The following is a 409,110-nucleotide window of genomic DNA, read 5'->3' as shown; positions in this document are numbered from 1 at the left end:
AGTAACTTTGCAATGAATGAATCTAAAATTTATAAACCTCTGTTGCCGGCAAATTTACTCACACTAGCCATTACTCTCTCATTTCACATGCTCATTTGCAATCATATGATATGTTATATCTCAATTACTACACACATACAAAACTATTAGTTACTATCTTTTTCGGCGATCCATTGCGATCAAGTTCAGACAAGCCTTATCAGTTGCGGTTTTGCGCTTCGTTTGTGCGGTTCGTTCTAATCAAAATTGTTCTGCAGGTGCCTACGGACGTTCAAGTGCCCTGCAAGTCAGTGCTTGAAAAAAAGAAGAAAAAAATAGTTAATTTGATCGTAACTATGTTTGTAGTGCGGTTAAATTTTATTTGCATTGTGTAGTTATTTTTAAATGCCTTGTCGCCGGTGTAAAAAATTACGTTTAAATTGGAATTAGACCGCGTTCAGTGATATCAGTAAAAGTGTTGTTCTTAATATATAAAATTCGATTCGACAATTGTGTTTGTTAAATTTTTAATACTAGTTGTAGTAAAAATAAAGTGATAATAATAATTTAAACAAATTAAAATTCCATTACTGCACTAAATTAAAATATCACACGCCGATTATTTAGTATCTACATTAAGCACTTTATAATCTGTGGCAGTTCAAAGCACGTGAGCTGAATTACAACAGGTGAGTTCTAAATAGAGCAGACAGCTGTTTGAATAAGATAAGAATTTAAAAATAAATACATATCGGAATATGTTTGCATTATTAGGTTTTTTAAGCTTTGTGTTACCAATTAATAGTTCAAGGTGATGTATTATGCAAATGTGCTTTTATAAAATCTCAAGAGCAATTGGTGACAGATAATAAGCTTAGTATGTAGATATGTATTAATAGAAAACTGACGTTTTTAACTTTTCACACGAGAAAAAAAATCTATCGAACATCTTTTGTTGTTGATAGTAACAGTGGAAACAACTTTCTTCACCACGGCAACTTTCTTCATGTGGCAACTTTTGCACCCTTTTGGTATTCTGCCCACGAAAGTAGCCGGATAATTGTTTACTCACTAAAATAGGTGGTTACATCCATGTAACCATACAAAAGCTGTTGTTTAGAAAAAGTCAATACTGAACAAGTAAGAAAGGCTAAGTTCGGGTGTAACCGAACATTACATACTCAGTTGAGAGCTATGGAGACAAAATAAGGAAAAATCACCATGTAGGAAAATGAACCGAGGGAAACCCTGAAATGTGTTTGTATGACATGTGTATCAAATGAAAGGCATTAAAGAGTATTTTATGAGGGAGTGGGCCATAGTTCTATAGGTGGACGCCATTTAGGGATATCGCCATAAAGGTGGACCAGGGGTGACTCTAGAATTTGTTTGTACGATATGGGTATCAAATGAAAGGTGTTAATGAGTATTTTAAAAGGGAGTAATCCTTAGTTCCATAGGTGGATGCCGTTTCGAGATATCGCCATAAAGGTGGACCACGGGTGACCCTAGAATTTGTTTGTACAATATGGATATCAAAAGAAAGGTGTTAATGAGTATTTTAAAAGGGAGTGATCCTTAGTTCCATAGGTGGACGCCGTATCGAGATATCGCCATAAAGGTGGACCAGGGGTGCCCTAGAATTTGTTTGTACGATATGGATATCAAACGAAAGGTGTTAATGAGTATTTTAAAAAGGAGTGGGCCTTAGTTCTATATGTGGACGCTTTTTCGAGATATCGCCATAAACGTGGGCCAGGGGTGACTCTAGAATGTGTTTGTACGATATGGGTATCAAATTAAAGGTAATAATGAAGGTATTAAAAGAGAGTGGCCCTTAGTTGTATATGTGAAGGCGTTTTCGAAATGTCGACCAAAATGTGGACCAGGGTGATCCAGAACATCATCTGTCGGGTACCGCTAATTTATTTATATGTGTAATACCATGAACAGTATTCCTGCCAAGATTTCAAAGGTTTTTTATTTGGCCCTGCAGAAGTTTTACAATTTCTTCTACTTAATATGGTAGGTGTCACACGCATTTTACAAAGTTTTTTCTAAAGTTATATTTTGCGTCAATAAACCAATCCATTACTATGTTTCATCTCTTTTTTCATATTTGGTACAGAATTATGGCATTTTTTTCATTTTTCGTAATTTTCAATATCGAAAAAATGGGCGTGGTCATAGTCGGATTTCGGCAATTTTTTATACCAATACAAAGTGAGTTTTGATAAGTACGTGAACTGAGTTTAGTAAAGATATATCGATTTTTGCTCAAGTTATCGTGTTAACGGCCGAGCTGAAGGGCAGACGGTCGACTGTGTATAAAAACTGGGCGTGGCTTCAACCGATTTCGCCCTTTTTCAGAGAAATAAGTTATCGGGCTAAAATCTAAGACCCTATTATGGTCCGATATCGTTCATTTTAAATAGCGATCTGAGATGAGTGCCCAGGAACCTGCATACCAAATTTCATCAAGATACCTCAAAATTTACTCAAGTTATCGTGTTAACGGACGGACGGACGGACATGGCTCAATCAAATTTTTGTTCGATACTGATGATTTTGATATATGGAAGTCTATATCTATCTCGATTCCTTTATACCTGTACAGCCAACCGTTATCCAATCAAAGTTAATATACTCTGTGAGCTCTGCTCAACTGAGTATAAAAATAAAGAATTGTAAGCGCAAATAAGTAAACATAATAGTAAAAGAGTGTTGCCTATTGCTATATATATTTGGTTACATTATGTACTTTCACAGTATATATTACAATATAGCTATGTAAAAACTTATGCATATATGTACATATATACACATTGGTCCTGTTTATGCGTTAACCTCGTATCTACGAATGACACATTTTCGGTAAAGCCATGGCGGAACCATACAAGGTGGCAACGTGGTGACATACCTGCAAACATAAATAAACATTCCATGTACTTTGTTTTTGTAAATTCGATGGAGAAAAGTCAAAATCGTACTGCGCCGGAAGTTGGTAAATCAAATCAAATAAAAAAAAGTTTATATGCAGCTGTCCCATGTGGCCACCTTGTATCGCTCCGCCATGAGTAAAGCGAAGAAAACGAACTTTTAAGTTTCAACACAGACACTGCTGAGTTTTTCGCTGATGACAGCGTTACCACTTTGGCCAGAATCGCGAAAAAAAGAACTGGTAACGATTTTCGGTTACATAATGTTCTGGGTACTATTTTATCGGTAACGCTCAGAATCGGGCCGTAAGTGTTAAAATTATTTTGGTAAGTGTTGTTATTTTGTACAAAGGATACTGCAACAAACATCAAAACTACGGTGTCGATTTCTATCACATTTCATAAATTAAATTCTTCTTTTCTCAATTTCGGTGACTCAAAAAGAAAAAAATTACTGCGTTTGAAAAAATTGTCCATCATTAAATACGAAAAACTTTCTAAACCGGTCGTCCGATTTAATAAGTAAATGTCATATTTACATGTTTATTCAGTTACACTTTTTATTATACATTTAAACTTTTTCATTTATTTTTATTTTTTAAAGTTTTTTAATTTTCCGGACACTCCTTCCATTAACGATTTTTTTTTACTATTTTCCAATTTTTGGGTTACAGAGCGCCATTTCTACCGAAAATCTTCAGCGTTCCGTGCCATTATCTTGGTCGCCTTGATTTCCCTTTTTACCAAATTCCAGTATCTTTCGATTGGCCTAAGTTCTGAGCAGTTCGGCGGATTTGCTTCTCTAGACACTAAAATCACATTATTTTTTGAGTACCATTCCAAGCACTCTTTAACATACATTTGCGTTGGTATGGTTGCCATTGTGACAAAAATCTGCTTAATATTGCCTGTCAAACCAGAAATTTTCGCTGAAATTTTAACTGTCTTTTTGTTTCGAACTTTTCATCCATATTACCCCGCGAGTCTGCAGTGTAAAATTCTTGGCCTGGAAGCTGCGAAATATCGGCTAAAACATAAATTTCGTCATTCATAATATAGCAAGTGAACTTTTGAAAAAAATTTGTTTTTAATTTTTTGAAACCTTGTTTTCCTTCAGTGTTCTTCTCAGCATTTCTGTCTGGAACTTTTTGAACTTTATATGTATGTCTTGAGACCAGCCTCCTTTTTAGCTTTGCGAACCAAAAACTTGGAACATTCCAGTTTCTGCGCCAATTTTCTGCCCGAAACACTGTGGTTTCTCTGTATACTGGTTATAATTTTATTCTTCTTATGTTGGTTACTGATTCCTTTTTTTCTGCCTGAACCAGGCTTTCGAGTGACAGCCAACTCCTCTTTGAAGCTTTTTAAAATTTTTGACACCGTTTTTGGGCAAAAAATTATGTAAATACATCAATTTGGATAAGAATTATTTGATTAAATAAAGGTAACAATTTTTTCAAACACATACCTTATGAATTTGTTAACTGAAACTATACAAACAAATCTCAAAATTGTCTTCGAACCCGGAATTTTTTTTGGAGCCCTCTGAAATATTTTAAGTATGCAGTTTTGTAACCCAATTCATTTTTCACAACGTTTAAGTTACACGTTTCGTAAAATTCGCATTGATTTTTGGCAAATTTCTTTTTCCGCTATACGCGCTTCGTGTAGAATATTTTTTTTCTAAGATTTTCAATTGTAATTTTTAAAAGTTTGATTTTGATATCCGGCAAAGCACTATCAACATCTATTAAACACGCTATAGCTTCGGGGAATCTCCTTACTGCTACAAGTAGAAGAAGACTAAGAGTTGGTTACAAATATCAAAATTTATGAGCTATTAAACCATTCCAGGGCCGAATCGCGTTATACGATCCGTGATCGAAATCAATTATTTAAATTGCAATAGCTAAGAAATGTGCAATAAGACTAGTGAAATATGTGAAATGGTGGCTACCAGTTCTCATTAGATCCATAACTTATTATTATCTTTACGATTCTTTTGACTGTTTCTGATTTATCGTTTGAGTGAAATCGATTTCGATCACGGATCGAACGTGCTACAGATCGCAGATAAAGCGGTTGTAGAATGGATCATAACACTTTTTAAGAATTACCTAAAGCTGCGCCAAGTTTTGTATTTCGGGAAGATAGCTCGAACCATCTTCCTTCCAAAGTCCGGAATTATAAGTCACCCGCATCTGAAAGTGAACTGGATTCATGTCCTAGGCTCTCACGCTCAGTGCTCAACTTGAAGAGGTAGCAGAGTTATCAGATGTCGATGTGGCGATTAAGCTGGTTCCTAGAAAATGTGTAGTATTTGCAAAGATGACGAAATTATTGTATAACATAAGACGTGATAGTGAATAAAACTTTTACGTTGGGTTATCAAAAAAATAATAATGTTAACACTATGAATAGATATATGCAGTCCAAAGCAGGTCGTTTTTGACGAACCAGTGGAGGATAAAGCCGCGCTTAGTGTAGTTCAACACACTGTAAGAAAAAGGTGATTAAAATCAATCGAATCACGTATCAATTCAAACAAAATTTTTTCGAAAACGCCTTATCTTCGGATTTTTTTATGGCTATTTCTTTTCTGAAAATTATGCCACCCTGCAGTTTCTTCTCAGCTCTCCTTTTAGTTTGTGTATTTCTTTTACAAAATATTTCTTACTGAATAAAAAAAACGGGTACCGTTACCTACAATTTCAGCGGTTTTCTAAACCTCTAGAGAGGTCTAGGAGTGTGACATGAAGAACGCTCCATTTGAGATGTTTTTTTATAAGTCAGTTTCAGTTACGTTAAAATGTATCGAATTTGTGCTCAGATAGGGCATTTTTCAACAAACGACTGCAGGGCATTCTTTAAATGAACTCTGAAATAGAGAATTTTTCACAAGTTTTCTGAGACAGTGTCTTTTCGAAACAGCAGCAAAGTTAGAGACGTATTCCACTTAGCAGTCGACATCATCAACGTTTTTTGTACTTACTTTCAAATGGTATTAAAGAGTTTAAGCTAAAGTATTGGAAGAAATATATAGAGAGTTCAGTATTTTGTGTATTTCATGTTGGAAACCTTGCTATAGCAAATATATAGCTGTCCCTAAAAAATAAAAATCCGAATCTAACTTTTATTTTGGAATTTACAAAAAAAAAAGTTCGGATTTAACTTTTATTTGGAACTTATAAAATAATTTTTTCTGAAATCCTTTTGTTATAATAGGAATAACAGTTTGGGTCCCTGCTCATAAGCCTTATTGCATTTAAAATAAAAAAGTAAACCATTTGATTAACACTTCCTCTGTAATTTTTTTCTCATTGAACCAAACATCTTGGATTGAACAAAAAGTATCATTTAGACATGCATAAATATATTTTTGTATACTAAAGTAGATGACTATATATATACATATATGTGTATGAAAAAAAGTCTGAAAGTAAAACCACATGAAAATATTAAGTCTTTTGTTGACTTTTAAGAATTTCGTCGCTTCTCGTTTGTGCATATTTGTTTAAACAAATTTACGTAAGCTCGGGGACTTTTTAAGCTTCTGATTGTAATAAAGACATTTATCTTGATTGCAAATAATGATAATCGCTTCCATATTGCTTTCACAAAAACGTAGACAGATATTTCGTTCAATACACATTTAGAAAAATTTGTGTTATGTGTTCAACATTTTACTTAGGTGTTTTGTTGTCCATACGAACATCTAAACTCCTAGCATGTTTAAGGGCTGCTACTTTGACGTCGTGTACATATGGGAATTAGAAAATAAAAATTTTGGTAGTTTGAAAAATATACCATTTATGTATACATATGTAGATTTGTTGTTTTTTGTCGGCCTATTTGATCTCAACTCCTTAGCTATAATTGTTTTCTTAATTGAAACATTTTTTAAATTACCTAATCAATTTTTTTTATACTCAGTTGAGCAGAGCTCACAGAGTATATTAACTTTGTTCGCATAACGGTAATCCGTAACGGTATGAACTAATCGGGATAGATATAGACTTCTATATATCAAAATGATCTGGGTGAAAAAAGAAATTCATTTAGCCATGTCCGTCCGTCCGTCCGTCTGTCCGTCCGTCTGTAAACACGATAACTTGAACGAAATGAACGAAATCGGACTACAACCACGCCCACTTTTTCGATATCGAAAATTTCGAAAAACAGAAAAAGTGCTATAATTCTTTACCAAAGACGGATAAAGCGATGAAACTTGGTAGGTGCATTGACCTTATTACGCAAAATAGAAAATTAGAAAAATTTTGGACAATGGGCGTGGCACCGCCTACTTTTAAAAGAAGGTAATTTAAAAGTTTTGCAAGCTGAAATTTAGCAGTCGTTGAAGATATCATGATGAAATTTATTAGGCACGTTACTTCTATTACTATATGTGTGCTAAATTAAAATTAGCGAAATCGGATGACGAACACGCCCACTTTTAAAAAAAAAATTTTTTTAAGTCAAATTTTAACAAAAAATTTAATATCTTTACAGTATAAAAGTAAATTATGTCAACATTCGACTCCAGTAATGATATGGTGCAACAAAATACAAAGATAAGAGAAAATTTCAAAATGGGCGTAACTCCGCCCTTTTTCATTTAATTTGTCTAGAATACTTTTAATGCCATAATTCGAACAAAAATTTAGCAATCCTTGTGAAATATGGTAGGAGCTTAGATTGTAGGACGATAAGTCTTTTCTGTGAAAAAGTGCGAAATCGGTTGAAGCCACGCCCACTTTTTATACACAGTTGACCGTCTGTCCTTCCGCTCGGCTGTTAACACGATAACTTGCGCAGAAAACGATATATCTTAACTAGACTTAGTTCACGTATTTATCTGAAGTCACTTTATCATGGTATAAAATATGGCTGAAATCCGACTATGACCACGCCCATTTTTTCGATATTGAAAATTACGAAAAATGAAAAAAATGCCATAATTCTGTACCAAATATGAAAAAAGAGATGAAACATGGTAATTGGATTGGTTTATTGACGCAAAATATAACTTTAGAAAAAACTTTGTAAAATGGGTGTGACACCTACCATATTAAGTAGAAGAAAATGAAAAAGTTTTGCAGGGCGAAATCAAAAGCCCTTGGAATCTTGGCAGGAATACTGTTCGTGGTATGACATATATAAATAAATTAGCGGTACCCGACAGAAGATGTTCTGGGTCACCCTGGTCCACATTTTGGTCGATATCTCGAAAACGCTTTCACATATACAACTAAGGGTCACTCCCTTTTAAAACCCTCATTAATACTTTTAGTTTGATACCCATATCGTACAACCGCATTCTAGAGTCACCCCTGGTCCACTCTTAATGCGATATCTCGAAAAGGCGTTCACCTATAGAACTAAGGCCCACTACGTTTTAAATAATCATTAACACCTTTCATCATACAAACACATTCCAGGGTTACCCTAGGTTCATTTTGCTAAATGGTGATTTTGCCTTATTTTGTCTCCAAATACCCGAACTTAGCCTTCCTTACTTGTTTGTTTTTAATAATTTGGGAAAAATATAACAACGTCACATAGGGACGGACAAGGCGGCAGCTGTTTCGATTATACCTTGCAATTCTCCTCAAAGCCTTTTTTCCCGGGAATGGGGTTTGAACCCGCACATTTGGTTAATTGTTTGTAGTTTTATAAATAGCATATCTTTAACACATGATTACATACAAAGTATGTACTGTGCAATAATAATACAAAATGCAAGGAAGGCAATTGGGGTAAAATTTACAACAACTAAAGCATGACGTGGTTGAATGCGTTTTGTAACACTTCAACCATCGTAGGAGTGCGCGTTCAAATCCAACTCCCGGGAGAAAAAGCTTTGAAGAGATTTACAAAGTATAATGGAAATATGTAGCTGTCGCCTTGTCCTTCCTGATGTCACATTGTTTAATTTTTTCCCAAATTATTAAATAAATTATAAATTAAAAATTGCTTCAAATAAATTTTTTCATACATTTAAAAGCAATAAGGGCAACCCCCACTTAATTCAAAAAATTATTATTTTTTTTTTAATCTAATTAAAAAATTTTGCAACTAAGAAAAAATTTAATACAAAAATAATAATAACAAAAAATTATGATTAGGGTTATGATCGTATTCGAACCCCTGATCAAAGCATTTATAGTTAAAGTCTCAAAGCACCCTTTCACACACACTGAAACATAGTAACGGGATATATTAAATTATGATATTGTTTTATCAACCTATTGATTTGTAAGGTCGTGGGTTCGAATCGAGCTCAATGCATTCGGCTGACGACAGAGTTGAAACGAGAAGCGTTGCTATGATGTAAAGATAAAAAGCTATGAAAATGATTTCTTATGTAAAATTCTAAAGGATTTCGGAGTGTAAAAATTACTTCTCGCCAAGCCTAACTTGTAGCGTGCACTCTGCCGCCAGCCTAAGGCATAACTCTATTTTGTCAATATTATTGTTATGATATATTTTGTTTTCTTAATTGAAAAAAAAAATTCAAATCAGAATAGATTAAAGAAAATTGTAGGACATCTTCCATAGCTCGTTGAACAGATCCATTTCGGGATCTACCAAGCTCCTTCGTCGGCAACGTTTTGGAGAAACTATCCTTATCTTTTGGCTATAACAGCGGTGATTCGTTTGTCTCCCTAATTTCTATTTCTCCTCTGTTTTTTTCGCCATTGTATTGTCTGGAAGGAAAATCACAAAAAAAATCACAAAATTAGGACTCCTAGATATTTCGTACATTATTTCTCCTGCCGGGTTACACCTCCGAGCTTAGGCATTGTACAATTCGAGACCTTATACCTCTTGGTAAACAAACCCAAATTCGTCTTCTTATGGCGCTCAACTTGTCATCTGGTGATTATGTATGTATATCCCGAAGCGTCCGATTCATCAAGGACCTTATTGCTGGGAGGCATTTTCCGCTTATGACAACAGCAATGATATCTGAGTTCCCTTTAAGCTAGAAAGGTTCCTCGTCTAGCCGTCTGAGCAATTGGTTGATAACTAGCATCCACAGGGGAGTCCTTTTCCACTTATTTTGTGGCCTCACACAGCACTTGGTGCGAATGAATCTTTACTGCAATTTAGCAAGCAGCCGATCGATCTAATAAGGACTGGGTGTGCTTCGATGTGCCTGTTTTAGACATTGTTGAAAGCGTAAGGTAATGCAGTTAGCACTTTCGATGCCGTCACACCTGGTCCGGAGATTTTCTTTAATAATTAGACCATCGCTAACAATTCTTAGAGTTTGAGAAGCATTTTGAAGATTTGAATGAAGATTCGCGAATGTTCTTAGACTAGGTGTTCAAAGACTCGTGGGATTATAACCAGTTTTGAGCTCTGTACAAGGGCTGAACTGGCCCGTATCGTATTATACGATCATGTCTAGAAAACTATTTTCGCTCAAGCGATAAATACGAAACTGTTAAACTATTTATTAAAATGGAAGAAATATGTCCGCATTATCTTTAGCTGAAATATGTCACTAATCTGATTCACAATTTTGGAGCTATTTGGATTAAAAAAATTAATCTCGATTACGGATCGTAAAACACGATACTCTAATCATTTTTGTTTTAGCATTCTTTATGGCCTTTACATGCCTGAATTATTACTGTCGGGCAGATCTTCTTTACAACCCTTAGAGAACTGTCGAACAAGTAATTTTTGTACCCCTGCCGCCACTAGCGATAGGTACTCTTTGTTTGCCTACCAGTACGTTCGGAGAGATCATCTTTCTCTACCTCTACGAAAATGTATAATTTATCCTTTCTAAATTCCATTTGAAAATGTTCAATATTGTAGCGAGACAAACAAAATACTACTAAAATGCAACAAAAGTTACTGGTGTTTTGGAGCAGAAACGGTGCTAAGTTCAATCCTTGGGTTTTTTCTTCCGACTTCAAATTTTTACTTCTTTGCTATTTGTTTTTTTTTTTTTACTGTATCTATTGCAATTTCGTTGTTTTGTTCCTGGGTAAATAAGTCTGTTTTTTTAAGGGTACTGACTTGGAGGTATGCACATGTGTAGGTAATGAACTTGTGACCAATGCTCTAAAGCACATAGGAAATGGACTTGAACACTCTCGACTTCATAAAGTGCATTAATACAAATCTTCACAATCTCTCTGTTCTCTAATTGTGTCACAGCTTAGTAAATTACTTAATGCAACAATTTCGCTTGCGTTGATTGATCTTAAATGCGCGACATTTCGGACTTAAGTAATAAATCTGTTAAACTATGCATAATACACATTAGGATGGGTGAAATATTTTCTGAAATTACAGAAGTCCCAGCTTCAACTAGTAATATTTTTTATTCTAGAAAAAAAGGGATAAGTAAGTCAGTAGCAAAAGAAAAGTTCTCCGGAAGATTAACGATCTTCAGCATCAACCGACGACGAGTATCAAAGAGGGTATAATGATGACCTGTATGAGCTGTGCAGCGAATAAAAGCACAAAAGCTTCATTGGCTAGGTCGAGTTAGGCGAATGAACGAATAGGCTACGTTCAAGAAAGTATTTCAATCAACACTGTAGTTTGGGGGCAGATGAAGGGGTAAACCTCCACTGAGTAGTGAGCGGCAGGAGAAAGATTAATTGACCTCTCTTGGAGCTCCCAATTGGCGTCAGATATTGTGAGACGGGTACAGCTGGCGTGACTTGTTACGAAACGGCCAAAATTGCTCAGGCGATTAAGCGCGAAATAACGATGATAGACTAATAGTCATAATGGCGCAGCCCAATTCACCCAAGTATCTTTTGAAACGCTGCTTCGCTTCTATAATACTCATCTAAATATACTTAGTGCCTCAAAAATTGTTGGAACTTCCAATAAACTTCTCAAGTTTTCAAAAAGGAACCTCGCATGAACAAAGAACAGAATATGCTCTACATATTCTAATACCTAAGTCTTTACAACTACCCCAGGGCCGAATGAATGCTGCGGACTGCTATAAACTTTTAAGTGTCAGCTCTATATCTACATTTAGGGTTCATTCTATGTTTTTATTTTACTAAAATTTTACTACTAAAATTGTAAGTCGCTTATACTGGTGCACAAGTGGTGATGTTTCATTGCTTTTGTTGCGCCTTATCCTAAAATCCAACCCAAAATTATTCTAAGCACAATGCTTTAGCAGCACCGATAAAATCTTTAATTAATTCCTGCAGTTATCCCGAAAAAATCCGGCGATGATGTTGAAATATTCTGGAAATAGACACAAAATTATACTGATGCCAATCACGAAATATCCTCAAAGAGCTCCATAATGTTCTTGCAGCAATCATGAAGTCATCTCTGCATGACCCCTGCACTAGTCTCTGAATGGTCGCAAAACTTTACCATCTTAACCTTAATAAAGGTCAACTCCAATTAATTCTTAATGTTACTGCAAGGAAAAAAATGCCGGTAAATTCGACGAATCTCTAATGCATCGCATACCTCTTGAATCGATTTCACACAATTGTTGATTCTGAATTGGCCGTTTCAATAGTCAAATCAACACAAAATATTCATCATGGAAGTCATGGCTCTATTAGCAACCAAGTAAGATTGTTAAAATAACAGATGTACGTCAACTCTTGATATAACAGAGATTTCTGAAGGCTGTTGATATAACAGTGATTTCTGTGACTCCACCGGAATAAAAACAAAAAACTTAGCGCCGTTAGCGGTTGTTTCTGTTTAAAATTAGCTGATGTATTTAAATAATTTGTTCAGTCCTTTGTTGCTGAAACTACCAATGAAATTAGTTCTTTTAACAGAAAAATGAAGAATCTCTCGTTTTTACAGAATACTGTTAGTTTAGCAAAAACAGTTTACCTTCTTTTGAAGTAACTAAACAAATATGTTCTCTTGACAAAAAACTTGCTTTAATTAAACAAAATGCTATAAATTTTGCGGAATATCGGCTAATTCAAGAACAACTAAAATGAATTATTGACTTCATATTCCGAAAATTACAATTTATATTCATAAAATCTATTTAATACTCAGAAAATTACACTTGATATTCAGTGAATTGTAATTCTTATTCAGACCTCTATTTTATATTCAGAAAGTTACAATTCATATTCAGAAAATTGCAATTAATATTCAGAACGTACAATTTGTGTTTAGAAAATTGTAATTGATACTCAGAAATTTAGAATTCATATTTAGATTATTACAATTGATATTCAGAAAATTGCAATTAATGTTCATAAAATTCAAATTCATATTCAGAAACTTTGAATTGATATTCAGAAAATTTTCAAAGTATCTTTTTATATATATCAAACATTCCATGGACTGTTAGAACCTAAGTAGAATTGGAAGCAGGTCCAGTCTTGAAGAGCGTGGAAGACCACCTTGGGAAAAAGTGTTATTTAAAATAAATACTTTCCAATTTCGCCGTTTTCGCAGGAAGTGTGAGAAAGAGGAGGAGAGAGAGATATAGACAGAGAAAGAGATGGTTAGAGACAATGGACATTTTGCCTTTACTGGGTTCAACATTGGGAAATATGGTCCCAAACGCAGTACATTTGCTACATAGTCTATAGCAATACTCGTTAACAGCAGCTTTAAAGCTATTTATAATTAATTTTTTATGTAAATTTACGTTTTTCTATGATATTGGTACATAGTTGTTTAATATTTTGCAATGAACGTGTCCGTATAAAAAAAGTTTCTAAATATGAAATCGAAATTCTGAATATGAATTGTAACTTTTTGAATATCAGTTGAAACTTTCTGAATATAAATAGCAATTTTCTAAGTATTAAATGCGAATACTGAATAGGAATTGTAAATTTTTGAATATTGTTACTTTCTGAATATAAGTAGCAATCTTCGGAATATTAAATGCAAATACTGAATATGAATTGCAACTTTCTGAATATGAAAGTAAATTCCTGAATATGAATTGTAACTTTCTGAATATGAAATGTAAATTTCTGAATATTAAATGGAAATTCTGAAAATGAATTGTAACTTTCCGAATAGTAATTGTAATTTTCTGAATATAAATTGGAATTTTCTGCATATATACTGAAAATGGGTGTAGTGTCATTTCTTTCAGTGTGCTCAGTTATCAAAACTGCTCTCACCTCAATCTATGCGAAATGTTGTCACTGGCTGTCGTTAAGTAGAATACCAATTTTAGCGACTTAAAAACTATTTTCAATATCTTAAATCGCTTTTATTTTTATCAGCCAAATAGCTAATAGCAATGATGACATGATATGAAACTTCTCGCTCTCTGAGAGCGCGTGAAAATGTGCATTTTTTATAACATTGACCATAGTTGCCATCATCCTCAAAATCAAATTTGGGCATTTCGGAATAACTTTGGGGTATTTCACATGGTAAAGGTTTAATTTATGATTTTCACCGAAAACTTACTCTCGATTGTCAAATGGGATATCAAAAAACTCGAATTTTTTCAGGATCACAAATACAAAAAAAGCTTATTTTACCCGTTAAAAATTTTTCCGTGACAACACGTGAAATTTAATTTTTTGATAGCTAAGATAAAATGTACTTATATCTTTTCGTGCGTTAATATAACAGCTCATTTAATTTTGCTATTTCTTGTACCTTTTTTACAAATTTTTGATCCGCTTATGTAGTTGAATACACTTGAAATGAAAAATAATGAAAAGACACCGATTTTCTTGGAATTTTTTTTTGCGCGGTTTACGCAACTCTGATCTTCAAGACCCATTCTTGGAAACGAATGAAGTTTGTTTACAATCGAATGAACCAATGTTTACAATTGAATGAACTTTAAGACCCATTCCTGGAAACGAATTGAGAGAGAATGAATGTTTCGTATCATGTCATCATTGGCTAGTAGATCCTTATAAACAGTTGGCCATCTTGTCTTTCCAAATTGAAATCCGCCCAGACGTTCCTACGTGATTGAGTCACAAATAAAGCAATTATTTGGAAACGAAATCGATAATTCAAACCAGTAAACATTTTAACATTCAAACTTTCACTTTTTTAATATTAACATGGCTGATCAAAATGCGACCATCTCTAATGCATAAAAATTCCTTTTATTTGTCATATCATCGGCATAGCGTACAAAAGTGATGGTGTAAGCATGCGATAAATTGACTGCTAACGGAGAAGGCGTTTATATGAATTCAAATTTTTGAACAGATGGCAATTGTCTAGTTAAAACTGACTTGATACAATCAAAATTTTCAAGGAAATTTGTATTATCTACAGTTAAACAAACATACGAGTATATATATGAATGCATAGTATAAAGTAAATACATAAGAATGCGAAATTATTGCATGCTAACTCGCAATATGAAGTGAAATACGCGATACTCAACATCACTTCGCCGAATCTACAAACTAAAGAGTTTTTTTTGGTACAAATCAAAGGTTGTGTTCTCACGCTTGGTAAAAATTGCCATACACTAACAATTGTGTAGAATGTGGATGATGAACTTTACCGACTGTTATTATGTCTACCCCTTAAAAACTTGGTTTAAAGGTTTTGTGACAGGCAAAAAGATTACCAGATTCAAAATTTGGATGATTTCTGAAAAACTAAAGAAGTAGAGATACTAAAACTTTACTTGTAATTCTTACCTCCATTGAAACTCTTACGTCATCGATAGCAGCATTGAGTTTTTATTGTTTATTGTAGGTGGCCCTAATAGGTTTTGAACTAATTCGAAAGTCTGCCTTACCTTGAAATACATTAAAGAAATTTATAAAAAAATGTACACGGTTCTATATTTTGCCCTCAGGATTGTAATAGACATTGTTTCTTTACGGTAAGTGGACAAGGGACCAACCTATTCCAAAAAATTGTATTTGTAGTGCGATTCGCTTGAATTTCAGTACAGGGGTACCTCTTTGACATATAAAATATTTCAGAAACTTCCCTCCGGGAAGTGGATCAGGGGCCGACCTGCCCTTATATATATTTCGTCTGTACATGTGTTTGTGACTGAGCTCCTACTAAACCATTGGGCCGAATTTTATGAAATATGTTGTGTGTTCAAGTTGAGATTATATGATGCTTTAAATTTAAAATTTAGTCCCTTCTCTGTTTTATCTTTACGGGACGAGAATTGGTGCCGACATATTACAAAAAAAATAATTTATGGTGCGATTTGCTTGAAATATGGAACAAACGTAATTCTTTGACTGCCTTATTATTAGGGATTCAAACGTGGAACAGGGTACTCCTAGAATGTGTTTATAGAATATGGATAACAAATGAAAGCTTTTGATGAGTGCTTTAGTACAGAGTAATATATTATAGCTGTGTGGCTAGTGTCTCGAGATATAGGCCAAAACGTAGATCCCGATACCCCTAGAATAATATGGATATCAAATGAAAGCTGAGCTCTAAAGTAGTTTTCATTGTGATATTCGATTTAGTCGCATCAACCTTGCAAAACTGTTAAATATGCATACGAAGCCGAAGTAGAGACATGAATTAATAATACCCACATACCTATTTACATACGTCCTATTCGATTTGCCTGAAATTTGGTATATAAATTTGCCTATATTAGTATTTACGATCCTTTTTTCCGACCAGAGACGGACTGGGACTGGGATTAGGACTAGGACTGGGAATGAGACTCGGAGTGGGACTGGGACTGGGACTGGGACTGGAACAAAAGAGATAGACTGAGAGAGAGATATAATTCGACGATGATGGAGATAGATGCAGCGAAAAAGACGGAGGGAGGAGTGAATAAAAGGATAAGAAAAAGTCAAGAGGAGGGGAGGGCAGAGTTAGACGGAAAAAGCTTTTTAAAATGTATGCAGCTAGGCCAAATTTAGGGCAGAACAACGTCAGCCGGATCTGCTAGTATTCTATATAAACATGTAACTACTGACGTATGCTGATGACAATGATATCATCGGCCTGAACACTCGGATCGTAAGACGGCGAGTGCAGAAGTTTCTAAAGTTTTGATGTTTCTTTGCTCGGGGTGTGAACCCAGGAGCTTTGGTGGGTTAGACGGAGTTCGCACCCACCACACCATGTCAGCGGCGCCGTACGTACGTGAAAATATACAAAGTATATTATGGATGGAAATATTAATATATGCATCTAAAGGCAATTGGAAAAAATTTTACAGAAGCAAGACGCGGATTTGGTCGAGTTAATAGATGCGTCAATAGATCAAATGGCATTTGATATCTTTTAAAAATGCCACAAATAATCGAACCAAATATTTATTTTTCATTAAAGACTAGAATTTATATGATAATATTTTGTTAGGGTAGTGAAGTATTTATAAGATTTATATGCCCAACAATAAATCATCAATTGGCATGTGGTTAAACAAACTCAGAACAAATAACGATAAACGGCAGCAAATTAAATTGTTGTTAACTGAGCTGTGCCAGATATTTTATAATTTTATACTTAACATACTTTTGTACATATGCATATTATACTAATACAATCTCATATCAGTGTAATAAATTCAAACGAAATTTTAATTAAAAATGAAAGTTTACATATCGTCGCGCGCTTGCCAGAAGCATGAATGTGCCAAAATGAAAACGTTGGGATATCGAGTTTCAAAGTTTATTGCTCCCTCAAAATTAGAGGAATTAGTTTCTAGTGTAGAAATGTACTTATACATTATATTCACACAATGCTCTTCCAACTGACATAAGCATTCAGCTCACATCCCTTCTATTCTCCGAGATTTAGCATATTCATTTTTCTGGCACAAAAATTTAAAAAGCTGTTCTAATTATTTGTTAACACATCTATACAAAAAAATTAAAAGTATCCGGATCAGGTAAACCGGCTCATGCTTTCTATGCATTTTGATGCGCTGAATCCGAATACGCTATAAAAATTGGCCCAACTGGTCATGGTATGGCCTTAACCTCAAAAGACGTAAATAATTCACTGCAGATTTTTAAATAACGTCAGGGCCAAGCCAAGACCTGCTATGCCAATTCCGTTGGCGGATTGGGATTCGGAGCATCACATTATTTGGGAAAACATCCGTGGCTTTGACTTATCGAAAGTATGTATGTAAATGAACAAAGTTACACATTAATTCAATTTCATATACACTAACATGTTTTTATTTAAGATATTATTGCAAACTTGGAACTAGTTCTTATTCTTAATGTTAGGTTCGGGTAAAGTATTGCCCTCAATATTTTTATAAAAAGAATGATATTCATTTGGTATAACCAGTTTTTCACACAATTTTTATACTCAGTTGAGCAGAGCTCACAGAGTATATTAAGTTTGATTGGATAACGGTTGGTTGTACAGGTATAAAGGAATCGAGATAGATATAGACTTCCATATATCAAAATAATCAGAATCGAAAAAAAATTTGATTGAGCCATGTCCGTCCGTTCGTCCGTTAACACGATAACTTGAGTAAATTTTGAGGTAAATTGATGAAATTTGGTACGTAGGTTCCTGAGCACTCATCTCAGATCGCTATTTAAAAGGAACGAAATCGGACCATAACCACGCCCACTTTTTCGATATCGAAAATTTCGAAAAACCGAAAAAGTGCGATAATTCATCACCAAAGAAAGCTAAAACGATGAAACTTGGTAGGGGTTGACCTTATGACACAGAATAGAAAACTATTAAAATTTTGGACGATGGGCGTGGCACCGCCCACTTTTAAAAGAAGGTAATTTAAAACTTTTGCAAGCTGTAATTTGGCAGTCGTTGAAGATATCATGATGAAATTTGGCAGGAACGTTACTCCTATTACTATATGTACGGTTAATAAAAATTAGCAAAATCGGAGGACCACGCACACTTTTAAAAAAAAAATTTTTTAAAGTAAAATTTTAACAAAAAATTTAATATCTTTACAGTATATAAGTAAATTATTTCAACATTCAACTCCAGTAATGATGTGGTGCAACAAAATACAAAAATAAAAGAAAATTTCAAAATGGGCGTGGCTCCGCCCTTTTTCATTTAATTTGTCTAGGATACTTTTAATGCCATAAGTCGAACAAAAATTTACCAATCCTTTTGAAATTTGGTAGGGGTCTAGATACTATGACGTTAACTGTTTTCTGTGAAAATGGGCGAAATCGGTTGAAGCCACGCCCAGTTTTTATACACAGTCGTCCGACTGTCCTTCCGCATGGCCGTTAACACGATAACTTGAGCAAAAATCGACATATCTTTACTGAACTTAGTTCACGCACTTATCTGAACTCACTTTATCTTGGTATAAAAAATGAACGAAATCCGACTATGACCACGGCCACTTTTTCGATATCGAAAATTACGAAAAATGAAAAAAATGCCATAATTCTATACCAAATACGAAAAGAGGGATGAAACATGGAAACTGGATTGGTTTATTGACGCGAAATATAACTTTAGAGAAAACTTTGTAAAATGGTTGTGACACCTACCATATTAAGTAGAAGAAAATGAAAAATTTCTGCAGGGCGAAATAAAGAACCCTTGAAATCTTGGCAGGTATTACATATATAAATAAATTAGCGGTATCCAACAGATGATGTTCTGGGTCACCCTGGTCTACATTTTGGTCGATATCTGGAAAACGTCTTCACATATACAACTACCACCACTCCCTTTTAAAACTCTCATTAATACCTTTAATTTGATACCAATATCGTACAAACAAATTCTAGAGTCACCACTGGTCCACCTTTATGGCGATATCTCGAAAAGGCACCACCTATAGAACTAATCCCCACGCCCTTTTAAAATACTCATTAACACCTTTCATTTGATACCCATAATCTAGAGTCACCCCTGGTCCACCTTTATTGCGATACATCGAAAAGGCGTCCACCTATAGAACTAAGGCCCACTCTCTTTTAAGATACTCATTAACACCTTTCGTTTGATACCCATATTATACAAACGTATTCTAGAGTCACCCTTGGTCCACCTTAATGGCGATATCTCGAAAAGGCGACCACCTATACAACTACCACCACTCACTTTTAAACCCCTCATTAATACCTTAAATTTGATACCCATATCGTACAAACACATTCTAGAGTCACCCCTGGTCCACCTTTATGGCGATATTTCGAAACGGCGTCCACCTATAGAACTAAGGCTCACTCCCTTTTAAAATACTCATTAACACCTTTCGTTTGATACCCATATTGTACAAACAGATTCTAGGGTCACCCCTGGTCCACCTTTATGGAGATATCTCGAAACGGCGTCCACCTATGGAACTAAGGATTACTCCCTTTTAAAATACTCATTAACACCTTTCATTTGATACCCATATCGTACAAACAAATTCTAGAGTCAACCCTGATCCACCTTTATGGCGATATCACTAAATGGCGTCCACCTATAGATCTATGGCCCACTCCCTCATAAAATACTCTTTAATGCCTTTCATTTGACACACATGTCATACAAACACATTCCAGGGTTTCCCTCGGTTCATTTTCCTACATGGTTATTTTCCCTTATGTTGTCACCATAGCTCTCAACTGAGTATGTAATGTTCGGGTACACCCGAACTTAACCTTCCATACTTGTTTCAAGTATTTTAGTTTTGATTCAAGAAGACGCAACCGCTTCGAATAAATCGGTTTGTCTTCAATTAAACAAATATCTTTTTTCGGATATTCAGCTACTAAAAATTCTTCATCGGTGTAATTTTTTTGAAGAATACCTTTTACGGCTATTCTTTTGTGTATCTCAACTAGCATATATATCGCATGGGTGATTGTATAGCTCCCTGAGTAAAATAATTATAAATAAAAGAATCGTCATACAATTGTGTGTGAACCTCGAAAAGTTTTAGTGAGTTACGAGTTGGTGCCCAACATTCAGGCACGTATACCCGAACATTCATACATACGAATATGTGCTGTTCTTACTTTTTTTCAAAAATTTTTGAGCCATATCAAGCAGAACCTAGAGAATCTAAAGGGTAATCTAAAGAGGCCACTAATACAAAATTGGAAAAATTGCACATTCATGCTTCTGGCTAGCGGGCGACGTACATACATATTTACATATATATAGACAGATATATTTATGTGTACATTTTCACCAATCCTTTTCATGCATTTCATAGCGTTAATTAAAAAACGGCAATAAAACTTTGGGAGGCAATATACCACGGAGAGTTCCTTAGTGACGTATGAGACGTTTTAACTCGACTTTTGAATCAAACCTTGAATGATTTCTCTTTAACTACAGTTGCAGATTCTGGATTGAACCTTAAACTTCTTGGTTTACATATATGACCAAGCTTTTTTGATTTTAAACGTACACCTTGCAAAACGAGCTCATATGACTGGTTTTAAGGTGAATTATTTTGGTTTAAAATTTAGTCCAGAAAACTTCCATTTTTCAAACTCCTGGACCAAACCTGAAATAGACCAAAAAAGTTTAAAAACGCGGGGTACGGGTTAAACTTTTTGGTCTTAATTTTAAACTTTCAACGAAAATTATATTTTTCAAGTGTCTGGACTAAAATATACTACAAAATGCTTAAAACTGTTTTTAAACAAGTAAGGACGGGGCTGTCTTCATCTGTGCCAAAGGCTTAATACCTTTCATAAATGGAACTGAATATTAATTTTATGCCATTCTTAATATCCAAATATTCGGCTGTATAAGATATGTACATAATATATAAAGAACAGATGTAAAAACTTAAACGACTTTGTAGATAAATACAACAAATAGGTAGGTATTTTGTGTGAGGATACAAAGTTTTACATTTTTTGTGATATACATGAGGTTTATTAGTGCCCATAATCTCATATCAAGAACTAGTATATGGGTGCCTTGATAAGGGTTCCATGAATAAATTACAATTACTAATAAACAATGCAGCTAGATATGTACACCTAAAAAGAAAATATGACCATATATCCGAACTATCCGTACAAATTCTTGGTTGCAGTTTATCAAAATTTTTTGAATGCCGTTTATTGTTATTTATACATAAGCTAATCCATACCCGTTGTCCGAGTTATCTCTTCTCAAAATTAACTTTTGCACACTCAACTAGAACATGCAATCTTATAGTACCACACTTTAAATATTCGGCTACCTCAAGAATGTTTTTCGTTAGAGCCATTCAGTTGTGGAACTCACTGCCTAACAAATTAAAAATGGTAGCAAATCCATGGCAATTCAAACTGGCTATTCAATCCCAATCTTAAATTTAACAGGGTGTTTCACAATTGTGATTATCAGATACTATCGGATGCTACTTTTATACCATTATTATTCAAAACTCAACTTATGATATCACTGAAGTTCTGCATGTGTACCTAATAATATTGAATACACCCTTTCTTTCTTTCCTTCTTTCTCTATGTTCTCCTTTATTCCTTTTATGTTTATTTGGCTATTGATCTATGTATCTTGAAATTTATTGTAAAGTTCAAATAACTTGTATATTTAAGTCATTTATCCCTAATCCTTAATCTTAAGAAAGTATTGTATCAAATGAAATGTGGCACGTTAAAAGACTCTGTCTTACTTGTGTCTTAATAATAATAATAATAATAATAATAATAATAATATCTGTGACCATGAATCAGTTATCTTAAGAATATATGACGTATACGTAAATATTTGATAAAAGTTGAAGCTTCTAGCCATTAAAAAGGCCGTTTATATATACTATATATTATATGTATATACTATTGTAACGAATTTACTTGCAAATCCTCTTATTTGCCCTTTTGCTAAGTTCGTATCACTGAACTGTTGAACAAATAACTCCAATATTGAATAATGGAAAAATAGCCTTTATTAAAGTACTTCACAATAACACTTATACTTTGCAACTAGTTTGCTTAACAACCAAACTGATTGATAGCTCAAATGAAACTCTACTATTGCCCGACAGATTGTGTGCTTAATCAATAACTGCTTGATAGCTCAACTCAAACTGAATTCCAGCGCCTCTACATTTGCTGCCTTTTATACTCTCTGATTTCAACGTTCGCATCTTCTAGGCGCTTCCAGAATCTACTAGTTGCCATCAGCTCTCAAACTTCTCAGCTGTAACTACAATTGCATGATTTTATAGCTTCTCTCATTGCATACTTTCAGGAGTATATCAGATATATGCATGTGTTTGTGCATTGCCACTCCGCTGCTCGTATACGTACGTGGTACATATGTGTAGACGCAATTATTGCTTCGTTTATGTAGATACATAATGATTGAATTATTGATGTGAATTCACGTCACTGCTTAGCATCGGCCTAGAGATAGCAGCACCCCTTAGTTTTGCTAATATTCGTAACACTATATATAAGACTGTTTTCCATGATTTTTTCACACAAAAATAAATGCCGTAAACGAAAGCATTTGGTGAAATTTGGAACTTCTCCGTGTTAAAATGGTATAGAAATTGCGAAAATTTTCTTTTCTGGTCAATTGGTTGTAGGGGATATATGTTATATATACGACCGATTTCTTCGATTTTTTCAGACAACAATATCTGCTATATTTGAAAGCATATGGTGAAGTTCGTAAGTTCCAGCTGTTCAAATGGCGCAGAAATTATGAAAAGTTTCTTATCTGAACAATCGGTTGTATAGGATGTATACAATATATACGACCGATCTGTAGTTATATGGGATTTATACCATATATACGACCGATCTATAAAATTTATTCAGACAACCTTGAATGCCATATACGTAAGCATTCGGTGAAATTTTAAGCCTCTATCTGTTAAAATAGGGCAGGAATTACGAAAAGCTTCTTAACGCAACAATCGGTTGTGGGATATATATGCTATATATACGACCTATCCACACTCATCCATTTTTTCAAACAACAATATTTGCTATATACGAAACCATATGGTGAAGTTTGAAGCTTCAATCTGATAAATTGAGGAGAATATAACAAAAATCTGAAAAATCGGTTATATGCTATAGTGATCCGATTCAGTCCATTCCGACAGATGTCTAATCCGACACCAAAATACACCCACTGACAAAATTTTATGAAGATATCTCAAAAATTGAGGAACAAGTTTGCGTTCAAACAGACAGACAGACAGAAGGACAAGGCTAATCAACTGAGATCGTCAAACTTGATCAATTCGGTATGCTTATCTGTATCTTCTCCTTTAAGCCCTTATAATTTTAAGATTCGTGACAAACTTAATATACCATTTCGTTTTTAAAAAAAAAAAAAACTTAAAACCAGCAGTAAATTTTGCTATATTTTAAAAATAAACTAAAATGTTTAACCGTGTAGTAATAAGAGAAGTTTTGAAATTTTAATACAAAGATGATAAAATATTAAACTTAGGTGTAAAGTTCACCCAAAAGGGTAAGGGTAGGACTGCAATCGGCTGTGCTGAAGACCTCACATCTTTCATGAAGTTTACTGCTTAATAGCCTAACAAAATTTGGTAAAGTTCCTTCTAGCTTCTAACTTTTAAAATGAAGTTACGAAAATTCTCTTATCCGAAAATTCGATTTATGGATGATGTATGCTGTATGTATTTGATCCGGTTAGTTCAGACAAATGATAACTCGGACACCCAGATATTTCTGCTCACCACATTTCTTTATATCTCAAAAATTGAAGTACTACTTTGCGTTCAAACAGACGGACGGACATAGCTAAATCAACTCAGTATATAGTCCTAAACATTTCAGTATACTTATTGGTGGCTCAGTATACTGCTTCCCTAAGGACTTATAATTTCGGGATGCGGACCAAACTTAATATCCAATTAAATTTGTATTTGAGGTATGATTGTGGGGCTACAAAATCTTCCGAAACTCAATTGCCAACCTGACTTATGCTAGACGAATTCTATTACAAATATGTACGCATCATACACATATTTAGCAAGCGATGTCCTGGCTACCACAAGCTCCTTATACAAAAAAGTGTTAGCGGGGAGTTATGACCTAGAGGGTTAAATGTGGTCATATCAATGGTGTTTGTTACCGGTACGTACCGGCTCTATATCTGGCAAAGGACCATCAACATCAATAACATTCACCAAAACCTTCGAAAAGTGTGCTTATAATTACAACAACTAAAACTACATAATCACTCGCCTATTTAGTTGAACAATTTCACGTTTCAATGTCAGGCAAACTCAAAAAATTTGATCTATCATATGTTTTAATGAAGAACTAAATCCAGTTTGTACATTGACGTGAATTTTTTATTTTACAAAGAAAAAATTTAAGTTCACTTTGGTTTGTGAGGGGTGGGACAAGTTGCTTTGGATGCACATAATGTGTGCAAAAATTCCAGCTTGTTGCTTCGATGTGAAATTTTTTGTTTATTTTATCAGCCTCTCTGTTTCAGTTCAGGAAAACCATTTATTGCAATTTCTATCCGAGTTGTCTTTTTCATTGGACTAACCCAAATGTGACTATTTACATTTTGTATTTTGTTTGTTCTTTGGCTTTTTGCCTTGATTCGAATTTTTCTTATTGCCAATAACATATACTACAAACATATATGTAAACAAAGTTATGTTTATAAAGTAGATAGGCGATTTGTAATGTAGTTCCAAGTAGGCCAATATCAACGAATTTATTATCTTATTCTCCCTATTTATATTGTTTTAACATATTTGTTCTTTAATATCTAATTTCAATTTATTCATTTTATTAGTTGTTAAAGAATTTGCGCACGAATATTCCATTTAATTTACATATGCAAATTTATTTGCTTTTATTTCATTCAGTAGTCTAATTGGTAAATATAACGACATTTAGTCTGTTACGGCGAATTCAGTATTTAAGGGGATTTATGTTGCCGTTATAATAAAAGGTTATTGTATCCCGCAAAGCGCGATATTGAATAAAGACATCATTTCATTCGGGCTTATGTATTGCTTTTCCGTTCAAAAATTAAAAACTTTCATTGCTACTTTCTCAAGGTGACACTTTTGTATCTAGAACTTATCAAGATAACATTTTTCAAGGAGGTATTTGAAAAGGATATAAGATATGTATACGAAACCGCAGTTTGAGCCCGAATATTTACATTTTCTGCTACATACGACTGCTGAGTGGAATATCGCCATATCTCGGCTGCCGTTTCGAAAAAACAAAAACAGAAAACGTTTGAATAACACCCCATCTCAGAATTTTTTTCGAAGACGCTATTTATTAGAATTCGGTTGAAGAATACCCTATCTTAGCTCAAATTCAAAACATTTTAATAATAGGTGGTTAGGTTAGGTTGAACTTGTCCATGAGGACCTCACATAGACTGAATGAGTCCGTAATGTTACCAGAAGTTTGTTTTAACGACCAAACTGAAAAACCCAAGCTGAAGTGTTTACGAAAAAAATGTTTAGGCATTCTTCAACCGAATAGTAAAGATGGGGCGTTTCTAAAACTATTTCTGAAACAGGGCGTTATTTAAAGGTTTTCTGAGGCAGGGTTTTTTCGGAACGACAGCTCAGCAGTCTATAAATCACTAAACCAAATTTGTTTATGGATTACGATTATACCGCTCTTTTGTAAAAATGTGACTTGGTTTTAAGTTTAAACCAGAGGAGTCTACACGTGTCTTAAAAAGTACACTCTGTTGGCAAGCTTTTAATCGCGCGCTATGACTTTTGAACTTTAAAACACATATTCATTGGGAAAATTTTCAATGTTACGTTTCCTACTTGATATATATGTACATATATCAATAAAAAGGTCTAAATCTCTTCTTTACGGTGCGGAGAGATATTGGCAATCAGGCTATAGCCAACAAAACTATACGCTCGCAAGGGCCCAAAAGTACAAAAATCAGTTTTTTATCCATAACTCGCAACTTTGGAAGTGTTCAGGGAAAATTTTGTAGGCAGTCATTCTTAGGCCTTCGAGATCTACTAAGTAGAAAAATGGTATGACCTGAAAAAAAGGTGTTCATTGTGAAATTTTTCTATTCTTATACAATCCGGAGAGAAACTGAAAATCGGGTTATAGCCAACAAAGTTATACGCTCGCCAGATACCACAGATATGAAAACTCGGGTTTTCAATCGTACTCACGATTTTGGGGTGTCCGTGGTGCAGTCATTCTTACATCTCGGAAGTCTACGAAAAATAGGGTAGACTTTCCAGGAATTATAAGGTTTTATTTAGCTTGACTTTACAGGCCGCACGGCCGTTGTGAACGAATTTTGTAATTGAAATGTATGTAACTTCCTGATAAGCTACACGCTTGAAACTTGGAACATGGTTCAGAACCCGATGACAATGATATTCACAAAAATCGTATTTGTGGTCCGATTTGGCTCATATTTGGAACACATAATACATACATGAATAGAAAACGGCCTATGACGCCCGATTTGATTCATATTTGGAACAAATATTGCATACAGTCCGGTAGAATTGACCTCAAAATATTTTGAAGTTCTAGGAGAGACAAGCATACGTAGCGCAAAGTCGAGTATAGTCTTTGGAAGGATTATGTGTTGAGGACTTAGATTGTAACAAATTGTTAGGAAAAAGTGCTTGTAATAATGAGTCATAATGAGTAATGGACAATTAAATAAAAACTTAAAACTTGAAAATAAAATAATTTAAAAAAATGTTTTAAGTTAAACGGTTTTACTGAAAGCAATACTTATATGAAGTAATAATAATACTAAAAGCCAGAAAATAATTAGGTAGGACCTAGGTATTAGTCATCACACTTCTCATCAATCTAGGGCGTTGATCAGACAATTAAATAAAAGCATTGGACGCTTCAAATTTCTATTGATAGTTCTATATAAGACCAAATGAACCTTAATAAGGTTATGCTACACCTCACACTTTTATAAATTTCACGCGCCCAACGCTTGTATTTAATTGTCTTAGCAACGCCCTAGATTTAAGAGGAGTGTGATTACTAGTACCTGGGACCTATTTTTTATTACTTTTATGTTTTTTGTAACACTGTGTTATTAAACTTTTGTTAGAATTTCCAATAAAAAAGTGATTTACATTTATCAAACTGCTAAATATTAATGAGAACCACATTTAAATATTGGCTACTTTCATGATGTAATTCTATTACATACATTTGTGCATTTGCCAAATACATTAATTACAGGTCATATATGTCTAAAGAAGGGGATTTTTAAAATTCTTTTGAAGCCCGGTGCAAACATTTTCCAAATTACTTAATCTGTTAAGTAGTAGCTGTTGATTATGATGAAATAATAGTATGTGGTGATTTTAATGTGATATGTATTGCTCCCGCCTTTTAGATGGCATGTCTAGTGTTGGTCTTTCTTTAGTAAATTCCTCTGTACCGACTAGATATGGGAATAACTGTTGTCCTAGTCTACTAGATTATTTCATTGTGTCTGATTTGTCTTCTGTCTTAAAGTTCGACCAAATTTCTTTTGTGTCTGACCACGATTTAATTTTCTGTTCCTTTGACATTACTTTCGATCATGGTAATTTAGTTTCGGTTCCCTTAAGTTTTCCTGACTATCGCTCGATCAATTTTAACAACTTGAGTACTGAGATGTCCTGTGTTGACTGGACTTATTGCTGGAGCTTGCCATCGGTAAATGATAAGCTAAAGTTTTTAAATAATATATTGTTATCTTTTTATAATGCTCATGTATTGATGCGCACAGTTCAAAGAAAATCTCGATCTTTCCCATGGTTCAACAAAACTGGTGATATAATTTGTAAACATAACAAACCCTGTGCAATATGGAAAAGGAATCGCACTGATATAAACTGGCATTCATATACGAATATATGGAATATAGCTACTGCAAATAAATTTTAATTTGGAAATTTGGTACGCTCAAATGCTATTGGTGAAGATGGTATTCCTGTAAAATTTATAAAAATTGTTCTTCTACAGATACTGCCAGCCCTGACCCATACTATCAAGCATTGCATCACAACCTCGTGCTTTCCTGATATCTGGAAGATCGCATCTATCCTTCCTGTGGCTAAAAATAAGTCCGCCTGCTGTCTAAGTGATTTTCGTCCCATAAGCATCCTTCCTGCGTTGTCGAAGACCTTTGAGAGCTTGTTATCAGAACAGATTCATGCTTATATTGATAAGTTCAATCTAATTTCCCCATTCCAGTCTGGATTTAGAGCAAAGCATAGCTGTTCAACTGCAATAATCAAAATCTTGGATGATATTCGAGCCCCTTATAACAGTAACAAGATAACAATGTTGTGTCTGCTCGACTTTTCCAAAGCGTTTGATTCTGTCAACCACACGTTGTTATGCATGAAGCTAAAGTCTTATTTCGAATTTGGGGACTCTGCTTTAGGTCTAATGAGGAGTTACATGGGTGGTAGAGCGCAACGAGTGAAGGTGGGATCGCAAATTTCTTGCTTGTTATCTGATGGTGTGCCACAAGCTTCTATATTTGGGCCGTTATTATTTAGCCTATTTATTAATGACATATTTACCACCTGTATGTATGCTCAAATGCATGCTTATGCAGATGATATACAACTTTATATGTCTAGAACACATGCGCAAGTTTCTGAACTTTGTGCCTAGTTTAATAGTGATTTGTCAGCTATTTCGTCTTGGGCGCAAAACATTATCTTTCCATTAATAGTGAAAAATCGTATGTCTTACCTGTATCTAAAAGGCAAATTAACTCTTCAAATCTACCAGCTTTATAAATCAATAACAAGTGCCTTAAGTGCGTGTCTAAAGTAAAGAATCTGGGGGTTGTTATTAACTCTAGTATGTCTTGTGATGATCATATTAACGCCGTTATCAGTAAAGTTTACTACACTCTACGTAATCTACGAATCTCTGCCCCCTTCACCCCACTTGGAATAAGGAAGCGGCTTGCTATGCAACTAATACTACCAGCAAATTAGATTCAAAAACGGCACATAAGATTGATGTCGCCTTTAATCATGTTACGCGTTATGTCTTCGGGTTGGCTAAATATGATCATATATCTGCGTGACGAACGAGTCTCTTGGGTTGTGAAATATCTGAGTATCTTAAGGCAAGAAACTGTATATTTCTGTGTCGTGTGATTGCTGATAAAATGCCTACTTATTTATATAACAAGCTAATATTCTCTAGGTCTGCTCGCATAAATGATTTGATCGTGCACAGCTACAATTATCTAAATTCTGCAAGACTTTTCTTTGTCAATGCTATTCGCATTTGGAACTCTATCCCCAACTCGGTTCGCAATAGCTTAAGTGGAAACAACCTTAAGAATGTTATATTTTCATTCTTTGGTAAGGTATATTCAAATTAGTATTGAGTATAGCTACTGATAGTTTAGTCAATCATTCTTGGTAAATGTCCTTGTCGCAATTCTTGTTAAACTTATATATTACCACTGTTATTACTTTATTCTTACATGCTTACATGTTTTTTAAAATTGTACATGGAATAATTATACATTTCTAAGTTTTAAGTTTTAAGTTTTAAAAATTATATCCATTAATATGTAACCATTATTGCACTATAAAAGATCATACAAGATCTTATTGTGATAATACTGTCAATAAATAAATGAAATGAAATGAAATGAAAAATGTATGCATTTACAGCCCAGATTTAAGCTAGATAAATGTTGTAAAATATTTGCATATATCTACGTATGTCAATGAATTAATACATGTTTTATGACCGTAAGTAATTTCACGAATGGAATTAGTTACGGCAATCATTTTAAAATTTTTTATTTTCATCTTTACTCCTGGAAGTATGTTCCCTTAGCTTATTTAGATGCAAGTATACATATATTTGTACAATATAAAATACGTATGGTAATCTAATTCATTCTTTCATTCACTGTGGGGCTATAAACAAATTTCATATTAAGGCATCGAATCCCGAAGTTCAGTTGTAGTCCCGGGATTTCGGGATTTGAAAATGACAATCCCGGAATATTGGTATATTTATTTGAATTTGTAATAGGCGATCCCCAAGAAATCCCGAAATTCCTGGATTACATTTAAAAACAAGTAAGGAAGGTTAAGTTCGGGTGCCACCGAACATTACATACTCAGTTGAAAGCTATGGTGACAACATAAGGGAAAATAACCATGTAGGAAAATGAACCGAGGGAAACCCTGGAATGTGTTTGTATGACATGTGTATCAAATGAAAGGCATTAAAGAGTATTTTATGAGGGAGTGGACCATAGTTCTATAGGTGGACGCCATTTAGGGATATCGCCATAAAGATGGATCAGGGTTGAATCTAGAATTTGTTTGTACGATATGGGTATCAAATGAAAGGTGTTAATGAGTATTTTAAAAGGGAGTAACCCTTAGTTCCATAGGTCGACGCCGTTTCGAGATATCTCCATAAAGGTGGAGCAGGGGTGACCCTAGGATTTGTTGTACAATATGGGTATCAGACGAAAGGTATTAATGAGTATTTTAAAAGGGAGTGGGCCTTAGTTCTATAGGTGGACGCTGTCTCGAAATATCGCCATAAAGGTGGACGAGGGGTGACTCTATAATGTGTTTGTACGATATGGGTATCAAATTTAACGTCTTAATGAGGGGTTTAAAAGTGAGTGGTGGTAGTTGTATAGGTGGTCGCCTTTTCGAGATATCGCCACTAAGGTGGACCAGGAGGGGTGGCTCTAGAATACGTTTGTATAATATGGGTATCAAACGAAAGGTGTTGATGAGTATTTTAAAAGGGTGTGGGCTTTAGTTCTATAGGTGGACGCTTTTTCGAGGTGTCGCAATAAAGGTGGACCAGGGGTGACTCTAGACTTTGTTTGTACGATATGGGTATCAAATGAAAGGTGTTAATGAGTATTTTTAAAAGAGAGTGGGCCCTCGTTTTATAGGTGGTCGCCTTTTCGAGATATCGCCATAAAGGTGGACCAGGGGTGACTCTAGAATATGTTTGTACGATATGGGTATCAAATGAAAGGTGTTAATGAGTATTTTAAAAGGACGTGGGGCTTAGTTCTATAGGTGGACGCCTTTTCGAGATATCGCCATAAAGGTGGACCAGGGGTGACTCTAGAATGTGTTTGTACGATATTGGTATCAAATTAAAGGTATTAATGAGAGCTTTAAAAGGGAGTGGTGGTAGTTGTATATGTGAAGGCGTTTTCCAGATATCGACCAAAATGTGGACTAGGGTGACCCAGAACATTATCTGTTGGATACCGCTAATTTATTTATGTATGTAATACCTGCCAAGATTTCAAGGGTTCTTTATTTCGCCCTGCAGAACTTTTTCATTTTCTTCTACTTAATATGGTAGGTGTCACAACCATTTTACAAAGTCTTTTCTAAAGTTATATTTCGCGTCAATAAACCAATCCAATTACCATGTTTCATCCCTCTTTTCGTATTTGGTATAGAATTATGGCATTTTCGATATCGAAAAAGTGGGCGTAGTTACGGTGCGATTTCGTTAATTTTAAATATCGATCTGAGATGAGTGCCCAGGAACCTACATACCAAATTTCATCAAGATACCTTAAAATTTGCTCAAGTTATCATGTTAACGGCCATGCGGAAGGACAGACGGACGACGGTGTATAAACACTGGGCGTGGCTTCAACCGATTTCGCCCATTTTCACAGAAAACAGTTAGCGTCATAAAATCTATTATAGCATTAAAAGTATCCTAGACAAATTAAATGAAAAAGGGCGGAGCCACGCCCATTTTGAAATTTTCTTTTATTTTTGTATTTTGTTGCACCATATCATTACTGGAGTTGAATGTTGACATAATTTACTTATATACTGTAAAGATATTAAATTTTTTGTTAAAATTTTACTTTAAAAAAAAATTTTTTTAAAAGTGGGCGTGGTTCTTCTCCGATTTTGCTAATTTTTATTAAGTGTACATATAGTAACGTTCCTGCAAAATTTCATCATGATATCTTCAACGACTGCCAAATTACAGCTTGCAAAAGTTTTAAATTACCTTCTTTTAAAAGTGGGAGGTGCCACGCCCATTGTCCAAAAATTTACTAGTTTTCTATTCTGTGTCGTAAGGTCAACCCATCTCCCAAGTTTCATCGTTTTAGCTTTCTTTGGTAATGAATTATCGCACTTTTTCGGTTTTTCGAAATTTTCGATATCGAAAAAGTGGGCGTGGTTATGGTCCGATTTCGTTCATTTTAAATAGCGATCTGAGATGAGTGCTCAGGAACCTACATGCCAAATTTCATCTATTTACCTCAAAATTTAATCAAGTTATCGTGTTAACGGACGGACGGACGGACGGACATGGCTCAGTCAAATTTTCTTTCGATCCTGATTATTTTGATATATGGAAGTCTATATCTATCTCTATTCCTTTATACCTGTACAACCAACCGTTATCCAATCAAACTTAATATACTCTGTGAGCTCTGCTCAACTGAGTATAAAAATCACGGGATTTCGGGATTTCTTTTCAGCAAAATGGCAAGTCAATTTACAATGTGCGATCCCGAAGAAATCCCAAAACCCCGGGATTGTTTTTAAATGCCATCCTGGGATTTCGGGACGGGAAAATGGCCAGGGAGGCCTGGGATACTGGATCGGGATTACCGGGACTCGTTGCCTTATTTCGCATATACTTACTAGAGATCTAATTTTTGAAAATTCTTCTAATTTGAATAAAACACTAACAAGACAAATTACGGAAACAATGTAACATATTTATTACTCATGTTAAGTAATAAAATTTTCAATGTGTAATCATGGTGTTTACAAGTGATATGGACTATAACAGCGATGCTGATGACTATCGTCACGGTTGCGAATCTAAGGCAAGGCAAGTAAAGACATGAAAGGAAAAGAAAGAAAAGGAAGGAGCTATCGATTGTTATAAGCACATAACGAAGAGCATTTAAGGAGGTTTAATGATGACCTATATGAGCTTTACGCAGATATGACGATAGTGCAGCGAAAACAAACCCAATAGTTTCGCTGGTTAGAAGAAGCTATGCGAATGGACGAAGACGCTCCGGCCAAGAAAGTATTTCAGTCAACACCGCATTTTGGATGCAGAGGAAGGGAGAGACCTCCACTAGGCGCGCAAAAAAAACTTGACTTCCCTTGGTGCTCCCAATTGGCGTCAGTCGTCGCGAAATAGAGGTAGCTGGCGTGATTTGTTATGAAACGGCCAAAATCCCTTAGGCGGTTAAGCACCAATTAATGATAATGATATTACAAAGCAGCTATTGATAATAAAGGTTATCGATTTTTTATCGATGAGTTATTGATTTATTAGCGAAAAATTGCTGATTATCGATTAAAAATTTATCGGAGTATAACCAATTTGCTATCGTCGTGTTATCGATTTGGTATCGAAAAATTTTCGATTTTTTATTGATATTATAGCAAAATGTATCGATTTGTCATCGAACAGTTGACACTTTGTTATCGGTAATCGGTGATCGGTTATCGGTCGATGACTCATCAGTTTCTTATTAAAGAGGTAACGATAAAAATTCAATATAAAAGCAATAACACATCTGTAACTCGTCGACAACAAGGCGATGAGATACCCATAACTCGACGATAGTTTCGTTTTCACTAATGAGCCAATAAAAATACAATATATTGTCGATATCGGTTGTTACCGATAAGAAGTCATCGAATTTCGTTTCAATGAGCCTGCAATTATTTCTGGTAAAACTGCCTCTGTTGTGTTTAACTTCAACCACTGAGCAAAATTTTGCTAATTAAAGAAACATTATTTTTGTATACGTTCACCTGTATGTTTGTTCATCGAACTTCACGAGTGCTTAGTTATGACGTCTATTTTTATATCGGTTTCTTTCATTTTGTTTTCCGGTTTTGATATCAGCTTCTGTATCTGAATTTGATTTTGGTTTCGAACTCGTCTGTGATTTCGTGCAATTTTGATTTCAGATAAGGCGCTGGCTTCGCTTCTAATTTCACTCCAGGCTTCGATTGCAGAGCCTTAGAATTGCGGCCTAGCTTTAGGTTCAGGGTTTGATCGCTTTTCTGCTTTTGGTTTCGTTTCAGGTTTCACCTTGCTTGAGGTTTAGTTTCGGTTTGCCTTCCGTTTTCGGCCACACATACAGGGTTCAGATTTCGTTCTGTTTCAGTTTCTTTTGTGGTTTCAGTCTTATCGCTATTGTGGTTTAACTTCATGAGTACCTTGTAAAAACACTTATTTTTCAATCGATTTTGGTGTGGATTTGTTTCAAGATTTTGATGTTAGTTTAAATTTCGGGTTTGGTCCGGTTCCGGACTTGCTTTTCATCCGGATTCGTCTTCGTTCCTGAATTTGATTTTGGTTTCGGACTCGCCTGTAATTTCGGTCCGGTGTTGATATCGGATATGATTTTGGATTCGCTTCTGGTTTAACTGCAGTCTGCGATTGCGGTTTGCCTTCAGGCCTAGCTTAAAGGTTTTTTCTTTTAAGGTGTCGATTTGTTATTTGTTTCAAGTTTGGTTCTGCTTTGGCTTAAAGGTTTCCGTTTCTTCTCTGGTCTCGCTCCCTTTATCCTTTTCTTTTTCAAATTCTTCTCTGGTTTCGGTCCCTTTATCTTTTTATTTCTTCCACGATATCTGTAAACATTGTAGTTACTGCCCAGATCATTATAGGCTTCATATTATATTGCTCCTTCGCCCTCCTCTTCTTCCCTTTGAAATTCTTTAAATTTGCTTTTTCCTTCCTTCCCTTGTCTCCGTTTTTATACTCAGCTGAGCAGAGCTCACAACAGGGTATATTAATTTTGTTCGTATAACGGTACTCTGAAACGGTATAAACTAATCGAGATAGATATAGACTTCTATATATCAAAATGATCTGGGCGAAAAAAGAAATTCATTTAGCCCGTCCGTCCGTCCGCCCGTAAACACGATAACTTGAGTAAATTTTGAGGTATCTTGATGAAATTTGGTATGCAAGTTCCCGGGCACTCATCTTAGATAGCTATTTAAAATGAATGAAATCTAACTATAACCACGCCCACTTTTTCGATATCGAATATTTCTAAAACCCGAAAAAGTGCGATAATTCATTACCAAAAACGGATAATGCGATGAAACTTGGTAGGTGAGTTGACCTTATGACGCAGAATAGAAAATTAGAAATATTTTGGAAAATGGGCGTGGCAACGCCCACTTTTAAAAGAAGGTAATTTAAAAGTTTTTCAAGCTGTAATATGGCAGTCGTTGAAGATATCATGATGAAATTTGGCACGAACGTTATTCCTATTACTACATGTGTTCTAAATAAGAATTAGCAAAATCGGTGACGAACACGCCCACTCTTTAAAAAAAATTTTTAAAGTCAAATTTTAACAAAAATTTTATATCTTTACAGTGTATAAGTAAATAATGTCCATACAGATATTATACAAACACATTCTAGAGTCACCCCCGGTCCACCCTTATGGCGATATCTCGAAAAGGCGCCCACCTATAGAACTAAGGCCCACTCTCTTTTAATTAATATTTAACACCTTTTGTATTTGTAATATTTAACACCTTTCATTTGATATCCATATCGTACAAACGCATTCTAGAGTCGCGTCTGGTCCACCTTTATGGCGATATCTCGAAAAGACCCCCACCTACAGAACTAAGGCCGACTCCCTTTTAAAAAACTCATTACCGCCTTTCATTTGATACCCATATCTTACAAACACATTCTAGATTCACCCCCGGTTCACCATTATGGCGATTTCTCGAAAAGGCGTCCACCTATAGAACTATGGCCCACTCCCTTCTAAAATACTCTTTAACCATGGGTATCATATGTTATACAAACACATTCCAGGGTTACCCTAGGTTCATTTTCCTAAATGGTGGTTTTCCCTTATTTTGTCTCCAAAGCTCTAAGCTGAGTATGTAATGTTCGGTTACACCCGAACTTAGCTTTGCTTACTTGTTTTAATCAATACTTTTTTTTATAATTATAAATAAGCAAGAAAAACCCAAACAACAGCCAAAAACAGTAATTCAAATTTGTCTGTTAAAATTAATATTAACTATAAAAACAAATACAGAATACAATTCATATCTTCATACGAAATCTTCTTTTGAGGCTCTGTAATGTTGAGCGTTCACTTTTGATTTGATAATTACTGATCACATGAGTGAATCGTTTAAACACCTCCACATGCAAATACTTAGTAAATAGTATTGTCGTCATTAAGTGGCTCGCCGCGCACATGACTGTAAACATAACAACATATATGCAAATACCTACATATATATATAATACATCTACGCTTATTCATGCATAATTAATTGCGATTAATTAACCGGCTGAAACAGCTGTCATGGCTAGTGACAAATTTTTACGTTTGACAAAGTGCACAAGGTGTAAACTAGTTGCCAACTAGTTAATTTAGGTAGCAAATCACGGTTATAGGAAAAAAATATAACCAATTCAATGGAATCGGGAACACAACAATTTTAAAAGCAGTGCAACAATAAATCACGAATAATGTGCGATTATATTCCGAGATATTTATTAACACCTGATAACTCTTGATCACATGGTTGAGTATTTGTGAGGTGACCCTTATAACTATGCATTAGTTGTTTCATATAAATAACTTTGTTATTGATAATAGATAACAATAACAACAAAAAACTTATTTACAAAGGGATTTAGGCCGCACTTCTCCAGTTAAAATTTTTTTTTTTTCCGTTTGTATGCCAATTGATAGGACCCCTAGTTATTATATCGCTAATGAGTGTCTTCTTAATTAACAAATTTTATTATTTGATAAGACGATTTTAATAGCAGAAATATGGTTTTTTTTCTTTTTGTAGTCATAAGGACACTCCCGGAAGGCCTTGGGGAGTGTAATCGATGTTGATGGTCCTTTGCCGGATGCAGGTATGGAACGTTCCGGTAACAAGCACCATTAGGGTACTAGCCCGACTATCTCGGGAACGATTTTGTATGACCACATGCCACCTCCTAGGCCATCCCGCCCTCCCACTCGCTAGATCTATCAGGAGTTCAAGGTCGCCAGAGGCAGAGGTGAGGTTGACAATTAAGTTGGAGAAGCTATATATTGCACTGGCACCCCATTGAGAGTTTTGCGCTACACAGCCCCTGGAATCAATTTGGTATTTTAGTCCCCTCTTATGACAGGCATACCTACCGCGGGGATATTCTAAGTCCGCGAACCCTCTGGGGTAGCAGAAATGTTAGAAAAAACTTTTTCTAAAACATTTATTGTTTTGAAAACATCTCTGCTCACATTGGGGGGAAACCAGAATGTAAGCGTAAGTGTTAGTGTAAGCGTAATGTTTGGGAGTGGTATGCTGTATGAGGAAATACAGAATGTAAGTGTAGAGGTAATAAGTACCTTGGAATGGTATGAGTCAACACTGTATCGTTTATTTTAAATACCTATCGATTTTTTTTTCACAAAGGTATCGAATTATATTCGTAGTGATACCAATTTATTAACGATTTGTTTTCGGTTTGTTATCAGAAAGTAATTGACTTGGTATAGAAAAGGTACCGATTCCTTATCGAAGTATTGATAACTTTTTAACGGCGTGTTATCAATTTGGTATAGAAAAGTTATCTATTTGTAACCGGGAAGTTGCCAATTACCTATTGGTTTGTCATATAGTGCTTTCGAATTTTTATCGGAGTGTTATCGATTTGTTGTAGAAAATTTGTAGAATTAATATCAGAGCTAAACAAATTTATTATCAAGTTTCCTTTAACCTATTCTGATCTATTTCGTTTTAGTGCGAATAAAAACAAGGTTTATTCCACCTTAGGGCGCTATAACGAAATAGATCAGAATAGCTCAACGGGAACTTAATCTCCACATATGACATACTGATCGGAAGAAAATTATTCAAATTTATTATCGATTTTAAAGTGATCGATTTAAAAAAAAAAAAATAAATGTAAGGCGCGATAACCTCCGAAGAGATCTAAGGCCGAGCTTCTCTTCCAATTTGCGTCGTGCTCCTCTTGATTTTTCCCTACAAATTGGCCGGACGGGACCTACATGTTTTATGCCGACTCCGAACGGCATCTGCAAGGCAGATGAGTTTTCACTGAGAGCTTTTCATGGCAGAAATACAATCGGAGCACTTGCCAGACACTGCCGAGGGGCGACCCCGCTTAGAAAAATTTTCTTCTAATTGAAAAATCTTATTTCTAAAATTTTGATGTTGCTTTGCCCGGGAGTTGAACCCAGGGCATACGGTGTGATAGGCGGAGCACGCTACCATCACACCACGGTGGCCGCCATAGTGATCGATTTGATATAGAAAAATAATGGATTTGTTATGAAAAAGTTTTCTATTCCTAACCGGAGTGCTGCTAACTCGTTATCGCTTTCCTGTCAATTTGCTTGCCTATATGCTATGCCGCTTAACCGCCTAAGCAATTTTGGTCGTAACAAGTCAAGCCAGCTATTCCTGTTTCGCGATACTTGAAGCCAATTGGAAGCAACAAGGGAGATCAAGTTTGTCTCCACCTACCTCTCTCAACTCAGTGGAGGTCTGCCCTTTCCTCTGCTTCCAAACTGCTTGGATTTTACGTAAGGGAAATACTTTAAAGTGCAGAGAAGGAAGGCATACACCATATTTTTTTTTTTTTTTTTTTTTTGGTAAATAGCAAATTTATCAAATAAATATTAAATATGAAACAAAAGTACCAACACTGTCGATTGTTGGCCTAGAAAAGATCTAGTTGCTATCGAAATTAGTACTTATTTGGTACCTAAGGTTTAATTCTGAACCAGAAACCTGTCTCGCTAGTATCACACTTTCTTACAGGGTCTGGGCCTTTTTCTGGAAACAAATGAACAATTTTTAACCATTAAATGAACAATTAGCTGTAGTTTGAGATCGAGCGTATAAATATTTCATATTGTAGCGAACGTCAGAAGAAATTCTTGATTATTTTGCGCCTTCTGTAATCTTACGAATCGCTGAACTGTCGAATAAATAACTCAAATATTCAGTTTAGCAAAATTTCCTTTGTTTAAAACTTTACTACTACTAGTAATACCTAACAATTAAACTGCTCGAGGACTTTACTTATAGCGTATTGAAATCAGAATGACGGACTATTCCTCAGCTTTCGCTTCTTTTATACTCTCAGCTGCCCCGTTCACCTATTTATCCCAGGGTCTAGACTTTTCATGAACAGCCTTCTCAAATAGTTGTATCTGATGTATCAAAATGTCAATATTCGCCGCAACATCTATTCATAAGTGAGTCTCGCTTGTACTTCATGCGGTAACTATCTCAGGCGCAAAGCCCATGCTGAAACTTTTTTGCGCTATAGAGCATACATACACACATACTACTACAAAATATGTTGTCATTGGCTTCGAAGCTGTGCTGCGCATCTCTGTTTTAAAGCAACCGTCCCAACGGTAAAAACGTTATACTAACTAATTTTCGAGGCGCACACTCAGTGTATAAATCATGTTTTTCCAGCCTCACATAACACAATCATAAATAAGTAGTATGTATTATCTGTTAATATACTTCTAAGTGTCCTCTACAGACAAAAAAATATTCAAAGTTTAAATAATGAAAAATGCACAACTTCCAACTCTCGGTTAATTTAATTATTCGCAAAAGATTGCGGGAGTACTCTCGCCATCGATAGTAGCCTAATCAGCGTTTTTAATTCAATTAATAACTTTGGCTTCCTAAATTGAAAAAAAATAAAGAATGATGCATGCACGCACGCTGTACATATCCAATGTCAACATTTACGTTTATTAAATTCTCTTTATTAAAATTTTTTATTAATTTGACAGTTATTGAAAGTTGCCGCCAACCACCCACTAATTTGAAATTCTTGAACGCAAACCTTACACAAAATGCAACGCTCTCCCCCAATGCTTATGGTTAAGCTTTATGCATATAAAATGAAATATTCAATTATGTGGATCAAAGTTCAAGCATTGCTCATGCGAATATACTGTACATATGTATTTAAGATAAAGCATATTAAAAATTGCTATAAACGAATTCGCAAACATCAAAATAACGAACTTAATTAAGTTGGATTATTTGCTCATAATTTGCTTTCGGATTAAACTCTCTGAATATGTATCTCAGCATTGTTTGGACAACACCATATTTGAGCGTTAAAAATATTTTTTTTATTTAAGCTTTTTATAAAATAAAAAAAAAATCGTGAGTACTAACCGTAGGGCAAATGTTTAGTTCTGAACTGATGCGATTCTGGTGCATTCGAAACCATTACTAGTTCCCCCTCAATCTCTTCGACATGCTTTAAACTGGCGACTTTAACATTGTGAAAACTTAAGCGGTGGAAATTGTCCTCCCCCCCCCCCCCCCCTGCAATACGTTATCTATAGTTACTAGTTTGAACCAAAACAACGTAACTTTAACAGAAACAAACAAAATCAGGCTGTTTAAAAGTGCTTTGTGAACAACTCGTGCTGACAGATTATTGTTTTTTTATCGCCCGAATATAAAAAGCGAAATTATCGACTATTATTGACGTGTTGGAGATGTGTCATCGAATGCATATAAAATTTTATTGGTATATGTATCAGAACAAACGGATGAGTCATCGATAATAAATCGATAGCACAGAAGTAAAAAATCGATAAATTTTCGATAGCAAATCGATAACTTTGTTATAGCAAATCGATAAGCTTTTGATAACTTATCATCTGTTTTTCGATGAACAATAAATAACTTTTCGATAATTAATCGAAAACTTCTCGATAACAAATAAATAGCTTCATGAGGACAAATGTTGTCATTCTTGTTGTTGTAGCGATAAGAGCACTCCCCGATGGCCTTGGGGAGTGTTATCGATGTTAATGGTCATTTGCCAGATGCAGATCCGGTACGTTCCGGTAACAAGCACGTGGTACGACCACATGAAACATTTTAAGCCATATCGCCCTCCCACCCCTTACATTCATAAGAAACTTGGGGTCGAAGAGCCTCGGCTGTTAGAGAAACAGGATCCGCCACAGGTAGGTGAGGTTGACAATTGGGTTGGAGAAACTATATATTGCGCTGGCAACCCCTTCAAAGGGTTGCACTACACGATCCCTTGAATCAATTTGGTATTTTAGTCGCCTCTTACGACGGCACATCTACCGCGGGTATATTGTAAGAACAAATCGAATTTTTTCTACAACAATTCGATAACACCGATAACAAATGGGTAGCTCCGACAGCAAATCGATAACTTTTGATGACTTTTTGAGAAATAATCAAACATTTTCCGATAACTTTTTGAAAACAACCCGATAACTAGTCGATAAAAAATCTACAACTGATCGGAAGCCTTTCTTATTGATAGCCAGCTTATAATTCCTCAATAACAAATCCCTAACTCGTCGAAAACACCGATAATAAAGCGGAAACTTACGGAGATTTTCAAGAAACTTTTAACCTCACAAGGCGCTCGCAGATTTAAGCTTCGAAGCAATAGATATATTAAACGTTGTTAGGACCTTGAGTCATCATCTCACTAAAACGCTTAGTCTGTCAATCGAACTTCTGTTGATCTGGTGGCAGGTTTTTCGATCAGGGCACTGCATTATAGCCTCTTTATGATATTATCTCATGATTAGATGTTAACATATTTCATGTGTCGGCAAAGTCGTTCAGCCTCGAAACATTAGGTTTGGCTTCTTCTTTCTGACTGTGGAGACAAATATAACTTATACATTCACACTGGCTACAAAGTCACCGAAGTACACATTTCGGCCGGTCGTAGAATCTTTCCTCCACATTGTCTTTATCTTTCATTGAAGCATAGGCGAAACTAACACATACATTCAAAAGGCATCCTTTTCCATACGACTCCGGCAACGAAACTGACCACTTCAGTAAAAGCCAAATGTTCATGTTAGTGTTGTTGCTGTTGTTCTTTTAACGATAAACACAAGGTTTATGGGAGTGTTATAGGCGTTAACGGTGTTGATGGTCCTTTTACGGATATAGATCCAAAACGATCCGGTAACTAGTATCACTGAGGAAATAGCCCGCCCATACGCCCACTTGTCGGTGAGAAACTTGGAGTCGCCATTGCCTTGTATGCTATATATGTTTATAAGAATTTCGTATATTTAGCTAGATTCACCTCAATTAGGTGAGGTTCGCACTTTGGAGAAGATGTCGTAAAGCTTTATATTGCGCTTGAGAATCCCTGGAATCCGACTGTTCATTAATCATTAGTTGATAAGTAATGCAAAAATAACCACCTCTGACCTATTTTATAATCGACAAGACACTCATCATACCTGTCGTGATGTATGGCCCGGAATCATGGACGGTTGAGAGAAGAGAAAATGGCTGTTGGAGTCTTGGAGAGAAAAGGTCTCCGGAAGAATTATGATCCTCTCCGTCATGCCGATGGCGGGCTTGGTGCAGATATGCAGATAGTTCACTTGCTTCGCTGGCTAGGTAGGGTTTGCGAATGGACGAAAACGTTCTGGTCAGGAAAGTATTTCAATCGACGCCGCAGCTAGGAGCAAAGCAAGGAGCAGACCTTCACAGAGCTGTGAGAGGCAGGTCGAGGGAGACTTGACCTCCACTCCTGCTCTCAATTAACATCGATTATCTTTAAGCAAGGACAGCTGGTGTGACTTGTGACGAAACGGCTAAAATCGCTTTGATGATGACCATTTTTCGGTCATTCCAAAGAAAACAAGCAGATAATAATGAACGTTTTTTTTTTTTGTCACCGTTTTTGTCAACGTTTTTTTGTGCCAAGTTAGCTTCTTTTCCTACTGGGTTTCTAATCAATAAAGATATAAAGGTAAGAAAGAGGTTTATTTATAGCCAAATGTGTTTATATATAACAACTGCATGAGATCATATCGGGTATATTACAGAACAATTTGTGGAACCAATTTGTGGGCCAGCATAAGATTAACTGTGGTTGTTTTCGGAACTATTTGGAAGAGATTTTTGTATTACTTTCGGTGTCAGGCCTAAGTTTGGAGGGGAGACACTACAGGAGAAATCTTGCACAATATATCTAAGAATCATCCTAAACAGCAAGCTGGCATGGAAGCTCAACGTGGAGGAGAGGGTGAAGAAGGCCTCAACGGCACTTCATGCATGCTAAAGAATGCTGGGGTGTACGTGGTGCTTATCGCCCTCTCTTCCTTATTAGGTTTTTGCAGCGATTGTAAACCGTATTCTATACTATGTAGTTCTTGTTTGGTGAAAAGCCACACAAAAAAAAACAACCTACCTCAAAAAATTAGAGGCGGTATGGAGACTATCAATGCTTAGCATTACGGGAGCCCTGAAAACAACCCCGACGCCTATAGTGTATGCCATTCTGCACATTCTACCTGTAGACCTCGTAGCAAAGAACATAGCGTTAACAACTGCAACCAGGCTTGGTGCCTCGGGGCAGCTTGAGCGCAGACCATACGGCCATAGTAGTATAGCGTCATCAATCACAAGACGAACAGACTACCTGATTCCCTATCTGTGCTTCGAGGGCGATCTTAAGGCCACAATAGAGGTGGACGGTTGGCGCAAGGGTGCTCAAATGGCGAACGAGGTGATACATGTGTACACAGATGGTTCCAAAATAGTGGAAGGAGTAGGATCTGCGGTATACTGTGCTGATCTGGAAATAAACAGATCCTACAGGCTACACGATTACTGTAGCGCTTTTCCAGCGGAAATATTAGCCGTAACCAAAGCATTAGAAACACTGAAAGAGAATAGCTTAAGCTGCAACGTGTTAACTTTTATATTGACAGTCAAGCAGCGATTAAGGTAATAATCTCGCATAGCACAACATCTAAATGCATGTTAGAGTGTAAGCAGTCTCCGGAGAGAATCGGGACAGGGAGAAGCATACATCTATATTAGGTCCCAGGGCATATGAAAATAGATGGGAATGAAAAATCAGATCAACTAGCTAAAAAGGGCGCATCCCTTGAAGCTTGGGCGAGATTAAGAGAAAGCGAGAAAGGTCGTGGCCTCAAGCACGGGGCTGTAAAGTGTCGAAGATTATGTGTATGTCTTACAACCTTAGACTAACAAAGTTACTCCTCTCATTAAAAAGAGAGGACTGTAGGCTCACGACGGGTATTCTGACTGGACTGGACTGGACTGCCTTCTGGCGTCACATGACTTTAAATTAGGCTTGGTCAGTGATAACATATGTAGGAAGTGCGGGTTGAAGTAGGAAACGATCGAGCATGTTCTGTGCTCATGCCCTGCGCTTGCCAGGCTAAGACTCCAGCTACTAGGAGTGATACAGCTGTCAGATCTAGAAGCAGCAAGTGGCTTAAGTTCTAGAAAGCTTCTATTATATGCCAAGAGGACGAAGTTATTTTAAAACATAGGTCCTGGTTTTTGAAAGGGTTTTTAGTTGGGTCTTTAAAACAAACTTCTGGTAACACTACGGACTCATTCAGTCTATGAGGGCCTCATGGACCGGCCAGTTCAATCTAACCTAACCTTCGGTGTCATTTTGCAACTATCCCAAAAATAGTTCCGAAAACATAACAGAAATTCTCGCAACAATTTATATCTATAATAATCTTGAAACATTTCATACATCCTACAATAACACCAACAGCTGCTCTGACATTAGTTTCGAGAAGTGCTATAAATAGTTCCGAGAAAATATTGAGGTAATTAAAAATAAGCAAACAAAAAGGCTTGAGTACCAAGCACTCGGAAAGTGCGATGTAAACATATATATAGGTACAGGTCTAGAAAACAAATGCTTAAAATTTAATTTGAGCTCGCCCAGAGGTTGAAGTTAAACCACCACAAGAGATATTTAAAAATATTTTCTGACTTTTTGAGAAGAGCTTCATCGGCTGCTTATGGGAAGCAACCGATACCCACAAGTTGTGGTTTTATTATCGACTTGATATCGAAATGGAATTATTGTTATCATTAAGTTATCGGTTGATTATCGGCTTTTTACAGACGTGTTTTATATTGAAGTTTTATCTATATCTGTTACAAGCGATTAATCGACGATAGCGCATTTGTGAGACCCATAAGAAGTTGATAACTTTTCGCTAACAAATTGATTGAAATAACTTGATAAATGATTGATGGCTTTCCGATGTTAAAACGATAACTTTGCTCTAACATATTTGTAACTTTCATACACAGTCATTAATTTTTTGAGCGATATCGAAAATTTTTTGACAAATAATCGTTAGCTTTTCGATAATGTATTGATCACTTTTGATAACAAATTGATAAGGTTTTTATGACAAATAGATAACTCTTTAATAAATAATCGATACAATTTCGATATACAATTCATAGCTTTTCTATAAAAAATCGATAACTTGTCTATAGCAAACCGATAATTCGCTGATATAAAATCCACAACTCAACGAAAATATTGTTAGCGATGAAAAACGATAACACTTTATTAGCAAACATATTATTCGTCCACATTTCGTCTATGTATAAGACACCTATAGCAAACCGATAACTCGTCGATAAGTAATGGAAAACGCATCTATAACCCGGCAATAACAAACTGATAACAACTTGATAACACACCGTACGGTTTCGGTTTCGGCTTCGGGTTTGACTTCTAATTCTTTCTTTCTTTCCCTCCTTTTCTTTTTCCCTTAAATAGTTAAAAGTCAATTAATGATGATAATGATGACCTAAAATATCTTCGGGTTGGAAATAGAAACTGTTGCAATTCTTCAATTACTTCAATTTTCTTCGTTGTTTGTGTATATCCTAGATTGCGCAAGCTCGTTTCACTACCAAGTTTTCAGGTGTGCGAGGTATCAGAGACTCGAAGAAAGGAACGGGGTAACTAAGTTCTATTGAATCAGAAACGATAACATCGAAGCTGCTCAAGGAGTTAATCGCGGCTATATTCTAAAATTTTGGCGACGGGCACCAACTTACAGCGAAACGACAGACTTTCTCGTTTCGCTACATTGTTGTTGATGAGATTTCAGTTTTATGAGAACTTTATGTCTTGGACCATCCTTACTCTGTAGGGCCTGTAGAAGTGAGTGGCATTAAAATGAAGATAGTGGAGCCCAGCCTTGCATAAAGGTCAATGGAAGAGACATATCAATGAATCAGCGAAACGAGAAGGCACTGATTAGAAACGAGTGAACCTTATACCAAGTCACTTTTAGAGTGCTCATTAGACTCAGTTGCGACTTACCCTTCCTTCTGCTGTCAAAATCGGGTGTCGATAAAAATCCCTTCTATGCCGAATCATTTCTATCTATCCACGTAAGATATGCTAGGCAATGAAATCGAGGGGCTTTGATTCGCTGTGCAATAATCATCCACATTGTCACCATAGAGATTGAAGATGACTTAAATTTAAAAAAACTTAAACTTGCATTTTTCTTAATTTTGTCATTGTTAAGAATTTAAGTCATGTGTTTCTTAGTTAATAAAATCACTTCTTAGACATTCGTCATAGTCACGAACGTTAAATGAACCCGCAAAACGCAGCGAAACAATGCCGTGTAAATTATGTTTGTACATATATACTATATACATAAGGGTGATCCTCAAAATAATTAACTGACCGATTTTCAATCTCACTCAATCAAACAATAATAAAACTCTCAAAGATATATATATATATATATATATTTTTTTTTTCGCTTGTGGACGGTTAAGAAGTGACGCACAAAAGTTCTGACTACACATGAAGACACACCTTAACCGTCCCAAATCGAGACCAAAATTATTTAGTGTTTCACTAGACTAATTAATTAATTTGATTTTTAAGACCCACCCTAATATGCGAATATTTATAATATAGATATGTGTGTAGTTGTATACAATTTGCGCCGGCATTAAAGTGGGTGTAATTTTCCAATTTGACTCCATTTAATTCATAAACCAACCGGGCACCTACAAATCCAATATCCAATGTTGATTGCTGGCATGTATGCTTGTGTGTGTGCGTGTAAAATTATATTTATGTATACAGTCAGTGTGAGTAAATAGTTGAGTAGCGATGGGTAACTTAACGGTAGCAGTGTCCCAAGTCCAGACAATCCAAACTAGATAATAAACAATTTACCACTTAAAGGCACGAACAAACCTTTCAATACAGGGTGTACTAAAATTATAAACATAAAAACACAGTGGGTAAAATGTGCATGATACCCAATTGATTGAGGAAAAGAGGACAAAATAGGAGCTATATTATCGAAGCAGCACATCCTCCGCCATCATCAGACATGGTTGTTGCATCCGTGCTTGCAAAGGTTTTCAATCTGTATGCTGCAGTTGAGACGGCAATAAGATTCGTTACGCACTCCTGCATTCTAACCGGAATCGACGGCTTCCGCCCCTTTTGCTCCATTCGCCGATAAACTTGTTGGCGGAGGGGTCCAGGCTAGATGGTAGGATTAGGAATTATTCTGGCGAATGGCAAACAGTCAGCCTAGTGCCAGTATTAAAGCACAAAGGATGCATATCAAGAGAAAGACTATTCACATTCGCAACACTCCTCTTGACCTGCAGATAGAGTTTATGCGGATACAGAAACAACGGCAGCTTCTTCTGATAAAGGGCTGTCAGGAAATGTTTGAACTAACCCGAAGTGACACTGAAATACTTTTTGACAAAATTATTTTATATTCCCAACTTTGTTAACAATATGCGGGGCGTCGAGGAGAAATCATCCAGTTTTTTTTTTTTTATAAATGTCATCTTTTCATGTAATTTGAGTATTAACAGCGGACCTTCAATGGGGGTTCTTACAGTTAAACTTAATATCCTGAACGAACCCAGCTGTATTACGTCTATGGAGGGCGGCGAGGTGGCTTCCTTTAGTTTCTTATAGTTCGGCTAAGTGGTGAGGCAGCGCGGTATATCAATAACTAAATACTCTTTGAACTTATTTACGATGTGGACGTGGCAAATGTCGATAATATTGGACATCCACGTCGTCGCGATGCCGAATATTCGGCACACAAAAACATTGGGCGCCCACCGTGGTGTGATGGTAGCGTGCTCCGCCTACCACACCGTATGCGCTGGGTTCGCACGCCGGGCAAAGCAACATCAAAATTTTAGAAATAAGGTTTTTAAATTAGAAGACAATTTTTCTAAGCGGGGTCACCCCTCGGCAGTGTTTAGCAAGAGCCTCGGGGTGTATTTCTGCCATGAAAAGCTCTCAGTGAAAACTCATCTGCCTTGCAGATGCAGTTCGGAGTCGGCATAAAACATGTAGGTCCCGTCCGGCCAATTTGTAGGGAAAATCAAAAGGAGCACGACGCAAATTGGAAGAGAAGCTCGGCCTTAGATCTCTTCGGAGGTTATCGCGCCTTACATTTATTTTTTTTTTTTTTTTTAAATATTGGGATATTGATTGAAGAGCCACCCACCCAAGAATCGTAAGAAGTCATCTCCGCAAGCCCTATGAAGAAACATGGCACACAGTAACTCAGCTGTTTGTAAACAGGTCCCCAGCCTCATCCACAATGAGTTGCCAAAGTTCTGTGTCAATAAATGTCCAGGTAAGGCCCGTTTTCAGAGTATAATACCCAAAATATGCAGTAGAAGAAAGCAGACTTCCCAGGGAGACGCGCGTCACTCTGGTACAACTTCGTTCTGAATACTGTAATAATTTAAACTCTTGCTTATACATAATCAACTCCGAAGAACGCAATAGTCTCTTTGGTTCAACCCTATTGAAACTGCAAGTTTCTTTGGGCTTCCGTAAGAGATGATAATTTGTGAATAATTGCACTTGTTGAATGCGACAAAGCACTGCTACAAGAAACTTTAAATGCCTCAGGTGAGCAAAATGTGCCTTAAAAGTGTCCAAGTGAGCTATCCGACCATTAGGCAACGGCCACTCAACCAACCTAACCAAAGAGGTTATGCCAGGAATTTCCCGGCGAACCCAGTTCTTAAAGAAAATTACCCAAAACTCGCACAAGCGGAACGCACTCTCCCTATGGAGACGCGTGTCACTCTAGCTCTACTTCGATCCGGGTACTGAAACAGGTTAAACCTTTACCTATCCGGAATAAACTCCGACATACATAATGTATGTTCTGCTTGCAATGTTTCCCCACATGACACCAACCATCTCTTCAATTGCAATGTGGAACCGGCGTCTCCAACACCCTATTCATTATGGTCCACTAATGTTGAAACTGCAAGTTTCCTTGGACTACCGTTAGGGGATATTGATGAAAATTTGTGATCGGTCGCGCCAATTGGATGGGCGAAACACTGTTACAACAACAACAAGCGGTCACCTATTGTTTGGCTGGGGTATAGGAATTCGTTTAGTCCCGCTATCGAATACATGATCTTGGTTATATATGTTTACTGGGTGACTGAGTTTATATGCACAAAGTCATACCTCCCACAGCTACTTACACCCGGACATCCAGTATACTTATCGTTAATCATGAACAATGTGCACACTGGCGGTTCTTCCATTCGTATGTATTGTCATTGTTATACTCAGTTGAGCAGAGCTCACAGAGTATATTAAGTTTGATTGGATAACGGTTGGTTGTACATATATAAAGGAATCGAGATAGATATAGACTTCCATATATCAAAATAATCAGGATCGAAAAAAAATTTGATTGAGCCATGTCCGTCCGTCCGTCCGTCCGTCCGTTAACACGATAACTTGAGTAAATTTTGAGGTATCTTGATGGAATTTGGTATGTAGGTTCCTGAGCACTCATCTCAGATCGCTATTTAAAATGAACGATATCGGACTATAACCACGCCCACTTTTTCGATATCGAAAATTTCGAAAAACCGAAAAAGTGCGATAATTCATTACAAAAGACAGCTAAAGCGACGAAACTTAGTAGGTGAGTTGAACTTATGACGCGGAATAGAAAATTAGTAAAATTTTGGACAATGGGCCTGGCACCGCCCACTTTTAAAAGAAGGTAATTTAAAACTTTTGCAAGCTGTAATTTGGCAGTCGTTGAAGATATCATGATGAAATTTGGCAGGAACGTTACTCCTATTACTATATATACGCTTAATAAAAATTAGCAAAATCGGAGAAGTACCACGCCCACTTTAAAAAAAAAAATTTTTTAAAGTAAAATTTTAACAAAAAATTTAATATCTTACAGTATATAAGTAAATTATGTCAAAATTCAACTCCAGCAATAATATGGTGCAACAAAATACAAAAATAAAAGAAAATTTCAAAATGGGCGTGGCTCCGCCTTTTTTCATTTAATTTGTCTAGGATACTTTTAACGCCATAAGTCGAACAAAAATGAACCAATCCTTTTGAAATTTGGTAGGGCATAGATTTTATGACGTTAGCTGTTTTCTGTGAAAATGGGCGAAATCGGTTGATGCCACGCCCAGTTTTTATACACAGTCGTCCGTCTGTCCTTCCGCATGGCCGTTAACATGATAACTTGAGCAAAAATCGACATATCTTTAATGAACTTAGTTCACGTGCTTACTTGAACTCACTTTATCTTGGTATGAAAAATGAACGAAATCCGACTATGACCACGCCCACTTTTTCGATATCGAAAAATGAAAAAATGCCATAATTCTATACCAAATACGAAAAAAGGGATGAAACATGGTAAGGTAATTGGATTGTTTTATTGACGCGAAATATAACTTTAGAAAAAACTTTATAAAATGGTTGTGACACCTACCATATTAAGTAGAATAAAATGAAAAAGTTCTGGAGGCCGAAATAAAAAACCCTTAAAATCTTGGCAGATATTACATATATAAATAAATTAGCGGTATCCAACATATAATGTTCTGGGTCACCCTGGTCCACATTTTGGTCGATATCTGGAAAACGCCTTCACACCACTCCCTTTTAAAACTCTGATTAATACCTTTAATTTGATACTCATATCGTACAAACTCATTCTAGAGTCACCCCTGGTCCACCTTTATGGCGATGTCTCGAAAGTCCACCTATAGAACTAAGCCTCACTCCCTTTTAAAATGCTCATTAACTCCTTTCATTTGATACCCATATAGTACAAACAAATTCTAGGGTCACCCCTGGTCCACCTTTATGGCGATATCTCGAAAATGCGACCACCTATAAAACAACCACCAGTCCCTTTTAAACCCCTCATTAATACCTTTAATTTGATACTCATATCGTACAAACTCATTCTAGAGTCACCCCTGGTCCACCTTTATGGCGATGTCTCGAAAGTCCACCTATAGAACTAAGCCTCACTCCCTTTTAAAATGCTCATTAACTCCTTTCTTTTGATACCCATATAGTACAAACAAATTCTAGGGTCACCCCTGGTCCACCTTTATGGCGATATCTCGAAAATGCGACCACCTATAAAACAACCACCACTCCCTTTTAAAACCCTCATTAATACCTTTAATTTGATACTCATATCGTACATACATATTCTAGAGTCACCCTTGGTCCACCTTTATGGCGATATTTCGAAACGGCGTCCACCTATAGAACTAAGGCCCACTCCTTTTTAAAATACGCATTAACACCTTTCGGTTGATGCCCATATTGTACAAACAAATTCTAGGGTCACCCCTGGTCCACCTTTATGGCGATATCTCGAAACGGCGTCCACCTATGGAACTGAGGATTACTCCCTTTTAAAATACTCATTAACACATTTCTTTTGATACCCATATTGTACAAACAAATTCTAGGGTCACCCCTGGTCCACCTTTATGGCGATATCTCGAAAATGCGACCACCTATAAAACAACCACCACTCCCTTTTAAAACCCTCATTAATACCTTTAATTTGATACTCATATCGTACAAACATATTCTAGAGTCACCCTTGGTCCACCTTTATGGCGATATTTCGAAACGGCGTCCACCTATAGAACTAAGGCCCACTCCCTTTTAAAATACGCATTAACACCTTTCGGTTGATGTCCATATTGTACAAACAAATTCTAGGGTCACCCCTGGTCCACCTTTATGGCGATATCTCGAAACGGCGTCCACCTATGGAACTAAGGATTACTCCCTTTTAAAATACGCATTAACACCTTTCGGTTGATGCCCATATTGTACAAACAAATTCTAGGGTCACCCCTGGTCCACCTTTATGGCGATATCTCGAAAATGCGACCACCTATAAAACAACCACCAGTCCCTTTTAAACCCCTCATTAATACCTTTAATTTGATACTCATATCGTACAAACATATTCTAGAGTCACCCTTGGTCCACCTTTATGGCGATATTTCGAAACGGCGTACACCTATAGAACTAAGGCCCACTCCCTTTTAAAATACGCATTAACACCTTTCGGTTGATGCCCATATTGTACAAACAAATTCTAGGGTCACCCCTGGTCCACCTTTATGGCGATATCTCGAAACGGCGTCCACCTATGGAACTAAGGATTACTCCCTTTTAAAATACGCATTAACACCTTTCGGTTGATGCCCATATTGTACAAACAAATTCTAGGGTCACCCCTGGTCCACCTTTATGGCGATATCTCGAAAATGCGACCACCTATAAAACAACCACCACTCCCTTTTAAAACCCTCATTAATACCTTTAATTTGATACTCATATCGTACAAACATATTCTAGAGTCACCCTTGGTCCACCTTTATGGCGATATTTCGAAACGGCGTACACCTATAGAACTAAGGCCCACTCCCTTTTAAAATACGCATTAACACCTTTCGGTTGATGCCCATATTGTACAAACAAATTCTAGGGTCACCCCTGGTCCACCTTTATGGCGATATCTCGAAACGGCGTCCACCTATGGAACTAAGGATTACTCCCTTTTAAAATACGCATTAACACCTTTCGGTTGATGCCCATATTGTACAAACAAATTCTAGGGTCACCCCTGGTCCACCTTTATGGCGATATCTCGAAAATGCGACCACCTATAAAACAACCACCACTCCCTTTTAAAACCCTCATTAATACCTTTAATTTGATACTCATATCGTACAAACATATTCTAGAGTCACCCTTGGTCCACCTTTATGGCGATATTTCGAAACGGCGTACACCTATAGAACTAAGGCCCACTCCCTTTTAAAATACGCATTAACACCTTTCGGTTGATGCCCATATTGTACAAACAAATTCTAGGGTCACCCCTGGTCCACCTTTATGGCGATATCTCGAAACAGCGTCCACCTATGGAACTAAGGATTACTCGCTTTTAAAATACTCATTAACACCTTTCATTTGATACCCATATCGTACAAACGCATTCTAGAGTCAACCCTGATCCACCTTTATGGATATATCCCTAAATGGCGCCACCTATAGAACTATGGCCACTCCCTCATAAAATACTCTTTAATGCCTTTCATTTGATACACATTCCAGGGTTTCCCTCGGTTCATTTTCCTACATGGTTATTTTCCCTTATGTTGTCACCATAGCTCTCATCTGAGTATGTAATGTTCGGTTACACCCGAACTTAACCTTCCTTACTTGTTTTTATTTTGTTTTCACTATTTCGTTACTCGCGGCTTGTGGTACTGACTTTATAGAATAAGCTTATAAATATTAGACACGCTAGCCCGACGATAAACGAACAGAGCAACAACTAGTTAGTAAGTCTCATACACACATATTAATATTATACACATATGTTTGTGTGAGTGTATGTGTTTGTGAAAAACTAACGATATGGCGCAACAGCTGAATTAAATAAAACCGCGCTGCCTCACCACTTAGCTACTTAACCGCATACAAGTTATGAACCTCTGTAAGGCATTCAGCTATTTAGACATTAAAACCATTCAGGCACCACCTTTTCAATTCCGACAAATTTAGTTGTATGTCGGAGATCAAACGGAGCAGAAAGTGGCGGTACTTGAGCAACACAAACTAAACGAACGGGAACGCGTAAAAAGGATATACGATTTACAAAGAAAAAAAATATACACAGAAGTCTGAAAAGGACATGAGGTGGAGTGAGCAAATGTTAAAGAGTACAAGTGAGAGTGTTATTTAAAAGTGTTGTTGCAATAAAAGTGAATGAAGAGTGAATAAGCACAGGCAATTAATGTCTGAAATGCAATGAAAGTCAATGAAAATAAAAATATTTAGCAGTAAAAGCAAAAATGTAAAAGAAAATAAATTTAAAAAAATGTACACGTTAAAAAAAGGAAATGATTATAAAAATAAAATGTCGGAGTGATGTCATGCGTTTTGCGAGCGCGCGCTCCCATCAAGGACATCGTAAAGGATACGTGGCAGTGAAGCGTCTTTATGTATAAAGCTTAAGAATGTGAATGTATCCGTGAATATGTCTAGAGCTGTGTAAATACATATACAAATACACGTGTGCCTTAAAAGGATATAAAGCTAAGCAAAGTTAATAAAGGCGTGTGCCAAGGAAATGAAAATTTAATGAAATGTCGCTAATGTAGCGCATTAAACTCAAGTAACCTAGTTTGCTACAACAACAACAACATCAAAATGTGCTACTGAGTAAATATTTTGCTAAGCAATTTCGCTCTGAGTGATAAACAAATTTTTTGATGAGCCTTGAAAGAGCTTAAGTTAAGCTAAACGCGTGTAAACGAAAAGGAAATATGTATGTGATAGTAAAGGATATGTGTGAAGGTGTGTGAAACGAATGTGCAAGCACAAATAATCAATTTAAGCACATTTCCAAATAAATAATAAAATGTGCTTTTAATGAAATAAAAAAGATAAATTGAACGTGCGCGCATATAATCTTCAATTGCTAAGCTGATTTGCAAAATTTGAAAATCATTTGTTTGTGTGTTTACATTTGCTTGCTATCCTTGAAGTCTATCAGTGGCATTAAATGTCTAATCAGCTACCAATCAAATTTTGTTTACTTTTAATATTTAAGCTTCTTACTACCGCGGATTTCAGTGGATACGCTCGGTGAAACGTAATGTTTAGCTTTTATATTTCAGTAAAAGCCGCAGCGTCGTTCTTTCGTTACGCCCTTCATTCCTCGTTGGAACGTGTGTTCGTGTATATTTACATGTTTGGTGTTGTGCCTACGATAAAGATTGAAAGACGTTTTTGCGGTTAAAAGTAGAACAGCTGTTGGCGCAGTGGCCTTGGCAAAGGATAGGCGTAAACTGGAAAGAGCTAAATATTTGAAAAAGTATGTATGTATGTGAATCAATTTACTTTGCATTTAAAGTATGTGGTGAAATGTTGTAATTTCAAAAACAAATAAAACTTTTTTCAAGGCACATAAATCCTTTTCAAATCAAATTAAACTTTTTTCATTCAAATTAAACTTCTCAAACCAAATAAAATATGTTTCAGTCAAATTAAACTACTTGAAATAAAATGGAATTTTTTTCCAAGTTAAATGAAAGTTTTTTCAAATAAAATAAATTTTTAACTTATCAATGGAAGTTTTTAATGCCGAATACAACTTTCTTAAAGTCACATTTTACTCATTTTGAATGGAAGTTTTTTCATTTTAAGTGAAACCTTTTTAAAACAGATTACATTTTTATTTAATTACATTAAACTTTAATATAAGTATAAAAAAACTTTTTTTAAGTCAAATGAAACTCTGTTCAAATTAAATGAAACTTTTTTAAATGAATTGAAACTTTTTAAATGTCACATAAAATTGTTTCCATGGCAAATAAAACCGTTTTCAAATCTTCTTTCAAATCTATTGAAATTTTATTCAGTGAAAGCTAACCATTTTGGAATAAACTGAAATTTTTCCAAATTAAATGAAAACTTTTTCAAATAAAATGGATCTTTAGTATATCAAATAAAACTTTTTTCAAATCAAATGCAACTGTTTTAAGTCAAATAAAAATTTTTCCAAATTAAATTAGAAAAATATCCAAATCAAATAAAACTTCAATTTATCAAATACAATTTTTTTTAAAGTCGAATGGAACTTTTTTTAAATCTGATGAAACTCAAATAAAGCTTTTTTCAAGGAAAATTAAACTTTTTTTAAGTCAAATGTAACTTTTTCAAATCGAATTAAACTTTTTTCAAACCAAATGAAACTTTTTTCAAGTCAAATGAAACTTTTTAAATGTCAAATAAAACTTTTTTCAGTCAAATGAAACTTTTTCAAATCTATGGAGACATTTTTATTTCCAATTAAACTTTAAAGTCTAATAAAACTTTTTTCAAGTAAAATAAATCTTTTCTCATTTGAAATGAAACTTTTTTCAAATAAAATGAAGCATTTTTTAAATCAAATGAAACTTTTTTCAAATCAACTGAAACTTTTTTCAAATCAAAGGACACTTTTTTCACATGAAATCAAACTTTTTTCAAGTCAAATTAAACTTTCTTCAATTGTAAGAAAATGTTTCTCGTTTCAAATTAAACTTCTTAAGTCTAATGAAACTTTTATTTAGTCAAATGATGCTTTTTCCATGCCAAGTTAATCTTTTTGAAAACCATGTGCAACTTTTTTCAAATCATAAACAACTTTTTCAAAATAATTTTCATTTAAAAGAAATGAAACTTAAAAGTAAATGAAACTCTTTTTATTTCAAATAAAACTCTTTTTCCTCTCAATTTAAATCATAATTGGCTTTGCATAGTGAATAGGGTTTTTTGGGTTTGAGAACACTGAGCCGCACTGCAGGATTTCCTTTAGGGCAGTGCTCTGTCAACGATCAATTACCATGGAGAGATTAACCTTAGTGATCCCTAGTAATTTCGCTGTGCATTTGTTATCAAAAACCTGCCAGCAAGGTTCAACACCCGGCAAAAGGCGGTGTCGGCCCCGCGCTTGCTAAGCTGACCGAAGGCCTATTTTTCAAGGAACAGAATGCAGGTGCCAAGCAGTGTAACAAAGTCCCTACTGGTATTCACCTTCAGTTCATACGTATCAGCTTAGGCTAAGAAATTCCCGTGGGATATTGCCATGCCTTGGCACCCATTAAATCTTTATTGAAAATAAGCTTTGTTGCAGCATCGAGCGATTTCAGGTACTCGCGGAATACGCCAAGGTGCACAATTTCAGAGCTTAACGCTTTGGCAGCCACCTAACTGTCAAAGTAGGTGAAAAACTCTCCAGCACATGATACACTGGATAGTATCTCGTCTACCGCATAATGATGGGCGACTTCCGCTTGAAAGATGTTGCAGTGGTCAATCAGCCTAAGCTTCCGGTTTTCTCCAAGTTCCCGAAGTATATGCCCTTGCTTCCTTTCCATACAACTTGGGCCCAGCCATAAACAAGTTCACAAGACCTTGTTCCCCGCCCTACTCATCCATGGGTGTTATATGACAGCCAGGACAAAACTTCTTGTGAAATTAACAGCCGGGAAAAAACCTTCTGCGCCGTAGTCTGCATTTTAGTTTCCTGTTATGAACCTTAAGTCTTCTCTCTTTAGAGATATAGGCAACTAGGATTTGCACATATCTTAGACACTTTACAGCCTCGCGCTTTGTGCACGCTTTTCCTGCTTGATGGATGAAATGCAACTCCTTTCGATTCCTCCTAAATGGATGGCGACGTTTACCGTCGATTCATCGAGTGTCAATTAGCACCTTATGGACTCTTCAATCTGAGCGAGTTCTCTCTAATACTTGTATGACCACCAGAACACATAATCATTAAGTGCTGTGTGAGGTTATTGCTTTCATGGCCGTCTGAGTATTAATATATATATTGACAAGATTTTAGCTTAAGCACGCTTCCTCTGGAATTTCTACTGCTTTCTTTACGGCTACAACTGTATTTTACAAATGTAATTTATGGATCGTCACAGTAAACAGCAGACCTGACCCCTTCCGTAGTTTGGGAACTATTGGTAAGCACGTGTATCGTATGTTCTGCCATTTCCGCGCACTTGTGTCATCCCTAAGATCTCTTTCAAAGCTCAGATACGCCAGGAAATATGAGTGGTCAAAATCGATGCAACTCCTATGCCGGACCCGATATTAGACGGTATTATTAACTTATTGTTGATGAGCTAGCTATGTCATATCGACTGGTTATGGGCGTGTTATCCATCTCTTATCAAAGAGTTAGCGTTTGTCATAGTTGTGTTATAGACGAGGTATAGAAGAGTTATCGGTTTGTGATACAAGTTTTAAAAATTTGATATCGATTAAAGGGATTATCGAAGAGTTGCGAATCTTAAGCGACGATTTACTAGTTATATATCGAAAATTTTTCGATTCATTATCGAAAAGTTAGCGATATGTTATTAAAAAAGCTATCGATTTGTTGTTGATTTCTTATTGGGGTACTACCAATTTTTTATCTACGTGATTTGATTTGTTTTTTAATATTTACCACTTTTTTACCAAAAATATATCGATTTTTTTCGAAACGGTAGCTGTCGAAAAGTTGCCGATTACAAAGTAATCGACTTGATTTCAAAAATTTAACAATTTTTTATCAAAGAGTTATCGATTAGTTATCGAAGAGTTACCAAATTGTTATCGGCGTGTTATCGAAAAGCTATCGATTATTTATCAAAAAGTTTGATATTGAAAAATAATCGATTTCTTATTGCAGTGTTGCCAATTTGCTATCGGTGTGTTATCGTCACTCATCGGTTTTTATGAAACATATACACGTACACTCTACTTTCGCTATATGTTCACACATCAAACTTCACGAGTACTTGACACAAACGCTTGTCTTACTCGCTGATGTATGTATTTGGATTTTCAAATGCTAACAAATATCCCTGCAAAAAATCGTGCAATTAATCGCTAAAGAGATTGGTTTCCGATTGATTTGTTTACATTTGGGGATATTTGATCCCCTTTAGTCCCTTTCGGGTACAGTTGGGATTAGTCAGTTTGAAATCAATGTAGCACATTTTAAGAAATATTAAAAAAACGGCAACGAAGTTAGTAAAATGAAAAAGATTACAGGTGATTGAATCCAATTATTTAAGAACAAGTATAGAAGGTTAAGTTCGGGTGTAACCGAACATTACATACTCAGTTGAGAGCTATGGTGACAACATAAGGGAAAATAACCATGTAGGAAAATGAACCGAGGGAAACCCTGGAATGTGTTTGTATGACATGTCTATCAAATGAAAGGCACTAAAGAGTATTTTATGAGGGAGTGGGCCATAGTTCTATAGGTGGACGCCATTTAGGGATATCGCCATAAAGGTGGATCAGGGTTGACTCTAGAATTTGTTTGCACGATATGGGTATCAAATTAAAGGTATTAATGACGGTTTTAAAAAGGAGTAGTGGTAGTTGTATAGGTGGTCGCCTTTTCGAGATATCGCCATAAACGTGGACCTGGGGTGACACTAGAATGCGTTTGTACAATATTGGTATCAAAAGAAAGGTGTTAATGAGTATTTTAAAAGGGAGTGGGCCTTAGTTCTATAGGTGGATGCCTTTTCGAGGTATTGCAACTTAGACTGTTTGTACGATATGGGTATCAAATGAAAGGTGCTAATGAGTATTTTAAAAGGGCGTGGGGCTTAGTTCTATAGGTGGACGCCTTTTCGAGATATCGCCATAAAGGTGGACCAGGGGTGACTCTAGAATGTGTTTGTACGATATTGGTATCAAATTAAAGGTATTAATGAGGGTTTTAAAAGGGGGTGGTGGTAGTTGTATATGTGAAGGCGTTTTCAGAACATCATCTGTTGGATACCGCTAATTTATTTATATATGTAATACCTGCCAAGATTTCAAGAGTTTTTTATTTCGCACTGCATAACTTTTTCATTTTCTTCTACTTAATATGGTAGGTGTCACAACCATTTTACAAAGTTTTTTCTAAAGTTATATTTCGCGTAAATAAACCAATCCAATTACCATGTTTCATCCCTCTTTTAGTATTTGGTATAGAATTATGGCGTTTTTTTCATTTTTCGTAATTTTCGATATCGAAAAAGTGGGCGTGGTCATAGTCGGATTTCGTTCATTTTTTATACCAAAATAAAGTGAGTTCAGATAAGTACGTGAACTAATTTCAGTAAAGATATGTGGATTTTTGCTCAAGTTATCGTATTAAGGGCCATGCGGAAGGACAGACGGACGACTGTATATAAAACCTGGGCGTGGCTTCAACCGATTTCGCCCATTTTCACAGAAAACAGTTAAAGTCATAAAATCTATGCCCATACCAAATTTCAAAAGGATTGGTAAATTTTTGTTTGACTTATGGCATTAAAAGTATCCTAGACAAATTAAATGAAAAAGGGCGGAGCCATGCCCATTTTGAAATTTTCTTTTATTCTTGTATTTTGTTGCACCATATCATTACTGGAGTTGAATGTTGACATACATTACTTATATACTGTAAAGATATTAAATTTTTTGTTAAAATTTTACTTCAAAAAAAATTTTTTTTTAAGTGGGTGTGGTCCTTCTCCGATTTTGCTAATTTTTATTAGGCATACATATAGTAATAAGGGTAACGTTCCTGCCAAATTTCATCATGATATCTTCAACGACTGCCAAATTACAGCTTGCAAAAGTTTTAAATTACCTTCTTTTAAAAGTGGGCGGTGCCACGCCCATTGTCCAATATTTTACAAATTTTCTATTCTGCGTCATAAGTTCAACTCACCTTCCAAGTTTCATCGCTTTATCTGTCTTTGGTAATGAATTACCGCACTTTTTCGGTTTTTCGGAATTTTCGATATCGAAAAAGTGGGCGTGGTTAGTCCGATATCGTTAATTTTAAATAGCGATCTGAGATGAGTGCTCATGAACCTACATACCAAATTTCATCAAGATACCTCAAAATTTACTCAAGTTATCGTGTTAACGGGCGCACGGACGGACGGACATGGCTCAATCAAATTTTTTTTCGATCCTGATGATTTTGATATATGGAAGTCTATATCTATCTCGATTCCTTTATACCTGTACAACCAACCGTTATCCAGTCAAAGTTAATATACTCTGTGAGCTCTGCTCAACTGAGTATAAAAATGCGGAGCCTTATATCGAACCGAAATTATTAGGACCTAGCGGCTGCGCCGGAGTTAGGGTTACATTTTCTAAGAATATTTTGTATTCCTTTTTGAAAAGCGTGCGAACAACTTACATAAAATAGATTTGGTTGCTTCACAAACCCTTATGTTTCTGCCATGAAAAGTGCGACTGGACCATATTTGAGTCTTTACTGAAACGAAAAGGACTAGTCTTCATATGTTCTTATATGGGTACAAAGGGGATTGATCCTATCGATCCCTTTCGGGTATACTTACTTACTTAATTGACGCTTAATCATCGAAACGGTTATGGCCGTCCAACAAGGCGAGCCAGCCGCTCCTTCGCTCCGCCAACCGGCGCCAATTGGTCACACCGAGGGAGTTTAAATCGTTTTCCACCTGGTCCTTCCAACGGAGTGGGGGCCGCCCTCTACATCTGCTTCCATAGGCGGGACTATGTTGATGTCTGCGTATAGCTCGTACAGCTCATCATTAAATCTTCTTCAGTACTCGCCATCGCCAACGCGTAGAGCTCCATAAATCTTTCGAAGAAATTTTCTCTCGAACACTCCCAAAGCCGCTTCATCTGCTGATGTCATGGTCAATGCTTCTGCCCCTTATAGCAGGACGGTTACGATAAGTGATTTGTAGAGTATGATTTTCGTTCGCCGAGAGAGGACGTTACTTTTCAATTGCCCACCTAGTCCAAAGTAGCATTTATTGGCAAGATTGATTCTTCGCTGGATTTCAGTGTTTATGTTGTTGCTAGTGTTGATGCTGGTTCCCAAATAAACGAAGTCTTTTACTATTTCGAAATTATGGCTACCAACCGTAGCGTGGTTGCCAAGGCGCGTATGCGCTGAGTCTTTGCTCGATGACAGCAGGTACTTCGTTTTCACCATCAAGCCCATCTTTACCGCTTCTTTTTCCAGTTTGGAGTAAGCATAACTAACAGCGCGGGTTTTTAGGCCGACGATATCAATGTCAACAGCATATGCCAGTAATTGCACGCTTTTATAGTATATTGTTCCAGTGCGGTTAAGTTCTGCAGCAAGTATAATTTTCTCCAGCATCAAATTAAAGAAATCGCACGATGAGTAGTCACACTATCTGAAGCCTCATTTAGTTTCGAACGGCTCGGAGAGGTCCTTCCCAATTCTGACTGAGCTGATGGTGTTGCTCAACGTCATTTTGCACAGCCGTATAAGTTTTGCGGGGAATCCAAATTCAGACATAGCGGCATATAGGCAGCTCCTTTTCGTGCTGTCGAAGGCGGCTTTAAGGTCGACGAAAAGGTGATGTGTTTCGATTCTCTTTTCACGGGTTTTTTCTAATATTTGGCGCATTGTGAAAATCTGGTCGATGGTAGATTTACCAGGTCTGAAGCCGCACTGATAAGGTCCAATCACCCAGTTCACGGTCGGCTTCAATCTTTCGCACAATACACTTGAAAGGACCTTATATGCGATATTAAGAAGGCTGATTCCACGATAGTTGGTGCATTTTGCAGAATGGGTATAAATGGGTACAATTAGTCTCTTCATGGGACATGTTCAAACAAAAGGGAACAGTTCAGCTCATACAAAGAGATCAAAACTGGCATTGGTCGCATACTCCTTTTGCGACTAATCCCGGGTTCATCCTAGACTAATCACATTTTTTGCAGGGATGTTTATCTATTTTCATGTGCATGTTTTGCGAACGTATTTGTACACTACAAACGGTATGCAATATGCCAGTCATAAAGTTTAGGGTTACTACAAACTCCTTTTGAATATAGAAACATTTATTATCCATCTCGTAAGCACTCAATTTGCTCTATCCTTCACTTGGCCACATTGCGAATGTAGCGCCTCTAATTCACATCATCATCATCAGTCAACGTCTTTCAAATGCAACTTGCCAACTCAGCTTCACTCATACTAATACGTATACAAATACAAATTTATACATGCTGGGCATCAAATGGGTGAACCCAACTCAAATATGTTGCACTTCGTAACACCAACAAACAAACTCATCCACAATTCAAATATCCTTTCATGATTTTTCAGTTGCCACCTTTGCGAGCGCTTAGCAAAAATTTACCGTCATTTTAACCATTTATTTTGTGCAACATAAATACACGTATGTATATATGTACATACATACAGACATATGATGGGATAAAAACGCAAACATTTTCAAACTCACACCACCTACTCCTATCTCAGGTGATCTCGTCCTAAATAACCAAAATGTTATTTTAATAGAAAAATGTCAAGCAATTGCCAGTAACTAATGTTTGCTTCTAGCTCTTACAAGAACACTTACATACACACCTACTTACATGCAATATGAGCATAAAGCGCAGATAAATGACCAAAAGTTACGAAAACTTACAACTCAATTACCTGGGAGTAGGTTGATGAAAGCTTTTTAGATGATTTTGACACAAATGACACTAATCTGAGTGGTCTTTCTATAACGGTGATATAAATTATAAACTTATTCGCCGAAAATGGCAGCTAATTTTCAAGGATGTTTAAGCTGCAGTTTTACGACGACATTTTCGCTTTCGAACATAAAACTTTGATTTCATGGCTTAAGTGGTTTTCTTGCAAATCAATCAACTAAATGATTGAGTTCAAGGGTTAATCGAACGAAAGTATGGTGGAAGAGGTACTCGATAGGGGAAGGCACCGTGTCATAGTATGTGACTGAGGGAAATTGGGTGCCTCGGCAGATCGGTGGCCAAGTGCCATCAACTCCTTTATCTAGGATTTATAGTAGGAAAGTGCAGTAGAAGAGAAACTAGATAGGGCACGCATCGGGCCGTGGTTGCGATGGTTTTGTCGAACTTCCCAGCTTCCGAGTATGTGACTGCGGTAAAAGGTGGCGTTGGAAGGTCAGTGACAAAAACCTGTCACCCCTTTAATCCAGAATTTATCTAACGAAAGTAAAGTGGAAGAAGTACTCGATAGAAGCAAATACCGTGTATAGGGTGAGGGAGCTTTGTTGAACTTCATTGTACCCGAGTATGTGGCTGAAGGATATAGGATACGTTTAAAGGTGCGTAACAAAAAATTGGCAACTCTTTAAACCAGGGATTATGGAACGAAACTACGGTAGAAGGGGTACCCTAGTGCAGATTCCTCCGTTACGTAGTTGGGAAGGCTTTGCTGAACTTCATAGGGTCCGAGTATGTGATGAAGGACCATAACGGAAGTCGGGAGCATGGTGACAAAGAGCTCCCAAACACTTCATCCGAACTGGTATGAGGAAAGTAAGCAAGTACTGGTGGTCTAATCACTGCAAGGAGCACTTGGTCCGCGAGAACATGGGAGTATATGTAAATGAAAAAGCTGATGAGCTAGCTAATAAGAGCGCATAACTCAATGCTTTTGCCGTAGACGTCCCATCAGATTGGGCGAGATAGAAGGAAGTACGAGTTGTTGCAGAGTGTCGAAGATCATGGACAGGTCTTGCATTCTTAGACTAACAAAGTCACTCTTACTACTTTAAAAAAATTTCACTGTAAGCTGATTTTGACTATTCTGACCGTACACCGACTCCTGGTGACCCTTTTAACTAGGTATCGTAAAATATAGCAGCTGTAAGAACTGCGGGTTGCAGTGGGCAATTATCGGATATTTTTTTTGCTCATTTTCTTTTCGCGTGGCTTAGACTCCAGCCTTTTGTCCCGACCAATTCAAATTTTCTGAACGGTGGAAGATGGAAAATAAAAGGCATAGTAAAAGAGAGTTAAAAGCGAGAGAGAGACGAAAAGACCTAGCGATTTGGAGAGGGTATGAGAGAGCGATAAACAGAGAAAAGCTTATAAGTATTAAGAGAGCTAGAATAAGAGAATGTGTAAGAAAATGGGTAGAGAAAAATTAAGGGGAGGAGGATAGAGTTAAATGTAAATAAAAAGAGTAAGTGATAGAAACTAAGAGCTAAAACTAAGTTGCTTCCTTTCATCTAATGAGTTCGGCATCTCACAAATTGTCATCGAAGTCCTCCACAGGAAAAAGCCAAAGGAACGTTGCTATTGGAGACGTTGTTTCCACATTACTATTGCAGAAGGAACACACATCATGTATACCTGTGTATTCCAGGGGTCATTCTAGATAAGTAAAAGTTTGACCTGCTTCCGTTTTCAGATCTTAATTGAGCCAGGGTGATGCGTGACTCCCTGGAATTTTCTCTTTTCTCCTGGGCAAGAATTAGGAATTGGAATCGTCGTTTATCGGGCATGGCTCAGCAAAGCAAATTATCGACACAGGCGGGGCTCTTTATTACACGACGTGCATTGTGAATGATAACTAAGTGTGATATCTTATCTGTCAAATGCCTGACAGGATGTTCAATATGGCTACTTTTTAGTGTTTTGACAGGGTGTTCAATATGGCGGCGCCTATCTTGAGCGGGTGATAGAAAGAGATACAGTTTGAGACAGCGATAGTCAAATACAAATCAGGTGATCCAATCACTTTGGAATTTTGACGTCTATGCAGAAGATATCACACTTAGTTATCATTCACAATGAAGACGTGGCTTAGTTAACAAAGGAACTTACCGTCACTGTGTACGGATAAGGCTAAGCAGCCCTTCTACCTTTCCATATCAAACGGCTGTATATTAAGATGCCTAATCTCTTCATTTTCCTGTCAGGCGGAGCTGCATCAGGCGGTTATCTGTTTCGATACCAAGGATTGTGGCGTTTTTGTGATATTTCACTACGTCCTCTTTATAATTATCTTACACTATTTTCCCGCCAAACATATGGTGGTGAAGTATCATTAGCTAACATCATGGGGCAGTGTTAAGCGCAGTGCTTTGACAGTTGTCTGGCCAGTAAGCTTCTTCGGCAAGCGACTGACGATCATAATGCCAACGCGTAGTACAGAAGCGGCTGGTCAATAGCCTGATAAATTTAAGCAATGTTTCTTTTTCTGTCTTTCCCACGTCCTGCCAACAAGAAATTTCACGACTTTATTGCGGATCCATGGTTTGGAACATTTAAGATCCTCTGCAATCGTTTCTATAACTTTGGTGGTTATGAGGGTGAGTGGCTGTTTTTTTTTTTTTTGCTCCTATGTTTGTACTCTTTGTCTTGCCGTCTGGCCCTCTGAGCCGAATAATGCAACGCATATAACAGGCATAACGCGATTGCACATATCTTCGGATCGGACTTGATAACCATCCAACAGATATTTAGTCGTTATGCTTTCTTTGATTTGCCAAGGACTTCCTGGTTGACCACAACTTACCCAAACCAGCAGAGAACCTGTCTCATTCGTCTTCGTTTAATAGATATCTAATCTCCGTGCAGAGTTGTCTTATTAAAGTGTCACCTGAGTTTAGGTATCACACAAGCTCCCATTCTTTCGCTAATGATGCATCTTCGTAAAAAAAAACAAGTAAGGACGGGACTGTCTTCGGCTGCCGAAGACTTCATACCTTTCATCGATGGGACTGAACAATAATCTTATCCCGTTCGTAATCTCCAAATAATGGGATGTATAAGATAGGAAATATATAGTGAACTAAACGATTTTTAAGATAAATATAAAATATAAAATGGCAAAAACCCCTTATCTGAACGATCGGTTGTATGGGATATATATTATATATATCTCCGATCGAAATGACTTTTGCAGGAAATCTTCTATGATATATTAGAATATATATCGCCGAGTTTCACGTTTATACTTTCTAAATAGCGGTAGAAATTACCAAAATCGTTTTATCTGAACGATCGGTTGTATGGGAGATATATGTTATAGTGGTCCGATCCTACCGGATCCGACAAATGTCTAATATAATACAAAAATGTATCCTTGTGCCAAATTTCATTGAAATATCTCAAAATTTGAGGGACTAGTTTCCGTTAAAACAGTCAGACGGACGGACAGACGGACATGGCTATATCAACTCCAATTTCATATACTTAATGGCGAGTCTGTCTTCTATATTTCTCAACGTTACAAACATCGGACCAAAGTTAATATACCATTTCATGTTCATGAAAGGTATAAAAAAAAAATATTCAAGCAAGACAAATTCTGCCGCATTTGCTAGCTGATAAGAAATTCTAAGATCCAGATACGTCATGAACGACTAACATTATGGGGGCTTGCTACAAAAGTAAAAGAACCAAATTGTCAACCTCACCTACCCGTGTCAAATCCTGTTTCATTAAGAGCCGATGCTCTGGCGACCCCGAGCTCCTGATGGATCTAAGCGGTGGGAGGGCGCGTTGGCCCAGAAGGTTGAATTTGGTCATACCAAATCGTTCCCGAGATGGTCGGGCTAGTACCATTATGGCGCTGGTTACCGGAACGTACCGGATCTGCATCCGGCAAAGGACCATCAACATCGATAACGCTACCCAAGGGTTTCGGGGAGTGTCCTTATCGGTACAACAACAACAAAAATAACCAAATACATTTTACTTAACTTTCATTCAGGTCGAAATGGTCTTGAAATTTATGCACACTGCGAATACGCCTATTAGATCTTTCAGCATCATTACTCACTCAAGCGGTGAACTTTCAAATTACACCTTGTACCAAAATTTGAGTATCCTTTTAATTACACTCGTTAACAAAGCACTGCAAACTTTGTACAAACATCCATATATGTATGCCTATATATATATTTATACCTACTTTATAAAACGTATTTTTATTTTAGAAGAGTTTAGAGGCGCTAAACTCGCTTATATTAGGCTGTGCCCATTTCTGCCAAATAAATTCACAACCCACTCTACCCCAACCGCTCAACGCTTCTCTTGTTAAGACATCGCTATTTTAATTATGTATGTAGATGTATGTATGCTCATAAAATATGATACCTCCATACCGACCATCTCCAACGCTTTAGTTAACTGCAGTTTGGTACCGTGAAACGCGTCACTGCTCATGCGTGCGTTGCCTCTGCGGTGCTTTCAAAGTTTATAGCAGAATTTTAATGATGATTTCAGAAAATTAACAAACCTTGACATTTTATAGAAGGTGTCGTGATAGCTACATACATATTTTTTAAGCTATTGCATAGATTTTATCGCGGGCTTGGCGACTAAACCAAGAAAAAACCGTAACGGATATTTGTCAAAAAAGGTTCGAAAAGGTTCGAAAAAGGTTCGGTGTTAGCAACAGGCCAAATACATAAAATTGGATCTCTGTCATAAAGTTAAAGTTAAAGTGAATGTTAAATTTAAAGTTAAGGTTAAGGTTAAAGTTAAAGTTAAAGTTAAACTTAAAGTTAAAGTTAAAGTTAATGTTAAAGTTAAGGTTAAAGTTAAAGTTAAAGTTAAAGTTAAAGTTAAAGTCAAAGTTAAAGTTAAAGCTAAAAATAAAGTTAAAGTTAAAGTTAAGGTTAAAGTTAAAGTTAAAGTTAAAGCTAAAGTTAAAGTTAAAGTCAAAAATAAAGTTAATGTTAAAGTTAAGGTTAAAGTTAAGGTTAAAGTTAAAGTTAAAGTTAAAGTCAAAGTTAAAGTTAAAGTTGAAGTTAAAGTTAAAGTTAAAAATAAAGTTAAAGTTAAGGTTAAAGTTAAAGTTAAAGCTAAAGTTAAAGTTAAAGTTAAAGTCAAAAATAAAGTTAATGTTAAAGTTAAGGTTAAAGTTAAGGTTAAAGTTAAAGTTAAAGTTAAAGTTAAAGTTAAAGTTAAAGTTAAAGTTAAAGTTAAAGTTAAAGGTGAAGTTAAAGTTAAAGTTAAAGTTAAAGTTAAAGTTAAAGTTAAAGTTAAAAATAAAGTTAAAGTTAAAGTAAAAGTTAAAGTTAAAGTGAAAGTTAAAGTTAAAGTCAAAAATAAAGTTAATGTTAAAGTTAAGGTTAAAGTTAAAGTTAAAAATAAAGTTAAAGTCAAAGTTAAAGTTAAAGTGAATGTTAAAGTTAAAGTTAAAAAATAAAGTTAAAGTTAAGGTTAAAGTTAAAGTTAAAGTTAAAGTGAAAGTTAAAATTAAAGTTAACAAGTAAGGAAGGTTAAGTTCGGGTGTAACCGAACATTACATACTCAGTTGAGAGCTTTGGGGACAAAATAAGGGAAAATCACCATGTAGAAAAATGAACCGAGGGAAACCCTGGAATGTGTTTGTATGTCATTTGTATCAAATGAAAGGCATTAAAGAGTATTTTATGAGGGAGTGGGCCATAGTTCTATAGGTGGACGCCATTTAGGGATATAGCCATAAAGGTGGACCAGGGGTGACTCTAGAATGCGTTTGTACGATATGGGCATCAAACAAAAGGCTTTAATGAGTATTTTAAAAGGGAGTAATCCTTAGTTCCATAGGTGGGCGCCGTTTCGAGATATCGCCACATAGGTGGACCAGGGGTGACCCTAGAATTTGTTTGCACAATATGGGCATCAAACAAAAGGCGTTAATGAGTATTTTAAAAGGGAGTGGGTGTCTATAGGTGGACCCCGTTTCGAAATATCGCAATAAAGGTGGACCAGGGGTGACTCTAGAATGTGTTTTTACAATATGGGTATCAAATTAAAGGTATTAATGAGGGTTTTAAAAGGAAGTGGTGGTTGTTGAATAGGTGGTCGCATTTTCGAGATATCGCCATAAAAGTGGACCAGGGGTGACCCTAGAATTTGTTTGTACAATATGGGTATCAAAAGAAAGGTGTTAATCAGTATTTTAAAAGGGAGTAATCCTTAGTTCCTTAGGTGGACGCCGTTTCGAGATATCGCCATAAAGGTGGGCCAGGGGTGACTCTAGAATTCGTTTGTGCAATATGGGTATCAAACGAAAGGAGTTAATGAGTATTTTAAAAGGGAGTGGGCCTTAGTTCTATAGGTGGGCGCCTTTTCGAGGTATCGCAATAAAGGTGGACCAGGGGTGACTCTAGACTTTGTTTGTACGATATGGGTATCAAATGAAAGGTGTTAATGAGTATTTTTAAAAGGGAGTGGGTCCTCGTTCTATAGGTGTTCGCCTTTTCGAGATATCGCCATAAAGGTGGACCAGGGGTGACTCTAGAATCAGTTTGTATGATATGGGTATCAAATTAAAGGTATTAATGAAAGTTTTAAAAGGGAGTGGTGGTAGTTGTATATGTTAAGGCGTTTTCCAGATAACGACCAAAATGTGGACCAGGGTGACCCAGAACATCATCTGTTGGATACCGCTAATTTATTTATATATGTAATACCTGCCAAGATTTTAAGGGTTTTTTATTTCGCCCTGCAGAATTTTTCATTTTCTTCTACTTAATATGGTAGGCGTCACAACCATTTTATAAAGTTTTTTCTAAAGTTATATTTCGCGTCAATAAAACAATCCAATTACTTTACCATGTTTCATCCCTTTTTTCGTATTTGGTATAGAATTATGGCATTTTTTCATTTTTCGTAATTTTCGATATCGAAAAAGTGGGCGTGGTCATAGTCGGATTTCGTTCATTTTTCATACCAAGATAAAGTGAGTTCAAGTAAGCACGTGAACTAAGTTCGTTAAAGATATGTCGATTTATGCTCAAGTTATCGTGCTAACGGCCATGCGGAAGGACAGACGGACGACTGTGTATAAAAACTGGGCGTGGCATTAACCGATTTCGCCCATTTTCACAGAAAACAGTTAACGTCATAAAATCTATGCCCCCACTAAATTTCAAAAGTATTGGTTAATTTTTGTTCCACTTATGGCGTTAAAAGTATCCTAGACAAATTGAATGAAAAAGGGCGCAGCCACGCCCATTTTGAAATTTTCTTTTATTTTTGTATTTTGTTGCACCATATCATTACTGGAGTTGAATTTTGACATAATTTACTTATATACTGTAAAGATATTAAATTTTTTGTTAAAATTTTACTTTAAAAAAAAATTTTTTTAAAAGTGGGCGTGGTTCTTCTCCGATTTTGCTAATTTTTATTAAGCGTACATATAGCAATAGGAGTAACGTTCCTGCCAAATTTTATCATGATATCTTCAACGACTGCCAAATTACAGCTTGCAAAAATTTTAAATTTCCTTCTTTTAAAAGTGGGCGGTGCCACGCCCATTGTCCAAAATTTTACTAAATTTCTATTCTGCGTCATAAGTTCAACTCATCTACCAAGTTTCTTCGCTTTGTCTGTCTTTTGTAATGAATTATCGCACTTTTTCGATTTTTCGAAATTTTCGATATCGAAAAAGTGGGCGTGGTTATAGTCCGATATCGTTCATTTTAAATAGCGATCTGAGATGAGTGCTCAGGAATCCACATACCAAATTTCATCAAGATACCTCGAAATTTACTCAAGTTATCGTGTTAACGGACGGACGGACGGACGGACGGACATGGCTCAATCAAATTTTTTTTCGATCCTGATTATTTTATATATGGAAGTCTATATCTATCTCGATTCCTTTATATATGTACAACCAACCGTTATCCAATCAAACTTAATATACTCTGTGAGCTCTGCTCAACTGAGTATAAAAATAAATTTAAAGTTAAGGTTAAAGTGAATGTTAAAGTTAAAGTGAAAGTTAAAGTTAAAGTCAAAAATAAAGTTAATGTTAAAGTTAAAGTTAAAGTTAAAAATAAAGTTAAAGTTAAAGTTAAAGTGAATGTTAAAGTTAAAGTTAAAAAATAAAGTTAAAGTTAAGGTTAAAGTTAAAGTTAAAGTGAAAGTTAAAGCTAAAAATAAAGTTATAGTTAAGGTTAAAGTGAATGTTAAAGTTAAAGTGAAAGTTAAAGTTAAATTTAAAAAATAAAGTTAAAGTTAAGGTTAAAGTGAATGTTAAAGTTAAAGTGAAAGTTAAAGTTAAAGTTAAAAATAAAGTTAAAGTTAAAGCTAAAGTGAATGTTAAAGTTAAAGTAAAAGTTAAAGTTAAAGTTAAAAATAAAGTTACAGTTAAAGTGAAAGTTAAAGTTAAAAATTAAGTTAAAGTTTAAGACAAAAGTTGAATTAATATCAAGAAAACAAAATGTTGCATAAATATTACAATTGCATAAGTTGATAATATGCAATAGCTTTACCGCGGCAGTCCCCGAGTGCCATACGTCCTTTTTTTAATTTACATACTTATCTTTACTACTACTCAAAATTTTGTGCATATAAATATGTTTGTCTATTTGGTAAACTTAAATATTTCAATGTAATTATTCCCATAAGATTTTAAGCTCTAATAAAATTGACATTGTCTTCGTAAATCAACAAAATGTCTGCTCTAGATATTTTATGATAATAAAGTGAAAGGATGATGATTAACATTTGAATATGTTTATCATTGCGATACAATAGAGATCCTGATGCCCAATAACCAAATGTAATAACGTCTTCGTATCTGTTCTCGTACGAGTTTTAACGTATTATATAATCTAGCGCATTGTGTACAAAACAATTGTGATACCTTATCTGCCAACTGACCCATGTTATATAACATATTCGTCATCCCTAATCCTCCATCGGGGAATATACCCACGGTAGGTATGCCTGTCGTAAGAAGCGACTAAAATACCAAATAGATTCAAGGGGTTGTGTAGCGCAACCCTTTCAAACGGTTGCCACTGCAATATATAGCATATCTAACCCAATTTTCAACCTCACATATCCGTGGCGAATCTTGTTTCATTAACAACCGGGGCTTTGGAGACCCCGAACTACTCATGGATCTAGAATGTGGGAGGGCGGGATGGCCTAGAAGGTTCCATGTGGTTGTTGTTGTTGTTGTTGTTGTTGTTGTTGTTGTAGCAGTGCTTCACCCCATCCAATAGGCGCTACCCATCACAAACTGTCATCAATATCATCTAATGGGATCCCAAGGATACTTGCAGTTTCAACAGTCGTGGACCATCATGAGAGGGGTGCTAGAGGCGTTGGTTCGACATTACAATTAAAGAGATGGTTGACTTCATGTTGGGACACATTGCAAGCGGGGCATACATATTGTATGTCGGGGTTGATTCTGGATAGGTAAGAGTTTAACCTGTTGCTGTATCCAGATCGAAGTTGAGCTAGAGTGACTAAAGTTTCCCTGGGCAGTGTGCGTTCCTCTGCCGCAAGTTTTGGGTACTGTTCTTTGAGTACTGGATTCACCGGGAAATTCCTGGCATAAAGGTCTGTTTGTGGAGTTCGCTGAGGACCCGCTTGTGTTTTTTGGCTTCAGACGGCTGAGTTCTCAGATACCGTATTTCCTCATAATGCTTACGGAGATGAATCCTTAAGCCCCTGGGCGGTGTTGGCTCATCAAACCGATGCCGGTTGGGATGCCCAGGTTTCTGGGTGTTCAACAGGAACTGTTTCGTTAGCATCTCATTTCTCTCCCTGATGGGAGATGGTGTTCTGGGGGCATAAGAAGACAAACTGTGGCAATTCTGAGGGCAGTATTTTGGCAGGCCTGTAGCTTTTTCCAGTGAGTGGTCTTTAGGCTTGACGACCATATAGGGAACGCGTAGCATGCAATCGGCTGGCCAATTGCTTTGTATGTGGTAATGAGCTTTTCTTTGTCTTTTCCCCAAGTACTGCCAGCAAGGGATTTGAGGATTTTATTACGGCTCTGGATTTTCGGTACAATTGCGGCTGCATGCTCACCAAAATGTAGATCCTGATCAAACGTCACACCCAAGATTTTGGGGTGTAGGACAGTCGGTAGCGTAGTACCATCGACGTGGATATTCAAAATGGTCGACATTTGGAATGTCCGTGTTGTAAATAAGGTCGCGGAGGATTTAGTCGGTGATAATGCCAGGTTTCGCGAGGCGAAAAAACTGGAGAGATCAGGGAGGTAGACGTTTATTCTGTTGCAAAGCTCATCGATAGGAAACGATAGTAACTCCTTCTGGTGGGGAATCTAGCTTAGATATGTAGAAATTAAACAAAAGTGGGGATAGGACACCACCCTGTCGCACCCCTTGTTTAATTCTTCTTGGTTTTGATGTCTCGTTTCCAAATTGCACCGAGATGGTACCCGAGATGGTCGGGCTTGGTACCGGAACGTTCCGGATCTGCATGCGACAAAGGACCATTAACATCGGTAACACTCCCGAAGGCCTTCGACCTTAATCAGTTAGGCAAAGTTTCGTCGTGGAGGAAGAGCTTTCCGACTATTGGGCCAAATATTGAAATTTGCCCACGCGCGCGGCAAAGGTAGTGCTCGTAATAACACTCCAGGCACTCTAACATTCGTCTTTTCCCCTTTGGCGAAACGGAACCTGTAATCGCCACATATATTTATGGTTTTATTTCAATGTTTCAGTGACGGTAGCTCCTTTGATGCTTGTAGCGATGGCTTGGAGGATATCAGCCTCTCCACGGTCTTAAAGAAGTGAACAATTTCAAGTGTGCAAGAGTTGTCATCAAGAAGGAATATTGTGTCATTACCTGAGGCTTTTGGGTCTTTTTTTAATCGAACGGAATGACAAGAAGTCAGAAATGAAGCCGACACGGTGTCTTATTAATTTGTTTTCGAAGTGGTAACGATTTGTTATTGAAATGTACTAAAGTTGCTATCAGTAACGTAGGTTATCACTGAGTTACAGACTTTTTATCGACAAGGTATCGGTTTTTATCGAAAAGCTATCGATTTATTATCGAAATGTTATATATTATTTATCGCAAAGTTATGACTATGTTGCCATAAAATTATCGACAAATTATCAATTTGTAATCAGAAGGTTATCGATATATTATTGAAAATTTATCGAAAAATTAGAGATTATCTGTCTATAAATTACATTGCGGAACAAATTTCCACTTTTTAAAATTTTCCAAGGAAATTTTTATCACATTCGATGTAATTTTGTGTGCTGATATCATAAATCATTTTACTTTTTTTATAACTGCTCTAGTTTTCGAGATATTTTCGACTACCCGAAAACTTATCCCACAGGAGTAGAGAATTGCAAAAACAAAAAATGCAACAATTTACAAAAGCAAACCCCAATTTTTTTACTACTTCATTTATTATTTGCCTCTGTTCTTTCATTTTAAACAATTGGTTTTTGTATTTGTTGTGTATTTGTTGTTTAAAAAATAAAAAAAATAAATGTAAGGCGCGATAACCTCCGAAGAGATCTAAGGCCGAGCTTCTCTTCCAATTTGCGTCGTGCTCCTCTTGATTTTCCCTACAAATTGGCCGGACGGGCCTACATGTTTTATGCCGACTCCGAACTGCATCTGCAAGGCAGATGAGTTTTCAGTGAGAGCTTTTCATGGCAGAAATACCGGAGCGCTTGCCAAACACTGCCGAGGGGCGACCCGCTAGAAATATTTTTTTTGTAATTGAAAAACTTTATTTCTAAAATTTTGATGTTGCTTTGCCCGGGGTGTGAACTCAGGGCATACGGAGTAGTAGGCGGAGCACGCTACCATCACACCATTCATTTCATTTAACGAAAATTAAAAAAAAACCTAAAGGAATGTCAATAAGAAGGACTCAGCGAAAGTGATCGACATTATTTTGTTTTTGTTCTTAAACTTTCGTTAAATTAAACAACCAATACAAAAACAAATAGTTTAAAATGCAACTACAGACCGATTGATAAGCAGAGTACTCTGGCAAAAGTATTCGATCATATATTGCATGGTAAACTATTCAATTACATCGGTAATGCTATAGTTGAGTGCCAGCATAGATTCTTTCCTGAAAGTTCCACTTCCACTAATTTAGCTTTACTCGCCAATCAAATTGTCGGTGCTTTTGAGAGCCAAGAGCAACTTGATGTTATTTATACGGACTTCTCTAAAGCGTTTGACAAGGTCGATCATTCTATACTGCTACACAAGCTGGCGATGTATGGTATCAATTTTAACCTGCTAAAATTCTTCTCAAGTTTTTTGGAAAACATGATGCTATATGTTGTCTCAATTGGAGCCGATAGGTCATCCTTGCTTATCAACGCCTGGTCAGGAATCTCTCAGGGTACCCATTGCGGTCCTCTACTATTCCTAATTTTTATCAATGATCTGCCTCAGCAATTCAAGTTCGCTAAATGTCTAATGTTTGCAGACGACATCAAGCTTTTTCTAAGAGTCCGTGATACCTCCGGCCACTTAAACTTACTATCCGATCTCAATTCTTTTGCCGAATGGTGCTCAAACAATAACTTGCTCCTAAGCACAAACAAATGTTGTGTTATTTCATATTCTAAAAAGACAACCGCAACATATTTTAAATATAGACTAAATGCCAGATCTCTGAATCGCTGTCATGAAATTGAAGATCTGGGTGTTTTGACCCTAAACTTTCCTTTTCAGGTCACATTGATTTCATTGCCTCGAAGTCTTTTTCAATGGTTGGATTTATTACACGTAACACAAAATATTTTAAGGACCCTATGACATTGAAGGCACTTTATACTTCATTGGTAAGAAGTCGTCTGGAATACTGCTCAATAATATGGAATCCATTTTATGAAGCTAAATCGCACAAAATTGAGAGAGTTCAAGAAATTTTTACAAAAATTGCTTTGCGTTTGCTTCATTGGCCCGATGGTCTCCCATCGTACACTAGCAGGCGGAAATTGCTCGGTCTTCAGGCTTTGTGTGACAGAAGAACTTGTTTCTCACTCACGTTTGCCTATAATGTTATAAACTCTAACATTAGCTGTTCCGACGTATCTAGCTTATTCATTCCTTATGTTCCTCCGCGTTATCTACGGAATAATAGACTATTTATCGAAGCAACTCATAGAACGAACTATGCTATGAATGAGCCTATATCCAAGCTAGTCTGTAAGAAAGCCTGTACTTTTTAGACTGAACGAATAATAAATAAAAAAAAAAATAAAATATTTAAAAAAAAAATTTTAAGTTAAACGGTTTTATTGAAAACAATACTTACATGAAATAATAATAAAAATACGAAAAGCTAGAAAATAATTAGGTAGGTCCTAGGTACTAGTCATCACACTCCTTATCAATCTAGGGCGCTGATCAGAAAATTAAATAAAAGCGTAGGGCGCGTGAAATTTCTGAAAATGTGAGGCGTAGCATATCGTGATTAAGGTTCAGTTGGTTTTACTTATGACTATCAATAGAAATATGACGCGTCCAACGCTTTTATTTAATTGGCTGATCAACGCTCTAGATTGATAAGGAGTGTGATGACTAGTACCTAGGACCTACCTAATTATTTTCTAGCTTTTCGTATTTTTATTATTATTTCATGTAAGTATTGTTTTCAATAAAACCGTTTAACTTAAAAATTTTTTTTAGTTATTTTATTTTCAAGTTTTTAGTCTTTATTTAATTGCCTATTATTTCTCATTCTATTTAGTTCATTTAGTGAATCATTATTACAAGGACTCTTTCCTGACAATTTGTAACAACCTAAGTCCTCAATGCATAATCCTTCCAAAGACTTTACTCGACTCTGCGCCACGTATGCTTGTCCCTCCTCCAACTCCAAAATATTTTGATGTCACTTCTACTGGACTGTATGCAATATTTGTTCCAAATGTGAGCCAAACCGGGCATCATAGGTCGCTTTCTATTCATGTATGTATTATGTGTTCCAAATATGGACCACATCAAATCGGACCACAAATACGATTTTTGTGAATATCTCTATCCTTGCGCCACCTAGCGGCCTGTCAACTCAAACTAAATAAAACCGTTTAAAAATGAAAATGAAATTGAAGTTTGCGTCTTTCGCTTTGCACTTTTCAATTACTGTTCGATCGTGTTGGCTTTGACTAAGAGTATTTATTGTGTTTTCTTATAACATCTCCAATTTTTTCGTGGCTTTTATTTTAAAATTAGTACAATTAATTCTGATTCTAACAATGGCCACAATAAGACGGCGTTGTTTGAATGATGCAGATAGTTTCTGTGCTGTTTGTGGTGAATATACCTTCAAAAAGTTTCGTAAAGTCATCACGGACTTTGTTAAAACAGGATATTTTAATTACATTGGAGTGAAAATTTGCGATGAAGAGAAGCCAAAGGTGCCAAAAACTGCGTGCCAAAATTATGTTGTGTCTCTGCGACAATGGTCGAATGGATCCGCTGTCAAATTTAAGACACCAATGATATGGCAGGAACCTACGAATCATCATGATGATAGTTATTTTTGTGTGGTAAACATTACTGGAATAAACTCGGAAACAAAAACAAATGGTCCTAGCTGACGTTGTCTTCTGCACAGCGACCACTTCTGCAATCAAACGAATCATCAGTACCGCACACGTCATCAGCTTTTGAAGGAAGATGGGACACGCATATGATGGCCGATTACTGCTGGAGTCTCTGTCGGGATCTTGAACAAGACCCACAGGCAAGAAAGTCTTATAAAAGCAATTTAGTGCTGATACGTGGTAAATCATTAAAATTAAGTATGTAAAAATTCTCATTTTTGTAAAAATTTAACGTAACCATTTCTCATAAAAGAGAAGCCTTGTGTTAAAAATGTTGAATAATTAGCTTTCCCTTAATTACCATCAATGTCTTCTTAGACATTGCCGGAGCATTCAATAACGTCTCTAAATGGGCGATTATGGATGGTCTTAATTACATTAAAGTACATCCTGCTTAACCAGATCGATCGGCTGCATGTTAAATTGCAGGAAGATTACATCACAATGGGGATTGTTCGAGGACACGATATCAGTGGACAGGGGAACGCCGCAGGGAGGGGTGCTATCACATCTGCTGTGGACGCTGGTCATCAGCCAACTGTTCAGGCGATTTGATGAGGGACCCGTAAAACTTACGGCTTACGCGGATGATGTTGCAATTGTCATAAGTGGAAAGTGTCTTCCAATGATTAGCTCTTTGGTGGATCGGGATATTCATACCTGAGCATCAAATGTCGGGTTGAAAGTCAACGCGGATAAGACGGATATGGTCTTGTTTACAAAGAGGTACAAAGTCCCAAATTGGATCAGGCCTAAGTTAGCAGGGGTGACCCTACAGGATAAACCTTGCAAAAAGTATCTAGGAATCATCCTAGACAATAAGCAGTCATGGAAGCTCAACGTGGAGTAGAGGGTGAAGAAGGCTTCAACGGCACTTTATGCATGTAAACGAATGCTGGGGTGTACATGTGGCTTATCGCCCTCTCTTTCTCATTGGCTTTTTACAGGCTTAACTATCCTATACTATGGTGTTCTTGTTTGGTGGAAAGCCACACAAAAAGCAACCTACCTCAAAAAATTAGAGGGGATATGCAGACTATCGATGCTTAGCATTACCGGAGCCCTGAAAACAGCCCCGACAGCTGCACTGTATGCCATTCTGCACATTCCACCTGTAAACCTGGTAGCAAAGAATATAGCGTTAACAACTGCAACATCTATATTGGGTCCCAGGGCTTATGGGAATAGATGGCATTGAAAAAGCGGATGAACTAGCTAAAAAGTGCGCATTCTTTGAAGCTTGCTCCGTAGACGGGGCAATTAGACTGGGCGAAATTAAGCGAAGGCGAGAGATGCACATGATCAATCAAGCGGGAAAGGCGTGGGTTCAAGCGCGGGGCTGTAAAGTGTCGAAGATTATGTGCAGGTCTTACAACCTTAGACTAACAAAGTTGATTCTATCATTAAAAAAAGAGGACTGTAGACTCATGACGGGTATTCTGACTGGACACTGCCTTCTGGCGTCACATGCATTTAAATTAGCCTTGGTCAGTGATAGCAGATGTAGGAAGTGCTGGTTGGAGAAGGAAACGATTGAGCACGTTCTGTGCTCTTGCCCTGCGCTTGCCAGGCTAAGACTCCAGCTATTGGGAGTGATACAGCTATCAGATCTAGAAGCAACAAGTGGCTTAAATCCTAGGAAGTTTCTAGTATTTGCCAAGAGGACGAAGTTATTTTATAACATAGGTCCATGTTTTTGATAGGGGTTTTCAGTTTGGTCGTTAAAACAAACTTCTGGTAACACTACGGACTTATTCAGTCTATGTCAGGTCCTCATGGACCGGCCAGTTCAACCTAACCTAAGCTAATTACCAGCTTTTCTAAACAACTCTTAACTATTTAAGCACATTGAATATATTCTCAAATAAAGTTCTATTATTAAATGCTTCCAACATTTTATTTAAACATACCACTAACACTTAAATAAATTTCCATATCTTCTACTTCCAGCGAAAAAAAAACTCAACACAATGCGTTCGCATAAAGTGGCGACATGGCATTACCATCGTTGCCTACTTTTACTTTTACTTATCACACAAACGTTCCTACTTACTGCCGCGCTACCCGCAGCCATCAACACACTAGCAACACAAATCGGCGGTTTAAACTCGAATAGTAATAGTAACAATAATAATAACAACAACAATATAAGTGGCAGCAATGCCGGTGTAAATAGTAATGTAAATAGTAATAGTAACAACAATAATAACAACAATCCATTAGGAAATCCCAATGCAAATGTGAATAACAATGGTTTAAACAACAACAGCTTGAGCTCTGTAGGCAGCAGCAGCAGCAGCAGCGGCGGTGGCAGCAATAGTGGCATCTTGGGCGTAAACGTAGGCAGCAATACAATCGATGTAATCAACATTGGTGGCAGTATAAATAATGCGGGTGGCATTGGTGTGGTTGGCACTAGCGCCAACAGTAGCAACATCATGGTATTGCCAAGAGAAAAGTTATATGAAAAGTGCACTGGGCCTGGTGATCCAGGTCCTTGCAAGCAATACATTTACAAATGGCGCTATGAACCTTTATCCAATGAATGTACGACTTTCATATGGGGCGGATGTGAGGGTAACCCGCAGAATCGTTTCAATACGGAGACTGAGTGCTTGTATCATTGTATAGGTGGACCACGTAAGTGACAACATTTATTAGATATTTACATATATATATATATGACTCTCTTTTTGGGACTCAGATGGCAGAGATCGCCACAGTTAGGTCGTTAATGAAAAAAGATCTAAGAAACTTTTATTTTGAACTTTGGAAATAGCCATAGTTTGTAGTTAAAAAAATAAAAGTAGAATTGAAGAGTTATAACTGACTGACAAAACGAAATAATGCATATGAGAACTCCCAGACAGTGGTGTTTGGCGCCGCTTATCCACTGTTTCTTCTCTTCGTCGTCCTTACAGCACATACAGATCCACGATAGGGCGCTCCTAGCTTTTCTGCGCGCACTCCTACAAGTGTGAAAATTTCAACTATACTTAGGATGTAAATGAGAGGGGATCCCTTAAGATTCTTAAGATTGTAACGAGTTTCGGGAAATTCCACTTTTTTGAACCTTGTATTAACGTTCAAATCGCTAAAGTGTTGAATAAATCACTGCACTATTCTGTATTGCAAAATGATCTTTCCTAGACTACTTTTGGAGTAGTGCAGTTATACTTCACAAATATACTTCAAAGCCAAAGCGTGCTTAAATCAAAACTGATTAGTTATTACTCAGCTTGCGCTGCCTTAATACTCTCGGTTTCCTCGTTCACCCATTTCTCCTAAGGTCTAGTAATTTCGCGAACAGTTGTAGCTCATGCTTGGGTAGTTACCACCTATATACATGTATATCTGTAGTCCACGCCTCTCCCATAGCCATATTATGTGTGTGTATGTGTGAGTAACTACTTCAGCTGATGGCTGCATATTTGTGTGTGTGGGATATCTCTTCGTCGCCTTCTACATAATAGTGGCTGCTTTATTGTTGTTGTACATTTATTTAGTAGCAGCTTAGTGATGCTAATATTCGTCACACTATGATGTCCAACACCCTGGAGTTTTTTAACCATCTGCCGTTGGTTTAACAGTAGATATACTTTTTTACAATTAGCGTGCATGTGGCAACCCAGGTACACCCATCCATACCTAAGTGTTCTTTGTTCAAGTTCATCTGCAATACAGTTTTCCTCAATGTATCTGCATCACGGGACACATGTAAGGGGAACATGGTTCTGTTGAGCAACCTCCTGAAGATGTCGGTGACAGTTTAGTTCTAGTTGAGAAATGAATGAGCAAGAGCCAAGGTATTTGATAGCACTTGGCTATTTATAAAAATAAGATTTCTTCATATCCAAACTGCAGCTTCCGCAATTGTTGGGGTCGCATAGTGGGCAGTGCATCGAGGAAGATAACTAGAATTGTCTATAGTGTTCAGTTATTCCTGTAGTCCCATTAGACGCCTCCTTCAAACGGAGGGCTGACGCTGTCGTAGCTCGGTATCCTTCTAGGTCCAAGGGTAGCATATCAAGAATGATCGGAAGAGTTTTACTTGGCATTATTCCTGGGGAACCACAGATTCGGATCATAATAGGTTTGTGTACTTTACCCAACAAGTAAAGGTTTGACGGCTTGCTCAAGGCTGGCCATCATACGACTGTCCTTCATTAGATCACACAAAGTTTGAAGGAATTTATAGCAATAGGTCATCAGCATATGCCACAAACTTCCTGGTAACCGTAAGGTTCCATAGAGGAGGGAAAGAACGCCAGAAGTTGCTGACTATTCTGTTCTGGGTTTTGAGTACGATGCACGAAAGACTGATCGATCTGTAGACCTTTGGCCCATAATGAGAAGGTTTATAGAAGGAATATAGTGACAGCCAAGCAGGCGGCATACATGTGACGCAGATATTTAGCTGTTATCTACGAAAAGTAAATAAGCTGTGCAGGAACAATTCCATCTGGTCAAGCTGCCCATTTAAAACTCCTCTCAGTCATGGAGTATATTTAGAGTCATGTTTGTTGCAGGTGCTTCTACTGCGCTTGCATGTTTCCGGTACAATGTGTATCCTGAAGCAGCTCCAAACTTTCCACTTCTGTGCTGGTGCAGGTTCTGTAAGGCCTCTGCAAATAGCTCTTATCTATTTCCGTCCCTCAAAGCAATCACCATAGCCTTGTGGTGTCCTCGAAATTTTCGACTCCAGTGCAGTTTCCTCGCGAAGTTGTCTTCGCTTGTTTAAGCAATTGTGACTCGATGTCGAGGCATTTGGGTCTATTAAACTGTTTCCTACAGGATTTATAAAATGAGTCAAGTCGTCGAACCACAAGAAAATTTACGCTTATCGCGTATTTTTTATACTACATAGACAAGTCTTTTATATGACATTAGATATTGGAGCTTCCCTATATACGTGGTTTGCACTTGCGGCCACTCCGATGAGTAGGTGGCTCATGCTGAGATCAGCCACCAGATCTTTCAGCATCCTCTACGGAGGAGAATTGGTTTTATTTATACGTAGAGATTAAAATCTGAAAATAAATTTTTTTTTAACTGAAAAAGCTAAAACAAAAAAATTTACTTTTCTGAATTTTTGGAATAAATGAAAAAATTATCTCATTTCACGAGTGCGGTAGAAAAATTTGCAAGCTGAATACCAAAGAAAAAATGTTTTTATTTTTTTTTCTTCTTCTTAATTCCGATCCCTGATACAGCCACACATTTATTCTCTAATTACAGACACACTACCACCATTCCTACGTTCCACAACCAATGAGCCCAGCACCACAGAGTCTTCACTTCAGCTCGCACCTAATACGGCTGGTCCTATATATGGCGGTGATGCTTTAGATAACAACCCCGTGCCATTCGATCAACGTGGCCCTGAGCTGACGTTTGCTGAAACGGGTCAGGAAAAGACATTCGTCTTTGCCAAGAATAATACATTCATACAAATGGACGGTGATATTATACAAACATTTCAATTAAGGTAAGTCAAATGAGTACTGAAGTAGAAAATTAAAGGTGTACGTAGACGTCGACGTAAAAAATTAAAAAGCTCACCACATAACTTAAACATATTAGTGACCTACATAAGATGACTGTATATTACCGAAATGGTAGAGCTCCCTTTAAGGAGCATTTATTAGAGAACATTTATCATGTATGTGAGCTATTTCAATATAATTGATAATAAGGGGGAGAAATTAGGTGGAGGTGAAAAAGATCGAATAGGGCGTATAAGCAAGTCAGCCAAGAATCTTTCTGGAAAAGGCGGAATTCGGAAAAATTCCAAAGACATTTCATGGGAATCTCAAATAATTGGTATAGAAACCATGAATGTGAGGCTCGTGAATTGGTTGAGTTACGTCAAGGGGGTTCTATAGAGAAGAGGAAAGAAAAGGAAAGAGTAAGTTAGGAGCAGGGGTGGACAGAGGTGGAAAGAACAAGAAGATGTGGCAAGACAGAAATTGTGAGAAGGAGGAGCAGGGATGGTGGGAAAAGGACAGGATAAGGAAATGTTAAAGCTTAAAGAAAGAAAGATAAAAAGAATAAAATCAGGAAAATAAAGATAAGGATAAAGATTAAGATAAAGATAAAGTGAGATACGTTATAGGTTGGAAAACCAGTGTCAGAGGAATGCAAAGAAAAAGAAGTGGAAGAGGAAGAAGAAAAAAAGAAATATGAGTGTATGGAAAAGAAAACAAAACAAGAGAAGAAGAAGAAGAAAATATAGGAATAAAATGAAGTGAAAAAATTGAGAGAGGATTAGTAGAGGTAGTGGGAGGAAAGGCAAATGTCAAGACGAAAAGGAAGAAAGCAAGGAGAAAGAAACTGGGAAACTGAGGCGTGGGTATGGAGGAGGAAAAGTTAAGCTGTAAAAGGAAGAGAAAACAAGGATGGTTTGGTTAGGCTAAGTTGAATTGGACTGCCTTAATTTACATTGACTGAATATTTCATAGTGTTACCAAAGACGATTTTATGACTTAATCCTTTTATGAACTAGGACCTATATTATAAAAGAACTCTGCTCTATTCACCAAGATTAAAAGTTTTCTCGAAACCCACACCGATTGCTGTTCTAGATTTTAATCTTGTGTTGTTGTTGTTGTATTAACGCTAATACACTCCCCGAAGGTCTTGGGGAGCGTTATTTGTGTTGTTGGTCCTCTTCAGAGTATAGATCCGGTACGTTCCGCTAACAAGCAACATTAAGGTACTAACCTAACCACTTTGGGAATGATTTAATATGACCACATTGAACATGATGGGCCAACTTGCCTCCCCACTCCTAGTTCAATGAGGATATAAATATATGTATGATACATGCATATTTGTAACATTATTCCCCTCTCGAAGCTAAGGTTGACAATTGGATTGCGGAAGCTCTCAAGCTATAGAGTATTGCATTGCGCTTATCAACCCCCTAAATCCCTTTGGAATTGTGTCACTTCTATTAGTTCGAACCCTCATCTGGCGAGCACAGACAGCTGTAGCTTACATAGTTTTCCTTTAGTATCTTCAGCACATCATACTGCAGACCCCACACTTACCACTAACTTGAAACACTGTACTCACATTTCCGCAACTCTAAGAAGTGGGATACACTTTAATTAAATTCAAATCAATATCGCCCTTGTTGACATATTGTGTAAGGCCTCGAAAAAGTCCCAGAAATCTGAGGCGTATCTCTTCTATTCCACGGCTCTATCTATGCTAAGAACATAAAAAATAATAAATACTTCGTGCGATTCAGATTCGTGACGATTTTAGCCGAGCTTTTCTACCAATTCGCATTGTGCCCTTTTTTCTAATTTTTCCGTACAAATTGGCCGGATGGGACCTACATATTTTATGGCATGATGTTTGATGGTTGTACGATTGCAAGGAATATTATATTTGGACCGGGCAGTGCCACTACTCATGCCGAGATCGACTTCTCCGCATTAAGTCTCGAAAGAAAATGTGTGCCAATAAGAGCCAAGGGGAAATTGGAAGAGATTACCGTCATCCCTTACCAAATTTGATATGAAGATACTAAATATGATACAACCCCGAAACTGGTTTGTCTTCAAACAAAATTTTTCAACAGATTACGGAAAATCATTTAAATACACATCAATCATCCACCCAGTCGGAAAATCAACAAAACAAAATTTACTTAATTGTTCTTGTTTATCAGCCCCTGTACTATTTCTTCTTTAAAAGAACTTTTTTCGATATTGCTGTCTCGCTGGAGCATTAAATGTATGCACAGAAGTTCTTTCATAACGTCAACAGATTCCTTTATTCATCCCAGAACACCTAGCGCTTTCGACTTATGCAAATTTAAAAATATCCTTCAGCTGCTTTCGGATTCCAATTCGAATTGCCTCTGTATCTTCTTAGAGGGCAGGATTAATTTCAGGTCACTGCTTTAGTAGTAACCTCTTTAGTTTTTAAAATTTGTCCCTCTAAAAATTTCAATACAGAAAGAGAGTGGTAGAATAAAAGGCTGTAGAAGTGGAGGGTTAAATGAAGGTCGATAAATATGAATACGAAGCAAAAGTCATGCTATTAAGCATGTTGTTTTACTAAAACCAAATTACACTCAAACATAACCGTAAGACGAGTACCGGTGCGTTTATGTAAAATTTGTTTGCATTATTTGGTATAAAAGAAAGTAACGTAGATACAAACATACAAGTGATGGCAATATTACTTACTTACTTACTTACTTAGTTGGCGGTTACCCGTCGCCAGTCGCTTCTTCGTTTCCGCCTTCCAGCGGAGTTAGGTGCCGTCCTCTTCCTCTGCTTCTATAGATGTGTTCTGGTAAGAACACTTTTTTAGCGAGCTCGTCATCTCTTATTCGCCAACATGACCTAGCCAGCAGAGCCGCTGTGTTTAAACTCACTGGACTATATTGGTGTCTGCGTAAAACTCGCACAGCTCATCCCTAAAGCTTCTTCGGTATTCGCCCTTGCAGACAGGTGAAGAGCCATCACTTTTTGAAAGAACTTTTTCTCTCGAACACTCCCACATTCGCTTCACCTGATGTTGTCACTTGGTCCCTGCTTCTGCGCCGTATAGCCACGGGTACGATAAGTAACTTGTACAGAATGAATTCCGTTTTCCAAGAGAGGACTTTAGTTTTCAAATGCCTACCTAGTCCAAAGTAGTATTTATTTGCAAGTGTGATTCTTCGCCGACTTTATGCCGACTCGTAACGGCAGCCGGAAGACAAATGAGTATTAACTGAAAAGCTTTTCATGGCAGAAATACACTCCGACCTGAAATTATTGCTACCAACCATGGCGCGGTTGCCAGGGCGCTGACTCCTTGCTTGATAAGTGAAGCTTATAGTTATAATCGTATTAAATAAGATAGACGCAGACATAGAGAGATTGGAAGAGGGAATTTCAGTAAAAGGTAAAAAAATAAGGTATGAAATATTTTGATGTAATTCAACCCAAGTTGAACTGGCGGATTCGTCGTTGATTAAAATTAACTTCAATTAAATGCAAGAAAGATATCAAATTATATGAACTTCAGAATCGTTTGATGTCCAAATATTAACTAATGGTTTCAACTGAAATAAGTTTTAGAAATTCCCAATTAAAATCATACATACAAATTATAAACCATAAATCTCTTTCAACAGTTGCGCTTCAATTACTTACATTCTGTACATTTAGTTACAAGCACAATTATTAATATATATGTATGTACATAATTCAAACGGTAAATATTATAAATTATTATTGGCTCTTGTGGATATGAGGCTAAACCAACCATCCAGTAACTGTAAAAGCCAAGTCATTCAGGTGCCTTTCAAGTGCATGCACTTCTCGTTCATAATGAATGAATGACTACTGAGTGAGTTTCTTAACTGCCTGATGCCAGTTTGTGTCTCAACCACATACATAACCATATATGTAATTATGTAGTTAATAATATTTAACATTTATGCAGTTAAGCAAATAGTTACAAGCAAGCTGCATTGCAACACATCAAATTCTCTTCATTTTATTTACTCTAATATGCAAAAATAGGCAAGTAATCAACTAAGGTTTGAACAGCTAATCAAACTACATAGCCCCCCTCTCCAGCCCCCCCTCACCGTACTGCTTTAACTGTTAAGCATTCGAAATTGTTATTGAGTTAAAGTTTTCAGTTTAAGTCCATAACCAAGTCGTCTTAGTTGTTATGCTTCGCTCCCTTGCTCCGGTAAGGTCTATAGTCTAACCGAGGCCCAAGAAAGAGAGGCTTTACTACAACTGCCGGAAAAAGAAATTAGGGTACAGCTATTGTGTGACCCTGTGGCACGTTGCGACGCAGTCACTCATTTTTATATATTGTAACGAATTTACTTGCAAATCCTCTTATTTGCCCTTTTGCTAAGTTCATACACTAAACTGTTGAATAAATAACTCCAATATTGAATAATCGAAAAATGGCCTTTATTAAAGTACTTACAATAACACTTATACTTTGCAATTAGCTGGCTTAATAACCAAACTGATTGATAGCTCAAATGATGCTGACTTTCAAAATAATACTGCTATTGCTCGCTAGATAGCGTCTTAATCGAAACTGCCCATATCGCCTCTACCGCTGATGCTTTTATACTCTGTGATTTCTTCGTGGCATCTTCTAGGCGCTTCCCGAATTTTACTTAGTTATAAATTTCTCAGCTACAACTACAGATGTATAATTTCTCATTTGGGTAATACTTGCACAAATTATTGCCCTCTCTTGTGACAACTCAGATAAGATATATGCATGTGTTTGTGCATTGCCACTCCGCTGCTCGTATACGTACGTGGTACATATGTGTAGACGCAATTATTGTTTCCTTTATGTAGATACATAATGATTGAATTATTGATGTGAATTCACGTCGCTGCTTAGCATCGGCCTAGAGATGGCAGCACCCCTTAGTTTTGCTAATATTCGTAACAATATTAACAAAAATTCACAAAAGCACTCAGGTTTAACGTAGATATATTGGAACGATTTTCCGTCATCACTTATCACATTTCTTTAGGATGCAAACGGTATTCGATGATGTGCCTTCTTCAGTGATAGTTCTACAACAAAAAATAACACTGAAGATGGCACAGCGCTGAAACCAGTTTGTCCCCAGAACAAATTTGACAAGGTATGACTGAAAATCCTTCCAATATACATACATTGAACGAATTTTGGTGAATTCTGAAATTTCCTTAAAATGTTCATTGGTTTGTGCTGTTCTAGCTCAATGGCGTCGTGCGATCCGCACTATGCGCACCTCCGACAAGTAGAACAACTGCCTTAAAAACAGAGCTCAATATTTGTTGCTGGTCAGTTCATACGGCGCCTTCATATCACTTTTTGCCTCTCATAGCTACAATCTTCGTAGTACTGAGAAAATACCGAACCCTGTACCATCTATTCTTTCCGGGAATATCATACATATGAAACAAGACCACCAGCTCCTGGGCCCTCACACTACGTACATTGTACATTATCATAGAACATATACGACTAGGACACCTCCTCAATGTATTCTATGCCTTGGATACCTTGCCAGGAGCTGGAGCTTCGAAATCACACTCGGCCTAGCCGTATGCCATCAAGGTGCACAACACCACCGCTGAACCCTAAAGTGATCTCAAGATGTTCACAAAAAATAGACAGGTATGAAAACGATCTAAACCTATTAAGCCATCAAACTGTGCAGTACGTCTATGGTATATAGTTCCATCAACCACTGCCGATCTGGAAGTCGTAAACATAAACATTAGAATGGCCCTTATACATAAGATAAACTATTTTTGTATTCTTACCTGCACATATAAATTTTGGTCCGGACTGGATATTTAATTAATAGAGACCACGCTTATCTACCTTCCTTCAGCTATCGCCTCAATAAAAGCGCGTCACTAAGGGGCATGTATTGTAAAATTCTGCGTCTGGCTTCAACGCACACCACGACCTGTTGCATTTTAATTAGCCATGTTAACTCGCCAGATGATGATAGAAAATATTAACTTGCAGAGAAATAATCATTCAGCAAGAATTGAGAGAGAGATATCCTAGCGAGTGTCGGAAATCTGACATAGTTTGCGACGTATCGTCAGTGCATAACTTGTAAACTGCGTCGACTGAAGTTTATTCAAATATATGATCACCGGCCTTCGCTCCCTAAGAAGCTCGTCCTGAAACCTCTCGGAGGCTATAGCGCCTAGCATTTATTTATTTTATTTTATATTTCCGTTCGCGTCGTGCTCCTTTTAATTTGTTTGCCTATACTGGCCGCCTTGGTAGCATGGCTCAAATGTTCGCTTCACTAAATATATACTCTACGTCAAAAGCAACACCTTCTACGAAGCGCTTTGTACTAGGAACCCATTTTAATAGCTTTTTTTTTTGATTCGATAAAGTATGGCCAAAGAATTGTCCTAGACCAAAGTTTATGGGATCCCGGGATATCCATAGAATTTTCATAACGAATCATACACCCTTTTTATTTTTCGTACCCTTTTCAAAAGGATAAAACTCCGACCCTATAAATATACAAAGGCATATCCAAATGACACTAATTGTTTACGAATAGATTTTGCTAAATATCTTGATTTGGAATTGTTACTCTTTATATTTTTCCATAGTAAACTTGCATCTGCTTTTTTGCCATAAAAAATAAGTAAATGTAAGGTGCGATAACCTCCGAAGAGATTTTAGGCCGAGCTTGTCTTCAAATCTGGGTCGTGCCCCTTTTCATTTTTCCTACAAATTGGCGGGACGGGACCTACTTGTTTTATGCCGTCTCCGAACGGCATTTGCAAGGCAGATGAGTTTTCACTGAGAGCTTTTCATGGTAGAAATACACTCGGAGTGCTCGCCAAACACTAGAAAAATGTTCTTCTAATTGAAAACACGTGTTTCCAAAATTTTGATGTTGCTTTGCTCGGGGCGTGAAACCGGGGTCTTCGGTGTGCTAGGCGGAGTATGCTGCCATAACACCACGGCGGTCGCCAGTGCCATAAACTTTGATAAAATTGAGATATTCGTCTCATTGTATAAACCGCTCCATAAATATAGGACCAAACTTTTATGCTGTCCTTAAAAAATAAAATTGCGGATTTAACTTTTTAATTCGGACTCATAACACATTAGTACGGGTTAAAAAAATTCTTTCGAATAGAAAAATTGGAGTTCGAAAATATATTTTTCTGAAGTACTCCGATTTTATAAGGAATTACAGTTTGTTTCCCTCCTTAATACCTCCTGTTTATAACAGTCCATGGTTTAATGTTACTCATACGCCATGGTACACCACTGCCTTACAGCTTTAGGGCACCTAAAACTTTTTTTAATGGTTCAATTGAAGCTAAAAATTTTAATAAATTAGGTATATCGACGGCGAAAACATAATTTCTACTTGAGGATATAATAATGTAACGAATTTACTCGCAAATCCTCTTATTGGCCCTTCTGCTAAGTTCGAATCACTAAATTGTTGAATAAATAACTCCAATATTGAATGATGGAAAAATGGCCTTTATTAAGTACTTCACAATAACACTCAAACTGTGCAACGAATAGCTTAATAACCAAACTGATATCTTAAAGGAAACTGACTTTCAAAATAATAGTGCTATTGCTCGCTAGATATCGTCTTACTCGTAACTGCTTGACAATTCAAATCAAACTGAATTCCTTCTTACTCGCTGGCGCCGCTTTTATAGTTTACGCTGCATACTTCTAGGCTCTTCGATTTCCAGAAGTTACTAGTTGTTTCGGCTACAAAATCGCCAGCCACAACTACGTGCACAAATTATTGCTCTCTCTTGTGACAACTCAGATAAGGTATATGCATGTGTTTGTAGTTTACAGTCTCCCGCACACACATAAGCGTATAAGTAAATTCATCGGTGTGTGACATCTCATCTCTCGCTGCCTTGTATGTAAATGTTGCTCGTCGGAATGTGTACATATGTGTAGACGCAATTATTGATTCGTTTATGTAGATACATAATGATTGAATTATTGATGTGCATTCACGTCACTGCTTAGATCGGCTTAGAGCTGGCAGCACTCCTTAGTTTTGCTAATATTCGTAACACTGCCCTCCACCTAAGTCTGATCGTCCCGATCAGACAAATCTCTCGATCTAAACGCTGCTAATCTCTCCAAATGAACCACTTTCATTTTGGTTCGTGGTTTGGTAGTGGTTTGTATGCGGTACACTACATCGTTGATCCGTTTTACAACTTTGTATGGGCCTTCCCAGTTACACTGCAATTTCGGGGACAAACCTTTTTTTCGTTGTGGGTTGTATAGCAGCACCAAATCTCCTTCCTGAAACCCTTCCGAATTAATTGCTTTATCGTACCTCGCTTTCATCTTGTCACTCATAATCTTTGCTCGTTGCCTTACCAGATCGTGTATCTCTCTCAGCTCTTCTTCTAAGACATCAGTGGATTTCTTGACATTCCTCTCCGCATCGGCATCTATCCCATACTTCAAATCAGCTGGCAGTCGAAGGTCATTGCCAAAAATTACCTTTGCGGGAGTTTGGCCCGTTGTGTCATGTACTGCCGATCGGTAGGCCATCAAGAATAATGATATGTGTGTATCCCAGTCCTTATGGTACTTGTCGACTACTTTCCTTAAATGCTCCTCCAATGTTCTATTGAAACGTTCCACCATACCATCGGACTGAGGATGCAATGCAGTTGTCCGTGTTTTTCGAATGCCCAACTTCTTGCACAGTTCTTGGAACACAGCTGATTCAAAATTCCTGCCTTGGTCAGAATGTAACTCCATTGGTACACCATACCTTGCAACCCATTCGTTTTTAACCACTTCTGCTACTGTTTCTGCTTCTTGGTTTGGGATTGGGTATACCTCTGGCCATTTACTGAAATAATCCATAACCACCAGTACGTATTTGTTTCCGCGGTTGCTAGTAGGAAATGGACCTGCGACATCCATGGCGATCCTTTCAAATGGTGCACCTGAAATATACTGCTTCATCTGGCCACGACTTCGGGTTTTGGGCCCTTTCGCTCTGTTGCATACCTCGCAATTGGCAATCCACTCGGTGACCGACTGACGACAACCAACCCAATAGAATCTCTGCTTAATTTTCTCGAGTGTCTTCGTGATTCCAAGATGGCCTCCACTTGGACCATTGTGCAACTCGCTGAGCACGTCAGGAATCCTCTTTCTGGGAACAACTATAAGTTTCTTCTTGCACTGACCATCCTCACTCTCCCATACTCGATGCAAGCAACCGGATATCAATTCCAAACTGTTCCACTGTGCCCATTGTCCTTCCGGATTACGGAACTGCAGAAGCCATTTCAATGCTGCGTGATCTGTCCTGACATGGAATCGCTGGCCGTAGAGGTATTTGTGAAAATGTTTAATGCACTCTACCAATGCCAACAGCTCTCTCCGCGTAACACAGTAGTTCCTCTCTGGTTTCCCAATCGAACGGCTGTAATATGCAACTACCTTCTCCTGTCCATCGACCAGTTGTGATAAAACGCCTCCTATAGCATATCCACTTGCATCTGTATCTAGAATAAATGTTGCTCCTGGAATCGGATATGCTAACATTGGGGCAGTGCACAAACGCTCCTTCAATGTTTGGAAAGCCACTTCTTGCTCCTTCTTCCATTCAAAAGCTTTGTTTTTTCTTGTAAGCTCATGGAGGCTATGGGCTACGCTGGAAAAATTTGGTACAAATCGGCGGTAATATGTGCACAGCCCAAGAAAGCTTCTTAATTCATGTAGATTCTGTGGTCTTGGCCAATCCTGTACAGCCTCTATTTTTTCGTTCGCAGTGCAGATGCCCTCTGTCGTTACCTTGTGACCCAAATAATTGACTTCCTTTTTAAACAGCGCACACTTTTTGGGACTTAACTTCAGACCAGCGCCAGCTATTCTCTGGAAAACTTCCTCCAAGTTCTTAAGATGTTCATCAAAGTTCTTGCCCAATACGATGATGTCGTCCAGGTACACCAAGCATGTTTTCCAATGTAGTCCTTTCAGTACCTGGTCCATGAGTCTCTCAAAAGTAGCTGGTGCATTACAAAGTCCAAAAGGCATCACTGTAAATTGCCAAAGACCATCACCGACACTGAAGGCTGTTTTCTCTTTATCTTCCTCCTTCACCTCCACTTGCCAGTAGCCGCTTTTCAAGTCCAGCGTGGAAAACCATTTCGTACCAGATAGCGAGTCCAGAGTGTCGTCAATTCTTGGCAATGGGTAGCTATCCTTTTTCGTTACGTCATTCAACTTCCGGTAGTCCACGCAAAACCTCATTTTTCCATCCTTTTTTTTTACAAGTACTACCGGTGAGCTCCATGGACTAGCTGATGGTTCGATGACGCCGCTGTCGTTCATTTCTTGAATGATTTGACTCACAACTTCCCGCTTCGCCAGTGGAACACTACGTGGAGCTTGACGGATCGGTCTCGCATCTCCAGTGTCAATTTGATGTTTCACAACGTTGGTGCGGCCTGGTTTAGAATCATCCTGGTCAAATATGTTCGCGTACTTTAGGAGCAGTTGTTTTGCCTTACTCTGATATGCTTCCTCTAGTCCCTGCATCCATGCCGTGATGTCATTTGAAAGATCAGTATTACTAGCTGAAACGTGTTCCTGGAGCTGTTCACAGTTAATAACCACTTCAGCCTCTTGGCATCTTCCCAAAATAGCTCCTTTAGTCAGTTTGAGTGGTGACTTGAACTCATTGAGTACTCTTACCGGAATACGTCCATCTTGTTTTGTCATAGCCAGGGTTTTTCCTACAAGTATGTTTAGTGCTGATTTGTTTGCTGCTTCGACAACCCACAATTTGTTTGTCCCACAATCTCCATCAACCTTTGCCCAGATGACTGCTTCGGATTTTGGTGGTATTTGCTGACTCTCTTCCACCAGCACTCGTTTACTGCTGTAGCCTCTCTCGTAGCCGAAATTAAGTGGTACATCCATGTTTTTATATCGCATCGTCTTGCTTTGCATGTCGATCTTGATGCCCTGGTCGATTAAGAAGTCCACTCCAATTATGATTTCATCAACAATTTCTGCCACTATAAAATTGTGTACTACCATGACGTTCCCAATTGCGACTTCACATTCTACTTCTCCAATTACCTGGGTGTCCTCTCCCGTGGCTGTACGTAATCTTGCTCCAAGCAATGGTCTTATCTTTTTGTTGACTAAATCCGCTCGAATGATGGAATGAGATGCACCCGTATCTACAGTCAATAACCGTTCCTTTCCGTCCACATGTCCTCCAACAGTAAGGTTGCTCGATCTTCTTCCAATCTGCGAGATAGAGATTATGGGGCATTCAATTGCGGGAGCCAGCTGTCGCCCCTTGCGGCTGACTCGATTTAGTTTAACGATTGAGTGGTCTTGGATATTTGCTCATCACCTTCTGCTCTGCGTTTACGACCACCCACATTGTTGGAGCTATTGGGACCGCTGCTGCATTGTCGTGCAATATGACCTGGGTTGCCGCACTTGAAACATTTAATAACTCCGGCATTTTTCTGTTGTGATCCCTTCAGTGCTTCCAAAATAGTGTCTACCCAATCTGGTCTTTCCACTTCTACACGATGAGCTTTGTATGCTGGTTTACTCAATAGTGAGGCCGTTTCCTGAGTCAATGCATGTGATACCGTTTCAGAAAATGTCAGCTTTGGGTTTGCGTATGTAGCTCGCTTCGTTTCCACGTCCCGTATGCCATTTATGAAACTCTGGATTTTTACCCTTTCAGTGTATTCCACGGGTGCGTCCGCATTTGCAAGATGAGCCAATCTTTCAATATCTGAAGCAAACTCCTGCAATGTTTCATTTGCTTTTTGGTAGCGGTTTTGCAACTCAATTTGGAATATCTGTTTCCTATGCTCGCTTCCGTAACGTCTCTCTAAAGCGCTCATCAATGTTTCGTAGTGGTTCCGCTCGTACTCTGGGATGGTCTGTAAGATTTCCGCGGCAGGCCCTTTCAGTGCCACGAACAGAGCTGCAACTTTATCTTCAGCATTCCATTGGTTCACTGCTGCGGTCTTCTCAAACTGTAGCTTAAAGACCTGAAAAGGAACAGAACCGTCAAAGGATGGTGTCTTTACCTTTGGATTACTCGCTGAAACAGCTGGGCGGTTTAGTTGTAACTGCTCCATACGACCTTTTAACGCTTCTATTTCGGCATCAATTTTGTCCTCGAGTTGTAAAATTTTTGCATCCTGCTCTTCCAGTTTCACAAAGAGCTGCGCTGATACCTGTTCCGAAATTTGTGCCGACATTTCAGATATACGTGCCTCTTGCGCTTCCAGTTGAGATGCCAAATATGTCTTCTGTTCTTCCAATTGTGTCTCCATCTTGGATGTAATCTGTGTCGACATTTCTGACATTCGCGTTTCTTGTGCTTCAATCTTCGATGTTATTCGTGTCTCTTGGGATTCCATCTGTGATGACATATACGTTTTCTGTTCTTCCAATTGTGATGACATGTTGGTAGATATTTGTGATGACATTTCGGACATTTGTGCCGATATTGCAACCAATATCATGTTCAGGTCTGTGTTCGCCATTGTCTGCGGTGTTTCATTTTTCTCTTCAATTTTTGTTGTTGTCTCGTCCTCATCAGGATAAAAAACATACTCGTCCACATCAATTCCTTCTGCTTCCATTGCCTCTCGTAGCCGTGCCTGAAGTTCGAGTTTAACGCCGCTTGTATTCATCCCACGGGCTTCCAACTCCTTCTTTAGTTGCTGGATCTTCAATTCACTGAACTTTGCCATGTCCTTGTTGTCCTCTGGAATTTATTCAACAATTCCTCTTCTGACACCAATTGTAACGAATTTACTCGCAAATCCTCTTATTGGCCCTTCTGCTAAGTTCGAATCACTAAATTGTTGAATAAATAACTCCAATATTGAATGATGGAAAAATGGCCTTTATTAAGTACTTCACAATAACACTCAAACTGTGCAACGAATAGCTTAATAACCAAACTGATATCTTAAAGGAAACTGACTTTCAAAATAATAGTGCTATTGCTCGCTAGATATCGTCTTACTCGTAACTGCTTGACAATTCAAATCAAACTGAATTCCTTCTTACTCGCTGGCGCCGCTTTTATAGTTTACGCTGCATACTTCTAGGCTCTTCGATTTCCAGAAGTTACTAGTTGTTTCGGCTACAAAATCGCCAGCCACAACTACGTGCACAAATTATTGCTCTCTCTTGTGACAACTCAGATAAGGTATATGCATGTGTTTGTAGTTTACAGTCTCCCGCACACACATAAGCGTATAAGTAAATTCATCGGTGTGTGACATCTCATCTCTCGCTGCCTTGTATGTAAATGTTGCTCGTCGGAATGTGTACATATGTGTAGACGCAATTATTGATTCGTTTATGTAGATACATAATGATTGAATTATTGATGTGCATTCACGTCACTGCTTAGATCGGCTTAGAGCTGGCAGCACTCCTTAGTTTTGCTAATATTCGTAACAATAACAATAACAAAGATAATAATATAAAATATGTATGTGGCAAAGGGCACATCCTCTAAGGATAATAAAACTTGGTGGTAAATTGCCTATGTTCCGACTGACATGTCTTGGAGTGAGAGAGCATTTCCATGAAACAACGTTGAATGCTGGAATGCTCTCGTCCAACCTTCTTCAGTTGCTGATCTTTTCGCTCCATCCACCGATTTACCTACATAAATATTTCAGCTGTGGCTCTATAAACAACATACGTTTGTCAGTGATATGATAATGTGTCTCTGCACCTGTGTTTTTAATTTTCCATAAATTTAGCACAGCCGTTTGGCCATTTTAAGTATCAGCTTATGCTGACACGATTTTCGGATGGCATGGTATACGAAAACTAAGTCGTTTAAATCGTTCGCCTACTTCTCCGATCGTTGACAAACTGAACTTACGTACTCATGCTAAACGGACCCTATGTCGGCCGATCGACGACACTCCAGACACTCATATCTCGCCGAAGAAGTACGGGCCTCTTGCAGTTAAAAGTGGTGATTTCGCATATTCGGTTTATGCTTTCTCTTTTACGCCTGACTATTATCATTTCAATATGAAGCTGTCGTATTTGCATCTCACGTTTTTTCTTTACAATCGACTTTTCTCATTTACAAATGATGCTTTAGCATCTACAATTGACTAGTTTCATTTCCATATTACGCTTTCGCATTTTAAACTGACTTATCTCGTTGGACGCTCTCTCTTTCTCATATCGAAGTTACGCCCTCTCATTTACAAATGACTGTTCTCATGTCGAAGTTATTCTTTCGCATTTACAATTAACTACTCTCATTTTATATGACGTTTTCTCATTTACATTTGACGCTTCCTAATTTATAATTGGTTCATCTAGTTTACAATTTACAAATCTTATTTCCAACTAACACTTTCTCACTTAAATAAAACTATTCTCACTTTCATATGATAATTTCTCATTTACAACTGGAAATGGTGTAGATAATTTGGTTGTGCTTTAAATATTAAATTAATATTTCTTTTATTTTTTTTTTTTTTCAGACTTTGCCGTGAGATCTCATTTCAATTTCGTACACGTCTGCCGCATGGCTTACTCGTCTATCATAATGTTAAAAACCCGGATCGTATAAACTTGGATCCATATGCCTTGTATGTGATTGTGGAGAAGGGACAATTGAAGGTTGTGCATGTTTTTGGTAAACATTCAACTAGTGTTACCGTAGGCGAGGGACTCAATCGCGATGAGTGGCATAGTGTAATGGTAAGATAAAATAAAGTACAACAATCTTGAGTAGAGAATACAGCAATATTTGCATGGATTTAATTTGAAAAAGTGGAGTGCAGACTAAGCTCCTGACAAACTAACTTAATTAAAGAGAAAAATTGTTCCCTTTTTTAAATAAGAAAATGTATACGTTGATAGTCTTTAGTAAAAACTAAACCGCTATGCACATAAATCTTTTTGTAAACTCATTGCCCTTTCATCATCATCATCATCATCATCATAAACTCGTTTGTCTAGTATCATCTTGGTGTATTAATTTTTTTTCATTCTCGCTCCAATTGTCACTCACATATTTGATTTTGCGTAAGAGTTTGTCAAAAGTAGTTGCACTAACAAAATCATATATGACAACAACAATAGCAATCGTCTCTAAACAACCAAATGTAGTATGCAAAGCATTTCATCAGGAAAAAAAGCCGATTGGGTACAATTTTGTGGTGTAGGCTTTCTTTCTAATAAAATAGGCAAAAACAAGAGTTGAGCAAAAAAGGTGCGAGGACCACATTCTGCTTACTGTTTCGAATATACATTTCCAAAATGACGTAAATGAACCAAAAAACAGTGTGTAAAGTTGAACTTTTTTTCTCGCATTTTAACCCTGTCCATACCTCAAATTGCGAAAATACTCTGCCTTCCCCTGCACGATAGATTCAATAATAGCAAAAGGCAAACCAATTCTCGACTTTAAACTGGAAATTGTATATCTGCATATAAAGACTCTATATTCACGAGCACTATCGTCTGCGGAGCTTTTTTGGGGGACATAAATGACTAGCAGAGGCGTTCGTCAAGGAAAGTAGGCTGCGGCACGTCAGTTCTTGACTGCAGGATATTGAGTATGCATCCTTCAAGGATGGAATTCTTTTGACAAAAGTAAAAACAAAATAGGCTTTAGCTACTAATCTTGAAATTGGATAGCCTTTTGAGCTTTATGGTGTCTTTAAGCGGAGCTCTATGTCATAAGAAGAGCAGAAATATCGAAGCGCAGTAAAATGCCCATCCCATGGCAAAGAAATGTTTCGGAATTTATACAAATGGAGGGGGACATTGTTACGCCAACGAAGTTGCATGGACCAACCGGATTAACTGCACGGCCTAACGGTCTCTATCAGCAAGTTTGGATGGAAAAAGATTGGGCTTCGCCGATGGCATAGACCTTTCTTTTCTGTTTTAATTTCCAGTGCAGCAAAAAAACTACGCAACTAACAAAATCACAAACATTTCTGAACGTTTTTTGGATAGCCGGAAGAAGATAGGAAAGAAGATCTTAACCTTTACCTCTTTAGCCACGACAGAGGTAACTATAATAGAAGCAAATAATTTCGGGCTATTTGGCGATCACCCTTGTGTGATGGTAGGGTGCTGCGCCTACCACACCGAAGATCTAAATCATTAAACAAGTTTTTCTAATCGGGGTCGCTTCTCTGCAGCGATTTGGCAAAAACTCCAAAGGTATTTCTGCCATAAAAGGCTTCTCAGTGAAAACTCATCTGTCTTGCATATGCCGTTTTGAGCCGGTGTTAAACATGTAGTTCCCGTCCCTCTGATTTTTAGGGAAAACTAAAATAAGCACGACGCAAATTGGAAGAGCAGCTCGACCTTAAACCTCTTCGGAGGTTATTGTGCCTTGTATTTATTTACTTTAATTTTAGGAAAGCTTCGTCCACCCGTTTTCGGTAACAACCGTTGCCAACAAGTTATTATTTTAGAATCGGCTTTTTATCGTCGAGCTGTCCGTTTTTTTTATTGTTTTAGCTGAGTCATAGTCATTTTCTGTAGTTTTATTGGTACCTGTTTCATAACAAACCAATGAGTCATCGAGATCAAAATCAAATACGGCAATAAAAAGTTGGTTACACTCTGATGGCAAACAGGTAGATTTTCGACTACAAATCAGTAAATTTTTTATATATATTCGATAACTTTTATATTATAAATCGATAACAAATTGACATCTTTTCTTTACGGAATCGACAGCAAACGGAAAGCATAACATATGCTTAACTTGTTGAGAACAAATCGGTAACTTTTGTAACCAGTCGTGACTTTTCGATCACAGCTTTTACAAACTTATCGATAAATAATTGATAAATTTTCGATTATAAACCGATAACTTTTAGATAATAAACCAATAACTTATCGGTAAGAATTCGAGAGTTCTTGAAGTTATGTCGATAGTAAATCGATACATTTTTGATAAAATTGCCAATTTTTTCTGTAACATATCTCCAATTTATCGATAACAGATAAATAACTTTTCCAAAACTATTTGCCGGCACAGCGGTAATTTAGACAAATTATTATTATATTATACTATTAAATCAATAAATTTTCGATAACAGTTCGATAACTTGGTAGCGTGTTCCGCCAACAGCACCGAAGGTCCTGGTCCGAGTTCCGAGTAAAACAACAACAAAAATGTTAAGCGTTGTTTCATTAGAAAAAAGTTGTTTTAAGCAAGGTCGCCGCTCGGCACTAGTTTGGCAAACAATCCGAATGTATTACTGCCATGAAAAGCTTATCAGTGAAAACTCATCTGTCTTGCAGCCGCCGTTCGGAGTCGGCTTAAGATATGTTCGTCCGTCCCGCCAATTCTTAGAGGAAGTTAATAGGAGCACGACACAAATTGGAAGCGCATCGCGGCTTAAATCACTACCGCGGTAAATTGCGCCAAATATTTGTTTTTTTTTTTTAGCTATAACCTTTTCGATAAATAATATACAACTATTTGACAAAAATCTATAATAATCCGACAACTCGTCGATCGATAACTGTCCTTCTTTTCCTTGTCGTTATTGCTTGCCTTAGCTTTATTATTATCACGTTAACACGTCACTATCGACATTGCTGTTAGACTGCTCTATTTCTTCTTCCCTTAATCTGTTTCATCTGCTTACCTTACGCTTACACTCTGGATTCTCCCATACTTACTTACTTACTTAATTGGCGCTTAACCGTCTAAACGGTTATGGCCGTCCAACAAGGCGCGCCAGTCGCTCCTTCGCTCCGCCAACCGACGCCAATTGGTCACACCAAGGGAGTTTAAATCGTTTTCCACCTGGTCCTTCCAACGGAGTGGGGGCCGCCCTCTACCTCTGCTTCCATAGGCGGGTTCCGATAGAAACACACAAAATCATTTCGGTTTTTCTAAAATCAATGTTTTAAAACGGTTGCAGACTCCGTTTGTTCCTTGCTTTTAATACTTACTTACATATGTATGTATGCGTATCGATTTATATGCATGCATAGCTTTCAGCACATTCAACTTAGTAAACGTCTCGAGTTGACACGCCGATTGTGGTCATTAGTTTTGCTCCAGTTGAATGCATTTTCATGTCAAAATGTGTTTGGCTGGTTCCAACCTTATTTCGCTTCAGTTGTTTTTGTTTCAAATTTTATTCTGCTTTTCATGCCTTCTTTAAAAAAAAATAAAAATAACAACTACAAATGAATGCAGCTCAAAAATGTATCTTTCATTGAAATGGAGCACAATAATTCACACTCATCTCATGAAAACAAAAGCATACTTATTTGAGCATTTGTTTGTGTGGAAATGTGCGATTACAAGAGAGAGTATCTGTGTAGGTTGCACTTATATAAGCATTCAGAATCATGCATAGACAATTTAAAAACACACAGTGACATATCCTCAACAGCCATGCACATATGTACATACATCCATACATATTCCCTTTTACTCACACGCACACAATCAGCATTATTTCAAACAAGGAAAAATCGAAAATATCTACACACTTTTCGTAGAGCTTTAGTGTATTTCTATGGATAACCTCATTCTTAACCCTTTTTGAATGTTACCCCTTAACCACAAATCAATTTGAATCAGTGTAATTTGATTCGATTTATCTTCAAAAATTTCATTTCTGTATTGTATGTACTCATGCTCTTCATCCTCATATCTGCAGAATGCACGCACACATGCACACACTTGCTCATTTTCTGAGTAACCTCCTCTTGAATATAGTAAATATTTGTTAGTTGGTGTGCTTTGTTAGTAGCTGTGCGTTTGCATGCATTATTTTCTGTATATGTAAGTGTGTGCAAGTTCGTGCCATTTTTTAGTTATGTAGGTCGATTTCAGTTCATTCAACAAACTAACGATTCTTCTTCTACCTATTCATGTTCTTTCATGACATCGATCAATCCAGGTACGCATCGATGTCCATGGTGCAAGATTAATTGCACGTGTTGACAATAGTCAAGAGGAAGTTTATCTCAAAGGCTTGAACCATGACACCAACTATGGAGTATCAACAAATCTACCATCGGTTGTACTGGTTGGAGGTGAGTATTTGTTATTTTTACTTACATATTTAAATGATAAATGCTAAAATAATTACTATATGTACGTAAATTTTTATGAATATGACTAGTTGCTTGGTTGCTGGCGACAAAACTATCTCAGATAAAGAAAAAGCGTTTTTTTCGTGAACTTTTTTCTTCTTCATTTCATCTGAATGCTATGCTCAAAACAAACATTTGGGTCAGTCTATGAAGAGTTTGAATATTTGATAGAATTGAACATCCGCACAGATTCTGTTTGCATGCAGGCCCAGAGGATGGTGCCCCCTGTTTTAGCAGCTCGTCTTGATCCTTTATTAGAGGAAAATAAGGACTTAATATCTTGAAAGGAACTAAAAAGTCCAACATCAATCCAACAGAGAACACAGACTGAAATCTAGATCCAAAGTTGGTCAGTGAGGACACAATTTCTACTCACATTTCCTTTTGGTTCCATAGGTGCATATTACATATTGAGATGGCCTTCTTTTAGTTCCCTCTGCATCCGCTAGAGGCTAAACTTACGTTACCATATGACTTATATAAATTCTCTCATATCGGCCGAAAAAGCGGCAAAGCATACTTCTTGGATTCAATTGATTTCTTCAAAAAGCTGTCCTATGTGCCAGCAGGCCTCACGGTTTATTCAATCTCATTTGCTATAACACCCAATTATTACTTCTGAATAAAATTCGTTCAGCAAGAATGATCTTCACTTTTTTGGTCCAGGTGCTTGTCGAAACCATATTATGTGTTCAGTAGGGCGCGTATCAAGCTTTGGATATAGTAACTTGAAGTAATTGCTAGCATTAAGTTTGTTAAGTAAACATTTTCTTTCTTTCTTTTAGTTTTCACTCTCTTCAGGGATCAAACATCAATATTTCAAGGCATGTGTAGTTTGATAAACATTGTTTGGATATATGGTAGTCTTGAAGTTGGTCCGGCCACTCTTTATCGTCCATAACCCAAGATGGGTAACCAATGTTGTGTAACATGGATCATAAAACGGCAAAGTTATTCCTACTGTCTATGACGATGTGATGAATTGAAACTAGGTTTTTGGCCAGTAGAATGTGACATACTTTTAGAGCATCTCCTCCCTTAAAGATTTTAAATGGTGCATGAATTGTGCTTTCAAAAGTACCGCTTACCAATAGTCTAGTTAACAATATAATAAGACCTCATCTGAGTCGCCCTTCTATTTTTCTAGTGACAACCCTCTCCACAAGCTTGAATTATAGCACCTGACAAGGCTGTATTTTTCACGTAATGGCACATCGCAATAACTTTTTTGAATCGTGAGAATATCAACCATTCGGGCGTTGGTACCTTTTCTACTAAGAAATCGGGCAACTGAAAGCATGCCTGTGTCCACCAAAAAACTGCGGTCCCAATGGAGGATTTCGCTTCATTGTATTTATTGATTTTGGTTTAAAGTCGCGTATCCAAAACTTAGTACACCATCCTGGATATATGATTTGGGGTGGTTCTGTACATTCGTATGTCGGTCGTGTTGATCCATTACGGACGTAGGTTAATCCAGCCTCTTGGTAAACTGAAGGTAAAATCCCCAATAAATTCAATTGTCTATAGGCTTTAATCTTAGATCCATCTATTACCACCATCACCGCTGATATCACATGGTTGCATGGATACAACCCATTGTGAATGCCCTCAGTGAGTGCCTCATTTCGACAGCTTCTGTAGAAGTAGCAATAGCACAGTGACCTGTGATAATACCCGTATGCAAACAGCTAGTTCCTCTTTCATCCAATCATGGCCTCGTAATCATCGCTGTAGGATTGCAAGTCCGTTGCACTCAGGAGATAACCTATCGGTGTTTGTGTGGAGTTCACCGCCTCGGTTGTTTCCATTTCGAAACTTTTTCTGGCCATCACCCAGTAAAGGGATATATTGGGATGGCTTCAAGATGCCATGTTTGAGACCTGCGCACGATATCCAACTTTATGACGTTGGATTCCAGGGCTTCTGAGGGGTCACGAAAGGTATGGTAAGAGATTTTTAGAGTTTGATTTTTGTGTATCGGAAGAACATTAAACCAGCACTTTGACAACATAACTATAAAATGTATAAAGGAGTATAAAGATATGTTTTTACACATTCGTAACTTCTTAATATAATGGCTAGGTTAGGTTGAACAGACCGGTCCATGAGGACCTAACACTGAATGATACCGTAGTGTTACCAAAAGTTTGTTTAACGACAAAACTGGAAAACAACTATCAAAAACCATGACCCGTGTTATAAAATAACTCTATTCTCTTGGAAAAAACTAGAAGTTTTCTAGGATCTATGTCACTTGCTACTTCTGTACCTGACAGCTGTATTACTCCTAATAGCTGGAATCGTACCCTGGCAAGCGGAGGGCATGAGCACAAAACGTGCTCGATCGTTTCCTCTGGAAGGCAGATGAGTTTTCACTGAGAAGCTTCTCATGGCAGAAATACGCTCGGAATGTTTGCCAAATCCTTGCCGAGGGGCGACTCCGCTTAGAAAAACTTTATTCTAATTGAAAATATGTGATTCTAAAATTTTGATGTTGCTTTGCCCGAGCTTGAACCCAGGATCTTCGGTTTGATAGGCGGAGCACGCCAAAATATTAAGCGGCCTTGGTACCTTCCCACTGCCATTGGTAAGCCAATAGCCAATTATTTGCATAAAAATGGGTAAAACTTCTTATTATTTTCCGTTAAAGAGCGCTAACTGATTTGAAAGTGGAGTGCCATACCCTTTGCATCCTTCACAGGACAAGCACGATTTACTCGCGCTATTGTTCTTTCAGACATTGGATTGGCTTCAGCTAAGAACTGATTTTATCTGCATTATCGCCAGCTCCATTGCATTAACCACCCGTTTAACCACTCAACTATAATGGCTCGTTACATGACATGAACACGTAAAGGTGTTTAACCTTTAACCTGCACCTAAATCGTAAAATAATGTGCCACACGAGTGAGTATTTACCACTCCGTTCTCGCTTTCTCAATCTCTCTATATAAAAAGCGTGTATCCTACTTGTAAATCCTGTGTTCTTATTCAGTGGGAGTTAGAGGGATCTTTACCGTGGTTTAAGAGAGAGCTACTATAGCCTTTGACACTTACGATGTCCATCAAGGCGCGCCAGTTACTTCTTCACGGGGTCAATTGAACGCACCAAAGGAATTTAAACCGTTTTCGACCTTCGCCTTCCAGCGGTGCGGGCTGCCTTCTTCTTCTGCTTTTAGGCGGGTTCCGAAAAAAACTGGATCATCATCTTTCGTTCGCATAACATGGCCCAGCCAGCATAGCCGGTGCGTTTTAATTCGCTGGACTATGTTGATGTCTACGTAAAGTTCTTACAGCTCATCATCAAACCCTCTTCGTTACTCACCGTCGCCAACGCGTATAGGTTCGTAAATCTTTGGAAGAACTTCTCCCTCGAACACTCCCGGAGCCGCATCATCTGATATTATCATGGCTCTTAATTCTGCACCCTATAGCAGAACGGGTAAAACAAGTTGTTTGCAGAGCATGAATTTCGTTTACCGAGAAAAGACTTTACTTTTCAATTGCCTACCTAGTCCAAAGCCGTATTCATTGCATACTGATGTTGTTGTTTGTGTTAGTGGTGGTTTTCAAATAAGCGAAAGTTTGTACTATTTCGAAATGTATATAGTTTATATAAAAGAACACTATAGTGAAGTAAGTTAAACAAGATATCTTGATTACCAGTCAAAAGTGAATACCCCCAGTGTGATTATCTGGAATATCTATTCTGTCAACTTGTAATTGCAAAATCTGGTATTTTTTATTAAAAAACTTTGTCTCTGTTCCACATATGTATGTGCTTAGTAAGTACATTGAGAAGTTTTAAGTGTACATAGTTAGGCATAAACGTACGTATGCAAGTATGTATTAGGTTTGTCCATAAATTAAATTGACGGTCTTTCATAGACTCAACTTTTAAACCGGCGGCAGGACACGGTTAGGCCGTGAGACGTACTTCATATCGTTTAATGTTTCTATTATCGTATATGGGCTAATGTATATTGCTTCGAAGTTAGGAACCGATGCACACATTAGAGCGTTTAACTAAAAAAAAAGTTGAAAATATGCACTACTGGTGGGAATACTTACAAAAGAAAATTTTAAAAATTACAAAAAAAATTTCAGTAGTTGTTCATTCTTGAAAGAGAACCATTTGTCCGAAGAAATCATGTATCTTTCTGGCCTCGTTCAGCTTTTATTGACGTTTTATTAAACACGAACTTTTTATTCGAGCATTATATTGTGGCGAATATTAGCATCTCTTTGCTGTTAGTAAATAATCATAACAACAAAAACGGCAAGCGTCCACACTTATGTACATGTACGCATTGAAGAAAGCAGCCACACTTATGAACAAGGCAACGAAGAGTATTTCATAAACATAACCAGCAGCTTGAAGCAGAGAGCTTATGTAGCCGGCAGCTAAGAGCAGAAATTGTTTCTCATACACCCATATGGCTAGAAGAAATAAAACATAAACTACAGAGATACATGTATATAGCTAAATAACCTAGCATGAGATACAATTGTTCTTGAAGGTGAAACATCTAGACCTTAGGAAAAATGGGCGAACGAGGTAGCCGAGAGTATAAAAGCAGCGCTAGCTGAGGAATCACTAATCAGTTTGATTTAAACACGGTAGATATTAGTTGTGGAAGGAAGTATAATTGTAAAGTACTACTCCCAAAGTATTCTAATAAAGTCCATTCTGCATGAATATTGGAGTTATTTATTCGACAGTTCAGCGATTCGAACGTTAGTAGAATGTGCATAGTAATCAGAAATTCACAAAATTCGTTACAATATTAAAAAAAATTTCTTTTGAATAAAATGAAAGAGATTCATATATCGTTGTTAAGCTGTTATTCGAGCAAATAAATTACTAAATTTCTACAATTTACACAATGCAAAAGTGCACATCGAAAATATTAAGAAAAAATCCCAATTTAGCTGCTCTTACAGGGTGCCATATTTTCTTTTTTTTTCATTTTTTTAGCTCATAAGATGCAAGACTGTTCATTTTTTTCTTTTTTACTCCATACATTGTGTTTTGCTTCAATATACATGTCTCTATCTTAATTTAAGAACCACCCTCATGTACTTATATACTTTTATATTAAATAAAAACTTATGTACAGAGAACATTTTCATTTTAAAATAAAATATTTATTACTTTTTTCACTTTTACATGTTAATTAATCTTCATTACGGCGAATGTACAATGGCAAACACAACAACAACAACTACGACAACTGCGGTTTGCAACCGCTATGGCTTAAAATACTCAAAACTTTATAAACGACAATACAAAATGAAACTAAAAATAAAAACAACAACAAAAAATCTCAACATAACCACAACAAACCAAACAAAAAAAACAAATAACTTGCTGCGTACTTTTTCTACACGTACTTTATACAACACCACTTCTACTTCAAATGTGTAATCAACATACATGGCGTATACGTAATGTTTTCAACTGATGTCGGCGTTCATATGACCTCCTACACGCACACACGCACACATACATACGACAGGTCTTTCATCGGAGGAGAAACTGCATGGTGTTAAGTATATCATCGAATCATTTGTTGGTTGCATTCGTAATGTTGTTTTGAGTTCGGGTAAAGCAGCATCCGATTTGTTGCCCATTACACCGCTGGTGGCCACTAAACATGAGAACGTCAATGAAGGCTGTGCCGACAAATGCCATTCCAGACACAATTTGTGTTTTGTTGGTTCACGTTGTATTAATCATTACTATGACATTTCATGCGATTGTTTTGGCAGTCATTATGAGGGTGAACATTGCGATATATACAGTGAGTAAACAATAAATATTAGATATATATATGTGTGTATGTATGTATGTATGTATGTAAGTGTGCAGTTAGCGTAAACAAAAAATTAAATTACATACAAACAAGAAGAAAACACAAAACACCGAAAAACCATGAAATAAAATATTAACAAAAAGTTCCTTGATTGAATTTTTTTGGGTATTTGCTTGCATATATTTATGGGCCCTTAGCACGTACATATACTCACACACCCAGCAGAAATAATTTGATATAGTATGTATGTATATATGTTCTGGTGAACATATGTGTTATATATATATTAATATACTTCCTTATTGTACGATGGAGGGGATTAAGCCAGTGACTAGGCAAATGTAAGGTTGCGGAAATAGGGAAGTAACCGACATTATGATGAGTTGCCGTTTTATTTGTGATTTTATTATACAAATATCAAGTCTATTTATACAAAACCAACTGGTCACGGTTGCACAAGTCTTCGCATACATTATAAGACTTTTACAGAAAAAAATTATAATAGACCGTCCCTAAATTTGATACAGGAAAGGGAGGAAAAAGGAAGTAAAGAAGAGAAGAGAAAAGGAAAGGAAGAGAAAGGAAAGGAAAGGAAAGCAAAAGAAAGAAAAGGATAGGGAAGAAAAGAAAACAAAACAAAACACAACAAAAGGGAAGAAACGAAAAGAAAAAAATAAAAGAAAAGAAAAGAAAAGAAAAGAAAAGAAAAGAAAAGAAAAGAAAAGAAAAGAAAAGAAAAAAAAGAGAAAAACAATTTTTTATCGGTGTGTTTGTGATTTTATCGAAAAGAATTTACTTTGTCATCGGAAAGTTATCGACTTGTTATTAAAACGTTATCGATTTTTCATAGGCATTTCGATTTGCCATCGCGAAGTTATCGATTTGCTAACGAAAAGTAATCGAATCGTTAATATCGATTTATCGAAAAGTAATCGAATCGTTAATATCGATTTGCTGTCGAAAAGATATCGATTTAATATAAAAAGTTATCAACAAGTTTTTTTGTTTAGCTATCAATTTCTGATCGGAGTAATATAAAATTATTATCGGCGTTTTTTCGATTTACCAACAACGACGCATCCGTCTTTTATGAAACGGAAAAGAAAAGAAAAGAAAAGAAAAGAAAAGAAAAGAAAAGAAAAGAAAAGAAAAGAAAAGAACAAAAAAGCAAAAGAAAAGAAAGCAAATTTGTATCAGTGTGTTATTTATTTTATCAAAAAGAATTTGCTGTCATCGGAAAGTTATCGATTTGTTATTAAAACGTTATCGATTTTTCATAGGCGTTTCGATTTGTCATCGAGAAGTTATCGATTTGTTAACGAAAAGTAATCGAGACTTTAATATCCATATGTTATCGAAAAGTAATCGAATCGTTAATATCGATTTGTTATCGAAGAGATGTCGATGTATTATAAAAAGGTTTTTGTTTAGCTATCAATTTCTGATCGGAGTGATATAAAATTGTTATCGGCGTTTTTTCGATTTACCAACGACGACGCATCCGTCTTTTAGGAAACAGAAGAAAAGAAAAGAAAAGAAAAGAAAAGAAAAGAAAAGAAAAGAAAAGAAAAGAAAGGAAAGCAATTTTGTATGAGTGTGTTATTGATTTTATCGAAAAAAATTTGTTTTGTCATCGGAAAGTTATCGATTTGTTATTAAAACGTTATCGATTTTTCATAGGCGTTTCGATTTGCCATCGAGAAGTTATTGATTTGTTAGCGAAAAGTAATCGAGTCTTTAATATCGATTTGTTATCGAAAAGATATCGATCTATTATAAAAAATTATTTACAAATTTTTTTGTTTAGCTCTCAATTTCTGATCGGAGTGATATAAAATTTTTATCGGCGTTTTTTCGATTTACAAACGACGACGCATCCGTCTTTTATGAAACAGATGCCGATATAACTTCCATATAAAATCAATGACACTTGGGTAACCCGTCGTTAAAACAAAACTATAAGGAACCAATAAGAAGACGATAACAAACCGATAATTCGTTTGCTTAACAGCAATTTTGGCCGTTTCGTAATAAGTCGCGGCAGCTATCCCTATTTGACGATAACTGACGCCAATTTAGAGCACCAAGGTAGGTCACGTCTCCGTACACTTGCCTCTCCCAACTCAGTGGAGGTCTGCCCCTTCCTCTGGTTCCAAGCTACGGTGTCGGTTGAAATACTTTCGATAATGAGCCTATATTAAATGAGCCTATATTGAAACAATGTCCTATCAGTGTTAGCTCAAACTGATAGGTAGCCGACGAGCCTCTTCTAGAGTTTTTCATATAGTTTTTTGTGAAAAACTCAATAATTCCTTGTAATGTCCATTTAAGCTCTGAAGTCGTTTACCAAAGTATGTATAGGCGATGTACCATACGACAAGAATTTGATTTGTCTGAAGTCTTCACGTGGTACGTGCGTGCCCCTCCTAGCCTTTGGAAAGATGGTAACTTTGAACATTTTGGCCCACCAGTTGGTTGAAATCGCATAGAAATAATGCCATTCAGCGCGAAGAAAGAAGTACGAAACAAAAATAATAATATATAACAAGAGCAAGATGGCTTTCTCTTAGGATATCGCATGCTTTCCATCCAAACGGCCGTTTCAGTTAAAGAGGTTAGTACAAAACTAAAGCACGAGAAAAATTATTGAGCAACAGGAGTTGAACAGATTTTTTTTACACATCGTTCGCGACCACGTGAAAGAATTTCCTGAAACTCTTGGACAGGACATTTTGTCAGTAACGTCTCTACAAATTGCACATTACTAGTCTTATCTCCGACTTATAAATTCCCAAAACCACCTTGCACAGCTTGCAGTCCGAAGACACCTTACTCCGCGTGGCTCTATTGAAGAACCGCCTGTCTTTTAGTTACCCCACTCACCGCCCTTCATAGCGATTCACTTGGTTCACCTTTATAAGTTCTACAATCAGATATTAACGATTATTTTTAAACAAAAATCTCCCAAATAAATCTTTTTTAGGGACTTTTGTTGACTCAAAAATAATTAGCAGTATCATTTCAAATACAATAAAAAAATTTACAGCATAAATACGACTCGAAAAAGATTAAAAACTTCAAGAGCTATTCGAAGATTGTTTATTCGAAATTTTGATTAATCTCACTCTTACTTCTGATGAATAACATAAACATTAAGTGATTTGTTTTATTTTCTGATTAATCAATAAGGAAATATCCGCATGCAATTGGAAGCAAAGGAAGGCCCATTCCACTGGAAAGACCTGGCAGAAAACGATTTAAGTTCCCAGACATTTAGACCATAGGGGAAGCTTCCGTCGCTACTTGTTGGCCGGCCAAAATCGTTTAAACGGCTAAACGCCAGTTAATTAACCAACCAATCGAGATTAACAACAACAACTACAACATGAGTTGGTGGATTAATCAGTCCTTATGCACCTTACACAATTTAGATGTTCTACTCGGAAATCAATCCTTAAGTGTATATACATATATCTTTCTTTTCAAATCATTTAGTCACTATTTACTTTTGATTAATCATTTTTAAAACTAATTAAGTACAGTTAGATTTTAATTAATCAAAATTTTAGTTAATAAAAGAATCGATTAGGCGAACATATGATTATTAAACTTACTTTAATAATCGAATTAAACTGATAAAGAATGGAGCTATACAAGGCTTGTCCTGGTGTCATGTTCAAAATTAAATTGTCTACCGACGAAGGCATCTTTTATGATCGGGTAGCGTACGCGAGTGTGTCTATTTGTAATTTAAACAGCTATGTGGGAAGTAAGAGCAAAATAAAAAAGGCATTATTTGCTACCTTGAGTCGTTTTCAAATCTGTTATTTATTTCCAAATCACAGTTAACATTTTTGAATTAACTGCCTGCTGGTGCACATATTCATACATTTCGATCAAATTTCACAGATCATAATAATCTGACTTAATCCCCGTATTTACGGCTATTACCTCCTTTTTGACTTTTCCATTTTTAGTGCCATAATCCTGCAAACAATCCAAAATGCGAAGACCCCGCACCACTTCACCGAATGCCACACGTTGACCATTCAATACCGGCATCGGTTTGAAACTAGCGCTAAAATTGATTAGTCCACCACGAAATCCAGTTTTTGTATAACTTTTCGCAAACGAAAATATGCCCGCACCCGTATCATGACGTACCATGTTAATATTATGCTCAAAGTTTGGTTCACTTAAATATGGATTATTAACAGCTATTTCACCCTCGATCCACAAATCTGGAAAGATTCTTACGAAATGTATTGCTTGCAAATTATTAGCCGCACATGCGCGTACAAATTCTAAAACCATTTCCGGACATGCACACGTATGAAGTTGTACAACGATGCGTCCCAAAGGACGTACATTCTTTAGTTCTAAATCTAAATAAACTTTTGGATGAAATAATCTCTCTCTCAGTAACTCTTCACGATGTTGCAGCATTATGAGCGGCGTGCTTTTGGTGTCACTTTTCAATGAACGAAAACTGTGCTTCGAAGCTGGTATGGATGCGGTTGTTAATTTTGGTTTGACTTTCAATAATCTGCAACCCAATAATCGATTTTCTGATTCAATATCCTCAACACGTCTTAACAAATGCACCATTCTAGTTTGTGAGATACGTTTGCGTGTATTGAAGCTATCATTAGATCCATGAGTACGCTTAATGCGATTGAGACGCTCTACGAGTTCGATATTATCCTTAATAATATGTCTGAGCGCAAATTTATCGGAGCGTATGCCGTGTACGTTAAGATAAGTATCACGTCTGATGAGTGGCGGCCTTATGTTGACGACACTTGAAATGTTTTTAAGCGCCTCTCTATGCTGTTTGTACATCAGTACTTCATTAAAGGAGGAGCGGAATAAACTCCTTTTCGTTGCCATTTTAAATTATTTTTATACTCAAGATTTATTGCATAACAGCGCTCATTCAGTAATTGATTCTTTAATTGCAGTTGGTTTATTGCCGCTTTTGTTGTTGCTGTTGTTAGTATTTGTGTACATAAACATTTGGTATTCCCAACTTCTGGACAAATTGAACACACAGGACGTTACATGTAGACGGTCGGAAAATGAAAGTGAACTCATTCCAGTTTTGGGGAAGATTTCATTTAATGCTATTGAATTTATTATAGCGCTGGCAAATTTAAAAAAATTAAACAGAAATTTATATTGAACAAAAATTTGTTTGTTTTCAAACTTAATCCATTTGCTGACGTGTTTTGATTATCGAAAATTTTTGACAAATTTTTCAAGCTAACTTTTGTTATGATTTTGTAGAGATTTTCGTTCATTTCAGAGTTGCATAGGTAAAGGAGTTTTTAGAAAATTATAACTTAGTAGTAATCTCTTCGTATGGTAATGATTTTACTGCAAATCCTCTTATTTGCAACCTTCTGCTAAGTTCGAATCACTAAACTGTTGAATAAATAACTCCAGTATTTAATAATGCAAAATGGCCTTTATTCAAGTAATTCACAATAAATAACTCGACAGATAGCGTGCTTAATCGAAACTGAACTAGCGCCTCTACTGTTGGTGCTTTTATACTCTATGATTTCCTCGTTGCATCTTCTAGGCGCTTCCATTCTAGAATCTAATAGTTGGTTATCTGCTATAATTATAACTACAGATGTACGTGTATAGCTCTGCGCGTGTGTTTGTAAGCGACACTTCGACAATTATAATTGCGTATCTCAGATAAGATATCTGCATGTGTTTGTGCGTTGCTTCTCCGCTGCGTGTACGTACATATGTGTAGACATAATGATAGAATTATTGATGTGCATCAAGTCACTGCTTAGCATCGGCTTAGAGATGGCAGTACCCCTTAGTGTTGTTAATATTCGTAACAGTATTAATCGTGCTTTAATGTTTTGATTTTGGAAAAGAATTCAAAGCAGTGGTCAACTGCTAATATGCGTCCAAAGATAGTGAGAGAGGTGTCAAACGACATATATTGAGCTTGACAACAATAATCCGAAAAAACTTTAACTCTGACCGGAGATATTTGCGATTGAAGTTGGCACTTTTCAGAAAGGTGTTCTCCGCAATAGATGACGCTCCGGCCAGCAAAGTTTTTCTATCGGAACTCACCTATGGAAGCAGAGGTAGTGGACGGCCCCCATTACGCTGGAAGGACCAGGTGGAAAACGATTTAAACTCCCTTGGTTTGTGCAATTGGCGCCGGTTGCCAGAGAGAAGAAGCGATTGGCGCGCCTTGTTGGACGGCCATAACCGTTTAAACGGTTAAGTGCCAATTAAGTAAGTAAGTAAGGTCTGCCCAAAAATACAATGGATCCCATACCCGGTTTCGGAGGAATTCGGCTCATTTTGGTCTCTTTTTAAGGAAATTAAATTTTTATTTCCTCCTTCGCATGATTAATACTGATGTCAGAACGTGTCGTTTGGCACCTCTATCGGTATTTTTGGACGCGTATTAAAAGTCGACCCCCTTTTTAGACTCTCAACGAAATTTTGCATGGATTTAATTTTAATCCCACCCCATTGGTAAACTGGGCAGGGTAAGTTTTTGTAAGCCGAAGGCCGCCAATTCAGAAAGGTGTTCTGCGCAAAACTCGCCGGTTTCGGAGGAACCCGGGGTCACCTTTCGGTTTTTCGTTAATCGCTTTTGAACTACTCAACATTTTTTTTCTCTGCCTTCGGATTTTTAATTCTGAGATCAGGATATTTTTGGACGCGTATTAACAATCGACCCCTGTTGTAAATTATTACCTTATTTTGCTTTCTCCCTTCAAGGAAACATGGTACCTATAAATAGAATTATCAAGATGAGAAAAAATTGCATCAGCGATTTACTCAAGATTAAAGCTAAGACATTGTTTACATATAACAAGATTATCTACATTTTCGTACTAAACTTCTAATCGTTAATTAAATTACTAGATTTTCCATATACAATTTTACCTTCGATAATCGGTAATTATGAAACAACAGGAGAGATTTAAGCTTCCTTCACCAATTTTCGTTTCCGTCATTGGTTCTGATTTCGGTCCCGATTTTGCGATGAGTTTGCGTTCAGCTATCGGACCTCATTTTGATACTAGTTTCGTTGTAATTCCGGTACTCCTTTCGGTTCAGCATTCTTCTCTAGCTTTGGTTCCTATTTTGTTCTCGTTTCCATTTTTCGGTTCGGGCTTCAACTTTAGTTACTGTTGCAGCTTTAAAATTCTTGTGTCAGCTTCGGTTTGAATTAGAATTAAGACTATCCATAATTACCTCTTTCGAGACACTGTTGAAAACATCGGCAGTATCTATGAAAACACTCAAATTTGTTCGCCTCGCAGGGATTTTCAGAAGGGAAAATATTTGTGGTAAACGTGGTATAAGCTTATTTTGTAAGTGTAGTATAAATTTATTAGAACGGCAAAATAAAGATGGGAGGATACTTCCGGTACGAGGGAGAAAAATATACGTGCTAATTTCTTAATCATAATAAATCGACAGAAATATAAGGAATCATAGCATTTTATATTGTCTAACTTATCTGTAGCCTTTGGGGTACAAATTTACTTATCTTTCGTGCCTTTTGTAGGCAAACCCCAGCGTACTCCGTATCTATCCTCGTTTTTTAGCATGGCAAGGAATATTCCATCTAGGCTCCGCTTACTCGATTTTGGTATTAGCCACAGTCATGTCCATATCCCATTATGCATATTTATCAATCCCTACTCTCTTTTACCCTAGGCAGGATTTTTCTTAATTTTACTGTTTCTCCGAAGCACTCCATGTTTCCATACAAGTTATTCCATGAGGATCGCTTTGCTCCGCTTATTTTAAAATTTCAGATACTAATCAGATTCCTATACTCGAATAAGCGCGACCTTCTCCCTTTTTAAAACAACTCTCATCTGTTTTTGAATAATTCCTAGCTCATTGCTCTATCACGGATTTACTAGACGAATTTACCAACGTCTTTATTGCGATACTTTTGAGTTCAGCAGTAGTCTTCAACAGCGGTTTTCAACATTCCTCGTTAATGGTTTTCGGAACTTGTGGGGTCTGTTGCTCTAGGGTGTATAAAGGCTTTGTCCTTTCCCACCCTCTTTAGGAGGATGCTGTTATGTCCCACGTATAGAAATCTCAATGTAAGCTTACACTTGCTTACGCTTAACTAATAAATTAGATTGGCCGAATTTTAGACCCCGGGCGATTTAGTGTGGTATAAACCAGTAATCTATCATCTGAGTATCAAATAAGAAAACCGAGCCTCATCCTAAAAATGTTCTCTCTAGTAATTTGGGAACGAATGCATCAATTTTTTAACGAAATCCAATAAAATTTTAGGACCATAAGGTTTAAACAACTTTTATAATTAAATTAAAAAATACTATGGCTGTATAGGAAATAAGGAATAAATATTTCCTATTGAAATTTAGAAATAAAATTATTTTATTATCTCACAATGAAAAAGATTAATGACAAACTGAACTATGAAAACTTGTCGAACAGTAAAATTTAAATGTTCGTTGCTAAGCAACACTTTTCTTCTGAAAATTTGAACTGCACAGCCACAGCTGCATTCAGTCTGTAGGGCCCTTACGATTCGCCGAGTTCAACCTATAATTAAAAAAAATAACAATAAATAAATAATAAAATTAATAACTTAAAAAGCCAGTACTTCACTTAAAAAAAAACTACAACTACGCGCTAACACACACACATACATATGAAACACAATGGGCCTTTTACTATTAAATCAACGCAATACAAAACGTAATCCCTTAACTCATTTAATCACCTTTTCTTTTTTTCTTCTACACTTTTCACCCACCCATAGCTGCCACCATCATGACCCTACGCGGCTCCAGCTACGTCTCGTATCGCATCTACGATTGGAAGGATCGTGTCCATTCCTCAAATACGCGCATCAGCCTCATGTTTCGCACACAATTCGATGATTCGGCACTTTTTTATGCGAGTGGTGAGTCGCTCAAACATCAATACATTGCCGCATCAATAAAAAATCAGTCAATTCATGTTGAAATGGATTTCGGTGATAGCGTATTGTCAACAGTACTTACCGATGAGTTAACACGCAGTAATTGGCATAATTTAACTATACATCACACACGACGCACTGTACGCGTCATTTTGGATCAACAAATGAAAATATTGGAGATTCCACCAACTTCTAGCGGCAATTTACTATTTGATCCGGAAATTTATTTTGGTGGTGGTCCGGATTTGCACAAAAAGAAGGGTTTACAGTCACAAAATAATTTTGTTGGCAGTCTTAAATATGTTTATTACAATGATGTGTCCATTCTGTATGAGCTGCACAAGAGTAATCCAAAGGTGCATTATCATGGTAAGTAGCGATGGGGGAGATGATGATTAGGTTAAGTGTGATATTAATACTCATATACTTTACACATATGTCCGCATTAGCGTGGGCTACATCTTGTTAGTCGCAGAAACTTGTAACTCAACCGAAATAATATCGAAACAGTGCCGATACGCTCCTTTAAATCCCCAAATTATTCAAAGTTAGCCTACAAAAATATTTCAAAATAGTACTGCATTGATCCCGAAATGGGTTACAGTTGATCATGAACACATTCCCGACATGGTCCTCAATTCAGCGCGCCTACTATACCGAAAATTTTGAGCTCAAGTCCCTGGAAAATCAATAAAAAAATATTTTCCTTTTATAAGATAAAAGTTTTTCTGGACGGAGTCGCAACTCGGCAGTAGTTGGACAAACACTCTGAGTGTATTTCTGCCATGAAAAGCTCCTCACCCAAAATTTATCTGTCATGCAGATCAGTTCGGAGTCACCGTGAAACATGTTGGTTGCCTACATCTTTGTAGGAAAAATCAAAAAGTGGGAGGGCTCAAATTGAAAGAGAGAGACTCGACCTAAATTCACTCGGAGGTATAACCTGCCAGGTATTTTTTTATACCTTTCATGAAAATGAAATGGTATATTAATTTCGTCACGAAACCGAAAATTGTAAGTCCTTAAAGGAAAATAGATAGACCCACCATTAAGTATCCCGAAATAATCAGGTTGAAGAGCTGAGTTGATTTAGCCATGTCCGTCTGTCCGTCTGTCCATCTGTCTGTTTGTATGCAAACTAGTCCCCCAATTTTTGAGATATCTTGATAAAATTTGGTGAGCAGGTGTATTTGGGTGTCCGATTAGACATTTGTCGGAACCGACCGGATCGGACCACTATAGCATATATCCTCCATACAACCGATTTTTCAGAAAAAGAGGATTTTTGTAATATCTTACCCAATTTAACAGATTGAAGTTTCAAACTTTACCATATACTTTCGTATATTGCACATATTGTTGCCTGAAAAAATTTATGAGATCGGTCGTATATATAGTATATATCCCCCACAACCGATTGTTCAGATAAGGAACTTTTCGTAATTACTGCCCTATTTTAAGAGCTATAGGCTTCAAATTTCAGCGAATGCTTACGTATATAGCATATATTGTTGTCTGAAAAATCATAGAGATCGGTTGTATATATAGTATATATCTCATACAACCGATTGTTCAGATAAGAAACTTTGCGCAATTTCTGCCCCGTTTTAACAGTTAGAAGCTTCAAATTTCACAAAATGCTTTCGTATATAGCATATATTGTTGTCTGAAAAAATCATAAAGATCGGTGGTATATATAGTATATATATGGTGGTATATATAGTATATATATATAGTATATATATATATTTTCGCAAATTTTAGCCCCATTTTAACAGCTAGAAGCTTCAAATTTCACCGAATATTTACTTATATAGCATATATTGTTGTCTGAAAAAATCATAGAGATCGGTTGTATATATAGTATATATCTCATACAACCGATTGTTCAGATAAGAAACTTTTCGCAATTTCTACCCCATTTTAACAGCTATAAGCTTCAAATTTCACCGATTGCTTACGCATATAGCATATATTGTTGTCTGAAAAATCATAGAGATCGGTTGTATATATAGTATATATCTCATACAACCGATTGTTCAGATAAGAAACTTTGCGCAATTTCTGCCCCGTTTTAACAGTTAGAAGCTTCAAATTTCACAAAATGCTTTCGTATATAGCATATATTGTTGTCTGAAAAAATCATAGAGATCGGTGGTATATATATTATATACTTCATATAAACTGTCATATTGACCCCTTTTTTACGGCTAGAAGCTTCAAGATTCATCAAGTTTCATCAAATAGTTACGTTTACGTCATATATTTTTGAAATACGTGATTCGTAGCCATAGTTTTTACATGCAGACCACAAAAAACGTGAAGCTTTGCATCCTCACACAAAGTACCTACCTGTTTTTTATTTTATATTTATCTTAAAAATCGTTAAGGTATGTAGATCTGTTCACTATATATTTCTTATCTTATACATCCGATTATTCGGAGATTACGAACGGGATAAGATTATTGTTCAGCCCCATTCATGAAAGGTATGAAGTCTTCGGCACAGCCGAAGACAGTCCCGTTCTTACTTGTTATTTATTTGTTTAGTCACGAGTTTATACGCATGAAACACAGATAGTCAAATAGTATTCATGTAGAAGCTTCTGGAAAAACGTGAAAGGCTTCAATGAATCTGCGATGCCTAGGGAAATTCTCTTTACAAAACTTGCCCACGTGAGATATCTGAGGGATGTGATTGGTTGCTGTACGACAGGTAGCGAAGAATCTCAGAAGCTTGCGTTGGAAAATTATTTTTCTGTTGTCCCAATCCCTCGCCGTTTCTCCTAAAACGTTGGAGCTGCTTATTTATCTGTACATAAGGGATAGGATTCCACGTTGTTACTATCCGCATTGAAGCATACCCATTGTAAGGCCGGGTCAACGGAAACTGCTCTCCAATAAAGGGATCCCCAAAGTACGAAAAAAATTTGCTCTGGGTGCCTTTCTTGGCATTGAAGGAATCGGGAGCAACTGTGCAACTGAATTTTCACAGTGACGTGGGTGGGGAGGCACCACAATCGAGAGAAAGGTGGCACAGCCACGCCACAGCGGGCTGTTCTAGCTATTCAATTATAGGGTGTGGTAGTGATAGAACTCCTGGTAGAGCTTGAAGGTAGAGCCTGTCGAGTTGTGTCCTATGCGTATGACATGGCAATCAGAGTCAGGTATAAAATCTGGACACTCTGCGTAATTCTCTGCAGAGCTATCTGGAGTTGGTAACTAGGTGGGTTGGTCATGTGGATTGCCTATCAAACCTGCAAAAACGGAACTTGTTCCTCTTATGATATGATGCAAGATCTGCGCTTTCAAAACACATTCGGTTGAGGGAATTCCGCGGGAGAAAGGTCTGGGGAGGCATCGGTTGCCTTGTACTGTTGCAGGGGTCTTCGCTTGAGCTAGGACCCCTCCAAAAGTAGTACACTGGCTTTATGAAATTGAAGTAAAACTGATCTAGATCTATGCGGTAATGATCTGGTGAAACGCGCTTAACACAGCGAGCATCATCAAAATGTTAGTGTCAGTACAACGTACAGCAATGGTTGGTTTCAGCGGCGCTCTTAGCATAACACCTACCTTAGCATTGAATGTCATGCTGAGTATGCATTGATAGATATTACGGGCAAGGCTGCTGAACAGAACAAACATCCCCTCGAGAAAGGAGAGAGGAAAGATATTAATCTGGGGCAGTGGACTGATTCACGGGCCGTCTGTAAAGTGTTTTACCTAATGACAATCAGTAGCCGCTTTTTTGTGCATGCTAGTGGAAATAAAACTGCGGTAGCCGTGCTCCGCCTACCACACCGAAAATCCTGGGTTCACGCCCGGGCAAAGCAACACCAAAATTTTGGAAAAAATATTTTGAATTAGAATATTTCACCAGGGTCGCCCCTCGGCAGTGTTTCGTAAGCACTCCGATTGTATTTGTGCCATGAAAATTTCCCAGTGAAAACTCATCTCCCCTCAAATGCTGTTTGGAGTCGTCATAAAACAACTAGTGCTATTTTAGGATAGTTTAGCGACGTCTTTTTGATTCGATTTCTTTAAATATTGCAAAAACCTGTTTTTCGCCCTCGGATAATTCAGGACTTCATTCACTTAGAAAAGCACGTAATGCTGCCTGGCTGTCTGACATAGTAAGGATTCTCCTCGACGATAAGCCTCTTCTTGGACATTCTCTACCGCAAACTTCTATTGCATGAATTTCTCTCTGAAAAATAGTGGGGTGGCATTCCATTGATATCAACTTCTAGAAGTTAACGCATAAATTCCAGTTCCTGTTTCCCGCCATCATATTTTGATCCACCCGTGAACCAGACCTCTGATTCAGGGGCAGTATATGGATTTCCTGTTTCCCAAAGAGTTCATTCCACAATGGACACCTCATAATTCCGTGAGATATTGAGCGCTGAGGCAATTGCATTACGTAGTTGCAAACCGCGATTTTCTATATATTTTCTTGTTACTTTCATATGCCATAATTGTTCCGTAGGGTTGGTGCCGAGGTGCAGAAATGCCAGAATATACTATGCACGTGTGTACGGATGGTTCCAAATTAATGGAAGGGGTTGGGTCCGCTGTTTACTGTGTTGACCCAGAAATAAGTAGATCCTACAGGCTGCCACATTACTGCAGTGTTTTTCAGGCGGAAAATTAAGCAGTGAAGATAGCAGCAGAAATTATGGAGGAAGCGTGCTTAAGCTACAGTCGTGTCAATATATACATATATTGATAGTCAGGCTGCGGCTAAGGCAATAATCTCACACAGTGCTTCATCAAGAAGTGTTCTGGAATGCAAAGAAGCATTGGAAAAACTTCAACCAGGCCGGACCAAACATCCTTACTGCTTTCCCGGTCATAACGTGATAGAAGGTAACGAAAAGACCGATGAGTTGGCAAAGGAGGGTGCAACACTCGCTGAGTCGGAGATATACGACCCAATCCCCAAACCCAATGTGATCCATCAAGCAGGAAAGGCGTGGACAAAAGCGTGGAGCTGAAAATTTTTAAGATCATGTGCAAAGCCTATGATATGAGACTCACAAAGTGGCTCATATCTCTGAAGAGAGAGGACTTAAAGCTCACAATGGGCATACTGACTGGACACTGCCTTCTGGCGTCACATGCTTATAAGTTAGGCCTCGTCAGTAACAGTAAGTGTAGGAAGTGTGAGCTGCAGGAAGAAACGGTTGAGCACGTTCTGTGTTCGTGTCCTGCGTTCGTCAGGTCAAGGCTCCCGCTATTAGGGGCATCAGAGCTGCCAGATCTCGAGGCAGCAATTAAGCTGGGTCGTATAAATATACTAGTATTTGCCAAGAGGACGCAGTTATTCTATAACATATGTCCTGGCACCTGATTGCGGTTCTTTCGTTTGGTCGCTAAACAAATTCTGGTAACACTATGGACACATTCAGTCTTTCTGAGGTCTTTTTTTACCGGCCAGTTCAACCTAACCTTACATATACTCTGCCATGTTTCCACTCTTTAGCTCAGTGACATTTTGAAGTTTAAGTGCAACAAGTGTTGCCTTTATCTCCATAAGATTAAGGCAATCCCCGAAGCATTGGAACCCGATAAGACACCACAACAGGGTCTTAAGGAAGTGGATTACCTTACCTAAATGTCACGGAAACCTGGCAAGACAACTGGAACCCGTAAAATCCAGCTAGAAAGGATTTGTTATATTGATGAACATCTGAATAACCATCAGCATAGTAAACGCTCGTATAAAAAATGGTATTTGGCCTCAATCAACAATGAACTTCCACAGTTTCACTAGAAGCGCCCAAAAGCTTTAAAAATATCTGGCATGACGCGTTGCTGGAAGGTATCGGGCACATCAATTTAGTTCTTTAAGGCACCAAGCGCATTAACGTCCCTTTCTCGTCGCACCCGTTATATCAATAGAAACGAGTCAATACAGTACGGGCTATATTTAAAATTTCTTGGACTCATATTTGAACTGACCTAGTCTAATGTATGTTTAGGTAAAGACATACATAGGTACAACTCCTTTTACTATATTTATATATTATATTAATATTTGCATATCAACATTTGCGAATTACTTACATCAATATCCACATATAAATATTTCTTGCCCTTCTCCTTCTAGGTGTTCTCGAAGCAGAATTCATGGAGAATGAAGTCAATGTGATACCTATAACCTACCCATTCGCAACATCACACATTTGGTGGCCCATAAATCATGCCGAAGAATTTAATATTAAATTCGATTTCCGGAGTAGTCGTACATCAGCAGTTTTGGCATATAGTGATGTGACAACAGCATCCGGAAATGGATTTTGGGAGGTGAGTGTCAATGAAAGTTAAATGTATGTGTGTTTAAATACTCCAATATATTATATGTATTTATCAGAGAAATACTCTATTTTAAGAAAAATATATGACTTTTGGGGGGTTTGTCATAATGCGTGGTTGTATTTGCGTAGCAGATGCTCATGCATATACACACACATATACAGGGATGTGCAAGTGCACGGCTTTTAGACAGTGTAGATGTGAAAGGAACAAACAAAAGCTTTAACAGTGGATCAGCCAACGACAAGTGCTAATCTGAAGCTTATTTAAAAGCACTCATATATGTTATTTGGACATATGTACATGGATGACTAAAATTTTTATTGAAATACTAAAATCTAAAATATGAAAATAAACTATTATCTGCTTAAACATCCGATATGAGTCCGAAATATGTGAAAATACGAGCCGCAGAAATATGATCATATAAGAGTATTTGTGGCTCCATGTAATGAAAATTATGAACTATATACCAACCCTGGCTTATGTATGTACATAGGTGTACCCTAAATTTATGCGTTTAATCAGAATTTCATTTTTTTTCAACCAATATTGAGGATATGCTTTCTCATTTTTAATGCAATGTCCTGATCTAGCTCATCTAATCCCTTGTATGAAGCACATTATGGGCATTCACACGCCTATTAGGAGCCATATCACACTCTTATTTGGGCTCATATAATGTATAAAATTAAGCTCATATCGGTCAGCCATCGCAAGAAAAGAAATACATTCACTCCAGACTCATAAATGAGCTCATAATTAGCGTAAATGATCTGAATTATGACTCCTTTCAGAGTACTTTTTGAAGTTGAATGTTTCGCTGGGATGTTTTTGCTATACCTCTTATGGAAGTACGTTGAATCTTGAGATGTAAAGTCCTGCACAATTTGATTTTTTTTCTATGCACACACTGTGATTTAGTTTTGTTCCCGATCTTAGTTCGGCAAACGATCAACATTCACTCGACAACAAATGTTAGCAAGACTTCAGTCGCAATGAAACTACTCTTTTCCATTGTGGATAAAACAAGTGTGATATCTTATATGTCAACTGCCTGACAGGATGTTCAATATGGCTACTTTTTAGAATTTTGGCCGCGTTTTGACAGGGTGTTCAATATGGCGGCGCATAGGGCCGGCTATCTTCAGCGGGTGATAGAAGGGATACAGGATGAGACAGCGATAGTCAATTAAAAGTCAGGTGATCCATTCTATTTGTAATTTTGACGTCTGGTCACCGTGGTGTGATGGTAGCGTGCTCCGCCTACCACACCGTATGCCGTGGATTCACACCCCGGGCAAAACAACATCAAATTTTTAGAAATAAGGTTTTTCAATTAGAAGAAAATTTTTCTAAGCGGGGTTGCCCCTCGGCAGTGTTTGGCAAGAGCTCCGAGTGTATTTCTGCCATGAAAAGCTCTCAGTGAAAACTCATCTGCCTTGCAGATGCCGTTCGGAGCCGTCATAAAACATGTTGGTCCCGTCCGGCCAATTTGTAGGGAAAAATCAAGATGAGCACGACGCAATTTGGAAGAGAAGCTCTGCCTTAGATCTCTTTGCAGGTTATCGCGCCTTACATTAATTTTTTTATTTTTATGCAGAAGTTCTCACACTTGTTTTATCCGCAATGCTCTTTTTAGTTGAAGCATGAGCGGTGTCTGAGCAAATGCTCGATTTTTATGCATTTAGCCCATTATTTTTAAAAAAACTTATGGGTATGATAAAATACAAAAACAAGCAGTGCACGCAGAGTACCTTAAATTGATGACTATTAAATTTGTCCGACATTCCTTGATTTTTGCGAAGCAATCAATATCAGGTGTTTTTTCAGTACCAGAGTTCGCCCAGTGCTTGAAACTCGACCAAAGCATTGATCACCCATTATAGCGCATACAAAAAAGGCGTGAGTAGGAAGTACTCGTGAAGTCTATGGTGTACGTCTAGAAAACTTATGTTGTTAAGGTAACTAAAGCTCGCCCAGGAGTTAAAATTTAACCACAACAGAGGTAATTTTGCCAGAAACAAATACTATCGGACTTTTTAAGAAGGGCTTCGTCGGTGTCTTATCTGTAAAAACCGATACCGAAAACTTTATGTTTTAGTATCGGCAGCGAGTTGTTGGTTTGTTATCGGCGGGTAAACACCTTGTAATTGGCCTTTTATCCGACTTATATAGCCGGGTTACAGACTTCACATTGACTTTAGAGTATAGTTTTATCGCTATCGTTTTCATAACAAGCCAATGAGTCGTCGATAAGAAATAGATAGCACGCCAGTAACAAACTGGTAAAACTCCGAAAAAAATCAATACATTTTTGATATCGAATACATAAGCTTTTGATAAAAAATCGAGAAAATTTCTAAAACTAATCGAAAACACGCCCATAATAAATTGGCAGCTTTCCTATAAAGAATTGATAAATTTTTAATAACTTATCGATATCTTTTTGGTAACATATCCTTAACTTGTCGACAAAAACACGGTAACTCATTGATAACAGTTGTTATCGCTAAAAAACGCATAACACTCCCATAATAAAATGATAACTCTTCTATTCCTCATCGAAAACACACGTTTAAGAAACCGATAACTCATCGATAACAAACCTCTATACTTTATACCTTTATACCGGTTTTGGTTTCGGTTTTGACTTCTAATCTTTTCTTTCCACTCCTCTCCTTTTCCTGTTTTCTTTTCTTTTCTCTTCTTTCTTTCCTTTCCTTGGCTTCGACCCCGTCACATTAACCATAGGGATCGTTATTATCATCCACATCATAATCGACATTTATACTGTTCGTTTCCTTCCTTATCATCAGTTTCATCTTTTTCACACTTCTTTTACTTTGTTGATAATTTCGTTGATTTCTTTTAATTGATTTGCTGTCTGATTTCGCTCATATTGACTACCAAATATCTACCATAACATTGTTACCGCATTACGTTACAGTGTGGTGGCTATAGTCGCGTTTTCCTTTGGTATTCCCACATTCTGTATTACACTTCAACAACAAACACCACAAAGTCTGATGAAGAGAATTCTCCTTTACACTTTTTTTTTCGGTTGATCAGGTCGGTGTTTAGCTTGGTGCTGCTTTGCAGCAATCCGCTTTGGTTGAATTTTGAATTGTATTCCATCCATTTGAACTTTCTCGCACGGCACTGGCTTTGGTTCGATCACGATTCCGCACTGATTTGGGTAGAGATTTAAGTTTACAATCCATTTCCGAGTTTAGCTACGGCTTCTTTTCGATTTCTTTCCGGAATCGCTTTTAACCTAGATTTTGTTTTCACTTTCGACTTCGTTTCCTATTCCGGTTTCATTTCCGATTTTGTTTCTTCCTCGATTGCGGTCTTGGTACCGGTTTCGTTTCTGATTTCGGTTGCTGTTTCTATAAAGATTCGGTTTTGATGTTTACTTGTGTTATCTTTTCTGTTTCTTTTTTGTTGTCCTTTTTAGATTCTTTCCTTTCTTCCGGTCTCCTCTCCTTTCCTTTCCTTCCATTCTTTCCTCTCCTTTACTTTCCTTTTCTCTATCTTCTTTTTTTCCGTCCCTTAATCAATAAAATATATTAGAGAGGGTCCGATATAGAACTTAGAAAGCCACTATCTACGTTTTGGGTGCTAACTTCGAAAATCGTATAACTCAAACTTTCTCGTTAACGGCAAGCACAATTCGTTCCATCCAATACCCTGAAGAAAACTTGATTTTGCTGTTTAGTTAACTAAACAAGTTTAACAAAAAGGTTTGAGTTTAACCCCTCATGTCAGGTTAACTCTAAGTTCTGTAAGTGGGCATTAGTGTAAAAATTTTGAGCACGGTAGAAAACACCACAGTTTGTTTAAATATTTGAGCCACTGTAGATGCATATGCACTTGTGAATGTGTGTGTTTAAATTTGCATAGCATTTGGCATGCATCATAAGCCAGCTAACTCCTCCCTCTAAGCATATGAAAATGAGTATACACTGCAGCGTGTGGATTTACAGCTTATGTTGTAGTTGTTCTTCCAATGTAATAATGTTGCTGTCAACTGCAAAACTCAAATGCTGTGCTATGCTGCACTATATGCTGTCGAAATTGAGGAGAAATTGTCGAGGCGTTTTGCAATTTTCAAGCTGTTATAATCGAAAAAAATTCCCTTTAAAGGGAACTTTCACACACATAAACATGCATGTGTGTGTAGTAGGGCGGGTCGATTTGTGGGGAGGCAAAAAAATCGCCCATTGCTCTGTGAAAATCATATTCTAGGGATCAAAATAAGAAACTTTGCCGAAGGAACCATACCTCTAAAACGAATGTTGATGCCCCCCCAATTTGGGTCGAACTTTTAGGTAGGGCCAAAAAATCAGAATTCGTTTTAGAGGTATTGTTCCTTCGGCAAAGTTTCTTATTTTGATCCCTAGAATACGATTTTCACAGAGCAATGAGCGATTTTTAAATCGAACCGCCCTAGTGTGTAGGTTACAGGGAGCGTCCATTTTTTTTTTCTTTTCCTATTTCCAAATTAATAGTTCAAATCAAATTGCTGGCAATAAGGCGAAAGACACATTTGACAGCTTAGTTAAGCTATTCTGTAACTTTGCAATGAGCGCAAGAACTGCAGCATATGGGTGACGACGAAAAATGAATGAAAAGTACAGATAATTGGCAACGTTCATTTGTTCAATAAGATTTTTCTTTAGTATAGCGAGAATATGATGTTTGGTGCGTATGTGTACAGAAATTATTGGCTTGGTTCCACTTTTCGAAGTCGAAAAAATTGTTTAAACAATTTTACTTCCTTAATATTAGATCGGTTGAATGTTTGTCCGCTTTTCATACAAATTTTGCAATAGATTTTTAAGTAACTTCTCATTGAGCTACAAACATGAAACTTTACAAATAGATTAGAACACCGTGACAATGCAACAAAAGGAAAAAAACCGTTAGGTAGCGCACGGATCGCAATAATTATATAAGTATTTGAAATTTTTCAAACCAGCTTTTAAGTAGCTTCTCGATGAGCTAAAGACTTAAAATTTCAAACTTAATTCAGAGGTCGATGACAGCCGATGACACGACACAAAAAGATTCACTAGGGGGCGCACATGATGAGATATTTAGAAAAATCTTACGAAACGGAGGGAATTTTGGGATTGATTTTTATGTAAGTTCTCATTGAGCTACAACTGTAAAAACTCACAGATAGGATAAGACGACGGGAAAATTTAAGAAAAGGGGAAAAAATTCCGTTACGTGGCGCACGGATCGAAATATTTAGATAAGAATTTGGAAATTTGGTGTTTTGAGATCGATTTTAAAGTAACTTCTCATTGAGCTACAAACATGAAACCTCAGAGACTGGTTAAGACACCGTGACAAAGGAACAAAAGGAGAAAAAAATACGTTAGGTGGCGCACGATCGAAAAAGTTAGATAATAATTTGGAAATTTGAAACCGGGTGTTAAGTAAATTCTCGATGAGCTAGAGGCTAAAAATTTAGAGCTTAATTCAGAGGTCGATGACAGCACAATAAAAAAAGTTTCGTTACGGGGAGCACCGACTGAGACATTTAGAAAAATCAAATGGAATGTGGGGAATTTTGGGACGAGTACTTCGACTATGAGGCATTGGCTGCGTTTTGAGCTACCTTATTCTGCCATCAAAAACCCCCGATTGGGGGTAAACATTTTAAACTGTGTCTTTAAAATATTTCGCTAACCAATTGAGAATTACAAGCATACTTAAGCTTTGTGAAAGCTGAGAAAAACCAACAGGCCGACATCACATCATGAACATCACAATCACGATGGTAAAAGCACCGCAGGGGGACAGTATTAGAACTAGTATCGCCTCTTAATGCGATAGTTCCGCATTAGTTCGGAATTAGTGCAATTCGCTCCAAGGTACTGTTTTAAAATATTTGATTCAGTTGAAATGTATTTGTTTAGATTGCATTGCATATTGTCAGCTTGTTTGAGCGCTTCTATACCTTACGCAATTTTATTTATTTGCATATTTAGATAAATTTTATATTTTGCTGCATTTGAGGGTGTTATCAAGCACACTCGTAGTCTTATATTGATCTATTATTCTATATTTTTAAATATCGCTATATTTACAAACAAATATTTGATATTCAATTTCTTTACTTGTCACAACGCATAGGAATTGTAAAATAGTGATTGAAATAGGAATTCGTTTGTTTTTAATAAATTAAGTGAATTTGAGTATGTGATTATTGAAAAATAACAATTTACTGTGCAATATATTTATTTATGAGATTTTGCACATTTCTAAAGCAAATAATATTCAAAAAAAATAAAAGTTTTGGGGTTTTTAACAAAAAGAAGTATTGTGAATACGGTGGAAACAATTCAAATTGTATTTCTAAACATAGATGACTTAAATACGTCAACGCACATAATATCACTTGAAATTTTACTCTTTCATTGGCCGCATTGTGAAAACTCAACTGTTTGTCAACTGCTTAGTAATCATCTTCCAAATGTCCCCCATAAATATTTCCGATCTATTGAACCAGTTAGATTTTACGTCAAACAATAGATCATACCCCTCTTACGCTACATTCACACAACATGTAAGCATTTATTAGATCTATTTTTCAGCTAAGTATCACAGCGAATTCTCATGATAACGCTCTGGGTGAATGGCAGTCTTCCGAGTTTCTGAAATGTCTGTATATATGAGTTATCGTAAGCAGATGCCGCTGTTGTATTTCGCCTCACACGTAATGGGCCAATTGTGTTAAATATCGCTCCGCTTTGCGTGGCAGTCTCTTCCATTCCCATTCCGCTACTCAGATTTACTTTCAGTCACTCAGGTCAGTTCGTGCTCTGATAAGACGCGAGCTTTATTTTAGAAGAGGAAAAGTGAGTTCTTTCACTGCATCCTACTAGTTCAACCCTTAAGGCCTTACTTGGCGAAGCAGCGAAATTTTTTGAAAAAGTCGTTTTGTGAAGACAACTAAAACAAATTATGGAGCTTAAAAATTTAACGAGGTCTTTGGTCAATCTCAAGTCGTTATTGTTGCATTAACATGTAATGTTGTTTATCTGGCTTCAGATCATTACTACAGGTAGGCATGTGTAGAGTCGGCTCTTTGACAGCTCGGATATACTTAAGAACAGTGGTCGACTGACGCGTTTTAACCTCGGTGTCAATAATCCGAAGATATTATCAAAAAAATCTATAAATCACCCCGGAAACCTCAGAAACCAGGGGTGCGATCCAGAAAATGCAGCTGTATTTGCGGCCTTAGGCCACTTTTAAATATAATATGTGTGGGCCCAATACAGATTTTGGGATCAAAGTTAAGTCCTCTAGAAACACTGCATAATAGAGTGTGTGTACCACAAAATCATCAACATTACAACGACCACATGAAAATGTTCAACTTTTTTTGCAAATATCCTTTTACAGAATTAAAATGTTTATTTTCCGTCTTCGTTTTATTGATGCCGGAGTTAAGGCGCTTCTTTTGATATTTTTGGACGTATGTTAGCGTCCGACCGCTCTTTGACCAGCAGCTCTATAGTATTGTCAGATTCCTCGAGTTTTCGGAAACTCCTTGATTTTTGACAGTGATTTCCCAGTCGCAGAAATTTATTTCGGGAATGTTACTGAACACTGATACATAAAAAGTATGATCACTAGGGTGACATAAAACGAGTGTGTGTTGTTTTTTTTTTTCCTTTTGGTGTAGTGAAAAAACTAGTTTGTAAAAAGGCAACGTTTAGTTCCATAGTTTTTTTATTGATTGATTGAAATTATCACAACCAATCAGCTATTCCTATGACAAAAGCTGTGATTGCGAAAATTGGCAATCGTGATTGTGCACGAAACGCAGATGCTGTCACAATCAGTCAGTCCCGCCCATCTCATCTCTCTACAATGTCCTGTAATCTTTCAGTCGCTGTGACAGAATCACAGGTATATACTACCTTACAAGTTGCCATGAGGCCTCACTCAGACACTTGATTACTCATAAAAGAAGTCATCTGAAATGTATGAGTTATAAACACGTATTAGCCGCAACCAATTCGACGTAAAGAAGAATTTCAAGTCAAAAGAAAATTTGCATTGATTTCAACTAACTTACATATTGTTGTACAAGGCGTTGTATGCAAATAATTAAGAAGAAGCAATCATGCATATTGGAACGATTTTCCGTCATCCCTTGCCAAATTTGTTTACGAGCCAAATCGGTTTCGGCGTTGTGCCATCATCAGTGTCGAAATCGACAAATCGTTTATCCACCCTGTCGGAAAATCAGTAAAGCAAAATAAGTCAAGAAGCAATCAGCTGTTGCGATAACAACACCTGGTACTGAATTCGCCTTACCATACATATATGATAACCCCAATTTGTCCTTTCTTTTTCATTTTGGTATTTAGCTTGTACCTACTTGCACAGAGTTTAGGCGCTCAATATTTGGTGAAATTCACAGCACACACGACGAACCAAATCGTAAGCCGAAAAAATTAATGGCATTTGATTTACGACCCACACAGTGACACTTCTTGCTGCCACTGCACTGAACTTACGTTCGTTGTTTGCAATGGCTCTTTTTATACAATTGTATCACTAAATTTAAGTAAACATGTTGCCAACGTTACACTTTTCGGTTATGTGATGAGAATACGTCCAATATGTCACTAAAACTGTGCATACCTGTTTTACGATAAACTACATACACAAACAAATATGCAAAGCTTACAAATATACAGATATCCATGCTACGGCATGTATGTACGTAATTCGTAAAAGTATAAAGTTGTGGTTTAATATACGATAGATTTGCTAGCGGCTAAATTTCCACAAAAATGGCAACGATTTTTCGCACTAAAAATGTAATTACAAATATCGGTTCAATTCATCGTTTTTGGTAAATTTTGTAAACAAATATTTATTGACATGTCAAAGTCGACATATTGGTATTCGTGTGCAAATGTGTAAAAGAGCTGAAATTATAATTGCTTTTCCAATATTAAACTTTATAACGTTTCAGTATGTATTTACATACAACATAGAGGATATTAATGTAGTCGAAATATACACATACATATTTCTAGGGATGGCAGATTAGATATACGTATTAATGGCATAAAAAAAAGTAATTAGTCAGAAACTATTGGCAGATTTTTGTGCTCTATTTGTACGCCACTTTTTTTATAGACTGGCAATGCAAGAGTATCGCCACAGCGATATTTTCAACCTCTTTGAGTTATTCATAGTATTCCAGGAAGCTCGTCTTTTGCTTTGATATTTCCTATTTATCTTATATTAATTTACACTATCGCTGTTTTCTGTCTTCCTGTACACAAATGTGTAGCAATTGGTAATTTCTAATGCCAACGTTATCATCATTGTTGTCGTGGCATCTCATATTAGAGGTGAGACTTAAAACTGTACAGTGCACTATTCGACAAAAATGTGACATTTACTGGAGTGACTATTAAAATAAGTGCAGTTTCGGTGAAGGATTTGCGGTGGGAAAGAAACTTCGACCCCAAGTACTGTCGTTCGCCCACATGCATCTAAATATTCAGCTAGCAACATGGATGTCCACAATCGAAGAACACGCAACCAGACCAATTACGTTGTGATAGACGGACGGCGTGCCTCCAGTTTTTAAGATATGGGCAAGATTTGAATGTTTAAGATGTGGCTAAGAACAAGAAACTAAAAATACAAGAAGATTGAGACGTAGGAATATTGCAATCGCAAATGTCAATGATTTTGCAACTTCCATTCACTGCTCTCTGAAAGCTCAACTCAACCCAGCGGAACGCAGGGGCAGTAGGAGCATATCGCTTAAACACTTCGTACCACTTCCAGGAAAAAATTGGTTACCGATGACCATGGAAAAACAACTTGTACGATGAAGAAACCTGCTTCGCTGCCGAATGGAAGGAAGCTGCCTTCAAAACAAGGCTTAAAGCGAACGCAGAGGCAGAAAGGCGTGTGAGGAGCTTGGTTACAAACGGAAGACTTTAAGCGCGGAGCAAATTCCTGCAACTAAAAACGCGGCGATCTGGTTAATGATGCATATACTAAGATATGTCCTCCTAAATATAGACAGCGATGTATACCGAACCCGCAATTGATGATGATGGCTTTTTAAGTGCTCTTTGCCCAGTACATAAGAAGGTGTATCGTGCAAACTCCGCCAACTATCGCGGAATCAGCCTTTTTAATACCGCAATTAAGGTTCTGTCAAGCGTACTGTGTGAAGAATGGAAGCGCACTATACCTAGTAAATCTACCACCGAACAGATTTTCACTGTGAGCCATTCGTCACGCTTTCGACAGGAGCTGTGTATATGCCGTCATGCCTGAATTTAGCTTCCTCGAAAAACTTATGCGGCTGTGCAAAATGGTGTTGGGCAAAACTACAAGCTCAGTCAGAATTAGAAAGAACCTCTTCGAGTTATTCAAAACTAAGCGAGGTTTTAGACATGGTGACCGCTTATCGTGTGATCTCTTAAATTTAATTCTAGAGAAAGTTTTACAAACTGCTGAACTTAGCCACTCTGGAAAATATTTCTTAAGAGCAAGAAATTACTGGCGTTTGCTGATGACATTGACTTCATCGAAACACTCGTGCCAATTCGAAATAGTAAAAGACTTTGTTTATTTGGGAACTAGCATTAGCACAAACATCAACGTCAGTCTTGAATCAGCATCTGATTAAGCGGCTGTGGGAGGATCGAGAGAAATGTTCTTCAAAAGATTTACGGTACATCAAATTAAAACGCATCTGCTATGAAAGATGATGCTTTGACCTACAAGTTATTCCAACGGAAGGCGCGAACGAAAGTAGAGAAAGATGGCGGTCCTCACTCTGCTGGAAGGACAGGTGGAAAACAATTTAAATAACCTTGGTGCTACCAACGGGCGATAGTTACCTCAATCAGTAAGCAATTGGCGCGACTTGTTGTACGCCCAAAAACGTTTGCAACGGTTAAGCGCCAGCTAAGTAACTAAGTGACTACCAAAATTACGTGGTTGAAGTTGTGATAAACGCGGCATGTACCTATTCTTAGCTAATCCCGTACTTCTACTTTGAATCAGTCCTTTACGTCGATAAGACCTTTGGATAGGGCACAACGATATAGCTTTATGCATGTTTTTATGGTGAAGCCTTTTTGACTGGATTTTCTAGACTAATTCTTGGACAAAATTAGTTGTTCATCCTAGCATCGATTTTCGATATGAGGTCATTAATCCTTGTGTGTTTTAACAACAATACGCAACTTATAATGAAACTTGTGAGTGAACTGGTGCTTGAAGAAGTCGTAAATAGTATTCCTAAAATTTTAGGGGCACAATTTATTTATGGGTTGCCAATCATGATAACGATTCCCCTATACTTGGTGATATTAAGCGTGGTATCAGCAACGTCAAATAAGTATAATTTGAATCCCGTTATATCCGCCGAAGCGCAAAAAACACAATTCTTCTTTCCATACCACGTGGAAATATCTAAAACAGAAATAAGTGAAACGTTGCTTCACCTCGCAGCATAATTCTTCGCTGCAATCGAAATCTTTACCTCCATCTCGTTTTTGTTTACCTTGTCATCATTTATTTGTTGCCATCATTATTATTATGATACATATTTACAACCTTGACAAAGTTAAAGGACAGTCAGTTCAATATTTATTATTTTTATAAAAAAAACAGGTACAGCCCTCACTGCTGTGTCAACCGTTTTGATATTCCATGTGGTAAATGCATAGGTAGCTAATGAGTACGGTTAAATATGCATTTGCGACACATTTGTTTGTAGGGATGTAACATCCTTAATGTAGATTCCAAGCAAGCATACATACTAACATGCATCTTTATGTTGGAATATATCAGCTGAGTTAACCAAGTCGTTTGTTCTTTTTTAAAAATAACGTACACTTTTCATACAAACAAAACGCATTTGAACTACAACCATAAGGACACGTTCATAATTAGGTAGAACACATGTGACTTACATCCTTAAGCCCAGAACACGCTGACCTGCGAGTTCTGCTTCAACTATAAAAGCTAAAGTCGCCTGCTTCACCACCATCATTCACTGCAAGTGGCTAAAAGCGAACAGTGCAAATTTAACAAAACAAAAAAATGCCTTATAAACAAACCGCCGAAAAGGAAGATGAGATCGTTGCAACTCATCGTGCAACTGTAAATTATCTAATATTTTTACACCGTCAAAAATTGGAGAATCGTCGCAAGGATTTCACAGGCACTTTTCGTCTTAGCAAATCAAAGTTGTCCATTACCGAAAAATTAATATTAAAAACAAAGAGCAAAGCTCATCAAATTAGCACCGAAGATTTATTTATACTTAATCGTGAACAATTATTTAGTAATCATTTGAAATATAAAATGAAACAAATGTTAATGTGGAAAAAAATGACTAAAGCACAAAGGCAAGAAGCAATAGAACGGTGTAAGAGCGGTTCATATGTGGAGATACGGCATGATGGATCTAAAAGAGAATCGCAAAGCGCTACGCAAATGGAATTAATCGAGGATGATGCGTCAATTGATTAGTTAATTTAAGTTATGAAAGTAAACTTTTGTAATAAGAAAGAAAATTTGTATTATATACTTAACATTATTTATAATTGTATTTTCTCAAATATTTTTGCAATAAAATTGTTAATATTTTAAATAAACAAAACTGATTTTTTCATGAACAGCTTATGAAACCCTTCTGCCTCGCAGATGCCGTTCGTAGCACAATGGATCTTCGGCCAATTTTTCAAGATATTATTATATCCAACTAGCGGACCCGGCAGACTGCTTGTTCTGCCCTAAATTTGGTCTATCTGCATTCATTTTAATAAGCTTTTTCCGTCTAAATCTGCCCTCGTCCCTCTACACTTTTTCCTAATCTTTGTATTTACTCCTCCCTTCGTACTTTTCGCTTCATCTATCTCCATTTTCGTCTCATTCTATCTCTTTATCAGTCTTCTTCTCTCTTTTCTCTTCTCTCAAGTTTTTCTCATTCTTCTTCGTACCTTATTGACAGTACCAGAGGGTGGTATGTATTTTGTTCCAGTCCCACTCCAGTCCTAGTCCTAATCCCAGTCCCAGTCCGTCTCTGATCTACTTCCCGAAAGAAGCGTCGTAAATACTAATATATGTATGTAAATATGTATGTGGGTATTATTAATTCATGTCTTTATTTCAGCTTCGCATGCATATTTATCAGTTTTTCTAGGTTGATGCGCCTAAATCGAATATCACAATGGAAATTACTTTAAAGCTCTCAGCAACAGCTTTCATTTGATATCCATAATACACACATATTCCAGGGGTATCCGGGTCCACGCTTTGGCCTATATCTCGAGAACCTGTACTTCGATCCTGAATTTTCTTTGCTACAAACCTCACGGAGCCCGATACCTTTCCAACGAATGTAAAACCGTGGAAATCGGTTCTTGCGTTCTGGAGTTATAGCGTCAGGAAGGAAAACCCGACTTATTTTTATATTATAGATATTGTTACGAATATTAGCAAAACTAAGGAGTGCTGCCAGCTCTAAGCCGATCTAAGCAGTGACGTGAATGCACATCAATAATTCAATCATTATGTATCTACATAAACGAATCAATAATTGCGTCTACACATATGTACACATTCCGACGAGCAACATTTACATACAAGGCAGCGAGAGATGAGATGTCACACACCGATGAATTTACTTATACGCTTATGTGTGTGCGGGAGACTGTAAACTACAAACACATGCATATACCTTATCTGAGTTGTCACAAGAGAGAGCAATAATTTGTGCACGTAGTTGTGGCTGGCGATTTTGTAGCCGAAACAACTAGTAACTTCTGGAAATCGAAGAGCCTAGAAGTATGCAGCGTAAACTATAAAAGCGGCGCCAGCGAGTAAGAAGTAATTCAGTTTGATTTGAATTGTCAAGCAGTTACGAGTAAGACGATATCTAGCGAGCAATACCAGTATTATTTTGATTAGTGGAGTTTCATTTGAGCTATCAGTTTGGTTATTAAGCTATTCGTTGCACAGTTTGAGTGTTATTGTGAAGCATTTTAATAAAGGCCATTTTTCCATTATTCAATATTGGAGTTATTTATTCAACAGTTTAGCGATACGAACCTAGCAAAAGGGGCAAATAAGAGGATTTGCAGAAAATTCGTTACAATATTCTTGTACATGTATTATAATTTTTATTGAATAACGGGTGGTTTTATAGGTATAATAGAACGCAGACATATATAGACTTCCATATATAAAAATCTCCAGTATCGAAAAAAAAATTTAATTAAGACATGTCCGTCCGTAAACACGATAACTTGAGCCAAATTCGGTATATGGGCTCATGTGGACCCAGAATAGATTGGTATTGGAAATAAGCGAAATCGTACGACAACCACGCCCACTTTTTCGATATCGAAAATTTAAAAAAATGGAAATAATTGGATAATTCAAACACGAAATCGCTAAGCTAATAAAATTTGGTAGGTGGATTGGTTTTATGGCGCAAACACTAAATTCCAAAAATATATTATAATATGGGCGTGGCACCACCCACATCTAGAAGAAGAAAATTCGGAAGTTTAACAATACGTAAATCAAAAGCCGTTAAAGATATTACATTGCAATTTTTCATTTCATTTTTCCTCGCCAAATTTTATAGACTGAATGAAGATAATCAAAATCGTTTAAGACCACACCCATTTTTCCTTAAGGTCTAACCTTAACAAAGTTTGTAATAACTATGCTATTTAACTTGCTTAATAGGCGCTTAACCGTTTAAACGGTTATGGCCGTCCAACAAGGCGCTCCATTCGTTTCTTCGCTCTGCTCACCGAGTTGACAATTCCTGCGCTAACGATCCGCCGTGCAGAAGGTCGTGTCTTCTATTTAAACCGCCAACATCTGCAATAGTGATGAAGCTATTAATGCAGCACATTCATTGCAAATACGAACGGAAGGAAAGGTGGGGAGCGAAAAGACAGAGAAAATAGAGGGGATTGAAAGAAAATAGATGAAAGGGTGGGAGAAAATCATAAAGGAGAAGGACGGTGGGCATGAATCCGAGAACCGAGAGGGAAGGAAGGTAAAAGCCAAAAATCATTAGAAAAAGGACCGAGAAGGGAAAGTAAAATAAAAACGGTGAAATGGCAGTATATTCCCTTGTTAAGTTTGGTTTAAATGGAAAGGAAAAAACGGTGGGCATGGTTATGTTAGTTTGAACTGGTTGGTCCGTGAGGCTCTCACATATACTGAATGTGTCCGTAGTGTTACCATAAGTTTGTTCAGCGACCAAACTGAAAAACAAAATTAAAAATCAGTGCCTATGTTATAAAATAAATCCGTGCCTATGGCAAATACTAAAAGCTTTCTAAAACCTCCACTACCTGGCAAGCGTATGGCACGAGCACAAAACTTGTCTGACTGCAGTGTTCAGTCAGAATACTCGTAATGAGACTATAGTCCTCCCTTTTTTATTATAATTATTATTTATACATAATCTTCGACACTTTGCAGCCCCACGCTTGGGTTCTTGCCTTTCCCGCTTGATCGATCATGTGGAACTTCCACCTTCTCTCAATCTCGCCCAATCTTATTGAGACATCTACGTGGTCAGCTTCGAGGAATGCGCCTTTTTAAGCAGGTTCATCCCGCTTTTTTATATCCATATTTCCATATATTCGCACATAGCGGCTGTGCTGGCTAAGCCATGTTATGCGAATGAAAGATGATACTCCGGCCAAGAAAGTGTTTCTATCGGTACCCGCCTATGGAAGAAGAGGTAGAGGGCGGCCCCCACTACGTTGAAAGGGCCAGTTGGAAAACGATTTAAACTTCCTTGGTGTGACCAATTGGCGCCGGTTGGTGGAGCGAAGGAGTGGCTGGCGCGCCTTGTTGGACGGCCATAACCGTTTAGACGGTTAAGCGCCAATTAAGTGCACTAGGACCTAATATATATATATGCTTCTCACTATCACGACTCTTTCTAGGGATTGCTTACACTCCAACACACTTCTAAATGCTGTGCTATGCGATATTAAAGTTGACACGGCTGCAGTTTAAGCTAATTTCTTCCAGCATTTGTACTGTTTGGCTACTGCTAATACTTCCGCCTGAAAAACATTACAGTAATCTGGCAACTTGTAGGATCTGTTTATTTGCAGATCATCGGAATTAGCGCAGAGCCTACTCCTTCCACTACCTCGGAACCATCGGTGAATCATGTAGTCTCCTCTAATTGATGACGCCATACTTCTATGGCTTATGGTAATGTTCTTGCCATTAGGTAAAATGTGCAGCATGGAATACAGTGCAGCCGTCGGGATTGTTTTCAGGGCTACAGCAACGCTAAGCATTAATGGCCTGCATATCCCTCAAATTCTTTGAGATAGGTTCTTTTTTGTGTGACTGTCCACTTAATAGGGACTCGATAGTATAGGATTGGCTATACAATCGCGGTAAATTCCCAATGAGATAGAGGGCGATAAACCCCACGCATACTCCAGCATTATTTTACAGGCATAAAGTACCATAAGGCTTTCTTCAATCTCTCCTACGAGCTTGGGCCCGGGGCCAATTTGGGACGTTACACCCCTTCGTAGACAAGACCATATCCGTCTTCTCTGCATTTACGGTCAACACATCATAAGATGCCCAGGTATGTATATCCCCCAAACGCTCGATTCATCAAAGAGCTAATTCTTGGAAGGCACTTTCCACTTGTGACAATTGCAAAGTTATCTGCGTAAGCTGTTAGTTTGATGGGTTCCTCATCAATCCTTCTGTGCAGTTGTTTGATTACTAGCGTGCACAGAAGAGGTGATAGCACCCCTCCCTACCTCGTGCCCCTGTCCTCTGATTCCGTGGGCTCACACAACCCCATCGTGAAGTAATCTTTCTTCAATTTAACATGCAGCCGATACATCTGGTTATGGCTGGATGTACTTCAATGTGGTAAAGACCATCCATGATCGCCGGTTGAGAGACATTGTTGAAAGCTCCGACAATGTCGAAGATAACTACTAAGGCATACTCCTTATATTCCAGGTCTTTCTTTATGTTTATAACCTTCGGCCTGACTATGTGAAGAGCAGTTCAGTCAGCGAAAGCTCAGACGAAGCCATCTGAAGGAACGCTGTCCTTCAGTTAGATTCTATCGGAAATACCCTGCACATAACAGTAGTCATCAGTGTTGCCAGAACTTTTTCCGAAGAAAGGCTAGATTGACAAAAATAAAAGGCTAAATAAATATTTTTAGGGCTAAGAAAAAAAGCTAAAAGTTTAAGGCAACTTTCTATGCGTTTTATTAATTTTTTTTCATAAAAGATATTACAGAATAAAAAATTTTAATAAATTTTTACTCCAATTTCTCAAAAAATATTTAGCAGGTGTCATTTGTTTCAATTTAAAAGGGATACATGAGAAATACTATTCCGCTATAGTCTGTAATTTTTCGTAATATGTTTGAGTTAAATGGTCTTTTATTTTCAAAACAATAACGCCGTTAAAACTATTTTCAATAAGGAAATCTTACTTACTTGCTTAACCGTCTAAACGGTTATGGCTGTCCGACAAGGCGCGCCAGTCGCTCCTTCGCTCCGCCAACCGGCGCCAATTGGTCACACCAAGGGAGTTTAAATCGTTTTCCACCTGGTCCTTCCAATGGAGTGGGGGCTGCCCTCTACCTCTGCTTCCATAAGCGGGTTCCGATAGAAACACTTTCTTGACCGGAGCATCATCATTCATTCGCATATCATGGCCTAGCCAGCGCAGCCGCTGCGTTTTAATTGGCTGGACTATGTTGATGTCTGCGTATAGCTCGTACAGCTCATCATTAAATCTTCTTCGGTACTCGCCATCGCCAACGCGTAGAGGTCCATAAATCTTTCGAAGAACTTTTCTCTCGAACACTACCAAAGCCGCTTCACCTGCTGTGTCATGGTCCATGCCCCTGCCCCATATAGCAGGACGGGTACGATAAGTGACTTGTAGAGTATGATTTTCGTTTCGCCTAGAGAGGACTTTACTTTTCAATTGCCCACCTAGTCCAAAGTAGCATTTATTGGCAAGATTGATTCTTCGCTGGATTTCAGTGCAATGTTGTTGCTAGTGTTGATGCTGGTTCCCAAATAAATGAGGTCTTTTACTATTTCGAAATTATGGCTGCCAACAGTAGCGTGGTTGCCAAGGCGCGTATGCGCTGACTCTTTGCTCGATGACAGCAGGTACTTCGTTTTCACCATCAAGCCCATCTTTACCACTTCTTTTTCCAGTTTGGAGTAAGCATAACTAACAGCGCGGGTGTTTAGGCCGACGATATCAATGTCAACAGGATATGCCAGTAATTCGACGCTTTTATAGTATATTGTTCCAGTGCGGTTAAGTTCTGCAGCTAGCATAATTTTCTCCAGCATCAAATTAAAGAAATCGCACGATAGGTAGTCACACTGTCTGAAGCCTCATTTAGTTTCGAACGGCTCGGAGAGGTCCTTTCCAATTCCGACTGAGCTGATGGTGTTGCTCAACGTCATTTTGCACAGCCGTATAAGTTTTGCGGGGAAACCAAATTCAGACATAGCGGCATATAGGCAGCTCCTTTCCGTGCTGCCGAAGGCGGCTTTAAAGTCGACGAAGAGATGATGTGTGTCGATTCTCTTTTCACGGGTTTTTTCCAAGATTTGGCGCATTGTGAAAATCTGGTCGATGGTAGATTTAGCAGGTCTGAAAAGGAAATCTGCTTTTTTCTTTTAAAGAACCCATGAAAGATATATTCCACACTGTCAGAGAACCTTTTTTTCAAGTTTTTGGTATGTATTTTACACCGACTCCAAACGATATCTGGCAAATGAATTTTTGAAAGGGAATATTTTCATGAGACCTTCTGAGCTGGCCGAACCACTGCCGATGACCTCCGGTTATATAAAGTTTTGAAATAGGTTATTATGAATATGAATACAGGAATTTGAAAACAGAAGATGTCTTATTATAAGTCCAAGTAATTTTATATATGCAATAAAACTTATAATAAGGTTATACTATGGTTACCAATTCTTATTCAACCTCGTTATTATAACAGCTTATGTAAGCCTGATTTTGGGTGGGATATATAGAAGTCATATATAAAAGGTCCTAATACAACAAGTAGTTCCTTTTAATAAAGCCTTATTTTTGTTGGTCCATAAGCCTTATAATAAAGTTGTTATATTCTATCTTATGGCTTATAATAATTCCTTACGTAAGTTTTGTTTTATACGAGCTATAAGCCTTACATACAACGGTATCTTTCAAATAAATATTATGCGCGTTGAAATAAGTACAGAAAATAGGGAGCTATCCCATTTTGTGAATGCCATTTGCAACGGATCGAGTCCGTCGTTTTACGCAAAAATTTCTAAAAAAAAGTTGAAAAAGAGCTTAAAGCTAAATCGCAACTTTTCGAGCTAAACGGAGAAAAGAGAGCTAAATCTAGCTCGAAAAAAGCTAAAATGGTAACACTGGTAGTCATATATTATTGCATGGTAGGTAGGTTGAACTGGCCGGTCCATGAGAACCTCACATAAACTGATTGAGTCCGTAGTGTTACCAGAAGTTTGTTTTAACGACCAAACTGAAAACCCTATAAAAAACCAGGACCTATGTTATAAAATAACTCCGTCCTCTTGGCAAACACTAGAAGCTTCCTAGGACTTAAGCCACTTGCTGCTTCTAGATCTGACAGCTGTATCACTCCTAATAACTGGAGTCTTAGCATGGCAAGTGCAGGGCACGAGCACAGAACGTGCTCGATCGTTTTCTCCTCCAACCCGCACTTCCTACATCTGCTATCACTGACCAAGCCTAATTTAAAGGCATGTGACGCCAGAAGGCAGTGTCCAGTCAGAATACCCGTCATGAGTCTACAGTCCTCTCTTTTTAGTGATAGGAGCAACTGTGTTAGTCTAAGGTTGTAAGACCTACACATAATCTTCGACACTTTACAGCCCCGCGCTTGGCCCCATGCCTTTCCCGCTTGGTCGATCATGTGCACCTCTCGCCTTCGCTTAATCTCGCCCAATCTAATTGGGACATCTACGGAGCAAACTTCAAGGGATGCGCCCTTTTTAGCTAGTTCGTCCGCTTTTTCATTCCCATCTATTCCCATATGCCCTGGGACCCAATATAGATGTATGCTTCTCCCTGTCCGATTCTCTCCAGAGACTGCTTACACTCTAACACGCATTTAGATGCTTTGCTATGCGAGATTATTGCCTTAATTGCTGCTTGACTGTCAATATAAAAGTTAACACGGTTGCGGCTTAAGCTATTCTCTTCCAGGGTTTCTACGCTTGGAAAACGCTACAGTAATCCGGCAGCCTGTAGGATCTGCTTATTTCCGGATCAGCGCAGCATACCGCAGACCCTACTCCTTCCACTACTTTGGAATCATCGGTGTATACATGTATCGCCTCGTCCGCCATTTGCGCACCCTTGCGCCAACCGTCCACCTCTATTGTGGCCTTAGGATCTCCCTCGAAGCGCAGATAGGGAATCATGTAGTCTGTTCGTCTTGTGATCGATGACGCTATACTACTATGGCCATATGGTCGGCGCTCAAGCTGCACCGAAGCGCCGAGCCTGGTTGCGGTCGTTAACGCTTTGTTCTTTGCTACCAGGTCTACAGGTGGGATGTGCAGAATGGCATACAGTGCAGCCGTCGGGGTTGTTTTCAGGGTTCCCGTAATGCTAAGCATCGATAGTCTGCATACCCCCTCTAATTTTTTGAGGTGTGTTGTTTTTTGTGTGGCTTTCCACCAAACAATAACTCCATAGTATAGAGTAGGGCTTAGAATCGCTGTAAAAACCCAATGAGAAAGAGAGGGCGATAGGCCCCGCGTACACCCCAGCATTCTTTTACATGCATAGAGTGCCGTTGAGGCCTTCTTGACCCTCTCCTCCACGTTGAGCTTCCATGACAGCTTACTGTCTAGGATGATTCCTAGATATTTTGTGCAAGGTTTCACCTGTAAGGTCACCCCTCCTAACTTAGGCCTGGTCCAATTTAGGACCTTGTACCTCTTTGTAAACAAGACCATATCCGTCTTCTCCGCATTGACTTTCAACCCGACATTAGATGCCCAGGTATGAATATCCCGAAGCGCCCGATCCATCAAAGAACTAATCGTTGGAAGGCACTTTCCCCTTATGACAATTTCAACGTCATCTGCGTAAGCTGTAAGTTTTACAGGTCCCTCATCGAATTGCCTGAGCAGTTGGTTGATGACCAGCACCTCTCCCTCCGGCGTGCCCCTGTCCACTTATTTCGTGGCCTCGTACAATCCCCATTGTGATGTAATCTTTCTGCAATTTAACATGCAGCTGATCCATCTGATTAAGGCAGGATGTACTTTAATGTAATTAAGACCATCCATAATCGCCCATTTTGCAACATTATTGAAAGCCCCGGCAATGTCCAAGAAGACTCCTAGAGCATACTCCTTATATTCCAGGGATTTCTCTATGCTTATTACCACCCTATGCAATGCGGTGTCTACCGACTTGCCTTTGGTGTACGCATGCTGTGTTGTGGAGAGCAGCTTTTCATCCACGTTGGATTTTATGTACACATCTATCAGCCTCTCAACGGTTTTGAGCGGAATTGCATACTTATAGAATAAAATAAATTGTTTTATTTTCATTTATTTACTGCTTCCTGTATTTTAATTTAAATTTGTGCAGCATAAAATAACGAAACGAAAAACTAATATAATTTTCTCTTTTATTTCATTATTTTCTATTTTCAAATACAAAAAAATTAAAACATTTGCCACACCAATCTACCGTGACCGTCACAAACATACACCACACCCTGTTAAACATCCGTTCACGCGGAAATTCAACAAAACGATGATAATGGCAACGGAAACGCCAAACTAAATATCCTGTAAACCAAAACCCCTACCGCGCGCTTGCACCGCCTACAATTGTACAACTTAAATTGCGGAAATTGAAATACACCAAATTGGAAAACACCACATGCCACCGAATGCCACCACAAACTGACCATACACAACAACCACCAAACATTTATGCTTTGCACACCATCCAACAACAACAACAACAACAATAGATACGCCTCTCTTCGGACAAGCTGAGTTTTGATCTAGTGCCCGATTTGGCTAGCAATCTTACACACGCTACAGCTATTAAAATCAATAGAGCCACCTCCTGGCATTCTGTGGAGTTGGATTACAAGGCGGGCGAAATTACATTCACTGTTGACTATCATTTAAGACAAAGCCAAATGTTTGGTTTGACTTTTAATATTGGTGATAAATTAATTATTGGCAGTAGTCTTAAATCGGCCGCATCTGGTTTAGTGGGTTGCATACGCGATATTGAAATAAATGGTCATTTGATCGAACCACGTCATGTCGTGAAAACGGAACGTGTCGTTGGTGAGGTTGCGTTGGATAATTGCAATTACATTGATCCTTGTAAACGCCCAAATACCTGTGAGCATGGCGGTAAATGTTTCGTGAAGGATGATCGTGTCACCTGCGATTGCAAGCACACCGGCTATATTGGCAAGAATTGTCATTTTACCAAATATCGTAAGACTTGCGAAGAGCTGGCGTTGCTGGGCTATACAAAATCAGATGTCTATTTGATTGATATTGATGGTAATGGCGTCTTCCCGCCGGCGCATGTGAAATGTGATTTTCAAAGTTTGGAAAATGCTACAAAAACAATTGTGGAGCACAATTTGCCAAGTCAGGTGGATGTTCGCTCCTCAAGTGATAATGATTTTAGTTTTAATATTCGCTATCGCGAATTCTCGCCCGATATGCTACAGGAATTGATCTCACACTCTTTGTATTGTACGCAGTATATCAAATATGATTGTTATAAGGCGCAATTGGAGCTGCACTCGGCTACGTGGTTTACATCGTCGGCAAAGAATTTGACTGTGGACTTTTTGGGTAGCGCAAAACGGTAAGATTTTTTGAAAATGTTTTAAGAATATAAATATTGAGGTGAGATCAAGCAAACGATTTTTTCCAATCCCACTCCTTCAGACGGTAATACCTAGGCTTAAAAATCCACGCAAACATTTGGTCTTAATATAGTAATGAAAGCTTGAATCCCGCTTTAACACTCCTGAACCCGTTCCAATTAGGACCAAAATTTATATATGATATTTTTGGATTGGTACTGCCGGCTGAAGAGGTGGTACTGGCAAAATCTTTTATTTAGTTTTTGTAAGGAGCACCCTAACAAACATAAACATAACAAACATCTAAAATAGTACTAAGCATGTCTTCGAAAAATTAAAGACTCGTTCTACTCAGCTTAAGGATCTTAAGAGGCCCGAATAATCCCTGTACACTGTCGAATAATTAAGAGGTAGATACTTTGGTCTCTTCACTGTCCTTCCTGGCTAAAGAAGGATGAGACGTAGGAGCATTATCGGTGTATTTGTAATTTCCTCAATGTCTTGAGGAGAAGACGATGGAGTACGTTGTATGCATTTTGACTGCTTTCGACCAGGTAAGAGATTTTTTGTCTATTTTTAGGTCTTGGCTTTCCTACTGTTACTACCTTGAGGAGGATAAGAGCGGAATATCTTTTGTGCGTCTAAACACACTTCTGCCTTGAGACCCTAAAAGGAGGAGACAAAGGAGAATTTTCACCTCAATCGTTGGGAAAAGGTGCGAAACAGCCATGTAGGTGTTAAATAGTCTCATCGCTTTATTACCCTCCATGTCTTAAGAAGGTACAGACGATGGAGCATGCTCTATGCATTTTGACTGTTTTTGCTTTTGTAATCGTTTTTCCTGACCTTTACCCAGTGGTCACACCATGACGAAGATGAGAGCGCGGCGGTTTTACTAGTCTCCCTAACTTGTTTAGTTTGAGACGACATAACATTTTTTGTGCAACTTAACCACCTTTGTTAGGATAAGGTGTGAGGACTTTGAGACTGCTATCAAATCCCTAAAGCACATGACACAAAGTTTGCCGGAAGGATAATTAATGAGCTCATTGAACGATTATTTTAAAGTCTTTTATGTCTGTTGGACCCTGCTGCATTATTACTTCGGCCTACTAACTTTTCTCACTGCAGCATCAGTCGAACCATGCCACAATGAGTCGTCATGAAGATCTCTTCTCTGCAGACTTCCAAAAATTAGTATCAAAGAGGGTACGTTTTAGAGCCGGTTTGATTTTTTACCTATTCCAATCATATAAGCTTAATCTTTATAACGGAAGTGACATATCCCCCATATCTATCTTTAAGATAAGTTGATCTCTATGTCTGTTGCTTGTTTATGACAATGGATCAAATTGGATTTCTTGCTGAGGACAGAGTGGATTAAAGTATGTTCACTGACCGTGCTCAGTGTCCTCAAAAAATACAGTAGTGCTTCTAAACAGCTTAGCAAGCGCTAGGCCAGTCAGTGCCAGTTCTTCTTATATGGGAAGACACTAAGCTTCGATAGGTTACATGTTCGGGATAATGAATTGTGAAATCTGATGAAGTAAAACCAACCACTAAGCACTCGATGATATGCCTTTCTAGATATTCTATACGTGTCTGTTAATATCCCAAGAGTATATCTATGGAAAGACACTATAGACAATATAGGTACCTAGAACGATTCTTATTAATGTAGGTTAAGTCCTATTTGGGCATTTCACTTGTCGTTTTCCGTTATTTTCTGGTATTAGCTTTCTCATTAAAAACCTTTTTTGAATGGAGCTCGGTCTGCGCGTAGGCCGGATTATCAGAGTTAATTAACACGTAAGTAGCATTCCTACATTTTTGCCATTTTGCGGCATCTTTTATGCCTACTAATTTCAGCTGATAAACGTTGCAATGGTTGGTCATGATGAGGAATGGCGGAAGATCGTCTGACTAGGTACCACTGCCTACATTACCGCTCAATTTGGAGCCATCCCTTTTCTATTATTACTATTTAAGTATTTCATACAGGATTTACTTTAAGGCCGTTTTCAAATAATTAGCATTCAAAAGGATGAATGCCATGTTTAGTTACGATGGAGTACGAAGTCATATCTCTTCCGTTGGTACTAGCTGACTTGGACTACGTAAGACTCCGGCTACGCAACCAAATAAAGTTAATATTGCGTAGTATCCAACATCAGAAAGCCTATATCCCATATCACAAAGCTCAATCCACGCACAACCCCAGCCAGGAATATTCATCGTACATTCCACTAGACCAGCACACCATAGAGGATTATCGTCTTCAATAAAATCTCAGAAATCCAGTGCAAACCCCTAGAGGCTACAGCGCTTGCTGATTGCCCAAAATGATTCCTAAATGTTTTACCCATATGAACTGGTCTACCCATTCCCTGCATCTAGAAAATACTGTAGAACATTCAGCAAGATTTCAAGAAATTTATTCCAGACAAGGATCTCCAAATCATTTGCGCAGATAAGCACTTGGCAGCCTGTGGCCACAACCAATTGTAGATGAGAGATAATCCCACCCCACTCCGTTGCGATAAAAAAAAGCACCGTCAATGTCTAGAGAATTACCCCGAATTTTCCTAGAGTATTAATAACCTTGGCTTGCAATAGGCATGCTGCAATGTCTATATTAACACCCGAGAAAGCTTGATCCGAATGCATTGGTCAATTAAGCGATCCAACGATTTTGGGGAGAAACGTGAGACCCACTACCAGGCTTTGAAATGAAGGTGACTTGTTTTATCATGTTCTAGGTATATTGCGAAGGTTTTTCGGTTGCTGCTAGAGTTTTTTCAACGGCATCGGGTTTGACTTGCCATTCAGTCCGTTCTGGTTTTAGTAGTATGGTGTTCACAATAACGTTCCAATGGGCGCGAAACGAAACGGTTATGTGAGAAATGCTTCCGACCCATTTAATTTTTCCTACACTGGCATCGTGCACTGCACCTCTACATTTTGGGCAAATACCTTTTGTGGCAGCTAGATGCAGGAGTCCTTTTGTACTTTCAAGGCGCAGGTACTTCAACTTGGAGGCCTTCGAATAACCGCAAGCTAATCAAAATCTATATTGAGTCTCATCCATCATTCTATCTTTGTAAGCTAAAACAAGGTCTACAAAATTACATATCACAAATGATCTTTTATGTGTCCATTTAAACTTCCAATACATTGGCGAACCTGCCATTGCACATCACCAGACCAACACATAAACCACCATAACGCAAACCACAAAATGTTTCATCATATAACTAAAATTATCTCAAATATGAAACCAAATGACCAGTCAGTAGTTTACCCGTATTTCATTGTGCTGGTATAGCGGGTTTTGGCCAACTTGATAGTATTGACAAAAGCTAACGTTTACTGCCAAAACATTTCAAATCCAATATAAATCGTAATTTAATGTTGACATGACAGTTGTAAGAAAACAAACAAACTGGAAGTCATTCTGGCACAGACAACTGAACAGAAAGACCTCTTTAAGCACTAACTAACACTTGAACTTAATATTTGTGCATACATAGATTCGAGTCTGTATGTATATATGAATATAGCTTTGCTCCAATTTGCGTCTTGTCAGTCAAGCTGAAATGGTCGGCAAGTGAATTCTAAGCCACTGTGCTACAATTTGCCCCAATTCTATGAAAGCAAAACCCTCACATAAACTCCTTTATGTATATTGCATATCTACATTGGGCGCTGCATTCATGTTCATCATAATATTTGTATTTGTATTTATAGGCATATATAACGATATGAATATACGTGTATACCCTGCAGTAGCCCACCGGTAAAGAAAAGAAGTAAGAAGCACTTACAGAAACTATTTGCCTCTGGCTTGAGGGTCTTATTATTTCGAAATGAATAGGTTAGGTTAAACTGCGCTGTCTATTAGGACCTCACATATACTGAATGGATTCATAGTTGTACCAGAAGTTTGCTCAACGATAAAAAGTGAAAACCCCTATCCTAAACCTCAGACCTCTCAGGTCTCAGCCTGCCGAGCGCAGGAAATGAGCAGTGTGCGTGCTCCATCGCTTCCTCCTGCAAACCGCACTTCCTACATCTGCTGTCAGTGGCGAGACTTAAACTAAAACATGTGACGCCAGCAGGCAGTATCTTGTCAGAATACGCATCGAGAACCCTCAGTCCTTTCTTTTCTGTGTTAAGAATAACTAAGTTCGTAAAATTTGGAAGTCTTTCTTGCTTGGTCGATCATGTGCCACTGTTGCTTCTTAATCTCTGATTCAGATATTTATGTTAAAAGCTTCGATTAAGTTTTCGATAAACAGTCGATAAAAAGAAATAAATAACAAACAAATTTTCATAACAAATCTATAACTTCTCGATTACAAATATCGATAACTCTTCAATGATAAATCGTTAGCTTTTAGATAAGAAATCGTAATTTTTTTTACAGCGACAACTTTTTAATTTCAAATTTATAGGTTAGGTTGAACCTCCCGGTCCAAGAGGACCTCACATAGAGTGAATGGAACTACTACTACCAAAACTTTGTTTAACGACCAAACCGAAAAACCCTATCAAAAACCTATATTATAAAATAACTCCGTCCTCTTGGAAAATACTAGAAGCTTTCTAGGACGTATGCCACTTGGTGCTTGATGGTTTACTCCTCCAACCCACACCTCATTTATCTGCTACAACTGAGCAAACCTAATTTAAAAGCATGTGACGCTAGAGAGCAGTGTGCACTCAGAATACCAGTCATGAGTCTACAGTCGTCTCTTTTTAATGAGAGGAGTTACACTTTGCAGCCACGCGCCTTTCTTTTTTTTTTTTGCTTGGTCAAACATGTGCATCACTCGCCTTCTCTAATCTCGCCCAGTCTTATTGGGATATCTACAGTTCGAGGGATGTGCTTTTCTAGCTAGTTCATCTGCTTTTGCATTCCCACCTTTTCCCATATGCCATGGAACCCAATAGAGATTTGCGCTTCTTCCTGCTCCGATTCTTTCCAGGTAATGCTTACACCCTAACACACGTTGAGATGCTGTGCTATGCGAGATTATTGCTTAATTCCTGCTTGGCTGGTAATATAAAAGTAGACGAGGTTGCAGTTTAAGCTGTTTTCTTCCAGTGTTTCTACTGTTTTGGTTACGGCTACTACTTCCGCTTGAAAAAAGCAACATTGATCTCGAAGTTTTTTGGATCTGTTTATTTCTGGATTAGCAAAATGTAACGCAGGCCCTACTCTTTCCACTACTTTGGAACCAACTGTGCACACGTGTATCGCTTCGTCCGCCTTTGCTCACCTTTGCGCCAACAACCCACCTCTATTGTGGCTCTAAGAGCCTCTTCAAAGCGTAAATACGGAATCATGAAGTCTGTTCGGCCTGGAAATGATGCCGCTATACTACCATGGTGGTACAGTCTGCGCTCAAGATGCCCAGGGTAGAATGTGTTGTTTTCAGGGCTCCCGTGGTGCTAAGCACTGAGAGCCTACATACCCCTTCTTATTTTTTGAGCTAGGTTCTCTTTTGTGTGGCTGTTTACCAAACAAAGACTCTATTGTGGAGAATAGGCTTTACAATTGCTGTAAATAGCCAATGAGAGAGAGAGAGAGTGTGGTAAACCCCACGAATTCAAGTTGATAATTGGTAGTACCCCAGTAACAAATCTACAACTTTTCGATAACATTTCGATGATAAATGGATAGCAAACCGATAACTTGTCGATAAAAATTTGATAACTCATCTTTAGTTTTTCGTATCGATAGAAAATTATTAACACTTCGATAATCTTTCCTTCCCTTTTCTTTTCTATCTTTCCTCTCCATTCCTTTCCTCCCTTTTCCTTTCCTTTGCTTTCCTTGCTGTCTGATTTCGCTCATATCAACTCTACCTCGTACATTCTTCCCACTTTATGCCGCAGTGTAGTGACTAGAAGTGGTTATGTAGACATCAACTCGTCGATTTTCCTGCAGGGTACTCTTACTTATACTATACATACATATCTTCTACACAAGTAATTTATAGTTGAGAATAATAGTAAGCTTCTTTGGCTAGTAAAATACCACAAGTGGTAATAACACTTTGACATTCAGTGACTTGTCTACTACGTTGTTCAATATGATCATATGCTTCAGTTGTCTCTCGTTTGTTGTTTGTTTTTGTTGTCTTATGAATACATGCGAGTAATTTCTGTCAGCATTGCTGCCAACTGCAGTTGATTTGTGTACTTGCTCAGCTACGTGTAATATTGCAATAATAATGCTAACAACAAACTACATGTGCTAGTAGCACCAAATAGAAAGCGAGATTGTAGTACATATGAAAAGTGAATGTGCAACAACAATACCTATGAAACTTGACAGACAATGCAAAATGTCTTAAGGAAATTACAAGATTAGCAATGAAAATGTTTTGGGTGTGATTTTGTGATAAAAGCATGCAAATTACACGAAGTTTCAAAAGTACTTAGTAAAGGAAAATCTTAAAGAATTGTACATGATAACAAATTGTGTTTACATGCAAATGGAATTCGTACGCAATGCGGATATCTTATAAGTAAGAGTGAAAATAGATCACTTTAATTTGGGAAGATTTTATTTTATTTTCTAATCACAAAATGTATTTTGTATTATTATATATTTCATATATTTCGTTGATAATTTACTTAGTCTTAATTTATTGCAAATCAACAAATGTGGTCATACTGTTACGAATATTAGCAACACTAAGAAGCGGAGAGCAACGCACAAACACATGCAGATATCTTATCTGAGATGCTCCCAAAAGTATGCAATTGTAATTGTGGAGGTGTCGCTCACAAATAAACGCGCATATGAGAAGCTATACACCTGCATCTGTAGTTATAATTATATGGCAGTAACTAAGTAAATTCTGGAAGCGCCTAGAAGATGCAACGAGGAAATCACAGAGTATAAAAGCACCAATAGTAGAGGCGCGAGAGTCAGTTTGAATTAAGCACGCTATCTGTCGAGCAATAGTAGAGTTATTTATTAAAAAAAAAAAAAAAAAAAATGTAAGGCGCGATAACCTCCGAAGAGATCTAAGGCCGAGCTTCTCTTCCAGAAGAGTTATTTATTGTGAAGTACTTTAATAAAGGTCATTTTGCATTACTAAATATTGGAGTTATTTATTCAACAGTTTAGTGATTCGAACTTAGCAGAAGGTTGCAAATAAGAGGATTTACAGTAAATTGGTTACAATACTATAAATAGGTTACTCGATCTCATATTTATTAGTGACAATATAAATTGTGAAATCAGTGAATGTACAAATCCAATCACTCATAAGGACAGGTATCACCTACCCTTGGTTATTAATGATTCAAGTTTCGGTTCGAGGTCAAGGCCAGAACAATAATTTTTTTCTAATGATAATTATTGTTATTTTTTAATTTTTCTAATTTGAAAAATTGTATTTTGTTTTTGGAATAGTAAGTAGAAAATTTTTCAGACAACCTGCCATAGCTTCGCAGATAGATCCATTTCGAAGGGTGCTAAGCCTTCATCATCAGTACGATTTAGACACACTGCGCTAACTATTTAGCTATACAGCGGTGGTTTGTTTGACTGGCAAATTTGCTACTTCTATTCCTTTTACCAACTATATTTATTCAGTGTTGCGCCATCTGGTGCAAATCACTGATAATGCTATTTTTTTTTTTTTTTTTGTTTATTGTCAATTACTTTGTTTGACATTCCCACGTGCTCATGGCCTATTAACAATTGTTTTTGTTCTATCCTTGTTCTGGCCTTGAGCTCGAATCGAACCTTGAATCATTTATAAATAGGGCGATAAAACAAAAACACTTGGTTATTAATTTTAGTTTTTATAGTTATGCACAGGATACTTCTGAAAGCAGATTTACTTTTAACTTTAATTCGTTTGATTTTCCCAGTTTTAATGGTTTTTTATCTGAAATAGACTGGGAAGTGGTACTTGAGGGACTGGATACTTCTAATAGTTTCCTAACTTTCAAATCTATTCTATTAAATCAATGCCTGCATAAAATTCCTATGAGAAGAATGAGGCTTTACAAACTTCCGTGGTATACGAAAAAGTTGAAAGAATTGAAGAATTTCAGAAATAAATATCTGCGTAAGTTTAAACATACGAAGAACCATTTGTTCTTCACTAAATACAAGCAATATTTGAAGAAATTTAATAATTTGGATAAGCTTCTGTATACCAACTATATTCATACAATCGAGTCTAATATTAAATTGAATCCGAAAACATTTTGGAGCTATATCAAGTCCAAAAAAGGTTGCTCCAGTATACCGTCTGGAGTCTTCCTTGATGGCCACTCAGCGCGAACATCATGTGATACAGCCAACATATTTGCGAAGTTTTTTTAAATCAAACTTTTCTGCCGACGATATTTTTCTATCGTTTGATGCCTCTACGAATCTTAACACTGCTCTAAACTTTGGTGCCCTCTGTCTCTCTTCTAATGATATTCGTAATGCTATTCTCGTCTCAAACACACGTTAATGGGTTTTCTTCAGTCCGGTTAAAAACTGCCGACTCAAGTTTTTCTTTTAAGAATAATTTTTAGTAAATCTCTATCGTCCGGTACGTTTACTAACGAGTGGAAGCTCACCTCTATTACCCCCGTCTTTAAAAGTGGTAACAAAAAGGATGTGCGTAATTGCAGACCTATTTCAAAGCTTTCGACCATTTCCAAAATTTTTGAGCATGCTGTTAGTGCCAAGTTGAGTTTTGCGGTTAAGTCTTTGATATCTCTCTTCCAGCATGGCTTTGTCGCTGGTAGATCAACAGTTTCTAATCTTGCTATTTTTAGCGAATATAATGTTGAATCTTTTTCTGCAGGTTTTCAGATTGATTGCATTTATACTGAATTTTCAAAAGCTTTTGACAAAATCCATCATAGTGTTTTAATTAAAAAATTTGGCTGCCTTGGTTTTCACTGTTGTTATTGTTGTTGTTGTAGCGATAAGGTTGCTCCCCGAAGGCTTTGGGGAGTGTTATCGATGTGATGGTCCTTTGCCGGATACAAATCCGGTACGCTCCGGTACCATAGCACCATTAAGGTGCTAGCCCGACCATCTCGGGAACGATTTATGTGGCCACATTAAACCTTCAGGCCATTCCCTCCCTCCCTACCCCCAAGTTCCATGAGGAGCTTGGGGTCGCCAGAGCCTCCTCTGTTAGTGAAACAGGATTCGCCGCGGATAGGTGAGGTTGACAATTGGGTTTGGAGAAGCTATATATTGCGCTGGCAACCTAAAAGGTTGCGCTACACAGCCCTTTGAATCTGGTATTTTAGTCGCCTCTTACGACAGGCATACCTACCGCGGGTATATTCTGATCCCCTAACCACTCTTCGTTTCTTGTATGGATAGAGTCTTATTTAAGTAACAGACAGTGTGTTGTTTCCATAGATGTACATTCATCTAGTCCATTTGTAGCCACTTCTGGGGTTCCCCAAGGAAGTATATTAGGTCCACTTTTATTTATCTTATTTATTAATGACGTAAGTAGTTGCTTTTCATTCGCGTAGTGTTTGCTATATGCCGATGACTTAAAGCTATTTTCTGCCATTAAGACGCCAGATGATGCCTTAATGTTGCAGAATGACATTAATAAGTTGCACCAATGGTGCGTGAACTCTCGTATCTCTTTGAATCCGTCCAAATGCTTTCAAATGACCTACTCGAAGTCAATTAATCTTCTAACTACAAATTATAGTATTTCTAATTGTGAGCTTCAATGTGTTAATAAGATTAAGGACCTTGGTGTTGTCTTTGAAAATAAGTTTTCTTTTCGTAAGCACATAAATTTCATAAGCTCTAAATCATATTCTATGCTTGACTTTGTGAGGCACAATGCTGCCAAATTCTCTGATCCCTACACGTTTAAGCTACTTTACACATCTTTTGTTAGGTCTCATCTGGAATATGGCATTTTTATTTGGAGACCAAGTAGTCAAACTGCTATTGCCAGAATTGAAAGAATACAAAAAATTGTTCTCAAATATGCCCTCCGCCCTTGAAACTCTGATCTTACACCCGCATACTCTGCGCGACTTCTGCTTTTAAGCCTTAAGTCTTTAGAAAATCGCAGATCAGTACTCTGCTTGCCATTTACGTATGATATTATTAATGGGTCCGTTGACTGTCCATATTTATTGGATAGGATTCGATTTAATATTCCTCGGAGGTGTCTTCGCAGTTTTTATCCATTCTATTGTGACAATGTTAAAACCAACTATTCCAGTAATGCTCCCATTGCTCGTGCTCTCCGTGAGTTTAACTATATAAGTACTGTTGTACCTCTAGACTTTTCTGCTCCAAAAGCGAAACTGTTAAATATTTAAAAATCTACTTTCTAAGTACAATATATTATTTTTCAAATAATTATCTCTTATTTCTAGTTTGTATCATAGTCTGTAAGGATTTAAGTCCATTGACTAATTGAAATAAATAAATAAATAAAACAAGTAAGGACGGGACTTCATACCTTTCATCAATGGGGCTGAACAATAATCTTATCCCATTCGTAATATCCAAATAATCAACTGTAAAAGATATGAAATATTTAGTGAACAGATGTACATACCTAAGCGATTTTTAAGATAAATATAAAAAAAAAATTATAAAAATAAAAAATAAGTAGATACTTTTTGTGAGGATGGTAAGTTTCACGTTTTTTGTGGTCTGCACAGGTTTGACCATGAATCACATATCTTAACAACATATAACGCAACCGTAAGTATTTGGTGAAATTTGAAGCTTCTAGCTATTCAAATGGTGTAGAAATTGCGAAAAGTTTATTTTCTGAAAAATCGGTTGCATGTGGGATATATGCTATAGTGGTCCGATCCGGCCGGTTCCGACAAATATCTAATCGGACATATAAATAAACCCGCTGTTGTTGTTGTCGTAGTAGTGCTTCGCCCCATCCAATAGGTGCGAGCGGTCACAAATTGTCATCATTATCCTCTGATGGGAGTCCAAGGAAACTGTCTGTTTCAACAGGGGTGGACCATAATGAGAGGTGTGTTAGAGGCGTTGGTTCCACATTACAATTAAAGAGATGGTTGGTGTCATGTGGGGACACATTGCAAGCAAGGCATACATTTTGTATATCGGGGTTGATTCTGGTAAGAGTTTAACCTATTACAGTATCCAGATCGAAGTTGAGCTATAGTGACTCGCGTTTCCCTGGGGAGTGTGCGTTCCTCTTCCGCAAGTTTTCGGTACTGTACTTTGAGTACAGGATTCACCGGGCAATTCCTGGCATAAAGGTCCGACGCCTGTTTGTGGAGTTCACTGAGGACCTGCTTGTGTTTTTTGACTTCATACGACTGATTTCTCAGATGCCGTATTTCCTGATAATGCTTACGGAAATGACTCATTAAGCCCCTGGGCGGTGTTGGCACATCAATCAGATGCCTGTTGGGATGCCCAGCTTTTGGCTATGTTTCTGAACTGTTTCGTTAGCATCTCTATTCTCTTCTGATGGAGAGTATTCTCGCCTCATTATGTAGATGGTTTTCTGTGGACATAAGAAGAGAGCTCGGGCCGGTTCTGAGAGTAGAAGTTAAACAAAAGTGGGAATAGGACACCACCCTTGTTTAATTATTCTTGGTTTTGATGTTTCGTTTCTAAATTGCACAGATGCCTGCCGACCACCCAGATAATTTTCGGGGAAGGGTAGACCCTTCCAAGTCTTGCAGTAACGTGCAATGGTTGACTGTACCAAAAGCTTTTAATAGGTCTAGCGCAACGAGTACTGTTCTATGGTGAGGGTTTTGATTTAAACAACCGCAATTTATCTGGGTGCTAATGGCATTTAGCGCGGTGGTGGTGCTATGGAGTTTTCTGAAGCCATGCTGATGACAGGCTAGCTGCAAATTTGCTTTGAAGTAGGGGAGCAAAATAGTTCAATCGTCTTGGCTACTGGCGATAGGAGAGATAACGGGCGATATGATTCTCCTATGCTAGCTGGTTTCCCAGGCTTTAGTAGCGGGACCACCTTGGCCATTTTCCATTTTTCGGGAATGATAAAGGTGGCAAGAGACAGGTTGAAGACATGTGCTAAATATTTGAAACCCTCTTTCCCTAGGCTTTTAAGCATCGGTATGGCTATGCCCTCTAAGCCCACTACTTTGGATGGTTTAGCATGACCGATGGCATCCTGAGCCGCTTTGGCGGTGATGGTAATTGGACACGCGCTGAATTTATGTTTATGTGCGTGTCTGTTGGCCCTCCGTCTATCTTTATCAACCGTAGAATGCATTATATATTGTCGGCAGAAAGCGCTCGGGCATCTTTTCGCATCCAACAACACTTTATCGCCAAAGGCGATGGTGTGATTGTTCTAAGCGGATTCGATAGGAACTTTACGGTGGACCAAATCTTACCTACACCGGCAGAGAAGTTACAACCGCTTAGGTGCTCCTTGCATTTCACCCGCTTGTGTTCATCAACAAGCAATCTGATGCGTTGGTATATATCCCTTATGTGGGGGTCGCTGGGATCGAGCTATCTTATAAGGTCACGTTCTCTCGCTAAATTTGCGGCCTCCGCTGGAAAGTGAGGCTGAATTTGGGGAATTCTACCGGCGGGAATGAAGCGAGCCGAGGCGGATTCAATGACCTTGCGGAAGGCACGCTCCCCTTGGCGAGCATCAGTCGGGATAGGGAGGGTAGCAAAGCGGTTGTCTGTAAGGATTTGTATTGTAACCCCAAATATACCCGCTCACCAAATTTCATCAAGATATCGCAAAAATTGAGGGACTAATTTGCATACAAACAGCCAGACGGACATGGCTAAATCAACTCAGCTCTTTGTATTGATTATTTAGGTATAGTTATTGGTACTTGGACTTACAATTTTGAGATTCGCGACAAACTTAATATACCATTTCGTTTTCATGAAAGGTATAATAAGCACGTTGTTTTATTAAAAACCAATTATACGTAAATATTTTCATACCAGCTATAAAGATGGGTACTGTGCGTATACGTAACATTTTATCTGAATTAAAAATTGTGAAATAGCCACACATTTCCAGAGAAAAGACGGAAATTTGTCAAACCCGTTGTAAAAACTCATAGCGTTCCTTCTGGAGCTTACGAGCCGTATACGCGATACTGACCAACATAGCCAGGGTAAGGGCGGCATGTAGGAGGATCACTGACAGCTCTTATGTTAGGTTAGGTTAGGTGGTAGCTGCCCTGATAGGGAAAGCTCACTTGGACAACATCAAGGCCCGTTTTGATACCACATGCAATAAAATTTCGGTGACGGAGCTCTATCTATTTAGAGAATCGTTGCATAGCAACTATATAGTTTCGAATGCGACCGATCTCAACATTGGATAAATCCTCCGGATTTCCAAGTGAGTCGCGATCGAAGTACTTTCACCTAGTTCTGGCAGAATATGAGCAATCAAGAATAAAGTGATTCGATGATTCCACCGCATCATTCTCCATACAGCTACAGCAGAATGGGGTCTACAGTATATTGATACGTCCTGCATGGATTCCCATTGGACAGTCCCCTGTCGCCAAAGGCCATTGATAGATAAGCCTTAGTGAATCCATTTATTTCGGTAAAACGCCTGCCATCCCCTTTCTGCAAGAAATATCTTGCTACCCTGCAAGAGCTCGTGTCGGCCCAACTCTTTCTGAGGTCACCCTAGGCCCATCTATGCAGGAGCAAACCACAGCTGGCCAGCGGAATCCCGAAATCCGTACTGCCATCTTCATCCGGTTTTTTTTTACCGATGCGACCTAAGAGATCCGCTTGACAGTTGCCCGGGATATCACTATGGCTCAGGACTCTGATAATCTTAATCATAAAATAGTTCGATGCAATCGCAAACGAGGTTAGGCACTCAAGGCCTTGATAGCCGCTTAGTTATCAGAGTAGATATTAAATCCTCTAACCGTGGTAGCCCTGGATTGCATTTCTGAGAGCTCTCATGTGCAGCATATTCTTTAAGATAATACTCTCGATTTGACCAAATTAAGTTCCTTATTGATTTCAATTCCCGTTATTTCACTAGCACCCGCCCACCTTTCAGTTCGTTCACTGAATAAAAGATGAGTGCAGTTGAAACAGATTAATTTAATAGAGACACGCCATTGTAACACGAGCGCTCATAAGGTGGGTTCATTTTCGAGGCTCGGTGCTAGGAACGATGTTTAGTAGAGCCGGGCGTCAAACAGCGACTCAAGCAAAGATCGTTGTAGAGAAATTGTGTTCTGTTATAACTACCTCAGCAAAAAAAGTACTCTGCACTTCATTAAAGTGCTCTGTTTGAATAGGCCACCAAATTCCCGTTTTCTAGAGGTTCACCTCCGAAGTTACGAAGTCTGCAAATACCCACGCTAATACACCCTGTCCAAGATTGTTGCGATCTCGCCGGTCTTACTACAGCAGAACTACCAGCTCAGATTGCTAGCACTTGGCAGAGAACGAGCATACGTTCATCAACCTAACCAAACCTGAATGCACTAAACGCGCCTCCTTTTCCCTTTTCGATGCTTTATCAATATAAATAAAAAAGTACATAAAATTTTCCTAAAGCCGCACCTAACCCGGCAGTCCAATACCACTCACATCAGTGGCACCTTGCCAGAGCTTAATGAGGAAGTAAGTCAGTAGTGGCCACACCCCACTTCATTCCTCCAATGACTAGTAGTAATTTGTAAGCGAATTCAACATAGCCTACGTTCAAAGGATGGAAAATCGATGGGACCGTAGAGTATGACATGAGCTTAACCACGTTCATGGAAAGAAAGTCTTTGTATCGTATGCGACCCTAAAAAAACTAAATAGGTAGCTTTAGCGAATCTCAAGCATTACATACAATTGCTGCTGTTTGTTATGTCAGAAGTGAATATTGTGGAACGTATGGAGCTCTCTATGTTCAGCGGACAGGCTCTCCTTTGTCCATTCATAAGCGAGGAGCGTATGGATAAGCTTAAAAAAAAACGGCGAACTCGGACGTGCCGTTCAAGCATGGGGTTTTATTAGTCTGCAATCTCCGACTAGATTAGAGTCAATGATTTGGGACTTTGAACTTTGTAGAAACCCAAAGCGGTCGCCTCGTCATCAATCTGCGATAACTTCTGTAATTTAATATGATCCTTAAACTATTCAGCCTTTTTTTCACTTCATCCTTTCACAGAATAAGAATTCTCCCCCTGTCTCAACCATATCACTTTCGCAGTGTATCTTTTCATACTATCATTCCTCTACTGAATATTATTCCATGTTTGGTTATATAAGTGGTACCTGGCTAGTATTTTCTCATTTCAAAAAAAATAGACTGTTCCAGCTTGCTCCAATCGTAGTTTGTCCTTCACCAGAATCCGCTATATAATGGAGGGAAAAAGAAAAATAATGCGCGTTGGTAACATTTGGATAGAAAGGAGCACACTTTCGTCAATTTAGCCAATCGTAAGCGCTAACACCTTCAGGGAATCTATTTATTGCCGCAGGTGATGGAGTCCAGTTTGACCACCGCTTGAACGATTTTTGTAACTCCAAACTTTCTGGTTTGTGGATTTTGTTTGTATTTCTGTAACTCATTTATGCCAAATAATCACAAAAAGTTTTACGTATAATCAGGGATGTTCAAAAATTTGTATATTAAAGTGCAAATACATATAAAAACAAGTAAGGACGGGACCGTCTTCGGCCGTGCCGAACAATTCATACCTTTCATGAATGGGACTGAACAATAATCTTATCCCGTTCGTAATCTTCAAATAATCGGATGTATAAGATAAGAAATATATAGTGAACAAATGTACATACCTAAACGATTTTTAAGATAAATATAAAATAAACAAGTAAGGAAGGTTAAGTTCGGCTGTAACCGAACATTACATACTCATTTGAGAGCTATGGTGACAACATTAGGGAAAATAACCATGTAGGAAAATGAACCGAGGGAAACCCTGGAATGTGTATCGAATGAAAGGCATTAAGGAGTGTTTTATGAGGGAGTGGGCCATAGTTCTATAGGTGGACGCCATTTAGGGATATAGCCTTAAAGGTGGATCAGGGTTGACTCTAGAATGCGTTTGTACGATATGGGTATCAAATGAAAGGTGTTAATGAGTATTTTAAAAGGGAGTAATCCTTATTTCCATAGGTGGACGCCGTTTCGAGATATTGCCATAAAGGTGGACCAGGGGTGACCCTAGAATTTGTTTGTACAATATGGTCATCAAACGAAAGGTGTTAATGAGTCATTTTAAAAGGGAGTGGGCCTTCGTTCTATAGGTGTTCGCCTTTTCGAGATATCGCCATAGAGGTGGACCAGGGGTGACTTCTGAATATGTTTGTACGATATGGGTATCAAATGAAAGGCGTTAATGACTATTTTAAAAGGGCGTGGGGCTTAGTTCTATAGGTGGACGCCTTTTCGAGATATCGCCATAGAGGTGGACCAGAGGTGACTTCAGAATATGTTTGTACGATATGGGTATCAAATGAAAGGTTTTAATGAGTATTTTAAAAGGGCGTGGGGCTTAGTTCTATAGGTGGATGCCTTTTCGAGATATCTCCATAAAGGTGGGCCAGGGTGACCCAGAACATCATCTGTTGGATACCGCTAATTTATTTATATATGTAATACCTGCCAAGATTTTAAGGGTTTTTTATTTCGCCCTGCAGAACTTTTTCATTTTCTTCTACTTAATATGGTAGGTGTCACAACCATTTTATAAAGTTTTTTCTAAAGTTATATTTCGCGTCAATAAAACAATCCAATTACCTTACCATGTTTCATCCCTTTTTTCGTATTTGGTATAGAATTGTGGCATTTTTTCATTTTTCGTAATTTTCGATATCGAAAAAGTGGGCGTGGTCATAGTCGGATTTCGTTCATTTTTCATACCAAGATAAAGTGAGTTCAAGTAAGCACGTGAACTAAGTTCATTAAAGATATGTCGATTTTTGCTCAAGTTATCGTGTTAACGGCCATGCGGAAGGACAGACGGACGACTGTGTATAAAAACTGGGCGTGGCTTCAACCGATTTCGCCCATTTTCACAGAAAACAGTTAACGTCATAAAATCTATGCCCCTACCAAATTTCAAAAGGAGTGGTTAATTTTTGTTCGACTTATGGCGTTAAAAGTATCCTAGACAAATTAAATGAAAAAGGGCGGAGCTACGCCCATTTTGAAATTTTCTTTTACTTTTGTATTTTGTTGCACCATATCATTACTGGGGTTGAATGTTGACATAATTTACTTATATACTATAAAGATATAAAATTTTTTGTTAAAATTTTACTTTAAAAAAAATTTTTTTTTTAAGTGGGCGTGGTCCTACTCCGATTTTGCTAATTTTTATTAAGCGTACATATAGTAATAGTAGTAACGTTCCTGCCAAATTTCATCATGATATCTTCAACGACTGCCAAATTACAGCTTGCAAAAATTTTAAATTACCTTCTTTTAAAAGTGGGCGGTGCCATGCCCATTGTCCAAAATTTTACTAATGTTCTATTCTGCGTCATAAGTGCAACTCATCTACTAAGTTTCGTCGCTTTAGCTGTCTTTTGTAATGAATTATCGCACTTTTTCGGTTTTTCGAAATTTTCGATATCGAAAAAGTGGGCGTGGTTATAGTCCGATATCGTTCATTTTAAATAGCGATCTGAGATGAGTGCTCAGGAACCTACATACCAAATTTCATCAAGATACCTCAAAGCTTACTCAAGTTATCGTGTTAACGGACGTACGGACGGACGGACGGACATGGCTCAATCAAATTTTTTTTCGATCCTGATTATTTTGACATATGGAAGTCTATATCTATCTCGATTCCTTTATATATACAACCAACCGTTATCCAATCAAACTTAATATACTCTGTGAGCTCTGCTCAACTGAGTATAAAAATGGCAAAAAACCCCCTTATCTGAACGATCGGTTGTATGGGGTATATATTATATATAGCTCCGATCGAAATGATTTTTACAGGAAATCTTTTATGCTATATTAGAATATATATCACCAAGCTTCACGTTTTTATATTGGAAACTAAGGGAAAAATGGCCAAAAATCTTTCCATCTGAACGATCGGTTGTATGGGATAGGTATATATTATATACATATACCTGCGATCAATGTGATTTTTTCAGGAAATCTTCTATGATATATTAGAATAAATATCACCAAGTTTAAGTTTTTTGTATTGGAAATTAAGGGAGAAATGGCTAAAAAAATTTTTATCTGAACGATCGGTTTATGGGATATATACTATATATAGCTCCGATCAAAGTGATTTTTTTCAAAAAATCTTCTATGATATATTAAAATATATCTAACCGAGTTTCACGTTAATACTTTCTAATTAAAGGAGAAATAGCCAAAATCTTTCTATCTGAACGATCAGTTGTATGGGATATAACTATATATTGCTCCGATCAAAGTTATTTTTTTTTCAGGATATCTGTTATGATATATTAGAATATATATCACCGAGTTCCACGTTTATACTTTGTAAATTGCGGCAGGAATGACCAAAATCGTCTTATCTAAACGATCGCTTGTATGGGAGTTATATTTTATAGTGGTCCGATCCTACTGGATCCGACAAATGTCTAATATAATACGAAAATACATCCTTGTGCCAAATTTCATTGAGATATCTCAAAGTTTGAGGGACTAGTATGCGTTCAAGCAGACAAACGGACGGACGGACGGCTATATCAACTCAGTTCGTCGCCCTGATAAATTCGGTATACTTAATGGTAAGTCTATCTTCTATATTTCTCAACGTTACAAACATCGGACCAAAGTTAATATACCATTTCATGTTCATGAAATGTATAATAAATAGGGAAGGCTAAGTTCGGGTGTAACCGAACATTACATACGCAGCTGCCAAATTACAGCTTGCAAAACTTTTAAATTACCTTCTTTTAAAAGTGGGCGGTGCCACGCCCATTTTCCAAAGTTTTACTAATTTTATGTTCTGCGTCATAAGGTCAACCCACCTATCAAGCTTTATTGCTTTATCCGTCTTTGGTAATGAAGTATCGCACTTTTTCGGTTTTTCGAAATTTTCGATATCGAAAAAGTGGGCGTTGTTATACCCCGATTTCGTTCATTTTAAATAGCGATCTGAAATGAGTGCCCAGGAAGTTACATACCAAATTTCATTAAAGTACCTCAAAATGTTCTCAAGTTATCGTGTTTAAGGGCAGACGGACGGACGAACATGGCTAAATGAATTTCTTTTTTTGCCCAGATCATTTTGATATATAGAAGTCTATATCTATCTCGATTAGTGTATGCCGTTGCGGGGAGCGTTATGCGAGCAAAATTAATATACTCTGTGAGCTCTGCCCAGCTGAGTATAATTATAGTTACACTCCAGTTTTTTTTAAATTAAAAAAAAAAATAACATTTTAAATGTTTTAAGAATTTTAATGGTTTCCTTAATGAATAAATTTTTAATTAATATTTTTCTCAGTGCTACAATATTTGTTGTTGTCAATTTGTTAGTGTAAATTTGAGTATCAACCCAAAGTGCCTTGGCTTCAAATGAGGTGCTTTTTCTTTGCACTTTCATATGAAATTCAGACAATTTCATATACACTTGTAGCACTTTTGTTTTTGTTTTGCCCTGAATCATAGGCACAGATTCAAATTCACGCTTTGAATATAAAAAAAATGTTCATTGCACTCCCATATGCCCTCACATATAATTTCGAATCATATGAAAATGCTTGAATTTCTTATGAAAGTGCCAAGAAAAAGCACTCCCGTATGAAGGTCAGACACTTGTGTATGATAAAAAATTTACACTAACAATTTCACAACTAAAAATTATTCAAAAACATTATAGTACGGAAAAAAAATTTATAATCAAAATTGATTCACAAATAAAATCAAAATAGATAATTGACCGCGAAGCTGAAATATATGGGGCATATGACCAAAGAATGTAAGCAAAACTGTACCAAAACAAGAGGAACCTATTCTAACTTCATATGATATTAGTTAATTACCCTCAAGGGAAGTCAGTAACTAGTGATACAAAATTCTAGACCTAGAGTGCAAAATAAGTATTAGTTCGTTAATAGCTAGATTTTCAGTTGTAAAATCGACTAAAAAACTGCTACCAGCTTTAACAAGCTGCGGCTACATATGAGCATGTCTCTTTCTCGACACTATTCCACCAATACGTAACTATCGAAAAAGTACCAAAAAGAAATTTGTATGTAGTTAGGAACTGGTGAAAAGTTAGAACAGCGGGGACAATTTCCACCGCCTAGGACATTGTCATGTTAAATTCGCGATTTGAAAACATGTAAAAGAGGTAGATGGCGAACTATTAGTGGTTCAGAATGCAGTAGAAATGCACTTATTTTGAACTAGAGATTCTCCTTGCGGGGTAGTTTCTGTGACTTTTTATTTCAATTCGGTATATTATTTTTCTTGGTTATGAGATATTTCTTGACTGGAAGTGGGAGGAACCGTAAATTAACCATGCCTATCAATTACTTGTTAAACATTTTATTAAATTCAAATGGTATTTCAGCACCTCAGTAATCTCTGTTGCTAACATATGTATGTAAATTTGAACACAAATTTAAAACAACCCACGCGGAGCCCTCGAATTAAGCATTTCAAATGTTTTAAAAATCAATTTCCAATGCAACATTCGCGGAAATCTCTACATTCACTTTTAGTATGATTATTGAAACCCAAATTCCGACGATATATGTACATATATAGAATATGCACCCACAAAATTTGAGGCTAGAGGTCAATGTAATTTTTCGCTTCTTTCAGAATTTTTTTTTTCTTTATTGACAACAAAGTTTAAAGTTATTACAAGATTTCTCAAAAAAAGCGCAGTTTATCCGAGAGAAAATAGCTTATTTCTATTTTACTATATTTTTTATCAATGGTTATGAGAGGTTACAATAAAAGACAACGGTGAGTAAATAATAATAATTAAAATTTAATTAAAACTAAAATTTAGCTTAATAATTTAATATTATATGAGTATAATTAAAAATATAGTGTAGAAAGTACTTTGCATCTAGATATTAAAATCAAAATTTTTAAGAAGTAGCCGTTTGACCTCGAATTTAAAGCATTGCACATTTCTTGCATTTTGAAAAGTTTAACACCATAAAGTCTTAGTGATTTTGCACATCCTTCCGTTCGAAAGATACGTGGTTTCATATTTATTCTAACTCTAACGCCTCGATTCTGAGCGTTACCGGTAAAATAATTCCCAGAACATTATGTAACCGAATATCGTTACCAGTTCTTTTATTCACGATTCTGGCCCAAGTGGTAACGCTGTCATTACCAAGAAACTCACCAGTGTCTGTGGAGAAATTTGGATGGTAGTTTTCTTCGCTTTCACGGTTGCCACTTTGGTTAATTTGGATGGTCCCTTCCAACCCCATTTGGTCCGCTGGTCACTTTTCTCAAATTTTGGTCCTCTTTAGGCAATAGCCACGATTGGTACTTTTCTTTCTTTTTCGCTCAGGTAAAAATTCACAATATTGCCCCAAAAATTCGCCACACTTTGCTCAGTCAGTACAATGTACCGGAACAATAACATTTCACCTAGGATATAATTTATGCCAGGCATTAAAAAGAAAAGTGTTGGCAAACACATTGTCGTTAATTGTTGATAAAATTACCGACTAATCAAAAAAAAAACTCTTGTTTTATAATAATATTAATAACGGCTAGATATTTCGATCAGTTATATAACACTATGTAAAATATATGAAAATAAAAATTTCTTCTCGCTAAGCATAGCTTATAGCGAGCACTCTGTCGTGAGCCTAACACTTTCAAAACTTATACAAAGAAATTCGACGCATTACTTCTCGTTTGGAACTTTGATATTTAAATCTTTCTCACCCAGCTCAATGAGTTCAAGGATTTCCAAGACTATTGTGGTGTTAAGCCACGCAAGGTAATTGAAAACTAAGTATCTTCGCACAAGAAATATTTTAACTCGAAGACAGAAGGAAGCAAATGCAAAAGAGATTTGATTTCGGAAGAAATATTTTGTATAAAATTATTCCCGTAGGTGCTGGCAGAATCCCTGAGTCCTGGGATCAAAACTCACACTTACTGAATCTAGGCTCTGATATTAAGTTTAAACGCTAAGAGAAAAGTTAAGCATCTATAAAAATAGCACTAACAAAATTGCCTAATTTCATTTATGATTTATTGAGTTTTCCACATACATAGTTCGGCAACACTAGAACGCAAATTTTGAACCGTTTCTTACTAAAATCTAACAGCGCCATACATTTTATTTCATTGCAATCAACAAGATAATTCTGGAACCAAGATCTTTGTGACCAAAACTAGGTTCACCACGTTTGGTTGGTGGAAGACATAGACTAATCCTATGTCAAAATATAGTATCATTTTTGGTTGCATGCCCATATTTTTGTTTGTTCAGCTTGAATTAAAGGAAAATCTTCACTATGTTTAGTCAAATTTTATATAGAAACATCCTAAAATTTTGTATTTTATACTAATAAAATAAAACAAAAATTTGGTTCTTTTTTCGATGAATTTGGTCCCAAATAAAAACATGGTGTGGCAACCGTGTTCGCTTTATCGAAAATGTATCACTTGTAGGTACGAGGTTAACGAATAAACGGGACGATGTCTATATGCATATTACGCATGATAAGTTTCTACATTGGTATATTGTAATTTATTCTGTGAAAGTACATAATGTAAACAAATATGTATAGCAAGAGGCAACACTTTTTTAGTATTATCTTTACTTATTTGCGTTTACAATTCTTTATTTTTCAGTTTTGCCCTTTTCTGAACAACAGCTGTTGTGTGGTTATTTCGATGTAACCACCCACTTTTGTGGGTAAAATATTATCCGGCTACTTTCGCAGGTAGAATACCAAAAGGGTGCAAAAGTTGCCGCATGATTTCGTTACCGTGGTGAAGAATGTTGTTACCACACTAGAATCGGGGCGTTAGTGTATATTCTGGGGTTGATTCTTCTGGAATGTCTAAATTATGCTTTATTAAGTTATTTTTAATTTTATAAAATAATATTAAGGTTGGATGGCGTTCTTGCGTACATCAAGCCTGTCTTGGTATAGCAGTTCACTTGATGTCTTTAGCGGCAGATTTAAAATGTGTTTTATTATTTTATTTTGAATTCTTTGTATTTCATTTGTTAGCTGTTCGGAACAAGTGTTCAAAATTGGATTGAAATAATTAATATGTGACATGACCAAGGCGTTGTACAGAAACCACTTGTGTTTTTGTGGAATAAGTTTTCGATTTCTATAAATATCAAAATTTAGTGGCCAGTTTAAATTGGCATCAAACCAAATTCTGAGGTACTTTAAATTGTCGACTCTCGAAATAAAGCTGCCCTCCAGATAAATTCCCTTCAAATCATTCAAACTGGGTATATTTTTATAAATGTTGAATATTATAAAGTTAGTTTTAGATAGATTAATTTTTAATAAATTATGCTGAAACCATTGTGAAATTAATTTAAGATCTCTTTGCATATGAGCCAAGAGGTCATCGAGGCTATCAGTAGCATACAAAAAGGTCCCGTCATCGGCATGGAATTGCGGAATTCCATTCAAGTCAAGTTTAAATATGTTGTTTATATATAATAAAAATAATGTGGCAGCTAACTTCCTTGTGGAATGCCAGATTTAACATTTTTAATTGAGCTTTTTGTATCTTTGATTTGGACAAATTGTTTTCTATTAGTTAAAAAGCTTTCGAAGAGGTTAATAGCACTGCCATTAACTCCCAACTCCTTAAGCTTTTGGATCATAATATAGATATTTACTGAGTCAAACGCTTTGCTGAGATCTATTGAGAGCATTGCAGCATATTTTTTCTTATCCAAGTTTTCGTATAAAAATTCTGTGCAATTGATACTGGCAAATAATGTGCTCGAGTTTTCGGTAAATCCAAACTGATTATCGCTTATTATATTGTTAATTTTAATAAAATGTTTGTGACGGTTCAGCAAAATGCTTTCGAAAACCTTATCGATTGCACTCAATTTTGTTATTGGCCTGTAGTTTGAGCAAACCCCATGGCTTCCAGATTTGTGAATGGGAATACAGACCCGATTTTCAATTCATCTGGATACTGACCGCTCTCGAAGCACTGATTTATAAAATTCGACAAGGGACCAGAAAACACGTCTTTCTATTTCTGTAAAAATTTTGTTGAAATTCCATCGGGCCCGTTGGCCGACCTTGGGTTAAGGCTGCAAATTGCACGGCTTACTTCCCCGATATTGCAGTGACTCATATCAAAAGGATGAGGTATTTCAGCCTCGGGCTCTGGGAGTACTCAAAGTTCTCCGGAGTGTTTGTAAAGTTTATAAAATAGTTATTAAATGTATCGGCTATTTCAGAATGTTTCGTTAAAACTTTATCATTGTATTCTATTTGTGAGATATCCAGACACGATGCATTCTTTTGCTCATATATAATCTGATTAAGAACTCTCCATGTTTTAGCACTAGATTCGATATTTAGTTATATCTGGCTTTCATAAAACTCTTTTCTTGCTCTGTTTAATTTATTCCGCGTTAAATTTTTCAAAGTTCTAAATTGAGTTTCGAAATACAAATTATTCTGGTACTTCATCTTCAATTTATAAAATTTATTTCGCTCTTTGATTAAAGATAAAATTTCGTTATTATGTATTTCCGACCAGTTCTTGTTGAATCTGAAGGTATATTATTAGGCTTTTCCGGTCTAAGTTTTTGTTTTTACGTGCGAAATAAAATTAAATTATTCCACTTTTCTAACCCAACGTTTCGCTAATAACTTTTTAGCATCATCAGGGGTATGTGTTTATTTGTTAAATCTGTTACAAACAACAAAATACAAAAATTTTAAATTACATACAAAATCTATTGAGTTTGATAAATCCGTATGAAAAATCAACTAAAAACAGATAATAATACATGAAAAACCAACTTACAATATTGCACTTTGCCGAGGGGTTTTGCTCTTTTGAAATTATTTAAGACTATTGTCTTTGAACATACAACACTTTTCAAAAACATAAAAACATTGAACATTTATGGACAGTAAATCAATACCAACTTAACGCTATGGTAATCTCGTCAATACTAAAAACTATTTTCCTAAACACGTAATGTAACCAGATGCTATATTGTCTGTATCTTCTTTCTTGCTAATCGTCTTTTCTCTTCTTTCCATGATTCTCAGGCTTTCTAAAGTGTATCTTGTTGTTTCTTTCCGTTCCCTGTCAATAATCTTCGCATTAGTAAAGTCAGCTGAGTGTCCACTTGATATTATATGTTGTGATAACGCTGTACTGTTCTTTTGTTTTCTTATATCCGCTTCATGTTCGCCCAGTCTAACACCTAAGGGACGCTTTGTTGTGCCAATATATATTTTGCCGCATTCTTCGTTTGGGTTTCCTTTGCAATTAATTTCGTAAATGACGTTGTTTTGTTGATGGACATCTACAGGACACTTTGTTCTTGTAAATATCGTTGACAAAGTGCGGTTTGACTTATAGGCAAGTGTTGTGTTAGTTGTTTTTATTATGCTGTGATCAATATTTTCCGTAAGTTTGGGTATGTATGTGACGCTGTAAAACTTTTTCGCTGCTTTCGTTTCTAAATTTGTTCTTTTGTTAGGTTGGTTGCTGGATTTCATGATTTCTTGGTTTATTATCTCTCGTATTAAATTATTAGGATAGTTGTTGCTGCGTAAAGTATTATAAATTTTTTGTATATTGGCATTATGAAAAGTTTTGTGGCTTAAGGTCAAAATTTTATGTATGAAATTTTTTGCTGTATTAATCTTATATTTGGTCAGCTGCGAGGAAAGGTAGTTTATTAAGCGCCCTGAAGAGGTAGGTTTTGAATACCAGTCAAGAAAAAGGTTGTGTTTCTCCCTATGGATGCAGACATCAAGAAAAGGTATTTTGGAGTTGGCTTCCATTTCAATTGTAAATTGCAGTTTTTTGTGATATTTATTCAGAATATCTAGAATAATGTTCACGTCGTTACGTTTAATTGTCGCCAAGAGATCGTCTACATATTTACATATAAATTTTATGTCTATATCAAATCGTTTCTTAAGTTCCAAAATAGCATTTTCAAGTAAGTCATCCATAACAATGTCAGCGATTGTAGGTGAAATTGGATTGCCCATAGGCATTCCAAACGTTTGCGTATAAAGCTTATTATCAAACATAAAATAATTATTATCTTTAAGGCAGAAATCTAATATCTCCTGGAATTTCGGCTTTGGAATATTGAAATTTCGTTATTCATCCATGGTTTTTTAATGTTTTTATTTGCTTTTTTGACACATTTAGTGCAATTTTCAATACTTATACATAGCTGCTTACGAAAGTCTGAAAAGTTTGTCTGATTTAAAATGGTATTTAAATGGTTATTAATTTCAAACCGGCTGTAATCAAAGACTTTTATTTCATTTTTTTGCTGTTCAAAGTTTTGTATATTATTATTCACAGTTAGTGATAAAAGTCTATGATCAGATAAAACATAAAACATTGTCATCTAACGATAAAGTATAAGCGCATTCTACTAAATCTGTTAGAGCATGATCAACTATAGTTTTTGAACCATTTCCTTTTCTAGTATACATCTCGTGATTCAAGTTATTTAAGAAAAGAATACCTTTACCAAATTTGGCGTTCACATAATTAATGATGTCGTTATTTGATTTTAGCAGGTTTAGGTTAAAATTACCAACTATGATGGATCTCTTATATTTCAAAACATCATTCTCAAAGTTTTCAACGAAGGAACCAATGTCGGAAGCGCAGAATCTATAGATACATGATACATGCATATTTGCTTTGATTAATTTTACGGTTAAAAAGCTGCTTCGTTCATATTCAATTGCATATACTAATGAGGATGGAATAGTTTTATGTATGAAAATGGCGCATCCACCTGCTCTATTGGATGTTCGATTTGCAAAACAAGCATTATAATCTATAAGATTAAAATGCTTGTTCTCATTTTCATATATCCATATTTCACTTAGCGCTATTATATGAATAGTTTTACCCTCGATTAATTTTTGGTGAATCAACATATCTAACTCCTTTACCTTATTTCTAATGCTTTGTATATTTAAGTATAGTATATTAATATTGTTATTGTTGAATACCAATTTGTTAACTTCATACTTTACATTGACGTTTAAAGTTGCTATAGTAATTAGCTCAATTTTTTTATATCTTCCAATTCTTTTATTTGTATGGCAGTAGTTTCACTCTCTTTCCGAACAAACACTTTCGCATCTTTTTACCACACGAATTAAATTTATTGGATCTTGTATGTTGGTGATATAACTATTGACGTAATATTTAAAGCAAATATTTTGTAATTTGAAAACAAATATTCAACTTTTTCCGACTTCAAACAATTAAAATTTAAATATATTTTTTAAATACAAAAAAAGTTTCAGTACACATACAATTTTGTACATGTATTGTGATTCGCACTTCCATATAAAACAAGTAAGGAAGGTTAAGTTCGGGTGTACCCGAACATTACATACTCAGTTGAGAGCTATGGTGACAACATAAGGGAAAATAACCATGTAGGAAAATGAACCGAAGGTAATCCTGGAATGTGTTTGTATGACATGTGTATCAAATGAAAGGTATTAAAGAGTATTTTATGAGGGAGTGGGCATAGTTCTATAGGTGGACGCCATTTAGGGATATCGCCATAAAGGTGGACCAGGGGTGACCCTAGAATGTGTTTGTACGATATGGGTATCAAATGAAAGGTGTTGGTGAGTATTTTAAAAGGGCGTGGGGCTTAGTTCTATAGGTCAACGCCTTTTCGAGATATCGCCATTAAGGTGGACCAGGGGTGACTCTAGAATACGTTTGTATAATATGGGTATCAAACGAAAGGTGTTAATGAGTATTTTAAAAGGGAGTGGGCCTTAGTTCTATAGGTGGACGCCGTCTCGAAATATCGCCATAAAGGTGGACCAGGGGTGACTCTAGAATGTGTTTGTACGATATGGGTATCAAATTTAAGGCATTAATGAGGGGTTTAAAAGTGAGTGGTGGTAGTTGTATAGGTGGTCGCCTTTTCGAGATATCGCCATTAAAGTGGACCAGGGGTGACTCTAGAATACGTTTGTATAATATGGGTATCAAACGAAAGGTGTAAATGAGTATTTTAAAAGGGAGTGGGCCTTAGTTCTATAGGTGGACGCCTTTTCGAAGTATCGCAATAAAGGTGGACCAGGGGTGACTCTAGACTTTGTTTGTACGATATGGGCATCAAATGAAAGGTGTTAATAAGTATTTTTAAAAGGGAGTGGGCCCTCGTTTTATAGGTGGTCGCCTTTTCGAGATATCGCCATAAAGGTGGACCAGGGGTGACTCTAGACTTTGTTTGTACGATATTGGTATCAAATTAAAGGTATTAATGAGAGTTTTAAAAGGGAGTGGTGGTAGTTGTATATGTGAAGGCGTTTGCCAGATATCGACCAAAATGTGGACCAGGGTGACCCAGAACATCATCTGTTGGATACCGCTAATTTATTTATATATGTAAGACCTGCAAAGATTTCAAGGGTTTTTTATTTCGCCCTGCAGAACATTTTCATTTTCTTCTACTTAATATGGTAGGTGTCACAACCATTTTTTTTTTTTAAGTGGGCGTGGTCCTTCTCCGATTTTGCTAATTTTTATTAAGCGTACATATAGTAATAGGAGTAACGTTCCTGCCAAATTTCATCAGGATATCTTCAACGGCTTCCAAATTACAGCTTGCAAAAGTTTTAAATTACCTTCTTTTAAAAGTGGGCGGTGCCACGCCCATTGTCCAAAATTTTACTAATTTTCAATTCTGCGTCATAAGTTCAACTCACCTACCAAATTTCATCGCTTTATCTGTCTTTGGTAATGAATTATTGCATTTTTTCGGTTTTTCAAAATTTTCGATATCGAAAAAGTGGGCGTGGTTATAGTCCGATATCGTTCATTTTAAATAGCGATCTGAGATGAGTGCTCAGGAACCTACATACCAAATTTCATCAAGATACCTCAAAATTTACTCAAGTTATCGTCTTAACGGACGGACGGAGGGACGGACGGACGGACGGACATGGCTTAATCAAATTTTTTTTCGATCCTGATGATTTTGATATATGGAAGTCTATATCTATCTCGATTCCTTTATACCTGTACAACCAACCGTTATCCAATCAAACTTAATATACTCTGTGAGCTCTGCTCAACTGAGTATAAAAATTTGAGCAGCTTCTATGGTGGTACGGAAAAGTTACAGGAAAAAATTGCTTATTCCTTACTTTTTTACCATTTTCTACAAATAAATTTTATTTGTCGACTTTTAAATTAAAGAACACGTCATCGGTATCTTTATTGCACACTCAGCTTGCTCCTTATTTAAATTTTTATTCTTTTTCATTTCTTTAATTTCCATATTCAAATGACTGACAGCGGTGCGTGTCCTTGTTCCATTAATAAAACATGTGTGGACCCTAATCAATCGTGCAATTGTGATGTGAAGGAAAACAAATGGTATTCGGACGAGGGCTATTACAATGAACCGCATAGTCTTGGTATAACTTATATGTATTTTTTGCAACAAAAGGATTTGGAAGAGGATTCACAGGGACGAATAACACTTGGACCATTGGAGTGTGTCGAAACGAGTGAGTATTTCTAAAATATTTGATATGATTTGTATGTAGATCTAAGAAAGGGAATAAGAAATTACAGTCTAGCTGCGTAACCGAGTATGTCTAGTAGAGTTCAACAAACGCACAAAAGGATCAATACAGAGTTAGGTGAAAATGCAGCCAGTATACTGGCGAAGTTACACTCCATGATTTTCGGGTGTTGTGACCCGTGCTTTTAAAAACCCCGGCCCTCAAACAGCTTAGAAAGCTCTAAGATGTGCGCGAACTCGTGGCTGACACATCCTTTATAAGAACTACCTTGTAAGTACACCCGTGTAATGAAAATGAACCATTAGACCAATGAAAGCACTTGTGGCTTCAGTTTTGGCCGTAAGTTAGGGAGCACCTCCTCACGGAATCTGCCGTTTTGTTTACTTTTGCCTTTTCGGTTATAGTACTTAGCGGGCTTCTAGCAGATACTAAAGTAATTGAAGCAGTGGTATAATTGAGGATGGGAAATGCGCATTTATATTCAGAACTCAGCGAGCTTGCACTAAAAGCACGGAACTCATGCTTTGACAGCGCAAATGCGACCAATTAGTTCTGCATATTTGAAATGGGTTGATGGACACAGGAAAGTTGAGAGGAAATGGAGTGGGGTGTAGTTAAGCAGGAGGAGGTACCACCGACATTTTTAGGGAGTGACTCAATATATATACAAATGTACAATAACTTCAATCCATTCGAAGTATAAAACCAGGGGAAAAGTTTGGCAAGTCCGCTGTTACCACGTGCGCTACATCTTGGCTCAGTTTGCTTTTCTATCTTGTTCTTGTTATTGTTTTTGTTGCTGTTCCTGTTCTTGTTGTTTTTCTTATTCTTTTTCTTGTAGCGATAAGGAGACTCCCCGAAGGTTTCGAGGAGTTTGATCGATGTTAATGGCTTTTTTTCGGACACAGATCCGGCAAGTTCCGGAAAGTAGCATCATTAATATCGATCATCTCCGGTACGATTTGATATGACCACGTTGAACTATGTAGAATATTTTTCCATAAGGAACTTAGAATCACCAAATCCTCGAATGATTTATAAAGAAGATTCGCCACGCATAGAAGAGGGCGGAAATTGAGTTGGATGAGATATAAATTGCCTGAATAAGTAAAGAATGTCGTTCCGCTATAAGGAACTTTTGGAAACTAATTAAGAAGCACTCGTGTCGTTAAGAGGGATTCAGCTCTTAATTGTAGTAGCTGAAGATGTACTTAAGGGATGGAGAGAGCCACTTCCCGACACCGCATACGTTAGGCAAATTTGCTCTCTTGAGGAAGCTCTCTTGGACAGCATGGATGCCATTTGTGATACACAAGATAAGGGTGACGCGGGCTTCAGCTACTTAGAAAATCTTTGCGCAGCAAGGATAAAGTTCCAAATAAGGTCGACCTCCACTCTATATAAATCCTCCGAAGAGGCAAGTGAGCTGAGAACCATAAACTTTAGTCATGTTCATGCAAAAACTCAACAGTTATGCAAGACGTTACTCCATGATTTCAAATCTCATCCTTCATGTAGCTGCAGCAGAAGGAATAAAGCCATACATTAAGACGGCCCGCATGAACTCACATTAGACAGTGATAAATGTGATAAATCAAGGTTCCAATAACAATTGGACAGTCAACCATCAAAGCCCCAATCGCCATTTATAAATGCGCCTTGGATAACCAAATAATTTGAGCAAATCGACTGCCATTTATTTCCATAAGTTATTTCCTACAGAGTTAGGAGCTTGCAAGAGGTAGTGTTGAGCAAGCCTTTGTTTAATTGAAAAATTCCCAACTATACTGGAGCAGAGGGATACTGTTGTGACTTGCAATTCAGACGATCATTATTTTAAATAGTTCGCGTCATCCCAAGCGAGGTCCTTTAACTTTAACAGCAGCTTGCTTATCCGATTAGATGTTGGAGTCTCTAACCATCGTAGCACCGAACACCATTACATCTTTAAAGACGGAAAGTTGTCGGGGTTACTAACATAGAGTGTCAGAGAGAAGATATTGTTCCACAATCCTTTCAAGTATTCGACTTCTAAAGTCCGCAACTATTTTCTTCATACTGAATGTTAAGCTGTGTATTATGTTTTCCTTGTTTTCATATATTTGTAACTTAACCCTGATTTGTATTTTTTTTCTTTCTATCCCTCAGACACCCAAAAGTATGTCGTCACCTTTACAACATCACAATCGTACATAGAAGTGCCTGGCTGGCGGAAAGGTGATATTGCATTTTCCTTCCGCACCACTGGCGAAAAAGCCATTTTACTTTTCCAACCACCGATACGTCCCAATCATCCATCGTTTATGGTCGCACTCACCGGCGACTATCAGCTGACATTCAACTTTACACTGAGCACTGGTACGACACGTGAACTGGTAATTAACTCACATCGCAAACTGAATGGCGGGGAATGGCATAAAATTTGGATTGACTACAATGAGTATCACGTACGTTTCATGATAAATACAGATTATCAAATGGTTGATTTGTTGCCGGAGGAGGAATTCGGACCATTCGAGGGTAGCATGTATATTGGTGGTGCAACGGCGTAAGTATAAAATGAATGAGGATATACATACACATATATGCATAGTTTAAATACAAACTGAGTAGAATATTTGAATCCTTCGTATCTGTTTGAACAAAATCGTAATCAGTTCTGAAATATTTCGGGTATTCACGAAAGCTTGCGTAACCGCTCATCAGGTTATGTAGTTATGTTTAGAATACGCTCCCGAAAAATAATTATGAATACCCTCATTGTTTTCAAAAAATTCGGACTCTTGAATCAGGAATTAACCGAGAAAAACAATTATTTGAAAACTCCCAATATCCATGCGTTCGAGGAGGCTCTCGAAAACGAGTTTTCCAAGGAAATTAATTCTACTTCGACAGAGCGCTGGATAGTCGCACAGTAGGTGATTTCTCCGTGGGTGGATAATTGCAGCTGTGCCACCAGGTATTATACGTTATCTGTTGATTCCAGTTCCATCATAACCGCGTGAACCAAAATTCTTCAATACCGCCACTAATTCCATTCTATTCAACTCTAGAATTGCTATAGATCGTTTTTATGTATGTACTAGCTTACTCGGAAGATGGTTTCCTGCCGCAAAATTGTCTTAGAAACTGGGGCCTAATCGAAGCATACGATCCGCGATCGAATGCCGTTTAAAAAATCACAATAGCTCCGAAACGGTATATCGGATTAATGAAATATGTGAACTAGGGAAAACGCGTACTCACTAGATCCATAATATACCATTATTTTTTTCGCTCGCCCACCTCAATGTCCTTGTATATGGAAACTATTTATCGAATATTGGATACCTGCTACAAATAACTGTGGAAATATAGCGATCTTCAATTTTGCCCCAAATGCGTGGTTCTGCCCACTTTTCCATATTCTTGCTTTCCTTATTTTCTTAATTCGCATCATTTTCTCACTCTTTTTCTCCCTCCCAATTCCACGATCATTTCCGCACCCACTTCCAATATAACTCCTACTTCCACTAGCACTCCCACACCCACTCCTACTCACACCTCCACTACCATTTATACTTCCCCTCCCTCTTTCTCGGCCCACCCTAATGTCCTTATATATGGAATCTATTTGATCCTCGCCGAGCTATTACTGCGATGCGAGAGCATCGTGTTAACTGATCGCCTATGTCTTTGGCATGACCGGTATTATTTGTATCCAATAATGCTTTACATGCCTCTTGGACTGCGAAAATCTAGGAAAGAAACACACTACTTGTATCCCGAAGGCGCCTACATTAGCCGGAACTATTGCCAAAATCACCGATCCCACTCCGTAATCCATTTTAGATCCGCCCGTGAAACCTAAGAGTTTCAATCTCCGAATGACCTCCCTAACTTTGTGATACTTCCTTGTAGGAAATTTGATCGTATACTTTATTTGGAAGACTGTCGTAGGACATACATATGTAGTGCGTTAGTGTTGTGAAATACTCGTAGGAGTCATTTACTTTAAACAGGATATGTCCGCCCGAGAGATCCAAATCTTGAAGCCTAAAAACACATTGAGATGACGTATCTTTGATAAGGATATCGGTTATTGGTTCATTCCGCATCACGTTTAAGGGCGCCAAAAAGCGTGACTTTATCGCTCATGTAATGCTCCGCAACCAGATCGCTGAACTTCACGTAGCATGTTGTTTATAAATTTTACCTCGACCGCAACAACATTTTTTATGTTGTTGTTGTTGTAGCGGTGCTTCGCGCCATTCAATAGGTGCGGCCGATCACAAATTGTCATCAATATCCTCTAACCTAACTTTTTATCTTGTATACTTTTGCAAGCATGCATATCCCCACACGCTCATTAAACCCTTTGTTCCGCGTTTATTATAATCTATGGGAGGAGAGTATTAGGAGTCAGACGTACTCCCAGATATTTGGCATTATAAATGATAATTAGCTCTTGGCCATTAAGAGACGGTTGTTTAAAACTAGGGAAAATGTGGCCGAGTCTGTTGCTTTCTCCCAACTACTAAGCTTACTCAGTAATCTCTGCATACTGTATAACTTCTCAATGGGGCCACGAACAGTTTTTTTTGGTCATCAACCGCGTAGGTGATTATTTTTGCATCGCTTATTTTGAGTTGGCGAAGTGTGCTAGCTATAACGCAAATAAAGAGGGGAGGCGACATAGTACAACCCAGCCGGGTTCCCCTCCGCGGAAAATTTGGGACCTCGCTGTTTCCCAGTTTAGCGCTAAGCATTCTGGAATTCTGAGCCAATTCTGCCAAATTTACCATTGCATCTTTAATACATAGAGGGCATCTAAGATTCAAGTGGCTATGTAACACAACTCTTTCGAGAGGTTGCCAACGCAATTTACAGCTTCTCCAACCCAATTGTAAACATTGTCTAACCGTAAGGAACTCTTTTTATTTAGCAAGTGTGGCTCTGGTGACCCCAAGTTCCTCACGGAGGGAGGGCGTTCAACGTGGTCATATAAAATTTTTCCTGCATTGGTCATTAATGGTGGCAGTTTTCGGAAGGTTCCGGAACAATATGCGGCATGGTCCATTGCCAGCATCGATTTAACTCTCCAAAATCTTCGGATAGTCTCCTTATTGCTATAAGAAAAAGAAAAAAGGCAAGAAGGCTTTCCATGTTCTCTTTTGTTGACCTGTGGCATGATGACCCTGGTCCCACTTCAATTAGGGAAAACATTATTTAGTCGAATGAAGGCCATAAATATACTGTAACGAATTTAAGGAAATCTTGGTTATTATGCACCTTCTGCTAACGTTCTTATCGCTGAACAACAACTTCGACTTATGACTACATGTATGTGTGTGAGATATCTCTTCACTTCGAGCTACTAGTTATGTGTGTATACGTTAATAAAAACAAACACCTTTTTGTCGTTTAAAGTTATTTTTAATTGCAAAACAATTGTTTCGACACTCGCGTGGTGTCATCATCAGTTGCTAGCTTTCAACTAAACCATTGTCACAGGTATAAACAAAATAAAGCTTTCAGTCAATTTTTTCAAAACATTAAATTATATACATTGCAAAAACAACTAAAAGAGAAAACAAAAGTTTAAGCAAAGAATATACATATGGATATGTAACAACAAACAGAACAAACAAATTTACTTTACTGCTGAGAAGAGACTCGAATACAGTGGGCCAATATCACGATTCACAGATACATTTTTATTTATATGTATATGAAAAGATAAAATATTTAATCTACTTAAATTAGTTTCAGTCTTAATTAGTTTGCAGTCTTCTTGGCTTATCGAGTGCTGCTCCGATAAGGCATGTTCAGCGATTCCACTTTTTGGTTCAATATCTTTTATGTATTTAAGTATTCATTTAACCTCATACGCACAGTGCGTGTCGATTGGCCTATATACTTAGCACCGCATTTTTTCCCGTCATCATTTTCGTATGAACAAGTTATTGAATAAACCCCAGGTTTATCCAATTTGTCGCATTTGTCTTTAGTTGACTTTAATAAAAAAATTTGAGTTTTTTCGTCGATTTTGGAGCCACTTTAATTTTTGTATGTTTGAACACCTTTTGCATACTGCTGAAAAACTGCGGATCATAGGTCAAGCTACACCATTTCATTTTATTTTCTACACCCACCGTATCGAAAAAAGAGCTACTCTCCCTTCGCTCCTTTTTATTTTGGTGTTTTCGTATTAGTTGCTCAATGCTGTTAGAGCAATACTCATTCGTTGCTGCGATTTTCATTATTTTCTGTTTTTCCTTATTATATGAATCACAGCTGAGCGGAACATTTACAAGTCGATGGGCCATGGAATTGAAAGATGCTAGCTTATGCGAGTGATGATGATTAGAATCACTAAGGATGAAAGGCTCAGTTGATGTCGGCTTACAATATATATCGAATTCGATGAATCCGTCGTCATTATGTTTAACCCTCAAGTCCAAGAAGGGCAGCTCGTTATTTAATTCGTATTCACAAGTAAATTGGATAGAATTACTAATTGAATTAAATAAATTCAACGTTTGGCCGATTTTGTCCTTCTCAATAATAACAATACAGTCATCAACATATCGACAATAAAAACGTGGAAATAATGAGCTATGAATTAATTTTTCTTCAATCGTATTCATGGATAAGTTGCAAAGAAAAGGGCTTATACTTAAACCCGTCGGCAAACCATCAATTTGTTCATAAAACTCGCCTCTAAATTGGAAGAATGAAAGATTAATACACGTAAACGTCATATCGAACAAAGCATTAGCGACCAAAGGATTGATATTCTGTTTATCCAGCCAAATACGTAACGCATCCAAGGCACCATTTTTCGGAACATTTGAAAAATATGAAGTTATATCAAAGGACGCAAAACACTCAATTGGGCTCAATTTCACATTTTGAATTTTTTCGACTTATTCAAGGGAGTTTTTAATTGAAAAATTATCGAAGCTTTTAAGCTCCCTGAAATAATTGCTCAACCATGATGCGTTATGTGTGTGCGTGTACATAGGTTTGAATGCTACTGTATTTGTTGTTGTGATTATTTATTAACAGCGTAGTGATGCTAATATTCGTCACAATACGTTTCAGCCAGTGTTTCACCAGTGGGTAGGTTTGTTGTAGCATCGCTAGGAGGATTCAATCTAAACCTTGGGATTTGTGCGGCGAAGAACTGTTTTGATTACCCATTCTATCTTATTGGAAGGGTTATTTTGAAGATAAAGGCAGTTTCAAAGGCACTCACTATCAGTAGGCTATCGCGTTCCGTAGAAAAATATTGGCAAATTTGTTTTTCGATAGATGGAAGATCTTTGACAGATTAACACAATTTCTTCTAGCATTTCTCTTTTGCCTTCTGAACAGCTGTTTTTTAAGACCTGAGGCAATCTTTTGAACGTTGCCAGTTCCTCAGATAGAATTATTTCAGAAACTCTTTCGTGAGCGAGTGTACCTCTTTGCTGAAACTAGTTGAACAAGCTCTTCGTGGAGCTGACCCCGAAAACCTCCAGCTTGCTGCTTTAAGCCTTAAGATCATTCCAAGGCTAACTTTTATTTGAAAACAACTAAATAACTTTGAACCACATTTCGCTTAAAAGCTTAAAAGCGTTTTCTCAAAGGAAATCTTTATAGCTTTATATCTGAAATTTCATATTGGCGATGGATTTATTACGACAATTTGTATTTAATTATAATTGGCGCGAAAAGGAAATGAAAGTAAAGAAAATTAAAACTATAAATACAGTGCAGTCGCCTCGTGAGATTGCTGAAACAAATATATTCCGTTACATATGCGCACATTTCCATTGTTATTCATGACCACAATTGACCCATTACAACAGCGTTAACGTCGTCGCATCTTGAGCACAGCATGCCAATATTGGGATTTATCGTTTTAATTGAAGTTTTAATGTGTAGCATTAACTTTGCGCCCAAACAGTCAACACTGATTTACGAAAAGGATGAATGATGCTCACACATACATAAGTACATATATGAATTTATGTGGCTTGATAGTATACATGTGTTAATGCATAGATACGTGGAATAAGTTGGCACTTCTAGGAATCGAATTTCTTTTATACTTACAGAAATTGCCATTTTTCGCGTTAAACATGCTACTTAACACTTTTTGCCGTAGAAGTGTGTGCGTGTGTTTTTGTGTGTAAAATGTTGTTAATCAATCACCTTAACGGTACCTTAATTAACAGCCAACACTTTCAGAATTCTTTTACAATTAATCAATACGACTTTTTGCGCTCTGCTTTAATTTTAATTAATAGCTCTCAATATCAATGCCTGAGGCAACGTGCATACATACTTACTTACTATGAATTGTACTGCCACCAGCAGCGAGTGTATTTAAGCATAATCCCCCCTTTGAAAGTTGCGTTTCATCATTCTTACCTTAGCATTTACACCTATACATAGGTAAGTGAATGACTACCCAGCCGGAGCAACACAACTGAAATGATCTATTAGGTTCGGTCCGATGTTTCGGTCCATAAGGAGAAGATAGAATAGATAAAGAACCACCAATACACCGAAATTAACAGGATGACAAGCTGAGTCAATTAAGCCCATTAATAATAGTACCTGGGCGACCGATCTTTGCTCGGCAACGTTTCGTTGTACTGGCAACGTTTCTTTTTTTTATTTCGAATAGGTGGCAACCTTAAACGGCAACCCTACTCAAAAATGCCCCTATGGTATTGCGGAGTGAAATACCTTTCGTTGAATACCCATATCGGCATATCTCATGCAATTTTTTTTTTAATTCGAATAGGTGGCAACCTTAAATGACAACCCTACTCAAAAATGTCCCTATTGTAATCCGGAGTGAAATATCTTTCGTTTGATATCCATATCGGTATATCTCATGCAATTTCTTTTTTTTAATTTCGAATAGGTGGCAACCTTGTGAAACATTCTAAGTGGCAGCACCTAGGTAGAAAGTCTTAGAAGGTGATACATTATCTCTGTGCCAAATTTCATTTAAATCGGTTGAGCGGTCCCCTAGATCATTCGGCTATACAAACAAACAAGAATTGCTCGTTTAAAGTTATAAGATACCGAAACCCGTGAGATAGAACCAGATCCCAAATACAACATATAAGGGAAAATTTGTCACTTATCCCTATTCTAATACATACGTTGAAAGATAAATTGCATATAGTATCGAAATAGTAAGGTTTTTCCGCGTTGATCTCGAAAACAACGCCGAAATTACTTAAAAGAACAAACAGAAGTTATTTGGAGATAAGCTTGAACTGATCCCGAAATAGCCAAAATAAAATAACGAAATAGTCCTTAAACGAATTCGAAAACAATCAATAAATTCTTTCCAAATTGTATTGAAGTAGCCCCGAAATGATCTTTCAAACAATTTTAAAATACTTACAAAATTTTCTGAAATAGTCTCCAAAACGGTTCAGTAAAATTCCCGAAATTATTTCGAATTTGAGCTCAAGTAAAGCCGAAAATCATCCGAAATTTAATTTGAAAGCTTTACCGAAATCATCCCCATAATATATCACTATTCATCTCAAAAACAATCTCGAAATAACTTCGAAGAGCAAGCACAAGTTATCTGGAAATAAGATCGTAAACTATGCCGAAATTATCTAGATAGAATACCGAATCCAAAAACAATCCCGAAATTCTATTTAAATTGTATCCAAGACTACCTTGGAATGATCCTGGAGACAATTCAAAAATAGTATTAAAATGCTTTCGAAATATCCCCAAAACAATTCCTAAATAGTCCCCATATTATTCCAAAAATACATAGTTTTGAGTTGCATCTGAAATGAACGCTGAAATATTTCAAAAATAATTTCAAATAATTTTTTTTAATTTCGAAAAATATCTCAAAATAACTTCTAACATTATATTGAAATTAATTGGAGATAGGCTCGAAATATTCCCAAACAGTACCAAAATAGTTACGATGAAATGAAATGATTCCAAATAGTCCCGAAACCAATCGCGCGTTCCCAAAGCTAACCAGAAATGATTTCGATATGGTTCGAAATGTTCCTGAAATTATCCCGAAGTTTTTTGTCCTGAAAGGGAAACCGAGAACCTTACATACGGGGCTTAGTAAAAGTTGGTTGAGCTGAGCTACATAAATACAGTGCTAGGAAAAATCGACGGTCTTTCTGTGAGGCGATCACTGGGATGAATTGAAAACACCCATTCAAAAGCTTTCAATGCCCTATAAATGGGTATATTTCTCCTCACCGGGCACTTTACAATTGGGTCTCATGCGGCACGGTTGGTATTGATACACAATGTTTTATATAGTAGCTGCAATTTTTCAGGAAACATAATGAAGTTTCTTGGAAAATTATTTTCCAGGAGCATCCCAGAATATAAAGATGAAAGGTCTAGGCTTCCAAAATATATAAGCGTAACGAGATGGATATAGTGAGACGGGATTCTATCTGGCGCTTTTGAGCATTCTTCAGTTATATACATTATTTTCCATTATTTCACTCAGGAGCCATGGTCTCAAAACGGCGCATTGGTGCTAATTGGAGTCGAAGACGACTCATCACACCAACCAACCAATCATTCTTTTGAAAACCAATTGATTTTCACGCCGGAACAATCGCGAGTACTGCGTTAGTTTCCGAAACAATCATAGAATTAACCCGAAATAGGTCCCAAGGGATCAAAAATTAGTTCGAAAACCAGCTCAAAATAGTCTCTAAACTATCTCGAAAGCCATGCAGGATGATAAAGATGCTGCAGAAATATCAAAACAGTCACGAAATGTTCCCGAAACAGCTAAATTATCTATAAACAATTAGGAAATCATCCATTCATTATATTGCACCAATGTAGTCCCAAAATAATTTCGAAAACAATCCCGAAATGATAGTCCCGAAATAAAACAGAAATAACCACGAAATAAAAAATTATCTCGAAAACCTAACCGGCGTATTTCTCAATTATTTAACGTAGCGAAGAAATCTTCTTGAAAATCATAGATGATCCCTCTAGGAAAGATAAAATTGGTGTTTTTTAAAATAACTTATTCACCCAGTATAACGATCAGTGGCGGATTTGAATATTTGCCGCCTCTAGGCAAGATATAACTTGCCGCCCTTATTTTCACAATAATAATATTTAGCACAATGATTGCGATTTTCGGCGCTTTATTGCAGTGTAGTTTGTTATTAATGAATAACGAAACATAACGAAATCAAAATAATCGATATTTGCATTTATGAGGTATTTAACCTTAATTTTTTTCCAAACATTCCTCATTTACTTTAGTTTGCGTCTTGATATTTCAGCTTCGAATTCGCAAATGATATTATCACAATTGAAAGATAAAAAAAATCTGATTTTATCGTAAAGAACAAAAGAGCATTCAGTTTGCCTTCGCCCAATGAAGATGTGATGTAGTTTTTCGTGCGTTTTAAAACTGAAAACGATCTCTCTGCGCTACAATTTGCAATAGGAATTGAAACAAACATTCGCAACGCAATGTCAATATCAGGGTAACAGATCTTCAAATTATCCTGTCTCAGCATTTTCAACAGTTCCAGCGGAGAATAATTTGAAAAGTTCTTTTCAATGCAATATGCCTTGAAAAACACCATTTAATTTTCCAAATATTCCTCAAGGTCTTGGGTGTAGTAGTTGCTCAATATAGTGGATTTCTTCCTTCGTTGCTTAGATGTTTCATATCAGTGATAAGAGAAATTCAGAATATATTTTTTGATATGCCTCACGTCTTCTTGTCAATTCTGCCAAAGTTCGATCCAAGATAACGTTGAACGTGTTGACACGAAAGTTTTCAACGCCCCTCAATTGAATACCAGATTCCCATTTTCAACATATCGTACATTTGGATTTCTTCTAGGGCTCCTCAGTGTTTTGTATTCCTGAATCGTTGAAATAGAGAGAGCTTTCTCTTCATACAGATCGAATTCTTCACGAGTATCAGAAACAACTTCGATGAGTTCGTTAAAAAAATGATCACTTCGGAAATAGTCGTATTCACATTTGGTTATTTCTTGCTCATCGCATTGAATGACGTTAATAAGAAGCTCCATAAACCTTGCACGAATGCAGTCTCCAAAAGTTCCAGTTGAAGTGAAGTAGAACCTTTATGCAAATTCTTACGATTGCTATGCGGGAAAATAATTTACAACTGCATTCAAATTTCGAAATGCATAAAAAAATAATTAATTGTTTATAATAATAATTATACAGACAAAAATACTATTTTAAGTGCTGCAAAATCCGAATGCAATGTTTTTTTTTTTTTTAATTAATTGACTTGAACTTTGCCGCCCTAGGCTCTGGCCTATGCTACCTATATGGTAAATCCGCCACTGATAACAATGCTCATTCCCTGTGCAATTGCCACTACTATTCTCGTGTTCACTACAGTAGTCTTCTAAAATTTATGGAAAGTTAAAAAGAGGAATCCATACACCGTTTGCTCGGTATATTTTCCCGACTGGGTGTTTCATCTCGGCTCCGTTTACACTTTAGTCCAAACGCTTCAATTTTGAATCGTACTCACTGCCTGCATTTTAATTCGTTAAAGTGTAAATAAGTGAGCCAATCAAGCAATCAATGTATTAAGTAATGAAATTTATCGGCTTGCATAAAAACTTAAGCAGTAAATCGAAATTGTAAAACATATCAAATGTAATGTAAAAGTATCAACTTTAAGTAGAAAATTAAATCTATTTTTAATATGCTTCGAAGTGATTTTAAAATGCACATCGTTATAGATCATTAAGGTTGATGGATTAAAGTACTGTTTTTCTTGTAATGGAATTTCCTCACCCTTTGGCAAATCGTGTTACAAAGTTGTGTAACGATACTAAGAAATGCCGCTTTAGTCTCACGGAAGGCGCTAGAGTATAATAGTAATTAACTAAAATTTAGGAAGGTACATGGCTGGAGTAGCTAGGAGTGCCAGACACAGAAAGAACACACAACAGGAAGGCCCAAATGTCTTTTTGAATTTGGTACCTAAACAGGTGTTGATTAGACTAGAAGAATTCAGCACCGAAGAAAAAGTCAACCACGAACTTACAATGGTATGAGATTGTTTTTGAAGGTAACTCGAAAGATGTGTTGGTTAAATAATCCTATCGACTTTAAGACTATTTTATCGGCTACCAAGATTAACCCTCCGATGAGTGACAGTTCTGAACTTCACGGCCGTGTGAAAAGGTCCCTACGGACCTTTTTTTGTAAATCATGTTTTTTTCATATATAAAATTTTTTTTGATTTTGTTTTTATTGTTTATAACTAAATTCGACATACAAAAATAATTTTTTCAATTTTTTTATTTTTTTTTTTTTTTGCTTGAGTTTTCTTAAGACTATTATAAAAAAGTTTAAAAATGATTGTTGTTGAGCGTGTACTTCTTGCCCCCGCCCTGTGCGCAAGTGTTGCAGCGATGTAAAAGTGTGTTATGTTCTCCGCAAACAGCGTTGCCGCAGCCGAAGCAGTCTGCCCGCGTTTTCCGCTGCCGCCCGTACTCAGAACGGCAAAGGCGACATGACGGTCTACTTGACCTAGCCGCAAACGACGGTGCATTTCCTTCCATCGGTCTCGGTAATACCTGAAATGAAAAGAAAAATAAAAAACAAATACAAATATATTCTATTCTTGAATTTGAAGATGTTTTTCTTACCCTGACATCGAATGCTTCCATCGCATTGCGTATCCTTGGATATGAGGTTATATGGTTGTTCAGGGCACGTTCTTCGATATTTGGTGTGGCCAATTGTTTCGTTAGCTGTAACAATAACGACCGCCGTCTGTCACTCCTTTTTATAGGCTTCATTTCGTTGTAAATCCTAAAAGCAGCCAATGCAGCGACGTCCAGCATATTATAAAACATGGCCAACGGCCATCGTTGTGTTGCTCTTTGGCAGCTGTAAGTGCTTAGCATTTGATCCATGGTATCAATACCACATTTGTTGGCGTTGTAATCTAATATGGCATAGGGCTTCCGATTCTCGGCTTGCTCGTCAACGCGGCAGGTGTAGTGCATTGTGGAGAGCACGTTCACCACTTTAGTTTTTTCGTCACGTATTAGCATAACGCTATATCCCCTTCGTTGAACCCAAATAATGTACTATTGATGGCGCGCTTCGGGTTCTTCTTGAACTCCTGTGGAATGAATGTTTTGTTGTAGCGCACTGTACCAACATATGCGGTCGTCCTCCTCATCAAAATACGCGCCAAGTCAAGAGTGGTAAAGAAATTATCCGCGTATATAGTACGACCAGCATCTAAATATTTTTCCACAAGATCCTGCACTATGTTCTGCCCTTGGTTTATCTCCCGTTGTTGGTTTGGCAGTTTTCCAGAATATATCGTTCCCTTCACAGGATAATAACTCTGTGAGTCACATAACCACCATACTTTCAAACCATACTTAGCTGGCTTTGACGGAATATATTGTGTGAAGCGGGTGCGGCCTCTGTAAGGGAACAACTGCTCATCAACTGTTAGTGCTTCATGAGGAGTGTAAGCTGCTGCCAAGTTATGTTGCAACATTTGCCAAATATCGTCAATAGCCGCAGTTTTGCTGTTGATGACTCGCTGTTGTCGAGTATTTCCATTGTCGAATCGAATAAATTGGTTTATACACATGAAGCGATCGTACGACAACGCAGCTTTGTATATTGGGCAACGCGTCGCGCCCCATAATTCCAAAGCTGGTTCGTGGTTTGATCTTGTGAGTCCAGCATACAAAAGAATAGCTACAAAGGCGTCAAACTCTTTCACTGTCACTGGCTTCCACTCCTTTTTCTTCGTGGGATTCGCCAAATTCCATGCAGCTGTAACCTCCCTGCCTTTACGATTTCTTTCACGTAGCACTAAGTGCATTATTTCCTGTATCATAATGGAACGCATTATTGTATATGGGCCGTGTATATTTCCTCTTAGTCCTGGTTTCTTTCTTGTGAAGTCGACCACGTTATGATTACCAGTGCGTGATGTTGGTGGTGCTTTTTTACTCCATTGGGTGCCATCTTTACCAATAAAGTAACTTTCATTCGTTTCCTGTCCATCATTTTCTTCCTCTTCATCATCGTCGTCATCAATATCTTCATTTAGCTCGATGTATGCTTCAGTTTCGGCATCTGACTCTTCAGCAAGTTGGTATGTGCGATCTTCATCATCCTCAACTTCATAATTATCAATTGCAGCAATATCAATTTCTTCATCCATGTCTTCGTCCATAAAATCAGCAAATCTGCTATCAACTACACGCCTTTCATCCGCAGTCATTTGCTGGTAACGTCTACTACGGCGTACAACCATTTCAGCAGTAGTGGCCGAAGTAGGAGTCATTTCATCTCATTTAACTTTTGAACCCAGACCCTGAAATGAACTTTCACTTAATGCAGCCCTTAAAGGTTATACTTGCTTTTCTTTGATAGAATTTGAAACATGGCAAGGAAACCATCCTTCAATTCTGGCGACTTAAACTTGAAAAACGAGTTTAGTGCCAACATGATCTTAAAATTTGTTGTCAGTTCCTTGCGACCGGGTATTTGCTATCTGTACGATGGAATATGGTATTTGGCGATTAAAGAACTCTGAAGCTTTGTACGCTCAGTCCCTACTTTCTTTAGGCGTTGAACTTTTCGCCCGACGAAGTCTAATTACGCTCTACTTTTCGCTCATAATAGAGGTTGGCTTTTCAGGTGCTTGAAAGAAAAGTTATCGCGAAGATTTGTGGTCTCATTTGGGATGCCCATGGCAAGGAACTAAGTAGGTATATGAGCTTAACGTAGGTATGAAAGTAGTGCAACGAATAAGCCCTCAGGGGCTTCGCTGGCTAGGCCATGTTATGCACATCGAAGAAGAATCTCAGGCCAGGAAAGTATTTTAAGCGACTCCCGCTTTTGGAAACAGAGAAATGTGGAGACCTCCACTAAGTTGATAGAGGCAGGTGGAGGAAGATATTATATCCATTTGTACTCCAGACTATCGTCAGCTTACGAAAGACAGGGATAGCTGGCGTCCCCTGTTACAAAATGGCCAAAATCACCTAGACAGTTAGGTGCCAATTAATGATGATGATAATTCAGTTAGAGATTTTTCCTATTACATTTTTACGTTTGTTTTACATATTTGTTTAACGACTGCTATGCGCGTTGCATATGAATAACATGCCTCCTCAAGAGAGCGATGTCTAGTGGACCAGTGTCTCATCAAACTGCTCCTCCCTTATCGTTAGAAGAAGACCTACACAGAAAATGGGGCAGTCCCGTAAGGCGACGATTTCACAGATTTTATGACCGACCACCAAAGCTGAAGCTTACCGGATGCAGCACCGAAAAATTTGTAGACACACTTAAACCAAGACCCGATCAAAAGCAGCTTCTATTTCGAAACTTACGAGCGAACCAGTTAAGAACGCGTACACAAGGTCAGCCCAAGGTCGGCCTGGGGCACCATCTCTTAATCAGAGAGGTCTGCGCTAGTTCGGAACTAGGGCGATTTGCTACAGAGCGCTTCGAGGCTGTCTTCTATTATTTTTCTTATCGTCTTTAACAAATTTCAAGTTTTCAAATTGTATTTTGATTCCCGATTTGCTTGCTTATTTTCCACAGGCGCTGAAAATCTTACAACCATAGGGCATCTTCTTGACTTCCGATCCCTTGCTAATTTTGAAATAAAAGAGCTGCCCCTTTTTTTCTACGGGAAGTATCTTCCACTTCACCACGTTCGGGAACTGTACCTTTAACTAAGGTACCGCTGGATCGAATGAGGGTAGTGATGTATCCGATTTTACTTGCATCATTTTCATAATGTTACTGAGTGGTTAGATCTTCACATAAAGTGACATAAAGTCAACGGCCAAAAGGTTACTTGGTCAAGTTTTCCAATTGACTTTTTGTCATTTCTTAATTTGAGTTTAAAATATTTATGTTTGACCTAATGACTAATTCGGGAAAAAAATTAGGGGTAACATAAGGTCAAATTCACATGGTTATAAAGTAAATTGAAGTTATAACAATATGAAATATGGCCACAACGTCAAGTTACAAATGTATTGATATTATGACCATACGGGAAATGGTCATAAATTTAACTCTTTTAAAAATTTCGAACTATGATCGCTTCGGAAAAGCAGTATGGTCATATTGTTAATATCGCTGGTATTGTAACTATTTGAAATTTGACATTTTGAGCATCTCATAAAGTCATAACTTAAGTTTACCTTGTGACCATTTGAAGTTGTCATAAGTTCAATTGACATTATGGCCGTTGACCTTATGTCATCCCTTCTGGTCTTGTTGCGCTAAATGCTCCTACTGCAGTCGCTGCTCTTGAAGTAGTTGGTTTGCCATTAGCGAGCTGAGTTCTCCGGTTTAAAGTTAGTTGACTCGTCAAAACACCCTACTTTTTTACGCTCCTTGAAATATCTTTTAGTACAAGACAGTTCATTATGTTGCAATCGTCGAAGTGGATATTGATGAAAGCTGACAAAAAATAAATAGTTTATCGATAATGTTTGTCGCACATGTCACCCAAGCATATGAACTTTCATTCAATTTTTCATCGAATGAATGTAAACGATTTTCATTTTGCAAAGCAATTGTCATTTCATTAAAATGGGGAATTTAGCACCTATATATATATGTACGCTATTATTGAAATTTGAATATATTAACAATCAGACTTAATGCCTTCAAAAAAGGCTCATTTAGCAACGTGCCACATTCACTTCATAAACGTTCGACAGCAAAGCGACACAAAATAAAGTAAAACGGATAGCCATATCAGCATATGTTGTTGTTAACAATATGAAAGCATTCAGGAATGTTTTTTTGGCAATGACACGACATTACAAAAATTTGCAGGTGTGTGCGTATTTGCGCTTAATGTCCCGTCACATAAGATTTTTGATGCAACATCGTTCGCTAACAAATGAGTAAATTGCATGTTTACGCATGGAGGGCGACAAATAGCGCATCACCAGCGCCATCTGACATGCCAAAGTAGCCAACTCCCGACTTATGTTCAAGCGAAGCATAAATAAATAAATAAATGTATGGCGCGATAACCTCCGAGCAGGTTTTAGGCGAGCTCCTCTTCCAATATGTGTCGTTCTTCTTCTAATTTTTCCTCTAAATTGATGAGACGGGACCTACTTGTTTTATGCCGACTCCGAAAAGCATATGCAAGGAAGATGAGTTTTCACTGGGAGCTTTTTATGGCAGAAATACACTCGGAGTGCTTGCCAAACACTGCCTGGGGGGGTTTAGAAAAGTGTTCATCTAATTGAAAAAATTTGTTTCTAAAACTTCGATGTTGCTTTGCCCATGGCGTGAACCCAGCACGCTACCATCATATACCACGGCGGCCCAAGCGACACATAAGAAGATAAACTTGACTTTTGTTGATATTTTTCTAACATTTTTCACAATTGAAATCCGCATTTTAAGAAATGAATAGGAGACAAAATATGTTAGGAAGTATTTTTCTTATATATTGAGAATATTTATAATTGTGCTTCGCGAAATTTTTTCAAGCGAATGGGCAACTCGAAATAAGTTTAATTGCTAATTCTGAAATTCTTTTTAAATATAAAAAATGCAATATGTTTCGCGATTGGATCATGTTCGCTTTTGCATCAAAACTCATGAACATGAGAAATGTCATTGTGACGTGGCCATTATGCAGCACATTTTGCAAGTTTCAATTTTCGATTGAAGGAAATAAATGTTTTTGCATGTATGAGCGCCTTGCTGGTCATCAAGTTTTAAAATAGGAACCACCAAAAACCTGCTGCAATGCGCCCAATATACGGCAACCAACAACTATTACGTAAGTACGCGTATTCATTGTTGTTGCTCCTTTGATGACAACGTCATTGTCGTTAGTGCACCACATCGACAATAGCCTGTCACAGCATGAAAGTGCTTAATTGCTTGTGATGGCATTAAATAAATTTTTAATTACTTCGCACTTTACATTTACACTTCCGTTGCACTCCCATGGGTACTGTTACTTATAAAAAAAAAGACTTGCCAACGTGCATGCATGCATACACTTTTGTATGTGTGTGTTTGTATGTCCTTGCATGCCCATCGTTTGTTGGTTAATGTGCCATATTTTAACCGTCCAAGTTGCTTGACAGTTCGATCGTTTGCCATCATTGTCTGCTAGCCATATTTTTGAAGTTTATTTTTATTTTCTTTTAAGTCACTTGATTGCTATTGTGCTACTTACCATAACGAATGGGTTTTGCTAGCATGCGTTTGTAGGTATGTTAGTGTGTGTGTGTGTTGATTTATCTTCAAAAGTTGCGTATACGCTCTGGTGCCACCTGGGATTGATGTGTGAATTTTTCGTTTTTTTTTTTTTTACTTAAAAAGTGTTTTCTTCACTTTTGTTATGCCTGACAAAGTTTGCTAAGGGCAGATATGGCAGATGTGCCAAATAGAGCTACACTTGAGGCCAAGAGACATTGAACTTTTTGCTGGAAAGTTAAATATAAGTTTATAGTCTTTATTTGTAGTAAAATTAAAATCAATTCATAAATCATTGAACCAGGCTCAATTATTTTATACATTAGGGTGGTCCTTATAAATCAAACTGACATTTTTGCCAGTCCCACCTCAAATGGTAATACCAACGTCATAAATATCACATATAAGTATTGGTCCCGATTTAACACAGTTGAAAATTATCGCGCAGGGATCAAGGTTAGTTATGAAAAAGCTATCGGCTTATTATCGAAAAGTTATCGACGTGCTATCATTATGTAATCGATTTAACAGCTGTAGATTCGTTTTTGAAGTGTTTCTAATTTGTTGTCGGTGTGATATCTTTTTTTTTATAGAAAAGTCATCGATTTTTTGTCGAAAAGTGGTGGCTTTTTTTTCAAAAAGTAATCCATTTGTCATCGAAATATTGTTGATTTCTTAATTTTTAAAAAATATAAATTATTTCTCGAAAAGTTATGGGTTCGCTATCAAAAATGTATCAATATAAAAATTATCGATTTGTTATTGGAGTGTTTGTTTATTGTTATCGGCATTTTAGAGGTTTGTTATCGAAAATTTGTCGCTCTTTATGAAAAAGCTATCTATTTTTTATGAAAATGAAATGTTTGTTTTTTATCGAAAATGATCGGTTTGTTATAGCTATTTTATAGAAAAGTTATCGATTTGTCATTGAAATTCCGTTGATTTATTATAGAAACGGTATCAATTACTTTTTAAAAAGATATCGATTTGCTATCCAAAATGTACCGCTCTGTTATTGAAAGGTTATCGCTTTGTTATTGATATGTTATAATTATGCAATTATGCAATTCATCGAGGAGTTATACATTTGTGATCGGTGTTTTACCAACTTATTATTGGCGTGTTATGGATTTGTTATTTACGGCTCAAATGTTTGTTATGCAACACATACTGACTAAATTTCAATACAAAATCGATGACACTTCTGTAACTCGTCAATATCAAGCCGATAAAAAACCAATGAGAAGCCGATGACTCGTCAATTACATGTCGGTATCGTTTGTTACAGATAAGAAGCCGACGAACCTCTTCTCAACAAGTTTTCTCTGTAGTCCCAACCCGCTTGGGAAAAACCAAAAGGAGACAACCGTTGCGTTGATTCATCAAGCAAGAAAGGCGTGAAAACAGCACGGGAGTGCAAAATGAGAGCATGTGCGAATCCTATGATATAAGACTTACAAAGTTGCTCATATCTCTAAAGATAGAGTACTTAAATCTCATGACGACCATATCAACTGGCCACTTCCAGGTGGCGTCACATGGTTATAAAATAAGCTTTGTTAGTAACTAAAGATGATGGAATCGTGAGCTGCAAGAAGAAACGGTTCGTGTCTTGCGTTCGCGAGGTCAAGACTTAAGCTACTAGGGAGGCAGATTTGCCAAATTTCGAGACAGGAAATAAGTTATGTTCTAGATAACTTCTAATATTTGGCAAGAGAACGGAGTTATTTTATAACATGATTTTTAGTACCTAATCAAGATTTTTCCGGTTGGTCATCAAACAAATTCTGGTTACACTATAGCCACTTTCAGTCTATGTGACCGGAGAGTTGAATCTCGCCTAATTTACGTATGTTATGCCTAACTGCAAACCCTGGGCGAGTTCTTGTGAACTTAAAGACATTACTTTTCCTGCACACCTGTGTCTTTACACATCGAACTTTAGGAGTTCTTTAAACTCACGCCTTTTTACTTCCTAATTTTCCGTTGCGTCTTAATATGATATCGGAACAAAACTGTCAGCATAATTTCTTTATATACATATATGTATGTACATATGTAGAACATTTGCATAAATAAGACAAGCTGTTACTAATGACTTAATACGATGTTGCTTTTACGGTCACTTCATTTTTGTCTTCTCAATACATCGCATTTTTTTTGAGAAGTTAGGGTATTTCTTCTCGTATAACTAAATAGAATTTAAAAGTATATGACTAAGTACACACAAACTCACACTCAAGCACAATTATCATGCAATGCATATGTGCATGTATGTATATAGATAAATATATGTATGTATGCAAATACTTGGCCCAACTCATACAGAAGTACAGACTGCTAAGCCACAATCCAAAGTAAAATCGTTGACAGCAATTTGATGGAAGCTTAAATTTATTTACTTCAGCTGCTACGAGTATTTGTAGCTTTTTAATTTATATTTTTTTTTATTCCATGTGTGACCTGCATTCGATGGCACAAAAAAGTTAAGACTAGGCTAATGGAATTTTCATTTCTTCTCTTTCGGCTACTTGGTCGGTTTATATTTACCTAGTTTTTGAATGGTCTAGCATTTCATTCATTTGAAAATCGTAAACTTAATGCTTGTTTGTATTTTTTATTTTTTGTTATTGCATCTTTGTCACCTATGTATGTATGTATGTATGTAGAAAGGTGGTTGTATTGAGTTTGGAAGTTATAAAAATATATTTTTTTTTTGGGATTGCTAATGAATATGTACATACAAGCGAATATATGTAGCAATAAGTTCATACACTATTATACATACTTATGACCAATAAACGGATCTCAACAACGAAAAAGTAACATAAAAGCAGCATTGACACTTAACCTTAATACTAACATGTGAAAAACTAATTTCGTTTCTCCCAATAAATAACACTGTTGGACAAAAAAACACTTTTTTCTGTTGCATGGAGCTTTTCTGATTTCAAATCTACACTCAAATTTCTTCTACCAGCTCGAGTTTTTTAAATACGGTTATCACACAAAAAAACAACTTAGCAGTTGACATATTACCGTGGTAGGTGTTGTAATCCACTGCGTTATTTGTTTTGAGTTCATCAAGGAGTATGTGTGTAAACAAACCCAAAAAATTGTGTTTTATTTGTGGCGCGTATATGTTCAAGGAATTTTGTTGAAACCGTCAGACCTACACTGAAAGAAATACTTACTTACTTAATTGGCGCTTAACCGTCTAAATGGTTATGGCCGTCCAACAAGGCGCGCCAGTCGCTCCTTCGCTCCGCCAGCCGGCGACAATTGGTCACACCAAGGGAGTTTAAATCGTTTTCCACCTGGTCCTTCCAACGGAGTGGGGGCCGCCCCCTACCTCTGCTTCTATAGGCAGGTTCCGATAGAAACACTTTCTTGGCCGGAGCATCATCTTTCATTCGCATAACATGGCCTATCCAGCGCAGCCGCTGCGTTTTAATTCGCTGGACTATGTTGATGTCTGCGTATAGCTCGTACAGCTCGTCATTAAATCTTCTTCGGTACTCGCCATCGCCAACGCGTAGAGGTCCATAAATCTTTCGAAGAACTTTTATCTCGAACACTCCCAAAGCCGCTTCATCTGCTGTTGTCATGGTCCATGCTTCTGCCCCATATAGCAGGAAGGGTACGATAAGTGAGTTGTAGAGTATGATTTTCGTTCGCCGAGAGAGGACTTTACTTTTCAATTGCCCACTTAGTCCAAAGTAGCATTTATTGGCAAGATTGATTATTCGCTGGATTTCAGTGCTGATGTTGTTGCTAGTGTTGATGCTGGTTCCCTAATAAACGAAGTATTTTACTATTTCGAAATTATGGCTACCAACAGTAGCGTGGTTGCCAAGGCGCGTATGCGCTGACTCTTTGCTGGATGACTGCAGGTACTTCGTTTTGTTCTCATTCACCATCAAACCCATCTTTACCGCTTCTTTTTCCAGTTTGGAGTAAGCAGAACTAACAGCGCGGGTGTTTAGGCCGATGATATCAATGTCATCAGCATATGCCAGTAATTGCACGCTTTTATAGAATATTGTTCCAGTGCGTTTAAGTTCTGCAGCTAGTATAATTTTCTCCAGCATAAAATTAAAGAAATCGCACGATAGGGAGTCACCCTGTCTGAAACCTCGTTTAGTTTCGAACGGCTCGGAGAGATCCTTCCCAATTCTGACTGAGCTGATAGTGTTGCTCAACGTCATTTTGCACAGCCGTATAAGTTTTGCGGGGAAACCAAATTTAGACATAGCGGCATATAGGCAGCTCCTTTTCGTGCTGTCGAAGGCGGCTTTAAAGTCGACGAAGAGGTGATGTGTGTTGATTCTCTTTTCACGGGTTTTTTCCAAGATTTGGCGCATTGTGAAAATCTGGTCGATGGTAGATTTACCAGGTCTGAAGACCTTATCAGTCCAATCAACCGGTTCACGGTGGGCTTCAATCTTTCGCACAATACACTTGAAAGGCCTTATATGCGATATTAAGGAGGCTGATTCCACGATAGCTGGTGCTGCATGCGATAGCTGGGGCGCATATATTCCATCATCATCGATTGCGGGATCGGGTTCTTCATCTCTGCGCGGTGAATTGCTGCGTCCATTTAGGAGAGCAGAGAAGTATTCCCTCCATAATCTAAGCACTCTCTGGACATCATTTACAAGGTCGCCGTTTTCATTCCTACAGGAGTTTGCCCCGGTCTTTAAAACTTCCGTCTGTCACCGTATTTTTTGGTAGAATTTTCAGGCGTTATTCCTGGTGGCTAACAGCTCAAGCTCTTCACACTCACGCCTTTCTGCTTCTGCTTTTTTCTTCCTGAAAAGGCGTCTCGCTTCCCTTTTCAACTCCCGATAGCGTTCACACACTCCTCTTGTCGCGCTCGCTTTTAACGTAGCCCTGTAGGCAGCGTCTTTTCTTTCGGTTGCAAAGCGACATTCTTCATCGTACCAGTTGGTTTTTCGTGGCCGCCGGTAAGCAATTTTTTCCTCGGCGGCAGTACGAAGTGATTTGGAGATATGCTTCCACTGCTTCTGTATTCCTTCAGGATGAGTTGTGCTCTCAGAGAGCAGGTGTGAGAGTCGAGTTGCGAAATCATTGGCAGTCTGTTGTGATTGAAGCTTTTCGACGTCTAGCTTTCCTTGTGTTTTTTGTTCCTTTGTTTTAGCCGCGTTGAGGCGGGTGCGTATTTTGGCTGCAACGAGATAATGGTCCGAATCGATGTTAGGTCCTCGGATCGTGCGCACATCTAAAACACTGGAGGCATGCCGTCCGTCTATCACAACGTGATCGGTCTGATTGCGAGTATTTCGATCAGGAGACAGCCATGTAGCTTGATGTATCTTTTTATACATGAACCTCGTGCTGGATATGACCATGTTTCGAGCACCGGCAAAGTCAATCAGCCTCAGTCCGTTAGGAGAAGTTTCATTGTGTAGGCTGAACTTTCCGGCTGTAGGGCCAAAAACACCTTCTTTGCCCACCCTGGCGTTAAAGTCGCCAAGCACGACTTTTATATCATGACGGAGGCAGCGCTCGTATGTGCGTTCTAATTGTTCATAAAAAGTGCCTTTCACCTCATCGTCTTTCTCCTCTGTCGCCGCATGGGCGCAGATGAATGATATATTAAAAAAGTTTGCTTTTATTCGGATAGCGGCGAGACGCTCGTCCACAGGCGTGAACGCCAGCACTTGGCGACAAAGTCTCTCTCACACCACGAATCTGACGCCGAAACTGCGCTTATTCGTATGGCCACTCCAATAGATGTCACAATTTTTGATCTTCTTTCTTCCTTGCTTCGTCCAACGCATTTCTTGGATGGCGGTGATGTCAGATTTTGCTTTGACGAGGACATCAACCAGCCGGGCATCTGCACTAATCCCATTCAGGGAGCGGACGTTCCAGGTGCATGCCCTCAATTCATTGTCCCTCAAACGTTTGCCATGGTCGTCATCAATAGAGAGTGTATTTATACGAGGCTTCTTGTTATATTTCATTGGAGTATGGTTTTACGTGGCAGGTCCCAAGCCCAGCGCACAACCCGCTCAGCGGGGGTGAAAATATTACTTGCACGTTTATATATCGAGCCGCTTGCTCCGAGACAGACGCCCGCTTGCAGCCGCACCTAGAGGTGTACAGACGCTGCCGATGAGATCTCCCCCGGCTAGCCCTTAAACCGATTATGTCAGAGTGGCCTAGCCAGGTTGTTGCCTTCTCACATTAGCTCACCGTTTAGCGGCTACACAGAGGATACTGAAAGAAATGGTGCTAATAAAATCAACAAATCCGTTCAGTTGTTCTTGACTTAACGGATATTCGGTGAAATTGATCGAATTACGGTTAATTCGACCGAGTTCTTTGTCAAATGAACAAATTCATTTCAAAATCATTTCAACAGAAGAGAAATTGTCGCTCTTAAGTTAACAAAATTCTGTAAAATTTACAGATTCGTGGTCAATCTAACTGATTTTTCTGTTAACACAACTGATCTCACTGATCATTTCAACAGCTATCTACAGTCAATGCATGAGCAAATGTCAAAGAGGATTTTACGCTCACTGCGCTTGTTTAAAAATAATACCAAAATAAGAAAACCACCAAATCGAAAAAACACACAAAATGGGAAAACAACAAAAAACTAGTTTTTCAGTTATCAATACAAAACGAAAAACCCTTTTTTGAATTTGCTGTGCAAAAAATTATGAGATACAGGGAGACCTATTTATCGGGTACAATTTTGCAACTTCTCCTCCAAGCGAAATGCAAAATTACGCCCTCTTGTTGCAAAAGTTTTGTTTGTACGAACAGGATTTTCCAAAGTTAGTAACATTTTGTTGAAGTTTTTACGAATTTTCACTCACGCGAACGAATTTAATAAGATAATAAAAAACATCCTTTTTTAATTCTGATGTTTCCGACAACATAAAAGTTTGAGTTGTTTTGGTGAACTGCCTTCTAGCGATTTGAGTCTTTACTTTTCTATAACTTATAAGTTCTCTATTTAAAATGTTATGTCAAGCATTAGACTACAAGCTACACGTTTTGTTCGAAACAATCAAGTGTGGCAACTACATGCGAGAGAAGAAATTGAGAATGAGCTGAGCTGCAACTTAAATGAATTGAGAATCAGTTTTGTGACTACTATTTTCATTTCTATTTGCAAAGCGAAGTTCAAAACTATAAATTAAATAAATTATAAAATATAAAATTAGGTGAAAGTTTGTTTAATAAAACAAAATAATAAAGTGTATAATGTTTAATGTGTGTCAGCATATTTGATGTAAGCCCAATTGACGTTCGGTTAGTAAGGGCCACCGTGGTGTGATGGTAGCGTGCTCCGCCTGCCACACCGTATGCCTTGGGTTCGCACCCCGGGCAGTGTTTGGCAAGCGCTCCGAGTGGTAACTCATCTGCCTTGCAGATGCCGTTCGGAGTCGGCATAAAACATGTAGGTTCCGTCCGGCCAATTTGTAGGGGGAAAATCAAGAGGAGCACGTCGCAAATTGGAAGAGAAGCTCGGCCTTAGATCTCTTCGGAGGTTATCGCGCCTTACATTTATTTATTTATATGGTAACATAGATACTTTCGTACAAAGCTGTCGCAACAAGTTTTTTTGTTCATTTGACTACTAAAACGGTCAACTAAGAATCAACGATTGGTGCGCAGTTGATTCAACATCTTGTTGCGATGGATAAAAATTAACAGGCATTTCGGTTGAATTGACCCGTATTTCGGTTGATTTTACGAGTCTTTTTCTTTCAGTGTAGGAAAGTATTTTATATGAACTTATTCGGTTTCTCATGTGAAACAAATAACAAACCCTGGACTCCAGATTTCATATGTAAAAGTTGTGTTAAGACATTATGCTTATGGACCCATAAAAACAGACCGCATTTCAGGTACTAAACTCCTGTGATATGACGTGAACCGTCGGACCACCACTGCGACTGTTATTTCTGAGTTTTAAACATAATAGGAATAAACCGCAGAAATCACTCTAAATGGATTTATCCCAACATACTGACTGCTACAGTATAATATTACCTCCTCTGCATGTCAAATTGGGTCTTATGAAAATATGTAAAACCTTAGACAAAAGTGGTGAATGTTTCGAATACATTTCTAAATCATTTCCAAAACTGAGTTCTGAAAAGGTAAAAGCTGAGATTTTCGATAACCAACAGATAAAGAAAACTAATTTGTGAACGTTCACATGTTCACTAGCCGCATGAAAGCACCTGAAAATTTGCATGAGACGAGTTCTTTTGGATTGTTAAAACTTTTAGGGAAACAGGAAGTTACCTAACTTCTCTGTGCATATACACCAACTGATGCTACACTTTCGACATCTGGGTGTAAACATAAGGATCAAGATAGAGTTTCTCCTTAGCTATCTGGACCGTTTTTCTGAAAATTTAGCAAGGCCAGTGAAGAGTAAGGAACTAACCATCATGCTAAAAAATCCCATGCAACAGAGCCTATGTCAACCACCGTATTCTTATCTTCCGTTGGCCGTTAGCTTAATTCCTCCCAACTCTCATCATTCTTCTCCCGTTCTTGGGAAACACGCTTTTCCTTTCCATTATTACCTTTCCCATCTTAGTCCTACGTCAGTTCGAGATCTTAAACTTCTAATATACAGGAGTACACTAACCCGGTATCAGCTATTCAAGCATGTTCATTCCAAAGTACCGAAGCATCTGATCCATCAGAATTTACATTTTACCAGGTGCCTTGATGGAAAGAAAAATAAAAAGTGTACTAGTACCGAGGTTCGATGTGTAAACTTACAGGAGTACGTCTTAAAAACGACTGTCTTTAACTTGAATAATATCTACAACTTACCAAGCGGTTAGGCCACCATAAATAAATAATTCGCACATTTTGAGAAGACCTTCGTCGACTTCATATCGATAACAACCGATACCGATAAGTTGTGTGTTGTTATCGGCGTGTTTTCGGTAGACCCTCAAAAGACTTCTTACTACTATGAAACCTATGCTCTTTTCTGGGTTTCCGGTCATAAAAAGATAGAAGATGACGAAAAGGCTGATGAGTTGGCAAAGGAGGGTGCAGCACTCAAGGGGTTGACGGTAGAAGTCCCAATCCGTTTGGGAGAAATTAAAGGAGAACGAAGCTGCATATGATATCCATTAAACAGGAAATGAGTTGACAGAAACACAACTGCAAAGTTTCTAATATCATATTCAAAGCCAACAATGTTAGAATTCCAAAGCTGTTCATATCTCTAAAGAGAGAAGGCTTGAAGGTGATGATGGTCATTCTAACTGGACACTGCCTTCTTGTGTCACATTTAAGTTAGTCTCGTCAGTAGTAGAATGAAACGGTTGAGTGTTTTGTGTTCTTATCCTGCGCTCGCATGGCCAAGGCTCCAGGTACTAGTGGTGACAGCGTTGCCAGATCACGAGGCTGCAATTAGGCTAGATCCTAGAAAACTTCTAGTATTTGACGGAGCTATTCCATAAGTCATGGTATATAATTCGTCATCAAGCAAATTCTGGTAACACCATGGATACATTCAGTCTATGGGACCGGCCTGTTCAACCTATCCTTATCTTATTTAACATATGCTCGCTTTAGCATGGCTCACTTTCTATAGCTTTTGCCATCTGAAAAATCTCGTTTAACTGTGTTCAAAGGATAAGACCCAGCTCCTCCAACGGTTACTTTCCGCAACCTCTTCAGTCTTAAAAATCTCGTTTAACTATCTTCAAAGAAGGAGTTCCAGCTTTTTACTTCATCGTAAGAGCGTCGCTTTCCCCTGAGTCCACTTTGAAGTCCAGCTCTGTTAAGCATGTTTTGATTATCCATGTATCATTTCTACATATTTCGGGAAAGGTTTCGTGTTGTTGTTGTTGTAGCGACAAGGTTACTCCCCGAATTCTTTGGGGAGTGTTTTCGATGTGATGGTCCTTTGCCGGATTATAGATCCGGTACCCTCCGGTAACATAGCACTATTAAGGTGCTATCTCAACCATCTCGGGAACGATATATATGGCCACATTAAACCGTCAGGCCATCCCTCCCCCCCCCCCTTAACCCACAAGTTCCATGAGAAGCTTGGGGTCGCCAGGGCCTCGTCTGCTAGTGAAACGGGATTCGCCGCTCGAAGGTGAAGTTAACAATTGGGTTTAGAGAAGCTATATATTGCGCTGACAACCTGAAAAGGTTGCGCTACACAACCTTAAAAACTGTTATTTTAGTCGCCTCTTACGACCTACCGCGGGTATATTCTAACCCCCTAACCCGCTGGGGGGGAGGGGGGGGGGGGGGGGAGGTTTCTTTTTTCTTTACACTATGTTCCGGAAATACTAAAGCAGATACATTTATGGTCTGAGAAGAAGATCTTATCAATGATCCTGGAGTCATACTTTAATATATGATGGCCGGACTTCAATTTGATAAAAACCATATTACTTGATGTTAGTGTAACATATAGAAGGAAGGTACCCCTGTGGGCGCTTTGGAAACTACATAGAGGTATATAACCAAATAGTGACTCGCGTCTAAGGCGAGTCGTTGTCTGCGCACCTTTTCAGGCGTCAGCACCTTTACATTGTGAAACACTTAGAAGAGTCTGGATATTAATGGTTTATCTCAGTTTTTAGACCTTCCCCCCTTTTGCTTGCTTGCAGCTTTCGAGGTAGCTGCTTCCTCGCTATTTGGGCCCATCTATATTTCTGTCTTAAACAAATATGTCTTGTTGATATGGCTAGCCTTGCAGGCTGTAGTACTCGGACCTCTCTTTCTCGTGAAAACAAGTTTCTTGTAGTAGGAAATGGTTAAACTTCTTTTGAAAATGTTGTATGGAAATTAGTTTCACATAAATCCAGGATTTTTTATTTAAGCTATCAGCAGTTTGCAATTAGATTTTTTTTCTTCATTATAGTCTTCAAACATTTTAGCAGCATTTAAATTACATTTTTTGTATATTTCATATCACCATCAACTTTTTTGTTTTGTGAAACAACAGTGACCTACTGAAAAAACTTTCGGTTAAAGCTGGCCTAATTGGATGCTTCCGTGGCCTAGTCGTTAACGGCGAGATACTTGACATTTACAGTTATATGTCTGTACATTTGTCGGAGATAATCAAAGACTGCAAACCATCTTGTGTGCCATCACCGTGTAAAAATGGAGCGCAATGCAAAGAATTATGGAGCACCTTCCAGTGTGTCTGCAGCAATCCATGGGCGCATATTGGCGAATTTTGTGAAACAAGTAAGTAAAATGCATGAAAATATATAAATATTTAATCAAATGCAAAACGTATATACATTTTGGAATATCTTTTAAAATTACTGTTATTTTTACGTTTTAATCTTCTCTCCTCTTCTTGCAGATATCAATGAAAAAGCTCTCACCTTCATTAAACGTGAATCCTTTTTGATGCGTAATTATCTAAGTACAGCTGCTGCCACACCTCCCTTCATACCAGCTTCCTATTCCATATATGGTGTCAATGAGGAACGTGATATTGTTAAAGGCGTTTTAACCCAAGATATTCTTATCAATTTACGTACTTACGATACCAATGCATTAGTTTTCTATGCTAATGATCATTGCAATAATTTCGTACATTTGTATGTGAGTTTAGGACGTGAAATTGTCTTTCTCTATAATTATGGCGATGAAATCGTCAATTTGACAATTGTTGATGAGACTGTGAGTAGCTTGAATAGCATACAGGTGGCTATTGAACGTGCAGAACAACGAACGATAATGCATGTGAATGAGCAGAGTGTGAGTGTGGATAAGGGTATGATGCTGTTGGATGAATATAGCAATAAACCATGGATAAATCCAGAGAAAGGTAAATAAATAATATGCTGTAACGAATTTTTTGAAATTCCGACTATTATGTACCTTTTTCTAACGTTCGAATCGCTTAACTGTTGAATAAATCACTCCAATATTCAGCATTGCAATCTGACTTTATTTAGATTACTTTGGGAGTAGTACTTCACAATTACACTTCACAACCAACAGCGTCTTTAAATAAAAAAAACTGATTAATCATTCCTCAGCTTGCGCTGCTTTTATACTCTCTGTTGCCTCGTCCGCATATTTCTACTAAGGTCTAGACGTTTCGCCTTCTAGAATTGCTGTATCTCCTGCTTGGTAATTGAGCTACATATATGCTGGTGTATGTGTGAGTAACAACTTTGGCTGATAATTACATGTGTGTGAGTGAGTTATCTCTTCGTCGCCTTCTATGTATGTGTGTAAATGATGATTGTGATGCTAATATTCGTCACAATATAAACTATTTTCATTATTCGTGCATTTTGTATATTTTAAATTACCCTCTTGTGCCTTACATTTTCGTGCCCAGACTACACGATTCAAATATAAAACTGTTTCAGCAGATTTTAGAAAAGGTTGATTCCTTTAATTTACAACTCTGTATAAGATCTCCCACCGTAATTACTTTAAGTGAAACACCTCTAGTTGATACCCACATCTAGCACATACCCCCAGATTTATGTAGCGCAGCCCTTTCAAGGGATTAGCATCGCACAATTATAAGCATTGGAAGACCTAAAAGGTTTAATGTGGTTTTATCACATTGCTCTCGAGATGGTCGGGATAGTACCTTCATGGCGCTATTTCCTGGTACGTATCGGATCAGTATCGGGGAAAAGGATCATAAACATCGATAAAACTCCCGAAAACCTTAAGTGAGTTTACTTATTACTGCAAGAAGAAGAAGAAGAAGTTACCACTGGTCGTCTTGCAATTGGCTTTATCGAGTATGCAACCTTCTTAAATATTTTTGCATTACTTATGTTTAAGTATACTGTTTTACGATTGAAAAATTGAAATTGAGAAAGGGGGCATAGGCTATCAAAAACTGGGGCTGAGCCTGAAGTGCAGGCTGTCTGTCCCACTACAGCGTCTTCCAAGCCGAAGTTTTCGTAGTCATGGCGGCCGTGCAGGTGCTATCCAGAGCGTTATGAACTAGGGAATCAACAATCTTTTCACACATACTGGCGGTTATCAAAACCAAGCTGTCTTAATATAGTTGGTGATTGCCTGATTGCTCTTGGTGCCCACATAGCTTCATCACTGGTAATTATCCCATGGATCTTTACCCCCAGCGGTGTGCGTACGAGCTGGAGATGTGTATCAGAAGGAACTTCGAAATACAGTTAACCACTCGTATTTTTCCCCACTCTTGCCGGGAGGCGGGTTCGTTTTGAAATGTTGTTGATGCCGAAGTCTGACCGGAACTATTTCGGTACACTAAGGCCAATCTCTCAGTAGGGACTGGAGCGGTGACTGGGCTTGGTAATTTCTTGGAGAATTTGGAGGTAGAGTCATCTAGTTTGATATGTGCTACCTTAGCCTTCGACGAAACAAATTTTACATGGGTTCTACTTGATCAGCTATATTAGATGCTAAAGCCCTTTTCGCCATCATTTAGGGTGTCTCCAGCGGGATATCCGATTCGATTATTTGGGAACTTGCCGAAGTCTGCATTGAAGTTGACAAAAAGATGGTAAGTGTGTTTTTTACTTCGTTTGACCTCACTTATGCCTTTAAGAAGTAGGCGTCTCTTCCCCACCATTCTATGCTGAGGTGCGGTGACATTTCTCATCGCTTTCTTTCTCAGAGGTACATGGAAACTTAAAGTTTCAACCGAGTTAGACCAAAGCGACATGTGTATTAGAGGGGTATATTCCACAGTGCAATTCAAAAAATGGTTAGTGTGTCATGTGGAGACATATGATATTAAGGATATCAAGGCGTAAGGCGGGATTGATTCTGGATTAGTAAGAATTTAACATTGTACAATATCCAAATCGAAGTTACACTAGAATGACGCTAGTCTACTTGGAAACATGCTTTCCTCAACTGCGAGTTTCGGATACTGGAAGTTGAGAACGGACCTCGCGCTGAGGCTGTGAGCCTTTTTGTGCTCACCTGGTTCAAATGGCTGAATTCTTGTTGCCGGGTTTCTTCATAGTGCTAACGGTGATGCCTATTCAAGTTCCTGAGAAGCGGGCCCCTTCAAATAGATGTCTGTTAGTGTGCCAATACTTCTGAGTTATTAACAGAAACTGTTTGTTCAGAATTTCGTTTCTCTCCTTTATGGGGATTATTCACGGCTCATTGTGTAATGCCATGGATGCGGATGTTATTATTGATAGGTCTGAAAGCACTTCGAGCTATGCAGATCTATTGTGCAAGACCCCTCAGCCTAATTTTGTATCTGGAGGCTTTTGATGTATCTAAGTACCTCTTCAGGCTTTTTATTCCATATCACATAGAGATTAAGAGACCCACCACCTAGATGGGAAAGTCTCTGCCTAGCTAGAGCGATGCATTCGCAGAGAATTTGAACCAACGTTTCGTCATCCAGCTCACAGAAATGACAAAATTGGGTATGAGATAGATTTAATTTACTTAGGTGATATCGTAGACCGCAGTGTCCCGTATAGTTCCCTGTAAGAGTTCTTAGGTCCTCTTTGCTTAGATTAATGAGTTTGGCTGATACTTTCGTTGCCGGAAGTATAAACAGTTTGGCCTGCCTTTGCCCTGGGCAATCAATCCAGTCACGTCTGAATTGTTTGGTTTCCCAGTTACTTATAGTTTCCCTGGTGTGTGCTTTTGTAAGTCCACAAAAGGGCTCTGGACCATAGAATGCTGATGTAGCACCCTGCTTTGCTAGGCAATCTGCATGTTCATTACCTTCATGTCCCTGATGTCTGGGGACCCATCCTAACAAAACCTTGTTTTTGACTCCCAGGGCATTAAGGATTTCAGTGCATTCATCCACTAGCTTAGATGTAACTGTGTAGGATTGCAAGGCACGCATCGCCGCCTGCCTTTCCGACATAATGTAGACGCTCTTCGATGTTGAGCCTCTCCTCAGACATTCTCTACCACAGACTTCTATTGCATGAATTTCTACCTGAAATATGGTGGTATATCATCCCATTGGTATCGATTTTTGAAGTTTGGCCCATAGATGCCAGCTCCCGTTGTTCTGTCATCGAATTTCGATCCATCCGTGAACCAGACCTCTGAGTCAGGGTCGTTATAAGGATTCCCTATTTCCCAGTTGGTCCTGTCCACAATGGACACTTCAAAGTTCCGTGAGATTCTGAGCTAAGGGGACATTACTTCACGCAGTTGTAATGAGGGTTTCCTATGAATTTTCTTATTACTTTCATATGCCCTATCATATTTCCTTGCTTCAACTCAGAAATATTTGGAAGTCTTAGTGCACCTAGTGTTGCCTCTTTCTCTATCAGAATAGGGAAGGGAGGTATTCCCACTAAAGCACTAAGTGCGTCAGCAGCGGTGGTTCTCATCGCACTCGTTATGCCAACCCAAAATAGTCGATGCAGTTTGCTTAGTTTAGCCGTTGCCGTTCTTTGCGTGACCTTCTGCCACCAAACTAGGGAAGCATAGGTGACTATTGGCCTTACAACAGTATTAAATGTCCAATATACCATTTTTGGACATATCCCCATGTTTTGCCGTAGAGACGTGTACAGACGGAGAAAGCTCTTGTTGCCTTGTTTAGGATAGCATTCAAATGAGCATTCCACGCGAGGGTTCTTTCCAGGGTGACACCTAGATAGTTAGCCTCCATTGAGAATTGTAATTTTGTACCACCCAGGGATGGTTCTGGTTCCCCTTCTCCGGGTGAAAGGCACTATAACAGTTTTGTTAGGATTTATAGACCATCCTTTGGTATCGCACCACGTCTCTATGATTCAAAGAGCTTGTTGCATGCGATCTGATATTGTATCTTCGTGCATCCCTCTGATGCAAATAACTGGGTCATAGATGCGTATATACAATATTTTCGTCATCTCTGACATTCATGTCGTGAATATGACCAATTTCGATTGTGCTTTCGAAAAAATAAAAAAAATAAGTGCTTAGTTTTTAACACATTATCCGCGTAGTTAAAATTAACTGTAAATCTTTTCACCTTGAATGTTTTTATACCGGTTTCTTGGTTTGGTCAGGTGGAAAACACTCGGAAAAAGTCATCATCTGCCCTAGCTTTCTTCTCTAACAATTGTGCTTCTTTTTTTCCTATTTATTTTGTTCACTGGTGGCTCTTTTCTGCCATAAACATGGTTCCAAGTAACGATCATGAATTCTTGAATATTAAGATTTCACCTCTCGGATGCGCTGGTTTCCAAGCAATTTTTATAACACAAAGTTAGGCTTGTAATCAAAACTTCTCAAGTTCTCAAATTTAAAAGTGTTAAATTTAAGTTAGGTAATCATTTTTAAATAAACAAAACGTCTAGCGGAAACTACCTTATAATTAAAATGATTTTGCCAAACGGGCGACAACAGTGGAGGCGAGAAGTCAGTTTCATTTGAGCTATCAATCAGTTTGGTTATTAAGCAAACTATTCGTTGCAAAGTATAAGTGTTATTGTGAAGTACTTTAATAAAGGCCATTTTCCATTATTCAATATTTTTTATTTATTTTTTTTTAATATTGTAGTTATTTATTCAACAGTTTAGCGATACGAACGTTGGCAGAAGATAGCAAATCAGGGGAATTGCAGTAAATTCGTTACAATATTTTCTGAAATCGGAATCGTTATTTTACTAATATATTTAAATTTTGTTTATTTACTTTGTAGAGGTTCTCTCACCACACAGACCACCCGCACCACCAACTGAATATTTTCAATTCAATATTGGCGGCTATGATCCAGCAAATTTATTGCGACCAAATGTGGATGCAACAGCACTGCAAGGATATATTGGCTGCGTACGTGGCTTGAAAATTGGCACAAATCTAATCGACTTGGCTGACATAAACGAACGAAATATTTCACCGAGTAAGTGTATGCAGTATAGTCACACACACACACGCATATGTATATGAATATGCTCATGGATGCACCAAAAATTTGAATCCCAAACGCAAATGCACCACAATCAGATAATCATAACTGTATGCAATTGCTAAACTAACACAAATTACAGTTGGCGCTTTGGTGAGGAAATTCAATTTTCGGAAAATTTGTAAAACGTTGGTTAGCGGAAGTGATTTTCAGTATGCATATGTGACGGGGTGTTGTGTCACAGCATATCAACATATGGCTTATAGATTTTAAAAAGCATACTAAGAAACCCGTTTATAGCTCAATCGCTAGTGGGCTACTCCATTAGCGAGTAGATGTGTTAACTAATGTCATTAATTTATAGCCTAGATGCAACATAACATTATTTTTATATGTAAACATAGTTTATTATAGTATGGGGTTAAACTCGCGAGCTCGTACGCACATTACGTAGACTGAATATGTCTTAAGTGTGTGGGGTAATCCAGCGGCTGGATGATGTGGCGGCGCACTGTCCCCAAATATTCAAATAAAACCACACTATTCCTGTTCATGTATCCAAATTCCGTTGGACCACAGTTAAGTATTATGTCACATCAGGAGGAATATTTCATATCGACCAGTTTTTGGGATTCACTTCAACCACCGGACGAGTTCTAGATAATTTAAAAACATTTGCTTTCTAAGTCTGTATGTAACGAAAGGTGTGGCGTCTGCTATTTTCTATGTGGAACAAGAAATAAACAGATTCTACAGGCAGCCAGATCACTGGAGTGTTTTTCAGGCGGAAACTGTGGCGTGCTTAAGTCGCAGTTGCGTCAGTATATATATTGATAGTCAGTGATTGGCGCAAAAACACACACATTTCTTCATCAAAAAGTGTCTTGAACTGATTCATTTTGTAATGTTTGGTAATAAATTTAAACAACTCGACATCTGGGTGGACAAGGCGACAGCTGCTTCGATTAAACCTTGTGAATCTCTGGAAAGCCTTTTCTGCCGTGAGTGGGATTTGACGAGGTGTTGGTCGAGTGCATTTGTCAACCATCTGATCATTGCGGGCGTGCGGGTTTTAATCACACTCTCGGGCGAAAAGGCTTTTGAAGAAATTTACAAGATATAATCGAAACAGCTGTCGCCTTAGCCGTCCTGATGTCGAGTTGTTAAAATTTTTTCCCTAACATTTAATGAAATAAAATTTAAAAATTGCTTGCAAAAATGTGTGAATGCATGTTGAAAACAAAAAAAAACAAATGGGCAATCGCCGCTTAACATTTACAACCAACTATCATGGTTAGTTGTTGTTGCTCCTACTCAACAGAATCATTTTGTTTTGGTGATTTTCCGACAGAGTGGATAATTGATGTATTTTCGAACTATTTTATGTTATCTCTTGTCGTTCTGAACGATAAATGCGCTTCAACTAAAAAAACAGAAGCGGCTTACTTCTGTTTTCACAATGCGTGGAGCTGTGTATGTGCGTACTCACCAACAAGGCGAAGCAGTTAAAATTAATGACATGAGAGCGCTGACTGAATTACCGTAGAAGAGAATTTATGAAAATATGTACATATGTGTGATGCAATATTTATATTTAATACAGCATGCTAATGCAATGTTTCATTCCCTAGTTTTTAGTCTATTGTCAATTTATATTGTTTCTTTTTCTTTGTTTATCACTCTCACCTTACTTTTTCGCTCTAATTTTTCATACTGCTTTGTTGAGCACATTTTGCCCGTTTGTTATGTTAATGGGTGATTTGACCAATGATTGTGCTGACGGTGGGCATGTGAGGTGTATTTTGGGCCAAATATTCAAAATACGCAAAACCTTAAATATCTGCCATTTAAATTCTCGTAGTCTCACGGCTGCGAAGTTAGATTATCTTTCATATATATTTGATGATAACGTTATTGATTTAATTTGTATTACTGAGACCTGGTTCAGGTCCAGCGTTGATGATCACTCCTATAAAATGGGTAATTATGTACTATTGAGAAACGACAGAAAAGGCAATGTTCGCGGTGGAGGAGTTGCTATATATTGCAAAGGTGTTTTAAATCCTAGAATAGTGTATCAGTCAGAACTTGGAAGTGAAGTGGAAAGCATTTTTATTGAGATAAGCGACACTCGGACAAAGTGTTTCGTTGCCTGTGTTTACAACCCTAACAGGTCCAATGACCTAACTTACTTATTTCAGAAGTTGACTGAGTTTTCTCTAAGTTATGAGCACGTTATTATTTGCGGTGATTTCAATATAGATATTCTTAGTAGTAACTCCCGTAGTAAGTCCATCATAGATAGCTTTGAATCGTGTGATTTACACATTATAAATCAATTCGCGACCCGTTTTGCTCCCAACAGTAAACCTAGTCTGCTAGACCTGGTATGTGTTAATAATGTCAATTTCGTAAATCATTTTGACCAACTTCCCATGGAAGGCATTTCTGACCATGAAATGCAGATATTAGCGTATGACTTGGAATTTAATACTAAAGAATCTGGCTTTGAATTAACATATAGGAACTACAACGGTGTTAACTTAGAAGTTCTAAATGAAGAGGCCTCTCGTCTGGATTGTAGAGGATGTGTGTATTTTTCTACGTTAGATGAAAAATTGCAATATTTTTATAACATTGTTAATTACCTCTTTAATGCACATGTTCCCCTAAAAACCATAAAAGTTCAAAGCCATAAGAAGCCGTGGTTTACAGCGGAAATTTTAAATTTAATAAAAAAGCGTGGGAGAGCGTACAGGGAGTGGAAGCGATCTCAAAGTGCAACCCATTGGGAAGCTTACCGCGTTTTGCGAAATCGGGTTAATCTTTGCATCCGCGATGCTAAGGTAGCTTATCTGAATGCTAAGTTTGATACTAATTTACCTCCTAGAATGATTTGGAAAAATCTTCGTTCCTTAGGAGTATCCAAAAAAGACCGTCTTGAGTGCAGCATTGACCCCAATGTTATGAACTCGTTCTTTTTACGCGGCCAATCAAATGATAGTGAAAATAATGCTATTATGTATGAAGATGATAACGATCATAGTAAAATAGCTGTAGCCGGGGTTAAAAGTCGGCCTACCTCAGGTACTTTTGATTTCACTGTGGTAACTGAGAATGATGTGCTAGGAGTTGTTATGGCTATTAAGTCTAATGTCGTGGGAATCGACGGCATTAGCTTGCGTTTTATCAAACTTATACTTCCCTTTGCCATCTCTTCTCTGACACATATATTTAATTTTTCTATAATAACCAGTGGATTTTCAAGTGAATGGAAAACGGCGAATGTTATTCCTATTCCTAAATCAAATTCTCCTGATTCCTGCAAAGACTTTAGGCCTATTAGCCTACTGCCTGCTTTATCCAAAGTATACGAAAAGCTACTATCAAAGCAGATAATTGACAATATTCATAACAACTACTTGCTGTCTGAAGTCCAATCAGGTTTCAGAAAAGGGCATAGTTGTGCTACATCCATGTTGAAGATTCTGGAAGATATACGTCCAGCTTACGACAACAACGATCTTACGGTACTAGTACTTCTAGACTTCTCAAGAGCTTTTGATATGGTTGATTTTAAAATACTACTTCGCAAGCTCGAAAATTACTATAATTTCAGCCCTTTTGCAATTAAGTTAATGCAAAATTATCTCACTGGCCGATTCCAGCGAGTTCAGTGCGGTGATAAACTCTCTGATTTAAAGTCAATAACGTTGGGCGTTCCACAAGGATCCATCCTGCGACCAGTATTGTTTACACTTTTTATCAACGACATAGTCACCTGTTGCCGCCACGCATCTATACACCTTTACGCTGACGATACCCAACTCTACATGTCGCGCCCGATCGGGCTCTCCGAAGACTTATTTGTTAGGCTGAATAATGATTTAAAGCGCATAAGTAACTGGGCTCGCGCAAATAAGCTACATCTTAATGCGTCAAAATCTAAGGCGATTGCAATGTCGAACGCAGCATACGATTTAAGCAGCCTTCCTGAAATTTTGCTAAATGGTGATAAAATAGGTTTCCAGGATGTGGTTACCAATCTAGGCTTCAGAATTAATTCTAGTCTTACTAGTGCTAACCATATCAGCTTTGTGGTGGGTAAAATCTATAATACCCTTCGCCATCTTTACAGAACTGCCTACTTACTACCGCGAGACACTAAACTGAAGCTGGTAAAAACTCTTATAGTACCTCAAGTTTCTTACAGTGAACTTATATATGGTAACCTTGATTCGGTATCGCTTAATAAACTTCAGCTGGCCATAAATAATGCCGCCCGATTTGTTTTTTCTAAAAGAAAGTACGATCACATATCTTCGTGTGCCGTGCAAATACTCGGGAGTGACGTCTGCAATTTCTTAAAAATGAGAAATCTATGTTTCTTGCACAAACTTCTGCATTCTCAATATTCCCCTTACCTATTTAATAAGCTAACCTTGAGTCAGTCCACTCGAACATTGAATCTGTTGATACCGGCTTTTAAATACTCCACATCCTCTAGAATGTTCTTTGTCAGTACAGTCCGTCTATGGAACTCACTTCCTTCCAAGACAAAAGCAATTCGTAAGGCAGGATGTTTCAAACAAGCAGTATTATATTTCCTAAACTCTCAACTTACCCTAATTTACATATCCCAAAACCTTCATTCTTCAAATATTGGTCTGGAATTGTTTCTATCACACTATTATTAATTAAATACGTATAAGCTTTTTATTATTTTTAATCAAAATTTTGTGCTCATTCTTTATTAAGTTTATTTATATGTATGTAACTTCAATTTTTTGATGTGATGTACTACCTAAAAGACAGTGTCTTACTTGTACAAATAAGTTTCAAATAAATAAATAAATAAATAAATGGCGCGGACTATGGCACATCGCCGAAACCGATTTGTCTGCAAAGCAATCTAGACAAGGGATGACGGAAAATCGTTCTTATACACATTAGTATCCTGAAAGGAAAGAACCATTGGATACACTTCGCTCAGGCCGGACCATACATCTATACACGCTTCTACCAGTGAGCTGCAGCATTCAATGATCCGACAATAGGCTTCCCAATCCATTTGGGAAAAATCAAAAGGACAGAGTAGTTGCATATGATCCATCAAACAGAAAAAGTGTGAATAGAAGGTCGAGGCTGCAAAATTTCTAAGATCATGTGGATCATGCCACGACATTAGACTCACAAAATTGCTCATACCTCTGAGAAGAGAAGACTTAAGGGCAACGATGGGAATGCTAACTGGACATTTCCTTCTGGCGTCGCATGCTTATAAGCTAGGCCTCATCAATACAGCAGATGTACTAGAAGCCCCGACACATAAGCAGTTTTTGCACAGGGGCTGAAACTGTTATTCCCTTTATAATATAATTTCTTGCAAAACTATTACTTTTGGACTTTAAATATATTTGAATCAAGATAGAAATTATTTTCGGATTTTTATTTTTTGAGTCCTATAGAACTAGTTAAACTCGGACTTTCAAACATAAAAGTCCGGAAATAAAAGTTAAATCCGAATTTTTATTTTTAAGGCCAAAATAAAAGTCCCGCTTGATAACAAAGAAACGGCTTATCCGAAATAAAAACAATTTCTTAATTCGAATAAGCCGTTTCTTTTTTGTCAAGCCGGACTTTTATTTTTAAAAGTCTGAGTTTAACTAGTTCTATAGGACTCAAAAAATAAAAATGCAGATTTTACTTTTATATGTGGACTTTAAAAAGTAATAAAAGGGATGCATGATTCGACATTATATTGCTATAGGGATACCTGGGAACTCAAAAATTTTCACCTAGGACAATTTGTTGACCAGGACTTTTTCGACTCCGAAAAAAAAATAATTATTATTTTCCGCACCTGGTTTTTTCATATAGATGAGTTTCACAAAAGCTTATGCATTATGAGTAGATTGCACGTATTTTTATGTAGAACGGTAGAATGAGCGACACTGGCACCATCTGATATTGAAAAGTAGCGAACTCCCAAATTTTGTTGCAAGCAAATCATAAGTAGAAGTACTTGACATTTGCTTTGGCTAAGGGTGTTGGCACACTTTGCAAGTTAAATTATTTTTCTCACTGGTCGGTAAATTTTCTAACATGTTTCGCAATTAAAAACTGCAACATAACAATCGAATACGATACAAAATATCTTAGCAAGTATATTTGTTGTATCGGGAGAATGTTTTTAACAGTACAGTGAAATAAACTTCAATTGCCAAGTCTGAAGTTCCTTAATATTTACAAACGCAACATTTTGTTTGATTGTGGCGCTGTTACTGAAATGCATAAGCTTTTGTTCAACGCATCTATATAAAATACTAGCAGACCCGTCAGACGTTGTTCTGCCCTAAATTTGGTCTATCTGCATACATTTTAATAAGCTTCTTCCGTCTAACTCTGCCCTACCCCTCTACACTTTTTCCTAATCTTTTTATTCACTCCTCCCTCCGTATTTTTCGCTTCATCTATCTCTATTTTCGTCTCACTCTATCTCTTTCTCAGTCTCCTTCTCCTTCCCTCTTTTCTCTTCTCTCAAGTTTTTCGTATTCTTCTTCATCCCTTACTGCCAGGCAAATCGAATAGGACGTATGTAAATAGTTATGTGGGTATTATTAATTCGTCAACCAGCGGTATAAAAATTACTCTGTACTAAAGCACTCATCAACAGCTTTCATTTGTTACCCATATTCTATGAACACATTCTAGGGGTACCCGCGCCCACATTTTCGCTTATATCTCGAGACCCTAGTTACCCACGGGTACGAAAAATACCCCGTATCAAAGTCCTCATAAACAGCTTCCATTTGATACCCATATTGTACAAACATGATTACCCAGGTCCACGGTTTGATCTCAAGACCCTAGCCAGAACGGGATAAAAATTATCCTATGTCTGTCTCCTCGTTCTAAGCTACCCCTCCACCAATTTTCAGCGAAATATGTTAATCCGTTCCTTCCTCTTCAATCACTCTTTATCTATTAAAAAAAGCACATCAAAATCCGTTGCGTATTTTTAAAGGCTTAAGCATTCAAAGGGACATATGGACAGAAAAAGTTGTTTTATACTATGTAGTGATGTACATCCATACATACCTATAAACCTACGCCCGAAGTTAAATAACGCAGCGAATGCTATATATGCACGAATGTATGTGTCGCATCAAGCCTCACTCAAAAGCAATTAGCGCGGACAGTTCACAGCGAACAAACACACATACGAATTTTTTGGTAAAAATGTTACTTTTGTTTAAACAATTTGGCTGATATAAGAAAGGAATCAAGTATTTTTTTTGATGCAGATCGAAGGTAAATAGTTCAAAGTTTTACTGAAAAGTAGAATTTTTTAAATCCATCCATCCGTTTATGAGTTATAGCTGTGTAAACAAAAATGTTATGCTTTTTTACTACATTTTGGCAATTTACCACGCCCATATAATATATATCTTCAAATTATATTAACTGTACCATCTCACGTAGCTAAGCTTTCAAATGCAAAAAACCGTTTTAAAATCGGAGCATTCTGTGTGAAGTTATGCGCATACATGGCATTTAGCGACTTTATTTTATAAGATTTATAGAGAGATGTCATTGTGCTGCGGCCTTAAGTGGGAGCTGCAGGAATAAACGGTTGAACATGTTCTGTGTTCGGGTGCCGCGCTTACCAGGCAAAGGCTCCAGCTACTAGGGGCGGCAGAGTTGCAAGGTTTGGAGGCGGTAATTAAGATAGGTCCAAGAAAAGTTCTAGTACTTGCCAAGAGCACGGCATTATTCCATAACATAAGTATTGTTTCATTTTAAGGATTTTTCTGTTTGGCCGTCAAACCAATTCTGGTAACACTATGGAGACATTTTGTGTATATAAGGTCTTTATTGACCGACCAGCTCAACCTAGTCTAAGCCTGTATGCTTACACACCAAACTTCACTTGGGTTGAACGTCTTAGTTTTTTTTTTCTTACTCGTCATTACTGATGCTGTTGACTTCTACTGCAACTGCAATATCATCTTCCTAGCCGACAACTTGTGTGTCTCCATATAGATCACTCCTAGGTAGACAGAAGACATGCCTGAAGGACGCCACTGGCGATATTTTGCTTCCTTGTTCCTTTAAAATTGTGTAAATTTCGTTTGGAAATATCCTTTCTGCCCAATGTAATAAGGGTGTGGATGCACGTCAATTGGAGTTAAAAGGAAATTAATTGAAAAGGCCAGAAGAAAGTATAAAGGCATGCCAGGTACAAAAAATTACTAAAATCCAAAAGGTGAGGTTTGGAGCGGTGGTAAAACCGGCCCAACGGAATGCAGATCGGTACTTGAAAGAAAGTTTCAGATTCATTTTCAGCAAAAAACTGCTCAACTATACTGAGAAGTAGTATATTTCTCGCGTATCCATGAATACTCTCGTTGCTGGGAGTATAAACAGTTTGGCCTGGCTTAGCCCTTTGAAGTGCTTTATTTCCCAATTACTTATGGTTTACCTAGTGTCTGCCTTTTTGAGTCCACAGAAGAGCTCTGGATCATAGAATATTGCTACAGCACCCTGCTTGGCTAGGGAGTCTACATGCTCATTATCTTCATGTCCCCTCTCAACAAAACCTTCGCCCCCCGCCCCCCAGATCATTTAGGACTTCTGTGTATTCAACTACTAGCTTAGAAGTAATTATGGAAAACTGCCAGGCACACAAGGCTGTACGACATAATTGGAACACTCCCTGAGGATAAGCTCGTTCGCTAACTTCTATTGCATGAATTTCTCGCTGAAAGTAGTGGGGTATCATCCCATTGGTATCGATTTATGAAAGTTCGACCCACAGATGCCTGCTCCCGTATTTCCGTCATAAAATTTCCATCCATCCTTTAACCAGATCCCTGAGTCAGGGTATTTTCCAAAGAGTTATGTCCATAATGGACACCACAAAATTACGTGAGTTTCCGAGCATGGAGGCCATTGCATCACGTAGTTATAATATAGGTTTCCTCTAAACTTTCTTATAACTTTCGTGTGCTCTGTCAAGTTTTTGTTCTTTAACTCTAGAATAGGGAAAGAAGCTATTCCTACAAAGGCACTAAGTGCATCAGCAGGAAACGCTCTAGCCGCCACCAAACTAAGGAAGCATTGTCAATCATAGCTAGTTCGATGATGTGTCGTGTTATCGAAAGCCAATGAGATGTCAACGAAAGTGCAAATGGCTATATTTTCAGTCTACAGCATTTCAATTTATTTCATGAAGCTTTGAATAACCGTCTCCGTGGAACATTCCTGGTTTACAGGCAAATGATTCCTACACAAAGGAAGTTTGTTTAGGTTGACTTCCCTAATGTGCCGATCCAAATGTTTCTTCATACCCTTTAAGAGGAACGAACTGAGGCTAATTGGTCGATACGACGAAGGCAGTTGCTCAATTTTACATGGCTTTCGACGGTCTGTTTTGAATTTCGGAGCACATGCTATCTGTTAACTTGCTGCAGCTGTGGTCAATTACCTAAAAGTTGTATTGAAAAGTTGTATCCTTAATGAAATTTTCAAAAATGCAACTTGCGAGGGAGGTCCGAAGATTGCTGGGGTATTTTTGCCTACTTCCTTAATTGGTTGTCCTAATGTTAATGTTTTCAGAAAGAGCATACTGGATCATACTTTAAACTCATATGTACATATAGTGGAATTCAATACATACATATGTATGCGTATAAGCTTGCCATGCGTCTGTCGGCCTAATGGTCCCTATCGCCAAAGATTAATGCAAATCGGATAAGTCGAAGCATTCGGTAGCCACAAAGGCGCAGACACTTCTAATGCACATGCATATACAATTGTATGTATTTACGTATGTAATTCAGAATATTGATCGTGCGACACTGTGATGTACTACTTTAGTCTTATCATATATTCAAATGTATGTATGTAAGTAATTTTGCCTGTGAATGCAGTTAAAATGATTATACGCAAATGGTCAACCAAGTACCAAAACGTTTTGTGGTTGACCAAGAAATTGATTCACATTGATTTATGTGGAATTCAAATTGATGGCCAACTGCAAACTCTAGCATACGAAACTGCGGTACATAAATACATACAAACATATTTATACAAGAGCACTTAAGGTTTGGTTTCAATTTAGCTTGCTTGGTAATAACAAATAATTGGAGTTGTCAATGTAACTCATAAATATTGAATATTGCGCGAGAAACACGATTTCAAATATGTTTTACTTACACATTTATTTTAGAATGCAAACTAAATAATAAATCATATGTGGGCCACCAACCACGGGATCCAATGGGATATGAAATGAACCGCCCTCTTGGAAAGCTACTCGTGTCATTTTGTAACCAAAGGCAGGGAAGATCAGCCATATCTCTCTTAAAGACTATAGGCCCCTTTATCTAACATGTTTTCTGCGCAAACCCCTTAGAGGGTACGATATGTGCATATAAAGTCGGACAAGGCAGCAAAACGGTTTACTTCAGCACAGCACGTGTCCATCAAAGGCAATTCGGAAGGATTGGCACTGCTTAGAGTGGGTGTAAAACCAGAGAAAGGTTTGAATGACAAAGAATATAACTTATGTAGCTTTCTAGATGGCACCATTACTGCGCAACTTCAAAGGGCTCTCAAGAGCTAAATGTAAGCCGCAAGTTTAAGTTGGCTGATCACTTCAACGTCTTCCAAGCGGAAATTCCCGCGATTAAGGATGCGGTGGATGAAATTGTACTGTAGTGTAACATCTACTCGGATAGCCAAGCGGCTATTAGGGCCTTGAGATCAACTACAGTGCGATCGAGAGGTCTGGAAGTGCCTGACTGCGATTGACTGTTGTTATTGTTGTTCTTATAGCGATAAGGACACTCCCTGAAGGCCTTGGGGAATGCTCTCGATGTTGATAGTGCTTTGCCGAATGCAGATCCTGTACGTTCCGGTAACAAGCACCATTAAGGTACTCGAGAACGATTTGGTATGACCTCATGAAACCTTCTAGGCCATACCTCCGGAGCCTCGGCTTTTAAAAAAACAGGATTCGCCCACCTACCTACCTTACCTAATTGGCGCTTAACCGTTTAAACGGTTACGGCCGTCCAAAAAGGCACGACAGGTAGGTGGGTTGATGAAGCTATATATTGCACTGGCAATCCCTTGAATCAATTTTATATTTTAGTCGCCTGTTACGACTAGCATATCTACCGCGGGTATATTATGAGCCCCCCAATCCGCTGAGGTGCTAGCGGTTGCATCGAACTATTTTATGATTAAGATTACCTTGGTCCCGGCCCATAGTTATTTCCGGCAACTTTCAAGCTATGGTCTACTCCTGCATAGATCGTCCTCGAGTCAGCTCAGCAAGCGTTTTGCGGACATCGCCCTTTTCAGAGTAGCAATATCCTTGTGGCCGGAAGTGGGGAGCTGTAGGCCTTCCGAAATGATTAGGTTCACTAAGCCTCATCTATCAATGGTCATTGCGGTATTGACAGGATATTGTCCAATGAGAATCCATGCGATAGCTATTGCTTACGTCACCGTTATTATATGTAGTATTACAACGGGCCTTCATGCTGTCCAAGCTACCTTCCTCTGCCAGGGCTACCTCCTAGCCGAACCTAGGAATATCTCTAAATGGTCGAATTGCATTACAGGCCATCACGTCAGGACGAAACGATTATATCGGATACACTTAACGTTTATCCAATAAGATACCCCTGCAGATAGTCGTTTGTTTCGACAATAAACCGCAGCCTACCAATGGTACCCATGGAGAATCTAACCGGAGTTCGCACCGTGGAATTTAGTCGCTCAAGCTCAGCTTTGATCCGGGAAAGACCGCCCTTTATAGAGATGTCATAGAATGGAAATCACCGCTTCGCATGCCTCATGAAACCAACTAAACTGACAGCATCTTCACTTTGGTCCACCGCGTTTGACACAGCTCATTTCCAAGCACTATCATACTTACATGTGCCCCTTATACTTAAATATGTACATATGTAGCTCTTCAGCTTCAAATTCTATTTGATTATTTGATGTCCACAACACCACATCAGTTTCATCTCTATATTCATATGACATCCATGGGACGCCATGGCGTATGAGTAACGATAAAGAACTGGAAACACAAAACCTGCAACTGCATGCACACACACGTACATACATATGAATATATTTAAATAAATAATCAAATTAATCGAAATTTTATGTCACACATTATATATATACACTCAACGTTGTACATACATACATATTCATATATTTAAACGTAAAACTCACCTATCTCTTTTTATTTCCTCTCCTCTTCTATTTCAGCCTTGGACGGTGTATTGCCAAATTGTCAAATCAAGTGCGACGCCGCACCATGCAAAAATGGTGGCATATGTAAGGAGAATTTTGTGAAACGTGAATCCACATGTGATTGTGAGCATACAAGCTTTTTGGGTGAATTTTGTATGGAAGAGAAAGGTGCCGACTTTAGCGGTGAATCAACATTGTTACGTAAATTCGAATTGACCGGAAGAGTGGACTATGTCCGTTTACAATTGGCATTCTCCTCTTTCGATTTGCGGCGTGCCAATCGTGTAATGTTGTTATTACAACCAACTGGTGATCGCAGCTATTATCTGATGGTAGCTATTAATGCCGATGGCCATTTGCTATTCGAAGAGGACCGCGAAGGACCAGCCGTGGGTGCACACATTGATCGAAGTTTTTTGAATAATGCACGCCATTCAATCTACTATACGCGCAATGGTAGTGAAGCCATATTGTATATTGACCGCGAAAAAGTGCCTCTGACAAAGATACAAACACGTTCACCAGTGCCAACGAGTGGTGTGGGTGGCAATCGTGTACAAATTGGTGGCATCAATACGACAGATGCGAGATTTGCTGTATTCAAAAGTTACAGTGGGTGTTTGTCAAGTGAGTAAATTGTTTGTGAAAGTTTATTCGCATGCATGCATTTGTGTGGATGAATGTGTTTGAAGATACGTAGATTAAGAGGGAATATAGTAGTAGTAGAGGGAATATAGTATAGTAGAGAAATAAGCAGAGATTATTCAATGACTGAGGAAACTTGCATTCTGAAGCAAATTAAACAGTATCCGTGTTTACATAAATTGAATTTTATACTTTTAAAGGTAGTGATCCATTCGAATAAGCCATCACACATTGTCTTGTTTGCATATTTTCTTATTTTTCAAGAGTTTTGTATAATTCAGCCTTGCTTTTCCTGGTATATTACCTTCGTCTTCTTGTTCCATATCCTCCCCCACTCTCTTTTTTAACTCTACTTCAACTTCTACCTCCATCTCTATATCAGGATGCGAAAAGACAATCACTTTAAATTTTTCAAGATCCATGTTCTATATCTTCCTCTATCTCTACTTATACCTACACACATTTCTTGGAAATTGGAGCAGCGCACTGCCCTCAAGTGGTCCAATGTAACCAGACTAATCCCACATCCCACGGTACCGCTGGTAGGCACAAAGTCAAGGGGTGGAAATTAAATTTAGTGGCCACTGCTTCGCATGCGCATATCTCTGCAATCCCTTTCGTCATCACTAGAAACCCCATTTTAATCACAGCAGTCCAACAATGTACATCTCTGCACATTAGGGGAACTAATATCCTAATGGAAGGCTCCTCTCCAAAAACTATGTCTACAGAGAGTATTTCACCGTGAAAACGAGGGCAGTGAAATATTATGTGTCCTGCGTTTTCCAATTCCGCGGGACAATGCGGACAGAATGGATCCTCCTCTATCCTATGCTTATGTAGATACTCATTGGAACCGCCGTGCCAACTCTTATTCTGCGTGAAGTGCTCCTTAAAAGTTAGTTTTGTGTCAATGTTTACTCCCATGTATTTCTAGAAAAGCTTTGACTTTATTTCATAATCTCCTATGGTTGGAACTAACTCATCCATAGTCTGCTTTAAGGTCATCAAACCCACTTCTGTCTTGTTGGTAGCCAATCCTTTATTCTTCCCACGGCGTCATTACATAATGTTTGGGGCAGATCCAGTTTCTTGGCCACTGCTACTACGACAATATCAACTACATAGCGGACAATTTGCGTGTCTCCGGGAAGGTCGATTTATAGCATACCGTCATTAATCGCATTCCATGGCATTAGCCTTATAACATCTCCCTGATCGACACCGCCAGTTATGTTGTGCTTTCTTGATCCCTCATCCGTATCAAAAGAAGAGTACTCTGCCTCTAAAATAGCAATCAATTATTCTGAGCAGTAAGCAGGTATGCCAAAGTTTCATAGCGCTGTTATTATCTGCATCCAGTTGGCGGTGTTAAAAGCATTTCTAATATCCAAAGTAAACAGCGCTCACAGCTTCTTTTTATTTAGACCCCGGTTATGGCTTCACGTGCTAAATTGAATCTACCTTTTCCTCGACCTCTATCTGTACCTCTACGTCAACCTCTCCACATCGGGTATGTAGACCTTAGTAGCTTTTTATGACATGACTAAAAGAAATACTTAGCGCGATTTATCTCCGAAGAGATTTAGGCCGAGTTTTCCGCGAAAGGCGTGCCTTGTCGCGGTAATATACTGCCAGATATCGGAAAGATCATTAAGCAGGCTAGCGGCAGTTAAGAAGAAATGTTATGTTTTAATGTAGCACGTGGTTCTTGTTATATTTAAAGATTATGCAATGCGTTAATTTATTTACACTTTTTTATTTTTATGTTATGTTATGTTTTAATGTGAAATGAAAATTTTAATTTCTTCATGTGGCTTATGTTTTATTAAGGAGATAAGTAATGCATTCTTAATGTTTCGTTAAGTTATGTTATGTTACATTATGGTATGTTATCCTATGTTGCGTTGTGTTATGTTATGTTTTGTTCTGCTATGATATGTTATGCAACGTTATATTATGTTATGTTTGTTTTATCATATTATGTAATTTTATGCTATTTTATGTAATTTTGGTAGTGCTCGGTAATCTCGTACATATTTAATAGGTCATTATTTGTTACGTAAATTATTACACATAATTTTTATACTCAGGGTGCTTTGCACACAGAGTATATTAACTTTGATTGGATAACGGTTGGTTATACAGGTATAAAAGAATCGAGATAGATTAGACTTCAGTATATCAAAATCATTAGTAACGAAAAAAAATTTTATTGAGCCATGTCCATCCATCCGCCCGTCCGTCCGTTAGCACGATAACTTGATTAAATATTGAGATGTATTCACCAAATTTGATACACTAGCTTATCTGGACCCAGAATAGATTGGTATTGAAAATGAGCGAAATCGGGTGATAACCACGCCCACTTTTTATTATATATATAAAATTTTGGAAAACCAAAAAAAACCTGATAATTTAGTAAATAATACACCTAGAATGTTGAAATTTGGCATGAGGACCGATATTGAGACTCTTGATAAAAATTTGGAAAAAGTTTTTAAAATGCGAGTGGCACCGCCCACTTGTGGTAAAATAAATTTGACAAATATTATTAATCATAAATCAAAAATCGTTAAACCTATAGCAACAAAATTCGGCAGAGAGGTGGCCTTTACTATAAGAAATGTTTTGAAGAAAAATTAACGAAATCGGTTAAGGACCACGCCCACTTTTATATAAAGGATTTTTAAAAGGATCGTGGACGAATAAAATAAGCTATATCTTTGCTAAAAAAGAGCTTTATTTCAATCGTATTTCTATTCCCAAGTGGATTTATAACAATAAATAGGAAAAACTTCAAATTAAAAAAAATGGGCATGGCACCACCCCTTTTATGACTAAGCAATTTTCTATGTTTCGGGAGCCATAACTCGAAGAAAAATTAACGGATCGTAATAAAATTGGGTACACAAATTTTCCCTATAGCAGGAAATATTTCTGGTAAAAATGGACGGGATCGGTTAAAGACCACGGCAACTTAGATATAAAACAAGTTTAAAAGGGTCGTGGACTAGAATAATAAGCTATAACTTAGCAAAAAATAGTGTTGAATCAATGATATTTCACTTATCAAACTTTATTATAAGAGGAAATGGGGAGAAATTTTTTTTAAACGGACGATGCCACGTATTATATTGAAAAGTAATTTATCTGAAATGAAATGTACAATTGAAGCTCATGCTGAGTTCGGTTACACCCGAACTTAGACACCCTTACTTGTTTCCATTATTTCGCTTATTGCGCCCTCATTTACTTACATATGTACATTAGAGTATCCAATTTATAAAAGATTACATTTGTAAATATGTTTTAATATATAAACATATATATTAAGCCTTTATACCCGCATACTCGCATAGAAACTATTCACTTCCTTTTATTCAGCCTGCTGTCAAGAGGTCGAGCATAAATTTCACTGCAATGCGCTATTAATTCTTAAAGCTTCGCTAAGTTGCTGACGAGGGTTAACTTGATGGGCTCAAGTTTTTTGCGTTGTTGCTTCACTAACGCACTTAACTCCTTCTACACATGCCTCTACATGCACACACACACACTCAAACCTACGCTAATGAACTTATTGAGCCATGGCAGCTTTTCACTGCACTTTCACATGCGTTATTGTTGTTGGCTTTGCTTGCATATGAGTTTCTGTTACTTGTAGTCCATTTACGCACATTCATAGGCAACAGAAAAAAATAACTACAAAAACATACACCTAACGTACTCAACAGCGCATATTGCTTCACTTCATTGCGACAGTGAGCCGAAGTGATAGAGACTACACGTATGGCTGTGCGCATTCATAGCTGTGCATGTGTGTGTGTACTCGTAAGAGTACCCTCAAGTACATTCATTCATACTTTATCCAGGGGGTACACAAGCAATGTTTTAGGTTCACTGTGTTTTCTTTAACTTCTTAACGAGCCTTTGATGGTCATCAGTGTTGCTGTAGCAGAGAAAAAGTGAGGGAAAGAGAAAAAGTCAGCAATGAACGTAATGTGTTTAAACGATGGCCAATGGCGTTGGCTGAGTCGTTAGGCTAAAGCTATATAAAGACACGCTACTCTCCTATTCCAAGTACCAGAAACAACACGAAATTGAAAAAAAAGTTTAAAAATTGCCACTCTCCAACACTTTCCTCTTTCGCCTCCTTAGATTTGTTTCTTCATTACAACATTCATTCCAAATGCCGTAAAACAAACTTTACGGCCATAAAGTATGGCAACAAGTAACAAAAAAATAAACCAGCTGTGCGAAAAGCGTAAATGCAAACAAAAAGCACCTTAAACCGAATTTGTAATATAAATAAACAACAACAAAAACTGTCTTGCTATTGAATTTATTAGAGGCATCGTCACATAGCTGGTCCGGCTTGGCCTTAGAGTTTAAATGGCTATTTTAGTGGCAGCTCAATTTCGCAATGAACAGAAAAAGTGGTTTTGTGTTTAAATTATACGGTTTTAATTTTTTTTAAGGTTTTAATTTAGTATCAATAAATTTATTTTGGACCATAAGATTAATGGACTTAAATTTCAGCAATTTATTTTGACAGCTAAAGTTGCTTTTAATTAGAAGTTAAAAAACACTTTTAGAACTTTAACTTAAATTTACATTCGAACGTAATATCTAATACTTAAAATTTTTGTGAAATTTTGGCAAGAAATATTTAAGTAGATTAAGAGCTTAAGGAGCTTTGCTATTGACTAGATTTTTATATTCAAATTCAGTTAATTATTTTTGATTGTAATGTCACATGCCACTCAACGGTGCATGCTTTTAGGCGCTCATTAATGACTAGCAAACCCGGCAGACGTAAATAATCATGCCTACGTTTGAAATATGGTCCTCCCCCTCTATTTATCAAAATTTTCCCCTGGCTCTGCTATTCGTTTTCCCCGTTTCCTTCCTACTCCTCTTTGTTTAAATGATATAAGTTATAAAGATTACGGACTTGCTTTGACTAAGTGAGATAATAGTCAGATTCTATTTTTTCCACAGTGCTTTGTTTTAATATTTCCTACAGATTGACGGGTCGGGCTTTACATGCTTTATACCGAATCCTAATCTGCTAGCAGAGCTGAGAAACTTTTATAGCACAAATATATGCGGATCGTATGCTAAACCACTGCCGAGGGGCGACCCCGCTAGAAAATTTTTTTTCTTATTGCAACAACTCTTTCTTGGATTTTGAAGCTGCTCTCCGGTCCAGTGTTTAAAGAGAAAAAAACGTTCCTTCCAAACCTTCCTTCCTTAACAAACTAAAACAATTTTGATGTGAGAGGTTAGGTTATGTTGAGAGGGCGTACTCAGCTACTTCGCACACTTCCACTCGGAGTAATTTTCCTATTGCTAACATTTATTCACTATAGACACATTCGTCTAAGCAAATATTTCCTAGCTACTATTCAATAAACCTCTTCTTTTCCATAATTACATTCATCTTGTGAGGCTGCTCTCTCTGGAGTAGAGTTTGGAAAACAATACAAGCGTCGAAATTTGATAGGATTGATTGACTCGCATATTCAGCAAGTACAGTCCACCCTGAAATTTTTTTGCCGATTGAAATTTCTTCAAACATCTGCCTTCAATGACTACGGTTAGAAAAGCTGTCATTTCAAAAAACATAAATACTGATCTCCGCAAACCCTTCGCCATCAAATACGCTCCCATCGCTCCCACTCCGATACTGGTGGAGGATATACCACTGTTAATCGCCCGACTCTGGTAGCGCGCTATCACACCTCCGATCAACTGCTTACTTAGCTGTTCACTGCGGTCTTTGTTCGCCTCAGCTAATTAGCTGCTTTTACAATTGTTTCCCAATGTCACCAAACACCAATTCTCCTACTGTAGGGGCAATCTCTGACACCATCCATCTAGGCGTCTCGCACCCTTTTGGTACGTAACACTGCTGTCTTCGTAACATCTCAAGTTTTAGGTCTGTGTATTCGGTATTAGCATATAAATTCACATTTTTTGTTCAGTGGAGTTTTCTGGGACCCTACTTGATCTCAGACTTCAAAGCCCATATCAAACTATTACTGTAATCCTGAGAGTAACTGTGAAGAAGGTTCCCTGTAGAATTTCGCATTTTCGACTTCGTCTTTGCTTTTGCATATGTCTAGAACTTCATCTTCGCTTTCCCTTTTCATCACCATCACAGCCCTCGGCCTTCTTTCACTTTCATTCTTCCGCCTTCATTTGTCCCTCCCTTTTCATTTTCTCTTCCCTTTCCCACCTCACCCCTCTTCATAACATTTTTTCTCATTCTTCTAATTCTTCTAATTTGCTGTTCTGATTTGGCTTATGCCCACACTCTGATCTTTCGCTTGGTATCCAATTGAGCTCACATACATTTGCATACTCATATAGCTAAGCGTAACTCATAGTTATAACATGTAAGATAGCCCATGCCCCATTATAAAGTATTCATATGCATACATTTTCATAAATCCACTGAAAGAATTCTTACTATTCTAACAGATATTTACATACAAGTAAACAATTATATCATGAAACCGCTAGAGGAATATATGCTTTTCACTAAATCGGGTGCCGATAACATAACGGTAATACATCCACAAGGCTTACGTAGCGCACAATGTACTGCTAAATTTGATATATCGGAGCAGCCTTCGCAAGAGCCAATGGTCAACGTCAGTTTGGTAAGTTTGATAGCAGCCAATAAAGTAGTATTTATAGTTATTAGTTCGGAGAAATACATAAGATACATATGTAGATATGTAGGTATGTGTAGGCTAGCCGTCATCATGTACTAAACCATATGAGAATTGCATTGAGAACGGTGATCAAATTGCAATATGCACAATAACAACAACTTATGGTAGGGTATTAACTGAAATTCTAAGTAATTGTAACCAACTGAGTATGTAGTTGCTAATTGAAATGAAACAACAACAATATAGAGGATTCTGAGCGTAAAACATAAATCCCAAATGATGCGATGCCTGCGAACTGTTGATAATGGAGCCTACCACCTGCGCATTGCACTATTATGAGTTATTCGCAAATAGATTTGCCCTACAATTGCCCAAGTAGGGGCATAATTGGGTGGTGCATTGATTTATTCAATATTCGTTGGAAAACTAGCTCTTGTTGTTGTAGCAACCAATGCCTTTAGTACAGCTTAACTGTCGCGGAAAACGAATATACCGCTACCTTTCTCCACAACGTAGCGTGTGGTCTTGAGAACTAGGAATACCTAAGTTTGAAATACGGAAGTATATAGATAACATATGCTTTGACATAACCTAGGCCAGGGTTGAAGTTGAACTAAAAGAGAGGTAACTTCAATAGAACTAAAAAATTTGGGCTATTTGAGAAGAGTTTTATCAGCTTGTTATCGGTAACAGCAGATTTTGAAAACACTTTATTGTTTTATTATTGGCTTATTATCGATATATAGCTATCGGCTTATTGTCGTTGTGATTATATTGTATCGTCGATTTTAAAATTTTTAATTGAAGTTTTATCGGCATCTATTTCAAGACAAACTGACGAGTAGTTATTAACAAATCGATAACACGCCCCGATAGTAAATTGATACCACTTCGATAAAAAATCGACAACTTTTCGATATCGAATTGATAAACTTTTTATTAAAAAATCAATAAGTTTTCGATAAAAAACCAAAAACACGCCGATAATAAATTGGTAATACCCCTATAACAAATCGATATTTTTTCAATAGCAAATCGATACTTTTCTGATAGCAAATCAACAACATTTCGATAATTAATCGATAATTTCTCATTGATAAATCGATAACAAATTGATAACTTGTTTGATAGAAAATCTATACCTTTTCGATACAAAATAGATAGCTTTTCCATAACAATTCGATAATTATTCATTTGTTTTCCTCAGTTTCAAGCAAATATTATGCCTCAGAGAAATCAACATTAAAGAAGGTCTTCAATAAAGGCGGTTTTGGCTTGAAATCCAGTGGCATTGAGAGTTTCGTGCATCTTTATTGCAGCCCACCAAAATATTACTGAAAGTGGTCACAAGAGCATCCTTACGCATAAAGGCTGAAAGGGACAAGCGTTCCCAGACAATGTTGAGGAAGCTGGTTTCGATTTGCTATTAGAATTAGTCCAAGATATTTAACTTCGGAAGACATCTCAATTATGACTTCATAGTGTAACTAGACCAGATGTTGTAAAATGATTCCGTCCTCTTGTCAAATAATAGCAGTTTTCGAGACCCATCCTATCTAGGTTTAATAGCTCTGTCACTCCTAATAGCTGGAATCTTTGTCTGGAAAGCGTAGTACACCAGCAGAGAACGGACTCCATTCTTCCTCCTGCAACTCGCACTTCTTACGTATGCTATCACTGACGATGCCTAATTTAAAATCATGTGACGTCAGAAATCAATGTTCATTTCGAAAAAGCTTACAGTCCTACATTTTAGTGATAAGAATAACTTTGTTAGTCTAAAATCGTATTATCTGGTCTTCGACTGTGAAGTGTCGCAGCCCCGCTATCGGATCCACGCCTGATCTTCTTTTTTTCTCGACCAATTTGACTGGGATGTGTTCGGTACAAGCTTTGAGAGATGCGCCATTCCCAGATAGCAAAACCGGTTTTTCATTTCCGTTTATTACCCTCTGTCCCGGGTACCTAATGTAGAATTGCCTATATGCCTCCCTATCTTAATTCGTTCAATGGATTAATCAGATTTAGATGTTGTGCTATGCCTTAATTGCTGCCTAGGTGTCAACTCACCATAGAAGTTGAAGGCTGTATGTGCAGAACGGCATACAGAGGCATATACCATCTTATTTCTTTGTAAGTTTTTCTTTGTATGGCAATCAAACATGGTCTCCATAGTATAGGAAAGGCTTCCCAATCGCTGCAAATACCTAATGTAAGAGGGAGAGCACAAAAGGAGCAAGTCATGCCACCATGAAACAGGATGATTCTGCATTGTCAAAGGCGCTCAATATTTCTTCGTAAATATCCAAGCTGAACTCCTTCTTCTAAGTGATCTCAGTAAACTCGCGGCTCTTAAAATTTGTTTCACAAGATTTCTCTACCTGGTTTATGTGCTTTATTATATGTGCTGGGTTTGAACTTCCTGCACTCCCACTCGGACAAATTCGTGTACATGCCGAACTCTCCAAGAGTTCATCCAACCAGATTACTACGTAGTTGGTCTCAAAAAACAACTTGTGTTCTCTTATGATTTTAAGTATTAGGGTATGACCCACTTTCACTACCTCTGTACCCCGAAATCTGATTTCTGCATAGGGACTTTGTTGGTTTACGACAGTGTAAAAACTAGTGGTGGTACCAGAGAGTACCCCCATTCCGATTCTTTTAGCTGGAGAAGAAGCACAATCTTTTTCTATCCAAACTTAGCCATAAGAACTTTGAGACCTCGCAGTCATCGCTGTTCATTCTGAAAATGTCTATGTTTTTCCGCGAAACTATGCACATTGTCGTCGAGTCGGGTAACAGAATCAATAGTCGGTTTTCAGAATCAACAGCGATGACTGCGAGGTCTCAAAGTTCTTAGGGACAGCACAAAGCTAGTAGGGACAGCACTGTAGGAAAAACACAGAACAAAATATCTAGGGCTCATTCAAGGGAGAAAGTATTCGTTGAAACTCAAGGTCGAAGAGAGAGTGAGGGGAACCTCTACGGTACGATGAGGTCTTTCCGTGCCGGCTAATTAAAGCTAACCTTAATTTACTATAAAAATAATATTTTTTTACCTTTTATTCTACCTTACAGAGCGTCGAAACATGGGTTGAAGATCCACCGCAACGTATTCCCTATGAAGCAAATTTTGGCTATGATGTTTCAGAGAAGGAAGATTCCACGCAAGTGGTATTTATAACACTCACATCGCTTTTTGTTATCATTATCATTTGCTGCCTCATAGAGGTTTATCGCAGTCATCGAGCATACAAGAAACGTATCGAACGACAAACAGACGAGGACATTATATGGTCTAAAGAGCAAGCAACAAAAATGCACGAATCACCAGCCGTAACGATAACACAGTCATACGCCTACAAAAAGGTAAGTTTTGAGTAGCGATGGGCGTTAAAGCTCTGTTTGTTAGTTATTTTTGCTTAACAAAAAAAAAACTAGAAGACTCAATTTCAACAAAGAAAGTTAAAGTAATGACAATTAAATTGAATTTTTACTTCTATTTCTCTCTAATGCATAGTTGCCACAAGATGAAAAGAAACCCGGTAATGGAGCTCCACTCGTTGGTATCTTAAAAAATGGCAGCGCAGCAGCACCAGCTGCCACTGCAGCCAGAGAGAATGGCAGCGCCAAGAAGAATGGGGATGCTCCATTGGGTCAAATTGATACGCGCATTGATGAAGAGGATGAAGATGATAATGATGAAGATAATGAAGGTGATGATGAAGGGGATGATGATTCAAGTAGTGCTGATGAAACAAAAGCGGAAGTGGACAAGAGCTTAGATGAAGCTTTGAATGCAGAGCAGCATGAAAAACAGGTAGAGCAGAAGGAGATTAGTGAGAATGCAGCAGCAGAAAAAGAAACGTCGCAAGAGAACGCCGACAATGCAACAAAAGAAAAAACTGAAACTGAAGGCAGTGTTGTTGAGACAAGTAACGAAGCAAATGAAAAACTGAACGCAGTAGATCATACTGATGAAGAAAATAAAAAGCCGACAGATACAAGTTATGTCCTAGGGGAGATAGACAAGCTTAATGCAACAGCGCCAAAGGCAGTACCAAAACAAAGTAGTGGTATGTACTTAAATGGTGTTTTTTCTTACTTTTATAGATATGTTGTCTTCTTCTTCTTCCTATCAATATACGCCAATTCAGCGTGTCTTCTTTTAACATAATTTGGTGTGAGATAATAGTGCACAGAACTCGAAAAAAGTTATACCAGATATAATGTGGCTTCACAAAACTGTTGACGGTTTCGTATTTTCGCATTTAAACTAAGAAACCGACAAAAATTATCGTCAAAATGTTCGTGAAAGAAAATTGTATAGGTCCTTGTCATATATGACCAAAACGTAACCATTTTCAAAAAAGGAACATGCTTAAAAAACAAACAGTTTCATATAAAATAAAATAAATGCAAGGTGCGATAACCTGCGAAGTTATTTTAGGAAGAGCTTCTCTTCCAATTTACGTCGTGCTCCTTTTTGTATTTTCCGACTCCGAACGGCATCTGCAAAGCAGATATATTTTCAGTGAGAAGCTTTTCATGGCAGAAATACACTCGGAATGCTTGCCAAATCATTGCGAGGGGCGACCCCTTTTAGAAAAACTTTTTTTCTAATTGAAACAACTTTTTATAAATGCTCGATATTGCTTTGTCCGGCAGTTGCACCCACAATCGTCGATGTGGTAGGCGGAGCACGCTACCATCACACCACGTCTTTTTTCCAAAAAATTAACCAGCTTTAAAAAAGGAACCGTTTCCAAAAAAGTCACCGATTTTAAAAAATAACCGGTTTCAAAGAAGTAGTCAGTTTAAAAAAGAAACTGGTTCAACAACACAACTATTTTTAAATGAGTAACTAAGAAACCAACAAAAAATATGGTCAAAATGTTCATGAAAAAAGTTCGTAGAGGTCCTTGTCAGATATGACAAATAAGTAACCATTTTCAAAAAAGTAGCAGGTTTAAAAAAGAAATGGTTTCATATAAATAACTTTTTTTTAGCAACCAGTTTCAAAAAAGGAACCGGTTCCAACAAAGTAACCGGATTTTTAAAGATAACCGGTTCCAAAAAAGTAATCTGTTACAAAAAGAACGGGTTCCATAAAATTACTATTATCAGATTAGTAAAAAACAAACCGGTTCCAAAAAAACTGTTTAGTTTCCAAAAACATAACCAATTTTAAATAATGAACTGGTTTCAAAAAAGAAACGGAACTGCTTTCAAGGAGGAACGGCGTAAGTAACCGGTCTTTAAAGACAACCGGTTCCAAAAAGTAATCTGTTCAAATTAGAACGGGTTCCATAAAACTACTATTATCATTTTAGTTAAAAACAAATCGTTTCCAAAAAAACTGTTTTGTTTTCAAAAACATAACCAATTTTGAAAGCAGACTGGTTTCAAAAAAGAAACCAGTTTTAGAAACGGAACCGCTTCCAGGAAGGAACCGGCGTCCAACAAAAGAACCGGTTCCAAAAAAACTGGTTTGTTTTCAAAAACATAACCAATTTTAAAAAACGAACTGTTTTCAAAACAGAAAACAGTTTTAGAAACGGAACCGCTTCCAAAAAGGAACCGGCGTCCAACAAAAGAACCGGTTCCACTCAGGAAACTATTCCCAATTCAAAAAAAAAAACATAACTTCAAAAAAACAGGCCGCATGAAAGCTAAAATTATAGTTATCGTAAACGGCCTGCTCGAGGTCTTTGAATGTAGCGGCTGGATATCCTTATGTGGAAGAAGTTCATACCCTACAGAATGTTTTGAACGATGGATGTGTTGTCTGATAAGACTGAGTACATCGAAGATATTTTCAAAAGCAATGTTTCTCGGAAACTTTGTGTAGTGAACAAATCTCAGAAGGCTTCCGTATAATGCTGTCATGCTGTCATTGGCAAATGGTGGAATTCTTTCCAATGCTATCGTTGTATTGATCATGTGCGGTCTATTGCTATATTTTGAGGCAGATGCCATGCTTACCAGCCTTATTTCTGTTGAGAAATTCAAGTTTCTCTTGGCGCAACCCAAAAGTAAATGTTAAATAGGACTGGTCGCCCTCAGTTTACTCATCAGCAGATGGACACCGGATCAACTAAACGAGCGCGGAGTTGACACCACTTCTAAGTAATAGTGGATATCAATCTCTGTCGAATTTCCAATGGTCACTTAGGCTACAACTAAACACAGATGTTAAGGAGATATCTATGTCAAAACGACAAAAAATAATTGAGAACCAAAATGCTGCACAAAAAGGCATCAGCAAATAAGACTGGTGCAGTCCTAGTTTTACGATGGTCATATACATACTAGCTCAGCAATAATGACGCACTTAGAGGTCCTGGATTTGAATAATTTTACCGCGAGTTAAGCGGTGGCTTCCACTTTAGTCTTAAGCATCAAAAAAATCGTACAATGTTCGAGGTCATGAATGCATCTGTTAGCAAGAGGAATCAGAAATCAAAAGCATTCAGAGCCCTTGATCAGAAATTCCATACAACTTTTTCTAATATTTTTTTTCTTTTATTGATCCCATCCCCTTAGGACCCGATCCTACAACTGACACAAATGAGCTACCGCAAAAACCAGAAAAAGAGACTCAAACAGCCGCACAAATTGATACTAACTTGGAGAACGGAGAACTACGAAATGCAACGCCTGCGACAACAAATGGCACAGCATCAATAACAGCAACAACTAATGGCCATGGCACGGTAAGCAAGTGTTTTAGTGATGAGAATGGTGCTGGTGTTACATTAATTGGTTTGGCACCACTTTCTTCCATTAGTGAAATCGATTTGTTCTTTGATTCATAATAAATTGACTAATTTTAGTTAAATAGCTTACATAAACACATACATACACATCACTTGTATATAGTTTATTTATGTACATACACATTGCAATTGTTTATATATATGGTGCTTGATTATTTCTACTTATGTAAATGTTGTACTTATGTAAATGAGTAACTTTTGTTATTAATTTAATAATAAGAGAAATGATTTTCCCGGAGAGTTTCCCCCACCTCCATAAAATTATTTATGAGCACGAGGAAAATCTTCCTCCATATCATTTTCTGATTAAATGTAATTTAATTTTAAATCCCAGAATTATTTTACAAGAGCTATTGTAAAAGTTTTTTAATCAAAATTCAACAAGACTATGTCTGTATTAAAGGAAAAATTGCCTTCTATTTTTTGGTCCATAAAATTATCATCTTTATACCTTTCATGAAAATGAAATGGTATATTAATTTCGTCACGAAACCGAAAATTGTAAGTCTTTAAAGGAAAATAGATAGACCCACCATTAAGTATACCGAAATAATCAGGTTGAAGAGCTGAGTTGATTTAGCCATGTCCGTCTGTCCGTCTGTCTGTTTGTATGCAAACTAGTCCCTCAATTTTTGAGATATCTTGATAAAATTTGGTGAGCGAGTGTATTTGGGTGTCCGATTAAACATTTGTCGGAACCGACCGGATCGGACCACTATAGCATATATCCTCCTTACAACCGATTTTTCAGAAAAAGAGGATTTTTGTAATATCTTACCCAATTTAACAGATTGAAGTTTCAAACTTCACCATATACTTTCGTATATTGTACATATTGTTGCTTGAAAAAATTGATGAGATCGGTCATATATATAGTATATATCCCCCACAACCGATTGTTCAGATAAGGAACTTTTCGTAATTACTGCCCTATGTTAAGAGCTAGAGGCTTCAAATTTCAACGATTGCTTACGTATATAGCATATATTGTTGTCTGAAAAAATCATAAAGATCGGTGGTATATATAGTATATATCTCATACAACCGATTGTTCAGATAAGAAACTTTTCGCAATTTCTACCCCATTTCAACAGCTATAAGCTTCAAATTTCACCGATTGCTTACGTATATAGCATATATTGTTGTCTGAAAAAATCATAGAGATCGGTTGTATCTATAGTATATATCTCATACAACCGATTGTTCAGATAAGAAACTTTTCGCAATTTCTACCCCATTTTAACAGCTATAAGCTTCAAATTTCACCGATTGCTTACGTATATAGCATATATGGTTGTCTGAAAAAATCATAGAGATCGGTTGTATATGTAGTATATATCTCATACAACAGATTGTTTCTACCCCATTTTAACAGCTATAAGCTTCAAATTTCACCGATTGCTTACGTATATAGTATGTATTGTTGTGTCAAATATATAATATATATATGTGATATATATAATATATATATGATGGTATATATAGTATATATATATATTTTTTGCGATTTCCGCCCCATTTTAACAGCTATAAGCTTCAAATTTCACCAATTGCTTACGTATATAGCATATATTGATGTCTGAAAAAATCATTGAGATCGGTGGTATACATAGTGTATATCTCATACAACCGATTGTTCAGATAAGAAACTTTGCGCAATTTCTGTCCCGTTTTAACAGCTAGAAGCTTCAAATTTCACAAAATGCTTACGTATATAAGATATATTCTTGTCTGAAAAAATCATAGAGATCGGTGGTATATATATTGTCACGGATATTAACATCACTAAGTTATACCATCGCTAAGGCGATGCCAAGGCCACGATAAGCAGTATTTACGTCAATAATCAAATCATGTATACACATATATAAGGCAGCCGAAAGATGTCACACACAGATGCATTTACTTATACGCCTATGTATGCGCGAGAGACTGTAAACTACAAACATTCACATAAATAATTCAATCATTATGTATCTACATAAACGAATAAATAATTGCGTCTACACATATGTACGTATACGAGCAGCGGAGCGGCAATGCACAAACACATGCATATATCTTATCTGAGTTGTCACAATAGAGAGCAATAATTTGTGCACGTAGTTGTGGCTGGCGATTTTGTAACCGAATTAACTAGTAACTTCTGGAAATCGAAAGGCCTAGAAGTATGCAGCGTAAACTATAAAAGCGGAGCAGGCGAGTAAGAAGTAATTCAGTTTGATTTGAGTTGTCAAGCAGTTTGATTATTTAGAATAGTAGAGTTTCATTGAGCTATCAATCAGTGTGGTTATTAAGCAAGATATTCGTTGCACAGTTTGTTATTGTGAAGTACTTTAATAAAGGCCAATTTGCATTATTACAAATTGGAGTTATTTATTCAACAGTTTAGTGATTCGAACTTAGCAGAGGATTGCAAATAAGAGGATTTGCAGCAAATTCGTTACAATTGGTGTCAGAAGAGGAATTGTTGAATAAATTCCAGAGGACAACAAGGACATGGCAAAGTTCAGTGAATTGAAGATCCAGCAACTAAAGAAGGAGTTGGAGAGCCGTGGATTGAATACAAGCGGCGTTAAACTCGAACTTCAGGCACGGCTACGAGAGGAAATGGAAGCAGAAGGAATTGATGTGGACGAGTATGTCTTTTATCCTGATGAGGACGAGACAACAGCAAAAATTGAAGAGAAAAATGAAACACCGCAGACAATGGCGAACACAGACCTAAACATGATGTTGGCTGCAATATCGGCACAAATGTCCGAAATGTCATCACAAATATCTACCAACATGTCATCACAATCGGCATCGCAACTGGAATCGCAAAAGACAGAAATAACATCTCAACTGTCATCACAGATGGAATCCCAAGAGACACGTATAACATCAAAGATGTCATCTCAGCTGGAATCGCAGGAGAACCGTATAACAGCGAAGATTGAAGCACAAGAGGCACGGATATCCGAAATGTCGGCGCAAATTTCAGCACAGATATCATCGCAGATCTCTGCTCAACTGGAAGAGCAAGAAGAACGTATTTCCTCGAGGTTGGAGGCGCAAGATACAAAAATTTTACAGTTTGAAGAAAAAATCGAGGCCGAGGTGGATGCTTTGAGAGGACGTATCGAGCAGTTACAACTAAACCGTCCAGCTGTTTCAGCGAGTAATCCAAAGGTAAAGACACCATCCTTTGACGGTTCTGTTCCTTTTCAGGTCTTTAAGCTACAGTTTGAGAAGACCGCAGCAGTGAACCAATGGAATGCTGAAGATAAAGTTGCAGCTCTGTTCGTGGCACTGAAAGGGCCTGCCGCGGAAATCTTACAGACCATCCCAGAGTACGAGCGGAACCACTACGAAACATTGATGAGCGCTTTAGAGAGACGTTACGGAAGCGAGCATAGGAACCAGATATTCCAAATTGAGTTGCAAAACCGCTACCAAAAAGCAAATGAGACATTGCAGGAGTTTGCTTCAGATATTGAAAGATTGGCTCATCTTGCAAATGCAGACGCACCCGTGGAATACACTGAAAGGGTAAAAATCCAGAGCTTCATAAATGGCATACGAGATGTGGAAACGAAGCGGGCTACATATGCGAATCCAAAACTAACATTTGCTGAAACGGTATCGCATGCTCTGATTCAGGAAACAGCGTCGCTTCTGTGTAAGCCAGTTTTCAAAGCACGCCGTGTGGAAGTAGAAAGGCCAGAGTGGGTAGACACAATATTGGAGGCGCTGAAAGGATCGCAAAAGCGGAGTGAAAAAGTTATCAAATGCTTCAAATGCGGGAAGTCCGGTCACATTGCACGTCATTGCGATCTTGGCCTTAATAGTTCAAACAATGTGGGTGGGCGTAAACGCAAAGCTGGAGGAGAGCGAGTAAGAGGTAGAGAGCTAGATCCAGCTATTGAATGCCCTGTGATATCTGTATCGCAAATTGGTAGAAAATCGAGCAGTCTTACCGTCAGAGGGAATGTGGATGGCAAACAACGAGTACTGACTGTAGATACGGGCGCATCTCATTCCTTGATCCGATCTGACTTGGTCAACAGGAGAGTAAAACCGTTACCTGGAGCAAAGTTGCGTACGGTCACTGGCGAGTATAACCAAGTTCAGGGAGAAGTGATATGTGAAGTATTAATTGGAAAAGTCATGGTTCTACACAAATTCGTTGTGGCGGAGATCGTTGATGAAGTCATATTGGGAGTGGACTTCTTGGTTGACCATGACGTCAGGATCGATATGCGGAGACGGAATATGCGCTATAAGAACCGGGATGTACCACTCAACTTCAGTTTGGAAAAAGGGTTCAGCAGTAATCGGGTACTGGTGGAAAAGACTCGACAAAGACCACGAAAGTCAAAGGCAAAGGTTGATAGATCGAATGGGCCAAATAAATCAAAATCAAAAGTACCTGCGAGAGAAACACTGGTATTGACAAAACCTAAAAGACGCAGGAAAACGAAGCAACGAATTTCCGAGAAAGAATGCGAGGGTAGTTTCAAGCCGGAGCGCACTACTGTTGTGAAATGTGGGAACGATACCGATTATGCAAAGCAAATCCGTCCCGCGCAAGCTCTACGAAGTGGTTCATTGACCAAACAACAGAGTGTGAAGGAACGGCCCAGGGTAATGAGTAGTAAGATGAAACACTGGCATGACAAGAACTTTAATTCGGAAGGTTTCTTGGCGGAAGATTTGGTACTGTTAAACAACCCTCACCGGCGGAAAGGTGTTCCAGCCAAATTTCGGTGCAGTTGGGAAGGCCCGTACAAAGTTGTGAAGAAGATCAGTGATACCATCTACCGCATACAAACCACTGGGAAACCACGGGTTAGAAGAGTGGTACATTTGGAGATGCTAGCGGCAGTTAGATCGGGAGATTTGTCTGATCGGGACGATCAGACTTAGGTGGAGGGCAGTGTCACGGATATTAACATCACTAAGTTATACCATCGCTAAGGCGATGCCAAGGCCACGATAAGCAGTATTTACGTCAATAATCAAATCATGTATACACATATATAAGGCAGCCGAAAGGTGTCACACACAGATGCATTTACTTATACGCCTATGTATGCGCGAGAGACTGTAAACTACAAACATTCACATAAATAATTCAATCATTATGTATGTACATAAACGAATAAATAATTGCGTCTACACATATGTACGTATACGAGCAGCGGAGCGGCAATGCACAAACACATGCATATATCTTATCTGAGTTGTCACAAGAGAGAGCAATAATTTGTGCACGTAGTTGTGGCTGGCGATTTTGTAACCGAACTAACTAGTAACTTCTGGAAATCGAAAGGCCTAGAAGTATGCAGCGTAAACTATAAAAGCGGAGCAGGCGAGTAAGAAGTAATTCAGTTTGATTTGAGTTGTCAAGCAGTTTGATTATTTAGAATAGTAGAGTTTCATTGAGCTATCAATCAGTGTGGTTATTAAGCAAGATATTCGTTGCACAGTTTGTTATTGTGAAGTACTTTAATAAAGGCCATTTTGCATTATTACAAATTGGAGTTATTTATTCAACAGTTTAGTGATTCGAACTTAGCAGAGGATTGCAAATAAGAGGATTTGCAGCAAATTCGTTACAATATTATATACTTCATATAAACTGTCATTTTTGCCCCTTTTTTACGGCTAGAAGCTTCAAAATTCATCAAATTTCATCAAATAGTTACGTTTACGTCATATATTGTTGAAATATGTGATTCGTAGTCATAGTTTTTACACGGAGACCACAAAAAACCGAAACTTTGCATCCTCACACAAAGTACCTACCTATTTTTTATTTTATATTTATCTTAAAAATCGTTTAGGTATGTAGATCTGTTCACTAGATATTTCTTATCTTATACATCCGATTATTCGGAGATTACGAACGGGATAAGATTATTGTTCAGCCCCATTCATGAAAGGTATGAAGTCTTCGGCATAGCCGAAGACAGTCCCGTCCGTACTTGTTTTATTTTCAATTTTTTAGTACTGCCCACCAAAAGGCAATTGATTAGTAATGGCACTTTGATTAGTAATGTAAGTAATTCCTAAATGAAAATTCTTATCTTTAATTATTTGTTCAAAATAGCAATATTTAAGAGAATTAGTGGAATTTTCGCTGACAACACTGTCAAAAACAACAGAATTCCACCTCGCATCATAACAAGAGAATTCCACCTCGTTTGTCAGCTACTTAATTTGCACAGCTGAAAATCGTGGTAAAATGCGCAAACGCCTGAAAGTCTAAAAGAATAGTGGTGAAAGTCCCGTACGCCTAAAAGTATGCAAGGACGTGCATTGAGTTGAGCCTTCAACGAGGTGGAATTCTACAACGCCTGCCATGAAAGTATGGCCTAATCTTCTAAATAGTTCGACTTGTGCCTTACGTAGCTCAAATTGTTTGACTAAGCATTGCACTGTCACCGAGTTTTAAACTATATTTCAGGTTTCAAGTCTCTAGATATGCAGGAAGTTAGTTAAAAATCGATTTGCAAGATTCCCAATTTAAGATTATTTTTCTCAATATCTCGATCCATGCGCCACCTAGCGGAATTTTTTTGATAAAATATTGCATTGTCACCTGGTTCTGACTAACGGCCCAAATTTCATGTCTCTAGCTCATCGGGAAGTTACTCGAAAATCGATCGTAAGATTCCCTCCGCTTTTAAAGGTTTGCAGTTATCTTTACTAGTGCTCCAACTAGCGGAACTTTGTTTTCTAAAAATTGTATTGTCACTAGGCCTCTAACTAAGTGCCAAGTTTCAAGTCTAACCGGGGAGTTAGTTAAAAATGGATTGAAAGATTCCCAAATTAAAATTTGTTTTCTTACTATCTCGATCCGCATGCCACCTAGCGAATTTTTTTGATCAAATGTTGCATTGTCACCGGGTTCTGACCCAAGGCCCAAGTTTCAAGTCTCTAGCTCACCGGCAAGTTACCCAAAAATCGATCGCAAGATTCCCCTCGTTTTTGAGAGACTTGTAGTTATCTCAATTAGCACGCCACTTAGCGGAACTTTGTTTTCTGTATATTTTATTATCACCAAGCCTCGAACTGTGTACCAAGTTTCAAGTCTCTAGTTCTCGGTGACCTAGAGACTTGAAACTTAATCGACTTGAAAATCGATCGCAAGATTCCCCCCGTTTTTAAAGAATTCGCCGTTATCTTGACTAGCGCGCCACCTAGCGGAACTTTGTTTTCCATAAGTTGTATTGTCACCAGGCCTCTAACTTGGCACTTAGCAAGTTTGAAGTCTCTAGATAACCTGGAAGTTAATTAAAAATGGATTAAAAGATGCCCAAATCAAAACTAATTTTCTTATATCTCGATCCATGCGCCACCTAGCAAAATTTTATTGATCAAATATTGCATTGTCACCGGGTTCTGGCTAAAGGCCCAAGTTTCAAACCTCTAGCTCACCGGGAAGTTACTTAAAAATTTACCGCAAGATTCCCTGCGGGTTTTCACGCATTTTCGTTTGTGACGAATATTAGCAACACTAAGGCATACTATCGTCTCTAAGCCGATACTAATCAGTCACTTGTATCTACATAAACAAATCAATCATTATGTCTACTCATATGTACATACAGCAGCGGAGAGATACTCACAAAGGTATGCAATCATCAGCAAAGTAGTTCTCACACATACACATGCATATATCTGAGATGCTCACAAAGGTATGCAATTATCGCGCATATTGCTATGCGAGAAGCTATAAACGTGCATCTGTAGTTTATAGCTGGTGAGTTTATAGCTGGTAAACAAGTAGTGAATTCTAGAAGAAGAAACGACTAGAAGTATGCGAACGACACAGCAGAGAGTATAAAAGGAGCAACAGCTGAGTAAGCAAAATCAGTTTGATTTAAGAACGCTATTGGTTGCGAAGTATAAGTGTTATTGTACTTTCAAAGTAGTTTAATAAAGACCATTTTGCATAATTGAATTTTGGAGTTATTTATTCAACAGTTTAGCGATACGAACGTTAGTAGAAGGTCTAAAATAAGCGGAGTTTGACTACATTCGTTACACGTTCATCTCGATTCGTCTGCCACCGTGTTTTCCACGAATTGTAGCTTCATCGACTCGCAAACTATGTGCTAAGTTTCAAGTCTCTGGATCACAGAGAAGTTAATTAAAAGTCGATCGCAAAATTTCCATTTTAAAATTAATTTTCTGTATATCTCGATCCGCCACCTAGCGGATCTTTTTTCACTTGCATTGTAATTTCTCCCAGATCTGAAAATTCGGGAATAGGGACCGTAATCCCCTTTTTCATAAGCGGAGATATATACTGGTATATAATTTTCCATCAGTTTATTCTCCGATTTGTATCCCATTGATATGGAGTATATTTTTGTGTTGCTAACGAAGTACAAATGCTAGTTTGATTGGAAGAAGTATCTAAGAAATAACACAAAATAAACCAAAAACTTGAATTTTTGCATTTTTAATAACCGGCATTTTAAGTAAGAGGCCATAAATAATTTCGCGATCAGAAGCTCACGAATATAATAAATTAATTTGATTTTCCCTAAATTTATGTTTAAAAATGGTATCTTGTTGAAATCAGAACTGATTTTAGATTTTCCTTAAGTAATCCTTTTTATATAAACGTAACCAAAAAAGTCGAAGAAACCGTTATCTATAAAATAAAAATAGATCGCTGAATGTGTTTCTAAGCGTAAAACTGGAGAACGGCTGGACCGATTTGGCTAGTTCTTTTTTTATAATATTCCTTGAAGTACGAGTAAAGTTCTTACGAAGAGAGAAATTCTTTCCGAGAAGTGGACCAAAGATCGGTCAAACAAATTCTATTTAGGGTTCCATTTTCCAGAAGTTTTATATGTAGGTAGCCCTTAGCCTAGATTAGTATTTACGAAACTTTTTTTCGAGAATTGAACCAGGGACCGATCTTTTTGAACAAATGCTATATGTACATAGATTGTTTTGCCTGAAATTTAGTATATAGGTTTATTTTCGGGAAATGGACCAGGGACTGGCTGGAAGTGGGACTGAGAGTAGCACTAGAAACGGGACTGGGACTTGGGCTTGGTTTGGGACTGGGACTAGGACAGAGATTGCGACTGGGACTGTAATTGAAACACGAACTGGGACTGGGAATAAGGGATGGAAAAAAATAATAAAAACTAGAGAGAGGGAAAAAGAAACTACGAAAGGGATAGAGTTAGACGAAGATATAGAGATATTGATAAATGGAGCGGAAAGGAAGTGAGAGAAAAGGCAGGAAAAAAGCAGACAAAGGAAAAGGCAGAGGGATTCAAGGGGTTGTGTAGCGCAATATATAGCTTCTCCAACCCAATTGTCAACCTCACCTTCGAGCGGCGAATCCCGTCTCACTAACAGACGAGGCTCTGGCGACCCCAAGCTCCTCATGGAACTTGGGGGTGGGGAGGGAGGGATGGCCTGAAGGTTCAATGTGGCCAAATAAATCGTTCCCGAGATGGTCGGGCCAGCACCTTAATGGTGCTGTGTTACCGGAGCGTATCGGATCTGTATCCGACAAAGGACCATCACATCGATAACACTCCCCAAAGCCTTGGGGGAGTAACCTAATCGCTACAACAACAACAACAACAACAACAACAGAGGGAGAAGTGAATAAAAGGGTAAGGAAAAGGGGAAGAGAGGGAGAGGAAGGGTAAGAGGTAAAAACTTCTTAAAAGTTATGCAGATAGACCAAAGTTAGAGCAGAACAACGTTTGCCAGGTCTGCTAGTACAAACTGAAAAAGATAGGGAACACTTCAAATTTTTTTTAAGATTTCAATAACATTTCAACAAGTCATTTAACAGTTAAGATATTGCTAAAGGCTTGAAAATTCCCTCTTTGTGATGACATATAAGTTTTGTACTTAACAGAAATAAAGTTATAGGTCATTTTATTTTAACATTGTACACATGTATAACTTTTAATACCTGGTTTTGGTGGACCTTATTTGGGATTTGGCCATATTTGTTTGTGCAGGTCTACATACATAAATGTAAATATAATTTAATTACAAAATGCATTGTATTCAATCGAATTTAATCCATTTCTTGCGTAAACTTTAAGTATATTTAAGTGTTACTAATACAAAATAATAATAAATAACAATATTTATAATTCCTATTGAAATGTAAATAAAATTTTATGAATATCATAATATTTATTAATTAATTAAGATTTATGGCACAATTTTCCACAAAGAAAGAAAATTCAATTTGTGCAAATACAAAGCGCATTCTTTTCTTAGCTGGATGGATATGCAAATGTACATACACATGTATGTATGTACAAATATTTATATTAAAAGTTAAAGGGGAATGGATTAAATGCATGTAAATACGTTAATATAATTTTTATTTTTTTCATTTTAAGCATGGCTGTTGTGTTTTTTTTTTTCATTTTCTGTACTGTGTCATTTTGGTTTGTTATGTTTATATATATTTATTTGAAATTTCATACATACATACATATATGTATGAGTATGTATATTTATATGCACTTAAAAATTTAATCAATAACAATAAAAGGTAAGCTATACTCGTATGCGTCATAAATAATATTTTGTTAAAGCTCGTATGTAAATATTTCTATTTTTAAATATATTTTTATTTCTCACTGCACAAAAGTGTTAGTTTTGAGATAAAAGTTTGCATTTTTAATTCTATTACTTAAGCAAGTTTTTTAATATTTTTGCAAAGTTTCACCTCAATATAACTTCTCCAAAATTCAATCTATGGTGCAAAAATCGTACGACACCATTCTCAGTCTGGCAACGCTATGGTTTTCATACATTCAAGCTTACATTCAAGCTTCCACCGACTTTTCACTCCTTCATCTAGCATTTAGGCAACATAAATTGAAAGATACAATACAGTAGACTGGGTCGAAAAAAAAGTTGTTAATGTTCGCCCTTAAATTTGGAGATTATGTTGAGAGGGTTTCGGAAAAATTTTTTTAAATTTTTTTTTATCCTTCGAAATACAGCCAAAAAGATTTTGAAGTCGTTTTCACATGATTAGGTCAGCTAAACAAATTTTACCCCCCCCCCCCCCCCCACCCTCGTAAATGTATGTTTTTTTCCATACCAAACGAAATTACTTAAGGGTCCGCCCTTTTCCCTTATTAGAAGGGCTGTATTCTTTTTTTGAGAAATTTGTTTAGCTGACCTAATCATATGAAAACGACTTCATAGCTTAAAAGGACATTAAACGGAAATGTGAAGCTTCTCAAAGCCAAAATAATGAAATATCAATTTTAAAAATCGGATATCAAATAACCAAGTTACAACGAAAAACCCTTTTTGGCTGTATTTCGAAGGATCAAAAAATATTAAAAAAATTTTTTTCCGAAACCCTCTCGACATAATCTTCAAATTTAGGGGCGGACATTAGCAACTTTTTTTTTTGTATGGGGACCAACCCAGTCTACAGTACAGCCAAAGTGATATTCTGAATAGACTACATTTCGCTTTCATGCAAGTTTGACTGGAGCTTTCAAGTACGTTTCACTTCAAGCCAAAACTGGAGAGGTGAAGAGTAGTTAGAGTAGTAGAGAAAAGAAGTTGTGGTTTCACTCTACGCAGACGAATCCGTGGACTGTGGCGTTGGAGTCTCCTCAGAGAAATTGCAGGTCGCGCACTGTCCGCTTGCATCCTAAACCTATCTTGAATTTTCTAAGCAGAAGTACCTGGTTTAGATTGTTGGTGGAATACCGCAGGCTATGAGCTGTCCATAGTGTTACCAAAATTTGTTTCGCGACCAACCGGAAAACCCCCAACTAGGTACCAGGACTTACGTTATAAAATAACCCCGTCCTTTTGGCGTATATTAATAATTTTCTAGGATCTAGCTTACTAGCTACCTCCAAATCTGGCAACTCTATCGCCCCTAGTAAGTAGCTGGAACCTTAACCTGGCTAGCGCAGGACATGACTACAGGACGTGCTCAAACGTTTCTTCCTTCACTTCTTACATATGATATTACTGACGAGGCCTAATTTATAAGAATGTGACGCCAGAAGGTAGTGCCCAGTTAAAATGTCCATCATGAGCCTTAAGTCTTCTCTATTTAGAGATATAAACAACATTCTCAGTCTAACTGCGTGCGATTTGCACATGATTTTAGAAATTTCGAAGGCCCTCGCTTTTTTCGCCCTATGTTAGATCGCGCTATACTGCTATGACCATAAGGGCTGCACTCAAGCTGCCCCGATGCTTCAGCATTGTTGCAGTTGCTCATGCTATAACTTTGACCATTAGATCTGAAGACTAAATGTGCATAGCACAGTCTATTAAATCGTATTAAATTCAATAAAAGGGCACGAGTTATTTGTTTACTCCGAAAACCAGGTACGTATCTCGAATTACATTATCTAAGAACAGCTGCGACAATTAGAGGGCACTAAGGCCAGCAACAATTCCCGCAAACATTACACTTTACTTTGTTCCCGGTCACAGAAATATTAATAAGACAAGACGCGTTGAACTAGCAAAAGCAGGGCCTTATTAGATAGCACTCAGGCAGTCACGGTGCATAAAAAACTTAAAGCTATAAAAAGGTACATATGGAAGACGATTCCCATTCGAACGCTGTACTCTATAAGATTACTATCTTCAATAAAAGAAAGCTAGGATCTAGATGAAAAGATAAGATAAGTAAATTAACAGGGTGCCGATCACTGAGTCATAAAGGCTACATTAAAATTGTGGCTCATACCGTATTTGGGTGCCGACCGAACGGCAAGGCAACTAATCTTCATATATAATTCCAAATATATCGGTTTTTAAAGGGATATGCTGATAAAGCCTATATTTTTTTTCTATTTCGATAAACGGATATACATATATGGATCATTATTTTACAAATCGTACGGATTTGTAGAAAAAAAATGTTTTACTTTTTTAAAAGACACCAAATTTATTTGTTGGAATTTTTTCGCAATTTAAGTCAACACTCGAAAGTTAAGTTTCCTCGAAAAAAAATTTTTTTCAGAGATCTGCGTGTGCTCAGATTCGATGGGTAAGCAAAGTTGCACACATTCAAAATGCTATATCTTTGGTTCCACTCCTCGTATCTTATTAATTTTTGGTTTTATTTTGAATGTAATAATATTTACTTTATAACTGCGTTAAATTTAAATATATACATAACTAGCAGACCCGTCAGACGTTGTTCTTCCCTAAATTTGGTCTATCTCCATACATTTTAATAAACTTTTTCCGTCTAACTCTGCCCCCCTCCCCTCCTCACTAATCCTTTTATTCACTTCTCCCTCGTCTTTTCGCTTCATCTATCTCTATTTTCGTCTCACTCTATCTCTTTCTCAGTCTCCGTCTCCTTCCGTCTTTTCTCATCTCTAAAGTTTTTCCCATTCTTCTTCATCCCTGATTACCAGGCAAATCGAATAGGACATATGTAAATAGTTATGTGGGTATTATTAATTCATGTCTTTATTTCGGCTTCGCATGCACATTTATCAGTTTTGCCAGATTAATGCAACTAAATCGAATATCACAATGAAAATTACTTTAAAGCTCCCAGCAACAACTTTCATTTGATATCCATATTACACACACATTCTAGGGGTATCCGGGTCCAGGTTTTGCCCATATCTTGAGACCCTAGTCACCCAGCGGAATAAAAATTACTCTGTACTAAAGCACACATCAACAGCTTCATTTTGATACCCATAATGTAAAAACACACCCTAGTGTTACCCTGATGCATGTTTTGGCCTATATCTCGAGACCCTTCACAAATAGGTATGAAAACTACCCTGTACTAAAGCACTCATCAACAGCTTTCATTCGTTATCCATATTCTATAAACACATTCTAGGGGTACCCTCTTCCACGTTTTCGCTTATATCTCGAGACCCTAGTTACACGCGGGTACGAAAAATACCCCGTATCAAAGTACTGATAAACAGCTTACATTCGATACCCATATTGTAAAAACATATCCCAGGATTACCCAGGTCCACGTTTTGATCTCAAGACCCTATCCAGAACGGGATAAAATTAGCCTATGTCTGTCTCCTGATTCTAAGCTACCCCTCCACCAGCCAAATATGTTCATCCGTTACTTCCTCTTCAATCACTCTTTATCTATTAAAAAAAGCACATCAAAATCCGTTGCGTATTTTTAAAGATTTAAGCATTGAAAGGGACATAGGGAGAGAAAAAGAGACTTTGTTTTATACTATGTAGTGATGTACATCCATACATACCTATAAACCTACGCCCGAAGTTAAATAACGCAGCGAATGCTATATATGCACGAATGTATGTGTCGCATCAAGCCTCACTCAAAAGCAATTAGCGCGGACAGTTCACAGCGAACAAACACACATACGAATTTTTTGGTAAAAATGTTACTTTTGTTTAAACAATTTGGCTGATATAAGAAAGGAATCAAGTATTTTTTTTTTTTTTTTGATGCAGATCGAAGGTAAATATTTCAAAGTTTTACTGAAAAGTAGAATTTTTTAAATCCATTCATCCGTTTATGAGTTATAGCTGTGTAAACAAAAATTTAACGATTTTTTACTACATTTTGCCAATTTGCCACGCCCCTATAATATATACCTTCAAATTAAAATAAATGTACCATCTCACGTAGCTAAGCTTTGAAATGCAAAAAACCGTTTTAAAATCGGAGCATTCTGTGTGAAGTTATGCGCATACATGGCATTTAGCGACTTTATTTTATAAGATTTATAGATAGATTCATAATAATGAACGATGTTTCTACATTGCAATAAAATTTAATTCTGTTTTCTATTTACAATCTTACATCTACTTATACTAATTCTGACATAAATAATGATTTCGTAAAACTAGCTACCTGCTAAGTGATTAGTAGGTTTGTTTGCAAGTACATATGCATATGCATGTATGTTGTAGTTAATTTGAACATGCATGTATACACAGGCAGGCGTTGGCTTTATACAATTGTAGCACGTACCTGCAGCAAATGAATGTAAGCAAGTTGCTCGAAGTCAGATTAGGAATGAGTTAATATCTTTTGAACCACAAAATTGTTCAACTTAAAATAAAAAAGGTTTTTTAGATGAAAGTATATCGCATATTATATATATTTCGTAAAAAAAATTCGTGGGGGAAAACAGTATGTAATATTTTTTTAAAAATTCATTTTTTATTCATTATTTTGATTTTGTAAAATTTAATTTTTTTAAAGTAAATATTGTTACCTTCAAAATAAAACAAAAATTAATAAGATACGACGAGTGGAACCAAAGATATAGCATTTTGAATGTGGCAAGTTTGCTTACCCATCGAATCTGAGCACATGCGGATCTCTGAAAACAAAATTTTTCGAGGAAATCCTGATACAGGTATTTGCTTATTTCGTGCGAGCAACTTAAAAAAGTTTGAGCCGAATCAAAATTATGAAATCTCAAAAGTTGTTCGATTTGTAAAATAATGACCCATATACAGCCACGCAGGAAGTTTTCTCAGATACCTTCTTGGGGGTACTAAAAAATTGTGCTAAGGATGGCCCATACGCCCATACTGGGTTGTTGCAAACACAATTTTGCGTAGGATGACGGAAAATAATTCCAATGAAATCCAAAATGTTCGAAAGTCAATAAAGAAATTCGAATCAAAGAATATATAGCCTGAATGTATGTGTGAATTTAGACAAGTAGGGGCGATTAGTTAATATTTCACAAAATGGTTACACTTCGTTGAAGTCATTCTTAAATCTTGTGTCAAAGATATATTATACTTATACATGCCATGGCGCAACGATACAAGGTGGCAGCATGGCACAGCTGATTTTAAACTTTTTTTATTTGATTTGATACATCAACTTCCGGCGTAGTACGATTTTGACATTTGTCCATCGAATTTAGAAAAACAAAGTACATGAAATTTTGATTTATGTTTGTAGGTATGTCACCATGCTGCCACCTTGCATCGTTCCGCTATGATACATACTTTGTAAGTTTATTTTCTGATGGTTGTTGTCTACGACCTTGTGTCCTTTTTTCTGTCCTATTCAATTAGACTTTTTTGTTTTCAGAATTGCTGTTCTTACAATATTTTTGAGTACCCAAAACATATTAAGAAAATACCACAGCCAGTACGTGAAAAAAAACTTGAAAACTAACTAAATGCATTACTTTATTTAGTTCTTGTCATTTGTTTTGGTTGTTGTACTCCTTCCTTCTTGTACAACTACAACAATGCTTGCTTAGAAAATATGTGTTCTCATTTTTTACGTAGCCATTGTCCGTTTCTTGTATCATCTTTATTATGACTATCATTTGTTCAAGTTTTGGACACTTTTCGCATTAATAAAATTACAATGGCAATGTTTTCTTTTGCTATTTCCGTTTTGGGTTCTCGTAACAAGCCTTTCGATGTGCAATCGTATTTGTAAATATTCACGTCTACATATATTTGAATACTACAATAGAATGGAATGTTTATGCTAGCAGGTGGTGCTAGAGAAAATGTAATTGCAGAATATTTCACACTGTGTTGTAATTTAGGAAAGAGTTGTGAAGTTTTTTAGTGCGGTAAGTTTTGTGTTTAGCTTTAGGAATAAAAAAGAGAGAAAAGTTAGGCAGTGTCTGAACTAGATACAAATTTAGATGATGTGGAATAGTAGAATGATTAGAGACCAAAACTGTCGGGGCTATTGTTGTTGTTGTGTTAACAGTGCTTCGCTTCGTCCCATTCAATGGGCAAGACCACTCACAAATTGTCATCAAAGTCCTCTAATGGGAGTCCAAGGAAACTGACAGTTTTAATAGGGGCGGACCATAGGGAAATTGGTGCTAGAGGCGTAGGTTCCACATTACGATTGAAAAGGTGGTTGGTGTCATGTGAGGACACATTGCAAGCAGGACATACATTATTTATGTGGGGTTGGTCTGGACAAGTAAGAATTTAACCTGTTACAGTATCCAGAACGAAGTTGGGCCAGGGTGAAACGTGTCTCCCTTGGTAGCGTGCTTTCTTCTTCTGCAAGAGCAGGATATTGTATATTGATAACAGGGTTCACCGGCCGCGTTCTGGCAAAGGCGTTTACCGATTTTGTGTGGATTTTACTTAGGGCCTCGTTATGCTTGTCTTAATCAAACGGTTGTGTTGTGCTGTGATGTATTCTGATGCAGTCTTTAGAATATATAGTGCCTAGGTACACCAGGACAGTATCCCAATTTTCCAGTCTCTCTCAGTTTAGATCATAAAACGCGGTATGATCTGAAACTATATGTAGAATGTTCTCAGTTTTTATTCATTATTTAAATACAGAGCAGCAAACATAAAAATAACATTTTTTTCAAATTTCGTCAATTAAATTATCCTTTTTTATTTTCGATATTTTAAGAAAAAACTTCTATGAATCTCATAACTGAAACTATGAAATCCAACCTCGACAACAATTTCGAAAAAATTCAAAAATTTTAGAAACTCCGAAAAGTAAACAAAAAAATTTAGAAAATTTTATTTGCACACCCTTAATTTTTTTAATATGCAATATCGCAGTCCAATCCATTCAAGTCCAACAGGGCACAATTTAAAAGTCTCTAAAAAAAATATTTATCATTTCGTACAGAGAAAAATCGAAAATACGCTTCGGAAAAAAATTTTTAAAAAATCAAATAAAATTTTGAGAGACTTATTATTTATACCCTGTTAGACTGAAATTGATTGGGCTATAAAACTGCATACCCAAAAAATGCAGAGAACTCTAAATAAATACTTCGAAAATTTTGTAAAATTTTCTGGAATTTTCGAAGTTTCTCAAATTTTCGATTTTTTTCGAAAATGTTTTTGAGACCACTTTGCATAGCTTCAGTTACAAAATTCGTAGAATAACTTCTTAAAAAGTCGAAAATAAAAAAAGAATTTAATTGACGATATTTAGTAAAAATTTCCATTGCTGTTTTTCTGCTCGCTGCTGTATATAAAATGCATCATTTTATCAAGAGAGTTTAACAGCTAAAACAGCACACGGCCATAGCTTATACAGTTGCGTACACGAAAAGAGCAGTAAAAACTCTTAGCTATTTTTATCAATTATTTTCTTCTTTTGTTAAATTTTGTTATTTTTAGAAAAAATTTCAAGAAATTGTCTAATTAAAACCATGCAAGTGAGTTGAAAAGGGAAGCGAGACGCCTTTTCAGGAAGAAAAAAGCAGAAGCAGAAAGGCGTGAGTGCGAGGAGCTTGAGCTGCTAGCCACCAGGAATAACGCCCGAAAATTTTACCAAAAAATACCGCCACAGACGGAAGGTTTTAAAACCGGGGCAAACTCCTGTAGGAATGAAAACGGCGACCTTTTGACTGATGTCCAGAGAGTCCTTAGATTATGGAGGGAACACTTCTCTGCTCTCCTAAACGGAGGCAGCAATTCACCGCGCAGAGATGAAGAACCCGATCCTGCAATCGATGATGATGGAATATATGTTCCCCCGCCCGATTATGACGAAGTTAGAATAGCAATAACCAGATTGAAAAACAACAAGGCCGTGGGCGCTGATGTTCAAGCACGGCGGCGAGGAGTTGGTAAGGCGCATGCAGCAGCTTCTTAGCAAAATATGGGCGGACGAGTGCATGCCCGACGGTTGGAATCTAAGTGTTCTTTGCCCAGTCCACAAGAAGGGGGATACTGCAAAATGCACCAATTATCGTGGAATCAGCCTTCTTAGTATCGCATATAAGATTCTTTCAAGTGTATTGTGCGAAAGATTGAAGCCCACCATGAACCGGCTGATTGGACCTTATCAGGGCGGCTTAAGGCCTGGTAAATCTACTATCGACCAGATTTTCACAATGCGCCAAATATTGGAAAAAACCCGTGAAAAGAGAATCGACACACATCACCTCTTCGTCGACTTTAAAGCCGCCTTCGACAGCACGAAAAGGAGCTGCCTATATGCCGCTATGTCTGAATTTGGTTTCCCCGCAAAACTTATACGGCTATGCAAAATGACGTTGAGCAACACCATCAGCTCAGTCAGAATTGGGAAGGACCTCTCCGAGCCGTTCGAAACTAAACGAGGTTTCAGACAGGGTGACCCACTATCGTGCTATTTCTTTAATTTGATGCTGGAGAAAATTATACTAGCTGCTGAACTTAACCGCACTGGAACAATATACTGTAACGAATTTGCTGCAAATCCCCTTATTTGCCCTTTTGCTAAGTTCGAATCACTAAACTGCTGAATAAATAACTCGAATATTGAATAATGGAAAAATGGTTTTATTAAAGTACTTCACAATAACACTTATACTTTGCAACTAGCTTGCTTAACAACCAAACTGATAGATAGTTCAAATAAAACTCTACTATTGCCCGACAGATGACGTGCTTAATCAATAACCGCTTGATAGCTCAACTCAAACTGAATTCCAGCGCCTCTACATTTGTTACCTTTTATACTCTCTGATTTCAACGTTCGCATCTTCTAGGCGCTGCCAGAATCTACTAGTCCATCAGCTCTCAAACTTCTCAGCTGTAACTACAGTTGCATGATTTATAGCTTCTCTCATTGCATTCTTTCAGGAGTATCTCAGATATATGCATGTGTTTGTGCACTGACTCTCCGCTGCTCGTATACGTCCATGGTACATATGCGTAGACGCAATTATTGTTTCGTTTATGTAGATACATAATGATTGAATTATTGATGTGAATTTGCGTCACTGCTTAGCATCGGCTTAGAGATAGCATCACCCCATAGTTTTGCTAATATTCGTAACAATACTATAAAAGCGTGCAATTACTGGCATATGCTGATGACATTGACATCATCGGCCTAAACACCCGCGCTGTTAGTTTTGCTGACTCGAAACTGGAAAAAGAAGCGGTAAAGATGGGTTTGATGGTGAATGAGGACAAAACGAAGTACGTGCTGTCATCGAGCAAAGAGTCAGCGCATAAGCGCCTTGGCAACCACGCTACCGTTGGAAGCCATAATTTCGAAATAGTAAAAGACTTCGTTTATTTGGGAACCAGCATCAACACTAGCAACAACATGAGCACTGAAATCCAGCGAAGAATCAATCTTGCCAATAAATGCTACTTTGGACTAGGTAGGCAATTGAAAAGTAAAGTGCTCTCTCGGCGAACGAAAATCATACTCTACAAGTCACTTATCGTACCCGTCCTGCTATATGGGGCAGAAGCATGGACCATGACATCAGCAGATGAAGTGGCTTTGGGAGTGTTCGAGAGAAAAGTTCTTCGAAAGATTTATGGACCTCTACGCGTTGACGATGGCGAGTACCGAAGAAAATTTAATGATGAGCTGTACGAGCTATACGCAGACATGAACATAGTCCAGCGAATTAAAACGCAGCGGCTGCGCTGGCTAGGCCATGTTATGCGAATGAAAGATGATGCTCCGGCCAAGAAGGTGTTTCTATCGGAACACGCCTATGGAAGCAGAGGTAGAGGGCGGCCCCCACTCCGTTGGAAGGACCAGGTGGAAAACGATTTAAACTCCCTTGGTGTGACCAATTGGCGCCGGTTGGCGGAGCGAAGGAGCGACTGGCGTGCCTTGTTGGACAGCCATAACCGTTTAGACGGTTAAGCGCCAATTAAGTAAGTAAGTAAGTCAAACTCAAATGCTTTTTAAAAAAAACGAAACTTCGAGAGGTGTTCAAAATATTTTCATTACAGATTATGTAATTGAAACTATGCAAATCAATTTCAAAAACTCGAAAATTCGAGAAGAGTTTAAAAATCATTTTTGAAAAAATTTTAAAATTCGAGAAGTCCTTAAAATCTTTTCATCAATTTAAGAACATATGTCAGTAAACTGTGCAACGAAAGCATGCAAATCAGTGTCAAACACTTCTTCGAAAATATTCGTAACTTCGAGAAGAATTAAAAAACCTTTTCATAAAAATTCGAAAGAGATGTGTTTAAAAATTCTTTCCCTATATTTAATTAATAATTTCAATAAATTATGTAGCTGAAACATTCAATTCAACTCAAAAACTTTTTCGAAAATACGGGAGGTGTTTGAAAATTTGCATGAAATTTCCGAACTTTTTATTACTTTGAGTGTGCAGTGTTATAGCCTTAACAATTTTAATCTAACAAAGGCCAATTTATAAGACTATCAAAATTCTCATTGAATTTTGCCAATTTTTTACTAAGGGTGTTTCTTCCAAATGCAGTGCATATCATTTTAGTTTTTATGTGGAAAAAAATCTAAAACACTCTTCAGAAAGAAATTTTCACAAAATCAATGGGAATTTTGTGAGTTTTATAACCTGGACTTTGTTAGTCAAGAGTTCATTGGGCTACAAAACTGCATGCACAATAAAACTCTAGAAATTCTAAACAAAACATTCGAAACTTCCACTTAGATTCTTAATCAATTTCCTGAATTTTCGAATTTTATCATAACGTTTTCGAAACTGACTGTTACAGTTTCACTACCAACTCACTGAGGTTTTTTCTAAAATTAACGAAAATAATCTAAAGATGAAAATAATTAATTAGTAACAAATAAAAAAGTCAAAGTTCGGGTGAAACCGAACATTACATACCCAGCTGTGCAATTTAAACGCTGTTGTTGTTTGCTTTTTGTGGTTAATAGTGTTATAATGCTGCGCAATAATACATATATGCTTCTATGCTGAACTCATTTTCGTTCACCAAGTTCCAAGTTCGACCAAGTTCCTTAAGAAACTCCCCTAGGGGGCTGGATGGCCTAGAAGGTTTAATATGGTTATATTAATTGTTCCCAAGATGGTCGGGCTAGTATCTTAATGGTGCTTTGTTACCGGAATGTACCGGATCTATATCCATCAACATCGATAACACTCCCCAAAACAACAACAACAACAACTACAATTTCGCTGTTCACGGCTGTACATCCTTTCATGCACTTAACAAGTATTTAACTAATATTACGTATACGCCGTGTATGTCAGTGGCTTTTGTTTGCAAAGCATAGTAAACTGTAGCGAGTCTGCAAAAAACCATACAAAAACCACGAAAGCGAGCTAATTGCAAGTGTATAAAGTTTTGTGATATTTTTTGTTTGCTTTTGGTAAATAAAATTAAATTAGCACATCGTTAGTTGTGGTGTCATCAGCTTTTATATATGGATTATTGTCGAGCTAAACTTTTTTTAGCAGCTGATAAACACATTCGTATATGTTTGTATTTCAATAAATTAAACAGCAAATAACGACTTTATTAGGGTGCAGTGTATACTAGACTGAAACGAAAATGCGCTTGTGATTCTTGGAAGTGGAGCCGACCCTATGGAGTTTACAACAAAGTCTCCAATACCAGGAAAGTTAGTGGTATATAAAAATATAAGGCGCGATACACCTCCGAGGAGATTAAGGCCGAGATTATCCTCCAATTTGCGCCGTATTCCTCTTTAATTTTTCTTACGAATTGGGCTAAGGAAATGTTTGCCAAACACTACCGAGGGGCGACCGCGCTTAGAAAAATTACTTCTAGTTGAAACGTTTTTTTAAGAGTTTGACATTGCTTTCCCCGCACCTTGATCCAACGACCTTCGGTGTACAGAGTGTATTGTTTGCCTTTAATGAATAACTCCACCATGTGGGTTACTTCAAGTAGCGCATTGTTTGTTGAGTGCGGCTTGAGATAAACATTTATTGCTCCGAATTAACCAGGATTCAGAGAATAAGGATATTCAGTTAAACTCCAAAAGTTTCAAGCAACAAAACACCAATGGGTCCAATTCTCATAATTTCTTTAACATCATCGGATAAAGAGCTTTTTGTCGACCTTTACGAATATTTTTCAAATGGTATCACTTTATACGACGTGATTAGATATCCTTTATTCCCTTGCTAAATAAAAGATAAATGTAAGGCGCGATAACCTCCGAAGAGATCTAAGGCCGAGCTTCTCTACCAACTTGCGTCGTGCTCCTCTTGATTTTCCCTACAAATTGGGCGGACAGGACCTACATGTTTTATGCTGACTCCGAACGGCATCTGCAAGGCAGATGAGTTTTCACTGAGAGCTTTTCATGGCAGAAATACACCCGGAGCGCTTGCCAAACACTGTCGAGGGGCGACCCCGCTTAGAAAAATTTTCTTCTAATTGAAAAACCTTATTTCTAAAATTTTGATGTTGCTTTGCCCGGGGTGCGAACCCAGGGCATACGGTGTGGAAGGCGGAGCACGCTACCGTTGCACCACGGTGGCCGCCCTTTGCTAAACCTCAACCTTATATGAACAAAATTTAATGTAGATATTGTAACGAATTTACTGCAATTCCCCTTAACGTTCGTATCGTTAAACTGTTGAATAAATAACTCCACTATTGAATAATGGAAAAATGGCCTTTATTAAAGTACTTCACAATAACACTTATACTTTGTAACTAGCTTGCTTAATAACCAAACTGACTGATAGCTTAAATGAAACTGATCTCTCGCCTCCACTGTTGTCGCCCTTTTATACTGTCCGACCTCCTCGTTGCATATTTCTAGGCTTTTCTAATTCTAGAACTTACTAGTTAGTTATAAATTTCTCAGCCGCAACTACAGATGTATAATTTTTATAGTTTCTCTCATATCCTATGCGCTTGTATGTGTGAGCGACACTTCAACAATCACAATTGCATACCTTTAGGAGCATTTCAGATAATATATCTGCATGTGCTTGTGTGTTGCTTCTCCGTCGCGTGTACGCGTATGTGTAGACATAATGATTGAATTATTGATGTGAATTCACGTCACCGCTTAGCATCGGCCTAGAAATGGCAGTACCCCTTAATGCCGCCAACATTCGTAACACTGCCCTCCACTTAAGTCTGATCGTCCCGATCAGACAAATCTCTCGATCTAAACGTTGCCAGCCTTTCCATATGGACCACTTTCTTTTTGGTTCGTGGTTTACCGATGGTTTGTATGCGGTACACTACATCGTTGATCCGTTTTACAACTTTGTATCGGCCTTCCCAATTACACTGCAATTTCGGGGACAAACCTTTTTTACGTTGTGGGTTGTATAACAGCACCAAATCTCCTTCCTGAAAACCTTCCGAATTAATTGCTTTATCGCATCTGGCTTTCGTCTTGTCACTCATAATCTTTGTTCGTTGCCCTATCAGATCACGTATTTCTCTTAGCTCTTTTTCCAAATCACCATTGGATTTCTTGATATTTCTCTCCGCATTGGCATCTATCCCAAACTTCAAATCAGCTGGCAGTCTAAGGTCATTGCCAAAAATTACGTTTTAAGGGGTTTGGCCCGTTGTCTCATGCACTGCTGATCGGTAAGCCATCAAGAATAATGGTATGCGGGTATCCCACTCTTTATGATACTTGTCTATTACTTTCCTTAAGTGCTCCTCCAATGTTCTATTGAATCGTTCTACCATACCATCGGATTGGGATGCAATGCAGTTGTCCGTGTTTTTCCAATGCCCAATGATTTGCATATTTCCTGGAACACAGCTGATTCGAAATTCCTGCCTTGGTCAGAATGTAACTCCATTGGTACACCATACCTTGCAACCCAATTGTTTATAAACACTTCTGCTAATGTTTCCGCTTCTTGATTTGGGATTGGGTATACCTCTGACCATTTGCTGAAATAATCCATAACTAACAGTACATATTTGTTTCCGCCGTTGCTAGTAGGAAATGGGCCAGCGACATCCATAGCGATCCTTTCAAATGGCGCGCCTGAGTTAAATTGCTTCATCTGGCCATGACTTCGGGTTTTGGGCCCTTTCGCTCTGCTGTAAACCTCGCAGTTCGCAATCCACTCAGTGACTGACTGACGGCAACTAACCCAATAGAATCTCTGTTTAATCTTCTCGAGCGTCTTTGTGATTCCAAGATGACCTCCGCTTGGACCATTATGCTGCTCGCTGAGCACGTCAGGAATCCTCTTTCTGGGAACAACTATCAGTTTCTGTTTTCTTTGACCATCCTCACTCTCCCTTACTCGATGCAAGCAACCGGATATCAATTCTAAACTGTTCCACTGTGCCCAATATGACTTCGCAATGGGACTAGCTGACACTTTCTTAGTTGTTCCTTGTCCCATTCATCCGCACACGTTATAGTCATTAGCCGGACATATATAATGTCTTCTTTAGCCTCGGCCTTTGAACAGTGCTTGCATTCCAAACTACATGGTCTTCTTGTCCTTCCGGATTACGGAACTGCAGAAGCCATTTTAACGCTGCGTGATCTGTCCTGACACGGAATCGCTGGCCGTAGAGTTATATGTGAAAATGTTTAATGCACTCTACCAATGCCAACAGCTCTCTCCGCATAACGCAGTAGTTCCTCTCTGGTTTTCCAATCGAACGGCTGTAGTATGCTGTCCTTCGACCAGTTGTGATAAAACGCCTCCTATAGCATATCCACTCTCATCTGTGTCTAGAATAAATGTTGCTCCTGGAATCGGATATTCTAACATTGGGGCAGTGCACAACCGCTCCTTCAATTTTTGAAAAGCCACCTGCTGCTCCTTCTTCCATTCAAAAGCTTTATTTTTTCTTGTAAGCTCATGGAGGCTATGGGCTACGCTGGAAAAATTTGGTACAAATCGGCGGTAATATGTGCACAGCCCAAGGAAACTTCTCAATTCATGTAGGTTCTGTCGTCTTGGCCAATCCTTTACAGCCTCTATCTTTTCGTTTGCACTGCAGATTCCCTCCGTCGTTACCTTGTGACCTAAATAATTTACTTCCTTTTTAAACAGCGCACACTTTTTGGGACTTAACTTCAGACCAATGCCAGCTATTCTCTGGAAAACTTCCTCCAAGTTCTTAAGATGTTCATCAAAGTTCTTGCCCAATACGATGATGTCGTCCAGGTACACCAAACATATTTTCCAATGTAGACCTTTCAGTACCTGGTCCATGAGTCTCTCAAAAGTAGCTGGTGCATTACAAAGTCCAAAAGGCATCACTGTAAATTGCCAAAGGCCATCACCGACACTGAAGGCTGTTTTCTCTTTATCTTCCTCCTTCACCTCAACTTGCCAGTATCCGCTTTTCAAGTCCAGTGTGGAAAACCATTTCGTACCAGATAGCGAGTCCAGAGTGTCGTCATTTCTTGGCAATAGGTAGCTATCATTTTTCGTAACGTCACTCAACTTCCGGTAGTCCACGCAAAACCTCATTTTTCCATCCTTCTTCTTTACAAGTACTACCGGTGAGCTCCATGGACTAGCTGATGGTTCGATGACACCGCTGTCGGTCATTTCTTGTACGATTTGACTACAACTTCCCGTTTCGCCAGTGGAACACTACGAGGCGCTTGACGTATCGGCCTCGCGTCTCCAGCGTCAATTTGATGTTTCACAACATTGGTGCGGCCTGGTTTGGAACCATCCTGGTCAAATATGTTCGCGTACTTTAGGAGCAGTTGTTTTGCCTTACTCTGATAGGCTTCCTCTAGCCCCTGCGTCCATGCCGTGATGTCATTTGACAGATCAGTATTACTAAATGAAACGTGATCCTGGAGCTGTTCACAGTTAATAACTACTTCAGCCTCTTGGCATCTTCCCAAAATAGCTCCTTTGGTCAAATTGAATGGTGACTTGAACTCATTGAGTACTCTTACCGGAATACGTCCATCTTGTTTTGTGATAGCCAGGGTTTTTCCTACAAGTATGTGCAGTGCTGATTTGTTTGCTGCTTCGACAACCCACAATTTGTTTGTCCCACAATCTCCATCAACCTTTGCCCAGATGACTGCTTCGGATTTTGGAGGTATTTGCTGACTCTCTTCCACCAGCACTCGTTTATTACTATAGCCTCTCTCGTAGCCGAAACTAAGTGGCACATCCATGTTCTTATATCGCATCGTCTGGCTTTGCATATCGATCTCGATGCCTTCGTTGATTAAGAAGTCCACTCAAATTATGATTTCATCAACATTATCTGCCACTATACAATTGTGTAGTACCGTGACGTTCCCAACTGCTGTTTCACATGCTACTTCTCCAATTACCTGGGTGTCCTCTTCCGTGGCTGTACGTAATCTTGTTCCAAGCAATGGTCTTATCTTCTTGTTGACTAAATCTGATCGAATGATGGAATGGGATGCACCCGTATCTACAGTCAGTAAACGTTCCTTTCCATCCACATGTCCTCCGACAGTAAGATTGACCTTCTTCCAATTTGTGAGCTAGAGATTATGGGGCATTTTATTGAGGGAGCCAGTTGTCGCCCCTTGCTGCTGACTCGCTTTAGTTTAACGATTGATTGGTCTTGGAGATCTGCTCATCTCCTTCAGCTCTGCGTTTACGACCACCCACATTGTTCGAACTGTTAGGGTTGGTGTTGCAATAACGCGCAATGTGCCCTGGATTTCCACACTTAAAGCATTTGACTGTATCATTATTCTTCTGCTGCGTACCCTTCAATGCTTCCAAAATTGTGTCTACCCAGTCTGGCTTTTCCACTTCCACGCGATGAGCTTTGTACGCTGGTTTACTCAAAAGTGAGGCTGTTTCTTGAGTCAGTGCATGCGATACCGTTTCAGCAAATGTCAGCTTTTGGTTTGCGTATGTAACTCGCTTCGTTTCCACGTCCCGTATGCCATTTATAAAACTCTGGATTTTTACCATTCTCGGTGTATTCCACGGATGCGTCCGCATTTGCGAGATGCGCCAATCTTTCAACATCCGAGGCAAACTCCTGCAAAGTCTCACTCGCTCTTTGGTGACGATTTTGCAACTCAATTTGGAATATCTGTTTTCTATGCTCGCTTCCATAACGTCTCTCGACAGCGGCCATCAATGCTTCATAGTTGTTCCGCTCGCCTTCGGGAATCGTCTGTAGGATTTCGGCTGCTGGCCCCTTCAATGCTACGAATAGAGCTGCAACTTTATCTTCAGCATTCCAGTTGTTCACTGCTGCGGTCTTCTCAACTGTAGCTTAAAGACCTGGAAAGGAACAGAACTGTCAAAGGATGGTGTTTTTATCTTTGGAGTACTTGCTGAATCAGCTGGGCGATTTCATTGCAACTCTTGTATACGACCTCTCAAACCATCCACCTCGGCTTCGATTTTTTCCTCAAACTGCGTTATTTTCTCGTCCATACGCGCTTCGAGTTTTGATGATATACGCGCCTCTTGCGCTTCAAGTTGTACTGTTATGCGTGACTCTTGTTCTTTCAGTTGTGTTTCCATCTTTGATGTAATCTTTGTCGACATTTCTGACATACGCGTTTCTTATACTTCAATCTTCGATGAAATCTGTGCCGACATTTCTGACATACGCGTTTCTTGTGCTTCAACCATCGATGTTATTTCTGACGACATTTCTGACATTTGCGACGACTTGATTTTACTGTCGATGTTTGTGCAGATGTTGCAGCCAAAATCATGTTCAAGTCTGTGTTCGTAACTGTCTGCGATGTTTTGTTTTTCTCTTCAATTTTTGTTGTTGTCTTGTCCCCATCAGGATAAAAGACATACTCGTCCACATCAATTCCTTGCGACTCCATTACCTCTCGTATCCGTGCTTGAAGTTCGAACTTATTGCCGGTTGTATTCAAACCACGGTTCTCCAACTCCTTTTTCAGGTGCTGGATCCTCAATTCACTCAACTTTGCCATGTCCAAGTTGTACTCCCACTCTTCAGAATTTATTCAACAATTCCTCTTCTGACACCAATTGTAACAAATTGACTGCAATTCCCCTTATTTGCAATCTTCTGCTAACGTTCGTATCGCTAAACTGTTGAATAAATAACTCGAATATTGAATAATGGAAAAATGGTCTTTATTAAAGTACTTCACAATAACACTTATACTTTGTAACTAGCTTGCTTAGTAACCAACTGACTGATAGCTTAAATGAAACTGATCTCTCGCCTCCACTGTTGTTGCCCTTTTATACTGTCCGACCTCCTCGTTGCATATTTCTATGCTTTTCTAATTCCAGATCTTACTATTTAGTTATAAATTCCTCAGCTACAACTACCGATGCATAATTTTTATAGCTTCTCTCATACCCCATGCGCTTGTATGCGTGAGCGACACTTCCACAATCACAATTGCATACCTTTAGGAGCGTTTCAGATAAGATATCTGCATGTGCTTGTGCGTTGCTTCTCCGCCGCGTGTACGCGTATGTGTAGACATAATGATTGAATTATTGATGTGTATTCACTTCACTGCTTAGCAACGGCCTAGGGATGGCAGTACCCCTTAGTGCCGCCAACATTCGTAACAATATTATAATCTACACTATTGTTTTCTTCCTGTTATTCGTCCTCTTCATTAAATCATTCTAGTCCTATTTTGATTCACTCTCTTCTCACTTCTTTCCCCATCCCAATGATCCTTTTCCGCTCCATTCATGTGTTCTTCTAACCCTCCCTGCTCTCTGCTTTTTACAATACTTGTACATTCATACCCCTTAAACGCCGCTTCCTTTTCCACTTCTCTTTATTTCGTTCCTCTTCATCTTTCTCTTCCTTGTTGGTGTTATTATTGTAGCGAAAAAGACAATCCCCGAAAGTTTTGGGGAGTGCTATCGATATTCATGGTCCCTTGCCGGATTTAGATCCGGTACGTTGAGGTAACAATCACCATTAATGTACAAGCCAGACCATCTCGGTGTTAACTTAATATGACCATTATGAACTTTCTAGGTCATCCCGCCCTACACCCCCTATGTCCTTGGAACTTGGAACATATTTCTCTTCCCCTTCCTCTTATTTTCCTTACTTTATATCCCTCTCGTTTTCTTCCACATCCTCTCCCTTCCCTGTACTCTTACTTTTCCGTTTGTTCCTACTGTTCTACTTCCTTTTATTCCTCCTCCCTTTTAGTTCTCCTTTTACAATTTTTTCTTATCTTCTCTCAATTCCCCTGATCTCCTTGTCTTTTCGTTTTCCCTTCCCCCTTCTCTTACCTTTTCATTATCTCTCTTTTCCTCTCCCCTTTTTTAGTCTCTCCTGGTTTCTCCTCTTTCGCAGTTTCCCACTTTTTCTATCTCCTTACCACCCTTCCATTTCCACACCTATCCCACTCCTTTTCCCTCTTCATTTTCTTCTGGATTTATATCGTCCGCTCCGATACAATCTCTTTCTTCCCATCCTCGAATGCTCCTTCCTTCTTCCTCTAACTTTAATTTTTAGTGATCTTCTCTCTTTCCAGTTGGTCCCCACATTCTTGTCTTTTTTTCTTCCTCCACTCTCTTTCATAATTCCGCTTTCCTGCCACTCTTCTTCCAAATCCTCTTTTGCTCCCTCTCGCTCTTTTTCCATTCTCATCTTACTATTGCTCTCCGACCTCCCCTGCTCCTCTCTCTATTTCTCTCTGCTCCCTTAGCTGATGAATGTGGTATATTGCCTTCGTAGGTGAATGTGCTCAGCAATAGAAGAGCCTTTAAGTAGTATGCAATGGTAAAATGCTTTCAAATAACTTTATTGATCGATATCTTCGTGGAGCCAGTTGGTACGACACAACCCATGCATATGGTGAATTACTGTCGCTGGCGTATGTGATCCCCAATCGATGGATGCAGCAGCTAGAACACTATCTATGAATACGGTAAACTGTCATTGACATATGTGTTCTACCCTGCTGGAGCCGGTCAATACTTAAAAATAAATGGATTTAACGAATTATGGTTAGCTGGAAAATTGTTACAGAATTTATAAAGCCGACGAGAACTAAAAAATTTAAGAAACAGTGTCGAAAGCGGATCTGAACACGAAACAATTGTAATTGAGATGAACTAGTAGCTCTACCCCCAGTGGGTTATTGGGCTTAGAATATTGTCGCGGCAGTTTTGTATGCCATAAGAGGCGACTAAAATACCCATATGATTCAAGGGGCTGTGTAGCGCAACCCTTTCAAGGCGTTGCCAGCGCAATATATAGCTTATACAACCCAATTGTCAACCGCACCTGCCGTGGCGAATTCGTTTCTTTAGCAGCCGATACTCTAGCGACGAAAAGTTCCTCATGAAACTATGGAGTGGGGGCGGGATGACCTAGAAGGTTCAATGTGGTCATATTAAATTGTTCCCGAGGTGGTCGGGGTTGTACCTTAATGGTGCTTGTTAACGGATCTATATCCGGCAAAGAACCATAACATCGATAGTAGCTCTGGCGAACATGACTTGAGTTGGTGAACCGTCGAATGTGAAAATAATAGTATATTTTTTGATTTAAGCGCTTTCGGTGAGTCCCGCCGCAACTAGTGAGCTTACAAGAAATATACGTTGGTTATTTTTATTTCCGATGACCACATAATGAACTGATGAGGGCCACTAGAGACCGATAGGCGCTGACTTTGCCGACTGTCCTTACTAATGATGTTGTCCATCTGACAAATCCTTTTATTGCACCGTTATATCAAAATTTGGCATAAAATAAATAAATATAAGGCCCGATAACCTCCGAAGAGTTTTTAAGCCGACCTTCTCTACTAATTTGCGTCGTGCTCCTTTTAATTTTTTCCTACAAATTGGCGGGACGGGACCTACTTGTTTTATGGCCACTCCGAACGGCATCTGCAAGACATATGAGTTTTTACTGCGAGCTTTTCATGGCAGAAATACACTCGGAGTGCTTGCCACTGCCGAGGGCCAACGCTTAGAAAAATTGTCTTTTAATTGAAAGACTTTGTTTCTAAAATTTTGATGTTGCGTTTCCCGGGGCGTGAACCCAGGATCTTCGGTGTGCTAGGTGGAGTTTAATTTGAGTTTAAAAAGCTTCTCTGGTGCTACCAACGGGAAAGAGTGCAACAGTTTGCACTGTCAACTTTTTATTGGCTTTGATTTAATGAGACTTACCACAAAATGTGGCGATAGCAAATTGTTGACTTCGATTATTGTTTTTAGAACTTCTCCTTTACTTCTCAATGTATTTGGTATATTAAGATGGCAAACAAAACTGTCACAGCGTATGTAGTGAGTGGGGACTTACGATGTTACAAAGAGTCTTAGGGAATTAATTAGCAGAGCGATTCAAAAAGTTGTACTGAAGAGCTAAATTGAAGAGTTGAAAAAAGTTAACATTTCGATTTTTAAACAACTGAAGTGTACAGTATTTAAAATTATTGCACAATATTATCAGATTGCTATCTACCTGACGTGTCTATGTTTGTTTTTTTTTATAATCACGTTTTTCGTTTGCAAGGATATCTCAAATACATTATTAACTTACAAATTAACATTTGAGTATAAATTTTGCAATATTTGATTAAATTCCCTTCGGTGAAAAAGTGTAAATTTTTTATAACGACTATATCAATAAATAATTTATCTACAATCACATAAACGCATGACACATAAAGCGAACGCCAATTAATTGCATGTCAAAAATAAATATGTGTACACATACGTATATATATGGGTATATCTAGCATTAATTGTACAAATATCATTTTTTTTAAATATGGGAAATATAATTCTACTTGAATGCTGCATGACAACCCAAAACAACATACAATAAAATTTATCGCAAAACAAGATTGATGCTCAGATAAATGAAGCTGCATTCCAAGCATGATTTTTGCGCGCATTTATAAAAGCATAAAAATGTTGGTATGTATGCAATAACCTGAATATGTATGAGCATAAAATTATTGAAAATAAAAGACAACATATAAACAAGTAAATAAACGTAACTAAATGACGTTTTATCGCTGCATTCGTTATCTACAATATAGATTCTGCATACTAGGGATGTTACGGAAGTGAGTTTATCGAAATCGGATGTCGACAAAAGAAAGTTGAGTGAATGACGGAGGTCGAACAAACAATTCAAATAAAATAACGTTAAACGATTCTTGAAGCAGTGTTTGAAGCTAGTATTATGACTTACGAAGCGAATACTTTTACATATAAAAATAAATTTTACTAGGTATGCACGACTTTATTACCTGGTCAATTTTCTAATCAATCTTCCAATCGTCAAAATTCAAAGTCTGTAAATCCAACTTTAAACATATACTTCAAATGATAGCAAATATACAGAGCTGGTCATTAGATTAGGCTCATTCTATACTTACTTACTTAATTGGCGCTTAACCGTCTAAACGGTTATGGCCGTCTAACAAGGCCAGCCAGTCGCTCCTTCGCTCCGCCAACCGGCGCCAATTGGTCACACCAAGGGAGTTTAAATCGTTTTCCACCTTGTCCTTCCAACGGAGTGGGGGCCGCCCTCTTCCTCTGCTTCAATAGGCGGGTTCCGATAGAAACACTTTTTTGGCTGGAGCATCATCTTTCATTCGCATAACATGGCCTAGCCAGCGCAGCCGCTGCGTTTTGATTCGCTGGACTACGTGGATGTCTGCATATAGCTCGTACGTCTCATCATTAAATCTTCTTCGGTACTCGCCATCGCCAACGCGTAGAGGTCCATAAATCTTTCGAAGAACTTTTCTCTCGAAGACTCCCAAAGCCGCTTCACTTGCTGTTGTCACGGTCTATGCTTCGGCCCCATATAGCAGGACGGGTACGATAAGTGACTTGTAGAGTATGATTTTCGTTCGCCGAGAGAGGAATTTACTTTTCAATTGCCCACCTAGTCCATAGTAGCATTTATTGGCAAGATTGATTCTTCGCTGGATTTCAGTGTTGATGTTGTTGCTAGTGTTGATGCTGGTTCCCAAATAAACGAAGTCTTTTACTATTTCGAAATTATCGCTGCCAACAGTAGCGTGATTGCCAAGGCGCATATGCGCTGACTCTTTACTCGATGACAGCAGGTACTTCGTTTTGTCCTTCTATAGTGTCATTCTATAGTGATCCTAAAATGCCTCTTCTTCATCTTACCGAACTTATAGAAAACTAACGTAAAAATTTAAAACAGGAGCATGCTTCTATGTTATTAGGTATCAAGAATGAATCTTTAGAAGTGAACATCATAAACCAAATCAATGCAGTAGAGAAAGGAATGTCCATAAAAAGGGGAAAGAAAGGGGGAAAATATGAATATAACATATAACATATACGTATCCAAAAAGGGCAATTTATGGCATATTTCATCAGAAACATTTAACCAGGTTGAAACCTTATAGAAAGAATGTCCGCACCTTTTCGCGATCATATCGGGGCTACTTTGACATAGATTTTGAATTATTTTCGTAACTTTTTCGGCATGATTTCGGAACCAAATCGATATTATTTCAGCGTCGTTTCAAAGACTATTTCAAAATCATTGTCGGGAACTATTCGGGTTCGCTTTTGTATAATTCAGGTGATCGTTTCGGACTTATTTTTTTGATAATTGATTTGGGATTTTTTCGAAATTCATTTCGGGACCCATTTCGGAGAATTTAAGAATACTTCGGGACCATTCTGAAAAGTGTTCAGAACTTTTTCTGGAACAATTCCATATCGTTTCTGAACTATTTTTGGTTCTTTTTCGGGATAAGTAGTTTCGAAGCCAAATTTCAAAATTAGAGCTCATTTTTGGATTGTTTTCGGGATATATTGCTCTCCTGGCCATTTCGAAACTAATTTGAGATCATTTGGGATCATTCCGGAGCTTTTTTCGGAAGTCTTACGGTATCATTTCAGAATGTGTTCAACACCTATTCTGGAATGTTTTAGGACTATTTAAAATGCTTTCGAAATTTTTTTCAAGTTCGAGAACATTACTTTCAGGAATAACTTATAACTATTCTCTTTTGTGATTTTTTAAGACTATTTCGCAACCCTTTCGATATTTATCCGGGATCCTTTGGGAATAATTTTTCGCCCATTTACGGACTGTTTCGAAATTGTTTTCTGCATAATTTCCATACTATTTCGGAAAGTATTTCGCTACTTTTACCTTAAATTTTAGGAATAATGAAAACTCCCCGTGTACTTGATACTCACTTCTTTTTTCCCTCTTTTTTCCTTTCTTTTTGGTTTCTTAGAATGTGTCGGAGCTTGATTCAAAAGCTATCAAAATCTTGGAGTCTTCGCACCCCTCAGGTTATGAGCTTTTCTGCTTATGTGGTTATATTTTTAACACTGTTTACATAAGCCAACTTCAATATGGGAAATATTTTTTAAGCAGATAAACTAGACATTTTTTAAATGGCTGTTGGTAACCCCTTATGGCGTTTTTTTCTCGAAAAAATTCTACCCTCATATCACACTCTCAAAACAGACAATTTGGGTTAAAAATATAACGAGCATCGCGGCTGTCAGATAGCTGCGTGGACGGAGGTGCCGGGCTCCATTGCGTATGTGACTTTGCAATTTTACTGTAATATTAATAACAATAACTTGGAATAGGGCATTTTACATACTTTAGGCGAAGCATTCGGGTTGCTTGTTCAACCACATCGTAAGTCATAATACCAGCTCAGACGATTTGTTGGATACTGCGTAGCTATTTATGAAAAAATGTTTATGTTAATATGAAATTATTTAAATGGATTAACCCTAACACACTCGTACCCGGGTACCGGTGCGTATAAGTAAGATTGTGTTTGTTTTATTTGGTATAAAACACAAAAATATAAGTGAAGCTTAGATAAGCGCGTTAAAAAGGAAAATTACTCTCAAGGAACAGATCAACTTCAGTTGTTACTCTAATTTAAACAAAATTGTATCAGATCAAACGGAAGTTCAGACATTTCAGAACCGCAATAAAATCTTCGTAACATCCCTACTACATAGATACAACACATAAACTATACAAAGCACACATATAAATTGTATTTATGCTTCAACAGTTTAAAAATCAAAAACAACCAAATAAATTGCAACAACAACAAAAACAACAACAACAACAAAAACTGCAACGACAACAATCACTAAAAGCCAATGCAATGCGCGTCGAACGCAAACCATCGGTTAAACGGCAAGTATCCTGGGGACCACCTACCGTTGCCGAAGCGGATGCGGAAACACTCAAACTCACAATTACACCAAAAAAAGTTTACAAACAAAATGGCTACTATAGCATAAATAATACAAGCACAAATAGTAGTAGTAAAAATAATAAAAATTTTGCGACAATAACATGAAAATGGCGAGAGAGCAACAACAAAAAAATTGATATACAAAACAAAAAGAAAAGATAAATTGAAAGCAAAAACAAATGAGAACTATATACAAATTTTAATGAAAGCAAAAAACTATAAATAATTTCATGCAAGCGTATTTCGATGGAGTCATACAATCATTCTAAAATAATCATGTACACGTATCTAGGAAAAGTGAAAAACAAGAGGATTTCTTGTCATAGATATGTCACATTTATTGTTTATATTTATGTATGTATGTATGTAAGTCATTAAAAGTGCCAAAATCGGTGCTAATTAAATCGAACACCTATTTAAGGTGATATGAATTAAATACCAATAAACAGATCCCGCATTAGTTATATCATAGTTAGCCGAGAAATAAATTTTATCGGCGTGACGTCACGCTTTTGACAACATGTTCCATTACTGACGCAGTGTTCAGACTTTATTCCAATCGGAGTATTTTGCTCCGCTTTTACCTCCTACTATATTTATTACCTCAAAGATTTATTTGGGTCGAGTTGAAAACTAAATAGTATTACTGCGTAATATCTTTTGGTTGAAGTTTTTATTGTATACGTATGAAAAGCTGATGGTTTACAAGTGACGATTGGATGAAATGACGTGAATTCATTGTTTGTGTCTTAGGACGTGTTTATTCACATTTTGCTAACAGTTTTTGTACTTTTTTCGTAAGGAATGAGAAAAGAAGGAGCAAAATGTAGGCAACAAATGTGTTCGGGCGTAATCTGTAAATCCTGCCAAAATTCAATATACAGCACTTCTTGAAGTTGTATATAGAAATTAAGCACGTTGAGTCAGTGAGGTCAGCTAACCCTGTTTTGTGATAACAGTCGCCAATTGGGGGCACCAACCGAGGTCAAATCTTCCTCCAACTGTCTCTCCCAACTCAGTGCCGGTTTTCTCTTTCCTCTGCTTACAAACTGCCGGAGCGTATTCGTTCATCCGCATAACATGCCCTAGCTATCGAAGCCTTTGGGTTTTCAATCGCTGCACTATCGTCATGTCTACGTAAAGCTCATATAACTCATCAGTATACCTCCCTTGGCGGCCACCGTGGTGTGATGGTAGCGTGCTCCGCCTACCACACCGTATGCGCTGGGAAGAATTAGAAGAAAATTTTTCTAAGCGGGGTCGCCCCTCGGCAGTGTTTGGCAAGCGCTACGGGTATATTTCTGACATGAAAAGCTCTCAGTGAAAACTCATCTGCCTTGGAGATGCCGTTCGGAGTCGGCATTAAGCATGTAGGTCCCGTCCGGCCAATTTGTAGGGAAAATCGAGAGGAGCACGACGCAAATTGGAAGAGAAGCTCGGCCTTAGATCTCTTCGGAGGTTATCGCGCCTTACATTTATTTTTTTATACCTCCTTCGACACTCGCCGTCGATATCACGAATAGAACTATATCCCTTCCGGAGAACTTTTCTCTCGAATACTCCAAGAGCCATTTCATCTTCTCTCGACACCTTCCATCATTCCGAGCCATATATCAGGACAGGTATGATGAGTGACTTGTAGAGCGAGAATTTTGTTCGTCGAGAGAGGACTTTACTTTTCAATTGCCTAAAGAAGCACTTGTTGGCAAGACTTATTCTTCGTTTGATTTCTCTACCGACATTGTTTTTGCTTTTAATGCTGCTTCCCAAATGAACGAAATCCTTTACAGTCTCGAATTTATATCTGTCAACAGTGACGTAGCTATAAAGGTCACGATGACAGCAAGTACTTCGTCTTGTCCAAATTTACTGCAACACCAACTTTTTTTGCTTCTTTATCTTCGCCTCCATGTTAGAACAGCCCGGCGGATATCCCGTCATTACTTGGCACCTTGTGATTTTTTAGCCGTGATAATTGGATGCCGGGGAGTGTTTTTCATCATTGGCGATCGGGGTATCGGGTTCGTCTTCCCCCGCATTCTGTACGTCAGTTAACAGGTCGCCATTATCGTTTCTACAGGAATCTGCTCCGGTCGTGAAACCTTCTGTCATTAAAGGAGCATGAAATATGTATGGTTAACCGATTAAATAATAATAATAATATTTTTTTGCGATAAATATCCGGGGAGATAGAATGTGGTGTGTTAATGGGAACATTATTTGGTCTCCTACACGTTTTAGGCCGACTTCGTGTACATCTGGTAAGGCAGATAACATTTTTGCTAAGAAGCATTTTATGGCAAAAACACAATCGAAAGGTCTGCCAAGCCACCAAATCAATTTGATGTTAGTTGTTCGCCCGCTTTCAAAAAGGAAGAAAAAATATACTCCGAAAATTTAATTGTTACTCCGTCGTAGTAACAGTTTTAAATACGCCGAACACCGGTAGCGAAACATGAGAGAAATGTAATAAATCGAAAAATTGCAAAAGCGCTGCGTCATCAAACTTTTTTTTTCAAATTCGATTACAAATACAACAATTCCGGAATGCGGGATCTTGGCTCATTCGATTACGATGAATTAAGTAGCTTAATATAATTTTTTTTTTATATTTTTGAGGATTGAAAGTAGCTTAGATTATGGATTTTTAGTTTTTGAAGTTACTTCTATAATAATAAGAATTATGCGGCAGTTACCCACCAACGTGTGCCGTACGTAAGGACGTTTGTCGTACGAAGCACGTTTGACCGAACTCTCAACCCCGTAGGAATCAATGTGTGCGTCTGTGTACATGTACATAAGATATTTGTGTGTGTATTGTTTACAGATAAGCACTGTTGCCATTGACCATTTTGCATGTATGCTTATGGAAACATCAACTTTTTCCAATTTAATTTTTGATATTGTAAAAGGCCGGAATACTATTAAATAAGTATAAATAGATTAAATATTTATAATCAGCACTTTTACATAATTATTTCGAATTATTTTCACAATTTTTCAAACTTTAATTAGGCGTTTTTGCATAAAATTGCAAACGGTCAAAAATTAGCGCACAAAAGTTTACTAGGCAACTCTGTCTAGTGAGAGAGCGATCAGCTGACACGTTCCTACGGAAAAAATCAAAATTGTTTTGATTTCTAAGTTCCGGGCTACGTACGTACGGGCGTTGCACGTCGGTGAGTTTTCGTTTACATTGCACACTCATAAGATAGGTCGTGTCAGCTGACACATTTTTTCTACGTACGTTCGTGAGTAACCACGGCTTTAGTTTATGCTCTTACGGCGTAATTTACAATGGCAGAAGTACCCGCGCACATATGTTTTAGAATAGGAGTCCATCTGAAGTTAGAGTCTATCTGAAGTTAGTTAATAAAAAATTTACGAGAAATTAAGCTCGATTGGCGCTCACATTGTACTCGCTTTGAAGTATGTATCTACATATATGTATGTTACCTAAACTCCTCAGCTGGATCTGTCAACTTGAACCGTTTTTTTTAATGTAATGCAGCGAACGGAAAAATTACAAACAGAAGGCTGTTTTAGTTTTTCTCCAACGCAAAGTTTTACACTTTAAACACCCTTTGGTAAAAAATTTTAAAAAATCAATGCGAATTTTAAGTGACCTAAAACTTTACTTTATCAAACTAAAATTGATTAAGCCACAAAAATATATACCCAACAAATTCAGAGAGCTCCAAATAAAAGTTCGCAATATACACGAATTACGCTTACACGAATTTTCGATTTGTTTAGAAGACTTTTTTGAGATTAGTTTCCCATCGCTATTTTTCTGTTCGCTGCTGTACATACATACACATTTTTAGTGAATAAAAAAAATAGTTCTTCGTCGTTTCGCTATAGTAGTTTTTAAAGAAGGAACTAACATCGAGTGTGATTGTTCACTCTCAAATTTTTGTAGTTCAGTACTTGGTTCAAAGCTAATTAAGGAATGAGGGAGTGAACAAATAATGGGAGATTTCGCAAATATTCATTTTGACGCCATAGACTCATTGCTAACTGCTGTTCAACATTGTGGATAAAGCAAGTGTGATATCTTATCCATGATGGAATTATAGAAGGTGGCGCATTGCGTGAATTGTGTATCTTATCCGTCAACTGCCTGACAGGATGTTCAATATGGCTACTTTTTAGCATTTTGGCAGCATTTTGACAGGGTGTTCAATATGGCGGCGTAAAGGGCCGGCTATCTGCAGCGGAAGATAGAAAGAGATACAGAATGACACAGCGATAGTCAATTAAAAATCAGGTGATCCATTCTATTTGTAATTTTGACGTCTATGCAGAAGTTATCACACTTGTTTTATCCACAATGGTGTTCAACTTCAATATCAGGCTGATCAAAAAAAATATTCATATTTATCATCTTGTCAAAGCATCGATGCAAAAATATGCCATTTATGACCTTTTTGCCACAAGTTACCAGTAAAAATTTAACAAAATTTTTAATAAAGTAAATTAAAATTTAGACAAGAAGACTTAGAGAACAAATTTTCTTTCTCTACAAACATAAACTAATATGAAAAAAGTGTTTTCTTATATAATCCCGATACATACCAAATAGATAATGTACTCATTTCCTTTAGTAGGTATTATTATTGCATTTTACATAGATTTCATTTTACTCTGCTACATATTCATTAAAATGTCAACATTTTTTTTTTAAATTAACATAATTTTGTGATATTTGATATAAATAAAGATATGAAAAACCAAAGTAAATTATTCGGTTTTATTATTTTCCAACAAAATATAAGTTTTAGGTCTCTCAAAATTTGTATTGATTTTGACAACTTTTTACGAATGGTGTCTTACATTTTCATCCCATGAAGCAAAATGCAAGGCTGTCCCTTATCGTCCGGAAAATTCAGTACTTACATTTTCGCAAATTTTCTCATGGCATTTTCAAAAATATTCAGTTAATATTCTCGAATTTCTGAACTTTTTCGAAAACGTTTTGATATTGATTTTGCATCTGTATAAAGTCATTTGTTTTCCAAGACATAGAGATCGATATCGGATTATTCTGTAATTGGAAGAAGGAAATAAAGAACAAACATAAAAAAATCGTAAACAAGATCGTCCACAGACAGATTTGACAGCTGTGATCTAGTCCCTAGGGATATGACATGTGTATATGAGACCGTGTGGATTAAATTTTGCGGATTTGTTTTAGATTAGTGCATGTTTCAACATTATATAATTCGCGTCATATTTAAAAGAAAATTATTGAATGAGGATGCCAACTAATACGGAGCATTTTGAAAAAATTTTCCGATTTTAAAAGACAATTCATTGCGAAAAAAAATTTGTCTAGGATTAATCCGCAATGAGTCGCAAAGGAATATGCGACTAATGCCAGTTCTGATCTCTTTGTACGCGTTGAACTATTCGCTTTTGTCCTATGAAGAGACTAGTTGCACCAAATTATACCCGAACAGAAACGATAGGACCAATCCCCTTTTTACACTTATGGGAACGAATGAAGACTAATCTCTTTTCTCATCAAATAGTGTTAGTTTTCGTATGGTACGAAGCTATTTACATATTAAGAGAAATTTTAAAACTTGCAAAAGATTGTTAAATACATCTAAGTAGAAAAACTATTTAGTCGCCAACTCATTCCAAGAGATATGGGTCGACGATAATGGAACATGTGGTCCTAGTCATTTAGGTGCGGTATAGGGCTCCGTTTTTTTTTTTTGAAGTAATAATAATCAATCTCCTGTAATCTTTTTTATTTAACTCACTTCGTTGCTGTTTTTTTTTTTATGTTTCTTAAAATGGGCTAGATAGATTTCGAACTAATTCAAACCCTTTTGGGTACGAGACTAGAGAGGATCAAATAAATCAATCGAAGACCACTCTCTTTAGGGATTAATTGCACGATTTTGTGCAGGATTATGTTACGACAAAGTTTTTGTATTGTTTTCAGCAGGATGAGCTAGGAACGATTTTGAAATTGTTTTCGGGATATTATCTACAAAAGTTTTGACTTCTTTGGGGATCGTTTGCTGTCACTATCATTTTGTGTTAATTTCAATACTGTTGTTAGATCATTTCAGAACATTAAAGATACTATTTGAGGTGTATTGCGAAATATTTCGGAACAATTTGAGATGTTTTGAAGAACATTTCAGTACATATTCAGATTTTTTTTTTGAAACTTTTTAGAATTAATATATATTTTTGCTGGCTCGAGGTCAATTAAAAAATAAACACAAGTTTTCTTTAAAAATCCGATATATTTCGGTTACTCCGCGGTAACCGTCCTCAGGGATATAAACTGCAAAATCTATACAAACAAATAACATTATATAAACAAAATATTGATGAAACAGTAACAACAAATGACATACATTAATTTACACGTCCTCTTGCTTATGCGTGGAGTTTGTTACTACTTTATTTGTAATTAAATGTCTGTAAATATGCGCGACGTTGTCCGTGTCAGTCTTGTAGTTCAGTCGTATATTTGGCGGAGTGTTTATAATGTGTAACATTTCAAGTGAGAAACGCTTGGAATAATTTGCTTCTTGCTGTAAGATGGATGCTTTAGCGAAATTGGGAGAGTGTCCGCTCGATGCACAGTGTGCCATTAGCGCAGTTTTATGTGTAAAAGAATTTCGGCATTGTTTGGTGTCTGATTTGTGCTGTGCCAATCGCGTTTTTAATTTTGATTTGGTTGTACCAACGTATACCTTGTTCCACAGCTCTTTCTGGTTTCCATTACATGGGATTTTATAAATGACATTACTTTTGTCCATCTCCGGTATTTTTGACTTAGTTCTGTTAAATATGTTTTTAAGGGTACTTGTAGGCTTGTGAGATATTTTTATTTTCTCTTTGTCGTAGCAATCTGACATCATTAAGCGTTCAGATAAATGGGGTACGTAAGTTACCGATTTGAATAGTTTGGGTTTGTCTTGAATTTGATGCTGAATATTGTATTTTGATCTTTTAATTAGGGAGTTTATAATGTTGTCTGGGAAGTCATTTTGTTTTAATAAATATTTTATTTCGTCCGTAATCTCCTTGTGGTAAGTTTTGTCAGATATATTTAACATGCGTCGTATACAGCCCATTGCTGTATTCATGATCATCGTTTTAGGATGTTTAGAGTTAAAATTGATGACTCGTCCAGACGCTGTTTGTTTCTCATACCACCGTAATTTTAGCTGGTTACCTTCTTTTATTATAATGGAGTCCAGATAAGGTAATTTGCCCCCGTCTTCTAAATCTACAGTAAACTTTATATTCTTGTGAAAGGAATTAAGCGTATTCAGCGTATTTTGAATCTCGTTTTCTTGTATGATTGCAAAAAGGTCATCAACATATTTTGTAAGTACTCTCGGTTTCTGTTTTAGTTTTGTCATTGTTTTTTCCAAAAGTTCTTCCATAATTATGTCAGCAATGACTGGCGATGCAGGTTATCCCATTAGCATTCCTTTTAATTGTGTGTAGATTGTGTCGTTAAATTTGAAGTACCTATTTTCTTCGATGCAAAATTTAAGTATATCCATAAACGTTTTCTTTGGTATCCTGGTGTGTTCTTTTATAATCGTTCATTTATCTTGTATAATGTCAAGTGCTAATTGTGTAGGTATGCTAGGAAACAAAGAAACCACGTCGAAGGAGATAAGTTTTTCATCATCACAAATCAAGGTATTATTAATCCTCTCTTTAAATTCAAGTGCGTTCTTTATGTTATATGGAGAGTTGGCTGTTATGTTCCTTAAAATATTAATTATGAACTTACACAGACCGTAAGATGGGGAATTAATCGCTGAGCAAATTGGTCTGAGTGGTACTCCTTCTTTGTGTATTTTTGGAAGTCCATATAGTCTAGGGGGAAGGGCGGTGGTTGTGGTGAGTTTGTGTTTTTCAGACTTCGAAATATATCCCATTTTAAATAGTTTATCGACTATAGTATTATTTTTGTTTTGTAATTTGGAGGTTGGGTCAAGTCTCAAAATTCTATATGTAGTCAAGTCATTTAAAATATCACTCATTCTGTTATTATAGTCATCTATCTCCATTGCGACGGTTTTGTTTCCCTTGTCCGAAGTTAAAATTCTAATATTTTCATTTTTTCTTAGAAAATCCCGCGTCCGAAATAATGTGTCTAATATTGCACGGTCTATTGCACTTTCTTTATTAGTTGTCGTGTGATGTTTCACAAGTAATGAGAACTTTGTGCGCGCTTGCTCTTGTTCCTCTTTCACGCTGAGAGTTTGTATGAGATCCTCTCCGTCGGCGATGTATTGGAAGAGGGGGAATCGTTGTTTTTCTATGGGTAACGCGAACTTCGGCCCTTTAGCTAACAATGCTTTTATATCTTGCGGAAACTCAGTTTTCGTAATATTAACAAACCAGTCGTTGTTGTTATTCGTGGTTAATGCACTGTTGCGTTGGCATCGCAGTTTCTCATGTTTCATTTCTTGTCGTTTCTTCAGTGTCACTCTTAACTTATTGGTAATATTCTTCTCACTTTCCATGAAAACTTCGAATTCTTTCGCGTCCAGCTGTTTCCTTAGCTTTGTTGTGACTTCCTCAATTTCCATGTTTTGTATCTTCAATTTGTTGTGCTTATGTTTAATTAGTAAATTTAATAGTTTTGTGTGAAAACAGTATGTGTGTTTGTCCAAGAGTCTGTATATATTTGAATGTGTGTCTGAGTCAAATACAAATAAAACTTGTGTTTATTTTTTAATTGACCTCGAGCCAGCAAAAATATATATTAAATATGAAAGGTCGCCAAACAATTTACTTTTTAGAATTATTTTGTTAACTGTTTCGGGATTATTTTCGAGAACATATTCGCCAGTAATTGTTTTATATACCAATATATAGATCTTGATAAGCTCTATCGTTTCTTGTAGTTTCCTTTTGCGGTCGTTTTTTCATAGCAAGCTTACAGAGTTATACCCCCATCAGCATCTTTTTTTGATTGTCCAAACAGTAGGAATATGACAGTAGGAATTTGGCTGCTACTGCTGCAGGGTGTTTAAAACAATTTATTTTGCATTATTAAAATCTTTAGGAAGTAATTTTCGAATAAGGAATAGCACATTCCCCTTTTTTTATAATACGCTCCATTGCTCATCGGTTAAATGGAGAAAAATCTCCAATTTTTTTTTTTTATCCGCCGGTTTCTTGACAATTAAAATTTCACTGTGCTGGGACATCTGTCAAAGAAATATTAACAAATATAATGGTGATTTCTTTGCTACACGAAAATGTCGCCTTCACGCCTACTCTTCAAAAGTTGTGTTCTGTTGTAAAATCAGTGTAGCCACAATAGAGGGCATCATTATCTTTTCTCAACAACCCACCCTTAAAAATGGTCAAAAATGCCCTCGCTGCCATTGACCGTGCAGAGAACAGCCCTGTCAATCAGCTGATGAATCAAATTTGTTACAGACACTTGCTATTCAAACTGTAATTATTATATGTCATAGCAATCCATGTCAATAATATTGAGAAAGCAGTTTTGCCTTTGATTTTTGATTCATTGGGAAAATTTTCTTGTTTAAACTATAATTTTTTGAAGCGCTAAAATAATTTAAATAAAAATTGCTATCAAACATATAGTATTGATTTTTTCCCAACAACTTTAATAAATAACAAGTAAGGAAGGTTAAGTTCGGGTGTAACCGAACATTACATACTCAATTGAGAGCTATAGTGACAACATAAGGGAGAATATCCATGCAGGAAAATGAACCGAGGGTAACCCTGGTAAGTGTTTGTATGACATGTGTATCAAATGAAAGGCATTAAAGAGTATTTTATGAGGGAGTGGGCCATAGTTCTATAGGTGGGCGCCATTTAGGGATATCGCCATAAAGGTGGATCAGGGTTGACTCTAGAATTTGTTTGTACGATATGGGTATCAAATGAAAGGGGTTAATGAGCATTTTAAAAGAGAGTGGGCGTTAGTTCTATAGGTGAACGCCTTTTCGAGATATCGCCATAAAGGTAGGCCAGGGGTGACTCTAGAATGCGTTTGTACAATATGGGTATCAAACGAAAGGTGTTAATGAGTATTTCAAAAGGGCGTGGGGCTTAGTTCTATAGGTGGACGCCTTTTCGAGATAACGCCATAAAGGTGGACCAGGAGTGACTCTAGAATGTGTTTGTACGATATCGGTATCAAATTAAAGGTATTAATGAGGGTTTTAAAAGGGGGTGGTGGTAGTTATATAGGTGGTCGCCTTTTCGAGATATCGGCATAAAGGTGGACCAGGGTGACTCTATAATGCGTTTGTACAATATGGGTATCAAATGAAAGGTGTTAATGAGTATTTTAAAAGTGGGGCTTAGTTCTATAGGTGAACGCCTTTTCGAGATATCGCCATAAAGGTGGACCAGGGGTGACTCTAGAATGTGTTTGTACGATATGGGTATCAAATTAAAGGTATTAATGAGGCTTTTAAAAGGGAGTGGTGGTAGTTGTACATGTGAAGGCGTTTTCCAGATATCGACCAAAATGTGGACCAGGGTGACCCAGAACATCATCTGTTGGATACCGCTAATTTATTTTATATATAATACCACGAACAGTATTTCTGCCAAGATTTCAAGGGTTTTTTATTTCGCCCTGCAGAACTTTTTCATTTCATTCTACTTAATATGGTAGGTGTCACACCCATTTTACAAAGTTTTTTTCTAAAGTTATATTTTGCGTCAATAAACTAATCCAAATACCATGTTTCATCCCTTTTTCGTATTTGGTATAGAATAATGGCATTTTTTTCGTTTTTCGTAATTTTCGATATCGAAAAATTTTCGATAGTCCGATTTCGGCCATTTTTTATTCCAATACAAAGTGAGTTCAGATAAGTACGTGAACTTAGTTTAGTAAAGATATATCGATTTTTGCTCAAGTTATCGTGTTAACGGCCGAGCGGAAGGACAGACGGTCGACTGTGTATAAAAACTGGGCGTGGCTTCAACCGATTTCGCCTTTTTTCACAGAAATAAGTTATCGTCCCAGAATCTAAGCCCCTACCAAATTTCACAAGGATTGGTAAATTTTTGTTCGACTATGGCATTACAAGTATCCTAGACAAATTAAATTAAAAAGGGCGGAGCCACGCCCATTTTGAAATTTTCTTTTATTTTTGCATTTTGTTGCACCATATTATTACTGGAGTTGAATTTTGACATAATTTACTATATACTGTAAAGATATTAAATTTTTTGTTAAAATTTGACTTAAAAAAATTTTTTTTTAAAGTGGGCGTGGTCGTTCTCCGATTTTGCTAATTTTTATTAAGCATACATATAGTAATAGGAGTAACGTTTCTGCTAAATTTCATCATGATATCTTCAACGACTGCCAAATTACAGCTTGCAAAATTTTAAATTATCTTCTTTTAAAAGTGGGCGGTGCCACGCCCATTGTCCAAAATTTTACTAATTTTCTATTCTGCGTCATAAGTTCAACTCGCCTACCAAGTTTCATCGCTTTATTCGTCTTTGGTAATGAATTATCGCACTTTTTCTGTTTTTCGAAAAAGTGGGCGTGGTTATAGTCCGACATTGTTCATTTTAAATAGCGATCTGAGATGAGTGCTCAGAAACCTACATACCAAATTTCATCAAGATACCTCAAAATTTACTCAAGTTATCGTGTTAACGGACGGACGGACATGGCTCAATCAAATTTTGTTTCGATCCTGATGATTTTGATATATGGAAGTCTATATCTATCTCGATTCCTTTATACCTGTACAACAGGATACTAAAATGAATTTTATTTTAATAAATATAATTTGCGAAAGTGTTTGTTTATTTGGCGCGAAGAAACAGCTGATTACGTGACAGGGTTACAATTTTTGTTCTTTTCAAGTAATGCAGGGTGGCACTGAAAATTTTAAGTGGGTACAATTTCACAGGGCGAAGCGAGAATCTTAAACATGTTTGCCCCTGAAAGTGGCGACATTTTCGTGTAGAAAAGAAATCGCCATAAGATATGGCAATACGTAATTGATCAAAGAGGATGGAGAGTGCAGTGATGTTAATTATGAATCCTCACTCGTTTTTTATTTTATTCAAATCAGATATAACACAAGAAATCTTGACTTATCAGTAAATAACTCAATCTCTATAATTTCATTAAATAAAAAATCATAATATTAATCCATTTCAACTTTTCGCTGCTCTTTTCTGTGTGCCATTAAATCATTATCGTATAACTTACATAAGTTTGAATGTGTAAATCTGTATCGTTTGTGCCTTTTCTGCTTTGCGACCAACATAAAATCGCCAACAAAGAGCAAGAAAAGTTTTGAATCAAAGCAAGAAATTTTAGCAAAATAATGCTATTAAAAATTTATCCATAATTGAATTTACTATCAGAACTGCGGAGAATGTTCTTTGATGATAACCAAGCAAATGCAGTATTCAATGTTAATGGTGGGAGAAAATTCGTATATACGTAAGTATGTACATACAAATACATAGATATTAAATTTGTATGTATGCTAGTGCACGCGTATATTAATTAAAACTTTGGTAAATTTAATGAGACTGATATTATACCATTAATGGATGCTTAAAATTGGAAATAGCGCGTGTTCGCATTTATAACAATAATTATAGGAATATTTTAAATATGCGCCGTTAACAAGGTTTAAATTATTATTGAATTTGTTGATAAGTTTCAACTTACTTTAAATTGTCTCATAAAGCTCAGTATTTTAAAATGAAAAAATTAAAATTGTTTTCAAAAAAATTCTTCTGAACCGTGTTTTTTGTTTTTTTTTTTTCTTTGAGACTAAAACAATTCCACTTTTGGAATTAAAATCCCAGCAAAAATTCGGAGTCAAAAAAGAGTCAGAAGGGAATCCTAAATGGGATACTTTACGCTCATTATGAGCTCATTTATGTGTTCGGAATGAATGTATTTACTTTCTTGCGATAGTCGACCAATATGAGCTTAGTTTCATACATTATATGAACTTAAATAACAGTCCAATATGACTCCTGATACGCTTATAAACCGCTCATAATTTGCTTCTTTTATGACTATTTAGGGAGTCACTTATGTGCTTCATATCATCGATTAGATTGGTTGGATCAGGACGGATGGCATTAAAAATAGGGATCCATATCCTCAATACTAGTTAAAAAACAGGAATTTCGTAGGGAACCCATAAATATAGGATATAGCGACGTCAGCTCTAATTAAAGACGGACTCGACAGACCAACCAGGGCATACCACAGAGGCAGTTTTGCTAAATACTTACATTGTTAAAATGCCGATCATTACGGAGATGATAAAATAGAAGCATACATGCCAATTTAGAACTGAAACATGCTGGTATTTTTCACATACATATTTCGGACTCGTATTGAATTCCTAAATTATAAGCGCTCCGAGAATGTTTGAGGAGAATGACTAAATGTAAATTTTAGTAGTGATAGGTGAAGTTCAAGAGCTGCCTGGCTACATAGGCTATGAATATATTATATGCATCTTGTTATCCCTCGATCTTCTATCAAAGAAGCATTATTCAACTTGACTTCGGCTTCTGGAGTAGGGACTCTACTCATACAGGCACGAACTGTTCAATGCTAACCACTTTTTTCAACACAAAATCGGCTACGTATCTATGTATGTCTGTTGGATTATCTTCCCCACTAAAAAGTTTTGTTTACAGATAGAGAACTTACACAAATATTCGGCAGTTCAATTTTCACGTAAGGACTCAAAATGGCCTGTGAACTAGGGGCAGGAATCTTAGCAAGACAACTGATTACAGCAATATCTAAACGCATCTAATACACATGAAACGTGTTTCCATCCACACCTCTCGCTTTATAGGTAACATATTTATGTATGTATATACAGGGCATTACTTTATATACATGGTACCGCTAATAAAGCAGACATCTTCTCTGGTATCCAGATTACATTTGGCTCTCGGGTCAGCAACAATAGCTAACGGTAGAGTGTTCGCATCAACTTTAGGGGAGTGTTGTCGATGTTAATGTTCCTTTGTTGGATATAGATCCGGTACGTTCCGGTAACAAAGCACCATCTTTAATACCTTCCATTTGATACCCATGCCATACAAACACATTCCAGGGTTATCCTAGGTTCATTTTCCTACATGGTGATTTTCCCTTATTTTTTCTCCAAAGCTCTGAGCTGAGTATGCAATGTTCGGTTACACCCGAACTTAGCCTTCCTTACTTGTTTTTACTTCACCTGGTGATTGCACGATGCGGTGGACATGACTTTGCTCTCCCAAATTACGTACACACCCTTGTTCTAACGTCTATTTTTAGCATCATTAATACTGTCAAAATATAAGCTCATCATGTCAAATATGTGTTTGTTACATTTTTAATTTATATGAAGAAGTACCCATTTTAAATTCTCTCATTTGCATCATACTTTTCGTAAAATAAATGGTATGCCAATTTTACACTTACGCTCAAGCGGATCTTAACGAATATTCGTAATTAAATGTCACTCATACCAAACGCATTCATGCCCTCACACAAACAAACAACTACGTACAGCCAGTCAGACATCATATCGCCCCTTCCCTATGCACCGCAAACATGGACACTTCAGCCACATACTGAGCTCGGTTGACACGTCAACGCATCAACACCTTATGCAGTGCTGCAGTTTTATTTGTGTGAGGGGCTAAGTAAATTTGCACTATTATAATATTTTTCTACAACAACAAAAAAACATACGAGACATAATGAACTGCTTCTTGGAATCATGTAGACTCTTTACAAATTACACATTATGTATTTGTGTGTGTGTGTGTAATAAATTTTAACTCATTTTCTTTACAACTCAGTTGCATTGTAGCGTTGTTGTTGTTTGTTGCATTCAATGTGTGAAAATAAAATACGAACCGAATTTCCTTTTTGGACTCACCACATAAATTTTAATTAAATGTCACTCATACGCCATAGTGCGCACGCAGTGAGTGTAAACTGAGGGAGTGATAATGTAAATACCATACGGCTCATGCCATTTCAAGACACCCGGTCCGCGCAGGACATGATTTTTGATTTTGATGAAATTTTAATATGTTGTTCTTTGGTCAAAATAATGCACATGTTTTTTTTTTGCCTCATAAAATTTTTTTTTGCGGATTTATCGGCAATTGAATTCCATAAAATGCAATCGATATTTTATTCACATATTTTTTCAACTGTCAATAACTTTGTCAAAAATTAACCGATTCTCATGTTTTTTTCTTTGAAATGTTCGCTATTATATTTACTTTTATATAAATTTTAAAATAATAGCATATAGTTTTTTTTAGTATTTAGTAAAAATTTATGACTTTTTCAAAAATTAATATCTCAAAAAAGGTTATTTTTTTTTTTGTTTAAACTTTTTCTATATTGAGTGAACAGTTTATATTTAAACTTGGTTAAATTCGATGTTTTCGAGATATGAATTTTTGAATATTAAACATTTTTTTCCCCCTATATATTGATCCAATGCATAACAGCATCCCACCCAGCATTTTTTTAAATTATTAATCATATTAAAGTCTTTTTCGAGTCTCCAGCATGATCAAAATAAGCATATATGCGCTCATTCTCTGATCAGAAGAGACTCCCTCGTCGGGAGAAAATGATACCCTACGCGCGACTACACTTGGTGAGCCTCTTTTAACCTATATTTCTAATCAGTATTTAGTCTTTTTCGAGTCATATTTACCATCATTTATGAGTCTTGTGGGAATAATTTTTAAGTGTGTTTTAAAGCTTTTGCGTTTCTGTCTCGAGACTTTTATGAGTCTATTTGGAATCTTATTTTAATCATTTTTTGTGATTGCTTTACATTTTGTGGCTGCTTTTTCAATAAATCATATTTCACTCATAAGTGGGAGTCGATTTCGAGTCTTCTTTTGATCGCAGAATTGATTAAACAGTTTTTAGTCGTCAAAAGGAGTCGAAAATGTCTCATTGTGGTGATTTATACTTTAATCAATCTTCCATATGCTATGTGGGATACAATTGCTTTGTCAAAAATTAACCGATTCTCATGATTTTTTCTTTGAAATGGTCGCTACTACTTTTAATTTTATTTAAATTTATAAATAGCATATATTAAAAAAAAAATTTTTAGTATTTAGTAAAAATTTATGAATTTTTTTTTTTTTTCAAAAATTAATATTTCAAAAAAAGCTTATTTTTTTTTTGCCTAAACTTTTTCTATACTGAGTAAACAGCATATGTATATTTCAACTTGGCAAAATGCCAATTAGCCGAAAATGGTTGTTTCCGAAATATGATTTTTTGAATGTTAAACTTTTTTTTCACCATATATTGATGCAATACAGATCAGCATACAACGAGATCAATGCCAAATGCTTAAAATTAATACATATTTGCACATCATTTGCCGCCATTTTACTACAAAATCACTGTAATTCTGAAAAATAACAACAAATGAGTGTTTTCAATAATAAATGTGATATTTTTATTAATTTTAAGCATTGGGGAAAAAATTTTTAATATTCAAAAATTCATATCTCGAAAACAACGAATTTTGGCTAATAGGCATTTAGCCAAGTTTGAACATAAAAAATAACCTTTTTTGAGATATTAATTTTTGAAAAAAGTCATAAATTTTTACTAAATACTAACTAATACTAAATACTACTTTTTTTTAAACTACATGCTATTGTTTATAAATTTACATAAAAGTAAATATAATAGCGAACATTTCAAAGAATCGGTTAATTTTTGACAAAGTTATTGACAGTTGAAAAAATATGTGAATAAAATATCGATTGCATTTTATGGAATTCAATTGCCGATAAATCCGCAAAATAAAATTTTATGAGGCAAAAAAAAACACGTGTTTCATTATTTTGACCAAAGAACAACATATTAAAATTTCATCAAAATCAAAAATCATGTCCTGCGCGGACCGGGTGTCTTGAAATGGAATGAGCAATACGAATAATCTTTTTATTTTTCAGTTAATCAAAATTTTCAAGTTTAATGAATTTGGGTACATTTTATTTAAATATACAAGAAACATTTAGAGCTTTGGGTGATGACGTTGCTCAGAGTCATCTCCCTAGCTATCAAGCAATGATCAGAAATGCTCCCTCCACAATTTAAGCACGACCTGTTATATCATTCGCCAGAAGTGCAGATAGAATTCATTGACATTATCCCCATTAGCCGACATCTAAAGCTCGAGCTGACATTATTTTCTTCTAAGCAGACTTATCATTCCTTCTCGATACTGGACCGTGCACAACGTGTAGCTGTAGCTCCGTAGCAAAAGTGTTTCTGTGTTCGCTGATGTTCTTAGATGTTCAGAGAGACAATACGTAGAGATTGAGATATAAAACCCCCCCCCCCCCCCCCCCCCGCACGGTAAGATCGTTTTGTCGAACATTGCTTTCAGTGAGCTGGTGTCAGAGTTGTATGAGGAAATCAGCCACTGTTTGTTTCGTGAGCCGCTTCTCGTTTGCAAACAACCTGCTGCCGTTTACGACGTTATCAAATTCATTTCATGTTCTTTGATCAGAAAACATTCAAGTAGCTTTTTATGCTGGAATCTGGTACGACAGATGACCATATTTCGAGCCGCGATGAAGTCGATTAACTTCAACCTGTTGTGAGAATCTCGACCCATATCTCCTCGAAGATATGGAGCGGTTTAAAATCGCCACCACGCATGGCTTATGTATGTTGTTGTTGTTGTATTAACGATAAAGACACTCTCCGCAGATTTTGAGAAGTGTTATCGAAGTTGATGCTTCTTTGCCGGATGTAGATCCGGTACATTCCAGTAACAAACACCATTGAGGTACAATGCCCGAAAAAGTGCCGATTTTTTTAAAATTCGATATTCCGATTGGATGAAATAATAAGCGAAATCAGTGATGCAAAATCCCTTAGTAGGTTCCAGCGGTTTAAACACTCTTATGAAATGATTCCCAACTTATACTTAAGTTGAAGATATATTATATACTATATTTGCTTATTTCAATTTCTACGTGGGATTTATCGATTGATCCATCAGTGCTGTTTACTAAATTAGTTTTGTGTATATCTCTTGAATCAAGCAAAATTTCAAATCTTGGCTTGTTGTTTGCCAAATTACAAAGTTTTTATTTTTGAAATATATAGATGACTTCTTGTAGATTAATCCACAATTTGACATAAAGTTACATCATTAACCCTTCAAGGCAAATACGGAAATTTATCGGCACACAAATGACCCAGCGCATAAGTTGTCCTATATCTTTTAAATCAAGGAAGACTTTTTATACTTGTTTTTGTATTATATAGCTACCTTCTTGCAGGTCAACCGCCAATTTAATATAAAGTTCCATCATTAACCCTTCAAGGCAAAAATGGGAGATTTTCGGTGTACAAATGATCCAGCACTTAAATTGCACTTTATCTCTTCAACCAAGCACGACTTTCGAAACTTTTTTTTTGCAATCAATAGGTACCTATTTGTAGACTAATCCACACTTTGATCCAAAATCGTATCATTAACGGTTCAAGGGGTATGTGAGATATCCGGTTTATAGACAACTACTGACGACTAAATCGAATATTGTGCATATTTCTTGAACCAAGCAAAATTTCAAAAATGTTTTTGTTTCATTATGTAGTTACCTGCTTGCAGATTGAGGCACAACTTGATTTAAGGTACTATAGCTAACGGTTAAGGCGCTAAGTGGAGTAATCGGTTTATCGATAACTACTGTCGCTTTGTTAATATCTACTCAACCAGCCAAATGGAACCCTGAGTCAAATTCTGTCTTAATTTATAAATAGGAAACCTATATAATGCAAAAAAGTTAAGAAAATCTTGCTTGCTTGAAAAGATATGGAGCAATTAAACTGTTAGGTCATTTGTGTCACATTTTGGATTAATCTGCAAGTGGGTACCTATATATTGCAAAAATAAAAACTTTGTCATTTGGCTTGGTTCAAGGGATATACACAAATCGACAGTATGGATAAACCGATTAGCCCAGGTAGGTCGTTAGCCGTATGTTGGGTATTTAGATAATAGCCATAGAGCGGTCCTCGTTATGATAGTTTTTTCATCCTGATACCGCGCTGCAATATTTCAAAAGCCTTACGCTTTATGAGTACGGCATAACTTCCAAGTGGATACTAGTGTCTGCGCTGACAATCGACTTGGAGCCATCCGAGAAGATAGCCTCTCTGAGATTATTCTTTTAGAGAAAGAAGTTTCGAATAGTGTAATCACCTTACGAAAATTGTTCGTTATATTCTTCAATTTGCTACGATTATGTTGAGTCTAGTCTAACCGTGCAAGAATGAAAGGTTCACATGACGCGTAAGCGCATTTCAAGGTATGTTAAAGCTTTTTTAAGTAATTTTGTGTTTGTTGCTTTTTTATGACTTTCTCTGTGCTCTGTGTTTCTATGTGTATGTAAAGGTGGTTGGATTTATTTTTAATCAGTTTTTAATTTTTTTTTCTCTCTTTTTTTATCCATTTCGTTTTACCACTTGCACTCCCACAAATTTCAAAATTTCTTATATTTAATCATAAACCCACATTTTTCTCAAAATTTCAATTTCATACCAAAAGCAACGTTAATATCCTCAATCCCTTTCCACAACACTCCCACAGCTTTCACAGGAGTTTGTAGCAAGCAACGCTTCAGATGACAGCTATAGTATACCAAACATTTCCAATCCAGTGCGGACACCATTGGCTGAATTATTACCTTCCGAGCGCGCACAATCCACCCCACCTTACAGCATTGTGTTGAGTCCAAAGCCAAGAGGACGACGAAAATCATCAAATGTTAGTTTTAATTTACCAAAAGATTACAAAAGTAATAAGTACGATGAGAGCTTGGATGGCGCCGATCAACACGATGGGAGCGAAACTCGTTCGCAGCTACCACAAATTGCGTCAACAACAGCAAGTGTAGATACTCCAATTGAGGTCACAAGCGCCGAAGTGCCTTCCGCATCCATTGAAATTGATAATGTGTCAATTATACCATTTCGTACAAAATCGAATCCACGCGTACAAGTCAAACCCGCCTATATAGACGACGCTCATCGACAATTTTCAAATCCCATAAGTTATCTGGGAGGCCCGCAATTGCAACCAAGAGATCGAAATAGCGTAACATCGATATTATCACTTGATTAGTCAAGAGTGGGTGGTAAAAAACATTTAAACTTGTTATTTCCGGTAAGCTTTCTGGACATTCGTTAAACAGTTTGCGAAAAACGGTCGGAGGGAGCATTTAGAGGCGGGTATCCAATGCGCTGTTACTACATTTGTTATTTTTGTAGCATTATCAGAGCTTGGTTTTCGCAAATCGTTGTCACTTGTCAAATATGTGCCATGCCTAATAGGACATTGTGTATCCACCCTAAAAGTTTCGGCTAACCGATTAAACAAACATTTATTAAAGCAGGGTCCTTTCAAGTAGATAAAAGTCGGTGGTATATTAATAGTTTCATAGTCCTGAAATCCGAGTAGACGAACGCTTTAGAGGGGTATTTTAGTATTTTTTCCAAGAAGAATTTCAAAAAATGTACTTAGACATTATTATGTAATAAACAGTGACCAAAGTTGTTTTTTTTTTATAGAGTATTAAATTTGTTATTAGTATTTATGAAATGTTGAAAATAAATTTTTTTTCATTGTTATAAGTAGGAAATAAATCAAAAATTTAATTATTCTCACATTATTTTTTAACAGTTCTCAAGGTAAGTTCTTATATATAGACATCCCTTCTTTGGTTGCAAATCTTGTTTACACTTGCAATGACTTGCGTGTGTACCACTAGGTAAACTGTCTCAGTTGTATGGTTATGCTCGATGCCCCGATCCCTTCCGCATCTTACTTAGGTGCAGGATACGGCAACCGTTTTTTTTTTGTTTGTAACTTCGCCATACTGGGCTTACGGAAGTGGAATGATAAGAGCATTAATTGGGGTAAGGCCCGTCTTAATTTTAAGAAGTTATGCCTAGCGGCGCTAAGATCTTTGACTATAAGTACACACGTCGATGAAGATAAATACAATTATTTATTTATGCTTAGTAATGTATCCACGTATAAAACATGCAGTTTATTTTCTTTAGATTGTTCATTTGGTCTTCAGACAGAATGACATGCAGACCACACTTTTTAAACTTCCGCTCTGTGTGTTAGTTTCTTTCGTCTTTCATTTCATTTAAATTTTAAAAATTGTGATTTTACATTTCTGCCTGCATCATAAATGTATTAATATATAAAATGTTACAAGCGAACATAGTGCATATATATTATAGCAGAAATTGCATAAAGAAATTACCTATACATACATGTTATGTACGTATGAACGTATGTATGTATGTGCTAGCAAAATAAAACTTAAATTTTCATATCCAAGCATATCTTTAAAAGTATATAAAAAAAAAATAACAATAAGTGCTAGCACCAATACTATAATATACATTTAAACTTAATATTCATTCTTCATGAATCAGCAAAATGTATAATCATATGTTTAAGACAGTTCAAGTACATAACTACTTAGGCATGTAACAGACTTTCGTTTTTCTAATACGATTTCTATATGTAAATTTAAGTTAAATATTATGGACAAAAGCAGCATAGCGTATTCAATCCCATTTTCCCTGAGCATTAACTCTCTACTCTACTTCTAGCGTTGCGAACAAAGTCAGTATATGGTACCACCTATATACATTCTTGCGCAGATTGAAAATGGAAGTTAGTTACTGTGTAAGATGCTAGAAGATTTTCGGTTTAAATTTCGCGGAACGCTGTATTGGCTTCTATAACCAATTACGGCCGCCACGTCATATATTGTTCTCTTTCTTTGTATCCTCGCCTTTAGTAGTATCTTCGCTTTCATTCGTATCCACTGTTATAAAAGAAAAAAATTTGTTTAATCTAGTTTTCGCCAAATATTTCATTACTATGATTAGTTGAATGATAATAAATATTTTTTTTTTTCAGATTTCTTATAAGTATTTGTCATTATTTTAAACATTTTTTAGCTCTTGTAGCACATTTGACAAATAATCTATTTCTTATTTACTCACTTTTGTCTTTGTCATCCTTGCTATCTGCATTATCCGTTGTGGATTTGCTGTCCTTTTCAAGACGTGGCCTTTTGCGTTGGCCTTTATATGAACGATTATCACGCCTACCACCTTCGCCTTCATCTTCGGAATCGGAAAACTCGTTATCTGGATCTATACGCTTATCTTTATCGGTCTGTGTTATTCTCTCATCTTTGTTGACCTTGTCTTCATCTTCGGATTCATCATTGATCGCATCTTCTGGTATCGATTGAATTTGCACACCGGGCGCATGTGGCAACATACGCAAGTTTTCGAAAAGCCTTTAAGATACAAGAAATAGGCTATTTAAAAAAATCCCCTCAATAACACAAAGTCTATTTACCTATTTTTAATTTTTTCTAAGTACTCTGAAGTATTTTGGTTAGTCATATTACTAGGACTGATGTGCAATTTAAAATCTGGTCCAAAATATTCAAAGTAATCATTATACGGCAGTTCATTAGCAATTTCGACACCTAGCGCTACAGACGTTTCATATGTCCAACAACGCGATACATTACGAATTGTGTAGCCACCACCACCAACCATTAGGAATGGTAAACCATATTTCTTAACGAACTCTACACATTTCCCGTGTCCCTTTACTGTTAAATTGAAACAACCTAAACGATCGCCAGTCAAGGAGTCGGCACCACACTGCAGCACAACTGCCGCAGGCTGGAAGGTTTCCATTACTTTCGAAATAATTGGTACAAATATTGATTCGTATGCCTCATCGTCCATACCATCACGCAGTGGTATATTCACTGCATAATATTTGCCTTTACCAGCACCAATGTCACGCAAATCACCGGTGCCAGGGAAATATTCGCCATACTTGTGAAAGCTGACTGTCATTACGCGATCGGTAGTGTAGAACGCCTCCTCTACACCATCACCATGATGTACATCTATATCGATATACAAGACGCGCTGATGGTATTTCAACAATTCTAAAATGCCCAAAACAATGTCATTGACATAGCAAAAACCAGATGCTTCAGATTTTTTGGCATGATGCAAACCACCGCCCCAATTTATGCAAATCTCAGAAGCTTGCTTATTCAGTTTTACTGCAGCGGCTACAGAGCCACCAGCTGAGAGCTGACAGAACTCATAGAGTCCATCAAATACTGGACAATCTTCACCAACATTGAAACGTTGCATTTGTTTGTTATATTCTGACATATTATCGGGACGTATCGAGCGTAAAAAACGTACATATTCATCCGAATGGAATTTTGTCATCTCATCGGCAGTGGCTTTGTGTGGTCGCTGTTGGAAAGGAAAAGAAATTAGTTTACTAATAATGTTTATGCTGAAAATAAAAAAATGCTCAATTATAAAAAACTTACATAAATTTCCATTTTACGATAGAGGCCATAATTCAAAAGCAAATTGTGGGTCATACGTATGCGGTGTGGCTTCATTGGATGTCCCTGCCCATAATAATAATTGCCAATATCACCTAAAGAGTTACGAAAAAATATTAGGAAGTTAGTGTTAATACTTACGAAAAAGCGGTGTGCCTTAAAAGCCTTTTGTTCGCAAATTCAAACTTAAGTTTAATGCGGTAAAAGTCTAGAATAGCTAATACGCATCAAAAAAATATCGAGAGTCGACAACAATAATTAAAATAAAGCTTCATTGCAAATACACCTTAATGGGTGCAACAAAGGTATAACTTTTGTAAACTTCAACTTATAACACGAGTGTCACAATGCGGTCGTGCCACAGCGCACTTCAGCAACTCGGATTACAGTAGAGTTGAGTCGTTTCGTTCTGAACTTATTCAATTGACCGGGTCTCTCAAATGAACAAGTGAACTAGATCTTAGATTTCGGTTCTATTTTTTCTTTTAGTTCTTTCTCTCTTCTCGTTCGCGAACATTGTAAATTCATACATATGTACGTAGAATTTCACAGTGAACACTTACACTAAAGAAATGTATGAATGTGTGGCACTGCTACAAAAAGATATGTGTGGACTATTTATGAAAAACATCTTTTGTAAGAAACTAATTATTACATTTATTAAACTTGAAAATATACCTACACAAAGCATTGCTGCATGCACACCTCCATCTATGCTTGTTGACTTTTTTCGTGGGTGTGAGCAGCAGTGAACAAATTTGCTTGAAAAAAAAGGAACAGATGAAGAAAAAGAACGAAAGAACCGAATCTCTGAAATGGACGAAAAAGCACAACTCTAGATTACAGGCGGCCTACGGTTGAAAACGCTGGCAGAGCGTATACACACAGTTGCGTCGACAGCGAAGGTTTCATTGTATTATGGTCGTTTTGCCAAAGTGTGCTGAAATAAAAGCGGCCAGTGTACAGTCAAGACAAAATCGCCGATTTACAAATTCACACATTGAAAAAAAGCATTCGGACTTAGAAACTTTTCTTTTTTACAAGAATTCGCTAAATAAGTTTCTAAAGCATTTTCACATGCACATTGTAGCCATAATTTGTATTAAAATAGTATTTAGTGCACTATGTAGAACGAAATTCGAATCCTTTGCAGAAACTTACTGTCATAATAATAACAAACACGTTTTTTGCTATGTGCTTGCATTATAATATTTGTAGAGGTAATGCCGCTGCTTAAGTTTCCACGACAAATAAATTAAAGCAGTTTATAAACTGTTTCTTTTGTTTATAAACCGCGTTGCTAAAAATCTTTCGTTAAATAGTGTACCGCAACAGAAAACACCAGCAGAGCGAATTCATAGATTCTCGTTGACAGCAGCCAAGGCGAAATCAAACTATGGTGACCATATATCCACATTAAGGTGTTGCCTGCCTGTGTGACTGCTTCAAGGCGATTTCAGTACTAGGTATAGCTGGAGACATTGGTGCTTTATCGGTAACCGTATCGGTAACCTTATAACAGCTGATTCGACCAACCTTATGAGAATCAATGCAATCGATTATTGGTGCCGCTAAGGTCGTAACCGCATCGTAGCCAACCAATTGGGTTTTGGTTTACCGTCGTAACGATAAACAGCTGATTACGTTAGGGATACGTATACAGCGATACGACATACGGCACCAATGACTCCAGCTTAATGTTATCCCAACAGCTGATTGCCTCTTCTGGATTATTTTCAATACAACGCCTTGTACAACAATATGTCACTTAATCGAAATCTATGAAAACTTTCTTTTGTTTTGACATTCTTCTGCACGGCAAATTGATTGAATTCGCTTTGCCACCACCTGGCATAGATTCGCCTTGGACTGTTTTAACCAATAAAGCGAATTCAAGCAATTCGCCGTGCAGAAAAATGGCAAGTCAAAACAAAATTTTGATCGATATCGATTAACTGACATATTAAAGTACAGGGCGCTGTATGGAAAAAAATCAAGAAGGAATCAGCTGTTGAGTTAGGTTAGGTTTGGTGGTAGCTGCCCTGATAAGGAAAGCTCACTTGGACAACACGAAGGTCCGTTGTGATACCACATACCACAAAAATAACGGCGACATAGATCTAGCTACTTACAGAGTCGTTGGGTAGCAACGATAAAGCTCCGAATGATACCGATCTCAACTTTGGATAAATCCTCTGGAGATCCAAGTGAGTCGCGACCGAAGTACTTTCGCCTAGTTCTGACAAAAGCTGGGCAATCAAGCATAAAAGGATTTTGCGATTCCACCTCATCATCCTCCATACAGCTGCAGCAGTATGGAGTTTACAGTATATTGAGACGTACGGCATGGATACCCATGGATAACAACGCCGGGTACTGAATTCGCTTTAATTCAAGCAGCAAATTTTTAATATTTCAACGAAAACATGAATTGAAGCTATTGAAATACTCGAAACGCTCTCTTCACCAAGTCACGAGCAAATTTTATTTGTCTTGTAGCGCGCTGGTAGGCATGAAGCGACAAAAATGGCTTGCGTTTCAATGAAGCGTGATCCAGATACGGATAGAAATTTAATATGCAAATGCAACAACAGCCATCATCCGGTGGCAAAGAGCCTGAGCCAGATAAATAATTTTGCATGTAAATGCAACACCAACGATTTGAACCCATTAAAACCAGATAGAAGTCTGGTTCAATTTGTGACCCAGATAATTTTGTTAATTACTTGTCTTTAGTTTGGCAACGCTGCCTTTAATAAATCTACTTTTTCAAAAATAGATATCGCTGATTAGCCTTTCGCCGTATGAGTTAAATGAAAAACAGCGGCGACATCTGCCTATCACATTTCACGTGTGCGAAAATATCACGACATCTTCTTCTCAAGTCTCCCAATGATCCAGAGCATTCCCGTTAGAATTGAGCGTGAGCCTGAGCTGTAAAACTCACTGGATGACGGCAAACAAATTGATCCATATGGGCCACATTGTTGTTGCATTTGCTTGTTGAATTTCTATCCGTATCTGGATCACGTTTCATTGGAACACGAGGATTGTGTTTAAAATCTCTCCGCGCAGTAATTATGCACAATGAGTATAAATATTACCCACAAATCACACACAGAAGATTGTGCATTCACGGGTTCAAAATTGCTTCGTTCTGCGTATCTACGTCACACTTGACTGCTTGAGCGAATGAAAGAAAGAGAAAAAAACAAGAGCTAAAGGAAAATGACGCAAAAATTGCCCATAAAAAACAGCTGATCTTTTGTTTACATGCGCAATGCGCAATCTTGTGTTTGTGATTTGAGCATGAATATTACCAAAAGTCAGTTGTTTGGTCAGCTTTCATGTATTCAGGAGCAATTAGAGTTGTGCTTTTTCGTTCATTTTAGAGATTCGGTTCTTTCGTTCTTTTTTTGAAGAACGAGCAAGTTGTTCTTTTTGTTTATCTGTTCCTTTTTTTTCAAACAAATTTGTTCCCTGCTGTTTACACCCAAGAAAAAAGTCAACAAGTATAGATGGGGGTGTGTATGCAGCAATGCTTTTTGTAGGTATATTTAAAAGTGTTATGAATAAATAAGTTAATATATATATGTATGTATAATTAACTTCAAAAAAAGTTACAAATTTCGGAAAATCCAGGAAATTGAAAGAGTACAGACACAAATTGTAAATATGAACTGAGTTTGATAAATGTAATAATTAGTTTTTTACAAAAGATATTTTTCATAAATAGTCCACACATATCTTTTTGTAGCAGTGCCACACATACTTTAGTGTAAGTGGCATCATCGACATCCGTGTTCGCTGTGAAATTCTACGTACATATGTATGAATTTACAATGTTCGAGAACGAGAAGAGAGAAAGAACAAATAGAACCGAAATCGAAGATCTAGTTCACTTGAGAGACCCGGTGAATTTAACAAGTTCAGAACGAAACGACCCAACTCTAGGAGCAATTCACACCTAGCGCCCTGCAAAAACGCTCTCGTCATTCCACGTCATTTGACTAGTCATTTTACGGTCATAGGTTATATTCATAGTCACATTTGCATGGGCGTGATTAGGTTTTGTGACCAAATTTTTTGTAGGGCGGCAGCAGCAATGCGCAGCGCGGCTATGAGTGAGGCAGTGCTGCTGATATATTTTTTGTGCACGCATCTCTAGTCGTGTTGCGTCAAACTTTGACAGCGCAATAAGATACAATGACACGCCTTGTTGCTTTCTTCGCTTTGAAACTAGAAAAAAAGAAAGAGATCACTAAGCAGTTCTCAAGATATTTCTACTACTATTTTCGAAAGATGTTTAGGATGCGGCTCCTATTTCCATCAAAAAAAAAAAAAAAATAACGCAAAATATATCTTGACCGTTGACTTTAGAGCCGCATATGGAACTTCAGGCCCAAACACATTCGACTTTTGCATCGCTTTTGATCTTTTACATAATGTCAAAACTGGCTTTTAATAGAAAGATGTTGTATAACAATGTATATTACCGAGACTTCAGAAACTTCAGTTTTCCATGTGTTGTTACTGCACTATTAACATTTTTTAAAAGCCATTAAACAATATAAAATTGTTATGTGCAATTGCTTTGTTTAAAAACTATTTCTTATTTGCATCCCAAAATAATGTAGGCCGCTCACCGTCCCGTCTAATTTGGCATATTCATTTTATCGACTGGCAGAGCCTTGACAAACCAACCTAATATAAACGCACGCAAGTCATTTTCTGTCAAAAATGTCTCATGCACATACAACTTGTATGAGAGCAACCGAAATTGAATTCGCTGCGTGAAACCCTAACTCGATTTCCAATTTTTGTTCTGCGTGACATTTAGATCTGACTTTTACTGCCAGCTGACGTTTAATTTTTATACAGTTATGACAGCTCAGTTACGCACGCACGCATGCTTATTTCGGTTGGGGCAAAAACCGCCGGTTGTTTGTGTGCGCTAAACAAACGCATTGCGGTTTTATTAAGTTGGCTTGTGACAGTTTAACTTGCTGTCAGTTTTTTGTTTTGCTTGTATTTCATAAAAACATGTTACCCGAACGCCATGATATAGAATGTGTTTTCGTCGTTAGATTGATGTGATTGAAAAATGGTATTGATGAGTTTGGAAAGTGCGCTTCAATGCAACATTGACTTGAGGCGAATTCAAACTTCACGCGCTGTGTTCTTTCAACAAATTTTTTGGCAGACGCAAATTGTCTCAAAGAATTTTTTGCACAGTTTTTAACCGGCATTTTTCATATTATTATCTTGCCAAAAAAGTGCTACATCTAAGAAAAACGTGTTGTGTATGTTGGAAATAAATCATTGTTAAAAGCATATTTTCACAATTTACGAGGGCTTGTCAATTTTTTGTAGCTACATCAAGCACATACGTGTTGTTTAGCACTCACCGACGCTGTAGGAACTAGCAGCTGCAGATATGTCTAATTACGCGCTGGATAAGGATACTTTTTTGCGTAGAATCAAGCGATTATATTCAGAATGGCGGGTGAGTAATAACCCTAATGTAAAATGGTAATCTAAAGGTAATCTTTGCGATTCACACAAAATGCATGCACGTGTGTATGTGTGCAATTAGTGCTGGGCGCGCGGCGTGCACAATTGAAAGATGACAAAATTGAACAAATTAATATTTTTTATGGTGCAGGAACCAGCAATCGCGCATGATGATACTTTGAAAAGAATTGACTGCATTATGTGTGTAGTCGGTGTGGATGAGGACATAGTTTACTCCAAGTCGCGTGCTCTGGAAATATGGCTGTTAGGTTATGAACTCACTGATACCATCTCAATATTTGCTAAGGATGCGGTATATTTTTTGGCAAGCAAGAAAAAGATTGAATTCCTTAAACAAATTGAAAATTGCAAGGAGGAAGGAGTACCCGATATAAAACTGATGCTCCGCGATAGGGTAAGGAGTATGATCCCCGATAAGATTATTTGTTCAAATATTTGTATTTTTTCTAGAACGATAAAGACAAAGCAAATTTTGATAAACTAAAAGAAGCAATGAAATCATCAAATAAAGGCAAAGTATTAGGCGTTTTCGCCAAAGATGTTTCAACCAGTGAATTCTGCGATGCATGGAAAGCTGCTCTAAAAGGAGAAAGCTTTGAAAATTTGGACGTTGGTGCTGCGCTGGCTTATATAATGTGTCCTAAAGATGAGCCAGAAATTAATAATATACGCAAAGCATCTTTAGTATCTGTAGATTTGTTTAACAAATATTTGAAGGATGAAATAATGGATATCATTGATTCGGATAAGGTATAGCAACTGATTTTATTATAAATGAAATAAATTAGTTATTTATATCACAACTAACATATCTTGGATTGTACAGAAAATCAAACATTCAAAATTATCCGAGGGTGTCGAATCGGCACTTACAGACAAGAAATATGTATCCGGCGTTGATACCTCCGTTTTGGAGATGTGCTACACTCCAATAATACAATCAGGCGGCACTTATAGCTTGAAGTTTTCCGCTCTAAGCGATAAAAACTATTTACACTTCGGTGCAATTGTTTGTTCACTTGGAGCACGATACAAATTCTACTGTTCGAATATATCACGCACATTTTTGGTAAATCCCACCGAACCCATGCAGGACAACTATAACTTTCTTGTCAATGTACAAGAAGAAATCCTAAAATTATTGAAACCTGGGGCCAAATTAAATGAAATTTATAACTCCACTGTAGAATATATAAAAAAAGAGAAACCGAAATTGTACGATAACTTTACTAAAACATTTGGCTTTGCTATGGGTATAGAATTCCGTGAGAATTCCATTGTCATCGGACCCAAATGCCAAGCAGAAGTCAAAAAGAATATGGTATTCAATGTAAATGTGGGCATAGCGAATCTTACCAATTCAGATGCTTCTGAAAAAGAAGGTAAAACATATGCACTATTTATAGGCGACACTGTTCTAGTTGGTGATACATCGCCCGCCAGTATAATGACACCATCAAAAAAGAAAATTAAAAATGTTGGCATATTCATTAAAGATGATAGTGAGGAAGAGGATGGTGATGAAAAGGAGGAGGTGAAAGAAGATAAAGGCACTGAAATTTTGGGTCGTAGCAAACGCAATGCTGTACTTGAAAATAAGTTACGTACAGAAACAAATACCGAAGAGAAGCGTAAACAACATCAAAAAGAGTTAGCACAATTATTAAATGAGAAAGCGAAGGAGCGTCTAGCAAAACAGGGTGAATCGAAAGAGGTGGAGAAAGTACGCAAGAATACTGTTTCATATAAGTCAATGAGTCAAATGCCACGTGAACAAGAAGTAAAGGAATTAAAGTTGTATGTCGATAAGAAGTATGAAACTGTAATATTGCCAATATTTGGCATACCAGTACCGTTCCATATTTCGACAATCAAGAATATTTCACAATCCGTAGAGGGCGAATACACATATCTGCGTATTAATTTCTTTCATCCGGGTGCTACCATGGGACGTAATGAAGGTGGTCTATATCCGCAGCCAGAAGCGACTTTTCTGAAAGAAGTGTGAGTAGTTGAAAAATTTATGTTTGCTATCTAACTTATATATCAGCTAATTTATATAAAGGAGCTTATTGAGACCATCAAATAACTTCTTTTTTTTTTTAATAAATTGTTTGATCTATCTGACAGCACTTATCGTTCCTCGAATGTAAAAGGCCACGGTGAAGTTACAGCACCCTCATCCAATTTAAATAACACTTTCCGTCTCATCAAAGAAGTGCAAAAACGTTTTAAGACACGTGAAGCTGAAGAACGTGAAAAGGAGGATCTCGTCAAACAAGATACTCTCGTTTTATCGCAGAACAAAGGTAATCCAAAACTTAAGGACTTGTATATACGTCCAAACATAGTCACCAAACGTATGACTGGCAGCTTGGAGGCGCATACAAATGGGTTTCGGTACGTCTCCGTACGCGGAGATAAAGTTGATATCCTTTACAACAATATCAAGAGCGCGTTCTTTCAACCTTGTGATGGTGAAATGATTATTCTATTGCATTTCCATCTCAAACATGCCATAATGTTTGGAAAGAAAAAGCACGTTGATGTACAATTCTATACTGAGGTGGGTGAAATTACTACAGATTTGGGTAAACATCAACATATGCATGATCGTGATGACTTGGCCGCTGAGCAAGCTGAACGTGAGCTACGTCACAAATTAAAAACAGCCTTTAAAAGTTTTTGTGAGAAAGTAGAGTCAATGACTAAGCAACAGGTAGAATTTGATACACCATTTCGTGAGTTGGGTTTCCCTGGTGCACCCTTCCGCAGCACAGTTACATTGCAACCAACTTCAGGCAGTTTGGTTAATTTAACTGAGTGGCCGCCATTTGTTATAACGCTTGATGATGTAGAGTTGGTTCATTTCGAACGTGTACAATTTCACCTACGTAATTTCGATATGATTTTCGTATTCAAAGACTATCATAAAAAGGTGGCAATGGTAAATGCCATACCTATGAATATGTTGGATCACGTAAAGGAGTGGTTGAAGTATGTACAAATGAGTTTATGTAAGATTTTGTAAATTTAAATTTTATAAATTTCTTTGCTCATCCGTCTTTAAAGCTCATGCGACATACGCTACTCTGAAGGCATACAATCTTTGAACTGGGTAAAAATTATGAAAACTATTACCGATGATCCCGAAGGATTCTTTGAACAGGGTGGTTGGACATTCTTAGATGCGGACTCTGGTAGTGAAGATGAAAAGGAGGAAGAAGAATCAGAGGAAGATGAGGCTTATGAGCCTACTGATATCGAATCGGATGAAGAGTCTGAGGAAGATTCTGAATATTCGGAGGCATCTGAAGATGAGAGCGACGATAGCGAAGGTTCGTTCCTAGAGAATAAAGATTCTTAATTTCTTTTTGCAAAAATTTATTTCTTTTTTTTTTTTTTTTGCAGAACTTGGTTCCGATGAGGAGTCGGGTAAAGATTGGTCAGATCTGGAGCGTGAAGCTGCTGAAGAAGATCGCAATCAGGAATATACCGCCGATGACAAAACAAATGGGAAGAGTTATGATTCAAAGAAGCACAATTCGAAGAGCTCGAAGCACAGGTGGGTTCAATGTTTGGAGAAAACTTGTAAGTTATGTATAATGGATTGTTCAACATTTTATGGGTCTTTGTATATGGTTGAGATGATGGAAAAGGCGTGTGTTCATATTATTCAAATTCTTTTACTGTTTTTTTTGGTGTGGGTTTTTAAGTGCTTTATATATACACATATATATATATATATATATTCAAAGTTTATGAACAATGTTTTTTTTTGCTATTCTCTTACTCTGTTTTATGGTTTTTATGCTTCATAAGTTCATCATCAATATTTTCTAATTATAAAAAAAGTGTTTCTAAAAAACATCCATTTTATATTTTACAAAACCTAATACTCAACTGTAGTCGCAGAGATCGTGAAGAGCAGCTTCGCAAAGATAAAAAGAAAACCACTGCCTCAACATCAAATTCGTCACATTCAAAATCTTCGAAACATGCCAGTTCGAGCGGGCATAGGTTTGTTATTCAATTAATATAAAAAAAAACACTCCAAATCTCTTAACTCACGAATTGGCATACCCAAAAAGACAGACATCAAAAAAGAATCACACATGCATACATTAAAATTTATTTCCATTTTTTGAAGCACCACAGAAACATTGTATTTAAACTTTGTTAACACTTGATTCTAATAAATATTTATTTTCCCTCAAACAGCTCGAAGGACAAACATCATGACAAGAGTCGCGATAAGCATAATTCCTCGTCATCATCGCACAAGGACAAAAGTAAGGACCATAAAAGTAGTAATCATCATAGTAGCAGCAGTAGTCATAAACGTTCGCGTGATGATAGCCAAGATCATAGCCACAAATCGAAGAAATCCCGTCATTAAACAATAACAACATTTATATACACAATAACATACACGGCCCAGAATATTCCATAACATGTTGCAGCAGTTGCAGGATCAATTAAGAGAAATGAAAAACATGCTCACACCACATCTTAATGTTTATTTAGCTGTCCGCTAATGTTTCCATGTTTTTTGTTTGTATTAAAAAATTAGAGAAACAACATCCAGTTTTATTTCAGATTATTCTATGTTTAATTAAAAATAAAAAACAGATATTGGAATTTATAACTTATCTTACACATTAAAATTAAGTTCGAATTAAAAACAAAAATTCCGTTTGTAAGCTTTTTGCAATTTGTTATAATAAAGCTCTTCGTCAAGTGACGACGGTTCGTTTCGAATATTACTTGTCCATTTGTGCGAAAATCTATAAAGCATGCCTGAGACTCAGCCGTATTGCACTTTCGATCAAGCCAAAGAGACATATCGAAAGATAGGAGGGATTCGCGTGCAAAGCCGAATGACTCGGATGTGATCATCAGAAATAATCTGCACTTGCAAAACCTCACTAGTTCTCAGCACGAATAGGGAAAAATCCGTGGCGAAAGCTTCCCACACTATAACCACGTATGTGGGTTGCGGCAAAAGCGTTGAGGATAGAACCAGAAAGGCAATAACTGCAATCTGCGGTTCTAGAGCGGACGTGGGAAATATGTGGGAAATAAAGCTCAACATAATGCCCTGGTTGTGCGCCGCGGTCGGTTTACGGTCGGCTACAGCATTGTCTGCATGTTTACAAGATAACGGTGTAGATGTTGCGGCATTCGTGTACTGATAAATTCCAATTTTTGCCTTGAAGGGTGATGCATGATGGCACTTTATATCAAATTATGGATTAGTCTGCAAGTAAGCACCTATATATCATTAACGGTTAAGGCGCTACCTGGGTTAATCGGTTTTCGACAACTACTGTCGATATGTATGTATATATCTTGAAGCCAAATGACAAAGATTTTGTTTTTGCAATATATAGGTACCCCTATGTAGAATAAGGCACAATGTGAAATAAAGTGCCATCATTAACCCTTCAAGGCATAAATGAGAATTCATAGGTACACAAATGACCCAGCACCTAAATTGTCCCATATCTCTTGAACCAAGCAAGATTTTATAGTTTTATTTTGCATTAAATAGCCACATAATTTAAGATTAATCCACAATTTGTTCCAAAGTTCTATTAATAGCGGTTCAATCGCTACGTCAGATATACGGTTTATCGCCAACTTCTAATGACAACCGATTATTGTGTAAATCCCTTGAACCAAGCGAAATTCGAACATTTTTTTTTATTTCGTTATTTAACTACATACCTTTAGATTGAAGCACAATTTCATTCAAGTTTCTACCATTAACTGTTAAGGCGCTAGGTGCATTAATCGGGTTTTCGATAACTACTGTCCCTCTCTTGAACCAAGTCACATGGAACCCTGAGCCAAATTGCGCTTAATCTATATATAGTAAACCTCTATAAAAAGCAAAAAAAAAGTTAAGAAAATCTTGCTCGGTTGAAGAGTTATAAGGCAATTTAGGTGCGAGGTCATTTGTGTACCGATAAATTCACATTTGCCCTGAAGGATTAATGAAAAGTTCATGTTATATTGTGGATTAATCTGCAAGTGGGTACCTATATATTGCAAAAACGAAAACTTTGTCATTTGGCTTGGTTCAAGAGAGGGACAGTAGTTATCGAAAACCCGATTAATGCACTTAGTGCCTTAACTGTTAACGGTAGAACCTTGAAACAAGTTGTGCCTCAATCTACAAGTAGCTAGCTACATAATGCAACAAAAATAATTTTGAAATTTTGCTTGATTTAGACATACACGAAAATAAGTTAGTAGACAGCATTGATCTATCAACCGATAAATCGGACGTAGAAAGTGAACTGTTAATGATTTAGTCTTGAGCCCGATTGTAAAATAATCTACAAGTAGGTGTCTATATGAATGCAAAACAATAGTTTCGAAAATATTGCTTGGTTAAAGAGATATAGGGAAATTTAGGTGCTGGGTCATTTGTATATTGGTAAGTTCCCATTTTCATCTTGAAGGGTTAATGATGAAACCTTATGTCAATTTTTCTCTTAATTTACAGTTAGAAAGCTAATATAATACAAAAAAAAAGCTTAAAAAATCGTGCTTCATACAAGTTATATAGGGCAATTTAGGTACTGGGTCCTTTGTGTACCGATAAACTCGCATTTTCGCCTTGAAGGGTTAATGAAGGAACTTTATATCTAATTGTGAATTTATCTAGAGGTGAGTACTTTTACATTGCAAACACAAACACTTTGCCATTTGCTTTGGTTCAATAGATATACACGGATCAACAGTAGCTATAGATAAGCTGATTAATCCCCTTAACGCCTAAAGGGCCAATTAATGGTGACTTATGACCATATAACCATAACCAGATAAAACAGCTGATCGAAGCTACCTTATGGAAATCAATGTAATCGATTAATGGTGCCATACCATAACGCTAACGCCATAACCATATCATAGCCAACCAATTGGTTTTGGTTTCTCGCCATATCCATAACCTAAAAATATTTGAGTTGGTGAATTTAATAACTTTTTGTAGATTTTGTTCAATGTGTTGGATACGTTATGACTAAGGGACTTATTTTTTGTGGATTATGTTTGTAATTTTTTGCGTTTTCTTAATTTTTATGAAATTTTCACGATTTTTAAGTTAAGGCACCATCAATCGATCACATTGGGGATGGTTATGGATATGGGTATGGTTACGACTATGGCGTTAGGGTTAAGGAAATTTAATTAGCCCTTTAACCGTTAACGGTAATACATTGAATCAAGTTTTGGCTCAATTTTCAAGTAGGTAGCTACATAATGCGACAAAAACAATTTTGAAATTTTGCTTAGTGTAGGAGATATACACAATAATCGGTTTTAGTCGACAGTAGTTGTCGATAAACCGGATAACTCACGTAGCGCTTGAACCGGTAATGATAAAACCTTGAAACAAGTTGTGCACCAATCTAAAAGTTGTTGGCTATATGAATAAGAATTTACAAAATCTTGCGTGTTTCATGAGATATAGTGCAATTTAGGTGCTGGGTCATTTGTGTATCAAGATTCCTATTTAAGCCTTGTTTTTAATTATAAGCTGGTCAAAGAAAGCATGGCTTAAAATATTTTTTCTTTATATTTGGTAAATTGGTGCTCGTTTCTAGACTTCTTTCTGAGATTTGGAACCGAGTTTGGATTATTTTGCTATCGTTCTAGGGCTTTTTGGAATGGAATATCATCCCCATTGAACTCGTTATCGCTTCTCCTCGAGCCGAGGTTTGTTTAGTATGCATGCGGCTTTTAACTATTTTGTTCCTTTACAAACTTGTTTGAGTTCCTGAATGCCGTAATCCCGTTTTTATAGGAGACCATCATAGGGTTGCGTTCACCACTATAACCTGGCTACTTTTTAGCATTTTGACAGGGTGTTTAATATGGCGGCGCATAGGGCCGCCTATCTTCAGCGGGTGATAGAAAGAGCAAAGAGGATAAATATAATAAGAGCCGTCACTCGTTATTTTTTAGGCATTTACTCGGTGCAAACTATGAGGTAGTCGCTACTTTTTTTTTGGGCGAGATGTTTATAAATGTCTTCTATACATTTTCATGTGGTATTTGTGTTTATTTTTCCGACTGTATTTAATTAATTATTTAATTCTCTTTCCAAAAAACACGTTTGAATAAAATGACAACACCGCATGGATAAATGGAAGGCAATTCAAAAATGTCCCCCATAAAACAAAAGTAGCGACTACCTCACAGTTTACATCGAGTAAACGCCTAAAAAATAACGAGTGACGGCTCTTATTATATTTATCCTCCTTGTTTTGATTTCTATGCAGAAGATATCACACTTAGTTTGATTCACAATGTCAATGATATTTCACTTATCAAGTTTTATTGTAAGAGGAAATGGGGAAACACTTTTTTTAAACGGCCGGTGCCACGTGTTAAGTAGAAAAGTATTTTATCTGAAATGAAATGTACAATTGAAGCTCACGCTGAGTATATAATGCTCGGTTACAACCGAACTTAGACACATTTACTTGTTAAAATGTTCTGTCTGGTACCATGACTTTGATGAAAATGTCAGTGGCCCCGGCAAAATTCAAGTGGCTTACGTCAAAGCAAATTGAAATACCTCTATTTTTGAATCAAGTGGTATACTGTATACTGTGTGTTAAACAATGCGAATTCGAAATTTATGTACTGTTTTTTCTTTATTATCAATTTTTACTCTAAAACCTTACATACAACGTATCTCAATTACGCTTTCCACTCGCATTACGTACTACACTACTCGAGCCACAAGCGCCGCTGCCTCTGAAACTCGTATCCAAACTATGACGCTTCACATCGAACATATTGCGAGTCTTATTGATGGGAAAACGCATTTTGTTACGCAACCATGTGGTAAAGGCACGCTCATTATCCTGCATCTTACGCATCTCTGCATCGTTGACCTTCAACGCTTGTTGTAATACGTAACGTTGTTTACGTTGTAGATGCTCCTCGCGCAACTCGAGCTGCTGACGGCTCAAACCATACTCGGATAGATAACCAGTATATTTGGGAAGTTTTTCAGGTTGTTCCAACTGACGACGATATTCACAACATGTGCGATAGTTAAATTTTAAATCGGTCACTTCCGGTGGTGGGATGTGAGGTCGTAAACGAGCTCCACTAGTACCACTTTGCGCCACCTTATTGTCAGCATACGCTGTGCCAATAGCATTTAGCGTCCCTGGCTTACGACGGAAATTGAAACGTTTACTTAAAGGTGAGAACAGATGCCGCGTTTTGTTTGAAGATTTCAGACGTCCACTGCCGCTTAAGCGTTTTTGCTCGTAATCATCGGATAAATACGATGCAACAATTATTGATAGATCATCATCACCTGCATCATCGCCATAATCGTCTGTATTGTTTACATCATTGCTGGTGTTAACGGATGCGAGTTCTTCATCCTCATTGACCATGAGTTTGTCATTAACTTCATTGTTAGTATATGTATCCGGATCAATATCGTCCACATCGAGATCACTATTGTCGATATTTATATCGAATGTGGCAGCACTGCAACACTCTTCCTCCCCATCGGAGGTCATCAAATTAACTAAACTTTTATTATCGCGCTCCGCTTCGTCTACGTCACCTTCAATCAACTCTGGAGGATCCTCTTCCGCACAATCAAAAGTTGGTAGTTTATACATGCGACGTGCGCTATTTGTCTGCGTCTCGGCCTTTGTTTGGTCACTCTCCATATCCATAACAATAATTTCTTCACAAATCTCTTCTACAATATCATCTTCCGCAATAGGTTCAGCATCCTTTGTATGTTCGCTTGCACTTTTCGTCATGGTTACTTGTATATCTGATATTTCCACTATTGGTGTCTGTGCCCCTTCTGGCGACGTTAGCTCAGTTGTTGTACGAGTTTGTGCGTTGCTTTGATCTGCCGTCTCAGCATCTGTTGTCTCCACGATTGCATTCGTTTCCTCAATTATAGTTTCATAGGCGCAAATAGTTGTCAGTTTGCGGTCGAGCTCTTTAGCTTCTGCTACCGCTTCTTCGAACTCACGCGTTAGTTTTAACGCCTCCAAACTCGAGTTTTCTGGTTCATAATTTTCTAAATTTGGCGCAAAAGTAACTTTGCGCGTTGCACTTGCAGTATCCGCATCTGCGCCTGCGTCGATAGCAATGTATATAGCTTTCGAGTTGGCGATCTTTTCGTTGACATTCGTGGTTTCTTCGAATAGCACCGTATTTGCTTCCTTGATTTTCTCCACGATGTTGTACTCGTTAACGGGTTTTAGAACTAACAAATAAAATTTGTTGTAGAAACGTTGTAAATTATTTTGTAATAGTCGCATTCACACACCAAGCTCTTTACTCAAGGAACCGTTAAACAAACTCTTACTTATTTTTAAATTACCCCTAAGATTTCCCAAATGCCCTCCTAAAGTATTGAGCTCAGTATGCCAACATTTAATATATAAACACACTTACAGTAAACCTCAAAATCTTCGTCTGATTCATTGGATTCGTTTTCACGGGGAGTTAGTTCTGCCATAACGGCCACTTTCGCAAAGGTATTAAAATTTAATGGATCCTTCAACAACTTTTAGCCGCTATGTCCTTTTTTTGTCCAATGTTTGACAGTAAAAGTGACTGAAATAAGTTCAATATTTATTTTAAGGTACAGAAATATATATAAAGTCCTAGATTAGGGTGGATTAAAAAGTTTGAAAGTTCGTTTTATTTAAATTGATTGAAAAGGTAGGAAACTCATATGGATAAAGGGATACATTAACTCATTTACAATGGACAGGAGGGGAATGTATTCCGTAAATAACTCTATGTGATGTTGTCACAAATTCCAGTTGTTAGACCACCATCTTTCAAACCCAGCTGCAGTGTAAGCCTGTAACTGTAAAATAAAGGTAGGGGATTCAATATTTATTCGAAGAGCTCAGCGGAAAGTGATGCTTTGAGCTTAAAGGCACCGAGTCATTATTGGAATCTAAATTAACTGTCACACTGAGAGCGACGAACAGAACCTTAAGAATGCGATAAGGCAGTAGCATTAAAAGAGCCTGAGAAATAGCAATCTTTTCTTGAGCCGATAGGTCTTAGATGGCCTAAGCAAGAGCTAGGCTGGCACAGCCATTTGCAATGTGAGGATATCTTCAAAAAAAGCTGCTGATGCCAGGCGAAAGGGCACTTCGCTGGACAGAGACTTCAAGCTTATCCCGAATCGGTATTTACAGGCATTGGTATTTTCCTTTGAAGGACTCCAGTCATTTTAGTTACATACATACCCTCAAATCTTAAGCCTTTAAAGCGTTTCTGTGGTTGTCAGTTCTTACCCGAGGTTTGTTAGTTAGTTTTTTATTGGTAGAGGTTTTAATATGGCGCGTCCCAAGTCCGGCGTACTATCCAAGTACGGAATTAGGAAATAATTGCATATTTATATAACGCGTTGCTTGACTCAAGAAAGACGCCCGCTTGCGGTCGCACGTCGTTGGTGAATAGTAAGACCGGAGTGAAGTAGGGTTGCTTGCACTTTTACCGACTCTCATGTATGCATATTATACAAGGTCGGAAAAAAAGTTGTAAAAGGAGACCGCCCCTAAATTTGAAGTTTATGTTAGGAGATCTTAAGAACAACTTTTTTTATTATGTTGATCCTCGCAAATACAGCAGAATTTTTTTAATTTTTTATTTAAATTGTCTATTTTCAAATTTCATGTGTCTTGACAAGCTCTAACAACCGATACCGAGAAGTTTTTGTTTTATTATCGTTAGCGAATTACTATCGTTGGTTTCTTAAAGGCTTTTTATGGACGTGTTACAGATGTGTCATCGATTTTAGGTGTGTTGCATATTTATCGGTACATATCTGTTTTATTAAAAAGAGGTGAGTCGTCTTTAACAAATTGATAACACGCCGGTAGCAAATCGGTAGCACTTCGTTAAGATAATATATTTAAAACTTTTTCATAATAAATAATAGATCGATAACTTTTCGATAACAACTCGATAGCCTTTCGATGATAAATCGAAAAAATTTAGATTACAAAATGATAACTTTTCGGTAGCAAATCGATAACATGCCGATAGCAAATTTTTAGCACAAAGATAAAAACTCATTGATAATCACTTGGTTAAAAAATAGATAATACGTCCATACCTCTACGATAACACACCTATAACAAACTTTTCATTTCCTATTCTCCTTTCGTTATATTTTTCCCACTTTATAGTACAGTGTAGTGACTACACTTACGCTTACATGCTGTGTTCCCACTAACACTTTTTTTAATTGAGACTTGTCAGTCTAATCTACATATCGTCAGCATATATTCAATACCCTCCATAAGAAATTTTAACGAAAATCAGTTTTTAATGCGAAAATTATCTCTTGTTTGAAGAATGCCGTACGTTAGAATTTTATTCAAAAATGCACTATCTCAAAATTTGTTTCCAAAACTCCCTACATGCGCATAAGTTAAATGCATTTTGTAATAAGAGGGAGTTAATGGAAAACATTCTGAGATGAAGCGTTCTTCAATCTAACTCTAATATAGGGCGGTTTTGTGACAAATCCTGAATTGGGAAATTTTTGAAAAATATTTCGAGATAGCATGATTATGAACAGGCAGCCGATATGGGGTGATACGATACTCAGCAGCCGCAATGAACTGACAAAAACAAAAATAAAAGAAAATGGCTTATTGTCTTAGAACTTTATATTCCTACCTTGATTTTGACAGAAGAGTTAAGCTTTTGTGCGCTCCTGCTACACAGGGAGTATTCACCTTTTTATTCTGAAATTTCGGAAAGCTCTTTTCCGTTAAGTATTCATGGAAGCATTCCGGATAAAGCCTTAATTTAGAATATTCGGAATACGTTCATTTGATACTACCTCGCGAGGTCCGAATATGCATAATATTTCAAATATAAACCGATTCTCCAAATTCTTAAATGGAGACGAATGTTCCGAACATAAGGAATTAATAAAACTTTTAATACGTGCCCACAAATATCGAGCGAAGTGCCAAACGGCGCGTATTGACATCGATAACAATAATTCGAAGGCGGAAATAAAAGTTTTAGCTCGTTCAAAAGATATTGAGGAAAAATCCGAAAAATTACCCCGGGTTGCGTTGGCGGCCTTCAGCCGAGCTTATAAAAAAATTACACTGGCCGGTCCATCAATGATGTGGGATCAAAATTTAAATGCGTGCAAAATCCCTTTGTACACAAACTCTTTTTCAGTGCACAAAAAAATTACAAAAACCACATGAAAATTGCCAACTTCAACTGCAAATATCTCCGGACAGAGATACAATTTTTCTTTTCCGCCCTAGGATTATTGTTGTCGAGGTCACCTCTCTCGATAGTTTTGGACGCGTATTAGCAGTAGACTCCTGTTCTAGACTTTTACCTGAATAAGCTAACATGCCCAATGAGTACATTTGATTATGGCATCTCCATTATTTACTAATGACATTTTTACATGAATTGATTTAATAGTCTAGGTTTTGAAGTTGAACGATGAATTTTGAATTGGTTTAGGTTTCGTATGTTCATAGTTTTACGAAAGTGCACGATCCCTTGGTATCCTCACTTTTCATAAAATTACCTATTTTCAATGTTCAGCAATACTAATGGACCGAGGCATAGTTAATAAATTCATCATAAAATAAAAATAATTGTTCTAAGGAATTATGCAGTTCAGTACTTATCCGGTATTTGTAAACTGATTGCTTCCTATTTCTACTACTAATATTTTTCGAAATTTCGAAAAGAAACAACACAGTTAACGGATGTCAATTCGATTTGGGAGCAAAATGGCTGCAATTGTGAAAAAATGTGTCTGTCGAGCAAACCTCTTGTGATTGAATCATGGTTCGAATGGTGTTAATTCTTGTTTTAAATATTTCTCTAACAGCAATGAAGTTATTTTTCATATTTTTTCAAAAGCAAACTTCTTTACATACAGAATACATACAGTTTTATACCCAACTGTACGCATGCATAGGTTTTATAGTTTGAATCGAATAACGTTGGTGTGTAATGGTGTAAAGGGGAAGGTGGAGATAAACATAACCTTCAGCTATTCAATATTATAAGTGTTGAAAAAAAATTTTGATTAAACCATTTTTGTCGGTCCGTTCATAAGTCATTAACGTTGTTGCTAATACCGACTGAAGAACCAATATCATGGCCTTCATTATGAGATCAAGCCTAGTAGCTACAATTATAAGGCGTCATATTCAGAAAATAACTCAACTTCAACTATATATTCATTAAACTAATATTTTGTGTATACTGCAAAATCCTCTGTCAACAATATTTTTTATAAAAATAGTTTTCAGTCGAATAGCAAACAGCTATATATGACTTTTACACTAAATTAATCTGAGCTTAGAACAAAATAAAATAATTTAAAAAAAAAACTTTAAGTTAAACGGTTTTATTGAAAACAATACTTCGACAGCACGAAGAGGAGCTGCCTATATGCCGCTATGTCTGAATTTGGTTTCCCCGCAAAACTTATACGGCTGTGCAAAATGACGTTGAGCAACACCATCAGCTCAGCCAGAATTGGGAAGGACTTCTCCGAGCCGTTCGAAACTATACGAGGTTTCAGACAGGGTGACCCCCTATCGTGCGATTTCTTTAATTTGATGCTGGAGAAAATTATACTAGCTACAGAACTTAACCGCACTGGAACAATATACTATAAAAGCGTGCAATTACTGGCATATGCTGATGACTTTGATATCATCGGCCTAAACACCCGCGCTGTTAGTTCTGCTTACTCCAAACTGGAAAAAGAAGCGGTAAAGATGGGTTTGATGGTGAATGAGGACAACACGAAGTACCTGCTGTCATATAGCAAAGAGTTAGCGCATACGCGCCTTGGAAACCACGCTACTGTTGGCAGCCATAATTTCGAAATAGTAAAAGACTTCGTTTATTTGGGAACCAGCATCAACACTAGCAACAACATCAGCTCTGAAATCCAGCGAAGAATCAATCTTGCCAATAAATGCTACTTTGGACTAGGTAGGCAATTGAAAAGTAAAGTCCTCTCTCGGCGAACGAAAATCATACTCTACAAGTCACTTATCGTACCCGTCCTGCTATATGGGGCAGAAGCATGGACCATGACAACAGCAGATGAAGCGGCTTTGGGAGTGTTCGAGAGAAAAGTTCTTCGAAAGATTTATGGACCTCTACGCGTTGGCGATGGCGAGTACCGAAGAAGATTTAACGATGAGCTGTACGAGCTATACGCAGACATCAACATAGTCCAGCGAATTAAAACGCAGCGGCTGCGATGGCTAGGCCATGTTATGCGAATGAATTATGATGCTCCGGCCAAGAAAGTGTTTCTATCGGAACCCGCCTATGGAAGCAGAGGTAGAGGGCGGCCAGCACTCCGTTGGAAGGACCAGGTAGAAAACGATTTAAACTCACTTGGTGTGACCAATTGGCGCCGGTTGGCGGAGCGAAGGAGCGACTGGCGCGCGTTGTTGGACGGCCATAACCGTTTAGACGGTTAAGCGCCAATTAAGTAAGTAAGTAATACTAAAAGCTAGAAAATAATTAGGTAAGTCTTAGGTACTAGTCATCACACTCCTCATCAATATAGGACGTTGATCAGTCAATTAAATAAAAGCGTTGGACGCGTCAAATTTCTATTGATAGTTATAAGTAAGACCAACTGAACCTTAATAACGTTATGCTACGCCTCACATTTTTAGAAATTTAACACGTCCATCGCTTTTATTTAATTGTCTGATCAACGCTCTAGATTCATGAGGAGTGTGATGACTAGTACCTAGGACCTACCTAATTATTTTCTAGTTTCTAGTATTATTATTACTTAATGTATGTATTGTTTTCAATAAAACCGTTTAACTAAAAAACTTTTTTTAATTATTTTATTTTCAAGTTTTTAGTCTTTATTTAGTTGCCTATTATTTCTCATTCTATTAAGTCCATTTGGTGACTTATTGTTACAAGGACTCTTTCCTGACAATTTGTTACAATCTAGACCCTCAATACATAATCCTTCAAAAGACTCTACTCTACTCGGCGCCACGTATGCTTGTCTTTCCTCGAACTCCAAAATATTTTGATGTCACTTCTACCGGACTATATGGAATATTTGTTCCAAATGTGAATCGGACCACAAATACGTTTTTTTTTAATATCTCGATCCTTGCGCCACCTGCGGGCGATTTTTTTCATATGTTGCTTTCTATTCTTGTATGTAATATGTGTTCCAAATATGAGCCTAATCGGACCACAAATACGATTTTTTGAAATATTTCGATCCATGCGGCACCCATCGGAGTTTTTCATATTATTGCATTGTCGTCGGGTTCTGAACTATGTTCCAAGTTTTAAGCTTGTAGCTTATCGGGAAGTTACTTAAATTTTAATTACAAAATTCGTTCACAACGGCCGTTTAAAAAACTGATTTGAAGGCTTAACGGAACTTATTGTCGCCGATTAGGTTATTTCATGTTATGAGTAATTTACAAAATAGCTATCGAAACGGGTTTTTCTCTCTTTTGAAAAACTGTGTTTTTGCTGATAGCGGGTATTGAATATAAGCCGACGATATATATTTGGTGTATCTGAAAATATTAGCTGTTTCTTTTTACATCTATATACATATACGCTCAAACTTGATATGGACTGCTAAGCGTTAAACTTTATCTACACTTCTGAAATTGCTGCACAGGAAATTAGTAATCCTAAATTATAATACGCATTATACTCAGATGCAACTGAAATGTGTGTCTATGTTTTACCTCTACACTACCTCTATAAATGGCGTGTGTCCACTATTCACCGCAACCGATTCAGCTATAGGTTATACTAATAAGAGGGAGCTTTGTAGAGTCGTTCATTCGCCACAAAGTGGGACGGCTGCGACAGGAATTCACCATACGTTTTGCCCCTGCTTCGTTTTCACCATCAGGATTAAAAAAGTTATAAGCCTGGGCATTCGCGCAATTTTAGTGATGTAAATTGCATGGCGCCAGCGAATTTTTGACGCTACTAGATGAGTTTTCACTGAGAGCTTTTCATGGCAGAAATACACCCGGAGCACTTGCCAAACACTGCCGAGGGACGACCCCGCTTAGAAAAATTTTCTTCTAATCGAAAAACTTTATTTCTAAAATTTTGATATTGCTTTGCCCGGGATGTGAATAGTAGTATTGCTAAAGTGCTGCTTAGTTGATGGAATGTCGTTAATTTCCTAGCGATGATCAATAGATTGTCAGCATTTCGTTCGCGAAATTGCCACATCTGCTCAAATTTTGCTGAAGAACATTATGCGCTGTAATAAAAAGTAACACTGCTGCAGCTGGAAAACACCCTATATCGAGCAAATAAGAAACAAATAGACAAATTAACTTTTATTACAAATCGCTTGGCTGAGATTTTCAATTGTTGATTTAACTTAAGCTGTTATGTCAATATTTTTCAGCCACCTTATTTTCAAATATGTAATTTTTCCAAAGGCAAAATAAATTACAGAGTTATACAGCCTTAAAAAATCAGACGGACAGCATAGCAAAAGGTATGGTGAATTCCTCTTACAGCCGTCCTACAATTTCCACAAAGTTTTAGAACTCTACAATGCACCATCTTATATTATGTCTCCGCTTTTCGGTACAACCCATTCTGTAGCTAGTTATTTAACCACTGCCACTAGATGGGTTTCCTAAACATTATCTAAGTGAGGATAAGCGTTTTTTTTTACCCGCAAACGTAGACGCATATACGTGTAATAAAAAACACGGCTAATATAAAACACAGCTTCTGTCAATTATTGACCTTCTTTCAATTACTAAGTTTTAACTTTTCTTTAGCTTCAAATTTCTTTTTACAAGTTCTTTTCTTGCCACTTTTACTAGCAAATTATTTCATTTCGCGTTCAATGGCTAACTAAAAACAACTACGCATTTTCAAACTTTCGTACAAAAGCAACATTTTTATCGCTGAAGTACCAACTACACCCAACCGCTAGAATTTATTGTGCACCAAAAATTGTTTTATTCTTTAATTGGACAACTTGTTCTTAGACGTAATATGTGCAACCATTTGCAGTAATAGTTAGTTTTTTGTATTTTTGTTTTTTGCTATTATAGTGCAAAGCAATTTTATTTGTTTGAAATTCAAACCTTAGTTGCACAATTGGAATGCTCCAACTATTTTGTATCGATATTTATAGGAATTTTCGTAACTTTCGAGTACTTTTATTATGTGAGAGAGGTTAATGAATGTAACCAAAATAAAATTCTGTTATTTTTTCTGTAACGTATACGCCATGTTGTTCTGGGTAACTGAAGAAGAGAGTAAATATTTTGTTTGATCAATATGAAGTAAAAGTAATATAGGGAACGCACATTTTTTTGGAGGGAAATATGCTAATTTGGCAATAAAGTTTATTATCTTATTTTGTTTATAAAAATTTTCCGTTGTAGCAGTATTAGCATGGTTGTCATGTAGCAGTAAGGCCACGTGACTGTGATTTTACCCAGTTAACGGGTAATATTTTATTTTAAAGGCTAGATTTTGCAATCTGACGGAGTTTACGGATCTGGCAATCGAATAGGATGGATATTGCTGTAGCTTGAAATTGAGATAATTCGTCCTTTATAACAAAAGTTTGAGTTGAAGGAAGTTTAAGTACGGTTGTCTGATTCCTTTTCCATTGATATGAGATCAAAGAAAGTTTTAGCAGCATACTACATCTGCAAAAGGGCTTTTGGGCGGAGCTGGGGACTGGCACCACATGTCATTCATGGCATGTACAGCAGTTATTCGACCGATACTAACATATGGAGTTCTGGTCTGGTGGAAGGCGCTATACAAAAAGAGTAATCAACAGAGGATCGGGAAGGTACAAAGGCTGACATGCCTGGGAATGTCAGATGCCTTGAGCGGCGCACCTCAGGAAGCGCTAAATGTAATCTTTCACTTGACGCCTCTAAAAGCCTTCGTGCAGGGATTAGCCGCTAGAGGAGCTCTATGTCTAAGAGAATCCAACATGTGGAAAACAGCTAAGCATGGACACGCAACGATTCTGGACGATATGACGAAGGGGCAATTAAACGGAATAATAACCGACCTAACATCCAAAACAGGCATCACAGGGGTTTTGGGCCTCTAGGTTCAGAACATACGATATCCTTCAAGGGAGGAATGGGAAGTAGGCCTAGACAACGGCAGGGGCATCACAATATACACCGACGGCTCGAAAATGGAAAAGGGAACTGACGTTCGGATGTACTCAACACATCTACAGTTAAGCTAATCATTCCGACTTCCTGAGGCATGCAGTGTATTCGAAACCGAGGTCTATGCCATAGACAGAGCGGAAAAGCCGCTCCAAGATAGTGCGGTCTCCAACAACGACGTAACAAGCAGCCTTAAGGCCATTAAAGTCCAACATGATAAAATCGGACATCGTGCGGAGGTGTAGAGCCTCTCTTGCTTCTATAAGTCATCTCAATATCTCCCTTTGCTGGGTCGCTGGGCACAGCGGCATTGAAGGGAATGAACTCGCGGATGAGATGGCTAGGAAAGGTTCCGACTTAGTCATAAGTGAGGTGGACAGCTCCGTCCGACCGCCGCTGAGTTATCTCCTAGGGAGAATTGACGAATATGAGAACAGGACAACGGACTTGCTATGGGGTTGAATGTGAAGTCTCAATGTCCTTATGGCCATGCTTGAATAGGAAAGGCACCACCTTCTTTTTCAAACTGAACAAATCTGCGGTGAGGGTACATACGGGTGTCATCACAGGTCATTGTGCCATCGCACCTATGCACCGAATACCAACAAGCTCCTTCTGCAGAAGCTGTCAGGATGAGGAGAAAGAGGAGTCGAGGAGGTAATCAGGCTAAACGAACTTGCCGCCACCCTGTACTTACTGAGGTCCGTTGGGAGTACAAAAATGTCTCCCAGTGGAAGTGTGGGTAACACTCACGCACGCTCTCTTAACCTAACCTACAAATACAGCTCTTGCGTTTTGTTGTTTGTGTTTATAACGCATTGGTAATGATGGTTATTCGTTTCATGAAATCCAATCTTTACTATCAGTCAAAAGTGCAAAAAAAAAAAAAAATAGTCGAAAGATTCAGGTGTTTGTTATCCGATTTCTAGGCCGAAGAGTTGAAACTGAAATCGCGGTGATATACGACACATTTTCAAATTTTGATTCCACATGACGCAATCGAGATCTATAAAATAAAACACAATTTCCTTTTAATTTTTAATATGAATCGAGATTTTTATTATTACTCATCATATGTATGTATGTAGTATATATCGTTATAAAAATATTAACCAAATTCGAAAAATAAATTTAATTGCCAGAAAAAGTGTAGGGACGTTTTATTGAATACCTAAATACTAATATATTTTAGCAATTAATTTATATAAATAAATATCGCTTGTAGTTTTTGTCTTTCACATTTTTATGAGCAAAATGTTTGGAAAATTTTATTTTATTTATTTTATTTTTTGCCATATTTTACAACCATTTATCATTGCATTTTTAAGATCGCATTTTTATATTAAGAGCATAATTTGTAGCACATAAATAGTAAGAGTCCTCTGATGATTTCAGGGAAAAACATTTGGTACGAAGTTTAGATCAGAATATTAGGTTTTAGGAAACAGTTGATAAATTACAAAAACCCTATGGAGTAATGTCAGCAAATATTCATCCAACTGAATGTTGTTTTTTCTAAGCAATTTAAATATTACAATAAATCGCAGCAACATCTTCGAAAAAATCACAGTGACTGACTGAAAAGCGTAATCACCGATTCAATCACAGCTCTCAGCACAGTAACAATTAGCTGCGATATTATGAATCAATGAGCTTGTGAACTGTTTAGGACTAGATGGCGCAGTAAATTGGAACATTGGAGCATAGGCGGCTATGCCAACACCTGTCAATCCGTATTTTGTGCTGTTACCAAAGAGGATAAATATAATAAGAGCCACCAGTCTGTAACGAGTTGCGATTAACTCGCTGGAAATCAAAAAATTGATGCCGAATGTTTTCTATGATGGAGATTTTTGAATTGTCTCCCATTTATCCATGGGATGTAGGCACCGAATGCAACTGTGATTTTTTGGAAGGAGAATTAATTAATTAAATACAGTCGGAAAAATAAACAAAAATACCCCACGAAAATGTATAGAAGACACTTTATGCACATCTCGCCCGAAAAAAACAGGAACGAGTGACATCTCTTATATTTATCCTCTTTGCTGTTACCAACTGCTGGACGTCACAGCAAAGAGGATAGATATAATAAGAGACGTCACTCGTTATTTTTTAGGCATTTACTCGATGTAAACTGTGAGATAGTCGCTACTTTTTTTTGGGCGAGATGTTTACAAATGTCTTCTATACATATTCATGGGGTATTTATTTGTGTTTACTTTTCCGACTGTATTTAATTAATTATTTAATTCTCTTTCAAAAAATCACGCTTGCATAAAGTGCCTACACCGCATGGATAAATGGGAGGCAATTCAAAAATGTCCCTCATAAAAAAAAGTAGCGACTACCTCACAGTTTACATCGAGTAAATGCCTAAAAAATAACGAGTGACGGCTCTTATTATATCTATCCTCTTTGGTCACAGTAATCTACAAGCGAGGCGTTTGTAGCCGTTTACTGTGACACCTAGCGGCAGATAGAGGTACAAACCACGAATTATTTGTTCATTTTGTAGCAATATGTGATTGAATGATGTGTTTATTTAGATAATATATTGCTCTTCACTCGCTGTTCAGTCACAATCACGACAAAAAATCGCTGCGCCTGAAAATACACAGGCACAAATCACGCAGCTTCTCGAAAATTGCGGGTCCTTCTATTTTGATATTTCTTGTACGCAGCATCAGAATGGGTAAAAATATAAACTTTTCATACTGTGTTAGGTTTCTAATTACGTGGGACTATTTTTTCCGGTATCTCCACAAGAGAATCGCTACTCAATGCACAAACATGCTCTGAGAGTTTTTCTTATTAATATCTTATATGACTATACAATTATACACTAAACAAAAAAAGCAGTAAAACTGAAAACAAAATTCGAGTAAGAAATAAAGTGGGCGGGTCTTACAAAAGTTGTATACATAAATATAGTATATAAATTCATATATAGCATACTTAGTATATTTTATTTGGTTCACTTAATTCTTAAACTTATGCAGCTCAATAGCGATTTTCGGTTAGGTTTTATGTATGTATGTAAATATTTATTATCTGTAAGCGACATTTATATGTAGCTGCTGTAATTTTAGAGATATTCAGGATTAATCAGTTCATATTTTTCAACTGTGTATCCACAATCAGCGTAAGACTGCTTATTTAATTTATTTCTTTTCTTAATTAAGCAAAACCAATATAATTATGACTTAAGCTATTTATTAACTTAGTTATGCTGCCATTTACTTTATTAAATTATTTTGTTTTCGTAATTTAAAAAATTATTTTTATTACAAAAAAATTGAAAGTCTTTCCATAATTACATATACACTTTTAATTCTAATTCAATGATTAAACATAAACTCTATATTTAAAAATGTTTTTTGTTTTTCAAACATAACCTCAAAACATACATACAACTTTAATAAATTTAAGTGCATTAAAATTAGTAAAAAGTAGCGTGTAAAACAGTGAGAAAGAAAAGCGGCAAAAGAGCTAAAAGGTGTACTAGAATTATATAAGAATAATTTAAGAAATTTATAAAAACACCTAATATAAACAATTATTTTTTTATGCATTTGCATTAATTTTTAGGGTTTTAATCTAGTAAAAGTTTAAGTTTCGAAATGTTAGTAACTGTACAGTTGGGATATTTATTAAAAACTTCGATTTTACAATACGAGTGCGTTTCTACAAATTAAAAAATGTTATTAATGGAAAAATTGTTTGGTCCATTCCCCTTGTAAACACCTACACATCACGCATATTCCTTTATGAAGAACAAATACAAAGAACTGCAATACCATTTTCACTGAGGTCATTTAAGCCAGTGTTGCACAAAGCCAGTAGAGCTTCGAATATAAACCCGAAACTTACTGTAGTAAGTAGTATGTGTGTATAAGGAGATTTGTGAAAAAAATGTAACCATAAAATCTACGTACGAGATGTTTACTGCTTGAAGCACTGATGACCTGGTACGAAACATTCATTCTCTCTCAATTCGTTTCCAGGAATGAGTCTGGTCATTCAATTGTAAACAAAAGTTAATTCGTTTCCAAGAATGGGTCTTGAATATCAGATGGCTATAGAGTTGCGTAAAACGCGCCAAAAAAATTCCAGGAAATCGGTGCGTTTTCATTATTTTGGAATAAATCAGTGAGCAAGCTTATACAAATTTATAAAAAAAGGCAAAGTTTTATAAAAATATTTTGTGGTAGATACATAAGTAAAAAAATATGAAATAATATATTTCGATTGCCATAAGATAACAATGAACGGCTATCCCCCTTCTTGGCTTTGATACAAACGTATATGTATATCCACATACAATGAAAACCGCAAAAAATTTATACGAAATTAGATCCACTGTTATTTTAAAAAGATAAAACTTGGTGAAGTACCTGAGTTATCGTCCGCAAAAAGCAGTTAATGAAACATGTTACGTTAACCTATACGTATACGTAAAATTTATCTCAGCTTTAAAAAATGGAATGTCGCAACGCGCCACAAAAACATGGCCTTTATCCATCCACTTACATCAATGCGAAGGCTAAGAAGCCAACTTTTTCACCAATCGAAAGTCGCTCCAAAACCCGTTTCGTGTGCAGCCCTTCGATGAAAGGTGTTGTCACAGCTGAATTTTCCACGGGTGAAAGAGTTATTTCTTTCTTAGGGTTTGTAATCCTGACATAAATTCGAGTTTTTTGATATCCCAATTGACAATGTTGAGCAAATTTTTGGTGAAAATCTTAAATAAAACCTTTACCATGTAAAATACCCCAAAGTTATTCTGAAAGGCCCAAATTTGATTTTGAACACGATGGCATCTATGGCCAATATTAAAAAAAATGCACGTTTTCACGCGCTCTCAGAGAGCGAGAAGTTTCATAACAGGTCACCAGTGGCTTGAAGTACAAGCGAAAACTGATTGATTCACTGCCTGCAGAGCAGCGACATATGTGAATGCCGTATAAATGTCCGACGCTCTACGCAGCACTTGAGGGTATCTCTGCTTTAAATGTAGTCAATTTTGCAGAAATAAAATTGTTCGCCGAGTAAGGGGTCATAACTTTACAGGTAAATTCTAAGCAAATAAACAAAAAACTAACTCGTTCCTAGTCACTTTTATGGATAACGTTTTTTTGACGTAACTATGGAGACTCGTTCCCTTTAACATAATATATATAGCAAGGGTTCACGAGAAACTTAGCCTAGAAAAAACCTACAACGTCAATCAAAGTCGCAACTGCCATCTTGGAGTTACAAAAATCAAAATTTCCAGGTCAACAGTATTTTGAAACTGTAGAACAATAAAGCATTGACTCTTTTATGCAAAGGTATGCCTGGTTTGTTATTAGTGCTCTCAAAAGCTTCAGAGAAGTCAAATAATGAATGAGTGATAGATTGGGGTACCGTTTGCTTTTAGTATGCGCTATGACCAACCCAACGCTATTCAAGTCATGCTGTGATAATTTTCTGTGTTAATGTACCAAAATCGATTTGCTTGTTGTTGAGCGAATAACGAACTCAAAACCATGTTGCTGTGGACCATAGCGAGCCGGTATGTCCCATCAATGTAGACGTCGCATAGCAATGATTTATCAAATCTGGACGAGCTTCCCATCTTGCAACTTTTCACTCGAGAAGCGAAATAGACGATGTGACTGACTTAAAGCGACACTTTCAAATCCTATGCAATCTAAGAAATTAATGCTTTATATACAAAACGTCGACGCGCCCATGGACAATGAACTCGGTGTATGCAGCAGTATAGGCTTCGTTACATTGACCTATGAAATGTAGCCGAATTGATGCAAAAAAATTACAGATGATACCTTCTTAGACGGATAAGCAGACGATATTGCAGCAGTTATAACAGCTTGATATTGTTACGAATATTAGGAAAACTAAGGAGTGCTGCCATTTCTAAGCCGATGCTAAGCAGTGACGTGAATTCACATCCATAGATCAATCATTATGTATCTACATAAACGAAACAATAATTGCGTCTACACATATGTACCATGTACGTATACGAGCAGCGGAGAGTCAATGCACAAGCACATGCATATATCTGAGATACTCCTATAAGTATGCAATGAGAAAAACTATAAAATTGTGCAATTGTAGTTACATCTGAGAAGTTTGAGAGCTGCTGGACTAGTAGATTATGGAAGCGCCTAGAAGATGCGAAGGTTGAAATCAAAGACTATAAATGGCGGCAATTGTAGAGGCGCTGGAATTCAGTTTGATTTGAGTTGTCAAGCAGTTTCGACTAAGACGCTATCTAGCGAGCAAGAGCAGTATTATTTTGAATAGTAGAGTTTCATTTGAGCTAGCAATCAGCTATCAATTAAGCAAGCTATTCGTTGCACAGTTTGAGTGTTATTGTGAAGTACTTTAATAAAGGCCATTTTGCATTATTACATATTGGAGATATTTATTCAACAGTTTAGTGATTCGAACCTTAGTAGAAGATTTGAAATAAGCGGAATTGCAAGTAAATTCGTTACAATATGTAAAAGAAGCATGCAGGAGGCTTAACCGGCTCTGTGCCTTCGAGCTTTGCAAAAGTGTACTTAAAATAAGAACCGCTTTAAACGCATTACATTTGTATAGAAAGCAGCAGCAGCTCTGTAGTAGTGTACAATTATCGAACCGTATCAGGACCAGCCGTACAGGTGACTACCGGAATAATCCTCATTAACCTATGAACGATGCAAAGGACAAGAAATGGAAAGCAAAACATATTGATCAAGAGTGCATGAAAGCCGTTAGCCAAAAAGCTCAGTTAAAAATGTGATTCAGGTAAAGCTCTGAATCCAAATACAAATATTTCCATATTTGTAAGTTCATCAGAGTGCTTATGTTCTTGCAGCCACTGCAGTTTTACAATTAATCGCTTTTAAAGAAAGTAAAAATATTATTTCAATTAAAATTTTGTTTTAAATACAACTGGAATTTTTTTGTTGCCAAATAAAAAAAGTGTATTGTTACAAATATTAAAAATACTGTTTCTGTTTAGTTTATACACTTTTTTGCAACTTAATTCGTAGAGCGACATCTATTGTTATATATATTAGTTACCTCGATTATGTAATATCGGTATAATTCAAGTATTCACAATAGACACTATTTATGTAGGTGTGTATATAAATCTAAGATGGGTCGGATTAAATTTACCGAAGACGAATGTTTGCAAGATATCGATAACAAAAAGGCTGGTCCATATAAAAAAATAAATAAATGTAAGGCGCGATAACCTCCGAAGAGATCTAAGGCCGAGCTTCTCTTCCAATTTGCGTCGTGCTCCTCTTGATTTTTCCCTACAAATTGGCCGGACGGGACCTACATGTTTTATGCCGACTCCGAACGGCATCTGCAAGGCAGATGAGTTTTCACTGAGAGCTTTTCATGGCAGAAATACAATCGGAGCGCTTGCCAGACACTGCCGAGGGGCGACCCCGCTTACAAAAATTTTCTTCTAATTGAAAAATCTTATTTCTAAAATTTTGATGTTGCTTTGCCCGGGAGTTGAACCCAGGGCATACGGTGTGATAGGCGGAGCACGCTACCATCACACCACGGTGGTCCATATAGGACGGTTGTTTCTGGTTATATTCCTTTCGACAGTGGCAGCTCCTTCCGGAAAGCCTTACCTAGAGAAGCTTTTTACACAGAAGAGTTAATACAGGATTATGTTCAGTAAGACCTACAAGAACGCCTTCTCAAAGAGAGCTGATATTCTTTGTAAATGCTGTTGGTACTTGAGAAAGAAGCTCGGTTATAGATTGTAGGCATAAAAGCAACGGGAACGGGAGGGTAACAAGATTTACTACTTCATATACCTCTGCTTTAGTTTAGAACCATAAAAAAATATACAGAATAAGAGCGATAAGCCGCTCAGCTTAGTACAAATACTTTATTATCGACGGAAGCTTGCGTCATTATGCGTAATGCGTAAAGCAATGCTGTTTACGACGAAATATCACTAATAGAATTCACAACGTCTTCTACATTAATGATATTCCAAAAAATGGAAAAATAAAGTTAATAAGTCTTCTATTTTATACTATAAACCATAGAGTCTTTCGAGTTGGGTATTGAATTCACAGAGGCCCAGTATTCTCAAAATTAAGAAACTTATACTTGATTTGCCTATTTCAGAATATTTGTGGCTTGGCGCATGCAAAACGAATTCGAGCTCAAGTCTGTGGGTTCATATTGCAGACAATGAGTAGATAATGTTCCAAAATTCAATACTTACTTACTTAATTAGCGCTTAACCGTTTAAACGGTTATGGCCGTCCAACAATGCCAATTGGTCACACCAAGGGAGTTTAAATAGTTTTCCACCTGGTCAGTCGAGGGGAGTGGGGGCGCCCTCTACCTCTGCTTCCATAGGCGGGTTCCGATAGAAACACTTTCTTGGCCGGAGCGTCACCTCTCATTCACATAACATGGCCTAGCCAGCGCAGCCGCTGCGTTTTAATTCGGTGGACTATGTTGATATCTGCGTAGAGCTCGTACAGCTCATCGTTAAATCTTCTTCGGTACGCGCAATTGTCAACGCGTAGAGGTCCATTAATCTTTCGAAAAACTTTTCTCTCGAATTCTCCAGAATTCAAACACTCTTAAATACAGGATTTTACAACTCTCGTGCGGTTGTCGCGACACAAATTGGCCAACCATATTTATTGAATCTAAACACCAAAATAACAGGGATGCCTATTCGGTCAGACCATCTTTGGCTAGTAGCCTTCGATTCTAAGCATATAAAAAGCCAGCGGTTCGGAAGTAGGATTTTATGCAATCAAACAAAAATGTGTGAGCGCAACATCGTTAAGATAACAGCAGTCATTTAAAAATGTTAAAGAACAAAGTACAGGACCCCTTCTTCGCCATCGGGGACACACAGCAAACATGTTTAATGATGCCTTCGTAATCTAAGCCCTCTTCGCCAGATTCAGCTCTTCAAGTTTATCTATACGCAATCTTTACTATAGACTTCTTTTTCAGATTCACTTTAGTACTATTGGGCCTAAAACCAACCAGTAGTAGCTTTTAATGTTGACACCGTCGGACGTTGTAAGAATATGGGCGATATTCGAGGTACAAACACAAAATGCTGTGCAAGGTTTACACAGTCCTTAAAAGAAAGGGCGGGGTCTAAATGGTCAATTGTGGTGGCATACAAACATGACATACGTTGTCTTATAAAGCAATGCCAGCAGTATTTCTAACCCTAAAGGGGATAAGTAGTACTACTGAAACCTGTTTATGCTAGGCCAGAGCTTTACGTATTCATCCCACACGACTTTACTTGCTGGAATTTAAACAGGCTAAGTACCTCGGTGGTGTGTGCTCTCCTACTAGACCGAAGTATGCATTCCGGCATATCAAAAATAAAAATACTTTAAAAGTAGTTTGAAGACAACATTTCAAGAACACCACAAATTATAAGAGAATTCCAGTAAAATCTCCTTGCAGGTCCCATGCCTCCTTGAAGATATTGTGATACATCGCGCGACTTTTTAACCCAAATTTTCATAAGGCTGTTTTGTTGGATAGTTTCTCATTCTAAAGAAAACCACGCCAGAATTTTTTTCAATGCGATTTTACAATGAAATGAGTGAACATAGGAAAAGCAGCGCAGCAGCCGAAAATTTGGGATAAAACCCCGAGCGATTTTTTTTATTGTTAAAGAATTCCTCGCCGGACCTTTTGTTATCTCATTTTTCGCTGAGCTGAAATCTGAATATAGGAAAATACGTACCGCATTAAATTTTTTTGGAATACACTAACTCGAATTCTAAAAATTCCATCCTTTTGAATTTGACGTCGTGGCCATTTCATATGCTGATAACTTTAATTGATCTTGTGGTTATTTCAAGAGGCCATAAGATCAATTGACTTAATGGCCGTTGACCTTATGTCAACCCTCCTTTTTAAGAGTGACAGGTCCCGTATAGTGTTCTATGATCAGTAATCGAAATTTTTTACTCGGAATAGCTGTGAAATTTTTAGTGGGGTTAGTGCTCATAAAATTCATAACTTATAAACATTTTTATATATAGTTTCCAGTTTCATTCTCTAATTTTTTTGTATTTTGTTTTTGTAAACTGTGTGAAAAATATAAGCTGTATAACAATTCTGGTATCGATATTTTCAACGGGTTTTCATTTGTTTATTAATTTATGTTTCGACTGCTAAGTGAAATATCACCCTATCTCGGATGCCGTTTTAAGAACGTTCTATCTATGAAAACTTTTGAAAAACCACCTATTTCAGAATTTGCTTCAATAACGCTTTGCCTCAGAATTCGGTTGAAGAACACGCTATTTCAAAATTCTTTTCATAAACGACCTATCTTATGTCAACACAAATTGAATTTTTGTTTTCAAATTAGTCGTTCTTTAAACAAATTCTTAGAAAGGGCGTTTTACAATATGAAGTTTTCACATATATGGAATTTTTGAAAAGGCAATCATGATAAGGTTATATTCCTCTTGGCAGTCGATTTCGTTCGATATATTTAGCTACGTCTAAACTTCGATTTAAGAATGAGCTGTAAACTACTTGTGTAACAGAGTATTAGTTTGAGTTAACAAAATGCTCTACCGTGACAACGGCCGATGTAGCAATATGAACCCTTCCTTTCAATATGAATAATTGCACATATTTCACACATTTTTAATGAAACCTTTAAATGGACCACCCTTTATTTTTTATTGTGGCTGTTTTTGTAGGTCAAATATCACAGCAATTCAATGACGTGTGATTTGTCAGTGGATATACATATATCTTCGATTATCTGTGGACTTTTGCTCTTTCTATAAGCACAACGCAAAAATGTTTTTTAATGGAAATGAAACGAATGATGAAATGAAAAAAATCAGCTGCTTATTCACACTCGATTGAAAAATATATACTTAACTACTTATGTATGTATATAAATCTCACTTAATGCCATATTCTATTTTGCATTGTTTGCACAAACGTAAAAATATCCAAAAAAAAAATAAATATTTTCATAGTGCTGTCGCCAATAAAAAACAATGCAGACCAAATATTTCACCTGTCAACATAAATAAAGTCTTTGCCTGGCAAAAACGAAATTTCGACAACTCAATAGCGAATGATAACGATTTGATAATTTTGTAAATATCAAACGACAAATTACTTAACGAATACCATACGAAGTAAATAAACTTCAATAACCATATTATCTCATTCTCATATCGCTTTTATCATTGTCATTGCCATCTTAATTAATATCTTTTTCACAAATGCCATCGTCATCTATGTCGCTTTCGCTATAGCCATTGTTGTCTTTGCTGCCATCACCGCCTTTGCTATCGTCATCATCATCATCATCATCATCATCACCAATATTACCATTATAATCTTCATCATCAATGTCGTCGTTGTTTTATGTAAACAACGGTAGATGATAAAAGTCAAACCCTCGATATCCTTTAGCTGCCAACCAAATGTAGACAACATGATAGGCGCCTGGTATAAAACAGATAAGACCGGCAACAAAGAAAACCACACCTTGTGATATATTCGCCGGATCTGTGACAGCAAATGTCCCAAATACAAAGAGACCAGTGCCAATAATCAATAATGTGACGGCAGCTAAGACAGTTCGCCAATTTTCACGCACCTGCGGATGCTGCCAACAATACGTACTCGCCTCCTCTGTGGGTATATTGCCATATTCTTGTATCAGCGAATCACTGTCACGCGACGTGGTGTCCTCGGCGTATTTGTTGTAGTTTCTGTAAAAAGTAAATACAAAAATGATATGGTTAAATATTATTAGACAAAATGAAAGCCCTAATTAATGTACAAAAGTAAATAATTACACTAAGGTTGAGGGTTTGTGTTTATTTTGAGATGTTGTACGTATGACGAATAGGTAAAGTGCAGGGGTGTAGCCACCCGTATACCAAAACTTTGCATTTGATGAATGATGCTATAGTCGGGAAATTTAAAAAGAGCCAGCTCATATTCTGCTATTTACTATGTCGGTCTAGAAATAAGTAGATCATACAGGCTGCCTGATTACTGCAGACAGTCTTTCAGCCGGAAATTATAGCCGTGAAGAAAGCAGCAAAAATTCTGTAGGCAGCGTGCTTCAGCTGCAGTAGCGTCAATACATATATTAATAGCAAAGCGGCGATTAAGGTATTAATTTCAAAAGGAACTTCATCAAGAAGTGGCCTTGAATACAAAGAAGCATTACAAACACATCTCTCAGGCCGGACCATACTGCTATACTGGATTCCCGGTCATAAATGTATAGAAGGTAATGAAAAGGCTGATGAATTGGCAAAGGAGGGTCCAGCACGCGCTGAATCGATGGAAGACGTCCCAAATCGGTTGGGAAACAGGAGTTGCATATGATCCATCAAGCAAGAAAGGCGTGGATAGAAGCGCGAGATGGCAAAATTTATAAGATCATACAAATCCTACGACGTTAGACTCACAAAATGGCTAATACCTCTGAAGAGAGAACACTTAATGCTCACGATGAGCATACTAACGAGACACTGCCTTCTGGCGTGACCTCTTTGAAGTTGGCAAGACAACTTTTACGTGGAAAAAAATTACCTATTAGGAAAATTGTCGTGAATTTTCCGTAATTTACCCGTGAAACAAAAATATTTACCGCGACCATATTTTAGAAAATATCGAGTGGCACGCCAATTTCACGTGAAGTTAGCGTGCCACCCTCAGAAAACCAGCTTAGAGACCAGCTAGGAAAATAATTCTTGCCCATGAATTTGCCGTAGATACGTGGCATATTTTAGAAATTTGAAAAAAAAAAAAAAATATTTACTAAATTATAGCCGCAGCAAATTTTTTTATTTCACGGATAATTCACGGCAAATTTACTGCAATTTCATCTGCAGAAATTATTTCTCCAACTCGTTTTCAAAGTGGTTTTCGAAAAGTGACACGCTAACTTCACGTGAGGTTAAATTTTTTTTTAATTTGCCAAGAGGATGGAGTTATTTTATAACATAAGTCCTGGCACCTGATTGGGGTCTTCGTCAAGCAATTTCTGGTAACACTATAGACACCTTCAGTCTATGTGAGGTTTTTATTGACCTGTCAGTAAAACCTAACCCAGCTCATATTCAAAAAATGTACACTACATTAAATACTTTTGCGTTTTAACTAGAAAACCGTTCAACATGCATAACTAGGGTAAACTGGGGTACGTTATGACTTTGGTCCTGCTGTTATGAATCGAAAATAATATGATATAATTTTTTGAACACTTCCTTTATATAAATGGACCAAAGCGCAGCGGAAAATGTGTCCTTAGACAAAGACATAATGTTGGTGACCTTTGATTTTGAAATTTTAATAACATCTATTGTAAACAGGGGGATATAAGAAGCAAAGCTGCGTGACACCTAGTGGATCTTTTCCCCTTTTTATGTGTTTCGTAGCTCTAAACTATATGTGAAGCCTTAAGTTTGTAGCTCAATGGCAAGTCTCTCAAAATCTGATCGCACTATGCCCCCCCCCCCCCCCCCTTCCTTACAACTTATTTCAATCCTTGGATCGGTGCGCTCCCTAGCGGAACTTTTTGCGATAGGTATTTCATTTCTTTTGGCTTCTGAAATACGTTTAAAATGTCAAGCGTCTAGCTTTCCAAAAAGTTTCATAAAAATCAACGGAAATCGGATTTTCCCCCTTTTGTGGCATTGTCACGGTCTTCTGAACTATGAGGCTTGAAGTTTCTAGATCACTGGGAGATTTTTTGGAACTTAATCGCAAGTTTTACCCGTTTGGTACGCATTTTTTTAATATCTCGCAACCTATCGAAGTTTTCCCCCTTATCATATGCATTGTCACCGGGTTCTCAAAAATTGATCGCAGGATTCCATTCAATCCGTTAGATATTTCGAAATATTTAGATCCGTGCGACAAACTGTTGTTGAACTCTGAACCACGTTGGAGATTTCAGAGCTCTAGCTAACCGGGAGGTTTCTTTAATGACGGTTCTTGAAATTCCAAATGTCTTATGAATCTTCAAATTACCTCGACCTGTGTGCCACGCAGCGGATATTTGTTCTCATTTTGTTGCATTGTTACGGTGACCTGAACTATGTGTAAGTTTTCAAGTTTCTAGCTTAATGAGAAGTTACTTAAAAATGGATTGCAATATTTCACATGCTTCTTAATATCTTGATCACTGTCTAATTTAGCAAATCTTTTTATTCTAAATACTATAATTTAAAAAGAATCTAAGCTATGTTCAAGGTATCATCACTAGCTCACCGCGAAGTAACTTAAAACTATTTTTTTAATATTACGATTCCAGCGCCACGTAGCGAAAATTTGTTTCCTTCATGTTAAACTGTCATCGGGTTCTGTAACATGAGATCTGTAGGATGGTGCTAAGTGTCGTGATCAGGATGAAGAGGTACTAGCCCAATGCAATAATTCTATCGCTCTATTCATCAGGATGGCATAATGGGATTAAGTTGATAATAAAAAAAATTTTGAGCAATTTATCTCTTAGGAAATTTAGGCCGAGCTATAATATAATCTCCGAAGGGATTCATGGCTGAGCTTCTCTTCCAATTTGCGTCGTGCTTCATTTGATTTTTCTTAAAAATTGGCGGAACAGGACATGTTTTATGGCGACTCCGAACCCTATACAGATGAGTTTCCCCTACCAAGCTTTTAATGGCAGAAATAAACTTGGAGTGTTTTTCAAATCACCGCCGGGGGCGACTCGCTTAGAAAATTGTTTTGAGTTGAAATAAAATTAAAGAAAAACAAGTAAGGACGGGACTCTCTTCGGCTGTGCCGAAGACTTCATACCTTTCATGAATGGGGCTGAATAATAATCCAGTTTGCGCCATGCTCCCTTTTGATTTTTTCAAAATTGTTGATGTTGCCTTGCCCGGTACCTGAACTTAGAACATTTGATGCGGTAGGCGGAGCACTCTACCACATACACCTTCGCCGTCGTGGATTAAGTTAATAAGGTGCAATAGTTGCGACCTCTAAAGAGCTATAGCGTGGGAGAGGGAGTTCTGAGCTCAACGGGGGCGGTGTAGGGTGAGAGCCCCAAATATGGTTAGAAGAGACCTATATTCATATATTCATTTATGATGTCTAATTTCTGCACCGAAGATCTGGTATACTGCTACATGGATGGATCATAACGTACACACCTTTTACGAGCGCACTTTAAACCGGCGGCCGCCGTGGTGTGGTGGTAGCGTGCTCCGCCTACCACACCGAAGATCCTGGCTTCAATTCCCAGGCAAAGCAGCATAACAAATTTAGAAACAAGTTATTTTCAATCGAAATAAAGTTTTTCTATACGGGGTTGCCCCTCGGCAGTGATTTGCCAAACACTCTGAGTGTATTTCTGCAATGAAAAGCTTCTCAGTGAAAACTCATCTGGTTTGCAGATGCCGTCCGAGTCGGCGTAAAACATGTACGTCTCGTTCCGCCAATTTGTAGAAAAAAGTAAAAGGAGTACGACGCAAACTGGAAGAGAACCTCGGCCTAATATCTCTTCGGAGATTATCCCACCTTGTATTTATTTAATTTTTTCTTTAAACCAAGCACAAACATTCGCAGCTCTCAGTAAAATACTTTTGCTCAACACTGTAAACAGTTTGCACTAAAGCAATATTTGCGTGAAAGTAGATATTTAACACCTCAGTCAAAACAATTTGAAATTGTTGTTTACATGAAACGGATAACTGTATTTAATAATTAGCTTTTATGCCCAGCGGCAATTTTATTACTGCAAGTCTATTGTGCGTACATAAAAGTATGAATTCCGGTTCCAAATCTGTGACAAAGATGCGCTCACTTGTCACTTTAATATTGACAAATTACATTTAACTAGGCAGGTGACCCGGCAACGCTTTAACTTTTGGACATTTAAATTATAAATTTACATTAGGGTACCTCTTATAAATAAAATTACCGATTTTTTCCAGTCTCATCCCATCAAACAGTAATACCAAAATATCACATCGTAAATATTTTTGTTCCGATTGGGGACGGTTTAAGGATAGAACAGCGATCAAAGTTAAGATTTCTCTATGGAGACTAAAAATTTTGAATTACATTTTTTATTTCTAATGTCCAAAATCGATAACGCTATTGTTGACGGTATCAAGTATTAATTTTTGTCCCGACAAAAAACGGTAAGACTGGACAAAATCGTTTTTTTTTTATTTATAAGGACCACCCTTATGTTCACATATAGATAGAAACGTACTAATGTACATATAAACTTTCATACAAGTCGTATATAACACATAAATATTTTACAATTTACTACTTTTAGTGGTAAACCTCGGTAGCGGCAATTAAATGCGATTTACGTCAAATTATGTGTTGGCCTATTTTGGTGGTGCAGCGATGCATTTGAGTGGTGCGTATCATCATGATAGAGTGTAATGATTGCGAATGCAAACATACTCTCATTTGTTGTTTATTTTGTTGCCTTTTACAATTTTATAGCACTCAATCAATGTTGACCGCGGACAAGTAAATAGAGATGTGCAAATACATATAAGGCATCACATATACGAGTATTTATTAATTTCGGGCGAATTGAAAACCCCGATTCTGGTCAATTCAACGGAGAGCTTGAGAATTTGAGCGCATCCGCTTCAATTAGGAAAATGAGCAATGTGCAATGATGCTTAAAACATGTGATACTTAAAACATTGTATTCAACTTTAGAATAAACATCAGGATTCATGTATTTTTCAATAATTATATGACAGCTAAAAACTGGAGTAAGTTATCGCTAAGAATGAATGAATGACGTACTTTGCTATGAGGCAGCCACCATCTTCTTGGCCCCTAGGTTAAGCTTTTACAGCAGTTTCTGATTGAACTTTTCTCGCGCTCTTTCTCTTCTTGTAGCGATAAGGAGACTCCACGAAGCTTTTGGGGAGTGTTAGCGATGTTGATGGTTTTTTGTCGTATGTTAGTCCGGTAAGTTCCAGAAAATATCACCATAAAGGTACTAGCTCTACCATTTCGGGAACGATTTGATATGACTATCTAAGCTTTAGTAATTCGGATGTCCAATAGTTATTTTTACTAATTTTATTATTTATTATTATTTGATCTTATAGAATAACAGAGGATGCTAAACACATGTTAACCTTTGTATGTATTTACTTGGGACTGACTACTAGTGACTCTGAGAGAAAAGATTCCCCATTTCGCAGCGAAAGTCCCGCTATTTCACCTTAAGTGAATTAATTGGAGTGAGTACTTCGCCTCTGGGGTATTGATTGCGTGTTTTTGCTGAATAAGAATCGAAAACGCACTCAATTGAAAAGAAAAAACGAAATAAAAATGCTGCTTTTTTTTAAATAATTTTGGGAAAAATTTAAACAACGTGACATCAGGACGGACAAGGCGACAGCTGTTTCGATTATACCTTGTAAATCTCTTCAAAGCCTTTTCTCCCAGGAGTGGGATTTGAACCCGCATGAAAAGGCTTCGAAGAGATTTACAAGGTATAATCGAAACAGCTGTCGCCTTGTCCGTCCTGATGTCACGTTGATCAAATTTTTCCCAAAATTATTAAATAAATTATAAAAATTAAAAATTGCTTCAACTAATGTTTTCCTACATTTATACGCAATACGGGCAATCCCGTATTAACTCATACAAAATGCGCCTAGTTTAAGTCACTTATGCATACACGCCCGCCCATACGGCTTAGTAGTCTAGTGATATTTCCATACAAGTCGCTCATCCGGGTCGAAGAGCGGTGATTCGGTGGGACCATATTGAACATTCTGGGTCATTCACCGCATCCTTCCGTAAGGTACTTGGGGTCACCAGAGCCTCGCCGTCGCGACGGGTATGTGAGGTTGACATTTGGTTTGGAGCAGTTATGAATTGCGCTGGTAACTTTTTTGTGAGGGTTGCACTATACAACTCCCTGACTCCCACACTTCCTCGCAAAATAACGTTGAACCCGAAAGTTCATTACTTGGCGCTTAACCGCCTAAGCGGTTTTGGCCGTTTCGCAATAACTGACACCAATTGGGAGCACCAAGGTCAGTCTTACTCCACCTGCTTTTACCAACTCAGTGATTCCCAAATAGACGAAATCCTTGACAGCCTCGAGTTTATGTCCGTCAACAGTGATGTGGTTGTCAAGGCGTGAATGCGCCGATTCCTTTTTGGATGACAGCAAGTACTTTTGACTCCAAAATTACTTAGCTGATTTGTGTATCAGCTGAAGCTTCGAAAACGCCCTATCTCACTAAACTTTTGCATAGCTCCCTATAATAATTTTTTCTTGAAGAACCCTAGTTCAGGACTTTTTTTTTTAACTCACTACCTTAGAAATTGTTGCAGAAACACATTATTTCAGAATAAATTTAATACGTTTAGAGCACAGGTAGGTCGTTTATGAAACAAATTCAGAGAAAGGGTGTTTTTCAAACTATGTGATATGGCATTTTTGAAAGAAATTCTAGGGTGGAGATATGGCAATATTCCAACAGACGTCGATATATTCAATACATTTTGAGCTGAGATAGTTCCTTTATGAGAAAAATCTCAGATAGTAATTTCAGTGAATTCAGAGACAAGTCTAAGAAACGTCAGCTGATACATTGAAAAAAAAACCGTAAGATCTAAGTACGCAAAATTCCATATTTTCCATATTTTTTTCGGGTATGAATCGATCATTTAAAATCGGGTATTCGGTTCTTGTAAGCCCTCGAGCCGTCTGTTCGTGAACTACTCACTTTTGTGCGTCCAATTCCTCTGTTTTGTGCATCACTAATATCAACACACATACATTTTTACATTGTAACTTAGCAAAAAATGCTGCAGTACCAATGCATCATTGTCAAGTGCATTGGTAGCGTTGGTGAGAGTATTCACATTTACTTAGTTTGCATTGCGAAGCTTGAATAATGTACGTTTATTCAATTGTGCAATAATTTTTTGTTTGCTCACTGTGTGTAATGATTTTTTTACCACAAGAAAAAGGGAATTTAAAATTGACTGTAATCTCTTTCTTTGTTCTTTGTTATAAGTACATAACAAATAATTTAAGCGATTCCAGAGAAGTTCAACAAACTATTGAAGTTGAGAAATGTTGGGTAGAGAGTTGGCTTCACGCTTTGGCGGTGAAAGTCTTCTATCGAGACCTGAAAATAACAGCAAAATGGTAGATTTTTCTGAGTTGGGAAAACCAGGTGAAGGAACTTTTATTCTCCTACGGTGCTCCCAATTGGGAAAGTGTCAAATTCGCCCAGGCGACTAAGTGCCAAATACGCGTTTACGAAATCTCAGTCAAGAATTGTAAAAAAGCTATAATAGGTACGTCTGGAGAGTCTCTTTGGCACACCGCCGATTCCTTTGAAGCACATCGACGCTGGCACTGACCGGTGATGAAGGTACTCACGTACTGTACTGTCCCCTAGACATCACATGGAAAACAGTATGTTGCAGTTATCAAGCACCAGGGCCGTGATCGAAACTCATTTTTTAAATCACAATAGCTCTCAAGTGGTTGATCGCATTAATGGCATAAGCGAACTAGCGACAAATAGTACTCGTTAGATCCATAACTTATTATAATTTTTAGAAATAGTGTGACAGTTGCATATTTAGCGCTTGATTGAAAATGGTTTTCAGTCATCATGATCGTAGCACGTAATACGGGCCCAGATACAAAGTTCAGCATTATCATCAAATGTCTAGGAAAAGTTTGTTGAAAAATATATTTGGGACAAAGGCACTTTGCTCAGGCTGACTTATCACGCAGTTGCAGGGGGAAAAGTGGAGAGGAGGGACAAAACATATTGGAAAACTTTAAGATATACAAACACAAACTTTTGACGGTAGAATGATTCACGAACTTTGATGAAATATTCAAATCTTAATAATGGCTCGCAAAGAAAAAAAAAAAAAAACAAATTATACGGCGGGCGTATAATTATAAAACATGGCACTGAAGATGGCATAATGCCGAAAAAGATTTGACTCCAAATTATATTTGACGATTGATGACCAAAACTAGTTCCAATACAAATAAACATAATAACTGACTTTTATACGCAAACCCCGCGTATTGAAACGTCATATGACTCAAACGAGACTGCACTAATTCAGTGGTCTACATCAAAAGCCCTATTATTCAATGTTTTCAGAACAAATATTAAATAATTACCAAAATTGTTATAACAAATATTATTCTCCACTCTAGTTAATTATCGTAAACAATAATTAGTCATTATTTTCTGACGATTAGTTATGACATATCGCATGACGTTTGACGAATGAAGTAAATAAAGATAAATAAAAATTTTGTCAAAGGTCACAACTAAAATCAAGTAAGCAACCTGGCGGAAAATTATGTAATGAGTATTAATTATATTTTTACTTAATACTTATTTAAATATAGTGCTTGATATTGATATACTTAATTAAATTAATATATTATTTGTTTCAGCGGGAAAGGGAAGGTGAAAGTGAGTGCCAGTGAAAGATTTTAAAACAGATTTCGAACAATTGCTTATAGCATATTTTTAGTTCCATACAAAACGAATCTAGAGGTCACGCTTCTAGCAGGTGCGAATATTAGATGACCATGTTTTATAACAGATTTATTAATTATTTATTATTGAAACAAATTTTGAGATAGTATGTTTTTGAACTGCCAGCCGAAACAGGGATATATTTCACTCAGGCGTCTATATGATTAAAGGCAGAGTTTTGGCTTGCCCAATAGTGGTTTCGGGGTAATTGTTTCATAACTCTATCAATTACCTATTATAGAATCACTTGCAGAACGGCAAGTTATCTTTTTAACTGAGAGTTAAACTTACATGACGGGTTAAACTCATACATTTTCGACACATTTTTTAAATTAACTCTGCGTTAAATAGATAATTTTCCGCTCTGCAAGTGGGCCTTAAAATAATATATCGCTATTTAGCTTCTAGCACACGTTGAAACACTATCAAATATCTGGACTATTGCCCTTTTTTGTTATATATTACTGATATTTCCTACTCAACTCATAAAACAAGAAGCAAATAACAAGCGTTCAGCGTTTAATTTCTTAACTCACTCACTGTATGCATTGTAAATTCCTAAACATACAGATAATCGAAATATACTAAGTCTTAGTCACATTCTTGTTTGAGTTTTTTACAACCTACGTAATTATTTCGGATGAGTTGTTTGCAATTTACATACAAAGTATGGAAGTAGGAAGAAAACAGATATAAAATGCAAATGCAATCAACAGTTATATATTGCATAATCAGCATGAATGCGCGAATTACGGGTATGAGTAAGACAACAGGTGGCGTAGCAAAGTTTATAAACAAATTTCCAAAAAGAGTTTATTTTTTATTTTTGTATATTTAAATCCATATCTGACTATACACCAAGTATTATATGAGGATTAATGCTACAAAAGCCAAAAAGATATTATTTTTGTTAGCAAGTCTTAGGAATCTAGGCTAACTTTAAAAAACTTTCTAGTACTCTGTCGGCTTACTTTAAGAAATTTCGCTTTGTGACGTGATTTGGTTTGTTGAGTACCGGACATTTAAACTGCAACCCCCTTATACGAAAGAGAAATAAGTACAGTAGGTTTATAAAACGAAATTTGCATACAAATATTTAATTATGTGTATATATTTTTTATTAATAAGCAAATGAAAAATTGCATGATTCTGATATAATTTAAGTAGTTTGAAATTAATACCTCATTTGTTTGAACATTTCAAATTATTAACAATCTTAAAAGTCGAAAAGCTTTTAAGTTAGCATATTACCAACATACAAAATACCAATGAAATGGGTTGAGCCATTTTCGAGATAACGAATCTATCGTCGGTTTATATTCAATACCCTCCATCAGCAATTTTAACGAAAATGAGTTTTAGTTGGTAAAATGATCTCTAACTCATCTTTCATTCACATTAATTCCAGCTTTAAAACTTGGCTCCAATGGTACTTATGCTCGTTTTGAAAATACTTGCCTTGAGAACCAACACAATGGCCTTCGATATGGAACTCTAGTACTTTACCCACTAATACAAGGCATAATTCTCAAAATATGGTTCGATATAAACGCTACATTCAAAAACCTAACATTTACCTTGCATTGTAAAAACCTCTATCAACAATATTTTCTATAAAAATAATTTGCAATCGAATAGCAAAAACCACTATCTGAGTTTTAAACTAAACTAAGCTAAGTTTACAATGAACAACTGATTTGAATACACAAGGGGTTCTTTTATCATCCATTGGGGTACTTTATATTATTATCATTTTACAATATACATAGCTACCGAAATTGTTTTTTTGCTCTCCTGAAAAACTGTGTTTTTGCTGATAGAGAGGATTGAATATAAGCCACGATATGTACATATGAAAAGGAATAAGTATGATAAAGTGAAAGTGCAACCCTTTTTAATAATATTTATATCTACAGTGGCAGCACCTAGACAAAAAATTTAAGAATATGATGCACTATGTAAATAAAAAGCAGTTTTCGAGATAATAGTATATTCTATATCTATGATCTATAAATAAATCTTATAAAATAAAGTCGCTTGATGTCATTGTACGCCAATCACTTCACACAAGATGCTTCGATTTTAAAACGGTATTTTGCATTTGAAAGTTTATCTAGCTATATGAGATGGCCATTTTCAATATGTTTTGAAGGTATATATTATAGGGGCGTGGCAAATTGCCAAAATGTAGTAAAATATCATAAAATTTTTGTTTACGTAGGTATAAATTCAAAACAGATGGATCGATTGGAATATTTTTTCTTTGCAGCAAAACTTTGAAATATTTGCTTTCGTTCTGCATCAAAAAAATACTTAATTTCTTTCTAATAAGTATGGGCAAAATTGTTTAAACAAAGTAAGATTTTTACCAAACAATTAATAAAATTGTATGTTTGTGCACTAAGTAGGTTTAATCTATCTATCTCTATACATATGAAGAAGGATGTATCTTTAACCTTTAGTTCGATATTATTTAAAAGAGTGATTTTTAGTTTATTTTAATCTATATTTGTTTTTAAATTTCATATACTAAAAGCGTGTTTTTTAGTTTTTTTAGTTTTTTAAACTATATTTATTTTGCGTGCCTAGTAGAGTGATCAACCCGGTTTATTCGAACCGGTTTTAAGCCGGGTTTTTTTATCCTAACATTTCGAATATCGAATAACCCGCTTTTTTCTTCGTGTGACCTGTTTTTCAGAAAGACTATAAAGGCCTTTGAAAGTTTATCGAAATGCGGCAAAATCTTGAAAAATTGTATAACGCATTACTGACAATAAGTCCACTACCACATTGAGTGAAAGAGCATTTTCTGTATCAACAACGACTGGTTCATTAATAAAACAGAAATAGTTTTTCCAGATGAAGTAAAGTGGTTACTTTCACTAGGAAGAAAATTCACGATACCTACGACAACAAAAGATTTTACACCTACAACAATTATTGCTGAAATGGAACAAATAATTCAAAACTTAGACGATGACAAAACCAAAGACATAGGACATAATAAAGTAAGCAACCGTATCCTACAGTTCAAACAAGGAAGAAGAAAAATTCGTCTTGTAATCTTTCAACAAAGCAAAGCTATTCCTTAATTCACACAAACACATCATAATAACTGACGCGGACAAGGGCAACAAAACACTGGTACTGTACAAGGAGGAATACATGAAAAAGATGGGGAAGATACTGGAAGATAAAAGTACGTACAAAACACTGAGGAATGATCCAACAATGGAACTCCAACGTAAGAACAATAAACTAGTCGACGATTTATACAAAAGCCAGATAATCAACATAAGGGAAAACAACGATTAGCATGCTCAACAGCGATTGCCCCAAGACTATACGGCTTGCCTAAAATTCATAAGACTGATTTACCTTTTCGTCCCATAGTGTCGTCGACTAACGTTCCATGATATGAACTGTCGAAATACCTTGGAGGCTTTCTGAAGTCCTTAGTATTAGATAATTACAACATCAAAAATGCTTTTGAAATAAAAAAAAGACTAAAAGACATCAAATTGGGAGACGACGACTTACTGGTATCCTTTGATGTCGTTTCGCTCTTCACAAATATACCGAAAACGCTAGCTACAAAAATAATCACCAACAAGTGGAATAATACTAGGTACAAACACACGCCATATTGGCAATTTATACCATTTGGGCAATTTATTACGCAATTTATCATATAATAAATTGTAATAACAAATTGCCAATTTAAAAAAAATTGCGTAATAAATTGTTTCAAACTGTAAATACAACCTTGTAAAGTGTGTTTATTGAGTAGATTTAAACGTCAGCTGCGCATGGCTCAACTATATGGTTGGCTCATCTCATCAGCTGATATTATTTTTTTCATTTCACTGGAGTAGGAATTGTCAAAAGAGGATGGCAAACTCAAAATGAAACCAAAACATTGAACACATTATCTTACAACACACAAACATTTTCAAGTTTTATGTTTTCATTCCATTCCATTCACCTAATTCCAACACGCACATTTTGAAATTCTGAACAAAGGTATGTTGTTGCTGTAGAGATGAGCCAACCGGCCATCAAATTACTATTGTGTAAGCTAAATTGAGTTGTATGAACACCACTCAATTTGAATTGATATTGCCTCAATTTATTTTTCTGTTTGAACATAGCATAAAATTGGAAAAATATCCGGTATACCTAGACCAAAATGTAAGCAAATATTAGACTTTTGCCTGAAATATAACAATTACTTTATGTTCAATGAAAAACTATATTCACAAACGTTTGGTATGCCTATGGGTAATCCCCTCTCTCCTACCATAGCCGACATAGTCATGGATGACTTACTGAATGAGACTATATCTGAACTTAAAAAAAAAAAAAACGTGGATGACATCCTTGCAATAATTAAAAGAAACGATTTGAACATTATATTAGACACTTTAAATAAATACCATAGCAAACTAAAATTCACTTCTGAAATAGAGCATAGACATAAGAATCCACAGAATGGGAAAGGAATTAGTATTAGATTGGTATACGAAACCAACATCATCGGGGCGTTTCATAAGTTTTCTGTCAGCCCAACCGTTCAAATACAAAGTCAACACGGCATCCAACTTAATCGAAAAAGAACTAAATATTAGCCATAAACAATTTTGGAATGTCAACATAAATAAAATCTCTGAGATCTTAAAAAACAATAATTACCCGCATACCCTAATAAAAAATCTTATACAGCAGAGGATAGCGCAAATAGAAAACAAAATTAGCAGATTCTCAACAACAAACACTGCAAGCCAAACGAAGAAGTTCTTCAGTGTGACTTATATACCAAATTAACAGAGAACTTCGGCTCTTATATACCATACAACAAAAATAACACATGCTTGGCTTATAAATCAAACCGAACTCTACAAAGTATTTTCACTAAAACAAAAAGCCCTATCCCCCTTTCACAACACAACAATATAGTATACGAAATACCATGTGAAGGAACCGAAAACGAAAAATGTAATAAAATATATATAGGTACAACAAAGCGTACTTTGGGTATTCGACTCAAAGAACATGAGTCGGATATAAATAAAAAGAAAAACAAGTAAGGAAGGTTAAGTTCGGGTGTAACCGAACATTACATACTCAGTTGAGAGCTATGGTGACAACATAAGGGAAAATAACCATGTAGGAAAATGAACCGAGGGAAACCCTGGAATGTGTTTGTATGACATGTGTATCAAATGAAAGGCATTAAAGAGTATTTTATGAGGGAGTGGGCCATAGTTCTATAGGTGGACGCCATTTAGGGATATCGCCATAAAGGTGGATCAGGGTTGACTTTAGAATTTGTTTGTACGATATGGGTATCAAATGAAAGGTGTTAATGAGTATTTTAAAAGGGAGTGGTGGTAGTTGTATAGGTGGTCGCCTTTTAGAGATATCGCCATAAAGGTGGACCAGGGGTGAATCTAGACTTTGTTTGTACGATATGGGTATCAAATGAAAGGTGCTAATGAGTATTTTTAAAAGGGAGTGGGCCTTCGTTCTATAGGTGGTCGCCTTTTCGAGATATCGCCATAAAGGTGGACCAGGGGTGACTCTAGAATATGTTTGTACGATATGGGTATCAAATGAAAGGTGTTAATGAGTATTTTAAAAGGGCGTGGGGCTTAGTTCTATAGGTGGACAGCTGTTCGAGATATCGCCATAAAGGAAAATTGAATAACGAACACGCTCTCTTTTTCAAAAAAAAAAAAAAAAATTGCTTAAAGTTTTAACCATCACAAAATTGTGAATACTAGCCGGCCCGTTCGCATCTTGCGTAAAAAATATAAAAGTCTCATATCAAATATCTACAGAAATCAGCTGTTCGATCAATCAATCATATATCAATAAAAACTTACATGCGCTCACGCTGCCATCTGTCGAATGTTAGGAACTGCCGGTAATATAGTGTTAATTCTAATCAAATATTCACAATAGTGCCATAGTAAAAATAGATTTCTTTGTGTGCTCACAATAATTGATATTTAACAAATTATTTTAATAAAGTATAGATACACAAAAGCACTACGATCGATAATGCCCAAAGCTCGCTAATAGCAAGAATCTCCATCTTTACAACCAAAACTTTATAGATTTGGATTCCAAATAAGAGCGGAAAAGGGATTGCACATAAAAACAGCAATTAGAAATAATAAATAAGATATTCATGACACGTAATTAAATGGTTCTGATGCGCTCCTTTTAATTAAACTCTTAACAAAGCTTTTCATAACAAAATCGAAAAAAGCGACCAAGTTGAACGAGATTGGGTAAGAACAGTTTTCTATCAAACTAACTGTTTTATGGCTGCTTACGGCAAACGACGGGTGACTCTAGAATGTGTTTGTACGATATTGGTATCAAATTAAAGGTATTAATGAGAGTTTTAAAAGGGAGTGGTGGTAGTTGTATATGTGAAGGCGTTTTCCAGATATCGACCAAAATGTGGACCAGGGTGACCCAGAACATCATCTGTTGGATACCGCTAATTTATTTATATGTATATGTAATGCCTGCCAATATTTCAAGGGTTTTTTTTATTTCGCCCTGCAGAACTTTTTCATTTTCTTCTACTTAATATGGTAGGTGTCACAACCATTTTACAAAGTTTTTTCTAAAGTTATATTTCGCGTCAATAAACCAATCCAATTACCATGTTTCATCCCTTTTTTCGTATTTGGTATAGAATTATGGCATTTTTTTCATTTTTCGTAATTTTCGATATCGAAAAAGTGGGCGTGGTCATAGTCGGATTTCGTTAATTTTTTATACCAAGATAAAGTGCGTTCAGATAAGTACGTGAACTAAGTTCAGTAAAGATATGTCGATTTTTGCTCTAGTTATGGTGTTAACGGCCATGCGGAAGGACATACGGACGACTGTGTATAAAAACTGGGCGTGGCTTCATCCGATTTCGCCCATTTTCACAGAAAACAGTTAACGTCACAAAATCTATGCTCCTACCAAATTTCAAAAGTATTGGTAAATTTTTGTTCGACTTATGGCATTAAAAGTATCCTTGACAAATTAAATGAAAAAGGGCGGAGCCACGCCCATTTTGAAATTTTCTTTTATTTTTGTATATTGTTGCACCATATCATTACTGGAGTTGAATGTTGACATAATTTACTTATATACTGTAAAGATATTAAATTTTTTGTTAAAATTTTACATAAAAAAATTTTTTTTGATCTACGTAAAGTGAGAATATTGGACAAGGAAAGGCGGGAAAAAGTGAGATACACAACATAAAGCTTAAAAATTATGCAAAATAAAGAGAGAACTGTTAATAGAAAGGAAGACACAGCTGACATCTCCGCCGCATATCTTTTATGTTTATAAAGTTTGTTTACATTTTCACATTCTTAGGTATTCACTGAACACATTCTTTAATACATACGTACATATGTAAACAAAAGATACCAATTATGTTTGATGATCAAAGTCCAGTTTAATGACAAGTGTACTACATATTACTAGTACCATTTTTATACTTTTAATTTTCATGCATAACTTAGTTAGCTTATACCAAAATTGTGCAATTTGTGACGCCTAATGTAATCTAGGGATACATACATTTATACATGTAAGTTTTCTACTAAACAATTTGTTTGCTTAATTCTAACCGAAATTTCTTTTAATAACTTTCTTTCATGTACATTGTTGTTGTGATAAAATTACTTGTTTGTGATAAAAATTACTAAATAAATTCAGTTTCGCTCCTGAAGAAGCTAAGGTACTTAGCGAAACGTTGAGCCGAAATAGTGGAGTTAATTTAGCTTTGCACTAAGCAAATAATGGTCAAAAGGCATATTTATACTGCTGTTAAACACATAATTGACCGGCTATCTTTTAATTAATATTATTTTGTTTATAACTGTATTAAATACAAATTGAATTTGTTTCCTTTGTAATAAACGATTTACCTATTGGTATGTTTACCTTTCATTTTTAGCTGAACCGAAATTTTATTTTTTTGGGTAAGTACTAAAAACCGGTTTATCCGGTTTTCACCGGGTTTGAGAACTTAAAACCGGATTTTTTCTAATTGACATTTTTCGAATAATCGGGAAAAAGTCGAATAATCGACCTAGTGCCTAGCCTAGAGAGTTACAAACAAACATACATGCATACAAGTGAAGCTAATATAAGCGTGTTAAAAAAGAATTTATTTGACAAAAGTTGATAAAATTTCCGCTACGCTCGTATTCGCAGCTGTACATATGTATATTTATATAATAAGAGCGTTATTTTCTTTACATTTTTGGCTACTTATTTCACAGATAATTATAAATCTCTTGGGTTAATGACATACAACTGTGGTCGTTAACGTCATCAAGTCAAAAGGTGACTTTACAAACAAAAACAAGAAACAGGAAAACGTTTATGAAAACAACAAAAAACTTAATGAGGTACAAAAATATTTGCTACAATCACTCTCCTAGAAGATTTAAAACGTGTTTGTTCTTTAGCAAGCTTTCAAAGGAAAATCGTATACATACCTATATAGATAAATATTTACTGGTCTAAGGCTGACGACAGAGTGCTCGCTATAAGCTATGCTAGACGAGAAGCAATTTTTTATTTTCATATACTTTACAAGCTTCAGATGTTTCTAGCACTCGTGATATCTTTTAAAATTTTCCATAGGAAATATATTTCACAGCTCTCTATCTATATATTATATCAAAGCTTCTCGCCTACACTCTGTCGTCAGCCTAATACCTACACTCATGGACAAAATAATAGGTGTACACAGGTTCTCTATCATTACAAGATTTTGCGAATGAAAACCAATTTTGGGTGGTAATATTAATAACTTTAGTTGCTTATACTAAATATATGAAATTATAATTCTTCCATTTAAAAGAAAATTGCATCATAATAAAAAAATTTCGTTGGTCAAAATAATAGGTGTATGAAATTTTTCTTAAAAATTAAAGTACACCATTGAAATATAATTCCTTACTCCACTGCTTTCTTAATCACCGGTATCTCCTCCATGTTTTGTATAACTTTGCCTTTTCTATTCGTCACGGCTTTAATTAATTTTTGGCAGGTTTCCAATGGAGTGCTATCCTATCCAAATCCTTCGTCTTCTGCCAAATAACTCGCTGGTTTTGAAATGAAAAGGACGCCAAACTTCTTCTAAGGTCACTTCACAAGTTCTCAATAGAGTTAAGGTCAGGACATTTCAGATACCAACCAAAAAGTATATTTTGAATCGTTAACTTGGTGATAACTCATTCTGAGTGGCACGTTTTTCTCCGCATGCGTCAGCTTAACATTTCTCAAAATATCCCTGTAATCCTCAGTGATCATTTCGGTCTTAATCCAAAATAAGGGACCCAAACCTTACCAAGAGAAGACTCTCGACCATAACGTTTTCTCCTCCATGTCTAATTGTCCTTTTGGTGTATCAAGACGAAAAAGCTTTGCCATTCGGGCCATGTACAGTACTTCCTTTCCACACAAATTAATCTTCACTTCGACACTGAATAAAATTTGTCGAATTTTTTTCCTTAAATGGAACCGCACCAATTCCGATGTACAGTGGCAAAAGCTTGTCTCTTCTGTATGTGTACAAAGGAGTAAAAGGATATTTTTCGGAATGTTAAGCTGACATATGCGGAGAAAATCATGCCACTCCGATTGAGTTATCACCAAGTCAACGATTCAAACTATACTTTTCGATTGGTATCTGAGTGGTTCAGAAATTTAATTATCATATGTATGCAATGGCCGAGTAAATCCCCTGACCTCAACCCTATTGAGAACTTGCGAAGTGACCTTTAGAAGAAGATTAGCGTCCTTTTCATTTCAAAACAAGCGAGTTATTTTGACAGAAGACGAATGATTGACATGGGATAGCACTCCATTGGAAAGCTGCCAAAAATTGATTACAGCCGTGACTAATAGAATGGCAAAGTTATACAAATCATGGAGGAGATAGCGGTGATTAAGAAAGCAGTGGAGTAGGGAATTATATTTCAATGGTGCACTCTGATTTTTAAGACAAATTTCGTACACCTATTATTTTGACCAACGAAATTTTTTTGTTGTTATACAGTTTTCTTTTAAATGCATGAATTATAATCATTTTCATATATTTAGTATAAGTAACTAAAGTTATTAATATTACCACACAATTTTTTTAAATTAATTATTATTATTTTTAATGTTTTGTCCCCAGCCCTGATGATGACTTCAGATTGAAGTCGAAATATCGACCGAATTAATTATAAATGAATATAAATAAAAAATAAGTTTTATTCATCTGTGAAGCCTTTTAGCTCAATAAATCTAACAATTTAAAAAAATTACCACACAAAATTTGTTTTCATTCGCAAAATCTTGTAATGATAGATACCCAAACCTGTGTACACAAGAGTTGAATTTTTTAGTTCAATGAAAAGATTAGTTCACTTCTAGTTCGTTCAGTCCATCGAACTAATTCCTTTGGCTCTTAGTTTGGTCACCTAATTGAACTATTGTTCAACCAATTGAACTAGTTCATTAGTTCAATTCGGAAGTCAAATCTACGCAGTCTCTGATTTAAACCATCATATATGCCGCCAGCAACACTTATGGAAATTCGGCAGTACTTGCATTTCAATTAGTTTTCTTCACGACTTTCTTTAAAGTGCTTCCATATTTAACTTCGCTTTGGCATCTGAAACAAACCATTATGCATTAAGCACAAATTTTTCTAGTTAAATTTATGAAGAAAAATGGAAACACTTACTATTACATTTAAAAGACCAAACTTCTAAAATAAATTGTAAAACTTCACAAAATGACGATATGGCGGTAAACATCGCGAAATTCGATCAGCTGTTTTAACTTTGACAAAGAAGTGAGTTGCCATACATTTTGAAATTTTAATTTGCATAAAAGTTTAGTTCACTTTACTGAACGAAGTAGCGAACTAGTTAAATTAAAAGATCTAGTTCTTTCGTTCTTTAGTTCAATAGATCCCCAAGCCTAGTGACGAAACTTTGTCGGAACGTCAAATTACAAGAACAATATTGCACAAGAGAAAGCGAAACCAATATTCCCCAAAAATTAATAATTTTGGCATGTTATTGTTTATATTTAGAATTTTATTTTTCATAAATTTTTTTTTCACAATAGAAACAAAACAAATAACACAGGAGCATTATATTGCGCTCTCCTAGTTCACATATTTCACAAAAATGTTGGTTTTATTTGTATATGTATTTGTGCAAAAGAATTTCAAACTAAAAACAAAATTTTAATTTGATTTTTAATAATAGGGGATTGCCCATATTGCTTTTTTTTTTTTTTTTAAATGTATGAAAACATTTATTTGAAGCAATTTTTTAATTTTATAATTTATTTAATAATTTGGGAAAAATTTAAACAACGTGACATCAGGACGGACAAGGCGACAGCTGTCGCCTTGTCCGTCCTGATGTCACGTTGTTTAAATTTTTCCCAAATTATTAAATAAATTATAAAATTTTAATTTGTCAAAAAAAATTAAGAAAAAACAGCCGAATGTCAAAAAACCCTAACGAAATACAAACTAGCTCGTTTGTTTTTAATGAACTAGGTTGTATTTTTCTTGTATTTAGTTAGGTTTTTGGAATATAGTTTACACAAATAAAATCAACACTGAAGTCGTATTAGGAGGGGAGGCGACAAAAAATTTAGGAAAATATACAGTAAAAATACATGAAAATAAAGTAGTGGAAATAATATAGGAAATAATTTTCATGGCTCTCTATCTTTATATTATAGCAACGCTTCTCGCCTACACTCTGTCATCAGCCTAAAGAAGTTCAAGCGGTTTATTTAACCTTGACTTTTGTTTTGCTGTCAAAAGCAGCTGGAATAAGATCAACAGATGAAGGAGCAAACATTTTATTTTATTTTTAATGGGAAAACGCACATTTATCTGTCTGTTGTAGCTTTTAAGCTTTGTATGCAGACTGTGAGCTTCGAAAAATTGCTGTTAAAACGCGATGAGAAAAATCTGTTTTCTCAAGTTATCATGAAGAATGTACAGCTCTCGAGAAATTTCTAAAATTTACTGCTAATGTTTATAAAGTTCGTGGTTTGCCGATTTATTCTGCTTTTAATTTAAACTTGACAGCCAAGCTTTCTTATACTGCCTTTTGTTTTCTCGAACTACACCCAGCTGGATAAATAGCTTTTTATTTTAATTTTTAACTCTTTAATTTTTTAACTCTCTAAATCATACCAATTATAATCGTGTTCATTGTTTTTAAACAAAACGGCATACTCATGCTGTTGTTGTTGTTGTAGTAATGAGGACACTTCCCGAAAGTTTTGGGGAGTGTTATCGATGTTGATGGTATTTTGCCGGATATAGATTCGGTCCGTTTCGGTAACAAGCACTACGATTCAATATGCCCACATTGAACCTTCTAGGTCACCCCGCTCCCACCCCCTACTTCCACGGCAAACTTGAGGTCGCCAGAGCCTGGTCTTCTAAATATGTGTATGATACAGCATATTTTTAACAGCATTCGCCTCGTAGGTGAGGATGATAATTGGGTTGCGGAAGCTATACATTGCGCTTATCAACTCCTTGAATCCCTACTCATAGTCGAAGCTCTTTAAAGCTGGTAGCAGTTTTTTCTTGTTGGTGGCCTGTTTCACAAATATGGGTTAAATTTGAAATATAACAATCCAAACTGTCGATTATATAAGTGCAGAAAATCTTGTTACTAACGAACTAGTTACGTGAAAATACAAAAGATTTTCTCATTTTGCACATTTTCTTTGTTTAAAACAAATAATTTTCTGACCTACTTGGAATTATCTAGGCTTGAGTTTTTCCATTTCTTTATTACAGTGTTTGTCATGGCAACATTGCATGACTTTTCCACGAGTTGATACCTGACTTCTTGTAATTAGGTAAAAGTGAGGTACTTTCCCGAATCCCGTAAAATATTCAACTATGACCGCGGATCCGCCACTGAACGCCACACCCTAAAGTGGGGTGCTCTCACTTCTACTTTGGCTAATTAATATAAATGATATTGTAACGAATTTAGGGAAATTCAAAATAAATCACTCCAATATTCAATATTGCAAACTGGTCTTTATTTAGATTACTTTGGAAGTAGTACTTCACAATTATACTTCACAACCAATAGCGTGTGTAAATAAAAAAACTGATTAATCATTCCTCAGCTTGCGCTACTTTTATACTCTCTGTTGCCTCGTCCGCATATTTCTACTAAGATCTAGACGTTTCGCCTACTAGAACTCTTGTATCTCCTGCTTGGTAATTGAGCTATATGCGTGTGTATGTGTGAGTAACAACCTCGGCTGATGACTATATGTGTGTGAGTGAGTTATCTCTTCGTCGCCTTCTAGCAGTAGTGCGGGCTCGCTTCCTACTCCCGGGAGAAGAGGCTTTGAAGAGGTTGACAAGGTATACTCGAAACAGCTTTCGCTTTGTCCGTCCTACTGGCTTATTGTATAAATTTTTCGCAAAATTTTTAATTGAATAAAAATCAAACATTTTCTGGAAAAAAATGCTTCAATGTATTTGAAGCAAAAGGGATTGCTCTTTGCAACAACAAGTAATTTTCATGGTTAGTTTTCCTAACTCATATAATACAAAAACCTGATCTTATGGACTACCAACAGTTTTTCGCATCTTTTATACATGCATACATATAAATGATGTTCTATGCGGCAGTATAAATATATAAAGCTGAAAGCAATTTGGAAAAGTTGCAGAACAACAAGACGTGGCTTTGGTCGAGTCTATTGGGGTGACTCATCAACAGAACGATAATAGCAGGAGTGCGGTTTCGAACCACATTCCCGGGTGACGAAATGGCTTTTGAAGATATCAAGGTATGATAGATATCTCCTTATCATTCCTGATATCATGATGTTAAAATTTTAAGCAAAATATTTAATCAAATATTGTGAGCCCATTTAAAACCAAAAACACAAACTACAATGATACTCCGAAAAAGTATAACAGACATTTCTCTGTTCGCAGCTATACATACATACTTATGTAGAAGTAAAATACCGTTTATCATATGACTAAGAATTATTAAAGGAACGACAAACAATGCAGCCGAAACGACCAAAGTTAGCAAATAACAAAAAAACCAGATGAGGAAAAAATATAGAAAACTAACAATGCACCGTCAGAATTTTCGCACACCCAAATCCATGAATGTATAGTCGTATAACAACAACACGGCAAGTGCGGCCAGGCGAAGTTGCAGAGGCATACATATTATGTGTTATGTAATGAAATATTATTACTTTAAAAATCTGTTGTATATAGCTGCACATCGCTTCCATAGTTAGCACTTAGCTCTCCCATGAACCGTCTCAGTTGACTTCCGTTGGGGTCTTCGACTGGATGATTATGTACTGTAGCTTGATTTGCTCGGTCAATCATTATACTCAGTTGAGCAGAGCTCACAGAGTATACTAATTTTGTTCGCATCACGGTAATCCGTAATGGCATAAACTAATGGAGATAGATATAGACTTCTATATATCAAAATGATCTGGGAGAAAAAAGAAATTCATTTAGCCATGTCCGTCCGTACGTCAGTTAACACGATAACTTGAGTAAATTTTGAGGTATTTTGATGAAATTTGGTATGCAGGTTCCTGGGCACTCTCCCAGATCGCTATTTAAAATGAACGAAATGGACTATAACCACGCACACTTTTTCGATATCGAAAATTTCGAAAAACCGCAAAAGTGCGATAATTCATTACCAAAAACGGATAAAGCGATGAAGCTTGGTAGGTGAGTTGAACTGATGACGCAGAATAGAAAATAAGTAAAATTTTGAGCAATGGGCGTGGCACCGCCCACTTTTAAAAGAAGGTAATTTAAAAGTTTTGGAAGCTGTAATTTGGCAGTCGTTGAAGATATCATGATGGAATTTGGAAGGAACGTTACTCCTATTACTATATGTGTGCCAAATAAGAATTAGCAAAATCGGACGACGAACACGCCCACTTTTAAAACAAAAAATTTTTTAAAGTCAAATTTTAACAAAAAATTTAATATCTTTACAGTATATAAGTAAATTATGTCAAAATTCAACTCCCGTAATGATATGGTGCAACAAAATACAAAAATAAAAGAAAATTTCAAAATGGCCGTGGCTCCTCCCTTTTTCATTTAATTTTTCTAGAATACTTTTAATGCCATAAGTCGAACAAAAATACCAATCCTTGTGAAATTTGGTAAGGGCATAGCATCTATGACGATAACTGTTTTCTGTGAAAATGGGCGAAATCGGTTGAAGCCACGCCCAGTTTTTATACACAGTCGCCCCCTCTGTCCTTCCGCTCGGCCGTTAACTGTTTCACTTTATCTTGGTACAAAAAATGGCCGAAATCCGACTATGACCACGCCCACTTTTTCGATATTGAAAATTACGAAAAATGAAAAAAATGCCATAATTATATACCAAATACGAAAAAAGAGATGAAACATGGTAATTGGATTGGTTTATTGACGCAAAATATAACTTAGAAAAAACTTTGTAAAATGGGCGTGACACCTACCATATTAATTAGAAAAAAATGAAAAAGTTCTGCAGGACGAAATCAAAAGCCCTTGGAATCTTGGCAGCAATACTGTTCGTGGTATTACATAAATAAATAAATTAGCGATACCCGACAGATGATGTTCTGGGTCACGCTGGTCCACATTTTGGTCGATATCTCGAAAACGCCTTCACATATACAACTAACTAACCTATAATTTGATACCCATATCGTACAAACACATTATAGTCACCCCTGGTCGACCTTTATGGCGATATCTCGAAAAGGTTACCTATAGAACTAAGGCCCAATCCCTTTTAAAATACTCATCAACACCTTTCATTTGATGCCCATATCGTACAAACACATTCTAGAGTCACCCCTGGTCCACCTTTATGGCGATATCTCGAAAAGAAGTCCACCTATAGAACTAAGGTCCACTCCCTTTTAATAATCATTAACACCTTTCATTTGATACCCATATCGTACAAACACATTCTAGAGTAACCCCTGGTCCACCTTTATGGCGATATCCCGAAATGGCGTCCACCTATAGAACTATGGCCCATTCCCTTTAATACCTTCCATTTGATACACATGTCATACAAACACATTCCAGGGTTACCCTATATTCATTTTCCTACATGGTGATTTTCCCTTATTTTGTCTCCAAAGCTCTCAGCTGAGTATGTAATGTTCGGTTACACCCGAACTTAGCCTTCCTTACTTGTTTTCATTTAGAGGTGGTCGGTCGCTCTATATTCCGGCTACCGGTGCTCTGTTATTCATTATACTTAGTTTAAAAGTTTCATTTGGCTTGCAGCCCTACATTAAAAATTATACATATCTACACTCTTTGTGCCAGTCTTCGTGTACCAACAGCAAGATTAATGAGCAACATTTGTCTGCGTTTACCGATGAAAAGTTGCATGTTTGCTCGTTTTCTACATTGAGGTTGATGTTGGTTTTGGTTGTATGTGGCATAAGACAAGTTTTAGTAAGAGTTTATGTGAATGAAAATCTATATGTAAGAGAATGTGCTGCAATTCCGTGATAAATGCATCCCACATTACATCGCTATCAACAGCAGCTCATTTATAAATGCCATTTTTTATTTAATTTAACATATTTTACTACAGGTTCCATCCACACTTAAGGTTCCGTCACATTCAACACAGGGGAACATGCTTAGTGTTGCTTCCCACGATGGGATTGTAGATGTGTTCGAAATGCATACAATTTACAACTCATTACTGCTAACTCGTCTGATGTTGTACTGTTCGAACATCCTAAAAAAAATTCGGGATGTTACTCCGTTTATTGATATTGAAGGAGCGTAGGGCATTTGTAATGTCTTGAAAGTTAAGGTGACTCTGGTTGAATTCATTAACAAACTTCTGTGCAACAGAATTGTGGCAGCGAAGTAGGGAGGGGCCACAATCTCGTCTACTCTGGGTTTTGGTAGTAAAAAAGCTGCTGCTGGAGCTAGATGGCAGTGGCTGCCGAGTGGTGGCCTACTCTGATAACCTGGCAATCATTGGCAGAAGTAAATTTCTGGACACCCTGTCCGATATTTTGCACGGCTATGTGGACTCGGCGACAACGTAGGCTGAGTCATGTAGACTGGTGGCCAACTCGGGAAAAACGCAACAGGTTCTTTTTACGATTAAATACAAGATCCCCGCTTCCAGCCAGGAAAGACATAACATGGGTACAACTAACCCAAATATAGATAACTGTATGGGCTGGGTGGACAATACTTTTTTGGTCGGCAGATGATAGGAAGCGCTCTGCTGAATTTATTGGGTTCACCGAGGCTCATTTATTAATGGTGATTGTGGTTTTGGCCGGTCACTGTCCAATGAAAGTCCATGTTATACATCCCAACATACTGGAAACCCCTTCTTGGTGCAACTGCATAACTGCGGAGAGGATGACGAAGTATAATCAATGAGACGCTTCATGCTTGACTGTTCAGCTTTTTCCACAACCAGGCGAAAGTATTCGGCCTCCGCTCACTAGGATCTCGGAAGAACTTATCCAGAGTCGAGATCGGTCTTATTCGAAACAACTTGCCACGCAACGGTTCTTTAAATAGCTATAGCTTACGCACCGTTGTCCAAGAGAGCTCACCATGCCGGGGTGGCTACCACTCTATCTATCCTAACCAATCTCACTTATTCATCCGTTTTTAAGTATACTCTTCTATCTTCATTGGAAATTGGAGTCGTTTTCTGAAGCTCTACCTAGCTATTCAGAAAATGAACGACTACTAACCATAATTTACTCTGTCTGTAAAGACTTTCAAAACTGGAATACTACTTTCAAGGTACCAATCGAAAGCCGACTTGCGCTCAACGAGTCGGCCTCGTTATGCTTTCCACCAGTATACTGAGGCAATGCGTTTCTAACGACATAGCCACTATACAGACCGAAGTGAAGAAGTCCGTGTCGGATAGTGATGGGTTCTGATCTACGGATATGGCGCCTCTCACTACAAACAATCAATCTCTTGCTTTGTTGTTGTATTAGTACAAAGCCATTTATCGAAGGTTTTGGAGAGTGTTATCGGTGGGCATAGTACTTTGCCGTATAGATTCAGCACGTATGGGAACAATCACCATTGTGTTACTAAACCCACTGCCTCGACTTGAATTCCATCTTTTGTTTTTATTGGCGTTATGTGGCACTATTGTCTCTAAACAAACCTCTAACCCCGTGAAGTCGCATAGGTCGCGCCTGCGATTTTTACGCCGCGTCCTCGAAAAATATGGACATCTCAGCAAAAAGAGACTAGGTAACTTTACCACGTCATCCTCCATACAGCTAACGCAACTGAAACAGAGCCCGGTTAACACTCCAATTAACCTTAAGTAACAGTTCCACCGAGCGTTAGGAGTTAACAATTGGGTAGAAATATCCGACACATGACAAGAGGTCACGTCAATCCAACACTTTCGTAGGTTGATCGACGTCCACCCGTCCAAAAGGAAAGAGCAAGAGCCATATACTCCTAAAGTCTTTACTGGCACACACGTTTATTTTGCAAGTACCTGCTCTAGCTAATATACAAGCGGTCCAATTTCCAGGGGTGTCTTTATGCCCCGCCAATGCGCGTAATGTAAGGCAATTCCTACGAGCCCTCGACCCCACGGTGGCAGAGCTTAGCGCTTTGATAGCAACTTGAGTATGTAAGTATATATTAAACTCCCTAAAATTCTAAGTGGCGAATTGCAGAGGACGGCGGCCAGAAGTTGTGACTTCTGCAGCAGCATATGCCGCGAGGGACGAAATTGAAGCCGGTCAGAATAATGTAGTACCCATTGTTCACAAGGTCACATCCCCTGTCTGGAAGCCTTGTTGCTGACCGGGCTGCGGCCTTTTACCCACTATGTAAACCGGATACATACATTCAACATCTCGTTAAGTGCCAAAAAAGGTATTGTAACAAAGGCCTCGCTTATTGCAACCACAGTCAATCGAGTACCGTTTCTTTCTTCTTCGCCGTGGAAGAAGTATCTAGTGCTGTTGACAAGACTAGAACTCCATCAAAGGTTGAGGTATTAACAGAGCATTGTTCTCACTACTTTCGATAACTTGCAAGGTTTTCGAGATATCACCCATCTGGCCGGATGTTTCTAAAATATTCATGTAAATGCGCTCGAAACGAAACAAGGTACCAAGGATTTAATAAATATCGACGAACATTTGGACCAGGGTACTTTAATTGGTTTTTGTATAATAGTGACATAAAACGAGTAGCCTTAAAATAAAGTCAATATGGTTTATAATGGAGGTATGATAACGAATAATAGTTCCTTTATATCAGATAGCAAGTTGAAGTATCTGGATAGGTGATAGTTTTAGTTATAGTAGATCTACTTCTTTCTACTTAAAAACCTTAGCAGAACAATTCCGATCGACATATTAGCGCTGAAAAGAAGAAGTTTATGAGGAATCGAAAAGCAGTCGGATCAAGAACGCATGGCGGTCGTAAGCAAAAAGAGCAGGGAAGAAACGTTTAAGTTGTGGAAAGAACGATGGGAACATCAACCACGAGGTACATAGACAGCGAATAACAGATATTGAAGCGTGGAGCAGCAGAAGATAAATTACTACGTTACCGAAATGCTCTCCGGGCACCGATAGTTCAAAAAATATTTGCTCAGTATAATAAAGGCCGAAGATCCTGAGTGCGTTTAGGGCAATGCAGACGAGGATGATGAACATTCTTCAAATGTTCATGATGAAGCCAAAACAGACGATTGCTCGCGGAAGGAGTCGGCCAAATCATTGCAAAAATGCTGAGCGACCCCGAAGATTGGCAACAAATTAGTAACTTCGTAGAAACCATACTTAGATCAAATAGGCGGGACCTGGACACAGGTGCACAAGATATATTGAACTGCATCCTCAAGTTATGCGAAAGCGGTCGCAGGTGGGGGAAGGTTCAAAATGGGGTTGATTTCAGTCCATGGACACACGGTTGCTGCGACGGCAGCAATTATGGTGCATTACATAGCTAAAGTTTTGCTATACTCGTCTATGTGGGTAGGTATGATGATTCACCATGTAGTTTTAATTCCATAAACACCTCCGCAGTACGGTTACTTCCGGGCGTGTAAAGTTAAAAAAACAAGGAAGCGATAAATAAGCTTAACTACGGCTAAATTTTCTTCTTTTTACCACGTGCTCTAAAGCATACAAAGAAGAAGCGCATTAATTGAATAATTATTAAGTAGTCAGACGATTAACTAAAATCGCCTACTGTGAAAGGTGAAGCGTGCCAAGACGCCGCCACTAAATAGTACTAGACATCCGATATGGAACGTGCGATAATTTATTCTAAGCATGTATGTATGAAAATAAGTAATAATAAATAAATAACACAATAAAAACACTAGCGGAATAAGCGGCTTAGAATAAAAAAAAAAATAAATGTAAGGCGCGATAACCTCCGCAGAGATCTAAGGCCGAGCTTTTCTTCCAATTTGCGTCGTGCTCCTGTTCGTTCCCGACGCAGTGCGGCTAGTAGCAGAGGTTGTTAGTACCTGATCGTACTGAATTCATTTTCGGCAAAGGACTGCCCACATCCGCAAAACTTTCCTAACCCTCGGGGAGTATTTTGGACGAAGTTTTGTATGCGGATGACGTGCCATGTACTAATTCCTCTTATCTTGGTGTTGCCACTCAGAAAAATAACACAAGGTTGCCATCTACGCATTCGGAATAGATAAAAGCCACTTAGGTAGATACGCCAGAAGAAAGATAATTTACGTCATATTCAAATAAAAAACAAGCAAACAAACAAAAATTACTTGGTAACGTGTTTCTTCACGTTGTCGGGGAATCCAGGGAGCTGAGCTCACTCGTTAGTAAATACGGATGACGCGTTACTCCAGATTCATACGAGCACTCAGAAAGGGGACATACGCTAAAACAGAACAACAAAGTTGGAGAATCAATATATGTTTCATGGATTATTTGAGGTGGAAACTGGCCACACTTCTACTCTGAGATATGCTCTCAATTAATGTCTACCGGGGTCACATTCACCCAGATACTATCAAATTAGTCTTCAACAAACCGCTTGCTTTCCTATAAGAGTCGTAGATTGCTTGACAGCGTTCTGTTATAACGTCCGCTAGTACTCATATTTATTTAGTTTAAAAAGAAGCTCATCCTGCCAATCTCATCAACAAATTCATTCCCTTCAATATTGCTGGTGCTCAGGGACCCAAAAAGGGAGACATAGAGATGCCCTATGGATATACATCGCTATGGTATATACTTCCATCTGGAAGACACTGCTAGAGTCACTTCGAGTACAATTCAGGCCCTATTCGCCTTTGTATTTTGGAGCAGTTCTGCAAACGCCCTACTCCCATGTTTTCGTAGAAGGCATCTGAACGGCACTCGCAGCAAAATAGTCCGTGTAGGACGTTAGGCCAGTTTTGACCGGAATTTATCGACCATTTGCAGCCAATCGCACCAGGCCAACCTCCATGATGTACCGTGGTTGCATTGACGGTTAATTTACGGCAAAAAATATTTTACCCACTGGTCTCTAATTGGTAGTAAGAGGTGATGTGCGTCATACCTGTGGATCGGCCCTCGACCCTCGAGTTCCACTTCACTATTTTTTGCAGCGCCTCTTTTTCCCCGCTAACATAACCTGGGTTATGTGTATGTAAATTTATTACACACGCGCTAATCTGGGCGTAGGAAATGCATTGCAATTGCCTACTGTCCGACAAGTAGCCCATGTCTATGCAAAATCACAATTGAGATACATACATACATATAAACAGATTACATATTGTATTGAAAGTTACATTCGTTACGAGTCTGTCCCATCGGACATGCATGACGTAAAAATTATTTATAGCTGCTGGCCAACCCAATACCCATGAAAGTAAACAAACAAGTAAATTGGGATGAATGTATGTGTATTGGTGTCAATTTGTAGGAAACATTTCGTCTGTTCTATGAACATCTTTAAACTATGAATGTCTACAAATAAGTAAATATAGATTTTCTTGGTGATTAAATCATAAGAACGAATCTTTTAATCACATGTTGATATATGTAGATGCGTATATACTATATGGGGTATTCCATCCCATTTCGACCAATTTTGAACCCGACCCCTTTAGAATTGGCTGAAAGTTTTTCTTCTTTTTCTAGCTTCTTTTCGTTTTTCAGAAGTTTTTCAAATTTTTTCATCCAACTCAAAAAAAGTTATGAATTTAAAAAAAACACCGTTTTTGGTTGCAAAATGCTATAACTTTTTCAAAAATTGACCGTTTGGGATCTTTTTTTTTTTTAAATTTGTTTTTAAATGTACTTTTCGGAAAAAATTCAAAAAAATGTTTAAAGTTTTTTTTTGTAATTTTTCAGTTTTTCGAGATTTTTCGAATTTCGCCCTTTTTTTCTCATAAAAAACTTCAATCAATTCTGCAATCATCCCCACTAAAACCGGAGTGGGCCGAGAATTTTTTTTTTTTTTTTATTTAATTGAAAAAAAAACTTTAAAATTTTTTTTGTATTTTTTCCGAAAAGTACATTTAAAAACATATTTAAACAAGTAAGGAAGGTTAAGTTCAGGTGTAACCGAACATTACATACTCAGTTGAGAGCTATGGTGACAACATAAGGGAAAATAACCATGTAGGAAAATGAACCGAGGGAAACCCTGGAATGTGTTTGTATGACATGTGTATCAAATGAAAGGCATTAAAGAGTATTTTATGAGGGAGTGGGCCATAGTTCTATAGGTGGACGCCATTTAGGGATATAGCCATAAAGGTGGATCAGGGTTGACTCTAGAATGCGTTTGTACGATATGGGTATCAAATGAAAGGTATTAATGAGTATTTTAAAAGGGCGTGGACCTAAGTTCTATAGATGGACGCCTTTTCGAGATATCGCCGTAAAGATGGACCAGGGGTGACTCTAGAATGCGTTTGTACGATATGGGTATCAAATGAAAGGTGTTAATGAGCATTTTAAAAGGGAGTAATCCTTAGTTCCATAGGTGGACGCCGTTTCGAGATATCGCCATAAAGGTGGACCAGGGGTGACCCTAGAATTTGTTTGCACAATATGGGCATCAAACGAAAGGTGTTAATGAGTATTTTAAAAGGGAGTGGGCCTTAGTTCTATAGGTGGACGCCGTTTCGAGATATCGCCATAAAGGTGGGCCAGGGGTGACTCTAGAATTCGTTTGTGCAATATGGGTATCAAACGAAAGGAGTTAATGAGTATTTTAAGAGGGAGTGGGCCTTAGTTCTATAGGTGGATGCATTTTCGAGGTATCGCAATAAAGGTGGACCAGGGGTGACTCTAGACTTTGTTTGTACGATATGGGTATCAAATGAAAGGTGTTAATGAGTATTTTTAAAAGGGAGTGGGCCTTCGTTCTATAGGTGTTCGCCTTTTCGAAATATCGCCATAAAGTTGGACCAGGGGTGACTCTAGAATGAGTTGGACGATATGGGTATCAAATTAAAGGTATTAATGGGAGTTTTAAAAGGGAGTGGTGGTAGTTGTATATGTGAAGGCGTTTTCCAGATATCGACCAATTTGTGGACCAGGGTGACCCAGAACATCATCTGTTGGATACCGCTAATTTATTTATATATGTAATACCTGCCAAGATTTTAAGGGTTTTTTATTTCGCCCTGCAGAACTTTTTCATTTTCTTCTACTTAATATGGTAGGTGTCACAACCATTTTATAAAGTTTTTTCTAAAGTTATATTTCGCGTCAATAAAACAATCCAATTACCTTACCATATTTCATCCCTTTTTTCGTATTTGGTATAGAATTATGGCATTTTTTTCATTTTTCGTAATTTTCGATATCGAAAAAGTGGGCGTGGTCATAGTCGGATTTCGTTCATTTTTCATACCAAGATAAAGTGAGTTCAGATAAGTACGTGAACTGAGTTTAGTAAAGATATATCGATTTTTGCTCAAGTTATCGTGTTAACGGCCATGCGGAAGGACAGACGGACGACTGTGTATAAAAACTGGGCGTGACATCAACCGATTTCGCCCATTTTCACAGAAAACAGTTAGCGCCATAAAATCTATGCCCCTACCAAATTTCAAAAGGATTGGTTAATTTTTGTTCGACTTATGGCGTTAAAAGTATCCTAGACAAATTAAATGAAAAAGGGCGGAGCCAAGCCCATTTTTAAATTTTCTTTTATTTTTGTATTTTGTTGCACCATATCATTACTGGAGTTGAATCTTGACATAATTTACTTATATACTGTAAAGATATTAAATTTTTTGTTAAAATTTTACTTTAAAAAAATTTTTTTTTTAAAAGTGGGCGTGGTCCTTCTCCGATTTGGCTAATTTTTATTAAGCGTACATATAGTAATAAGAGTAACGTTCCTGCCAAATTTCATCATGATATCTTCAACGACTGCCAAATTACAGCTTGCAAAAGTTTTAAATTACCTTCTTTTAAAAGTGGGCGGTGCCACGCCCATTGTCCAAAATTTTACTAATTTTCTATTTTGCGTCATAAGTTCAACTTATCTACCAAGTTTCGTCGCTTTATCGGTCTTTTGTAATGAATTATCGCACTTTTTCGGTTTTTCGAAATTTTCGATATCGAAAAAGTGGGCGTGGTTATAGTCCGATATCGTTCATTTTAAATAGCGATCTGAGATGAGTGCTCAGGAACCTACATACCAAATTTCATCAAGATACCTCAAAATTTACTCAAGTTATCGTGTTAACGGACGGACGGACGGACATGGCTCAATCAAATTTTTTTTCGATCCTGATTATTTTGATATATGGAAGTCTATATCTATCTCGATTCCTTTATATATGTACAACCAACCGTTATCCAATCAAACTTAATATATCACAGCTCTGCTCAACTGAGTATAAAAATGATCCCAAACGGTCAATTTTTGAAAAATTTATAGCATTTTGAAAAAAACACAGTTTTTTTCAAAATATTTAAAACTTATTTTGAGTTGGAAAACGGTGTTTTTTTTTCAAAATGCTATAACTTTTTCAAAAATTGACCGTTTGGGATCATTTTTTTTTTAATATGTTTTTAAATGTACTTTTCGGAAAAAATACAAAAAAATGTTAAAGTTTTTTTTTTCAATTAAATAAAAAAAAAAAAAATCTCGGCCCACTCCGGGATTAGTGGGGATGATTGCGGAATTGATTGAAGTTTTTTATGAGAAAAAAAGGGCGAAATTCGAAAAATCTCTAAAAACTGAAAAATTACAAAAAAAAAACTTCAAAAATTTTTTTGAATTTTTTCCGAAAAGTACATTTAAAAACAAATTAAAAAAAAAAAGATCCCAAACGGTACATTTTTGAAACCTCTCTGAAGTTGGCAAGACAACTTTTACGTGGAAAAAAATTACCTATTGGGAAAATTGCCGTGAATTTGCCGTAATTTATCCGTGAAACAAAAAAATTTGCCGTGGCCATATTTTAGAAAATACAGGGTGGCACGCCAACTTCACGTGAAGTTAGCGTGCCACCCTCAGAAAACCACCTTAGAGACCAGTTAGGAAAATAATTCTTGCACACGAATTTGCCGTAAATTTGCCGTAGATAAGTGGCATATTATATAATTTCGAAAAAATAAAATTTAAATTTTTTTTATGGTGCACCGCCAACTTCACGTGAAGTTAGCGTGCCACTTTTCGAAAACCACCTTAGACACCAGTTAGGAAAATAATTCTTGCACGTGAATTTGCCGTAAATTTGCCGTGAATTATGCGTGAAACAAAAAAATTTGCCGTGGCCATATTTTAGAAAATACAGGGTGACACGCCAACTTCACGTGAAGTTAGCGTGCCACCCTCAGAAAACCACCTTAGAGACCAGTTAGGAAAATAATTCTTGCACGCGAATTTGCCGTAAATTTGCCGTAGATAAGTGGCATATTATATAAGTTCGAAAAAATAAAATTAAAATTTTTTTTATGATGCACCGCCAACTTCACGTGAAGTTAGCGTGCCACCCTCAGAAAACCACCTTAGAGACCAGTTAGGAAAATAATTCTTGCACACGAATTTGCCGTAAATTTGCCGTAGATAAGTGGCATATTATATAATTTCGAAAAAATAAAATTTAAATTTTTTTTATGGTGCACCGCCAACTTCACGTGAAGTTAGCGTGCCACTTTTCGAAAACCACCTTAGACACCAGTTAGGAAAATAATTCTTGCACGTGAATTTGCCGTAAATTTGCCGTGAATTATCCGTGAAACAAAAAAATTTGCCGTGGCCATATTTTAGAAAATACAGGGTGGCACGCCAACTTCACGTGAAGTTAGCGTGCCACCCTCAGAAAACCACCTTAGAGACCAGTTAGGAAAATAATTCTTGCACGCGAATTTGCCGTAAATTTGCCGTAGATAAGTGGCATATTATATAAGTTCGAAAAAATAAAATTAAAATTTTTTTTATGATGCACCGCCAACTTCACGTGAAGTTAGCGTGCCACCCTCAGAAAACCACCTTAGAGACCAGCTAGGAAAATAATTCTTGCACACGAATTTGCCGTAAATTTGCCGTAGATAAGTGGCATATTTTATAAATTCGAAAAAAAAAAATTCAAATTTTTTTATGGTGCACCGCCAACTTCACGTGAAGTTGGCGTGCCACCCTGTATTTTCTAAAACATGGCCGCGGCAAATTTTTTTGTTTCACGGATAATTCACGGCAAATTCACGTGCAAGAATTATTTTCCTAACTGGTGTCTAAGGTGGTTTTCGAAAAGTGGCACGCTAACTTCACGTGAAGTTGGCGGTGCACCATAAAAAAATTTAAATTTTATTTTTTCGAAATTATATAATATGCCACTTATCTACGGCAAATTTACGGCAAATTCGTGTGCAAGAATTATTTTCCTAGCTGGTCTCTAAGGTGGTTTTCTGAGGGTGGCACGCTAACTTCACGTGAAGTTGGCGGTGCATCATAAAAAAAATTTTAATTTTATTTTTTCGAACTTATATAATATGCCACTTATCTACGGCAAATTTACGGCAAATTCGCGTGCAAGAATTATTTTCCTAACTGGTCTCTAAGGTGGTTTTCTGAGGGTGGCACGCTAACTTCACGTGAAGTTGGCGTGCCACCCTGTATTTTCTAAAATATGGCCACGGCAAATTTTTTTGTTTCACGGATAATTCACGGCAAATTTACGGCAAATTCACGTGCAAGAATTATTTTCCTAACTGGTGTCTAAGGTGGTTTTCGAAAAGTGGCACGCTAACTTCACGTGAAGTTGGCGGTGCACCATAAAAAAAATTTAAATTTTATTTTTTCGAAATTATATAATATGCCACTTATCTACGGCAAATTTACGGCAAATTCGTGTGCAAGAATTATTTTCCTAACTGGTCTCTAAGGTGGTTTTCTGAGGGTGGCACGCTAACTTCACGTGAAGTTAGCGTGCCACCCTGTATTTTCTAAAATATGGCCACGGCAAATTTTTTTGTTTCACGGATAAATTACGGCAAATTCACGGCAATTTTGCCAATAGGTAATTTTTTTCCACGTAAAAGTTGTCTTGCCAACTTCAGAGAGGTATTTTTGAAAAAGCTATAGCATTTTGAAAACAAAAACGGTGTTTTTTTTTAAATTCATAACTTTTTTTGAGTTGGATGAAAAAATTTCAAAAACTTCTGAAACACGTCTTTCGTAAGCTAGAAAAAGAAGAAAAACTTTCAGCCAATTCCAAAGGGTTCGGGTTCAAAATTGGTCGAAATGGGATGGAATACCCCATATATAAGGGCACAGACGGATCATATTATGTAGAATGTTCGTAAGGCACGTCGCATGTAAGAAACTGAAATGTCTTGGCGGTGTGATAGCATGTGTTGAAGTTAGGCACACCTTCAGGGTACAGCCCTTGCACAGAGGCAGCAATGTAAAGAACACAATGTGTATCCTCTTTACGGATATAGGATATGCATATTTAGAAAGGACTTCTATGTTCGTATTTCAATTTTTGCAGAAACACTCTTGTATGCAGTCGTAGCTCGGTACTGTCGGTTCCCTGAAGAACTTTTGCATTGTTTGAAAAGATGCGAAGAAAACATCGGACCTCACTGGATCATAATAACGCACCAACACAGGCACACTAGTGAAGCACACTAATGCTTTCAATAACATAGACTTTGGTCCAAACGAAACGCATTATTATGTGAATTTTTACCACCTGCTTATAACCAGTTGCTAATTATTCTTTTTATACTCCTGAAGAAGGTGCAAAAAGACTGAAACGCGTAAAATAGAAAGAAAAACTTTGTTTTTTACTTCAAAAAGAAACCGACCGTAAAGCCTATTAAATACTTCCCCAAATACATTGGAAATATCGGCAGAACAAAAAAAATCAAGATCAAATTATTTAGAACGGGTCACTGCAGAAAAAGGTTGTCGTTGATATCAAACAAGGAAATAAAAGATTTACTTTGATAGTCATTGACCACCAGTCGCTTTGGAATGCCGCTGACTACTTGCAAGCTTCTCTTGAGGCGTTGGACTTCTATGACATAACGAAACTGCTTGCTATAAAGGCATTTGGTCATTAATACTTCAAGTGGTTTGAAAGCCTCATTTGCCATTTCTACTGAGATTAATGAAGTTGTAAGAAAGTCAAACTCATGTTACAGATATGATTGTATGACGGATACATATTTAGCATAAAAGAATCTGATGACCCCAAGGTGCTCACATTTCATGCCTCATTTCAATGCCCTGCTTTTCCCAGATGTTATTTGGAGAAGATGAGCAGGGTAAGACGATCTAGAAGTTACGATTTCATCATATCTATTTGTTCGCACGACACTCAGACCAGAACCTGAAGGTGCTAATACCTAGCACATCAAATCCATATCGGCAAAAGTACAGTCCCTTCTATCGGGAAGTCATTTTGCTGTTAAAATAAGAAAAAAATAAGATATTTAGCTTGCCTCACAGTCTTGTTTATGGGGTGTTTCTCTTTCCCTTTCCGTCTTTTAAAATCAGTTTGTTACCTTCAGCTGCGTCTTCTTCCCGTCCGGACTTCTTTGTCCTCAATCTGGTTGCGGCGTCGAAGATTGCTCGCAGCAAACTACTTGCCAATGGTCTGCCCTCTACCTGCTTCCCGTGTCCCATAGGTGTCTGTGACGTCAAGGTTTTCGATGCCTGTTGGCTTTTTTAACAGCTCCTTATCTCAGAACTTTCCAATCAAATATAATAATACTTGGGGTGTTTCGGAGAGAAATTGAGATTGAGTCTTTCTCAAATAAATTCTGAAACTGATCATTTGCTGAGTTAAGCCGTTTTCGAAGATAAGCCGTGGATAACCAGCCCATCGCAGCTCTCGTTAAAATGTATATAAACTCCTGCACCTCCTCTTAATCGAAGATTGTCTAGGCCCATGCACATATTTATGTAAACTCACTATAAGCGCATAGGAATATTTATGTATAACAAAATTTTCTAAAACTAAGAAATAAACTGCGAGATGAAGGCAAAGAAGTTAGCTGAAGTAGTTGATCAGTATTTTAAAAGTTCTAAGAAGTCAAAAAACTTCTTACTGAACTAAAGTTCGCATGTAACATTTTTCTACGCTTCTTCTAACTTGCGTGCCGATTTCGGAAACGATTAAGAACTACTTAGTCTGATGACTCTTTCATGCAAAAAAAACTTGCCATGAGAGTATTCCCATGGGAAACAGTTGCGGGGTAGAATTTGCACGCAAGCAGTTTGAAGATGTAATCTCTGAAAGCACTATGAAGAAATCCGGTGCATAAAAACTCAGCCTTTGAACCTGACGAGCATAAACAGGCCGTCAGCCTCATCCACAATGAGACGGCAGACTCTTATGCCAATAAATCCCCAGCAAACCTCGATATCAGAGTCCAATGCACGAAACGCGCAATTGAGTAACGCTCACTCCCTAGAAAGACGTGCGTCACTCTGGCACAACTTCGATCTGGGAACTGTAATAGGTGAAACTCTTACTTTTACAGTTTACACCGACATACACAATGTATGTCCTGTATGTAATGTATCTTCACATGACACCAACTATCTTTTCAACTGAAATGTGAAACCAGAACCCCCTAACGCCCATATCTATTTGGACCAACCCTATTTGAACTGCAAGTTTCGTGTTAGGTATACTGTTTGTGTGATTGCACCCAATGGATGGGGCGAAAGACGAAGAAGCTGTCGCTGCTGTATGGAGTTGGTGGAGACCTTTAGAGCTGATTCATATCATATTTAAGTAGAAACGCTGTCAGACATCTATAAATAATTTGTCTCCCCCACATTATATTCTCCTTTTGGTGTTACGTGTTCATTAAAGATTTGATTACCATGTGCATATAAACAAAGTAATAAACAGATGTTGAGAACAAAACGACTAAACACGTAAATGCGTTCATACGTTTAGACGAACAACATAGAGCTGCTGCTGAATTGTGACAAAGCAATTGTCACACGTGTTGCTTGTTTAAACGAAATAACTAATTACGTTTTTATGATATTGTGAGGCTTTAGACATTTGTGAATGTACCTGCACAGACAGCAAAGGCAGAAGCGGAGATACAAAGGCGTGGGTGATTGAGCTTGTAGCCACCAAGAATTATGCCATCGAATTAAACCAAAAATTCGGCGTCAGAGGAAGGGCTTTAACACAGAGCAAACTCCTATGAAAACGGCGACTTGCTAACCGATGCTTAGATTATGGAGGGAACAGAGAGAGAAATGAAAAGCTGAACAAACAGTTTCTGTTGAATACCCAGAAACCTGGGCATCCCAACAGACATCTGATGAATGAGGCCACACCTCCCAGGGGCTTAAGGGGTAATCTTCGTAACCATTGTGAGGAAATACGGCACCTGAGAACACAGCCGTATGAAGCAAAAAAGCAAAAGCAGGTCCTCAGTGATATCCAAAAACAGGCGTCGGACCTCAGTTCTTAAAGAAAAATACTCAGAAATCGCAGAAGAGAAACGCACTCTCCCGTGGGAAACGCGCGTCTCTCTAGCTCAACTTCGATCTGGTTACTGCAACGGGTTAAACTCTTACCCATCCAGAATCAACCCCGACATACAAAATGTATGTTCTGCTTGCAATGTGTCCTCACATGACACCAACCATCTCTTCAATTGTAATGTGGAAGCAACGCCTCTAACACCCCTCTCACTATGGTCCACCCCTGTTAAAACTGCAAGTTTCCTTAGGCTCCCATTAGATGATATTGATGACAGTTTGTGATGGGTCGCGCCTATTGGATGGGGTGAAGCACTGCTACAACAACAACAACAACATTATGGAGGGAACACTTCTCTGTGCTCCTAAATGGAGTGAGCGATGAAAAGGCAATGAATGATGAATCCGAGCCCGACTATGACGAAGTAAGAATAGCGATAAAAATATTAAAAAACAACAAGGCCACGGGCGCTGATCGATTGGCTGCGAAGTCATTCAAATACTGCAGCGAGGAGTTGGTAAGGCGCATTCATCAACGTCTATGCAAAATATGGTCGAAGGAGTATATGCCCGACGATTGGAAATTTGTCCTGTATACAAGAAAGGGGATCCGACGCACTGCGCCAACTATAGCGGAATCAGCCTTTTTATATATGTTCTTGTGAATCGGCTTATAGGACCTTATCAATGTGGGTTTAGGCCTAGTAAATCTACCATCGACCATTATGCGCGAAATCTTGGAAAAAACCCACGAAAAAAGAATTGACACACATCACATCTACGTCGATTTGAAAGAAGCCTTCGTTAGTACGAAGAGAACCTGCCTATAAGCTGATATGTCTGAATATGGTTTCTCCACCAAGAGGCGTCATGTTATGAGAATGAAAGATGATACTTATTCTTATAACCCAATGGGATGATACCCCACCATATTTCAGGCAGAAATTCATGCAATAGAAGTTTGCGGTAAAGAATGTGTACGGAGAGGCTCATCCTCGAAGAGCATCTACATTATGACGGACAGGCAGGTGGCCCTGCATGCCTTGCAATCCTACACAGTTACATCTAAGCTAGTGGAAGGCTGCATTGAAATCCTTAGTGACCTTGGAGCCAAAAACAAGGCTTTGTTAGGATGGGTTCCGGGACATCAGGGACATGAAGGTAATGAATATGCAGATTACCTAGCAAAGCAGGGTGCTACAGCAGCATTCTATGGTCCAGAGCCCTTTTGTGTACTCACAAAAGCAAACACCAGGAAACCATAAATAACTGGGAATAAAACAATTCAGACGTCACTGGATTGACTGTTCAGGGCAAAGACAGGCCAAACTGTTTATACTTCCTGCAACGAAATTATCAACCAAACTCATTAATCTAAGCAGGGAGGACCTACGAACTCCCTTTGGGTACTATACGGTTCTACGATATTACCTAAGTGAGTTAAATCTGGTCCGATACTCAAATTCGTCGTTTCTGTGAGCTGGAAGATGAAACATTCCCTTGGAACATACAAGGTCATACACAATAGATCTACACAAAGGTCGCAGTGCTTCCAGGCCTATAATATTCTTATAATCCGCCCATAGAATCAGAGGAAGATTGGTGTGACCATTAGGCGCCAGTTAGCTCAACGAAGAAGCAACTGACGCGCCTTTTTGGACGGTCATAACAGTTTAAACGGTTAAGGGCCAGCTAGGTTAGAGCGATATGTCAATCACAACATGCTTTGCACACAGAGTATATTACTTTGGTAACATGACGGTTAAAAGATGCTCAGGATGAAAAAAGGAATTGATATAGCCATGTCCGTCCGTCTATCTGTGCACACGATAACTTGAGTAAATACTGAGATATCTTATTGAAATTTGGTATATTTGCCTCTTGGCACTCATCTTCCATCGCTATTTAAAATGAGCGGAATCGGATGATAACTGGGCCCACTTTTTATATATAAAACATTTTGGAAAACACAAAAAACCTGATTAGTTAGTAAGCAATAAACGGCGGTCGCCGTGGTGTGATGGGTTCACGCCACGGACAAAGCAACATCAAAATTTTAGAAACCAGTTTTTTTAATTAGAAGAAAATTTGTCTAACTCCGAGTGTATTTCTGCTATGAAAAGCTCTCAGTGAAAACTCATCTGCCTTGCAGATGCCGTTCGGAGTCGGCATAAAACAAGTAGGTCCCGTCCCGCCAATTTGTAGGAAAAATTAAAAGGAGCACGACGCAAATTGGAAGAGAAGCTCGACCTTAAATCTCTTCGGAGGTTATCGCGCCTTTCATTTATTTTGTTATTTATAATACACCTAAAAGATTGAAATTTAATGTGTGGACTGATATTGAGAGTCTTAATAAAAATTTGAAAATTTTGTTGAAAATGGGCGTGGCACCGCCCACTTGTGATAAAATCAATTTTACAAATACTATTGATCATCAAAAACCAGTAAACCTATCATAACAAAAATCGGCAGAGAGGTTGCCTTTACTATAAGGAATGCTTCGAGGTAAAATTAACGAAATCGGTTAAGGACCACTGAATGGGATTGATGCAGATGCCCGGCTGGTTGATGTCCTCGTCAAAGCAAAATCTGACATCACCGCCATTCAAGAAATGCGTTGGACGAAGCAAGAAAGAAAGAAGATCAAAAATTGTGACATCTATTGGAGTGGCCATACGAATAAGCGCATTTTCGGCGTGGGATTCGTGGTGGGAGAGAGACTTCGTCGCCAAGTTCTGGCCTTCACGCCTGTGGACGAGCGTCTAGCCGCTATACGAATAAAAGCAAACTTTTTTTAATATATCATTTATCTGCGCCCATGCGCCGACAGAGGACAAAGACGATGAGGTGAAAGACACTTTTCATGAACAATTAGAACGCACATACGAGCGCTGCCCCCGTCATGATATAAAAGTCGTGCTTGGCGACTTTAATGCCAGGGTGGGCAAAGAAAGTGTTTTTGGCCCTACAGTCGGAAAGTTCAGCCTACACAATGAAACTTCTCCTAACGGACTGAGGCAGATTGACTTTGCCGGTGCTCGAAACATGGTCATATCCAGCACGAGGTTCATGCATAAAAAGATACATAAAGCAACATGGCAGTCTCCTGATCGAAATACTCGCAATCAGATCGATCACTTTGTGACAGACGGACGGCATGCCTCCAGTGTTTTAGATGTGCGCACGATCCGAGGACCTAACATCGACTCGGACCATTATCTCGTTGCAGCCAAAATACGCACCCGCCTCAGCGTGGCTAAAACCAAGGAACAAAAACACAAGGAAAGCTAGACGTCGAAAAGCTTCAATCACAACAGACTGCCAATGATTTGGCAACTCGGCTCTCACACCTGCTCTCTGAGAGCACAACTCATCCTGAAGGAATACAGGAGCAGTGGGAGCATATCTCCAAAGCACTTCGTACTGCCGCCGAGGAAAAAATTGGTTACCGGCGACCACGAAAAAACAACTGGTACGATGAAGAATGCCGCGTTGCAACCGAAAGAAAAGACGCTGCCTACAGGGCTACGTTAAAAGCGAGCGCAATAATAGGAGTGTGTGAACGCTATCGTGAGTTGAAAAGGGAAGCGAGATGCCTTTTCAGGAAGAAAAAGGCAGATGCAGAAACGCGTGAGCGCGAGGAGCTTGAGCTGCTAGCCACCAGGAATAACGCCCGAAAATTTTACCAAAAAATACGGCCACAGACGGAAGGTTTTAAGACCTGGGCAAACTCCTGTAGGAACGAAAACGGCGACCTTGTAACTGATGTCCAGAGAGTGCTTAGATTATTAAGGAAACACTTCTCTGCTCTCCTAAATGGAGGCAGCGATTCACCGCGCAGAGATGACGAACCCGATCCCGCAATCGATGATAATGGAATATATGTCCCCCCGCCCGATTATGACGAAGTTAGAATGCTCCAAACTGGACAAAGAAGCGGTAAAGATGGGTTTGATGATGAATGAGGACAACACAAAGTACCTACTGTCATCGAGCAAAGAGTCAGCGCATACGCGCCTTGGCAACCACGCTACTGTTGGCAGCCATAATTTCGAAATAGTAAAATACTTCGTTTATTTGGGAACCAGCATCAACACTAGCAACAACATCAGCACTGAAATCCAGCAAAGAATCAATCTTGCCAATAAATGCTACTTTGGACTAGGTAGGCAATTGAAAGGTAAAGTCCTCTCTCGGCGAATGAAAATCATACTCAACAAGTCACTTATCGTACCCGTCCTGCTATATGGGGCAGAAGCATGGACCATGACAACAGCAGATGAAGCGGCTTTGGGAGTGTTCGAGAGAAAAGTTCTTCGAAAGATTTATGGACCTCTACGCGTTGGCGATAGCGATGAACTGTACGAGCTCTACGCACACATCAACATAGTCCAGCGAATTAAAACGCAGCGGCTGCGCTGGCTAGGCCATGTTATGCGAATGAAAGATGATGCTCCGGCCAAGAAAGTGTTTCTATCGGAACCCGCCTATGGAAGCAGAGGAAGAAGGCGGCCCCTACTCCATTGGAAGGACCAGGTGGAAAACGATTTAAAACCCCTTGGTGTGACCAATTGGCGCCGGTTGGCGGAGCGAAGGAGCGACTGGCGCGTTGGACGGTCATAACCGTTTAGACGGTTAAGCGCCAATTAAGTAAGTAAGTAAGGTTAAGGACACGCCCACTTTTATATAAAGGATCTTTGAAAGCGTCGTGGACAAATAAAACTCGTGGAAAAACCCAAATTTTTGAAAACGGGCGTGGCACCGCCCCTTTTATGACTAAGCAATTTTATGTTTATCATAATGAAATTGGGAATACATACTCTTTATAGCAGGAAATATTTCTAGTAAAAATTTGCGGGATCGGTTAAGGACCATATATAAAAGATGTTTAAAAGGGTCGTAAACTAGAATAATAAGGCATATCTAGCAAACCATATTTACACCCGAACTTAGACTCCCTTACTTCCTTGGGAATATATAAGAATTAATATACCTCAATAGGATGAGAAAAGTAGTTTATATGAAACGAACTGTACAATTTAAACTCACGCGCAGTATATAGTGTTCGGTTACACCCAGACACCCTTACTTGTTTACCTTAAACAACAACTTAACATTAACAACATGTCCCTGAATATTCTCTTTTCGTCAGTTTCGAAAAATTCCTATCGTTCGAACTAATAAATAAGATTAAGTAAGAGTGTGTATTTTAATAAATTTAAAATATGGCGCTTCTGGTGGTTTGTGCGTCAGTATGTAATGCATTCCCATAACTTGTGGTGTCCACAAATACTTTGTAGCTATGTATACTTAAATTTTTTGTTTGAATTAGAAATTTCCCCAATGGTATTAGTATGATTAATATTAAAACACAAATTTTATGCAATTCATTGAAATTATGAAAAGGCGAGACAGATACAATAAACCATTTGTCAAGATAATCTAGCGTAATTTCATAATATTTACATATACAATTTTATAATATTTCACCGCAAAATCACCATGGAAATTGATGAGCAGCTTAATAGTGGAGGGGAAATATGTCAAATGAAGGGGTTTGTATGTAGAAATGAGCAATGAAGAGGTGCACTAATGAAGCTGAATCATAAAAGTGCGCGTTTTGTATGGCAATACCTAAAAAAAAAACATACAAAACCAAAAATCGAAGCCCACTAAAGTGAATATGAATGATGGAAACGTGTAAGTAAATAAACAACAACAAAAATATATACAAATGAATTTCACCACTTAAAAGTTCAATTTAAAAATAATATTGCAAATTTAGCTATTGCCGCCGATACAATTAGGTCTAAATAGTATACATATATGAAGATTAGGCTGCTCCATATTTGTAAATGCAGATTTTTTGTTGTTTAAACATCTTTGCTCACGGTATGGTGGAGTCCTGAAGGCAGGCATGCTTAACGAACGAAACGATATCATTTCGTTACGATAATCAACGTTAATAAACGAAACGAAGTCATTTCGTTTCGTTTATTAACGTTAAGAACGCCAAATTAACGTTAATTTGACGATCTTAACGTTAATAAACGAAACGAAGTGACTTCGTGTCGTTTATTAACGTTGATTATCGTAACGAAATGATATCGTTTCGTTCGTTAAGCATGCCTGCCTGAAGGAAAGAGTAACCGTAAGAGTGGTCTTTGCATATATGGGGGATATATATATATGTATGTATGTATGTAGAATGTAAATGCACGCCTAATGTGTAATATTGGTATATGTACAGTACAGAGTACTAGGGAGTGTGTTAGCATAGGTGTATTATGTAATACGAGCCAGACCCGTGCGCATCTTTCGCAACCTATATAAAAGTCTCTTATTAAATATCAACAGAAATCAGCTGTTACATCAATAAATTAAAACTTACAGCTTGCGCTGCCATCTGGGGTATGATAGCAACTGCCGGTAATGCAATGCAAATATTCACAATAGAGCCAACGTAAAGATTTCTTTTGTGCTCACAATCGTTTATTTTTATACTCAGTTGAGCAGAGCTCACAGAGTATATTAACTTTGATTGGATAACGGTTGGTTGTACAGGTATAAAGGAATCGAGATAGATATAGACTTTCATATATCAAACTCGTCAGTATCGAAAAAAAATTTGATTGAGCCATGTCAGTCCGTCCGTTAACACGATAACTTGAATAAATTTTGAGGTATCTTGATGAAATTTCGTATGTAGGTTCCTGGGCACTCATCTCAGATCGCTATTAAAAAAGAACGATATCGCACTATAACCACGCCCACTTTTTCGATATCGAAAAACCGAAAAAGTGCGATAATTCATTACCAAAGACGGATAAAGCGATAAAGCTTGGTAGGTGAGTTGAACTTATGACGCAGAATGGAAAATTAGTAAAATTTTTGAAAATGGGCGTGACACCGCCCACTTTTAAATGAAGGTAATTTAAAAGTTTTGCAAGCTGTAATTTCGCAGTCGTTGAAGATATCTTGATGGAATTTTTCAGGAACGTTACTCCTATTACTATATGTATGCTTAAAAAAAAAATAGCAAAAACGGAGAACGACCACGCCCACTTTAAAAAAAAATTTTTTTGTCAAATTTTAACAAAAAATTTAATATATTTACAGTATGTATGTAAATTATGTCAACATTCAACTCCAGTAATGATATGGTGCAACAAAATACAAAAATAAAAGAAAATTCCAAAATGGGCGTGGCTCCGCCCTTTTTCATTTAATTTGTCTATGATACTTTTAATGCCATAAGTCGAACAAAAATTTACCAATCCTTGTGAAATTTTGTAGGGGCTTAGATTCTAGGACGATAACGTTCACGTACTTATCTGAACTCACTTTGTATTGGTATAAAAAATGGCCGAAATCCGACTATGACCACGCCCACTTTTTCGATATCGAAAATTACGAAAAATAAAAAAAATGCCATAATTCTATACCAAATACGAAAAAAGGGATGAAACGTGGTATTTGGATTAGTTTATTGACGCAAAATATAACTTTAGAAAAAAAATTTTTAAAATGGGTGTGATACCTACCATATTAAGTAGAAGAAAATGAAAAAGTTCTGCAGGGCGAAATCAAAAGCCCTTGAAATCTTGGCAGGAATACTGTTCGCGGTATTACATACGTATATAAATTAATTAGCGGTACCCGACAGATGATGTTCTGGGTCACCGTGGTCCACATTTTGGTCGATATCTCGAAAACGCCTTCACATATACAACTATCACCACTCCCTTTAAAACCCTCATTAATACCTTTAATTTGATACCCATATCGTACAACAAATTCGAGTCACCCCTGGTCCACCTTTATGGCGATATCTCGAAAAGGCGTCCACCCATAGAACTAAGGCCCACTCCTTTTTAAAATACTCATTAACACCTTTCGTTTGATACCCATATTGTACAAACGCATTCTAGAGTCAACCCAACTTTCTAACGATATCTCGAAAAGGCGTCCACCTATGAAACTAAGGCCCACTTCCTTTTAAAATACGCATTAACACCTTTCATTTGATACCCATATCGTACAAACAAATTCTAGAGTCACCCCTGGTCCACCTTTATGGCGATATCTCGAAAAGGTGTCTACCTATAGAACTAAGGCCCACGCCCTTTTAAAATACTCATTTACACCTTTCATTTGATACCCATATCGTACAAACAAATTCTAGAGTAGCCCACTCCCTCTTAAAATACTCTTTAATACCTTCCATTTGATACACATGTCATACAAACACATTCCAGGGTTACCCTAGGTTCATTTTCCTACATGGTGCTTTTCCCTTATTTTGTCTTCATAGCTCTCATCTGAGCATGCAATGTTCGGTTACACCCGAACTTAGCCTTCCTTACTTGTTAACAAATTATTTTAATAAAATATAGCTAAACAAAAGCACTGCGACGAAAATTGCCCAAAGCTCGCTAATAGCCCGAATCTCCATCTTTACAACCAAATTTTTATTTACAGATTTGGATTCCAAATAAGAGCGAAAAAGGGACCCGCACATAAAAACAGCAATTAGAAATAATATATATTGTGACGAATATTAGCAACACTAAAGGATACTATCATCTCTAAGCCAATACTAAGCAGTGACTTGTATGCACATCAACAAGTTAATCATTATGTCTATACATATATCCATACAAGCAGCGGAGAGAGACGCACAAACAAATTCCTATATCTTATCTGAGATGCTCCCAAAAGTAGGCAATTATCTGTAGAAGTATCACTCACATATACACGCGCATATGAGAAGCTATAACGTGCATCTGTAGTTATGTTATAGCTGGTAATTTTAAAGCTGGTAGCAAATTCTTGAAATAGAAACACCTACAAATATGTCGACGAGGAAACCAAAAAGTATAAAAGCAGGAGCTGAGGCACGACGAATCAGTTTGATTTAAGCACGCTAACTGTCGATTAGTAGAAGTGTTATTGTGAAGTACTTTAATAAAGGCCATTTTGCATTATTGAATAGTGGAGTTATTTATTCAACAGTTTAGTGATTCGAACGTTAGTAGAAGGTTGCAAATAAGCGTAATTGCACTAAATTCTTAACAATATGATAAGTATGGTGTATGAAGTACTAAAATATAAGAGCGTAACGAAACGAGGTATATACAAAGTTACAACACCCTTTGTCATCCACTATATAAAAATCAATCTTATTTGGCGAGCTATGTGAATCTAAACTTGCAGTGGTATGCGATCGTTCTGGATGGTGAAACAAATTGGACGTATTACCACTAGTTTTATAACATTTTTTGCAATAGTGGCATATTGCAAAAGTATTACTGATTTTGTCAAAACTGATACATATACGAATACATGTATATATGTGTAATACACATTGTGTATATAACATGAAAAAATAACGTACTTTTCACATTGAACTTTTGTAAGAACTTTTCAATATTCAGAGCCACCAACTTAGGTATTCATCTAAAATAAACACAAATCTGACATAATGCATGTAATTTTATTTATTCATGTTTTATTTGTCTTACCAAAGTTTTAAACGCTGGTAATTCTGCCTCTAAAAAAAGGAATAAGAAATGGGAATACAGTACCCGATATTTAGCAAAAAACATCGATAATCGCACCATGAACCTAGTACTCGATGTATCGATATTTATATCGATACTTTTGCAGCTCTATCACACAGCAGCTCAAGGCAAACACGTCACCTAAATATGTGACCTGCAATCATCAAACGACCGTATTGTTCGAAAACAAGTCTTCGAGAAGAACGTGTTTGAATTATCGTGTAGGGGGGTACCCAGCTTGTACTTTAAACGCGATTTGTGAAAAAAGTATGAAAGATACTTTCCATTGAAAAGAGCGTTAAATTTCCTATAAGAATCACTCAAAAAGTGAAAAACGGTATTTTCGGACAATAGGGACGTTTGATGATTCCAGGTCACATAAACATATATTGAAGTCTCTAAACATATACACAAATTTTTGTGCATGCAAGTGCAGAAAATGTATACACTGCTGTTATGTTGGAAAAAAGAGCCATACATATTTTGGCAAATATGAGCAAATGCGCCATTTTTATTACTGAAACGCAATGTGTTTACAAAAACAAAGCACGTAATTAGGTTATTAGGTTTAAGTTGAAATTTTTTTCTTTTTAGAGTTTTGTTCGTTTTAACATATTTGTGCACTATATGGTTGGATTTATATGAGATAATCATTGCACAGAGAAAACAAATTACTAAAAAAAACTTCAATTAAAGTAAATAAAAAAAGATTTATAAAATAAAATTTAAACAATAAATAAAATGCAACAAAATAAAAATAAAAAAAAATAAAATAAAATAAAATACAACGAATTAAAAAAAGTAAGATGCAAAAAAATTTAATAAATTAAAATTAAATAATAATATGAAATGAAACAAAATAAAATAAATTAAATTAAATTCGATTAAATTAATTCAAATTAAATAAGTATAATAAAATAAAATAAATGAAAATTAAATTAAACTGAATCAAATGCAAAAAAATTATATGCAAAATAAATGTTTATAAATAATAACAAACAGAAATTAAATTAAATTTCATTAAGATAAAATACAATTAAATTAAATTTTATTCAGCTAAATTAAATTAAATTAAGAGCAAAATTTAATTAAATCAAATTCAATTTAAATAAATTGATTTTTTATCGACGCGTTATCCGTTTTTTATCGAAAGGATATCAAAATGTTTGCGGTAACCTCTAAATGTGTTATCGGATTTTAGCAATTTGCTATAACCAAATTATCAAAAATTTATCAGTTTTGTTAACGAAAATGTATCGATTTATTGTCGAAAAGTTTTCAATTTCTTATTCGAGTGTTATCAATTTGTTATCGGCATGATAAATGTAGCTTTGTTAAATTCATCTCATCGGTTTGTTATGAAACACAGGCCTTCAAAACTTCAATATAAAATCGATGGCATACATATAATCCTACGATAGCAAGCCGTTGAGAAGTCAATAAGAAGACAACGACAAGCTGATAATAAATCAATAACAAGCTGATAACAAATCGAAATCTCGAAGATAATAATTCGGTACCAATAATAAACTGAAAAAAAAAAAAACAATAGCTTGACGGTATCGGTTGTTCCTGATAAGAACGAGATTTATAAAAAACCCAAAACTAGTTTTGGTTCTGGTAAAGTTACCTTTGTTGTTGTGTTAATTTAACCCCTGGCTGAGCTCTAGTCAACTTAAAGTGAGTTAATTCATTAGAAGTAAAGAAAGACGATCAAACAATTTAAAAAGGGGATTTTAAGTCTACAGTTCACTTCGTGGGAAAGTTACATATAGATGGATAATTTTCAAGATTTTCCAAATTCTCAAGTTTTTCTAAATATCTCAATTCTTGCACCATTCAACGAAATTATTTGCAATTTATTTTCAATTGCTGTTGAGCTCTGACCTAAGTTTTTTTCAAAAGATCTAGCTCGTCGGGAAGTTCCTTCCATCTAAAGATACAGAAAGACTAGCAGCATAAAAGTCGTGTACAATTTTTAAGTGAAAACTCAACCACTTCAGTAGAAACTGCACACCTTAATCAAAAGGAAGCTAACTAAAAAATCTAAAAATTTTGATGATATGAGAACCGCCAAGCTTTTCAATTCAATACCTACAGAACTGTATGCTCGATTAACCAATACTTTCACCAATCAGAGAAAAAAAGTTGTGTAAAAAAAACTGTACTGGCACATATCACAAAAAGAGGAAATTTCTAAATTATGCATACTACAGGGTTCCCCAATTCAATACCTTTTGAAAATAAACTCTATAAAACATTAATTCAACTAGTCACCCCGAGAGGGTTTGGGTAAAAATTAAAAGTTTCATTGGCGCATATGGGGAAAGTCAATTAGTTTTTTTGCGTGCCTTTCCTGAGCATTGTGATTTTGTTTATTTGCGCTGTTTTTATCTAGGTGCGCGATATACACAAATCTACACACAATCAATAACTTTACGAACCAAAGCCCAGATTAAAGTTATATCAGTGTCAGTTTCCGCTTCGACTCCAATTCAGATTTATATTTTTTCGGTGAGTTCGATTTCACTATGCATCTTACGACCTAGATTTTTATTTCGTGTCCACCGGATGAATCAATTTCCATTTATACTTTGCCTCGCAACATACTTAGTTGGGTTTGGTTGAGCTCATTTTCATATCTGGCTGCCGGTTCCGGATGAACTTTTATAACAATTCAAGTTTCGGTTTCGATTCCGGTTTTGATTCAGGATTCTATAAAGTTTATTTACCAATTCTGGCTATTTTGATTCCGGTTTCATTAGTGTTTCGAAACCAATATTGATTCCCAATTTTAGTTGTGGTTCCGATATGGGTTGATGTTTTCGTTGTTCTTTAGGGTTTGATTCCAGTTTCGGTATCGGTTTCAGTTCCCATTTCGGCTGCAGTTTTCGTTGTGATTTCGGTTTCAGTTGGGATTTCGTTGCGGTTTAATTTTCCGTTCCGGGTTCGATTCCGGGTTTCAGTTGGAATTTCAATTCTAATTTCGGTCTCGATTTCGGTTGCAATTTTCGTTGTGGTAGTTTTGGTTCCGGTTTCGAATTCAGTTTCGGTTCAGATCTTATTTTAAGTTTCGGGTGCAGTTCTGGTTTCGATTGAAATTTCGGTCGCGGTTTAGGTTCCGATTTGGGTTGCGATTTCGACATTCTTTCCCTCATTTCGTTCCTTTTCCTTTCTCTTCACTTCCTTTCCTTTCTTTTCTTTCCCTCTCCTGTCCTTTCTCTTCCGTTTCGAAACCAATATTCATTCCCAATTTTGGTTGTGGTTCCGATTTGGATTGTACTTTTCGTTGTTCTTTCGGTTTTGATTCCAGTTTCGGTCTCGGTTTCAGTTCCGATTTGGGTGCAGTTTTCGTTGCGATTTTGATTTCAGTTGGGATTTCGTTGCGGTATCATCTTCGGTTCCGGTTTCGATTCCAAGTTTAAGTTGCAATTTTAATTCTAATTTCGGTATCGATTTCAGTTGCAATTTTCTTTGTTATGCAGTTTTTGTTCAGATTTCTATTCTTTCCTTTTCCTTTATTTTAATTTCCTTTCACTTCCTTTTCTTTCCTTTTAATTTCTTTTCCTTTCCCTTTCTTTTCCTTTCCGTTAGTTTCCCTTCCATTCCCTTCCTTTCCTTTTCTTTCTTTTACTTTACCTTTCTTCCAGCATTTCTATTTGTGACAATATTAAAATTTGATTTCATAAATGTCATTTCGGGTTCGTGAAAAGTACACAAATAAGAAACGCCCTAATATACACACCTTTAGACATGAAATCAATTTTTTTTATGGAAACAAAATGTCACGTCGTAAATTTGTAATACATTGAAATCAATAGTTTGCTTTTACTTTAAGGCAGAAGTCGAGTGCCGTACGGTTGTTGCCAAATATAGAATTTATATTTATGTATATATTTAAACCTTTACTTAGCTTAGAAGTTTTATGACACTGAAAACCAAAGGATTAGTTTTCTCTACGAAAGCCATTTCGGGAATACGTGGAATTAATAATGAAAGAAAAATATCAGTATCATATGCGAAAATTTGTCGTTACCAATTTACATAAAAAAACATCAAATGGTGGATTTTATTAAGTAAACAAAAACTGCGTACTAGGATTTTCGAATAAATACTTCCTCAAAATCTGCAGTTAGGAACCACGATTGGATGACCAAACATTGAGTCGGATCACTATTATCGTCGCAGCCAAAATACGCCCCCGCCTCTGCGCTGCTAAAAACAAAATACAAAAAACAAAGAAATCTAGACGTTGAAAGGCTGCAATCGCAACAGACTGCCAATGATTCCGCAGCTCGACTTTTTCACCTACGCTCTGAGAGCACAAGTCAGCCCAACGGAATGCTGGGGCAGTGGGAGCATATCTCTTAAGCACTTCGTACTGCCGCCGAGAAAAAAATTGGTAACCGGCGAACACGGGAAGGTAACTGGTGGCATGAAGAATGCCCGTTGTAAGCGACAAGACAACGTTAAAAGTTAAAAGCGAACGTAACAAGAAGAGTGTGTGAACGAGTATCGCGAGTTGAAAGGGAAAGCCTTTACAGAAGCTCCTCATGGAACTTGGGGGTGGGGAGGGAGGGATGGCCTGAAGGTTTAATGTGGCCATATAAATCGCTCCCGAGATGGTCTGGCTAGCCCTTAATGGTGCTGTGTTACCAGAGCGTACCGGATTTGTATCCGGCAAAGGACGATCACATCGACAACACTCCCCAAAGCCTTCGGGGAGAAACCTTATCGATACAACAACAACAACATGGAAGGGGCTACCTAATACCATTGTGTCTGAATTCAGTTTCCGCACAAAACTTATACTGCTGTGCTGAATAACGTTGAGCAACACCACCAGCTCAGTCGGAATTGGGAAGGACTTCTTCGAGCCGTTCCAATGTAAACGAGTTTTTAAACAGTGTGGACCCCTATCTTGAGATTTGTTTAATTTGATGCTAATAAATACTGCAGAACTTAACCACTCTGGAAAAATAATATATAAAAGCGCGCAATTACTGGCGTATGCTGACATTGATACCATCGGCCTGACACCCGTGCCGGAAGTTCTGCTTACTCTTAACTGGAAAAAGATGCGGAAAAGTGGGTTTCGTGGTGAATGAGGACAAAACGAAGTACCTTCTGTCATCAAGGTAAGAGTCAGCGCATTTGGCAGCCATAATTTGGAAATATTAAAAGACTTCGTTTATATGGAAAGCAGTATTAACACAAACAACAACATCAGCTTTGAAATCGAGCGAAGAATCGCTCTTGCCAATATATGCCACTTTGGAATAGAAGGACAGTTGAAAAGTAAAGTCATGTCTCGGCAAACGAAAGTCATGCTCTGCAATTCACTTATCGTCCTGCTATATGGTGCAGAAGCATGGGATATGACAACATCAGAGCAGACGGCTCTGGGAATGTTGGAAAGAAAAATTCTTCCAAAGACCTGTACGCGTTGGCGACGGCGATTACCGAAGAAGCTTTAATGATGAGCTGTACGAGCTTTACGCAGACATCAGCATAGCTCGTGAAATTAAAACACAGCGGCTACGCTGGCTGGGCCATGTTATACGAATGAAAGATGATGCTGTGGCTAAAAAGCGGGGATGCACCTTAACGTTAAGCTAATCGTTTATCAAAAAATTTCCACCGTTTCTGTTGAAATACTTCGAAATATTATCGATAAAGAAATTATCAAGATAAATTGTATCTCGTTTTTAACCGAAACGAAAAGCTTTCGTTAACGTTAAAAACGTTAACAAAAACGTGATACTTTATGTTTGAATTGCGCTGGCAATGCTATAGCCATGGTGAAGCCGTAAGGTGGCAACAACGAGCGCACATACACACACAAACTCTATGTAATTTGTTTGTGTAATTCGTTGGTGGTAATGTCAAAAATACTCTGAGAAATGTTTGTACTGTCAAAATTCATGAGAAAAGTTGCAATCAGCTTGGCTAATGCTTTCACCTTTAATGACTCCGCCATCAATCAGCTTTGCCAGCATAGTTTGAAATTAATAATCAACATAAACGATTTGATTTCGTTTTGATATGGCAGAAAACGAAACGAAATCATTTCGTTAATTTGACGATCTTAACGTTAATAAACGAAACGAAATGACTTCGTTTCGTTTATTAACGTTGATTATCGTAACGAAATGATATCGTTTCGTTGGTTAAGCATGCCTGCTAAAAAGGTATTTTTATATGGTAGCATAGGAGGAGGGGGCACCCACGCCCCTGGAAGGACCAGGCAGAAAACGATTCAAATTCCCTTGGTGTACTCGATTGCCGCCAGTTAGCCCAACGAAGAAGCTACTGGCAAGTCTTATTGAACGGCCATAACCGGTTAAGCGCCAATTAAGTGAAAAATCTTTTAAAATTACGAATAAAAACATTTTCAATTTTTTACATAATATTTTTGACGTTAGTGTACATATGTACATATAAATAAGCTGTTTAGGGGATTAAATAACTAATATAAAATATACATAGGTTTATATTCATTCCATTCTCAATGAACTGATATTTCATTGAATATTAATTGAGTGAGAGCTTGGCGTTATCAAAGTCCAAGTATTTATTTATTTGTAAGCATTGTTGTTGTGCTCAATTGTTCAGAGTTGTGAACAACTTTATCTCAGGTTTACATAAGCTATTTATGTACAATATTTTTGTAAACTGTGACACGTGTTTGTATAAATGTTCATACAATCAATATCAATAATATTTACATAACTACTTAATAATGAATGATTAACACATTGCTAATTAACTGTGCATATATGTTTATATTTATATTAGAATGTACAGTAATAATGGTATATACATACATATATCAACAACAAATTGGAAATAATTTGCACATATAATACATACAAATATGTTTCTTATACACAACAAGACCTCAAGATATATAAAATCTGTCTAATATTTCCACAATTTATGTACATTTTATTTAGACAGCGAGAGATTTACTTGCCAAAATGGGAAATTAATGCATTTTTATTAGTAAATCAAAGACTTTGGATATGGTATGGGCGTTTATGTAACATGATTAATTCGATAATGTCGGCTATAATAATATCGTTGTAACTTACAAGTGTCTACAACATTTAGATGCTTAAGCAAATCGACCTTCGCCTTAAGGATCTCGAAGCCAGCCTCCATTGCGGAGTGATTGAAATGTAATTTTTATACTTAACTAGATTTACCAGGCGCACGTTGTAACGCCCGAGATCGAACGGATGTTGCGTTATTTTTTCTGTTTTGTTTGTTGATAATTTAATTTATTGTTCTGTAAATTGAATTGAATTTTGTACGCATATTTGGTGAAATTTTCTGTTAAAACAATTGATTCTTGTATCTTATTGTATCCTATTTTATATTATTGTATTGATTTTACCGCTGATGATTGTTGCTTTGATTACATTCCGAAGAAGCATGACTGGTGAGCCAATTTTCAAAGTTGATATATGCGCAGGCATTCCTTTTGGTTGTAAGGAGTATAGAAATTCATTTGGATAATTCACAATTTTCTCTTCATCTGTAACTGTGTCGATCTATTTATATTTCGTCACTTCACCAGGAAATTGATTTTGAAAGCGATCATTGATTTTGTTAACATGATCATCTTTGGGAGCTAAGATAGTTCTTTCGCATAGCCAAAAAACAAAAACTTTTAAATTTAAAATTCTTAATTCTGAAATATGAAAAACTTTCGTCTTGATCGAAGGAACCTCGAGCCAAAATTTGGTGATGATCGAAGTATAGCAAACACGTTTTCATAGGGAACACACACACAGAATTTGATTTTTATATATATTATATCAACTAACCATCATCTCTCCTTCCTGTATCTTTCCTAAAAATTTCATGGCAATCTTTCTATCCGTTCTCGAGTTATGGAGTGACAATCAAAATGTACACTTCTTTTTATATATAGATTCTATGTTAAATTACAGCTACTTAAGAATCGATATTGCCAGCAAATGATATTTTTGACAAAGCAGGAAAAACTTGTTTCAGTCAATATTAAATATTACACAATTTCACAGTTATTGTTTAAGATCAGTGCTGATCAAAAATGTTTATATTGAAGTGCAAATCACAATACATCTACAAAATTATATGTACACTGAAACTTTTTAAAATTTATTTTATATGTTTAAAGAATTTTGATGGTCCCCTTAATGAATAAATTTGAATTAAAATTTTTCTCAGTTCTACAATAATTAAGAAAAAATTTATCATAACAATAATAATGATAAAAAATTATTGTTAGGCCTTGAGCTCGATTCGAACCCGCGATCTTACAAATCAGTAGGCCGATATAACAACAAAAAATGGTTCTACAATAATTTTTACAATTTTTTTGTCAATTTGTTAGTGTAAATTTGAATATCATATTAAAGTGTTTTGGCTTTATATGGAAGTGCTTTTTCTTTGCACTTTCATACGAAATTCAGGCACTTTCATATGAATACAAGTTACATATATGTATGTGAGGGCATATGGGACTGCTGTGAAATTTTTAAACGGTTTTATTTAGCTTGACTTGTACGGCCGGGCGAACAGAATTTTGTAATTGAAATTTAAGTAACTTCGCGATAAACTACAAGCTTAAAACTTGGAATATAGTTCAGAACCCGATGACAATGCAATAATAATAAAAAAAACTCTGATAGGTGGCGCATGGATCAAAATATTTTAAACAAGTAAGGAAGGTTAAGTTCGGGTGTGTAATGAAGTCCTTTGTATGGCAACCGAAAGTGAACGGCTAGCGTAATCCTGGTGCTAAGCTCGCCGGATCGGGGTGGGTCTTGCCGCACTTATGGAAGTTACCTGACTACCTACAAAAAGAAATATCATGCACTTTGACAAAAAAAACGGACCACGAAACACTACTCCTACAACCACTTATTCACTAAAACGGACGGACCAGATCGGACGTGGATAATTCCTCTGATCAACGCTGTCTTTGCCCCTGTTCTTCTCTTCCCTGCCCAACCATGAAAGATACTTACGCATCACCATCCCAACCAACTCAGTAAGTCTAAGGTTTAGGCTATCTCACGATTAAAGAAAACGTTACACTAACATTTCAGACTCTTAAACAGTTTAATTCATTTATTAATAAGTATCGTGTAAGGCATGTTAGATAATCTAAAGCTACCCTTTATGTAAGTATATTCATATAATTTTTATGTTACATACTAGTCGTTAGCTTAATTGTTTTCGCAAGAAAATTTGACTCTATTCAGGTCAGCCTAATGTGATATAATTTTTGAATGAAAAATGTTACTTTCACATGCACCTATATATCTATATATGCATGGATGTCTACCGTTTTTTAATATGAATCAGAGTAATTATGTAAGTATTAAAATAATAAGCTACTAGGTAGTGGAGAAGCAAAACAAATAAAACTCATCCATGGTTTTCATCCTAATCGATGAAATAAATAAAAAAAAAAATAAAATAAATGTCAGAAGAATAGCTGGACTCATAAAAGAAAGAGATGAGCAAGAAATCAAATTACCTGGAAGGTAAGGAGAATTAAAAGCTATCGCGCTCCAAAACTTACGGGACCGCCAACAAAGAATCAGTCAAGCTACTCTTTTACATAAACCAAAATGAATGATGAGCGAAAAATCAGTCCATACGTTAGACATTAAGAGTAATTTAATAAGAGTATGTACTTACATCGCATTTTCTCGATCATATACAGCAGGCGCCTGTTGTTGTAGTTGATCGACGAGCATAAGCTGTATGTGTAAAACGTAGCTTTCTTTTTTTTTTTGGAATGGAATTTTTCACTCACCTACCTAACACACTTTGTAATACATATAACCTAGCAAATTATTAATGAATGAACGTGGTTATACATGTTTAACTGATTTACTACTTTTCTTCTTAATTTAAAGATTTTTGTTTTTGCACTTCAAGAAAAAAAATCCGAAACTCTTATATTGCTATTTACAACGCTATTAATATGACCAAAAATGAATTCTGAAGTTATGCAGGGAAATGAATATTCGGTGTGAAGGAATTTTAACACAAATAACTTGTAATTGACTAATATTTATTGGGAAAAAAATTTTCTTCGTAGGTCGTTATCCAACTTAAATCATTTATCTTCGTTCTTTATCTACTGTGCAGATCAGTCCCTGCAATTCCGGATGAAGTCCTTGCGCCGCCGGGACTAGAATTAAGTAACCTTTAATTGGTATTGGGTGATAACCTTGTTAGGTCCGCTTTCGAATTCGCAGCAAGTTGTTCTATTAGAAAATCTGAGTGGCTCAATTCCTAAAGGAAGGTTGTATATCTTTCCAAATGGCTCGTCCGAAGTCCCAAAAAAAATGTGACTGCTGTACTACAAGGCCGATGGCTAGGTTTGGTTAGCTAATCCAGTCGTATCTCTCGGGCTAGTTTCTTGTAAAAAGTTATCTGCTTGGTTGTCGAAAATTTGCACAAATACTTTATTCGCGTTAATTAACTTTGCTTTAACGCGTTAAAATCTTTGCAAAAAAGAAACAACGTTTGTCACAACTAGCGATGGTTTCGGATCGTTTTCAGAACGCGTGTCGACTCTTCAGCAGCTCCACCAGAAAAAAGAAAAAAAGGAAAAAGCCACTCCAGCGGAAGTGTTCGCTCACGCCCTTCAGTCTCCTTTTTCAGTTGACATTCTTTTTATGAATGGTCTTTCTGCAATATCGTAAATTGATCAGGGTGACCAGCAGTCAAAAAAAATATCTTTAAGCTTTACAATGCACGTTAGTCGTAGGGTAATTACTGATCACTGCTGACGATAATCGCGCTCACAGGTGTAATCGAACATTATATACTCAGTTGAGAGCTATGGTGACAACATAAGGGAAAATAACCATGTAGGAAAATGAACCGAGGGAAACCCTGGAATGTGTTTGTATGACATGTGTATCAAATGAAAGGCATTAAAGGGTATTTTATGAGGGAGTGGGCCATAGTTCTATAGGTGGACGCCATTTAGGGATATCGCCATAAAGGTGGATCAGGGTTGACTCTAGAATTTGTTTGTACGATATGGGTATCAAATGAAAGGTGTTAATGAGTATTTTAAAAGGGAGTAATCCTTAGTTCCATAGGTGGACGCCGTTTCGAGATATCGCCATAAAGGTGGACCAGGGGTGACTCTAGAATTTGTTTGTACGATATGGGTATCAAACGAAAGGTGTTAATGAGTATTTTAAAAGAGAGTGGACCTTAGTTCTACAGGTGGACGCCGTTTCGAAATATCGCCATAAAGGTGGACCAGGGGTGACTCTAGAATGTGTTTGTACGATATTGGTATCAAATTAAAGGTATTAATGAGAGTTTTAAAAAGGAGTGGTGGTAGTTGTATATGTGAAGGCGTTTTCCAGATATCGACCAAAATGTGGACCAGGATGACCCAGAACATCATCTGTTGGATACCGCTAATTATTTATAAATGTAATACCTGCCAAGATTTCAAGGGTTTTTTATTTCGCCCTGCAGAACTTTTTCATTTTCTTCTACTTAATATGGTAGGTGTCACAACCATTTTACAAAGTTTTTTCTAAAGTTATATTTCGCGTCAATAAACCAATACAATTACCATGTTTCATCCCTTTTTTCGTATTTGGTATAGAATTATGGCATTTTTTTCATTTTTCGTAATTATCGATATCAAAAAAGTGGGCGTGGTCATAGTCGGATTTCGTTCATTTTTTATACCAAGATAAAGTGAGTTCAGGTAAGTACGTGAACGAAGCTTAGTAAAGATATATCGATTTTTGCTCAAGTTATCGTGTTAACGGCCATGCGGAAGGACAGACGCACGACTGGGTATAAAAACTGGGCGTGGCTTCAACCGATTTTGCCCATTTTCACAGAAAACAGTTAACGTCATAAAATCTATGCCCCTATCAAATTTCAAAATGATTGATAAATTTTTGTTCGAATTATGGCATTAAAAGTATCATAGACAAATTAAATGAAAAGGGCGGAGCCACGCCCATTTTGAAATTTTCTTTTATTTTTGTATTTTGCTGCACCATATCATTACTGGAGTTGAATGTTCACATAATTTACTTATATACTGTAAAGATATTAAATTTTTTGTTAAAATTTTAAAAAACCTTTTTTTGAATTTACTGTGCATAACAAGTTTTGTTTATTTGAATTCAGCTTTAAGTTATTATTTTAATTAATATTACTAAATATAGCAATAAAATCATTAGAAACGAAATGTACTTATGTGTAATTAATACAAATAAAAAAAAACTATGTAAGTTTAAATATATATTTATCCGGCTTTTATTTTTTTCACAGGTATTAATGTCATATGAAAAGAAAACTATGTTGATGTAAAAGTATACGCTATTAATCTAGAAAAAAAAAGAAATATCTGTTATTTCAATAGATTTCACCGGTAGTGTCATTTCGACAATAAACTCTGTTAATTTAACAGTTTGCACTGGTAATTTCAAAAGAACAGAAATCCCTTTCATATTAACAGTTTTGATTGGTATTCCTAGAGCGACGGTAATAATTGTTAATTTAACAAAACTATGGGTAAAGTATAATGAAACAACTTTTTTTGTTTATTTGACTACTAAAACGGTCAATTACGAATCAACGATTTGTGCGCAGTTGATTCAACATCTTGTTGCTATGGATAAAAATTGACAGAAATTTCGGTTGAATTGACCCGTATTTCGGTTGATTTGACCAGCCTTTTTCTTTCAGTGTAGATTTTCTTTTGACGTAAAAGTTTTAATTATAACCAGCGATTTGAACAAAACGAATAAATGTTGTAAAACCACTAAAAGTGTCTTAGCAAATAAGTCCGACTAGCGTGCAAGTTACAAAATATAAATACTTAAATGTTTTACATATTTAAATGCCGAGTTTACATATTCATTATGGAGGCCAATGTTAATTAAGCTGCCAAGTTGTGAATATAGATGTGTTCAAAGTGCGAAAGTTTTAGATATACATAAATATTAAGGTACATATAAATGTTTGGATGGATACTGATGTTAAGGGACTTAGCATAAATTCTTCAATAGAACAAATTTGGTCTTTGAACGCTAACAGTGCTTGAATAGGGGCCGAATCGTAACACACGATCACGGATCGAATACGATACGAAAGAAAATTACGCGATACGTCAGTGGTATAAGTAAAATGGGATTATAACATTCGATAATACACAAATATCGAATTATTTTGAATGAATTGCTCTTTTTAGGGCCAAAAGTACGTTGGAACATATTTTAAAATAGATTTAAAGAATTTGAAATAGTTGTAAAAATACCAAAAAACTTAGTCATTTCAGCGATTACGTTCAACTACTCGTTCACGTATATCGTCATTCCGAATACAAATGAAATAGTACGACCACGTATGTCATACTCCGAAAACTATGTTTTACGAGTCATACGATTATGGATTTTAAGATTTGGCTCAGGTTGTTACATCGAAATGAAGCTTTTCTCATTGGCCCATGGTCTACATAAATAAAAGAAGAGATTTTAGGCCGAGCTTCTCAACCAATTTGCGTCGTGCTACTTTTCTTAGTTTTGCCTACAAATTGGGGAGACGGGACCTACTTGTTTTATGCCGACTCTGAACGGCATCTGCAAGGCAGATAAGTTTTCACCAAGAAGCTTTTCATGGCAGAAATACACTAGGAGTGCTCGCCAAACACTGCCGAGGGGCGACATGATCTACAACGCACACAGAAAAATAGCAGTGGCAATTTTTTCAAATTTCTCTTTTTATTTTCGATATTCTTAGAAAAGAATTCTATGAATTTTGTAACTGGAGCTATGCAAACAAATATTAAAAACGTTTTCAAAAAAAATCGAGAAAATTTTGCGAAAATTTCGAACTTTTTATTTGTAGTTTTCTCTGAATTTTTTTGAGTACGCAGTTGTGTAACCCAATCAGTCTTAGTCTAACAAAGAACAAGTTATAGGTCCCTTAAATTTGCATTGATTATTGAATATTTTTTTTCCGAAGGATATTTCAGATTTTATGCTATATAAGAACTGTTCACACTTTGTACTTTATGCCGTCTGCATACGCAGTTGTATTTTTTTATTGAATTGCTTATAAGTAATTAAAGCCATTTCAAAACAAACAGTGGTGGCCAGAAAAATATAAAACTTTTAATTGATATTAGAGAAAAATTGTAAGTTTACAAACGGCGATGGTTACTAGGACATGTTTCTGAATTTCACTTCTTCATCAGCTAGCTTTTCGGGAGCTGAGCGTTGAACTCGAATCTCCAACATTCATATCAGTGCAAGCCTTTAGCTGCTAAGCCATATGAATGTCCCGTTGTTCGCTGTACAATTGGTCTCTAAGAGTTGCCTTTTTGTTTATATTCCTTTTGATCACCATGTAGGCACATACACTCTGTATGTAGTTTATTCCTAATGGTGTGGATATAATTTTTAGGCGCGCTTTTTGAAAGCTTAGTAGCATTTGTTCGGATTTTTTACAGTATTTGTTTTTAATACTTCCGCTGTTACTATTATATCAATATGATCATATGTATTTAATTAGCGAGCTTTGCTCATATTGCTTTATACAATGGTTTTCGTAATTGATATTAGAGAAAAATTGTAAGTTTACAAACGGCGATGGTTACTAGGACATGTTTCTGAATTTCACTTCTTCATCAGCTAGCTTTTCGGGAGCTGAGCGTTGAACTCGAATCTCCAACATTCATATCAGTGCAAGCCTTTTAGCTGCTAAGCCATATGAATGTCCCGTTGTTCGCAGTAAAATTGGTCTCTAAGAGTTGCCTTTTTGTTTATATTCCTTTTGATCACCATGTAGGCACATACACTCTGTATGTAGTTTATTCCTAATGGTGTAGATATAATTTTTAGGCGCGCTTTTTGAAAGCTTAGTAGCATTTGTTCGGATTTTTTCAGTATTTGTTTTTAATACTTCCGCTGTTATTATTATATCAATATGATCATTTGTATTTAATTAGCGAGCTTTGCTCATATTGCTTTATACAATGGTTTTCGTAATTGATATTAGAGAAAAATTGTAAGTTTACAAACGGCGATGGTTACTAGGACATGTTTCTGAATTTCACTTCTTCATCAGCTAGCATTTCGGGAGCTGAGCATTGAACTCGAATCTCCAACGTTCATATCAGTGCAAGCCTTTTAGCTGCTAAGCCATATGAATGTCCCGTTGTTCGCTGTACAATTGGTCTCTAAGAGTTGCCTTTTTGTTTATATTCCTTTTGATCACCATGTAGGCACATACACTCTGTATGTAGTTTATTCCCAGTGGTGTGGATATGATTTTAAGGCGCGCTTTTGAAAGCTTAGTAACATTTGTTCGGATTTTTTCAGTATTTGTTTTTAATACTTCCGCTGTTACTATTATATCAATATGATCATATGTATTTAATTAGCGAGCTTTGCTCATATTGCTTTATACAATGGTTTTTGTAATTGATATTAGAGAAAAATTGTAAGTTTACAAACGGCGATGGTTACTAGGACATGTTTCTGAATTTCACTTCTTCATCAGCTAGCTTTTCGGGAGCTGAGCGTTGAACTCGAATCTCCAAAATTCATATCAGTGCAAGCCTTTAGCTGCTAAGCCATATGAATGTCCCGTTGTTCGCTGTACAATTGGTCTCTAAGAGTTGCCTTTTTGTTTATATTCCTTTTGATCACCATGTAGGCACATACACTCTGTATGTAGTTTATTCCTAATGGTGTGGATATAATTTTTAGGCGCGCTTTTTGAAAGCTTAGTAACATCTGTTCGGATTTTTTACAGTATTTGTTTTTAATACTTCCGCTGTTACTATTATATTAATATGATCATATGTATTTAATTAGCGAGCTTTGCTCATATTGCTTTATACAATGGTTTTTGTAATTGATATTAGAAAGCCAAATTCGTTCTGGATACTGTAACAGGTTAAACTCATACTTGTCCAGAACTAACCCTAACATGCATAATGTATGTCCTGCATGCGATGTGTCCCCACATGATAGCAACCCTCTTTTCAACAGTAATGTAAGACCTATGCCTCTAACAGCAACATCCCTATTGTCCAACTCATTGAAAATTCTAATTTCCTCCTTCTCCCGGACTTTGATGACAATTCGTGACTTGCTGTTGTTGCGGTCGCAGCTATTGAATTGAACGAAGCACTATTAACACAACAACAACAAAAACAGCTAATTTTGGATATCTTCGGAATTGTTGGCGAGTTCGTGTCGAAACTAACTTAATTGTATGCGGACGAAAATTCTTTTATTTCCAAAATCTTTCGCTTTCGATGCCTATATCTGTTCGAGGTTTAATACCCGACTATCAGGCCTTGCACACACAGCATGATTTTAATTATTTTGATCATAAGTATGTATATTATACCGTGAGTAGTAAACCGCTTTTTTTTTGTATACGATACTATATCCGTCCTCTTTCATGACTTGACTCTTGCTTCACATCAGCCAGCGGTTCAGATTCATTAAAGGGCGGAACGTCGTCAAAATAGGCCGGGACATCTGTGGTTGTTGCTCTAGATCTTTTATTGAAAGCCCTGCTCAGAATCAATACCACTAGGTTGGATATGTTTGTGGATTTAAATAGCAAGGCAGGTGATCGCTTGAAGCCGATTTTTTTGGTCAACCGACACTGCTCGGAGTAACTCAACTGCTGAGTAGAATATGATCCTAACTAGGCTGCTGTTTCCAAAATATCATATCTTCAGAATTTGTTTAAAGAACGATCTACTTCACAATATTAATCACGCCATATCTTCTTCTCCTTCTTGTAGCAAGATTTGAGGATTTGTATCGAAAACGCCCTATCTGCGCTTACTTTCAATAAATTTCGACATAATATAAAGCGTTTATGAAAAAAAACCATGATAAGGCATGTGCAAAAATATTCTGAGATGAGGCGTTTGAACTGCCAGCCAAGATAAGTCGATATTCCACTCAGTATTCGCAAGGTGGATAAAATCGAAAACCTTGCATTTGAGTTATTTCTCTTTAACCGTAAGTTAGTTTTTTTTTTATTTTATGTTTTCAATGCCCTCGAGCGTAAGGAACTACTAATACTTAACTACTGAGTTAGAGAGTTTTTTTGCGAGAATGAAATTAACTTTCGACTAAAAGGCTAAAAATGAGCTATGAGTTCTTGAATTTTAAGGGCCATTGTGATTAATACTCAACAACAAGAATCCTTTGTTAACATCTGTACTTGTCTGGGTAGTTATGGAACGATCTTTTAGGGCTAGATCATACCAAACTCCTACAACTAGTACTATAACTATTACCAAATGCGACAATATTGCCCAAGTTCAGCAATACGAGAAAACTAAATGTTCATAGACTGTAACAAAATAAGTAATTATGCATATCCGTTTGTAATTTATTTTATGTGCCATTTTAACTACGAAGGACTGTTTTGTGTATAAACAGTCAATTGCGATAGAATTAGTCCGAATGGAACAATGGAAAAAGCCCATAAATAAATAAATACATACATACATAAGTAATACATGTGTATATGAAAGCTATAAATAAATACAAAACTGCAACGGAATGATAAAATGAAATGCGATGATATAAATTGTTATTTCTACTATACATGCGCTCGTACAAAGGTAATGAAAATGTTTACAAAACATTTATAAACAATAGTTGAGTTAAAATTAGTGGAACAACAACAACAACATCAGTAGTCATACCGGCAATTAACGAGTCATTGACATATTTCTAGGTTTTTTATACTCAGCGTGCTTTGCACACAGAGTATATTAACTTTGATTGGATAACGGTTGGTTGTACAGGTATAAAGGAATCGAGATAAATACAGACTTCCATATACCAAAATCATCAGTATCGAAAAAAAATTTGATTGAGCCATGTCCGTCCGTCCGCCTGTCCGTTAGCACGATAACTTCAGTAAATATTGAGATATATTCACCAAATTTGGTACACTAGCTTATCTGGACCCAGAATAGATTGGAATTGAGAATGAGCGAAATCGGATGATAACCACGCCCACTTTTTACATATATAAAATTTTGGAAAACACAAAAAACATGATAATTTAGTAAATAATATAACTAGAATGTTCAAATTTGACATGTGGGCTGATATTGAGACTCTTGATAAAAATTTGGAAACATTTTTTAAAATGGGCGTGGCACCGCTCACTTGTGATAAATTCAATTTTACAAATATTAATCATAAATCAAAAATCGCTAAACCTATCGTAACAAAATTCGGCAAAGAGGTTGCCTTTACTATAAGGAATGCTCTGGAGAAAAATTACTGCATTCGGGGGTATAAAAACACTTACCAACACTTAGATAATGTTTAGGAGACCCATCAACCAGCAATTATTGAAGACTCGCAGCAGTGGTAAACAACTTGCTACAAAACGGGTTGTGCTGAATAGCGGAGGCACGCACCTCTGTTGGTCGTAGTGTATAACTTATAGCTGAATCGCTTGCGATGAATAGTGGACACTCACACTTTTCGGTCATAGAAGTGGAGATTAGTGTAGAGATAAAATGGAGAGGCATTCACTTGCAACTGAGTATAATGTATACTGAAATTTAGCGGTGATAATTTTATGCGTAACAACTTTATAGTGCAGAATATAGACTTAGAAGTACATACAAAACTTTAGTGTTGATATAATGCGCGTAAAAAAAACACAGCTCATATTTGGTAGGTTGGTTATTCAGTACACAGATTTAGTAGGTCCAAGCAATTATAGATATTTAGTTAAACGAAAATAGTTTAGCACGATGACTTGAATTTTCAATTTTTTAATTGAACCTATATCTAAATAATCTTGTTGCTTGGTGTAATGCCAATAGTCTCTACTTAAATGTCAAAAAATGCTTTCAAATGTCTTTTTCTAAGTCGTCTACCCTGCATACCACGCCCTATGGTATTTCAGGTGTTCCACTGGCTTCTGTCAAAGAAGTTATTGATCTAGGTGTTGTCTTCGACACCTCTTTCTCCTTCGTTAGTCATATATAAACCTACATATTAATGTATTTTCGTAATTTGTCACTCCCTCCATATAAAAAATTCTTCTTGATCAGATTAATAAAATTAGATCTATTCTATAGACTTCTGTCGATACATAGATATACTATGTGCATGGCTCTAAACAGAAAGACTGAACGTATTTTGATGGAATGATGGAATTTTACTTTCATGAAACCGAAATGGTATATTAAGTTTTGGATAAAATTAGGTATTGAATAGGATTTGGATACAATTAGGTAATTAAGGACGTTATACTGGCCATATCTTCCACGTCCTTTGAACAGTTTTTAAAATCAGCTTAACTCTGGGTCGATTTTACTTTGACCAATAATATTTGGTATCTGATTTCAATAGCTGGAGGTTTAAGCCAATTTTCCAAAATTAGCAATGCTACTATCGAGATATTTTTGGCGATTTTTTCGGAGTAATTTAAAACTATATCGAAACCATTTGTGAATTCTTTCGAGACAATCTTCAGTTCATTTCTGAATTATTTACGGGATTCATTCGAAGTTTTACGGATTTTCGAGTTTCGGGATTGTTTTCGAAACTGGAGATTGTTCCGAATAGGGTCATTTGGAGCAGAAGGAAAGGGCACCTGCTGCAAGGCAGATAAATCGAGCGGTCCAAGGTCGGGGGGCTTCTTGCGAGTTGTGTGCACATATGTAGGGAATAAAGACAAAAATCGTTCTGGAGAAAAGAGATTCAGAGTTGCTAAGAGGACTAAGGTATGTTCATGGTCCTTGCCGGATATAGATCCGACACGTTCCGGTAACAAGCACCAAGGTACAAGTCCGCGCATCTCTGGAACGAACGAACACCAGAGCCTAGCTACTCAAGAAACAGGATTCGCCACGGATAGGTGAGGTTGACATTTGAATTGGAGAAGCTATAAATTGCGCTGGCATCTGTTCCATCGGCTATATTCTAAGCCCCTTAACCCGTTGGAGGACAGATGCAGAGTGGATATGGAGAGATTTTTTTTATTTCCTTCAGAGTCGAAGTGGAGCTTTACTTTTTTTACGGAAACATTGCATCATGCACGAGAAAATATCTGACAGCTGAGTATACGGACTGTTTTATTAATTTATTTGTAGGTACCGTAAACAGCAAAGAGGTTTTTGACCCCAAACCTTAAAGTTGCGTGTGTATTGGAAGTTTTAAAAATGATAAATAGAGACGTACAAAAATTTTATTCCGTAACTTCAAATATTCATCATACGCCCTGTACGTTAGAACAATATTAGCTTGAGAAATACAATTTTTATAGGCTGGAGAGATATTGTTTCGATATTTAATGCGAAATATTTATGATATTATATAGGAATTTAAACTTATTATTAAATTATCTCCCTCTAGTTCTATAACTCAAAAGTTGTTGGTCAAACCGCATTTTCTTAAGGAACTTTTTTTGAATAAACTTTTTTTCATTGAAAAATAAGTGTTTAATCTAGTAGGACCAAAACTGAATTTTAACCATTTAGCGAAAATTTCACCAAAAATTAAACACCCTAATGTACGTAAGTAAATATTGTATATTGTGACTATCAACCGTGGCGCTGATGTTGGCATGATACACCTCAAAATAGTTATTACATACAGTGGCTTTCATATATGATGAATAAACACGTGGGTATACTGGTAGGCTTATTGGTTGAACGTTCTTAAAAGATTCATTAAGCAATTGAGAGCAAACGGTCGGAAATGAACTATTTTGACATCGACACAAAGAAAATTATAAAATATGAAATTAATCATCCTCGTAATTAATGTGATTTTTTCCAAAACAAGCAGCTTCTGTTCATGTCAATAAGTATGGTGAATCACATTCTTATTTAAAGCCATGTAATTTTTATGCATTTAAGTTATTGAATTAGAATTATAAACGGTTGGGTTATCTTATTCTGTAAAAGTTAACAACAATTATTAAGTATTGTTACATTTATAACTTGCATACATGCATACATACAAAATAGCCTCTATTGGGCTCTATAAAATTAGAATGGAGCATATAATGGGCAAACGCGAGCCGGTTATCAATATACTCAACACATCAAATAAAAATCTTACAGGGGGACATAATAACAGTCCATATACATACGTAGTTATATGAAAAGTCAAACAAACCAGAAAATGTTCGACAACCATTGACTCCCTGAGAAAAGTCGAAGAATACAAAGTTAGGGCTACGGCGCAGCAAGTTAAAGGGCTTAAACAGGCTATTACAGGAGCTCACCGGATTTATATCTGGCAAAGGACTGACCACATTTGCAACACTTCTCTAACCCTTCAGAATGGGAGTTCAGCGAGTTCAAAAGAGGTGACTAAAACTCAAAGACCAAAAGGAACAGAAAAATCATTTTCTAAGCCCAAGTCAGGCCAGAAGCCAGAAAGTGCTGATGCTGGAGCATACTGGCTAACGGAGGTACATACCAAAACTTATTGTTTTTTTTTTTCATTTAAAATGCATCTACTACGCAAATACCATTTGTCAGAACCAACGAGGTGGTTGTGTTGTTGTTTTAAAAATAAAAACACTTTGTGAGTGTTGTCGGTGTTGTTGGTCATTTGCCGGATATAGATCCGGTAACTAGTACCATTAAGTTACAAGCCCGTCCATCTCGGGAATGATTTCATGTGACCATGTTGCATGATAAAGTTCAGCCGCCTATTTATTTTTGATTTGATTTGAGGGATTATTTTTATAGATACCACAACAACAACAACCAGAGATCTCAGGATAAAAACCCCAGCGGGATAGGGGGTCAGAATATACCTGCGGTAGGTATGCCTGTCGTAAGAGGCGACTAAAATGCCACATTCAAGGGGCTGTGTAGCCCAACCCTTTCAGGTTGCCAGCACAATATATAGCTTCTCCAAACCCAATTGTCAACCTCACCTATCCGCGGCGAATCCTGTTTCATGGAACTTGAGAGTGGGGAGGGAGGGAATGGCCTGAAGGCTTAATTTGGCCACATAAATCGTTCCCGATATGGTCGGGCTAGCACCTTAACGGTGCTGTGGTACCGGAGCGTATCGGATCTGTATCCGGCAAATGACCATCACATCGATAACACTCCCCAAAGCCTTCGGGGAGCAACCTTATCGCTACAACAACATCAGGATAAAACACCTAGCGAGTATTAAGAAATTCATTCCCTGGCATTTGGATGGAGCAAACAAGGCAGCCCGGATTCTCAAACTATCCTGTCCTAAGACTCTTGCCAGCTTAAAAAGTTTATTAGACATTTATAGCGCGTATGCTTGGTTATGTTCAACTGTCTCAACATGAGTAGATACCACATATCATAAACACCGGCATAAGGAGGATTTTCCAAGGGCATACGTACTTACCAAAGTAACATACATACGTAATAAAAGATAAACTTATATCGGGAACAATTATTGTTATTGTTTTTGTTGTAGAGATAAGGTTTCTCCCCGAAGGCTTTGGGGAGTGTTATCGATGTGATGGTCCTTTGCCGCATACAGATCCGGTACGCTCCAGTAACACAGCACCATTAGGGTGTTAGCCCGACTATCTCGGGAACGATTTATATGGCCACGTTAACCCTTCAGGCCATCCCTCTCCCCACCCCCATGTTCCATGAGGATCTTGGGGTCGCCAGAGCCTCATCTGTGAGTGATACAGGATTCGCGGCGTATAGGTGAGGTTGACAATTGGGTTTGGAGACCCAAAGAAGGCCTGAAAGGGTTGCGCTACACAGGCCCTTGAATCTGGTATTTTAGTCTCTTATGACATGCATACCTACCGCGGATATATTCTGACCCCCTAACCCCCTGGAGGGGAACAATGATTAAGTATACTTCACTTAAGCATAAACATGCATCAAGTTATGCCAAAACATATCAACATACAAATATATGTATATCATGTACAGTATATAAATATATATAATATATATTATGTACATCTATGTACTTACTTAGGGTCCTGTATACGAATAGATACATCGTCTGTCGAGCGTTGTTTGGAACGCATAGGCGTTGAAATCACTGTGGAGCCATAAACGCGTATTGCTTCGTCTGTCTCCTCCTCAAAAGCGTCGTGTATAGAGAAACGTTTCTCTTTACCTTGACGTGTTGAGTTGCTATTATTCTGCATTGTAGTATTTGTATAGCCGTTTTCTGGATTGAGTGCGAATAAGTAGCTCAAGTGCTGTTGCTTGATTGCTGATGCTGGAGGTGATGGTGGTGGTTTACAGACTTGTCTAGTGCAAAAGAAGTTATGCTAATTAGCTTATGCTATTGCGATAGCGTGAAGTTCGCTTTTAAATATATTTTTTGGAATATTTTTTTAAATTTGTTCATGCCTTTGCAAATTTGAAAGCTGTGCAAGGTTTTGTTCGGTTGTAAATTCGGACAGATTTTAAAAGGCTTTTGCAAGCTGAACTTGTATTTTTAACACTTTTATAATTTAATTTATTTACATCCAAAGCAGACAATTATTTGGTACTAATTTTGTTAATAAGAATTCGCTTATAATTCCAGACGTCTGCACTTCTTGCACTTTTTCTTCAAGATTTCTTTGCTTCTTTTTTCTTCCGTACTTTGTGTACACATAAACTATCTTTACTCTAAATCGATAATCACATTTATCAGGTTATTGCATACATTTTGGTTAAATAACACTTCTTTGAGCACTTTTTTATTATTATATTTATTGCTTATATAAATTCACTGTTTAAATTTTTCATTCCAAATATTGAATACTGCATTCGCGACAACAATTTCCAATCAGATTTCTGCGTCCGCTTTCGTTGCGAAAAAAAGTACAACAAAGAACCATAGTGTACCTATACCAAGTGTGTTCACTAAGCGATAAACGTCAAAACTACAAACAGCCTCGCTCACCTGATGGAAATCTCAGGTCTAGAGTCGCATTTTTGGTCCCAACGACAACATTTTTGACTACCAATCGTATCGACTTTTTCAATTTTTCAATCATTCGGCGCACTCGGTAATGGTATCCATTTTGAATTCGCTGTCATTCCGAATCCAGCTAGTGCCTGTCAGAATGCTTGACAGATAAGTCAACACACT

The 409,110-nt window shown here is 37.1% G+C and overlaps 5 protein-coding genes across 10 annotated transcripts; 2 read left to right on the top strand and 3 right to left on the bottom strand.

The window, feature by feature from the left end:
* The first annotated feature begins 237 nt into the window (after positions 1-237).
* Positions 238-296,266, top strand: axo (axotactin). 4 transcript variants are annotated; one of them, XM_067787399.1, is made up of 20 exons: positions 238-668; positions 80,650-81,339; positions 83,938-84,187; positions 98,757-98,976; positions 103,170-103,305; positions 108,888-109,172; positions 117,991-118,521; positions 124,268-124,464; positions 146,594-147,459; positions 176,962-177,176; positions 179,343-179,742; positions 207,439-207,686; positions 207,808-208,278; positions 213,089-213,289; positions 225,596-226,207; positions 232,712-232,893; positions 235,990-236,280; positions 236,432-236,987; positions 239,458-239,627; positions 295,197-296,266. In XM_067787399.1, the coding sequence occupies exons 2-20, from the start codon at positions 80,670-80,672 to the stop codon at positions 295,728-295,730; spliced, it is 7,035 nt and encodes a 2,344-aa protein (XP_067643500.1). In that variant the 5' UTR covers positions 238-668; positions 80,650-80,669; the 3' UTR covers positions 295,731-296,266. The 4 variants fall into 4 exon arrangements, with proteins under 4 accessions (XP_067643500.1, XP_067643503.1, XP_067643501.1 ...); XM_067787402.1 differs by having other exon boundaries at positions 295,155-295,314; XM_067787400.1 differs by lacking the exon at positions 295,197-296,266 and adding an exon at positions 275,353-278,621.
* On the bottom strand, positions 296,244-300,377 carry HDAC1 (histone deacetylase 1). Of its 2 annotated transcripts, none has more exons than XM_067787405.1 (5): positions 299,173-299,377; positions 299,014-299,097; positions 298,002-298,933; positions 297,638-297,939; positions 296,244-297,456 (listed from the first exon to the last, which is right to left on the bottom strand). In XM_067787405.1, exons 2-5 carry the CDS (start codon positions 299,086-299,088, stop codon positions 297,392-297,394), a joined length of 1,374 nt encoding a protein of 457 aa, XP_067643506.1. In that variant the 5' UTR covers positions 299,089-299,097; positions 299,173-299,377; the 3' UTR covers positions 296,244-297,391. The 2 variants fall into 2 exon arrangements, with proteins under 2 accessions (XP_067643506.1, XP_067643505.1); XM_067787404.1 differs by lacking the exon at positions 299,173-299,377 and adding an exon at positions 300,193-300,377 and having other exon boundaries at positions 296,245-297,456; positions 299,014-299,126.
* Positions 300,378-304,195: 3,818 nt separating this feature from the next.
* Positions 304,196-309,321, top strand: dre4 (SPT16 homolog, facilitates chromatin remodeling subunit dre4). 2 transcript variants are annotated; one of them, XM_067787377.1, is made up of 10 exons: positions 304,196-304,334; positions 304,405-304,537; positions 304,697-304,960; positions 305,017-305,316; positions 305,393-306,570; positions 306,697-307,563; positions 307,639-307,904; positions 307,978-308,131; positions 308,476-308,586; positions 308,788-309,321. In XM_067787377.1, exons 2-10 carry the CDS (start codon positions 304,469-304,471, stop codon positions 308,963-308,965), a joined length of 3,387 nt encoding a protein of 1,128 aa, XP_067643478.1. In that variant the 5' UTR covers positions 304,196-304,334; positions 304,405-304,468; the 3' UTR covers positions 308,966-309,321. The 2 variants fall into 2 exon arrangements, with proteins under 2 accessions (XP_067643478.1, XP_067643479.1); XM_067787378.1 differs by lacking the exon at positions 308,476-308,586 and having other exon boundaries at positions 304,209-304,537.
* Positions 309,322-313,280: 3,959 nt separating this feature from the next.
* LOC137254366 (uncharacterized) lies at positions 313,281-322,806 on the bottom strand. Its single transcript, XM_067792008.1, has 3 exons — positions 322,737-322,806; positions 315,028-315,189; positions 313,281-314,836 (listed from the first exon to the last, which is right to left on the bottom strand). The coding sequence occupies exons 2-3, from the start codon at positions 315,089-315,091 to the stop codon at positions 313,281-313,283; spliced, it is 1,620 nt and encodes a 539-aa protein (XP_067648109.1). The 5' UTR covers positions 315,092-315,189; positions 322,737-322,806.
* Positions 322,807-325,052: 2,246 nt separating this feature from the next.
* On the bottom strand, positions 325,053-408,856 carry LOC137252128 (transmembrane protein 134). The gene is made up of 2 exons (XM_067787406.1): positions 407,994-408,856; positions 325,053-335,575 (listed from the first exon to the last, which is right to left on the bottom strand). The coding sequence occupies exons 1-2, from the start codon at positions 408,170-408,172 to the stop codon at positions 335,224-335,226; spliced, it is 531 nt and encodes a 176-aa protein (XP_067643507.1). The 5' UTR covers positions 408,173-408,856; the 3' UTR covers positions 325,053-335,223.
* Between the last annotated feature and the right edge of the window lie 254 nt (positions 408,857-409,110).

Source organism: Eurosta solidaginis, chromosome 5 (assembly GCF_040869045.1).
Source record: "Eurosta solidaginis isolate ZX-2024a chromosome 5, ASM4086904v1, whole genome shotgun sequence".
NCBI classification, from domain to species: domain Eukaryota; kingdom Metazoa; phylum Arthropoda; class Insecta; order Diptera; family Tephritidae; genus Eurosta; species Eurosta solidaginis.
This window is presented reverse-complemented; position numbering and strand designations above follow the sequence as displayed.

Bases quoted from the DNA above. Each gene is read 5' to 3' on its own strand.
- axo (XM_067787399.1), top strand. From the start codon at position 80,670: ATGCGTTCGCATAAAGTGGCGACATGGCATTACCATCGTTGCCTACTT. The intron at 207,687-207,807 runs GTAAGTAAAATG...CTCTTCTTGCAG, and splicing joins TGGCGAATTTTGTGAAACAA to ATATCAATGAAAAAGCTCTC. The intron at 213,290-225,595 runs GTAAGTGTATGC...CTTCTATTTCAG, and splicing joins CGAACGAAATATTTCACCGA to CCTTGGACGGTGTATTGCCA.
- HDAC1 (XM_067787404.1), bottom strand. From the start codon at position 300,235: ATGCAAGCACATAGCAAAAAACGTGTTTGTTATTATTATGACA. The intron at 299,127-300,192 runs GTAAGTTTCTGC...GTAACTCTTTAG, and splicing joins TGTTTGTTATTATTATGACA to GTGATATTGGCAATTATTAT. The intron at 297,940-298,001 runs GTAAATAGACTT...TGTATCTTAAAG, and splicing joins TTAGAAAAAATTAAAAATAG to GCTTTTCGAAAACTTGCGTA.
- dre4 (XM_067787377.1), top strand. From the start codon at position 304,469: ATGTCTAATTACGCGCTGGATAAGGATACTTTTTTGCGTAGAATCAAG. The intron at 307,564-307,638 runs GTATGTACAAAT...CCGTCTTTAAAG, and splicing joins CACGTAAAGGAGTGGTTGAA to CTCATGCGACATACGCTACT. The intron at 307,905-307,977 runs GTTCGTTCCTAG...TTTTTTTTGCAG, and splicing joins TGAGAGCGACGATAGCGAAG to AACTTGGTTCCGATGAGGAG.
- LOC137254366 (XM_067792008.1), bottom strand. From the start codon at position 315,091: ATGGCAGAACTAACTCCCCGTGAAAACGAATCCAATGAATCAGACGAA. The intron at 314,837-315,027 runs GTAAGTGTGTTT...TTTATTTGTTAG, and splicing joins CGAAGATTTTGAGGTTTACT to TTCTAAAACCCGTTAACGAG.
- LOC137252128 (XM_067787406.1), bottom strand. From the start codon at position 408,172: ATGCAGAATAATAGCAACTCAACACGTCAAGGTAAAGAGAAACGTTTC. The intron at 335,576-407,993 runs GTAAGTACATAG...TACTTTTTACAG, and splicing joins ATTCGTATACAGGACCCTAA to AAACTACAACAAATACGCCG.